The sequence below is a fragment of the Daldinia decipiens genome (assembly GCF_022478715.1).
Source record: "Daldinia decipiens strain CBS 113046 unplaced genomic scaffold F4813scaffold_23, whole genome shotgun sequence".
NCBI classification, from domain to species: domain Eukaryota; kingdom Fungi; phylum Ascomycota; class Sordariomycetes; order Xylariales; family Hypoxylaceae; genus Daldinia; species Daldinia decipiens.
In genome coordinates, this window is record NW_026054566.1 from 44965 (window position 1) to 525463 (window position 480499).

The 480499-nt window shown below is 45.9% G+C and overlaps 153 protein-coding genes and 1 non-coding gene across 154 annotated transcripts; 85 read left to right on the forward strand and 69 right to left on the reverse strand.

Annotated features, from left to right (window-relative positions):
• The first annotated feature begins 1776 nt into the window (after positions 1–1776).
• Positions 1777–8901, forward strand: F4813DRAFT_131244 (uncharacterized protein). The gene is made up of 3 exons (XM_049238721.1): positions 1777–2618; positions 2668–2755; positions 2806–8901. Exons 1-3 carry the CDS (start codon positions 2016–2018, stop codon positions 8802–8804), a joined length of 6690 nt encoding a protein of 2229 aa, XP_049098279.1. The 5' UTR covers positions 1777–2015; the 3' UTR covers positions 8805–8901.
• Positions 8902–9704: 803 nt separating this feature from the next.
• Positions 9705–12406, forward strand: F4813DRAFT_381475 (glycoside hydrolase family 3 protein; the record flags this gene model as incomplete). The annotated part of the gene is made up of 8 exons (XM_049245681.1): positions 9705–10294; positions 10350–10422; positions 10473–10694; positions 10744–10836; positions 10896–11237; positions 11297–11626; positions 11663–11926; positions 12029–12406. 8 exons carry the CDS (start codon positions 9705–9707, stop codon positions 12404–12406), a joined length of 2292 nt encoding a protein of 763 aa, XP_049098280.1.
• Positions 12407–12543: 137 nt separating this feature from the next.
• F4813DRAFT_397515 (Neutral/alkaline nonlysosomal ceramidase) lies at positions 12544–15920 on the reverse strand. Its single transcript, XM_049247948.1, has 5 exons — positions 14548–15920; positions 14467–14482; positions 14072–14417; positions 13848–14016; positions 12544–13794 (listed from the first exon to the last, which is right to left on the reverse strand). The coding sequence occupies exons 1-5, from the start codon at positions 15193–15195 to the stop codon at positions 12688–12690; spliced, it is 2286 nt and encodes a 761-aa protein (XP_049098281.1). The 5' UTR covers positions 15196–15920; the 3' UTR covers positions 12544–12687.
• A 691-nt stretch (positions 15921–16611) lies between these two features.
• F4813DRAFT_131262 (glucosamine-6-phosphate isomerase) lies at positions 16612–18286 on the reverse strand. The gene is made up of 4 exons (XM_049238722.1): positions 17930–18286; positions 17843–17875; positions 17238–17783; positions 16612–17183 (listed from the first exon to the last, which is right to left on the reverse strand). The coding sequence occupies exons 1-4, from the start codon at positions 18107–18109 to the stop codon at positions 16872–16874; spliced, it is 1071 nt and encodes a 356-aa protein (XP_049098282.1). The 5' UTR covers positions 18110–18286; the 3' UTR covers positions 16612–16871.
• A 2195-nt stretch (positions 18287–20481) lies between these two features.
• Positions 20482–22858, forward strand: F4813DRAFT_131562 (hexokinase). The gene is made up of 3 exons (XM_049238724.1): positions 20482–21292; positions 21348–21920; positions 21983–22858. Exons 1-3 carry the CDS (start codon positions 20697–20699, stop codon positions 22458–22460), a joined length of 1647 nt encoding a protein of 548 aa, XP_049098283.1. The 5' UTR covers positions 20482–20696; the 3' UTR covers positions 22461–22858.
• A 1-nt stretch (position 22859) lies between these two features.
• On the reverse strand, positions 22860–25446 carry F4813DRAFT_131520 (p53-like transcription factor). Its single transcript, XM_049238723.1, has 3 exons — positions 25010–25446; positions 23540–24874; positions 22860–23473 (listed from the first exon to the last, which is right to left on the reverse strand). The coding sequence occupies exons 1-3, from the start codon at positions 25147–25149 to the stop codon at positions 23356–23358; spliced, it is 1593 nt and encodes a 530-aa protein (XP_049098284.1). The 5' UTR covers positions 25150–25446; the 3' UTR covers positions 22860–23355.
• A 381-nt stretch (positions 25447–25827) lies between these two features.
• Positions 25828–30115, reverse strand: F4813DRAFT_363899 (glycoside hydrolase family 3 protein). Its single transcript, XM_049243760.1, has 5 exons — positions 29562–30115; positions 29349–29467; positions 28006–29271; positions 26730–27955; positions 25828–26675 (listed from the first exon to the last, which is right to left on the reverse strand). The coding sequence occupies exons 1-5, from the start codon at positions 29609–29611 to the stop codon at positions 26568–26570; spliced, it is 2769 nt and encodes a 922-aa protein (XP_049098285.1). The 5' UTR covers positions 29612–30115; the 3' UTR covers positions 25828–26567.
• Positions 30116–30346: 231 nt separating this feature from the next.
• Positions 30347–32644, forward strand: F4813DRAFT_363905 (carbohydrate esterase family 9 protein). The gene is made up of 3 exons (XM_049243761.1): positions 30347–30737; positions 30803–32116; positions 32187–32644. Exons 2-3 carry the CDS (start codon positions 31050–31052, stop codon positions 32431–32433), a joined length of 1314 nt encoding a protein of 437 aa, XP_049098286.1. The 5' UTR covers positions 30347–30737; positions 30803–31049; the 3' UTR covers positions 32434–32644.
• Positions 32148–35806, reverse strand: F4813DRAFT_397533 (P-loop containing nucleoside triphosphate hydrolase protein; the record flags this gene model as incomplete). Its single annotated transcript, XM_049247949.1, has 2 exons — positions 32148–34600; positions 34666–35806. 2 exons carry the CDS (start codon positions 35804–35806, stop codon positions 32706–32708), a joined length of 3036 nt encoding a protein of 1011 aa, XP_049098287.1. The 3' UTR covers positions 32148–32705.
• Positions 35807–36868: 1062 nt separating this feature from the next.
• F4813DRAFT_131639 (uncharacterized protein) lies at positions 36869–38962 on the forward strand. Its single transcript, XM_049238726.1, has one exon. It carries the CDS (start codon positions 37135–37137, stop codon positions 38677–38679), a length of 1545 nt encoding a protein of 514 aa, XP_049098288.1. The 5' UTR covers positions 36869–37134; the 3' UTR covers positions 38680–38962.
• Positions 38963–41052: 2090 nt separating this feature from the next.
• F4813DRAFT_381483 (uncharacterized protein) lies at positions 41053–43863 on the forward strand (the record flags this gene model as incomplete). Its single annotated transcript, XM_049245682.1, has 4 exons — positions 41053–41433; positions 41490–43194; positions 43246–43642; positions 43716–43863. 4 exons carry the CDS (start codon positions 41053–41055, stop codon positions 43861–43863), a joined length of 2631 nt encoding a protein of 876 aa, XP_049098289.1.
• A 2987-nt stretch (positions 43864–46850) lies between these two features.
• Positions 46851–48274, reverse strand: F4813DRAFT_131887 (NADH:ubiquinone oxidoreductase complex I intermediate-associated protein 30). Its single transcript, XM_049238728.1, has 3 exons — positions 47671–48274; positions 47144–47593; positions 46851–47079 (listed from the first exon to the last, which is right to left on the reverse strand). Exons 1-3 carry the CDS (start codon positions 47706–47708, stop codon positions 46992–46994), a joined length of 576 nt encoding a protein of 191 aa, XP_049098290.1. The 5' UTR covers positions 47709–48274; the 3' UTR covers positions 46851–46991.
• Positions 48275–48805: 531 nt separating this feature from the next.
• On the reverse strand, positions 48806–50393 carry F4813DRAFT_363920 (uncharacterized protein). The gene is made up of 3 exons (XM_049243762.1): positions 50039–50393; positions 49436–49977; positions 48806–49377 (listed from the first exon to the last, which is right to left on the reverse strand). Exons 1-3 carry the CDS (start codon positions 50223–50225, stop codon positions 49258–49260), a joined length of 849 nt encoding a protein of 282 aa, XP_049098291.1. The 5' UTR covers positions 50226–50393; the 3' UTR covers positions 48806–49257.
• Positions 50394–64760: 14367 nt separating this feature from the next.
• F4813DRAFT_397537 (Sodium/hydrogen exchanger family-domain-containing protein) lies at positions 64761–67960 on the reverse strand (the record flags this gene model as incomplete). Its single annotated transcript, XM_049247950.1, has 3 exons — positions 64761–66594; positions 66649–66986; positions 67048–67960. The coding sequence occupies 3 exons, from the start codon at positions 67958–67960 to the stop codon at positions 65143–65145; spliced, it is 2703 nt and encodes a 900-aa protein (XP_049098292.1). The 3' UTR covers positions 64761–65142.
• A 3357-nt stretch (positions 67961–71317) lies between these two features.
• On the forward strand, positions 71318–73143 carry F4813DRAFT_397540 (uncharacterized protein; the record flags this gene model as incomplete). The annotated part of the gene is made up of 3 exons (XM_049247951.1): positions 71318–71539; positions 71693–72619; positions 72686–73143. The coding sequence occupies 3 exons, from the start codon at positions 71318–71320 to the stop codon at positions 72869–72871; spliced, it is 1335 nt and encodes a 444-aa protein (XP_049098293.1). The 3' UTR covers positions 72872–73143.
• Positions 72723–74784, reverse strand: F4813DRAFT_363945 (aromatic compound dioxygenase). The gene is made up of 3 exons (XM_049243763.1): positions 74180–74784; positions 73676–74111; positions 72723–73616 (listed from the first exon to the last, which is right to left on the reverse strand). The coding sequence occupies exons 1-3, from the start codon at positions 74476–74478 to the stop codon at positions 73416–73418; spliced, it is 936 nt and encodes a 311-aa protein (XP_049098294.1). The 5' UTR covers positions 74479–74784; the 3' UTR covers positions 72723–73415.
• An 880-nt stretch (positions 74785–75664) lies between these two features.
• F4813DRAFT_132191 (3-carboxy-cis,cis-mucoante lactonizing enzyme) lies at positions 75665–77365 on the forward strand. Its single transcript, XM_049238729.1, has 3 exons — positions 75665–75989; positions 76109–76217; positions 76283–77365. Exons 1-3 carry the CDS (start codon positions 75843–75845, stop codon positions 77110–77112), a joined length of 1086 nt encoding a protein of 361 aa, XP_049098295.1. The 5' UTR covers positions 75665–75842; the 3' UTR covers positions 77113–77365.
• Positions 77366–77464: 99 nt separating this feature from the next.
• F4813DRAFT_363949 (DUF21-domain-containing protein) lies at positions 77465–80516 on the forward strand. The gene is made up of 3 exons (XM_049243764.1): positions 77465–78342; positions 78406–79075; positions 79133–80516. Exons 1-3 carry the CDS (start codon positions 77889–77891, stop codon positions 80106–80108), a joined length of 2100 nt encoding a protein of 699 aa, XP_049098296.1. The 5' UTR covers positions 77465–77888; the 3' UTR covers positions 80109–80516.
• Positions 80517–80670: 154 nt separating this feature from the next.
• F4813DRAFT_132247 (Clavaminate synthase-like protein) lies at positions 80671–82614 on the forward strand. Its single transcript, XM_049238730.1, has 5 exons — positions 80671–80954; positions 81111–81262; positions 81368–81403; positions 81508–81823; positions 81920–82614. Exons 1-5 carry the CDS (start codon positions 80822–80824, stop codon positions 82288–82290), a joined length of 1008 nt encoding a protein of 335 aa, XP_049098297.1. The 5' UTR covers positions 80671–80821; the 3' UTR covers positions 82291–82614.
• A 721-nt stretch (positions 82615–83335) lies between these two features.
• On the forward strand, positions 83336–85953 carry F4813DRAFT_381489 (uncharacterized protein; the record flags this gene model as incomplete). The annotated part of the gene is made up of 2 exons (XM_049245683.1): positions 83336–85208; positions 85268–85953. 2 exons carry the CDS (start codon positions 83336–83338, stop codon positions 85951–85953), a joined length of 2559 nt encoding a protein of 852 aa, XP_049098298.1.
• A 3636-nt stretch (positions 85954–89589) lies between these two features.
• Positions 89590–91347, reverse strand: F4813DRAFT_397548 (uncharacterized protein; the record flags this gene model as incomplete). Its single annotated transcript, XM_049247952.1, has 3 exons — positions 89590–90722; positions 90833–90991; positions 91272–91347. The coding sequence occupies 3 exons, from the start codon at positions 91345–91347 to the stop codon at positions 89725–89727; spliced, it is 1233 nt and encodes a 410-aa protein (XP_049098299.1). The 3' UTR covers positions 89590–89724.
• A 3013-nt stretch (positions 91348–94360) lies between these two features.
• Positions 94361–95480, forward strand: F4813DRAFT_364009 (uncharacterized protein; the record flags this gene model as incomplete). The annotated part of the gene is made up of 1 exon (XM_049243765.1): positions 94361–95480. A coding segment is annotated over exon 1 (223 nt), but the record flags the coding sequence as incomplete, so codon positions are not given.
• Positions 95481–102893: 7413 nt separating this feature from the next.
• On the forward strand, positions 102894–104554 carry F4813DRAFT_132492 (2-dehydropantoate 2-reductase). The gene is made up of 3 exons (XM_049238732.1): positions 102894–103161; positions 103230–103296; positions 103370–104554. Exons 1-3 carry the CDS (start codon positions 103136–103138, stop codon positions 104381–104383), a joined length of 1107 nt encoding a protein of 368 aa, XP_049098301.1. The 5' UTR covers positions 102894–103135; the 3' UTR covers positions 104384–104554.
• Positions 104555–105348: 794 nt separating this feature from the next.
• On the reverse strand, positions 105349–106233 carry F4813DRAFT_364019 (uncharacterized protein). Its single transcript, XM_049243766.1, has one exon. It carries the CDS (start codon positions 106171–106173, stop codon positions 105409–105411), a length of 765 nt encoding a protein of 254 aa, XP_049098302.1. The 5' UTR covers positions 106174–106233; the 3' UTR covers positions 105349–105408.
• A 1255-nt stretch (positions 106234–107488) lies between these two features.
• F4813DRAFT_364026 (putative MFS transporter) lies at positions 107489–110440 on the forward strand. Its single transcript, XM_049243767.1, has 11 exons — positions 107489–108095; positions 108164–108218; positions 108365–108401; positions 108456–108486; positions 108554–108596; positions 108650–108654; positions 108823–108850; positions 108903–109086; positions 109223–109523; positions 109634–109651; positions 109704–110440. Exons 1-11 carry the CDS (start codon positions 107918–107920, stop codon positions 110318–110320), a joined length of 1497 nt encoding a protein of 498 aa, XP_049098303.1. The 5' UTR covers positions 107489–107917; the 3' UTR covers positions 110321–110440.
• F4813DRAFT_364041 (uncharacterized protein) lies at positions 110441–111241 on the reverse strand. Its single transcript, XM_049243768.1, has one exon. The coding sequence runs from the start codon at positions 111192–111194 to the stop codon at positions 110547–110549; it is 648 nt and encodes a 215-aa protein (XP_049098304.1). The 5' UTR covers positions 111195–111241; the 3' UTR covers positions 110441–110546.
• A 311-nt stretch (positions 111242–111552) lies between these two features.
• Positions 111553–112659, reverse strand: F4813DRAFT_364043 (uncharacterized protein). The gene has a single exon (XM_049243769.1). It carries the CDS (start codon positions 112196–112198, stop codon positions 111800–111802), a length of 399 nt encoding a protein of 132 aa, XP_049098305.1. The 5' UTR covers positions 112199–112659; the 3' UTR covers positions 111553–111799.
• Positions 112660–113557: 898 nt separating this feature from the next.
• On the forward strand, positions 113558–118110 carry F4813DRAFT_390710 (hsp90-like protein; the record flags this gene model as incomplete). Its single annotated transcript, XM_049247053.1, has 3 exons — positions 113558–116054; positions 116122–117728; positions 117778–118110. 3 exons carry the CDS (start codon positions 113558–113560, stop codon positions 118108–118110), a joined length of 4437 nt encoding a protein of 1478 aa, XP_049098306.1.
• Positions 118111–118208: 98 nt separating this feature from the next.
• F4813DRAFT_390711 (uncharacterized protein) lies at positions 118209–119698 on the reverse strand (the record flags this gene model as incomplete). The annotated part of the gene is made up of 2 exons (XM_049247054.1): positions 118209–118380; positions 119544–119698. The coding sequence occupies 2 exons, from the start codon at positions 119696–119698 to the stop codon at positions 118209–118211; spliced, it is 327 nt and encodes a 108-aa protein (XP_049098307.1).
• Positions 119699–121033: 1335 nt separating this feature from the next.
• Positions 121034–122233, reverse strand: F4813DRAFT_390712 (heterochromatin protein one; the record flags this gene model as incomplete). Its single annotated transcript, XM_049247055.1, has 6 exons — positions 121034–121102; positions 121160–121511; positions 121603–121682; positions 121735–121777; positions 121857–122067; positions 122224–122233. 6 exons carry the CDS (start codon positions 122231–122233, stop codon positions 121034–121036), a joined length of 765 nt encoding a protein of 254 aa, XP_049098308.1.
• A 908-nt stretch (positions 122234–123141) lies between these two features.
• On the forward strand, positions 123142–125976 carry F4813DRAFT_364056 (uncharacterized protein). Its single transcript, XM_049243770.1, has 2 exons — positions 123142–124168; positions 124226–125976. Exons 1-2 carry the CDS (start codon positions 123546–123548, stop codon positions 125583–125585), a joined length of 1983 nt encoding a protein of 660 aa, XP_049098309.1. The 5' UTR covers positions 123142–123545; the 3' UTR covers positions 125586–125976.
• On the reverse strand, positions 125977–128849 carry F4813DRAFT_364058 (aldo/keto reductase). Its single transcript, XM_049243771.1, has 11 exons — positions 128553–128849; positions 128465–128496; positions 128163–128394; positions 128070–128112; positions 127401–127883; positions 127261–127344; positions 127026–127142; positions 126796–126972; positions 126642–126728; positions 126476–126565; positions 125977–126412 (listed from the first exon to the last, which is right to left on the reverse strand). The coding sequence occupies exons 1-11, from the start codon at positions 128564–128566 to the stop codon at positions 126053–126055; spliced, it is 1719 nt and encodes a 572-aa protein (XP_049098310.1). The 5' UTR covers positions 128567–128849; the 3' UTR covers positions 125977–126052.
• A 1142-nt stretch (positions 128850–129991) lies between these two features.
• F4813DRAFT_364062 (glycoside hydrolase family 43 protein) lies at positions 129992–131801 on the forward strand. Its single transcript, XM_049243772.1, has one exon. It carries the CDS (start codon positions 130129–130131, stop codon positions 131737–131739), a length of 1611 nt encoding a protein of 536 aa, XP_049098311.1. The 5' UTR covers positions 129992–130128; the 3' UTR covers positions 131740–131801.
• A 1081-nt stretch (positions 131802–132882) lies between these two features.
• F4813DRAFT_132999 (uncharacterized protein) lies at positions 132883–134018 on the forward strand. The gene is made up of 3 exons (XM_049238734.1): positions 132883–133131; positions 133183–133567; positions 133628–134018. The coding sequence occupies exons 1-3, from the start codon at positions 132925–132927 to the stop codon at positions 133882–133884; spliced, it is 849 nt and encodes a 282-aa protein (XP_049098312.1). The 5' UTR covers positions 132883–132924; the 3' UTR covers positions 133885–134018.
• Positions 134019–134780: 762 nt separating this feature from the next.
• F4813DRAFT_133007 (FAD/NAD(P)-binding domain-containing protein) lies at positions 134781–136846 on the reverse strand. Its single transcript, XM_049238736.1, has 2 exons — positions 135608–136846; positions 134781–135553 (listed from the first exon to the last, which is right to left on the reverse strand). Exons 1-2 carry the CDS (start codon positions 136365–136367, stop codon positions 135021–135023), a joined length of 1293 nt encoding a protein of 430 aa, XP_049098313.1. The 5' UTR covers positions 136368–136846; the 3' UTR covers positions 134781–135020.
• Position 136847: 1 nt separating this feature from the next.
• On the reverse strand, positions 136848–139465 carry F4813DRAFT_133006 (beta-lactamase/transpeptidase-like protein). Its single transcript, XM_049238735.1, has 5 exons — positions 138698–139465; positions 138512–138634; positions 138183–138444; positions 137943–138121; positions 136848–137889 (listed from the first exon to the last, which is right to left on the reverse strand). Exons 1-5 carry the CDS (start codon positions 139230–139232, stop codon positions 137231–137233), a joined length of 1758 nt encoding a protein of 585 aa, XP_049098314.1. The 5' UTR covers positions 139233–139465; the 3' UTR covers positions 136848–137230.
• Positions 139466–139980: 515 nt separating this feature from the next.
• F4813DRAFT_364070 (uncharacterized protein) lies at positions 139981–143215 on the forward strand. The gene is made up of 5 exons (XM_049243773.1): positions 139981–140283; positions 140348–141176; positions 141260–142660; positions 142739–142886; positions 142949–143215. Exons 1-3 carry the CDS (start codon positions 140072–140074, stop codon positions 142502–142504), a joined length of 2286 nt encoding a protein of 761 aa, XP_049098315.1. The 5' UTR covers positions 139981–140071; the 3' UTR covers positions 142505–142660; positions 142739–142886; positions 142949–143215.
• A 233-nt stretch (positions 143216–143448) lies between these two features.
• F4813DRAFT_364073 (MFS general substrate transporter) lies at positions 143449–145509 on the forward strand. Its single transcript, XM_049243774.1, has 2 exons — positions 143449–143914; positions 143981–145509. The coding sequence occupies exons 1-2, from the start codon at positions 143645–143647 to the stop codon at positions 145430–145432; spliced, it is 1722 nt and encodes a 573-aa protein (XP_049098316.1). The 5' UTR covers positions 143449–143644; the 3' UTR covers positions 145433–145509.
• Positions 145510–145517: 8 nt separating this feature from the next.
• On the reverse strand, positions 145518–148395 carry F4813DRAFT_364078 (S-adenosyl-L-methionine-dependent methyltransferase). Its single transcript, XM_049243775.1, has 8 exons — positions 147589–148395; positions 147413–147498; positions 147328–147350; positions 147244–147262; positions 147065–147184; positions 146700–147012; positions 146342–146644; positions 145518–146293 (listed from the first exon to the last, which is right to left on the reverse strand). The coding sequence occupies exons 1-8, from the start codon at positions 147963–147965 to the stop codon at positions 146215–146217; spliced, it is 1320 nt and encodes a 439-aa protein (XP_049098317.1). The 5' UTR covers positions 147966–148395; the 3' UTR covers positions 145518–146214.
• A 1562-nt stretch (positions 148396–149957) lies between these two features.
• F4813DRAFT_133139 (uncharacterized protein) lies at positions 149958–158641 on the forward strand. Its single transcript, XM_049238737.1, has 10 exons — positions 149958–150861; positions 150943–151363; positions 151455–151488; positions 151655–151834; positions 151895–152007; positions 152064–152499; positions 152581–153033; positions 153095–156998; positions 157091–157574; positions 157632–158641. The coding sequence occupies exons 1-10, from the start codon at positions 150272–150274 to the stop codon at positions 158547–158549; spliced, it is 7533 nt and encodes a 2510-aa protein (XP_049098318.1). The 5' UTR covers positions 149958–150271; the 3' UTR covers positions 158550–158641.
• Positions 158642–159417, reverse strand: F4813DRAFT_133180 (uncharacterized protein). The gene is made up of 2 exons (XM_049238738.1): positions 159289–159417; positions 158642–159223 (listed from the first exon to the last, which is right to left on the reverse strand). The coding sequence occupies exons 1-2, from the start codon at positions 159402–159404 to the stop codon at positions 158944–158946; spliced, it is 396 nt and encodes a 131-aa protein (XP_049098319.1). The 5' UTR covers positions 159405–159417; the 3' UTR covers positions 158642–158943.
• A 602-nt stretch (positions 159418–160019) lies between these two features.
• F4813DRAFT_133307 (RCC1/BLIP-II) lies at positions 160020–163010 on the reverse strand. The gene is made up of 2 exons (XM_049238739.1): positions 160462–163010; positions 160020–160403 (listed from the first exon to the last, which is right to left on the reverse strand). The coding sequence occupies exons 1-2, from the start codon at positions 162293–162295 to the stop codon at positions 160156–160158; spliced, it is 2082 nt and encodes a 693-aa protein (XP_049098320.1). The 5' UTR covers positions 162296–163010; the 3' UTR covers positions 160020–160155.
• A 128-nt stretch (positions 163011–163138) lies between these two features.
• On the reverse strand, positions 163139–164299 carry F4813DRAFT_364092 (uncharacterized protein). The gene is made up of 2 exons (XM_049243776.1): positions 163973–164299; positions 163139–163904 (listed from the first exon to the last, which is right to left on the reverse strand). The coding sequence occupies exons 1-2, from the start codon at positions 164040–164042 to the stop codon at positions 163636–163638; spliced, it is 339 nt and encodes a 112-aa protein (XP_049098321.1). The 5' UTR covers positions 164043–164299; the 3' UTR covers positions 163139–163635.
• A 3027-nt stretch (positions 164300–167326) lies between these two features.
• On the forward strand, positions 167327–168943 carry F4813DRAFT_133437 (uncharacterized protein). Its single transcript, XM_049238740.1, has one exon. The coding sequence runs from the start codon at positions 167541–167543 to the stop codon at positions 168645–168647; it is 1107 nt and encodes a 368-aa protein (XP_049098322.1). The 5' UTR covers positions 167327–167540; the 3' UTR covers positions 168648–168943.
• On the forward strand, positions 168815–170656 carry F4813DRAFT_133575 (zinc-finger of the MIZ type in Nse subunit-domain-containing protein). The gene is made up of 2 exons (XM_049238742.1): positions 168815–170193; positions 170264–170656. The coding sequence occupies exons 1-2, from the start codon at positions 169240–169242 to the stop codon at positions 170525–170527; spliced, it is 1218 nt and encodes a 405-aa protein (XP_049098323.1). The 5' UTR covers positions 168815–169239; the 3' UTR covers positions 170528–170656.
• Position 170657: 1 nt separating this feature from the next.
• F4813DRAFT_133753 (heme peroxidase) lies at positions 170658–172426 on the reverse strand. Its single transcript, XM_049238743.1, has one exon. The coding sequence runs from the start codon at positions 171885–171887 to the stop codon at positions 170844–170846; it is 1044 nt and encodes a 347-aa protein (XP_049098324.1). The 5' UTR covers positions 171888–172426; the 3' UTR covers positions 170658–170843.
• Positions 172427–172846: 420 nt separating this feature from the next.
• On the reverse strand, positions 172847–174795 carry F4813DRAFT_390729 (mitochondrial Rho GTPase 1; the record flags this gene model as incomplete). The annotated part of the gene is made up of 2 exons (XM_049247056.1): positions 172847–174717; positions 174786–174795. The coding sequence occupies 2 exons, from the start codon at positions 174793–174795 to the stop codon at positions 172847–172849; spliced, it is 1881 nt and encodes a 626-aa protein (XP_049098325.1).
• A 1405-nt stretch (positions 174796–176200) lies between these two features.
• F4813DRAFT_397564 (WD40 repeat-like protein) lies at positions 176201–178634 on the forward strand (the record flags this gene model as incomplete). Its single annotated transcript, XM_049247953.1, has 6 exons — positions 176201–176396; positions 176452–177179; positions 177228–177595; positions 177659–177944; positions 177997–178258; positions 178319–178634. The coding sequence occupies 6 exons, from the start codon at positions 176201–176203 to the stop codon at positions 178372–178374; spliced, it is 1896 nt and encodes a 631-aa protein (XP_049098326.1). The 3' UTR covers positions 178375–178634.
• A 4561-nt stretch (positions 178635–183195) lies between these two features.
• F4813DRAFT_390731 (uncharacterized protein) lies at positions 183196–185170 on the forward strand (the record flags this gene model as incomplete). The annotated part of the gene is made up of 3 exons (XM_049247057.1): positions 183196–183260; positions 183326–184226; positions 184286–185170. 3 exons carry the CDS (start codon positions 183196–183198, stop codon positions 185168–185170), a joined length of 1851 nt encoding a protein of 616 aa, XP_049098327.1.
• A 1053-nt stretch (positions 185171–186223) lies between these two features.
• Positions 186224–188799, forward strand: F4813DRAFT_364114 (uncharacterized protein). Its single transcript, XM_049243777.1, has 3 exons — positions 186224–186876; positions 186943–187161; positions 187216–188799. The coding sequence occupies exons 1-3, from the start codon at positions 186793–186795 to the stop codon at positions 188353–188355; spliced, it is 1443 nt and encodes a 480-aa protein (XP_049098328.1). The 5' UTR covers positions 186224–186792; the 3' UTR covers positions 188356–188799.
• A 927-nt stretch (positions 188800–189726) lies between these two features.
• Positions 189727–191537, forward strand: F4813DRAFT_364117 (uncharacterized protein). Its single transcript, XM_049243778.1, has 3 exons — positions 189727–190384; positions 190595–190894; positions 190981–191537. Exons 1-3 carry the CDS (start codon positions 190275–190277, stop codon positions 191459–191461), a joined length of 891 nt encoding a protein of 296 aa, XP_049098329.1. The 5' UTR covers positions 189727–190274; the 3' UTR covers positions 191462–191537.
• A 722-nt stretch (positions 191538–192259) lies between these two features.
• Positions 192260–194469, reverse strand: F4813DRAFT_133875 (guanine-N(7)-methyltransferase). Its single transcript, XM_049238744.1, has one exon. The coding sequence runs from the start codon at positions 194186–194188 to the stop codon at positions 192674–192676; it is 1515 nt and encodes a 504-aa protein (XP_049098330.1). The 5' UTR covers positions 194189–194469; the 3' UTR covers positions 192260–192673.
• Positions 194470–194696: 227 nt separating this feature from the next.
• On the forward strand, positions 194697–196738 carry F4813DRAFT_133903 (PCI-domain-containing protein). The gene is made up of 3 exons (XM_049238745.1): positions 194697–195384; positions 195442–196277; positions 196357–196738. Exons 1-3 carry the CDS (start codon positions 194929–194931, stop codon positions 196553–196555), a joined length of 1491 nt encoding a protein of 496 aa, XP_049098331.1. The 5' UTR covers positions 194697–194928; the 3' UTR covers positions 196556–196738.
• Positions 196739–196757: 19 nt separating this feature from the next.
• On the reverse strand, positions 196758–198630 carry F4813DRAFT_364121 (PLP-dependent transferase). The gene is made up of 2 exons (XM_049243779.1): positions 198114–198630; positions 196758–198056 (listed from the first exon to the last, which is right to left on the reverse strand). The coding sequence occupies exons 1-2, from the start codon at positions 198502–198504 to the stop codon at positions 197005–197007; spliced, it is 1443 nt and encodes a 480-aa protein (XP_049098332.1). The 5' UTR covers positions 198505–198630; the 3' UTR covers positions 196758–197004.
• Positions 198631–199940: 1310 nt separating this feature from the next.
• Positions 199941–202736, reverse strand: F4813DRAFT_133969 (HET-domain-containing protein). The gene has a single exon (XM_049238746.1). The coding sequence runs from the start codon at positions 202359–202361 to the stop codon at positions 200460–200462; it is 1902 nt and encodes a 633-aa protein (XP_049098333.1). The 5' UTR covers positions 202362–202736; the 3' UTR covers positions 199941–200459.
• Positions 202737–204216: 1480 nt separating this feature from the next.
• On the forward strand, positions 204217–205679 carry F4813DRAFT_390738 (biotin synthase; the record flags this gene model as incomplete). The annotated part of the gene is made up of 4 exons (XM_049247058.1): positions 204217–204543; positions 204638–204703; positions 204761–205352; positions 205423–205679. The coding sequence occupies 4 exons, from the start codon at positions 204217–204219 to the stop codon at positions 205677–205679; spliced, it is 1242 nt and encodes a 413-aa protein (XP_049098334.1).
• A 31-nt stretch (positions 205680–205710) lies between these two features.
• F4813DRAFT_397572 (PLP-dependent transferase) lies at positions 205711–207519 on the reverse strand (the record flags this gene model as incomplete). Its single annotated transcript, XM_049247954.1, has 2 exons — positions 206355–207519; positions 205711–206243 (listed from the first exon to the last, which is right to left on the reverse strand). Exons 1-2 carry the CDS (start codon positions 207220–207222, stop codon positions 205711–205713), a joined length of 1401 nt encoding a protein of 466 aa, XP_049098335.1. The 5' UTR covers positions 207223–207519.
• F4813DRAFT_134034 (PLP-dependent transferase) lies at positions 207367–210485 on the forward strand. The gene is made up of 4 exons (XM_049238747.1): positions 207367–207698; positions 207813–207903; positions 207964–209291; positions 209351–210485. Exons 1-4 carry the CDS (start codon positions 207511–207513, stop codon positions 210120–210122), a joined length of 2379 nt encoding a protein of 792 aa, XP_049098336.1. The 5' UTR covers positions 207367–207510; the 3' UTR covers positions 210123–210485.
• Positions 210486–210627: 142 nt separating this feature from the next.
• Positions 210628–211648, forward strand: F4813DRAFT_134098 (late endosomal/lysosomal adaptor and MAPK and MTOR activator-domain-containing protein). Its single transcript, XM_049238748.1, has 3 exons — positions 210628–210909; positions 210963–211108; positions 211165–211648. Exons 1-3 carry the CDS (start codon positions 210856–210858, stop codon positions 211445–211447), a joined length of 483 nt encoding a protein of 160 aa, XP_049098337.1. The 5' UTR covers positions 210628–210855; the 3' UTR covers positions 211448–211648.
• A 1075-nt stretch (positions 211649–212723) lies between these two features.
• Positions 212724–213056, reverse strand: F4813DRAFT_390742 (uncharacterized protein; the record flags this gene model as incomplete). Its single annotated transcript, XM_049247059.1, has 1 exon — positions 212724–213056. The coding sequence occupies one exon, from the start codon at positions 213054–213056 to the stop codon at positions 212724–212726; it is 333 nt and encodes a 110-aa protein (XP_049098338.1).
• Positions 213057–215383: 2327 nt separating this feature from the next.
• On the reverse strand, positions 215384–216961 carry F4813DRAFT_364165 (uncharacterized protein). The gene is made up of 2 exons (XM_049243780.1): positions 216762–216961; positions 215384–216710 (listed from the first exon to the last, which is right to left on the reverse strand). The coding sequence occupies exon 2, from the start codon at positions 216400–216402 to the stop codon at positions 215983–215985; it is 420 nt and encodes a 139-aa protein (XP_049098339.1). The 5' UTR covers positions 216403–216710; positions 216762–216961; the 3' UTR covers positions 215384–215982.
• Positions 216962–219879: 2918 nt separating this feature from the next.
• On the forward strand, positions 219880–221730 carry F4813DRAFT_134147 (uncharacterized protein). Its single transcript, XM_049238750.1, has 2 exons — positions 219880–220635; positions 220947–221730. Exons 1-2 carry the CDS (start codon positions 220087–220089, stop codon positions 221457–221459), a joined length of 1062 nt encoding a protein of 353 aa, XP_049098340.1. The 5' UTR covers positions 219880–220086; the 3' UTR covers positions 221460–221730.
• Positions 221624–223345, reverse strand: F4813DRAFT_134144 (uncharacterized protein). The gene has a single exon (XM_049238749.1). It carries the CDS (start codon positions 223091–223093, stop codon positions 222002–222004), a length of 1092 nt encoding a protein of 363 aa, XP_049098341.1. The 5' UTR covers positions 223094–223345; the 3' UTR covers positions 221624–222001.
• Positions 223346–223553: 208 nt separating this feature from the next.
• On the forward strand, positions 223554–225305 carry F4813DRAFT_364175 (MED7-domain-containing protein). The gene is made up of 3 exons (XM_049243781.1): positions 223554–223675; positions 223748–224188; positions 224258–225305. Exons 2-3 carry the CDS (start codon positions 223766–223768, stop codon positions 224555–224557), a joined length of 723 nt encoding a protein of 240 aa, XP_049098342.1. The 5' UTR covers positions 223554–223675; positions 223748–223765; the 3' UTR covers positions 224558–225305.
• F4813DRAFT_364176 (uncharacterized protein) lies at positions 225288–226394 on the forward strand. The gene has a single exon (XM_049243782.1). The coding sequence runs from the start codon at positions 225636–225638 to the stop codon at positions 226260–226262; it is 627 nt and encodes a 208-aa protein (XP_049098343.1). The 5' UTR covers positions 225288–225635; the 3' UTR covers positions 226263–226394.
• F4813DRAFT_134197 (glycoside hydrolase family 74 protein) lies at positions 226320–228881 on the reverse strand. Its single transcript, XM_049238751.1, has 3 exons — positions 228414–228881; positions 227570–228356; positions 226320–227513 (listed from the first exon to the last, which is right to left on the reverse strand). Exons 1-3 carry the CDS (start codon positions 228725–228727, stop codon positions 226377–226379), a joined length of 2238 nt encoding a protein of 745 aa, XP_049098344.1. The 5' UTR covers positions 228728–228881; the 3' UTR covers positions 226320–226376.
• A 3351-nt stretch (positions 228882–232232) lies between these two features.
• F4813DRAFT_134236 (uncharacterized protein) lies at positions 232233–234341 on the reverse strand. Its single transcript, XM_049238752.1, has 7 exons — positions 234249–234341; positions 233757–234189; positions 233670–233706; positions 233555–233599; positions 233399–233427; positions 232969–233336; positions 232233–232914 (listed from the first exon to the last, which is right to left on the reverse strand). Exons 2-7 carry the CDS (start codon positions 233931–233933, stop codon positions 232452–232454), a joined length of 1119 nt encoding a protein of 372 aa, XP_049098345.1. The 5' UTR covers positions 233934–234189; positions 234249–234341; the 3' UTR covers positions 232233–232451.
• A 1972-nt stretch (positions 234342–236313) lies between these two features.
• On the forward strand, positions 236314–237387 carry F4813DRAFT_381514 (NAD(P)-binding protein; the record flags this gene model as incomplete). Its single annotated transcript, XM_049245684.1, has 1 exon — positions 236314–237387. The coding sequence occupies one exon, from the start codon at positions 236314–236316 to the stop codon at positions 237385–237387; it is 1074 nt and encodes a 357-aa protein (XP_049098346.1).
• A 972-nt stretch (positions 237388–238359) lies between these two features.
• On the forward strand, positions 238360–238921 carry F4813DRAFT_390750 (uncharacterized protein; the record flags this gene model as incomplete). Its single annotated transcript, XM_049247060.1, has 3 exons — positions 238360–238375; positions 238467–238681; positions 238748–238921. The coding sequence occupies 3 exons, from the start codon at positions 238360–238362 to the stop codon at positions 238919–238921; spliced, it is 405 nt and encodes a 134-aa protein (XP_049098347.1).
• Positions 238922–239997: 1076 nt separating this feature from the next.
• Positions 239998–240763, forward strand: F4813DRAFT_381515 (putative short chain dehydrogenase/ reductase; the record flags this gene model as incomplete). Its single annotated transcript, XM_049245685.1, has 2 exons — positions 239998–240444; positions 240482–240763. The coding sequence occupies 2 exons, from the start codon at positions 239998–240000 to the stop codon at positions 240761–240763; spliced, it is 729 nt and encodes a 242-aa protein (XP_049098348.1).
• A 7679-nt stretch (positions 240764–248442) lies between these two features.
• On the reverse strand, positions 248443–251347 carry F4813DRAFT_364204 (uncharacterized protein). The gene is made up of 8 exons (XM_049243783.1): positions 251092–251347; positions 250511–251023; positions 250043–250380; positions 249971–249977; positions 249691–249913; positions 249552–249634; positions 249274–249493; positions 248443–249223 (listed from the first exon to the last, which is right to left on the reverse strand). Exons 2-8 carry the CDS (start codon positions 250613–250615, stop codon positions 248547–248549), a joined length of 1653 nt encoding a protein of 550 aa, XP_049098349.1. The 5' UTR covers positions 250616–251023; positions 251092–251347; the 3' UTR covers positions 248443–248546.
• Positions 251348–251684: 337 nt separating this feature from the next.
• F4813DRAFT_390754 (uncharacterized protein) lies at positions 251685–252473 on the forward strand (the record flags this gene model as incomplete). Its single annotated transcript, XM_049247061.1, has 2 exons — positions 251685–251988; positions 252103–252473. The coding sequence occupies 2 exons, from the start codon at positions 251685–251687 to the stop codon at positions 252471–252473; spliced, it is 675 nt and encodes a 224-aa protein (XP_049098350.1).
• An 832-nt stretch (positions 252474–253305) lies between these two features.
• Positions 253306–254112, reverse strand: F4813DRAFT_390755 (uncharacterized protein; the record flags this gene model as incomplete). Its single annotated transcript, XM_049247062.1, has 2 exons — positions 253306–253520; positions 253791–254112. The coding sequence occupies 2 exons, from the start codon at positions 254110–254112 to the stop codon at positions 253306–253308; spliced, it is 537 nt and encodes a 178-aa protein (XP_049098351.1).
• Positions 254113–255112: 1000 nt separating this feature from the next.
• Positions 255113–257137, forward strand: F4813DRAFT_134367 (amidase). The gene is made up of 4 exons (XM_049238753.1): positions 255113–255439; positions 255508–255819; positions 255904–256205; positions 256279–257137. The coding sequence occupies exons 1-4, from the start codon at positions 255174–255176 to the stop codon at positions 256908–256910; spliced, it is 1512 nt and encodes a 503-aa protein (XP_049098352.1). The 5' UTR covers positions 255113–255173; the 3' UTR covers positions 256911–257137.
• Positions 257138–257364: 227 nt separating this feature from the next.
• F4813DRAFT_390757 (uncharacterized protein) lies at positions 257365–258575 on the reverse strand (the record flags this gene model as incomplete). The annotated part of the gene is made up of 2 exons (XM_049247063.1): positions 257365–258005; positions 258188–258575. The coding sequence occupies 2 exons, from the start codon at positions 258573–258575 to the stop codon at positions 257365–257367; spliced, it is 1029 nt and encodes a 342-aa protein (XP_049098353.1).
• Positions 258576–258771: 196 nt separating this feature from the next.
• Positions 258772–261121, forward strand: F4813DRAFT_364210 (Pkinase-domain-containing protein). The gene is made up of 3 exons (XM_049243784.1): positions 258772–259395; positions 259460–260135; positions 260192–261121. The coding sequence occupies exons 1-3, from the start codon at positions 259359–259361 to the stop codon at positions 260448–260450; spliced, it is 972 nt and encodes a 323-aa protein (XP_049098354.1). The 5' UTR covers positions 258772–259358; the 3' UTR covers positions 260451–261121.
• A 187-nt stretch (positions 261122–261308) lies between these two features.
• Positions 261309–264929, forward strand: F4813DRAFT_364211 (Hira-domain-containing protein). The gene is made up of 4 exons (XM_049243785.1): positions 261309–261469; positions 261537–261611; positions 261676–264585; positions 264642–264929. The coding sequence occupies exons 1-4, from the start codon at positions 261433–261435 to the stop codon at positions 264743–264745; spliced, it is 3126 nt and encodes a 1041-aa protein (XP_049098355.1). The 5' UTR covers positions 261309–261432; the 3' UTR covers positions 264746–264929.
• A 1310-nt stretch (positions 264930–266239) lies between these two features.
• F4813DRAFT_381519 (glycosyltransferase family 15 protein) lies at positions 266240–267605 on the forward strand (the record flags this gene model as incomplete). Its single annotated transcript, XM_049245686.1, has 2 exons — positions 266240–266587; positions 266688–267605. 2 exons carry the CDS (start codon positions 266240–266242, stop codon positions 267603–267605), a joined length of 1266 nt encoding a protein of 421 aa, XP_049098356.1.
• An 872-nt stretch (positions 267606–268477) lies between these two features.
• On the reverse strand, positions 268478–268751 carry F4813DRAFT_364220 (uncharacterized protein; the record flags this gene model as incomplete). Its single annotated transcript, XM_049243786.1, has 1 exon — positions 268478–268751. One exon carries the CDS (start codon positions 268749–268751, stop codon positions 268578–268580), a length of 174 nt encoding a protein of 57 aa, XP_049098357.1. The 3' UTR covers positions 268478–268577.
• A 1119-nt stretch (positions 268752–269870) lies between these two features.
• On the forward strand, positions 269871–271210 carry F4813DRAFT_364225 (uncharacterized protein). The gene is made up of 4 exons (XM_049243787.1): positions 269871–270185; positions 270260–270793; positions 270937–270969; positions 271021–271210. Exons 1-2 carry the CDS (start codon positions 269950–269952, stop codon positions 270747–270749), a joined length of 726 nt encoding a protein of 241 aa, XP_049098358.1. The 5' UTR covers positions 269871–269949; the 3' UTR covers positions 270750–270793; positions 270937–270969; positions 271021–271210.
• Positions 271211–272352: 1142 nt separating this feature from the next.
• Positions 272353–274189, forward strand: F4813DRAFT_397582 (putative cytochrome P450; the record flags this gene model as incomplete). The annotated part of the gene is made up of 4 exons (XM_049247955.1): positions 272353–272516; positions 272572–273333; positions 273385–273845; positions 273909–274189. The coding sequence occupies 4 exons, from the start codon at positions 272353–272355 to the stop codon at positions 274127–274129; spliced, it is 1608 nt and encodes a 535-aa protein (XP_049098359.1). The 3' UTR covers positions 274130–274189.
• A 617-nt stretch (positions 274190–274806) lies between these two features.
• On the forward strand, positions 274807–275930 carry F4813DRAFT_134468 (prenyltransferase). The gene has a single exon (XM_049238754.1). The coding sequence runs from the start codon at positions 274936–274938 to the stop codon at positions 275911–275913; it is 978 nt and encodes a 325-aa protein (XP_049098360.1). The 5' UTR covers positions 274807–274935; the 3' UTR covers positions 275914–275930.
• A 372-nt stretch (positions 275931–276302) lies between these two features.
• Positions 276303–277420, forward strand: F4813DRAFT_364230 (uncharacterized protein). Its single transcript, XM_049243788.1, has 3 exons — positions 276303–276504; positions 276603–277026; positions 277089–277420. Exons 1-3 carry the CDS (start codon positions 276470–276472, stop codon positions 277308–277310), a joined length of 681 nt encoding a protein of 226 aa, XP_049098361.1. The 5' UTR covers positions 276303–276469; the 3' UTR covers positions 277311–277420.
• Positions 277421–278732: 1312 nt separating this feature from the next.
• Positions 278733–279660, forward strand: F4813DRAFT_390764 (uncharacterized protein; the record flags this gene model as incomplete). Its single annotated transcript, XM_049247064.1, has 4 exons — positions 278733–279060; positions 279117–279154; positions 279228–279318; positions 279386–279660. The coding sequence occupies 4 exons, from the start codon at positions 278733–278735 to the stop codon at positions 279658–279660; spliced, it is 732 nt and encodes a 243-aa protein (XP_049098362.1).
• A 1292-nt stretch (positions 279661–280952) lies between these two features.
• Positions 280953–283449, reverse strand: F4813DRAFT_390765 (putative OPT peptide transporter Mtd1; the record flags this gene model as incomplete). The annotated part of the gene is made up of 4 exons (XM_049247065.1): positions 280953–282883; positions 282939–283003; positions 283080–283182; positions 283236–283449. 4 exons carry the CDS (start codon positions 283447–283449, stop codon positions 280953–280955), a joined length of 2313 nt encoding a protein of 770 aa, XP_049098363.1.
• Positions 283450–285946: 2497 nt separating this feature from the next.
• On the forward strand, positions 285947–287652 carry F4813DRAFT_134506 (purine and uridine phosphorylase). The gene is made up of 2 exons (XM_049238755.1): positions 285947–286403; positions 286515–287652. The coding sequence occupies exons 1-2, from the start codon at positions 286122–286124 to the stop codon at positions 287421–287423; spliced, it is 1191 nt and encodes a 396-aa protein (XP_049098364.1). The 5' UTR covers positions 285947–286121; the 3' UTR covers positions 287424–287652.
• A 174-nt stretch (positions 287653–287826) lies between these two features.
• Positions 287827–289022, forward strand: F4813DRAFT_364252 (nmrA-like family protein). Its single transcript, XM_049243789.1, has 3 exons — positions 287827–288515; positions 288573–288735; positions 288791–289022. Exons 1-3 carry the CDS (start codon positions 287909–287911, stop codon positions 288951–288953), a joined length of 933 nt encoding a protein of 310 aa, XP_049098365.1. The 5' UTR covers positions 287827–287908; the 3' UTR covers positions 288954–289022.
• Positions 289023–289462: 440 nt separating this feature from the next.
• F4813DRAFT_364253 (nucleoside-diphosphate-sugar epimerase family protein) lies at positions 289463–290806 on the reverse strand. The gene is made up of 2 exons (XM_049243790.1): positions 290368–290806; positions 289463–290310 (listed from the first exon to the last, which is right to left on the reverse strand). The coding sequence occupies exons 1-2, from the start codon at positions 290620–290622 to the stop codon at positions 289645–289647; spliced, it is 921 nt and encodes a 306-aa protein (XP_049098366.1). The 5' UTR covers positions 290623–290806; the 3' UTR covers positions 289463–289644.
• A 194-nt stretch (positions 290807–291000) lies between these two features.
• On the reverse strand, positions 291001–293686 carry F4813DRAFT_364254 (uncharacterized protein). The gene is made up of 3 exons (XM_049243791.1): positions 292621–293686; positions 292280–292563; positions 291001–292219 (listed from the first exon to the last, which is right to left on the reverse strand). The coding sequence occupies exons 1-3, from the start codon at positions 293526–293528 to the stop codon at positions 291297–291299; spliced, it is 2115 nt and encodes a 704-aa protein (XP_049098367.1). The 5' UTR covers positions 293529–293686; the 3' UTR covers positions 291001–291296.
• Positions 293687–294092: 406 nt separating this feature from the next.
• F4813DRAFT_364256 (glycoside hydrolase family 64 protein) lies at positions 294093–295764 on the forward strand. Its single transcript, XM_049243792.1, has one exon. The coding sequence runs from the start codon at positions 294323–294325 to the stop codon at positions 295505–295507; it is 1185 nt and encodes a 394-aa protein (XP_049098368.1). The 5' UTR covers positions 294093–294322; the 3' UTR covers positions 295508–295764.
• A 343-nt stretch (positions 295765–296107) lies between these two features.
• Positions 296108–297312, reverse strand: F4813DRAFT_390771 (glycoside hydrolase family 17 protein; the record flags this gene model as incomplete). The annotated part of the gene is made up of 3 exons (XM_049247066.1): positions 296108–296212; positions 296294–297027; positions 297096–297312. The coding sequence occupies 3 exons, from the start codon at positions 297310–297312 to the stop codon at positions 296108–296110; spliced, it is 1056 nt and encodes a 351-aa protein (XP_049098369.1).
• Positions 297313–298713: 1401 nt separating this feature from the next.
• Positions 298714–300066, forward strand: F4813DRAFT_134544 (uncharacterized protein). The gene is made up of 2 exons (XM_049238756.1): positions 298714–299001; positions 299062–300066. Exon 2 carries the CDS (start codon positions 299122–299124, stop codon positions 299824–299826), a length of 705 nt encoding a protein of 234 aa, XP_049098370.1. The 5' UTR covers positions 298714–299001; positions 299062–299121; the 3' UTR covers positions 299827–300066.
• Positions 300067–303072: 3006 nt separating this feature from the next.
• Positions 303073–304391, reverse strand: F4813DRAFT_134607 (NAD(P)-binding protein). Its single transcript, XM_049238757.1, has one exon. It carries the CDS (start codon positions 304206–304208, stop codon positions 303213–303215), a length of 996 nt encoding a protein of 331 aa, XP_049098371.1. The 5' UTR covers positions 304209–304391; the 3' UTR covers positions 303073–303212.
• Positions 304392–305521: 1130 nt separating this feature from the next.
• On the reverse strand, positions 305522–307150 carry F4813DRAFT_381526 (uncharacterized protein; the record flags this gene model as incomplete). The annotated part of the gene is made up of 2 exons (XM_049245687.1): positions 305522–306726; positions 306778–307150. The coding sequence occupies 2 exons, from the start codon at positions 307148–307150 to the stop codon at positions 305522–305524; spliced, it is 1578 nt and encodes a 525-aa protein (XP_049098372.1).
• A 2574-nt stretch (positions 307151–309724) lies between these two features.
• On the reverse strand, positions 309725–310651 carry F4813DRAFT_364265 (uncharacterized protein). Its single transcript, XM_049243793.1, has 2 exons — positions 309896–310651; positions 309725–309843 (listed from the first exon to the last, which is right to left on the reverse strand). Exon 1 carries the CDS (start codon positions 310325–310327, stop codon positions 310103–310105), a length of 225 nt encoding a protein of 74 aa, XP_049098373.1. The 5' UTR covers positions 310328–310651; the 3' UTR covers positions 309725–309843; positions 309896–310102.
• Positions 310652–311858: 1207 nt separating this feature from the next.
• Positions 311859–313956, forward strand: F4813DRAFT_381527 (MFS general substrate transporter; the record flags this gene model as incomplete). The annotated part of the gene is made up of 6 exons (XM_049245688.1): positions 311859–312056; positions 312139–312236; positions 312342–312678; positions 312770–313417; positions 313483–313758; positions 313840–313956. The coding sequence occupies 6 exons, from the start codon at positions 311859–311861 to the stop codon at positions 313954–313956; spliced, it is 1674 nt and encodes a 557-aa protein (XP_049098374.1).
• Positions 313957–314438: 482 nt separating this feature from the next.
• Positions 314439–316645, reverse strand: F4813DRAFT_390776 (uncharacterized protein; the record flags this gene model as incomplete). The annotated part of the gene is made up of 3 exons (XM_049247067.1): positions 314439–314610; positions 314669–315563; positions 315625–316645. The coding sequence occupies 3 exons, from the start codon at positions 316643–316645 to the stop codon at positions 314439–314441; spliced, it is 2088 nt and encodes a 695-aa protein (XP_049098375.1).
• A 2476-nt stretch (positions 316646–319121) lies between these two features.
• Positions 319122–322319, reverse strand: F4813DRAFT_364276 (polyadenylate binding protein). Its single transcript, XM_049243794.1, has 2 exons — positions 319872–322319; positions 319122–319821 (listed from the first exon to the last, which is right to left on the reverse strand). The coding sequence occupies exons 1-2, from the start codon at positions 322073–322075 to the stop codon at positions 319689–319691; spliced, it is 2337 nt and encodes a 778-aa protein (XP_049098376.1). The 5' UTR covers positions 322076–322319; the 3' UTR covers positions 319122–319688.
• Positions 322320–324522: 2203 nt separating this feature from the next.
• Positions 324523–328469, forward strand: F4813DRAFT_134798 (uncharacterized protein). The gene is made up of 4 exons (XM_049238758.1): positions 324523–325219; positions 325276–325484; positions 325570–326041; positions 326094–328469. The coding sequence occupies exons 1-4, from the start codon at positions 324738–324740 to the stop codon at positions 328438–328440; spliced, it is 3510 nt and encodes a 1169-aa protein (XP_049098377.1). The 5' UTR covers positions 324523–324737; the 3' UTR covers positions 328441–328469.
• A 371-nt stretch (positions 328470–328840) lies between these two features.
• Positions 328841–331439, forward strand: F4813DRAFT_364285 (sarcosine oxidase). Its single transcript, XM_049243795.1, has 5 exons — positions 328841–328942; positions 329037–329899; positions 329992–330244; positions 330345–330532; positions 330662–331439. The coding sequence occupies exons 2-5, from the start codon at positions 329104–329106 to the stop codon at positions 330727–330729; spliced, it is 1305 nt and encodes a 434-aa protein (XP_049098378.1). The 5' UTR covers positions 328841–328942; positions 329037–329103; the 3' UTR covers positions 330730–331439.
• F4813DRAFT_t95 lies at positions 330966–331037 on the forward strand. Its single transcript has one exon. It is a non-coding gene; the product is annotated as a tRNA-Gln (tRNA).
• A 5-nt stretch (positions 331440–331444) lies between the features above and the next one.
• F4813DRAFT_134839 (MFS general substrate transporter) lies at positions 331445–333368 on the reverse strand. Its single transcript, XM_049238759.1, has 2 exons — positions 331773–333368; positions 331445–331723 (listed from the first exon to the last, which is right to left on the reverse strand). Exons 1-2 carry the CDS (start codon positions 333051–333053, stop codon positions 331559–331561), a joined length of 1446 nt encoding a protein of 481 aa, XP_049098379.1. The 5' UTR covers positions 333054–333368; the 3' UTR covers positions 331445–331558.
• A 1550-nt stretch (positions 333369–334918) lies between these two features.
• Positions 334919–336077, reverse strand: F4813DRAFT_364290 (NTF2-like protein). Its single transcript, XM_049243796.1, has 6 exons — positions 335864–336077; positions 335734–335751; positions 335593–335657; positions 335462–335533; positions 335304–335405; positions 334919–335245 (listed from the first exon to the last, which is right to left on the reverse strand). The coding sequence occupies exons 1-6, from the start codon at positions 335871–335873 to the stop codon at positions 335138–335140; spliced, it is 375 nt and encodes a 124-aa protein (XP_049098380.1). The 5' UTR covers positions 335874–336077; the 3' UTR covers positions 334919–335137.
• A 418-nt stretch (positions 336078–336495) lies between these two features.
• F4813DRAFT_364292 (uncharacterized protein) lies at positions 336496–340585 on the forward strand. Its single transcript, XM_049243797.1, has 8 exons — positions 336496–337736; positions 337786–338927; positions 338989–339160; positions 339214–339442; positions 339491–339612; positions 339669–339926; positions 339988–340211; positions 340305–340585. Exons 1-8 carry the CDS (start codon positions 336762–336764, stop codon positions 340345–340347), a joined length of 3165 nt encoding a protein of 1054 aa, XP_049098381.1. The 5' UTR covers positions 336496–336761; the 3' UTR covers positions 340348–340585.
• Positions 340586–341062: 477 nt separating this feature from the next.
• On the forward strand, positions 341063–342552 carry F4813DRAFT_134942 (phosphoglycerate mutase-like protein). The gene is made up of 3 exons (XM_049238760.1): positions 341063–341334; positions 341389–341607; positions 341661–342552. Exons 1-3 carry the CDS (start codon positions 341149–341151, stop codon positions 342387–342389), a joined length of 1134 nt encoding a protein of 377 aa, XP_049098382.1. The 5' UTR covers positions 341063–341148; the 3' UTR covers positions 342390–342552.
• A 791-nt stretch (positions 342553–343343) lies between these two features.
• Positions 343344–345822, forward strand: F4813DRAFT_381533 (FAD-binding domain-containing protein; the record flags this gene model as incomplete). Its single annotated transcript, XM_049245689.1, has 6 exons — positions 343344–343383; positions 343630–344122; positions 344214–344609; positions 344646–344700; positions 344809–344876; positions 345054–345822. 6 exons carry the CDS (start codon positions 343344–343346, stop codon positions 345820–345822), a joined length of 1821 nt encoding a protein of 606 aa, XP_049098383.1.
• Positions 345823–346507: 685 nt separating this feature from the next.
• F4813DRAFT_364337 (Not1-domain-containing protein) lies at positions 346508–354502 on the forward strand. Its single transcript, XM_049243798.1, has 4 exons — positions 346508–347375; positions 347500–347824; positions 347891–353811; positions 353891–354502. Exons 1-4 carry the CDS (start codon positions 347109–347111, stop codon positions 353933–353935), a joined length of 6558 nt encoding a protein of 2185 aa, XP_049098384.1. The 5' UTR covers positions 346508–347108; the 3' UTR covers positions 353936–354502.
• A 175-nt stretch (positions 354503–354677) lies between these two features.
• Positions 354678–356724, forward strand: F4813DRAFT_135036 (Sodium/hydrogen exchanger family-domain-containing protein). Its single transcript, XM_049238762.1, has one exon. It carries the CDS (start codon positions 354777–354779, stop codon positions 356580–356582), a length of 1806 nt encoding a protein of 601 aa, XP_049098385.1. The 5' UTR covers positions 354678–354776; the 3' UTR covers positions 356583–356724.
• A 1-nt stretch (position 356725) lies between these two features.
• F4813DRAFT_135035 (lytic polysaccharide monooxygenase) lies at positions 356726–358143 on the reverse strand. The gene is made up of 7 exons (XM_049238761.1): positions 357944–358143; positions 357848–357885; positions 357653–357782; positions 357314–357594; positions 357171–357251; positions 357000–357072; positions 356726–356942 (listed from the first exon to the last, which is right to left on the reverse strand). Exons 1-7 carry the CDS (start codon positions 358038–358040, stop codon positions 356920–356922), a joined length of 723 nt encoding a protein of 240 aa, XP_049098386.1. The 5' UTR covers positions 358041–358143; the 3' UTR covers positions 356726–356919.
• Positions 358144–364361: 6218 nt separating this feature from the next.
• On the forward strand, positions 364362–366063 carry F4813DRAFT_135068 (uncharacterized protein). Its single transcript, XM_049238763.1, has 2 exons — positions 364362–364999; positions 365059–366063. The coding sequence occupies exons 1-2, from the start codon at positions 364563–364565 to the stop codon at positions 365801–365803; spliced, it is 1182 nt and encodes a 393-aa protein (XP_049098387.1). The 5' UTR covers positions 364362–364562; the 3' UTR covers positions 365804–366063.
• Positions 366064–366165: 102 nt separating this feature from the next.
• F4813DRAFT_135074 (uncharacterized protein) lies at positions 366166–368303 on the reverse strand. Its single transcript, XM_049238764.1, has 2 exons — positions 366473–368303; positions 366166–366327 (listed from the first exon to the last, which is right to left on the reverse strand). Exon 1 carries the CDS (start codon positions 368168–368170, stop codon positions 366674–366676), a length of 1497 nt encoding a protein of 498 aa, XP_049098388.1. The 5' UTR covers positions 368171–368303; the 3' UTR covers positions 366166–366327; positions 366473–366673.
• A 560-nt stretch (positions 368304–368863) lies between these two features.
• F4813DRAFT_390790 (uncharacterized protein) lies at positions 368864–370661 on the forward strand (the record flags this gene model as incomplete). The annotated part of the gene is made up of 2 exons (XM_049247068.1): positions 368864–368979; positions 369050–370661. 2 exons carry the CDS (start codon positions 368864–368866, stop codon positions 370659–370661), a joined length of 1728 nt encoding a protein of 575 aa, XP_049098389.1.
• A 6645-nt stretch (positions 370662–377306) lies between these two features.
• Positions 377307–378875, forward strand: F4813DRAFT_364350 (uncharacterized protein). The gene has a single exon (XM_049243799.1). The coding sequence runs from the start codon at positions 377436–377438 to the stop codon at positions 378705–378707; it is 1272 nt and encodes a 423-aa protein (XP_049098390.1). The 5' UTR covers positions 377307–377435; the 3' UTR covers positions 378708–378875.
• Positions 378876–379251: 376 nt separating this feature from the next.
• Positions 379252–380091, forward strand: F4813DRAFT_397594 (uncharacterized protein). The gene has a single exon (XM_049247956.1). It carries the CDS (start codon positions 379469–379471, stop codon positions 380033–380035), a length of 567 nt encoding a protein of 188 aa, XP_049098391.1. The 5' UTR covers positions 379252–379468; the 3' UTR covers positions 380036–380091.
• Positions 380092–380811: 720 nt separating this feature from the next.
• F4813DRAFT_135163 (TauD-domain-containing protein) lies at positions 380812–382362 on the forward strand. Its single transcript, XM_049238767.1, has 5 exons — positions 380812–381048; positions 381102–381440; positions 381494–381865; positions 381934–382035; positions 382103–382362. Exons 1-5 carry the CDS (start codon positions 380947–380949, stop codon positions 382304–382306), a joined length of 1119 nt encoding a protein of 372 aa, XP_049098392.1. The 5' UTR covers positions 380812–380946; the 3' UTR covers positions 382307–382362.
• F4813DRAFT_364352 (uncharacterized protein) lies at positions 382315–383648 on the reverse strand (the record flags this gene model as incomplete). The annotated part of the gene is made up of 2 exons (XM_049243800.1): positions 382315–383321; positions 383395–383648. The coding sequence occupies 2 exons, from the start codon at positions 383643–383645 to the stop codon at positions 382418–382420; spliced, it is 1155 nt and encodes a 384-aa protein (XP_049098393.1). The 3' UTR covers positions 382315–382417.
• A 198-nt stretch (positions 383649–383846) lies between these two features.
• Positions 383847–387333, reverse strand: F4813DRAFT_135135 (small oligopeptide transporter). Its single transcript, XM_049238766.1, has 5 exons — positions 385641–387333; positions 384977–385562; positions 384717–384862; positions 384192–384660; positions 383847–384117 (listed from the first exon to the last, which is right to left on the reverse strand). The coding sequence occupies exons 1-5, from the start codon at positions 386795–386797 to the stop codon at positions 384049–384051; spliced, it is 2427 nt and encodes an 808-aa protein (XP_049098394.1). The 5' UTR covers positions 386798–387333; the 3' UTR covers positions 383847–384048.
• On the forward strand, positions 387334–388530 carry F4813DRAFT_135134 (uncharacterized protein). Its single transcript, XM_049238765.1, has one exon. It carries the CDS (start codon positions 387870–387872, stop codon positions 388362–388364), a length of 495 nt encoding a protein of 164 aa, XP_049098395.1. The 5' UTR covers positions 387334–387869; the 3' UTR covers positions 388365–388530.
• Positions 388531–389001: 471 nt separating this feature from the next.
• Positions 389002–390674, forward strand: F4813DRAFT_364354 (uncharacterized protein). Its single transcript, XM_049243801.1, has one exon. The coding sequence runs from the start codon at positions 389210–389212 to the stop codon at positions 390455–390457; it is 1248 nt and encodes a 415-aa protein (XP_049098396.1). The 5' UTR covers positions 389002–389209; the 3' UTR covers positions 390458–390674.
• F4813DRAFT_364355 (LUC7 protein) lies at positions 390675–391869 on the reverse strand. Its single transcript, XM_049243802.1, has 2 exons — positions 391648–391869; positions 390675–391591 (listed from the first exon to the last, which is right to left on the reverse strand). The coding sequence occupies exons 1-2, from the start codon at positions 391673–391675 to the stop codon at positions 390783–390785; spliced, it is 837 nt and encodes a 278-aa protein (XP_049098397.1). The 5' UTR covers positions 391676–391869; the 3' UTR covers positions 390675–390782.
• A 221-nt stretch (positions 391870–392090) lies between these two features.
• F4813DRAFT_364357 (Gpi16 subunit, GPI transamidase component) lies at positions 392091–394341 on the forward strand. Its single transcript, XM_049243803.1, has 3 exons — positions 392091–392572; positions 392633–393033; positions 393087–394341. Exons 1-3 carry the CDS (start codon positions 392217–392219, stop codon positions 394139–394141), a joined length of 1812 nt encoding a protein of 603 aa, XP_049098398.1. The 5' UTR covers positions 392091–392216; the 3' UTR covers positions 394142–394341.
• Positions 394326–395986, reverse strand: F4813DRAFT_364358 (uncharacterized protein). The gene is made up of 2 exons (XM_049243804.1): positions 395630–395986; positions 394326–395554 (listed from the first exon to the last, which is right to left on the reverse strand). The coding sequence occupies exons 1-2, from the start codon at positions 395766–395768 to the stop codon at positions 394545–394547; spliced, it is 1149 nt and encodes a 382-aa protein (XP_049098399.1). The 5' UTR covers positions 395769–395986; the 3' UTR covers positions 394326–394544.
• A 389-nt stretch (positions 395987–396375) lies between these two features.
• On the forward strand, positions 396376–397517 carry F4813DRAFT_390802 (uncharacterized protein; the record flags this gene model as incomplete). Its single annotated transcript, XM_049247070.1, has 2 exons — positions 396376–396573; positions 396633–397517. The coding sequence occupies 2 exons, from the start codon at positions 396376–396378 to the stop codon at positions 397515–397517; spliced, it is 1083 nt and encodes a 360-aa protein (XP_049098400.1).
• An 820-nt stretch (positions 397518–398337) lies between these two features.
• On the forward strand, positions 398338–399397 carry F4813DRAFT_364359 (uncharacterized protein). The gene is made up of 3 exons (XM_049243805.1): positions 398338–398723; positions 398791–398948; positions 399007–399397. The coding sequence occupies exons 1-3, from the start codon at positions 398707–398709 to the stop codon at positions 399144–399146; spliced, it is 315 nt and encodes a 104-aa protein (XP_049098401.1). The 5' UTR covers positions 398338–398706; the 3' UTR covers positions 399147–399397.
• Positions 399398–399814: 417 nt separating this feature from the next.
• Positions 399815–400123, reverse strand: F4813DRAFT_390804 (uncharacterized protein; the record flags this gene model as incomplete). Its single annotated transcript, XM_049247071.1, has 1 exon — positions 399815–400123. The coding sequence occupies one exon, from the start codon at positions 400121–400123 to the stop codon at positions 399815–399817; it is 309 nt and encodes a 102-aa protein (XP_049098402.1).
• A 194-nt stretch (positions 400124–400317) lies between these two features.
• F4813DRAFT_364378 (Fumarylacetoacetase) lies at positions 400318–402104 on the reverse strand. The gene is made up of 2 exons (XM_049243806.1): positions 401046–402104; positions 400318–400992 (listed from the first exon to the last, which is right to left on the reverse strand). Exons 1-2 carry the CDS (start codon positions 401998–402000, stop codon positions 400649–400651), a joined length of 1299 nt encoding a protein of 432 aa, XP_049098403.1. The 5' UTR covers positions 402001–402104; the 3' UTR covers positions 400318–400648.
• A 655-nt stretch (positions 402105–402759) lies between these two features.
• On the reverse strand, positions 402760–404533 carry F4813DRAFT_397603 (putative amidoligase enzyme-domain-containing protein; the record flags this gene model as incomplete). Its single annotated transcript, XM_049247957.1, has 1 exon — positions 402760–404533. The coding sequence occupies exon 1, from the start codon at positions 404251–404253 to the stop codon at positions 402760–402762; it is 1494 nt and encodes a 497-aa protein (XP_049098404.1). The 5' UTR covers positions 404254–404533.
• Positions 404534–405610: 1077 nt separating this feature from the next.
• Positions 405611–406780, forward strand: F4813DRAFT_397605 (putative isomerase YbhE; the record flags this gene model as incomplete). Its single annotated transcript, XM_049247958.1, has 2 exons — positions 405611–406247; positions 406287–406780. The coding sequence occupies 2 exons, from the start codon at positions 405611–405613 to the stop codon at positions 406778–406780; spliced, it is 1131 nt and encodes a 376-aa protein (XP_049098405.1).
• Positions 406781–417555: 10775 nt separating this feature from the next.
• F4813DRAFT_381544 (ribonuclease H-like protein) lies at positions 417556–418586 on the forward strand (the record flags this gene model as incomplete). Its single annotated transcript, XM_049245690.1, has 2 exons — positions 417556–417956; positions 418037–418586. The coding sequence occupies 2 exons, from the start codon at positions 417556–417558 to the stop codon at positions 418584–418586; spliced, it is 951 nt and encodes a 316-aa protein (XP_049098406.1).
• Positions 418587–418754: 168 nt separating this feature from the next.
• On the forward strand, positions 418755–421627 carry F4813DRAFT_135303 (uncharacterized protein). The gene is made up of 4 exons (XM_049238768.1): positions 418755–418774; positions 418830–418899; positions 418950–421193; positions 421544–421627. The coding sequence occupies exon 3, from the start codon at positions 418980–418982 to the stop codon at positions 421125–421127; it is 2148 nt and encodes a 715-aa protein (XP_049098407.1). The 5' UTR covers positions 418755–418774; positions 418830–418899; positions 418950–418979; the 3' UTR covers positions 421128–421193; positions 421544–421627.
• A 794-nt stretch (positions 421628–422421) lies between these two features.
• F4813DRAFT_381546 (cytochrome P450) lies at positions 422422–424181 on the reverse strand (the record flags this gene model as incomplete). Its single annotated transcript, XM_049245691.1, has 4 exons — positions 422422–422481; positions 422544–422945; positions 423013–423935; positions 424001–424181. The coding sequence occupies 4 exons, from the start codon at positions 424179–424181 to the stop codon at positions 422422–422424; spliced, it is 1566 nt and encodes a 521-aa protein (XP_049098408.1).
• An 845-nt stretch (positions 424182–425026) lies between these two features.
• Positions 425027–427089, forward strand: F4813DRAFT_135328 (N-terminal nucleophile aminohydrolase). Its single transcript, XM_049238770.1, has 2 exons — positions 425027–425286; positions 425353–427089. The coding sequence occupies exons 1-2, from the start codon at positions 425146–425148 to the stop codon at positions 426694–426696; spliced, it is 1485 nt and encodes a 494-aa protein (XP_049098409.1). The 5' UTR covers positions 425027–425145; the 3' UTR covers positions 426697–427089.
• Positions 426872–427983, reverse strand: F4813DRAFT_135316 (mitochondrial inner membrane translocase subunit). Its single transcript, XM_049238769.1, has 5 exons — positions 427690–427983; positions 427493–427613; positions 427354–427434; positions 427151–427302; positions 426872–427089 (listed from the first exon to the last, which is right to left on the reverse strand). The coding sequence occupies exons 1-5, from the start codon at positions 427756–427758 to the stop codon at positions 427048–427050; spliced, it is 465 nt and encodes a 154-aa protein (XP_049098410.1). The 5' UTR covers positions 427759–427983; the 3' UTR covers positions 426872–427047.
• A 1698-nt stretch (positions 427984–429681) lies between these two features.
• On the forward strand, positions 429682–432963 carry F4813DRAFT_135350 (glutathione degradosome). Its single transcript, XM_049238771.1, has 2 exons — positions 429682–431098; positions 431148–432963. The coding sequence occupies exons 1-2, from the start codon at positions 430097–430099 to the stop codon at positions 432795–432797; spliced, it is 2652 nt and encodes an 883-aa protein (XP_049098411.1). The 5' UTR covers positions 429682–430096; the 3' UTR covers positions 432798–432963.
• On the reverse strand, positions 432964–434228 carry F4813DRAFT_397608 (uncharacterized protein). The gene has a single exon (XM_049247959.1). The coding sequence runs from the start codon at positions 433996–433998 to the stop codon at positions 433129–433131; it is 870 nt and encodes a 289-aa protein (XP_049098412.1). The 5' UTR covers positions 433999–434228; the 3' UTR covers positions 432964–433128.
• Positions 434229–434751: 523 nt separating this feature from the next.
• F4813DRAFT_390816 (MFS general substrate transporter) lies at positions 434752–436726 on the reverse strand (the record flags this gene model as incomplete). Its single annotated transcript, XM_049247072.1, has 6 exons — positions 434752–434940; positions 435012–435154; positions 435207–435528; positions 435583–435948; positions 436001–436152; positions 436201–436726. 6 exons carry the CDS (start codon positions 436724–436726, stop codon positions 434752–434754), a joined length of 1698 nt encoding a protein of 565 aa, XP_049098413.1.
• A 568-nt stretch (positions 436727–437294) lies between these two features.
• Positions 437295–439491, forward strand: F4813DRAFT_135360 (ASST-domain-containing protein). Its single transcript, XM_049238772.1, has 3 exons — positions 437295–438055; positions 438114–438179; positions 438235–439491. The coding sequence occupies exons 1-3, from the start codon at positions 437488–437490 to the stop codon at positions 439260–439262; spliced, it is 1662 nt and encodes a 553-aa protein (XP_049098414.1). The 5' UTR covers positions 437295–437487; the 3' UTR covers positions 439263–439491.
• A 919-nt stretch (positions 439492–440410) lies between these two features.
• F4813DRAFT_364398 (small secreted protein) lies at positions 440411–441762 on the forward strand. The gene has a single exon (XM_049243807.1). The coding sequence runs from the start codon at positions 441051–441053 to the stop codon at positions 441504–441506; it is 456 nt and encodes a 151-aa protein (XP_049098415.1). The 5' UTR covers positions 440411–441050; the 3' UTR covers positions 441507–441762.
• A 113-nt stretch (positions 441763–441875) lies between these two features.
• F4813DRAFT_397610 (uncharacterized protein) lies at positions 441876–443263 on the reverse strand (the record flags this gene model as incomplete). The annotated part of the gene is made up of 1 exon (XM_049247960.1): positions 441876–443263. The coding sequence occupies exon 1, from the start codon at positions 443067–443069 to the stop codon at positions 441876–441878; it is 1194 nt and encodes a 397-aa protein (XP_049098416.1). The 5' UTR covers positions 443070–443263.
• A 1154-nt stretch (positions 443264–444417) lies between these two features.
• F4813DRAFT_135388 (PLC-like phosphodiesterase) lies at positions 444418–446907 on the forward strand. Its single transcript, XM_049238774.1, has one exon. It carries the CDS (start codon positions 444713–444715, stop codon positions 446741–446743), a length of 2031 nt encoding a protein of 676 aa, XP_049098417.1. The 5' UTR covers positions 444418–444712; the 3' UTR covers positions 446744–446907.
• Positions 446908–449481, reverse strand: F4813DRAFT_135387 (Metallo-hydrolase/oxidoreductase). Its single transcript, XM_049238773.1, has 6 exons — positions 449162–449481; positions 448872–449107; positions 448565–448823; positions 448471–448516; positions 448063–448421; positions 446908–448009 (listed from the first exon to the last, which is right to left on the reverse strand). Exons 1-6 carry the CDS (start codon positions 449308–449310, stop codon positions 447073–447075), a joined length of 1986 nt encoding a protein of 661 aa, XP_049098418.1. The 5' UTR covers positions 449311–449481; the 3' UTR covers positions 446908–447072.
• A 270-nt stretch (positions 449482–449751) lies between these two features.
• On the forward strand, positions 449752–451017 carry F4813DRAFT_135433 (putative polyketide synthase protein). Its single transcript, XM_049238777.1, has one exon. It carries the CDS (start codon positions 450057–450059, stop codon positions 450924–450926), a length of 870 nt encoding a protein of 289 aa, XP_049098419.1. The 5' UTR covers positions 449752–450056; the 3' UTR covers positions 450927–451017.
• Positions 451018–452380, reverse strand: F4813DRAFT_135393 (uncharacterized protein). The gene has a single exon (XM_049238776.1). It carries the CDS (start codon positions 451994–451996, stop codon positions 451109–451111), a length of 888 nt encoding a protein of 295 aa, XP_049098420.1. The 5' UTR covers positions 451997–452380; the 3' UTR covers positions 451018–451108.
• F4813DRAFT_135392 (uncharacterized protein) lies at positions 452379–453506 on the forward strand. Its single transcript, XM_049238775.1, has one exon. The coding sequence runs from the start codon at positions 452673–452675 to the stop codon at positions 453378–453380; it is 708 nt and encodes a 235-aa protein (XP_049098421.1). The 5' UTR covers positions 452379–452672; the 3' UTR covers positions 453381–453506.
• Positions 453507–453814: 308 nt separating this feature from the next.
• Positions 453815–456720, forward strand: F4813DRAFT_364403 (dipeptidyl peptidase IV N-terminal region-domain-containing protein). Its single transcript, XM_049243808.1, has one exon. It carries the CDS (start codon positions 454180–454182, stop codon positions 456517–456519), a length of 2340 nt encoding a protein of 779 aa, XP_049098422.1. The 5' UTR covers positions 453815–454179; the 3' UTR covers positions 456520–456720.
• Positions 456721–456885: 165 nt separating this feature from the next.
• Positions 456886–458169, reverse strand: F4813DRAFT_364404 (uncharacterized protein; the record flags this gene model as incomplete). The annotated part of the gene is made up of 1 exon (XM_049243809.1): positions 456886–458169. A coding segment is annotated over one exon (1006 nt), but the record flags the coding sequence as incomplete, so codon positions are not given.
• Positions 458170–459570: 1401 nt separating this feature from the next.
• On the forward strand, positions 459571–460821 carry F4813DRAFT_364405 (uncharacterized protein). The gene is made up of 2 exons (XM_049243810.1): positions 459571–460022; positions 460069–460821. Exons 1-2 carry the CDS (start codon positions 459954–459956, stop codon positions 460615–460617), a joined length of 618 nt encoding a protein of 205 aa, XP_049098424.1. The 5' UTR covers positions 459571–459953; the 3' UTR covers positions 460618–460821.
• A 212-nt stretch (positions 460822–461033) lies between these two features.
• F4813DRAFT_364408 (uncharacterized protein) lies at positions 461034–461928 on the forward strand. The gene is made up of 3 exons (XM_049243811.1): positions 461034–461232; positions 461291–461445; positions 461500–461928. The coding sequence occupies exons 1-2, from the start codon at positions 461068–461070 to the stop codon at positions 461351–461353; spliced, it is 228 nt and encodes a 75-aa protein (XP_049098425.1). The 5' UTR covers positions 461034–461067; the 3' UTR covers positions 461354–461445; positions 461500–461928.
• Positions 461929–462214: 286 nt separating this feature from the next.
• F4813DRAFT_364410 (putative O-methyltransferase) lies at positions 462215–464166 on the reverse strand. The gene is made up of 4 exons (XM_049243812.1): positions 463774–464166; positions 463414–463669; positions 462628–463261; positions 462215–462560 (listed from the first exon to the last, which is right to left on the reverse strand). Exons 1-4 carry the CDS (start codon positions 464020–464022, stop codon positions 462374–462376), a joined length of 1326 nt encoding a protein of 441 aa, XP_049098426.1. The 5' UTR covers positions 464023–464166; the 3' UTR covers positions 462215–462373.
• A 94-nt stretch (positions 464167–464260) lies between these two features.
• Positions 464261–465616, reverse strand: F4813DRAFT_364412 (NAD(P)-binding protein). The gene is made up of 2 exons (XM_049243813.1): positions 464770–465616; positions 464261–464714 (listed from the first exon to the last, which is right to left on the reverse strand). Exons 1-2 carry the CDS (start codon positions 465397–465399, stop codon positions 464346–464348), a joined length of 999 nt encoding a protein of 332 aa, XP_049098427.1. The 5' UTR covers positions 465400–465616; the 3' UTR covers positions 464261–464345.
• Positions 465617–466069: 453 nt separating this feature from the next.
• F4813DRAFT_381564 (cytochrome P450) lies at positions 466070–467660 on the reverse strand (the record flags this gene model as incomplete). The annotated part of the gene is made up of 2 exons (XM_049245692.1): positions 466070–467417; positions 467470–467660. The coding sequence occupies 2 exons, from the start codon at positions 467658–467660 to the stop codon at positions 466070–466072; spliced, it is 1539 nt and encodes a 512-aa protein (XP_049098428.1).
• A 967-nt stretch (positions 467661–468627) lies between these two features.
• On the forward strand, positions 468628–470907 carry F4813DRAFT_135476 (cytochrome P450 oxidoreductase). The gene is made up of 6 exons (XM_049238778.1): positions 468628–468909; positions 468979–469175; positions 469228–469596; positions 469657–469778; positions 469834–470326; positions 470390–470907. The coding sequence occupies exons 1-6, from the start codon at positions 468684–468686 to the stop codon at positions 470555–470557; spliced, it is 1575 nt and encodes a 524-aa protein (XP_049098429.1). The 5' UTR covers positions 468628–468683; the 3' UTR covers positions 470558–470907.
• Positions 470908–471437: 530 nt separating this feature from the next.
• F4813DRAFT_135484 (uncharacterized protein) lies at positions 471438–473682 on the reverse strand. The gene is made up of 7 exons (XM_049238779.1): positions 473246–473682; positions 473122–473178; positions 473031–473077; positions 472789–472976; positions 472104–472738; positions 471916–472047; positions 471438–471867 (listed from the first exon to the last, which is right to left on the reverse strand). The coding sequence occupies exons 1-7, from the start codon at positions 473348–473350 to the stop codon at positions 471673–471675; spliced, it is 1359 nt and encodes a 452-aa protein (XP_049098430.1). The 5' UTR covers positions 473351–473682; the 3' UTR covers positions 471438–471672.
• Positions 473683–473910: 228 nt separating this feature from the next.
• Positions 473911–474497, forward strand: F4813DRAFT_364419 (uncharacterized protein). The gene is made up of 4 exons (XM_049243814.1): positions 473911–474110; positions 474161–474208; positions 474269–474346; positions 474431–474497. The coding sequence occupies exons 1-3, from the start codon at positions 473970–473972 to the stop codon at positions 474317–474319; spliced, it is 240 nt and encodes a 79-aa protein (XP_049098431.1). The 5' UTR covers positions 473911–473969; the 3' UTR covers positions 474320–474346; positions 474431–474497.
• The last annotated feature ends 6002 nt before the right edge of the window (positions 474498–480499 follow it).

A 480499-nucleotide genomic window follows, 5' to 3' on the forward strand; every position in this document is an offset into this window, starting at 1 on the left:
ACCCAGTACAGGCCCTCCTCCGCGATAGCAGCTTTACGTGTAATATCCGGCACCTTACCGACGATTTTGGCGGCTCCAAGGTCTGGAATATGCAGTATGGGGTATCGCTTGGGTGGCACGGGACGGACTCTTTCCCCATCTTCAGCGCTAAGCTCGGAGGCAAAAGCTGGCTTGAGAATCTAGCGGCGTTGATGACACCGGGTATCGGATCGCTCGTTCCCGACATCAGCGTAGCGTTGCAAAGCTACCTTACGAGCTATATCCTTACTGGTGATCCTAGCCCCAATCGCAAGGTCTTCAACCTGTCGCCGACGGTACGATGGAACCATCCAAATAGTCAGGCGGAGCAGATCTCGGGCGTGGTTAGCCTCGGCGATTGGGGGTTCAGCACGGTACGAGATACTCAAGATGAGAAGACGGTGTGTGATTTCTAGGGGGATATATGTAGCCGCAGCCGTGACTAGCTTAGGGGGATATTTGCCACCTGGTGCAGTGGTACAGCAAAGTTTGGTTGATGTGAGGGATCCGAATATGAAGTATAATAGATAGTGGAAATCAATATGAATATGTAATTGAAGTTTTTGAATAAGTGAATAAGTGAAGAAGTGAAAAAGTCAACTGTTCCTTATACGTGATGGGTATATGCTGGGTAATGATTGGCTGGTGAGTATCGTGTGGTGTTTGATTTACTTGGATAAAGTACAGGCATAAATCATTGGAAATTACTTGCATAGTACCCCTACCCATCAATTACTACCTAATTATGTGCTTGTGCTATATTTGGCTGTGGGGTTATGGGGAACTTGGTTGCACAGGTACATAGGTATGTACCTGTGCACAAGTTCGTTAGGTAGGTATTAGAGTTCGCGCGGACATTTTCTCAATTGTGTGCATCTCACTGAATACAGATTTCGTCTTCTCTAATCGATGTCTATTGGGTGCAGAATAAAAAGAGCCCCGGATCGCCACATCGCGTCTCAGAATAACTAGTTCTAACAGAAACGACATTTACCTCATTTGTCACAAGTCGTTTCGGTGCCTCGCCGGGCTGCTTAGGCTTGGCTCACTTGCTTTAGGGATTAGTTGCATCACATTGCACTGCATTGCACTGCATTGCACTACATTCAATGTTCCATCGTATCCCCAGGGTTAACAGGCATCTTCTTTGGTGATGGAAGCTTCTTTATAAAAATAGGCATCTGCCGAGTGCATTGGAAAGTAGACGTGTTGTTTCCAGAAGTCCGGAAATAATCCGTTAAACTATCCACCAAACTCTGTCGACTTCATCCTTTCCTCTTTAGTTACATAGGTACCTACTCGAGAATAAATTGACATTGTACATAGTGGGCTGCTCCTGCGACCAGGTTTATCGTTAACGAGATTCCTAACTGCCTCGTTTCTTTCATCAGATGGCCCAAATGGCTCGGATTGGACTAGGTCCTGCCCTAAAATAAAAGAACCCTGGCTAATTCCTATGTTGAGTGTAACGGTTCGGGTTTCAAATCTAACAACCCTTGACAAGGGGCTGTGATCCATCGTTGTCTTGGGGCGTTCAGCCTTGCCCTTTCACCCAATTACTTGTCTTGCCTTTCGTGAACTGGTGGAACTAATCGAAGAATCTCGAACATAACCCTGCAAGGTCCATGTTTGAGGATCAGAGATACTAGTCTACTATTGCGGAAGGCCAGGATTGTAGATATTGGTGCTGAAGATTGGGTCGAGAACAACGCTCATTCACACTCGCCTACTGCCGCGTGCTAGCCACGCCCTTTACTTTCTGACTCCAGTCCTATTCACGTTCTGTTTCTTACTCTCATTTTCGTGTCTTCGCGCCGACTATCACCAGTGTTGACCCTTAGGGCGTTGTAGTATACTCGTCCGCGTCAACTATCAATGCCAATATGCATCATTCGCTTCGTGATTAATATTTTATAATATCTTTTTTTTGAAATACCCATTGAGTGGGTTATTCGTACATTCTTTTTAAGCGAATACAGCTACACGCCGCCAAAGTCATGGCGACACCAGGAACAACACAGGCCTTACTGGCCGCCTTCTTTTTCGGTATATTGTTTAACGCGGCGTCTGCGGGGTTGGTTTTGTATGCTGTAGGTCATGGTTCAGCAATCTTTCGGGACGGCCTGAGGCTGGTCCTCATACTGTTTCTGACTTCTTCTGCCGCGTGGGCTTTGGTCGAGTTTTTGGCTACCATCATCGAGCCCACTGCTGCGTCTATGTGCCAGGTCGCGGTGGTCTTCTCGTCTATTTTCGATCAGATGGCAAGGGTTTTTGTCGAACAGTACTTGGTATGGGCAGCGCGAACGGAGAAGAAATCAATACCGAATATAGTATCCCAATTTCTCATTCTTGTTCGGTTCGGCGTCGGCATGGCATTTATCGGATTAACACAGAGCGATTTCAACCCTACATGTGTGCCTATTTCCAGCGTCCCGCCTATTGCCATTACCACCATCGTATTGGATGCTATTATCCTTGCTCTCATCCCTGTTCAAGTCTTATCGAGTGCCTCGACGAGCGGTGTTTCTAGTAACAGACAGGCTCCCCTCGGGAAAAGAAGTGTTATTTTGGTCACAGTTGGGTTGGCAATATGGATAGGGGTAAGTTCTGATATATTGTTATATCTGTTCAAATACTAATTGTCTATAGACGAGCGTAGTCCTTCTCCTTGGCCAGAGGGCAACAGATTTGGTACTCAGGACGACGCTACCTGCCGTTGGCCTCGCAATTTTAGTTGGTATGTATTATAATGCATTTTTCTTTCGTCGTATCGTTAACAGTTGGAAGCATTAGTTACTGTGCTCTCAGGATCACTTGTTACGCCTCGAGGCCCACCCCTGCGACGACCAGATTCTCCAACTACTCGGGATATTGGTAGAGATAGGGATTTATCGTCTTCAGATTCCGCAGATTATCCCCCGTCCCGATATGAGGATGTCAAAGCCGCAAATGCAACAACTATAACAGCCTACGTCTCACGAAATGATGCTGTTGGAACTGGTACGTTTGGTAACGCGAAGAAAAACACTAAGGGGAAGGCATGGAATAAGACCACGGCGGGCAAACTCGTAATCTCGAAACCGGTTCTTATCTCACAGGAAGGCATGGAAAATCCTCTTGACAGAATACTAACAGTCGATCTTGCTACAGCTGCTAGAGAGGAAAAAGAGAGGCGTGTCAAGTTACTACAACGCGAGTCAACTCTCATTGCGCAGCGGCCTGCCCCTCAGCCGCCTACTGCTCCGGGACGAGATGTGTCGCTTGCTAGGGAGCTAAGTTTGAAACGTAAAGAGGTTGGGTCATCGTCTTTAGCACAGCTGGAGAGAACCATCTCGGCTAAGACTACTAAGACATCGGCAGGGCTATCTGTCGAAGCAAATGCATCTTCTACATCTTCAGAATTATCCCCTGGGACTGAACAGGTAAGGCGGAGATCCCCGAGGCATCTCCCGGCACCACCAATACCAGCAACGTTCCAACCGATTCGACCCGGTGAGCCGGTTCGTATACCCATTCCAAGACCCCGAGACCCATCGCCATCGCCAAAGGAACCAGAGCCAGTAAAGACACCGCTACAGCGACGTGCCACAACAGGACTTCCGTCGCATCCCAGGGCCCAAGCAATGAAACAAATCGCGAAGGATGCTAGAAACAGCCGGCACGAAACTGTAATGTTTATCAATAACATCGTCTATGACGATCCGAATGCCGTCAGCAATATTGTCCAGGGGGCTTCAAAAACACCAATAACTTCCTTAGACTCCGATGATTCGGTTGTCAATCGTCCGCGCCCGATTCCTAGAAAAGGAGACAACGACCGTCAAGTTTTCCCTGCCGAAGTCTCACCAGCTCAGGCCCATAAACGGTCGAAATCAAGTGGCTCAATTATCGCTAGAAGGTCTATGCTGCGGTCTGTGCCCGGCAGCCCTTCCCAGCTGCCGCCCTTACCGCCGCCGCCCAAAAGCGCCGGCAATTTATCTCACCTTCGGCCTATTCACACGAAGAGTATGTCACTCGAAGAGAAAATGGATTTGCTATATCCTACACCGCTTAGCGCTCCTTCGGCATCAACTAGAAATAAGCAGAAATCTATAGTGCCTAAGATGCCTTCTTTACCGACATACACGATAAGCATACAGCGACCCAATGTCGAGGATGTTCCCGACAGCGGAGTTCATGATCCTATGCGGCTATCCAAGGCAACTGACAGAAGTTCAACTCGAACCATTAGTATTCTCGGAATCGACGACATTCCACAGCAGGGCGTACAGAAGGCCGACAGCTCTCATAATGCAATTGAAGAGCTGGGTCAGTCCTGGCTGCCGGGAATTTCAGCCGGAAAGGAAAGGCAATCGCATCCGTCTCATGATAAGATGAATCGAAAATCGCCGCCTTCCATACCAACGGAGGTTCAATTCAACGGGTCATCCTCGAAGGATGAGAGCGAGGGGCGAGAGGGATATGCCAGTACGATTTGGGGCTCAGTACACTCTCCTGTTGCTGCTGTTAATATCCAGATATCGCGGCAAAATGCTCATTCGACGTATATTCAAAAAGATACTCACGGCTCCGGAAAACAGGAGCATGACCATCCTGCCACCGTCGTTAGTGGAGATAGGGTTAGGAACTTCGTCGAAGACAAGAAAGCTTTACCAAAGGTACCGACTATCGAAAAAGTTAATACGGGTAGTTTCCATCGTCGGGTCGGCGATGAATGCCCAGCTTTTTCTACCCGAAAGGGCAAGGGGCGTTTAAGAAAGATGCCCCCGCCAGCGCCTCTGATTCTGAACGGGAGAAGTAACAAAAGAGCAATCCTAGTCCAACCTGCGGAGCCCTCACCACTAGAGTCACCCGAAGCCGCGTATCAGATGATTCAGGCTCAACTTCAACGTTTCGAGGAACCGAACCGGGATTCTGTGGATAGTGAAGGACAACGCCTGGCATTGCTAGAGAACCTGGAGCGCGAGATGGGTCAACTTCAAAACAAATGGCAGTCTACACAGAATCTCCTTCAGCGCGATTCTATGTCGAGTATCAAGACTTCCCCGGCGAAGGATTCACGTCCTCCTTCGATTATCGGCGAACGAAGAGCATCACGAAAAACACCTATGCGAATCGGAATTGTTCGATCTAAAGACGAAAGCAGCACAGGCACACCCTCATCTCAGAGCTCCGGAACAAGTTCTGAAAACACCCGTTCTAGTCAGTGGCAAGCCCGTCTCGCCAGTGCTCAGACAGAAGAAATAGAAGGCACACCCGACTTGATTATGAAACACAACAACCTCAACTTTCTATCTGTTTCTAAGGCTGCACTAGGCAGTCCAAGCCCGCCTGATACCGAAGAATCTGAATACGAGAGTGAACTCCCCATGAGCATACAACCACTGGGCCCAAGACTATCTGCAGCAGTAGCGCAGATTCATGAACTATGGAAACCGCAGTCGCCCGCTCAGCGCCTGGTTAGCACAGGTCTCTGGGCTGGGGTGGTAAAACAGTCCCAGGCAGTCATTGGAAATCTTGAGCTTCCGAGCCAACCACTACGTTCGGTAAGCAGAAAGACCTGGGCCCCATTGGCTATAGAGAGCTCTCGACTATGGAAAAAGACCACACAGAGCAACAATACGGCAGTTTATAATGGTCTGTGGAAGAAGTATACACCGTCACAGAATCTGGAATTCAGCCGTGCTGTTACTCGTCCGGTCACTATTCGCCCGCCTCGGAGAAGCAAGCGCGTGTCTCTCCTACCTGATATTCTAGAAAACCCCGTGCCCTTACCTGACAAGCAGGGAACTTTAGGTCTCTTTCAGTTTCCTTGGGGCGAGAGGAGTGAAAGTGCCAGCATTCAACTTCCGCCACCTACCCGTATGTTCACGGCCATGCCAGGAACTATGACTACGGGGGCTCTAGTCACGAATGCTTTCTCAAACACTAGGTCAAGTCAGCCGGATGCCGAAGAATTCACAACATCCTTCTTTGACGACTATGAAGCCGAGGAAGAGGGTGATAACTTTGATAACTTCGAAGACTTCGCAGATAGCGATGGCGATGATTTCGACGAGAACACCCTGTGGGAGATTGCAAGCTTGCTTAGGACTGAGGTACCCTCGAGGGATAGTTTACTCCTTGCACAACGGGGTTCCCCATCCGTCAATTCTCCTGGATTTGACGGCGACAATATTGATACGATTATGGATGACTATAATGCCGATGGCATGGTCCTAGAGGATCCGATACCGATAGATCAATCCTATATCTCGATTCCTGACCCTACTCCTTCTCAAACCCTACTGTGGACAGCCCAACTGAAATCCTCCGAAACTCGTCATACCCTTGGTCTGCCCCAGCCAGATTCGGCAACCTGGGAGAGTTATAAAACAGAACCCAGAGGAAAGTCTAAGTCAAACCACCGTATTAAAACTATCATGTCCATTGAAAGCATCCATCTATGGAAGCCGAGGGCCGGGGGTATCGACCTCAACACTGGGCTGCTCTGGAGTGCGTGCAAACCAGCTCATATCCCTTCGCAGACAACGAAGGTGACTGAACCTACCCAGTCGGCATCACTATGGGCCCTGCCGATTGCCGTTATAGATTCAGAAGAACAAGGCCTGTTTGACGTCAGCCGCCCAAGGGAGGATTATCGAAGAACCTCAAACGAGCCTGCTGCACTTTTCATGAAAAAGAAGCCTCGCACAGTAGAAATGCCACTGGAAAAGCTGGTATCAAGAGCACTTTGGACAGCTAATGGCCACGTGGTCCAATTTCCATTACTATGGAAAACCCCAGCTGCGGTTGCCGTCTCTGAGCATGATGGTTTATTTAACGTCAGCATAGTCAGATCCGACTATCGCAGGACTGTGAAAGAGCCCGCCGCTATTTCCATGGGGAAAACGACCTCCCGCGTGCTAGGAGGGCCGTTGGCAAGTCTTCAAACGAATGATCTCTGGACTAAGGAAAGCGTCTCGCAGCCCACTCGTGGTGCTGAGCTGTTCTTATTAAAGATGTCCGCCATGAAAACTTCCCAGCCAATTGAGACTGAGGCCATGCCTAAATTTCAGACAGCGTTGTTATGGGAGAAGCCGAAGATAAGCGCAGCGCCAGAGCATGAAGGTTTATTTGATGTCAGTGCTACAAGATACGATTACCGGAGGACATCCAAAGCCCCAGCTGCGATTGCGATGCCCAAGAAATCTCGTTCGAATAAAGAGCCCTTGCCTTCAATCACGACGACTAGTCTATGGACTAGAGAGACCCCAGCCCCTATCGTTGAGTTGGCTGTACCTTCAAAGGTTTCATCGCCGAGCCGGACAAATCTATTGTGGGAACAGTTTAACTCACCGGTCCTCGTGTCAAATTACGAAGGTTTATTTGACGCGAATGTTGTCAGGATAGATTATCGCAGGACCTCCAAGCTTCCGGCCGCTATCAGCATGACTCAAAGGACTCGCAAGATGGGAGAGTCCCTTACAACTCTCACGAGCACGAGGCTCTGGGCGAAGTCGGTTAAGTCAAGTTACGCTTCTACCAAGACGATTTCTCTATGGAGTAAGCCTACCGCGCCGGTATCTTTCACATCCGGTCTGTTCCAGCTCGATCCTACTCGCAAGACCTACCGAACTACTTCCGCAGAACCTGTGGCGCTTCAGATGAGTCGAAAGCCTCGCTTCACTAGCACGCCTCTTCCGATAATTAAGTCTTCTCGTCTTTGGAGCAACAGTCAGATCACTTCGGTTGAACTGGACTGGATGATTATTTCATCTGTGCGACCCAGAAGTCCATCCGTCGCTTCTATATCCACAGTGGACTCGTTGCCCATATCCCCCGTATTAGATTCATCATCAGTTAAGACGAGTATCACAAAAGCATCATCAGCTAAAAGTACTGGCAGTATCTTGAGTGGCTGGTTTGGCAAGAAGAAGGTCTCAAAGACTCCCGAGATGCCTGAGTTACCCTACGAATTTACCGTAAAGAACTTAGATGAAATACCCCAGAAGAAGCCAACACACACCCCCCTTCGCCAATTATACCGTCCTAGCATCGCATATCGCGCGGACTGGGATAGCGCGCTACGAGAAGCTATCGTAGATAGCTACCCTGGTTCTATGGCCGCTTTGAGAGCTTCTTACCCTCAGAACTGGTATAGTGAGCTCCAAGCAGCCGTTAAGGCAAGCCACGTATCACCCAAAATTACCCGCAAAGTTGCGTCTCCTCGGGACTGGTCTAATGCGCTTCATGTCGCGATCATTTCTTCCTACCCGGAGACTAGGTTTTCACGAGGCCAGGCCTTACCGTCGCAATGGAATGCTGCACTCCAAAAAGCTATTGCTCGAAGCGGAGCAGCTCAGCCCTCTAACTTCGATGTTGCTGTTCGACATCCCGTATTCATGGGCACGATGGAAACGACAGCAGAGACGATCCACCCGGCGATCGGTCCGAAGACGTTGAAGCGGAAGGAAAGTACCAAGAAGCAGGCAAAGAGCAACATAGCTATCATGTCAACCCCTCTGCTCTGGGAGAAACCAGTTGAGGAAACGGTTCCTGTTACAAATAATTTATGGTCATCAAAGCTCATGACCAAGACAGCATCCTACTTCGAAGCCGAGCTGGACACGGTGCGTCACGATCTGCGAAAATTCAATAAGATAACTCAGAGGTCCGCGTTTGATATCGAGCCTAACTTCAGCGAGCAAGGCATGTGGAGGCGTGACAACAGTAACAACCAAGGAAGAGATTGGCTAGAGGATTCAATGAAGAAGCGTTTTAAGCGCGTCGAGCTACGGTACTAAGAGTTTCGAAAGGGTTGGTGTCAAGGAACGTTACGTAGGAACCAATATATATACCCCCCAATACTGTACAGCATCTAATAGCAGAGAGCCGCATCATATCATCATATCATATCATATCATTCTTTTATCCTCTTTTACAGTCTTTATACTGCATTTTTAGCGGTTGGGGGCATGTAATGTATCTAGCGCAGCGTCACGCTTGACGAAGCCTATATGGCAAATTCGAAAAAGTTTTTATGTTCAATAGTCTTGTGAATAGATGCCATGCTACCTCGCGTCTCCAAACTTAGTGCATTTCGATTTGAGGGTTGTATTCCTACGAGTAGGGAGGGGAGATAAATATGAACTATCGGCATTAATTGTCTACCAACGAGAAGAAATAATTATTTTACTAACTCGACGCAGCGGCTCATCGACGGGGAATAATCTGTTTACTTGGCTGATGTCGGCAACTTTCACCCACCAACAAGAAGGGGGGTTTATAACTATGTGTATTCCGTGCAGACTCCCCACTCCTATCTGTCACCAAACTTCTCTCTCAAAATATGAAAAATGGCTAAGTTCGTATATGCGAATGAAGAACTCTTCAGGAGCGCAGTGCCGTAGTGCAGTTAAGAGTACAAGAAAGCAATTATGTATTTATATGCATATGTACTTTTAAACCAACAATTACTCGAGCCGGGAAATGTGGAATTTACACTACTGCCCACTGGGATTCGGAGATTGCCCCCCCGTCAGTCAAGGAGGTCAATGAATTGACATTCAATACGACTATAGCAGCTAGGGATATGTGTATAATTAAGATATAAGCCATAATCCCATAATAAGCAATTCGTTAGTAGCTTTAAATAAACTACCTATGCGTTAGGTGTCTTGTTGAATACCAACTAACTAGCTAATATGCGGTCTGTCATCTCTCTCTGCCATGTCTCCTTGGCAGCAGTTGTGCTGGCTATCGCCAATAGTGGAAGCACGCCGCTCTATAAGGATCCATCGGCTGCAGTTGAGGATAGAGTGGCCGATTTACTGTCGCGGATGACGATTGAGGACAAGGCTGCTCAATTGGTCCAGGGAGACTTGAGGGACTGGATCAATACCGGAGATGGTAGTGTAAACCAAACCGGTCTCGAATGGAGTATGAAAGTGAGAGCCGGATCATTCTACGTTGGTATTGCCATACCATGGAAAATGCTCAGTGGTGGCATCAGGACCGGCCAGGACTATCTCGTGCAGAATACGACCCTCGGTATTCCTGCGTGGGTTCAATCCGAGGGCATTCATGGCTTCTTGATCCCAGGTGCTACTATCTTCAACTCACCTATCGCCCACGCATGTTCCTTCAACCCATCTCTAGTTGAGAAGATGGCAAGGGCTATTGCTCAAGAAGCTCGCGCCTTAGGGGTTAATCAAATCTTTGGGCCTCTCGCTGACTTAGCTCGTGAGCTACGGTTTGGCCGTGTGGAGGAGACATTCGGAGAGGATGGTTACTTGTAAGTGCGTGTATCAGTGCAGTGCCATTGGACATAATATTAAAACTTTTCTTAGAACTGGTGAACTAGCCTATGCCTACGTAAAGGGTCTCCAGTCGGGTAACGTATCAGCTATGGTTAAGCATTTTGTAAGAAGTCCTATCCTGGATTTGGGAGTAGCAAAACCTAATATAGCCAGGCGGCGTTCGCGACACCAGAGCAAGGTATTAACTGTGCTCCTGTGCATGGGGGCGAAAGAGAGTTACGCACTACATACCTTCCTCCATTCAAGCGATCGATCATAGACGCCGGTGCTTTGTCCGTCATGTCAGCTTACCACAGCTATGATGGAATTCCGGCCGTTGCCGATAGGCATACCCTTACCGATATCCTAAGGGATGAATGGGGTTACAAGTACTTCGTGAGCAACTTCTGGAGACTGCTTATGCGATACATTCTAATAAAGCTAGGTTATGAGCGATGCAGGAGCTACGGACCGCCTGTGTAAAGATTTCAAGATGTGCAAATCCGACCCAATTGATTCTGAAGCTATAGTCAACTATGTATGTTTCCCAACCACACTCTTTGACCTGACCTAGAATCCATTTTTAATATCTCCCAGGCGCTACTTGCGGGCAATGATGTTGAAATGGGCGGCGGATCCTTCAACTTCGAGAAAATCCCTGAAATGGTCAAGTCAGGAAAGCTGTCCACCGAAGTAGTAGACGAGGCCGTGTCCAGACAACTGCGCGCAAAATTCAAAGCTGGCTTATTCGAGAATCCCTTCCCCGGTGTCTCGGATGAAGATCAGTCCAAATACATCAATGCCTCTGAGGTAGTCGAGCTTGCAAGAGAGCTCGACGCTGAATCTATTGTCCTGCTGGAAAATCATGGCAACCTCCTTCCTCTCAAGAAAGATGCAAATATTGCCGTTATCGGACCGATGGCTCACGGTTTCATGAATGTTAGTGGGATAAACCCCTTAAAATCAATGACGATGCGAGTACTAACAATTATGATAAGTACAGCGACTATGTCCCCTATAAGGCCCAGTATAGAGGAGTTACACCGCTAGACGGTATAAAGGCAGCGAGTACGGGGAAAGTCACGTATGCGCAGGGTTGTGAGCGCTGGTCGAACGACCAATCTGGCTTTTCTGAAGCCGTGAACGCAGCAGAAGAGGCCGACATAGCTGTTGTGGTCGTAGGTACATGGTCGCGCGACCAGGATGAGTTTTGGGACGGACTAAACGCCACTACTGGCGAACACGTCGACGTCCATAATCTAAATCTCGTCGGTGCCATGCCACACTTAGTTAAAACCATCATTGACAGGGGGAAGCCTACTGTCGTCGTTTTCAGTTCGGGAAAACCCATCACCGAGCCTTAGATATCGGATGCAGCTTCGGCCTTGTTGCAGCAGTTCTATCCATCTAAGCAAGGAGGACACGCTTTAGCGGACGTGCTATTCGGTGACGTAAACCCGTCTGGGAAGCTGTCCGTCTCATTCCCTTATGATATCGGAACCACGCCAATCTATTATGACTATCTGAACTCTGCGCGGGCGTATCCCGATTCCGGTTCTGTCTCCGAGGACGGTTCTATGAAATTCGGCCATGACTACGTGCTTCAGAGCCCTTTACCGCTTTATGAGGTATTATTAACCCCCCGTTTCTAACTCCATTCGACGAGTGCAACTATATAGCAGTACTTTGCTCTCTGATATATATCGCTAACACAGCAAATGCGAATTTAGTTCGGCTACGGCAGGTCTTATAGTACTTTCGCATACTCGCACATGACGCTCTCACAATCTACCGTGTCCCCAACGGACACTATCACGGTATCTATCGACATTACCAACAACTCGACGCGCGACGGCGCCGAGGTAGTTCAACTATACGTTCAAGACTTAGTGGCTAGTGTTGTGGTGCCTAACAAACAGCTTCGAGGCTTCTCCAAGGTCTTCATACCGGCTGGTGCTACTGAGACGGTGAAAATTGATATTACCGTTGCTAACTTGGGGCTCTGGGATATAGGTATGAAGTACGTTGTTGAGCCCGGCGAATTTACTATTCATGCCGGTAGCTCGAGCAACAACCTCAGGACCAATGTTACCTTTACTGTTGTTTAGGTGAGTAAATAGGACGGTAGTCAACGGGACTACCAGCTTAAATTTCATCTATAAGTACACTCACTACTTCGATGAGCTACTGTTTCTTGACCATATACGAAATTGTGATCCTACGAGTAACAACTGCTTCAACCAGAACCAAAAGAGGCCAGGTTAGGTATCAGCTCGGTCATATGCTGTAGTATCAATAAGACATTTATAATTACCTTATAACTCATTATACCTACATGACCAATGATTGTAATTACATTATCAACCACCTAAACAACATCCAGTTACCCTCACGTAAGTGCAAAAGTATTGCTCGTCCCATTAAAAGCCGTGATAGCCCCACCGATCAAAGCCTTGCTATCACCGTAATACTTTATCCTATACGTCCCCGCTTCAGCATCTGGCTCCGTCTCCCAGCTGACAGTAACCTCGCTGTACCCTAGCACGGTATTGGTCCGCTTCCACGTATATACCAGAGACCAGTCCGAGTCGTCCCGAACCTGCGTCCAAGAATCTCCATCCTGCTTCTCGACAGCCGTAAACGTGCCATCGAGCCGTAAGTTATTGCGCGGGTTTGCCCCGACGAAGGTCGCGTTAACGACGGCGCCGCGCACATATTTCTCTGCGGGCTGCGAGACAATATCGCCGAAGGATTTACCCAGCGGCGCGTTGTCCTGCACGACACCCGTGATGAAGCTAAGGCTACTGTTGCGGTTATCCGGTGGCGTCGGCCCGGGGTCTGGCAAGCTCGACGAGTCAGGGGCTAGGTACTGGATATTGCTGACGGTGAGATTTATATACGCGGGAAGCTCCCACTGGCCGAAAAGCGTGCTGGCTCCCTCGTAGCGCTGGATGCCGTACTCCTCCGGTGTAGCTATGTAATGCGCATATGTGTTAGCAGGCCCGCCCAGTATAACCTTCGGCTCAGTATCTACGATGTCGGCCGCGGCAGCCTTGACAGCGGCGCGCCATCTACGCCCAGCCATGGTGGTCGCCTCACCAGGACTCACGATTATGACGAATTGACCGACTCGGAGTAGCTGGACGTCAACGATATTGGGACTCCACTGGTAAGGCTGGGACAACTCGCCTACATCGAGGAGGACAGGCTTGGGATTCTGACAAGCTTGCTGCTGAGGTGATGGAGCGCGGAGTAGGCTCTTGATCACCTCCCAAATTGGGCTGGCGCTCGGCTCACCCGAATCGTTTTGTGTAAAGTCAAAAGCGCCAGGGCCGTCTGACGTTCCGGCGGCGAAGGAGTAACCTAGCGCAGCCGGGCACGTCTGGGCTTCAGTTCCGTTCTCCAGCTGAAATTTCCAAAAGCTCATGTCGTGGTAGAAGTGGAAAGCTTTAACCGTCGATCCAACAATAGGGGTGCTGGACGAGCCAAACGAGTCCTAGCACGAGATGAGCTATGACCAGATATTGACAAGGAGAACATTTATCTTACATAGACCGACCTAGCACCATCATATTGCCGTTTCCCGATCTCGTAGCAACTCGCAATCCCGAGATCGAGCTTATCAAAGAGAGGCCCTCGGCCGTGACAGTGTTGCGATTTACCGTCTGCACAAGTACTGTTCTCTAAGCTACACTGCTGGCCCGATCCATCATCGCACCTAATACGAAAGTTATTATTTCCCGTTGCTTTGTTACAGGATAAGACAGGCTTACCATGCGCCAAGTGTGTTAGGGGTCGTGTCTCCGACATTCGCTTGAGAAAACCCAGCGACAAAACCGCTAGCTGCTGAGTCTTCGCCCTCCATAGCTTTCTCGAACATAACCTCTGCTACTCCTTTGTTATCGCCAGCCACGTGAGTGCTATTTTGGTAAATCGAGGTTCCGTGAACAGGATACCACGTCAGAATACCGATATTTTTGCCGTCAGACGCTCGCTGGAACTTAAGGACGGTCATCTCCTTATCAACATCGTCCTCATATTGAGCTCGTTCTTCGGCAGGGTTAGCCAAGTAAGCGTATAGACTCCGACTAAGGTTGCCATCCGTAATATTCACCGCGCCTATTGATATTATTAGAAGGGTCCTACGTAGTAAGTATTTTATCCATACCGAAGTCGAGATATCCCTAAGCATAAAATATTAGTAACTACTAGATTACTAGATCTTGGTCTGACTCATTTCTTTGCCTACCTCAGTCAAAGATTCGTGGGCTCTCTTGATCGACAAGACAGCGCCATCGACGATGGCTTGATAACTCTGCCTGTCGAAGCCTAAACTGGTTATCTGCGGTAGCAGATAGTTAAACCACGCACCAGGTCCGGAATGGGCGTGCGTCCCTGTCACCGCGACGTTGCCCTTCCCATACACGGCGAAGTCATCACCAAGCGCAGCGAGACCATCTAGAATACCGAAGCGCACAGCCGTATCACCAGATTGTGTGTCAAGAACCAAGTATGCGAATCGATCTTCCGGATTGTTAACATCTCCAATTATAAACGCTCGCGAATAGATACGCTGTCGGAGCCCGGTACCGGTCTGCGAGAGATCGGCGTAACCTGCGAAGTTGATTTCCACCACAGGTCCAGTTATGTCGGCTTTCCCCACTCCAATTAGATATTTGTCTCCCTTTCCGTCTGCCCTAGTCTTGGATTCCCACCGAGTGTTCGTACCGGCCGCGTGTGAGTCTGCCGTATGCCGAAATTCGAAGCTGTGCTGCGGTGGTGCAGAACCGAGCTTTGTTGCGAGGAATGTCCCCAGGATAAAAATGGAAAAAACGGAGAGGAAGACCAGTACTGGTCTTCCTGATGTTCGGCGGCTAGGGGCATACGTTGGAGCCATAGTTGCGGATTTTGGTGTTTTGCTAACCGCTCCTATTTCCGAGCAACAAAGTTCAACCTCATAGCTCTCTTCCCATCTCGCTGTTTGCCAACTTAGTTGCTTTTATTCATGGGCCAGAAAGGAAAGAGATAAGAGACAGCTTTTAGAACATGTCTAGCCTTGGTTCCTTTTCCCGTCCAGGATGCAACGTTAATAGGAGATAGCTACGTAGATATGTGTACAAACAAGAAGACAGACCTAGGAACAGACCAACCATGTTGAACAGCTTCCTAATGGAAACCTTGTAATGGGCCCTGCATCTGCATCCGGCTACCCGTAGATGCCGGGCAGGTGAGGGCCATATACCTACATACTGTACTAGTGCATGTATAACCAAGTGCGGTGTGTGACATCATGAGCTGAAATCGAGGGCAGCGGGACATATCAGGGACACACAACATCACATGCGTCCCAGGTAGTACGATTAGATCGGGGTTAATCTCAATATTAATCTCAATAGAGGTCCACAGGCCTCCTCGCCAAGCGAATATAGTCTACATGGTTGGTAGATAGGAGAATAAGGCAGGTCACTAGAGAAATGCGCGGGGTTAAACCAAGTATCAGTATAATGAGCTAGGTTATACCATGGCATTTCCAACAGGAATCTGCTAACCCAATATTATCTCGAGATTCCTCTCGTTCGTTTCCTTAGCCAATGATGATCTGATCCCGGAAGGAATCTGAAGGTAAATAAATTGTATCTGCATGTCCCTCCGCCCTGGTGACCACTTATTGGATATCCGAGCGGAGGCTATGTCAGTTCTCATTTATCCTAATGTTAGCCATGCCAGAAGTAATCCTGAATTTTCTAACAAAGCAATACAAGATCGGGCGCAACTTTATGTTCATACTGAATAGCTTACCATTGACGGTCTCGAAATAGGAAGCTCTGGAGCGGTACTTTCAATGGTTTTTTGCATAGTAGGACGTATTCCACCACACCCATGAAGAAAAGTCATGGAGAAGACATAGATAAGCTATGCGGAGATTCCAATTACCCCAACATGGACATATTCGTGGACATGTTCGTATGGCGGGGCCACGGGAGATCCACACACCCTTTTATCTGGTATGACGAGTCGCGCAACTTGTTAAATCGTCTGGTGACTCGTCCTTGATGGAATTGTGAAACATATAAATACCTGTTTATACACCACCGTCAACGGCTTCGGCTAGGCTGCCGATGTGAAGGTGTGTAAGTGTTGCGAGTAAACGACAGTAACTGACATCCTAAAAGTAGGCAATGTAAAACACCAAAAAAGACATTGATGAATGTTTTCGGAAGCCAAAACACAATAAATATATATTTATTTGGGTATCTAACGTCTATAATAACGTATTCTATATATATATATATATATACATGTCTGAGTCTTATACTGTAAACCAACTACCGTAGAGGCAAGTATAGAAGCGCCGTCTTGATAGGTAGAATCAAACTCAATCTACTTGGTCATATCTGGTAAGTGGTCTAACCTAGCCTCTTCTACATCGCATTTGTTGTTAATTCTTTAGAGTAACTCCTCGATTATCCCAGCCCAATGATCCAATTTTTGCGCGAAAAGACCATTCATTCAAGCCCAAATACTACAGTGCAATACCTTCACACGCCTACTGCTCTACTTAAAGACATGAACTTACGCCCCGACTCTAGCTACTCGTTGCTGGTGCTCGGGTTGGGGTGTTAATCTTCTCGAAATATCGGGTATTCCGACACGATCCGCCATTCGGTCCGGTACGAGATCTGGAGACACTGATCGGATAGGGTACTCGGTAGCCGGCGTTGCAAGCAGGAGACGAGAGGTCATGGGTTGAGGTGCCAGAATGGTGGGGGACTGGACCTCTTCGATCACGGTCTTGGGAACTGGTCCCGGCCCTGTTCGAATGCTCGAGGGCAGAATTTGTTCGAATCCTTGTTTTCTTGCAACTTGTTCGATACTCTTGAAATACTGCGGCGGTACTTAGCTAACTGGTTATAGATTGCGTCTCTCGGGTATGCTTACCTTAACAGTCTTAACTTGTAGTTCTAATGTGGCATCCTCATCGCAAACTATCATGGGGTGGGGATGTAACTGGAGACTCGAAAGGGTCCACATGTGGTTGACACCCTGCTCGATGCATTTTTGTAGAGCGAGAGCCTTGCGAGCGCCGAGGATAATGACGACGACCTCTCGGGCCTCGAGAACAGTCTGGACACCAACTGTTAAGGCCATCTTAGGGACCTTGGCGATGTCGTTGCTAAAGAAACGGGAATTGGCAAGAATAGTATCGTAGGCTAGTGTCTTGACACGGGTTCTCGAGGCTAAACTAGAGCCCGGTTCGTTGAAGGCAATATGTCCATCTTCCCCGATTCCGCCCAAGAATAAGTCAATGCCTCCGACACGCTTGATCTTGGCCTCATACTCAACGCATTCTGCCTCGAGATTCGGCGCGTTACCGTTGAGGATGTTGACATTATTTGGGTTCACGTTGACGTGAGAGAAGAAGTGTTTCCACATGAATGAGTGATAACTCTCTGGATGGTCTCGAGGAATACCGACGTACTCGTCCTATTTTTAGGACATTCAGCACATTAGATATTTAGAGAATAGATGAGGTTGTTTCATACCATGTTGAAGGTAACAACATTCTCGAAGGAGATCTGATACCTTCTAGTCAGCCCCCGCTTGGATATCCTAAGCTAGAGATTACCTACGTTTCCGGCCTTGTACTGCTCGACTAATATCTTGTATACACCAAGAGGACTCGAACCAGTAGGGAGGCCAAGCACGAAGGGATGTGAAGGGGTGGGATTGAAGTGTCGAATTCTGTTCATGATATAATTAGCTACATAAGAGCTAGCAGTTTCCGAGTCGTCGCGGATGATAAGCCTCATTTTGAGAGATATTACACCCGAAATATCAAGTTGTAGATGATGTGATAGCTAGTGGTAGCTAGTAAGAGCTGAGACTGGGGTGGGAAGATGTAGTTGTAGTTTTTGCAACCCTTTCTAAGAAAATAGAAAGATACGAAAGCCTTGAGCAGTACAGGTTTTACTGTCATTATGAGCAACAGTCTCATAGTGGCAATGGCCCATGATGGGAAAGGCCTCAGCGGGATAGCATCGGACTCTACGGTCGGTGATGGAACGTTGGCCCGGATTGGCCCGTTCTCCACCGTGACGATAGCGAACTTGCGCTTGTGACTAGGGAGGCTCGTTGAACGTTGTAGTAACCTGTCCATCAACTGTTTTAGGTCATGTGGTGCTCCGGACTATCTGGTTGGCTGCCCTCGGACACTGTGAGTCGCAAGTCCTGACCAACCATAACGTCAATATCTAGTTTGATAGACAAGACATTACATACTCCATCCCCGAAGATCTTGTCTTCGCATAGTGATCGCGAAGGGGGGGGAGGGTAATGTAAGAAAGCATGATAATGCTGGTAAGCCGAAAAGCTACCAAAGATGATGTCTTTCTTTCTTTTTTTTTTTTTTTTTTTTTTTTTTTTTTTTTGACGAGCCTCTGACATCTGAGCTAATGCAATTCGACATCATGTTTCCGGGTAGTGGGGGCCACAAAGCCAAGCCAGGAGGGACTGGCCTCTATTCGTTCTCCTCAGCCTTAGGTCAACGGCATCGAGCGACGAATATGTATATAAATTATTTTCTTTTAATATATATATTTTTTCATGAGAGCCGCAGAGCTGGACTAGGAAAAATCAAAATATCTAGCCTACCTAGGTACCTAGGTAGGTAGCCAAGCAGAGCACTACCGGGAACATAATTAATCTCTTCCTAGGACATTACCGGCTAAGTTTGAAAGAATTGAAAAATAACTAGATGAATCTAGAAGACGAATTTGCGTGATTCGCTCGAGCAAGATGGGAAACCTCTGCAAGGGTAGTAAGGGTAGACCATTGGACGTTTCTCTCGAAGCCACACCCGTGGGATTATACTACCCTACTATGCAATGCCTTATTCGTAGGATTCAAAAGTTTGCACACAGTAGTATAATAGGGATAGTAGGGAGAATGCTGTGTAAGTTGTTAAGGCCATCTTTGCTAAGGACGGCTCGGTATCATGCAAGCGCCATGTGGCTCGTGCATGGGAGAGCGATCCTTGCTCTTTTTAAATATGGATCATTAATTCACTAATTCACTAATTGGGAACTTGGACCTGGAAGGTAGGAAACTTCACAACAGAATTCTAGAGCCTACAACGTTACATCTAGAAACATTGACCCAGAATGGCAGATATGCACAACAACAACCACCAAGGTGAGACAATGTGTACCGTTATGGTTCCTCCTCCTCCTCTTCTTCCTGCTCTGTAATCGTCTCCTTCCTGTCCTTCCTGATTTCGCCAGCCCATTGGTTGCGCTGTTCGAGCCTAGACCCTGGTCATATTCCATTCTGCGCTGAAGCATCCTACTTACTCTCTTACTATCGTTGTTCGTTGCTACCTATCACGGAAAAACCCACACCAGCCCAGCCTAGCACCCAGCAATTCCTATCTACATAATCTATGTCCTACTTACATGTAGTACCTATGGTATGTATGTAGTATATTATGTGCGTGCGCGCTCGTTGCTTCGACTAGTATTATAGCTGCTACGTGAGTACCACCAAGCTAGGCAAGCAGAAGTAACCCTCAATATCACCAAGATCCCAAATATCACACCAGCATCTCGAAGTCACCTGCCCAGTCTAGGACACAGTGGCGCTGGATCTGCCTGCGGCCCACTTTCTTAGCATCCCGTCCCGTCCTATTCCATATCGCCGGGGCGTCTACTGCTACTATTATCGTCCTTGGTTATTGTCCATGTTTATGTGGTTGTTGTTGTTGTTGTTATTGTATCATTCTTCCCTTTCGTGTTGTGTGGTAGCAGGACCCTGGGACTTTCTTTACAAGCATACCTAGAGCTACGTTCAATCAGGGGCGTGTGTTTTAAGGTTGAGTCCCTCTCAGCTCACTTCATGTGTCTATCTCGACATACTACATACTCCCGTCTCGAGCGTAACCGTTATTTCCTCGTATCAATCTCTGTTAAAGTTTAGCTGCCATTCGCTACTATTGTACCCCTTCGTTCGTGCTGTAACCCATTGGGTCTTACCAGAACCCCCCCCCCCCGGACTCTCAAACCCGGTGTCTTGGCTCTTTATTCTTTACTTTCTCCTGGGATCGTGCATTGCTAGATCCAACCAACGGGGTCACCTCGTTAACTTCGAATTTGACCGGCAGGTTTCATTTCTGCCGCTCTAGCCTTTTCCCGCCTATACGAGCCCTGACGCGGCCCTAAGGAAACATTTCACTCTCTTGTCTCTAATTGCCTGTTTCTACTGGAACATGACGAATGCTGCTTGAAGGCGAGACCGACATCTCGTCTTTGGATATCAGCTGCCTTTTTTTCTCACCACGTCCGCCTATGTTACCTTCATGACTTATATTTATCCCCAACTAGATCCGCAAACCCGTACGTTGTCATGCAGCCACTCACTTCTGCAATGACTACGTTGAAAAAATCGCTATTAGCGGCTCTAAAGTCGTTTCTGCGCGGGAGGTCCTTCTTACAGGCCCTCCTTGCGTTTTGGGTCAGTCCAAGGGCTTTGAAGGAACACAATGTCGACGGAAAGATATACCCGTCGAGAACTCTCGAGCAATTCTTAGAGGAGGCAGAGAAGCTCTTTTTAGGTCCTATTGATGGGGACGGACTGAGCAGGTATTCGTCAAACCTCAAGCGTCAGTTTCGGGAGCGGTTGCATACCCATACGGAATGCATGCTTCCGTCGTTCAACCACCTGCTCCCGACTGGAAAAGAACGAGGCCAATATCTTGCTCTCGATGTCGGGGGTTCGACGCTGAGGGTTTCGCTGGTGGAACTAAGGGGCCGTGAAACAACTGGGAGGGAGAGTGAGATTGTTCGGATGGTTAGCTTCAAGATTACACCAGAAATTAAGAAGCTCGAGGGGATGAGTTTCTTCGACTGGATGGCAGCTCGTATCTACGAGGTCATCCAAAAAGACATCTCACATGATCAGGGCGTAATACCAATGGGCCTCGCCTGGAGTTTCCCCGTAGAGTACGTATACCTTTCTCGGTCTTGATATATACTAGTGCTAACAACTCGCTTTAAGACAAGTATCGATGGGCAGTGGCCTTCTGCTTGGCATGGGTAAAGGTTTCCTAGCTACTAATGGCCTGCTTGGCCAGGACTTAGGCGAGATCATCAAATTCGCCTGCAAGAAGCGAGGCCTTAATGTTCAACTTGAAGCAATTGTAAATGACAGCACAGCAACATTATTATCTCAGGCCTACATCAACGCCTCGACGCGGTTCGGCCTGATCCTGGGAACCGGCACTAACATCGCAGTCCACCTGCCAGTGTCGGCGTTCAGCCGGTCTAAATACGGCAAACGCCCAGACAGTTGGTTCGAGTCAGCCAGCCACGTTATCGTGAACACGGAACTAGGAATGTTCGGGAAGGATATACTGCCCTTAACACGGTGGGACAAACTCCTGAGCGCTGCCCACCCACGACCCGACTTTCAGCCACTTGAACACTTACTTAGCGGCTACTACCTTGGAGAGATCTGTCGGCTCGCTATAGTCGACGCCGTCGAGACCGTTGGACTACTAGGTGGTCAGTTACCACCATCCCTAGAGAAGCCGTACTCGCTGGACACAGAATTACTATCAAAGATCGAACAGTTAGTACCACGTGACGGACCTGGTTAATATATGTGAAGCTTGAACTAACGCATACACTTAGGGATACGTCACCTACTCTTGAAAAGGCCATATCGCAATTTACAACGCATCATCCCTCCACTACATCGCCTACCCTCTCCGACATAACCGCAATCCGTACCTTCGCAACATATATATCACGACGATCCGCCGCCCTCCTAGCTGCGTCCGTGTTCTCGCTCTGGGAGCTACGACACGAGACGGAAGCCGAACTTGCCGCGGCATCTCCTAAACCCACACCCTCGAATGATAGCGCCGTAGTCCTACCGTCGCCTTCCATCGATGAGGAGTTGAAAGAGGTCGAGGTCAGCACAAAAGTGGCATTCAACGGGTCCGTTATCGAGCACTACCCGCAGTACCGCGCCACGTGCCAACGGTACATCGACGATTTGGTCTTGCACAGCGAGCACGTCGGGTCCGTGGACCTGGTCCCGACAGTTGAGAGCTCCATCATTGGCGCCGCGGTTGCGCTCGCGTGTGCCACAGCCGCCGAGGCATAATAATTGGAAGCTTTAATGGTAATACGAAAGTCATCTATCCTGTAAATATTGCATCTTTATATTTTTATTTTCATGTGCTGTTTTCTCCGAAAACGCTTGTCGATGCATTCTACCCGGGGAAGAAACAAGAGCGGAGAGCACAGAGTGCTTGAACTGTCTAGTCATCACTGGGAAGGGTGGCATGTGGTGTTTGGGTTGGTCAAGCGAGCGATCAAGTAAACAAGCAAATGAGTTTTTGAGGCGGGTATATATACTAGAAGGCGTTTACGGCTACATAGCATAATTGAGAGATATCATGGCTCGCAAACGGATCATAACGTGTATTGGTCGGATGTGGCTAGCTACTTGAAGCGGCTAACAATTAGCAGCGCATCAAAACATTAAGTCACTATAAAATACTCAAAAATAACTAAATCCATATTCCTTTAGTATCGTCTAGACCAATTAAGTACGGCAACTAGTATCCCCTTATATTATTCCTTATATTATTATAAATCCCCACACAAGCCTACGAACGAGGTAAGCGTATGATGAGTATATCATCAAAGGGGTATATTGTTGAAGCTAATTTTGTATGCTCGGCCGGTATCCCTTAGAGAGCCAAAGAGGGCAATAAATAAAACACGATGACCCCAACAGTCCCCGCCATATACTACATACACGTATTGAAGTAAAGCATGGTATTTCGGAACGAATATACGCTCATGATACAAATAAGGTAATCCCTCAAAACAAAAAACGCCCAGATGCGTCATGCCGTAATCGTCAGAGCGCTTCGCTTGGTTACTCCGATTAGAATGCCGTTGCTCACTCCAAACTGTTGTTCGCTAAATTAATCTTCTTTTTAGTTATCCGTCTACATTCTTGCTCGAGGAGGGAGCAAATATTCTGTTGGTTATTCTGCCGAGAAATATCTCTTAGACTTATTCCTAATCTGTTGCGCCTTTATTTCTTGTGGCACTGCGATGTGGTGAACTATATGAGGCCGGTATACGGTATCCACTAGAGGTGTCCTATATATAATTATTAACGCCGTTTGTTGGTGAAAAGGGGGGAGGTGGTTGGACTGTGGTATTTACCAATCATCTACGCTTAGCGGGAAATATTCGTATAATTCCTCCTCCTCTTCTATCGGGCTACCGGCAGCGCCATGGCTTGTGGACGTCCGGTGCAGCCTCGGGCTGGTGAGCGAGTCCGAGGTAGAGCGATTATTTGGGCTTCGTTCGTCCTCGGATAGAGACAGATTGATCGGTACGGATGGTGCTGGCGGGTTGCTTTTCGTATGGCTGCCTAGCGCATGCATCTTGCCCAATTCCTTGCCCCAAGACGGAACGGGAGGCCGGTTTATGTTTGGAGAGAGTGCTATCTTCTTGGCTGGATGTGCCTGAGAATTTGTTTGCCCACCATATGCAGGCGTCGAAGGGGTTCCCCAGGAGGGCGTAGGCGTCGTATTGCCTAGAGATGACGATGAATAGTTAGGTAATCCGTGTGAGGAATCTGTCCGCTCTATCTTTAAGTTCGATGCTGTACTTGCGTCGCTATGAGTTCGGGCTCGATCCCCATTACTAGGAGCCTTTTTATCGCCGGTGAGAGGTACGTCCTTTCTGCTATCAAAATTTCGCGGGCTGCGCCCTCGCACAATGACCGGGCCGCTTTGGATTTCTGCAATTTTCATAAACTCTCCACCTGTCTTCATCTTTCCCAAGAGACTGATCTGAACCACATAATGCTGCTGTAGTCCTTTTCGTCGGCCATTGTTTGCCGTTGCGCTCTTGAATTGTAAGCGCTTCCAGGAGACCGGTATGCTGACCCGGTGACCGTCGACTTCCTGGCCGCCGGTCAGGTCGAGAGCAATTTTCGGCGGAGCGCTGGCCACTTTGGTTTCTTGCCCTTCGCCCAACGCCGGATTGCTGCTTTTCCACGGGATAGAAATAATCTCGGTGGACTTGCCCTCGATGCTCTCCTTGGCGGATATCGAAGCGAAGAATTCTATAATAGGTATAGCACGGCCTTGCTCATTTACGACCTGCGTGCAGTGGCGCGGCATGGTTATCTGTCCCGAACACTGCCATAAGTTCCGTCGGTAACACGTCAGCTCTAGAGGCCGACCGCTTGAGTCGCCGCCGAACACATCTTCGGCAACGAAGAACATGCCATATAGCTCCGCAGACATGGATACCTCGGAATATGCGCCTAACGCATCATCTAGGGGGGTAGCTTTCGCGGCCGTCGCGGAGAAGCCAAGAAGCTTGTCATCCAGCTGCTGCGGAGATGACCCTTCATCGTGGAAGTCTTCGGTATGCGGCGCGGCCTCGTATGGTTTCGAGTAGTTGAAGGGATCTTCGAACGTTGTCGAGAAGGTTTCGAAGTCGTAAGAGGGAGTAAAAGGTAAAGGAGGTAAATTGCTATTGACGCTTTCGCTACTTGGATCTTAGCATTGCTACTTACACGAGCTCACGAGCTACTTGTATCTTAACTTTACAACGGTCATCGCCCCCACGGAAATATCACGACGGCAGCGGTGAGATGGATCACCAAGTGTGACTTACAGCATTGACTCATCGAAGTTGAGATCGGGTTCGAAAGGCTCGATGCCTAGGCCGGACCCTGACATAGTATTTAATCCCATGGCGGCGTCTCCTGGACTGGCGCTTGACTGCAGCGCCGGCATGGAGTTGAAAGTTGCCATCGCATCGTAAAGGGCTAATACCCTTTGACCCTTTGCGGCCGGAGGTTGTGCTTATGCTCGTGCTTATGCTGAGGCTGACGTAGACCTGATTACCGAATAGGACGGTGTTAAAAAGTGGGAGGACACGAGGATTAGCATTCACCGTCGCCGGAGCAAGTGGAGCGGTCGCAATGTCAAAGTGTAAGGTTATCAGCGACCTGGTAGATGTTGGAGTTAGGACGTTAGAATAATGTACTTGTGATCTACGACGAAGAGAGCGCAGCGGAGGCGGAGGTGGAGGCGGAGGCGCGAAACAGTCAATTAGGTGATAGCTTTGAGCCAAGAACCAAGGGGGTGGAGGTGGCTGGTCTGTTCACGACCAGGTTCAAGTAAAAGCTATCCCGTTAGGTACAAGCACAAGCGTAAGCACGATGCTTACAGCGAGCGACTTGGTGCTTGGTGCCCAGTGCCCTTGGTGTAGTACATACTAGGCAAAGCTCTGGGGTAATAGACCGGATGATACTTAAATGGGGCTCGATAGGGGTTCTCGGGATCTCTACTACATAATGTATTGTACATAGTAGTAATGTTGGGAATAGAATAGTGCTAAACGTGCTAGACCGTTAAAGGTTCATCGGTGTCTCTCTTCAGTCTTGGAGAGTGGAGCATTACGGACATAGATTCTGCAGATATAATTTCTACCTTCTGGAACGAGTTAAATAGAATATTTGGGTGGGGTGACAGGACCGGCCCCCCTGGCTCCTGGGGAGATATACATATCATCACATTGCCGAAAGACTTTATCTACCTAATCATCAGCCTGCCTAATCATCTGTCATTAATCATTTGCCTCCAACCCAAACCCTCGGTGCTTCTTCTTGCATGTACGTCCGTTCTTACATATTAGAGCTAGGTAGATCGCGTTGTGATGCAAATAATTGTGTTATCAGCCTTGTTATCATTTCTTGTCTATTCGTCGTGAAGATCAAAGCTCAATTAGGGGGAGGGGGAATCCGGAAGGCGGTGCCTGTACATAGTTACGCCGCGATTCTATTTTTAACCAGGGACGGCCGCAACGGGGACTCAAATTCAATCGATCAAATATGTTTTAGGATTCAAAAAAGCTTCAGGAAACATTTCGTGATTGGATAAAAGGCACCCCCTAGGCCCCCAAACTCCAGCTCGCTCGCCTTGAATATAAAATCACAGGAGAGAGACATGTTTCGCAGCTCTTATTAGAACAGAGCGCATTACACACCGGATCCCCACCTACTTCTACTTCTCTAGGTGGAAAAGGGGTACCACAAATGTTGGATTCGGCGAAAGGCTATTCGTTTATTTAATCGGTAACCTCCTACACCGGTCCTGAAAGAGCATTGGTTCAACTTAAGTCAGACCACTGCATAAAACCCACCAGATTAGCAAGCGTGGTTTAAGATTCAGGCGGGATAAATACTCACGTTTTCTGGCGAATTTGTAATCTCGTCGAACGTCTGTTGGATGTCGAAGCCCATGGCCGCAAGTGGCTCGTATGCCTCGTCAAGAACCTAGACATTTTAGCTGCAATGGTCATATCTAATACAACTTCCAAGATTACTTACCCAGCTGAGGATACTCTTTGCAGACTTGTGCGCCTTATTCTGTCTTACGCCCATGAATACTAGCCCTTGCAGGATTAATCTTGACTGTGCTGTAGAAGGCACTATTGGAGCGATAATGCCACCAATATCTTCGCCGCTAGCCGAGTGAAGTGGAGGAATATATGTCGACAGGCGACTTCCTGCTGTGCAGATGATGACTGTTCCTAACAGGTTATCCATTGAATTCTTAGCTCGGACTACTCCACTTGTATTCGTTTCATGTAGTGCAAATCGATAAAGCTCCACGACCTCGGGCCCTGCGTGTGTTGCTACATGGTTTAACACCGACTCGGCGTTATCGAGTCCGTGGATTAAGTCAAAGCTAAGACTCGCCCGCTGAATACTTTGTAGAAGGCCTTCTGGTGCTGTCCAAGCTCCGAGATCTTCGATGGCCATGTTCGTCAGTCGTTTCGGGAACTGTGTATCCCAACCGACGTTGTTAAACCAGCTCTTGTTACTCCCGCTTTCATCGACAGGTACTCCTGGAAACACTCCCGGGAATGTAAGCCCAAGTTGGAGTGTCTTGATACCTGGCTTCTGAAGTAACGCTCGCAACGCACGACGGTGTAGTGACCTGCCAATCGATACATTTCGTTTCGCCGGATCGACAAAAAGAGCGCCAATGGCGCCAACCCCTTTCATGTAATACGTAGCTACGAAACCGTACAATGTTTTTGTGCTACTGTTCCGTACGACAAAGTGTGCCTCCTCAATATGCGTATTAAACAACTCAAATGAATGAGCCCCTGCCGTGAGATATGGAAGACTCGGTGTACTAGAGCGAGCTAGAGTTCTTAGCAGCTCCTCCAGGGCAGCAGCATCTCGCTCGCGGTCGTAGTTCTCAACAAGCCACTGCTGTCTTGTCTTGGAGACCTTCTTACTCTTCCTCATAGTTCCCGGCATCGACCCTTGAGGGATGATCTCTCCGTACAAGGCACGAACGAGAGAAGCCATAGCCGTTTCTGTAAAATCAAAGGTGCAGACGTACGTCCCGATGGATTTGTCCATTGCAAAATCATATGGAGAACTGACCGCAACCACTATGAGCGACTTCTTTTGGCCGGTCCCACGAAGCATGTGGCACATCATTGCTACATGCTTTGTGAATCCAGTTTGGTACATATTCCGGTTAGCATCAGCTGTAACTATAATTATCGCCGATGCTCTGTTAATCAGATTCTCGTGAACTATGGATTTATTAGCTTAGTTCTAGCGTCGAGGCAAATATTCTTCTAACCTGGTCTGAGTCCATTTGCCGTATATGATGTGTGAAGAAGTTTACCATTGCGCATACGAGCTATTGATCTACCCAACTCTCGAAAGACGCCTTCTCCACTCATGATTGCTCCACGCTCCTGGTGAATCCATTTATCGTGCAGGGAGGGGGCTTTGTTACCCTTTTCCAACATGTTTTTAGTAGCTGCCGAAGCTGGCAGGGGCTTGACCAGTGGCGTCAGTAGTAAAAGTTCTTCCTCCTGGAGTAAGCTCTGCGAAAGGGGAAGTAGATTGTCCTTGTCCCGGACGACTGCAATTGATTGATCGTACGCCTTCCGAGAGAGTGCAAGATGTGTAGGATGTATCTTGGATAGTAACGATAATCCAGGAGGATTCAGTGCCTTCTGCCAAGACGTGCATACACTCTTCATCCGCAACACTCGCTTCAGGGAAGTATAGATCCGGTCTTTCGATATAATACCGTTCTCAACGCCTAACTTTAGCCCCGAAATGGCCTCTAGTTGTACGTCGTGTGCTCTGCATAGAAGCACTAGATCATTACCTGCCTCGACAGCCATTACAGTACCCCCTTTTACTCCGTATTCTTGTATAAGCGACTGCATCTCGAGGCATTCCGAGATGGCGACGCCTTTGAATCCTAGTTCGTTTCTCAGGAGGTCGTCTACGACCTGGTCTGATAGGCAAGCATGCATGACATTCATTCCAGCACTCTGGATCCCGCACCCACCGACAAACATGGCGTCTAGACGTCCAGCACTTATGGCATTCCGAAACGGTATAAGAGCACTGAGGTTAAGTTCTTCCAGAGTTTGAGTGATGATAGGCATGTCTAAGCTAGAACCGAGAAAGTCAATATTCCCGTAGGACGGGAAATGCTTCCCGCAGGTAGCTACGCCAGCATCCTTAAACCCGTTGATGACAGCGATGCAAAACTGAGATGCCTCTTGAGGATCGTCCCCAGTAGCCCGAACGCCGAGGGGTTGGTGTCGAGCATTGGTCAAGACATCTAAAACAGGACCGAGAATAAGATTGACTCCAACGGCAGAAATTTCAGTTGCTGTAGCTCTTGCTACGCTATAGGCCAACTCTGTGCTCCCCGTAGCAGCGACGCCCATCGCGCTGGGGAACTGACAGATATAGTCTTCATCAAATAGACTATTGACACCCCCATTTTCTTGGTCAACGGCAATTAATAAAGGTTGAGGGTGTCCTGCTTGGTGTGCTATTGTCTGAAGTTCTTGGACTAGAGAAGCAGTCTGCTCAGCAGCTATGTAGTATATAAGTCAGTATCCTCTTTATATAATACTCTATAAGTATCAATGTGGCTCTTAGAGATGAAAGTACATTTGAGATTCTTAGCTGTCAATATAATTGAACCTAAATGGTGGTTCTCGATGAGATTTCTGATTTGGGGTGTTACTTCTGTGCCATCCCATCCCATAATCAACATCTGGCCAATAGCCCTATAGGAGAGAATTAGCGAAGTGTTCTGGCCATACAGCCGGACCGCCCCGGCCGAAGCTTAGCCATGAGGCTCTGGGTGAAGAGGGAGTGTACCAATCGAGATTCTGCCATAGTGGGTCGAGTTCACTTTCCGACTTAGTCATTTTGCGGTCGTATTGTTACAACTTGATGCTATACTAGTCAAAGACACCCTGAACCAAAAAGATGTAAGCACGGAAGATAAGCACGGGTTATCTCCATCCAACAACAACGACAACAACAAGGGTAACAAGGAGTGAGAAGACTAAAAGTCACCAGACGGGTTAGTGTTAAGTTGGTGAAATTGGAGTATGTAGAGCGAGTGTGTAGAGCCTCGGGCAAAACACCCGATGTGGTGCAGCTCTCCTCGCGCGGTACGGCCGGTTTGGCGAGAATGAGAAAGGGCGAGAATAGAATTGACGATGGTAGACTACAGAATTACAGACTGCCTATAGACCCATAAGATCCGCTATAATGAGAATGTGGTGTGTTACTGACAGCTTACAGAGGTGGAGGGTAGTATAGGTAGGTAGAATTGAGATACAGAATAAGGCGGTAGCATGCATAAGCCGCGGATTTAGGGGCATATTCTCGATAAAACCCCTGGAGCCGCTTGAAACAGATAAGCAGTACATGGTACCTAATTCTGGAGAGGGCCGGAACATAGGGCCATTTTTGGGGAAACAGCGCTATTCCGCTTTAATTTTAGTTGCTATGTGCGAAGTAGTGTATGTATTCTCACCTGTATGTACCTAAGATACAATAAATGCATAGGTAATCTCTTCATCCGTAACTTTGATCTTATCGGGGCTTCTCCCCTCTAGAAACCTTCCCACCACTTCGCAACGTTACCTCTTAAACTAGGCACTACTACGGGCATCCTATGTAGGAATTCCACAGGCCATTTTTTTTCTTGCCTCTTACTTTTTTACAATGGATGGTCACAGAGAAATTGATCTACTGTAACAGTTGTAAGCTCAACCAAAGGATGCCAACGATAAACGACGACCGTCCACAGATGGTAACAGTGTATCAAGCATCTCACACAAGTCTCTCGTCAACTAGATTGCCACACCCTCTTCGTAGCCAACCCCTCGGCCTAGAAACGCCTAGAGGTTGCTGACCAGTCTCTTTAGTTACATGTTCCTACCATTGGCCTGCAAATTGGCATCAGTCCATTCACAAAACTGGGTTTGACTTGTCACAATCGCAAGATTGACGTTTGACTAGCTCCACTAGTTTAGGTATTGTGTAAGTGAAAATAGGGGACCTCATTTGTCGTTGGCTTTGTTAGTGACACTGTTTTGGCCTCCCAGTTAGCATCCCACACGCCGAGTTTTCGGACCCAACATCGGCAACCCTTCGGCGTAGACGGATATACGTTGTGATATCATGAGTAAATAAATACATATGTATGAGCTATTTCCCGTCTTCTGGCTTGTTTCGTTCATGGAGACAATAATACTCGCTCGAGGGGCAATAGTCCTACTACTCGATAAGACATAACACAGAATATATCAAAGTGATATATACAATTTCTTCGCTTATCTTCCAATACTCATCATGCCTCACTCTCTACCCTCGTCGCCTAAGTCGACACCAAGGGGTGGTCGAAATGGCATCACCAAGTTCACCAATTGTCGCATATTGAAAGGCGATAAACTACTAGATGAGGACCTATGGGTTAATTCTGTCACTGGAAAAATCATCAGAAGCCAAGCTGCTTTTTACGACGATTTTATCGTCCCAGACGAGGTTATTAACCTCCGTGGTCGTATCTTATCTCCTGGTATCATCGAGTGCCAGCTCAACGGAGCCTTCGGTTTCAACTTCTCGACTCTTCTCGAACCCGCTGTATACGCCAAGAAGATCAAAGAGTTGAATAAACAGATGGTCAAAACGGGCGTCACATCATATATACCTACGATCACAAGCCAACGGAGCGAACTATACCAACGGGTCCTACCGTATCTTGGCCCATCAGGATATCGACAGATCGCAGAGGATGGAGCGGAATCTCTCGGTGCCCATTGCGAAGGCCCGTTCTTAAGTCCAACTAAGAACGGAGTCCACAATGTGGATGTAATACGAGAAGCCGGGACCTTTGCGGATCTAGAGGAATGTTATGGAGCAGAGAATCTTAACCACGAAGATGCATTCCGTCCTACGCCGATAAAGATGGTTACCGCTGCACCGGAGCGAGGACAGATGACAAAACTAATCCCTGAACTCACAAAACGGGGCATCATATACTCGATCGGACACTCAGAAGCCACATACGAACAGGCATCGGCAGCCGTTGCTGCTGGCGCGACGATGATCACACACCTTTTCAACGCCATGCGACCCCTACACCACCGAAATCCCGGCATCTTCGGCGTCCTAGGCCTGGCAGAAAGCTTACCTCGTCCCTATTTTGGCATTATCGCTGATGGGGAGCACTTACATCCCACAACAATCAAGATTGCCTTCAACGCCCATCCCGACGGGTTCATCCTCGTCACTGACTCCATGCATTTGGTCGGCCTGCCGGATGGTGCTTACCAGTGGACCAACGGCGAGAGCGCAAGCCACATCGTGAAGAAGGGCAATAAATTGATATTAGAGGGCACCGACAGAATTGCTGGAAGGTAAGGATTAACTTATATACTAACGTCTATGCTCCCCGATAAATGACGGTGCGGCTAACTAATTTACTAGTTCGATAACACTGATCGAATGTGTTTCAAACTTCCTCAGCTGGTCTGGTGCAACCATACCCCAAGCCCTAAAGGCTGTCACATCGACGCCGGCCGCTATGTTAGGCCTGCAGGGTATCAAGGGGTGTCTTGACGACGGCGCGGATGCGGACTTGGTGGTATTGTCGGAGAAGCGAACAGAGAACCGTACCGACCTCATTGTCGACGAGGTATGGAAGTTTGGCACGAAAGTGTTCAGTCGCTCATAGTTAGAATCCGGAGGAAGGATGACGGACAGGTATACTTGAAACGATGAAAATCTTGTAACCGAAGGTCACGGAGTCAGGCGATATATTTATATCGGCATAGAATATTGTTAGAACTCGGTTTACATGCTTGGTAGACAAGACTTATATTAAGATCTCCCTTGGATAAGAGCCTATCATTGCGATACCTAGTCACCTTAGTATATTGAGAAAGTTAAATATTTTTGCTAATTTGTTATGCTGATTGTTCCTCTATGTTCTAAGCATGTTTATATCTACATTACGTTAGGTCGCTTGACAGTCAACTTGAAGGGCTTCTTCAAACGATCCATGGGGGTAATGCCATTTCGTCCCAGAGGCGCTGGTTTCTGAATGCCGCCACCTCTCCAACCAACGCTCGGCCCGTAGTTCACTGTCGTAGCGTGAAAGCTCTTTGCGGGACGTGTCTGCTCCTCTGCTGGCACCTCGTTCTCCTCTTCGGCGGGTTCTGGCTCGCCTGCCGGCTGCGGTTTAGTCGGCGAGCTTGAGAAACACGTATATTGTTTTGGCTTTGGCGGTGGCTCTTCCTTTATTATTTGGCTATTTGTAAGAGGTCTACTTGATAATTTCGCGGAGCCTAACTTGTGACTTGGCGGACAAGGCTCCGTGTTGGTATTTTGTTGTATTTGATGCAATCCCACGGCTGACGAGACCACCTGGGATCCTGTGCGTTGCCCACTACCTCGGGGAAGCTGGTAAGGGCGAGGGGGGCACCTCACGTGTTGGTTTGACTTTGGGGGCACGGCCGTTACGGTATTATCGAGTTGTTTAGACTTATCATGGTTCGTCACACCGTATCCGTAACCTATTAGACTCCTTTGGGAAGGGCCTCGGTTTGTTGGGGGCCTTTTTGCTGCTGGCCCTTGAAGGGCCTTTCCAGTGATTTTAGTTGTCTCAGCTTCACCAACGCTCGCATAGTGAGCCCCAGCCGTCGTAAAACCTGGCTGCGGTGCCGCAGCTGGCACTGTAAATGAAGAAGATCTCTGCATTGTCGTCGCGTACGGAGCGGCCCAGCCATCGATTGACTCCTCGGCGATCTGAGCACTTGTGGGATTTAGTTTCTGCCGTTTACGCTGGGTGTATCCGCGCCCGTTTTCAGAGGCGTTGGAAGATTCCTGCGCCTGGCTCGGGTCGACTGGGTAGAGATTGTCTTCTATAACCGTCATCATTGGTATGCTCTTGTAGATGGCACTTTCCGAGGGTAGTTCCCTTCTTAGTATCCTGGCTATTTCCGATACAATTGGACGGTCAAGAGACGGTCCTTTCTTAAGGAAGGTCGAGGGGGGGAGATTTTCAACGAAAGGAGAGACCTGGAGGGCTTCTTTGCTTTCGCTAGAAGAATATAAAGGGCAGCTAAGATAGAGTAAAGCCTGTGCTCGGGTCATCGCTACATATAGTAGACGACGCTCCTCATTGTCGTCATCAGACCGCATATGCGGTATAGATCCCTTATAGACTGCCGGGATGAATACGACAGGCCACTCTAGGCCCTTTGCGGCATGTATTGTAGAGACTGTGACTTGAGGCTTCCCATCCTTGTCCTTATCATCAGTCTGTTTGTCGGAGGCTAGCGAAACATTCGCCAAGAATCGTGCCAATGCGTCGTCGTCTGACGCCTGCTGGGTATCTTCAAGAACTGGAAGCATTTCTTCTTCCGGCCTATCCTGATTCATGAACTCTGCAGCGAGGCTCACAAATTCTTGAACATTTGCCCATCGTAACTCATACTCGGGTCCATGCGTCTCCTCTAGGTGCTTCTCAAATTGTAGGTCTTTGAGTAACTGGTTGATAAGCTCAACTAAAGTAACGGGAGTTCCTTCGCCCGGTTTCAACTTACTTTGCAAGTTGGTGATTAATCTAATAAGGGTACCGCTGATCTTCTGCTCTGCTTGTTTTCTAATGGTCGTCTTTGCTGTTCGCTCACCTCGACAATGTTTTCGTAGTAACTCCCAGAGGCTCATAGAGTTGCGCTCAGCTTCTTCCAGAAGTGACCTAGCTGTTACATCGCCGATGCCTCGCTTTGGTATATTCATAATCCGTGCAAGAGCATCATTGTTATCAGGCTGATAGACTACCCGTAAGTAATCTAATATAGTTTTAATTTCAGCCCGCTCGTAGAACTTAAAACCGCCTAAGAACTCGACATTAGCATGAGGAATAATGTAAATAAGTACACGCGATCATAATAATACGTACCAACCATCTTGTAAGTTATACCTTCTCTACCCAGAGCAGATTCTATGCGCCTAGATAACGAGGCAGACCGGAGCAAGATCGCTATGTCATTAGAATTTATCATATTCCCAGACATTACCTTAATCCGCTTAATTTCCGAGACAATCCAATCTGCTTCTGCCGTAGAATTCTTCAGCATGCGAAGAACTGGCCGGGTACCTTTGGCATGAATTGGCAATAAGGCTTTCTTATATCTTGCTTCATCTTGCTGAATGACACTCAAGGACACGTCGAGAATGGAGCTTGATGACCTGTAATTTTCCTCGAGAGATATTTCATCAGTACCGGGAAAGTCACGAAGTAGGCGATGGAGATTTCTTATTTCTGCCGATCGCCAACCATAGATACTCTGATCCGGATCGCCAACTATTGTTATACATCGATTCTTCTGAGCGAAAAGCTTCATTAAATCATACTGCACCCCGTTCGTATCTTGATATTCGTCGATCAAGACTGTCTCGATGTTACGGACGCAATCGGGGCATTTGCGAAGGAGCTCAACACAACGGGTAAGAAGATCGTCATAATCGAGCAGATTCGACCGTTCGAGGTAGGCTTGGTATTCTTGATAACATTGCTCTAATGCCTTCGATTCTATGCCATCGCTTTTTTTGGTCTTGCCGGCCTGCTCATCGGAAACTCCTTTAGCCTTGCGCTTGCTAATCCAACCACGAGCCATAGCAGGATCGATTTGAGCATCGAGCCTCTCGCAGATACGCTTGATAATGGCCCTCGAGTCTGAGTCATCTGCAATGCCAAACTTGGGATCCAGCCCAATACGTTGGCCATATGTAGCTAGATATCTGCGAGCAATACTGTGAAAAGTGCCCAATACAATCTTCTTTTCGCGACCATTTACTAGCGCCTGGCCGATGCGCATCCTCATCTCATTTGAAGCCTTGACGGTAAAGGTTGCGACGATGATATCGCATGGTCGAATTCCGACATGGTCGATGAGCCAAACGACACGAGAGGTAAGAGTATGAGTCTTGCCGCTACCCGGACCAGCCAATATAGCGACTGTCGGTGCGCGGGAGCTAACAGCACGGGATTGTGCTTTATTCAGCGATTTGAATAAATTATTGCCTTCGGTACCCGGCATAGCTGGAGATACTCGCTCATCGGGATAATAAATTTGAAGTGCCAAACATCTGATTAGTGTATGGATTATATACTTGGACCGTAGTATTCTTAAGTCATAGGTCACATCAACGTTAAGACTGCGTCGACGTTAGACAGGTTATATTGGGTATACGAACGAACGCGTCTAAAGAGACGCAGACGCGACGGGCTGTTTTCGGTTGGGAATTGAAGCTTCGCGTTAAGGATTAACCCTATCATCCGCAGATCGCCAAGTCAGGTGATAGTATTAGCTATACTGGCCGTATTATACTTATACAATTATGTATGGGGCTTATGCTAGTATTGTACAATACATACATAATGTACTTCCATAAGATTACATAGAAGCTTAGACCCCAAATTGGCAAGTTCCCGATTCCAAGTTCCGCGCCTTGCATTGCCCTCCATCCATCAGCAATTGCATCACCAACTAGTATTAGGGGTGAGGCAATTATGTTTCTCGCTATCGGCCAATCATATCAACGATCCCAAGAAACATGTTTCGCCAAACAATTCCGCCTTGTAACCGCACATCGCTTCATTGTGATCTATGTCAGTCACTTCACGGGACTATACCAAAATCATGATAAAAAGAGGATTCCATTCAAAGACTTAATAATGTCACAGATGTGACGAGACTGAAAGGGGATAGCTCTCACCTTTTATTATCATCTTTTAAGACTAGGTTGAGGCATACGATCGCCATTTTATTCGTTCATGTCGATGTGCGTAGCATAGCCGGGGTTCAAACTTCGCAAACTTGTCGGTACGGATGAGCCTAGTCTAGCCAATCGGCGGGAACAGAGGCAGAGTGGCCTGCAGAAGCGCAAGGGGAAGGGTTGAAGGGTGGGGTTGGGTGATGTTGCTTGAATCCGCACCCAATCAGCCGTGACGCTTAACTCGTCGGCGCTTAAGTCCCCTGTCGTTACGATGTTGTCCTCCAACCAGAATTGGAAGAACGGGATTTACCACTGCCTTCTACATACAGATATGAATATGGCAATCTGTCACCCTCACTGGGCGCTTTCGCTGGGGGCTATTATGCATGGAGCCAAGTGCTTGGGGGGGGGCTGACGAGTGAGAGGCCAGTTCACATCCAAAGCGCCTATCTGCTCCTGTTAGCATGGTACATTTCGGCCCACTTCGACACACTGCCGAACATCACCAGCCGCTATATACCCATTGTCCTCCCGACTCTACATCTTACCTTGTCGGATTTCCATCAGAATGTGTTTCGATAGATCCGCCAGGAGGTTTGACTAAGGAGTCGGGATATAGTATATCTCATGAAGATCTGGGCCACACACCATGCAACTAGGGCTTTATAGCACGCCGTCCTCGCTTCGGTTTGTCTTGCTTCTTCTTTTCCCGACGTTCGCTCCTTTTTGTTCTGCCTCTGTAATACAAGACCTCCAAAGCAACTACTTTGATCCGGCTCCAACGCCCGAAGACGGCCCTTCCCTCTCGGCTGGAGCCCTTCGAGATACATCTTACCTTCCCGCGCAAATTGGTGGCATAGTCGGATCATATGCCTTTTCGCTCGTTGTAGTTGCTGTCATTATACTTCTCTTGGCAAAGAAGCGTCGTGAGCATCTTACAGCAGGAGAGGAAGACTTAGAAGGCCAGTTCCCATACCAATTCGCTTTTTTACCACCTGGGCAAGCTGGCGGCCAGCCTCAGTACGGTCTCGATCCGCCCAAATCGCCCGTCAAAAACTTTTCTTACCCAACACCACCAACACCGATAAGTGTAAGGAGCCCGACAAGCCCGACGAGCCCTTACATTGTCCCCTCACTTCATTCCACAAGTACACTTGGTGTAAATCCTTTAGTCGATCCGCGAGTCGTTGCAGCAGATCGCAAAATGGCGCAGCAGCAGCTGGAAGAAATGTACAGGCTTGTACTAGAGCAAGAGGCTGCGAAGGAAGCAGGCGTTACTTTGGACCAGCCACCGGTACCGCTCTCCCAACAGCAGACCCCGAAGCAGGGTATCTTGAAGAGAAGCAAGAATAAGCCTGCGAGCCTTGATCTTGCACAGTCTGGAGCGGAAAAGCCCCAGTCCCGAGCATCTTCTATCCTATCCGCTTTCAAATCGCCCCGAAAAAAGAATGTGAAGGGAATCAGCATCTCGTCTCCGATTATGACGCCTATGTCAGGCACCTTTCCACGCCAGGAGGAGGAGGAATTGAGAGTAATTCCTCCCCGCTACTACGCACCGGCATCTCCACCCCCAGTTCCGACAGACCAGGGCCCGTATGCACGGGCAGTCAGGCAGCACGGACCAATAGCGCCTATCACTCCACCGGATATCTCTCCGGAGAGTACACAGAGCATTGACGAACGGTTAGGTCATCTACGGAGTAACTTGCAATACACCGAGCTTGACCCGGTGTCGGCGATTTCAGAACGGTCTACGGCGCCTCTCGTTGGTTTGCCTTCATCACCGAAGCCAGGCGTTAGCCGCTTCCCATCTCTTCCAGCATCCCCGAAACCCGGGGCGACGTTCCCGACTTCGCCCGGACCGGAACAGCGATCCTTCTCGCGGCCAAATGCTCCCTCGGCCATTCGAACTGGTGGTTCTCTTCCACTACGAGCCTACGAGCCTTCTATCAGTTCGCCTTCGGCACAAACGACCAAGCAAACAACGTTCGAAAGAAGTCTCCCTCTATCGCCTTCAGGGCTTAGGACACCGTGGACCGGCGCACCAGTGCCCTACTCACCATACCAACCATTCTCACCCGTGGTTCCTATCACGCCATCATTGGTTACTAAAGCGGACCGAAAGAGGATGAAACAGCTGCAGCCTAAGACACCAACAATGGAAATGGTTAAGGCTGATGACGAAGTGTGGTAGACATGTCCTTATATGGGGGTTTAACGAAAGGTCTGGATGGGCTGATAAGGACCCGAGTCTATCGTCCTGGCGTCTTGGATGGATTCTTGCGTTTCAAAATCTAATGAATGATGTAGAGGGTCTTTACTTTCTTGTTTAAAGCAGTTGCTTATAGTTTTATATACCACTTTTTGATATCGGAGGAGTTAATTCACATTGGGGTTCCAGTTGTGCATTTCTCCTAGCCATCTGCCATATTATGAGTTATGCAACCCTGACTACCTAACGCCTCCTTTACTTTATGATGATGTATGTGCATATAAATTCGCATGAGTACAAACATTCAAACTATTTTAGGAACTTAAGAAGTTAGCATAGGGGAAGAGAAGATACATAGGCTACTCTCGCAGTGGGTCAGGTTAGGACTTAGACCATTGTGAACCGAACAGGTACTATGTTCGTACTCATTGCAGTGTTGGCTTCTGTTGTGACTGTGATTGGCTGGAACGAACCTCGGGTAGGAATCGACCTTGGCCATTGATTAACGGACCCAAGAGGTTCCTAAGCAGTTCCTAAACGGTCCGTTCTCTATGACGACTTGCCCTGTTTTGCTAAGAACCTGATTCTCAAGTTGTACCAAACACTCGGACTATTAATCAATGCAATTAATATGATATAACATCGTGAGCAGCCACCCGTTGACGACAAGGTTAGGCTATCTTCAATACAGGTACCTTACAGGCGATTAGTACATGCGGGTAGTGTAGTACAATTAGTACAATATCACAAAGGGCTGAACGGGATAAGGTAAGGAACGTAAGCCTAGGTAGGTACGGACATAATCCGTTACACAATACATATGTGTAGTGCAGGTAGCCGCTATACTTGAATAAGAGAACGAACCTAGGGAAAGTGGCTGAGCCACTACGTACTTGGAGACTTATCAGTGGCTAGTGGAACATGGCCCATAAATCCCCATAGTCCCCACCAATAGTGTGGCCTAGACGGGTAAGCCGAAGATCTTCCAAAGCAGGTTGAGCCAGGTTCAGCCAGGTTCCAGGTAGGAAGGCAAGGCTCGTTAAGAGGTCTAAGCGTGACGATTAAGCCCGATCGCTTTTACTTACATACATATGCTACATACACTCATTCCATCAATCCGCTCGTCCATCGTATGATTCTCCCAAGCCTCCATCAAGAATTCCCCCGTTTTTACATTCTCGCAATTGGGTTTTTCGCGCTTTGTCGACATTCCCGCCCTATCGGATTATAAGATCTCGGAAGAAGCAAATCTCTAATCTCTCTGTGTGCGTGCGACAGGAGTTGCCCACCAACACTCGTTCGAGTCCAAGGTAATAAGATAATTAATAACGCCTTTACATACAAGTTACGGTAGAAGGGCAACGAAGAGCGTTAGTTTAGCAAAAACCGACGTCTACCTCTAGACCTTACCAGACCTCGCGTACATACACTACCTAATAGCCTTAGGTAGATTATCCCCTCTCCGCCTTCTTAAACTGCTGTTCTTTTTTTTTAAACGGGGAGAGAGACTTGGCGTCGCAAAGCAAGCTTTTCCCGTCTTTTCCCATTCTGCATTTCCGCATTCTGTTTGTCCCATTTCAACTCCGAACAACAATCTTAGTCGAACAAATTCCCCCTGTGTCTACAACATTTTGTCGCCTTCCCCATACAGGTTTATATACCCTCAAGATCGACTGCGTGAGCCAACCAACCGATCCATTTTCATATTCATCCATCGGTGCCGTACGCGCACTATACTATTCCAGGCCGTACGATCAGGTCATCCCAACGACAATACCCCTGGTCGTTCCCGCCATATGCAAACCCCCTCCTTTCGCTTGTCTTGACCTGGACAAGAGCGGCTGAAGAACTTGCTGTGGTGCCTGCTGATGTCGAACCACACCTGCATCTCATGATCGTACCAGCACCAGTGCCACCATGACGGATCAGCAAGAGCCCTCTGACATCTTTAGTCTCGACGATCCAAACGGCCCGTATTACCAAGATGGCAATAATCCAGGTAATGGGGACGCGACGCTGACCGACTCCAACGCCAGCAACCAACAATTCTACAGTGAACCTAATTGGACATTTCAAGACACTCCTCCTTATGACACTTACGACACTAATTCATTTTACCAAGACGAATGGAATCTAGGTCAGCAGCCCGAACTGGACCATGGCCTCCCTCCGCAGCCACCGCCGCCGCAGCAGGCCGCTGCTACAGTGGCCCCGTCTTCCATGGCACCCGGTCCATCGAATCCATTGCCGACCGTAGGTCCGGTAGTGACCACTACTACACTGCAGATCCGACCGAACGGCGCGGGTCCAAGAGGCCTTACCGAAGAGCAGCGCCAAAAATTGCAGAATATCGCTATGCCAACCCAACTTCATTACCGTTCCCCTAAGAGTGAAGCGAGTCCTGATTCAGCCGGTCCGATTTATAAGTCTTCTTCCATATCGTCACCCGAGGATCAGAGTCTGTGCTCCAAGTCGAATAGTCGCAAGCGGAAGTCGTCAGTAGAACTTGACGATGATGATGATGACGATCTTGATAGCCACCAGCCAGTGAAAAAGACGGCCCACAACATGATTGAGAAGAGATATCGCACTAATCTCAATGATAAGATTGCAGCTCTGCGAGATAGTGTACCAAGTCTACGCATCATGTCGAAGAGCGCGAGGGGCGAGGACACGACCGAGGATAGAGAAGAGTTACATGGCTTAACACCTGCACACAAACTTAATAAGGCCACGGTTTGTCTATACCAATCTTTTACGCACTGGATATTGTAACTAAACTTGACGCATAGGTCCTAAGCAAAGCTACCGAGTATATTAGGCATTTGGAAAAAAGAAATCTTCGGCTCGTCGATGAGAACTCGGCCATGCAGCAACGAATAGCTGCCTTCGAGAAACTCTTCATGGCCGGTGCGATGAACGGTGCAGTCAGTCCCTTGCAGCAAGCGACACCTTCTACGCCCATACAATACTCGCAAGAGCCTAATGGCTACGGAAATTCGGCTATGGCTACACCGGGTCAAACTGACCCCCAGGGTATGATACAGGTACCTGAAGATATGAAGCGTATAATTGCCGCCCAGTTGGCGACGGGTCAGCCTTATCCAGTACCGCCAAGGCCGTTTGGCGGTAATCACAATCCCAATTTGATACGTCAACAGCAAATCCAACAGCAACAACACCATATTCAAGCAAGAGGCTGGCAGAATGCTGGTCCTTACTTTGGAAAGTTGATGGTTGGCTCCCTAGCCGGATTGATGCTTCTGGAGGCCGTTCGGGAGAACGAGCAAAACAACGAGACGCCAGAGGGCCGTGGTCTCTTCGCCGTGCCCATACACCTCCTCAGTTTACTTACATCCTCGTTGAACATTAACTTTATGGGTTATCATTTCCAAGGTGCGCAGGTATTATATTCTATCAGGGTTGCACTGCTGCTCTGTAGCATTTGGTGGGCTGTCTTTCCCTCGCTCATGGAACGTAGGCCACCAAATGTGCAGGGTTCCAAACAACAGAAACAGGCTTCCCTGAAAGCAGTACCATCTCTAGCATCTCCTATCCACGTGCGTCGTCAAGCATGGCTTACAGCTATCCAGACAGTTTGGGTCCCACGACACAATTTCTTCCTCGAGGCTGCCGCGCTTGGTCTCAAAACAATGAAGCTGAGCCTGAGGAATCTCATCGGAATCCATGGTTATCAGATGCTGACAGGTCTTACGGAGGACGAAGAGCTTGCCCGTGTCAAGGCATGGGCAATCGCCCTAGACGCTCAACTAGCCGGAGGAGATGTCGAGATCAGCAAGAGCCGACTGACTCTAACCTTACTCGCTTCGGGAACTCTCCCCACCACACCACTTCGATTGATGCTTAAGGCGCTCCATATTCGGGTTCTGTTGTGGGAGGTTGGCCTCTCCGGTATCCAGCTTGGCATATTCAACACATTTGCGTCTAAATTGGCTCGAGCAAAATGGAATGAGGCAAAACAACTACATAGACTCCTCACGCAGCTTCGCCGTGGCGGCCAGGAACAATCTGATGACGAGTTGCCTGATCACCTAGCTGCCTTGCTTGAGCAAGATTGTGATATGGTCCTGAATCCAAATATCGTTCAAAGGGCACATAATCTCGCCTGGAACCGCCCAACCGACTACAACGCCATTGGAATCGTTGATGGTATGGATACTGTAGTAGATGACTTGGCAGTCCGCTCGCCAATGGACGCTGTTGCAGCCTGGTGGTCAAACATGACGCTACAAGGTGGACTTACGAATAGTCTTCTGGCGCAAGAGGATGATGCAGATACAGTCCAACAAGTCGAGGATGATGTGTCACTGGCCATTAGAACCGCCCCGATTGGATCCATCGCCCAAAATCGTGCTTTAGTTGCACGTGCGCTACTCTTTGAGGAGAAACGAAACATCAACATTATGGCTGCATTGCAAGCTATTGGACCTGTAACCCCAGTTCTCTCATCGAACAGTCCCTTGGGCAGCCCTACCCGTACTGCGCCATCATCTCCCACCCCCATTAAGATGCTCCCGCCCTCGCTAGTCATGACCACTGAGATGCGCACTGCTCTCCTATGTGCCATGGCCATTGCCCATCTTCAAAAATTCTCCCCCCCTGAAGAGCCTGTGGATATTTATGGTGTAATCGATCAAATCCACCCCATCAGTGAAATGGGATTGCTCGGTTATACCGCTACTTTCAAATTAATGGACCGACTTGCTAACCATGAATTCGCTGCAGAGGCTTGCGCTGATACGCTAGAGCGTCTCGCGGGCACACTGCGGATATGGACCGGGAAAGACTGCGGACTCGAGCCAGAAGTTCGGCACCAGATGATTGAACGATGTTTGACCGTCACCCGTGGTGTTGTTGGAATGGGCATCGACACCGACACCGGCTATGGCAGCAGTGAGTATTTATCCCCCTTGGTTACTATTCAGTCAGTCATGGTTTGGACTACGCAAAGCGTCTCCGATCTATGCCCAGTCGGCCAGATGCTAAGCAGCGTCCAGCTTGTACGTTTACCTGGATCTAAAACAACTAACTCAGATTGCAGTGAGCGAAAGCGAGGACGACCATAACGTATCAGCCGACTTCTCAACCGACACAAATGTCGTAGCCAAGCAAAAGCCCGCTGCTATCGACTTAGGCGTTGCCTAGAGTCAACCCATTTCATTTTCTATTCTAGCGATAGTCCCGAGAAAGCTTATCCCTATGAAAGTCTATCTATCTTGGTTCGAGCAGCGGAAGTCACGCATTGATGATGTTGATGATTATTGACCAGATGTGGCCATTGTCACTTATATACTATACTAACATCACTACTTCATTATATATATCATTGGGTTGTTTTGTCATCATGTGCGGGATCGGTGCAATTCATGAGGGACACGGTTCGGCCTCAAAAGCTTAGGGGCGTTCTGGGAAAAGCGGCAATATGCTTACGGCCTTTAATGGTAGAATGGACAGACTAGGGACAAATATCGGCGCTCTTTGGAGATGGCAGTAGAGAAAGGACAGGAAGGGCTTAACAGCTTTTACTTATGCGTCTAAGACGCCTTTTGAAAGCGCAACAAATACCAAATGGTATATAATTCATGTGAGAGCTGTCAACTGTATTATGTGTGTATATTTTTGTTGCTAGCAATTCTAGTATTCTCAGGCTCCGTCTGCAGCTTAAGCTAGAATGCTTTCGATGCTCACTTAGCATATGTCAAGACAAATACTACACTATAAGAGGCCATATACCTATGTAGTTAGCTCATTACAGGGTGCTATTTCAAGTGTTGACATTCCAAACTCGGACTGAACTTGCCTACTCAGGCAGTGAGTGAGAATCTTGATTTTATTGTAGCATATCCCACGTAGATTCGACAAATCTTTCCAGAAGCATGTAAAAGCCGCCAATTCTTCTGACTATAACAGCACTATTTCAACAATCCTACCCAAACATATTCCCAGTGCTAGCTACCGATTTCTCAACAGCCTTCTAGCGATATGTTTCATCCCTTTTCGTCTCCGGACTGCGGTACATCCTGTAGGTATGCATGTACAGGGCCAAAACTATGTTGCCCTGGCCCCTAGGTAGCTATCCACATGCAGAGGCCAGGGTCCGCGGCCAAAACTGTCCGGGAAACGTTCTTAATTTATGTATATATGTATGCGTGGGGGACACGAGGTTTCCCGTGGTCTTACTCAGCACCTTCTGTATTGACATGGAACATGGATGAGGGGGTTGAATCATGGACGGGATAGGTTCGAGGAAAAAGCAGATCTATGTTATCTAATCCTGAACTTCACGCGTAAGCCGAACCCAAGGAGCTGGCCCGCCCAATTCTAAAGCTGACGAAGCCGGTTCCAGGTGAAAGTGCCGCAAGGGTTGGGTACTCACCCCCTAGTGACAGCCTCTTCTCTTTTTCCCTTTTTCCCTTTTCCTTTTTAACCCCTTTTTTCTTTTACCTAAGTGATTGTGTCAATTCTGGTTGAATAGACGCAATCTCAGTCCCAATTCTATAAATATCGACGAAGCACAGTCGTGTAAGTGAGTAGGCGGTATGTACCGTACGTACATTCTATGTGCACTCTCTACTCATAGTATGCATAACAGGAAGAAGCATGCCGAAGGTTCGAGACCTTGCATTCGCCATCTACTTACGGGAATATACGTACACATTCTCCAGCCGCGGTAGGAAACGACTGGGAGGGCTAGATGTATATGCCTCGAATAGTGCTCTATGTATTGGTGGTTTGCTCGTAGACCGACGAGCTCGTTAATGCGACTTGCTCGATCGGCTACCTCCATGTCGACAGAACCTTCTGACCCCAGCAGAACGACCCACAGCTCAGTTGTCACTTTCCATGTGAACTTAACACGGTAAGAACCTTAGCTATGTACCCTTGTTGCAGGTAGGTATGCATGTAGACGTGCATGTGTAGCAACCCGTATGAACTAGGCTTTGCTCAAAGTGAGCAAGCTTCCGTTCCTGGTCAGCCCAACAGTCTGCACCTAACGTTGGGTATCTGACAGAGACGGTGCCGCCCCAGCCAGTTGGCATGGCATTCCCACCTGGACCCGTAGACTACCTATACTAGATGTTAGTAGATGCCTAGCTGCGGCGTGATAATAAGGTAGATAGAATAGATACGGCGGGGATAGGGATAGATCAACGGAAAAGCTACCAGAGACACACTATCAGCAGGAAGTAAGAGGTTGACACGAGAATACCAACCCTCGTAAGGGTCATATGACAGTTCTCCAGACGCAACAAGAGTTCCCCAAGTCGCCGGTTCCTAACATGCCGTGTCACAGCAGCAATGCTAAAGAATTATATGTCAACGACCGGGGTGTCGAGTTTATACGGCCGTCGCCACTCCCAGCGAACCCTGCCAACGGGCGCGCACATTATCTTCATACGGACACCTGCAGGATCTAGACTGAGAAGGGCTCCCCTACCGAAAGCAATGGGGTTCAAGCGTAGGGCTCAGGTCATCCCGACTTTCTCCTGGGATCTGCGGACTATTTGGGGTCATAGAAATCGAAGGCGTCATTTTATCAATTCTGTAGCTAGCTTATGAGGCGAACACGTCAGAAACCCGACGAATCAGCGGTATCGAAAAGGTCCGCGAGACCGGCAACAAAGTATGCAAATACATCCGTAAGGCGGTAAACCCCACGCTATCTTAACTACCGAAAAGGCAGGGAGTTCCGCAGCTATAGCTATTCAAGTATATGCCGTTAATATGCGTATCCACGGGACGGAACCCGACGCCGTTCTTCCAGTGAGCGCACGATGGAGTTCGGCTTACTAGGGTTTAAAACGCACAATGAACAATAGCATAAACATCAGTTAGTCACACTCACTCGTAGTTTTAGATTGGTGGGCTTTTTTTCCCCACTGCTCATTCATGACGAAGTATGGTCTGAGGAAAGGGTCTTCTAGACTGGACAAAGATTCCAAGGCAAACGAGGATCTGACTTATTGTGCGCCTGGATCTAGCTTGGACTAACACCTTAACCATCCTATAGGACTCGAAAAAGTGATATCCACTGGGGTCCCATAGATGTACCTAACCATTAGGATTTGTTTCATATTAATAATGCTCAAGGAATAGTTCCATGCCAACACAGACCGACCCATGATAGTTCTCGGGTAGGTTAGCATGTATCGTTATTTTATCTCGAGATCTACCTAGACCTTCTGAGGTGAGCAGTACACTAAATCAGCCTCTCAGTTGGCTTCGCTCTTCGCTCTCGCAGTAATTTAAACTCTAAAGTAGAGGGTCGTGCCTCAATCCTCCTCCGGGTTTGCCTCGGCTCTAATAGTTGCGATATAGTTGAGATCAAGCCTAAAGGGACCCTCCTGTTCGCCAAAAAAGCTGCCGGAAAAAAACTTTTAGCGACGTAAGACAAGAAAAAAAAGTGTATATACACGGGACGAACCTTCGCATCATGATACTTATCCGTTTGATATGATCCAAGCGCAAAGGGGCAGCATCTGGTTTCGGCTGTCCTCGATACGTGGGCTTGAAGTCGTCCCAGGAGGCCGTCACTTCTGTCCCATCACCGGGCACGAAGTCGTACTCCCAGCTGACGGTGCTTTCCTCCCTGCCATCCTCGCGACGAGATGGGATATCGTCCTTAAGAACAAGCGTATACTTCTTCCCGTCGCTCTTGGCTACGCCGACGCTCAGCCCCTGGTAGTCGAGAAGGTCCCAAGACTGGGGGTCGACGGTCCGCTGCGAGGCAAAACCGGCGCCTCCCAGGGCGGTGATATCTAATTCCCCACTGAATGTGGCCACGGTCGAGTCAGCAGAGCATACAAAGAGGCTATGGCTCTTGCCACCGCGGACCTGGTCGTCGGATGGACACCAGGCGTGCTCGTTCCATAGCCTTTAGCGAGTGTCAGTATGATGTGAGAAGGGGTAAAGGATATACGGTATTCATAGCTTCTAAGGGCCCTAACTTACTTGTACCCTCCAAAGAGGTAAAATTTAGGTTGGCCCATAGCTACCAAACTTTTCTCTATCCTTCCCTTTTCTTGGTGTTGATATATACCGTAAGTATGGGTATATAAAGATATATATATATATACAAGCCCCGAGCGATCCTCCCTTACTTAACCCGGCGGCCAAAGATTAGTTTGCTATCAACGTTGCTAGACCGAACCCAGAGCTTTCAACGGTCAAGTCGCAACGGCAGCAGTCTTGGAATGGACACGTGAAGTCAAACGGCCATTGCACTGAGGCTCGGGAACGAGGTCAGTGCACACACATAGTCTTGAGCTTGAGGGGACTCGTCTCATAACCTAATCTGGATCTGGGTAGTGGTTATATCAATGCGGCAAGGTTGGCACTTCATGTAGCGTATACAGCGTATCTGGTATCATTTCTTTTTTTCCCTTGGTTTTCTTCGGTGGTGGAGAAGCCGTTTGCGGTGTATTTGCATGCCAAAGCTGGAATGAGTGCGGATGTGAACAAAAATATAATATAAAAAGATACTAATTCATGTAATTTAAAAGATACGTAAATAAAAACATGCTAATATAAACTCTATACAGGTAACCTAAGGAGTAACTAACCAGTACTTGATATAATGTTTGCGAATACCCACCTTATAGACTATAGTTAGAGTTAACTAATAGCGTAAGATTACATAACCATGTTAGATTAGTGTGCTGACGTTGCTTATTGCAAAAATAAACTAAAGCCCGGTAACATTGCAATATATTCAACTTGTATCAATATCAAGCTTTTCAACGAGTAGACGACAAAGGAATTAACACGTGACGGAAACCGGGCCCGAAAAAAAGAACACGGACGTAGCAATGCGCGAGAACTCGAAACTCGCGTAAAGCTTTCGGAGCTAACTCCCTGCTCGGGCCACGAACTGTACGATTACGTCGCACGACCGATGGGGAGATGGGAGATGGGGGATGGGGGATGGAGAATGGTCGTAGCCAAATAGTATGTAATTGTGCCGCGCATTGTCTGGGTGGATGCGACGTGAGAAGAAAGATCGGCCAGATTCGCCGCGTCTATTCGATAACTCGGTACCACTCCCATACCATTGTCAGTCTCATTCATTTGGTCGATTCACGAGGCTTCTTGTTTACAGTCTGTCGCAAGTAGAATTGAGTGGTAAAACTAACCTCGATTTTTGCTAGTATTCCGAGCACGAAGTCAGAAGCTTCGTTTACTAAGTAATGGAGGCATTGAAATGCCATAAGGACGATGAAATACTTGCATTCCCTACACAGTAAACTTGACATATTCGTGCCAACCCTTGTTCCATTCGCCAATATTCTCGCTTCAGCTCGGGAGAGCCCTTTGTATGTATCATCTAAGGCCATGCCAAAATCCCGTCAAATAACACCGCGCTGCACCTGGATATCCCTAAACCAACAATATGCGCCACGGAGACGAGCCCTTCGTCTTCCATGTAAGATATCTCGCCCCGCCGTGCCCGAGATAAAACGTAATCCATCCGTCCAAAATCCCTATTCTCGGCCGTGCATTCGTGTCCTATCATACCTTAACACCCTAGCTAGCTATAAGCTATGAGCGATGTTGCCCGAGGCCGGGAGACCCTGGCATTGAGAGAGGTGTTGTCGGGTAGTCATAACCGGACTCTGAACAGTTCGCCGAGTGTTCGTACGAGTGTGAAAGCGGTGGAGTCTAGCAACACCGATCAGCTACGAGGTTCTCGGCGGGAGTAAGCGCGCACAGGACTCACATGAGGGTTGGAGTGGTCGTACGAATTTTGGCCGTGGACATCCATTCCTGGTACGAAACCGTAGTTCATATACGGAGACATGGTTTCTTCTGGATATGTCGCCTCCCTCTTGATAGCATCATTGAAGTGTGTCATAGGAGGAAGTGTGCAGGGAACATTCGTAGCTATGTAGCTGGGATAGCCTTCGCCGGTTGTAATTGGGTGATGGTAAGGCTGGGCCGAGTTGTACGGGGGTAGAACCATCTCGTCGGGAGGAGGATATGCCGAGTAGGGCATAAACGGTGGCGTGTGAGACCGCTCTCGGTCGTCATACGACTGGCTAAATATTATCTCGTCGTCGTGGTTCATCGGAGGTGTAAATTGAGGCTGTACGGTCTTGTGCGGAGCTGCGGAGGATTTCTGCACCTTAGAGGAACTCGTCTTCTTGGTATTCCGTGTGCTGCCGGACTGCGACTGCTTGTCACTCCCCGTAGGAGAAGATGCATCGTCCGAGGTACCGGCGCGCCTCTCGAGGTCTTCCAGACGTCTCTTGAGCTTCTTGCCTAGAGAAACTGTTAGGTTACTCGGTTATTGGTAAAAGGAGCAAAGCTGGTCGCAACCTACGGTAGTTGCGCTGGGCAATTCGGTTCTGTATCCTCCTGCGTTCGGCAAGGTCCGATATCTTGGTCCAATCCTCATCAGGGTTGGCTGAACTGGAGAAAGCACTGCTGGTCCCGTGTGCCGAGTACTGTCTCGGCGCCGGCGCGGGTGGATATGAGTATTGATGTTGCGACATGGCGTACATTGACATTGTTGAAAGTGTATCTATCAGTGGTCAACTTAATATTGCTATGGCGATATCGAGTAAACGATAGATATATAGTGAGGTGAGTCGGTTTAACGTCGACGGTAGTTCGATGTGATTACTTCAGAACTAAGTTGCTGTCGAACCGAGATGGTGGGACATATGAACCTTCTGAAGCGGGAGGAAGGAATCAAATATATAGAAGTAGCCCTTTCAGCCATGGTCCATGGAAGCCGCCTTCGAGATGGAGGATTGCAGCCCCCCATGCTTCTATGACAAGGCCTCAGTAACCTGAGTACCTGAGAGCTCAGATACATTTACATGTGTCTGTATACGTAGATACGTAGCTACGTACTTCCCATGAGCATGGGTCCAGCTTAGACAGGCATATGATTGCGAATGCACCTGATTGTGCGTCCGCCCTTTCAATACAACCTTGCCTGGAAGTTGGGGGGGTGTTGTAGTTTGCATCTGGGGCCAGTGCGAGGAGGGCAGAGCAGCGCCTCAATCTGAGGGAAGTAGCGGGCGCGATCCACGGGCTGGAGTACGGTAAAGACTCGCACGAGTGAACAAGGGTTCAGGTAAGGGGGGAGGGGTTTGGATAGGAAAGGGCTTGGGGTATGCACCTAGGTACCTAGTTTTATGAAATACCTATACCTAGAGAAATACCTCGGTACCTATATGATTATATATATAAAATGGAAGTAGTGACCGTACCTAGTAGTTGGCAACAACCCTACCTGCATGGTCGCAGGGATTTTGCGCAGCGCTCCTGGGCGTTACGATATGCATATACGCAGTATTTCCATGTAACTAAGTAAAAAGCATGGCGGAGTTCCCTAATTTTGCCCGAATTTTGCTGCCTACCTAGGGCAGAGCGCAGAAAAGTACCTAACACAAGTATCTCGCGTCCCGCGCGCTTGAGTAAAAGCAGCGATGACTTTTAATTCTCCACACCCACCGTAGCCCGCCGACTCATAGGGCTGGCTCTTTAAGATATCGGCGCTATTAGGCTATTCGCTATATTCAGCAATTGACGATGGATCTTACGAGCTAAACTAGCTGTTGTGGAGAAGACACTCCTTAAACCCTTAAACTTTTAGGGTTGAGCTCCGAAGTAATACGGCAATACGGCGGACACGGCCACCCCTATAGATTAAATCCAATGAATTAAAAATTCCAATACAGAAAGCAGAATGAAAGGCTACTTGCAAGGCTATTTTCTCTTATCACCTCTCAACTAAAGGGAAGCGGGAAGCGGGAAGCTAGCTAGCTTTTTTGGGGTGAGCTGGGCTCAACAGGGCAGGGCAGGGCAGGGCCGGGTCCTTTTTTCTGGATCATGTCGCAGCCCAGCACGTTTCGTTGCGTACCTTGACCACTCATAGGGGAGATTTGCATGGAATAAATCCTAAACCCGCCCTGCGCTCGACAGACATTACTACTTCAAGACCTTGCTACTTCAGTATTGGAATACATATGTGTCATCTAATAGCCGCAAGTCAATAGCGCTAGGCAATAATCCAAATTTAAAAGAAGAAAAAATTTACCCGACATCTTTGATAGATATACAGCGCGCAGGATTTCCGGTCAAATAAATGATAAGCGAAGGCATTGCCAGAGCACATGACCTAGAATCCATGCATAGAGACTCTGACACCACTACCATTACCTATTACTACACAAGTACCGCCATTTTTACTAAGGAACAAACTACAAGGGACCTCTAAGGCTGGGTACTTTAGTTTAAAAGCTGAGCGTCAGGACTGCCAGGTAAGCCGGCAGAAAAGATAGGCTAAACCCCGTAGTTATTGAATCGTGCACGCGGGAAAAGAAAAGTCCTAGATAGGGATACGAAGCAGCCGTAAAATTCTCCAACCAGGGAAACGCACTAAGGATATACAATCTAATCCAATGGCTAGTGATTTCAAAAGTACCAATGACACGTACATACAACGCCCAGCCCTTCGAGTCCTTCGAGAAGGATGCATAGAAGGGGGGCTTAGACAACACGGAAGCCTCCTCAGAAAGTCTCTCGTCTCTTCGGAATGACGCCAAGCGATTAGATCTGGGAATGCCAGAAGAAACATGCGTAAGACATCTTTACGTAAAGCGGTAAAGTAATACGCGGTAAAGGGGTTGGATTGTAGTCTTCTCTCCCTGCTGTCCGACTTGTCAACATGAAAAAGGTGGACAAGAAAAAAAAAGAAAAGAAAAAGAAATACCGCCATCTAATTCGTACGTGCTTTATAAAGCTTCTATTTTTAGCCCTGGCTCATTACAAAGCCTTTTCTCAACTTTCCATTGGTTACCAATTGCCGCCTCTTAGGGCTGCTGGTCAAACTTCTCGAAATGTTCTACTAACTATGTACATTACCAGGACTATTTAAAATAATTTCGCGTGTGTCTAGTCATTATTTAAAAGCAAGCTGATAAAAAAGGTAGGCCTGATATACCGTAACTTTATAGGAAAGAAGGATTCAGCCTTGATCCAGCAGTCAATTCGCCCCCCTTAAGAAACTAGGCCCTTTTATTTATTTATTAAAAGCTTCTACCGCTGTAGGATTTTTCGGTGGGCAGATCGCGTACCCCCCCCCCCCCCCCCCCCCCCCCCCCAACAAACCTCATGTTCACAAATCATTTAATCCGTTACCTAGACAGACCCGGTAAAGAGGTGAACATTCCGAAATAAAGGAGCCATCGTTTCTGTTTTGCCACGCACGGTGCTCTCTATGTACTTACCTATAACCGGGAAGAGACCGGATAGCCCGAAAGGGTGGTGAGCAACAATATGTAATGTTCATAGACAGGAGTCTTAACAGGTTTGATGTAATACCCCAGTAGTTGCATATCTTTAGAAAATATTCGACTTTTTTCTACAGTAGATATAAGAATAAGTCCACCAATGAAAATATCTTCTTCCTTTTGCTTTCTCAGCCTCATCCACCTAGAGTCCATGGATGATGCATGCATATACCACATAGCTTAGACAACCTTCTTTTTTCCTACCGGGTTTTAAAACGTCGCTAACCCTCGAATAAACATACACGAGACTACATTATACATATCTGGTTTGTCATTTACACTTATCCCTTGTGCCCATTACATAGAATCATTTAGCATAGAATCCGGCGAAGATCAAATAGGCCCGGTGCATTTCTGTACCCAGCCACAGCGCTGGCGTCAGCCAACGCTTAGACTTTGAAAGGTAGGTAGTAAACGTTTTATTCCGCTATCATATCACCACGAGGGCGAATTAATTTTTTTCATACGTCTAAAAATACACACGTATGTTTTCAATCCATGGCCGTCGATAAAGCTAGATGTACGTGTGACCGGTCTTTAGTCACCTACTTTTTTCTATTCTGAAAAATCTTGTGTTTTTTTTCTTTCGGTTCTTATACCAACATATATTACATATATCGGATGATATTGACTCGACGATAGGTTTTCTATAGATGCTACAATTCTAATTGTACCAACGGAGTCGAATCCGCAATAGCAGGGGGTTGTATGACTCGTAACCTCCGGGAGCTTCTCACTTGCTATTTCTCTCCCTAATGATGTTGGGTGCTGACGCGAGAAGCTTGGAGTTCCATAGAGCCGGCAAATTGCGTGGGTATTGCTTATCTTAGGTAGGTACCCTTCCTACAGACAGCGGCACAACATAAGCCACCCACTATCTCGGGCTCGTCAACGTGCGAAGGTGTTTTAAGGTTCTCACTTGCCAAGAATCATTTCTCTGCGGAGGTTCTTTACAGCGGCGACACGTACATGTACAATGTGCGTCCCGCATACATGTAATAGCACATGTAATAGCAACGTTGACAGGAGGACAAATCAGGGGCCGGCCTCAGGTCACAGCCGTTACCAAGGATCTCAAAGAAGAACGCCATGTGAGATCTAATCTAGACTACTTCCACCCGTTTTGGGACAGTCGAATTCTCCCGCAGATGTCGGTTACCTACCCTAATTTAGGGGGTATGGTTACCTTGTTAAGAAATGGTAGTTAAGCTACTGGAGTTCTAGATTTCGGCCGCGAGAGATAATTCTCGTCTAGATGGCGATCCTACCAATGTAGCTGAACTCTTTATCTCAATAGCCGAACAAAAACACACCCTTTAATATTCGGGATCGTAGTTACAGGCAGAGGAGTGCTTCATGCGACTGGCTGACGATCCTGGTATATACACATGAACACCGGCTGTCGTAGGATATGTGGCTTAACCGAATAAGGAAATACGTTAGACAGCCCTATGCGTCTACCTATGTATGTAACTTCGTGCTTCGCATGTAAAGTCCTAAGGGATCGATACTGCCAACTCGCGCGAATTAGACCATCCAAGCGCCCGAAATCTCCGGGAATAAGTTCATTCCCCCGCTTTAGAACCCACATTTTAGGATCGACACCACTCGTCTCCCCCAGAGTTGAGGAGTTGTTCATCAGTAAGGTGGCGGAATGCGAAATGAGCATCCATAGCGCGATAGGGGTCGTCCACGTTGATTACTGGGAAACGCCAATTGCAGCTGGTAAGTGCATAATAACTTATAAGCCCGGCACATATGATATATTAGCAATATATTAGCACGAAGGCCGTGGTCAAGCTTCACTATCTTTAATTCCTATTTTTGGTAGTTACATGGCGCGAAGAACCTCATTGGAGCAACCCGTTAAGACGGTCGAGACGGTCGAGACTCTAGCCTACGCTATTTCGAATTCTACCGAGGCGACATACGTTAGAGGTAGTTCTTTCGCAGATTATGAACGAAGTCCCGTTTGAGATGATCCCATGGTTGGAGAGTTGATAGGATCTCAACAAAACGGCCCCCATGTTCATTCCCTCCAAGGTACGTACGTAGTATATGTGCTGATGCACGCACGTTAGTGGCTTAGAGGACAAATCCTATGTAAAGCAGGCAGCACACATGCAATCCATGTCCCGTCGCGTGGCATGAAATTCAAGTATCACAGTGAGAGAATTAAAAGGCTCAGATATGCATGAACCCCTACCATCATAAAAGAATTCACAAATTAGATGGTGTATGGGATGAATTCCAAAACACCAAAGTCCTAGGACCATTGCAGCTATTTCGTTAGTGGACCGCAATTATACGGCGATGTTGGGTAATTAGGAATACGGACAGAACCCTGATTCTCGGCAAGCTAAGCTTGCTCCTGCGCGGGAAACGTGGATGGGAAAGGTCGTTGATAGGCAGGGTCGCACTTTGGTATGTACCTACTATGGAATGCGGACTTAAAACCAAGCGAGAAGCCTTACGTCCGGCCAAGACCATCGTTTATACATAGGTATGTACGGAAGTCGCCTTCAAAAGTTCTGTCCATACAGAACGCCTGTCAGCTTTGGCCGCAGCTGTCGGGCAGCCTGTTCCACCTGGCAATCTAAAATCGTAAAGTATACTAGAATATATCCTTTATTATACATATTACCACACAATTAAAAATATTAGAAAAATAATCTTTTTAATTATTTAATAAATATAATGCCTTAATTATATTATAGTATATATTTTCATAAATTAGCTTTTATATTTGAAATGTAATGAGTAAATTAAAGTATAGCATATTTAGAGGTACATTTATTATTATGGCTGCCAGTTGCCGCCAAGCCTTGTCAAGCTGACAGGGGCTGGCCTATGGACAAAACTTTTGAAGGCGACTTCCGTATGCTGTATATGTATTTGTTAATATTTCCGCCGCATGGTTTAGAGCATTATCGCACAGTTTTATAAACAATGATACACTATGTACATTACATGGTTATATGAGGCGGCAACAAGCTGGGCTAAATACGCTGTTTTAAGCAATCCCCCCGCAAGCTGAAATAAGAGTAAAACGTCCAATCGTGCCTAATTTGGCAACTTTTACATAGCTTTTATTCCCGTTAGTTACCCCTACCCCAGTAACCCGCTATAGAGTAACCTCATCTTAATGTACTGTACTTTTTTCATCTTCTTATCTCTTATCCAACTAAACTAAACTAAAAAAAACTAAACCAAAGACATAAAGAATACGACTATGAGATCCTCTAAAGGTCTTGATGATGCTGCTATGGCGTGGTATGCCACGGGCCAGCCATGCGGTGCGTATACCTTTACCATGGTGTAATTTTTTGCGGGATACGAAGCAAGGACAAGCAGATAAGTTGACCGAAGTTAGTCACGCGGCCTACTGCATTTACCTATGTACTGCTGCGTTACTCTCGGCACCGGCCTTTAAACACCAGCGGATCGCGCGGCGTCCGTGTTAGACGAATTATTTTGTTTTATCACCCCGTCCTAACAGCCCTCCGCTTTCTTGTAAAGGCTCGCTAAATTAATATTTGCATCTAACTGCACGGAATATCTAACAGCATATGTCACCCTTCTTGCTCGGCAGTCTGGCACGAACTTGAATGGGTGCTGACTGAACCCGTGCCTATGGACTTGGGTCGCGCCAAGAACGCATCTTGCCAGAGAAACACCCTGGTTATCACACCACCAATACCAATATACGGGCTACTGGTTGCGGGCTTGGCAATAATGTAGCCAAATTTCCCACACCCCAATCCATCAACTATGTATATATGTATAATATACATACCCCCGTGTCTCTATCCAATGATACACCTACATACCTGCGTACATCATACCTCTACATAGTAGGATGTACTTACTTATGTAGGTACCTCCCATAATTAGGTACACCTGCTGTCCTGGCTTCCCAATCCCCAAGCCTCTCCAGCCAGTTCATAGGGCTGAATGACATCCGCACTTTATTGCCGTCCCCTACTGTACATATGTATGGATGTATGTATGGATGTATGTAAGTAAGCAGGTGCCAGGCACATCGCTTCTTTCATATGTAGAGCTGGCAAGTTACATTATACGCCGAGGGGTTCCAAAAGGGATATCGGCCTTAGATATTCAAACCCCGAATATAGATCTAGACAACATATGGAGAGCCGCAATCACCAACTATCAGGCAGTATTAGCATCTGTATCGCAAGAAGTTACCTACGATGGCGTCAACCCCCCGTATTTCCGTATCTTCCTTTGCTCTATCCCCCTGCAGCGGTAGTAGCACTAAACAAGCGCTAAACAGTAATGGCGGCGATAGCAGCCGAAAAGGAACAGCACTAGAACATTGTAGCGGTCTGACGATAAATTAACTGACGCACGAAATGCACGGGGCATACCCGTTGCAGTACTGTTGTGTGTATCTTTTTATTGCATTTTATTACATAGCGTCTTTAGGGACAGAAATAGTCAGATACGTTAATTCGCCATTAACCGCGCTCACACGGCATCTTTGTGGGGATCGGTGATATGTAATCACTAAGCCCATCTTCTTTGCTTAGCAGCGGGTCTCGGTGTTGCCGCTGGCTCGCATGGCTGGTGTTGTCGTAGGGCTGAAGGCTAGTCTCTGTTACGCTCCTATGAGATCGCAGCGTTTACTTCCCCTCTCTCTAGCCTGACGGCTAAGGTAATAATACCCCGAATTAATCTCTACATACTACATATTTACATTCCTCTTATAAGTAAGTCTACTCATCTCATACACTGCATACATACATATATACAATCTAGATAGGCTATGAGGCTGATGACAATACCTTAGGTACCTATGTAGTCTTTAGACCTAGTTAATTAACTAGCGTTTACATAGTAGTTTTAGGTTTACCCCTTGCTTGGTCATCTTGCTGTCGCCGTCTTCTATTTGTGGATATGCGCAACTTGAAAATATCAGCCGCAAATACATCCTCATTCTACCACTTAGATATTCTACCTAGATAGAATACAATAGGACAAACGGTGGTTTCCGGGCACTGGAGATTGCGATTATCACAATCGCATGTTTTGCATGTTTCTCCGAGCTTTGTCCAGAGCTCCAGCCATACGCATAGCAATTATCCGCGTGTTATTGCCAGTGGAGGCTCTTGAGTAGTACTGTTAATAAGCTCCCATGTGACACAAGATGCTCATGCCTTTCTGATCGGACTTGACCTATCCGCCATTCAGCTGTTAGGGTCTACCGGCAGTCCAATGAGAAATTGCCAAAGCCCTTAGGTTGCAACCGTAGGTGTTAATTCGCTTTTTGAATTCGCCCGCGTACATGACAAATCCCGAAATATTAACAAATTCAGAAGCCGTCGGCCGACATTCGTATGATTTTTTATGACTTCATAGGGTCTATTGTTTCAAATCCGTCAATCTGTTAAAAAGATTGATAAGGCCTTAAAAGCCCCTCGCAAAGTCTTGCCTTATGATCAGCCTTAGTCCCGAGAATGGTTAGTGATACACGGGTACGGGCGCGCTAAGACAACTAAAATCGATGCACCGGCGTATCACTACATTAGGTACAGGCCCATAACCTAGTAAATACTAAGGCACTTATGTACTTCCGTACATTGCGAAATCGAGTCTATGCCGGGGGCGGCAATGAGCGGGTTTTCTCACTTCCCCCGCTAAAGCCCCACTACGGCAAGCGGACTTGTACTTCAGAGCTATAGAACCTGGCTACTGCTTATGTTATATCTCCGATCTTTCGCGGAGGTATGTAGTAGGTAATATATGTCATACTTGGTGAAATAGAAGGTGCTTACGTTAGTTTTGTATAGATATCGATATAGATATGATGCTTTGAAGCTTGTAAATACTACCTATATATTAGATTAGGTACCAACCAAAAAAAAAAATAGCTATAGCTACCTATCTATTTTGCAAGCTCATCATTTTGCACGCACTTGCTAATGTAGAATAGTGTACATACATACGCGCCTAGTTAATTGATTAGTGATACTTCTGCTAGGGGCTATGAAAATACTTTCAAAACATGAGAATGAGGGTTAATTAACCCCGTAACAAGTAGGTTTCGCTCGTTACGAATGCCGCTGTAGTGTTGTACTACGAAGGGACCTTTGTAATGCAACTTCCATAGTCCATACGAAGCTACTTTGGGTGGTTTCACGAACCAGTGACGTCCAAAGTATGGATGGACATTCCAAAATGTATCATGATTGGGAAAGTGGGGTGCCTGGGGAGAGGAGGTACGTGGGTTGTTCTGGTAGTGTGGCTAGGCGGGGGTTGCTAGTGGGCGGCGAAGCACAGATTGCACTGCATGAGACCCCGAGTCCACCGCTCATTACAGGGGTGTTTCCCTCTTTCTGCGAGCGCTTGTATGGGAGACTGGCGGTCGGCCGATACAGCTCGCATGGTTGCCAGATGGTGCTTTCTAACACATAAACACCCTGCGCAGCATTCGCTGCCAAATATGCAGCCTAGAAAGGCCGTATCGAGTTTAAGTCAAATCCCGAATCTGCAAGGCAACCACGTTGTCTGATGTTCGTCTAACGCATTTCTTTCTTTTCTTCTTTCGATTAACTACCTGGCAGCCTGGTAATTGATCCTATCACAACCTTACCCATTAAATTACCTAGTTACATATAGTTATCGACCTTACATCAATACAAATCACACACAAGATCGAGACCGCATCTAAATACTGCATCCCTAATCTCCATACGTGACGCGCTTTAGCCTCAAGCGCAATGCGAGGCGCAATTTGTCACCCTATTTTATCTTTTATTATTATTATTTTTTTTTTATAACACACCCCCCTGCTTTTATTGTTTTTTAAGCCTCCTTTGGCCGACTTTGCTAACTAACTCCATCGCATCCAATCCCCTTTTACTACTTTTACTACTTTACTACTTTTACTACCTTTACTACCTTTACTACCTCCATCCTTTCGCATCACCAACCCGAGACCAGGCCAAGGCCAAGGCCCAGCACCAACGCCTAGAATTTTTTGACTTGCGTAGTTGCGCATATCACCCTACATTTACAGCTCAGCACGACACAATACTTACCGCCATCTCAGCTGTCTGGCCATCCACCATCCACTATCTGTTGTCTCTCGTGACTCTGTACTCTTGCCCCTTTCACGTTTCGACGAATACTATTCTCTTATTTTGACCGGCGGTCTTGTCCGCCGCCAGAGCTAACCCTTGTGGAGCTAGAGGCTTTTATCGCTTCCGCTCTTTCGTATCTTCATGCATCCCTCGACGTCATCGTTATGTTTCCCTTAGATGATCGTAGAACGTGGCTGGTGGACTACTTGGCTATTACGAATTTATCCTTGCTATGGTGCAGCGCTTGGCCATCCACTATCCACTATTATATTCTACGGCGTATACGATACCGCGCACCTGCACTTCATTAACTAACAGCATAGGCGTACATCGTACTCGGCCATACGACGTGAATGACTAATGAGGCCCGGATTTCGCACAAGGGTTCGCTAAGGTTTGGTAACCGGCGCATTATGTTTTATGCAAGCCTACCTAAACATCTAACATGATTGATTTGATAAAGTATACGATTATTCTCTTGTCCCGGTTCTTGTCCTGGTTTACAGTAGGGTAGCCATTGCCGGGTATCCGTTACACGAACCTATTAGTTGACAAGAAACATCTAATATATCGTCTCAATAGAGCTGAAGGGGCTTGAGTCCCTAGTCACGTAAGGCGCCTGCAAGTGAATAGATGTAGGATGTAGGCGTCAGCTGGCAATTCTACATGGTCGATCGATGGCGGGGTTCTAGACCTCTCCTTATCTACGAGAACTACGGTATCATATATATGATTTTACATCACTACAGGTATGCTTTGCCTCGGCCGTCCGAGCCTAGTAGTCCTATCTGCCTATACTAGCAATGCATACACATACATGTAGTCGGCGACTGTAGAGTGGCTATAGAGTGACTGTATAGTGACGGGTCTATCCCATCATCGGGATCTCCCATTGTCGGCGTCTTTATATTAGTACGGCGTTTGAAAGCCACATTTAAGATTGAACGTATCGGAGACGATCTCGACTCTCGATGTAAATGTATATTGCATTTAGGTAGTTTACACAACTTTCATCTGGTTGGTTCGCAGTTTACAATTGTGACGGCGGGACGGGCGCGTTATCATTCGCCTGTCAGTGTCACGATGAGCATATTGAAATGCCATTTCCCGTCAGCTCGGACCGAACAGCATATCCAGAGGCGTCGGAACTCCGCCGGGTATATAAACGGATGAAACAGCTAAACGATAGCGAGCCACATGATGTTAGAGGTGTTGGATTTAGCTATTGTATTTAACTATTGTATCTCAAAGAGGGAACGCCATCCTTGACTCTTTACGACTACGACGACCATGCCAACGCTCCAACAATGGGCTGATCGCAAAGACTAGTACCTAGGCAGCTTCGGCCTTCGTAAAAGTTACCGGAACCCTTCGGAGCTTGGGGGTTGATACTAGGAATTCGGACATCTTCTTTAATAGGATCTTCCTACTGACGATCACTATCTACAAAGCGGAACGCACGCTTCCCAGCTATCTACTAATTTGGCTATGTCGTATCTTATACCCAATAGCGGTAGAATATCCCGCGATATATTCTTCAGCTACCGATTGTGCATATTCAAAATGTCGGCTTGCATCTTCGGGACCGTTGTCAGAACTCTTTTTGTACAATAAGGCGTAACCAGGTACCTACATGTGGTATTCCATCGGCGTGGAGTCGCGGACCGTACCCCTAGTTAATCGCTAGCCCTGGCCATCGACTAGGGTAGATGCTTCATGTCGAGGATTATTGCCATGCTAGGACCGTTATCCAATCTCCAAGTCTAACCGATCAGATCAACAACGTGGCATACATAGGAGCATACGAAACTAGCCTGGGTTATCCAGGCGGTTGCCGGGATAATTTCATTCTTTGAGATGCACTACATACCTACCTTCCCCCCCCGCAAACCCTCCCTTTCCCCTGGCCATCGTGGGAGAAATCGCAAATTGCGCGTGCGGCACAGCACTGAAACCGACACCCCAAATTTAGCGCCGCGGCATCGAGTCCGTTCGAGGCCACGATCTTCGTCTCCATCTCTTCGAAGGCTGCATATTGTGTAACAAGGCCATATTTCCTAAAAGAAGAGGAGCTGAAGCCTTTTGCTGCAGCCACGGCAAACTATGGTTCCCAGTACATGTGATTCCTAGTCCAGGTTCCTAGTCCAGGTCCCTAGTCATTCCCAGTTTAGGCGAGAGAAGACGGTTCGCGACGTCACCTTACCCCGGACTTGCCCTATTGTACATACATATGGCATACGGCATGCGGCGTACGATACGCTAGGTAGAAGATTGGAACCCACGATGTGCGACGACGGAAATATTCCGTAGGATTAGTACGTACACAGAACACATGCTAATGTCTTAAACAGATATCGGTTCGACCATGTGTGCTACGCCGCGATTTTTAAAACCACGGGTCCAAAGAAGGGGTAAACGAGAACGAGCCCGATCTCTTCGTGGCTGGAACCCGAGACCTTTAGCTCCTCACGAGGACACTCGACAGAGCTCGGTGACGATTCTTGTAGAAAGGCGTCTCGGAAGGATAGCTATAGGACGCGTGCGCGCTCTCTTTCGGCACAATCACGGCGCGCCTCTTGAGGAACTTCTACGCTATGGATCTAACGCCTGGTGTATCTCGCCGGCAGGCAAAGCGAGGCTCTAGGACCTAGGTTTACCCGATAAAACCCCCACCCAGTGTAAAGAAAGGTTAGAGGTTAGAGGTTGGAGGTTGGAGGAGTCTCTTTTATTCTACATCCTACCAGACTGGGTGACCTGTCCGAGCATAGGATACGATGGATCTGAAATATGAGACAGCGAGTCTTGACTTACCTAGCCGCATTAACTCGGACAGCGCGTGGTTTTATTTACGTAGGTATAAAGGATAAGATAATGACACATGCTGCGTAACGCCACCGAAGATGTAAGGAATATTCCTCGTCTTCTTTACGGCGTGCGTACCTAATGGTATTCAACCCCAGCACGCATAGTAAGTAAGTCATTTGTAGTTTGCATAACTAACAGCGTCCTTAAAAACCCATCACACCATATAATGGCTTTAATCCTCCCGTCTTCCTCTTCCTCTTCCTCTTCCTTCTAGGTAGACAGACATACATATGTAAGTGATATGTTGCTCACGTATTTTGGGTGAATAATAGCAATGAATAATAGCAATGAATAATAGCAATGAATAACAGCAATGAATAGTATGCTATCTATTCGCTAAACGATAGGCGCATTGTTTGTTTCAGCCTTCTCTTCTACCTAGTTCCAATTCTAGAACCATCATAAGCCTTGGTGTTAGTGGCAATTTGTCCTATTCTCGGTCTATACATTGTATTAGCTTCATTAGGTATTCGTTTGCGCATTAAGCACTTAATATAGAATATATATATTTACCTAGGTAGGTTGGACAAATTGCTATGAGTAGCCACGTGCGTTTAGCGCGAGTTCTTCCCTCTTCCCCTCCCTTTCTCCCTCTCCCCTCTAACCTGTGCTGGGAACAGGTTAGTTGGGTGTTCGGATGGATTGGCAAATCACTCGTTTGTATTTGCAGACATCCTAACTTCGTTCATGCGCATGCTCACGCGCACACGCGAACGCAAGGGACAGTCTAATTCGATCCTCGGGAGGCACAAGGTCGGCGAATGGGATGGGTCGGGTTCTCGTTAGTTTAGATTTCGGACGCCCGTGCCTCTTCGTACTTCTTCGTACGGGAAAAGCTAGGGTTTTAGCTAGGTAGGTATATGTATTCAGAAGGCTTTCGGAAGGCTCGGTGCCGATGAGGCCCATCGCACAAACATGACTGGCCCGCGTTATGATATGATGTGGTCCCCTCTTCTATCACCAACTTTTTCTTTCTTTGGACCCCCGATCCAGCAGGATTCGCCCCGTCGCGCTCGCTAGGCGGTACCAACAGGAACCGCTGTTGGTGGAAGACGGCCGGGCTACCTAGTGTGATTTAACTGATCTCCACCACATGGCAGCCTGGACTCGCACTCGTACATAACAGGAACAGGAACAGGAACAGGACAGTTACCTTGGTTACTATGGATCTAACTGAACCATCATGTCATAGAAATAAGGGGTGAGGCTAGACGTACACCACAGTTTACGTACGTATGACTACCTAAGGTATGTAGATACGCCGTAGAGCAGAGGATGAAAGATGAACAGTGTCTATATGGAGTAAAAAACTAACCGAAGGGCAATGATGTCACCAATTAATTCTCGATGGGGGCTGATTCGAGCATCGCCATCGTGTCATTACTATATTTACAAAATATCCGCAGCCAGCCAGCCCAGCTTAGTGTATGTAGTCCCTAAGCGCTGCGAACGGGACCTCATGCGCACCGCACGCACATCCGCGACAAGTCTTCTTCCCTAAGCACAGACAGTCCCGCGACGATCCGACCGCTCGGTAGGTGAGCGGTAAGAAGAAGAAAAGGGGGAAAGAAGCAAGTAAACGCCACGTTTCCATGCTCTCGGGCCGGTCAGGCTCATCTATATACGTCAGCAAGAGACGTAAGAACTCTAACCCCGCTAAGGTATATGCCATCATACATGAGCGTTTTGGATCCGGTGGATGGGATAGGGCTGACGATGCTGACAATGCCGTCGATCAGTCGGGTCCCGGCTAAAGAATGTAAGACGGGATACCGCTCTTTTATAATACATTATTTCTCTCCTACTGGAGCGCTCTATTTTACGTGTGAAGTATTCACCTATTAATACGTGTTATTCATCACTAGTTATAACTTGCTATGTGAAGCAAAGATGAAGCTTGGTAAATATGCCTGGACCGGTTTAGCTGATAGTAAATAGTATATCGAGTCATTAGATACAGGCAAGATGCAGACGGTGACTCGTTGAGAGTACTCATGTGGTATAATGTAGCATATAGTATAGAAGATATCATGTCATCAACACAATCCCCCTCTCGATATGGCCAAACCATTGCATATATGAGCAATATTTCGATCACAAATCCTATTCCCGACCCAGTTTCTCCAGACGCCTATAACGACCAAATATAATCACTGCGCAAGTCCTGACCCTGCGGCTTGGATGACGAGCACGCTAGCCTTAACGTCACTCATAGCTATGGTCTGACCGAAAACACCTATCGTCTTCTGCATATCGTACTCCGTGCTGCTCTGGTCCAGTGTGCGTACAGCAGCAGGGAGCCTAGGGTGTCTCCGCCCAACGACAACGATGTCGCCGGAATTACGCGGGTTCTTTCCGACAGTTTCTTTCGCTAGTTCGGTCGCCTGTCTAACAGCCGTGCTGACGGTGACAGAGATCTCGGTAAATGTCACACGACTAGCCAATTCAGGCGAAATATTAGATTGCAATGTAGCCAACATAGAAGTGTCTTGCGCTGTTATCTCAGTGTTGATAGCATCCTTAGCTGTAGACGTCGGCGAACTAGGCTCTAGGTTTCCTTCCGAGATAGGCATAATTTCATTGTCGCCTTCAACGCAGTTTAGATGAGCGATTGTAACCGAGATGAGCGGGTTCTTAGCAAGGTGGAGGACGAAGCGTAGCGCATATCGATCGTCGACGCCCCCAAGGTAGGGGAAGAAGATGTTGAGCGATTTATCTGCGATAGGAAGAAGGGCACATTCCCTATGACTACACATCGAAATATTGCTAATAGTTCGAGGAAGAGCTGGCCTATCGACGGACGCAAACCCGCTAGCCTCCTTACTAATAAATATTCCTGTGCTACAGACAGCATTTCCTAATGCCGCTTGGACGAATTCCAAGTGGGATTTCTCAGAAAATCGGTCCTCCGAGGAAACCCTGAATGGAATCGACTGGTCTTCCTTATTACTTCCAGTTTCGCCCCAAGGAATCAGGACAAAGTCAGACTCTCGGTCCGAAGCCTGCGCAACGACTGTCTGGGCATAGGAGTCTTCGGGGGCGATAACCACGTTGCCTGATATTGCCACATCGTGAATTCGAGAGAATGTTCGGAATGCATTCACAACTGGGTCGCGTCGAGAATACTCGTCACTCTCATAAACCTTCATGACGGACGACGTACGCTCAGTAAGCTCAAGCAACCGTAGAGCGTGAACTTCGAGGGGCCGTCTCCGAATAATCGGGATCGGAGTATTAATAATATCATCGCCGGCGTCAGATTTTGGTGCTTCCTTCGGACTTGGTGTGACTTTCTCGTCGCCTAGAAGAGATATGAATGTGAAAAGACTCGGAAGACTATCCAGGCGAAGATATATCAGGAGGCGACGAACTCTAAATTCTCGTAAGTGAGAAACAGAATCAGATTGACTTGAGTTCTTGGGCTCAAGCGGGTTGCCATCCCAATCAATCTCGCCACGTTTCCACCGCTCGAGCTTCTTCTGGTACCATGGAGGATATAGCCATTTTGTAAGGGGGGTTGTAGAGACGGTAGTGACCAGAGCCATTACAACAAATATGGTGAATGTCCTCTGGGACAAGATCCTTGCCTGGAGGCCAATATTCTATGTTCCCGTCAGTATCAGCACCGGATAATTATATTGATAGACGTGGCTTACCAGCACAATAAGCTCCACCAAACCCTTGCAGCTCATCAAGACGCCTATTGAGAAACTTTCTCTCCAGACAAGCTTCATTGCCCTAGCTGCAAGTGTACCACCAATAATCTTTCCAGAGAAAGCAACTAGAATGACACCAATGACATAGCCCCAAGTTATACCGTCGTTCAAGAGGCCGAGATCCGTGCTTAGCCCAGACAAGGCAAAGTAAAGGGGTAAAAGGAGAACCGTGACCAAATCTTCAATCTTCTCGGTCACATGAATAGCGAAGCCACCATCGTGGGGGCAAATCAACCCGACCAAAAAGGCGCCAAAGATGGCATGCACACCAATGATACCTAGAAAGGTTAGAAGATTAGACGTATTACTTTAGCATTAAGGTCCGAGAAGACCACTTACTTGTGAACCATGACGATGTTAGGACCAGCAAGATGGTAACCGCGATCATGCCTTGTGTCGGTCCATTCTGTATACTACCCGTTTTTCTCAAGGCCAGGTGGAAAAGCGGCCTAACAGCAAAGACTAAGAATAGAACCCAACCAACAGCAACGAGAAGGACCCAAAGCGCGGCTATGCCGGAGCCGTTATTAACCAATGCGACACAAAGCGCAAGCAAAATCCAGCCGACAACGTCGTTACCAACACCAGCAGCAAGAACCGTGACGCCTACGGGGGTACCGAGCATGTTGAGTTCGGATAAGATGCGGCACAAAACTGGGAAAGCTGTAATAGCCAAAGCAGTACCAATGAAGAGGGCGTAAACGCCAAAGTTGATGTCTACGGTATTACCGTCATTATGAAACTGGTTGTACAAACCCCAAGCGATGGCGCAACCTAAGCCAAAGGGCAAAAGCATACCCGCCAGACCGACACTTAAAGCAACACGCCAATTAGCAGTGAACATGCGGATATCGACCTCGAGACCGATGAGGAAGAGAAACAAGATGAGACCGAGGTTAGCGGCATTGTTCAGAACTGGCATAGATTCGGTAGGGAATATAGCATTCTTGAAGCCGGGAATTCGCGCTAGAACGGAGGGACCGAGAAGGATACCACCAATAACCTCGGCGATGACGCGAGGTTGACCGAAGAAGGACAGCGGGTAATGAAGAAGACGGCATAGTATGATGATGATACCGGCCTGAATGATAAACAGCTGGATAGGATTCGAAGCGATATACGCATTCGGTAAGACGCCTTCCAAGATACCACCTTGGGGAGCAGGACCGGCCGTGGTAGTGGCGGCGTGAGCAGCAGTGGTCGTGACGGTCGACAGTAAAGTCGCCGTCACGGTCGCGGTTATAGAAGCCATGGCCCGCTCGCGATGATTGGTGACTCAGTCCACGCGCGACTGAGATGCGGAATCGGAATGGGTAAGATCAGCAAGCGGTCAGCCGCAAGCACCGCAAGCAGCGCAAGCAGCGCAAGCCAATAATTCCGGTCCTCGTAGGCGGAAGGACGCCGCAAAGAAAACACAAGATAGTTATTTACCAATGTAATATAATAAAGGAGTCGGGGATAGAATTGACTCAAAACAAAGAAGTTGGAGAAAAGAGTCGGGAGGATGATGGTTATAGATTAGGTAGGATGATATATAATGTTAGGATGAGGTGATCATCAAGGTCTTTGCCCGAGTTTACGAGGGATATTGTCTTGGGGACCTTTTTTCGAAAGAGGAAGTTCGTCCGTGCGGCGCTTTTTAAGCGTTTTAATTCGGTGCATCCCCGAAATAAATGGAACTACACACGTGCTTTTCCAGGTCCCCACTTTCATCTTTTTCTCAAAATACGTATTTTTAAGCCTAGGTTCGAATCCCACACGCTTCTCCCTTTTTCTTTTTTTTTATATATATCTTTGTAAAGGTCGGTATTCGAGGTTTCCAGGTGCCGCTGCCGAGGAATGGCGCGCTACGCGCGCCATTCCCCGTCAGCACCATATTACCTTCGAAAACTCGGGCTATTGTGGTACACCGCAGGGGTGCCCTCATGTTTTCAATCTTCTACAGGGGCTTAACAAGGGAAGGACCCTTGGCAGCGACCCTTGGCAGCATGCATTACCCAGCTCCGGTCTAGTCCCACGCAGAACGGTGTCTAGCGTGCAGATAGATGGCCCTAAGTAGCCCTATCTGTTTAGATTACAGAGCTTGTGACGAAAGAGCTCACTAGCTGCTGGCGGGGCAAGATGACGCTAGCAGCTGAAGATGCGGGGATAATAGAATCACCATCACCTTAGATACCAACTGATATGTGAACTGATAACTATGTGTAACCTGCAAAGATCATTATTTCATGATCTAACTCCGATTTCCATGATGTATACGTACGTAGAGACCTATAATCTACAATTCATGTTTATATAAAATGCATACCTCTTATATTTATATGTGTATGATTAGGTAGGTACATTATGCACCGCCTAAAGCCCACGACCAAATATCTTCACGCGGAGCGCTAATAGCCAACTAAGAGATCATAAGACAACCTGACAGCATTGCCAAGTCCCAGGTCCCATAGATACAATCAAGAACACACACGATCTGCACATCTTATTATCTTGGTATATACCTTGGCTAATACCTAACGTCAGTCAACTGAGCTCTCGCGAGGCACCATTCACATTCTTGCGTGGCCTCGGGTACTATAAGAAGTGTAATAGCGAGCGGCTAACCGCCTACATGTAATCAATATAAAGCTCCGAATCCCGGGACAGTGGTTACCCAATGGCTGATCGCGTACGGAACGGAGAATATGATAGGCCATGCGTCAAAATTCAGCCCTATAAGACCAAAGCAGATCGCCTGTAAGTGGACAAATACGTGTGTCCAATATTCTAGCCATATATACTTCTGACATATGCAAATAATTTATATTTACTACCTGCTCCGTTCTTTCCAGGCCACAATCCGGCGATGGCTTCTCCACTGTGAATAACTCTACCAGTTAGTTAACTGTAGGGAGCAGGCCCTTACAATTTTTCAAAGATTGATCCCACTATTTCGGTTGACTATGCACTACAAATTGCTGTAATTACTACATAACATATGGCATCATATGGAATTGCAGTAAAATCATCTATACAGCAGTTGGGTTAAATTCCGGATGGGTTTGTTGGTATCGATGTCAACATCATCGAGACCATGAGTACTCTTAGGCTCTTACCTACCCCCAACCCCAACCCCAACCCCAACTCAAACAATCCCATTAGAGGCCTCGTAGTTAATCTACGAAATCGATTCCCCGAGGTACAATTACTGCGCAACTGATGGGTATACGTGCGTTGTCGCATGGTTTCCGCACGCACGTATCGAGATTATATTGAAACTGAACTATCATATTTTTCTTCTCCTCGTGATGAATGACTTTAAACGGCCATGGTTTTATATCTATTAATGCCGTTACCTATTTCTCGATGTTTACACCTGCCCAAAATTAGATTAAAAGTGATAAGCGCAGTTTTCGAATAGACCCGGCTAAGGCCTACCGCAAAAGGGGCGTTAGAGAAACGTTCTCGGACCTTTTATCCCTCGATACGTTAAGAGGGTATATAAGCGTCTATAATTTTACCAATAAACTTGATCTTAGCGTAGGTATACGCCTATCAGAATATTGCATTTACATATTGCTACCTAGCCGAAAATAAGTGAGCCTGATGTGGCTGGGTTGTCCATACATGCATTAGGAAGAACATCAGCAAACTCCTTAAGATTCCCGACCTTAATATAAGATGTCTAGGCGACGGCATACGTGTATCTACCTACCTTAATGAATGTTATAAATGGGTCAATGTTAGCTATCGCTGCTACCTAGGGACCGTGGTTTATAGGCAGGCGTACATATGAAATAAGGTCTAGTAGGGGCGCCAGCATGTATCTAAACTTGCGGACGTATTGAAACCACTCCCGTTTAATAGTACGCACCGTTGGACTAACGGCTTAATTCGACTGGTGTCGGAATGAATTCATAGTTCAACATCTTAAAAGATTAGTAGGACTAGTTCTCGCTTCTATTACGAACGAAGCTTTGTGCTTTAGATATCTAGATACGAGTCAACTCATGAGTTTCAAATTCATAGTCACGTTCGATCGTCGAGCTTATATGAGACTATCTTTACCTTTATACTGTGATCCGACAATTATGATGAGAGGCAATTGGATAAAATGTCGTTTCCGATAAGTTGAGTATGTGTAGATAGGTAGGGTGGGTGTGCAGGAGGCTCGTCGTTGCTTAGACGATCTAACGGTTTCGAAGTGAAGGTTGATGCTAATATTCCCAGACCGTTCCTTACCGTTACCGCCCTAAATGACGATAGGTATCGAGCGTTGACCTCAGCACTTGCAGAAACAAGAGGGCGCTCTTGCTACGAGCTTAGCTAGAACAGACTAGGGAAGTTATATTTTGGCTTCTCTCCTTACAAAAACCTCTTCCCCCTCCTCTCAAGACAGACATAGACTCCCCAGAACATCTTCTTAATTTCCCATCTTTAATTTACAATCAAGCAACCAGGTGAAGAGATACAAGTTAGCTAAAAAGTAGCTTTGCTTCGTTCATATATCTAGGTGTGTCTGCTACTGTCGTTCTCGAATCCAATAATCGGTCTATTCCACCATAGACACTTACCCACTCAGCTACTCATTTCATTCTAATCAACAGAATACCACTTATATTCCACGATGCTCCCTATTAGTCAAGCCACGCTGGTTGGCCTGGGACTATCCGCCTCGGTGCTAGGTGCTATTCTACCCACCGTCCAAAACGATGCCAACCACTGTATGGTTGGACACACAACTTGCAATGACGACTACGTCTACCACTGCGATTCTAACAACAAATGGGTGGTCAAGGAAAAGTGTGTGCATCCGTCGTGGTGCAATGCTGAGGCTGATGGTACCGTTGTAAGTATAACTTGACTTCGTTTTCCCGTTATCTGAATCTCTCTCTGAATCAGAACTCCATTCTCAAACGGTGATGGATTAACGCATCTGAGATACCACTGGGACCTTCTCGTGTATTCTCAAAGACGCAATAACTGACTCTTGTTGTCTAAGGGATGTGTATCGGACACCGGATTGAAGCGTAACGCCCCGGTGGACTCATCTGTTCGCACTTTGACTCCCACTCCTACCAGTGGATACTCGCCCTCTCATATCAACTGTAGGGAGGCTGAATTGCGCTGTAACGGGCTCTGGGAGGAGATTTGCGACGGGTTTGGCGTGTGGCAGAGGTGGCGGAAATGCTCTGAGTGCTTCAACCAAGGTGAAGGCAAAGCCGACTGCATCCCTGAGACTACCCTTCCAACGCCTGAGCCCACGCCAACCTTTTGCAAGAAGGACCAGCTCCGATGTAATGGAAAGTGGGAGGAGATATGCGACGATGACGCCGAGTGGCACCGCTTAATGAAGTGCGAAGACTGTAGTGAAGACGAAGGCGGCGCCATAGATTGTGTGCCGTATGTGGATATGCCACCCGAGCCGACTCATCCAGCTCAATGCGTAGAAGGTACTCTGCGCTGCGAGGGTAATTGGCTTGATCTCTGCAATGCGGATCTCTCGTGGCAGCGTATACAACAGTGCCTCGAATGCGTTACTGACACTGACGGCCAGCCCTTCTGCGATAACGGGTCAGTGCCTACCAGCAGCAGCAGCAGCAGCAGCAGCAGCACCAGCGCACCTGAAACCACGCCGACAACTTCATCGACTCCGGATACGTCAGCTCCAACTACTACATCAGTTCCAACTACTACACTAGTTCCAACTACCACATCAGCTCCAGCAACACCAACTCCGGGAATTGTGCTAGGCATACCTGTCATGTCAACACCGGCTCCACATTCATCTGTTCGTATGGCTGAGGACAACCCGTGCTTCGGCGGTGAAGTGCGCTGCAACGGAGACCGTGTCGAGGCGTGCGACGCGGAGCACGTGTGGCAGGACTTTGGACCCTGCCCTAGCTGCAAGCAGCTTTACAACACCCGCGTAAAGTGCAATTATAACGAATTTGTGGTGGGTGATGACCCCATTTACCGAACTCTCTCAACTTAGGACTGCGAGCCAGGTTGGCAGCAGTGTGCCCATGGCAGCACAACCGTCGAGGCCTGCACCTATGACGGCAGATGGGCTACTGTTGAAGCATGCTCGGCGGAGGAGATGTGCCTAGGGATGTTTGAGGGGATGGCATTCTGTCTTGCGAAGGATATTGCTGAATCCGAAATGGCCAAGTATAACTAGGTCTACTCGATATTGGCTCGAATCATGAATTCGGACTGCGGATTAAGGCGGGAGGAAGTTAATGAATAATAGTTATTATTCATTTAATAGTTAGCAGTAGTAGTGGTAGTAGTAATATCGTATTATTAATGCGTATTCATACTCATTATCTCCTCATCCCCTTACGAACCAGGCTGGTATGAAAATCATCACCGTGGTGAAAGCTTCGCATTATCTTAGTGGGCTGTAGCTTGAGGACGATAGACTACCTATATATATCAGCCCAGACGCATGAATTAGTGCAGTAACACCAGAGCGTCCATGTCCTCGCTCTAAGATAACTTAAGACACAGTATGCTTCTCCTTCTCCTTCTCCTCCTTTTTCGAAGGCACTAGTGCCAGTTGAACTTCTTGGCTCCCATCTGTAAAACATCGCGCTTTACTTTAACTACATTCACATATACTAAATATCAACAAGAATTTGTGTTCCCAGTACCAAAGCTTAATAAGTTGACTTGCTTCTCAAGCTCTTGTGGGACCACATTAACTCCCAAGGAGTTTTCGTCTAAAACGGCTTGCCCTTATAATCCTTAGGGGCTAAGATGACGTTGTAGTCCAGCTCGAGTTTTGCTTTGTCGTCGCCTTCTAGGGGCTTGAAGTCGACCACTAGGTCGTCTTTCACGGCAAACACGGTGTCGGATGAGAGCCAAGGGTCGTCTTTGGGGTATAATTGGGTTGTGCAGCCCTTGTATTCGGGGTGTGTGACCTATGGGGGGTGTATGTTAGAAACGGACGACAAGGGAACACTGGCTAGAAAGAACATACCATAATGTGGATGTGTGCCGGACGCATCGGGTGACGATCCATCATCTGCAGTAGCTGGTAGGAGGGGCCGTCTGTGGGCAGCGAGTAGGCAGTCGGATAATAGCAGTAAAACCAGTACTTGCCGTTCTCGTCGGCGCGGAACTTGCCGCGCAGGTTGTTCGGCGTCTGGTTCTTGGGGTCTTGGAAGTCGTACTTGCCGTTGGACGAGGCCTGCCAGATATCGAAGACGGCGCCGGGGATGGGCTTGCCCGTGACTAGATCGCTGATGACGCCGTGCATGAGAACGACTTGGCCGTTCGGCGCCGGGTCCTGGATTATGCTTCCGCCGTTCTCGCGGAAGGGTGCGTTGGGCGACCAGAAGGGCCCGAGGATGGCTGAGGATGTCGGGTCCACGTCTGTTTCGGAGATGATCTTGTGGGCAATCTCGTCAACCAGCCTGGATAGAGCTACGTGTTAGTTTACGGCCATATATGATATGGTGCAATTCTAATTGGTAAGACATACGTTTCGAGTCCGAGAATATCGGATAACCGATGAGCCTCGTTTCTCGTCTGTCCCGACTCCGAGTAAACCCGGCCGACGGCGTTGATATAACTGACGCCCGCTAACCATTCGTCAATTGTGAGCTCTGTTTCTCGAGCAAAGTCGTGAATGTGTCGGATCAGCGCTGACAAGAGAACCCGGTTCCTCTCGGTGGTCTTAGGGCCCATAGTATCGATGACATGCTGGGTGAAGGTAGGATCGAACCGGGAAGGTTTGGGAGCTTGTGCCGCATTGGACACACCAGTAGCTTCGGGAGCCATATTGAGAGAGCTCTTTTTGATTAATGTGACTACGAAGGGATGGTAGGGTTAGCTGGCGAAGGTGGGATTTCTATCTCTAGATGAGTAGGGATGAAATTATTGGTAGAAATATATATAGAAAATAGAAAGAGAGGGAGATGATGTATTGTTTGTATACACGAAACTGAAGTCAGAGTAAGGCCTAGATATATTTTACACAAGGACACAAGACTACTATAGTATGAGACACCTAGCATCATGGGACGAAAGCCATCAGGTCGAACAGTATTTATTTAAGCTTTTGCCATTAGCTGTTCTATTGTATGAGCAATGCATTTTCCTTGATAGGTTGGTCCCTGAAGACTCGGAAACCCCGCCGTCCTTCAATAAGGGATCCTATATGTGGATCGGATTTAGTTCACGGCAGCCATATACACCTCCTTGTCCATCGGGGGATATATCACCCTTAAGAAGGCAGGCATTGAACGTGCTTCTGGGACTCCAACACCAACTCCAACCGCGTGCTTCCGGGGTTTTATGGGAATATGTAGCGGCATACATGAACGACCGCTACACGATTTAGGCATAGTAGTTCCTCAATACCCCAACTAAGGGTTGCTTTCGCCAGAGGCATCCTTGATGATGGATGATGTCACATTGCTGATGCTCGTGTCAATTAGAAGTCAAGACGTCGACGAGCTTGACTGAGCTTGACTGAGCTTTACTCTCTTTTCTCCTTTGACGGAGAACAACGCCTGTTGACTGAAGACCCGCGACCCCATTAAGATCCAAGACCCAGACGCGTAACAACATCTCGAGCTGCGACATAGCGGGGAAATCTGGCGATGAGGCGTTTATCCGGCATTGCAGCGTGGCAATTAGAGATTCAGCATGTAGCCATCCACTCGGTAGCTATCGAATTAACCCGCCTGCCGTGGCCATCTACCGCTACTAGTGCCGATTATGTGAATGAAAACGTGGTTTACTGTGTACAAGCTTATAGATTCTTCCCCACATTGAGGTATTGAGGTGCCATACTTAGGTGTGCAATGGTGGAAAATGGTGTAAGAGTTCGCATGCTTCGGATCCGTAAAGAGGGGCGATATCCATATCGCTAAGGAGATGCGGGGATATGCAACCAGAGTACTTTGACCGAGCTTGGTGGTTGGTCCCAAAGCGAGGTACCATTCATTGGAGAATATGCGGTGCAACGGCCAGCTTGGGTGCCTGTCTGTATAGTTGGGGAACGACTTGAGCTAATTGTCTATGTTGTTATCGTGATCGAGGGCTTGAAACTCAAATTCACTTCTCCGTCCGGGCAACTTGTTATGTAGGTCGCGATTATACCGTTTCTACGCTCGTCCCACGATAAGGTTGAACGAAGGATGCCGATCCATCACTTGATGATAGGAACGTGGACTCCACCCGGAGCCATATTCACTGTAGCTTTTGACGATGAGAAATTGACATTAGAGCTGGTGAAGAGAACCGAGATCCCTCATGACGAACCCATCTCTTGGATGACTTTCGATGTAAGTCAAACCCAGACGCTTTGGACCCCTTTGGACCCCGGACCTAGTCCAAGTTCAGATTCAGGTTCAGCCGAGGTTACTCAATCTCCCGAATGCTCATACCTATGTTATTGTCTTAGCATGCCAAGAAGAACATATACGGCGCGGCCATGAAGAAATGGTCCAGCTTTTCTGTCAAGAGTCCAGCCGAGATCGTCCACGAGGCCTCGCATTCAATGAACCACGACCGTAAGTTTCGCATTGGCCTGTTAGCCAACCTACCCGGTGATTGACTCGTAATCTTGGGCACGTAGCTCAAGCAAGCCTGTCCACTACCAATACTCGCGCCATCTTTCTGCTCGCCGCAAAGCAGCCCCCATACGCCGTTTACTGCAATCCATTCTATTCACATGCCGGCCATGGTTCCGTATTCTCCGTGTCGTCAAGCGGCGCTCTTGATAAGGATATACAACATTATCCATACCAACCCAATACGGGTATTCACGGTATGGTATTCGACCCAACGGAAACCTACCTGTACTCGGCCGACTTGAGAGCCAACAAGCTATGGGTACATAAGAAAGCAGCGTCGGGAGAGGTTGACCTTGTGGGAAGCGTTGATGCGCCGAATCCAAAAGACCACCCGCGGTGGGTGGCCTTGCATCCGTCGGGAAATTACCTATATGCTCTGATGGAAGCTGGAAATCGACTTTGTGAATACGTTATCGATCCGGCAACGCACATGCCCGTTTATACGCACCATTCGTATCCTTTGATCCCGCCGGGAATACCTAAACACGATACCATGTACCGCAGCGATGTTTGTGTCCTCACTAAGTCGGGCGACTATCTATTCGCGACGAGTCGAGCCAATAGTTTCGACCTACAGGGCTACATTGCGGCGTTTCGGTTGCGGGACTGCGGGTCAATCGAGAGACAGATTTGCTTAAATCCTACACCTACGAGCGGCGGCCATAGCAATGCAGTGGCACCATGCGATTGGAGCGACGAGTGGTTAGCGATTACAGACGATCAAGAGGGATGGATTGAGATCTATAGGTGGAAAGATGAATTCCTAGGCCGTGTTGCAAGATGTCGGATTCCGGAGCCAGGTTTTGGAATGAACGCCATATGGTATGACTAGGTAGATATACGCGCTTATATACCTAATGTATATATGTCATGTCAAATGCCGTATATAAGGTACGTGTGTGGTTAGTCTATATCGTTCATGATGATCAGGCGTAAAGAAGACGATGTGGTTGATTGATAACTGAGATATTTTGTACTTTTGATAGGTATTGTACCTAGGTACCTTATACCTAATTTAGGTAGGTTCAATGTTGCAGTTGAAGCAGCTACCTAAGCTAAGGTCAGTCAAGGGTAGCTGCAGCCCACCTTCTCCTTCCCGCGCCAATATGCCAATAATATGCCAATACGCGTAGTAACAATATTTGTGATCTGATGTTCTTATCCCCACATGAGCTTATCAAGTTCTCATCATCCATTGGGCTAAGCTTCGTCATCGGAGCTTAATTCTAATTTTCCATCCTTCTTCTTATTCATTTAGGTACCTACTTATTATTTTATTCACCGTTGCGAGCCCCTTGATGGATGGCATGGTCCTTTGACCATAGTCGTTAAATCTATACCCATCCATTGGCATTTCAAGCTGGGCAAATTTAATTGGTACCTAGTGCGATCCCAGTCTTGACTGCTTGGCTGAGGTGGCGCTCTAAAGGCTACCGGAACAACGGCCAACTGCCTGTCTCAAAAGGCAACCCTTCTATCCCTAACAACTTTCTCGTAGCACCTTTCCATCAATTGATAAACTGCGCTGGTCCGAGTCAAGCTCGAAGCCGTCTTAGGCAGTAGTGTACCTCAATCAATCGGCTTCACCTCGCGAGGTTAACGGCAAGCATGGGGAACGAAGGTATCCTTCGCGCCCGTACACTTGTACTTAGTCTATCCAGAGCCCTCTTCCTCTCAGTCGGCCTTACATCCGCGATTCCAACATCTTATCACGCTCTCGACAATGCTTTCGACAATGTTCCCGAAAAAGCCGAAGACGGCGCCCTCTGGGTGCTTTACGTCGCGTCCATGATCCTCGTGCTCTCAGGAGGTGCCTTTGCTGGGTTGACCATAGCACTCATGGGTCAGGATGAAATCTATCTCCAAGTAATATCTTTAGATGCTGAGGAGCCCCAACGAAAGAACGCAAAACGTGTCCACGATCTCTTAAATAAAGGCAAACATTGGGTCTTGGTGACGTTATTATTGTCCAATGTTATTGTCAATGAAACTCTTCCCGTCGTGCTAGATAGGTGCTTTGGCGGTGGCGTTGCGGCTGTTGTTGGAAGTACTATCCTGATCGGTACGGGTCCTTTAAAGTCGTCTATGTAGGCCTTATAATTTTGCTAATATTTATCCCCCGCAGTAATCTTCGGCGAGATCTTGCCACAGTCTGTTTGTGTTCGCTATGGTCTTCAGATCGGCGGATATATGTCGAAGCCCGTGCTCCTGATGATGTACTTACTCGCTCCCGTCGCATGGCCCACTGCAAAGCTCCTCGACTGGTTATTAGGTAAAGACCATGGAACTGTATACAAGAAAAGCGGGTTGAAGACGCTGGTCACGCTTCATAAATCTCTAGGCGAAGTTGACGAGCGTCTAAACCAAGACGAAGTTACCATCATCAGTGCTGTCCTAGATCTGAAACGCAAGCCTGTCGAGGAGGTTATGACACCAATGGAGGATGTCTTTACCATGTCGGAGGATACCGTGTTGGACGAAAAGACTATTGATCAAATTCTCGACGCCGGCTATTCTCGCATCCCTATCCATCAAACTGGAAACCCGACGAATTTTGTTGGCATGCTCTTGGTCAAAATCCTCATCACCTATGATCCTGAAGATGGTAAGCGAGTTAAAGACTTTGCTCTCGCTGCCCTTCCCGAGACCCGACCTGAAACTAGCTGTCTTGATATAATCAACTTTTTCCAGGAAGGAAAATCCCACATGGTACTTATCTCGGAGTCTCCTGGTGATGATCATGGTGCCCTAGGTGTCGTGACGCTAGAAGATGTGATTGAAGAACTTATCGGAGAGTAAGTAATTTCCCTATGGTTTTAATTTCTGACCTGCCACTCATAAGCCAAATTCAGGGAAATCATTGACGAGTCGGATGTATATGTCGATGTGCATAAAGCCATCCGTAGATCTCATCCCGCCCCTAAAGCTCGAGCTTTGCGGAGGGAACTTATGGCTAAGGACCTTGAGATCAGGAATAGCACGCTTATCGACATAGATGAAGATGGACAAGAGCCTCAGCCTAAACGGGGTACGTCGATTAACAGCAAGACGGACGTTTCTGCTCTCGGTTCCAGCCCGAAGATGACAACGTTGCTGATGCGAAGACGTTCGGCCGGTCAAGACGGACAATTGGTGCACACTATGGTACCAGTCAAAGCCAACTTTGAGGAAATGAGGGATCACCTGAAGCATCTTGGCCCATCAAACCCTGCATCAAACCCCAAGAACACACGAATTTCGGCAGTCAAGCTTAAACCCGGCTCAACAGCAGCTACTAGCGCCCAGCAACATTCAACTTCTATTGCGACTGACGATATCGCAGAAGATCTAGTTGCGATTGTCGATGAACGCACAAGTTTATTAGGATCTCAGATCAACGCAAAGGATGGCACACATGCCCTACAACGGAGTTACACCGAATCACCTTCTAATCCTCCACCCGAGATCGTGACCAGCCTTGAAGGCGAGGGTTCCGAGCAAGTGACTAAAAGTACACAGACTAAGCTTAGTGTCATAGCCGAAAGTGATACCTCGCCGGCACAGGAATCCACGACAGAAAGCATAGAGAGTATATGTGACGCTATCGGGAGGAGAAGAGGCAACGTGCGTAGCGGCAGCATTACCGAAAATATAATCGAATCCGGTGGTATTCGTAAAGTCATTCTCGAGGCTAACGATACATCGTCAGGCGACGAAGGGAAGAAAGCAATTATACCTGCATCGTCTGATGAAGATGGAACGTCTTCCGCCGCCACTGCCACCGTCGCTACGAAGGGCAATAAAGGGAAAAAGAAAAATCGTCGCAAGAACAGGAATGGAGGGAAGTAAAAGCATCGTGCTAGCGCGAGGGGATGCGGCCTAATATTATTTGAATATCACAGCAATTATACAAGATTGTATGATTGCATAATTGCCCAAGGTGGATTATCTATAGAGCATGTACTGGTTTGGTCTCAGGACCTCGAACGTCGGCTATCAGATCCCAATAATACCATCTATCCAGCGTAGCCCGTGTAAGATTATCTCGGGCTGTTGGTTGGTACCAAATATGTAACACTATCTATTATAATAAAATGTAATCCACGGAATCATCAGAATTCTAAAAGTTGAAGATACGCCTAACATTGCCATTGAATGAAAGTTTACAACTTCAAATAGTGAGTTTCTTACACTACCTGACCTAAACTCTACACTCTGCACTCCGTTGGATAACGAAAGGGTTAAAGCGGATAGCACATAGCATCCATCACCATCTCAATTATATATATTCGAAGGGCAATAGAGACAACCTTAGCTACCTATACCTAAGCCTCGAAACTGGGTATTCCGAAGCCGGTAGCCGGTGGCCGGCGAGCTCCGTGGAAACCCCCCGCCGATAACACTTGGGCGTAAGCAACCTCTGCTGGAGACTTTAGAGTTACATCACGGCTACGAGGTCTTCTCTGGAAAACTCTAGTTTCAACCACATATCGAACTAAAGATATTTGGTCTAAGTACCTAAGATAACTTTTATATTTTCGGTAAGGGGATATATCGCGACAATGACTAGCAATAAACCCACCGTTCGGTTTACGATTCCAACGGTCGATATATCCCCATTCCTTGAAGACCCGACTTCAGCAGATGCTGCTGAAGTCGTTGAGAATGTGCGGCAGGCCTGTGTTACAAGTGGCTGTAAGTCACCACCAGTATTCTAGAAACGACTATTTGCATCAATTTCATTTCTATCTGCATAGTATTTGATACGATTAAATACCGGGCTTATCTGTATTTAATAGACTCACGAAGCTTAAGGCTCAAGAAAACAGTTAATAATTCTGCTCGCTTTAGTCTTCCAGATCGTTAACCACGGCGTGCCTAAAGAGCTAAGAGACGCTGTCTTCAAGGCTGCAGAGACTTTTTTCGCTATTCCGCTAGAGGAGAAGAAAAAGATACGACCTCTAGTTTTAAAGAACAGGGGTTATGAGTTAATCGGCGCCCAGGTTAGTGGTCATAGTTCAAGCCTTTCCGTTTATTCTATCCCGTATCAGAGTAGTTTCCAATATAGTTATCATATAGAACTAACGTCAGACTTCGGATGGAAATAGGCATTACAAGAAGATACTCTTCCCGATATTAAAGAGGTAAGTAACTCTATGGAAGATTTACATCTATAATACCTGGTTAGCCTCTATGCCGTACTTTACTACAAGGTAGTAACTAACTATTACTACAACTCGGCGCATAGGGTTTCTCCATCGGGCAACATATTGCTAGCGATGATCCACGGGCACAAGCGCATCCATACTTGATTGGCCCGAACATATTCCCAGAAGGACTCCCCGACGAAGCGTTAAAAATCCCCACGGAAACCTACTACTCCGTCGTCTTCGAGTTGTCGTGTAAGGTTATGGAAATTCTCGCTCGGGGCCTACCCTATGGCGATGACGTTTTTGTACCGTTCATCTCGAACGATCCGGTTTGCGCCCTCCGGCTATTACACTACCCGCCGCAGAATTCAACGGATGAGCGTCAGCTCGGAGCTGGAGCGCATACGGATTTTGGCAAGTGTTCCCTAATTCATCCCCCTTTGCAAGTTTCCATATAGCTATACAGCGAATGGGACAAAAATCCTAATTTTGCTCTTCTATATCCGTTAGGCGCAATTACACTCTTGCTACAAGACGGCTCCGGTGACCTCGAGGTCCTAGACCATTCTACCAATACGTGGATTGGCGTGGACCCCAACCCGGATGCTTATGTGGTCAACATCGGCGACATGCTATCGCTATGGACTAAGAATATGTACAAGAGCACTGTGCACCGTGTTGTTAATCGTAGCGGCAAGGACCGGTATTCGGCACCGTTCTTCTTTGACGGCAATACTGATGTTGAGCTAAGCCCCTTTGATGGGAGCGAGCCTACTACTGTTGGTGCTGATGGTAAGGCCCTGACGGCTGAGGAGCATATGCTTGAAAGGTACGGGACTACGTATGGACGAGTAGCAAAGGGAGCTACGGTTGTTATTTAGGAGGGTTGCTGTGGAAGATTGTGTGCTGCCACGTAATTGAAAAGAGGTACTGGGAAGAGAGGGAGGATATTTACTTTCTTAAGCATGAATTTCAGTCTTTGTCATATTTGGTGAATGACTGTGCTTAGTAATACAGTACGCGCAGATAACTACCTAGGTAACCTTGATAGCTGAGGTAATATGACGGACCTGTGCATACTCATATTACCTACCTAAATATCATGCACAACAAATTTTAAGTTTGCTGGGGACAGGGATAAAGACGCATACACATACGCTTTAAAGCATATATACAAATTCTCGGGTTTCGTCCTTGTCGACCCTCCGCAAAATTCTTTTTCCAACTCCCTCTTCCACACCGGCACGCGCTGATTTGATCCTTTCAACTCGAAACTTTTTCCCGTCTCCGAGAATTGATTCTGAATCGCCGGCTTTCGCGCAGAGCCCTGGAGACCGAGGAACAAAAGTCTGGGTTAAAAATAAAAAAATAAAAACATACATCGGCTATTCAGGTTCTTCCTCCTCCGCTTCTGGGCAAACCCGGAATTCGTCTATCTATTTTCCATCCCCATATTATTGGAACTTGCTGCCGGTACGTCTGATCTAATTCTACATTATTTTCTTTTTTTTCGTCTGTCTGGTCGCATTTCGACATGGGAGCTTCTACACCTGCTGCGCCCGCGCCGGCGTTGCTATATATCAATGGCTTTACATAGGCTTGAACAGTCTTGGATTAGATCTAAAGACGCATTTTTCATACTCCTGTTCATCACGACTGGTGCTGTCGCCATGTAATTCTAACGTTCCTCTGTTCGCAGATAACGAAGCAATATAGACTACTACACTCCGCGACTCTGTTCTTCTACCTGTCGCAAGTGCATCGTTGCCATCTTCGGCGGGGGATAAGAAGCAACATCCTGTTTTATTGCAGTTGCGTCAATTTGCGCCTAAGTTTGTTTCTAGCGCAAGTAGTATCGCATTGTGTGAAGGATCGCGTTGTCACCCGTCCTGTAGACTCTGACGCGTCTAAAAGCGACTAGCCACGATGCCCGATATAGATCCCATGCTCGAAGACTCAAAACCCGAAATCCGGGACGAGACTGTTGACATACAACAATATCCCGTGTCCGTAACGAATGGCCAAGATAGTACGGCAGTGTATAACGACTCAAATTCGGACCATCAACAAGCACAGCCCGAAAATATCGAACCCTCCACCCCTTGTCAACAAGATGTCCGCCCGTCTATTACAAGTGCCGAAGAGCTGCAACTTGCTGCTCAGCTCAGCCAGGGTCTTAGTCAAGGCATGCCCACATTACCTCTCGATCCCAATGAAGACTCGAACCTTGAAAATGTAATAGCTCAGTCCGGTGCCCACGCACCTCACCTCCAGCAACAGGATGACCAAATGCAGCATGATCAGATACCAGAACATAACAATCATATCGAGAACCACATTCATGAGCATCACAATGATCAATTGACCCATGATGATCACCCCATGGGCACCCACGACTCTTCCATTGGCCATAATGAACAGCACATACAAGATCAACAGCCGCAACATGAATACTTACCTGAGCAGCACCCACAGGAACACCACCAGATGCATTTAGCACCGCAGCAGTCGCACCCGCATCAGCAACCCCCTCAAATACAGTCACAGAGCACAATGGAACAGTTGGCACAGCACTACGCAGCCCAAGCTTCGGCTATACCGGACGGTATCCCGCCAAGGAAGAGGTCCAAAGTATCTCGCGCTTGCGATGAGTGTCGTAGGAAAAAGGTGAAATGTGATGCCGTTTCGGAAAACGGTGAAGAACCCTGTTCCAACTGCCGTCGTTCAGCGATTCGTTGTCTTTTCAGCAGAATCCCACAGAAGCGTGGCCCAAGCAAAGGATATATCAAAGAACTGGCAGATCGAATACACCACATCGAAGGCAAATTAGCGAGCGAAGGAGGCAACGTCGATAGCCTAAGTGAGCTTTTGAATGGCGCCAGGAGAGAGTCGGCCGATATCTTTGGCACACCTGCACAGCCAGAGGAAAATAGTCGTAAAAGACCGTATTCAAACATATCCGGCGAATTTACAACAACTACGAATTCGCGCCAGGCAACATGGAGCTCGGAACCACGACCGATCCAGCCTTACCAGAACCCTTCCGGAAATTTCAGAGCACCTCCGTATTCTGCTAATGGGTTGGCGCCTCAACCTTTGTCCAAGCCCGATGCAGATACACCTCCCCGTCCAGCTGCTGTCATAGATACGACGCCGCTTGACCTCAACCATAATGGCACAACTCGTGAACTAGACGAGAGTGCTTTCAGTGGTTATCTCAATGTAGTTCATCCATGTTTTCCTCTACTCGCAGCAAGCAAAATTCGCGTTGAAAGTCAATTAGCGCAGTGCCCGCCTCTCCTTCGTGATGCGTTCGTCGAGGCGCTTTACGGTACTATGCAGTCTTTTGTTTCGATCCCTGGTTTGTATACTAATGTCGATATTGGTTCCGGTACACGGATGATAACAGAGTGGGAATCCGACCAGACTCCGCGTACATCGGTCATGAACCTTGTGCATCTTCAAACACTGATACTAACGGCTCTTGCAACTGATAATTACGGCCCGCCGTCCCTGAAGGGCGAACACGGAGGCCCGTCTAAAGCGTCAGTTCTGGGACGCGCTGTAGGTCTAGCCTATTCAATGAGGCTTCACGTTTCAGGCCTAGAGACGAGTATCGATGCTCCTCTAGAATCCGATGCAAATGAAAACATCGCAACTCGAGCTTGGTGGACATTGATTATGTTGGACCGTTGGAATGCTATTGGGACTGCAAATCCGTTGTTTATCCCGAACGACAGCGTGGTTATTCTGCCTAGCCTGCAGTCGATCCTCGGCGAAAATGTGTACCACTTAGCACGTAAGTATATCGAATACATCGAATATACCACAGTCTCAGTCTGAAGCTAACGGTGATAGGGTTGTCGAACATTCTGGGCCACTTTGCACCGGTTGCCTTAGCTCCTCCTAAGGTTCTGTCTCCCGATTCAGGCGCTGCGCCCATCTTGAGTTCTTTCTTCAACCTTTCCATAGAGCTCTTCCGAGAGATTCTTCCTCAAAGCATCACGCCAGCCTCTCATCCCGTACTACACATGGTTTACTGGCATTGTAGATTACTTGCATATCTCTTCCAGACCAACGCAAAATCATCTGACATTTTATGGCCATGCAAAGAGACAGTGGGTCTCTTACTTACCAATACACAACTCCTAACCCCATTGAATCATCATTTCTTCTGCCTTGTAGCGCTATCACTACTCGAGCTAGCCAAGGTTGAAAAAACCCGCGATGAAGCCACATTGCTATTAAGGCAGCTTCTTGACTCGAACCTTGCTCCGTCGACGTGGGATGCTGTCATAAGGGACCGTATATCAGAGCATATTCGGCCTTCCACTGCTCAGGATGCTGCAAACCAAAGCTTACAGCACCTTGCCGATTTAGCTACGGCGACAGAATCCGAAGCACCCAAACAAAAGAAGAGTTCAGATTTCGTATCGCTCAGGACAAGCGATAATTATAGTGATATTGGGTTTGATCCTCGAATATTGACCCGAGGTGGCTACTTAAATGTTCTGGCTGAAACTCACTCGTCGATGATGCGGTAGGGTAGCATCCTGTTGTATCAGTACAGAACTATGGGTAGACCAATAGAAGTGAAGTGATCCGGCTCTAGGAGATACTAGAAGGCGATCCTCTCGATATAATCTCCACTTACCGATACATTGAGTACTTTTAATCTAGGTTTCGGCGCGAGGCATAGCCAGAAAATAATTATTAATCGATAATCCTTCGTGGATATGGACGGCTTGCCAAATTGGCAATGTCTTTGGCATCTGAGGCATAGGTTGTAAGCGAGTTTTGCATTTTTTTTGTGGAAAAGATCGAACGTCGTCTTCTGCCGGACCTTGGAATAGTGCACGCCGCGACGGAACTGGGCCGTGGCCTCACCATAAGCCCAGTGGTGACTGGTGGTATCAGTCCAGGGGCAGCCTTGCTTCATCTAACCTCGTTAAAATACCAGGCGGACTACATTAGTGATTTATATTAATGATAACCCCGTTCAATAAGTTACGTTAAGTTACGTTCAGAGAGTAGTCGTGATAGAATTCTTCCAACTAACGTGCTACGCCGCTTTACTGTTTGCACGGATATTGACAAGGGTGTAAATTCAACGATGTGATTTACCAGCTTTCAGTGTATTGTATAGATTATTGAGGGGCTATTAAAAGTATCTTATAGATTCTTCAGCCTCCTTACCGTGACGAGGAATCACCTTCTCATGGTCTATTAGTAGCTAGCTACCTACCTCATAATCATGAAATCATAACCAACCCTACTTTAAGGTTAATTTGAAGCTTTTTGAGCGTTACATGCAACCAAGCGAACCTGCATATTCCACGAACCAATCAGGTTATACTTGATACCTAAAAGGGCAAGTGACCATATCTCATCTCGAATGTGAAATGTGAATATGACAAAACTTGGCTCCTCGATCCGAGATCTTACGAACTACAGTAGAGATCGATATCTATCGGTACGTTGATACTGGGGACTGATAATTAGTATACACATTGCATTCGCACTGGGTTTGTTTAACCTCCTTGCTAAATTTGACTACCTGGGTTAGGTTAGGTAGGTAGGTAGTTATTTGAATTGATTTAGATGACCTACCATAGGACATACTGTAAGTAGGATACCTAATATCAACGACTCTAGCTTCATTTTCTTATTAGCGAGCGCTATTGGCATATGCTTGACCAACGAGCACCATCTAGTTCATACTATCACATAATTAGTATTACTATTAAATGTTGTATTCGACCATACAGCGTCTGTACGTATACGTCTCTTGTAGCCTTATCGAATCAGCACACCCTCAAACTGCCGTTACCTAGCGATATTTGGAGACAAATAACAAATGTTCCGCTTAGCACTACCAGACAGAACTTGTGGGTGCCCCGGATGTCCCCAAATGGAAGCCCGTAACTATTCGATTCCATTATAGTAGCAGTGAATATGCCGGGAAGTCTTTGGCGATACCTTCAGCATAGGAGGGGTTTGTTGGAGCTATTGCTGCTGCTACCCAACATTTTCATAATCCATCGATAGACTTCTCAACTATATTAGTCAACTGAGCAACAGCCATGAGACTCTTCTGCTGTGGAACACCTGGGTCAGCCAGCATGAAGAAGTTGGGTTATTTCTGCCGAGCAGCAGCCAAGTGGAGTTTTTTCATCTTAGTCGTCCTATTGTAGCCCACCCCCTATTCCAATTGGTGTGACGATGCCGCGCGGAACTTGGAGAAAAAGAATAACCCTATATATTCCCAACTGATGGCAGCGGAGAAGGTGATATTGCCTGCCTACTACCTAATGTATGGCATAAAGCTTGAGCTCGAAATTCGAGATAAGCGAAGCAAATACGGAGCGAGGGATTCTAAGGATATGTTGGCGATCTAAGGATCATACATATATCATATATACGTTAGTTATATATATATTACCTGCATCTTCGTAGCGTTTTTGGTGGTTTAGTTAGGCAGGTAATTCCCTTCTTACTGTACTTTGATATAAACTTGGAATCGTATAGGACCAGCAGACATTTTATCCCCCATTTGCCTAAAGGTGGTTTCAGCGTCTGCCGATCTGTCTCCATCGGCAGCGAGTTTGAGAGAATAAAAGGGCGAATCAACGCCAAGTCCTCCCTCCATCATCCGACCTTCACACAAATCAGGATGGTATCATCATGTCGTCACTGGTGAGTTCTTTTCCGATCATTCTCAAATAAGAAAAGAAAAACCCCCATTTCGTTTCGTTTGGGTCTTTTTTTGAATCTTTGTGCTCCATACATAAATTTCCAGTAATCCCCCTCCTTCTCCGGCTAGGTTTTTTTTTCTTGTGCATTCTCTTGGTTCGTCTTAGAAAGCCCGTCGTGTTCCACTACGCTGTACCTAATCATAGGCCGTAGGTCTGTCTTCTCCTCACCGACTACAGGATAGAACGGCACGAGGGGGGCCTTGGAAAAGAGAAAAGAAGCCCCCCTTTCTAAACTACTATGTACGATGTACGATCTCGGCTTGCCTTTTGAAACCACCTATCGCGTGCCGAGCTCGCATCTATTTGCCATGTTCGCATCTATGCGGAAAATATTTCTCGAGGTCCCTTTTCCTGTTTAAATAAAAATTATGACCGTTAGAAACTCGGCACGACCCGTTTCGCTACATGACTTCATTCGGAGGTTCGCGACATCGGCTGCAGGAACAGAAATCTCCTAACCTACCTACATATATACATATACATAGTATAGTGGGTTACCATCTACATATATACCGCGAACCGCGCGTATGCAGCATCGACAATTTGTCATCCTAGCCCTCTTGGATTCCTTGGCTTGGAAGAGCCCAAGAAAAAACCCCCAATCTTTGCGGAGCCTCTTCGCCGCGTCTACTAGGGGAATCATGCATGACCCCCGATCAAGTCGCAAGCTGTCAGCTGATCGACGCATGGGCATGTGTTCCGCGGTGGCCAGGATGTTACAATAACAGTGTGTTATAATAGCAATAGCTATATCTGAATAATATACCCAAAGAGGCAAGTATATACCGTACCAAGGTGAAAAAGACAGCGCAAGAAGACTCGTGAGATTATCCCGCGCCGAGCAACTCCGACTTGTCTTTCCTCTTCCCCCCTTCCCCTATATGCCTATTCTAACCGATGTACCAAATATGCCCTTCTGGGCATTCTCTACTTCTAATCTATGTGCAGGAACAAGGTACCTAGATATTTTTTGTTTGAAACAGACCGCCTCTCACACACACTCTCTCTCAGCCCGTTGAGGGTCTGGGTCTAAATATTTAGGGGAAATGATAAACATATGCTGTTGGAGGTAATATGTACGACTGGAAAGAGGTTTCGTATGCGCGAGCCGCTCCCGTATGAGACAGAAACCCCCCAAAACAAAATTCAAGAACAATGTCCAAAAAACGCCTCCCGGGAATCCGATAGTGTCATAAGCTCTGCTACCCAGAGAACAGAAATGCCAAGTCTCCCCCCCCCCCCCCCTGCCGAAAAAAAAGGTTTTCGCAAATCCGCGCCTTTGTCCGTTTGATGAGAGCTATGATCAGAATAAACTGAATCGACAGCAGAAAAATAAAGAAAAAAAAATGAGAGCGCGAAACTAGACTCCCTAAGGGGTATACGATGGATGTAACAAGAGCTCAAGTTTATCATAAAGCGCGTGGTATCATGATTGAAGAAGAATGCAGCGCGAGAAATCAAAACGCTGAAGTCCCACATTGTCGGAGCCTGCCGGCATGTATATTATCACCGGGCGTATGCGCCCCGTAGTCACACACAGAGATGTGATGGCGACCTGGTCTATGCGGTATCCCACAGGCCGGATGCTACAGGATCCGGCGAGTGCGTGATGCCGTCGGTGAAATTGCTCATACCCCAGATAGAGTCGTCCTCCATGAGAGGGAAGACAGAGCTTCCCTCGTCAAACGAGGACTGGTTAGAGAGCAGCTTACTCGCGGCCGTCGTATTCTTGAACTGGTTAAAGTCGAGGTTACTCAGGTCATTATCGGTAAGTATGCTTTGTGACATGGCTAAATAGCTACTCGCGGCGCTGTTGCCGTAGCCGTCAAACTGCGGCTCGCTGAATGCGGAGGCCAAGTCTTCCGTCTCGGACACATCGCCCGAATTGGAGGTTAGAGTCGGCTCTGTAGAGCCACCGAAGTCGAGTCCCATGTACGACTGCGTCTGGTCAAAGCTCGAGGGTGTGAAGCTTTCACCCTTCAGCTCTAAGCCGTCGTATTGCGCCCAATCGACCGACGCCGCGCTAAGACCTGCGCTGAACATGGGTGGTTCGTAATCGGAGACACCCGAGAAAAGGTCGAACGAGGAGTACTCGGAGTAACGGATGTTCGAAAGGTCCAATGGCGGCAATTGGCCATTGAGATGCTGGAACGACGAGTTCCCTTCGATCGAAGGCGACGCTTGCGCAGATTTGGCCATCCGCGTTTCTCTATCAGGTGAGGAAGAGCCCGTCGTTCGGGATCGGTCGACGGATTTGGTTCCGAGGCTACTCGAGCTACCAGTCCTATGCATGGACGAGCCGCGATTTATGGTGTAGGGACCGCTCTTCTGCGAGGCCTTTGTATGCCTCTGCGGAGGTTTGTGGTGGCCATTCTCGTCAAAGCTCAAGATGGGCTCGGAATGCGCCGTATTCGTACGCCGTCGCCGGGGGGTAGCCTTGGGCTTGGCCGGTTGAGCATCTGTTTCCGCTTCGGAATCGGACTCTGGGACGGTATCGAGCGCGGGTTCTTTCTTATGCGAACATGTGCATCGTCCTCCGTGATTACAACAGCAACTGTCTAGACCGGCAAATAGACTTCAAGGTCAGACTCGTAGGTCTTTTATATATAATAGGAATATGATAGGAATAATTTTGAAGGGCGTCTTTAGATTGGGGGGGATGCCTCACCCTTGTGTCCTTCAACTGTCTGCTTCAGATGGGCGCATTTGTGCGTCTTCTCGCCGCAGTCGCATTTTACATGAGACGACCGAGATTTGCGCATCGCGCGGCAATGCTGACATTGCGACACGGGTCGACCTTTCTTGTTGATGTGCTGAAGCGGTCGATCTAGACGGATTGCGACTATGTGTAAGTGGTATATTCCCAATCACAGTAATTTAATGCACAGTCGTAAAATAAAAAGAAAGAACGAAAGAAAGAAAAAATATGTCCGAGCCTTCCCTTGCCTTGTCTCTGCTATAATTTCTGTCTTCCCTTGAGCGCCGATAATTGACTTACATGCGCTGCCCCGCGGGGGTTCTTGTAAATGGGCTTGATAAATGGAGGGGGGGGGAGGGAAATCGAAGTAATAACTAGAAATGCGGTAATGATAGCGCTCACTACTCACCTGCATGCTGGCAATTACTAACCCGGTGTCCTCTAACACAGGCTTCGCAAGCCCATTTCTCGCCGTCAATTAACATTGTGAGGTTTTAATCAAGGCTGGAACAAGTCGAGAAGGCCAGAGGGTTGCTCGGGTTTGCAAACGGATTGACACTCAAGAAACTCGAACTAAATTCGGGAGGGATCAAAGGAGCGGTGGGCGCCCTAGTGAATGAATGGATGAATGAATGAGCAAATCGAGGCTACCGCTAAGGAAATGCTGGGAAACGCCGGGAACGTGGGCGTCAAGGGGCCAACAAAGGCCCGAGAGTAGCGATTTGGTAACGGTAGCTAATAAGCTTAGTAGGTTGTGTTGCAGCGGACCGGGGCGACGCTGCGACGGGGAACTGGTAGGTAAGGTTTTTGAAGCGAATCCCTCATGCACGCATCTCCAAGGGTAGCTGTTCGTATGTAATGTAAGTAGATAGGTAGGGTAGGGGATATAAGTGTAAGACGAGTCAACAGCTCGGAAGAGTGTGTATGACTTGTATAAGTGTGTCTTGCCTGTAAGTGCGTCTGTAAGTGTGTAAGTGTGTATGTAACGGCTTAGGTGATGCGATGTCGTACGGAATAAGTGAATAAGTATGAACGTATGTATAGAAACTAATGTCTAAGACCGAGGCTGAACCGGAGCGAAAGACCGCTTTCACGATATGAAAAGAAAACAGGAAGAAAGAAGCTCCTGTCTACCTAGGGTAAGAAAGAATATGGTGGATTGAGTGGAGATTTTTCTTCGCTTGGAAAATTCTTTTTTTAGTTGAGGCGATTGCGGTTTGAGAACTCTCTTGTCTCTACCTTTTTTTTTGTATTCCCCGTCAAGGAGCCGCAAAAAAAAAAAGGTCAATTGAGTTTCAATGGATTTTTTTTAATATTTTTTTGCGCGCGGTGATCAACCGTCGGCACCAACACCAAGGGCTGGCTAGACTGCACAGTGCAGCGCGAACGTTTCTCGGCGGTGCTATGCGGCTAATAGAGTCTGACCGGGAAAAGGCCCTGCCTTGGATGGGGACTATCGGAAATGTGTTTGACTGAGGTGGGTGTAAGTCGTCTTGACAAGAAAACCTCTAGGCGCCAAGTAGTTCACCTGTTAGTTGTCGAGTTAGACTTGGACTAGTCTAAGGTCTAAGTCGAACTCGGCTTTCGAGGTGTCAAGGTTGAAGTAGATCGTATACTTTTATATTATGATATCAGATATCAGACACGGTACCGCGGCCGAATTTGGTGTGAGTGAGAGCAAGCGAGACTGACGGGAGCAGTCGGCTCGGGAAGGGGGAACGTGGGAGGTTTAAAGAAGTTGAGTCTAAGGTCCAAGGACCGGTTGGTAGGTAACGCAGGTAGGTAGGTGGGCAGGCTTATCATCTACAACCTGGTGGGATGAAGAACCGTCGAGTTCAAAGTAGAAGCCCAAAGCGAGAGAGAAAAAAAATACTTAGTCCTTCTACAGCAAACCTAGCCGGGAATATACTTGTCGATGGATGTCATCACGGGCTAATGGCGCCCCAGACATGGCTAGCAATGACGGAGCTTGTGGATTGGCTGGGGGGAAGGAAAACTACCCGCCTGATTTGGCCTGGGAACGTTTCTTAGAATCCAGATGATGAAGCACCGTAATACTCAACTAGGTAAAGGGCAAGGGAAAAAAATAATAAAGGTGGGCACGCAAACGAAGTCTTGATTACTGCGTAGCGCGAAACCGAGCCTATGTACAACATATTTGCGCTTACGGCTTGCTAGATTGTATGTAGATTGTACGTACAAATAGATAGGGCCAAGGTTTTCCACCCCCCCCCAAAACAGTACCAAGAATCTCTGGGCATTACATCGGTGTTGGGACATAGGAGCTTCCAACCCACGCCGGGCCCAGCTTAAGCCAACCAGTAGCAAGATGCGCTTCCTCAGCCTACCTTGCCTACCCCTACTTCGTTAGCTTCGATTTGGGAGGACAGCTAGGGGCTAGCAGGCTAGCAGTTGAAGCCCGCCAAGGGCGGGATCACTCACAGGACCACGACAGGGGTTCCATGCCGCGCAATGGAATAGAAAACGTTCCGTTGCAGATGCACGGAGGTGAGATGAAGCTAGTCCCCGTTATCATACATAATTGTCTTTGCTTTTACGGTCACGTATTATGCAACATTATTCATTATTTTCACAAAAAATAAGCTACATACCTATTTTAGTTCTATTCTATCTTTGTTAGCTGGATCGCCGGCTTGTCTTTCCTCATCAAGAAATAAAATAACGAGGAATACATAGCAATAGTAACTAACGACGTTACGGTTGCTAGACGGTTGGCTTATTGAGACTAAAGTACGATATCCCATACGTCGGGTTCTACTTTTCTCTCATCTCTTTTTTTCTGGACACCCTTCGAGTTATAAGCCAGTAATAATTATCTAGTTAAACGCTCTACCGAGCTCGGATTGGATTCCTGGTAGGTGTAAGAAGCTTGGAAGGGTATTCCCTACTACGCATCTTACCTATGCATATTATTTAGGATCTGATTCACAGCTGCGCATCTGTTTTCTTGGCACATGAGCCTGTGCACATGCGGGTTGAACTGTGGTGTAAGTCGGTCATTGTATTCGGGAATCGCGGGTCATTCCGAAGCCTCGTTAACTAAGTCATCCACTTTAACGTCGGATAGTACGTACAAATTGCACCTCTTCGGTGGTAAATGGGCGTTGACTTAGAGCCGTTTTTGACTACAACACCCAAAACATCCAGCACGGCCGCCGTCTTGGCCCTTGGCAAATCGTATCGAAGCGGTTTCTAATAAGTCGATCTGTCTATGTTGTATACGTACGTGTCTACGAATAAGCTTGGCGAATTGGCTATACATAGGAGATAAATATTAGCATGCTAGGAAGCGTTTGCTGAACCTGGCGATGAGACTTCAGTGAGACTTTGGCAATATCAATCGGGGTATCTATATTGACAATCCCAAGGGCATCGACAGCCTCATCTAAGCAGCCCGAATCCTCCCAAGCACTCATGTAAAGGTTCAGGGCGGGAAAAACACATATAAGATCTTGGCTGCCAAGAGTTTTGATATCAGTTAATATTACATATTTCTTGAGGACTTGCAGACCAGGAAGTATCGCGATACGACCGGTCGATTTGCTAACCAGCGCTGGTCGAAGCGCATGGTAAAATTGAAAGCCAAGCCAGGGACATATTCGAGCACTTTCAAACGGAGAATGGTAGTAAATCAGATTTGATCATTTTGGTAACTCCGGGCGCGAGAGGTGCCGATGCCGTGACTCTTGAATCCTACGTACTTGTATATCATCTCCCTCCGGCATTCGAGTGCCATGGATGGGTGATTTCTAGAAGGGCCGCCCCGTCCCTTAGCCTAGATATACTCGTATTACCTTGCTATTAATCAATGGAAACACTTCGAATGAGAGGAGCATGGCAAGTGAAACAACTTGACACGAGCGCGCCTTGAAAGTCGAGCGGGCTAGTAGCCTAGACCAGGGCCGTTTGTCACAACCGTGTCGCCGGCATCATGCTTGATGCATATGTTAGATGATGTATTCCGTAGATATTCCGAACGATCGTCGCCTATTATGATCTGTAAAGTCCGAAGGGTAATACGAACTAGCGACTCATCTGACGGTATAGCCACGATTGATTGTGAGATTACCAAGACAGTTAACTAGGTTAAATAGCTGGGTATGCAGGAACAGATGAACAAATCGGGTAGATCCAAGGCAGCTCAACTATGTACCTACGGGGAACATATCTCTCAACAATGGTCGACAATGGGCTAGATACCGTTTCGAGGGCCGGGGGGAGGATTCTATTACTGTACATAGTAGTTGCTTGTTACAGTAACATAGTAAGTAACACAGACCCTTCAATTGCTATTATTATTCTTCTCATTCTTATTATTTATTTATTCACATACATTAGTATTTACATACCGAATAAAAGCAAGCTATTAAGCGGACACCCCCGTAGTAGGCGGGCCTAAATCCTAGAGGTGCAGAATACGGAGCCTTGTCGTACACACCGTAATATTGACATCAATGAATTTCCAGCCGGCCGCTGTAGGCGCCAGTTCGAATAACGGGAGCCCCGGAAAAGTACGAAAATACATCAAATATGTCAAACACATGACCAAGTAGTTACTTGAACGCCTTATGTAGGGTCCTTGCAGGTGGGATGTGCTAGATGGACCATTGTTTTTAAACAATTCATACCTATTTCATACCTATGTACAATCCACCTGTGCCTTCATACCAACCACGCAAGTAGGTATGTATTGCTGATTCGGACTCGGGGGGCTTGCTGACCAAAATGTCGGTATGAACCAAAGATCTACGAGTAGCTTACTACATGTAAGTTACATGACTACCTCTTACATACTCGAGACACGTGAATAAATAAATACCTACCTACATAGGTATGTAACGAAGGAAAAGATGGCATTGTACGTAGGTATTTTTAATTAAATAACCTTACTACCTTGTACCTAACCCTACACCCGTACGCACATGCGCCTAGATCTAACAGTACCTACTTAATATATGCGTAAAAGTATATACTTAGGTACCTAGTTATATTCAGGCACAAACCGTTTGCCAAAAACGTACAGTATGATATCTTGATGCGTTGTACTGCCTCGTGCCCAGCCCTACTCTAATTTAAACAAATAAAAATAAAAATAAAGAATTGAATATCGAAACCGTTGGCCGGCCCGATAGATTATTTAGATGCGACTTACGAAGCACTTGCCCCGTTTAGCCCAAGTTGCCCTAGTTTCCAGCTTCCCAACTTCCCTGATTTCGCAACTCAGGCTACTTTACTATGGCAGTAGTTACCTATTACCTACCTGCCTTAGGTACCTAACCCGCCTAAGCTGCTAACCTATTTTTATTTCAATTATGATATTTATTTATTTTATTTCTTAATATTTTCCCCCCTTCTTCTTCCAGTCTCCCACATCAATTCCACCTCACTTTTTCTTTTTACTCTCTTCTGCACCGAATCCACCCCCATCCCAAGCCGGATCGCACGTCACGATGCCATGAAAATTTTCTTTTTCCCCAACCTGCCGAAGAATCTCCTACCTACGACTTTCTTTCTACCTCCCACACCCGTTCCAATTTCTATAATGCCCAATCCTATCAACCACCCTTTGTAGGTGCCTTACTGTTGTGGACATCATCATTCAACCCGACTTGCTCCGATTCTATTATTTCTTCGATTCTGCTTCCGTAGTAGAAAGCAGCTGCTGTGCTACGCTACAACTGAATACCTCATCCAGCCTGCCGGGTTTCTATTAAGTCTATGTCATTTTCGCGGCAAGCCTTCCACCCTGCAGCTATCACTCGCATAGTCTGCCGTGAGAAGATGCGACGCCGAACTCTCTATCCCGCGCGCCTCCCTGCCCTAGCAGTATAACACTACTAACACCACTATCCGCTGACCTCGTCACCCCGGCGACCATCTTTATTTACTTGGTTTCAGCCTTGTCTACCCAATACGTAGTTTACTTGTCACACTGCAGTAGTTCGTCTTCAAGCGAGATGTGCAGCGAAGTTGCTCTCCGTGGTAACTTACTCTAGCCTGTGATCGCTATAACGTGCGCCACTATAGCGACAAGCTATCATGCTGAGAATCCTCAATCTTAGGTTGGACAAGTCAAGGGCTTTTGCTGGTGGCAAATAATCTAGTGCGCTCTCAGTTTGGGCATCTCAAGCCTCCCGCTGGATTTGTCCAACCGCACCTCAACCCAACTAAGCTAGAATTCCTGTACCTATCTGATGCGGCGCGATCATCTCGCCCATCACGTTGGGTTTGTGCTTGTTTTTTTTTCTTCTTCATGCCTAGTTGGTATGCGTGACTACGAGCATATTGCCATGCCAGCATGCCATCCGGCTGTGGCCCGGCATGGCGGATGGCGGATTTCCCCAGAAACCCAACATAGTTCCTTCGGGGCTCTCCATAATCGCGGGCGTCATAAGACCGTCCTAACGGTTACTACCACACCCGGACTTGGTAGTGGGCGACGTACTGGACCCCTGGATCTGACCTGGCCTTCCACGAGTTGGCCAGCTGTCTATACTAAAACTGGTGTTACCCTCACAGTCGCAGTTCTAATGTCGAAACACCAGCAACCATTACCTGACACCACACAGGATTTTCTGGTGATGTAAGTACAAGGTCCCTTGAACGTGGGCGGAGAAAAAGAAGAGAGCATTGTCATAATGCATCGACCTGTCAGGTTACGAATGATACCATATCGCTCGCAAAAACCCATATGTGGTATATCGAGCGTTATCAGAGAGCCCTTGGACCGGAAAGCTTGATTGAGCAAGTTGAACCGTCAATGCGACAAACCTGTCCCCTACCTTTTCTGCTAAACCCCACACTCTTGTCGTTCGTCACATATTACCCTGGCCTGTTAAGGTTGGCCACACAAGTGTCTCGCGCGTCGCCAGAAATAGGAGCGAGCATATGTTTGCGGCTAAAATGACGAATGTCCGGGCTGGTTCGGAATTTCAGGACCCAATGCCACAATAGCTTGTGGCAAACTTAAGGGTCTCGAGGTGGAAACACCCGGCCCTTAGGGTTTCAAGTACACCCGTTTAATGCTTCGACAAGGCTTCGACGAGGCTTCTACAAGGCTTCTACAAGGTTTCCAGAAGCTCGCCTTGCTTAGCCCTTTTATACCGTACATGCGACTTAGGCCGAGTTACCTTTCGCACTGTACGTTGTAAAAAAGCCTCCAAGCGTTCATGCATCTCTCGCAGCAAAAGCGACAATGCCGCCGGCAAACTTGATCCTTGCTAATATCGCCCCTTACGGGTGCCCGCCGAATCTAGTCGTTGACAGGCCTTTCAGTTGGTAATATTAATCTACACATGCTTGGTTGCTATTGATATCTAGCCCGTCTCGATATTCGCTTGCACATGCCGGGAGCAGCAATTGCCTTATGCGTCTTACAGCGAATAGCAAATCTGATATATGAGAGGCGATGGAGCCTTGCATATCTACTACCAACTATGCAGATGCTTTGCAGGACAATCTACCTGGGATTGGTTGACTGACGATGATTGGAGGTATCAGCCCGCAAGTCTACGATACCTCCCACATACGAGTCCCTTGGTATCTTCTCATTGCGTGTTCGGCACTGGCTAGCCTAACCCCCCACAAACTCTACAGCCTTTCACACGCTGAAATCTCGTCAGGAATCAGGCACATCAGCCCCAGACGCATCTGTCCCAGCTAACAATTCTTTCTCGTTCCTATTGGATATGGTTAATGACCACCAATACCGATGTAACTTACACGTTACCCTTTAAGTTACACTCTAGCTTCCCCGCTTTAGATGGACCGCTTCCAAAGCTTGGTTTTGCCGATTTGAGCCATCGTTGCCCAGGAGGGCGGCCCTGAACTTTATTCGTTAAATCTTTAGTGGGAGCGCGGGATTCTACGGCTTGCATGCCTAGATGATGATGATGATGATGATGAATCTGCAACGTTCCGACACCATATTGTAACGGAGCTTCGGAGTTCGGTCAACCTCAGATGATCTATGTAGGTTTATTCATATCTTGTACTTGGCTATCTGGTTGGTGTAGGTAGTCTTGATAGTTCTCGGCTCAAGACAACCCATAGGAGTCGCACTTATCGGCGCTGGCACGTTGCTGTGCAGCCTGTAATCTGTTGGCTCGTAACAATGTCTAGAAGTCTAGCATCGAGATGGCAAGCTCTAGGGTAGCCATCGACAAAACGAAAAGAAATTAAGAACATGCCAGCCAAACGTTTCATACGTTTATCGGCATTCGCAGTCTAACTATTGACGCGAGTGTTTTCGCTCCTGGCAGAGATTAGAATACGAACCCGTTGCTGGGCGCCCGGATTGGAGAGATCGTTTTGCATCTCCTTGAGAGTCCGGGAATCAGTTGAGGTCACATAATTTTCAATACTTTCCTCCCTTTTCTCAGTATTCGTACCGTTTCTCCTTCGCTTAGCAAGATCTGGCTTAGTCGTGATCGTCAGATTGGGCTTCCACGATTATTGTCGCAGGGTATCTTATTACCACCAATCATAATGCATCCTCCCGGGCTGATATAGGGCTTATGAAAGTGTCGTTATACATCCTCAAAAAAAGCAAAGGCGGACATAGCCCTTGATGATCAGAAGGGCTAGACCATGCTGCTGATGTGGAGTGCTGCAATTTCGTTCAACTTTGAAACGAACATTGCTTTCATTATCTATTCTTCACTACATGTCGCCACAGACTGCGGACGGAAATAAACACAGGAAATTGTAAAACGGGCTCTTCCCGACGCTCCGGGGACGGTTATCATGCGATGCCGCGAATTCTCACACACCATTTTGGCATTATGACATGGATATCAGCCAGTCGTTAGCTGTTGGATCAGTTCCGCTGTAGCTGTAAAGCCTGCGTAGGGTGCCTCTGGATCCCCGGCGGAGATCTCTGCTTGGCATGAACGGAAAGTGATTTGATTTGTTATTAGTGTTCGAACCTAAAGGCTTCGCTCTTAGTAGACCCAGGTTGATAAGAAATTACATTCGCAAGTAGTAAGGACAATCACACCATACACATGATTGGGTATCAGTGAGGCTTTAGTGATGAGCAAGATTTACAGAGTTAACCCGTAGTCGAAGAGCTTGTGGTGTAGAGAACGCGCAGATAATCGGCCAACAACTTAACCTAACTACTAGGGATCCGCCTAAAGATGATGAACGATGTGAATCGCAGATTGGCGACTATCAACCAATAATATAGTTAACCCCTTTTGAAGCTAACGCTGGGCGGAATTTTCAGCAGAAGTAACTTGCGACTTCGACTTCACAGATCAGAAGCAAATAATTCGATAGAGTGTACCCCGGATTACACGACGCGGAACGAGTTAAAAATAAGCCTACAGACGCAAGCCTTAGTTCCCGTAACATTAGGCTCGTGTCAAATGACCTCATGGCGTAGTATCAGGAAGCGAGATAGACGCGCAGGTGGCAGACATTCAGGCAAGGTAGGTAGCTAAGCTTTCATTACCAAGGGATCATTTCACGGATACATTTGAATTACGTACATAGTATCTCGCGTGTAGAATTTCTCTATTTTGCCCGTGCAACTTTGATGGCTTCTGATTCCCCCCTCCCCCCCCGCGCAGCCCGCCATTAGCACCTAGTCAAAGGCTGGGGTAAGATATAAGGGACAGGATAGGCTGAGTCGTCTAGTCATTATCTGCGGGGTTGTCAAATCATGCTTGATTTTACCAAGCCGGACCACTCTTACTCTCGTGTCATTCGCCATCCCAGACGACGAAGTTTTCTGGCTAACACTGCTGGTTGCTTGTTGAAGCTTGTTGAGCCGGTTAGCTGTGGGTGACGAGTAATATCAACCTGCAGCCGTTGGCAATCCGCAATCCGAGAGAGTGGACGGCGTGCCCTTTGGTGTGGGGATTACAACGCTAAAGTTCCCAGGGTTATTTTGATCCAGGTAAGAAACTGTCACTTCTAAACTAACTAATCAAATTAGAACACCGTTAGTCTTAGGATGATTTCAGTTTCCCTATTTGAAACAAGTACAATTCTAAGTTAGTTGATGTAAATCACCCCCCCCCCTCCTTTCTTTCCTCCCAGCCTCCGTATTTGGGTGGGAGACTAATGCGGCTGTCAAAGATGTGATCTAGCCAAGAGCTGCAAGCTATATTGGCTGCCGTGCCGAAGCGTGTGTCTGCCTCCGGGGATATGCCTTACACGACGGAACCCTGTTCGGCTCTATGAAGAGACTATCATCGGAAACTCCCTTGTCACTAATAAGCTATTCTAATATGTGTACGCACCACGGAGGAGTTGAAGCAGCTAGAAAATAGCCCGAATAGGAATGAGTAACCCTTAGTTTTATTTCCCCCGGTCGCAACACGGAACGGCGCGATATCTCATCTTAGTTGTTTCCGCCTAAGACCTTTCGTTAAACACCCGCGCCGCCGGCGGAGCCCAGGCTCTTTCCTCTTTTTCCTCATGATACGAGACTTACCTTAGTGAAATGCGCTGTGTCAGGTCTGTGAGCCTGGACCGGCGTTGGGAACGCCCCTGAACGTGCTCGTAAGACCCTTGAGGAACAGTGTAACAATGATACCGGAACTGACGGACTTCCTGCAAGCCCCTCCCCTGCCACTACCTTTCTACATATCTCCTCCATCCTCGTAACCCCCATGCTGACGTGAGTTATATTAGGCCTTTTAGGGCCGAAGCATGATTGCCATCCGCACTTCCTCGCTGTCAGAGCTTACGGTATCTGTGCGCGCGTCACTATCAGATGAGTTCAGCTTTGGGGCGAAAAGGTGGACGTGGCAAACATGGCGTGGGAATCCCATTCTGCCCTTTTGTCCCATCATCCATCATCCATCATCCTCCACAGTTGACCCCACGAGTAGTTCGATTAGCGGGGGGAATATTGGTCCTTCTTTGTTGAGACGTGCCATTACATGTATGGGGCATGGCATTCGCTCTGTTCTGGTGATCACGCGTCTGACAACATTACATCCGGGTGCGCGCACGCCTCACCCTCCCCCCCTTAAAGCTCAACGGGCGTGGTCTTGGCCGCCCTACCATCTACGCCTCTTACGAAGTGATACACAAGTTACCACCTTCTTTTCCTCGAGCGTTCTCTTTTGTGTTCGAGGCTGGGCGTGGTATGTGATTATAGTTTCACGACTTTTGTCTGACAAGATTAGCGTCCGCGCACCATCTCGCAGCGTCATTGCCAAGAATACCCAGAATACCAAGAGTCTGGGCTCACGCCTCTGTAGGTAAAAGCAACGACGGGTCGGGTGAAACGGATGAGCGGGTAGCCGCCACGGTTTCGCCACGATCGGAACGGGGCCGAAAAGAAGCTGGGCCCAGACTGGTATATGTCTTGAACACGGCCGGTTGCGACGGGAACGCATACATAGGTAGGAATGTAATGTAGGTCAACGCCGCATCTACTGACCGCTTCATGTTTCTAATATAGATATTGCAGCAGTACGCATATTTCCTTCTTGGCGCATGACAGAGGCAGGATTAGGGCCTTTTGTTTAGAGTCGCTGACGTCGAACACGGACCCTTTGATTACCCGAACTGTTTAATATCGAACAAGCAACGGTGTGAGAGAGATGGTCTCACAGGAAACCTTTGAAACCGAGCCTGGACGATAGACGATACCTTTGATTTCCTGCGATAGATCGATGTCCGCCTCCCCGAATAGAATTAGTCGCCATTTCGAGAGTTGATTTGTTAGAAAAACATCAAGTATCAAGTTAAAAGACATAAACACACGATCAATAGTTACATGTAAAAGTTGAAGCTGTTTGATGTAAGTTACGACTGTTCATGTAATTACATAGTGTATAACCTTACGGTAGGTATTAGTAGCACCTGCCCTGAAGTGCCTAACCTCTGTACCTACCTAGGTACCTACGTAAGAATCTGACGTAGGTACCTAGGTACCATACAATCAATCAGTTTAATTGGTGTGCAACCTCGGTAATTTAATGAAATTCAAGCGAGATCCTCTAAGCTTCATTTAAAGTTTAGGTAAGGTGGGCTTTAAGCTTTCAGCTGTTAGCTTTTGCGCCAGTAAGAAAAACGCCCGATTTGTTCTCCGATCCGTGGCTTTTCTCCAGCTTTTACATCCGCACTATCTTACAGCATCTCCCTTTTTTTGACTAGGATTCTTCGACCAGGACAGAAACCTGGAAACCGGGCGCAACCAAGCGCATACAATTCCAACCTCCATTGCCAATTAGTCACATCATATCTTTCCAATTCCCTGTCTTTCTTTGTCCGCAAGCCACAACGGCCATGGCGAACTCAGATAGTCCAACGAAGTGCGCCACCGATGCAATTGCCCGACAGTCCACCGCCCAAAGGTACACAGCTAATATTACTCCTCTAGACCGGTCCATATCCTCTTCGTTGGCGCTGGCGCAGTAGGCTGCTTCTACGCATCCCGACTCCACTATGTAAGCATCGAAGCATCGTCGCCGGTATGCTAGACATACAACTGACGGTTGCGCCGTGAATGGCACATCGTAGCCTTCGCACAACATCCACACCTCCCTTATTGCCCGATCCAATTACTCAGCTATCGCCGCCTCTGGAGTCATCTTGGAGACTCATTCATTCGGCGATTATACTTTTTCGCCCTATGCCGTGTTTCCCTCCATTGCACACGCCGTCCCGACCTCGTCGGCTACAACCAATCTCGCACCTACACGGCAATCCCCGAGAGATGGTTGGGACTATATTATAGTGACGACCAAAGCTCTCCCCGACCGAACCGACGACGCAGCTACAGTCGCACCGCTAGTCTCCGCCAAGACTTGTATAGTGTTGATACAAAATGGCGTAGGTGTAGAGGAGCCATACCGTAAGCGCTTTCCGCAAAATCCGATAGTGAGCGCTGTTACCGTCATTAGCGCCGAGCAGATCAGGAATGGCGTCGTACGGCAGAACAGGTGGACGAGAATTAGCCTGGGACCGTACGGCAGTGGACTCGGCACACCGCCTAGCCCGAACGACGAGCCAAGCGATGTAGTGAAACAAGGACACCAACGCATGGATCAGTTAGCGCAGTGGTGGACTCGGTACGGTGGTATCCGCGACGTCGAGACACACACTGAGCTCGAACTGCAGACTATTCGATGGCACAAGCTCTGTATCAACGCCGCCTTCAACCCCACAGCCGTGCTATCCGGCGGCCGCGGTAACGCCGACCAGCTGACCGATCCTGAACTGCGCGAGCATATCCAGGGCGTCATGAGTGAGATCTGGAACGCCGCACCCAAGGTTCTGGGGAAACCCTTCCCAGATAATTTAGCCAAGCCTGAGAAGATCATCAGGAGCACTGAAAGAAACGCTGGCGCTAGGCCTAGCATGCTACTCGATTGGGAGGCTGGCCGACCTATGGAGCTTGAAGTCATACTTGGGAATCCGATTAGGATTGCCAGGAGAGCCGGCGTGGATATGCCCAAGCTACAGACGCTGTATGCGCTGCTGAGGAGCATGCAGAAGGTCCGGGAGGATCAAAAGGCCAAGGGAAAGTTATAGGGGAATTTTTACAAGGCGTAGCGTGTTTGTTTCTCAGCAGTCGTTAAGTGAAATTCAGTATCCAGAAACGTTGCTCCTATACTCCTAAGTAGTAGCATAACGTGCCTAGATGATTTTAGTATACACTACAGTCATGGTGGCAAATTATAGTAGCCTTCATAGTATCTAAAGAATCTCTCAAGTAGCTGGCAAGTTATTTTTAGGAGGAAAAGACGTAACCTAGTGGCTTATTAGTCTATTAGCTACCACGAGAGACGGTATAGTATTCTTCGTAGTTTGAGATTGGCAAGTAGAAATTAAGGTATTTCTCTTATAAAATCCTATAGTACGCAGTTAGTTACTTTATAGCACATGATGGATATAGTTAAAGTAGTATGGTCTACTATTTTGGCGGAAGTGTAGAATGCAAGACTCTACCATATGCCTAGTATGATGTTATATTAGTCAGCTATAGTTAATTCTGTCTGTTGTCTGCAATAAGAATCTCCTTTGGTACTCTTTGAACTATGTAACTATCTTATTCTTTTGACTGGCACCCCTTTTACACAGGACATAAGGCTAAATGTAGATGATCTACATGTCGTTTGACGTAAATAATATCGGGATTATCATCAACGTAGTTTATTATTAATACAACGGCTTAAGGCTTTAAGACGAGTCTCTAATATCTTGAATAGGTAGCAAATATAATCAAAGGTAGTCAAGGGGTTAATAGTAGAAAGCGACGATAAGGTCGGCATATTGGCACCGAATTATTAAAGGTTGTAGTTTACTACTAAATCACTTATTTAAGAAGAGGGTATATCAATTAAACTTGTATTATAAGCGTAATACGCTTTTTATTTTTATTTAGTGAATATTTTTCAGGGGTTGAATATAATTTGTACAACCTTGCCAGTGAGTTTTATCATACTTGTCATAAACGATCATAATAATTCTAAGTTACTACCTAGGTAGTTTGAGACTTTAGATTAGTTAAGACGCCAGCGAGGCAGCTACTCTAGTTCTATGTTTTCTAGGTAGGTTTAGATTGGAGAAAGACCTCGGACGAAATCGCGAACTTCAAGGGCGTCCTTGGTCTTCTCGTCGTGCTTTAAAGTGCTATATTTGCGGCACCAATCGGGCGTAGCGATGATATGCAGGTGAAGATGGCCTACGCTATGGTCGGGCCATAGATGAAGACCAAAGGTGAAGTCGTCGAATGTCAGGGTATGGATCCCGGCCTCGAGTTCCTTCCAGTGATTCATAGCTTCCCAAAAGTCATTGGCGGCAGCTAAGAACTCAAGCCCTCCATCCAATCTTGCAAACGGTTCTGCGGAAGTCCGGTTCGCTATAGCTAACTTCTGGTAGTCTAGGACTTTCTGGCGAAAGCCGGGAGTTTCCCACTTGTCCTTGAACAGGTCTATTGTCTCGTCGATAACGGATACAGTATCGTGGTCTAGTGATACACCGTTGAAAATATTCTTTTTGGGAATCCCCAGGATATGGATCATCGACATGCCTGCTTTTCCCGGGTCCTCTCCGTACTGGGTAACGTCAAAGGAGTTGTGGTTCCCTATTATAAGTACATTTTTACTTTCGGCAAGGAGGGCAGGGCTGTCGGCGTATCCAGTAAAAACTGTCTTCTCCTTGACCCATTTCTCGTAATTACCATACTTGTGGTCTTTAGTCTGATTTAAGTATGCCTCGGTATCTTTTAGAGCTCCTGGCTTACGCAGAAAATCCACAAATTGGTTTCCGATCTTCTCTTTCTTTCCGGAGAAGAGGCGGTTTATTACAGATTTATTCATGTTGACTTTTAGATTGGTATTTTATATAGGTGTTCTTTCCTTCTGTTTCCTGTCCTATCGTTACTTCCTCTAATACGGCCAGCCATCTTGAGTTTAACTCTATATACATAATTCCGTTCTTTCTTCCCGTATCCACGTGGGGTTCTCGGTGACTTCTCTTTGTTAATTGCGGAAAGAGACTGCTCTGCAAGGGACCAGGACAAAGACGGCCTCGTGTTGCTTGTCAGGTCTACCTAGGACCACGTTTTTTTCAGCAGGCCATGCATAGAAGACCCTTAATAATCAGTTCCCGAGATGAAAGAGGTGAATATAAAGATTGAGTCCAGGCAATCTCAGAATACCAGCATTATGAATACATATTGTTTAATTGACCACGAGCCATCAATAAGTGGATTTAGGGGACAAAGCACCCCAACCCGCGTGGCATCCACGTTTGAAGATTTTTATTGATGTTTTAGGTATGAGCTGTTTGATCTTAACCAGAAGCCTTCTTCTTTATTGCTCTTTCCTTAGAAGTGGACGGCTGAAGGAAACCATATCGTAGGTACATTCCATTCTACCTAGATACCTACTTACTTGGACAGCGGGAGGAATGACCTTAGACAATTCAATTGAAAGTGATAGGATGGAAGCTACTAACTGTAGCGTCTCTATTCGCATCTACACGGTAGGTATTTAGCTCGTTAAAGTCTATATACAGTCTGCAGAATCGAGTTTACACTTTACACTAGTTAACTATATATTCCTCGAACAATGACCAATTATAACTTATGTCAATTGTCATACTACGGTATTAACAGCGTTTTCGAGGTTCAGGTTTACTAATGATATATCACCAAGTTTGATAATTGTTATTAACTATAACTATACTTGATATGATAGTATCTACCAATTGTAACTTTTAGATATACCTACTAATTAAACAAAAGCGCATTATAACAATTACTTGGGCAATTGACATATATAGTATGCATATATCTTAAGTATCTAACCTACCTAGGGTCAAGTAGTTTCGTGTGTTTTTGTCGACGGGGTAACACAAGTAGGTTAGATTATGCATATATTAGCTAATAGTGTAACCTAACTAACTACCTAGGTTAAGGTAGGTTAGGTGTACAGGTGCTTTAGGTAGGTAACAACCCGAATATCCAAACAGATTCCTGATTTATTTAAGCTTATTGCGTTTTAGGTTAAGGCTGGCTGCGCAAGGTTGGACTATTTATTCCAAAAACCCGGCCCGTCATGTTTCTCCGCATTTTCCTAGAAGCGCATGAAAACGCTATGATATCATTTAAGAGAGGTCATTCGTACGGGGGGATTCCCGGCGACCAACACGGAACTGGGGTTCGGCACATCGGTACAGTTCAGCGAAGTAGTATCCATAGCTACTACAATATTAATCTCGTAATTCCGAGTGGCTGTCTTAGATATTTGATCCATACCTAAGCGGGGAAGCCGTAGTTATCCCCATGCAATTATTCCCGATCCTACAAAGCCAGATAATTTGAAATACGACGGATCTGAATATATAATGACACCGCTATTTTAGAAGTTTTTTATAAAGTACCGCCATCTTTTCGTACGTCGACACTGAGACTTTCCGGTCGTTAGTCCTATCCGTTACTCGCATTAGACGGCGCGCCAACACACCGTCCAACTACCGAGACCGTTTGGACATCATACCCGCTTCTCGGAATCCATTTCAATTTACTTCGTCCTGAGGCGAACTGAATTCGCTGTCAGAATGGACATATCTAAAAGCGACCAAGAGCCTACACAGGATATGCATGAAAATGCACGTGGTGACCTCGATGAGAAGTCTCTGGGACTCGAGAACAATGATTTTCATATTGATCCTGCCCTAGAGAGGCGGGTTAGGAGAAAAATTGATCGCCATTTGATTCCCTTGGTTATGGGACTCTGTTAGTGTCTTCATGCTTCATACCATATAGTACCCCGCATAGGCTCACAACTTACACTCGGTTAACAGATCTTGTCGCTTTCCTTGACCGTTCAAATATTGGAAACGCCGAGACGGCAGGCATGTACGTTTATCGTTCCTTTCTTTACTGTTGTAGTTGATAAACACCATTAATAAGCATTGGGGGATGGGGGAGGCGAGTACTAGACATCGAATGGCGCCAGAAACCCCATAGAATGCAATGTTGTTAACGGGGTTTTTCTTACGCAGGAGCAAGGACCTTGGGTTTGATGATGCCCAGTACCAGGTTTGTCTTCAATCTCTACGATAGGAGAACTATTATACTAACATGACCGTATAGTGGCTGTTGACTATTTTTTACATACCATACAGTGAGTCTCACTCTAGCGTCGGAATCATGTCTGCTCTATTATGATGACGGCTAACCCAATTCGATAGTCGTTTTCGAATGGGCTGCGTTGATGTGGAAAGCCGTGCCTCCGTAAGTTCTCCTTGGCTAATAACTATTTGGATTTCGCTAAAGACTATTGATAGTCATAGTATGTATTTGGGAAATTTATTCTATCGTCTCCTTTACTTCGTGGCTTGAAGTATGCGGCAAACCAACATTTCTCTAAGAGCTGCTATGCTCGGGGAATGAAATATTCATATGGCAACCATGCTAATAGCTCTGCTGTTATGTGCACGTAACTAATTGGCATTAATAGTTTGGGCTACCAGCTGTGTGCTGGTATGGTAAGTAGTCCCATAGAAAATGTGCGCGCATCAAACGCTTATTAGTCTGTAGGGGCATAGCGTCTTCTCTTCAGGCTACCGCGTTCAACTGGTCGGGTTTGATGGCTTGCCGATTCTTCCTCGCTATGGCTGAAGCAGGCTTTGGACCAGGAGTACCTTACCTGCTTTCTTTCTTCTATAAGAGGAACGAGCTCGGGTTTAGGTGCGGCATGTTCCTCTCAGCCGCCCCTCTTGCTGTATGTATATATTCCCTGGTTAATGACTACACCTTCAAGATTTCGTTTATCGTATAATAATGTATAACCCATATATACCCTTCCTGTTAAACTCTTCCTTTTCATAGACATGTTTAGATGATTCTAATGACACTAGACGACCTTCGCGGGCGCCCTGGCTTACGGGATAACCTCTGGCCACCCAGCTCATATAGCTAATTGGAGACTCTTGTTTATCGTGGAAGGAGTCCCTTCGGTCCTCGTCGCCTTTCTTGCTTATGCGTATATGCCTGATTCAGCCGATACAGCAAAGTTTTTAACTGAAGAGGAAAGACAAGTCGCCAAGATTAGAGCTATTCAGCAGACTGGAACCGAAGGGGTAAAACGCGTGGGACATATCAATTTCAAAGATGTTTTCATGTCGTTAAAGGATATTAAAACTTGGATCCCACCTTTAAGTAAGTACTACTGGTCTTGGGTTTTTGTTATCCGGGACCATCAATTTGATGACTGTTCCATCACCCTCTCCTTGAAAGCGGAAGCGGCTAACTTCTTTAACCCCTTATAGTGTACTTCAGTTGCAATGGTGAGCGTTACAATATTTTGACTTGCTTGTATAAACTAATCACCCGAAACAGTCTCGTTTAGCAGCCTACCCGTTTTCCTGCCCTCTATTCTCCAGAGCATGGGATTTACTGCCATCAATGCCCAGGGGCTTAGTGCTCCGCCATACTTCCTCTCGTTCCTCATCTGCATTTTGACGACCTGGATCGCAGACAAGACACATCAGCGCGGTTTCATGATCATCGGTCTCTCACTTATCGCTGGTGTGGGGTATGTCCTTCTCCTGACCTGCAAGAGCGTTGCTGTACGTTATTTTGGCGTATTCCTTGCCGCTGCTGGTGTTTCCCCAGCCATATCCAACATCCTGCCTTGGACTTTGAACAACCAAGGATCGGACTCTAAGAGAGGAGCCGGCATCGCGCTTCTTAACATCGTCGGTCAATGCGGGCCATTGCTCGGAACACGAGTATTCCCGGCCAGCGATAAGCCGTACTACATTAAGGGGATGGGTGTATGCGCGGGGTTCATGTTTTTCAACGCGTTTTTAGTCTTGGCCCTGCGTACGTACCTGAGCTGGGAAAACAAGAAATTTGAGAAGAACGACGAGGCGGCACGGCAGGCGGGAACTGATCCCAAGTCCAGCTCGATTGGTGTGGAGAACGAAGGGTACGGCTACAGGAATTTCTTGTAGAGAGATATATACCTACGAAGTTAGGGGCCGTACGGAGTAGAGATGATCTGCTCCAGCCAATTTATGCTTGGTACTATGAATATTTACGTAGATGCTAAAGGAAACCAAAATTGACACATGTTCCAATTTATTTCTTGATGTATACCTACCGGCCTCTCTGACACCGAGTCGATGGGCTCACAATGCTGAACGTTAAAATCTACCGCTGATAGTAGAGTTTCTTTAATCAGGAAGCAACCTCGTCGACTACGCCGCCGTCTTCTTCCCCAAGTTCATCTCTCCTCTTGCTCCAAAACCCCTTTCCGTAGCTAACAAGGATCTCCTCGCCCCTCGCAATACCTGCAGCAGCCTTCTTCCCCGCGTTCTTGCCGGCTGGCAGAACAAAGACAGCCATGCACTTCTCTCCTCGCCTCAGGTCCCAGCACTCCCTAAACTCGCAGTTCGGCCGCGCCGCGACCCCCCGGAAGTCGTTCACGAAGCGCGCCTCATTGCCCGCGCGCTCTGCATCAACGGCCAGTGCCCCGTCCCGGTCTAGCCACAAGTCGTAATCCGACTTCTCGTGGGCTGCGGAGTGCGGCGGCGCCGAGGAGTGCACGACCCCGTAGTACGGGAGCACGAGGGAACCGGGTGGGAGCGACCGCGCCGCAAACAGTCCCGACTGCCCGTGCGCGGGGTGCGAGGGGTCGCTGATAGGGATGATCCTCGCGAGGGCCGAGGGGCCGCGCGGAAAGTCCCGCGGGATCTCGGTTGAGATTTCCGGGTGCCGGATACGGAGGATTTGCTGCTGAGCCTTTGTTACGTGGGGCGCGTAGGAGGGTTGTTGAAGGTAGGGGAGTGATGGTGGCCAGTTCCTGGGCGCGACGTCTTTGCCCATGGCTGGTGAGATTTTTTCGTGAGGGTACCCGATACGTGGGATAATAGTATGGGTTTAATTGCTTGCAGGTAAAATGCGCTTCCAGCTAGCGGCGTGTAAATTGGGGTCGGGATGCATTTGGTGATTTGATTGATTCAATGACCCGGATTGGTGACGGCGTCAACCTTTACTGTTCTCTTGCATCCAGTCTCGTTTCATCTACATCTCGTTGCCGATACTCGACCGGATAACGTATTATTGATTTAAATTCACATCGTTAAGGCTTGCAGACATGTTATTTTAGGTAATACTTGATACAATTTCTTAGTTGACATATCCAAGAGTTTACGGTGTCACTGCAGAATTATATACACGTTCGAATATATTAAAATATTTTTGATTAAGTATGAAAATTATGAAAATTGCTATTTAGTAGAGTATGAGCTACTAAGATGTTTGGCTACGGGCTATCTAAGAGTGCAATATTCAAGAATATTGCACTCTTAAACTACCTATAGTATAATATACAGTTAAATCATTACCCGATGTCTTAACTGCCTACCTACAGGTACCTAAACTTATGGTCTCCAATACTGAAGTAACTATATATCGCTACGTGAGCCATGCTACTCGATGTTAACCTCAAGCTTGCCTTTCTCGTAAGTAACGGAGTAGATCTTTTTCTCCCTCAACAACTCAAATACTCCAACCTCGAAGCTTGAAGGAGGCTCGGTTTGAGTCTCAGCCGAGTGTAGCATAATATTAGTGTATTTCGACTTCTGTTTAGTATTGTTATCCCTTTTCAGAAACGGCTCACCCATTTCTAGCCCCTGGACCTGCTGGGGAAAGGAGTGCACATCGACCATTCTTACATCCTCCGAGTAGTTAGCCTGGTTTTCCTGGGTATAATCATAGTCGGTCATCTCGATCTCCGGACATGCTACCTGCTCACATGGCGGGAATTTGGGGGGCTCTGTAGAATTGGTGGAATTGGCCTGCGCCGTGGAATTGTAAGCTCTCTTCATACTTACGATCGGTTTTAGTGTAGAAGGATGATTTTCTTAGTTGGAAGTGCGAAAAGCTTACCCGATACACTTACCTTTTCCGGTTTCGTGGAGTGCCTACGATGTTTATTATGCCAAGTATCCTTTGGAGATGAGTGTGCTGAAGTAAATTAACAAGCGTATTCGTTCACTGAGCTGCGTACCTGATAGTCGTATTTATACTAAGGGGTGACAATGATAATATTTTGCAGACAAGATACAATGCTGCTGTTGTTGTGATGTTGCTTTCGCGATCTACCTAGATAAAGAAGTATAATTGAATTGTGTTTAGTCGAAAGATTTGCCCTTGTTCTACACTCTGATAGCATTTTATAGTTGTATGAACCTAACCTCTGATATTCGGAGTTCTAGCTGTAAGGTAGCGTACCGAAATATGGGGTACCTACCTACCTACCTAGGTAGGTAAAAGGAACAGATAGAGTTTTTGCCTTAGCCGAATGGGTTACTCAAAAATTCCAAGGCATTTTATGTACAGAGGTAGCCCTGCAAAATGATGTCAACGACATTAGGAATAAATGCTCCTTCTAACGCCACTAGCATCAAAGAGATAATAGTCAATCTTTTAGCTCACCGTACTTAATATAGCACGTACACATGTACCTAACTTAACCTAGGTACCTATCATATGCACTGCAACGCACATAGTACCTATATACCTAAGGCAGTAGATCTATCTGCAATTGATAGGTCTCATTCCACTTCCCTGGCGCCATATGCGGCCTGATGGTGCCTGGATGTACATCTGGTACGTACCTACATGTAGTAGGTGCGCCACCCTTTTTGACGTCCCTATAGCGTGCCTAATACATGGGTACCTGGGCCATGCCGGGTACGGGTTAGGAGAAGTAGAGAAGTTTACATAGTAGAGAGAAAGTGGCGACTAGCATAGGGCTCCTTCCCTCCTGTACCCAGCGCATTAACCTAATTGACCCCACTACCGATCTGCTATTGTTGCTTTCCCATGTTCTAATTTCGATTTTGGTGCTCAATTATCGATGCTCAGATTGGAAATAATCTCTATATTCTTCAATTGTTTGCTGTGGAGTTGGAACTCGTTCTCGCTACCCTTCTCGTCCTCCCATGTCCCCGGCGATCCCTAATGTGCTACACCTACCTCGCTGAAAACCTAGAACGAGATATATTATTTGCCAAAAGGGCTGGGGTATCGCTGCTATTGGGGCCATCCGGTTTGGGCCTGGTAGGAGCCACACAGGGGAAGTTAGGCGTGCTGAGTTCAAGTGGTATAACTACCTAAAGGAAATCGCAGTCGCCGTCGATTCACCTCGGCTTTCAGGTCGTAACCGTTGATTTCCCTATAGCATGGAGTCAAGTCAAGATCCGGCGATCCAAAACCGCCGCACCTCCGAGCCCAGGACGCAGAATGATGACAACACAACATCATTTTCCCAGCCATTCTGCAACGAAGATGACCATGAGGAATCGACGAATGCGCCTACATCTGTAGAAGATACCCCCGCCGTAAAACCAAAGTCGCCCCCGATCCCTGTAGAGGAAACCCCTACGGCGGTAAATGGCAACATTGCGCATAGAAGAGCCTCGAGCATTCCTTCATCTTGTAGTGCGAGTGCGGATAGTCAACATCGTCGCGTCACCAGCGCTAGCAATGCAGACCCTTCGGACAGAGTGTTCCCCATTCGCTCTGTGGTTAGTGTCGACCAGTCGCAACAGACGCCCCTAGCATTGGTAAAAAATCTGGGAGGACAAGGTCATATAGCTCGCCGAGGGTCGACTTGGGACGGCCGGCGACAACCAAGCAGTGCTCGCCTTTCGATTGACACGACTAATAGACTTCAAAGAATCGAAACCGTGTCTACTCCTGTTTCCTCGTCCCCGGGACCATCGAAGGAGAAAGATGGTATAGAAAACCCAAATAGGGAAGAAGCACGTTCTGCTAGTCCGGCCCCCAAATTGAAACGGGATGTCCCTGCCGGCCTGTTTTCTATCTACAATGATGCATCTTCGGAGGTTTCCGATAAGACGAAGAACAGTACGCCTTTGAATACTGAAGAGAGCAACCCTGATGATTCTTCCGGACGTAGATCGCCTGGAGAGTTTAATGATAAGTTAATGACAGCCCGGTTCCGTCACGTGATTACAGAGGAAGGTCATGCTGTTATTACCGGACGCGACGGTAGCCTACAGCGATGTGAAGATGAGCCGATACATACACCTGGAGCCGTCCAAGCCTTTGGTCTTCTTGTCGCTCTTAGGGATGAAAACGATGGCCGACTCACTGTTCGATGCGTTAGCGAAAACTCCAAGAAGATGATAGGGTTCTCACCACAGGAGTTGTTTCAACTTGAAAGCTTCACCGATATTCTGACTGAAGAACAGACTGATAATATTCTTGATCATATCGATTTCATCCGAGATGAAGAAGCTGATCCGGCCACTAATGGACCTGATGTGTTCAGTATATCCATACGGCCGCCTCATAAGAAGTCTATAAAGCTATGGTGTGCAATACATATCAGTGCGAGCCACCCAGAGCTGATCATCTGCGAGTTTGAGCTTGAGGATGACCAAGAGCACCCTCTCCGGCCGGCTGATGAGCCGACATCAGATGGGCCTCAGGACACACTCTGCCAAACTCCAACGATGGAGGAACTGTACGAAAGTACCGAAACTAGCAGCAGACCCTTGAGGATTCTTAGAAGCGCACGGAATAGACGTGGCGAGGCTAGTGCCATGCAGGTTTTTGATATAATGTCCCAAGTCCAAGATCAGTTGGCATCCGCGCCAAATTTGCAAATGTTCCTCAAAATATTAGTGGGAATTGTCAAGGAACTCACTGGATTTCACCGAGTCATGATCTATCAATTTGATGCGGCATTTAACGGAAAGGTTGTGACAGAATTGGTTGATCCTGTGCAGACCCGTGATCTTTACCACGGCTTACATTTCCCAGCTTCTGATATCCCGAAACAAGCGCGAGATCTATACAAGCTTAACAAAGTTCGGTTACTCTACGACCGAGACTTAGAATCTGCAAGGCTCGTTTGTCGATCTCCCGAGGACTTAGAAAGGCCGCTCGATCTCACCCATGCCTATCTTCGAGCCATGTCTCCAATCCACCTGAAATATCTTGCCAACATGGCCGTCCGGTCCTCTATGTCTATATCTATTAACGCCTTCAACGAACTATGGGGACTTATCGCATGCCATAGCTACGGTTCCACTGGAATGCGAGTTCCGTTCCCGATTCGAAAACTATGTCGGCTGGTGGGTGATACGGCATCGCGCAATATCGAGCGACTCTCGTACGCGTCACGCCTTCAGGCGAGGAAACTTATCAATACCATGCCGACTGACAAGAACCCCTCAGGGTATATTACCGCGTCATCTCATGACCTTATAACCCTGTTTGATGCAGATTTTGGTATGCTATCCATCCGGGGCGAGACAAAAATACTGGGGAAAATTGAACAGTCTCAAGAAGCCTTGGCCATGTTGGAGTATCTGCGTTTGCGAAAATTCACTTCCGTATTGACTACTCAGGATATCCGCGAGGACTTTCCAGAACTCCACTACCCTCCAGGGTTTTCAGTCATCGCCGGCCTTTTGTACGTTCCACTAAGCATGGGCGGAAACGATTTCATTGTATTCTTCCGCAGAGGCCAAGCCAGAGAAGTAAAGTGGGCAGGCAATCCGTACGAAAAATTCATTCGCCAGGGCACCTCGAGTTATTTGGAACCACGATCAAGCTTCAAGGCGTGGCGTGAGGTTGTCGTTGGCAAGTGCAGGGAGTGGTCCGAAGAGCAGGTGGAGACTGCTGCCGTCCTCTGTTTAGTATATGGTACGTATATGAACAAGCGGTCCATACCCTTTGGTTTTAAATTAAAATGATATTTACATTAACCTAGGTAAATTTATCGAGGTCTGGAGGCAGAAAGAAGCTGCGTTGCAGAACAGTCGACTTACTCGACTTCTGCTTGCAAATTCTGCCCACGAGGTTCGCACTCCACTGAATGCAATTATCAATTGTTTAGAGATTGCTATGGAGGGGCAACTCGACCAGGAGACTAGAGAAAATTTGGCAAGATCTCACTCAGCATCTAAATCGCTCATCTATGTGATCAATGACCTACTTGACCTCACCAACATGGAAGAGGGTCAAGAGTTGATCAAAGACGAAATATTGGATTTGCCAGCCTGCATTCGCGAAGCGACGGAACCATTTAAAGGAGATGCTAAGCGAAAAGCTTTGTCCTACGAACTCATCGAACACCCTGGCCTCCCCCGATATGTCCACGGCGACTATCGTCGAGTACGTCAGGTAGTGGCAAATATAACAGCAAACGCCATGCAGCATACGAGCGAAGGTTCAATAAGGGTTGAGTCATACGCCACTGAAGTTCTCGAGTCGCGCGTTAAAGTTGAAATTGTTGTTCAAGATACAGGTCGCGGTATGAGCAATGAGAAGTTGGATGATCTCTTTCGAGACCTGGAGCAAGTTAGCTTAGATGTGGATCCATACAATTCTGTTGATGACACCGATAAGCCAGGGAATGACCGCTCGCTAGGTCTAGGTCTCGCTATGGTTGCAAGGATATTGCGGAATATGAATGGCCAACTGCGACTAAAATCTGAAGAGGGGAAAGGATCAAGATTCGTCATCCAGCTTCCTTTTGAATTGCCAAGAGGTGAATCGCTGGGGAAAGCCGACGATATCGATACAGCTGATAACTCCAAAGCTATTTCGAGTACCGCTCCTATCGTCAAAGCTCTCCCCTTAGCTGATGCAAATGAAGTTATGCTCGTTGACCGAAAGAATTCCCTTCCAACCAACCTGTCGAGACGCACGAACGCTGAAAGTCTGAGCTTCGACGAGGCTAAGAGTGTCAGTAGTATAAAGAGCGGTACTAGCAACAGTGCTCATAGCAACAAGAGTGATGCGGATCGCCTAATTGACGCAATTCAGACGCCTTTATCAATAGGAACCCTCGAGGAGAGGACCGCTACCTTACAACGCTTGAATTCTAAGGAACGACAAGACAATATTTACGCCGGTGCTGTTCTTTTGTCGGGCTCGGGTGCGATTGATTCGCCAGCCATTGACGGCATTGAGCAGCCAGTTATGGGCCCGACCAAACCTCCCACGGACGCATCCTGCGGTCAGTATCATATTGCAGATACCAAGACGTCCATAAAGCCTGTAAAGGTGCCAGATGAATATTCAGATAAACTAGGAGCGTCGTTGATTGCTACTAGATCTCGAGTACTGCCCGGGACTGGTGGAAATGCTAAGGGTAACGAGGAGCAAACAGGTAAAACCAAACAGGTATCTCCTATGAACTCGGACAAACTACAAGTGCTAGTAGCTGAGGATGATCCTATCAACATGAAGATACTCCAAAGACGTCTAGAGAAATCTGGGCATGAAGTATATCATGCGGTCAACGGCGAAGATTGTGCTACTGCTTACAAAGAAAAGCCAACTGGCTTTGATGTCATTCTTATGGACATGCAAGTGAGTCGTTATGAACAAATAATACGTTAGGCACAACTAATAATTATAGATGCCTATTGTTGATGGCCTTACTAGTACTAAGATGATACGAGCATTTGAGAAGTCAGATAAGGACTCAGAGCCTTCTAATTTAGCGGCTAGCCATGAGAGAACCCCTATTTTTGCCGTGTCGGCGTCTCTAGTGGAGCGGGAGAGACCGATTTATGTTGAAGCTGGCTTTGACGGCTGGATTTTAAAGCCGATCGATTTCAAGAGGCTTAACGTCTTGCTTGACGGAATTACTAACGACAGGGTTCGCGCCGAATCTCTCTACGTACCGGGTAATTGGGAAAGAGGGGGGTGGTTCTCCTTTGAACCTGATGGCAAGACTAGTCGATCTTAGCAATATATATACGCCGGTATAGCACCTGGCGGTTACGTTAAAACTCAGCAACGACTTCAAGCCTAGCTTCGAGCTAAATATATTTCACGACTATACGTTTACATCAACTTTACGATACCATTTAGGACGGGCCTGGCTAGGAGTATATAACAGGAAACTCCAGATTTGGCATCTTTTAGTTTTATGCCATCCGCAGTATGCAGCATACGGATGATGACGTGTGCATTGGGGTTCGGTACGAAGCATGCTACTTCATACGGAACTATATGTCTAAGGGATGTGTTAGTTAGCTTGGTTGTACATCGATTTTTTGTATTAGCTTGAAAAGGATCCAAGAGCAGTTTTCCAAGATCCGTATTTGCCACCTGGTAAGAGAAGTACGTTCAAGAGGGCGGATATTCCATGAATATATACGCATTGCATGGAGTTTGGGGGCTGGATAGAAAATAGCAGGATGGAGACTAGACGGCGCTCTAATAATCAGTTGTGTTTTATCTATGGGGTATTGTTCATGACCTCTTGTTGTACCCTTTCTATCTTATATTTGGGTTTTTTCATCACGGGATAGAGGTTCGGGGTGTTGCCCTGCGTTGTAAGACGATATACGATATACGATATACTAGTCTCTTGCGAATGTAAAATAGGATATCCTCTACTACGTGCGAGGGTATACATCGGCGAAGATACTGGGAAGTGAAGGTTATTCGTGCACATAGGGCAGAGTAGGAGGCATAGCACGGTGGAGTAAGTAAGTATAGAATAAAATATTCGAGCTGACTCGAGGGTAGATTCGAAAGCCTTCCATTATCCAGGTGACTATTTCGAACTCTCCACCTCTATCTGATATACTCCATATACATATTTACATCATGTGGCTCATTGCACGCGTGTTCCTCTCCTTATATTCATGTCCTCAATCCCTCACCGCTCGTAGCCACCTAGGTCACCCGAAGAGATAACAAACAATCCACATGATATACGTCGCCCAAAATATCAAACATTCGCATCCAAGTCCCAATAATATGATGCGTACTCGCACCCGTGATCCCTGATACCCGTTTCTCCTTTTATATACATACAGATCGTAAATGCCGTAAATATATGCATGTAAGTGGGAATGTTATATTCCAGACTCAGCGGCCACGTCTATGTAGCCGCCAGCGCTTCTGCGAGTGGCTTTCGATTATAGCCGGAAAAGCCCTGGCTTTGCGACTCGGAAACCCTGCCCTTTCCGCGTAGACATACCGCGTGATAAAAGCATGCCGAACCCCCAAGGACGACATCGCCGGGTGGAGACGGCTGCCGTGAAGGGGGTTTCCGAATAAGGAAATTATGACGGCGCCGAATAAAGAATTAAGAGATAAGGCCCAGATTAAAAAGGCAAAACCTCAGCCGTAGATTATCTTTCTGTATAAGACATGTTCCAGTCTTACTCGTCGTCCGTTATACCGGATCCTGTCCCGCTCTCTTCGGAGACTGTGCCTTGTGCCCGGGCCATGTGGACTAATCTGTAGATACCGAAGGCGATGAGGGCTAGGACGATGAAGAGGAGGATAATGATGATGGCGATGACGTCGTTTTCCTTCATCCTTGCGGTTTGTTTGGAAAGAAGGAGGGTGTAAGTGGAGGGGAGTGGTTTGAGACGATGGCGACGTATTTCTTTAGCCTATGTAGTCAAATTCCAATGGGATTAAGCTGTCGGGCTAGTCAAGACGAATTAACAACTAGACACTCTTGATCTTGTCGTCGTCTAAAATAGGTAGGTACCTAAGTTATCGAATGATGCGACGCTGGGCAACGTATCGTCGACGCGATAACGATAAGCAACGATAGATATGTATGTAGATAGCGAAGTGATGGATGGGTTCCCTTCGACAGTCAGGAACGGATCTATGTAATAATAACTTCAATGCCGCTTGAATATAAAAAATTCAAAGACAGAACAGAACATAAAATTGTACTTTATTCAGATCGTAAGCAAGCGAGATACATAAAAGGTAGCAAAAAGAGAACGAAGAAAAAAAAGACATGGCGAATGGAATGGGCATCGAGGTACAAATACTGTCGGTTGCCCCGCCATTCTATTCGAGTAAATAGCGAGGCTGGGCCTAAAAATCCGCAAGGCAGGAAGGAGGTTTCTTAGCTGCTTGGAACAGCGAACAGCGAACGGCGAACAGCTGGGCGGCCGGGGGGTACCTAGACCGGTAGGGTAAGTCGGGAAGAGCAGGGGTACGTTAGCTTTCTGACCCGGTGGTTGGCAGTAGCTTGATGCAGGGGGTAGCAAGGGAGAAAACTGGCCCGAGCTTCAAAACCTAACATTAGGACCGTTTTAGCGTCTCATTCCCCAACCTCCGGATTTCGAGCTGCAGAGCTGCATCATGCCACGCCTACCTATGTCAAATGTACTTACGTGTATGTATATGTGCTATGTAGCCTTGACATGCCGTCAATTGTATACAGGGGTACAACCAGACAACCAGATGATTTCACAATTGAAAACTGTAGATATGCCTTCAATTCTAACAACGTGAGGCTGCCAAGACGGACCAGTAGCTATTACAATTAAGTAGGAAGTCATCGGAAGAAAAAGTAAAGATTAGAATTTTTCTCAACGCGTTCGCCAATTGACCAAGTCATCGTGCTCGCATCGCGTCGACACCGCGTCTTCTGCCGATAACCTAACCTATGTAGGTAGATGTGTATAGTATTGAGACCTTTCGTATCCTTGCGATTATCCACCATTCATTGTACAGACTAGAAATTCATATAAGAACCCAGTATTTGTGTTAGTGTTAGTATTGAGGCATCATCCAAGCCCTTACTCAGTGTCGCTATTTTGGCTACCTATTGAGTCCTGTTAGACTATAGTCTTCTGAATACCCCCTAACCGACGCACTCACTCGGCTCGTATCTATGATGCTCGTTATTCATCCTTGACGGCGCTATCTGATGCCATAACAATCTTGACGTGTTGTTCGTAGAATTGAAGCATCTGCAAACATCTATTAGCCAGTATGTTGAGAATAGTACATTAATATTGCCAACTTACCTTTTGCGGGCATCGTTTGTACACGACCTTGGTATCGTGCTGGGTTTTGTTTCCGTTCTTCCAGGTAAGGTATACGACCAGCTTGCCCTTGGCTTCATCATGGCAAGCATCGATAGACTCGACCTCATCTTCCCAGGAACCTACCGGAGGCTTCCAGGCTCGGTTGCTAGCTGGAGGGGTTTCTGACGCAGGATGGCTTTCGTTGCGCCGCCGCTTCGTGCCATTGGTCGGGGTTCCCGATGCAGGTCGACCGCGCTTTTTCGTCTTCAGTGCCGATTTCCCTTCATCTAGAATATTTTCTAATCCGCCGAAGCGACTAAGGTACTCCTCTACGATGTCGGAAGCGTTCTCGCTGATCGAAGACTGTTAGGCAACGCGAACTGGTACGTAGACGGGGTCGAGAACCGCCTATAGAATAGCAAATCGGAAATGATCGTACTAACCTGAGGCTCTCGTAGTTTTCCCACGTCTGATCCGATTTTTTCTCCCAACCTTCCCATTTGACCTTAAATTTTAATGCGCCCTATACAATTTGTTGGCAGGCTTTTCGACACGAGTATCCGCATGTCACTTACATCGGGTTCGACGACGTGAGCGAGAATCTTCTCGACGATATATCTAGACATCAGTTAGCAACAGCTGCTTGGCTTCTTTTTTTTTAAAAAAAAAATTTCATTTACGCGGGTGCGCTACGCACTCATCCTCGCCCAAGTCTTCGTCATCTTCTCCTTGTCCATCGTCTCCATCGTCGCCGTCGCCATTCGCGACCTCGTCTTTTACGACTTTGTTTTTCGTACCACGCATCTCGTCATTCTCATCCTCTATACTAGCCCGATTCTTCTTTCCGCGCGTCGAAAGTAGAGGAACGGTAACTTCGCCAACGTCGGAGGCTTCGTCGTCGCTAATAGCTACGAGTAAATGGTTAGCTTCAATCGATGCGAAGGATCACTCAAAATTAATCATGCTTCGAATGGGTAGGGAGGGAGAAACGGCGCCGGTGTATCGCGCTCGCGTAATTTGAAGTCAACTTTGCGACGAGGTCGTAATCGAATTGGATGACATACCAGGTGGCATTATGGCCTCGCGCGGAAGGGAACGTGTATGATGGCTAGATTGGTCCTCCGGGGGCGGATTGATCAACGGGAACAATCGATACAGAAAACAGAAGAAACGGAGCAAGTAGAAATAGCAGGGCTGCGATGAAGTTATTGCGACAAATCAAAGTAGAACTGGAGTTATGGTACTTAGGTTAACTATGGGTTTGTAAGTTTGTTGTTGCAGAGCTTGAATTGGTCCGTGCTTTATTTGGTAATATTGATATATTCCGTACTTCGTACTTCATATGTACCTAGGTATACTTCTTCTATGGTAGACGATTTTAGTATGTATCCAACGGCTGCAAGCAGCTGGCCCGTCAAGAGCCAAGAGTCTATTACTATCTTGGTTAGGCTCATCTGTGGAGTACAAATTTAGAACTCCTATTGAGCGGAATAAGATATGTACATACGCGGACCTTAGAAGCTACATTAGACCTGCTTCTAGACCCACCATTCCCGGTTCTGCCTCAGTAGCGTACCTGTTTTTGAAACAGTGCTCACATCCACGCGTACAGTGTATATAGCAATTGGGTAAAGCTTTCAATGTTCAAGGTTGTAGACTGCTACGTTCTGCAAGGTGAAAGTGACTGATGTTACTTGATAAATATATAAGGAACACGCTATATGAAACTGTATAATATACTATATCAGGTACGCAGATATATAATCTACAATAGTATATATATAGGTAGTGCTTGCTTGTCTTGTCATAGACGCGACTATTTAGAAATAGGTAGGTACCTCGGATAGAAATAATCAAGTCCACGCTAACGCTAACGTACCGCGCTGTACATACAATAAATACCTCTGTACCTCGTAAGAAAAGTACATGCGATACCTAGGTAGGTATTCTAAGCTAAGGTAGCCCCTGGCCCCCCTGAACGGAAAATCCCCCAAGAAAAAAAAAAGGGACCAAACATAACATTTCGTTCTCAAAGAAACAGGTACATTTAACTAACACTTACATATATCACTTTTCGCAAGAAACCACACCAATTCCTTCTTCTCTCGTAACAGCTCTCTGACATAAATGACCAAGACATTACAAGACTCTTTGTTGACTCCTAGGATTCCTTTCGGGAGCCTTCTTCCTGGATGAGATCCGGACGGAGGATGCTCCCTCGGGGCAGCTGTTGAAGATAATATATACCTATATTTATTTTCAGGTTTTTGCTCCTCTACGATCGCCATATTCTCGCACGCTCACGCTGTTTGTTATCCAATCTAAACTATAATAATATTGTTTATTAAACAATCTTCGTCTAAGCCCAACTCGAGCTTCCCTAGCCATGTCCGAGGGAACAATACCCGCTGCCGCCGCCGAATCTCCGGGCGGTGCCAAAGCAAGCGCGGCAAAGGATAGGAATTGCCCGTATTGTGGTCAGGCGTTCACATCTTCGTCATTGGGAAGGCATCTAGATCTGTATATCAAAGAGAAGAATCCTAAAGCCCCAGACGGCATTCACGATGTTGAAGCTATTAAGAAGATGCGAGGAAGCATCACCCGCAGACAGCCAAGGGGCTCTCTAGCGCGGCGAGATACCTCGACTCCGGGTACCCCGACAACTTCTTCGAGAAAGAGCCCCGCGCCCGACTCTATCGCAAAGCCGAATGCTATATTGAAAGATGGTCATTTTGTCGTAGATCACCAGATGCCCAGATATCCCTTTCAGCCCACCTGGGAGGCTACTGGTGTAATCAATGATATTCCGGCGAGGAGCGGGGAATTAAAGAGCAACCCAGACGATGGTAGCGGCCAGGATTCCAGGCGGCTTCCCATGCAGCGTGCACCGAGTAGAACGGTTCAGAAATCTCAGTTGGATGCAAGGCAGAAGCTTTCGGATGCTATGGACACAGCAAGGGCTGCCGAGCTGGCACTTCGAGAGCTGCTTAGTTCGTGGAGGGCTGCCAAGTAAGGATATCTTCCCAACATGTTACTACGTGATACTAACTGGTTACGTCGATTCAGGCAGCAAATAGATATGGACTCTCTTCCATTCGATTTCGACCCCCTTTCTCTTGACTTCCCCGCTCTCACTCTCCAATGTCTCCAAGCACCTCCTACGTTATTCTCTTCTACGCCGCACCCGACATCGTCTTCTTGGTCTATACAGCCCCCGGCGCAGAAGCAATTCGAAGCGCTTAAGACATACTTCAAAGAAGAATTTAGGAAATGGAAGGTAGCTTGTGCTACGGCAACTACTTCATCGCATGAGGATTTGACATACCCTCCTTCTAAAGCATCCTTTCCTCGCGATGTGCGCGAGGCTGTGAAGAAGGCGGAAGAGGCAGCGGCCACGCTCGAGGCGCAGGTCTGTGAGCATTTACAATCGACTTATCATGTTTGGGAGCAACTTTCAGTTCAAAGGAGAACGGAGCTTTGGGGCCTTGAGTTGGCGAGGAGCGTAGGGAGACGGCAGAAGGAAGTGGAGAAGTTGAAAGAGACCCATTTCTCTATGAGACAAGAGAATGCGAACCTCAAGGCTCAGATCGATCAGCTCAATCGTCTACAACAACCGAGGGAGTTCAGGATAGTTCCTCCGGCGACGATCCCTATCGAAGAATCGCTACTCTCGTATTTGTTAGATCTAGGAAGCAAAGGTTACAGGGGAATCGGTCTTGAGACTGAGGATCGCCATGTGGATCTCGACACCGTAGTTGGCCGTGCCATTGAAAGATGGAAGGCGGTCATTGTGTCGTCGCGGGGGGCTGGTATGGCTGGACAGAGAACGCTTGAGCAGACAATCACCACCCCGAATGGCACAACTTCTAATTCTGTACCTGCTCCTCAAGCCCAAATGGCAGCTCACCCTCAACAACCCCAACAGCACCAGCACCAGCACCAGCACCAGCACCAAGGGTCTATTTCTATAGCATCTAATCCGCAACTGAATGAGCCGCAATCAGCAACAACAGCAGCAGCCATACCTGCTGCTGTAATGGCTCCCGCTACTTCTGCCACACCCGGTGTTCACGACGAAAATAGTGACCAAGATGCTGATGCAGAAATGGAGGACGACGAGAATTTTGCATCGCTCACTCCTGTCATTGCAAAACAACCGGCGCAGTCTCATCAGCAGCTCGAAATATCACGGACGAGAAATCTTGACCAACGAGTTCCAGGTACTACCGAAACCCGATTTGCCGTTAACGGGACGATGCCCAATCGAGACCTCAACATACGGCAAACAATGCAAAATCTGAATGCCGGTACCTCGGTGCCGGGGCGTATGCATAGTCAACATGGACATGCGATAATGAGTAATGGCGATTATGGGTCAATTGTTCAAGGCGTTAGCGGCAGCGAACCGATGTATATGGATCAATAGAGGGTTTTCATGGCGATCTTGGCGTTCAAAATAGCAATCTAGCGATAGTCCTTTTGGGGCAAATCCCTCCGAGACAAATTTATATCTAAGCTTTTACTCTAGCCTGATGTATGGCGATAGAGAGCGGGCGTATACGATTATCTTATATTCTGCCCATTTGTGTTAATAGAGATGGGATCAAATCGTCAGCTTCGTACTACTATCTACCTACATATGTATGTAATGGTTTACTAGCAGTGCGTTATCGAAGTTGAACGTGGAATAGGAGTCATAGATTGGATTATTAAAATGTATTGAAGGGGGTTGGCATTGATATGTTTCTAGACTCGCCATTTGCTTGACTGATGAAGGGATTTCGGAATGTGCACTATATACCAGGCATACAATTTACCTTGGTTAAAACTTGGTCCTTAATCATGTTATGTACCTAGGTATTGTATAAGAAAGCCCCTGAGGTTAACTAGATACTAGATACTAGATAAATCGTTTGAATTGCAATGCATATTCCGATACTCATTGCCGCAGTCACCAAGTCTGTCGAAGAGGGCTACCATTTTCTCCCTTGACAAGCCCAACGCAATCTTGTTAATACTAGCCATGTCATCGTCATCTAGTTCAAGCTCAAATACTTTCAAGTTTTCGTCAACATGATCCGAGATACCAAGCCTAGTGCCTACAATGACAGCGCCTACTGCCGGCTGCTGCAAGATCCAGCGTGTCGCAACGTTCGTAAGGCTTGCGCCATGCTTAAAAGCTGCCTTTGAGAGACGCTCGAGTAAGGCCTGGAAGTCGCCCCATGTACCCCAGCTAAGGATCATGTCGAAGTACTATAAGACCAGTCTTTAGCTAGGTGGTGTGTAATGGTTGAGCCAATGATGGGAATTGCTCACCTTGCGCTGAGAAGGGGTTAACTTATTCGATTCTAGATACACGTCCGGGGCTGGCTGGTGAAGCCATCTTTCAGATAGGAAGCCTCCGCACTGTTGGATCATACAACATATCAATGTACTGGAATATTATATCGAAGGGGAAAAGAGGGGGTTGGGGTTTTCTTACGAATGAGCCGTATGTGAGTAATTTCAGTCCGTATTGATCACATACTTGAGTCATCCTCTGCAGCGGGCGTGCGTCCACAAGAGAAAACTAGGTAGAGACTGAGTTTAGCAAAACGGAAATGAAGGCTGGCACTATTCAAATGCGGCATGCTCACCTGCACTTGGTTTGATACGATCCCGACCGAGCCAGTCTCGGCGATGAGATGCTTGCACGACTCCTCCACATGCTCGGAGTCAAAGTTGCAGAGACCGATTGCTGATACCAATTCGGGGTGGGATTTCGTGATATAGACTAGCTCGCGTAGGATATCGAGATATGCTTCATCATCGTACTGTTTAAAATAAGAAAACAACCTCTGAGATTGGCTTGGGTAGAGGTGCGTACATCGTACCAATGGAACTGCAGTAGCTCAACCCGGCCCCCTAAACGTCGACATCGTTCACGTACGGCGTCGAGGACGAATGACGTGGCTATGGGCTTCGGAATTGGCGAAAAGATGCACTGCGCCTCTGTTGGTTAATAATGAATACCCCTAGGCCCTTGGGACCGAGTTAAGTCGGAGACTCAGTTCCCAAATTAAACGATTCAAGGGAGAAGGTAGAAAACCAGCCATAATTACCCATTTGGTTGCCGCATATACCATATCGCGCGTTCCAGGCGCGAGCTTCCCCCTGAAATCACCGTATATTAGCTCCGCATCGCCCTAGATAGCGTCTAAATCAGGAAGAGTCCATCAAGGGGGGGATCGTGATGACTCACGTAATGATCTGCCATGTCAGTAGCAGTCAAGCCACATTCAACAGCATACAAAAGCGCCGCCTCTTGGCTTTGAGCAGTTCCGGAACCCCAAGAGGGAGATGACAACTGCCACAGACCGTTGAACAGCCGAGGCATGTCGAAGGGTCCCAGTTGAAATATTTCTATCGAATGCTTCTCAGCCAACTTTTTAGATAGGGTGAGTTCTGGTTGCTTGACGGCGTCGACCGCCCGCATGTATTGGGGAAATAGAATTGCCAGGACGTCGTAGAGCTGTCGTATGGCACGTATAAATGGGAATGGCAGAGGCGGATGAAGGCCCTCGCAGTATTGCCTGCAGTTCCCTAGGCCGGCCAGCAGGCCATTGATCAGACCCAAAAGTTTAGGGGTGGGCTCCGGACATGACTCCTTGAGTGCCTGTACTGCTTGGACGACGTCCCCGTCGAACTTTGCCAGTAGCATTACGAGCTCGCCGTCTTTAGTCCACTGTATCGCACACGTGAGTCCTCATTATTATTATTATTCGCTCGGTGGTCTTGAGGGTTAATCTTAGAGATATGCTATATATGCTCACAAGTCTAAGATCCATGAAACATGTCCCCGAAGGTTTGTAGGGTGATTGCAATAGGAGTAAATGGGGTATGTGGAATATATCCATAAAATGTGACGTACTCTAACTCTTGCCCGTGGAATAGCCTCCACGAAATGCCTTAAGCTACAATTGTCAGACGTAATACTATTGTATTTCTAAAGGACAGACCTTACTAAGGGAACGACCCCTGAGGAAGCTTGCACGAGAAGATACATCTGGTTTGAGCTAGGTAGGTCAAGCAGGCCTCGGAGACAATATCATCTCCAGGAAATAGTCTTTCTGGGTCCTCAAACAGAGGTGGGTTCTCATGGAATCTTGCTCGTATGTGTTCGACGAATGGCTGCTGTGTGGTAGCGCCCTGCGAAACGAGAAGGCGGAGAGCAGATCGGAGGATAGCCGGCGGTACTAGACCCTTGGTTAGAATACGGGTACTAGTTAAATAAAATGAAACGCATGATTTTTTTTATTCACGAACAGTTCGATATTAGACAATCGTCCATCATATTTCTTAAGACATGCGTTAGGTATGATGTTTCTTATGACGGTGCCATTAAACTGCTTACACATGGCCTGCCATGACTCATAAATAGATAAATTTTCTATACTATCTCTATAGTATGAAATTGAGAGATACTAGATCAGAAATTCATAAGCGATAATTCTTAAGGGCAGTTTATTCAATCTTAGAGTCGGCGTTACGCGTGGAATACGGAGCATAAGAGAGTAAGGAGATAGGAATATTTAAATCCCTATGATAAAGTAAGCCAGCGATTCAGACTGGCACGTAACCAATGACGAAGTTTCTACGTAGGATAAGTCCCGCAGATATTCAAATTCGGGTTGTCCAAACAAGGCAGGTCATGAATTATATATACCTCGATTGTAATTACTAAGGTAAGCTGAGCTTACTTACACTTATACCACAAGCGACAATCAAGGGCGAGGTATGCGGAGATCGGGGTTTCCTACCTTCAGGTTCTATGATAAGTTTAAAGGGTAGTATTCAGATCCCCCGCTCCTATCATCAACTGCCCCTGAATTAGCCGTGAGCAAGGTTCGCTTAATATACTATCATGTGTTACATGAGCCCAGTTGTGATGCAAAGTTACACACACCTTTCTTCGAGAATTGATAGCTCGAAAGTCTGGGTTCAAGTAATTGCGGCAATGAAACTTCTATTAAAAAAAAGAAAGGCAATATATACTATAAGTTGAATATGCTATAGTATTCTGCGAACGAGTGTAATACCTCTCCTTTGTCCCCATTAAAGCTTGGCTAAGATTTCTTATGTAAACATCCTAATTCCTTTTTTTATATTACAGGTCTTGATATGTTAATAACATGCGGAAGTGGTTGTTATCTTGGTAATCGAAATGCAGAATAGAAGAATTGAAACCCCGTTAACTAATAATAGTAAGAATTCTGCTTCTCTAGACACTGGATAAGGAAACTTGGGGAAGATGAGACTGAAAGTTCCGAATACATGTTCTAGATACCTAACCTACTAAATTCCCATGCGTATTATAATGTTGAAAACGCAAGCTGTGATAGTAGCGGGCATACGCTAGGTAGTGAAGACCGAGAAGTAGATAGTTGACTAAACTTGGATGATACCATGAGAATAAATCGTATATTATTAAATGAAAGAACTAGATATATGCAGTTTTAATATTTATAGCGTCCATAGCACTACCTTAAAACTCGCTTGTGTTTTCTTAGGTAAATATGACATCAAAGGGAGGTATCTTTCCTCCTACTCGTCGCTGTCTTGTTTCATTCGTCTTGATCATGTGCCTGAAGAATAAAGTATATACTACACCTGAAGCACAACCGAATCGTATAACTTTACCGATGTCGTCAGAGGTATTTAATAGAAAACTATTGGAAGTTGGTGATTCTCCTCATCCAATATGACTAGGTAGTTAGACGGACTGCCTAAAATTGGATCGACGAAGCGCAATCGGCATTGGCCGGCTAAATTCAACTGCTCCTCGGGACATCATTATACGACCTACCGAAGACGCTCTCTAGCTTCGATGTTGAAATATATATAGCTCATGTTTAAAGGAGGGTCGTCAAGGCGTCTTTTGCTAACCTGAACTTATCTCATTCAGCTGTCTAGAAAGACTACCTCTCATTATGCCCTTAGTTCGCAATCCGATCTTGCCCGGCTTCAATGCCGACCCGTCAATACTACGGGTCGGCAGCGACTATTACATCGCTACATCTACCTTTGAATGGTACCCTGGAGTCCAGATTCACCATTCCAAAGACCTCGCAAACTGGGAGCTAGTCACGCGCCCCCTGAACCGCAAGTCTCAACTGGATATGCGTGGTGATCCTGATAGTTGCGGCGTGTGGGCGCCCTGCCTTACACACGACGGCGACAAGTTCTGGCTTGTATATACAGATGTGAAGCGCAAAGATGGTTCCTTCAAAGACACACCCAACTATATTGTCAGCGCCCCATCGATAGAGGGACCTTGGTCTGATCCCGTTTATGTCAACTCTTCTGGGTTTGACCCTTCTCTCTTTCATGATGACGATGGTAAGAAGTGGTTTATAAATATGCTACAGGACCATCGGCGCCGACCCCGGTCTTTTGCTGGGATCGTCCTGCAAGAGTTTGATCCTGCGACGGGCAAGTTAGTTGGCCCGAAGAAAAACATCTTCCGCGGAACGGAGCTAGACCTTGTCGAAGGACCACATCTCTACAAGAGGAATGGATGGTATTACCTTTTGACGGCCGAAGGTGGGACAGCATATCACCACGCATGCACGCTGGCCCGTTCCCGCGATATATGGGGTCCATACGACGTGCATCCACAGAAGCATATTCTCACCTCCAAGGATGCCCCGCTTGCCGCCCTGCAGAGAGCCGGCCACGGTGATATTGTAGATACACCCGAGGGGCGGACATATCTCGTACATTTGGCAGGTCGACCAACAACCCAGGAGCGTCGCTGTATTCTCGGTCGCGAAACTGCTATTCAAGAGGCCTTTTGGAAAGATGACTGGCTATTCGTGAAGAACGGCCCTATTCCTTCGCTCTATGTTGATGTCCCTGGAGTTCGTGACGACACCCGATACTGGGCGGAGCAAAGATATACCTTCGAGAACGGACTACACAAGGACTTTCAGTGGCTGAGGACGCCTGAAACAGACCGAATTTTTGCTACTCGGGACGGAAAGCTTGTCTTGTTCGGGCGGGAGACCATTGGATCGTGGTTCGAACAGGCATTGGTTGCGAGACGGCAGACTCACTTCTCTTATGACGCCGAAACAACAATCGATTTCTCACCAACCGACGAGAGGCAATTTGCAGGACTCACTGCATACTACTGCCGCTACAACTTCTTCTATCTTACTGTGACGGCCCATTCCGACGGCCAAAGAGAGCTACTCATCTTAACATCCGAGGGCTCTTGGCCCGACGGTAAACTCACCACACCCCTTGCAGACCCAGTGCAGATCCCTAACGAGGGAAAAGTAAGACTAGCATTAACGATTCGCGGTCGCGAGCTGCAATTCTTCTACGCGTTACACGGCGATGAGCTAAAGAAAATTGGACCGGTTTATGACGCGTCTATCCTTTCTGACGAATGTGGTGGACATCAGGCCCATGGAAGCTTCACAGGGGCGTTTGTGGGAGTGGCGTGTTCCGATGTAAACGGGACCGCGTTACCGGCTACTTTTGATAATTTTACGTATCGTCCAGTCGAATATAAGACTGATAGATATGATGTATGACAGCTTTATAATATTTTTCGTTCAAACTAAGCTTGAATATAAGAGGTATATTAGGCTTATAACAAGTAAATGTTTACATTGGTGCTTTGGTTGTCATGATTTCTCTTTAACTTAAGCACCTAAGGTACCTATCTACGGTTCAAAGTCAAGCGATTCTATGGGATCTGGTATTAATTAATTAGTCCAATCAATGATCATCTAGTATATTACGATACCAATAGAAGTAGAAGCCTTGAGTTCTAGGGGTGCAATCCATTTGATGGGGATCAAGGTACGAGGGTTTTCGCTTGAAATAACTCCCTACATATACCAAGCTATGACAATCTTACCGATCTTAGGATAGACTTTAGGCAGACAGTATCTTGTGAGCCACTCACGTCCTTATCTAACAAACCATATACTCAAGGAACTACGTAGTATTATTATCAACTTAACTATGCGATGAGTTGAGGGGCTGCTATAGACGATAAGGATCAGATGTACTCTAGGCGCAGAAAGAATATTGGCGGTGAATAGAATGGATTATAGAATTCTACATGTAAGTGGCTTGCTAGATTATGAATTGTTAGTGACTCATAGTCTTCTCCTAGGGATCTAGGTCTTGGTACCTTGTCCCATGTTACCGCCATCTTTTGTGTATGTGGGTTTAAGCCTTTGCTGCCTAGGCACACGGACTGCAATAGAAGGGTATATAGATATGTCTCATTGCAAACAACAAGCGAAATAGTTACTATTCACTTCCTACTTTACAATCTATATTATAATTACTTCACTCATACATGAGTTGCCTCTTAAGCCATGTATCTTGGAAGAGACAAGTACGGACCCCGTTGGGCGACTGGAAAATATGTTGGCACGGCAGAGACAAGAAAACTTCTGCAAGAGCTTCGTGAGTCAATGACGACGAGTCGTGAGAGTTTCGTCTTTGCCTGTGGCGGGTCCGTCCCCATTGGTTGTAAACAAGTTGATAAGCTACAACAACCCGCGGAAACGACATCTACGCAGCCCCCGACCCAAGAAGATAAAACTACTACCACGTCGAGCCTATCATTACCTCCTATTCCACCTAGTCACATGACTCTTCGATGGGATTCTCCCAACCAATCGACCCCCGGTTCGCATTGTAAGCTTGACTTTCCGACTGAACCACCTGCACCAGGAAACTTGGCTTAATTGGTAGCCGATATGAGCCCTGCTATATTTGGTCTCGGTGGGCAAGATGTCTACGATGAAAGTTATCACAAGGCTTTAAAACTTGACCCATTTCATTTCTCCTTGAATTTCTATCATGATTGTGGCATCATCGATTTAGTTGCGCAGATCTTGCTTCCAGATTGGAAAATGGACAGTAATAACCATAGAGGCGTTAGGGCTGAGCTGTATAAGCTGAACGTGAGTATTTTCAAATTAGTATCTTGCATCTATATACTAATCAAGTGATAGATTATACCGGTCCATCTGGTCACTTTCGTGCACATGTCGATACACCACGCTCCGAGTCTCAATTTGGATCACTTGTCGTTTGTCTACCGGTTGCTCATGAGGGTGGCCAACTCGAGGTCCGACACAATGGCAAGACTATATCATTTGACTGGTCACAGCTTGAAATTAATCGTCCATCTATTCAATGGGCTGCATTCTACAGTGATTGCGAACACGAAGTTTTCCAAGGTTCGATCTGGGCACCGCATTACGCTGACGTATAACCTTGATGCAACGCGTGGAAATGACCAACTAACTAGCCATCCTAGGCCTCTAGACTTGATTCAGGTGCCTCTATACAATCATATGCATGCTATCATTAGCCAAGAGATGTTCATGCCCAAAGGTAAACCCCATATTTATCATCGATTTGGACTGACAACTAAACAAAGAAATCTCAATTTAGGTGGATATCTAGGCTTCTATACAACGCATAGTTATCCTCATACTAGTTGGCACTTTTGTGAACCAGATACGCTCAAAGGTCTTGACATGGCTATATGGAAGTGCTTTCGGGCCCTTGGGTGCTCCGTGTACCTACGCCCAGTCGCTCAAGAAGATGATAATGATCGTAAAGAAGGGGGTTTTAACCAGCGGAAAGAGGTATGGGTCGGTGGATCGCTGCGTAGAGCCGAAACTGCCTTTTTTTTCCTTCTTTTTTAAACTACGACGAGATGAGAGATGAGACAGCGGTCTTATTTAAAGGGTGGTCTAGAACAGGCGACGGCCTAAGATTTCGCTATTCAGACATCTCCTGGTTGAACGACCTAGGAAAAAGGGAATTCTAGCTTGCGTACCTCGTAGTAAGTAGTAGAGCCTAAATTGTTTATACGTGATAACGATTTACTAATTGCGCGTGTTGATAGTATGGCAACAAAGCATCAGTAGACGTGCTATACTCCGTCTGTGCTATCATAGTCGAGGTGCCGCCTTATGCGCAAAGGGTTGGGGCTAAGGCTTAGATTCTTATTCTTCAACCTAGTCGTGGTTTATTCACTCCGAAGAATCAGCTACGATAGTGGCATGTTTACCAACTCTTCGGCCCGGAATTCTTAGTAGTTTAGATACCTCCTTAGAGGTAACAATATGTGCGGAATAATATTCACCTACCAAATATACAGAAATCTAGATAGAATCATTTAAAATTATTGTTACGCCGGTACTTCGCTATTGTCCATCGTATGCGTAGCTTCTAGTTTGCCAAACTTGACAGCTCTCTAACCACATAGGGGGAGGGCAAGGTTGTCTACTAGCTTATTGTAACTACCTGGCCATATACGTTTAAGAAGGAACGTGAAGCGGGAAAAATATGATTGTAGACTTACGAGAACTCATAGGAACTAAGCCGAATTATACAACCATGAGAAGCCCAATGGAGCTTGAAATACCTCTAACAGATGTCTCGAAACAACCTGTACCCTTTACTACCCATGGCCTAACAAAATGGGATGGGATTATCCCACGGGGTTTTCTTGACGGCAGTGAACCAACCAACATGTACATGACTAACCGTCTGGGGGAAATGATCATTAATCACCTAGACGGATCAAAGACCTGGACTAAATTCAGCTCGTGGTCAAGCTGTATAGCATACGCCAGTATGTGATCCATAGAACACCTAACGCAGCTCCTCTATAGACTATTATATACGCGATACAAGTTTCCCCATTAAACTATCCTTCAATTTTTGGATCTAGGCGCGTTCACTACTCTAGGATTGTACAATGCAAATTTGTAGATAATTAAAGGAGCAAGAAACCTTCTATAAACATCGCTAACATCGTACACAGAGGAGGTAGTTAGCCTTTAAGGATTGATAAGGCCTTCTCCAGGTCTTGCTTCAAATCCACATCCCAGATCCAACTCATACGCGATTTGAAGTTTCTTTCAATAGCCTCGAGATCGTCACCTTCGAGTTCGAACTCGTATAGCATGCCGGCCTCTCTGCTGGTTTCTACCAACTTGAGGGTTCTCAGCCGCCTTACCTCATCGTATACTTGGAACGCCTTGCTAAGATCTTGGGTGCTTTTTGCTGCTCCTATGAGATGGCTTAGGATATAGCAGTCTTCAATGCACATACCGGCACCTGCGCCCTGGTGAGGCGTGGTACCGTGCGCAGCATCGCCGAGGAGACATATTCGAGGGCTTAACCCGTAGTAAGTTTCTGCAGGTGGATCGTTAAAGAGAGCCCAGACGTCTCTTTTCTCCATAGAGTTGATGATGGAATTCACCGCAGGTCCCCATGTACTATAATCGGCCAGCATTTTCTCCTTTGATGCTTTCACCACCCACTGTGGATCGGTCCATGTGTCGCAAGAGCTGAAGGCCACAACTGTGATACAACAATTAGCTTAAAGCAGGGGGAATATTTTCTTAGAATGCCAACCATTCATAGTCTTACCCTTCTCGATTGGGAAGGTAAGCAGGTGACGATGATAGCCCATCCATAACTGAGGGTTTTCGGCTATTTCAGCGCCTAGTAATTCCACGGCTCGTTCCATCGGTATCAACCCCCTATATGCGTATTTTCCAGAGAATACGGCTTTCGACTGTTCGCCCAGCAGTATCTCCCTGGTCTTGGATTTTATTCCGTCACAACCTATCACAGCACTATGCTGCGCCGTAGTCCCGTCCGCGAAGTGCAAAATAGCATCCTGCGATCCGTCTGTAGCGCTGCTGATGTTAACTAACCTCTTGCCGAATCTCGACACGGAGTCCGGTATCAGCGTGAGAAGGTCATCTAGGAAATGTGCTCGATGCACACCGCCGGCAAGTCTATCGTCAGTGTATTGAATGTCGAAAATTGGGTCTCCGACTTTCAACCCCTCCTTTTCCTTCTGCTTCAGCACTCCATCTAGGCCTGCCTTTCTCTGATCGCCAACCCTAATCGTGAACCAGTTCTTTCGCTTGCTCTCCCAACCGAGAGTAACACGTCGCTCAAGCCCCTCAAACAGCTCGCGAGAAATAAGTTCAACGGCAGTTGCAGCATTTGGCCCGAACCCCAAGCCGGCGCCAATCTCGGTAAATTTCGAAGAAGATTCGTAAACTGTAAAGGGCACGTTTTGCTGCAGGAGGGCAACTGCGAGCGTCAGTCCGCTTATACCGCCCCCGACTATAGCAATATCAAACGGCTTTGCGGCAGTCATGGCGTGATGAGAATCGACGGCTAGAGATGTTGGAGTGTGTAGTTGTGTGGGGCGTTAATACGTAAAGGGACGACGCTCCGAGTAGCAGCCAGGGTTCTTATAGCACAACAAAACAGTAATATTATTGGAGAAATATTGTTACGATGCCATTAATATGTCCCCATCCACTACCGGCGATGAATGCGCAAAGGAACGTGAATTCGGCGCATCGGAGGCGCGATAGGAGTATGATGATATCTTTAGGTGAGCTTGTCGTACACCTGTGGATGCGCGACCGATTAATCCCGTGTTAGTTGCAACCCTGGTTGTCATTATCATGAAGAATAGTGTCTTCCAATGAATAGAGCATTTACAACGATAAAATGGGTAGTCTTTTGCTATTTACCCTGGAAGTTGAATATTTCCGAAGCTAGATCTTTATAAGACCTTAGTAAAATCGGGCATCGTCAGCGCTGGGGATCCCGGTTGATTATTATCGCCTAATCACCAACTAGAAGTCGTCTCTTCTCCGATTTTTGTCGGGATTCGGGTTACCCGGCCTAAACCCATCTTCCGTGTTGCTATACCTGTCTCGGCCTCGGCACAGGATCACGGCTCCGATGACTATAAACTCAGCATTATGTTATGATTATGTTATGATCATGTCAAGATATAAGAAATGCATCTAGTGGCCATTTAGGGGACGATTACTGAGCGCAAAAGTATCGAACAGTTATTTCCGTCGTTGGCGAAATTCAGGAGGCGTCACTCGTGATCTCTTAGACACGGTAAGCAGCCATCTCACTAGGTTACTAGGTTAGAAAATGTGTAGGTAACTACCTAGACTTGCGCTTATTAAGGTAACGGGGAAAGTTTTATAGACATTATTCTATCTTCTCTAGTTTATTCCTTAATGCACCATTCTCAATGCTCGTCACATTTCCAGCGGCATCGATGTTAAAGATAAACTGATCCAACGGTTTGGAGCCGTACATGATCCCCGAAACGCCGACCCAAGTCGAGCAGTCCGTCGTAAAAGGCTTCGAGGCGTTGGGTAAGCTTAGGTCCTCGAATATTGCCTTGAACGCAACTCTTTTTCCTCCGTCAGATGTCGCGTCCCACAATCCAGTTGGATAAAGACGAACACTTGGCCGGATTTGACTCCAATAATCCTTGGTCACGTTTCGGCTCATGGCTACAGAATACCATAGCAAGTTCGTTCCATTGCTGATCCATGAACTTAGACTCAGACCAGGAGTTTTACTGTCAACCACGATGCTTAAAGATGAATTCACCGCAGAATTAGGGTTCTTATATGATCCACCATAGAGCGCATCCGCCTGGATGCGTGCCGTGTTCACCATGGTTGGGAGGTAAGTATTCGACAACGTGTCTGCTATATCCATAGTTAAACTAGCGGGAGCATCGCCAGCGGTCAGGATAGAGAATCCAATATTGAAGTCTGGAATGATAGCTAGCAAGGTGCTATACCTCCCTAGACTCCCGGCTTTGTTGAATGTAGTCGCGAATTGGTAAGGCGAATCTGCGATCGTAAGGTTAATATATTAGTTAATCATTCAGAATTGATTTGCGTGCCTTTAGAAAATTGAAGCTGACGTACACCCCACGGTGCACCTACGCTAGATTTTGGATCTGAGCTGAAGCTCGTGGGCTTGAGCCATCTTCTCGTCATAGATGGTGGCAGAATAGTTGACCTTAATATGGCTCTGCCGACTCGGGATAAATCCGAGGAAGATGTATACATATTACCGGTACTTTCCATTGGTGAGTTACTTAAGAACTAGTGATAAGTAGATATTTCAGGATCGTACTTACGGCGACTCATTGCCCATGTTAAAAGCCCAACTCGTTTCGTAACGACCGCCTGGTATAATCCCGAGTGAATCTGCGGGAGTTGTATAGAAAGTACGATTCAAACCAAGGGGCTTAATAACTCTGTCTTGGACTACCCTGCCGAACGACTTTCCCGTCATCTGTTCCAAGGCGTATCCAAGGAGTGTATAACCGATGTCCGAGTATGTTGGCGTAACAAATGGCGAAAACGATGGGGGAAGTTTACTAAGACCTTCGAAGTATTCTAACAAATTGGTTAGTTCTAAATGAACTGGTGTCGGCCATATGTAAGCTGTTAGGGGCAAACATACGCGTTCTATTGCATACTGGCCTGTTGCCACAAGGAGGTATTTCTGCATCTTCTAAGACGGGGAATCCAATTGAAGCTGCCTGCGTGGTGGTTGACCCTTGTGTGAGTTCGCCCAATAAAGCGTCTAAAAGTACCAGTTGCATAAGATTGTTTTCGATCAACATTGCGAGAACGGGTAATAACTTACAGTCTCTAACAAGGCCCGACATTTGACTAGCTAATGACCCAATTGTGATAGAGTCCCAGTCTGGCTTTGAAATTGAATGAGAAGTGTCGACGTCAGTGACCATCGCCTTTATTTCCGGAATATATTTAGTAATAGGTTCATTCCACATAGTATCGCCTACTTCAGCGAGGAACGTTAATATGGTAAATATCTTTGTAACACTTCCAAGTCTGTACACGGTATTACCATCTACGTTTTTGACTCCTGTCGAGTTGAGATTTTTTAAGTTAGTTGCAGTCCAGTGATGCGACCACAACGGTTCATCTTCATCAGCGGAAAATACTTCAACTGAATAGGAGAATCGATCCGATTTAGTCTTGTTAGAATTGTCGATGTATTGTGCAAAAGCCGAGTCGAGAGAACTTGCCGCCTTCTGAATACCCGGTTGGGTAAGAAGGTCGGTAGGGTTCGGATATCCTAAGCCATACAGAGGGCAATTCTCTTTGGCATAGATACCGAGTATAGTAAATAATGCTATGACTCCAAATGATCGCATTTTCAAATATGTCTACGTTAGAGAAGTTAGTTAAGATGGGAGTCAGTATATCATATGACACAATTATATTAGGTTCGAATAGTAGAAGAATTATCATTCCTTTTACGCATACGGGAGCTACAAGCAATTGCTTCACATTAACCCCGCGTCGAATAAGGCTATCAGATGCAGACTGCAACCCGGGTAATTAACCGCCAAGCGAATGGTGGGATATTGCTGGTGTCTCATTGCGTATAGAAGCCGACATTGATAGGAACTTGATCAGGTTCCCTCCGCGGTGCTAATAGGGGTAGTTAAGTTTTGTTCATATATCCAAGACACGAATCGGAGTCCTGTCCAATTAGAGACGCCTCATATATCTCTATTCTGAAGTTTTCTTAGGTATGTAGGTATCCCGATATTGTGGTAGACCTCATGATTCTACACCGAGGACCGGGGATCGAGTTTACTTGAACATAAATTATAATTAAGTCCGCATTCCAATAGCCGCGCCCCATCGTCGATAATTGGTTATACACCTATGTAATATATCTGTTAATGGTATGGTAGACATTTGGGCCGTGTATCCATAGGGGGGAATGTATATCATTAAAGGTCTAGGTTAGGTTAGATTACCTGATTCATTACATATGTAGACCCTTGCCTTATCGGATTACGTGATAAATGGGGACGGACCGTGATCCCAGTGACGTGATATTCTAATAATTTAAGGTTCGGAAGAGATGCTGATTAATTGTAAATTGTAAATTGTAAATTGCAAACGGTAAATGCTAAACTACCTTAGATACCTAACCTACCAACTATAAATTATAAACTATGAACTGTAACTAAGGAAACTCATGGACGACGACGACAATACGAATACGGCGTCTGAAGGTCGCAAACGCCCGAGATCACGAAGCGATGACGTACCCTCCTCAGCTTGTGATCAATGTCGATATCGTAAGATCAAATGCGATAGGCTTCAACCAGAGTGTTCTAGCTGCCGTAAAACCGGCATCGCCTGTACCTCGTCTGGCACCGTTAAGCGGGTGAATCAAACCAAGCAGCTGCAAGTATTCTCGTCCTGAGCTTTACTATTTATAACAAATTAACAGAGCATCTTCTTCTTGTAGCCGAGACGATTTCACCACCGTCCTAGAACGTCTCGACGGAGTCGATCAGACTTTAAGCGCCCTCACTAAAATCACCGAACAACTCGCTGCTCGAGCATTCACTTCCAACTCGAATCCCCCTCCTCCTACTTCATCTTTACCTCAACCAACACAGACCTCGGGTAATGATGAAGGTAGTGCCATTTTACCAAGCGTCCAGAGGGATCGACCTGGACGAGTGGCCGAGGATAGATGTCGACATGAAACTATACGGTTAGGTCAAGGGGGTGAACGGACTTATAGCTATCCTGCGGCTATTCCTTTACTTGTATCATTATCCAAGCAGCTAGCCCAATTTCTCGTCGAGCGCGGGGGTCAACAAGACGGCGATGTAGACGCGATCGTTAAGGACCCAGCGTTGCGAATTGCTCTTCGACGACAGCTCCAAAACTTTCCCTTACCACAATGCCAGCAACCCGTCATAGCGAGCGACCATAAGCCTATCACAGCTCCACCGCGATTTTTACTTGACTTATTTGTTAATAACTTCTTAGGCAATATCAACATCCGCTTTCCAATATTCGAAGAGACACTGCTTTATCGTGCTATTGATACGTATTATTCGGCCGAGTCGTCGAGCGATAGTAGCGCTTGGACATCCATATTCAACAATATCGTTTTGCTTGGTCTGGGTCTCGAAGTGCAGGTAGCGGAAGCTACCCAGTCTAATACAAGGAATATGAACAATGATCTACTTCCTTCTTTCTTACAGAACTGCGACCGTGCTCTGGCTGATCTCGACCCTTTCACATGCCCCTCCATAATTAACGTTCAGGTGCTCATAATGCTGGTATGTTACAACAACTCTCCCGTATTTCTCTATTCGTACTTGAAGACGGACTTCTAACATATTTCTGCGGCACATTTATTAAGGCCCTCGTATCTAAGCAATTCTATGGTAATATAATGTTTGAACGTATGTGTCAGACGGCCTGCCAGGTCGGCCTTACTCTTGGGCTCCACCGATCCAGAACCAGTGAGGACGACGCCGGCCACAGACAAACAGAGTCGGAACGACTATTCAGAGTTCTCTATGCTCTAGACAAACAGCGTGCTTTCATGTCTGGCCAAACTTGCGATATTCATCTATTCGATTCGGACTTGACTTTAAGCTCCACCAACGATAATGAGCCGCCAAGTCGCCGACTCAACAACGGTTTCGACCATATGATGGAAATTTGGGAAGAAGTATACCTCTCCCTTTATTCTTCGAGGGCGAATACTGCCGAAGAGGTATATCGTGTTCGACAGGCGCGTCGCATGACTCAGCTTGTAGATGAATGGCACCAGCAAAACCACGAATTAATAGCTGCCACATTCCCGGGAGATACAGCAGGACTAACCAGCATACAACTTGAACTAAAGTATTGTTATCATGTAACTCAGGTTCTTTGCCTTCGTCGTGATCGCCAGGACGAGCTTGCTCAGCGGCAAATGCGCGATCATGCTCGCATCTGCCTCAGACTTGTTTCCGAGGCCGGTTCCTCGTCACCCACTACGACAAGTTTAGCTCTACTGGACCGAATGCTCGGCAACTATCCCGTAGTAGCATTCATAGAGATAGTCGCATTTTACTTCAACACCTTAGCCAAAGGTCAAGTCCCCGCACTAGAACTCGAGGCTGATTTAGAAATCCTATGGGCAGTTTGTCGGTATCTCCAGGTTTTGCACAATCCTAGTTTTCAGGCGACGTATTACCCTCGTCTACGAGACGGTTTAGCATGGGCTCTAGAAAATATCGAAATTATGAAAGCTAAGCCAGGAGGTCAATCACAGGGACCTCTAGACTATATCGATATCAGTCCCCTCGGTCTACGCTGCCCAAAGTCCTTTTTTATCCCAACCTCCACCTCAAGTCCGGGAGGAGATCCAATTTCAACTAGTTCCCCAACCAACAGAACGGGAGAGAACTTAAATACACCCCTAATGCAGCTTCCCGAAGATGGTGGGATGGTTCTGGGGGAGTCCGCAATAGATATCATAAACTTCGACTTTTGTACAACTGCACCTCCGCCAACCTTTTTAGATGGATCTGGTCTACAGTCTTATCCCACACCTAGTCACTCGGAATATAATATAACATCAGATCTATTTCAATTATTTACGACTGAAAAATGAGTTGGGAGCTCCTTTTCTACACCAGTGTTGCTTATGCATTTCGACTGGTTTGCCCGGCTCGACTGTACGTATAATGCCTATCGAATCACATACTAGGCTAATTATCTTATTTTTTATTTTTAAATTTGCATTCGCAAATGTTAAGCGAGTTGGAAGGTCAGTTGTAAACCATGACTAAATTCATCATCTGGCGCAAATTACGAGTTTAAAACTAATTTAAATATAATGGCACAGCCAGCATCCTCTTCTGGTCTACTTGACATAGTATTCAACAGCTATGAGTTATATGTGCGCTGTTAAATAATATATGTCGAATTATACACCCGAGATAGTTATTTTATTTTCGCTCCGTTGAGATCGTCCTGTGCGAATAGCCATTATTGTACGTCAATCCGAAGGAGCCAAAGATTTATTTACTCACATTAATACTAAGTCCCAAGTTAGCCCGTAGGCAAGTAGTTTATTAACATCAGACCTTACGGAGGGAGCCATGTATACCGGGTCTCTTTAATAACTGAGGCTATTTTTACAATGGAAGTAAATCATGGCATTTCCCCTTTCATTTTGGATTAAACTATCAACTGATAATACTTGATGCGATCTAAAGTTCTAACGATGAAGATATAACTGCGTGAATTTCAGCATATACCTACCTCTCCGTTAAAGTCTTATAAATACACTAAAAGTTTTATAAATACACTGAAATTCGGGTTAACAATAGCATCGACGTTTGACTTATACAGTGTTTGACCAGAGGTGACATGCTTGGCGTCCACCCTTTTCTTACTTGTATGCTCTCCACTATTTCAAGATATCCAGTCCCAAATAAAAATGGGCTGAGGCAACCCAACGTGCTGAACCAGGGTACAATTTCATACCCCTTGTCAATATGCCGATATATACATATATGCGAACCTTGTGTTGCGTGGCGAGGTCGTAGTAGAGTAAATTAAAAGACCAGCCCGTTATAAGAAGATGAGGTGCCCTTGATATTACATATAATACGAATTACCGGCCAATTGCTTGGCCTTTTAATCTCTATAACCTCCGTAATCCACAAATCAACGCTCTCTCTTGCGTGAGCATTGCTTACCTTGGTACCTATCCAATTGGTCAGAGACTCGAGCTCCTTCGCCCACAATGGGCCATCCCGAAGCCAATACCAATACCAATACCAATCCAGGGGCTGACATCTCTGCTCCCGTCATACCAATAAAACCAGACCTAGGACGAAACTCGGAGAAGGTCGAGGACGTAGAAACAGCAAGGGAGATCGGGGAGCAAAATGGAGCGGAAAATACTGAATCAACACTAAGAAAGTCGCTTTCTTTTAAACTGGCCTTCGTAGGGCTTGCGGCAATCCTTTTTGTTTTTCAGCTAGATGCGACTTGTCTAGGCATTGCCCTTCCAGTGAGCCATGACACCCCCTTCCTGGTCTGTATGCCGCTTAGGTTACATATTGATACCCATCGTTAGACTGTAGCTGGCGAGTTAAAGGGCTCGAGTTTGCAATCGTTCTGGGCGAATCTGGCATACACCCTATGCGGTCTGGTCATGCAGCCAGTTTGGGCCGGCATATCCGACGCGTTCGGTCGAAAGCCGCCTCTCTACGTGTGCATGGCATTATTCCTTACCGGTTCCGCTATTTTTGCCCTGGCGCAAAATATGAACACCGTCATTGCCGCACGGGTCCTCCAAGGCTTCGGCGGCGGGGGAATCGACGTTTTGACCCAGGTGATTCTCGCCGATATGACGACGCTGGAGGAGCGCTCGAAATATCTCGGTTTGATGGCTATTCCTTCGGCGGTTGGCAACATCATGGGACCTAGCGTTGGTGGCCTTTTTACTACGTATGCTACTTGGAGGTGGATTGGATGGATCAACCTGCCGTTCCTAGGAGTAGGGACGCCTTTGGTGGTGTTCTTCTTGAAGCTGCGGCCCGTCCCGCTCGATGCAACGCTGGCCAAGAATTTGAGGCGCATTGACTGGATTGGCATGGCACTAGTTATTATCGGAATCACGATTTTTGTTATACCAGTCAGTTGGGCGGGTTCTTTATTTCCATGGGCTTCCTGGCAGACACTCCTCCCGATGCTCTTAGGAGTCGCGGTGCTTGCCGCCTTTGCCTTCTACGAGGCGAAGCCCGCGGCACCCATTGTTCCTCATCGACTCTTCCACTCCAAGACCGGAAATATGGCGCTGCTAGGGGGCTTCATCCATGGAATGGTTCTGGTTTCTTTATTGCAGTACTTGCCCTTGCTCTACCAATCCGTGGAGCTTGAAACCGCAATCTCAGCGGCGGTCTCACTGTTGCCTACATGTATTATCAGCGTGGTGTTCGCAGCCGTCGCAATGATGATGGTCCCGTTATTCGGAGGATATGTATGGCTTCTACGACTTTCATGGGTCATCCTTACGCTAGGAACTGGCTTGCTGGCTCTCTTCGATGTTGGGACCTCATCATCCACGCGTTACGGGCTTCCTATTCTCTGGGGACAAGGCGTTGCGTTACTACGTCTCAATATTCTTCCTATGCAAGCGAGTGTGAAGAATATCGATGACACAGGCGTAGCTATTGGGTCATTTCTCTCCATTCGCATGTTTGGAGGTCTTATTGGCCTCACCATCTCCTCGACTATCTTTAGCAATGTTTTCTTGACGTTCATCTCTGACAGCGCCCTCCAGTTAACGGGAGGTTTAGCACCTCTGAAAGACGCTTCAAATGCGGTGAACTTCATTGAAAAGTTGAGATCACTAGATGTTTCTCTCACAACTCTAAGTCAGGTCTTGGGGGTCTATTTAAACTGCTTCCGGACGATATTTTATACGATGACCGGCCTGAGTGCATTGGGCTTGATAACTTCGATGTTCTTAGATGAGATAGATCTGAAAGGGCGAGATCTTGGGAACCAGCGTTTTGAGGAATAGCCAAAGACGGGGAAAGAGACTCGCCTCGTATCAGTAATATTTGATTCTAATAAAATAATAGACATATCTCAACAGCGCGTAGCTTTATGTATATTGTACCTCATTAGGTATCGTGCGTCATATCCTCGACTCCATCATCTTCGTAGATCTCCTCACCGTCAAAATTGACAATGTTAATTCATTCTTGGGTGTTCCCAGTTTTTATCATCTATGGGTTATCACAGTGATAGATCATACAGTAGCCTACAGACTGCAACCTGCAGAAACTATCACATATTCACGAGGAAGTGGATCTCATCCGCCACGAAGGATGATCTACTTAGATGATCTACTCGTCACAGAGATTCGTGCCGAGGGTAAAAGTGGGCTTGCGCGCGACACGGTTCATAGAGAGAACTCAACATATGTATTGAGGCTTCACGTCAACTTCGTAACCAGAGTACATGAACCAAATTCTACCACGGACGGGGTTTGAATCTGACGGTCCGGGAGACAAGATCCATGTATGCCGCACCAAGTAGCAAGAGTCAAGAAGCACTGATTACCTGTAGGTACCTGTTCCTACCCCTATCCCTATCCCTATCCCTATTCGTAACCTATTGCTGCCCGAGGTATTCCATCGTAAATCCCGTGTACCTAAAATATCCAATTAAGGTAATAAAACACTCCATACGCCATACACTTGAACGCTATGCTATTCCGAACTCATCCTCTAAAATTTCAGCACTATATGCATAGTATATACACCCCACTCCGGAGTTGCTTGGTGACTTATATTACCCCTAATATTTAGGTAGCGATTTTGCTGTACCGGATGATGTCGGATATGTCGATTTAGGCTTCTGACAGTAGACCGTCATCCTAATGTTCGTTAATAACTATTCACATCATCATTATAGCTCAGCTTACAGAGTAGAGAACGAGTGAATACGCGTGTTGTCAATGTCCTTCCGCGCTTCAGCTAACAGCTTGTCTACCGCGTGGTTAGACCACCCCAGCCCTTGCGTAAACACACCGCGGGAGTAGATGTCGATGACCTCCAGCGTATTAATCCTCTGCCGTGCACCGATCCTTTGATACTGCTTCCCGGGAGCCCAAGTATTAGTAGGCACAGCGTATTTCAGTTCGACGATATTTTCAAACCCCGCTTCTTTTAGCAGAGCTTTATACTCGAGGATGTAGAATAATGACCTTCCTAGCTTTTCGAGACCTATTATAGGAGTTAGTTCTGTTGTAAAGAAGGGAATGATTCTGGGGCGACCTTCCTTCAGTCAAAAACATGTTCCATTTTTGGAAAGCTGTGCCTTCAACAGATTTGTCCGAGGACTGAACATGGAGAAGCCACTCCTGAAACTCGACCCAGCCACCGGGTGCGAGATTATCGTAGATGGACTTAAACAGCCGGCGTTTGTTGGTGGGTTCCCCTAGGCTTCGCACATGAATGAGGTCAAAAGAGCCGCCAAATCTCCATTCCTCATCGGCGTCTGCTATGAGGAAATGACAATTCTGTGGAATGAAGGGCGGGTCTGGCACAGGATTCAGGTCTATTCCAAGCACGTAACAGTCGGGATTTCTCTTTGCTACACATATATTAGTATTCGTATAGAGATAGGACGGGAAGTAGGAACATGCCGAACTCTAGTGCCCATATTCCTGTACCGGTACCGACATCAAGCACTCTCCTGGGATTTGTCACCGGACAGATATGTAAGGCCCCATCGTGTACATCAACACTGATCTCATGTTGAAGGTCTGTCATTTTGGGTCATCGGTCAGTTTCATGTCAATACAATGGTAGGGTAGAGTCTTACTATTCCTCTCTTGCTCTTGCTAAATGTTTGTCCATTTTAGCACAAGATCACGGTTCAAGACGGCATGTACTTAGTCGTGCATACCTTATCATGGGGCAAGAAGTAGTCTTTACATTGGATATTAGCACTAGAGCTCACTTGAACATGGAGAATCACGGTGGAGACGTACTCCTGTTAAATGTGCGGCCAAATTTATAGACTATTGATCGGAAGAGCCTCGAAGAACTTGAACCGGTTGCTGCCCTGGCGAAACTTCTAAAAGAACAAGTAATCCTACTGTTAGTTTCATAGGTACCTAAGGTTGCAAGGATAGATATACAAAGTGAATATGATCGGATTGCCTACTTCTTAGTAGTCTGGCGGTAGTCATAGTTCTCGACAGGGTCATCTTCCCCGTCACCGCCGACGCTAGGACCAGCTCCGAAGTCGAAGTTAGATGGTACATATTGGAAAGGATCGGCAGTTTCGATTGGAAGTGACGACGACGACGACGACGAGCCATTCGTTGTCGCCGTTGACTTTAACGTAGAGGTTGAAGCCTTCGTTGATGGGCTAGTAGAAGGGTAGATAGGAGGGAGATCCCAAGAAAGAGTATTAGTGTAGTCTCGAGGGCGAGGGTCATGTGGGACGTGGGCGGTGGATGGGGGAGTTGGGGGTCTCCTAGTCAATAATCCATTTCGTCCACGGCCTTTTGGCGAATCTATAAGATCAGTAGTTTCCATTTGGACGGTTCAAGTTTTCGTTTTCGGGTCCGTGTCCGTGGTGTGTATATTTGTTAGTGAGTTGGGGGCCAAAGCACAAACGTTCGGCTTCGGGCTTCGGGCCGTTCCCGTATTTACCAGCACAAAACTCAGCTCAAGTTTTATTGGGGCTGAGAATAGCTTATGATAATTCGAATGAGGATAGGATGATGGCATACATTGACCTTATAGTATTTGCAGCGAATACTATGCTCTATTCGTAAGGAGGGAAAAGGAGACGTGATGAGAAACTTGGAATTTCATAATAATGTTTATTTATCATTGGTGTTATTCTATTTGTTTTTTTTTCTTTCTTTTCGCCCTTCCTTTTTTTCTCTCTTTCGACTGGTCTAAAATTTCCTACAGGTCAGTCCTACTTGTATTCTTTACGTTGTGGATTTAAGTGATATTTGAATGTCCCTGCTGCGTGGAAAATCAGTTGGTTGGATCAACTTGGCGACACGAACTAGTTATCCCTCGCATCCCTCGCATCCTTCGCAGCCCTCATTTATAAAATTTTAATACTCCTTACTGCTTACCAACTAACGTGCAGATCTGGTAGGACTTAGCAATGTTGTACTAAACCCAAGTACCGACAAACTGGGGAAAGGCACTTTATTATTGCTCCACCTGCTGTCATGAGAATGGTTACGTGGGGGGTAAGGTTGCATTATTGGCCAACAAAAAAGCCAGTGTTGCAGCACAACGTCACTCTGTTGTTTTATTTTGTCTTGGGTAGTTGTTATGGAGGTAGCGTTTGCTAAATTCTTACCATGAAGCTATTCTGTAAACAAGCAGGTAAATCATAAGACATTTCCTAAACGGGGCTTAGATCTATCTGAGCTGTCAGAGAAGGAAGAAGAAGAAAGGGACAATCTAGATTGCTGGCCAACTTGCTTTCAGCTCCGCAAACTCCGTAACTCTTGACAAAACCTCCGGGACAAGGATCCACACCTATCACATCGGAAGCCGACGAATCACTTTCAGTGATCTGTGTTGCCGTCTCCTTACTTTGAGACTATCTATGTGAACTGGTCTGTACATAGTCTGAACTCACGATAAATATTGCTAAGATGACTTGCGGTGAATAATAGCTTGTGATCACCACCTGAGGTAGTATTATAGGTACTACGCTATCGAACGAGGTGCGACTGAAGCATTGATTTCACTCGGGAACCTTCTGCTGCGAGTCTATGATATAATGCAATATAGCAGAGGTGTATACGCTATAAAGATAGATCTTCTTTTATTTAGTCCAATAAGACTTTCTGCAAACTTGCTGGTTTATTCTGTGCCTCCTTTTTACCTCGTCCAGCCAGATAACTCATAGTAAAACTCACCGAGATGTAAACCGCCGAGGATATTCCCATTCAGCAAGCTCGGCCTTTCGATGGTATACACACTATATCAGTCGTAAGATCTTCATCCAATGCTAACAGTTCTATAGAAATATCGAAGGAGCATGCGTGTCATTACGCACGCACGGATGCTAAGAAAGAAACTTAGCCAAATAAGGCGAAGCTATGTTAATAGTAGCCTATCAAGAAGTAGTCAGGGACGATACCATTTATATCGACAACAGTGCCTTAGGTTAGAGGCTCCGCATGTTTGCATTGATCCTCTGGGGAAACTGGAGACGAGCTGCTCTAGACTGAACTAAGGTCCCGGCGGTCCGGTACATGCGCCTCCAACTTGCGCCATGCCGCCTGTTTAGATATTGCACCAACAGCCCTTGCAGCTTAACACGATAGTGTTACCCACCGAGATAATAAACTGAATGTGTACAAAAGCAACACATCGCGAAACGATACAGTTGTGGAGTGTACTAGGTTAGGGGGCTAATCATCATCATCAGGCTACAAACTGATTATAGCACGCAACCGCATAGGCCGAGATGCTAGCGTCTTGATTTGCATTAGCAGCAGGACAACACAGCATGAACGAGGGATGGCGTCGGGATGTAACCTAGTCTAGGCTACGTAGAGACAGAAAAGAATAGCGGTTTACCAGCTCGGCGGATGGCCCAAGAGACAATTTGCCCCAGCGGTATGACCAATTTGGGCGTCTTGCACAGGTTGATAGCTATGGTGTTGGCTCACGATCACCGAGCCATGCTTTATCCAGACTGCAGTAAGAAATATCGACCGAATTGCCGCTTGTTCACTGGTAGTGTAGACTGTAATAAGAACGTCCGAGTCGCCTGTGAATTCGGTCAAGTTAGTATTGAACATTAACCACGTTGTGTCTCGCTATAATCCTCCTAATTTACTAATAGCATTCCAATCGCCATGAATCAAACTTGCGGCTTCTCTAAGTCATGCTCCTCCTCTTCCTCCTCCACCACCACCTCCAACTTTACAGAGGTCAAGGACGTAGCAACTCCGGCACCAGTTCCGATAGCTATCTGTGGGCTTGGCTTGAGGCTTTCTGGTGGCATTCGAAACGCCGATGACTTCTGGGATCTCCTTGTTAATGGCCGTGACGCGCGGACGCCTGTCCCAAGAAGCCGGTACAATGCTCGGGCGTTTGACGGCTCTCTAGGTGGTAAAGAGCGTATTGAGACCAAGTTCGGGTACTACCTAGAGGACGACTTGTCTCAGTTCGACCCTTCGCTTTTCTCCATGACCCAATTGGAGTTGGAGAGATGTGATCCTCAGCAGAGATTGCTGTTGCAGGTTGCTCGTGAGTGTCTTGAAGATGCAGGTGAGGTTAATTACCGTGGCAAGCCAATTGGCTGCTATGTAGGCACGTTCGGTGATGAATGGCTACACAAACAGAGCAAAGACAGCCAGCAGGTCGGTAACCATATTGTCACCGGGGCCGGAGACTGGATGCTTGCCAATCGGATCTCCTATGAGTATGACCTTTGCGGTCCGAGGTGAGCCATCTACATCATCACACCTAACAACCTCACAATCTTGGAAAAATCGGCTGACAGTACAAATTTGTACAACCATAGCATGGTGATTAGGACAGCATGTTCCGCGTCCCTGATAGCCTTGAATGAGGCTTGCAGGGCGGTCCAATTTGGTGATGCTTCTGCTGCCGTAGTTGCGGGATCAAATCTGATTCTCGGGCCCTCCCTCAGCATGTTTATGACCTCGGAAGGCGTCCTGTCTCCAGATGGATCATGCAAAACCTTTGATGCCGCTGCAAACGGCTACGCCCGAGCCGAGGGAGTCACCGCCATCTACGTCAAACGCCTTACGGACGCTATCCGTGACGGAAACCCCATCAGAGCAGTCATTCGAGGCACCGCAGCTAATAGCGATGGTAAAAGCCAAGGGATGCTTGTCCCGCGTGGGGAAGCCCTCGAATCGCTCATGAGAAAGGTGTATGCCGATTCGGGATTAAATCCATCTGAAACTGCCTTCGTCGAGGTACGTCCACCGTATTTTCCGGTCCTTTCCTGTCCTGTCCTTTTCTAGTCTTAGAAACCTTTTGTGAAACTAAACCGTATAATTTATTCAGTGTCATGGTACTGGAACCTCAGTCGGCGATCCAAGTATGTAACATCAAGAACCCCCTTCCCCTTTTCCCCTTTTTTCTTTCTTAAGTTGCCTTGGGGGTTGGTATTTTTCATCGAGCCAGGGTGTGATTTCTCACGAAACAAGGCCGAACCCCCCAGAGTCCTTTGTAGAAGAAACGCTTATTGACTTTTGTGGATATAGTTGAAACTTCTGCTGTTGGCGAGATTTTTGGCGACAGCGGAGTATACATCGGCTCCGTGAAGCCCAATATAGGCCATTGCGAGGGGTCCTCCGGCCTCGCAAGTTTAATCAAAGCAGTCTTAGCCTTACAGCATAAAATAATACCTCCCAATATCAAATTCAACAAACCCAATGCTAAGAGTAAGCCCTTGTTAATAGTATCTCACTGAGAATCATATAAGCTGAGCAATGAATTTGCAGTCCCATTCACAGAAAAAAGGCTTAAGGTGCCGACGGCGCCGACACCTTTCCCAGCCAATAAAGCTGAAAGGATCAGCGTGAATTCATTTGGAATTGGCGGCTCAAACGCACATGTGAACAACCTCCTCACCTTGCCCCAATTGATTACCCACTAACTAATTCATTCAAGATCATCGTTGACTCATTCCCTAATTCGGAAGAAGCAAGTCCCATAGCGAGGGCGAAGCGACCCGAGCTTCTTATAATCTCAGCTAACACCCAAAACTCACTGAAACAACAAGTAGAACAATACGGAAAGTATGTTTCTCTACGCACCTCTAATGTATACAACATAGCATATACGTTAGCCCTCCGTCGAGAAAGGTTACCGCACAGGGCCTTCATGATCAAGTCCGATGAGCAGATTGTAGATATTTCCGGATTAGCGAGGATACCTGGGAAATCATCCCGCCGCAAAGTCACGATGATTTTCACCGGGCAGGGGAGCCAATGGGCCGAGATGGGAAAGGGGTTGTTCTTGACGAATCGAGAATTTCGCGAGGACATTAATCTCATGGACGACATCTTGAGACGCGCCGTTCAGCCTCCGAATTGGACAATCGAATGTGAGTCTGATCTTCGATATTCAAGAACTATTTACTATTTTCAACACAGGTGCTAACGTGTACTCCTTTCTTACTCCACAGCTGAGATGCTCAAGCCTGGCGAGAACAGCCAGATCAACAAAGCTGAACTGTCGCAGCCTCTGTGTACAGCATTGCAAATTGCGATCTATCGCCAGTTTGAACGTTTCGGTGTTATACCTTCGGCAGTTGTAGGACATTCCAGCGGCGAGATTGCTGCGGCATACGTTGCTAGATACATACCGCTCGAGTTCGCTATCAAAGCGGCATACTACCGCGGCCTCGTCTCTTCCACAAGCACGTCTAAGAGTGGTTCAATGGCCGCCATCGGACTCGGGGCTGGGGAGCTAGCAGCTTTCTTACCGGAGGGCGTCGTGGTTGCGTGCGAGAACAGTCCCAAGAGCTCGACTATATCAGGAGATCGCGAGTTATTGGAACAAGCTGTGTCCAACATAAAAGAAGCCAGGCCAGATACTTTTACACGCCTATTAAAAGTTGATATGGCGTATCATTCGCGTGAGTACTAGCTAATCTTCCACATGCTTGTATATGTTGGCTGATGACAAGTCCCGCATAGATCACATGGATCCATTAGCAAAGCAGTATCTCCAGCTGTTACAGCATGAAGAGCCTTCAGTCGATAGCAACCAAGCGCCTCTATCCAAAATCGCATTCATGTCCAGCGTCACCACCAAGATAATAGACAAAGCGGCTGAATTGGGTCCGCGATACTGGGTTGCCAACCTCGTTTCGCCTGTGCGTTTCAACACGGCGGTGCAGAACCTCTTACAACTACGAGGTGATTCCGATATTCTATTGGAGATTGGCCCTCACGGGGCATTGGCTGGCCCCCTACGTCAAATATGCACCGAAGGTTCGTGGCAGTGTAATTATGTTGCCTCCCAAAAGCGTGGTAGCGATAGCGCAGTATCTTTGCTTTCTGCTTTGGGCAGGCTTTTCCAGGAGAACGTTAGTATCGACTTCAGCGCCCTTTTCCCGGGCGGCCGGGTCGTTCCGGGGTTGCCTTCCTACGCATGGGACCACAGCGGCCAGACATTCTGGAATGAGAGCCGACTGGCTACTGCTTGGCGACAGAGGAAGTATCCTCATCACTGTATTCTTGGTGTTAAGACGACCGAGTCTACAGATTCTGAGCCGATATGGAGAAACGTCCTCCATCTTGACGATGCGTCATGGTTAGCCGATCATAAGGTGGGACAGAACGTCGTATTTCCCTTTGCTGGGTACTCTGCTATGGCCGGTGAAGCAATCCGCCAGGTAGCCGGAGCCGATGCTGGGTCGGGCTACCACCTTCGCCACGTGGTCGCCCACACGGGTCTTGTCCTGACCGATTCGAAGCCAGTAGAGATTATTACCTCGCTACGTCGGAAGCGTCTAACCGATTCTGACGAGTCCCGGTGGTACGAATTCAACATTTCATCTTATAGCGGTTCCGCGTGGATCAAACATTCTACAGGAGAAGTCAGACACATCGAAGGGCCTAGCGAAGGGGCTTCCTGGACCCTAGAGGAGCTGCCTCGTAGATTACCGAGCTCATCATTCTACGAAGCTATGAAGCGTATCGGGATCAGCTACGGTCCTGAGTTCCAAGTCCTTGAGGATATCTCTACTTCTGCCATTGAGCATACCGCTCAGGCCAAGATAGTTGATAAGCATAACCACGTGTCCGCGCCATTCTCTCTCCATCCGGTAGTAATCGATGGGTGCTTACAATCGCTCCTGATTGCCATGAGAAAGGGACTTTGTCGCAACTTCGACGGCCTATTTGTACCTGTTTCTATCGATGAGCTTGTCGTATACCGGGGGGCATCAGAGATCCACGTCCGTGCTTGGACGGAGAAAGGAGATCTTAAGCTTGGCCAGGCCGAGTGTGTCGCAGACGGGAGGTTAGCGCTGCGGATGCGCGGTATCAAATTGGCACCTCTTGAGGATGACAACCCGGCTACTAATTCCATCGACCAACACGCCGCAGCTCGCATATACTGGCTTCCAGACTTTGACTTCGCAGATCACAAGGCATTATTCTCAGCACCCAAGTCCGACCGGGACCAGCTTGTACTACAGCAGGAGCTCTCGTTTCTTTGTATGATCCAGGAGGTAAAGACCGTGGAAGGTCTCGAGCCGTGCCAACCTCACTTCGCTAAGTTACGCGATTGGATGAAGAAAGGGATCGAAAATGCAGCCACTGGGAAGGAAGAATTTCCTCTAGTCAAGAATGCGGCATACCTATTAAAGCTAAGCCTCGAAGAGCAGCAGAATGTGATCAAATCCCACCTTAGCATCCTAGAGAAAGGGGATCACCGCGCCCTCTCACTCGGGACTAAGCGCGTATGTGACCACGCAGCGGAGATTTTTACGGGATCTCGGGAAACCCTCGACGTCCTCATAGAAGGCAACCTCCTATCTGAGATCTACAACCGTGCTAGCTTTGGATATGGTAACTTTGTGCGCCTACTTGGAAACACGCGGCCGAATTTGCGGATCCTAGAAGTCGGTGCCGGTACAGGTGGAACTACCGAACTTATCCTACGCGATCTCGTCGACGAAGGAGGGTTCCCCTCTTATTCGGTCTACACATTTACAGATGTCTCGTCTGGTTTCTTAGTGAAGGCGCGGGAACGCTTCTCGTACGCACCTAACATGGAGTATAAAGTGTTTGACATCAGCAAGTCGCCGTTCGAGCAGGGTTTCAAGGGCGGAGAAAAGGGATCATACGACTTAATCCTGGCTGCAAATGTTGTTCACGCAACTCCAGTCATTGAAGAGTCACTTAAGAATATAAAGTCGCTACTCAAACCCGACGGGATGCTAGTTCTGACAGAGCTTTTGCCCACATTGCGCACGGCAAATTACGCGTTCGGCCATTTCGCGGGCTGGTGGCTAGGCGAAACTGATGGCAGACCTACAACTCCTCTGATACCCGTTGATCGCTGGAATGACGAACTGAAGGCTGCAGGATTTACAGGCGTGGACTCGGTCGTATTCGACGATGAAGAACCCTATAGCCAAATCCTCACAATCGTATCGCGGCCACAAACTACAGGCGTTTCACCCTCTAAGAAGGTTACTCTGCTATGTGATGACGAGGAATCAGACGTAGCGCGTACTCTTAGGACACATCTAAAGAGTTTAGAATGGGAGGTCACACCGCGCCGACTGGGCTCGAAACCTCTACCAGACGAAGACATTATATCGTGTCTGAACCTTGAGAGCGACTGGTTTGTCAACCTAACCCCAGAAACGTTCGCCAAGTTCCAGGCATATGCAAAAGCTCTGGAGCACCGGAAGATCCTTTGGCTCACGCCTCCAGTCCAGATTCGATGCAAGGACCCCCGGCCGGCAACATTCCTCGGCATGGCCCGTACTCTGCGGGCTGAGCGAGTGCCAGGACTCTGTACCCTTGAGATAGAGCCTAGCGAGCCGCGCTTTGTAGACATAGTTCTAGATGTATTCGATAAGGTCCGCACACAAGAGGATGTTGGTACGCTAGGTCCCGACCGCGAATTCGTCGTCGAGAACTCCCAGATCTGCATTCCTAGATATCGACCTTTCTCCTTGATAAATAAGCTAAAAGAAAAAGAAGAGAGCCGTGGTTGTGAGGAGGGGTCGCAGGCCATACCAATAAGGACGGCTTTGGCAATCTCTAAGATAGGATCTATGGAGACACTGCACTGGATCGACGAGCCACTACCGTTGGAACTGCCAGCCGACTATGTCGAGATCGAGACGCGAGCCGTTGGTCTAAACTTCCGCGATGTTGTCCTGGCGAGAGGTATCATCGATTCCTCCACGCCAGGTCGCCTCCCGCTAGGGTACGAGTTATCAGGCATAATCAGCAAGGTAGGCTCAGCCGTTAAAGGCTTCACACCCGGAGATAGGATCATGGCCCTCTGCAACGGCTGCCTTGGTACCAGGAACGTGGCATCAGCCGACATCGTCATGAAGATACCCGACGACCTTGCTTTCGAAGACGCCGCTTCTATTCCCGTGTGCTTCGGGACAGTAATTTACAGTTTTATCGACGTTGGTCGATTAGAAAAAGGCCAAGGCGTTCTGATTCACTCGGCTTGTGGTGGTGTCGGTCTCTCGGCGATCCAAGTAGCCAAGATGCTCGGGGCTGAGATATACGCGACTGTAGGCAGCGAGAAGAAGGTCCGGTACCTCATGAATAACTTTGGTATTCCACGTTCGCATATCTTCAACTCCCGAGACGTATCGTTTGCGGAGGGTATTATGAAAGAGACAGAGGGTCGAGGCGTTGACTTAGTCCTCAACTCGCTATCGGGCGAGTTACTGCACGAGTCGTGGCGGTGTGTTGCTAAGTTTGGTGTTATGGTCGACCTTAGCTTGCGAGACTCTAAGGGGTCTGGCCGTCTGGATATGCTACCTTTTGCTGAGAACCGTTCTTACCACGGCGTGAACCTATCCGACTTTAGAGAGAAGCCTAAGTGGCTAAGGAGGTGAGTTTTCTAAAGGGGCTGATATTCCTTAATAGCTAGCCACTATGCTCACTCCCTAGATTATAACTGATAGTGTACTAACAAATCATCAGATTGTTAACCGTATTCGTCGACTTCTACAAGCAAGGCCATCTCCGTCCGGTTGATCCCGTGGTAAGCTTCGATGTGAAACAAATCGCGAGGGCATTCCGCCACCTCGAAGATGGCGATCATATAGGCAAGATCGTAGTGACCTTCCCTCCCCCTGACCTGAGTACACCAATCGAGTCACTACCTCAACGTCGTAGTATCGAATTCGATCATATTGCGACTTATCTCCTCGTAGGTGGTGTCGGTGGTCTAGGTAGATCCATCGCAATATGGATGGTAGAACGCGGCGCACGGAATCTCATGTTCCTTTCTCGCAGTGCAGGCCGGAGCGATATTAGCAAGGCTTTGTTCTACGAGATAGAATCTATGGGATGCTCGGTGACAGCAGTTGCCGGACGTGTTGATCAGATCGGCGACGTACAAGAAGCGATCCGCCAAGCAAAGACCCCTATTAAGGGTGTGATACAGTTAGCCATGGTCCTAAGGGTAAGAGTCCCTTTATAACGTCGGGCTAAACATTCGATACTAACCGAAACACACCAGGACGTCTCAGTAGTAGACATGGAATGGTCTCAATGGAAAGATGCCCTTGCACCTAAGGTCGAGGGTACCTGGAATTTGCACCGAGCACTCCAATCGACTAGCCTGGATTTCTTCTTCATGGCCAGCTCAATCATGGCCGTAGTCGACTCTCTCGGACAAGGAAACTATGCGGCAGCTAATACGTTTATGGAAGCTTTCTGTCGTTACCGTCACTCCCTAGGACTGCCAGCTTCAGTTCTTAACATCACCGCTATAGGTGATATTGGGTTCGTAGCTGAGAACTCACACGCGATGCAAAACATCAAGGCTCAAGGCATATGCCTCCTCGGCGAGCGCGAATTCTTAGACTTTCTGGAGCTTAGTCTCATGAATAATTCCCCGGCAGACCAAAAGGCCGCCGGGCCACTCGCCGTTCCACCTACACCATGGAGTAGCGAAGCTCAGATGGTGATGGGCATACGATCGGATCAGGACCTAGACGATCCGAATAACCGAACAATGTGGCGACGTGACAGGCGCATGGGAATCTACCACAATGTACATGTTGAGAACACAGCGAAGAGCACCGAGAACGATGCTCTTCAGAAATTCCTCAGGCAAGTCGCAGCTGCCGGCGTGGGAGCAAAAGCACTATTAAAAGGCAAGAGCAGTATCGAGTTCTTAGGAAATGAGATCGGCAAGAAGATCTACGATTTCCTCCTCCGGCCAGACGAGGAGGTGGACATTAATCTAACGCTGGCACAGATGGGCCTCGACTCGCTAATGGCTATTGAGCTGAGACGGTGGTTTAAGGGCGCATTCGGTCTCACGTTGGGTGTGCTGGAAATAGTCGGCAGTGGAACTCTCCATCAGCTTGCGGAACTTGTCGCGGCCAAATTGCTCGAGAGGCTCGAAAGCGAGTCCCAGAAAACAGGGTAAATATATAATCTAGCCTCTAGGTTTGTTCTTGATTTGGAACCCTCGAGGGGGGGTCGTATTACAAGACCTTGGGTATTAATGTTGGATTGGATAAAGCTTAATGAATTCAAGTATTTTATATCGTATCATCAATGCCTCCTGGGACTGGAATTTGAGTAGTAGGTGTTAGACGAAGGGTATCACAATGATAATAGATAGAGTTGAGTGTGTTTGCTTCACTTTATCAAACAGAACGGCGGGGTATAGAAATCTCCTCGTCATCTCTGTATTGTACTACATCCCACCGCCACAGCCCCTGACCTCATCCACGCCAATCTGCCCAAAGCGCCTCAGCTTCTTGACCAGACCGACCCATCCTTCTCCTTTCCCTCACCTAAAATACAGCAAACAAGTCTTAACAATACTCCATCCAAGCACCAAGCAGACCAGTAGCTATAAAGGCAACAAATACCTTGCTCTGGGGGAAACCCGGACCTCCAAACTCGGGATCAACACCCATGGTACCGGGAGGCAGGATGCTGAGAAGTCCCGCGATCCAATAGATAGACCCCGTGATGGCGCTGATGAAGACAAACTCGCGGCGCAGCTCGGGCGTCTTTGCCCGTCGCCACGTATAGTAGAGCGTCAGCCCGGACAAGATTATGGCGAGGAAGACCGTCTGAGCATTGTGGAATCTAGGTAGGTAGTTGCACAGGTTAGATAAACAACATCTTAGCTATTGTGCTTACATTAGACATACTTAGCATGCGGCCGCCACCGTGGATTAAACATGTGCGTCTCATTGAGGCAATCAGCCATGATAGTGCCAAAGCACATACCGAGAGCATCGACGGTTAGCAGCAGTCGGCCCAACATGTTGATTATTATATGTACTGCAAAGATAAAAAATAATAAGTATATCATCCAGCCCGGTAATAAGATGCAATTATTTTTGCTGATAACTTTATATCAAAAGCGACATGTCGATATGATGACTTATATACATTAGGTACATTAGGAGGTACAACATAACTGTACCTCCTATGCATAATACCTAACCTAGGTACATCACTATATCCATTCCATGCTTACATATAACGTCATTGTCTTATTTATTAATCATCAATCCGACCACCCCCGGGAAACACTATTATAGTACACTAATAGCTGCAAGTTGCACATTCCCTTCAAGATTCGAAAGCCGTCGTAATCGCGAAGTTGTGTATTATATTTGAAAGTGAAAGGGGCTTTCCTACATCCAATGCCTTAACTGAATCACAACTCAAATTCGCTATTCCGATGCACGATCGATATTGTACAAGAGTCGGAGAAACCCCGACGATGCTATTGTTCATAAGTACAAGAAATGCAACGAGCCTTTTTTCGTAGCCTGATAGTAACAGGCCTGCCTAACTGCTCATATGTCCGCTGCTATGTGCATCATCCTGATGAATCCTCATGAATTATAGCCATGCCCAGCAACCAGCCAAAACCTCAAACTAGACCTAAACGCCCTTGAGTCCAATGAGTATAAGATGCGAAGGATATATACTAATGCAGCATCTCATCCTCGTATGCCATCGCTCCTAAACACTATGCCGTGATCTGGTCTAACTTAGAATGACTCTCAATGACCGTTAGGTACATTGTTCTCAGCTTCAGCCGCGATAACCGAGTACTGACCGCCAGCACCAGCCCATACAATTCGTCTATCACGAATGGCAGTGTTGTCGATCACGGTCGGAACTTCAATGTCGTCGGTGGTTCCTTGGCCAGTTTGGTAATTCGCCGAGAAACCCCATGAGTAAACCTTGCCCGCCTCATCTAGAGTAAAGCTGGTATCTGTACCAGCAGCAACAAAGGTAGCCTTGATTCCTATAATGTTTATTAGAACACACCGACTGCTAGACATGAAATATAGGGGGAAACATACCATCAGTGGCGGTCGGCACCAAGAGAATTCGAGGTCTTTTGTTATCATCGAAAACGGTATTCTCCTCGTTGTATAGACTGGACGGCTGCCCGACTTGGTGACCATCCACACGGCCCCAGGTGAGCAGCTTTCCTTCGGTCGTACAGGCAACCGAATGGTGTTCTCCGCCCACGATCTGGCTGACCTTATGGTTCTCAAGTGATGTAACAACTTGAGGCTGGAGAACCATGGCATCGTCTTCGCCGGTATGTTCCTTAAGGCCAGTCTGTGCATAGTTGTTCAGGCCCCAGGCCCACACCTGATCGTCACTGTCGATGTAAAAACTGTGATACGAACCAGCGCCCACGTTGACGGCACGATGTTTCTTAGTAAATCTTCCACATGGCTGCGGAACAAGTCCAACACCCGGGCCTGCGAGACGAGAGATCAGTTTCCTGCCAAGCTGGAATTGGCCTCCGCTGCCCCAGGTGAACACTTTGCCGGACAAGTCCAAAGCCAAGACGTGATTCGAACCACAAGCTAGTCTAGTGATGTTCTTCAATTCAGGGACGAGCGCAGGTGTCTCCTGGATTCGCGCGTGTTCGCTGAATCCGATGATACCATCAGAACCCCTAAAAGTACCCCAGCCGTAGACCCAACCGTCGTCTGTGAGGATGAAAGAGGCAGAGTCGCTAGCCGCAACCTGGGCAATTCTGGTGCCTTCAGGTAAGATACTGAGATCAACTTTTCCAGGAGTGCTTTCTTTAGGGTTAACGCCGGTGTCATCATCATCTTCATCATCTTCATCCTCGTCGTCAACGTCGCGAGTACCGCCTTCCCAGAAAGTATCGCGACCGAGCGCTCTATCATCGTTGACACCCCATGTGAGGATAGTCTGATCATGGGTCAGGGCAATACAGTGCATACCTCCGCAAGCTATAGCGACAACGCCCTTGAGGTTGTGGTTAATTCGAGGTCGCCTTACATCGATAGGTTTTCTTCCATCATATTTCGTACTACCGAGACCAAGTTCGCCCGATGATCCTTCGCCAAAGACAAAAACATCTAACTGTTTAGTAGGCACCTCATTAAAAGGTACACCTCTTGCACCAGGCCCTCTCGTACGCGGGCGCGGTGTGACCTTCTTGGGGGCAGTCTTGGGAGCGCTTCCGGTAGTCACGCTAGTATCGCGAGATTTCGCTGATATAGGTACTGGCTTGGGTTCTTCGGCTTTGAGCTTTCTGATCTTTTTGGGCGCAGCTCGAGTACCACGAGGCTTCTTTTGCTTGGGCGCTTCCTCAGGTTCTTCGTCTTCATCTTCGTCCTCAACTTCTTCTCTCTTGCGCTTGGAAGCACGCGATCCACTCGACTCGGAGATAGATTGGTCGCGCCGACGAGTAGCCTCGCTATCAAGGTTGAGTTGCTTAAGACGAGCCTTTGCAGTCGCGCTGGTCTTTCCAGAACCACTCTGTACTTTCGAGGCAGTTCGTCTTTGAGCCAGAGCCGCAGGGGCTGCAGGGGGTTTAGCAATACGGGTGACGCGACCAGTTGCCCTCTTTGGTCCACGTCGGGTGGGTTCAGTCTGCTTCTTCGTCTTTTCCTTCTCTTCGGCATGATCATCGTCATTCTGCTCTTGTTCTTCATTCACATCCTGCTCTTTCTCCTTATCTTCACTCTGCTCTTGCTCTTGCTCTAGCTCCTCATCTTTTTCGCCATCATCGCTTTTGTTGTGGATACTTTGCTTCACTACACCGCGACCATTTTTGGCCCTAGTAGGAGCTCCCCTAGTCGCAGAAGACCTTTTGCTCAACGGTTTGGTACCGGATGGCGCCGAGGCGAGTCTTCTCGGAGGCATTGTGCGTCGCGTTTGCAAGTCGCGTAAACAGTAGTGCGGAAAATAGGGATAGTACGATAGTAGGGAGAGAATGAATGATTAGCAGTCTGTATGCGCGACTTCTGAGGACACTGTCGTCAAGAGGTGCGCGATGCTAAATAGTGCAAGGTATGATGTTAAGTGTGGATAAAGTATTGAGTAAGGGGTAGAGTGAAGTGTTGGTGAGGCGTGTGAATGGTTTGAGAGCTTGCTGATTATGGTGCGCAAGTAACGCAACTATCGCGTCTTGCTGACAAGTCAGACAAGACGTGGTCGTAGTGAAATTTTGGAAAGTCACAAAACACGAGGACCAGGGCGAGAGTGATAGTCAATGGCCGAAAAATAGGATCTCTTCTTTGTTAGATTGGAGAACAATTGGAAAAGAAGTGCTCGAGGTAAAGAAGGATGAATGCTTTCGGTGATGAATGTTGTGAGATAGAAAGAAAAACGCGCTGGTGGAAATTTTTAGGTGAAAAAGCTGTGCTCAACTGCCCAAGGCCGCATGCAGCAAACTGATGTAACTGTGTATTCACCAAAACAGTGGGAAGTCGCGCGTTGTGGACCCACAATAGCTTTTTAGCGGCTTGGAAGGTGCATACAGCTGGAAGCTCCAAACCCAATCAAATTATGGTTCAGGAAAGTACAGGCAAGTGCAAACAAGTAGCTTCCTCACCGCCCGGGCACCTAGGGTTCTGTGATCCTTGCAGTCTGAAGATTTGTCCGGCAGAAAAATAGCGATAAGGGGAAGGAAGAACAGGGAAATCGCCAATCAATTTCATCATGTACCTACGTACTTGAGAAAATAAGAAAAATAAATAAGAGAAATCAAAAAAGGAGCCAATCATTTTGATCTATGCTAAAATTAGCTAAATATATAATATATGGATATACGTATCTCTCATCCCTAATTCCAGTTCGAACCGACATACATACAAAGGCATTATGCTTCTTTCCTTACAGTTGATCACAGAAACTACGTCCAATCATAACTTCAAGCCTCCGCAACATACATGTATGTAGGTATTCTCCTATATCCACAAATCAAAGTATTTCTATCGTCGATCCCGCATCATAGAGTTGCTTGTAGAAATGGCAAGGTGGATCTCGCAAGCCTGAGATTAAATCACGAAAGATGATCAGGTATATTCCTATTAACTACCAGCGGCCTAACTCCAAAACTCCGGCGACGATATCCTATAGTTAGAATCCTATCGAAGCCATTTACATAGCAGTATATGCCGCCACAACCATTATCATTTGCAATCAGTAGCGCCGCCTTAAAACCCGACCCCCCATGGTATTTTTCAGCCTCGTATGACCAGTTATTTCTTCGTGGTAAAGTCGATTTCGTTCGGGTTTGAATCCGAAGTGGCGCGTTCGCAAGTACAGGAGCTGGCGGGGCGAGCACCACATGCGCAAGTGCTACCAGCAACGGGACCGTTCTCCTTGGACGCATTCTCGCAGGTACATTGACCGGCAGGGCGAGCTCGACACGAGCATCGGGCACCGCTTAGGATATTCTCGAGCGACGCCTTCTCGCATGTGCATGCGAGGGCGGATTTCTGACCGCAGGAACAGGTAGCCTGCTTAGCTGCGAATGAATATGTTAGTTCACTTTCTACCTCGGTTCGTACTCTATGGGGTGACTCTCGAACTTACCACAGACACACTCGCCGCCAGCGTTCTTGCCGCAGCAGGTAGGTGTTGCCTTCAAAACCTCGGTTGCCATTGTGACGGAATAGGATGTGATGTAGATGAGGTAGGTGTTAGACGTATGATTATGAGTATGAAGATGAGTATGAAGATGATTAGGTGTGACTAAGTGCTGAGGAATCTGTGTCTATTATTTGGAAACTATAGCAGATAATAGTTAGGTCTTATATACGTAGTTAGTTGATGTTACAGTATCTTTGTAGCTAAGAACTCAACAATAATTGCTATCAATATAAGACAGCCACTGACATCACTAGGCGAACTTCGTTGGAGGGATAGGTAATCATATCTACTCTGATTGGTCAACATTTCTTTGGAGTAGCATCATCGACCAATGATAGCCTTTGTGATTACTTTCGCCAGGTTCTAGTTCGCCTAGTTGCCCGTACTCAGGGAAGATCTAGACCCTAATGAGGCTGAACTTTCGAAACATCGTCAGTTAGTGATGCTTGGATGGTCTGATTCGACCTAGTCGCACTCTACATTATCAGCTCATGAATTCCACCATCTATTAATATTGGTTGCTTTTTGGGTTTGCTCTGGTTCTGTTTGCTGATGGGGTATATATCTTCCACTTTTCGTCCCGTACTTAGACTTTCACCAATGAATAAATAAAAATACATCTAGTTACGTATTAAATACCTTAGTAAGGTTTTAAATCCCAATCCCCTCATTGTCACGTTATTTTGTATTTTGAAGTGCTAAGGTTACCGTTCTTATTGAGCTCGATGGAGTACTATTCTACTCTACACGTTATAATAACGTGCTTGTGGTTTATCGTCAGGAACTCAGTAGGTAAGACATCGGGTTACATAAAACACCCTAACTTCATTGATTTGTCTTATAAAAAGAATACTTTGGTCAACCTAATCAGGTACCTTTTACTTGAAACCACTGCAAGACAAGTTCGCAGACCGTGCCACTCTCTGCTCTCAAGCCAACTCAAGCAGTAGTGATACTAGCGCGAAGTTACTTCTACATGTACTGATTCATAATATTCCATCCGTCACTTGCTTTATGATTCAATCGTTGTCATGAGGTAGCCCTGTCAAATATGGAAATAATTCGGTAACTCTAGACCCAAGTTACGGAAACCCGTAACTGCCTTGGATATACCGAAACCATCCATTATTCCAGATGTCTCATGTAGAATCCTGGTGCTAGCGGTGATATAACAAGTAATAAGAATATTGAATGTTAACTAAGAAAAAGCATCCACGTCTTAAACCTGACTCATGTAGTACGTCTCTACAGTATCAATTAAAACTAAATGTAAGTGGAAGAACAGATGGTGTAAATCCCTTGTCCACAACTGATTCCATACATTAATCTAGCGTAAGCTCGTGAGTATAATCCTCCGTACACAATAGAACCAGAAGGTTCCCTTGCTCTGGAACATCACATATTATTCATATGTTCCTTAATGTCTAGGTAGACTTGGTCACTTCAGCATAAGTAAAAGTAATAGACCAAGAATAGGTGGCAAGCCGAATAACGAGTATAACTGCTACCATATATAGCAGGTAGTACAAGCTTGTAAGTAAGCCTCGTTGGGATTTGAGTCAACCCGACTCGAAGACATGCTGCGCCTATTGTATTATGTTTCAATTATAATAACTAGGACCAAAGTATCATTAGATCCTCGTACGCGAAGGCTTATTAGGAAACCATTGATGCATATGAATATTCTAGAGACACCTTCTTTCGTGGGTTGTTTACATAGGGATCATGGGGGCGGAAGAAAGGCAGCGACTAATGCTAAGGGAACTCGAATTCCCTAAAAGGGATTCCCGGAAGGAATGGGGGTATTAGTAGGTACCTATGTGAGATTCGGTGCTCATAATCCATAGGTTGAATATATTCATGTTAAGTTACACCATGGTTCTGCTACGAGAAAGCGCTTACGCTGTGTTCGACAGGCGAGGGGTTCTTCCCCTCAAACGAGATACTTCAAGTGACTATAATAAATAATAATTGGTTATCTCGGCTTCGGTTTGCTAGATTAGCACGAGCAATGACTGGTGTTGGTGGGACTTGGGCGCTAATCTCGGATCGCCCCCGACGAATCCCACTTATTAGTAGCTCATTTTCTTCGCTATGTAAAGAGAGGATCTATGTCGTGGGATATGGCGGTTAATTATTACATGGTGGGAATCAATAGTCAAATGATTAAAACCAGAGTTAAACGCTTTGATGATAGATCTGATGATAGATCTGATGATAACTAGCTAGTAAGAGAGTACAGTAATTTGGAGTTCTGTGAGAATGTGCTACCATTACATAGCTGGATACTACAGAAAAACAAGCCAGTAATGTTCTACATATGCAGTGATTCTATAGGTGCCCGAATTTGCTAGAATGAGTCCGTGAGTTCCCCTCATTTTCCTCATGGCCTCAGGATCCGAGAATCCGATTGATGTGGTTGGGGGCTAATAAGAAGGGATTGTAGACGCCACAGGGCTGCAGATCTATCATAACGACATGAGGAAGTTCGCAGATGATCAAAGACATACATTCAGTCAATACCAAAGACATACATGCGAAGGAATGGCGGTGTCGTAGCTTTTCCATACGCCGTTTCTAATAATAAGAATATTCTTAGAATCTAATCGCGGCCATTTTCGGTAGGAGGCAGAGCAGTGCGACCCCTAAAGAAACTAATTAATATAAATGGAACTGACAAAACCATCAAGATGCAGGCTGGGGTTGTGAGCTGTGTAAAAATTCTGCCTTTTTGGCATTTCTGTGCTCACCCAACACCAGCCCAGAGATGGAAAAGAGCGAATAGTCTCGACCAACTCGTATCAGTAGTCTTACCGCATAGTAATACCTTGAATGATCCCTGCAAACCACGCCGACCACGCCGAGCTGCTGTCTAACGATTGGACCATTTGCCACACCAAGACCAAAGAGACATACCATAAGTATGTTGCACACATACGATGCGGGAGGATCATAAGGGCATATCTTTAGGCCCCCATGAAAGGTATGATTGATTAACTTGATAGCTTGATTAGCTTGGTAAACCCAGCCGACTGGTCTTAGATCAGATGTATTGACAACCAAGTGTACCTAAACGTACAGATGGCCGATCTTATCCGGCTCTGGAAACAAATATGTACATTTTGTACATTTGATAGTTCTCAAGGCTCCTCAATTCGACGGGTTGCATTTGGACAAGGCCGTCACGATTGCATATGCAGGTCAGCCAATCCGCCAATGCTACTTGGTGTCTAACCTAGGGGCTATGCAAAGCCGGTTTTCGTATTGGCCTGAACTAGAAAAGTGTGGTGGGTTTGTAGACTCTTTGACATCCCACGATACGCCAACGTCATCGCCCTAAAAAAACTCCTGCTAGGTAAATGTAACTCTAGGTAGGCAATAGAAAGTCGCTAAAAACAACACCATCTTCATCTTCGTATTTCGTATTGTCATATAGCACTGCGTTTCCCGCCGTGCCTTTCTATCCATCGAAATTCCTCTCCCGGGAATGTAATCAAATCTTCAATTCACAATGAATTGGCACAGGGGATCCACGGTGATCGTAGAGCCTACTCCCGCCAGGTCGGAAGGCCCTGGTAAGAAATTGCGGAGGAAGCTCCAGAAGATCGGCGCCCCTCAGCGTTGGTACAAGCCCAACGACCACAACAACGCCAAGAAGCCTGGTGCTATCACCAACGCAGACATCAAGGTGGTTCCAGCAACACCTAGTCGTGATGATGGTAAATGGCTCGAGCAGCTCCGTAAGAGCGGATCTCTCTGTCGTGGTCAACTACCTGTGCAGCCTATCGAGAAGTCGCTACGACACTCTATGCAAGTCATTCCCGAATTTGCACATCTCGCCATTGATGACACGAACTCGGGAAGACATCTTGATAGGAGGGCCTCATGCGCCAACCCTCCTTCAGCCTCGTCGGTAACAAGAAGATATGCGAAGACGCCCGTCCGTCACATAGGGCAATTAGAAGGCCGTTCGAGAAGAGAGCAAACGGCGACTTATAGGGTTTCGGGCGTAGAGGAGATCGCAGAATCCTATAGGGCTTTGCTGGAGTCGAGTTGCTCGATATTGAACGACACGGACCAAGTTGAACCGTTACGCCTGGGAGAGTCTTACCGTGCAAGCTTAGACAATCAAGCCGTACGAGAAGATATCACTCGGGACTTCCCCGATGCACTGCTTGTGAGGACATCTCCTCGCTCCGATGATGGGACGCTGGTGGCTTCCGAGGTGGATTCGGTCTCCTTTAAACCTTCATTTACGCCCGAGCTGCCATCGCCTCGAGAGATTCGTCAACAAGTACCAGCAATCCCGCCGCGAAGACGAGGAACACCTGGGAGCCCCAGCCTGCAGATCTGTGTTGACCTACTTGGCCAAGAGCTTTCCTCAGCTGCCAGAGGGTCGGCATTTCGACCAAATGCAGAAACCTCCTCATTGCAGGTGTGGGTCATGATAGAAGCTTACGAGAGATTACGAGATAAGATTTCGGATATGCGGCTGGACGAAGATCAGCAACGAGCGCTGAATACCATGCTTGATACATGGATCGAAGCGTTATATGCGGTCCACGGTAAGATGGCGGGGGACGACGGAAACGAAAGTGAGAGTGACTACGGCGACTAGATGGACGCCGGGCTTTATTTAAGATTTCGTCGGGGATTATTTCTATTTACATGACTTTGTAATGATGATACAGGCCTGGGTCACGGAGGTCCGAGGACAACGGGTGATGGTAAAACGGTGTATAGGAAGATCTGATTTTAACCAAACAGCGGTTTTACAGGATGGGCTGATGATTTGGTTTTAGGAAATAGGTAGGGGAAGGGGAGAGGGAGAGAATTTGATACCTCTGGGATGACAGAATGGAACGGGCGTGTACAATCATCTTCCGAATGGTTAATGGCATTTTGATTACGAAGATATGAAGATACGAAGAAGCTGAACATCTGCTCTATGGAACCTAGTGCATCTGCTGGGGGTCACTACTGCCACCACTGCCACCACTGCCACTACTTAGGCAGAGCTAGAACCCCACAGTGACGTTTTTACACTACCTTAAGCATCTTATCTTATCTAAATGCACTTTTCGGATTAGACGCGACTCGGCGCGTATATTGAAAGTTTACCGTTATATGTTAGGTGCATTTATTTGAGGTAATCACCGTACATCACTCAATTCTAATCCGTCAACCTTTCTCTGCGAAAGTACCTAGACATGCCCCTCTTATCTGGTAGCCGCCGGCTACAATCCGCCGCCGAGCATAATCGCGGCCGACCGAGCACATCATCCTCTCGTATCCAACGAGACAACGGCCCTGTCGAGCTGCCAGAATATGAACCTCTCGCATGTCCCCTCAGCGCCGAAGCTATACGCGCGTTAACCCAATTGTCGACGAGCAAGGATATGCGAAAGTACGAGGAACAATTGAACAAGAGCATAGAGCTTCTGAGCGCCAGCGTGCAAAATATCAACGACAAATATGAGGAGAGGAAAGAGAGTCTCAAGAACCTCCAGGAAAAGCGAGCCGGCCGCGATGAAAAGAACGATCGGGAGAGGGCCGAGGAGAAAGCCGTGTTGGCGCTGAAGAATGACGTACCCATGTTGACAAACGAATGCAACCTCGCCGTCCAGAGCGTTATCGACTTGAAGATAGAGCTCGAGGACAGTAACCTAGCGCTACGGGGGACGGCGCAGAAGGTTGAGGCTGAAGCTACGAATGCGGCCCGAAGACAAAGACACCAGGACGACGACGACGACGAGATGGCAGATGCTAATATCACGAGCCCGATAATGTTACTACAGCGAGCCAAGGAGAGGGCGGCCGAGGAATACGCCTCGAAGACTCCGTATGAGAGATACGGTACAAACAACGATTACGTTGGCTTCAAACGCTTCTGGCACGACGCCGTGTACGGGAGAGGCAATAAGCCGTTGCCAGATGCATCTAAATGGTTTTCGCACAACGGGGGAGAGGACGAGGCGAGTGAAGACGAGGATCTGATTGTTGCCGAGGAGCACCTTGACATCCACTGCCCCCTGTCCATGGTGGTCATGAAGGATCCGTATACGAGTATAAAGTGCAAGCACACGTTCGAGAAAGACTCGATTATCCAGTTTCTCCAAACCCAACGTGGGCGAGCACGGTGTCCACAGACAGGCTGTAATAAGGTATGTACCTACCTAACATGCTCTCGCGAATACATCCTCAACACCACGAACGGAGCTAACCTATTTATAGGAGGTGTCGGTTTCTGATTTCCATCCCGACCCGGTCATGTTGCGCAGAATCAAGCGACAACTGGCCTCGCAGCGCGCGAGTATGGCTGATGATGACGAGGACGAAGATGAGGATGGTGAGGGTGATGATGGTGAGGGTGAGAGTGAACAGGATGTCGACGTCGAGGGCGATTCGCGTATGAGTGCGACTCCTGGCCGCAACATCAAGTCAGAACGAGAGGGTAGAAGCAGAGGACAGCAATTAATCGATGACCTTATACAGTAGAGGACGAATAGGAGGCATAGGAGACATAGCTCACCTATGTATCCTCCATCTGGTGAGATAATGGAGGACTTATTAAGACGGGATCGTAGTCCTAACGTCTGAGATAGCTTAAGCCAAGACCAGAGCAAATGAAATTCTCATCAACGGTGAATTATATTATGATCTATTCTATGATCTCTTTCTAAACACATGCGACCAGTCCGTCTCTATGTAGACGCCGACTTGTGCTCTGTCTAGTTAGTCTATACATATATGCACAGCCCTGACGACACGCACCACATCTATCCAGCCTACAAAAGCCCTCCATCTCTATACTCTATAGCTTCGCGCCCTCCCTCCTCTTCCGAGCCTTCTCATTATCCTCCTTCAACGGACGCGCCTCGTGGCCAACCTGGCCCGGGCTCTGATCTCCCGGCGCCGTAGCCGCATCGCTCTTCTTCGGCGCGCTCTTGTACCCCTCCTCGGCATTCTCCTCGTTGACAACCTTGCCGTTCGCATCCCGCTCGATGCCCAGCTCGAGCAACTTGGCAAACACGGCAGAGAAGTGCTCGAAGAACAAATCCTTATCCGCCGCGTACTTCTCGACCCACGGGCGAAACGCCGGGTCCGACAACAGCGCTATATCCGTCGGCAGCATCATCAGCCCTTCCGTCTTCTCCGCCGCGCTCTCCCCCTCCCCCTCCCCCTCGTCCTCCTCCACATACACGAACTGCGTAACCCCGCTCGGCAGCGTCGTCTTCTTCCAGTCGTTCGCAAGCAGCAGCTTGTAGTACTGGTTTGAGAAGCGCGTCGGATTGTTCACCCACTTGCCCTCGAACCCCGAGCGATCTCCGTGGCACCGACCGAGGTTATGCGCGCCCGATAGGGCCACGATCTCTTGATTGCTGAAGCCCATCCGGTGGAAGATGAAGCGCAGGTGCTCGGCGCCCTGGGCGCCGTCGGGGAGCCGCCCCCGCGGGGGGATCTTGCTATCGTCGGTGAAGTCGGTGCGGCCGCCTTGCCAGGGGATTTCCGGCCCGCCCATCTCTTTGATCGCGACGATGGCGGCGAGCGTCCAGAGGTCTGCGTATGTGATCCATGGGAACTTAGCCTTCAGGGGCTCGAGGAACGCGCGTGCGTGTTGGAGGCCGGCGTTGGCTGGGTCGCCGCCTTCCTTCTCGTAGCGCATCCCGGCGCCGTTCGATCCTCCCGTGTTAGTCTTCGCGCAGTAAGTTCCTGATGCGTGCCAGGCAAGTCGTACAAGCACGGGGCCCGCGGATCCATCGTCGTAGTCAGGTTGATGCAGGAGCTGGCGCACGGCCGCTTTAACCTCGTCCAGTTGTGCCGTCGTGGGCTGCTGGTTATTGCTATCCTGCGCCATGTCGAGTTCCAGCTGATAGTCTTAAGTGTATCTCTATTATAAGGTAGATAGATATATATAAATCCCTTATGGAATAATTTGTTTTATGGTAGAGCTAGACGTTGGAACCAAGCAGCGTCGATTTGTACGTAGAACTCTTAATGAAAAAACCGGAGAAAAACTAGATGAAGCCATATCTGACTAGCATGAGCATAACAACCTCGAACTCAACAATCCGAAGCTCGGCGAATCATCCCCGAGGAGCCTCGGCAGCGCCACGGCCCCATCGCGTTAGACTTATTTAGTTAAGTGCTGGTGTTATCATTAGTGATCCACTTCTCTCCTCGTGTCATCGATATTAAAAACGTAGATATTGGTTTCTCATAAGTGGTTCCGGTTTATCTGACGCGCTGGTGTTTATTGTAGGTGGACTTTGCTTTATACCCTTGATGCCGTGCTAAGGGGTGACTTGTAGCAAAGAAGACACCAAATAAAACCAGTCAAAAACACATATATACTCCAATAAACTTCTTTGCAGTAAGTCAATTTTGTATATCCCGGGGAACTGAAATAAGTAAAAGTATTCGTATGTTCATAGGAATGCCAGAACATTAGTGTTTGTCCCCCTGTATGTACATACGTAAACGAACCCTTGGCTTCAACTCAGACCAAGGACTAATGTGTTAATGATTGATGTATGAGAACACGCATTGGCGTTCCAAAGGGATATGTCTTTGGAATTATATTCATTAGGTATATGTATTTAGTGACTGTCTTTCTAATACTAGTATGGTCAACGACAGTAGAGATGGGGGTATCACGTAGAGAAAAACTAAGAAAGTAGGGATCATGGAAACGACTAGATGCCAACTACGCATTCCACGTACTTCATATCCGACGGGTTATGCTCCTGATAAATGCCAGTTCGATAAAATTAAAAATGAATAGAAAACGGGGTTAGTCTTAGAAATGCCTAGATACTAAGCAGAGTTCGTCGATCGCCTCCAGATCATGAAGGCAGCCACAGCTGCGCAAGTTGTCGCCCCGAGAGCAAGATATAAACCTGATCGGTCGGGTGGCGGCTCTTCGCTCTTGGGGAATGCTGTGCTCGGGTTTGTGGCAGCCTCCGCCAGGGCGACGAAGAGCTCGCCAATACTATTCCACGTTACGCTCACGTGGACCGGCGTGCTCATCATCAAGTTTGACGTATACTGGTCTGGTTGCAACTCGCTTCGCTGGGTTGTCTTGTCCTTGTCCGCTTTCAAGGCCGTATAGATGGAGGGCAAATCATCGAGTTGTGGGAACCGCTTTCGAAGGTCAACTATATGTGAAAAGGAGTCTGGGTCCGACGAATCGTATGCATAGCAAATTAAGTCGCAAGAATCTAGCCTTGCCTGGTTTTCTAGTATCGCAGGTTCAAGTTCCCCGAGCTCTTCTAGAATAAGGTAGCATTGCTTGCCACCCTGAAGCTCTACACTGTTGACAGCTCTTCTAGGCTTGATGGTTGGATGGTACAAGCTATAGAATGGCCGGTTGAGAAACGCGTCTAAAAGAGACGATTTGCCAGATTTTGCCGCGCCAATGATGTAGCATAGCACGACGTTCCGCTCAACCCGGCCAGGACGTCTTCTCCTCTTACGGGGTTTCGTTACTTTCAAAGCTGACGTAAGAGATTCCCTAGTATTTTGAGGCTCGAAGCCTAGATATGCGAGATATTCTAAAGTGGTCTTAGGTTCAAGGAACGTCGTCATACTCCACTGAGCAAGCCACCCTTGCAGAGTGATATGTCCAGCTTCGTTACGGACGGTCGTAGATGGGAACGAGGATTCTACCCAGGAGTTAGGCAAGCCGGGGGTGGGAGCGAACAGAGCATCGAGTTCTTGATCGTTTAAGCCTCCATCATTGTCTTTATCGAAAAGTAAGAAGAGATCCATGAAGAAGCGATAGCCAGCAGGACTCAGCTCGGCGGAGGCGTATTCTGGGACGTCAAGCTTAGGATGAATGAAGCTATCTTCTAAGCTCAAACTGTCAGTATAATGATATTTCCGTAGAATAACCCATATGGTCTCATGTCGACCTTTCTCGGCATATATCTTGTTGAGTTGCAGGAAGCCCCGCATGTCAACCCCTTTTGAAGTATCCGACCCAGGAACAGTTTTAGCGATGGAAAGCTTGATATTATCAAGGTCTTCGTGAGACAAGGGCTTTTCAAAACATTTTCCTTGGAATTCTTGAATTTCATCATCATTCAAATAGCCGTCCTGATCCTTATCGCAGAGATAGAATATTCTCTTCAGAGCTGACATGCAAGCTGGCTTCAGATTACCCTCCTTGTAGTCGAAGAGCGGGGCGATAGGATGTGTAACGGCTTTCTGGCAGAGGAAGAAGGTTTCGTTGACATTCTGATGCTCCCTGGCGCTTGCTCGTATACAGGAATCGATTTCCCTAAACTCGTTCATGACGGGTAGCATCTCGTCTTCGATAACTTGCGGAGTGGTATTATCGGTGAGGTCGGACTTGTTGGCACATAGGACCACAGGGACGTTTACGCCGAGAGAACGAAAATAAGGCATCCAGAAGAGCGCAACCCGCTCATAGCTGTAATGGTCAGAATAGACCAGGAGAATAACGTTGGACTTTCGGATCTCCTTGCGCAGAGTAGTGCGATCTTGCGGACGCGCTGACGTATCGACGATGGTGGTAGTGACATTTTCAGGAGTACCAATACTCGGCGGGATCGTTATCTGGGGTAAAACAGGTTGTATCTTATTGCTCACGAAAACATCCTTGACAAGAGACGCAATGAGACTCGATTTGCCGGTCCCTTCATCTCCGCAGACGCAAACACGTACTATATAGAAACAATACTGTTAATCATCTACAGTCGTGACGGGTGGAATTGGGATTGGGATTACATACCTATTGCCATACTGGTCAAGATGCAAGGAATCCAGCAAAATGGAGCTCCGTCGTTACGATGCCATTCGTCACAAAGCTACCCGAAATAATCTGCAATGAGGATCTTGAAGGTGGTTTGGATACTGAAGAACGAGAACTGGAGCTTGGTAGAGAAGAGTAGAGAATATCCTAGCTTACTACGCAGCAGTCAAGAGGCGTAGTGTTGGTTTGTTCTCTGTTTCGCGAACAGGAGAGAAGATTGCTAAAGTGGATTGATCGTATTATTTGGACCCTCGAGTGGATGCGAATGCTACGTATTCTGGTTCAACTTTTTGAAATGACGATTATCCGATTGATTAGACAGGGTACGTACCTATATAAAGTTCCATATGTCCCCGTGGACCTTCCGTTGTACATATGTAGGTACATGAATGTAAATGTACAGATCCACGATGTCCATGAGGTTCTTATATGTACCTACCTAATATGTAAATTATAGCCAAGCCCAGTCGGCTCTTATTAAAGATAACCAAGTCCAAATTCATTCATTCTGCCAAAATGTAAAGACAATTTCTTAAGTTGAAAATTGATATGGCGTATCCTAGACGAACATCACCTATATAACTTCTTCTATTACAGGAGGGGATGCAGCCTCGAAAAGAGGTACATATGCCCGTGGACGTCTGCAAGTCCCTCCGCTAAGTCCCGATTCCCGACTCCCGAAGAACGGGTTAAGCATATGTGCACTTGCCATCGACAACCAATTTGAGGCTTCTATTCTGGGCACATACGTTACTTCTTTTATCTTATGTACCTAGGCAGGTACCTACCTCCTACAAAAACACGCGAGCTATGAGGTAATTAGCACCTGCTCGGGGTAGTTCAAGTATTATATACTTCCCCTCATTAAAACCAAAATCCCCCCATGATCCCGAATGCCTTAGGCTTGTTAAGTACTTGGATTACCCCACATCAACTTCCCGAACGACGCAATACCCCTGCTCAACTTGGATAACCTGACCCTGAAGCTTCCCAACATGGGAGTTGTTCCTGTCGATTCGAGAATGCGCAACTTCACATTCACATTCCCCTTCCCATACTATGATATCTCATCGCACTCTTCTCCAACTTGATTATCAGCAGTAAAATCTTGCTTCAATACATCTTCCAGTTTCACATTAGACATGCTCACATAGGCGTTATATATGATTTGGTGTAGCTTACGTCCGTCCTAAGACGACTCAACGATTACTCCAATCCTGCATCTCGCTTTTGAACAATTCAGCAACGGCCTGTCTTATTAGACATTGCAATTCAAATTATACGAAATATATAGTGCTTCAGTACTATTTTCGCGTTATCGAGTAGTCTCCCAATTGGTATTCGGCAAACCCTCATCATGTTGTAAGCCTTCCTCGTCTTGTATAGACTGCGTTATGCTCCTCCGCTACTATCGTACTCAGACAGCTAATGACTTCATATATTCTCTCGAAAATAGTGTGCTACCGCCTCCGCCTAGGTATCCTACGCAGGCAGCGTATAATGCCGCTGTTGCTGCCGGCCATGCTACGCCCATGATCGAGACGAATAACATTTTATCCAACCCCGAAGACCAATTCATAGCTGGAGAGGGTATGCTAGTTCAAGAAAGATAGTGTATGAAGCCAGCGCTGAGGCTATGATATAGGAACATACGTGCTTAAAGAAGATCTTCTCCTTGCGACACCACCACCCCATCCGTCGGAAGCCCCAGTTGTTAACCCCAACCCGTTAGCGACGACACCGCAACCAGCTACAGCTGGGACCAAGATCTCTCTCCTCAGTTTGGAATCTCGCACACCACCTCCGGCTCTATTTAAGCTAACCCCGACAACAACTACACTATCGCCGAGCATCGCCGAACACCCGAGTGAAGGACGCTATTCCAACGACGCGAAGCTGAGTAGTGATGGTGAGGGAAGGGGCACATCTGTGAGTGAGGGAGGACCATCAACATCAGCTACAGCAATTTCGGCACCAGCGTTCGGCGATGGCAATGCTCTACTCGTGCCGGAGAGGACTAAGGACCCCAATAAGCGACGCAAACCCAAGAATAACATGACTAAGAGTAATTCGTCCTTCATCTCGCGGGTCATCATTAACGAGGCTTTCTCGAAAAAGCTGGCTGACCGGCCAAGCGATGGATTGTTTGCTTTTGCCAACATCAACCGAGCTTTTCAGTGGCTCGATCTGTCGTCTCCTACGAAGGCCGATTACCTAACTAAGATCTTATTTACAAAAGCGCATTGCCTAAGTCATGATGTTAACCTGGTTACGAAGAATTCGAGCCACATTGATATCATCATGGGCTTCTCAACAGGCGAGATCATATGGTGGGAGCCTGTATCTCAGCGATATACAAGATTGAATAAGAATGTAAGAGTTTCGATCCCGTCTGCGGAGAGTTTAATTAATGAATTATAGGGTGTTATCAACAAGACACCGGTCTCTCAAATCCGTTGGATCCCCGGAGCAGAAAATTTATTTCTCGCGGCGCATATGGATGGATCCTTAGTCGTCTATGACAAAGAGAAAGAGGATGCAATTTTTAACCCTGATGAGGAGGAGACCAAGTCTAATGGGGAGATCTCGACTCTTAAAGTTGTGAATCATTACAAAGCGATCAATGTATTGAAGTCGGTGCATTCCAAGAACCAGAAGAACAACCCTGTAGCCGTTTGGAAATTGTCAAACCAGCGGATTAACGCCTTCGAATTTTCTCCCGATAACCGCCACCTCGCCGTTGTATCGGAGGATGGCACAATGCGTATCATTGATTATCTCAAGGAAGAGTGGGTGATAAGAAGATCAATCCCCCAAAATCTTGATGAAATGATTTGTTAACAACGTTGTAGGCTTCTTGGGCTATATAATTCATATTATGGCGGATTCACATGCGTATGTTGGTCGCCGGACGGAAAGTATGTCCTGACTGGAGGGCAAGACGACCTGATCTCGATCTGGTGTCCCTCGGAAACGTCACTCATAGCGCGATGTCAAGGTCATCAGTCATGGGTTACATCTGTTGCGTTTGATCCCTGGAGATGTGATGAGCGAAACTATCGCTTTGGCAGTGTTGGTGAAGACTGCCGGTTATGTCTTTGGGATTTTAATGTCGGGATGTTGCACAAACCGAAGGCGGTGCGTCTCTCACCATAGGATGTTACAAGTCAACTTGCTGACATAGTCGCAGACGGCGAGCCGGCAGCGCGGTTCTATCTCTTCTCGACTCCCCATATTGCAGCGTGCTGAGACTCAGGGCACATCGACTAGTAGGTTACGGTCAGATTCTGTTGTCTCGGGGGTGGACTCGGAGGAAAACATGATTGATCATCCCGTTGAGCCGCGATCAAGAACTGCGATACTTCCACCCGTATTGACCAAGCTAGCGGACAAGCATCCATTAAGCTGGATAGAGTTCACCGAAGAGGCTATTGTGACGAGCTGTAAGACGGGTAAGTGTAGCTACCATAGCGAAACCGATGCCAAACGCATATTGACGGAATTCGTTTTAGGTCACATCAGAACTTGGAGTCGGCCAGCGGACTCCATAGCTCAAGCAGACTTGTGATATAACAAGATAATATTACTACTGTGGCAAGCTCCACTCAAAAGCAAAACCTAGCCAATATTTGGTATCTGCATTCGTTTAATCAAACGATTGCGAGTGGCGGCTTCGAAGCGGGAACGCGCATTGCTGTTAGTCACAAACGAGCGCGATTTTGTATTATCAGAGGAGAAAAAAACTTCAGACTGCATATGGGGCGATGTTACGATAGGAGCCACCAACAAAACGTCAAAATCTGCATCCTGCCGCCTCCCGCTCGGAAGATTCGCCCGGTGGCTTTTCGGTGTAAGTGTGGAACCCCGGCAGTTCTCAAACAGTGAGTGGATAGGAGATTGAGGTAATCAGGTCAGGTTAGATCAGGTCCATTACATATGTATGATACGCACGAAATCGGCGGCGAAGGTTGATTCTTGCGAAGAGGAAGGGAAAGGAAATGAAAAAAAAAAAAAGGAGGTCTGTGTTGTGATTGCTACGGTGCAGTACGACTAGGAGTCGATACGCGAGAGATCTACAGTGTGACGGGATGACTAGATCCGGAAAGCCGCTGTGCGTGTCATCACAGATGTCAGGAATGCATTTTTATATGAGGCTCCTACACTACGCACATAAATATTATATGTCGTATGCAAGGAGCTCGCAACAGTTAAAGCATGTGAAAGGCGTTTCGCTTTATTATCAAATCCTCGTGTGTCTTCTTATCTTCGTACCTTCGTCACCAGCCAACCAGGTCAGATTCAGCCAAACTTGCTAGCATAGCATACGTAGCATGTAGTATGTAGCTCGTGCAGGGAGCGGTGGAGATGGTTGGCCAGGGCCTTTGACACGGAGCGCAAGCAGCCCGGGACCGGTACACCTCCTTTCTGCGCGGCGCCCGCGTCTAGACCGCGCCTAAAAGAGCCTCAACAAGGTTTTGCCATGATTCGGCCCTTCAGATCCCAGTTCCGGCAGACCACGAACTAGGTAATTCTTCTCTACTATGTACTGGTAGGGCTAGCAGATGAACCGGAAACACAGCGGCTGAGGTTTAGTCCTGAAAAGGGCAATCCGTCGATAACGGCGAGGAGACCATGTTGCGCACGGATAGATGGCCGTCGGTATGGACTTGTTTTAATCTTTTAAATAGTTAGTCTCCTATAACTTAACCTAGTCTCTTATATTTCAGGCACAGCACCGAGCAACACCCAAATAGGTAAATGCTATGTGCCCCCCACGTGGTATCGAAGGATGTTTGAGAATATCTAAAATCCAGCAAGATTTTAAAGTTACCCACGCAAGCAGCCGGCCACGGTAGCCTCCTGCGTTGATGAGACCGTGATCCACTTAGTCGCCATAGGGCTCAGTACTAGCTTGACCCGCCAGCCCGCCTGGGCACTTTGAAAGATTCGCGTTGGGTATTTTGTTAGTGTGATAGCTTCGTCTGTGGCTCCATTGTAATAGATCGGGAAAAACCGTGTCGAGTCTCTCTAGGAGCTACTACCGACGTAGATTAACGGAACGAGCCCCTTGCTTAAACAATGAAACCAAGGCCCAACAAAATATGATCCATGATGCTGAAAATAGCCTCCATAGTCCAGCCTCTTTATCGTCAATAATCAATGACACCTTCATCGTACGTATGAAAAATACGTATAACAGGGTTGGGCAGGGCCCCGCTTACCTTGAGCGAGATACTCTGATCAAACCTAGCGGGATATATGGAATATCCCGCGTGGTACAATACGCGTAACAACACCAGAACATAGATAAGGTTTATCCCTTGCGAAATCGAAGAACATTACCTGGTAGAGAGAGGCATTGTTGTCGTCAGCCGACATCCTCTTGATAGCCAATACTAGCTCAGTCACACACATACTATGTATATGTACCTAGCAAACTAGCTAAAGCTGAAAGAACCTGATCAAGAATAGGGATCCCTCAACACCTAGGTAGGGTTGGCAGGGTTGGCAGGGTTGGCACTATATACTTAAATGTAGATATGCCCTGTTGCTAAATACCACCGATACGCTAAGATCCTTCATGTGATAAGATCTTATTAACGCGGGTAGTAGACGAGACGTTGGAATGCAAACGAAGTAGCTAAATATCTTTCACCAGCTTGGCAAATTGGTAGGTTAGTAGACAATGCCTTTGTACATCATACCTTAGGTATGCTCAGGTATGCTCAGGTATGCTGCGATATGTTGATAGTGTATGACGTTAACAAGAGCCAAGCTTTGTCTAGTGTTAAGTTAAGTCTCGTCCTAGCTAAATTCGAGGGATTAGACCTCTAGCTCTAGATTTAGCTCTGAGATTATTAGTTTGGTAAGTATTAGTAGTCAACCGATTACGGCTCGATCCTCCGTAGTTCGCTGCATAGGCCGAATTACTGCGCGAGTCGATAGATAATAGACGACTGGTACATAAATAGGGGCTTAGGTGAGACGCGAAATATGAGTGGTAGATATTGATGCCGTTGTAGCTTATTCCGGAGATCAGTCAGAGCCGGGGCAGTGGTCAACAACCTCGGTAGCTGCTATGCTGATTGCTTCGGTTTAACGGTTGTTTGTTTGGCCGAATGCGATGTTGGTAAGACCCGGAAAAGCGTTAGGGTAATAATGAAATGTCAAAGGCAGAAAACAGCCTCCAGGAACCATGCATACAAGGTCGCATCTGCTGAGCCAATCGAGCTTGGCGCATGGATCCGCAATTATCTGATCATGTCAAGAATAAGCCACCCGCAGCCAGATATAGAACGATCTAGAGAGATCGTGATCCTCATGAGGTGGTGACTTTTATCGGTATTCACCGCCAAGCCAAACAACGGATCTAGCACTGAGATGCCGAATCGGAGTTTCCCCCCACGGAAATTCGTGGATAAGTCGGGAGACACCCCTTTTGGGATGTAAATGGAGTTTTTCCTATTTCGAAAACTTTCTTTCATTGCTGACGTTTGGTTGTGAGCGGCGACTAATATTCAATATTCATTCTGTACAATAGTTGTACAATAGTTGTACGGCAGGTCAGCTTCGCCCATGGGCGCAAGTCCAGGCTAGAGACATTGGAGGTGACCTGCATTGCATGCTGGCTGCTGGCTGCTGGCTGCTGCAATAGGAGACGCGGAGAGCCTGGAGCTGAGGTGAAAAAACATATCAAGGGGAATACATATGCGGGTGTTGCAGACGAACGAACGAACGAACGAACGAACGAACGTAACTCCGCACGGCACAACACACCATGATGTGGTCATTCCAGATGATTAAGAAGGTCTCAGTCCTTGAATAGAATACGTACACGTGGGTATTCCTGGGCTTTCTGTTATCAAGATATTTACACAGATAACCAACACGAAGGGGTCAGTCGGCCTCACAGGTAGGAGAAATAAGCCCGTCTTTCGTTAGAATTCGAATCGCAGCAGAGACAGACAATTAAATATTCGCAGGTGATGATGATATTGCAACACATTTAATATAATTGTGGCTTTGGTGACGATCAGTCCACCCTCCCTGCCTCCCCAGACATGGAATAGTGAATACATAAAGCTGAATTAGGTTCATAGTTTGAATCCATGTACGTAACTGTCCGTTGAATACATAATCCTCAAGTTTGTTCTTACCCTATTAAATCTATCAAACCTTCCACCGCGTGACTCGTACACCACGAAACGATTTTAAGTATGCACCTGCACCTACATACATGTATGTCCATACATAGGTACATGTATGTATGTATCATGTAGCAAGCGGCGTACTCCACCCTGTAGGTGCGACCGGCCGATATCAGGTTCTGAAAGCCCCACCTGACTAGGGGACTAACACACCAAAAAATCTGATGGTGGTTACCCCCTTGAACAAATCGAGACGAGAAAAATAAGGAAAAAATAGCATTAAAAAGGTGAAGGTGCTAGGAAGATGATGCACAGCCGCCGCAACGGTGGGTTCCTTCTTCGCTTCCACCATAGCGGCCCATGCTTCCATGATCCATTACACTGCATGTATCTGTGCATGTATCTACCTAGCTGGCCTACATTGAATATAGGAGGTGTTGTATGTATTCTTTTCTCTACTTCCCTTTCATGATCTACCTCAAGCGTAGATCCCGGCCGGCTATCACCGTCTCTAACCCAGCCGATCCAAGTTCCAGCCAAGTTCCATTTTTGCCCCTGGCAATCGGGCAATCGTAGGTTCAAGGTTGCTTGAGACCCTCTTGACCCTCTAACCCTTACGAAGTCTCTTGACTGGCTGGTATGTAACGCTGGGCATGAGAGAGAGGGAAAAACCTGCCCACGAGCTAGAAAAATGGGACGAGCTGCCCGACGGCGGCGGCGGAATTATCCTTATCCTCTGCCTCCTGCTAGGTTGCTGCTGTGGTTACTGCTGGATGATGGATGAGTGACTTACAATTTAGTTCCCGTCGCCAAAACCGTTGCAATTTCCAGTCCCTCCCGTCCTGTCTATTCCTATTTCATCAGACCTGACCCATCCTCAAAGAAGAAAAGAAAAAAAATAAAAAAGGCCGATATCAAGGGACTTGATATAACTAAAAGTATCAGTACCCACACGCTAGGAATCTCTCCTCGTATCTTTGTGTCATACATGTCCCTGCGAGCTGTTCCATGCTCTTTGTAACTGCTAAGGACGCTAAGATCAGCTTGTCTCTATTGTTTCGATTTATACTCCTTTAATAATCCTGTCTCTCCCACCAACATATTCTCAGGTTCTACTCATGACCAACTCTCACCACTTACCGTTCACATTTCGTGGACGAAATCCCTTGGCCACCTTTCCGCCAAGTGCAGGCGTCACTTCCAAAGCAATAATACATGCTGTCGAATCTGCCGAATTAAAAATGCCTTCTTTTAACCCTTTTACTTCGGTAGCTGGTCGGAATGTCTGTACCCTGTTTGAGATACGGTAAGCTGAGCAGTTGACACAAACCAAAGCTAACTCGACAACATCTTACTGAGAATTCGCCGCAGTCTCGAGAACGATTTCATCGTCTTTCGTGGAAACGAGCATGAGGCTTCCGGTCAGCTATTAAAGGGCGTCTTGGTCTTGTGCTTAAGAGAATCATTGAAGGTCGAAGATGTTCACTTGCGGCTTATGGGTAGCTGCCGTGTGGCTTGGGTCGACGGAAAACAGACACCATCCGGTATTCACAATCAGAAAATGGATAGGACAACTACAATTCTAAGACATACTTGGCCGCCTTTCGTGGGCGAGACGACGCATCACAACACTTTAGCCCCCGGAAATTATGAGTGGCCATTCGAGTTTCTACTACCGGGAGACACCTCCGAGAGCGTTGAGGGACTCTACCAAACTGGTATCACCTATGTCTTAAAAGCCACCATCTCGAGAGGAAAGCTGGCCAAGAATGTACATGCCTTTAAACGATTTCGAATTATTCGAACCCTGGAACCTGCCGCGCTCGAATTCAACCATGCCATGAGTGTAGAGAACATATGGCCAAACAAGATCGAGTATTCCGTGGTCGTTCCGCAAAAAGCCGTTGTCTTTGGTACCAATATCCCTCTGGAGATGCGGTTTACTCCTCTCCTGAAAGGGTTAGAAATGGGCGTCATTACGGTTAAGCTTATTGAAATCCAGGAATTTAGCGTGCAAAGCTACCAAGCTCCAACCAGATCATATAAGCACGATCGTGATGTTACCTCGTGGAATCTCGAAGTCACCCGTGATCAACATTGGCAGGACAACATCGAAGAAACTGGCCAAGAAGGGTGGGTTGTTAACAGGGAATTACCCCTACCCAAGAAGTTAAGCAAGTGCATTCAAGACTGCTCAGTTCACGGCATTAAGATTCGCCACAAGCTTAAGCTCACAGTTGCACTACAAAATCCCGATGGTCATATTTCTGAGGTATGATTTACGTCTATCTCCGATGGTCGAGAATTTAGTACTAACAATGGCGCGAATAGCTTCGGGCATCATTACCGATAACTATATTCATCTCGCCAAATATGCCTTTAGACGAAGAAGGCAATCTTGTTTCGCAGGCGCATGAAACCCCCAGCGAAGTAAATGAGAGCGACGCTTCAGTGATGGCTCCACCGGGCTACGGAATGCACGTCCTAGATCAGCTGTACGAAGACGTTGATCTGAGCGGGATCAATACACCTGGGATTCACAGCGGGCTTAACAGTCCATTCTACGCACAGTCCCGGGCAGGTTCGACAGAAAATCTAGCAGCTATGGCTCATGCTATAGCAGTTCCGCCTGCAGTTTTGTCTTCTAGGTTGCAGAACGTCTCTCTTGACGAATCTCGGAGGAACGAGTCTTTCATTTCAACCGGATCTGGGTCAGGAGCGACAACACCATTCAACCACCCACATGACAGCGAGCACACTGGGGATTTATCACAGGTACACTCAACGCAGCTGTCGCGACAGACAAGCGAGGAGGATCATCCGAATCACGCAGGGGGTCACCACACTCCGCCTGAGCATACTGAGTTTTTAGACATGGAGGAGCTAAGCAAGGTGCCAAGCTATGCAACGGCCACGAGAGCACCGCTGCCAAGGACGCAAAGCTACACGGGCTCCATCATCCTTCCGGATTATCAAACCGCAACGAGTGCGCCGGGCTCTCCAACGCGAATAGTATTGAACGACCCCATGGCAACCATTGTGGAGGGCCCACAAGTCGAAGTTACAGTATCAAGCACCCGATCGAGAAGCACATCAAGGAGTAGGCAGACCAATCGGCATTCGATAGGAGGATTCAGTTTTTTCCCCAGTCACACAGCTGTAGGCGGTACTGATGGCGAGCGACGACTACGACTCATCCAAGGCAGAAGTGGCTAGATAATTGCCACGACGGTCTTGTGCAACTGCTACTTTACCATTTGGGATTGCACCCCAATCTAAGCATTTCCATGGGCTACCAAAGCCATCTGAGCGCAATGTTTATTGGTTTCTGTCGTGGTTAGGCGTTTTAATGGCTCAGGGGATATCCACATGTACCATGGTTCGCAGGAAGGTTGGTATCATCGGGACGGGCCATACTTGCATTGAGCGGCGAAATGGCATCTGGTTGCGGACTCTGAACAAGGAATTGAATTGGCTGGTTACGTTTTTGTGGAGGCACATATCTAAGAATTGCTATATACCCATCATGTTGCTTTTGCTATTGGCATTTAGACACCAAGAGACTCGGCGTTAGGAGGCAATGTCACTCTCCAATCCCTCAGTTCGGCAAGTTTGAGACCGATACTGAATAAATAGAAGAAAAGTTTTTACATCCTCATCACGGATAATTGCGGTTGTGTGCTTGCATAATGTATGGAGCGTTGCATGTTCATGTCGTATCAAGTATAAATAAATAAAAAGCAGAAAATCTCGCTTGCTACCTATGTCCTGGGGTTATGTGGAGGATACCTCTCTGGCACTTGCAGTAAAATACGACGTTTGTCTATCCCGAACCCTCGGTCTGTCCGTAATCGGAATTATCGCACTCACGATGCTAGACTTGGCTATAAGTCCCGTTGGTGTTTGCGATCTGCGGGAATTATCTTCAGTCACGGCCGTAATCTATAGGATTTTGAAAATTCTGTCGCATTGGCAGAACTTGACTAGGTTAGCTCCTATGAGCGTTGCCCAGTTGAATGATACAAGTTGCATCATGCAACGTTTTCAATAAGTTTCGTGATATGTAGATATGTACATGTATGTAGTTAGGTACCTACTTATGTAGGTATGTCCATACATGTAGGTTAGGCACTTGGTTACACGCAGTAGGTATTATGTACAGAATTACTTGCAGACGGGGTTTATTAATTTCTTCAAAGCTTACTAACGTACCTAACATAGCACGTAGATGATGTCATTCTTCCACAGGTCCTTTCCTTATGAGAGGAAGTGTCAGTTGCGAACTTGATATTGTGTAATTATCGCACTATCTAATTGGTTTAAGCTGCTAGACTGAGACTAAGGTAACTAATGTAATACCCTTTTCTCTCAACTACTTTGGTACCTTAACCTGTTCGGGCTAGGAAAGAGGTTCTAGCTTCTTAAAGCTTGAATGGTCTGATATGTATCAATCATCGATTAGCAGCGTCATATCAGATTCGAATGTGCCCACTGCCAGGGTTCGAAGCTCATTGATCAGCGCAGGGGTCCGTTCTCCGCGAATTTCGCATCACTATTCCGACTCAACTTGTCCCCCCCAATTTGCCCAATTTACCTAATTGTGCCCTTGACATACTTGATTCAACTTGAGAATTACCAGACAAAACCAGAGTAATACTATCGCGTCGACTTGAAGCCTATAATAGCACCGCTACTCCTGTCACGAAGGAATAGCCGACAACCTTCGAATAGGTATTCGATCCAATCCAGCCCGACACACCGCAACATAACGCAGTATTATACCAAGCCAGCGAAACGTCGAAATCTAGTACATATATAATATTAAAAGTTTCTACATAATGAGCGGCGACAGTCATGCGCTTCCTATGAGGCAGGCCACTACTCTCAGCGAAGAAGCCGTATCGGGGATCGACCCTACTACGGTGAGTCGCATCCAAGATCCCCCCCTATTTCTATGCTCTTCGCTAACCCAAACATACTATCCTTAGACGGCCGGCCTACTCGCTGAAAGACTTCAGGCTTGGAAACATGCCGTAGGATATTTAGAAGAATATGTTGGAGCTGTCGAGAAAGTCCACAAAGCACACGCCAAGGAGTATGAGAAGGTTCTTAAGACGATTTCTCACCCGTTAAGAGAGGGGGCGCACTTCGACCAGGGTCTTGGCGGTGTGGCGGGGTTCTTCGAAAACATGCGAGTTAATACTCAGGTGAGATTTGGATCTTGTTCTGCCCCTATTCCAATTGGTGCCTAACGTGTAAAGGCTATGATCAATTCGAACGCGGAGACTGAGAAGACCATCAAGGGGTCTGTCCTACCAATTCTCGAGCGACTACATAAAGAGATTAAGGCAAAGCATAAGGAGGTATCTCATGGGGTTGAGAAGGCCGCAAAGGAGATCGAGAAGGCTAGGAATACCACCCAGAAGCATATCGAGCTTCTTGGTCAGCATGCCGCAGCTTTCGAGTCGGCAGGCGGTAAAATGACACCCACCGACGACCCTTACGTTATCCGGCGCGGCGTCGTTCACAGACTAAACAAGCAGGTTATCGAAGAAAATAACCACAGAAACGATCTCATCAGCATACAAGATGGTTTCAAGGCATTTGAGGCCCACGTGATACAAGTAGTCCAGCAAGCAATGGATGCTCTGAATCAAGTTGCCGGCGGGCAAGCTGAAAAGACCAGGGCGCTTTACGTTGACATGCTGGGCGCGGCGCAACAAATTCCACCCGACTTTGAGTGGAACGGTTTCAACGCTCGTGAGGGTCACCGACTGGTCGATCCAAACGACCCGCCTCGGAGCGTAGATGCGATTGTTTTCCCCAATCAGGATCACAACTCAACTAAGCCACTCATCGAGGGTAGCTTAGAGCGAAAGTCGCGGAACAAGTTGTCGTGGGGTACGCAATCGGCTTATTATGTCGTAACCCCTTCTAAGTACTTGCACGAGTTTAAAGACGATGATAACTTACGGCATGACCCGAAGCCCGAAGTCTCCATCTTCCTCCCAGACGCTGTAATTAGTGCTCCTACAGGTGAAAAATTCCTTATCAAAGGAAAGGATAAAGGTGGGAGCTTTAGCAGCAAACTCGCCGGCACATCTGAATTTCATTTCATAGCCCACTCGGCTGCCGAGGCTCAGAAATGGTTTGATGCAATCCGTACTGCGGCCGGCGCAGCAGGCGTAGCTTATGAAAGCCAAACACCATCACCGAGCGCTAGCATTCCGGGTTCTGTTAGCGAGAAATCAAAGCTCGAGAAGATTGATCCGAATGCGCATAAAGAACAGGACGCAGGTATTACAGGTGGCGAGACCGTCAGTAGCCCTACAACCATATCGCCTGCCGTCACTCGACAAAACACCATCAAGAGCGATACGGATAAGAAGGCATCTGCCTAGTGACACAGATGGCCTGTCTGTCCTTCGTGGTTGAGATGAGGGAATTATGAGCTGTATGCCAAGGGCCAAGGGAGCCTCGGCTTCGTGAAGCCTTGCTGGGGGCAACTGTGGAAGGACATTGCCCTAGGTTTTTACAGCTTTAACGGAAATTCTGAATAGCACATAGGAAAGGTCATCGTGGGGCGCGGCGATGCGGCTTAAAGTGCTAACTCGATGTAATGAAGAGCAAGGACAAATCAAGAGATACTTGGGAGACGGGGTGCCTGAAAATGTGACCGAAGCAAGTATGCGTCAGCAATCGAGACCGAAGTGGTATCGCTTGCAGGTAGAAGGATGAGGTGGTATTATATCTTCTTAACGAGGCTTTTCGATATATTACTTATGACTATCAATATTAATGAATTCGTCTTAAATCGTCTATTTTATATATGCTTAAAGCAAAGACCATTCTAGTGTGACTGTTGTCTATACATGTGTGATCAAGCTCACTGTTAAATTATAGATTACCTTCTCTCTTGTGAGATTTAGGGAGCAACTTTTATAGATTGAGGCACTTAATAACACCGATAGCTATGTAAGAAGCCACCGAGAAGCGCTATTCTCACGATCCTGGCGCGATGTAAGCGCTAACATGAGGATGAGAATTCTATGATTCTGAGAGATAATGTACACGCCTCGTTTCTAAGCGGGCTCGGGCTCAATTGTAAGATATCACATTCGTCATCGCTTAGGAGCGGAGCAGAACGCGATTTTTATATGCTATCCTAGTTAGGTAGGTAGGTAGGTAGGTACTCAACTCCTCACCTTGGAGCTGGTTTCAACAGCCGCCCGACGAGCAGGCGGCCTATTAATAGTATGGTAGATAGGTCGACTACAGACAGCCATGTAGCACACACTGCAGGCTAGCGTAACCTCAACTAGTGATTATTGTTGACGCCTTCAACCGTTTAGCGTGGGTGGGAACTTATCAACCTCAGGTGAAGAGCGCATTTACCGTAAAGGTGAATTTGGGCTGTGGTCGTGGGGGTTGACGGTATTTTGGGATGGGATGAGTTACATACCTACCTACCTACCTACCTACCTACTTACCTATCGGTACCTATGGATCGTGAAAGACATTCGACATCACGAGTATAATTTGGTATAGTTGCATTATACTCTTTATCCAAGCCCGGCTCTTTTTAAACAATCGGGATCTTACATGACTGCCTTACCATACCCACCATGCAATATCAGTATCTTCCGCCGCGACGATGGCGCTAGAGAAGCAGGCTCTGATGTGGCTGTATCCTACACAGAAGCGTGTGTGTTTTTGCTCGCTAATTCTTCCCCAGATCTGCAAGGACAAGCAGCCGAGCTTGGCGGGACGGGCTTGTTTCTCTGAGTCCTATTGCTTGTCTTTGCGGCAAGGCTTTGAGCTGGGGTGTTCTTATAATGTGGTCTAGACGTGTCATAACAACCCTCTCAACCCAGCCCGTCCAGCCTAGGACAGCGCAGAAACTCGGACTTAAAAGAAGAAGGCAATGTGGAGGAATAGACAGCCCGTAGCCTGCCTCTTCTCAGGGTGTTCTGTTCTGTGCCTAGCCCCGTAGGCAAATACACCCTTCTCCTTCTGTTTAAGCCTTCCTACCCTTCGCCAGTGACAAGCCCCCCTTTCCCAAAAGATCATCCAAGCTCCCCGCACATGCGCGAGAGGACTTGGTTCGGTGAGGCTCTGACCTTACTTACCTACTTCTCTGCTCTCGCCCGTATCCAGAGAGAGCTATGAGGATTAACTTATGCCATCCATGGGCACCCGTAATCAACCACCCGTTCCCCTTACATCTTTTGCCTCCTCCTCCTCCTCCTTAAGACTTCGCCGGAGAATAATGACTTAACTTGGTCCCTGCTATGAGACTCTTGCTACAATAATTGCGAAAATGACGAAGCCGTGGGATGTATATGAAGCTACGATTAAGGACCTCTACGCCGACAACACGCTGTCCGTTGTGCGGCAGATCATGATCGATCAATACGGGTTCAGAGCCTCGTGAGAATTGACTCCTTTTTTTTTTCTCCCTTCCCTATTTCCGCGTCCCCCCCTTTTCACTCTCCCTCGTTTCCTTTTTCTTATTTGGCATATCAATTATCTCCAGCATATCACATCACATATAGATAAATTCCCACTCGCCTTGTATTGCACAGGCCAAAGACATAGAAGCGTGCTAAGACCGAGGGGATCTTTCCCCCTTAATAATAGTGTTAGAGCGTATAGGGGCCGTCTGATCCGCTGGGGCGTCCGCAAGTACAACTGCCGGAAGCGCGCCTCGCCTAGCGCGAGCAACAGCAGCGCCGATGACGGGAGTAGTTTCACGAGTGGCTCGGACACAGCCTCTCCGATCATGGCTGCTGCTGCTGCCGCCGCCGTCGGTGATGCGAGGGCGATACTCCCTCGCGTTATGATGAAACAAGGAAATGTCGACGGCCAGCTCGCCATGCCGGTGCGGATGAACCAGCAGTACGGCCAGAGCCACCAGCACCAAGTATTTAGCACTGACAAGTAGGTCTTCCCAAGGCCCAGACGGTACCCTGCAACCCCTCTCTTCAGACCTGTACTAACCGCCCCTTTTCGCTTCCCCCCAACAGTTCCTTCGACTCTAAGCCTAGGGCCTTCCTTTCAGCTCCGCAACACAACACCAACAGCAGCAGCAGCAGCGACGGTATCCAATACGGGTGGGACACAGCCCTCCTCAAGAAGGACCCCGACGTCGCCGCCGCCGACGCCGACCTCGACGACTTCACCAGCAGCCCGCAAAGCGAGGCCCTCGCACCGCCGCCATTGTACTTCAGCACCCTTACCGCATCGATGATGCAGCCCGGAACCGGAAATAACAAACCCCCCTACGGCACCGGATACGGAGGCTCGACGCCCACCCAGCACCAACACCACCGGAATACGGGCGGCGGCGGTAGCCTGAACTACTACAACTCGTTGCCGTCGCAGCAGCAGCGGCAGCAGCAAGTTCGCAGCGGCGTTGTTGCTGTCAACCAGGTCCCGCCGGATATGTCGTTTGCAGCGCAGACGAGAGGGTACGGCCACGGCCCACGGCCCACGATAGGCGGGTAAGGGGGTAGCAAGGACACATCTGGTACCAATGTAGTACAGACGGGACGCTGTCTATCTATCTATCTATCTATCTATCTGTATACCTGGCAGACGATGGCTTTAAGGTTAAGAACCCTAACGAGCTGGTAACTGGGACCGGGACTGCGTAAATGAATATCATAGTATAGCGTTATGATGTATTTTTTTTTCTTTCTTTCCTGTTGTCGTGGGATTAGGGACACGTGGTTTGGAGGCGAGGGAGGCGCCGCACCCTACGGCGAGACCCCACGTCTCGAAGCCGGGAAAGGGGGTAGTTGTCCAGGGGGTTAGATGTACGACAACGGCGCGGTGGTGGAACATGGGAGGGAGGAGTATAGTGTTGTTCCTCCTATGGCCTGCCATGAGTATGACATGCATGTGTGCTATTGTCTGATGATTTTCCTTACGATTTACGTCGTTGTTTTCTCTTGTCTTCCTTTTTACACTGATGTTTACGATATGTACGAGTAGGGCGGAAGAGAACAAGACGTGGTCTGTATCGCTCACGACGCGACACGGCTACGGATTGAAATTAGTACAGCAGACTTGGAAAAGGGGTATATTGGTTGCGTGTAGGATGGGTGGTTATTTTAGATGGGAATATCAAAATGGGCAGGGAGATACTTTTATTTACTGTCTCGTTGGAATTTGTCTCTTTTAGATTCGTATGGGATATGCTGTCTCTTTTCTAATACCTGACGTAGCTCAAGAAGCATTTATAGCGAGTAGGTAACACGGAATAAACATATCAGCTTGGCTAATAGTTAACATGGTAGTATTTCCGGATGCAGCAAGTGGGTATATGATGATGTGAGGTGATAGCCTACTGTATTAGACGCTGGGGAAACATCTACCTAGGCAGCCTTGATGATTCCTTGAGAGATGGTTGGGTATGACAAGCGTTGGTAGATGCGTTGGTAGATATTATCAATTAGTTACTCCTTATATGAGTGAGATACACTAGTAAGAATCGCTCCAGGGAATATATAATTCGCTACGCGATATATGAGCTTCGAAGCATTTATTGCATTGCTATACTGTCGTCCTTTTATCATGGCTTTGAAATTTTTGGTTGATGCCCTCAGGTACCACCTAAACACCTTGCACGTTGCAAGAGGTTATTCCATGTCTCTGGTAGGCGTGTCATCCACGAACCGCCTAAGCTGAATCTTCTCGCCTATCGAAAGAATATACCTATACTTTATAGAAGCAGAAGGCTAGATAGAAGCTGGCAACTTCCATCTCTTCAGGCGAAACCAGAAGTGGTCCCCTCCCCCTCTCACGAACCCCCATACGTTCGCTTAGGGGACCCAGTATATGGTCATCTTTCTCGGCCTCCCAGATCTCATCAAACCTCTGATGGTACTGTAGCTCGAGGTTATAGTCCTCTGCTATAGCACGGAATGCTGGCCAAGGCACGACGTACTCCGGGACCTCCTCTACCGCTTCGTCGAGGAAGAAGCTGTACTTCCATCCGAACGGAGGCCGGAAGATACCGTCCTCGGGAGTTTTGCCGGGAAATCTGACCCGGTAGAGATCATTGCCCCACTCGGCCGTCTCCTCAACCTCGCCCTCCTCTTCCTCCTTATCCTCATTATCTTCCTTGTTTGAAGCGTCCTTATTTTCGGTCGTCTCGCCTTTCTTCTTTTTCGCGAACCACTCGTTGAACTTTACGACTCTATCGCCGATCACATCCGAGTTAGGTATACAACCTATGAAGCGCCCGCCTTTCTTCAGGGCCCCAGATACGTTCTGAAGCATCATCCGGGCCTTCTCTTCGCTCTCAAAGGCATAATGCATGCAGAACATCATACTGACTATATCAAATCCGCTCCTCCCCATGGGCGAATGGTCGAACCCAACTTGCCGAATGATGTCTATGTCACCAATAGACTCGCCATAACAGTCTTTGACGTAGAAGCGAGCTTCGAACGGCGGAGGCTGATGGCGCCCACCTCTATGGCCGCCCCTGCCACCCCGCCCGCCGCCACGATGGGTCATATTACGGTATCGTTCTTTCGCCTGATCGATGGAAACATTGGCAGGGTCTAACCCTACGTATAGCTCAACTCTCTGTGGGGCCTGCTGCCATTTACCTAGATCGCCACCTTTTCCGCATCCGATATCGAGGACAAGCAGCTCGTGATCCCTAGCGCCAGCCATATCGCGCCCTCGTTCGTGAGCGCCAGGCGTGTGGTCTTCGTCGGGAGAGAATTTTTGTATCAATGTACTCTTGACCCAATTGTTAAATGATCTAAGCCCCTTGATTCTGCTGTCCGTCTTTCTCCAGTCGCGACCCCTTTCTGGTACGGCGTTGTAATGCTGTCGGACAACGTCGTTGATGCCTCTCTGTTCTAGCACGGCCTGCGTGGCTGCGACTTCGGCGGCTTCGCGCTCGCGCTGCTCGTGGCGCTGGCGGATAGACGATGATTCTGCTTGAGAGAAGCGCGCACCGCGACCGGGACGTTTCAGCTTCCGGGGCGCATCGGATGGTGATCTAGAGCGCTGTCGTTTCTTGGCCGGTTCGAGCTTTTTGGCATCGAATGGTTGAGGTAGTTCGTCAAGGGGAGGTCCGCCTGCATCGTTTTCTCGGCGCTTGCTATTGCTACTGCTGCTGGGAGATCGTGAATGCTTGTGCCTTTTAGCGGGTTCGAGATGCTTCGCGTCAAAAGGCTGAGGCAGCTCTTCGGAAGCGTAGTCTCCTGCCATTGTGGGAGACGAGAGAATTTTTGACCTTTCTTCCCGTTCAGATATGTAATTGCGCAGGTGAAGTTGGAATAGATTCTGCTGATATAGGTTGAGAGTTCTAATTTGATTTGATTAATTTCTTAGACGGTGAAAGAAAATATTGAATAAAGGAAATAACGGGAAATGTTTTGGGAAAGAGGTACTTTTAGGACATTAGAATGTATTTAGGATCTCTAGCTCCTAGGTATAGCCAGCACAAGTACCAAGGTTAAGGTGATGCAGAAGCTGGAAAGGTATGCGAGTCTTGGCATTAAGCTAGTGAAGAAGAACCGGGGTAACCCGTAGTGGACCTTACGTTTTATGCCTAGGTACTTCGTACCCAGAACTGCTAGATACCTAGGTACCTACCTACATGTATGTAAGTACCAAGGTACAATACCTTGCGGCTCTAGAAGGCCCACAAGTGCTTAGTGATTGGTTCATGAGCAAGTTCAGTTGTGGAAGTTACGTCCGCCGATGGCCGCCTGCAGCTGCTTGCAACCGTTGGCAAAACAGCACCTGGGCAGCTCTTCTACTTCAATGTTATCAACTTTAAAACTTACCTCCTAACCTAGGTACCTACCACCTATCTTATGAGAGGCTTCATCAACTAACAACGGCGACGACATTCAATTCTTTACTGATTATACATGCTACCATAATTCTCTCCCTTCCATAACCCCCCATATTAAACTTCACCCCCATTCTTCCCCTCCTTCATCATGGGTTCCGACCCTCAATATGCGAAATGGCCTGCCCTACCTCTAGCCCAGCAAGTCTTCACCATCACGAATCCCTACGCCACTCGGCCCGCCCAACAAGCCGCACTTAAGAGCTTACAAGATGGCATCAACGAGAATAAGATGGCCCCTCTGTATAAGCACCTGGCACACCCCACGGAGGGCATCCTGAATGCTACCGGCGAGACCTCATCAGCATCAGCACCTCAGAGGCCCACCGGCCGGAAACCAAGCGCCGCGGGTATGGTCGCCAGCAAGACTGCCGGTGCGACCTTACCTTGGGATGAGGAGATATACAATAGGTTGAAGGCGGAGAATGACAAGGAGCTAGAGGAGTTCCAGAAGGAAGAGGACGAAGCTGTTGAGCAGGCTGGCGAAACGGAAATCATGGCTGCGAAGGGGAAGCGTGCCGATTTCTTCGCCAAGATTGGAGACAAGGTATTCTTATTACCTAGCTACTCTATAATCTAACTATCACTAATAATCTCGCAACAGGACAAGGCGATAGCAGCCTACGAGGATGTCTTCGAGAAGACGGGCATCCTGGGCACCAAGATCGACCTGGTATTGGCAATAATCCGTATGGGACTGTTCTACGGCGACAAGGCTCTGGTGAAGAAGCACGTTGCGCGCGCGAAGACGCTCGTCGAAAGTGGCGGCGACTGGGACCGTCGCAATCGCCTCAAGGCCTACGAAGGCCTACATCTGCTAACCGTCCGCTCCTACAACCTCGCCGCACCCCTCCTCCTCGACTCCCTATCGACATTCACCAGCTACGAATTATGTACGTACTCTAACCTCGTTGTGTACTCTGTTCTCGCCGGCTCCGTTTCCCTCAAGCGAGTCGACTTCAAGAGCAAGGTCGTCGACGCCCCCGAGATCAAGGCTATCCTGGGCGCCGACAGCGACGATAAGCTTCTCGCCCTGTCCGGCGCCATCTCCGCAGGCCCCGGCGCTAAGGACGCCGAGATACGGGATGTTGTTAAGGACACTGTCTCCCCTACGGCACCTACCAAGATCACTACAGCTGTCAACCTGACGACGCTCGGCACCGGCTCCGACCAGCCCGAGGCCGAGCTGGCTGTTGACTTCTCTCCACTCGCTCAACTTGTCAGTAGCTTATACAATGGCCACTACAAGCTATTCTTCCAGGCCCTCGCTCTCGTGGAGGAGCAGTTCCTCACCCAGGACCGCTACCTCCACGAGCACAAGGGCTGGTTCATCCGCGAGATGCGTCTTCGCGCCTACCAGCAGCTGCTCCAGAGTTACCGCGTCGTCGGACTCGAAAGCATGGCCAACGACTTCGGCATCACAGTCGACTTCCTAGACCGGTATGTTTTATTTATCTACTCAGTCTTTTCACCTCCTTTGTCTTCTCTTGAATTGTCCAGTACTAACCTATCCCCCCAGCGACCTCGCCAAATTCATCGCCGGCGGCCGCATCCCATGCACCATCGACCGTGTAACAGGCAAGGGCGTCATCGAGACAAACCGTCCGGACGACAAGAATAAGCAGTACCAGGACGTTGTCAAGCAGGGCGACCAGCTGATCACCAAGCTGCAGAAGTACGGCCAGGCCGTGCGGCTCCGCGGTAGCGAGAGGGCATAAAAGAGGTAGTAGCAGTAGTATGAAAATACTTAATAAAGACGAATAGAAGGACGTCGAAGATGGTTCAGCTGTTGCCGGTGACGAGATATGCGTACCTGTGCAATAGACAGATAATGTAACAATACGAATCAAACATAGATGGGCCGAAACCAACCTCGTTTTAAGCTCACAGTAAAGGACCTTGCGCGTTCGACATAAACTTTACGAGTTAGAGTAATTCTATAAGGTTCGTGATGCGTAGTGGAGAGCATGTAGGTATGTATCTAGGTATCAAAGTCTCAACGCCCTATCCTATTCTCCCACGGAACCATACACACATGAAGTTTCCTAAAGCAGCCGACATGACCAGTTTTGTAGATATCTAGGTTGTTTTTGTCCTTTCACGATTCCCGCTCCCCTCGATCTAACCCAACAACCCACCGTCGTTATTCATTCCCTCCTCTCGCTGTCTATCTGTACTTGTCCATGAATTCCTTGTGGAACTTCTTGATAGAGCCAACCCATTCAGAGCCAGGAGCTAGGAAGGTAGTGCGGAAATGTAGTGTGCCCTCGGCCTGGCCAAAACCGCTCCCGGGCACAACACACACGCCTGTAGACTCTAGCAGGCGCATGCAGTAGAATTCGTCGGGCGTACGACCCTCCTCCTTAGCAGCCTCGGCGGCCTTAGGGGACACGTGTATGGTAGGGAAGATGTACATACTACCTTGGGGTTCGCCACACTCGACGCCCTCCATCTCCTTGAAGGCCTCGTATAGAGTGTATGCGCGTGTCTTGAGGTTGTTAAATATGGCGTTGTATTCCTGGTCGTAGAGTTCGTACGAGGGCTCGCCAGGCTTGGGCGGGTTGACCATAAGTTCGACCAGACACTGTCCGATAACGGGGGCACATAGCGTAATAGATACGAACTTGTAGATCTGCTCCTCGACCTCAGGGTTGAAGCCAATCAGATCGAAGTAACCACCACGGTGACCACACTCGCCGACCATACCTTTGGAGATGGAGTGCAGAGATGCTAGTTCAACCTCGTCGTACTTTCCGGGGTGCTCCTTTTGTAGAGTGAGCAGGACTTGTCGGAAGCTGTGGAATTTTCCGATGAAGACATTGGTCTGGTAGACTTCGTCGGCCATTACCACGAGCTTCTCCTCGGCAGCAAACTCTAGGACGGACCGGATGTCCCCTTCAGACAGCGAAGCACCCGTCGGGTTACCCGGGTTAATGATAACAATAGCGCGGACGTCGATGCCGTCAGCCTTGGCCTTGTTGTAAGACTCCTTGATAGCCGCGAGCGACGTACCCCATTGAGCGGACTCGTCGAGGTAATAAGGGACGCATGTGGAGTTGAGAACGGAGAGCGAAGCAGTGTAGAGCGGGTACTGAGGAATAGGCACAAGAACTCCGGTGGTAGGAGCGGCACATATTGTGTGTAGGAGGGTGTTGACACCGGAAGACGCACCGGCCGAGAGATAGATATGTGCCGGGTCGGCGCGGAAGCCATCCCGTCCTAGGTTTACCGGTCAGCACGAAAATAGTATTAACTTTTGAATTAGCTTAAACTTACTTTCAAGGAATTTGGCAACGCTCTCCTTGATGGCGGGAACACCAGCACTGGCGCTGTATGCCCCAACGCTGCCGGCGTGATCTAAAAGCCATCTCGCGCGTTCCAGCACGTCTGTCTTATAACCCAGGGAGTTGATCAGAACATCCTCGTGCTCTAGCAGCTTAGGGTTCTCGAGAAGACTCAGAACCTGGCGGAAGAAGGTAATGGGTTTCTGATCGAGCTGCTGGGGGTTGCCGATGTTTGCGCTTATGACTTGGGAAAATGGTAGGCTCTTGTCCCCCTTTTTCAGTCTGGCACGGTATTCCTCTGACTTGACGGCGAGCTCGCCGCGGACGGCATATTTGGCCTCGACGATGTGCGGGTTTATATTTCCAAGGTTGAGTCTAGCCATTGGTGCTTGATGGTGAAAATGGCGTTTAGGGGAATGTAACAGTGGCTTTGGAGATGGCGGGGTAGTGACAGACCCTGAATATGACAGTAGTAGCGGGCGCGGGGTATCAGCTGCTACTGCCGCTCCTGATAAATAAAAAAAGCTTGGTTAGGTAATTACCTCAATGTAGGTAGGTAGGTATGGTATGTATGGGGGAAGGAACCCAATTATCAAAGTTTCAAGTACTATTTTTGTCTGTTTCTTTTTTTTAACTTTCGAATAGAGAGAAGGAAGTATCGGTATCGGGTAAAGAAATTGTGGTATGTTTATGGAATGATGAGGGAATTACAACCGGAACTAAATACGAATAATATTTTAATATAATAGGTAGGTAGGTAATAATAATAATAACAACAAGCCCCAGCTTGGAACTTCTTGTCAAACTTCACTGTTTCACCCACGCAATCCCAAGAAAAGACCCTGCGGACGTATAGTCCCCATATCTTTTTTTTTGCCGCCTGACTGCGTGCGTCGACGATTTGGCTTTGCCCCCCCGGCCTTAAAAGTGTGGGACTGAACCGCGATGCTAAGCTGTCGTGCAGCAAGGCACCGACGGTAATTGGGAGAAGCTGCATCCACTAGGAAGGCCGATAACCGGAATAGTTAAGGGAATGCTCAATAGTCATGGTGATATGGATGGCTTTCCAATATCCTTATTTGGACTCCAAGGAAGAATTGAAAAAAAGAAAAAGAAAAAGAAAAAGAAAAACAACTCGAAGGAATTACCGAAATGTAGGTGCTTACCAGTTGTTATATGTAAGTCATTATGCCGAAATCGAAGAGTTTGTGCTCTACGGCTGTAAGCTCTCTGGGAGATGATAGCGTCGAAATTTTTAACCCGAGCAGTACGAGACGCTCCCGACCTAACTGTTGCCATCTGATGCGAGGAAACAGTTCCGAGTCGAAAGGGGAGAAGGAAGTGGAGAGAATTGGTTAGAAAAGGAAAAAAAGTCACCCGAAATTAATATGAGAGTGTATTTTTTTCCCCTTCTCTTTCGCGATAACTGTAATCCAACCCTGACTGTCTATCATAGGCTAATCTTAGGATGAGAACGAGACCGAAATCTAAGAAAGTCCTTCACCGCTAACGGCCGATTGCGCCCCGGGATATCGGAGTTAATTTGGCGGAGATAAAGTGCAGTTTAAGGGTCCTGGGTCTCAGACAGAAATCAGTATTCTCTTCAACCTACCCAAGAGCAATATGCTAAAAGCTACCCAGCCACTCAGATGATGATGAATTCTTCACGACTCCCGGAGATAAAAGTATAACTCAGCTCCAAATTCGATAGAGACACAATCATCCTCTTTAGTACATCTACCACATCTTCTCCTCCGTGAACTTGAGACAGTGGTATCATGAAATTTCCCCAATCTCCAATTATATATTTTATAACCAACTCAAAAATGGGATCGAATGCTTCATAAGAGCCAAAGTATTCCCAGCCTCTTTCACAAAACACCGTATGGATGGAGTCAACAACCGAAAATATACTGATTTCTTTAGCACAAGGATAGTCGTCCCCGGTATACCAACACCATTCCTTCTCTCCGAATGGTATTGTATAGTCATTTCTCCGGTTCATCTCGCCTCTCAGGCACATTGATGACTCCCACCATCTCTGAATTTTCCCTCTAAGGAAGAACATTGGTATCCTCTGGCTTAGATCCCTAGAGCATTTAGTGGCGGCAGACCTGGCTACGTAAAAGTCCAGCAACCATTGATACCACCGTTTATCATAGTAGGATGGGAAAGATTCAAGAATTTCCCCTGGCCCCATAGGATTAATGCCTGGCCACATAAATTTAGTAAGGCGATTCATGAGATCTTGGCTCGACTCTGATCTAAGTGCCCAGGGAAACCAAGAGAGTGTGTTAGAGGTAATATATTTTGTTTCCTATGAACCATTAGATTAAAATTATTCCGGCCTCGAGTAAATTTTGCCTACCATAAAAAACCGTAGCCGCCGGGAACTAAGATTGGTATCCAAATGAGAGTTTTCCTTGAGGAAGTTGCGCACCGTCAGAGTTTCGGGGTCGTTAGGAATAGAGAAGTACCCAGGTTGACCCTTTTTTTTATTACTGCTGTCGGCATAATCGCAAAATAGCCCAACCTTGCATAGCCCAATGAAGGTGTAGCAATTAGTACGGTTACGAGAATCAATCTTCCGAAGATGTAGGGCGTACGGCTTAGAATACTTAATACACGGTAACATGATGATGTCCATGGCCGAGTCGAATAACCTTTGGAATTCGACCATAAGCTCGAATCTCGGATGGCGTTCGTGGATAACATCTCGTTTCGGACCTCCAATGTTAATACCTTTTAGTATTCTATGTCCATGGATAACCAGGGATCCAGTCCGACTGAGGACAACTTCGGGGATAGGTTGTGATCGTTGGTCAGGCGAATCCGGTTGAATATAGACCGGACGGAACCGGGGGCTTAAATGGATTTCATGGCTGTAGGCCGCACAACGAAAGTCGGGAACCCATGAAGGGAGATCGAGGGGTCGGTTATTATGCATCGCTTGAGATCCTCCGCTTACTCGCTCCAGAAGGTTCATTAAGTGACCTTTGGACACCAAAAAGGTGGCAATGCCGGTATAGACCTGTTCCACTGCAATATTGTAATTCGCAACCAGTCCCTTCATGCTCGCGCCATCCATCATACCAAAGAATGCGAATATCTTATCCTCCGGTCTCGAAGCCTCGCTATGTGTACCGTCGAATATCAGATTCACAATTTCTTCCCAGGAACTCAACTTCCGTCCTCCGCAGTGCTGTAGCCAACGAGGCAGAAACTTTTCAGGGTGAACTTCTTTGAACACACGCTTAATTTTATCTAGGGAATGGTAAAGCTCGAGCGATTGGGTGTCGTACCCGTGATAGAAGCTGGCATCCCTAGCCAGAGCTAATTCCTGTATAATCCAGATGCGGGAGAAATAAGGACGAGAGAATAACCATTTTATTTCGTCAAAATAATGACCGTTCTTCACATATCCTTGAGATGACTTTTTATCCGAGTTGAGAGCGAACATCGCGTCACTTGTGGACTTCGAGCCTTCTCCTAGATAGACTAGAACCTTTTGCGCCCGAGAGTATATTTCAGGCATCAGTCCGACCTGCTCGCGTCTTTCGTCGGCATCGCCTTGGTTGATACACACAGAGTCTATCCATAGATCCTTTGATTTTGTCCTATCTCGGAACCGTCGAAGCACCGCAGCGCAGTTTTCAGTAATAGGGAGTCTATACCAATTATTTTCGAGATACAGAGGTCGCCGCCTTACGCTGTCGCCGGCCTCGTTCGCCCACATATACGAAATAGCCTCATATTTCGGCGGAGTGTCGACGGATTCAATGACTAATCTTCCATGTAGCGGGTCTTCGGGCTCGCCCTTAGACAATTGAAGGATTCTAATACATAGGTTTCCTGTTGTAGGCGGCATGGCATCTAGGGACTGGTACTGATAGTACTTATATGGTACAGGGCTTGTATTTTGCATCGGGGGATGAACTGTTGAATCCCCTCTATCGTTGGGATGTGAAATGTTGATTATTTGGTCTGGGCTATATACGCTTTCCTCTAGGATACGAACGACTTCATCGGCAAGGTCGTTGTCATTATTGTATTCGACACTTCGTGGCCAAGATAAGTTCAGTGATGACCTCTTAAGCACGCAGGGTCTCACTTCCTCTCGTGTGCTAGGATCTTGAAGCTCTTCATCTTTTGGAACCTGCGTCCAGCATTGGACACAACACCATGCGACTTCTGGTACTTTCTCGAAGGCGGGGCGGTTACATGGACATAGGCTTGTCATCGTGCTAATTTTAATTGCCTATCAACGGCGGGCAAAGTGTGGTTTTAGAAATGGTTGTTGAATAGTTCGAGTACAGAAAAGTTCCGGGAAGGAGGCCAAGGCTAGATAGGTATCCAAGTACGAAAAAGACTCATGTCGAGGTGAAGTGGCTGTACAGAAATTATCTTTGCTAGTGATATGTAACGAAAGGTAGGCTACGAGTTGCGTATCCGGGATTGGTGTCCAGTCGATTCCGCCACGTAACGGCCTGTCGTTTTTCTTACATAGGTAGCCTATCAAATGAGCAAGCTATTGATTAGGTAGGCATTCTCAGTGGCGCTGCAGCCACCGATAGGCGATGAAGCTACCTGAGTATCTTAGGTAGGTACTCAGGAGATTTCGTGAACTCAGCCTCTATAGAGTACCTAACTAGGTAGGTAAACTACCTATATCTAAGAACTTGACATATAAACCCCGCTTCCCGGTATTGGTGCCTAGTATTTCACATTAACATCTCAAACTATCGAATTCCTTTTCTAGTTCTCTTTACTATAACTCCCAAATTTGCCCAACCGTGGTTAAAACCTAGCTTTAGCGCAACTAATCCAATAATGCTCACTAAAAAGTCTCATTTTGACACATTTATACTCTAGACACTACAGGCTAAAGAGAGCTAGTCATAAGAAATTTGTCATAGTGATGTAAAATATGAGAGTTTCTAATAACTCAATATATAACATGAAAGCCCTTATTATTACGCAACCACCTGTTGCTTGACATTTGTAATAAGACAATAAAATGTTGTTCTTAGGGGCCATTTCTTCAACGAATCTTAAATCAGATTAAAGTGAAGCTCGGAGACGTTGCGTTTCCTTCAGTCATCATAAACACATTACTATCACTATGAGTATCGACGTGAGTTGTATTAATGAGATCATATGCTTATTATATTAGATTGTTTTGTAAACTTATATATATCCTTAAAATACCCTCGTGGTGTTATTCAAAACTCACCTTATTAAGACTTGACAAGATAAAACCAAAATAAAACAAAACTCACTTTTCTCAGCATACTCTCATTTCAGTTATCCTCTGTGTATATTGCCAAATTTGCGTCTTGATGGAAAGTTGTTTCCACGCGCATAATAACTCATATGAATGAGACAGAATGGTCGAACAATTCATTAATGTATGATGAAAATGAAGAGAATCTTAAAGGCTCACGAAGAAGCTTACATACACTAGCTTCGTAAATTCTTATAAAATCATTCAATACAGCAAAATGATTTCAACGTTCTACTACCCAATGCATATAGCTATGCTGGTATGAGATAATTTCAGGAGTAGCATCTCGCTAGCCCATCGCGTATTACGTCGACATCCTCTCCTAGCGAGTAAGTAATATAACAAATAGCAATGGATCTACTTCAATTACGCAATACTCATAGGCAGCGAATCATATCTCGCAAATTGGAACGTGGCGATCCTCACTGGCCTCTTATGCACGCCGGCGGGGATGATGTGGATTGCCGCCAATCTCTTTAGTGCCGGTTGAATTCGAGACTTGGCTGTGTGATACGGCGTTCCGTGCCATCTCGCTACCTGCTTATTTGGTCGCTTTAGGTAGGTATATGCCGTCGACATACACAGGATACAATGGACGTAGTTCGTCGTGAGGATCCCCTTCAGTAGCCGAAACCCACCACCCCACTGGCGAAAAAGGTATTGGGGGTAGGGCTTCTGTTGAGACGTGGGGGCTTGGCTAGAGAGAGCCCGGTATGGGCTATCTGCTTGCTTGCTTCGTCACGGTGTAGCCCGTTAAACTTCAAGACTGGTTCTCTTCCGTGAGTCGACGAGATTCAATCTGTGCGTAATCATGAATCCCACGCGCCCGGTTCTTCGTCGATTTGCTCAGCCGCTGGTTCGGCCCGTTCGATGTAATAGTATCCGATCGTTCACGACGGCGTCATCTCGCTCATCTGCTGCTGCTGCTGCTGCTGCTGCCGCGGTCCAGCCGCAACACTTTGATCAGCCGCCTTTCTCTATTCCTAGTCCGGCCCATGTTAGGCAAGAAGTTCCTATTCAAAATACTAAGAACACTCTCCGTGATGCCGTCTCCGCGACTCAACCGAGGAACGACTGGACGAGGGATGAGATAGCAGTAATCTACAACCATCCATTGATGGATTTAGTTCACCAAGCGGTAAGAAAATAATGCTTTTAGCTGTCGGTTTATATGAAATCAGGTACACGATAGTTATGGAAGTGGACTTGACTGATAACACCAGCCGTAATAGAGTCTTGTCCACCGACGCTTTCACGACCCGGGCGAAGTCCAGCTCTGCACACTCATGAATATCAAGGTAAGTTAACACTAAATTAAGAAAAAAGAAAATACTCGCTAACAGACATGTATCAAGACCGGCGGATGCACAGAGGACTGCTCCTACTGCGCCCAAGCGACGCGATACCAGAAAGGCACAGGACTCCAAGCGAAGAAGATCGAGACAGTCGAGTCGGTGCTAGCAGCCGCGCAAGCAGCCAGAGCAAACGGCAGCACGCGGTTCTGCATGGGCGCCGCATGGCGGGACATGCGCGGGCGCAAGAACAGCCTGCGCAACATCGCCGAGATGATCAAGGGCGTGCGAGCCCTCGGCATGGAAGCGTGCGTCACGCTGGGCATGATCGACTCGGCGCAGGCGAAGGAGCTCAAAGACGCCGGACTGACGGCGTACAACCACAATGTCGACACGAGCCGCGAGTTCTACCCTTCTGTCATCTCGACGCGCACCTACGACGAGCGATTGCAGACTCTTAGCTACGTGCGTGACGCCGGCATCAACGTCTGCTCCGGTGGAATTCTCGGCCTTGGCGAGACGTCGACGGATCGTGTCGGCTTGCTGCATACCGTGTCGACGCTTCCCAAGCACCCGGAGAGTTTCCCGGTAAACGCTCTGGTGCCTATTAAAGGCACGCCTCTTGGAGATCGCGAGCCGATCGATTTTACAAGTAGTGAGTACACCTAGATATCATATGCTTGCAGAATCTATATTTAATCGCTTTCTAACTCTACGAACTCTAGTGCTTCGAACCATTGCTACCGCCCGCATCATCATGCCCGCCACCATCGTTCGAATAGCTGCTGGTAGGAAGACCATGTCGGAGGAGAAGCAAGCGCTATGCTTCATGGCTGGCGCAAACGCCATCTTCACTGGCGAGAAGATGCTGACAACAGAATGCAATGGCTGGGATGAGGACAAGGTTATGTTTGACCGATGGGGTTTGGAGCCGATGAAGAGCTTTGACAAGTCTCCGCCTCCCACGATTGGTGACTCATAGCATAGCTTATAACTAGTTCAAGTTATAGACATCATAATCGCGCCTTATCTCCCTTGGTGAACACGTCTGTAATTTCTGTACCCTTTTTAAGAATCTCTTCGGCCATTTGAGCTTTTACCCACAGCTCAATCACACCGCATAGTTCATCAACTTGCTCTTTTGTGTTAGAATAATGCAAGCAGACTCTTACTCGCTCGCTTCCTATGGGTACGGTTGGGCTTACGATAGGACGTACCATGAAGCCGAAGCGTTGACAATGTTTCGCGAGGCTACGAGGGGAGGCGGTTAGAATCGGGATAATGGGTGACTTCAGGGTTGTTTGCTCAACATAAAGTGTGTGTCGATTTGGATTTAAACGAGAGTAGAGAGTATGAAGTTGATGGCGCGTGTAGTAAATGAGAGTTTCCAAATGTCGTCGCAATGGTTCGGACTGTCCGCTTATGAGAAAATCGTAAACAACATCTATGCTGGCCAGTGACGTAAAGGTCATCGATGTCGTATATATAAGACTTCTGGCGTAGTTTATCAAGTAATATCGAGTAATAAGGGAGCATAAAACGACGCCTAGTGCGGGATGTGTTAATACTCATACTCCTTGTGGTGACGGTGCCTTAGCAAGCGTCAAGTTCATAAATAAAATACCGCAATATTCGCGGACGGGCATAGAATACATACCTCCGGCACACCCCAACGCTTTCCCAAAACCAAGTACCCTCGCCCATATTCGATTCTCTAAGCCGAGCTGGCATACTAGCCCACGGCCATCTTTGCCGAACACACCTACCGAGTGCGCTTCATCGACTATGATGTATCCGTTTCCAGATGGTAGGTATCGATCAACCGTCTCAACAATTTCTTTCAAGTGTATAGTATCACCGTCCATGCTGTAAAGCCCTTCTACGCAAATGAAAACGTTGGCTTGGCAGTTAGTGACACGCTTATCTTTCATTAATTCCCTCAGAACATGATCGAGCCCGTAGTTCTTACTACCACTAGCCGCACGGCTTTCCTTGGTGTCAGAAACTCGTCCCCGTTGGGCCTCTGATATGGAACTATGCGCAAATGGGATCCTTCTAGTGGCCCGGCTCATACGCATTCCGTCATGAACGCTCGCATGAATCAGCTCGTCGTAGAGAATCACATCTCCGGGCTGCGGGACAGAACCAAGCAATCCGGTGTTGGCATCATATGCGGAAGTAAATAGAAGCGCAGATTCCGCGCCATGAAAAGAGGCAATCTTGGTTTCAAGCGACTCTGCAAGGGGCGAATTGCCGTCAAGGAGACGAGAACCTCCTGAGCCGAGGAGCGACCTACGCAAATCGCGCGATCCGTTGCAATCCTCTAGAGCTGCGACTTCGGCCTGTAAGCGAGAAAGTAATGATTTCTGAATTTCCCGGTTTGTTGATAAAGACAAATAACCATTGGATGAAAAATCGATAAAGTTGGCTGGGATAATACTCAATTTTCTGAGCCTGTCGTGAGTTTTTCGACGCGCTAAGACCTCCCCGAGTGTATCATCGAGTCGCCTCCGTGTACCTGTCATTGCTGTCCTGTGACTTGAGCACACACAGGATGAGGGCTGACTATAATTATATTCATCTGTATGTAATGTTGATCATATGTCGATCAATACACTACTTATCTAGGTGTACCCTAGTACGAGATGAAAACTCCCGGACCGATGTCACGGCTGCAGGGTAGTGGGGTATATATTGTTGCTTTACCGGATTAATTGGGAATATTAATTAGCACGTAATCTTGCATCTGGATTCAGCTCCCTTCAACAACCCCAGGAACCAACTCACAATCCTACGAGGGTGGTGTAGTGTAAATGGCACCCGCCCACCCTCTGCTTTGGAGCTCTCTTCGAGTCTTTCAAGTCTATGGAGCCAACACTGATGTTGGCAAAACCATCATAGCCACGCTTCTCTGCAGGGCTGCCAATAGTATATGGAGAAAAGAGCAGACATCGTACCTTAAGCCCGTCTCAACAGGCCCGGAAGATGAAGCCGATGATCGGTGTACGTGAGCTCTTGGCTACTCCATCTTGTGAAACTGATAATACTAACCTATAGGAGTTATAGGAGAGTGAAGGTAGAAAACATTGGGTTACATGTGTTGATGTGAATATAGCCATATCGAAAGATACGCCCCTGGGGTCCTTCGCAAAACATTGCTGCAGTATGATCTGGCGATGAGCCCGCATGCTGCGGCAAAGGGCAAGGTACGAAACACTTTGTCTTTGACCTTGATAATGTTGGCGACTTAACAATTGGCTATGAAGTTAGTACCTTCGGATAAAGAGCTCCTTTCTAGGATATATCAATTCGCATCTCGGAGTGCGGCTCAACAACCCGGATGGCTCTTCATAGAAACTGCCGGCGGCGTTCACTCCCCTGGACCGACAGGCACTACGCAAGCGGACCTATATGCAGCAGTGCGATGTCCCGTCATACTTATCGCCGACTCTAAGCTTGGAGGAATCTCTTTAACCATCTCCGCTTTTGAATCCCTAAAACTACGTGGATATGATGTTGAGAGTATCCTCGTGTTCCAGGATAGCGAATATGATAATGAGAAGTATCTGAGAGACTACTTCACAGCCTCTCATGGCATACCTGTTGCATCGTTACCAAAACCCCCTCCAAGGGCGCAGGATAAAAATGCAGACGCGAAGGCGATGTTGCAGTATTACAAGGATGAAAGTCAAAGTACAGGTACTCGCTATATCCTTGAGCACCTGAATCGCAAGCACCAGGCTCGTATTGAGAGGCTCGAGTCAATGCCTGGGGATGCATATAAACGTATATGGTACCCCTTCACGCAACACACATTTCTCTCACCCGACAAGATTGTCGCTATTGATAGTGCTCGAGGGGACTTCTTCCAGACTGTGGTACCAAAGGCAGAAAGGGCAATCAATCAACATGCGCCTATTCTACAGCCTTCATTTGATGGTTCTGCGTCGTGGTGGACTCAAGGACTCGGACACGGCAATCCCTCACTCACGATGGCCGCAGCCTACGCAGCGGGTCGCTACGGCCATGTCATGTTTGCTGGGGCTATTCACGAGCCCGCTCTAGCCTTAGCAGACACCCTCTTATATGGGATGAAGAATCCTCGCCTTACTCGCGTATTTTATTCGGACAATGGCAGTACGGGTGTAGAGGTTGCGGTAAAGATGGGTCTACGAGCGGCTAGACTCCGGTACGGATGGGATGCGAGTACAGATATTGGAATCATTGGACTAAAGGGTGGGTATCACGGCGATACCATGGGTGCCATGGATTGTGCCGAGCCGAGTACGTATAACGAAAACATCGAGTGGTATAATGGAAGAGGTATCTGGTTTAACTACCCGAATGTCAAGTGTAGTCATGGCCAATGGATCGTCGAAATATCCGATGAGTTGAAAGCAGGTATCGGCAGCAACAAAACTTTCAATAGTCTATCCGATGTGTTTGATATCGACTCTCGAGAATCAAACGACGAGCAGCAGGCGTATGAGAAGTATATCGAAGGGAAACTATCGTATTACGTTAGCAAGGGCCGAAAGTTTGGTGCTTTACTTATGGAGCCGGTAGTGATCGGAGCTGGGGGTATGGAGTTGGTGTAAGTTAAAGGCGCGCAGTTGGTTCTTTTGGAAAAAGTAAAGACTAATTTGGATACAGGGACCCCCTTTTCCAGCGTGCCCTTGTCAACGTCGTCCGCCGCTCAGCGAAACTCTTTGGTTCATATCCCGAGCCGGATACTTCGGATCCTACGTCTTGGACTGGCCTTCCCGTCATATTTGATGAAGTCTTCACGGGGCTGTATCGACTCGGAAGGTTTACTGCATCGTCGTTTCTTAAAACTGAGGCTGATGTCTCTGTTCATGCTAAGCTCTTAACTGGCGGCTTGGTGCCACTCAGCACTACATTGGCGTCTGAGAGCATTTTCAAAGCCTTTGAGAGTGAGGACAAAGCTGATGCCCTGCTTCATGGACATAGTTACACAGCCCATCCTATCGGCTGCCAGGTCGCAGTAGAATCGTTGCGACAGATGCAGTCAATGGAGAAGCGAGGTGAATGGGATTGGGCGAAAGGTAGTGACTGGTCGGGGTCTTTACTTGGCCAGTCTGACGCTATGAAACCCGAGGTGTGGTCCATCTGGCCCTGGGACTTATTGAATTGGATTTCGAATCAAACAGAGCTTATAGCTGGGACTTGGGCTCTCGGTAGTGTGCTTGCTATTCACATGAATGCTTCGGATGGCCTAGGCTATAAGAGTAACGCAGCCCTAAAGCTGCAAGGTGTTTTACTAGAGGGCAACCGAGAGACGATGTGGAATATCCATAGTCGGGTTTTGGGCAATGTGTTGTACCTCATGGGAGGTCAAAAGACGAGCAAGGATGATATTACGGAGATTGCTGGCTTGGTCAGACGTGCACTGACAGCGCGTTAAGGAAGATCCAATTCTAGGATAGTTAGTGAATAAACAGACTTAAGATAATGCCTTTGAATCTGATCAAGTTAGATATCTTCATATTAAAGATCTTAATATTAAAGCTACTAATGTGAAGAGTGAGTAAATATACTTTAGGTACCTAACCTATGAAGGTGGTCTAGGTAGATCTTCTTCGTCTAGCATCTGATGTGAAGTTAAGGTAGACTAGAAAGAAAAATAAAGAAGCTGATTAAAGTCTAAAAATGAGTAGGCGTTGGTCCTACTAATAGATCTTGAATTTATCGGGGCCTTATAGTGGATTTTGTGTGTACCTTCCGTCTAGACCATCTGACCATCTAGTAACTAGGGGTTTAAATTAAGAGTATCGTCGAAGCTTAAAAGTCATAGGTAACTGATTGCTCAACTTTAGACGCTTACCTAATTGCGCACGAGCCTCTTTCCAGGTACCCAACTAAGCTAAACAAGCTAATCAGGCTAACCAAGAGATACTGCAAGTAGGTACGTAGTCCCGCGTCGCGCATGAACCGGGACGTTCCCCAAATTCTTCCAACTTCAACCTTTTGCGACAAGCACTCAAAATTCTAACTCTCGCCCGGTGCCACCAGGCAGATTATACGATCCTTATGATTCTATTCTATTAGACTTTAGCAGAGGGCATATGTCCCAGTCCACACATTTTTCTCAATTTCTCTGAATTTCCTTTTCGTATTCAATCCGCCATAATCACAAAATGGGTATTTGCGCCTCCTGCCTCGGCCACCGGCGCCGCGATTCCTACGATGAAGTATGTGCCCGGGATATTTATATTGTCTTTTAAGCATTAGCTAATTATAAAAGGATGATGTATCCCGACTACTTTTCGACGACCCGAATAATCTCCAGTATGGAAGCTTTGGCGAACATAATTTAAACGCTCAAGCTGACCCGCTTGAGTCGCAACGAGAAGTAGAAGCTCTGCAGAGGGTAGTAGCGCGGACGTCTAAGTATGCGCGTTCCTTGTTTTATATTCGCTTTTTATTCAATATACTAATGGTTTCAGCAATCTTGTCGACGTCTTTGAAATCACCTCACAGGAGTCTCAGAGGACTCAGCCTGCTTTATTCTCAGGGCAAGACGCCCGTTTAGCCCGGTACCAAAACATATTATCCAAGCTTTCGCGAGAAGGCGAAACTCCCCCCACAGACAGTGCTTTCGGCGCCATAGACTGGTTATTAGACGATGACGATACTATCGAGATACAAGTCAAACCTCCCAGTATCAAGGATGAAGTAGGGGGCTTACTTGTGGGTACCTTTGGAGATATAAATGCGACGCGGCTATAAAGAGTGCTGGTTTTGAATGGGTTAATGACGCAAGTCTACCCATACGGATGCCCATTTGACTCCGCCTATTGATAGCAGAATACGAGCCGATCAAAGACCGATTTGGTAATGGGTTTTTCTATGACCTAGCCAAGATTCGTGGGGGGTCTTATTCTAGTCCGGTCTTGGGTTATACAGCAGGGGAAAGCAAGATTCACATACTAAATTAAGTCGACGAATAAACCCTACATATGTAGTGCCAAAATAACCAATCAGGGATTGGCTTTCAGGGGGACCTAAAGAAAAGCAAGTCCATTAAGGGGTAGACACGTGCCTAGTCAATAACATTTTCTTTGCTAGCGAGTTGGTTCCTATGAGAGTCCCGCCTGTTTGGTACGCGGTTCTGTAGATATTTTTGTATTCTAATCTTGAAATGTATTCATCCGGCTTCGGTACTGAAGAGTATAAAGAATCGCGGGCCGAAGAGGCTCACGATGTTGTTTTCTAGAATTATAAACGGGAGTCTGTGCGTCAGATTCTAGCCAGTGAGCGGGGAATCCGGGAAGGGCCGCAACCACCCCCCTAAATTCCATGTGTCACCCGGTCTCCTCCACTCATTTAGGGTTAACAAGTTGATAATAATAATCCACCTACCAAAGACGATACCACAAGAATAATATATCGCCCAGGTTTTTTTTTTTTTTTTTTTTTCAACCCCCGGTTACATTCCGTTCCTACGGACGGCCTATACATATGAATAGTCTAGTGATATTTCCGTTGTGCCCATTTTCATCACTATGCCAGGGTGAACGTATCTAGCTGTGGCTCTTCTGAATGCTTTCATCAATCTATTGATGAAATTTCTTTTACCCCCTTAATTTCTTCGTAAAGTCTCCGCCAGACGGTCACCGGCTTGAACTATCCATCGTAGACACGAGTGGAGAAGAGACGACGGAGTAGAAGCCTTCAAAAGCAGTGGTATACGTATAAGATCTATTTGAGAATCCAAGATTTGATCCTGGTGGACCACTGCGGAGGTCTCTAGCTCTTTAAAAATCAGATAATCGCATCGAGTATAGCGTACAAAAGACCGGCTTTCCAACGTGTTTAAACATTCAGAGACCATAACCTTCCATGAATGCCCATTTCCAAATTTTGAGATTGACCTCTCCTACTCTTCTGAGTTCTTATATAAAGCCCCCTTCTTGAGTCTTTGATGAGTGAAACTCTACTGATATCTCGTAGTTGTGTTGACCACCCCCCCACCATCGCGTACACCGTTGACCAGACAGAGTGTCTACACCACCGAGTACTGCCTATTATGATGTTGTTGAAGCATGTTTTGGATTGCCTCGTCGACCTCTCCCATGTCCCTTTGGGCTTTCTCGATCGTTGCCGTCCGGTTTCCTTCCCTCTGCCACCGGTAGATGTCGTTTTGGAGCTTGGTGAACTTCCGTTGCTTCTTCTCGATGTCCTTGCAGAGTTTGCAGTTATCTTGCTCTTGGTTGGTACAGTATACCAACTTCAGCCCGCAGGTCTCCCCGGTTCGATACTCCTTCGTACATTGTTGACGGAAGTGGCCCCATCGCCAATACCCACACATCCAACGTGTCTGTTCGAAATAGCACATCGTTCACCGTTCGGAAGAGTTGTCGGTCTGGAATAGGGAAACCCCGGCGTGGCGGTTCGCTGATTAGCTTAGCCGATACACGTAGCTCTGTCGAAAAGGAACGTGGGTCGTCAAGCAGTTTATACTCTTATCAACCAAGATATTGTTGCTGGTGTTCACGATAGGCTGAGGCTGAGGCTGAGGCTGAGGCTGGTATTCCGTTCTTCTTCTTCTTCTTCTTCTTCTTCTTCTTTTAATTTCTTTTATATCGACTGAAGTTCTTGAAACCTTGGTTCGGGTTACTCCACCATTAGGTGCAAGTGACATCGATAAGGGGGGACAGAAATACTTATACTTGTCGCTCACGTCCTGGGTTTCCCTCTTGCCCTTCCCACCCGGTACTCGTTCTCGACCTGCGTTGGCCCTTAACCTTTCACTACATATTCGTCGACACTGTGTCCAGAGTTACTACAAACAGCCGCTGAGGATTGGCCGTTGACAACTCAGCCTGTCTGGTAATTGGGGTTGCATGTCCATTTCGCAGCCAGTCCGTCTAACATGTTTCCTAGAATGCTGGATGGATGCCACGTTGGTCTAGTGCTTCAATTTCCACCGGCTCAACTTCCCCACTCTGGATACAGCCTACGAGTACCCTGACTGATGAGTAGCTTACCAGCTACTTGATTCGAGAAAGATAGATGGTGGCCCCTCTTCCCTTTCGCTGTTCTCTATTGGGTCGATTCTAACGTCTTTGTGCGGTCCGCCCTTAACCTTGGGACGTGAGCCCATCAGCCTCGAATTTGACACCCTGTTACTACACCCCCGTTGCACGCATAGTTTGATCCTTTCCCGTCTGCAACCAGGATGTGGCCTATCCCCACTACCTGCTTATGCAAGCCATCTGGCTAGCCGCGGGTAGGTCTCCTACCCCCCCTAGGCCCTAAGCCTGTGAGGCAACTTGCCTTTTAAGACGAGCATGTACTGTCAATCACTGGAACAGGGGAGCATGTTTCGTCCCTTGCCACGTCTCGGGTGATTACCTTAAACAGATGCCCAGTCACTTGCCCTAAAACTCCGAAGACTATATCCTGCATCTATAGCAGACGAAGCTGGTGTTTTCGTTTAGGCTTAGACAGTCCCATATTGCGTGGTTTATCAAACTAGCAGACTTGATTGCTTTTGCCACACTATTTTGTTGCCGCTTCTCGCCTGATTTTGTTTGATTGGGTTTCCATTGACAATGTTTTTCGAGCTTGTCCAGCTCATCATCAAGCCACATCGGGAAAGACGATATCTTCCTGATGCACTCTGGCCAGCACTTGCAGCTAACATCCACTACTCGTAGCTTGAGATTTCTCAGCATCCGAAATACCCGTCCCAGAAGTTACGGAAATTTTCTTTTCGTCTTGTCTGAGCCTTTCCCGGAAAATGAACAACACATCGTTTATACAGGGGGGTTGGGTTACTATGACGACTTCGTCGATAGCAGTACCCCTTTGGGTCGTGGAAGTAGGCTCCCCTCTCTGCGGCCGCCTATCCAAGGCCAGATAGGTAGGCCCAGGGGAATTGTTTCCCACGATACCACAAAACCTCCCATTCACGTGAAACTACATCAAGACACATATAGAAATCTCCTATTCTGGCTTTACACGAGTCAGGTAAACTCTCAAGATCTTCAACGGGTTAGTTAGGCCCGCGACGTGGCAATGATTTTCTGGCCATGCCAGGCCCACCTGCACGATTTCGCCCCCGGCCTGTGCAAGATGCGTGCCTAGGAAGTCTGGGGATCGAAGAGGGTCCTAGTGTTTCCTAATTTATCATCGTTAAAAGACCCGCTACGATCATGGCTGTATCTAGTTCTCGGTACCTGCTCATACGACTATACCAGAAGAGTCAATGTACAAACACACTCGATGGGGTCGGTATAACCCCATACGATGTTTCGATGCTGGTGAGTGTAACATGAGTCCCTTACGATGGAAATCACAAGGGGATTTAATCTAGGCTCCTCATTAGGCTTGACGTTGTGCTAAAGGGGCCAGCACGCTGGTGAAATTTGCTGTGTTACAAATGGCAATGTCATATTTAGGTAGATATCTGGTCGAAATATTACAATACCATACATACTACAAATTAGATCTCGTTCCTGAATGGAGTTTATCTTGCTTTGTTGTGCCACGGACGATCCAATTGCTAAAATGCCTAGTGCTATGTCAAGCTTGTGACGTGATCTCATGCGTACGAGGCGTTTGCTCCATCTACATACATATGGCCATAGTTCCATTTTTAGCTCTATAATATAGAACAACACCACAGCACATTAGCTGATAATTTAGTAGCAACGTTGCGTGTTATTCTGCTAAATGGAGTTGACCCGTGTCCTAGTAAAAACGGAGGTTTCTTCCGGCGGCAAGGGATAATAATATGGAAATCCAAATCTCGGTGTAATATTAAGGTGATTCTTTTGACTATTGCCATCGTTGTTTGCATTCACTTACATGCTACGTGCAAAGCGCGAACCCTGGGTCAACAAGGCCGCCTTAGGCGGCCAAGTAGTGTTGTGAATAAATCCTTTCTCCGGGAAATTATGGGCGCCTGGTCTCGTACCCCACGGCCCGTTCCGTACATAGATTTAGACGTAATCGTTGATCTATCCGTCAGAGAACCATCGCTTCTAGCTAGACGGCCGCAGCATCAATGCATATCATCTCTTCTAATAGGGGGATATTCGACGTTGAGTTTTAATTCGAACTGACCAATCAAGACCTCTGAGACATTCGACGCCATGGAAAGTTCTACGAAGACCATGGTATTCCGGCCACACTATGTGGAAATCATGTGCAAGAAATGATATGCGCATTCCCTTAGTTCAGAGTAAGCAGAAGAGCCTACTCACACCTCTGACCCAATGATACCTCACGTCCTCGGAGACACTTTCCCACCACCGCTACCCACCTTTGTCTCTATAAAGGTGTGCCACCCCCTGGGGGGCGTGGGGAGTACAAGACTCCCCCCCCGGACGTAGTGGTATGCGTCTGAACCCACCGTCGAGAGGCTTGGGCCAGAGGGAGAGAGGATCATCCATGTGTTCCTGGCTTGTTAACAGCCTCTCGAGGCCCTGCAGTGCCAGCTCATTGGTTGGGGGCCAGAACCAGAGAAGGAAATGTTGCGGGATGTATCTCAGTTCGATCCGGAGGATGTCGATAGAATAGTTCTTGAAGGCTTTGGTATGGTCTACCGAAAGGAGAAGGGGTATGTGATACCTGGCTGAGGCTCTTACCTGATTCGCCATCCAAACTTCTCTTTGGTTATGTGGTACTACGTTTGCTCGTATATATAGGATCGCTCGGATTTGTCGAACCCTCATGCAAATGTACGTCTCTCTGCTCACCGTCTCCCAGAAGTACCAAACGAGGCTTCATCGACTCATCCTTAATGGTTGTCTAGATTTCCACACCATTCTTGGTTGGACATAATTATGAGTTGTCCTTCAATGCCATCAGTTTTCAAGGTCAGACAAGGGTAAGTGATTGGAACGGCTCCATTGCCGACTCTGCCTGGAAATGGGTTCACAGATACTCCACAGCGGATGTACTCGCATCGCATAGATATGCAGGGTGATCTAGTTTCCCATCCGTTTGCATTGCATGGTTACAACTAGTTAGTTGAGCAAGTATGTAAATAGTTAGCTAGCTCGCTATACACACGAAGATATAGGCCGACTACCTGCGTTGCTTCACCCCGAGACGAGAAGAAAGACTGGGCATGTTGGCCACGCCCTTTAGCCTGCTCTCGGAGCCCAATTGGCCGGTGGTACGAAAAGTACCAGTTCCTGCTCATTGGGCACTGATGCTAACCGAAAGAGAGAGGCCGAAGGGGGGTCGGAGGGATCGCGACCACGTTGACGGCCAGAAAAGGAGACCGCATTCGGCCCTCCAGGCCGTACCGAGCTCCACCGTTCGTCGGCGGTGCTTACAGGGAACTTGTGTCTTGGGGAGGGTAAGATCCACGTCATTTTGTGTCGAGAGGACATTCTGACTTACAGCACCACGTTCTTCATATGCCAGGTACATAATGTAACGCGTGGGCAGGTTTCCGGGAATTGTGGCAAGTAACAAGAAATATGCTAGGTTAGTTGCTAGTTGCTAGTTGCGATTTCCGGGCCGGGAGGACCTCGAATAGCCTCATCGCGATTAGGTAAGACAAGGCTTTTGTTTTTTCCGTCTAGACCTTTGAGATGGAAACAATAGGATTCCGGGGGGTCGTAGGTGGCTTGCTCCAGATGGCTACATTGGTCTATGTGCCGAGATCTTATTGGCTCGACTTACACGTGGGACTATTATATGTGTACATACCTCCCAACCCAGCATACCTTTAGTAGGTACCTAGGCCGGCTAGGTAGGTAGTCTAAAGTTATAATATGGGTGGATAGGTGATAGAAGATTTACTACCTTAGTCTAACTAACTAAGGTCATCTGTACGGGATCCCGTTATAGCACCTCTATTAAGATTCTATAGTACAACTCGGACCATGTTTTCTTACTACTCGGGTTGCCGCTACTGTGTGCAGAGGCATGGGACTAGATTGGACAACACATTAGTTGGATTACCTAGATAGGTAACCATATACATGTATAATGTATTTGTTGTAAGCAAAGGTACTAGTGTTGATGTAAGTCAAATATCATTGAATGCTATGTAGGTACATGTTAATATATAGTTTTACCCCTGTTCCTTTCCGATACTGTGTTTAAGCTAAGCGACCACGATGCAATGGAAGTGTACGTGTGGGGTACCTAGCAAAAGCCTTGTTGAGGATCAATATAAGCACGCCCTTACTATAACTACCTACATACCTACTTATACATGTACCTATCTTATATGCCTGCTTATCTTATATGCATCTACCTTCTTTACGCGTGACCCGTATATGGCATGACTTAGGTTAGTTATGTAGCTATGACATCCCACGCTTGAAAAGAGCCCTTTTTAAAATGCCATGACGAACTTGTTCCGTAGATCTCCCGTCTGCCTCGGCACGGTCCACCCCCGGAATTTAAAATATCACCTAAATATCACCTACAGGTAGATTAGGCAGGTAGGTACTTGATGGGATGAGCAGAAACATTTACTTGTATAGAGCACGCATCTGCCGTTCTGTACCTACATAAGTCACAAATCTTGGATCATCTGGTCCCGCTCTCGTGCGATATTCCGTACAGCTACGATCTTGATCTAGCATTGCAACGAGGAAATCGGAAATCGGGTGGGTAGGCTATCAAGCGTGGCCCTTTTGTCCCACTGGATATGGTGTAAGTGGTGTAAGTTATAAGCCTGCTAAGGTGGGATTATACGTATTACTATCCTCACCGGCTTTCCTTCGGGGTAATCTGTGAACGGGCACTACGTACCTGAAAATCATGGGTACCTCTCTTTTTGGCCCTTACGTGCATTCTACATTACACATTATACAGTATACATTAAGTACATGCATATAAGACTTTTAAAAGAGACAATATTGAAAAAAAAAATTAAGTGTACACTTTAGGTAGGTAGTTGTCAGGTTCTTGATGGTTGTTTTACCTAATTCATACTCGATTTCGGGTGTTTAATGACTTACATGACTTACATATTTGTACCTACTAAGATACCTAGGTATGTATGCAGGTACATATGTACTTACAAGATCAACGTAACAGCACTGTAATCAATTCCGAGATCGACATCCCGGACACTGTGACCGGGCATCTAACTAATGGTCTGTGCATTTTGCATTTTTGGCTTAGCTAAACGTGGAGATGACATGAGGTATCTCGGTACGTACTATGTATATGTGCGCATGATGTCTGGGACAGTGTTCTGTACCTGCCTTATTATCAGCATTAAAATACAGAACTAACTTAATCTAACCTTATGTACCTTGTTATGTAGGTAGGTACATATCTCACGAACGGCAAGTGCCTTGGTAGTGTATGATGTTGGTACTTTTTGGCATCTTATTAATATTCCTGACGAACTGGAAACGAATTGCGTTTCGTATCACGGGCCATCTTCAAGAACAAGAATACATCATCTGTAGCCGCTCACCAATTCACCATTTCACCATTTCACCATTTCGACTAGGATTATTACCAACGCCCTCGCGCTTCACCTAGGTATTTAACCTACCAGGTACCTACTTAGGTATTTACATATGCAAACATATGCAAACAGGGTCCCTGTTATGCTGTTCTGTCAGCCCCCTCCATCTCCATACCCCTCAACGCCCCTCAAGGCTCAGGCACATTCTTGCGGTTGCTTGCCTGCCTGCTTGCTTGCTTGCCTGAATCGCTTTAATGAATCGCCCTATGGCCCTTAAAGTGCTGCCTTGCTGTGATCTCGACCCCTAACAACAGATAGTTGACAGCTGGCTCGTGTGTTATTATCTCGTGTGTTATTATCAACTGCATCGTCTTATCAACGTCACTGCATACCTACACACCTACACACCTACACACCTCAATACATACCTCTTACGACACGTTAATCCCTCCCGCTATTCGCGCCGCTACCTTTTGCTTCCCCCTCATTAAGAACCCCGTGCCTACGTAAGTCCTACCGGCTGGGAATATCTTCCTTAGGTAGCTGTCGCTCGCCTCACTCGGTATTAACAGCTGTTGATATAGGCCCAACGGAACACGCACACACATACACACATACACCCAGTACAAAATATGCATTTTCCAATTCAGATAGCTAACCGCGCATAAGACACTCGCCTACCTTTTATCATATTGATTATTCTAGCGGTTTAGCCTCTCTGACCACTCGGGGAACTCGGATCTTATCGAACTGACATAAGATACAGCGGCTGACACTTACCATCGTGTCTTGCTGTTGTCCTGCGGCATATATTTACGCAATCTCTCACCGAGGGCTGACCTTGTACAGTATACAGTTCTCATCCTACTCTGTGCTTCGTCGGAGATACACATAGCAGAGGAGAGTTATCCCTACTGCCACTTCATCACTATTGCTACCTGGCACCTCCCATCACGGCTAGGCTGTAAACATGTCGGAACGTCCAACCCGCAGGGAAGCTGACTTGGGACAGCATCTCGTCACTAGGGCCTACGATCTGACCTTGGTCACGTCAAGTCACACCACGACGCTGGTGCCGCATGCGTCTTTACCTTTCTCGCCGCCGGCTGCCGAGAGTGGCGATACTACCTCACGGGAGCCGGCCTCTAGAACGGTCACCACTGTTGATGCCCAACCAGGCGCCTTAGTTGCGGACTCTTTGAACTCCGACCACCTGGAAACTCACTGTGGAATGCTCTATGACGGGATTCGGCCAGCCGCGGGTCAAGCTGTGCATGTTTCAAGGTTATCACCAGATACGGCGGCTTCATCGTCGAGGCCGCCTCTTTCTACGTCTAATGCGCCATCTACCTCCAGACAAGGCCCTCATAGGGAAAGATTAGTAGATGCTATGGTGACAAGAGGCTCGACTTTGTTGCGCTGGGGGTGGGACTTGCTGAGTTTGGACGGCCTGCCGAATGAGATCTTGACGCATATACTCACCTTCTTAGACGTGAGCGATCTACTAGCCATTTCAAGGGTATGTTTTTGTCCTTTGGCCTTCTACATATTCATGATGTCGATACAGTATTCGGCTTATACGCCGACGTCCTCCTGGTTAAGGCTTGATACGGGTTGGAGACCCCTAGGTTTCACTCCCGCATACAACCTAGCTATGAGCCATTATTCTCATATTCGTATTCTTCTCGCGCAAAAGCTCCGTTGAAACGTAGCCGCGCGTCGATATCGGTTCAATATGCCCTTTCTATTGGTTTTCTATCCTCCACAAATACCAGTTCCCTCAAATGATATAATGCTTCGTAGATCATACTATACTAACGGTAGAGGTAGATTAACCATCACTTTAGGACTCTGTCCTTACACCCCATCTTGCACACCCTTCGCCTCCGGCGTGCCCGCCTATCACTTCCGCCCCTTTTAACCTCGCCCTCGCGGCCTACCCTTACGGAGCTCATCTCCCGCCACATCTTCTTAACGCACACGACGCAGATCTCGCGGCGGTTAGCGCGCAGCCTCGTGTCAATCCGGCTGTCACGCAGCTTGCCGCTCCGGCCTTCCGCCGAGTCTCTGGTGCAGCGCGGCGTGCTTCCGCCAGAAGTCGTAGAGAGCAGTGTAGCCCCTGGCCTCATTGCTAAGAAGCGCGCTGTTGAGAAGGAGAAGCTCAAAGATGGCCTCCGGCGATGGGTCGGAGCTGTCTGGCGCGGCGAGGTGCGGGAAAGAAGCGAAGGGGTCAAAAAATGGGAGGAGCGTGCCGGTGTTGGGAGGGTATGGCGACTGAGGAAGTATTGGGAGCGCGTAGGAAGCGATAGTGACGACGCGCCCGGCGTGGGATGGGGCACCTGATTTACCTTTTGAAAAGCCACATTCCGTCCGACACTTATTGCTATCTGTCTCTGGTCGATAGATACCGATCTCTGCCTTTACAAATCACACCTAATTTGGATTGATGAATGCTATATGGCTAACGAAGGTAAGAGCTCATTAGTGAGAGCACTTGCATTACAGGTGAACTAGGCTCTGCTATTTCTGTAGAGGACATTACGCTTTGATGACTCCTTTTGAATGATGTAACTTAATGACCAGGCGTTCCGGGCATGTCTATTGGGTTTCAGTTTCTCTTTTGGGAGTTGCCCATCTCCCTTATCGTACAATATTGTATATACATCAATATAAGAAGCAATTATGTATGCCGAGTCCCAGATAAATGCAACTAGATGCTCTCACCTTTTTGAATTCATTTAGCCCTTATGCTCAGAATAACGCCGTCGTGGCCCTATGCAAAGTAGCACTCCTTTTTCCTATTAATCAAGCTGAAGTTGGGTCCAGTATTATTATGTCTCGTCATCATTCCTCCCTTATACAAATTCTTGATTTTCGCGCCTCTGCTACCGAAGTCGAAATGCATCCCAATCATCGTCTTCGTCATCATCTTCGTCGTCATCGTCTTCTTCGGGCATACTGGAGTCATTATTCTCCTTGCCGTCCGCCGGGCTCTTAGCCATGACTACGTCATCATCGGCGGCAGCGGCACTGCGGAGATTGGCCACGCCGCCCTTGCGCAGCTGCTCTCGGCGCTCTTTGAGGCGGCGCACGCGGCCTTCTAGCTCTTCCATTTCTTCGAATTCGGCCTCCAGCGCACGCGTGGCGTCTTCGCGCTCGTCGGCGATTTGCGCGTCTACGAAGTGCTTCTGCGACTTGGCGGCGATCTGGGCGGCGGTCATCGCTGGCGCCGAGATGGTGGCGTCGGCGGAGTAGCCTTGCGGACCAGATGTTGGCGCGGGTTCGGCGGCGAGCTCGGCTTCGAAGGCTGCCCATTCGGCCTCGTCTACGGCGCTGTTGGATGGTTGGGCTTGTGGCGGGACGGTGGCTGTGGTTGTGGAGGATGGTACGGAGAGAGATTGCGTCGAGATGGGGAGGTTCGAGGGCGTGGATGTGGCTGTAGATGTGGTCTCGGAGCCGATGAGCGGTGAGCGGCCGACGGGGGCGCCTTTGGGCGTCGAGGTTGCGGAGTTGGAACCGGCTGCTGGCGTGGCGGGTCGCGACGGTATCGCGATCTCGACTCCTTGCACGGGTGGATGTGAAGTCCGTCTCGATAGCTCTGGGGGCGACTGCCTCTTCTCACCGCCATTGCTCATGGATAAGGCCAGGTCGGGCTTGCTACGCTTCTTCCGTATTGCCTCTTCCGCGTCGTCATCTGCATCGGATATGCCTTCGTCCACGTCGTCGTGTTTCCGCTTGGCGTTACCCCCGTCGGCTGAAGATGCCGTCTGTGGTTGCTCGGGGAGGTTGCTTTGCAGTGCCTGTGCTCTTTTCCTATGGTTCGAGTTTCGGATGTGACTTTCCCATAGGGCCTCTGTCTTTACGGGCTCGTGACATAGCTTGCACAATAGTTTCCCGGCATCCGAGTATGCGGCATGAGGATGTTTGATACGGTTCTCGGCGCGGTGAGCGCGAAGCAGAGCTCGGGCGTCTGCCATTGCGGTCGTCGTTGCTACCGATATGAGTAGTAGCCTCGTAGGGAGGTAGTCAGCTGGCTGGTAAGTCTCAGACCGCTGCTTGTAAATCTGTAAAGAGCTTCGAGTATATGCTATTCGGGTTTAGAGGGCACACGTAATTTTAGGGATTGACGTGATTGACGTGATTGACGTGATGATCGTTTTGTGGCTGCTCCTTAGTGGTTTGGTCTTTAATGAAGCGGACTGACCTCAGAGATGGATGCCGGATTACCTTAGCTCTTGTACCTGTGTAAGGGTTCAGCCACAAGGCCACAAGAAAGCTTCTGAAATGCCCCGCACTTGGATGGATCCCCCCCCCAATTGAAGCTCCAATTGCGGAGTACCTATTGCCGTTGCCGTTAGCATGTGCGTAGGTACCTAAGGTACCTTACCTAGGTATTTAAAGCTACCCGGATCTACTACCGTAGCGGCGTATTTGTTACGCTACATGCATCGCTGGATATACTTAATCTAATCGATAAGACTTACCTAGCTGCCTCTCTTCAAAGCTTAGGTAGAAACAAACCTAAGAAATACAAGATCACACGCCTTCTTTTCTACCAGGTATGTACTCCAATCAACACATCCACATAGCCTCCGTTGCTTGTTTCAACCCATTAATCCGATATACTATAGTCTGCAACCGATAACAAAATGGAGGAAGAAGACCAAGTCCTGGTGTCATCCACTTGGCCGCCGCCACCTCCCTTCTGGCGCGACTTTACGCCCGAAAACCTTGCACGTATTGACGAGCTACGCAAGCAAGAAGCAGAAAATGATGGAATTGACGATGCCTCAAAAGTCCGTCTTCAGGGCTTACCTCGCGAGCTACGTAATCTCCAGCCACCACTAGAACCCACAGATGGAGTATGGAGAGTCTTTGGAGATACCTATAAATTAAAGGATGAGCTTCCGCGGCTTGAGGATACGGATGTCAAGCCGCTATTTCCGAATCCAGAAGAAAGAGATCGAGATGGCAAACACTTCGATCGTGCACTGATCCTCAAAAGATTGGCCAAGTCGTTACTATTAAACTTCCTAGAGCTTACAGGATTGCTAGCTATCAACCCTGAAGCTGTACGTCATTACATTTATAGTGGAATGATAATGATATTTACGATATTCTCTCTAACATGGATATTATAGGCTGAAGAGAAGACCCAAGACATGCGCCACCTGTTTCTCAACTTTCACCACCTTATCAACGAATACCGACCCCACCAAGCCCGCGAGTCGCTGATCTCTATGATGCAGGCGCAGTTGGACCGTACACGAGCCGAGACTAACGCGATCCGGGACGCTAAGGATAAGGCTGAACGTATCATGGAAGGCCTCGGCAGTTTGAAGATCGAATATGAACTTGTCGATAAGTTAACAACGTCTAAAAAGGCGGAATCATGGAGCTACCAGAGAGAGACGTGGACGTCGGTCACCAGAGATCTCTAGGAAGGGACGCCACATGCTGCTTCTCTGTTAAGCTGTAGTTATAAAGTGTATATAGATTATGACTTGGAGTCAAGGTTTTTATAATGGATAAGCGCGTCGGTATTGATACCCATCTCGATAGGAAGGGCGGGAATGCGCTTGAGGAAAATGCATTGATTTAATCCTATGAAGAATACTCCTAGTCCTGCATCGCCAAGTGAAATCAACCCAGTGCCTGCAAAACGCAAGTTCGTGTTTAATAACGCCTCATAAATCGTGTCTTATATGGCGTCTACTATTAAACCTCGTTTCCTCACATAACAGTGCAAGGAATCGGGATACAACAACATTCGAAATCGCCACAGTCAATGCATCTAGTCTTGTCTCCTGTGGCATCGGCGGGTTTGATGATGTTCTCAAAAGTCGATGATGCGGCGCTGCCAGGGCCGTTCCGGTTGACGAGGGAATGAGATGAGCTGCAAGCCATGGCTAATAAATTACTGAGTTATCTGTTATAAATAACTAATACTTTTTTTTAGCTCTTTTCTTAGAGATAACAGGTAATGAGTGTATCGCCTACCAGTTGATAGATTGATATGTTTTAAATTGATGTGGTCTAATACTTTCTTTCGTTATAAGTAAGACGGTGTAGGTTAGTATGTAGAATTCTAAGTTAGAAGTAGGTTTAGTTAGGCTTTAAGACTTTGTCCTAGTTCCAGTCTGCTTCTTTTCTTTCCTTTCCTTCGCCAATAATATCATGCATTTATGGCTGTGCAGTGAGTACGTACCTACCCTACAAGCATCTGATAGAAAATGTAACTGAAACAGGGAAAAACCAAGGAGGAGCTTCGTCATAAGTTATAACTGTGCTTCTGTGGCTAGCCTATCAGACGCGTCAACCGAAGCCACCTTGGAACTTAGTGGCATCCACCATCCCGTCTTATCCACTATTCTGTGTAAGAGGTATCCAGCCACCCAATTTTGTATGCAAAGGTACAAATTCTTCATATATTTCAGGAACCGCTAAGGTTACTTGACTTTTTACCACGACTCTCTGCTTTCAGTTTTGAGGCTATTCGCACCGATATTTTACAGTAAAATGGATCTACAAGAACAGGTCGCCCGGGTATGTCGTCAACGGCTAGTAGTCACGTCACCGAAGATTGAGCCTGCTGAAAGGCTCGTTGAACGGCAACAGGCCCCTTGGCCCCTCCAACCCGTACAAGCGAATCGACGTCCTCACTGGCGATATAAGAACGCCGAGAACACGAGAAAAAAGGCAAAGGAGCTTACGAGGGATCAACGGCACGAGATACAAGTTTTGAAGAAATATCACCCTGAGCTGACGTACCTGGACTTGTCAAAATGGACCGGATTTACGTATAGCCAAGTTCAAAGGGCCCTCACTGGCCCTCTATCGCCACAAAAGCGTGCCGGCCCATATAGAACAAATACATTTAGATGCTCGGATTGCCCCGAGACTTATACTATTGAATGGCTGCCTATTAGCCCTGATTTGAATCCTATTGAGAACCTATTGACCTGGGTGAGAAATTGGCTTGAATTGAATTACAGCATGAGGAATTCGGGGTCTCAGGAATTGAAAGAGGCTATTCTTAGGGCCTGGGAAGCCGTTCCTGAGGATCGATTGATGTCGCTTTCGTTGTCAATGTATAGTAGAATGGGGGATGTTCGAAATAACGGTGGTAGGGAACAAGACTATTGATCTTTGCTAAATCTATGTACTTGAGTCTTCCTAATAGACCTTGTGGCACGCGGTCAACTGTCATGAATTGGGGAAACGGAGTTGATCCTAGTTGCATTACAACAAAAAGGAAGACTACGCGTTAAACATCGTTGAACGCTTTTGAATTGTCCCGGAGGCATACAAAACTCCTCGTCCATTCGTTCCAACATAGACCTGTCCCGCCGTATTTCCACTGCCAGCAAGTTTACAGCTATCAATGGAACCAAATCCTTGACTGCCCTGAATGTCAGTCCAAGAAGCCCCATCATCTGCACTCCCATACAACTTGGCTCCGGCAGAACCTGTACCAAACGCGTATACATTCCAGGTCGTGCCTGAACCGAGCCCGAGCGCGATTTGATAAGTATTCTTAAGGTTCGTGGAGACCTGTGTAAAGGAAGAGCCATAGTTTGTCGAGTGGAAAACACCTACATCGGTTGATACCCAAACATCACCGGCTTTGGTCGGATGGGCCGCGATGTCACGGACTGCAGTGGCGCTGCCCAAAGACTCAGCTTTCGCAAACGACGTCCCGGTATCAGTGCTAACATAGAAACTGGCTGCAGAACCGCCGTAGAAAACGGCATTGTTCTGCTTGTCCGACGCGATGACGGCGCCCGAGGGGAGACTAGAGACTGCTGAAAAGGTGCCTTGATTCTGGGAACGCTGCACGCCGTTCGTCGATGTCGACCAAAGCACCGTGTCCGCCTTGGCAGAATAAGCCACTGTGCCGCCGTTCATATTATTGTCTGCGCCAGAATACACGTTCCAACTCTCTCCACCATCGCTTGATACCGCAACCTGTTGTGATCCGGCCGAGTTGCCAATACGAACGATATTCTTCACCGATGATCCGGCGTAGTCTACACTTGAAGACGTCGACCAGATGGGATTCATCCAGGGCGTCTTCGGGGAGGTCTTTAGGCTGGCTGTGTCTTTGAACGTAAACCCGCTATCATCGCCCACAGCTGCCAGTAACTCGCTTCCTCCAGGTGGCGAAGCGAGGTCCTGAACGGCGAATTCCTCTATGCCGTCGGCGAGCGACTGGATTGAGACGTTGTGGGCTGTGTCCCATTTTGTCAGATCGTGGCCGCCGAATACCGTCAACCCGGTAGAATACAGCCAGTGGTCGCTGTCGAGGGGGTTAATAACCAATGCTTCTATCATCCATCCAAGATCCTTTGTATCCGTGTCAATGAACCCCGTCTTAATCCATGGGGCTTTGGAAGTCTACAGAGGCCGGCATCAGTACATTTTCCCTTTCGGTATCTCATCGAATTACTTACTGTGAGTCCGTAGTAAAGGTTCATGTCCGGGTAGTTGGCCCAAGCCCAGATCTTAGACCAGGTGGCTCCCGAGTCGGTCGATCTAAATATCTGCGCGTCCGGGTACCACGAGTTCAAGCTCGCCACGACAATCGTTCCAGGTTTCTGCATGTCTACGCCGAGCCCGCCAAAGCCAAAATACAGATCGCCGCCAGACACCGGTGTGATGTCTTTCCACGTACCCGCAGAGATGTCGTATCGATATACCGCACCTAGGGTCCCATCATATGGGCCTGTGCCATCGCTGTATGTGAGATACAGCGCCTTCTCTTTCGGTTGAAGGACGCACTTGTGGGGGAAATAGGTGCCCGGCTGCCCCTTTACCGGGTTCCACGTGGTACCCGCATCCTCGGAGACATAGACGCTTGCGGTAGTGTTATCCGCCGTACCGACGAAGATTCTCTTAGTAGCACCGCCAGTTGTGTCGCTCGTAGAGTCAAACGTCACAAATGCTAGCCCTTGCTTGTCCCCATTGTACCCACCGACATCATTAGGGTCAGGAATAAATGTCCCTGCGGCTGTAAACGAGGACACTTTGGTAAATGTCTCACCGCCGTCTGTACTCTTCCACAACCCATTACCGCTGCGGGCTCCAAAGTACAAGATCTTGGAGTTGGCCGGGTCGACGGCAAGACGCTCGCCCATTCCCCGGCCAGGCATATTTCCACCGACCTTGAAAGAAAGGTTAGTCGCCTTCCATGTAGCCCCTTTATCGCTACTACGGATTATAGAGCCAGGTTTCGGGTCCCTAATCCGGCATTAGTAACTCCAGGGTTAACGAATAACTCCAACCGTAACGACATACCAGTCGTTTGTATACATGCCAACCGCAGCGTATACCACATTCTCGTCCTGCGGATCCAGAGCAAGCGCGTCGACGCCCCAATTATGCCAATTATCATGGTCCGTGATGCCGTCCGTAACAGCGGTCCACGAATCGTCATTATTAAGTCGATATAGACCACCGATATCCGTGCGGGCGTATGCGACGCCCTTGGCTGTCGGGTGGAAGACGATACCAGGGACGAAACCGCCGCCGCCGCCGATCTTCACATTCTGCCACGTGAATGCAGCCTCGACAACCGCTGCGAGCAGCTGTACTGCTGCGAGGAACTTCATCGCTAAAACCAGCAGTCGTCTATCCGGGCTTTGCACTTGGTACGGAGGGCAAGCGGCTCTGCGTAGCAAATTTTCTTCGTGGTACGGGTATCTGTGGGTAGGTACCTATTTATTTATCTTCATCTATACGCAATTTGTACCTACATACGCGCTGTCAGGGGGGGGGGGGGGGGGCCGATGTCACCCCACATACATAGGTACCTAAGACAATTCCGGAATGTCATGGTGCCAGGGGAAAAAAAAACACCAAATAGGCAAATTGCTTCTAGAACTCAGGCGAGTCGAGTTTATTTCTACGTGTTAGCCACGGCCCACCGCCTCGCGCTGGATGCCTCATTCGCAAGACGGCGGACGGTTGAGCTGCGACGGAGGGAAATAAGTGGGCACGCGTTATGCCCCGATCAATTATCCCGCGAATAGAATGTCTACGCTCCCGATGGTTCGTCCCGATTTGGCAGGGAGGTTTAGCTTCCGTAGCCGGGTTTGTTTCTCTACATGGTACGTTCAGGGCCCAGGCTCGATAAGCCGACTTGCTTGCTAAGACGAGTCTTATACTATTACGTCGCCTTAAGATCCTTTTTTGACTTATGGAGTTCTTTATATTTACGACTTCGTGGTAAGAGGTAACATTCACATATAACCCTTGATGTGCTACTATTAAACATCTTGGCGACAGGGAAAAGCGAGGGCTTTTTTATATTGTTCTATCATATTGATTCGATAAACCTTTCCTATCACGATGACTTCCAGATTTGAAGTTTGTTTCTTCGTTATAGTGTTTAGCTAGTTGACAGTATTTTCATTTCTAAGTTTATAACCAATCAGATTTCCAGGGTCTATCTCAGCTCTTATTTAGAGACTTGAATTGTTGTTGGAGAGAAAAGAAAAGACAGAGCTTCCATTGATTACTGAATAGATTAGGTACTTTATAGCGCACTATAAGGGTCAAGCGAGCAATCGGTTTCAAAGGTCATGGATCAAATATACTAAGCTATCAGAAACCTGCTGGCGGTGCACTTAATGATATACCCCTATGGCGCTACTTTGATTCCCGGTAGAGCTTTTAGGAGGTGCATCACAGTTATAAATTATAACTAAAATGATATAGTTGATATATTTAGTTCAATAGATATATCGTTCCTTTTGCTAATATACATCAAGATAACAATATTTAATATCTAACCCAAATTACTTTAACCGGGCATGGTCTTTGCTCGCTTGGCCGGTGTCATTTATATCCTAGTTCTTTCAAGCTCTTTAGTCGCTTTGGCTTTTATTGCCTCCAAAGAGTTCATGGCTTGTATAGCACCCATATTTTATTGGCGTGGAAGCGCGATAATAAATACAATACAAAACTCTGGAGGCCTACGGCGGCATCAGTTACATAGAAATACAAATTTTGTTATCTGACGAGCGTATCACAAAGCATTATAGATCTACTACATAATCAATGGACATCTTTAGCATCAGCAGCGTTGGTGATGATTTGCGAAATTGATTGGAAGATTATGAACCCTACACTAAGCGTTTCGCTGAGAAATCCGCCTGGTGTGGCGCAGCTTTGGCTCATCCCTTATTCAACCTTGACCAACTTAAGTGTAAAAATTTGGCCTACTGTAGATTCATTCCAGACAGCTAGGGATAGAATAGGGTAAGGCGTAATAAGGGAGAAGCGGACGGGTGGCCGACATGTAGCCGTCTCAAAACGGGCATAGTGTGGGGTGAACGGACGGAACATCCGGTGACAAACCGGAGTGCAGGTGGCGGCTAGGAGTCATATAGGCTGGAGAAGGAAAGGAGGGGTGGCAGTGATGGCTTGCTTTTCGGTTGGATGACCCGGTTCTCTGCTGCTATTGTCTATGTGATGTTTACCTCCTTTGAAAGGCCGTGGCTGTGAAGTAGAGGATGATCAACGCCAGAGAAGCTGATTTAAGGGCCTGGAAAGGGGTCCCCATACAAGAAACCCTGCACTCTGTACTCTGTTCTATCTATCGTCTAGACAAGGAGGTTCAGCAAGATAGACATTGAAATAAAATTATGTTTTACTTGCTTGAACCACTTGGTTGTTCGGAATTCGGGATTGCACAAATCGTGACTTTGCAGACAGTTCGATGCCAGACGTAGTCACTGTAGATGCACTAATTCATGATAAAAATTTATCCCGCACGTCGAGTGCACGGGTGTCCCAGAGATTCGGCCCTTGCTGCTGATTATCCTTGGCGCTGGTGGGGAAAAACCGAGTCTAGAGAAGTCTTACACCACAGTATATTCTACACTACCTAGGTAGATCTAATACTTGGTTTGGCCCTCTTAAGTGGTTGTAATCCTGAGTGTTACTTTATTATCGTCCTGCTGCGTATCATAAACTACCTAACGCAGACATTCGAATACAATATTTATTGTTAACTAATCCAATTTAAATAGGGGTAGTATATGTACATTAGGTAGGCTTTCCGCATATCACTCGCACGGTTCGCAGTGTCGCATTCGTTGTTGTCGGAGTTGACGGAGTAGCCACAATCAAACGTAACCTGTGGAACCATTGTGTGCCTGAATCGCCACTGACAGATTACCCAACGGGGCCTGTCTACATATGTATACATTAATGGTGGTTTTGGGAGTTGGTGACATAGTTCCACCTATGGGTATGGCGGGTAGGGGTCGAGCGTTGATGGGTTAAAGCTGTTCTATAAGGATTAAAGAAAGATAAAGTGAACTAGACGTCAGTCAATCAATGAGCATGACGAGGCTGGTTATTTTAGCTCATCAATAATCGCTTCCTATTCTAGTACCCAGCAGCCCGTTTTCAAATATGGGGGGAATCTGTACCGACCGCTTATAGTAGTTAATTTCTTGTTATATTAACTACCTCGGTACTTAAAGCATTTGGAACCAAGATTATAGTCACGCCATTTATTACCGTAGGAGCAGTCCCAAGGATCGGTTTGTGGGTACTAAGAACCCGGATACCAGGTTGAATTTGATCCGGTGGCGTGGGAAAACCCTTTCCCACTTACATCCAATCGTCTACATGTTCCTGGCCCGGATGATCCTATAGCCCCTGAATCTATAACCCAGTCCTCGTTTCAGTCCCTGTATCATTTTCATTTGCATACTCATTATAATATGACAGATCATGTTAGGGTCATGATAGGTCTTACCATTGTAGGATACAGGTAATTGTCATCGCTACCACGTTACTTAGGCTTTGCAAGGTTGCATCAGGATTTACTGACGTATACTCTTACCCCTAATTAATTATACCATAGGTATAACGTGTTACCCAATGGTAAGAAGAAGATGATGATGATGTGAATACAGTTTAAACGGTTAAATAATTAAGAGGTTTATATTATCGGTATAATCGGCGTCAAATAAAGAATGAACTATGGTTTTTTAGTTTCGTTATAATGCTCTTAAAGAAGCTCGCGTTCCAGTGATGGGAGCCATGGCCAGCATAGGTAGATAAATGAGCTGTCATATTCTCCGTATACAAGAGCCTCTGAAGCTCATCCAAGTTGAAAAGGTTTTGCGTAAATCGGTGCAAGTATGCCTATATTCTTGATATGGATTGCGCGGACTTGAAATTTAAAAAAAAATCGTACCGTGTATAATTGGTATGTGGCTATTGCTGAGCCTTCCCCCCCCAAACATTCGCTATGCTGTTACCTATTGAAGTTTTCATCTATGCCTAGGTATTTTTAAAGATAATCCATCCCAACTTTTAGTCCCGAGTGACAGCCCATTTCGTCTCAACAGCAATTGCGTTTTTTGCTGGTAACTGGGGAGACGTGGTTAGATTTTTCTCCGACCCAGACTCATCAGCGTACGTTTCCGCCGTAGCATCGTACTTAGTCTCCTCTGGGTTGTAATCGTCCATCTCCCAAGTTGTCATGTTCATAGTGTCCGTCAAGGTATTCGCGTTCTTGCTTCTTTGGTTGGAATGTTTCATGCCTTTAGATCCAATAGTCTGCTGATCTGAATATTCACGCAACTTGGAGGCGCCGTGTGTATTTTGTTTGTATCTGACCCAAAATGGTCGAAGCATCGGGATGCTAACGCAGAGAATAGCTAGGTTGGGCTCTAGGATGAAGAGGAAAATCGTGGTAGGCATTGTGCCTGTGATATTGGTGGTCAGATCCACCGTGGAAATGTATATCACTCGGAAGATGGCACAAATAACACAGCTTGAATTACTGTCAGCAAGGAACCTTGTGGATTAGGAGAAGGGGGAGCTTTACGCAATACCCAACGCGAAGCACGACGTAATTCCAATCTTCTCGGTAGTTCGCGTTTGTAAAGACCAAATAATTTTCATTGGGAGCGCCATGATGACAATGTCTCCGATAGCGTTTGTCACAATCAATGATTGAATCATGGGGATATATGCACCACATTGGCCAATACCAGTCCACTGTCCTGAGATGGGAGCGCAGAGGAAAATACAGGAGCCGAGGAAGGATACAAGCCAGGCCGCCACCAATCCCAAACAGATCCTGGCAGCGCGTTGCATAAAAGGGGTGGCGAAAACGCGTATGAAGAAGAACAGCATGCTCGCTTTTACTGATGCTAATAGAGTGACATATATAACTTGCATACAAAATGTCAACTGGTAGAGTGTAAGCAAAACGTCGTATGTGGAAGTCAGTTGAACATTGATAGAGCTCGTACCTGAAGGATGAATGGAATATTGACCGCAACTAATGAACGGTCCAGAAGTTAGTATTATCTCGGGTTTCGAAGGCTTCAGACATTACGGCCGATGTATCGAAAACAAAAAGAGGCTGAGAAGTTGGAGTCAACTCCGTGGTTTTACGTATGACTTACGTTCTGGATATTCAGGTAAATTGTAGCCATTTCCTACAGGAGCAACTAGGTCAAAATGTCAGTCTGCTTCCCTTTTAATATGATTAACAATTGAAGTCGAAAAGACAAAACTTACAAAGGCCTTGGCATGCCAACATGCCGACACCTAAAGGCTATAAAACGGTCAAAATATTGGCTGTGGCGCATAGGGCGAGGAACAAACCGTCGCGAAGATAACCATATAATCATCCCAACCCAGTCCCGGTCCGTTGAGTCGTCCCAAAACTCTTAACGTAACAGTTGTTAAAACTAGAAAGACCAAAACACAATTGACGGCGAGTTCAGCTTTCACGAAGCCTAGTACAGGCTTGAAAACCTGAGGGACCGCATTGACCGACATATCGATTAACGAAAACCCGAAAACGAAAAATATAGTCAACTTTTAACCTGGAGCGATGGTAAGCATTGTTCTTTATAATAGAAACAATATCCTAGAAAAGGGAGTATGCGGTATCCAGGGTTGTGGCGGCATGGCATCCGATTATCACCCTGAATGACCCATCGAAATCGAGTGTTAATAAACCTGGAGAGCCGCAGGGATACGTAGGCCTTTCTCATGTCTATTGGCGCCCCGTAATTCTCTCAAATGCCTGCTTCTTTTCCCTTGTCTTAGGTACTCAAGTCAACTGGCGGTCTTTGAATTGAAAACTCTTACGTTAATTTAACATAGTAGAATCTCTTATGAGATAGATGTCCCTGATTTTGGTTTATTGGTTTGTGGGATAGTCGCAATACTGTATACTAAACGATAGATCCGGAAGATAGACCAAGTTCCAGCCCTGATATAAGACTTAGATGAACGAATGACGGATCTGAAATGTAATAATCAGATATAGTTTGAATTTAAGATTTTGAAATAGAACCCGAGTAGAAAAGATGGAAGCATGCTACATACTCCAGTATATATGTTGATATATATTACAAATATAGGGTGTTTTAAGTAGTTATGCTAATGACTGCCGAGTGATAAAACCTAGTGTTGCTCCCGAGACTCTAGCATACCCTCGTCAATATATCCTTGCCATTAACACGCACAACAGGCACAGTAAAACAAAAAGGCGTCAGCCTTAGGTACCAAGGCGTTGGTTAGGCATTCGTTCTGGGGCGCAAGGCTGCTAGGAGCCCCTTTATATTAGGAAAATCTCCGATTAGCAAAACCAAAGAGGGGCATTCATATGTAAATGAGAAAGAGTTGTGCTAGCATCTCCACCGTTACATATGTAAAGCAGACCGCGGTCAATATGAAGCTGTGTATGTATGTATGTATGTACATATTCTCGGCGAAGCGGCCGCAACGTCTTACCCACCCGACTACATATGTACTTTACATAGGTAGTCAATCAAGAAACATTCCAAGACAAATTAGGGATTTTCGCAACATGGAGAAACCGGAGAAGGTGTTCCTTAAGATGATTTCTTTTCCGTAAGTAGCATGCGCTTGTCTGTTTGTGTATTAGCTCAAATTTCAAAAGAGGCTCTATTTTAGCTTGTTCGGGCCACGGGTAGCCCGCGGTCGATCTATCACTCACTAGACTAGACGGACTAGAATATTGCTGGCGCGGCCAAGTTGTCGTTATGTAGCGAGGCCGAAAACGAAGACGCAACTAATTAGAAGTTCTCGTTGAGACTTGGACGAAGACTTGGAGAAAAACTAGCTCGAAAACTAGCTCGAAAACTAGCTCGAAAACTAGCTTGGATAACTCAAACTAAGCGGATGCGCTACGGTGATGCGCTATATGTACTATGTACTATGTACTATGTAGAGTTAGTGAGTTAGTGAGTTAGTGAGTTATTAGTGTGACAAGTGTGGACACGCAACTTGCTGTGTTCCTTGTTACGGCATTAGAAACAGTACCTAAATCAAGTGCCCAACGTGTTTTAGCTTTACCAGAAACAACAATCCCATGATTATCAGATGTTATTTCTAATGCTTCAATAAAACATTTACTACCTTAGGTAGGTAGTTATAATACAAGCATCTTATGTTTGCATTCATCATGACTTTATAATAATAATAAGATGCTAAGGTTACCCCAAGATTCCCTACGTTATATATAGGTACATGTATCCGAGATATCTGATGCAATGGCTACGGGTAGCCAAGCAAGCTAGCTACCTGCTAATACAGCATAGCTAAATACCTACCTAGGGACAAATTAACAGCTCCTGGAGTTACACTCAAGTTCTATGGACTTGCAATCTAAAACCTCTCCAGCACATACAGGACCCCCAATCTATCACAGGTAAGAAGAACAAAGTCGAGACCGCAGTTAGGTCATTGCACCTCCTCTTGGAATGGCAGAAGCTAATATGTATGCGTACATAGTAGTATCTACATAGTAGTATCTACCACCTTCAAAAGGGGCATCTCGAAGCATGTGGATAAAGCGTCTAGCCGTTAATCGGTCATCTCCGTTCAACTTCTCCAGATTTGCTCTTGTTCCGCACCTTATCTGTTTTTTGAGCCAGTTGCGCCTTAGTAAATTGCTAGTATACCATTATCTGTCCCAACGTTTCGAAACTTGAAGACGGTGAGGTAACTAAGTCACATAGATCATGGAGATGATCGGAATGTGATACTAATTAAGGCGGTGTACATCGGAGATGCATACTAGATTCGGCGTCGATGAGGCAAACGCCAGCGGTATAAGTATCAAGGTGATGAGAGTTCAAGAAAAGAGTCAAATTCCACAACAACTAACTATCAAATATCATCAACAATGGCATCGTCGTCAACAACTCCTTACACCACGAAGCAATGGGTCCTCGCTTCGAAGCCCACGGGTGCTCCGGTGCTCTCCGGCCCTGATGCAACATTCAAATTGCAAACGACGACACTGCCGAAGCTTAAGGAAGGCCAACTCCTGTGCAAGGTGCAATACTTCTCCAATGACACCGGCCTCCGCAATTTTATCCAGAGCACCGTTGCGCCCGAGCGCTTCTACGTGCCCACGGTCCCTGTGGGGTCGCCCATGCGATCGGGCGTTCTTGCCGAGGTAATTGAATCCACGGCACCGGATTACAAAGCCGGAGATCTAGTTATGGATTATCACCTCGGCACTTGGAGCGAGTTCGTCGTGCTGGACGCCGTTACTCCGCAACGTCTAGCTCCTTTGCCCAACAACCTGCCTCTTACCCATTATCTTGGTGCATTCGGCGCATCCGGACTTGCAGCATACACGGGCTTGGCTTATGCCGGAGGTGTAAAGGCCGGAGACACGGTTGTGGTTTCGGCGGCTGCTGGTGCTACAGGATGCATGGCTGTGCAGATTGCAAAGGTGCTTCTAGGTGCGAAGCGCGTTGTTGGTATTGCTGGATCGGACGAGAAGTGCGCCTGGGTACGCGAGCAGCTCGGCGCCGACGCGTGCGTCAACTACAAGAGCCCGACTTTTGTAGAGGAACTAAAGGCGGCGACACCAGATGAGGTTGACGTATATTTGGACAATGTGGGGAGCCACGTGTTGGATGCCATGTTGACGCGCATGAAGAAGAACGGCAACATTGCCGTCTGCGGCGCAGTCAGTGGGTACAACTCGGATGAGCCTATGGAGCTGAAGAACTGGTTCGAGGTCGTCTCCATGAGACTCAACATGCGCGGGTTTATCATGTTGGACTACCTAGACAAGGTTCCTGCTATCCTTAAGGATATCATTGGCGCTGTGGTGGACGGCAGAATCAAGGTACAGAGTAGCGAGACTATAGTAGAGGCTAAGATCGAGGAGCAGCCCGAGATATGGATGAGGCTATTCACAGGAGGAAACCAAGGCAAGCTGCTCACCAAACTTATTATTTAGAATTAGAGGCTACTAGCTTAATTACCTACCTCCTACGACAACATGAAACGTATTCTTAACACAGTTCTGTCTGGTTCAACTGATCGTCGTCTGTGCACATCTCAATGTGCGTACCTCATTTCTTGGCTAGCCTCGACATCTCCACACCCTTTCGTCCGGCCGAACTTCAGTAGTTCGCGGATCCGTTCCTCTATGTAAGCCCGATATATACATATCAGGCATGAATACAAATCCATGTGCTAGGACGCGACGCGTGTTTGGATCTACTTCTCGGGCCTTAAGCTCACTTATAATCTCGAATTGCCTCCTTGGTGTCCGCCGGCCAAGACAGTAGCTACGAATCCTGTATACAGATTAGTACTAGCTCATCAGCAATTTTCACATGGTAACATACTCTTAGAAAACTTGCTCCAGCTTCACACTGGCATGATGATCCCGGTCCATAACTATCCAAGCGAAGAAGGTATCCTGAAGACCTTTTTGACATACTGATATCGATGACCTCTTAACGTACTCTCGAATCTCAAATTTATAATAGTACCTCCGACTGGACATAAGGTCTTACTCGTTTATGTGCTGGGCAGAGCAGCGTCGAGATAAATTTAATAAGATTTAATCATCGAATCAATCTTATACATACAAAGCCGTCCCGCCACGTTTTCGTGTTTAAGCAGCTAGATCAAGGTATACCTAAGGTATAAGTCAAATTGGCCATTGTGGTTCTTAATAAATGACATAAGACTAAATGACATAAGACTAAATGATACAAGACTACTGGAGTTTAAGTTTCGCGGGATATGAATGCTAATATTGGTGGAAGGTGCAATGCTCAGTTAAACGCATATATAAGATTTCTACCAATTGAAAGTGGAGTATTGGAATCTTTTCTAATACAACATCTTTTCACCTAGGTAGTTACAACATCCAATAACTACAGTATCTAGTCTTGCATAGCTGGTTACGGTCTTGGAAATGGGATATAATCAAGGTATGTAGCAGGGGAGAAAAGTGACAGAACGTACATTCTCACTCGGCCGAATCACCGCCGCCAGCCCTGATCCCTTCTGCGCCTTGAAGAGTGGGCGGCGGCCTTGATGCTCCCGAAGAAGAGACCCCTAGTAGGTCAACAACTGTTGGGGATGTCCTCAAGAAGTCTGGGTTTCTTCTCAAGTTCGATCTACAGTATAGTTACCGGGCAACATCGGCAACACCAAGCCAACTCTCTGCCATTTTTGACAAAATCAAGACCGAAACCAAGATTACTACCGTGTCTGAAATCCCCCTGTCTGGTCAGGTACCGTTGGGAATATTTACAATTGGAGAGTTATTGAGGTAAGAAGATGCTCACCTATACTTAAAGCCTGCCTTTTTTCAATATTCATTCATCTTATATTCACACGCCGACGTGCAGAGATCTATGCCGCGCACCATAGGCGATGTGCTCCGCGAGATGCCTGGATATGAAGCTATTGCTGAGTATCTCGGTACGACTAAGAACGGTAAAGTCGATGATGGCGGGTTCGATGACGACTAGATATTGTTGATGCGTCTGGTGGATTGTCAGTGTGTGAGTAGGTAGGTGCTTAGGTGCTTCAAGTACTCTATAGATAGGATAACACGAATCTGCCGTCATACTATCTTAGACTATGGTTGAACGTAAGGCCATGGATATTGGTGAAGGTGTCGTTACAAAAACTTCAAGCTTGATCAACAACCAACAAAAGCCAAGCAAGACATAATACACATAACCACTCCTCATCATAGGGATATCTATGAACAATGTACATATCAGCTGATACCCGTCAGCTGCTACCCATCAGGATCTTTAAGACGATATCTTTGTGCAACACTCGTCAAGCGATAAAGCCACGAGCTCTTCGGCGATAGGAATGTAGCGGGGTATCAGCACTGCGTTGGCAGCAGAACCCGACGTTGCAGGATATGCAGAACTACAAGCAATTCAACAATTCAACTGATGAACTGGAGAAAAGGGACATCTCTAGGCATTCCTTCGTTGCCAAATATCCCCTTAAATGGTACCTACCCCTATATCCTCGGCTTGCTTTAACTCCTATTTTTGTTAACTCCGAAGATCCATCCTAACTCCGCCATCCCTACATACGACCAACCGTTTCGGAGCCGGGAAAGGGCGAATGAATTTCCAAGTAATGCGATAGCCAATATGTCAGATGGGCAGATCGCTCTATCTCAGAGACAGCTTGTTGCCAGCCCTGAGAGGATTCAACTCCGGACCGAAGAAAGCCCTTTGAGGAGGTAAAATGTTAAACGCGTAGGTTAGTTACTTACACCTCGGAGGATTACCTACCTATCTACCTATGCATTCTCTAACTAACGACGAGCTATTGCTTACACGGAGATAATTAGAGATGATTAGATCCTCCTTTCCTATATAATTCCTCCCCTCCCTCACCGTCTATCATGGCCTTTTATATGATCATACTGAATAGAACAATTAAGTCATGGTTTGATGAATAGCGCCGTCTAGCAACAAGCGTGCGTAGAGTAGAGCTCCCCCTTACTTCAGTTTCAGCCTTTCCTTCAACTCCATCTCCATCTTCACCTCCACCCACCAGCCTCCCCCCCTCCGCCATGCCTCCGATAGCAGGCCATAGCCTCCTGGTCATCGGCGGGACATCCGGGATCGGCGCCGCGGTAGCCAAGCTCGCCGCCGCCTCGGGCCTCGACGTGTCCGTCGCATCGTCGAACCCGAGCCGGGTCAAAAGCGCCGTCAAGGCGATCCAGGACGCCGTGCCCGCCGCCCGCATCAGCGGCTACGTGTGCGACGTGAACCACGACGACGCCGAGTCCAGCCTCGAGCAGCTGCTCTCCGACGTCACCAACGCCAACGGGCGTCCTCTCGACCACATCGTGTACACGGCCGTCGTGCTGGACGTGCGCCCCGTCACCCACGTCAACATGAAGTACCTCCGCGACAGCATGCAGTTCGGCTACGTCGTGCCGCTGCTGATCGCGAAGCTCGCGCCGCGCTACGTCAGCCAGAGCTGCAGGTCGTCGCTGACGTTTACGAGCGGCCGCGTTGCTGAGCGGCCGCGTTGCTGAGCGGCCGGTTAAGGGTATGGCGGTCGTCTCGGGCTGGGGTGCGTCGCTCTTCGGCACCACGCGCGGTCTCGCCCTGGACCTCGCGCCCGTGCGTGTTAACCTCGTGAGTCCCGGCGCTACTGACACCAAGAGCGGCGAGGAATGGACTCGGTGGGTGGAGATGATGGCCAAGACTTCCCTGCTCGGGAAAATCGGGACTCCCGAGGAGGTCGCAGAGGCGTACATTTATCTGATGAAGGATACTAACAGCACGGGAAGCTGTGTAAGTACGAACGGGGGTATCTTAGTCCAGTAGAACAAGAATTGGCATCGAATGCCTGAAAGGCCAGAGTAGTGTCTGATATATGCTCTGAGATATACCAATTAGAAATGAGAATTATAAGTAGGTCGAAGTGGCGGTAATGGAGTTTGATGTTGCGAGCGCAAGTATTGTTATGCTATTGGCACTTTTTATTACCAAGTCTTATTATCCCCCTTTATTTGGGGGTTGAATGGAGGAATTAACTTAGACAGTCACATCTTACTACTGTTATTTAGCAGTGACGTTGAAAAAACACAAGATATTTGCACAAAAGAGATGATGCGTACCATTCATACGTACGTCTAATCACTAAAGCTACAACAATGCTAACGCCCTCATTTCCCGGCCCCGATCTGGCTGACCCCTTTTCAAGTTACAGTTATGAGATACACATCAGGAAATCATCCATGAGTTGTTCAATCCACAACAGAGCAATATTTGATCCAGTAGAAGACATTTTGCCGACTGTGTACCAGTATGAGCGCAGCGCATATTAAAACTTCGGGCGGCGACTGCGTACTACCGGTACGATCTGCGTCTCTATTGCTGACCGCCACCCCCCCGCGGCCTCTTTGCACCATTGCCGATTTCCGAGTCGCCGCGAGGACGTTTGTTCCCGGGTTGGAAATTATCGACCGAGGGATTCAGGCTAGGCCGACCCTGTCCACGCCCCCCACGGTTCCCTGCTCCACCACGGCCACCACCTCGCGCCTGGTTAGGTCCGCTCGGCTTGCGGGTGCCCGCTGTTGGCATTGGAAGACCGGTGGCTTTTGTCGGAATTTGCGATATTGCTGAAGGTTGAGCAGGTGGTTGTGAAGTTACCGATCCTGGTTGGGATGCAGGGTTCTGTGACGTTTGAGCAAAAGGGGTTTGAGGCCTGGAAGCCGACTGGGAGAAGGCATTATTGGCCGCGGGAACGTTTGGAACCGCGCCCGGCTTAGGAATACCGCTAGTCGGGCCCGATTTTGTTTCTTGAGGGTTTGCTACTGTGTTTGTAGGTTGGGTACCAGGAACTAGGGAATTGTTAGTAAATGAACTGACTCCTCGGACAACTGGGGTAGTAAAACATACTCGTTGCGGCGGTCGCCGTTGCCGGAACGGCTTGCGAATCCGTAGTAGTTGGCTGCTTAGGTGCCGGTGGAGGAGGCTTTGCGTCTTTTGCAATTTCCCAAACTTCACCAACAGGTCGCTGTGGTGTATCCTTTGCAGCTGTTTCCACTACAACTAACTTAGCGGCAGCAGCCTGAGCCCTCTTCTCAGTCATATTGAGTTTTAGGTTGCTCTTCGATGTAGCTAAGGCAGTAGCTTGCTCTCGTGCTTGAGCAACCTTTTGTTCCCACTCTGTTTTCAACATCTCTTGCTCCTCGCGCACCTTCTTGGTTTCGATCGCGAGTTTATTTTTAATATTATTCTGAATAATACTCTTGATCGTCGCATTAGTGGATACGAGATCCCGGATCTCCTTGTCATTTAGCGTACTCAAGTTCGTTACCGAAGTTGCAGGCGTCCCTGCAGGAGTAGTAGAAAAGTTTTGTCGAGCCGGGGTGGCGGGCGGTTTCGTGTCGCTAGGCGCGTTGCCGTGTTCTGCTTCCCAGATCTTCCGCTCTTGTTCCATACGAAGCCTGAAGTCTGCCTCTAGTTTTTCAATGTCCTGCTTCATCTGGTCTCTTTCCTCTTCCATCTGTGCCTTATAATCTGACAGGCGTTTGTTTAGAGCCTCTTTCATCTTATCGCTTCTCGTCTTGACTATCTGTTCATGCTTTTCGTCTAATTCCTTGAATTTGGCTTCCCATTCAGCAGCCCTAGCTGCAGCCTCGGAAATCCTCTCTTCGAGAGCTTTGCGCTCGTCGTCGGATAGCGGTGTTGCTGATGGCATTTCCTCCGAAACGGCCGTCCCGTTTTCCATCGTTGTGTCACCGTTGGTCGCTTGAGCCTGGGAATTGGCAATAGCCTGATCCCGTTCCGCGATTGCCGAGCTTAGTTGCTTGCGAGCGTTTTGTAATTCTTCCTCGATAGCAGATTTTTGTGATGAGACGTTGTCTAACTCTGCGCGTACTTCTGCTAATTGACTCTGTAAGGTAGACAACACCTCAGTATCAGACGAATCTGCAGGGGTAGGGGCGGTATAATTCTTTCGTGCCTCATCTTGAAGGGTCTCAACTTGTCGTTTGAAATTATTGATCTGCTCCTCTAAGCCAAGTCTCGCCTTCTTGGATTGTTCCAATTCCCCTTGGGTTGTCGAAAGTTGACCAGAGACTTCGCTTAGCCTTGTCTGAAGCCTGTCCCTTTCAGAGACAACTTCATTCTTGGCGTTGGTAAGGGTTCTAGATCGCTCCTTAGCAGAGTTGATTAGTTTTTCTCGTGTTACGGACCAGTAAGCTTCTTTTTCTTCAATGGTCTTTTCTAACTCCTGTATTCTCTCTTTCAAAGGTGCCTCAGCTTCCTGCAGAGCGTTTCTCTCTGACTCAAGCTTGGTAACCATTTGCTTGAGTTCCTCGACTTCCGCTGGGTCCGTCCTACCATGTTTCGAGAGAATATCCTCTGTTCGCTTTTGCCAGCGATCTCGGTCTTCGTGGAGCTGTTTCATTTCAGCTTCTCTAAAGGCCTGCTGACTCTGAAGTTCCTCAATCTGTGCCTCGAGGGGCTGAATAGTAGATTCCAATTCTGAGATCCTGGCAGTCTTCTCGGCTAACTGGGCCTGCGCTTGACGTGCTTCCGTCCGCAAAGCGGCGCTACTTTCTCGGAATAGGTTGAGCTCTTCTAGCTTGCTCATAAGATCTTTATGGGCTATAGAGCTTCGATCGCTGTCACCCTGTGAACGGCGTTCCTGCTCAAGCTTCAGCCTAGCATCGTCGAGCTGCGATTGCATATATTCGAGTTGTTGTTGCAGTCTCTTGGCCTCTTGCACTTTAAGATCATACTGTACTTCTAGGATGTCTTTCTCGCGACGAAGATAATTGCTCAGTTCTCGGAATTTATCAGCATCGGAACTGCTAGGTTGCGCGGCAATGGCTTCGAGTGACTCATCGGTAGAAGTCCGACTTTGCTGTAGGGCTGAGACCTGTTTTATTACGTCCTCCAGTTGCTGATGAAGTAGCTTATTTTGTGCACTGGCATCATCTCTACGAGCACGAAGTTCAGCGATTTCTCGTTCGAATCGTTGTCGTCGTTCATCCCAAGAACTTTGGCTCTGTATCAGAGTGGTTTTCGCCGATTCGGCTTCTGCTCTCCAGGTTGCCGAAGAAGTCTTCAGTTGGTTGTATTCGCCACGAAGATTGGATAGCGATTTCGCAGTTTCTCCATGTTTCATAACCTCACTTTCGTACGCTTGCTGAGCGTGGGCTGCGATCTCGGCCTGTGCACGAAGGTCTTGCTGATGGAATTGCGAAGATGCTGTGTATCTTTCCTCCTCATCCTTCAGGCGCTTAATTTCTTCATCAAGAATAGCTTTCTCATCCTCGAACCGTTTAGCGATCTCGGCCTGAGAATCACGCAGACTCGACAATTCGCTATTAGATCTTGTCAATTCTGCCGATAAGTCCTCCACTCGCTGCTCGAGTTCCTTGATCGTGGCATCTTTAGCTGAAATTGCCGCATCCATCTCTTGCTGATACTGCTCCTGTGTAGAGTTGATCCTCTCAAGCTCCTCTTCCGACGCTTGGCTCAATTCTTTGTACCTTTCAACCTGCACTTGGGCGTTCTCCAGATGTGACTTCGTCATCTCTAGGTCGCGTCTGAGATCTGTTACCTCATGAATCAGATCTTGTATGCGCTCATCGGAATCAGCTTGTGCGATGCCTTGTTCAGATACAGGGACGATGGATCCCGGCCTTGGAGTAGGTCTTGGCTGGAGTCTTTCCGCGCGCTCCTCTGCACTTCGTAATTGGATGGTTAGCTCGTCAACTCTGCTCTGGAGATGATCTCGACTGGTCTTAGTAGCCACAAGTTCTTCGCGGATCTGGCTTAGGTTTGTAGTGAGCTCGTCAATCCGTTTCTGGAACTGTTGAGCATCGTATTCCTTGCGAAGTTGTGCCTTCTTTCCCTCCTCAACTTCGTCAGTTAACTTTCGTCTAGTGGCATTAAGATCGGCTTCTAAAGAATCAATTTGGGATTGGAGACGTCGTTTCATTTCGGATTCGCTCAGCTCGCGTTCGTTCTGGAGAGTCTGCTGCGTAGCGACTAAGCCATTTAGACGCGACTTCTCCTGCATCAGACTCTCGTTGTCTTGGCTTAGTCTATCGTGGATATCTTTCAACAATTTCTTCTCTGCTTTGAGGTTTGCATTTTCACTACGCATACTTTCAAGTAATCCTCGGGCCTCGACCAAATCCTCAGCCACTTGCTGCGTGCGTATGTCTTGCTTCGCGGCGGACTCGGACATTGTTTGATTTCTCTTCTGGAGCTCCTGGTTCTCGCTTTGCAGGGCGGCAAAGTTCGACTGTAGAATTTCATGCCGCTCTGATGCAAGAGAGAGTTGGCTTTGTAACTTGGAAACCTCGGCTTGGAGTGAATTTCTCATTGCAGATAGCTTCTCTAGTTGCTCTTTCATGGTTTTGCGGTCAACCGTTTGCTCAGTCCGGTAGAGATCGAAATTTTGCTGTAGATCCCGGAGTAGAGTGGTGTAATCAGAACCATCGTCGTTTGCGGTAGAATTTTGCTCGATGCTAGCAAGAACCCCGTCCTGTGTAGAGCGGCCTAAGGCCGAAGCCATTTCATCGGCAGATGCTCTCGACTCCACTATGCGACGGAACATGTCTCTCTCCTTTGTGATGCTCTCAGTCTTCACCTGGAAACCTCTTAGTGTGTCCTTAAAGATTTCTAGCTCTTGCTCAAGTCGAACACGTTCCTTATGGTCCTCCATTGCCTGGCTCTTAGCGGCAATGGCTTCCTCATTCTCCATTCTCTCCGCAAGCTCATGGGTGACCTGGAGCAGCTGTTCGTTACGTTCTTGAAGCTCTTTAATATTCTTAAAGACGACTAAACGTTCGAGGATCGAAGTATGAGCATTCAACTCCTCGTCTCCTATCTGTTCATGTAGCTGACCTCTCTCCAGCCTCTGGAGTATCAGCCTCTCGTCCGAAGTGAGCTGGTCCAGGCCCTTCTCGAGGCAGTGCACGTTGAAAGTCAACATTTGGATCTGGGCGCTGAGGCTCTTCACTTCGTATTGTAAGAGTGTATTCCGCTTCTCAGCATCGGCTGCGGCCGCCTCGGCCTTGCGTGCAGCCTTCTTGGCGAAGTCTCGCTCCCTGAAGCTTTCATCAGAAAGTTGGGACATTGTCTTCATTTCTTGCTGAAGACGTTCATTATCAGCCTGAAGCTCCTCCAGCTCCGGTCGCTTAGCTTCGAGCTGGTCAATAACATCGTCCAACTCCTTTGCCAAATTGCTGCTGCGAAGCTTTTCGGCGTTCAGCTGTCCTTTGACTTTGTAGAAATCTTCCATTAGTTGTGTCGCCGAGAATGATTTTCGCGTTGAACCCGGTGTCGCAAACGGTGAGCCGGAACGGAACAGTGACCCGTTCAACGGTCGTGGAGTCTGTGGTGCGGAACCAAGTTGTGCAGGGCTACCTGCCGCGACCATGGCCTCCAAGCGACCAACTTCTTCTCGGAGGGATTCGATCGCCTGGGAAAGCTCATCCTTATCTGAATTGGCCCTAGCAAGTTCTTCGCTGACTCGGCGGATCTTATCTTCACATTCACGTTTCACCTGCTCTTCCCTCGCTTCGACCTCCTGGACCCGTTTCTTGTGCGTTAATGTCTGTTGCTCCTTCAAGTCGACCAATCGTCGTAGGCTATCACATTCCTGTCGAAAATCTTCTTCTCTGCGACCCGCAGCTTCCTGTAATTGCTGAATTCTGGTAAGAGCATCATCAGCCTTCTTCTGTGATTCGTCAAGACGCTGGCGGAGCTGCTGCTCAGTACGCTTGAGAGACTCCACGTTGGAAACTGCATCGTCATTTAGGCGTTGCAATTCGGCAATACGAGCTCCCTTCTCTTTCCGATACTTGAGCGCTTCAGCAGATTTATTTTTTAACTCTTTCTCGAAGAAGTCACTGCTATTCTGAGCCATCTGTAGCTGTTGCTGTAACGACTGCTCCCGGATCTTGGAGCTGCTCGCCGCGTTATTCGCATTCTGTACCGACTGCTGCAACGTTGTAATTTCTTGATTTAATTTCAGATTCTTCTGGTGTTGAGCCTGTAGTTCTTGTGAGAGCGTTTCGTTTGCGGAGTTCTTAGTGTCGATTATTGCAAGCGACTCTCGGTTCGAAGTCTCGAGCGAAGTAATGCGCGCACGGAGTTTATCGATTTCGGATTGGGAAGTCGAACTAGATGACTTAATGGACTGTAGCTCGTTCTCCAACGCCTGACGGGCAGTTTCTGTTTGCTAACATGAATATTTGTGATCTCGGAATAGAAGTAGAGCGGGGTTTACGAACCTTCATTCTTGAGTTTTTGGCGAAGCTCCTCCACATCCTTGAGTGCCTTTTTGGCAGTCTCATTGCTTGCATCGCGTTGGGCTTCTGCGCTACGTACGGAGGTCTCGAGCTCAACTTCTAGCTGAAGCTTCTGAGTAAATAACGCGTCAAAATCATGGCCTTTAGCTGCGACAGCAGATAATACGGCCCTGACAAGGTCGGCGGTAGGATCTGTAACGACGGTCGTGAGGTTTCCCTCGGGCATACCCAGGTGGGAAGCCAGGTAGCTGAGGTCTACCACCGCAGCTGCCATTTTGTCAAGTGCGCTTTTGGGATATGGCCATCAGGAGATGATATAGTTGTTCGGTGAGTTGGTTTCTCCGCTGGTATGCTTGATAAAATCTTCTCAACGTTGTGGGTAGACAGACAGGAGAGATCGTAAGTAGTGTCGACGATACAGACAGTAAGAGAAAAATTAAATGCGACGATACGGATTAAATAAAAGAGAAATTTGGTCAAGGAATGAAATCAGGGCAGAATAGACTGAGAAAAAGACCATCAATCCATCAATTCATCAATCAGTCAAGTCATCCAACACTGTAGGGGTGAAGAAGTGTTGACTGTGATGAAAGAGGCAAAGTGTGAAAATGCGAAAAGTAGAAAGTTCTGCTTTTCTTTTTACAAAGAAACGAGAAACGACACACACGTCTGCACTAATCAAGAACAAGCTGCTTTCGGTGGTAGGCGCGACGAGGCTGCCGCTCATTGTTGCTTCGGGTGCATACCCACGCTATGCCTAAGCTAAATATGGCAAGCTTAAAGAGCTTTGACCATTATGTAGGTAGGTACCTACCTTAGGTCAGGTAGTGTAGGTACATCTGAAGCTAACTAACCCATGTATTTGGGCAGCCCCCATATTAAAATGTTACTTATCACTTATACTTATCACTTATCAGTGCTCATAACCCATTCAAATCATCCTCGATCTAAATTCACAAGTCAACAGTCGTTTTCACCAGTACCTACATTAGGTGCCCATGTATAATCCGACAGCTACTAATTCACTCTTTCTGGTTTTCTCTACGAGATAGTATCAAGCCGGTTGATAGTAGCTCATTCCTAATACTTCGTCATCTTGGCATAAAAAGCAATAAGGAATGCCTCCCTTAGGCAGCATATCTTCTCTCGTATCACCAACATAATATTTACCTAGTTCCATTTATCATATTAACTCCTACCAAATTTTGGTTTCTTAAAGGGCATAGATAGCTCCATTTTATTATGTATGTCCAATTATTAAATATAATATGTATTATATTCCCTTCATTACTTACACTTCCACAGCAGTCTCCAGGTGCCATCAACTATTGTCCTTTATAGCCCCCGTCCACCTCGTGAAGCCCAGTCACAGGTCCGGATTGCCACCCCATACCCTCGAGTTCTGACCTGGGTTGGCCATGCGCTTCGTACACTCGAGGTTCGGTTTGAGCTGGAGCTTCGTGTACTGGTTGACCATGTGCCTCTTGCGGAGTATATGGGGAGATGGGACTTGGCATTTGTGACGCATGATTCTGACCACGTAGCTCGGGTATCTGTGGAATAGGCGGTTGAGGATAACCGCCATGGCCCTGGAGCTCTGACGTATTGGGTGAGCTATATGCGGACACTGGCGAAACGTTGTCTACCCGGGTAACTTCTTGGGTTTTCAGCACATCTGGATTTTGGCTACCATCAAGCTCAGGTTTCCCGCTGTATTCCGAGTCAACAGGCTGTGACATCGTCTGACTACCGTTTTGGCTATGCCTCCGTTGTCGCCAGAAGAAAAATATCGCGAGTCCTATAAGCGCAAGAGCGGCCAAGACCCCAACCACAACTCCAACAATTGTACCCGTATTAGATTTATTAGCAGAATCGCTACTCGACACTCCGGACTCTAAAGGCCTTCCACCACCTTCGGAACTTAAACTTCCAGATCCCCCTGAAATCCCGGTCTCTTTCGGTCCAGAAGTCCCGGTGTTCGAAGTAGCCATTGTTTGCTCCACTATTGCGGTTATTATTTATATGAAATGAAGAACCACGCATTGGGCTTACAAGATTCGGTAACTCCAGCTGGAGTTGTTAGCCCCTTGGCAGCACTGCAATATAGGTCAAACACCAGTAATGCTGAACTGACATCTTCGGTCGCTGTCGAATCACATGAGTATTTCACGTCGGATGTGATGACATTACGCATAGAGCCAGACATGCTACTTTTCAGACAAGCGCATGATGCGAGGGCCTTTGGACCATCGGGACAGAGATCATAGGTTTGCTTCGGAGATAAATGTCAGACTTCAAATGGCAATTATATGCAGGATTTATGATCTTACACTTAATACTCCATACGACACTGCAGATTGTGCGCAAGGGGCCAGCGAGCTATATTCAGGTAGCGCGGTAATATAATATGTCACTACCCTATGCATCAATAAATATTCAAATAAGACGAGAAGATGGTCTGTGACTTACTGTCGCCGGGGGGGTCCGAAGTCGTTGGGAATGACGAGGTTCCTTTGATCAGCCCGCAGTAGCCTGAGAAAACGGCTTGTGCCGAGTCTATATCCTCAACATGGGACGAGCATGAGGATTTCACGGACTTGTTGATACCCTGACTAGCGAGCAAAGAATTCTGGTTCTTATTGCACACACATGTTGCAAGAAGGCTCGGCTCTGCAGGGCATAGATCATAAGTCTGCCCCCCAATATTAGATGGCATAATGATTATATCAAATATCTAGGTGAAACTCACCATACTCCTATATTACGGTTAGGGGAAAAGTCTTCAACAAATACAAAGTTTAAGCAAACTACTAAAACTCACTGGACAACGTAAGATAAACCACTCGCGGCGCAAGGCGCAAGATCCTGCCACGCCGCAAAGTCGGTAATATATTGTGTGACCGGATTAGAGGGAGTTGGGAAGGGTGTAATTGACGCCTGGTTACAGTATGCGTTAAACACGCTCGCCGCACTCGCTTGGTCTTCAGACGCAGTCGAACCACAACTACGGCTAACCGAACTCGAAATTCCTGTCGATATCGAGGCGAAGTTGTTGTTCTTGGTGCAAACGCATGATTGAAGATCCGTTACTGCTTCGGGGCAGTTTTGGTATGTTTGCGCCTGGACATTCTCAGATACTGCGGCCGCTGCACATGGGGCCTAGGTACAATTAGCATCATCTTCAAATAATCGGCTGCCGGTCGAATCCGGATCTCTGAGCTTATTATATATTCTGGCTCATGAGGTCTCTCTAACAAGATAACACTATTAGTGAATAAACCAAACTTACCAATACGGTGAAAATAGAAAGATCAGTAACATAAACAACCTCCTGCGCTCTCGCAAATGATGCACCTAAGCAAGCCCAAACGAGCGATGACCGTAGATGAGGCATTATTCCCGCTTTTTCATAACCAGGCTCGAGAATAGAAAACCTTAAGAATGCCTCCTAAGGTAACTAGGTGAATATAGCACCTAAGATATACAAAGGTAGACAATACAGGTTAAAAGCAAGAAAGGATTGATGCAATACACCAAGAACCTGGCGCCGCAACCCTCACAGGCAGTCAAACGTCGACTTTTCTATCGGTTTCTCGAGGGACCACTCCCTATCTATGCCACACCGCGTGCCCTTGTTCACGAAGCGCCATACCCCTGACAGCTGAAGACTGGCGACGTCCGCCAAGTAGCCACGAGAGCGCCATTTTGCCCGGCTCGGGAAAAGCTGAAAGCTAGGGAAGATTGATGGAGCCACTAGCTGCAGATGAAATATTAGCGGCGGTTTTGAGATAAATGAGTTGCCCTTCAGTATCCGCTAGGTTAGTACTAACTTCGTGACAGAAATGCTAAGACTTGATCCACTTAACCTACACGTCTCCTATTTCTTTACTGTAGCTGTAAAGCTGTCAAAAATATGAATAGGTAGTTTGAGAAAATGAACCAATTAGCAACTGATGGCGGGTTAAGCCCATCGGATTCTTCTCAGGCCATTTAGGACCCTTAATATATTAATAAAAAGTTGTATAATATCAAACTCCGATCCCTTAAGATTTATTGGGATAAAATACGACGTGTTTGGTTATATAATCGTAATAAGCCCCCCACGGACTTTGTAAACTACGGCGTGAAATATGATAGTTAACTTCAACGACTCTTTCACATTTCCTACCATATATATTAGGCTAGGAGGTACTTAAGTCTGTGGTTAATCAAACCCTCGTTTTGAATGCGTGAGAAACCCGTCGTGTATGATCAGGTAGGTACCTATGAATATAACATTACCTCATAGTTCCCGTCACAACAGCACACTACGAAGTGCTAATGGCTGTTGGACTTGCCGGCTGCGGCGCAATAAATGTGATGAAACCCGTCCTGCATGTGACGTGTGCGCTGCACTCCACATCACCTGTCACTACGATCAGGATAAGCCAGAATGGATGGATGGCGGCGCAAGACAGGAAGAGATGGCTGAGCGTCTCAAGCGCGAAGTTAAAGAAAATGCCCATCTCCGCCGCGAGGTCCGCGCGATCCACGCCCCGGGCGAGTTTCTCAGGGCAACGACACCGGAAAGTCTCAACAGTGAAAAAGAACCACGCCCCGAGGTATCCGCCATCCGTCTTCAACGTGGGGCTGACTGTAAAATTGTCAGGAAAGACATTAACGACAATGTATCCTTTGGTCGATCTTGTACTGTTCTTATCACGTTCTACCTCGAAAACTTACTTCTATTCTTATTCCCCTTCTACTGCCCTTCTCCCCTCGAAGGCGGTCGGTTCTAGATCTTAGAGCTGATGTTAAGCAGTCCAGTAGTACGAAAGGCCACTTTATATCAATCTTCATACTTCTTCTCCCTCGCCCAGGGAACAGCTAATCACGATGCAGTCTGGGAGACGGTGCTCTCGCAGACTAGAGATGCATTTGGGGTGCTGAGACAGTCACTGCAGGTTATCGACGGCTCAGGCATCACCGAGCACATACACGGCGCTGTGAGGATTATGGCAAGCATCATGCAAATGCAGCGTTTCGAAATCACTATATTATGCTTCGATAACTGTCAAGCGCATCTAAACACCGGCTTGGCTCTGTTCAAACAACTTCTCGAGAGCCCTGGCTCAGTCGAATCAACAGGGCTTAGCTCAAACTTCAACGCTGTCGTAGATCGTCTAGGGCCGCCAACAGGGATTTCACCCGCCCAGGATGTGAAGGTTCAAAGTGCCGAGCAGGCCGCTTTCGTTTCTCCTCTGCCCTTTTGATCTTTGATGGCATCGTTGCTAGCATAATTCTTCAGGAGCAGCCTAGACTTTACGAGTATCAACGCTGCCTCCTGAGCGATGCCAATGGCACCGATCCCCTGGTCAATCTTGAGGCAGTTGTGGGATGTCAAAATTGGGTGTTGTTAAAGATTAGTGAAATCTCCGCGCTCGATGCATGGAAGAAGCAGTGCAAGAGAACATGAAATCTCGATGTCACAGACCTGGTCCGTCGTGCCACAGCTATAAAGGACTTTCTAGAAACTCATCTTGTTCGGCTTGAAGCCGAGTCGTCCGCCATTGCACAAAGTAGTAGTAGCCTATTAGATGCCTTCAACGTGCCTTATTACCAGCAATCAAAGACGTCTATTTGCCAGAGTCGTTTGACTACACAGGTCTAGGCTCATGCGGCCTTACTTTATATCATCATTGTTATTTCCGGATGGCAGCCCGCCAGCGTCGAAGTGCGTTACCATGTTTGTCGAGTCATCGACATTTTAGCACACGCAACATCGCCAAAATCGTTGCTACGTACGATGGTATGGCCATTGTGCGTAGCAGGCTACCTCGCAGAGCCAGCACAGGAAGCTGATTTGTGCAAAATAGTGGTCGCGTTGCAACCGCCAAGCGTCTTCGGTACGGTACGCAAAGCGCTTGAGATTATGGAGAATGTATGGCGCAACAGAGACACAAGTGATTCTGCAAGCCGCGACCTTTCTACGTGCTTTAGAAGTCAAGGTGAACTAGTATCACTTGTTTGAAGACAGTTGGGGAAAATGTAAGTGTGAAAACCTCTTTAGGGCACAGAGTTTGGCCATTTACATCGACGTAGACTTTAACTTCTAACTATGAAGATTCCCCAAGTTTTCATTCCGGCACGATCTTGTTGCTTAAACTGGACATAGCCCTTGTCCTTCACAAACGTGGCATGCCACGGCACATTTCCCTCATGATTCGCCAACTGCGCAAAGAATTCGCCATGCGCAGCACCATCGAGTGCAAGCCCCTTACTCTTACCATCTCCTTGGCGCTCATAAGCATGGAAGTAATCTAACGGGCATATAATGTTAGAAATACTCTGGACAGAACCTTTTATTTTTCTTGGGGGACTTACTAGAACCCCCGAGAAGAATATACCGTGTCCGCAACACCGACCCAAAATGCCGACGCCGACTTGCCCATGCCTAGATCTAATATAAGGGGCATCGAAACGACAGAGACGTTCAGGATATTACTAGTGTATATAAATGTCTTTTCAGCCTCCTTGGGTAACGTTGCCCACCCAATGACAGCCTATTGGGCTGCGACGTAGGGACTAACAGTGTTGACATTGAGATACGACACTGCCCGATGGGATCGAAAAAATGGAGTCCTTGTCAGGAGGGTTCGTGAGTGCTGCTGCGTTGTAGACAAAAACACTGGGAGCTTTCTTAAACTCGTTCTTCACTGCATCGAACAGCGCCGGAACCGAGTCGGGCTTGGTGAAGTCTGCTCTGAGTGAGAGAAACCCTTCAGTAGTTTTAGAGCCAGTGCCGCTCCTGGAAGCGATAGCAACTTTATAGCCGTTGCTAGAGAATTTCTGAGCGACAGAGGCGCCGACTCTAGGCCCAGCTCCGAGGACAAGTGCAACGTTTCCCGACATTGTGCTTTGATAGTTAGTGATAAAGATGAATCTTAAGGCTCTAAGTTTATAGAAAAGCTAAGATATGAAATGGAAGATGGACTTATCTCGAAGTTGATATGCCCCCTATTTATATCTACTGGAGTCTACGTTCAATCACGATATATCCGAACACTCCGCCATCTTTTATAAATTACGGATTTATAATCCTACTATTCCGAAGTGCGAGGTCAAAGGTCGAATAGGGCGAATTCCATCATATTAGTCCATCAAAGCCATCATGTAAAATATAACCCATTCGTAATCCAAAAGAGCTGTGATTGGATGCAATAGACATTGCCTGTTAATTAACACCCATGAGCTGAGGAAGAGGGCTAGGAAGCTAAACTTCGTCGCGCGGGGGAGTGTTTACTCTACAGGATGTTGAACTTCCAACATGCATGACCGGCCCTTCACATCGTATACCATCTTAGTAGTTTTCCAAACTTCTATGCTCTGTATATCTAAACAATTTATTTGTCAGCTCGCGGTCCGAGTGATTCGAATATGCTACATCTGGCTGCTTCTGTTTATAAGACCTATGAAGGTCAAGGAAAGATTAGGCTAGACATCGCCCGTCATGTCCTTGGCGTTGCCATCCTATAATTCTATTGTTCGATCAAGGTACATATATTTTGCAATTCTTCTTGTAAGTTTGTCCATACCGCTTGTCTGCCGCATCTGCCAGTCGTACACGAGTACTATTATAGGATATCCATAGGTAGTTGAGCCTCTCCACATTCTCGCATCCACAATTTCCTAAAATCCCATTCAAGTACACTAGGTTAGGTTAGTAACGGGCACGAAGTTGGAGAGTGTCTCCATTTCTTATTATTGTTATTATATAACCAAAAATAAAAAGAGAAGTATGAGGGAACTAAGAAGTATCATGCCAATCCTATAGGCTGTATCCATTGTTGGCACGTGACTAAATAAGTATTGCCGACTTCGCTCCAAGAGGTATTAGTTATCTTATTACCATGATAAATTCAATCCACTACATCGCGTATTTCATTATTTCAAACTAGATTTCATCTCCATAGATGATTCATGTCTCCGTCATGGCTTGTGTAATACGCAATTTATTGGCTATGCGTTGCCGCATAAGCCGTCTTACACCTACTACCCAAGTCCAATTTCATATGGGTGGACGGTTATCTTCATCGCCGTCTAGAACGCCGCAATATTTTAGCACTCAAGCTACCGACCAACAGGATGACCGACTTACGACCCTAAAAGTGCAGAAGAGCAGACTAATGGATGCATTGCATCATACGTGCTCTTTCGGGACAGGCAAGCGATGGGGAAGGCAAGTCAATTTCTAAAATCGATATTCTTACATGACAACATACTAATGTTGTATGCCACCAATTACAGCGCGTCAACCGAGACAGGTATGTCACGGCTTGCATTGAGTGACTCGGATAAACAGGCTCGGGATTGGTTCGTCAAGACAACCAAAGCTTTGGGATGCAACGTCACTGTTGATACTATGGGTAACATATTCGCTATCCGACCTGGTCGACGTGAAGGACCGGCGACTTTTGTTGGATCTCATCTAGATACACAGCCGAGCGGTGGCCGTTATGATGGGATCCTGGGGGTTTTAGCTGGTATCGAGATGCTCAATGTACTACAGGAACACAAGGTGGAGACCGAGTTCCCAGTTGGCGTTGTAAACTGGACTAAGTATGTCTGGCCCTATCTCGGGGGCTTTGTTACCTCAAATTGGGCTATATCTTGAAGGGGAATCGAACTAATAGGTTACAACAGCGAAGAAGGCGCTCGATTTCCCATCAGCATGCTGTCTTCAGGGGTATGGGCTGAAGAGATCGCCCTCGACCGCGCTCATAATACTCAGGAGGTAGGCGGGGGTACTGCGACGGTAAAGTCTGAATTAGAACGAATTGGATATCTCGGTTCAACACCGGCGAGCTACCAGAGCATTCCCATGGCCGCTCATTTCGAACTTCATATTGAGCAAGGCCCGATCTTAGAAACGGAAAACCAAAAGGTCGGAGTCGTAAAAGGGGTTCAAGCTTATAAGTGGTTCACTGTCGACATTCATGGACGAGGTACTCAATCCGTGCCTATTTCTAGGAAATTAAAAAACCGAGTGATTGTGAGCTGACTGTATGGGACTACTAGATGCACACACAGGTACTACGCCTCTAAAAAGCCGTGCTGATGCGATGCTGCTTGCAGCACGCTTGATCACCCATTCGCATCGCCTAGCAACTGCGCATTCCGCAGTTGCTTCGACAGGTATCCTCACACTGAGCCCCGGCAGCACAAACACGATCCCTGGACACGTGAGCTTCACGCTTGATGTTCGTGCGCCTACTGATGCTACCGTCGATGCCATGGAGGCTGATCTAAAGAGGGACTCCGCAGCGCTGGCTGCGGGCAACGATATTGGGGGACTTCTCGCCAACTCGACGCCAGGGAAGCCGCTAAGTGTCGAATGGAGAACGGACTTCGTCTCTCCCGCTACGATATTTCACCCAGACTGTATTGCCGTTGTAAGAGCTTCCGCCGAGGCGGTCACCGGCAACAGTAGTTTAGTGCGGGATATGACTAGCGGAGCTGGACACGACAGCGTATATGCTAGTCGGCAATGTCCGACGAGTATGATCTTCGTTCCGTCGAAGAACGGCGTTAGCCATAACCCCGAGGAGTACACTAGTCCCGAAGACTGCACAATAGGTGCAGATGTTCTTTTGCAGAGTGTACTTAGATATGACCGTATAAGGGCCGACGGTAAGGGACAAGTTGTCTAGGTCTCTCCATGGGAGAATGCAGATATCAAAGCTGACACGACGAACGTTTCCGTGTATTGGTATGGAAATCACCGTAAGTACTATTAATATAGTATATAATAGTCGGTAATAATTGACTTTATGACCCGACGACTGGATTTCCTAAATGTTATTTTGGGCTGTTTCTGCTCTTAGAGGGCTTGATGTTTGAAATATTCATAATAGGAGCTACACCGACTCAATCGAGGGGGATGCCCTTGGCATATTGTAATTCCGATGATGTTGTCATGGGGTCATGTCTTGTATGCTAGGTCTGGACAATCCAAAGACATTATCTACGACATGGCTGCAGATTCCTGATTATGACTGCAACGAGTTGTTTAAGCTTCAGCTTGAGGGGGGCGAGCCGAGCAAAACTTTATATACCGTGGCAGGGATGTTGTAGTTTCTTCAAACATTAAGATGTATATGAAATTCAGTCTTTCATCTGTCTGACGTTCAAGTTAATGCGCTTATTCCGCATCCATCCTTTCCATTCCTGAAACTTGTCGCCTTCGGCCGGCCAATCGGCTAGGAAATCTGGACAGGTGCCTTTAAGAACCTTTGGTACGCCATGCCAAGCATATCGGGATTCTTGGGTCATGTAAATGGCATCTCCGGATCGTAGTCGCAGAAGAAGGTATGGCTTCTCGGAAGCTTCTTTACCGGCCGATATGTGTTTATAGCCATTTGGCGCGACCATAAATAATGCATCACAACCTATGCTGAGACTTACAAGACCCTTGTCTGATTCCTCACTAACATCTCGATGCATCATCATCGTGTCCCCTGGGCTATAAAAGTTGACAATAGCGGCCTGAGCAGCAGTATCCGGGAAGAGGGTCTGAAGGAAGTTGGCAATATCATGAGGAAAATCAGGAGGAGCTTGATTAGGATATTCTCGATTGGACCAATCGTATTGCCCCCCGAGAGTGACCCAAGATAACCGCCGTTCAAGGACTTGCTTGATAGACAGCGACTTGTGAACGGTCGGGTCTTTGGGCAGAAACTTCGCAGATGCTTCTGGAGAGTAAGAGAAGAAAGACCGGGAATCAACATCCGCCTTATCTTGTTCTTCTAAGTAGGGAAGATCATAGTGTAAGTGTAAGTTAGTCTGGTGGGTAGGATTGCTTAGATCCCTATGAACCATGCGGTATAACAATGCTTTTTGCGTTCTTGGGGGTATTAGAGAGGGAAATATAAGCAAGCCTGTAATCTGGTATGAGAATAATCGCCGTAATAGTAACGAGTAGGCTTACCTGGGAGTAAAGGATGAAAATAGAAAGGAGCATCTTCAACGCTTTGGCTTCCATCCCAGTCACTACCTTCGAGTTGCTTAAAAGAAGCCGTGAGATTTTCACTTGGGATATGCCCTGCTAGCTTGAATGCGCCCACAGTGTTCGGGGGGTCTAGCTCATCTATGTCCGGATGACTCGTGAATTCCTCATGGTCAGTCCTCGAATATCTTTTCCACGTAGCCTTGAGCTCTCCATCTGGTTGCTCATGGGCGTCTAGGGTAGTGAGGTCAAGGGTCATAGTGGGCGAAGACGTAGGAATAGGTATTTGTGTAGATAGATTAGATAAGATACCAGCAGCACCCTTTTCCTTGTTTGTAGAGTTAGGGAGTTCGATCATGACATTTTTCATGCTCGGATGTCCCTGTCACTTCAATTGTATGCATGTGAAATGGAATGTATGCATTATGTAGAAATTACATTGTAGTGATAAGATACGGAAGAGTATTATGTACCGCATGCAGGTTTAAAGCCGAAAAGATACATGTAGGTACCTAACCTAATATAAGGTACACACTTGCATAGGTACATACTAGATTAGACGTGTATGTACATGATGTATCATAGCTGCTTATATAAACGTGCATTAGCGGCCTGAATCCCGAGCCACAAACGCGATTTGGCCTTGTTAGCCACAAAGTCGGCGCGTGTCAAAAGTTAGGTATGAATCCACTGTTTACCTGTATTATTGGAAAAACATCCACACTCATGAGCTATAAAATCCCAATTTCAGCCCACATACCGCCAACAACCCTTCCACCGATCCTCGCAGCAAACTGAACTTCGTGCAGTACTTAACATATCCCCGGTACCAATGGAGTTTTAACAGACTGCAAGATCGTACAGGATTAACTCTGTCCGCTCCTTTTGATACACTCAGGCAACGTTTGTTCTGGTTATCCTCGTCGAGATTCTCTCCCACTATTGCCCCTCGTTTTCTGTCGTTACCCCCCAACCCACACCACTATTTAAACGCTCGAGTAAATAGCAACCGAGTCCAACTTCTTTGGTGCAGGTTACCCCCCAGTATTCGAGATTCCCATAATCATCTAACGCCCCTCCTCCAATCCAAATTTTGTTTCTTACATTCCTTCGATCCAATTCAATTCTAGTGCAGTAGTAGCCATTCTTGAAAATGGATAACTACCAGAAACTTGAGAAGATTGGCGAAGGTAAGGCGAACTTTTGCATCTCAATCTTCAAACTCGCTATTTGCTAAATGAAATCTACTTCTAGGCACTTATGGTGTCGTCTATAAAGCCCGAGACTTGGCCCATGGCGGTCGTATCGTCGCATTGAAGAAGATTCGTCTCGAATCTGAGGATGAGGGTGTTCCTAGTACCGCCATCCGAGAGATCTCTCTGCTCAAGGAGATGCGTGATCCCAACATCGTCAGACTGTTTAACATCGTCCATGCCGAGGGCCACAAGCTCTACTTAGTCTTCGAGTTTCTCGACCTCGATCTGAAGAAGTACATGGAGGCGCTTCCCGTCAGCGATGGTGGTCGCGGTAAAGCTCTACCTGAAGGGTCGGGGCCCGAACTGGGACGTCTTGGGCTGGGTAGTAACATGGTTCGCCGATTTATGACCCAGCTTTGCGAAGGAATACGATACTGTCATAGCCACCGAATCCTGCACCGAGATCTCAAGCCGCAGAACTTGCTGATTAACCGCGATGGAAACCTGAAGCTTGCCGATTTTGGTTTGGCGCGTGCTTTTGGAGTGCCCCTTAGAACATACACCCACGAGGTCGTTACGCTCTGGTACCGAGCTCCGGAGATTCTGCTTGGTGGTCGACAGTACTCCACAGGTGTTGACATGTGGTCCGTAGGCTGTATCTTTGCAGAGATGTGCACCAGGAAACCGTTGTTCCCCGGAGACTCGGAGATCGACCAGATTTTCAAGACCTTCCGGTAAGTGTATCTTCTCGATGCTGTCTGTGATTACACATTGCTCATTGCATTTTTAGCTTACTGGGTACTCCTACTGAGGAGGTATGGCCTGGAGTTACTTCTTACCCTGACTTCAAAGCTTCGTTCCCTAAATGGATACGCGACCATTCGACGGTCTTGTGCTCGAACCTCGATGACAACGGTCTCGATCTTCTAGAAGCTCTGCTCGTATACGATCCCGCCGGTCGAATTTCTGCCAAGCAAGCCTGTCACCACCCCTACTTCTCTGATGTACCTCGCCAATCGACCCGGTATGGAAGTAATGGACACGCTTAAGTTATATTTCGTCTTGTTGAATGAACTAGGCATCTTACGACTCGTCCAAAGCAAAGTATGCTTACTTATACGGAGCATTAGTATTGCCTTTCAGGATACGGCGACTCGGGCATTAAACAACGTCGACAATACTATGTAACACTATCATCAGATTGTTCTTTATCAGGAATACTCTGTGTCTCCTACGCCTTGAGCGGATTTGTGGAGGAAGTATCCTCTTCCTGGGTTTTCCCATGCTTTCGCAACCTATGCAGTCCATGGACGATGACTTTACATGGCGTTAGGAGGAGGGACTCGGCATTCGAGAGGAGTCAGGAAGGAAAGGGAACTATGCATAAAGAATGGTTTCTTTTTCCCCTTGGGGGTTATGGATACGGCGGCATGATGATCATAGGTCTTCGGATCTTCTCGCCGGACCGGAAATGCCCCCTTTTTCGTTTTCTTTTGTCTGAACTCTGATCTAGTTGCTCGGCTTCAGAGATGCTGTATTTACCATTGCATGCCTAGGTAGGATGAAGCAATTAAGATTTGTTACATTCTCCGCTTGATGAGCTTGACGATTCCGTTCTTATGCATATCTTATAAGGGTTTACCCATAATATGTAGAAATGTCCTGTAGGCACATATTCCTTATACATGCATCAGCTGGCTTAGGCGCACATATATGTGGGGTTGCTAATTCCATACCGACTGCCGGATACTTGAGTCCGGGCTAGGCACACTGTGAGGTGACGTGAAGCTAAAGGTTAGGTACATGTAGGCAAGTATTCCAAGATGTATCGCCTAGCTGAAAAGAGAGATTACGTAAACTTTTAAATTGATCGAAACTCGGGCCGCGTCGCGCGCCACGGATTCTTCGTCAACCAACATTGTATTGAAACTTCTGAGCCACGCGCATTTATTTCTGATCGTTCCCATCTTAGTTTAATTGACGTCAACTCTATGCCGACATGCGAATTACAATCCCAATTATCGAATCACCATGCGCATCATTAAGCCATCATGGCTGAGCCATAGAGGTATGAGGCCTGTATTTGTTGATGAGCTTTCTGAAGATAGAGAAAACAAGGCTGATTATTTCTGAAGGCGAACAGAAAGACTTCGAAGTCTACAGCTGCCACATATCGCCTGATGGAAAGCGACTTGCAACAGCTGGTGGAGGTGCGTTTTTAGCAATGTTTGATCACTACCAGCTTTATTTGCGTTGATATCTTACTTGCTTTAGATGGTCATGTTCGAGTTTGGTCGACCGAATCTATCTATAATGCCGACGATCCTTCCTACACGAAGCCGAGGCAGCTCTGCCATATGAGCCATCATCTCGGCACCATTCATTCCGTGCGCTTCTCGCCCAATGGCCGCTACCTCGCATCAGGGGCAGATGACAAGATCATATGTATATACCAGCTTGAGAGTGGCCCGCCTACTATCGCGCCTTTCGGAACGAACGAGCCACCACCTGTCGAGAATTGGAAGACTTCAAGGCGACTGATAGGGCACGACAATGATGTCCAAGATCTTGCGTGGTCTTACGATGGCTCGATTCTTGTCTCTGTGGGTCTTGATTCCAAGGTCGTCATCTGGTCGGGTCACACTTTCGAGAAGCTCAAGGTGCTTGGAAATCACCAGAGCCATGTGAAGGGTATTACTTTCGACCCTGCCAATAAATTCTTTGCTACTGCTAGCGACGACCGATCTATCAAGATTTTTCGGTTTACTCCTCCTGCCCCTAATGCGACTCAACATGATATGGTTAACAACTTTCAACTCGAGACCACTATTAGCGCCCCCTTCAAATCATCACCACTAACTACATATTTCAGAAGGTGCTCATGGTCACCTGATGGTAATCATATTGCTGCAGCTAATGCGGTCAACGGCCCCGTAAGTTCGGTCGCTATAATTGAGCGAACTAGATGGGACAGTGAAATCAATCTGATCGGTCACGAAGGTCCTACAGAAGTGTGCATGTTCTCTCCTAGGTTGTTTCATACGAAAAAGCCTGTGGAGAATGGAGCAACTAATGGTCATTCTGGGGGGACTTTGGTGACGGTGATAGCATCGGCCGGCCAAGACAAGACATTGAGCGTCTGGAACACGAATACGTCAAGACCTGTGGTGATTTTGCAAGACATGGCATCAAAGTCAATATCGGACCTTGCCTGGACCCCTGATGGTCAAATTCTATTTGCGTCGAGTCTGGATGGCGGTATTGTTGCAGTTAAGTTTGACACCGGAGAATTGGGCTGGGTGGCCAACCTGGAAGAGACGGACAAGGCCTTATCCAAATATGGTGCCTCTCGAAAAGCTATGGGAATAGCGGAAGATGTCGATGGGCTTCAGCTTGAGAACCACAGCAAGGAAGGGGAGAGAAAAGGTGCCGAATCGCGAATGGGAGCGCTAATGGGCGACTTTCATCCGCTTCCTAAAGACGCTCCACCTACGACGAATGGAGTTAAGAGTAGCGCTGCAACACCGAATTTGCCGGCGACAAATGGACAGACAGATGTCCAGCCAGAGAAAGAAAAGGCCCCCGTCGTAGAGGAGTCGGCCGATAAAGCGGCCGAGCGGGTGAATGAACTGAAATCCCGTGTAACTATAACTAAGGACGGGAAGAAGAGAGTTGCACCTATGCTCATCTCATCATCTGGAACCGGTCAGTCATCACTTCCCCAGAGCCAGCTGGTGGGATCTAGCTCCTCCAAAGCTGCGCAAAACGATGCGCCACAAACGATACTAGATCTTTCGAAGCCATACGATGGACTGCCAGAGGGCGGTCTAGCAGTTATGCTTCTTGGGAATAAAAGGAAAGCGATTGCGTCGGAGGGCGAAGATGACGATGATCCCCCAAACAAGCGATCAGCTTCTGGACCAAGAACTATAGTGAGAAATGGAGTAGAAGGTCTTGAACCCGCGATTCTCGAACCCCCCAAACATGGTCTTATACCAACCCCTGAATATCTCCGACCAGCCATCCTGAATCCCTCTATCGCAGTTTCTCAAGTCCGTCTAGCAGTACCTAAAGTTAGGTCACATATTATCCGTCCATTAGAACGGGGCGTTTTGCAGGATGAAAGTAGCGTAGAGGAGGCATCGAAAGTGCCCGAAAACGTCATCTTAGAAGCAAAGAATCCGGTATCGATTCGAGACCCTTCGCATATCACGGCCACGAAACGTGGTAGTCTACTGTGGCAAGACTATCTTCCACGGGCCATTATCCTTGTAACTGGTAGCAAGAGATTCTGGGCCGCGGCATGTGAAGATGGCAGCTTGTATACTTGGACTCCCGCAGGCCGTCGATTGGTAAATGCGATGGTGTTGGAATCCCAGCCGGTGATTCTGGAGTGTCGCGATTGGTGGCTGCTTTGCATTACAGCGGTTGGTATATGTCATGTTTGGAATATTAACACACTATCCTCACCCCATCCGCCGGTATCGCTTGCGCCTGTATTGGAGATTGCCATCAGCTCGCTCCAGACGCATAGTGCCATGCCGGGTCCTGGTGTTACATCTGCACATTTAAACTCTAGCGGTCATATTGTAGTCACCCTTACAAATGGTGATGGATATTACTATTCCCCAACAATGTACTCCTGGCAACGACTTTCGGAATCGTGGTGGGCTGTGGGTAGCCAGTACTGGAACAGTAATGACTCTTCAGTTGGGACTTTGCAGTCTACTGCAGTTGGCTCTACATCTTCCAAAGACGGGCAGAGTGATGGAGCGACTGTTTCAGCTGGCATCATTCCCTACTTGGAACGACACACAACGAACGAGTTCCTGCTGAAGGGGAGAGCATATACCTTACAACGCTTAATCAAGACTTTACTGTCGAGGGATGGTTTCGAGACCTTCGAGTCTAGTGTTAGTATTGCTCATTTAGAAAACCGAATTGCTGGTGCCTTACAGTTGGGTTCGAAGGACGAGTTCCGACTATATCTGTTCATGTACGCGAAACGGATCGGAGCAGAAGGGCACCGAGGGAAAGTAGAAGAGCTTCTCAACAGCTTAGTGGGAGGTGTGCTGCAAGATAAAAAGGGGGGTAATACAGGAGGCAAGGGGTGGTATAGTCAAGATGATGATATTTGCGGGTGGGATCGTAAGGACCTACTGAAAGGCGTTGTGATGATTCTAGGTAAGTTGTGTCATGGTCGAACTCGGTCTTTTGGCTCAATACTAACTGCCACCCAGGAAAATTCAGGGAACTCCAACGCATTACTGTACAATATGCACGAATCCTCGAGCTAACTCATGAGGATGACATAACTGGCGACGCTATGATAGTTGAAACGTGATGCAGCGTTTCTAGTAAGGGGGGGGAGTTGGGGGAGTTAGGCAGAAAATAAGGGGTGTTCATTATTGGCTTCCAAGGCCTAGGTACCAACCCTCATTGTCCTTAACTAATCCGATATCACTTTGTATTATAACCTCAATCCATAACCCAATAAGACTTCAGAGTACAGTCTAGATGATCATTTACCTTCTGCAGTGCCTACTTTGATAGCGTTTACTTGGGCGATATGCGTGACCTACAATCGGATAAGGGACAGGTGACTGGTTCAGTGAATCGACCCCTGACCGGCATCTGACCGGTATCTGACCGGTGGACTAGATTCGTCCCTGTGGTTCCCGTGGTTCCCGTGAACTGTGCTGAGGAAGTTACGTCCCATGTCGAATGGCGGTGTTTCCCTGACATCCTATGACAGGTACAACTGGTTCTAAGGTTGTTTGTTCCCGGCCAACCAGCAATCAACCATATCCAATCTTAAAATGAAGTAGAGGCGCTATATTTTTTCTAAAACAACACTAACCGCCATCACGTCGTCAAAAGCCTTTTGTCAATTGTCAAGTACAAACATCTGCCGTTATTTTCCTTCACCTTTCACCGGTTTGCACTTTGCCCTACTAACTCTCCTTGAACAATTGTCTTCTAGGACAATTGACTACCACCTACCACCTACCAAAGCATCTTTGCCTTGATTTCAATCACGTCTTCTTTTTGAGCGCCCCCTTATTCTCACTGCCGTCACTGCCGATTAACCTGTGTCGCGTCGAGGTTAGTCTATTCCTTTTCTGTGAAGGACACCCTGCCGATTCTTTAATACCCGGTACTTGTGTTAACTATTACGGACTTGTCCAAGACAGATGGAGTTCCATACTCCCAAGGCATACTCTCGACATGCGGGCGGGGGAGGTGCTCATGTGTCCCGATCATCCAGGAGCAGAGGCCATGTAGCGTCCTTGTCGTGTTCTTCGATTGACGACCTTGTTGCTCCTCTGCCCCTGAGTCTCACTCCTCAAGAAAATGAAACAGGTGATGATACTCTGGCTATCGCTCCTGAGAATGCAGTTGAACCAACCCATAGCAAGATCCAAGGGTTCTCCAATTGGAAATTTCTTCCTCGCCGGGTCAGGTACGTTCCCAGTTATACCAACCGATATGACCAATCAATTAATACTACTGTATTTTCTGAAGGCCCTTCTCCTTTCGTAAGATTGTCATCTTCTGCCTAGCATCTGCCCTCGTAGGCAGTGCTTGGTTGTCTGCCTGGGAGCCGGAGAAGACAATCCATCTAGAAACTCCAGTCATTGACGCTTACGTACCCCCTATGCCGCATCCACCTGCTGGATATACTATTCAAGCAGATACTAGCCATCCAATCCAATGGCTCCGCAAGAATACCATCCTAGATCTACGAGATCTACCGACCCAACAGGTACAGGCATTAATCGAGACACGTCCAAAGGCTGCGTTTATCTCTCTTGTGAGAAACGAGGAGGTCGAAGAAATGGTCACCAGCATCCTCCAGGTGGAAGCTCGATTCAACAAGCGGGAAACCCATAGATACGATTGGGTCTTCTTTAATAATGAGGAGTTCACTGAAGAGTTTAAGACAGCCGTGTCTGAGGCTACCAATTCCCAATGCTACTTCGAACGCATCCCTCAAGAACACTGGGGAATTCCGTCTTGGATCGATATCGACCGGTTTGATATTGGTCGTCAATTCATGGGTGGTATTGGTGTTGGCAAGGCGTGGTTGCAAAGTTACCATCATATGTGTCGTTGGAACGCTGGTATATTCGCCTCGGAAAAGCGTCTTGCCAATTATGACTGGTTCTGGCGAGTTGAGCCCGCTGTAAGTTAGCTTTCTTTCTAATTTGTTTATGAAAGTCACTATATTTCGTCCCTGTCGGAGATGCCCCTTTCGATACCCACGGCTGACGAAGGCACTGCAGGTACAGTTCTTCTGTGATATCAATTACGACGTGTTCCGATTCATGCAAGACAACAATATGGCGTATGGATTTAATATGGCCATTCTCGACGATGCTCGATCTTTCCCTTCGCTATGGGAGCGAACCAAAGAATTCATCGACCGTAATGAGGAGTTGATAGATGACGATGCAGATTTCGACTGGTTACTGTACACGGCTGAAGATCATGATGATGTGATTCGTCCACACACAGGTGCCAAGGAGGGCCTGGGTGATGGGGAGTACAATAATTGCCAATTCTACTCCAATTTCGAGATTGGTTCTCTGAAATTCTTTCGCAGCAAAGAGCATAAGGCGTATTTTGAACACCTGGACAAAGCTGGTGGGTTTTATTATGAACGATTTGGGGATGCTCCTGTTCATACGCTCAGCGTTAGCATGTTCTTGCCTAAGAGTCGAATCTGGTACTTTCGTGATATCGGCTATGCGCATGGTCTCTGTGAGCAATGCCCTCCCCATGAACACCAGTTAGCGCCTATATTGCAACAAAAGACGCTGCCGCCACGAGAGGTAGAACAAGAAGTACCGGAACCAACCAAATATGATACACGAACAATGATGGAGGGTCCATTCGAAAGCTTCGGCAGCAAGCATCAGCGATGGACTACAATGGCACAAGATGTCGAACGTCAAAATGGAATCCCTAGCCTCGCATGCGGCTGCACCGTGAATGCTATCGACAGCAACAATGCAAAACTCGTGCCCTATGAGTCGAAGCAGCGAAAGCCTTCGGACCCATGCATTCGTAAGTTTCTAGGGGGTAAATGGCTCGTCAAGAAGGACAAGGTATCTGATTTCAATAGTGACACAGGAATTATTGGGAGCAGTGATAGTGTTGAGTACGTTCTGGATGGTCGAGATGGTAACCCCTTTCAGTAGAGGCACGTTTCGCAGAGCTGTACTCAACACGTTCATTATCCTAGGTCCGTTTTGGGCGACTCTTTGGGTGGATAGTAAACTTAGGGTTTCGTTTGATATGGGTAACCCTCATGAATTGGACCTTGTCGCTCCGCTCAGCTTGGAGTAGGCCGAAAGGCGAAGTGAATCCCCAGGACATGGGGCTATAGAGTGACCCCTATTTGCATGAAGCCGATCGATACACGAACGCCAACTTACTGCCATATTATTACCCCCGCAGCTCACATTTAAGTGTTAAGATCTGAAGAAGCTCCGGAGCTATTTCTTCGCCCTAGCCAAGCCACCGTTATATTTGCGTTGCATTGCGTTGCGTTATGATCTCATTGGTCGTATCGAAGTCATTCTTGCACTGCTGAGAATATTATTCGATTCACAGGAGGGCTTACACATTACTGATTTTCCTACAGCATTCCCTTCTTTGTACTAGCAAGGTTCACCAAGGAATACCCAGTCCTCATTTGGTTTTACAATGAGCTGCTTTTTATCGCACCATTCTGACGCAGGGACAAGGGCCTCGAGCTTTCAAAGCTAATTAGCCTGATTTCTGGTGCCATGTCGACGTTAACTAGCCTTTCTTGCAGAAAGTTTGCCCTAACGTCAGAGTCACACATCCATCCAGTCCATTGCGTTGTGTTGTTGAAACTTGCTTAATATGGCAGGTCAGATACCTAGATAGTTAGGTAACAAATGACTCTTAAATCAGACCACGGCTTTGAGTTATGATTCGATATTGAAACTACCGCGGCTGTGAAACGTTAGTGATGTAGTTGGCAATGGCAGTAGCAAGTTATATCAGCCTGTTTCGTTTTGAGAAATACCTATAGCAGAATGAAGCTGTACATCTTGAAGTTTTCTAATTTTCTAAATAATTATTATTTATAATAACTATAAATTAGTAAGTAAAGGACTCCGCCACTAGTTTAATTCTTCTTCTTAAAGCAAGCTTGCTAACAATTTCACGACTTTTTCACGAGTTTCATCCATCATGCTTGGAGGACCAGACACCACAACTGCGAAGTCTCCATGCTGGCTCTCTAGAATAGATCGGAGATTTAAACGATGACCCACTAAAATCTTTGTATTGAAGTTTTGTATCAAAGGCTTCATCGAGTCGACAAGTGCTTGGGTGAGGGAGCCCCAGTACACCCCAGTACAGATATATGTTGCCGAGGTATGCACGCATGTAAGGGAGAATAGACGCGGCGGCAACACCACCTGCTATGCACACTAGGGTTGGATATCTGAGAGGTCCTCCTGAGTGTTGTATTAGAATGCGGATAGAAACATGTTAAGAAGGATCAGATACCCTATGAAAAGTGCCTGGCCTTGTGTTGGCGGGTCACCAATAACACCGGCAACAGGTGAGTCACGCCAAGGTCGAAGAAGCGGAGGATAGATGAAATAACCGTTGAGTGCACTCGCCCATCGTTTCGAAAAGGGAAGAAGCGCAATAACGAGAAACCGATGGGGATGACGATACCAGATCAGAGGATCACCAGACCAAAGCGTTCATGTTGGGTCTCTATGTTTTGATTAACATGGCTGTGATGGGATTAACGCGAGCGCCGCGTCGTACGAGAGGGATGGCGGTGGATCTGATTATAAGTTCCCAACCATGTATGACTGCCACAATTTCTCGATTTTTCAGGCAAGCTTGCCGTTGCACTTTTGATGGATACTAGCGGATCGGACCCAAAGGAATACTGACAGGTGTATGCGCAGACAGGGATATACATCTGAATATTTGAAACCATATAATGTTATTGAAAATAAAATAAGTCCATTTAATGAAAGGCAGGTTGATGTTTTGGAAGTTTGAGCCGTCGCAATGGAAACCCAGACTCTATTCGGTACGAACCTCATCTAACACTCCAGCCAAAAGCCTCGCTGTGAGGATTCTGCTATAACATATGGCATAGCCCCATGTGATTCTAAGTCTGGGCTATGTAGTAAATAACATGTGATATATGATTTTATATAGAACAAGTCCTAGGTATCAAGTAAGCCCTCAGTACATACAGACAGGCAACTATCAAGTAGTGACAGGTTAGAAGTCATTTTATTAAGATTACGTCGATGGATTATCTTTTCCCGCTTTTAGATTCTCGCATAATATTATATGTGTCTTGTTTAACTGGTAGTTATCTCATATTTCGAGGTGATACAAGGTGGGTGCGGCTGACAGCCAAGACTGGTGAGATTTAATAACAGTATGTATTGGATTTGATTTTCTCCTCGACGTAATGTTTTTTAAATTTGCTTCTATGGACAGAATTTCATAAGTACCTAGAAGGTAACTTCCGCTATGTTGACAACCTTAGCTCTCGAGCCATCGTGCTTAACCCAGCTCTGGGTGTCTTCAAACGGGGGGACCGACTCGGCTCTCGTCCTCGGCAACCCGCACGATACGGGCTGCTGGCCTGCTGGCAGAGACCTGGCCACCACTATCTCGCCTGCAATATGCCCGTCGGGATATGTGAGTGCATGCGATATTACGTCGAGCCATAGTACCGATGAGACTGTGTGGGCGTGCTGTCCAACGTGAGTTAATTTCGTTCGTGACGTACTAATGCCAGCTTTGCTGGTTAAGAGGTAATTGGCTAATTATACCCAAGCCAGTTTAGTTGTGATGGCGGTTACTACTCTTGCGTTTCGGGTTTGAAGCCCGGGGACACAAGGGTATACACCGTGACCGACACTGATCGCCTCGGAAATACTTTCACAACGACGTTGTCAGGGGACGGAGGTGTAAATGCGCACTCGATCAAAGTCGCATTTCATTCATCTGATATTATCGCGACTTCCACGTCGACGCCCGGAGATTCCGCGAATTTGTCGACAGGCGCTGCTGGTGGAGTAGGGGTCGGGGTCGGCATTGGCGTATTCCTCCTGTGCTCCGGCGTTTCATGGCTTGTGCTGAGACGGTATAGACGCAAACGACTCTCCACGGCTCGTAAGCAGGATGCTCCTCAGCAACTCCTAGGATTAGACTCCCGTGGCTATCGTATGGACCCGTTGTCGATGGGCATAACCGAATTGGATGGCGCTCCGCGTTTACAAGAGTTGGGGACGAAGAGAAAAACGGGTGAACTTCCAGCTAGTTGACTAATTGGCAATATAAAAGATATGGAGAACCTCCTGAATAAATGCTGCGAAAGCTTAATGTGATTAGTATATTCGTCTTGTCTACCTAATTACTTTAGTTTTCTCCGCATCTCGAAGTATTACCTAGCTCAGATCTTCTGATCTCGCCGCTACGCATTCTTAATTCCGCCACTGACGTCCGACATACCGTGTTTAGACTCTCGCATTTCCTACTGTGAAACTAGGCAAAAAGTGAGTTTTTTGGGTTAATAGTAAGATGCCACATTCTTACCGCCCTTCGCTACCTACTTTACGAATCAGGGCGTATTCTTCAAGCCCTGAAAAACGCCTTGTTGTCCACCTGACCTTGCAACATCTTCGCTTATAAGATTGGGTAGGTTAGGTAGTTCAGCGATGAAACTTTTAATATGAATAATGAAAAAATGATACAATGTATACACCTCTTAGACGGAATACTTGATTTCTTATATTAAAAAGTCTAGCGCTAAAATCAAACTTGAACACGCGACACATACGGACTTGCCAATCGGCGTGCGGGCCCACATAACCGTACTGGGTTTCCCGCACCGGTCGACCCACACTGTAATCTTCCGTCCTCCGGTATATGGTGGGGCCGAACATACATTTTCTTTAATGCGAAGCTGCTGAGCACGATCACGCGAAGGCAGTCTTTGATACGCAATTATATTTAAAATATTTAATCCACTCTGCAGTCTTTGCTCATATATTTTGCAGTGTCTGTCATGACTCACAGAATGAGAAGATAGAACAGTAGGCGGCAGTACGCTTTGGGGGTCGTCTGGTAACCTCCTATCTTGCTTAGAAAATAAATAGGTGCCTAGGTACCTACCTACCTATTCGGCGGGGATAATTAGCTTAGTCCCATGTAACAGTCAACTGATTGAAGAGAAGAATGCATTAGGTACCTAGGTAGTATACATACCTATCCAGTACAATACATTATTTTAGTGCTACTTTAGTAAAGAAACATCTAAAAAGGAGAGCTATATCTTAAGAGGTACCTGAGGTAATTTGTATCTTGCTAATAGGATTGTTACATCGTGACTAATGAGAACTACGTAAATAAAATAGAATAGCGTATCTTCACTCTATCCTTAATATCTTCTTCCGGATTATGTCTTGTGGACACATAATGGATGCAACCTTAATACCTTCGTCTCGACAGTGTGCAGTCGCGTAAGGCACTTACGGGTAGTAGTTAAGTACCTAATCTACGGTATATAGGAGAGTAATAGGGAATATAATATTTGTAGCTAGGCTCTCTTTGGTAGCGAGATAGGTGACAGGGACTCGCATATGTATTCACCCCTGTCCTTATATGCATCTTAATACATCTTACATTAGTATCCTGAATTTGGTTAGAATAATTCCTTTCAAATTTCTCCATACTTGGCAATCTATCGACTTACTCTATACTTTTCCTTATTAATAAGGGACGTTCTCATTCTGTTAGGGATAGAAGATGTCACCGACACCAATAAACACCTGGTTCATCACTGCGTAGTATATACTGCATGCTAAATTGTTTTCAATTGGCAAAATGGAGTCTCTGTCTGGTATTGGATTGAATCATATAGCCGTCATGGCAGTCACTATTCTTCTCATTTTCCCGTTGACGGCTATCTTCGCCTTCATGAGACGAACAGGGCCTCGTCGAGAACCACCTTATCTCAAGGAAACTCTTCCCTTGGTCTCGAACACATACGAGTACTTGACTGATTTGAGTAGATTTATGGATAGAGCTACGTAAAGTCCCCCAACCCTGCTGGAGTTATCTATTTCTCACACGAAAGAATCTCAGACAAGCTTTATGCGAAAGTAGTATAATCAGGTTTACGTTGGGGACGTATAATGTATACTGGGTGGCTGGTGCAAAAAACACGCAAGTGTTATTTGGCCCACCTCATATTGTTGACCCAGATATGTTCCAGCTGCGTCTTATGGATTCCCATTGGGGTATGCCGATTAAAGAAATCAAGATGTTTGCAGACGACAAGTCTGGAAGGAAGAAAGTCCCTTTGCCAGGTACAGAGAGGATTCCCCTAGGACGTCGCCATTGGTATAATCACCATACCTTATATGCCCAGTATCTTAGCAGTCCAAAGTACACAGAGGCTATAGCCAATACATTTTGCCACGCATTTCTTCGACATCTTGACAATCAGCCCGATGAGAAGTGGACATCTGTACGGCTTTTTCAATTTCTTAAAAATGACATGGCCGAGAGCGCCATCGAATCCTTGTTCGGCTCTCAAATTCTTCATCTCAATCCCGACCTTATCAAATGCTATTGGGAATTCGATGAAGTCGCGGGCGAACTTGTATGGGGTCTACCAAAGTTTATCAGACGTAAACCTTGGAAGATTCGGGAACAGTTACATCATATGGCCTTAAGGCACATCGAGTCTGCTTGGAACAACTTCAACTGGAACGGTCCAGAATGTGAATCTGATTGGGAACCCCATTTTGGTTCACGTTTCTCTCGTGAAACTGCCAAATGGTTCAGAGAGGCAGGTTTCTCCGACCGAACAGCAAGCGGGCACACTACGGCCATAATGTTTGGGTAAGTTGAACGTTCATCGTCGAAATTATAACCATACTAAGACGCGACCAGACTTAATGGAAATACATTACCTATAGTGGCATGGGCATTGATGGAAATAATCCAAGATCGGCCCCTGCTACAAGCTGTAAGAGAAGATGTATTACGATCGTTTGTCAGGGACCAGGGAACCGGCCAACGCCGCATCGACACAGAGAAATTGTTATCATTGCCTCTGCTCTCATCTATATACACCGAGGTCCTGCGGATGCATATATCATTCAACGTCACACGCATGGTTCGGCAAGATCTTCTTGTAGATGGATACCACGTTAATAAAGGGTCTATTTTACAAGCACCAAGTCAGATTGCTCACTACGATGAAGACGTTTGGGCCGTGGATGGGCATCCTGCGTCCCAATTTTGGGCATCACGACACGTGAAACATGTCGAGAAAGCAGACGAAACAGGATGTATCACCGAAGAGACTCACTTTTCGATGAAGGCTCGGCCGACTTCCTTCTTCCCCTATGGTAAGTGGTGGGCAAACATATGATCGTTTCCGTCATGGGAGCTGAAAGCTAACTGAGGAATAGGGGGAGGTCACGCAATGTGTCCAGGGCGGCACTTCGCAAAGCGGGAGATTATGATGACGATAGCCATGATCCTTGCCAAATTTGACTTGGAGTTTGTTGAATGGACTCAGCTAGATGGATCGCTATCAGATAGGCCAGCTCGAAATGACAAGAGGTATGCGGGAGCGGCGGCTATGCCACCTGACCGGGATATGAGAATCCGCTGGAAACGGCTTTGGTAAATTGCCTCGTACTATATTCTGCGATGTGTACATAGCTACCTGATAGCAGCTCGAGTGGAGAACCAAAGACAGGATTCTGAATAAAAGATAGATGCACATCGCACAGAGTTACCGTATATGGAAACTGGTAGGGTTGCAGTAGAGTTCTTCGTAGAGGTAAGCATATTAATTAACTAGTTAGAGGTCACTCTTCGGGTAACACAAATGCCTCTACAAACCTGTCTCTTTTTCTTTTGGTACAAAGAGTATACTGTTTGAGCGTTCTAATTCACAGCGCTTGTGTATAGAGATATGGTAATGTTACCTTATTATGCGATAGCATCATTATTCAGTACTACCTTAACTAGGACTCTTCTAGAGATGCATTAACTATGGGCACCTTAAGTACCCAAGATTGATAGGATAGTCTCGCCATGATCCATACGTGTGTTCTTGCATGAAGATATACATGAATTCATGCCTACTTATAATTACAAAAAGATTGAGCCATGCCGGTATATTCTTGTAAATATGGTCAGAGTTCCTCGTCGATGGTGTAGGATAGGTAACTGCAGATAACTAGTCTAACCGTATCTAGGCATATTTTAGAAGAAGTGATACCTTGGGTACCTATATATCATGATAAAGGATGGCCCTCGTTCACGGGGCTTTATTCTATATAGATTTCTGCAATCTGGGAACAATACAAGCTCTACAAGACACACGAGATCTATTTTCCTTTATATACAAGTATCATATTCAGATATCCCATGCGTATCTTAATATTACTCCATCCTGTCACCCCTTGAACTTGTTTTCTTTGCAAAATGGACAAGAAAATGGAAAACAGATGCAGCATGAATGACAACAAAAACGAATCTCTGTCCCAGCAATACGGAGGAGTTCACTCTAGCGGATGGGTTGATCTTCTTCCCAGCTCATGGGTGCCCTACGTACAGCTTGCCCGTCTTAGCCCGCCAGCTGCGCTCTTCTTGATTTACCTTCCTCACTTCTTCGGTATCATACACGCAGCAAGGATGGAGAGGCATGATCTGTCTGATGTCCTGCGATCATGTATCTTGCTGCTGGGAGGAAGCCTTTTTTACTCGAATGCTGCACACGCTTGGAACGACCTTATCGACGCGCCGATCGATAAACGCGTAGCTCGAACTAAAAACCGACCCATAGTACGAGGAGACATAACTATGACGGCAGCGTTCGTGTTCGCCTTGTCGCAAGCGCTCTGCGCTGCTTGCTTCTTATCTTTCCTCCCTCGATGCACGGCGATATCAACAATACCGAGTATTATAGGGGCAACGTATTACCCGTGGGCGAAGCTACATACACACTTTCCCCAACTGATCTTGGGATTTTGCTTATCTTGGGGTGCTGTGGTAGGAGCCTCAACTTTAGGTATAGAGAAACCGTGGACTGAGACGCCTGTTATATGTTTGATCGCCGCTTTGATTCTCTGGATAACTATCTACGATACTATTTACGCATATCAAGATATCACCGATGATGAAAAGGTAGGAGTAAAAAGCACAGCCGTTCTATTCAAAGAGAGCACGAAGAGTATGCTATGGTTTCTTCTCATTCTAAAAGGGGGGTTCTTGGTTGGATATGGGGGTTTGACTGAAGCAGGAGTTGGGTATTATGTTATCGCCTTTGGGGGATCCGTGCTATCATTAGGGGCTATGATCGCGAGTGTCGACCTTAAAGATCAGGCCAGTTGCTGGTGGTGGTTTTCAGTTGGCTTTTGGTTTACCGGAGGGTCACTTGCATTCGGTCTAATATTCGGGTGAGTATACGTCAAATTCCTCATCAATATATAATTATGGCCAATAGAAGCTTGGGGTATCCAGGTTAGGTGCCCATTTTATGCAACCTGCTCTATCCCCTGCACTAAGATTACTATTCATGACCCAAATGAAGCAATTTAATGCGACGAGTCGTTCTAGAAACGATGCTACATCACTAAAGATTGCTAATTATATTGCTAAGTCGTTGAGAAGTCTCTATTGAAGCTCTAAGTGGATATGTTAGTCAATAACAGCCCGTATATACTTAACCAATTGCCACGGGCGATCTCTGATCCTTCGTAAAATGTGTAGAGTACAATAATGCTTGCATTTATCCTTGATCATCTGTAATATTGTAATATGAGAGGGGTTCTATACACCCTCTCTAGAATATTATATACCACGGTGATTGTTACATCTCACACATACGCTTTCCCAATAGCAATCCCTGACCTTAGTGTAATATTGTGGTCGAGAGGGAAAAGAACTTCATCGCATCAAACGCAATTGGATCTGTCTTCTTAGGAGATGAAAACTTAGAAAGGCTTGTCTAGGGATTATGGAGTATGCCGACTCAGACCAAGTGATCGAAGTGTAAGAGCCCCCTATTTTCTACCCCTTTTCATATTTCTCGAAGGATGATCGGCTTCCGTATTCTCTAGTAGTCTAATGAAATTTTCTTGCACCCATAGGCTTGACGGTGCTGTTAGCACACGAGTTATCCGCCACCCTGACAGATCATTCGCTTTTGAAGTGACCCTTGACCTAGAAAAAGGCTCGAAACACTTTTCGCGCAAGCCGCCAATTCACTTTCACGCAAATCAAGATGAATTCATACAAGCAACCGAGGGCAAGGTAGGACTCGAAGTCGACGGGATGGAGCACGTTCTTCTACCCGGAGAAGATGAATACCGCATTGAGGCGTGGGAAAACCATCGCTCATATCCAATTGAACAAGAGAGACAAGAGGGGAAAACCATCGTCAAGTTTCTGCTATCGGGTGCGAAAAGCTCTGAAGTTTACGAGCTTAACACATTGTTCTTCGAGAACTGGTACAAGTACCAAGAGCATGTGGCCAAAAACGGAGGAAAGATCAACATCATCCAGGTCTTAAGTGTAAGTTATTTCTCCCTTATCATTGGCATTCATTGATCTGTGGGAGCTCACAAACAAGGTAGACATTCGATGCCGGTGGGACATATATTGCGTTTCCGCGCTGGGTACCATTTGGAAGACGAGTATCGCAAGTTATGGGCATCGTCATCGGTAGATGGCTAGGGGGTTTACTTGGGTATCAACCTTTCTATCGGGAGTGGTCTACTGACTGGCAATTGGCCTGCGACAAGATGGAGTCGTCGATTTTCCAAAGGCGTTGGGCAGACCGTTCGAAGGTGGACTAACTAGGCTTGTCTAACTATGAGAAATTCAGCATTAAGAGACTTATCTTGATGATACCGAACTGGATAGCTAGAGGCTAATTTACTGTCGTGGTTACGGGCTGGCATTAAAGGGCTACGTGTAGAATCGCCGGTCCTATTTGCCACTCGTTCGGCATTCTATTAAATTAAGAAATGTATTAAACAAGGCAATTAAGCAAGTAGCAATTCCTCGCAGAATGATTCCATTTTAAGAAATATCCGAACTACTCCCCGGAGTCTAAAGGTAATTCGAAGTTTACCTTAGCATATTGTGCCAAGTTAAGAGAAATATTCCTTAAATCGGTAGGTGGTATGTGTTTTATTTGATTCCCGAGTTATACCATAGGTTTTAATGTCGACTATAGGGTGCTGTCATGTTCCTCGCATTATTATTCCGTTTTTCGTTACTCATGAGCGCCTTGCAAGGGGCCGGGGACTGAGGAGGCGGGGCGGATCGGAAGATCAGCATAGATGCGGACCAGACCGGGAGTGCCAAGTAGTGGGGGTGAAGATGACAAGGGTCATCAGCTAGGCTGCTAGGGCTGATGCAACATTCGTTACATGCTTCTGGGGTGTTAGAGGTGTTCCTACTATTATGTACCTGATAGGTAGGTAGTCAGTCCAAGTATCAAATAGGCCGCAAACCCCGACTGTTACGCTACGTTACTTGGTTTTCCATACATATCGCTTTAGTTTGTGGTTACATGGCATTATCGTTAGGATCCTACGAATAACATGGGCTTCGTCTTCTACATATTGTAGGGTCATAGGTGATAACTCTAATAGATATTGTAGTCACTTAAAAAGGACGGTATCACTATAGTTGGTTGAATTATATCAGTATATTCTAATATGCCTTTACCCCCTATTCTCGTCTTTTTCTCATTAGGAGGATTTATTCTTGGCCATGCCTTGATACTCGTTTTAAAGCTCTAGGAAAAATACAACAGCATGTAAATCGAAGCAGGGCATCTTATTGGTGATGAGAATAAAAACCCCATAGGTTCTGAGCGATTAAAGTGTTGCTGTTGCGAAGGGTTCTCAAGTACGATTACTTGTCAAGTTACAATTCGACTTGGTTCTAAGCCCCATGCCTATGGTCGTGGAGTTCATCATTTGTACATGTACAGGGTAGATATATGAGCTAAAATGAATTGGCTAATTACTACTCGTCTATATGGTTTTATTACTTGCATCTTTCTTTGCTTGTTAATTGCTGTCTCTGGTGCTGCTACTCTCTCGACTGCTAGCTAAGAGTTATGTCGGCAACTAGAAACTCTTTGTAATTATACCACCGAACTAAACAAATTAAGCTATGAGGTTCTCAGAACAAGGAACTGGTAAGAAAATTTCCTGTGCCGAAGTTCTGTCGGTAATATTCTGTTTAATTCTGATAGGGTCGAAATGGCATGGAGAGAATCTACGTGCATCTTTCAGCCGCGGCACGTGAGCGAGTTGCGAAAAGCGATACCTTTGATCCTCGATGCAAATGTGAGCTTTGCTGTTCGTTCCGGTGGCCACTGCCCGCATCATAGTTGCGCCAACTCAGATGGTGGGGTCCTAATCGACATGGCCAACTTTGATCAGCTAGACTTTAAACAAGAGGGCCAAGTTGCTACCGTGGGACTAGGCCTTACTTGGGGCGAGATTTACACTTATCTTGAATCATATCAACATGTAGTGGTAGGAGGACGAATACTAGATGTTGGCGTGGGTGGTTCCACATTTGGAAGTAAGCTCGTTATTGTATCTTCTAGTACTCTAGTAGTAACCACTGACATGTCTAAGGTGGTCTTTCTTGGCTCCGGATCTTTATGGCCTGGCTTGTGATAATGTTGTCGATTACGAGGTATGGGTATTACATATAAATTTTTTATAATTTGACCTAACGATGTCTAGGTCGTCCTCACCAATGGCTCACTGGCCCATGCCAGCGCCGAAGAAAATGTAGATTTGTTCTGGGCTTTAAAAGGGGGAGGAAATAACTTTGGTATGTGTTAATTTCGGTAGAATACGCCCCCTCATACATGTTAAGAAGGCTGATCGATAATAAAAAGGCGTGGTTGCGGCATTATCACTCACAGCATATCCCCTAGGCCAAGTCTGGAGAGGAATAAATAAGTATAATATTGAGGATCTCCCGGCCCTTATGAACGCCTACAACGAATATCAGAGCGTTATTAACAAGGATCCCTATGCTAACTTGATTATGTTGGCTTCTGCAACGAATGCGAGTTTGGGAGTTTGGGTCTCAATGATATATCTGAAGCCCCAGGAAAACCATACTGCATTTTCGGCCTTCTACGGCATCAACACGCGACAAGGTTTATAAGGTCACAATCGCTATATGATGAGGTAGTTGATATTATTATAAACTCCTCAGCTGTAGACATCATTAGATCCGTGGCTGGGGGGCTTATGACAGCTACTATACAGCCTATATCTCTGCGTGCAGCCCAAGCTGAAAAAGTTAGAGGTGAAAATGCTTTGGGCTTAGAAGCGGTCGATCAGACTTGGCTTGCATTTACTACTTCATGGCTATCGCCAGACGATGATCAAAAGGTACATGTATAGCTTCATATTCGTTTTCAATAATACACGATTTGTATAAGATATACAATACGCACAACCTCAACAGAGTCCTATTTTACGGGAACAGAAATAGGAGTTTCTTAAGCACTGAGCCCTTAGATAGATTGGAAAAGCACCTTCCAATGATAATACATTTAAATCAAACAGTGCACTGGTTACGCTATTTGTAACAAATAAGCAGCTTCCCAGTTCTTGTATATCTAGCCCTAAATCTATTTGGAACCTTTACTATCGTATTGTTAGGGTATAAATGGGCTAGGGGTATATTCAGTGGTATAGCTACTAGGATTGGGTATATGAGAGACGCACGGCGCCCTCGTAATATGGTAGAAGGCCTGCGTTAATACTTCAATTATATTCATCCTGAAATCAACTCTATGTACGTTGTTCATCATTAAGTGAATCCTTTTTCGATCCGACAGCTCTTGGAAAAGGCGCCTGTGTCGGCATTTCAATCGCCACGGAGGTCTGTTTGTTGGATAGTTCTTATTCACAGAAATCCCAAATCGTGTATCTTGGGCAGGGAAGTTGTGACACGGAGCGAGAACAAGAGCGCAACTGATGGGGAAGACGGAATGTAGGTAGTAGGGTAAGAATGCATGGTAGATGATAGACAATAAACTAGCAATAAGACTTGGCTCCTCCAAGCTTTATAATTTGACATTTGGTTTGTGTCAGTGCATGCCCTCCAACATATTGCCAACATTCTCATCGAAGATGGGGGCTGCGAAAGCAACGGCGATGCTTTGGCCCGAGAGGCCAACACATCGCTACTGGCGTGCTTTAAAGGCCAAACCATTTCCAATACCCACATTAAGAACCACATCTTATAGGATGCCGCCTAGACAAGCCATTGATTTTTATTTAGGAGTGAGGGTGAACTATAAATTTATTGGTGGAAGGCGGAAAGCTGTCGCGGGTCGCAGTTCGGCCGCAGACTTCAGACCAGTGTCTTGATCAAAGGCTACAGGAGCGGCATACACGCTTCATGCAACATCGATGATCTCCAAAATTGAAGATTCTTTAAGGAGCTTATAGACAGTGATCGGGGTTACCAGATGGGTTTCCCCACCATGTTGGGAATGGGTAAGCCGTTCCACTGGCACCGAAGACTGCGAAAGACAGGATAAAAATCACCAGCTGGGATCCTCCATCCAATGCCGCCCCGATAAGGTAGTTATACTTGTTGTAGATCCCCGGTAGTCGACGTCGTAGCCAGAGTTGCGAGAAGACCCCAACCGCTATGGAAGACCAAATCCACGACGTATTTCCGTAGTAGTTAACACCACTATAGGCCACAATTAAGGCCGTGTTAATAGGCCATTCCTTTAAACGAGGGATCACTTTAATCAAGCCCCAGTGGAAGACTGGTATGACGAGGCCAATAACGATGCCAAGGGGAACAATTAGATAACGCCCTGCCACTCCGTATATCTGTTTCGCCAGCGCCCACGTTACTGCTTGTGAGTTGAGACTTTGTACAATCGATCCGCTCCAGATGTTGTTACCTTGAGGATCAAGAAGGATTTCCCGTTGACTATTAACGATGATAGTCATGACGGCGTAGTTCAATCCCGCCCCAAGGAGAGTGCCGTAGATCTGGGTAGTGAACATGACACGATGAGGCACTTTCGTGTATTGTCCAACCTTGAGCCAGTTTGCCAGGTTTACGGCGAGGAGAATGACTTGATGCGACCACGATGCGAAAAATAGGTTGGCTAATGGCAGGTTCGGGTGCACAGCGCCGGCGACCATCTTAGAGATTTGGTTGGTTGCCACTCCACTTCCGTATAGGCCATAGAGGATACAGGAGAAGGGCGCAATGAAGGATCCTAGAAGAAGAGATATGATGTATCCCCAAACAGGAAGTGTGGTCTCGCCTATGATATTCACAGCTAATCCGGCGAAAAAGCAGAGAGCGAAAAGCACTAGGTACCACCATTGCGGCACTTCCTTGTATCTCAGCATCGCTTGGTAATGCGGATCGGGTTGAGTTCTGCTACGTGCCTGTTTCCATGCGAGAACCATGTCTTTACCAAAGAATATAATGACATGGGTTATCAATGCGCCTATTGCGACATTTTGTGTAAAATACCCCCAAACGGTGCTTGATGTCAGGTATGGTAGACCGACTTCGTTTAATTTGGTTTCGTCAATGACACCTCGCTCGTTCAAAATTGAGGTTGGATGAAATACAGTACCGTTTCCGTGAAAGAGAGCTGTCGACATAAAAGGGAAACTCTTGGCGTTCCAGGTATTGCTGTAGTATAACCCTGGCAGGGCGCAATATAAAATGACATAGCCGATCCAAGAATTCAGCTGCTGTTTGATCGGTAGTGACAGGTATTGACTTTGAATGTACTGCCAGTCCAGGGAGAAATTTAGAAGCCCAAGCCCCTCGTTGGAAGAGGCCCCTCCAAAGATGGTAGAAAATATGGTACGGGTTCTTGCTGGAGCGCCCAGTGATGCTAGGCAGAAGATAGAGATGCCACTAAACCATGGTATGATATACGCCGGAAATATTTCCCAGACGGCGGCGAATGCAAGTGCCCAGCCGAATTTGATAAGACGACCCCTGTTAGCCACCCGATCGAAATGAAGATTCTGGAAGAGAACTACCTGTGGCAGCGTCAACCAGTATACCATCTCTGCGGGGTAAACGATGAGTGGTCGTAAAAGACCAGCTACTACGAATCCACAAAGTGAGATGGAGAAGGTAGCGAGGACTGCGGTGGAAGCAGAGACGGATCGATCATAGAATAATCGTTCTATGGCGTAAACCTCCACGCCAGACAATCCATTGTTACCAGAAGATGCGATGAGCGATGCTACCACGTGCTCTTTGATCCCAAATGGTTGCCCAAAGTTGATGAATCTGAGTGTTTTCTGCACCCACTTTGCCTTGAACCGTTCTGGTCGCGGAGTGGAGAGGGCCCATGCTTCCCCGAAAATAAATACCAACACTATCGAGTATGAACGCGAAGAAGCTAGGAGGGAATACTAATAGAGGGCACGTACGCTGTATGAATACGGCTGAAACCTGTACTTGAAACGGCTTGAATATATAAAGCATAGTAATAACACTGTTTTTTTTATTAGTTTATCTTACATAGCAGCGTTATTTAGCCCCATTGATAGAATGGAAAATCGATTATTTACCTTGAAAGGGCCGTGAATACGGATCCCAAGATTATGGAGCGGAATGTCAACGCAGGGTCGCCATCATCGCGAACTGATATTAGGAATTTCGATACATCGAACCCTGATCAAGTATGTTAACCACAAGAACCAGAAAAGGTGACTCTATTGCATTACCATTTCGAATAACAGGATGCCCCTTTACATATTCGGCATCATTATCATGATGAGAGTCTTCGGTGTTGTCTTTACTTGCTTCATCCTGCAAGGTTACGGTTGATTTGTTGCCACTGGGTGCGACGAGTGCTTCCGTCACCGTCGCTTTCTTGTGTACTTTAGCCGTGCTAGGGATATCTTCCAGGACCGAGGTTGTTTCGACGGGGCCCGACATTGTCCAGAGAGCTTAGGTCAAATTAAATGGCCAGCTGAAAAGCTTCACCTAATGCCACCTCGATGCATGCGCGTTAAGATAGAGCATAGTATAATAGAGGAAGAAGACGAAAAGCTTGATCAGTTATATCTTAACATTCTTTGTCTCGCGTAAGTTTAACGGCGGCAAATGACATTTGCTTGATGGTGTGATGCTGAATCGGAATGGCGCCCAATAGCATCCCTACTTGGTACTGGGGTTAATACATCACCTGCCTGTTGGGGAAAATTCCTCAGATAGGAGGTTTTGCAAGTGGACCAGAAACACACGGACGGGCTGGGGCGGTTTTGACATTCATACTTTGGCTAATAGTTTGGCTAAGATGGCATCAATATCCCGAGTGATGTCGTGACCGAATTTTATGTTCTAGATAAAGCTGTATATCATGGGTCCCTTAACCCGATTGTTTGTCAGGACTACAATGTAGGTATTTTCCATGAAAGATAAGACAACACCGATTGATTCGTTGGTCCGTAACTTTATGGAATAGCGTCGCTCAGGGAAGAAAAAGAATAACCCCCAACCCTCCCCCCCGCATTCCGGGCTGTAAACGGCGTGGTTTTCCCCGGCCGCTCGTTCCGTAGCTTATTGCCAAGACGGATAATCCGAAAGTACGCGAGGAAAGCGGACCGGTAGCGCTATCTTGGAGAACATCTTTCACAATACACCATATTCGGCACCCAATAGTCCCAAGTAAGGGGTTCAAGTGCCTGAGCAATGATGGGGATAATGAGGATGCCGGGCGCGTGTGAATCAAAGTCCAACATTAAGGCGGTGCACTGACGCATCATACTTTGCGCGGAGGCTTGCTCGGCCATACTACCGTTCGTATAACGCCTCAATAATTACGCCAGACGGATGAGGGGGCGAATAGTGCGTGGTAAGCCAACGCAGGTATCTTCAGTGGGCCCGACTGGTGGTAAGAATGTGAGACTATGACGAGCAGTAGGAATATAAGCGCGACAGGTTATAATTCGGTACTGCGGTTTGATATACATATATACCTTTTATCTAGGTCTTCTTGATAATCCTGTGTTGGGAACTCAACGTGGAATATGACTTCCCACCTATCCAGCAAATATACTATCATCGCATACAAGCGCTAACAGGATACCGTTTCACAGCCTCATCAGAGCCCATCTAGCGTTCCTTATAATCTCATCTGCTAAGCGCGCAGAATCAACGACAGCTCAAGGTGCTACAATTGTTACGTGTGTGGTACCTTGGTTAGTAGTTGTAGAAAATGCACGACAGCTACAACAATAACTTCCAACATTGACATTAAGCAAAGCTCTTCACTCTGCAATATATAGGTATCCATTGAGGGCTGTTCCGCTTATATCCCACCTCATAGTCAATCAATAACCGGATAATAGCTCGGTCCTGTTCGTTCTCCCACAAAAGCGCCAATCTTCGGAAGCGTACATCATGACCACCAATACCAACACCCGAAGCTAGCAACGCGCCAGCTACGCGTACTTGCCGCTTTCTTGCTGCCTTTATCAACACCCTGCTACCAACGAAAGCCCAAGGCCCATCTCTGAGACCACGGCTTAAAAGTAGCTGAGTGATGGTCTCTATTCCCCTTTTATTGCTAAAGCCAACGGACTATTGGGGTACCCTTGAATATTGATATTGGCTCCCTTATGTAGCAGTAGCCGTACAATATCTGAAGGATTTACGACCTTCAACATAAGCTCCTTTTTCAAGTAACATTCTCACGAGTCTCATATTTCCCCTGATAACTGCGTCTTGCAGTAGGCTCCGGTAGTCTCATATCTTCTAACGCGACGACTTCTTGTAGTAGGCTTCTATCTCAGTTAGTACCTTCAACTTTAAGTCCCCCTCAGAGTAATTATTGAATGAAATACTTGTAGCCCAGGCCGCGGGTATATATTTAATTTTACAAGCGCTATATCTTCGACCGAACCAACATTTTACAAGTGAAACATAGGTAGCCACGTCCTCGGGTTCAATCCCCGACATGATGGCAAAATATAGCTCCTCGAGTCGTAGTGGACGTGCTGCAAAAAATATCCATTGGATACAGACACGAAGCCCATCCCGCCTGACGGCGTACCGCGCGGTAAGTAAAAGCGTCCCGAAATCATGCCCAACAGCCAAACCGCAATGGGAGAGTATTTTCGACTAGGACAGGCCTCATACCCACAAAAGTGTGATAGAATAGTTCAGAGGGGACCAACAGCGCTGGCCTTGGCAGAACCGAGGCCGTGCTACTTACGCCAATCGTATTTCCAGCCTGACTAGACAGCAACTTCGCCCCAGCAGGCTGTACGGTATTTTGTGATCGAAATTGCGGGGAATAGGGAATTATACCGCTGAACTGCGCTTAAGCGCCGCGTGCTGATGCATGTACGGTTGCATTGCAGGGGATGAAGTTACGAATGAGGAAATTCTCTCTGTCAGCTTTCTCATTTTGTAGTTTCACCCCAGCCAACGTGCAGCGAGAATAAGGCAGGCTGGCAACAACCGACAGAGCCTCGTAGACTTGATGAATTATATAAGAAAATCAAACCACTCTAATAACGACATACTATTTACTCGCCAGGATATTCACTCTTCACTAAGTTTTTTAACCGTTTAGACCTTTCACTGCATTGACACCCGATCTAATGGATTACTTACAACCTGAAGAGTATGATATCATATGGATTGCACCATTGGAAATCGAGGCGCAAGCCGCTTTGAATATGCTAGATCATCGGCATGGCGGTAAATTTCCAATGGCCCGGGGCGATGATTACATATTCCAAGCTGGCGATATATGCGGACATAATGTTGCAATTGCAACTCTTCCGGTTGGTCAGGAGTATGGGGAGGGTTCAGCCGCTGCCCTTGCCAGTCAGGCAAAGAAGTTTTTTCCTAACTTCTGGTTTGGGCTGCTAGTAGGCGTGGTAAGTAAAAATTATTTGAAAAGTCAACTCCTGTTATTCTCCGGCTTGGAGTTTGCTATGCCTGTATTTCTTTAGCTTCTAAAGCGAATTTACTAACCTGGTCGTCGGTAGGCCGCTGGTATTCCTGATCTTGAAAAAGATCCTCGACAAGACATTAGATTAGGTGATGTTCTTGTCAGCATCCCAGACATGTACCGCCCAGGAATTCTTGCATACGACTTGGGTAAAGATAAGGGGGGTGATACACTTGAGCTTCTTCGTGATGGCTATATCCTTGCTCAGACTGCGCAAATCGTGAGGGCAGCTATTGGCAGCATCAAACTTGGATCACCGAATGAGGCCGAGATATTTCGTCCGTTTTACGAAAATATGAAGAACAAGGAGAGGTTTATTGATCCTGGACAAGATCAGGACGATTTCTATCAAGTAGGAGCCGATGGTATCGAGCATATAGTAGAAAGACCAAAACGACCTGCTTCAGAGCGCACTAGAGTGTGGTATGGCCCAATAGGGTCAGGCGACAAACTCATGAGGAGTGCTTCGAAGCGCGATATGCTGAGAGATAAATATGGAATTATTGGCCTAGAGATGGAAGCAGCAGGTGTTATGAATCGAATTGATGTCGGCGTCATCAGGGGCACATACAACTACGCAGATGAACACAAGAACAAGAACTGGAAACCATATGCTGCGGCTATGGCGGCGGCATATGCCAAAGCACTCCTGTATCAAGTTCCACCAGTACATAGTGAGTATCAGCAACACCATTGCAATCACCCAATTGCTTCGTTACTAACCCCAATAGATCGATATGATACCCATGCGAATAATAAGCGAGACGAAGATTATACGGCCGAGTCACCAGCATTTAGTAGTAATGAAGTCGAGGAAGAACACAACAACCCTTTTAATCTAATCGAAGACGTACCTGAGAGGAAAGCAATTACCTTTGGGGATCAGGGCAACCACAATATAGACTCTGGAAGCATTCCAATTGGTGAAGGGCAGTACGTTTCTTGATTTTTTACGATAGGGGATTGTATTTTCCCTGGTCTGCAGGCTGAAGATGTTTCCTTAACTGTGTAAAAGTAAGAGCTCAGAGGAAGAATAACAATAAACGATACAGTGACACCTACCTCTTGATAGCGAATGTGATATTTATAGCTTCTCCCCAGTCCACTATATATAATAGATGAGCTGCTGTTTCTAGACCTTCAAAGAATATTAGTAGGGGTAGTAGCTAAGGCACAATTGTAGTATTATATTATCGATTATTGTTGGCACCTACATGTAGGGCAGAAACAAGAGATGTTAACATATCTCCTAAACCATCAATATCTTAACGTCCGGAGTGAATACGCCCCGGTCACTATATCTCGGCGTCACGGAGCTCCGATCACATCACACTCTATCAACAGCCTATAAAATACATAAACCTACACTCTACTCGAAACCACGAAATTTTAATAACTTAAATTTCATCAAGTATTAGCAATATTCTCAATATGTCTATCACTGTCGGAATCGCTGGCATAACCGGCAAATTCGCCCGCGAACTCACGTCAGCACTTCTCAAATACCCCGATATTACGATTAAGGGGTACTGTCGTGACCCATCCAAAGTTCCGGAGTCGTTATCTTCCAAGGTCTCGCTTTCGAAGGGAGACGCCTTCGACACATCCGCCATCCGTTCCTTTGTCGCCGGGTGCGATGTGGTTGTGTGCTGCTATCTCGGCGACGGCAAGTTGATGGTGGACGGGCAGAAAGCGCTCATCGACGCCTGCGCTGCCGAGGGCACCCCCCGCTACGTAGCTTCGGATTGGTCGTTGGATTATACTAAGCTTAAGCTGGGAGAACTCTTCCCCAAGGATCCGATGATCCATGTTAAGGCGTATCTAGATGCGCATGACAAGGTCAAGGGCGTACACATCTTGGTCGGAATGTTCATGGAGGTCTTCTTTAACCCAGTATTCGGTACCTTCGATGCTGCTTCTGCAACTTTCAAGTATTGGGGCACCGGTAACGAGATATGGGAAGCTACTACGTACCGGAATGCGGCTGAGTATACCGCAGCGGTTTGCGCAGATAAGGATGCCGTCGGTGTTAAAAAATGTAAGTCACCAGCGAATAGACCCTTTTGAATAACAGCCAACAGGTTTCCTCTCATAGTTGTCGGCGGACGGGCAACAGTCTGCGAGATCGCCGAATCGTTCGAGAAAGCCTATGGGGTAAAGCCTAAGCTCGAGAGCCACGGTTCAGTGGACGACCTGTTCAAGCATATGCATGGCCTACGAGAGAAAACCCCTCAAAATATCTACTCGTATATGTTTTTGTGAGTATTCGAAACTTCTCTGCACGTTCTTGAGGTTAAAGCTGATGCAATATAGATTCTTCCAGTACTATGCGATTAACGGACAGACGCTCCTGGGTCCCGAGTACGATAACAGTCAATATCCCCAAGTCAAGCCTGTAAATTGGGAGGATTATCTCAGATCGGTTCCGAAGGACCAATTGTTGAGTGCTCACTCAAATGTCGGAAACACCATGTAAGGAAAGGATGAGACGAGTTCGTAATTAACTAGGACACGTATCCACCCCTTTATATATGCTGAAAGCAATGACCGCTTTCGTATATTTCGTGATATTTTGATGTTCGTTTCGCACATAAATGAATACTTCAGGTACGCAGGTAAGTAATCGTTCTCATTAAGGGGTTTGGGTAGGAGGTAAGTAGTAATTATACCGGTCGTAACTCTTCGAGTATAACGAGGTAGTTATTTTCCTATGAGGTAGTCGTATCATAAGGACCATATTTCTTCTTTAATTATGACCGCTGATATTTGGTACATCTTCTACGCTAAGGGAAAAGGGGAGGGGGTGGGGGGGGATTTCTTTTTCAGGTATCTCCTTTGACTACTAGGACTCTATCGCCTAGGAATGAGACCTACGAAATTTACATTATAGAGACTATAACTAATAGTAGCGATTAGTTATCTAAGGAATTCAAGATTGGGCATAAAAGAGCTAGGCAAAAGACAGAACACTAGGTTCATAAAATATAAAGTATAAAGGCTTCATATATAACCTGATTGACAGACCGCCAGTCTCCAAATATGAGAAGCCTGGCTTGCATACAAAACATTATTGATATTAGCAACAGTCTCAACCATTTCTTCTAACAAACAGAAACTAACTAGCTATTACAAACCCACACTTCTATATTATATGGAAAAATCCCTGCCTATGGGAGAGTTTTGAACTGACTTTCCGTCTCCAGCCACGCCCCAAAGTCCTTAAGACCAGGGTTCATTTTCCTCAGCGACGCAATATCAGCTCCATAGCCAACATTGCGGAACCATTTAAACATAGACCCAAATTCCTTCGACATCCAGTTGATGAAGGCGGCGATAAAATGATATGTGGTAGGCATATCATCACCCGTCTTCTGCTTGAAAACCGTGGTGAACTGATCATACGTCAGCTCGTCCCCGGCCAGACTCAGTTTCTTGCCCTTCCACTGCTCCGGATTCCTAAACGCTTCGGCGGCGAAGAAGCCGATGTCGCTTGTCGCGACCAACTGAAGCTTCTGATCCTTCTCGAGTGTAATCTTCCAGCTCGTGGAGAAGACCTTACCGAGGAAGCCTGGGACCAGATTTTCGAAGAAGGCTACGGGTCGGAGGATTGTCCAATCCATCTCGCCGCCCTTAGTCTTCTCCAAAAGATGTTTCTCGATGTTGTATTTGCTGCTGAAGTGCGGAACGTCGGTAGGATCATTATCTGACTTGGCGCCACCACGGTCAACTGACGAGTACACCATATGCTTAACACCGTTCTTGAGCGAGGCATCGATTAAGGCCTTGCCTTGAGCTTCTTCCCTTCGAACATTTGCACCGCCGCCTATAGCTACCTATAGAAGTATTAGTATATTAACACATTTCCAGTTTGCAACTTCTCAACAACTTACCTGTACACTAAAGACCCCCCATATCGGTGTTTTGGCTATCTCCCTAGCATTTCTGAAGATGTTTTCGGGTGTGTCCATATCACCTGTCACTAGTTTGATCTTGGGGGACTTCTGTGCTAGCCGTTGAGCAGAGGCTGATTGAGCATCTCGAGTAAGGGCGAGGATCTCAAAGTCGGTATTGGCTTTTAGTAACGCGCTCACAACAGCGCCGCCTTGCTTGCCTGTGGCTCCAGTGATGAGAACTGCTCGCGACATGATGGTTGAGTAATGTTGGGTAAAAGTACCTAAACTATATAGATTAAAGAGGTATTGTAGAATACGGATGATGAAGAGTTAGAATATGGTATCTAAAAATCATCGTGGGCGGTCTTTTATCTTGAAACAATAGCGACCTAAATTCGACGTCAATATAATATTAAGCCTGAGTAATTCATGGAAGAATGAAGCAATGATTGTTGATCTCGGAGTTCTACGGCACCGGCCGAGACCCCACAACCGGAGCCCACAGCGACCGATTAAAGACACGCCCGGGTGTTCCGAGCTAGCCCGACTTTAGCGTCCCGCGCTCCACCAATCCCCTAGGTTAAGTTGAACACATAGACTATCAATATCTCGGGGTTGGCTGGGGCCGATTATCTTCTGTCATCATTTCCAATTACCCCTGTCGACAAGTTTTGTAAATATTTATAATCTAAGCGCTGACAAAAGGCGTCCAAGTTTTTGTATAACAGGTAGGTAACTTGGTAATCCTATAGTTCCACTCATTTCTAGAGGCATATCTATCAGGAATCGCATTGCTGCCGAGTTCTCGCCAGCCTAAGAATTATAGCACAGCGAGATCGCCACTTAGTCTACCTAGTACTATTTGAAGATTGCCATTTGTCCCCACTAAACTGCCAAGCTGTCCTTTCAGAACTAATATCAGGTTTCTACAGTATGGACCATAATCCTCCGTCAATGCCCTGCATCATAAAGTCATCAATGTCTTTCATATCACTAAGGCCGAACCCAGTGTCATGCATGTCGGTACTAAAGTACCCAGGGTCATAAGTCATATCGGAATTGCCATTTGAAACACCAGCGTTATAGGTTGATGCTTTAACATGGTCGAAAGCATAAGAACCTAGGTTCCAGTTGATATCTGGTTGTTCCGCAGGCTGGATTTCAGCTATCAAAGCCGAGTTGTTTGATTCTGCTTGTATCTCGAAAGTGGTTCGCAAGTGGCCTTGATAACCTGGCTGCTGTCGGCCAGACGTATGAATATGTGACTGCGGAAGTGACGGGGAGGCCGGTGGGGTTTGGGTTCCAAGCACATCGTGGACGATTTCGGTACTTGCTTCATCACAGCTACCATTGTTGTTGATGCAGACCGTTTTCTTTTGTTGAGACCATCTCTTGAGCTTCTTAAATGCGTCTAAAAATGGTCGCGACTGAGGGAAATACCCGTGCAGGGTTAAGGTAGTGAGCCTTTGGATCATCGCATCAAGAAGATCTAAAGGAGATGGCGGATTATAATTGTCAGGGCCTCTTGTTTGGGAACGTGACAACTCTTCAGCAAAATGTCCCAGCTTCAATAAACCAACTACCACGCACAGATTCCATACAAGAAATACGTTCGGAAGAGAACGTGTAAGGTCATCATGCAATGATAGATAAATATTCAGGGCATTAGCACCTACTATTAGGCTATGGCAGAGTGCGTCGGTATGTGTTGCGGTGAATGTTGGTGGCGGCCCGTTTGGATCTTCACTGTCCTTGATCTTAAGCCAAGTACGCATCCGATAGCTATAATCTCTAACCGCAACTTGGTGAATGTAGAAATCAGCAACTGAACCTGCGTGGTTTTTAAGACCTTTGAAATGCCAAAACATTAGTAAATTCTAAGAAACAGTGCTGATGAAGTCACACTTACGAGGATCTAGGTCTCCCGAGGATGATAGTTTCCAGTCAGCTAATCTCTGTCTGAAAATGCCTAGTAAATGCTGCGTTCTGAAGTTATCGAAGGATTCGTCCGCGCATGAATACGACGCATTTAACGTCTTTGAGGCATCATCGAAAATCTCTTGGAGAGCTACGAGGCTGCATAACCATTGATCGTCACTCCGCGTACCATTCCCTTGTGTCAGAGCTTCTATGCAAGCTTGGTGCGAGGTCGAAAGTATAAGGGGCTGATGCCGACGTAGAAGCGTTGCCGAACTATGAAAAAGCGGTATTAGTTAACTTCTGGGCAATGGATGCAAGATAAGTACCGACCATGATGCACCAAAATACACGGTTAGCAAAGTTCTATATGTATCTCTTTCTTGGTCACTGGTTCTATTATTATCTAGCTTAAGTGCGCCGCCTAAGTTAAGATCGTGAGACATGACCACAGCGCTGTATACATGCTGAGGGAGTGCGAATGCCTTAATGTGCGGGGGCTGTATGTAGTACTGTGAGAAGAGGACTAAAGACTGTAATAAGTCAAGAGATTTTGCGCCTTGGATAAAGACATCCTGAGCTAGGATGCTGTTGAGTTGTCCTAGAAGAGGATTCACGAGAGACGGCCTGAGCGATGTGCTAGCTATCGTTATGATAGTTAGGAATAATGTAGGCTTCGTCGCTCGGATAGCGTCTACATTTTCCTCAGCCGGGAAGCAGATCAAAGGCATCAGTGGCCGCATATGAAGATTCCAGTGATCAAACAACGTAGAGGCAGTTCGGATATCTACCAAGCCCTGACTGACAACATCACGGCTGACAATGAGTTCCGCATGGCGATCTTGTCGTTCGCTGAATGGTGGGGCATCGTCATCCCTAGAGCTCGAGTCGGGAGTTCTAGACCACCCCGCGTCTTCTCTCACTTCTTTGAGGGACTTCTGGTTTCGCCTTCGTTCAGCTTCCAGCGCGCTAGTTAAAGCGTCGATCTTCCTTTCGAGTTCAGTGAACTTCTGGGAAGTTTTCACTCGCGCTTTTGGCGGCCCCGGGTCTTGACAAGGACGAGAAAATCTTATGCAGGTCTCGCAATCTTTAGAACCGGGAACCGAAACGCATTTTATCTTCATGTTACGACATGCAATGCAGGCCCTGATTTTCTTGTGGCTCTGTTCATATTCATTTATGAGAATCCTGTCTTCGGACGAGGCGGGAGGTGCATCGATTGTTGCACTGGAGCCAGCCATGGCCTATGGTCCCTTTGAGAAGAATCCTACTTGGCGACCTGATGCAATCCTTGTGCGTATAATTAAGTGCGAGATCCAGAAAAGAATATGGAATTTGGAGGTTACTGCAATTCGATGTTTGATCGAAGAAGGGTTCATATGATGTAAGCTCCCCCATAAATGATAACGTCGCACTGGGGTCTTAATAGCGAGGAAGCAAATCCGATAGGCTTCTTGATTTTCAGGGATTTTAGTTCTATACTTTCTCCAAGATGGAACCTGTAGCATCAACCTAAATAGTTGTCATATTACAGGTTTGCGTTGTGAAAGTTACAAAGTACTATAAAACATCTCATTGATCATAATAGCAACGGGAATAAAATAATTACTTAAGAGGGTAGAATTGGTATAAGTTTAGAAGTAGCTCCTAAAATTATAAAGGCTACTGGTCTCATGTCGTATTCAAAATTTGTTGATTATCACCTGGTATGGCATGTTTACACCGAGCTACTAATACATTATACTAGTCAACGTTCATGATGTCGAAAGTTGCCCAGTTTAAGTCTCGTTGTAAGACACGTTTTTGGCGAAGTTTGCCAAGTGCTGCTTTAAAACCACATAAGGCCTACGTCATCGACAGACTGTCCAGGGTATATTTCCAACTTAAGTACTGCTTGTAGAAGCTAAAAACTGAAAACTATTATCTAACATACATTAGTTAATTTTTCTATTCAACATTTGACTTTGCTGATAGAGATTCCTCTCTAGACGGATTAACTCAGAATCAATCGATACGTGGTCTTCTTCACACTTACATGAAAACAACAGTCTACAACAAATCTATAATTCAAACCAAACACGCAACCATGCCTAGAGCGTTAAAAGTTGCTCTGAAGAATAATAGCAATTCAGATCAAGTCTATGCGTACATCACCGGTATAGCCCTTCAACACAGAGGGCAACGTTGCTTTCTCAAAGCCGACGGAGAGGGTCTTTACTTTCCGCAAAATCCACCCCGCATTGGTTCACCGCTGACCGAAGACTGCGCCATTCCCCTCGGAACGCCGGGGAACACGGTTACCGTCACGATCCCACAAATGGCCGGCGGTAGGATCTGGTTTTCTCGCGACGCAAAGCTTACCTTCTTGCTTAACCCCGGCCCTGGTTTAGTCGAGCCCAGCGTCTTAAATCCGACCGATCCCAATGCGGATGTTGATTTTGGCTTTTGCGAATTTACGCTCAACGATGCGCAGCTTTACGCAAATATTAGCTATGTAGACTTTGTCTCGCGTCTGCCGATAGGCATCTCACTGGAGCAGGCAAATGGCTCGGTCCAAAGTGTTACCGGCATGGCTCCTGACGGCGTAGATCGCGTCGCTGAGGGGCTGCGCCAGCAAGCGCAAAAGGATGGCCGGCCTTGGGACAAGCTTGTAGTCAACCGTAAAGGTAAGATTCTCCGGGTACTGAGTGCGACGCACGGGAATGCCGTGCGTGCGAACTTCTGTGGTTACTACGAACCGTATGTGAATGAGGTGTGGGAACATTTCCTCGCAAAGCAGAAAGAAGGCCAGGTCCTGAAAATCAACACGCAAGCCGCACCAGGCATTTTAAGTGCCCAGTTCATGAGTAATGGCGAGGTACAGATCGGTAATGAGAAGTTTGGTAAGCCAAATACGGCGGACATCTTTGGTTGCAACAGCGGTCCGTTCACAACAGGACCGTCCCCTACGCGTAACGCCATCATACCGCGCCTAGCTGCTGCATTTGTGCGCACTGCGCTGCTAGAGGCGTACGAACATCCTTCGCAACCGCACACATTCTACCAGAGAGACCCGACAAATCATTATGCTCGCATTGTACACGAGCACAATGTTGATGGAAAAGGCTATGCCTTTCCTTACGACGACGTGCAGCCAGATGGCGGTGATGATCAGTCAGGGAAGGTCAATGCTGGCGATCCAGTAATATTCACGGTTACCGTTGGTGGCGTTCAAACCTAATACATGCAATTCGCTACCCCTAGGTTCGGAAGTTTTCATAATATCTTTTTTCTTTAGGCGTGTACCTGGTCAGGTACCTACCTATCATGGTATCAAGGAAGATTTCTAGTTAGAAAGCCTCATGGTCAGGGGATCACGGTTGAATAACAAGGTACTTGAAAAAGGGAACAAAATTGGTAACAAACTTAATAAAGCAATATCGAAATAAGTATACCTCATTTACCATCTACGATTAATATAAAAGCAATCAAGTCTAAGTCCAATCTCATGCTCATTTACTCCGACTATGACTCCAAACTGTTCTTGCTAGGATCTTAGGGCTTGTAAACACTGTGAAAGTCACCTAGAATCGAGGTTGTATTAATCCTCTACTAGTTGAATTTTAGAAATTACGAAACTGCAAAGCTTGAAGTGTGCAACGACTAACAATTAGATACAGATTTACAAAATATTTCACATCCTAGAAGTTCAAAGCACGAAGGATTACAGAGTTGAGCTAACTAGCCCATATGATATATTTATGCGTAGTGCAATAAGTTAACTGTATTTATATCCAAGCGCGTTCCCATCACCGTGCCGGCAACGGAACTAGTCTAACCTCTATACCCAGACGACTGAATAACAATGGGTATTAACGCCATAACGCGCTAGGAAGACCATGATGATTACAATATCTATGCGAAGGAAGTCTATATGATTGTATCTCTATTTTCATAATACTGGCGTTTACTATGGAACCGTTAGTCATTATAACAAATAAGTGCATCAGCAAAGGATTAAACTTACGCAAGAGAGGTCGTAGCTCGCCTGGACCGTGTTAAGGTCACCCGCCGGGAAGATGCCGAAATCTGGCGAGGCTTGTCCCCATTGGGATTCCTGAAGGTCGTACCACCACAGGTTAACACCGCGCGCGATCAGGCTGCAGGCAATGTCTTGCCAGTAGATGCGGGCGTTTTCGGGACTGGCTACGGCTTGGCCAACAGTCTTTCCAGATACGGGCCACCCGGTCTCAGTAACGTAGACAGGCTTGTTTCCAGCTAGAGCAATAGTCTTGTTGAGTCCGCTATAGAATCGTTCGTGCGCGTCGCCGATGCTGTTAGGCAGGGCCTGCTCCCAGTACGGGTAGCCGTCGAAGCCAAGCCAGTCGATGTTATCGATGACGGCTCGGTTGGTACCGTTCAGGAAGGAGTCGTAGGTATCAACGTGGCCGATGGGCACGCCGGCAAGAGGAGTACCGGCAATGGCGCTTCGGACCTTGCTGATGCAGTCGATGAGCTTCTGGGGGCCAATGCCAACTTCGCCATTGGCGTCACGGTAGAGATCCTCGCTACCAACTGAGATACCAACAACTAAGTCGGTGAATGCGGATCCGTATTGGCTGATCGCAGCCTTAAGAGCAGCGATCTCGTTTGTGATGGCTTGGTCACTACCCGAAACCCAGAGACCCAAGAGTAAGGTCGTCTTTGTGTTGATGGCCGCCGGGATTGCGCTGATGACGGTGTTTGCGGTTTGCCATTGGACTGTTAAAAAGGAGTAAGTATAAAACAAATATTTCTACGGATTAGTTCGAATATGAAATCTCACTTACTCATAGAGTAGAGACGGGCACTCGTCCATCCACTTGTGCCTTGGAGGTCCTTGGCGCGGTTGAACTCATACTCGAAGTCGGCTTGCTGCTTAGCGGCCTGGTTAAGGAAGAAAGCTCCGTAGTTGAAGCCCCTGATACCAGTGTTGGCAGCAGTAGCAGCAGCGGCGGCGGTGCTAGCGGTGGCAGCGAGGCCGAGGACGGATGAAGCGAAGCGCATCTTGTATGTATATAATTACTGTATTAACAAGTACCCAAGACCAAAAATTAAGTAGCAAAGCGAATGACAGCTACGATATTGCAGCGATGAGGCGTAAGAGTAACGAGTGAAATGAGTATTAAAGAAACTCTATTAAGTCTACTCTACTGACTGGAACTCAAGAAGTAAAGAAAGAAAAAAATCAAGAGGAAGGAGATAATATATAAAGGGATCAGCAGGTTCTAGAAGCTGCAAAGCAACTTATTCGGATAAGGGATCGAAAATCGGATCGCATCAACCATCCCTTGCACCGACCCCCTGTACCTACATCTTCATTCGTCCCGGAATTTCAAGAAGCTCCACAGACGGTGGAGGACCAGTCTGTCTGCCCAGTCTGCCCAGTCTGCCCAGTGAGAGAGATCAGTGGAAGGCCAGTGGATCTGCCGGCGCCATAACGGCTAACCCCCTGAACTCGTATTATCGACCCACATGCCGCTCAGCCTCAAAATCTCAACCAAGACCGACAAATGGCAACGCATACTGTACGAAGCTAGGGTCGGATCGCTTGCGCGGACGCGTAGTGCATTTGGGTCGGCCGTGAGAAAACCTGGCAGCCCTAGTTTTCGTAGTAGCGGTTGAACCAGTTGTTAATGTACATTTATTGATTCCAATTACATACATTTATTTTTGTCCACTAAGCTCCGACTTGGCACCTAGGTTAGGTATGTACCTAATGTATGTGAAGAATCTCAGTTCTGATTGGATCTGTGAACGAGTCAAGATTACATGTATGTATTTATTGCATATGCCAATACGTACGTATGTACCTCATACATAGAGCATTACATATGTACTTAGTAGACTGATAGATCGTTTTTATGCAGATCAGACCCGTCCGCCTTAAAATATCTCAGGAGTCAAAAGTGGACCTTTGCAATTCTGAAAACAAGGAATTGATATATCGCCAAGTTGCAAACTTGCAAAAAGTGTATCAACGAATGCGCAAGCCCTAGAAAAAGAGTGGTTCTTCAACGAGATTTCTAATAGTAAGTTGCTTCTTCTTTTTTTTTTTTTTGTAGGCAGGTATATAGATAAATGTATTCAATCCGAAAGCCGATTGCCCGTATTCTTCCAAAGAACAAAATACTTCACAATTCCTTAACCATCAGCAAATACATAACAAGCCCCTAAAAAAGACGCTAAATGCAACATTGAAGTTAACTTAAGGCTTGCCACAATCTACCAATGCTAGCTATTTACATCTCGCTCACATCCCCTTAACGTATTGTACAATTATACTCCTATTTTTAGTATCAATATATAGGGGTTGGCCAGAAAAGAATAGCCTACAGTACTAAATCGACTGGTTGTATTTACTATTCATAATTTCAGAAACTAATTTCACAACTCTCCATCATTTCGATCATTTAAAAGTATTCCTTAGCTTTGCTCATTTCTTTTATGCTTTTTGCCCTATGGGAGCTTAGTATCTTCAAGATGGGAGGAACTGAGCATGTGGTACAAGTTACCTACAAACTAGAGGTCATTCGCACTGATCTATTAAGTGTTATTAGTCAACTTCTAGGTTTAAGTATCTTAAAACGCAGAATACCAATAACTTCAACGCTGATCACCTTCAACCGCGGGCGATTAAAGTTCAATACTCAATGTCAAGTTATATTACGAGAATATCATCAATAGGGATAATATGTACATGTTATAGCACACCGAAACTAATAATCTAGCCCTTACTAACCATCTTGCTATAAGGAATGCTATTTGCAAATTACTCCGAGACGTCGCCCACATCACTAACCTTTTTTTGTCCATATGGTTGGTACACAGCACGAGAAGTTTTTAGCAACTTCAACACGGAGAATTGATTATCATCCGGTCTTAAGCCTACCTAGGTATGTATTCTCGGAATACTATGTATGGCTATTTTCGCCTCTTGGTGGACAAGCCACTTTGAGAATCATAGAATACAAGGACATCTCGATTGTGCTTCAACAAGAGATAGGTTACTTGGGCCTGTCCAAAGCATCATTCTCTCTTGGAATGAAGATGAGTGATAATGGGGAAGTGTTTGACAATATCAACACAGCTTTTCTGGCTTCTCTTGCGTCGCCTCGGGCAATTAAAGACGGCCAACAAGATACTTGGGCTAACATCAAAGTACCGATGATCGAGGGTATACTAAGATATATTTCGTCTAGAGATAATTCAAGTGACTGGATAACTCTCCCCGACCATCTTCCCAACACACGATATTCTTTACTTATTGGAATTCCTACAGCAAACATCCCCGATACTGGCACCACTTCATTCACAATGGAAACATCCTATCGGACTATACAGTGTCCGGAATTGATATACCCAAAGGATTATGATGATGCATATTGGGTCCATAACACACTTCCGACCTTCAATGGAATTTTTCCAATCGCTGGTCTCAAGTTTGACCATGAACGATGGTTCATCCGCACAAAGTGTACGAAGTGCGTGGGGCTGGATCCTTTCAGTTACGAACAGTGATAATCTGAAAAAGCGCCGTGAGTCGAAGCCTAGTGAGAATGCCCCTCTACGAGAAGTCTTTTCCCGCAGCGAAAACGTGGGCAGTGACTCCCACCTGAACCCTACCGCAGTTAATTGCAGCCTAGCAACGATCTACGTTGAGGTGTCTATTCAATGTACAGGGTAGGAATGCAAACTTGATCGGATGTGGAAATCACAAAATAGTGTGAACGGTCGGTCGAGCTAATGCATGGACTACACTCGACCTATGCCCTGGAGATGATTTTCAATAGATGTCTGCCCGGTTTCTATCACATTTCGTGGAGGCAGCTGATTACTAACGGAATAGGGGTGCTACACTTGGAGTGCTACAGAATTACATACAGTCTCCCGCCGCCTCTTTCACTACAGACAACTATGTTACAGACCTCACAAATGTTGGGAATACTACGCCTTCTCTACAGCTCGCTCAACTGCTGAACACTTACTAGTCGGCAGTTTATGGTCATAGCATCACATTCGAAGGTCATCCTCAGAAATTCCTTAACATTACAAACTATTATTTTTACGCGCACAGCCCATTTACCTATGTGGACGGTGAGTACACACGACCTGATACCCGTTTTGTTCATAATCGAGGCTGGATGGCAATACTGATCATTTCTACAAGTGCCATGTTCGCAGCTGGTATTGCAAAACTAGTACTAGACTTGAACATCTGGATACCTGGTCTTCTCATGAACGTATTAACACACGAGGAAATGGATATAACTGTCCCAGCCTTCCATATGGAGGATCTACCTTGGAAGATAGTAGGAGGTTGAGATACTTACGTGACCGGATGGTCAGGTTTGGAAATATCTTGACAGGGGATGGTCATGCGGGTGAGCTCGGCATAGGAGAGTCCATAGAAGCCGAAGGCATGGTTACGAAAATTAGGGGCGACATGAAGTACTGGTAAGAAACTATCACCTTATAACGATCTATAACCTCTAGGTTAGACTTCTTGTTCTTATTATGAACTCCTAACTTATGACCTCGCAAGATCGTTAAGACCACATAATTACTAGTTGGGGTTGTCCTTCCCTTGACTACGCGTAAGTAGTACTACGAGATTCACTAATAACGATCTCATGTAGGTAGCTAAGATGGCTACTTGTATTATGGGTAGTTAGGGTTGTGCTATGTGTACGCAGTAGTCATTCTATTCCTCCTTACTCCTTGAAAATAAAACTACCTGCTGAGAGCTTGTGTTATGAAGAATGATACCTGTACATACCCAATCGGCTTCACCATGACAGATTATGGTTACTTCATAATGTGAACAACACCCATCCATCTGATCTAAGCCAGGTACCTAATTTAGTACACCTTTTAAAGTGATTCTTAGAATTAACACATTTATATCAACTTGTCTAAGTCAGGTAGATACGCTGTTTCCACGTATATACTTGCGGTGTAATAAAGCATCAGTCACAATTTCATCACACATTTCTTCGATTCCCGTACTACGTACCGATGTACCTACTAATATATATATATATAACCTCTCCCCAGCAGCAAAATGGCCTTGGATCTGGTTATGTATGCTACATCCACCTTCACCAGCACTCTATCATCTCATCAAAGAAGCCAACCGATCCACAGTTAACTTCGACCGTTTCGCCGTCATCGCAAAGCTAACCATCGTCTATCCCTACTACACACATTTCGAATTACCCTTTCTCAGCAAAGACTTCATGTGTTCCTACATCGCTACCTCTTGGTTTTGCATCGTTTGCAATAAGGTTACCTGCATCGTCAAAACTGATCGGCACTCATGCGGACACGAAGGCACTTCTCGCTGCGTATACACTGAGAGAATCAGGAACACGATTCGTATTCGTTGCGTCGACTGTCAGAAAAAGGAGGAGGAAAGGAACTCCGGGAGACGTTAATATAGGATCTCTTTTTCGTATTCGACCGTTTCGCCGCCATCGCAAAGCTAACCATCGTCTATCCCCACCACGCACATTCCGAACTACCCCTTCTCAACACATACACCATGTGTTCCTACATCGCTACCGCTCATTTTTGCGTACTCTGCAGTAAGACAATTCGCACCGACAAAGCTGATCGGCGCTCATGCGGGCACGAAGGCACTTCTCGCTGCGTATATACTGAGAGAGTTCGGAACATACAGTATGTTCGTTGCGCAGACTGTGTGAAAAAGGAGGAAGAAAGGAACTCCGGGGGACGTTAAGATGGGATCTCTCTTTCATATTCGTGGTTTAGTATGATGGGTTTCCATCCTAACCATGGCAAACATACGGGACTTGCGGGATTCGATATCCCTGTGCGAAGAATTATTTTATGTAGCATGACTAGGTAGCCATACAGGTTAGCTTCTTGCTATATACATGCATTTATATATCTTATAACTAATGATTTGTGTCTTACTCGTGTGCGTCCGTTGTGCTATTAATCACGATTAGCTTAGTGTAGTTGTGCGAATCACAGATGATGATATTTTAATTGTATTACCTTCTTCCTCTTCTACGAATATATAAACCAGCCTCCCCAGATCTCAGAATGGTTCTCTACCCAGACAAACCAACTACATCTACCTATCCACCAACAACTTCCATCACAGACAGCAACCCAATCCACGGCAACTATCAAGTTACCCACCACATTATTATCAAGAGCCTCTTGACCACGAAACCCATACGTACCTACCTAGACAACTTTTTGCTAGTACAGCTAACATGTGTACCTACACTACTAAGGTATATAGGTGCAAAAAGAATAGCTGCGGAGCTACTCTCTTCTCCGAGATGATCACAAAACGGCGGTGCGCCGACTACGGTACTCCACAGTGCAGACTAACGGAGACTGGTCGTGTGTACGACGACTCAAAGGTGTGTGCGGTGTGCGAGGAGGAAGCGGCTGAAAAGTCGAAGTGATGTTCCCGACCTAACGGCATGCGTTGTCTCATTTGATTCCTTGAATGAGCGCAGTCGTTTGACTTCAGGAGATAGCAAGGAGAGACTTAGGAGATATATCTAGTGTTCATGCCTTGCCCAGAATAATTATAAGAGACCTTAGATATCCTAAGGCTCTTACCGGGCTAGATCAATATATTTAGTTGACCCCTATTATTGACCCCTATTATTGACCCCTATTTTTCTTGATTTGACGTAGAGAGTGACATGCAAACAGACGAATGAGATGTCCAAAACAGTGTTCATATACTGTTGCCCTAAGATACCCACCAGTTAAATGTATTCCATACTTCACATCAGGATAATCGACGGCCTTACCCTCCAACACGACCGCCGTATATATATGTACTCGCTTCACCCTACTATGTAGATTTCAACATACAACCCCTCTCCTGCCCTATCTACCAACCACCCCCCAATCCACTACGCCTTAGCCTCCAACGCCCTGGCCCTAAACAACTCCTTATAAGTCTCAACAGCCGTATCCTTCAAAGTCCCATACTTCAGCCCCAACACCCTAGTCGCCTTAGACCCATCGATACGGTACGCGTCCACCGGCGACCAATCCCCCACCTTGCCCACAGGCAGGCGTTCCCGCGCCTCCGGCAGCGCCTCCCGCGCCGCGTCGACCGCCGCCTCGGGGACCTCCAGGGCCCGGATGTGCGCGGCCGCCACCTCGCGGGAGTCGGCGTAGCCGCCGAAGTCGAACGGCGGGACGGACGGGCTGTCGATGATGTTGTTGAGCAGCGCTACCGACTCGCTTATCGCCGCCGTGCTCGACAGCTCGTGCGCGTATGGCCCGAATACCCACGGCGGGCAGATCGTCGCCAGCGCGAACCCGGCGTCCGGGTGGCCGTCCATCCACGCCCACATGGCGCGCTCCGCGAGCGCCTTGCTGGACACGTACGCGATGACCGCCTGGGCCTTGACCGCCGAGTCCCACGTCACGGGGTTCCAGTCCTTCTCGTCGTAAGAGTGGCCCGGACGCGTGCCTTTCTCCGGGTCTACGACGGCGGCGAGCGAGCTGGTCGCCACTACGCGCCGGACTTTACTGCCGCCGTACTTCAGCGCGGCCTCGAGGATTGTCGTCGCGCCCTTGGTCGCCGGGTCGAGAAGGTCGCGAACATTGTCCTGGGGATTAAAGTTCAGGGGCGACGCCGAGTGGACGATGCCCTCAATAGACCCGTCTGCGAAAGCCGCGGCGTAGGACTCAAGGACCGTCATGTCTGGGACGATGGTAGAAGAAAGAGAGGAGGCATAGGAGGGGTAGTGCGAGATAGTACGGGCTGCGGAAGATTCTGTGCGTGCCGTAATACGTACGTTATACCCGGACTCTAAGGCCTCCCTGACGATCTGACCACCGACGTAGCCACCAGCGCCGGTGATGAGAATAGTGCCTTTGGTCTGAGTAGCAGCCATGTTAAAGTTAATAAAGAGGTATTTGTAAGGTTCGGTAAATAGTTAAAGAGGTGTGTGAGAGCAAAGTAGTTTTAATGAACGTAGTCGACATGAGTAGAGGCGAGCAACGGGGTTTTTATCGAAGGGTTCTACAGACAACAGCCGACTGACAAGCATAAATACATCATCGGTATGGCTACTAGTGTGCCAATGGTGGTGGCTGCATACCCGGGCTTAAGGTGCGCTCTGCATGTAGCTCAAGTGTGTGTGTGTGGTTGTTTCTGCAGACTAATATACCGATATATATAGGTAAGTGATTACTCATGTATAAATCTAACTCACGCGAAGATAGGGGTGTGGCATCTCTACGGATCAAGTCAGTAATTACTTACCTAGGTAGGTAGTTTACTGATAGACTTCCATCCAACATGCAATCTCAACAACAAGTTAGTAAGCGGCTTAAGATATACTACTGACTGTACCGGCCGCATAATGGCGTGCCCGTCACCAGTTGATTCCGTGATTCCCCGTCCCCGGTTTTTGGTGTTTTAGAGGTACTTAATCGGTCCTCCGAAATAAAAGCACTGGTTCCGGGGTTTGTTTTACCTACCTAGATACCTACCCAGACCTAAGAGAATCCCAATAGGGGAACACACCGGCCGGGGTTTAGCACATCGTACAGATGACCTAACTATTTCGCTGCACACTACTTGGACTATTTTTATTGAAATATGGGAATAATTTACGACATGTTTATATAGAGCAATAGCGTATTGGTGCAGTGTCGGGCTAAAATATGACCGCATATGTAATGGAGGCTTAATGGTAAGATAGGTGGTAGATATATGGCAGCTTCTATTGGTTTTATAGCCGTCGGATCAGAACGGAGAATTGAGACATGGTTTTTCGGCGATTCGGCGATTCGGCCGTATACACCGAACGGTCCCTTTTAGGGAGTTATTTTATCGGCGATGACCATTTTTGAGCTTCACAAAAACTATGCTTTGTGATATCTATTATATTCCGCTTCCATTGTGCCGAACGAGGGAAGAAAAACAAAAGCCTCCCAGTCAATGTTTAACCAAGGTAGTAAATATGCTATACCGTACACCCTATACTGTACACCTGTACACACCATACTAGAATTTCCAGGTCCATTCTATGTACGTATCCTGCGTGCTAAAGTCAACAAAGGTGGCTCCTTGGCAGATAGTGGGTATATATGAATGAAATGGAACTTACCCGCACGACCTGTACGAACAACCTTAACTCCGGAGCTTCAATAAGCAACAGGACTACCCAAAATCCTTATTTATATTCCCGCTTTAACTCCATCAGGCCCAACTTCCTTGGTTATCGATTAACCTCGCGCTTCCCGAGATACTAGCCCTGGCATTGGCACTGCCATGTACCATCTCTATTAGCTTGCCCCTTTGCCGTGCGCGTAAGTTTTCGAGGTATACGCCCACGTCCTCGAGGCTTTTTATCTGCTCCTCGAGAGAGAGGGTACTGCTGTTTACGCTTCGTACTAGCGGCGAAACCAGCTTCCGTCTCAAAGTCTCAAGGTTGGCTTTTAAGGTAAGGAGTTTGCCATTATGCTCTACCAGTATGCCTTTGTTGCGCACTGTCTTCTCGCGCACGTTCTGAAGTAGTTCGCGGTTACGCTCATACTTCTTCACCTCGCTTACTTTAGGCCCTAAAATACGTGTCCACAACGAAGAGAGGAAGTCGGCGTGCTGTTCATCTTGTTGCGATGACTCTCGCACGACGACACGCGCCAAGTTTAGGAACTGACGGTCGATAGCTTCGAAAAGGGCGAACAGTGATAGCGAATGGTGTAGTTCGTTCTCGATAGCTTCTTCCAGGACCGATAGGAATTCCGTAAATGTCCGTTGAAGCGCGTAACGAGTTCGCTGCGGATGCGACATACCAAACATGGTTGTCGCTATATCGCCCAATCGCGTCGGCATACCTGTGTTGGGATTCTCGAAAACGCCAGCCACGGAGAGCAGGGTGTGAATGTTGGCAAATGCTGTGGAGAGAGGTTGGCTTGGGACGGCTTGCACTTGCGATAGCTCTCGCCGCGCCCAGTCCATCACAATTAATATACTGTCAATGTCGCCGTCAACATTGGAGAAAAATTTTGTGAGCTCAATAGCCAGAGTCTTCAAGCTTTCTGAGAGTTCATCAAGTGACTTTACAATAATAGGCGCCGATGTCATATTACTTGACCGAACACTCTCGCCAAGATCCCACACAGCAACACCGGTTGCTTGGAGGTCGCCAACCTGAGAGACGCCATTTTCTGAGTAATAGATCAATGGTTCGAAGGAGCGCGCAATACCTGCTACCTTGACCAGATCAGGCGACGGTCGCGGCGGTGCGGGCTGGAAAAGTGTTCGGATAGCAGTCATTGATAAGAATGCGACGAGGGTTGCGACGATGATATTTCCCCATGATTTTGATCTTAGGAAATTGACAGCAGCCTCAATGGGCTCTGTTCGCTGTTGGATATCAGCACGTAGCGCTAATCGGATATCTAAGTTGAAGTTAGAATGGCTGTCCGGATGTATTAATTTGCTAAACTTACAATTATCCCTAGAAGCACCAGGCGACATGGACGCTATTATACCGTTTTGTGTCGTCCCTCCATTTAAATGGCCATTAGCTGGCGACTCGCTCTTCAACTTGACCAGGGTATCATCCTCAGTTGGGCTCTCTGGTTCTGGTGTAACCCCCTTTTCGGGACTTAAACTTCCTGTTGGCAGGCGCGTCCTACGAGCCGCCTCGAAGATATCGTTCTGGAAGATGCTGTTATTGGTATGATTTATGCGCCTCGGCTGGTCGAAACCTCCCAAGATGTCCCTACTCTCGCGCCAATTTCCGTACCACCGATCTCCATTCTCAAGCCTTTTCCATGCCGGTGGACTGTAATTACGATCTGACAGAGACATGTCGTCCATGTCGCTCTCTTCTTGCAGATCGAGGTCCTCGTCCGAGAAGCCAAAGCCTAAGTGGGTTGGCGGAAACCCGAACAGTTTCTGTCGCGACGGTGACATCGGAGTCGCGAAGCTTGTGTCGTCTCGACTGTTCTCTGAGTACATAGACGTCATGATCATTGAGGGCGCCTTGGCTGGTTGGCTTTGAAATACTATTTATACTTATAGTTGAGCTCGGTGTCGGGCTTGGAAGCGCTAGTTTGGTACGTGAGGAAAAGAACGAGCGCAAACTTTGAGTTGAATTCTGCGCCCGGTTGGTGGTTAGGTGGATAAGAGACTTTTCTGAGTTTGTCACTGATCCGGGCGCAGGCAATGCTGGCAGAGCCTTTTGTCGATGCGATCTTTGAGTGGGTGGTAGCGCCTTTCGTCGTGGTAGTGTCTCAATTTGCGATCCCGGTCGCGGTATAATAGATGACGGCACCCTAAAGGAAAACCGAGGAAAGTGGGTAGGTAAGATGTTCCGTAGCGGTATATGGCCGATTGAGATAAGGTAAATGAAGAAAAAGGCGAAAGTGAAGGCTAGTGCGACGAGGAATGTGCTGGGCGCAATGGTGATGCTGAAAAGTGATACGTGATTATGAGTCTCGATAGATACCAAGGGGCGCATTGAGATCGGAAGCGACCGGCCAGGTAAGCTCTGGGGTCGTCTAGAGTATTCAATCTAGTCGTCCGGAATGCTATCGTCGGCGATACTAACCAAAACGACTAAAAGTATAGAGGTAGGTATGCTGTGTTGGTATATCGGTATGTCGGGTATGTCGGTATGTAAGTTGGGTCGGCAACTTGGTTGAACGCTGGGATTAATCACGATAACAGTGTGGTTTCGCAAGTAGTCAAGGTTGGTTGGGCTATAAAGCTCCGCGCTTATAATCTTGGCTTGATTCTTTACTTGATTGAGCGTATTTGAGTATGTTGAGTGCAGTAACAAGGCTGTATACTCAACTACCAGTAGTTGGGATCCTATCGAACGATGTCGTCGCGGAAGATGAACTTCCAAAGATTGCGCAAGAGAGTAGCTAGACTCTTACGAACCGAAGAGGAGCGGATTCGTTTGCGCCGGTAAGTTCCAAAGCGCAGTAAGGTGGGTAAGGAAAATGGACGAATGAACGACAACTTTGGCCGGTGGTAAGACGGGAAGTAGAGAAAGTAGAGAAACAGCTGTGCGAAATTAAGAGGCTGGGAAACTCTGGGAAGCTCTGCACCGTCTCAACCTTCTCTGGTTACTCCTTCCACTTAGCCACTTAGATCTCACTTTTGAGACCCCCCACCTTCGGGATGTCGCAGGAGAGGTCCTATAAGCCAATAGATCTGCTTCGTTTTTGGTCTCTGTACGACAGACCAAATGCAAGGGTCAATTAGGTACCTTTAAACTCTATAATAGCCTGTTTTAGGAATGCACTTGGACGAGAAAGTACGACAGAATGATAATATGTTGATTAGATATACCTAGGTAGGTACTAGGAAGGGGGATTCTTGCCCCCTAGATACCAACTTAAAAGTCTGTGACTTGGACAGCCAAAGAGTAAGTGAGTCAGTAACATATCCTGTACCTAAGTACTACATATGGTAACTTCCTCTGTTACTTTGTACCCCCTCTCCCCCTTGTCATGGTAGCGTCGGAAGGAATGCGATCATAAGTTCTTGACCAATCATAATAAGATATTTAACCTATGAGTTGTCGTTGAGTTAAGTGCTTGCATGAACGAATCATCTCTCACGGTTTCCACTTAGCCAGTCATATCTTAGCGTGATTACAGCTGCAAGCACTTTGACGCGTTCCAAACAACCCAGACAACAAACCACAAGTAAGTCTGATATAGTTCAATCAATAAACATTAGGTAAATATGGCATTATGATTGGACAAATAGCAAACTTGGATCTGGTGACCTATTGTAAGTTGCCTGTTTAAGTTGTTTACATACTGTACATACTACATACTGGCATTTGGTTATCCTACCTACATGCTAACCTAGGTAGGTATTTAGGTATTATACAGGTAGGTACTTATTATACTCTTTTACCCCGCACGTCATGCTGCTATAACGTCGAATCTTATCGCACTATCGCGCCATCGAATCACTTATCACCCCGCAGTTGACCAGTTGCCGGTTGACCCCGGCCATTTCCTACGACCGAGACCCGCTGTAAGGTACCTACCTAGGTACCTACGTATCCAAGTACCTACATGTATGTCTTCCTTCTCTTGCCCTTCCCCCTCCCCCTCCTTCTCCCCCCTCCACTCGATTTATGCGGCGATGTTTCAACCATCCTCCCGCTACCGATGGAACAATGCATTGTTACCTACCTGAGAGCCTGCAAAAGATATGTATTATGTATGCTATCGATTAAAAACGCATGACTTTTATGACTTCGATGTCTCTTTTGTTAATGAATCCTTAACTTATCCTACTTTCATATCTTACATCCACAACACAACACAACACAACACAAAAGATTTATCCCGACTTGGGATATATTTGTTTGTATTATCAGGTACCTAGACCTTATCAAATGGCGATATGTCTATTCCTTACCTAGGTAGCTCCTACGGCTATTATAGGTATAGTTGCTACTCTTAATATCAGCTGGACACAGTGGTATCCTAACTCTTATCGTCGAGTATTATGTTTCATTTCACACCGTAATACCAGATAGGGTAAGTGGGCCAGAGACGATAGAGCTAGATTCGCGTAACGATGTCACCACAGATGTTGTCCCACATTCCAACAAACTCGTTCGAAGAGACACCATTAGAACCTCCTCTTCAACCCCGGAAGTGAGCTCGAAGGGTTTCTGGACGGGTCCTTATTTTGATAAAGAAGGCAAAAAGCTTAGACCGAATATTAGCTAGTTATCCCCTAACACAACTCCTTAGGATCTCATACAATCCCCTACCATCTCATTTACATTCCTCGCTAATTCTGCTTTTTAGAATTTGTGTTAACTACCTGAAACATGCATCTCGTTAGATAGAACCCTCTAACATACACATATACATATACACAGTGTATAGCTGCCAACTTATGTAACATAAAAGCCAGATGAGGTGGCGGATCCACAGCGTCTTCCTCTATATCAACAAACCCACAGGCTGCGAAAATATGCGGTAATTCCGCGGCCCATGTTGGCCGGACCGACATCAAACTCCACAATTCTTTCAGTTTGTCTATTCCGTTCTCTGGTTTCGTGGTCTCAAATCGTAAATCTGCCGTCTCTAGTTCTCCCCACTGTATGCATCCACTAGGTTCTACTATTGTAAGACGTCTGCTGTTAGCAGTAGAAGGCCAACATCTAGGAGCATGCGGAGTATACGGAGGATTGGTTCACGAGGAATTTCTTTAGTCAAAAAAAACGAAAGCAAAGAAATTGATGTAAACCATGTTTAAAACACCGATGAGGTCTTCTGGGACGTCGGAAAAGACACCACAGTGCTGAAAAGGTCCAAAGGGGTGCCAACATCGGCCACTCGTAAATTAGTAGTCTATGTAGGGATATTTGGTTTTACAAATATATCCGAGTGTTTTGGTCCAAAGGATATTCATCAAATTGATAATACAATCACAACAGGACTTGTTAGCTACCTAGTTAACCATACAAACCCCAATGATTGATCAAGACATTTAGCATGATTTTTAGGTATATACTGATTGTTGTTGTTGGTATAATCCGAGTAAAAACATAATGTGTTTTTGAAGCCATCTATAAATCTAGGGGAAAATAGGTGTCTAGACCTAAGATTCCGTATAGAAAAGAGCAGTGATATCCCTTTATAGCAGCCGCAATTTATGGTACATGTTTGTAAAGTCGTGCAAAACACTAACAACAAAGAAAAACGACGGATATCTCGATTGCTTGGGAATATTTAACAATATTCAACTTAAATACCTATATTATTAATGCGACTTTACAATGGTGCCCCTAACCCCTGGTAATAAGCGAGTAGTATCACATCAAACATGACCTCTAAACCCAGTTTTCCTCACGATGCCTCTTAGATAATGCAAACAACGAGGCAGCCAAGAAGTGGTCTATCGAACTGATCTCAAATTAAATTACAACACTGGCCAGGAAAGGGCTGACAAGCCGTTCGATGCGTAGGAAATTAACAGTTAGCTACAACACAGCCACGGTTGCTTACTTTGCTCTTCCATGTGCACGGGCTAGGTCTTAATTAAGCCTTTATATCCCGATCTACTAATTTCGCTAGGCAGAGCTATACACAACAGCCAATGGGGAGTTGAGTACACACCCCCTTACTTCCCGTGGGGGCGGAGAATTGGGAATACCCTCGTAAGGACAAGCAAGGAGATACGAAACGGTAGATTTAAACTACCAACGGAAACACCTACTGAATAAGATTGGCTCAAGACGGATAGCATAGAATCGCAGAACTCTAAAATTAGATAAAATGAGTAGTAGATGGGCCAGCCATGAATTCATTGCCGTTTACTTGAGACGTAACTAACCCTCGTATAAACAGGACAAAGACACGCTTAATGTAAATGCCTGCATTTTTATGTTTATTTCCAACCAACAAGAATTGTAAAAATGAATTCTATAAATCTTGCCTTTACCTATTAATCTTTTCTTTCTACATTCATTACCATGTCAGGCACTTGATCTACCAACTCATATTCCAAGGTAAACCCGACAAGCCAGGTCACCACCAATATGAGCGACAGCAGTGCCGTTGGCACGTCCGCGGACGACGCCAGCCACGACAAGAAAGAAGAAATCCTAGTGGCCCAAGACGACGCAAGCAACGGCAACGACGTCAGCCAGGACATCGACCCTAAGAACGAAGTTACCGGCGTCAAGCTCCTACTAATCCACATTTCTCTTTGCCTGTGCACTTTCCTAGTCGGCCTGGTAAGCATGCTGTATGATTCCCGAGCTACCATCTTCCCATACCTACCAGCAAAGCAGCAATTCTGACAAAACCCAAACGTAGGACTTCAACCTAATCGCCACGGCGGTCCCGGTAATCACAGCCCAGTTCGACTCGATCCGCGATGTAGGATGGTACGGCGCGTCCTTTATGGTAGCACTGTGAGTTCCCCCTTTATACCTAGGTAGCTACCTATCTACCTACCTATCCCTAGATATATCTATATCTTCCACGAAACGCTAACACCACATCTTCCACGCACCCAGGTGCGCGAGCCAGCCGCTCGCCGGCAAGACATATACCCTCTTCTCGAAGAAACACACGTTTCTTCTGTACCTATTCGTGTTTGAGCTCGGCAGCCTCGTATGCGCGCTAGCGCCTACCTCGAACTCTCTGATCGTAGGACGTGCCGTCGCCGGGCTGGGCGCGTCGGGGATATTCGCGGGCGGCTTGACGATCCTCACCACGATAGTACCGCTGCGCAAGCGGCCGATTTGGACGGGGACTTGGAGCTCGGTCTTTGCTATCGCGAGTATCGTGGGCCCGGTTATTGGCGGTGCTTTGACGCAGCATGTCACTTGGCGGTGGTGCTTTTATATCAACGTATGTGTTTGTTTTATATGTCCCATACCCACCAACTCTCTATATTGCATACCTACCTAGGTTAGGTACTTTAATAAAATGGCATGTGCAGTTACCTATAGGTGGCGCCGGCGCCGTGATATTCTTTTTCCTAGTCCATCTCGAGCCTGCTCCGACGGAAAATACTCCGCTTCGCAATAAATTAGCAGGGCTTGATCTGGCCGGTTTCGTACTACTCGGAGGCGCAATCGTGATGCTTCTGCTTGCGCTTCAATGGGGCGGAGTCACATACGCTTGGTCTTCGTCTATCGTTATTGGGCTGTTCGTCGGTGCTGGTGTGGTCTTGATGCTCTTCATCCGTTGGCAGATCTACCAGAAGGACAAGGCCTTGATACCGCCGAGATTATTCTCCATTAACCGGAACCCCGGACTCATATGTGCAGCATCGTTCTTCATCAATGGGCCCTTCCAGCTCATCATTTATTGGTTACCTATTTGGTTCCAGGCCGTACTAGGAACATCGCCAACACAGAGTGGTGTTAATTATTTCCCTACGGTTATCGCCGACGTCCTCGCCGCATTCATTGGTTCGGGCATCGTCATGCAGTTGGGATTGTGGAACCCCTTTCTCTTGTTTGGAGAAGCTATGGTATGTCTCGGCGGCGGCTTGCTTAGCACACTATACCCTGAGATCTCGAGCGGGCACTGGATCGGGTATCAAATCTTCGGCGGCATTGGTTACTCTCTCGCATCTAGTATTGTAAGTCATACCAGAAAGATACGAGTGAAGTTGGATCTTTGCTGACTCGAAATGCTCTTGTCTAGTCTCATCTTGGAATGCAAGCCTCGCTTCCACAAGACCTCGTGCCCGTCGGAGCGTCTACTCTATTGTCAATTATTTCAACCAGCTGCGCTATATTTAACGCAGTTGGTGAAACTGTGTTTCAACAACGGCTAGAGATAAATCTTCGTTGTGTCGTGCCGTCAGATGTTATTAAAAGGATTATATCTGTTGGTGCAACTGATATCGCTTCAGTCGTGAATCCGGACCAGTTACAGCCTGTAGTTCGTCAATACAGCAAGTCAATTACTCAGATATTCGTAAGTTTTCTAGGTTAGGTGTTTAAACTACAGTCAATATTCTTAAAATGATACCCGGCTGACAATTGGGACCACGAACAGTACATTCCGGCCGGCGCGCCTGTCATATCCTTCATTTTAGTTGCAGGGTGTAAGTGGATCTCGACAAAGAATAAACAAAGTCCGGCTCAAGTCACCGAAAGGAAGGACGCAGTTTAGTTAGCACATTCTCTTCTATTTTATAACTTACTTACCTTAGGTGCTTTCTATGCTATTCGTATAACTTCACACAGCTAGAAGCTAGAAGCTTGAAGACAAAGTTCGTGCCTGTAGTAATACCACGTTCACGATTGGAGCTACTTAGAAGCGAGGGGAAATGAACGTAATTGATTTTCTCTTAGCACTGCCTATCCGATAAAACTCGACCTGATAAAAGCACACGCTCATAGCTTCATAACCCTGAATAAACATCTCGACGGACTAGTTATAGGTAGGAACAGACTCGATTTGTATGATGCAGATATATCGAGTAGAGGATTGTTTGCACCTTGCGTCCTGCTTAGTATCTATCCTTCAGATAGTTGCCGCGGATCTAGAGGTACACTCTAGCATTAGCATTACCCGCCCTCCTAAGTGGCAGGGGGTCTGTTCTTGGTTCTTTGTAAGAGTTGTGTCTAGCTGATGGTTCGTTGTTAAAACGATTAATCAACTCTTGCCGTCTCGAGACTTCTTGCCGATGGATTAGATAAGTTATTTACTTGCTTCACCGGCGGTGGTTGATATTTGCTCTTCTTACGTAGTCGCTTACGCGCAACCATGACCGGGACTGAGCTCTTGGTTACTAGGTAATTTGAGAAAGACCCAAGGAGCGTCCTAAGATACCACATTAGTCCTTATCTATATATTTGTAGACGCGCATGTTTGAACTTACCCTTTCAAAGCACTCCTGCCGCGGCTTCCCAGAATTACCAACGTCGGATTCAAAATATCGATCACCTCTGTGATCAGGTGCTTGGGATTCTTGCAATGAATCACTTCTACGATCACCCGTACCTGTAGCTGCGTCTTTCGGAGCAGTTTTGAGACCCGCTCGGTAATGTCATGAACGGCTCGGTCCCTCTCTTCTTGTAATCTGCTTTTCCCGCGAGAACTAGGCGCCGGGGAGGGGTTATTGCTACCATTGCCGTCGATAGCTCGGACACGCGGTGACATCGAAGATCCTTGTATCTTAAACGGGCCAGGACTAGAGGTACGGTACGAGGGTCTGGACATGCCCTTGGAAATTGCGCTAATGGCCATCGCTTGCTCCTTCATCGCCTTGGGCTCATCTGCTACCATGTTGCTAGCATCAACCGATCCGCTGGTCTCCTCATCCATGCAATACATAGCTATTAGTGTATCACCATCGCGAAGCACGGTTCCAACGGCCCATTCTAACGCGTGGGTAGACTCATCACTAAGATCTGTCGCCACTAGGTATTTACGCAAACGCCGGTGGTCATCCTCTGCCTCTCGCTGTATTCTGGTAAATTCGCCACGGTAGAGAATTCGGATGGAGCGGTGAACTTCAGGGGTTGAGAGAATCGGGGTAGAGGATAGTTGTAGCCCCTGTGCAGCTTTGATAGCATCGACGTCGGCATCTAGATCTGGATCGTAGGGTGTTTGGGTGCCAGACAGAGGTTCCTGATCAAAACTAGTGGACGGTTGAACCACTGGCTTTCCACCCTTACCCAGCCTCCCCTTTTCTCCTCCGGGACTTGTAATCGTAATTTCGGGCTCATCGAAGAGTGATCTGTATTGAGGCTGAGTAGCATTGACATGTTTTCCTAATGATGCTGTTAGCCATTTTGAAGCCTCCGGCAACATATCGTTGGTTCATGGACTCACGCTCATCTTCAATAGCAGCGAGTAGACTCTTAGCTGTGTTCCCATCTTCAGAGTCATGCGACTCGGCGCGCGGAGTGAGTTTTCTACCCCTTTGCATCTCTTCGTCGGACGAGTTCCCAACGTCGTCATCACTTTCATCTGGGAGCAGTTCTCCGTAAGGACTCAGATTATCCTTTTCTAGCCGACCGTGCCCTTCGCTTTCTTGCCTCTTACGTGCTAAGGATGCTAAATTAGAGCCACCATAGAGTAAGTTGGCATCCGACAATTTCCTATAAGCATTATTCATATCCAATACCTGACCATTTGTCATCATAATGTCTTGTGTCTGATTACGCCCAGAAGGGTTCCCAAATGGTGAATTTGAGCGCAGATTAAACCGGTTGTTAGGTGACTTCGACTTGTCGGTTTTCCTTGAAAAGCGCCCGTGTTCCCCAGGAAGCACTAGGTTGGATAAGTCAGGTCCGCGAAGCGCTTCACCTATGGAGCTTGACCGCATGGCATTTTGACCACGTCTGATCGGCATAGCTTGCCCAACATTGGTTGGCAATATATCATGAAACTTATATGCAGATGTTGGGTCATAGTTCCTTGGACTCGGTAGAGGTGGCGATCGTGGCCCAAGGTCTACAACGGGGGTTGAGGCCGCATCCGACATACTTCTACCACGAATCGAATTATCCGAAGCCGGGGCCTTGTAAGAGAGAGTCGGTGACACAGGCGTGCTTGCCGGGACATGAGAAGACGGTCTGCCAACATCTAGCATGCTTCTCGTCTGGATTGGAGGACCGTCGACGTCTAGCATGCTACGAATTGGAGGGCTACGAGTTGCATTTCTAGACACTTCGCCAATGTCTAACATGCTTCGAACAGGCGATCGAGGACTCGTAAATGGTGAAGGAGATCGGTGGCCAACCGACGGAGCTCTTCTAGGTTGTTGCCACGACGACATTAGACTCTCAACCTCCTTCCGTTCCTCCTCGAGCGCTGCCTCGAGGGACATCAACTTCCTATTGTTTGCCATTGTAATATATGTTTGACGTAGTGGCGCTGGTGGCAATGCGAGGAGGTTAGTCCTTGTTTACAAAATACAGATATCGAATCGAGGCGTGTTTAATCGAAGACGTCTGTTAGAAGTGGGTTGCTCGAGAAACGAGCTTTGAGTCACGTCAATAAGCCCAAGCGCGTAATACGACGAATTCTTAGGCTAGTAAAGAGTATAAAAGGTAGTAATCGAGAAACGCCGAATTGATGCTATCGTGGGATAATAAATGGGCGTCTTCGATGGAGACGGAGGAAGATCATTGTGCGCTGAAGATCTTTCTCGTTGTTGCGTTTTTTGACTCGACCTAGACCCGAGCCTTCACCCTCTACGCATGGCTACTAGCCAAAAAGAAGAAGAAATCGGGTTACTAGGTTCAGACAGGAAGCTGGAACTGGGGGATTGGAACCAACTTTGTGAGTGGTGAGTGGTGGTTGGTTGTAAGTGGGTTGACGGAAAGGAACGATGGAGCAAGAAAAAAAAGTTCAAGCTCAAGTTCAGATGATGTGGGGTCTTCTTAGCTAGCTGTATTTATAAAGGTGGTTAGCTGTGGCCTGTGTAGGATATTTGTGGGATGTTCCAACGCAGATACAGCACAGTAGCAGCTCGAACGAAGAAATCAGAACTTGGAACTTGGGACTCGGAACTCGGAACAGAAAGAATAGAAAGGAGGCCTCACTGCCTTGCTTGCCAAGATCTTTAGGGTGAAATATTGATGTGAAAAAGGGAGATATGATGAACCGTGACGAGAGGAGAAGAGGGGTGTTTATGAGGATTTTGGGGGAAAGACCTATCCTGCTTATGTATGTAAGGTAGGTACCTAAAGGATAGGTACATACCACCTAGGGGTTAAGCTTGCCTTGTCGTGCCCAGTCTTCAGGTGGAACCCGGACTAGGTATTTTTTCCTTGGGCTACTTCCCTTTGTTACTTCAATTAGGTAATAATTCAACCTCTATACGTAATAATAGTAATACATACATACATGTAGGTAACCTAACGAATACATAAACGTCCACGCGTATTAGATACGATAAAGTAGACAGCACACGCAAATAAGTAAGATGTAGCACATGCGAAAATGAAAAAAATCGATACTATTACAGTAAACTTTAGGTGCTTTTTAAGTAGGTACTTGATGCATTAAGATGTACCTAATTCGGGTGGTTTAGGGAATTTACAGCTTATCCGGTACAAGTACGCGGGTGCGTTTGTTCGCAAGTGGCTAAATCACTATAGGATATACTTAACCGAGGTACCAGATACTTTATAATTCATGTGGCATTAGATCTTAGTACGTAGATCATCCTATCAGACCACTTCTAGTATCCACTCTGTTGAACCCTGTTGAACCCTAGTCCTGACTTCCTCTCTGCGCGTCAGAGGCTTCCTTAACAGCGGCCAGTACTAATCTTGAATTCCATTGGCTCGTCTCTCTGTGTCGTCCTACATCCGTATAAGCGATATACTATAATGATACACGTATACGCGTATATTAACTTTATAGAAATACCATAAATATTGTTTACAGGCTACATACATCCTTAACTTACCGGACTTTAATATATATGTAGTCGAGCGGAAAGGGGAAATCGGTATACTTCTTCTCTTTGCTTCTTTACCCTTCATAACTCTGACATCTTCCCTCTCACGTCGGACATTTCCGGCTGATCGCCTTAATATGCACCCGCGTAGCCGTAGAGGATTCGGTTGGTAAGTGATTCGTAATTACGTGGTGCATATTGTGCAGCCGGGATTGACTTGACTTGAAGATTATTTGGTGAGTTCCCTGAATGGGTTTAAGGATTGAGAATAAGTAGTTGGGTTAGATTGTAACTTGGATGAAATAAGAAATAACTACCTAAGAAATACGTAAGACGTAAGACTTCGGTATTTCCTTATCCATACGCAAAGAATACTAGAGTGCCATAAATAATAGGAAAAGGGGAAAGAAAGAAATAATTCTCAATTTTCAAAATGATAGATGGCTCAACACCTTCTATAGATGAATAGTCCTGACTTATACGGAATAGAATAACTAATAGCAGCTAGGTTAGGGACTTTTTACCTCAGGTAGTAGTATAACAAGTACTTGCTCGTTCTCTTCCTCTTTCTCTTATTCTCTCTCTCCGTGGCGTGTTACGAACGGTTGGACAAGCAGCGTTGCAGAACACATACGACATACGATAACAATATGTAGCAACGTCTTTAATACCATGTGGCCCTCTACTACCTACTGTTGCATAGCTCATTTCCAGCTTCCGCATCCGCTTGCGGCGCGTGTTCCGGCATCAAAATTTCGTGCAGCATAGCTACGGTTCGTTGGATAACCCCAACTGCATATGTGGTGTGATTAATACATACCTCCTCACACGGCTGTTTGCACAAGTCTGCGGCGTGGCGGCGAAATTCATAAAATTACGTATCGTTAGGCAAGTCAAAAAAAAAAAAAAACTACCGTGCAAGAAATCATTTTTGTTCATTACCAGAAGTTCCTATTTAGAATAACCTCTGCTTCATTCTGAGATGTCCCTTTCGGCAACCTTAGGGGAGGGGGTATTGTATCAGAATCATTGGTGCCGCCTGATTTCCGTTCGGTGCCAGGTCATCAATTACCATGAAGCTGACCGACTGTGACCACAAACGCCTGATGACCGAAACCCTAGCTTCCGGCCAGTGCTCTAAGCGAGGAGCAAATAGTCTATCAATACATGCAAATAGTACCAGAAGAATATCTCTCGAGTCGGACACTAGATGCAGCGGCACCTAGAGGGAGAGGAGATCCGTTCCGACGTAAAAAGACATGATGGTCGTAGAGGGCATGAAGGATGAGATGCGAAAAAGAATGAAGAAAATCAATACCGTGTCGTCCGCGCCAGGACGCTAAACCATCAAAATCATAACTTTTCCGAATCCCGTCGTGAAAAAAGAATCGACGCTCTAAATCATCCGGATATTACGAGGAATCCATACCGGTGGAATAGTACGTCGAAGAAACCTTCGGGGTGTGGACATCTGCATATTTGCTTATGCTTTTTCCTCGGCCTTCTCCTCGTTCTTTCCAGCCTCGCCATCGGTAGAGCTTTGAGCCTTGACATATTCGTCGTAAACAGCCATGGCTTCCTCTACTTTGGCTCGGAGAGCGCCGTCGTCCTCGATCCTGAAAGGTGTTAGAAACGTTGTATACCAAAGGGGGTGGGGTTAACTTACAGATTAACGAGCTCAGCGTTGTCCATCTCCAAAAGCATACCGGTGATTTTGCCTGCTAGATCGGGTTGGATAGCCTGGATCTTAGGGAAAATGAGTTCACCTAGCATCTGCTTCTGCTGTTGGGGGTTGTTAGACTGAGCCTGCAGCTGCGAATGAAGAAGCGAGGTCGGGGTTAAATCCTGCTGCTGCTGTTGCTGCTGCACGTTCGGAGCACCGCCAACTTGTTGGTTAGGAGCACCACGTCCGCCCTGAGGAGGGAACTGGCCGCCCTGACCATTCCGCTGGTTTTGTCCACCACGACCAGCGGGGCCACCCTGTCGAGCGTTCGGGGGGTAGCCAGGAATACCACCTGGTCCGCCCGGAATTCCCATGTTGCCCGGCATGCCTTGCATCGGTCCACGACCGGTCGGTACGCCTCGACCACCTCCAATTGTGGCCTGCTGGACTTGTGCCATTGCGGCTATGAATTGAGGAGTGCCAGGTTGGGCGTACGGAGCGCCAGGCGGGAATTGGCCGGGAATGTACATGTTTGGAGGCAGTTGTGGGATGGGTCCGCCACGTCCACCTTGGGGACCTCCATAGGCATTAGGATTGAACTGGCCGGGACGGCCTCCTTGAGCGCCGGGCATACCCATCCCGGGGAAAGGCAGGCCACGACCGCCCTGGGGAGGGAAACCTGGTTGCTGACCTGGGGGGTAGTAGACGGGGGGTTGCATGTACTGTTGGGGCATGCCAGCCGCCGCCGCAGCCTGCTGCATCCGGAGCTGGTTGCGAGCTTGGATACTAGCCTCAAGCTGGCTCTTCCGAACGTCCTTTCGCTGAGCTAGTGCTACGTATAGAGGCTTGTTGTTGATCATGCGCTGGTTCATATCACCCACGGCCTTCGTGGCGTCGTCAGGGTTAGCAAAGCACACAAATCCAAAACCCTTGCTCTTGCCAAGTCTCCTGTCCGACTTCTTCTCTTTCTTTTCACCTTCCTCCTTGGCCTCATCGACTTCCTCCTTTTGGTTCTCCTTATCCTTGCCTTCCTTGTCGTCATCAGAGTCGGTGGCGGTGTCACGCATGACCTTTGCGGAGGTAATGGGGCCGAACTCCGAGAACATCTGGCGCAACTTGTCGTCGTCGATATCATCATCAAGATTCTTGATGTAAAGGTTCACGCCTTGGTACTTGCTGGCCTTCTCCTGACGAGCAGCCTCGTAGGATTTGCGTAGCTCCTCCTCGCGCTCGTGCTTCTTCTGAGCACGGCCGACATACAAATCCTGACCGTGGAAATCGTTGCCGTTCAGGTCATCGACTGCCTTGGCTGCGCTTTCGTGAGTAGTGAAATTAACGAAGCCAAAGCCGCGAGACTTTCCTTCATTGTCACGGGCCAACGAGGACGAAGTGACGTCCCCGAACCTCTCAAAGAGCTCTCGAAATTCATCATCGGTAACGTCAGTTTGAATGTTCTTGACGTAAACATTAGTGAAGTTCGCCTTCATCTCCTCGAACTTGCTCTGACGATCCTTCTTGGGGATGTGATGGCCGACGTAAACCTTCTTCTCGTTAAGCAGCATTCCATTAACGTGCTTGATAGCTTGAGCTGCAGCCTCGTCTGTCTCGTAATGGACAAATCCGTATCCCTTCGAGTTGCCATTCTCGTCCTGGGCAACTTTGCAGCTTAGAATGTTACCAAAAGCAGCAAAGGTGTCGTGAAGGGCCTTGTTGTCGATAGCAGCGTCGAGGTTCTTGATAAAGATGTTACCCTGTCCACTCTTGCGCAAGTTGGGGTCACGTTGAGACCACATAATGCGGCACGGGCGGCCCTTGATCTGGGTGTAGTTAAGCTCTTCAAGAGCTCGTTCGCCATCGGCAGTCGTGTTGTAGTTGACGTAGGCATATCCGAGGGAACGACGAGTGACAGCGTCACGGCAAACGCGAATGGAGGCAACAGAACCTATCTGAGAGAAGAGCTCGAAAAGCATTGCTTCAGTGACCGAAGGGTCAAGCTCGCCAACGTAGAGGGAGGCAGATGCGGCGGGGTGAGGAGTCTGAGCGGAGCTGGGGGTAGCAGCAGCGGCATCACCCTCGTCACCGTGAGCGTCGGAAGCAACATTAGTGTTGATAGAGGTAGGCTTAGCATCACCGCCGTTGAGAGAGGTGTTACCAAGGTCGGCGGCAAGCTGGTCAACAGCGCCGGAGGTAGGAGCAGCAGCAGACATCGTGACAAAAATTAATTGACTACAAAGTCGCACAAGGAATATTAGCGTAGTAATGATAAAATCAATAGAAATGTAGAAGTGTAGAAGTGTAGAAGTGTAGAAATGTAGAAATGTAGTGCGAATACTTCTGTAAAGCGCGGACAAGAGTCGCGTCAAAAGTCGAGTTTGATTATGATGATGTGTTTGAGTGAATACGAGGGGAGAGGGGAGGAAAGGCGTACCAAGCAATTAAAGAGAGCTGCAATAATATTATGTTCTCGTAATCAAGGAATAATGATTGCGAGAGAATGAAGACCAAGTCGAACAAAGGTTGTCGTCAAGACTTCAAAGGAAAGTGATGATAATCTAAAAGCCTAAACGTACTCGAGCCTCTAGTAGTCACTGACTTTTACCCTATGGTGGGGAATGAACGAATAGGTCGTGAGGATTGACAATGGTGCCTATTCGAAGGGAGGACAAATGCGCGTCGATGGATGGGATCGAGTGTGATTTGGGGTGCTTTAGCAGATGGTGGATTTTCTAGTTTTCCGAATTTTTTTGGTGTTTTTGATCTGAATGAATTTGGCGAGAACAGAAACGAAGTACGAACTAGGAAGCACGTACTTTATAACTGAATCTCTTTTTTAATTTTTTCAAAGTTCGGGGTGACGAGCTGGCGATAAAGTTGTCAAGTCGTTGGGGAAAAAAAGAAGAAAGAAAGAAGGGGAGGGTCCGTTCGTCTTTTGAGATCTTGAAGATTTTTTGTGCCTCTCTGGTTGCGATCAACCACACAAAAAATTTCGACGATAAATAGTGGGTCTTCCACCAAGCTATTTTCAGCACTTAAGGTTCAATATCGCACCTACCAGCTGTATCTTTTCAACCGTACCTTCCTAGGCGTAGTACATGTTTAGCCCCTCGGCAAATTTTGACTTTATGACAATGTAGCTTAGATAGGTACTTACTTAAAGTACAGATGAAATGTGTTAAGCCAATCAGATTTAAACAACAGTTGGTGGGTTATCTGCCTTATGTAACTACCTGACGTAGTTAAACAACTTCATGGTATGAAGTATATTCAACCTCTTTATAGTAAGCTCTTCTGTGGTAGGTAATTATTGGCGTTTTGTTAATATTATAAGAACAGTTAACCCGTAAACTTGTAGTCTTAATTATTCTGAGAACTATAACATACAGGCACGTGGGTAGTTAACTTTGGTGATTCCATAGTCTTAGCTTGACCTTATACTGGGGTTGCAAACCACTGGCTGCAATAATTCTCGAAAGGGTATAGGTAATCTCTTAGTGTCACAATATCTCTGGGAGGAGAAATTGATGTTGTGGAACTGCAGATAGACTGAGCCCAAGACTATAAAAATCACGAATACATTAGGTACCTATACATGTACTGCCTCAACATTACATATTTATGACTGCATCCATTATCAAGGCGTTATGCCGTAGCTGAATCTCTTGCTATTTAAAAGCAGGTGCCTATCTATATGTAATATTAAATTGATGGCAACAAGCCAGTAGGTTTCTTCTTATATGCATGTAGGCTCAGTGTGTTGGACTTGTATGTGCTAAGTATTAGTATAATATCCTCTTAAGATAGGTAATATACTCACTGTCACCTGCTTTCATCATAACATAGGGTGGGTACCTAATAGTTATACCCTTTAATATACTCCTGAGTTTAGAGTCAGTAAAAGCCATGTTAGGTGTTGAACATCAAATATTAGTATATTTCAATGTTTACAAACTCCAGGTTGTAATAGGTTAGGTTAGGTATCTATAGAAGTCAGTGCTGACAGAAGTTCATGAAACAAAAGAATAGAAGGTTATAGGTTACCCCCACATGTAGGTGGATACCTACCTACCTATGTACCTATGTATGTTACCCAGCCTACCTACATTAGTATCTTACATATCAGTTTGTGGAGTGATACCGACTTAGGTACCTAAGTCCCTTACCAGGGACCACCCCGCCTGCTTAAATCGACCCATACATAGGTCGACGTAAATGTACTAAAAGTGGGTGCTGCCCGGCAAGGGTAACAATAGGTACCGGCCTGTGACGTGCGTTGCTGGCGCTGGAAAGCACCTAACCTAAAGCTCATCAGCGTTTGGAAGACAACAGAACGGAAACTCAATTCTATGCATCACCAAACGGCTGACCGATCAACATCCGGCACAACATACCGGTTCGGCATACCGATACCTACATCCTACCTAACCTCATATGTACCTTAGAGGTAGGTACCTTACCTTACTCAGCTGTTGAAGTGCATATCCATCTTGCATCTCTTGCATCTTTTTAATCCCACGATCTGATCTACGCAAATGCGCGTACTGATTTTGCGCATATTCAGACGCCGGCACAACTTACTCGGGCCATCTCGCTTACATTACTTCCGTTAAATTTTCCCTCATGCTACCTAGGACTCTGAGCAGTTAACTACAGTTGTCCTAATTTTAGGTATTACGTCAAATACGACAAATCAACCCCTAAACTCCCAAGATAGCCACCATAGTCACGATAGCCAAGCCATGTCGATTCACGCAACTTGGTAGATAGAACAACATCTACTATATTTTTCTATATTTCTCCTGACCTGCTTTGCGAAGAAGAGACGAAGACCGAGCTCCACTTAGACGTCTAGGCAGCTCCTGCGCATTCATCATGTTCCCAACCTTTACCGGCACTTCTAGGCGACCGCGAAACGTCAACTTGAGCGGTCAGCGGAATACAAACCCTTGGGCTGCACCTAGCTGGTCGCCTTCTGGCTCTGGCGCCTCCAAAACAGTAGCACAAGCACAGGCCGAACGTGAAAGGAGACAGAGAGATCGTGACGAGTTGAATGCTGCTAAGAGACTGCAAAGGGTATGGAGAGGCTATAAAGACCGACAAAGCTTTAAACAAACATGTCGAGAAGAGTTTGATGCTCTATACAACCAACCTCTGAATCATGCCATTCCAGCCAGAGTGATCAGTGCCTTGCCCCTTATCCATATCCTATTCGATCCAGTGCGAGCAGACGATCAGAAACGTTTAGATCTACTAGTTCAGGATTTGACTGACCTAAACTCTGCTTCAAATTTGGATCTCTTCAGTCCTAATTCTTGGGATAGATTAGCAGTTCTCGTCGTAAGAGCTCTAGAAGGGTATGTGCGTGCTCAAATCATGGCTATATACTGCTCGCTTACACTTCGCGATATAGCCGACCAGCTAGTTCATCGTTAGATCTTCTCCACATTCTGGTTCTTATTGTCAGAAAAAGACCACATTCTATTACTCCCATCCTACACCGATATTATAAACTCATATCTGCGTATTCTCAGCGTAACGGTCAGGAGGGTCCCAACTCGACAGTAGAACTGGATATCGTTGCTAAAGCAGTTACGGCCCCTCTTACACCATCTACACAAGGTACGCAGGGAGACAGTCCAGCAAAGCTATATCTTGTTAATTGTTTCGGTATATTCTATTCGTGGCGTAATCTGACTGCTATTAGGAGTATCCGCATTACCAGCCTACCAGGCATTCGCGTTCGCCTTCCTCACTTCATCAAATCTTGTATCTTTTCAACGGGACCCTACGCGGATAGCAAGCTATGTAGATTTTCAACTTTTATCACAGAGTATCATAGACACTATCTCGGGGCATGAGCATGTTGGTACCCTGTCGAAGAATGGCGCTCTCTGTCTCTTAGCCCACTTCATCGCTTTAAACAGGGCAGCGTCCTCCTCCTATGTGGTCAACTACCTTGAGGCGCTCTATCTCCAGCTATCCATCCTTGTTGATGATATTCGGATACGATATGATCGGCACGACACCCGCAATGAAGCCGAGGGCGGCAATGGCGATACCTCCGAACATGACGATGATACCGAAGACTCTGCTCCATTATCTACTTGGGTGTTAAGTCAACTAGACTTCCTCGTAGATGAAGACGGTATCTCAGATCTGCTGAGTAGATTTACTTCGTTTGTGGCCAAGATTTGAAGTATGCGTGAATCATATGCTAACAAAACTTAGGACCGCAGTATCTCCTGACCGTCTTTCCGAAGATGCGAGTCTTCTTGCTGGCTATACATTGGTCTTGCTTAGATGTTTTCCGAGCCATAGTGATGACATCAAAATGCGACTCTTCCAGGGCGATATCTCTACAGTCAGCTCAGCTACTACCATATCAACGCCTTCGGTCAAGTATTTTTGGCAAGCAGCCTCGAATACAAGCATATTTAAGATTATTACGCAGCCTAGGACTCAGCAGCAGTCTGCAGCTATCGTCACACTTCTCCAGGCAGACCATGTGCGTGACAGAGAATGGAGGACCATATTGCTATTTTTAGAATTATATAACTTCCTTCTCCGGGTCACCGATGACGAAGACTTTCTACCCCCAGAAAATCAGATATTATCGCACCAGAGTCCTGCAACGTCGAGAATACGTTCAAGCGGCCTCAGTCTGGATGAGCTAAAGCAACTTATCAATTTCCTCAAGAGCCTTTCCTTTCCACTTTATTATAATCTAGCAGACATTATGCCGTCTGCCTCGAGGCCAACTCGACTGAATAGTCTCATGGGTATCAGTTCTGGCAAACCCACCACGCAAGAGGAAGAGCCCAAGGATACTCAATCCTCATTTGCTGGTATTATTGGGATGGACGTTTTGAGTCTGAGGGCTACATCTACGACGACCATGCGTTCATTATACGAAAGAGATTCTCGCCGGCATTTTCTTCTTTCAGACTTCTGGTTGATGACCTCAAAATTCGACATGGACGGGTTTATATCGGCTGTCGTTTTAGAAGAACAGCAAAAAGAACAGATGGCTGAAGATGAAGATGACTCGGACGACTCTGACGAAGATGCCCTTGATACCTTTCATACTTATACAGGACAGCGCCTTTCGCGAGCAGCACAGCTTGAGAGGCGTCGTCGATTACGAAGGGTCCAACGAGAGCAACTTCTGGCCCAGGTTGGACCCAAACTCGAAATTCTTCGCAACATGCCATTCGTTATCCCGTTTGAAGTTAGGGTTCAAATATTTCGCCAATTCGTATATCTTGATAAGTCGAAGCGCAGGGGTGGTCATGTTGACCCCGATCGGTGGCGTTTGTCAGTAATCTCAGGAGAAGGCGGGTTCAATGGTCCTTCTGCTAGAGGCAGGGACATTCTTGGCCGCCACTCGGCTAGGGTCAAGCGTGGGCAGGTGTTTGATGACGCATACGAGCAATTCTACGCTCTCGGTGATGGATTAAAGGAACCTATCCAAATAACATTTGTTGACCAGTTTGATCAGGCCGAAGCTGGTATTGACGGCGGCGGCGTTACAAAGGAGTTCTTGATTAGCATCACCGACGAGGCCTTCAACCCCAGTTCTGGTCGTGGCCTCTTCGTTACTAACAGTCAAAATCTGTTGTACCCGAATCCGAGCACATTTGACAACCATGCGCAGCTCCTTCGTAGTCATAGGTATACAGAAAGTGATATAGAGTGGAAGGAGGCCATGATCAATCTCGCTAGACGTTACGAATTCCTCGGTCGGGTTGTTGGAAAATGCATGTACGAAGGCATCCTTATCGACAAAGCTTTTGCTGGCTTCTTTCTTCTTAAGTGGTCAGCATCAGGGCAGGGTTCACTCAATGATTACCGTGCCAACCTAAACGACCTACGAGATCTGGATCCAGAGCTATACCAAGGGCTTATCAGCCTCAAGAACTTTTCCGGCCAGGTGGTCGACCTTGCACTAGACTTTACCATTACGGATCAAGTCACGACAATCGATGGCAACACACTCACCATTACACGTCCGCTCTGCAAAAATGGCGAGAATATTCCTGTCACAAACACAAACCGCCCTCTCTACATATCTTACGTTGTAAACCACCGGCTCGTAGCGCAACCCTATCGACAAACTAGAGCTTTCCTTAAGGGCCTGGGATCTATCATCAACCCCTCGTGGCTATCCATGTTCAATCAATCGGAACTTCAGCGACTTGTTGGCGGAGACAGCTCAGAGATTGACGTCGAAGATCTTCGACGTAATACTCAGTACTCTGGTCTCTACGCAGTAGGTGACGATGGGATGGAGCACCCAACCGTACAGATGTTCTGGCAGGTAATGCGCGAGTTTCAGGATTCCCAGCGACGCGAGGTGCTCAAGTACGTCACATCGACGCCAAGAGCACCATTACTAGGCTTCGCTCAACTAAGCCCCCATTTTAGCATAAGAGATGGCGGTACTGATGAGGAGAGATTACCGAGTACGAGTACCTGCGTGAATCTCCTAAAGTTACCGCGGTATAGCTCGAAGGAGATTCTCAGAAGAAAACTGCTCTACGCTATCCAGTCTGGAGCTGGTTTTGATTTGAGCTAATCAAGTATTAGGACTGTTGAAGTCAACAGCCTCGCGGCGCTTGAGGAAGATGGAGTGTTTAGCATCGTACTCTTTGCAGAAATGTTAGCTCGATGAACGGAATAGCTAGATACAAAATAAATAAAAACCAAAATATACATGTCCAAGCTGGCTTTCGAGCAATAATGCATCTTTAGGGATATTAAATCAGTTTTTATCATGTAAAACTTCCCAGGGGATGTTATCTAGTTCTTTCCATATAAACCCATCAAATTCGAGTCTCCATAATGCTAGTATAATAAGTCTACAGCCCTATACTACGTGGCGAATAAGAGTTATCTCCAAATGCACGCAAATAGAGGAGCATTGAACATGGTGTAGACCCCGCTTCTCGATACCCCCTTTAGTTGGCACGGGGGAAGCTTGTCTCTACCTAGGGTTAGTAACTTCTTATCCTTTCAAGTTCGACTACAGATATAATTTAGAAAACACATATTCGGCCTCATGGTTTTATTAAATTCACGTAGGACTCCAATCTAGCCCTAGTCTTACCAAAATTTACCTCCTTATTCTTAAGCCTCGCTAATCTCGTTTTCTTTGTAATTTATGCTTCATAGTGATACTGAGTAGAACAAGTACACCTTCTTTTCAAATCAGACCAACTAAGGTTAGTCGCGATTTATTATGGCAACCCTAATAGTCGGCGCTGGATGTTTCGGGGCATCGACGGCAAAATTCCTAAAAGAGGCGGACCCTGGCACCGACGTGATCTTACTCGACCAAGCGCCGTTCCCGGACCCGGCTGCGGCTGCACACGATCTAAACAAGATCATAAGGGCCGAGTATGATGACCCGATGTACATGAAGCTGGCACTCGAGGCCAAGGAGGCGTGGTCCCAGGCAGATCCCATCGTCACACCCTTCTTCCATCAGACAGGAGCACTCTGGTCTATTACGGCTGCTAGGACACAGACGCTCGTGGATAACTACGAGACTATACTAGGTCCCGGAAAGTCACCGCTTGAAATCCTTAGCTTGGATGAGACGCGTACCCGCTTCCCGCTCCTCGGGAGCTGCCGCTTCGAGGGCGGGGCCGAGCAGTGCATACTAAGTCCGGAAGCCGGGTGGGCCGACGCGGCTGGGGCATTACAAGCCGTTATTGAAGCCGCTGTTAATGGTGGTGTCCGGTACGAAGTCGGCACGGCAGCGAAGCTAGAATTCGATCCGGATGGCATGTGTACTGGTGTCTCGACGACAGATGGCAGGACGTTTCCCGCCCGACGTATCGTCTTGTCCTCGGGTGCTTACACGCCATGGCTCCTCGCAGAGAGTGCCCCGGAAACCCCAGACTTCCACGCTGGAAACCGGATGAAAGCAGCAGCCGTATTGATGTGCTTGTTCAAGGTTCCGCGCGGCAGCACCGGACTGGACATGTTTAAAGACGCACCAGTTATCGTTCATCCCTACGGAGACTTTCCCGGTGTGTCGCTCTCAATAACAAGGACCCTGAAGCGTTAAAATCTAAATCTATAATACTATATGTTATTATGCTAACCATAGTGAGTTGCCTAGCCGAGTGTATACCACCTGGAAATCTCGGTGGCCCTGATTTGGCGAAGTGTACCCATGAATTCCCGTACACTCGCAATGCATACAACGAGCCGTCAAAGCAGGAGATCTCAGTTCCGCCGCTCCCAAAAAGCGACCGCATGACGTGGACACGAGACCTCCCAGACGCACTGAAGGCGAATTCGGCAAATGTCCGAAATATGTTCTTCGGGAACTCGGTGCAGGGCATGACTCCTGAGTCGTATCGACTTTGCTGGTAGGCTTTAGCTTTCTTCTTAATAATCCTCATCCCCAACGCTTCTCAGGAGTTTAGGGGGGAAAGATCTAGTTGGACTAATATTTACATGTCGATATAGGGACATCGCTACGCCAGACGAAGATTGGATCATCTCACCACATCCGGCGTCGAAGAACTTGTATATCGCAGCCGGTGGTTCTTTTCATGGCTACAAATTCCTACCTATAATTGGAAAGTACGTAGTTCAAATGCTTCATGGAGAGCTGTCTGAGGAGCATGCTCGACGGTGGGCCTGGGATCGAGATTGTGAGTATGGTTTTTTTTATATTAGCCCCTGTTTCCTACCTTTTTAAGACTTGGATCGATGAAAAGACACTGTCTGTTTTATTTTCTTGGGTAACCAAATACATAATTTACTAACTCTATATCTCCCAGCCATTCCAATCGTAACCCCATATACCCCCCGTGGTGATTTACGAGATGTACCTGGTTACTACGAGTAACGCTACCAAGCATATGTGAGAACATGGTAATATAACTGGCCCCGAGACGAGGCCGACGGGGATGTTCGAATACACACGAAAAACAATTAAAATTTCAACATGCCTAGCTACAGATTCCAGCAACAATAAGGATATGCTAGGCGTCTTTCCAGGTTCAAAGCTTTAGTAGCAGTGACTATGCTTTTGGCTGAAACAATAAAGGGAATAATACGATCCGTCATCCATCAAGTAAAGCAGCTCCTATAGTCTAGTGGTTAGGACGTCGGATTCTGATTCCGAAAACATTGGTTCAATTCCAGTTAGGAGCTTGAAAATGACTTAATATCATTTTTTCTCCTTGGTCCCACTTGGTTGAAAACTTTTTGTGTCCCATCTCATATTGAGGGCATCGTGATCTGAGTGGAGTTGACTTTTGCTAGCTTCGGATTACCCGACTGCGATGGCCCACCAGAATAAAATAGACAGACTATACCGAAGCAAAGTGGATATCGTATTAATAATTGGTTCATTTCTATGACTTCTAGTCGGAGCTAGTTTTTCTATTTATGATAGGTCGGAGTTGGATTTCCTGGACAATATTACTGTGGTGTTCTTATAAATTATTCACCCCTTTTCTCAGGACCCATCATGTTATATATATAATACAGGATACGACAATGAATACCCTATTATAGCTCTAAATTAATAGGAAATTTCAGTGGTATAAAATATCTACGAGCTTGTTATCACAACATATATAAACGTTAGGAACGCTACGCAGGCCGTAGTAATCTGATGAATTGGATTTGCTCTCGTACACCATTGAAGGCCAAATTTCTTATTATAACCTTTAAATGGTATATCGGAAATCAGTATGACCATCTATAATCTTTTTACCTTCATCTACACGCTTATTTTCCCATTTCAAAAGAACTATGGAGATACAGGCGGCAACAACAGCAGCGACGCAAATTGCCATCACGGCTATTATACCAGGTATATAATCAGGAGCATCCTGTCTTCAGGTCAGCATATGCCTATAAATTTAGGGGGTTTCCACGAACCTGTTGGCGAAAAACTAGGGAAGAATATATACCACCAAGACCACTGAGAGTGATCAAGACAGCCGTGGCACAGGCGCGTTTAGCATCACCACGCAGATTATTTGCCTGCCAGGCGAGGGTAGTGACCACGAGCCCATTTACTCCGGCTTCGCCTAGGAAAGTCCCGATATACCTTGGGACGGGCTGTTTGAGGAAACCCGTCATGCACAAGCCGACGATTGCGACGAGGCCCTGGGCGACAACAAATGGTCCTCGTAGACGCATCTTATCAGCAAGCCATGATACAAACATGCCTTCCACGACAGAAAATAGAGCTGGCGGGGCTGACAAGATGAACGCGAGCTCTTGGGAGTATCCCATCCCATTGCGTAGGATGAGAGGTAGGAAAAACAGGAAGGCATAGACGCCCACGGCACCGGCCGAGTACATCAACGAGAACGACCAGACTTTCCAATCGGTTATCGTCTCAACGAAAATAGCCCAGGTGACCTTCTGGCGCTCCTCAGACCCGCGATCTTCCGCAAGACGGGCCTTTACGAAAGCGGCCTCTTCTACGGTGAGAAACTTGTTGCGGTGCGAGTCCGGGAAATCGACGATGATGAACCAAGCAATGACAGCTGCGACACAAGTAATGACACCCTCAATAATGTAGATCCACCTCCAGCCCTCATAAGTGGTATTCGTTTTCGAGATCTGAATGAGGCCGAGGGCGAAGATATTCGCAAACGCAGACAGTGCGGACCCCGTCATGAAAAACGTCGCGAGCCGCTTCTGGACCTCGTATCGCCTGTACCAGGAGGAAATCAGGTAGACGCATCCGGGATAGAAGCCCGCTTCGAATACGCCGAGGAAGGATCTCAGCACGGCCAATGCGACCCAGTTGTCGAGGAACCCGATGCCCATCGACACCAGGCCCCAGGCGAAGACGATCGACGAAAGCCAGTTGGCGGCGCCCACGCGGTGGATGATCATGTTGCTCGGCAGCTCGAAGATCATGTAGCCGACGAAGAAGACGAGGAGCGCGACGGAGGCGCGGTCCCCGACGTTAAGACCGACGTCTTCGTCGAGGCCCGAGATGCGCGCCACGGAGATGTTGCTCCTGTCTACCATGGCGATGGTGTACAGCGCGCCGAGGATAGGCAACAGCCGGATGTCGATCTTGCGGAGGACCCTCTTCTCGAATTTCGAGTCGTGGGCAGCCCCGTCCGGGGACGACGGCGAGATGGAGTGCTCGTTGTCGCACTTCTCGTGCAGCGAGACGGAAGCTTCCTTTTCTTCCATTATGGAAGAATTATAATGGCAACGGTCGCCAAGAAGGAAGTCTCCAAAAAAAGAGTGTCCTGGCTATGCCCTGTCTTTTGCTGTTGCTCCTCGGGTTCGTGTTAGCCGGGAACTGGGAGGAATGTGGAGGGACTGTGGGGTAAAAGCTGGGGTAAGGGGGTGCTGGTCAATGCCTTGGTCACGATCTTCCGGCGAGTGTCTGTTCTGGGTACACCGCTAGCGAGCTAGTATTCCACGATGCCCAAATAAGCTGCAATTCCACGGCTAGGGAGGACGGTAACGCGTGTGGCCAGATGCTAACAGTTGCGGTACTGAGGAGGATAGTTTGGCCTTTACAGCCGGGGTTATCGTATGTTCGTAAGTCTTTTATATTAGTTATATTAATATTATAAGCCACCGACGAAATAGGATATAATCGTGTCTGAGAAAAAGAACCGATTGAGCTGAGCGAACTATGTATCTGTCGTTTCTTCACCTCTGTTAACTCGTGCGATCGTACGGTTATCCGGGTGCCGTCGGATCTCAAAGCTCGGTGGCTCTCCTAGAGTTATCGTCATGAAAGACACACCGCTTGATGACTACATAACTATCGCCAAAAGGCTATCGGGTCTGGACTGTGGTTTTTGCTGGGCTAAAGCACTCGATTCCGTTGTCCAAAAAGTAAGTAGTACTTTAATGTATGTCTATATATCTTAGGTATTGGTAAGTCTAGCGGAGTCAACTCTTGGACGTTTGGTAAAGTCTTCAAAACAATAATGATACGGGTTGAATGAGCGTGGAGCTGGTATGTGATCATATTGTTATAAATGGCATAGGTATCTGTCACTGCGTCTTCGATAGCTGAACCCCTATTGGTTAATTACTAGGTGTGAGTGGCTCTAAATGGCTCGTGCTATCTTGAAGCTAACTTCAATCTCTCCGTGAATACTAGTATAATAACGACTTGTACTAGGATCTCCAGCTTGACCATATAAATATAGTTCCATGAATTCTACTTGACCTTTGGGACCATGGAATCAAAATGAGGCGCCATACACCCATCATATTCGGCCTCATCATCTTTCAATATTAAGACAACCTATTTGCGTCTTTAAACGGTCACGTTCAACAATTAGAATATCGATTTTTAAAGATCCAGTGTCAATGTAGACATCCGGCAACTAAACGGCGCCGTTAAGGTCTCTTCCAGGGCCAAAGCAAGTAAGGCTTTGCAGATGCTTGCCTTTTCGAAAATTTCGGATTTAATACATACCTAGGTAGGTAAGTTAGCAAATGATCCAGCCACCTGGATGTCCACAGTGACGATGGTATACCGTCTGTTGATAATTCAACGTGCCAACATCATCTTTGTCCTATAGAACGGTAGAATTATTTAAAGGGGTACTCATGAGGAATTGCAAGGTTTGAAAGGCTTGTACTATGAGTTATGCCTGGCACAGCAGTTTAATACTTGTGTACTGTACGCAAGTATCCCCTAACCCTGGGCTGGCAATATCTCAGTATCGCTAACCGTTTTCTTCTCTCTCGTTTTCTTCATTCTATTATAAAAGGTTAACGGTGTGGGTCACTATTCCAGATATATGTGGATTCAGGACAAGGCATACTACGAAGAGAGGATGGCGCAGGCTGTTCAAACTGTACGTGAATACTTGCTGTTGCTCTAGGCAGCCGCAAAACATGATATTGCTAAGTCTGAGCCGTATATGCCCTCGGGAATATCATTGTACTAAATCAACTGTAGCACACTAACGCCTGAAGACATAGAAAGGTAGGTTAGGTAGGTAGTCAGGCTCAAAAGTGGAAGATCATAGCCGACAATAAATACGGCTTGGTGGTGTCACAGGTAATAACTGGATCTGAATGGATGTGAAGTCATCGTGAAATAAATTAACCTCTGTATGGCCTATCTGAAGATGAACGAGTCACGGTTGATAGGAAATAACCCCCCCTAATGCAACTCTGCAAGTAGATAGGTAGTCTATGACAAACAACTGTCCCCCACGAATGTGTGCAATTTGTTAATCACACATCCAGCATATCCCGGCCCCAGAAGCCCGTGGGGCCTGCACAGTTCTATTCTATGTCTAACCGTAGACGAGCTTGAAGATGTCGTTGTGGACGTAGTACTGAGCGTTGTCGGGGACTAGGTAGAAAGACTGGGTGTAGCTCATGGGTCGTTGTTCCTCGTCCACCTAAGGATACAGGTTAGGTTTTGGGCAAAACGTTAGACATAATTGTATATAGACGAACCAGAAGCTGACCGGTCACGAGGACCAGGATGTGGCCGGGAGCGACACCAGGCTGGAGGTCGATGGTGGAAACCTGGTGCTTGATCTGCTGGAACGGTAGACCCTATGATATTATGGTAAGCTTTCTTCTTGGGAATATCATACTTCTGATTGAGTTACCTGTAGCTTCTCGATGATAGAGGGAGTGCCCTTGAAGGAGGCGGACTCGAAAGTCAGCATGGAAGCGTCACGCTGTAGAATTGTTAGATTGCGTCTTATTGATACGGGGAGATACTCGACGATGCGCATACGTAGAGGCTTACTAAACCGGCTCGGTTTTGGTCGAACTGGTTGTAGTAGTACTGGACGAACATAGCTAAAGAGAAAGCAAGTATTAGTTTAGCTGGCGGAAATGCTTGCGTGTCGCAAGAGGCGTTCGACAAGGCACATACTCGCAACTTCTTCCGGATCTACTCAACATGTTAGTGAATTAACTTAGAAGGTCTCATGTTCGACCAGATAGGCTGGGCTTGTTGCTTGTTGGGCAGTAACATGAGGCGTTTCACAACGGGTGTCACTTACTTTGGGCCATCTTGGAAGGGATAATAGCTGGTTGACCTAGTAAAAAAGGGACGAGAGGTCTATCGAGTATTCTTTACGAAATATGACGATTAGCGTGGGAATATTTCGGAACAGGATGATGATGTTCTTGGGGAAAAGGGAAAGAAATTTATTGTTGTTGTCAAGACGATGGTTACGAGATAGAGAAAAGAAGTGAGGCCATTCAGGTCTGGAGGGGCATTTTTAGAAGACGTCTCCACTTACTTTATGCGAGCTAAAGTTGTTTGGACATTCGCGGTGGCTTACGCTGGCTTACACGCTGGCTCGCTGGCGGGGTAAATTTTATTATTTATTTTTTTAGGTACCCAAGTATGTAGGTACATACGATCTGTTCCGTGAAGCGTTAGGCATCTGCAATTATCGTTATCGTTATCGTTATCGGTTGATTACCTAATGTTACCTAATGTAACATATCAAATTTTCTCAATTGGCTTGTACCGAATCAATTAGGTACTGTGCAACAACCTAATGTACATACAGGTGCAAGTGTGTGTGTATGTGGGTCTCTTCCCACTGTGACGTCGAAATGCTACCTTGTTGCCCCCAAATTGGAAGTACCTAACAACAGGGTAGAATTGAATGGACTTGGGTTTGTTTCCTGAATTACGAATGAGTATATTCCGTAATTTGAACTTTTTCAAGTCACGGTATCCTTAGACTCGCACTTGTAAAATAGCACATCAACTACTCATCTGCTCATCTGCTCATCTGTACATATTGCACCACGCCGGCCACCTTTATGGTTACCTCTGTGGAAGCATGGATTCTAATAGTAATATATTTATTATATAGCACAATACCTTTGTTCCAGCAATCCCTCGCCGCCTATGATAATCTCTAACATATCATATATAAATTAATGATGGCGTCGGACAATTCGTCCAAGAATCCACATACTGACGGTGGTTTCTCTCGTCGTCTTTTGCATCGTCATAGCCCTACCACAGGGCGCCATGTCCGCGACTCTTCGACAAATTCTCTAGATAGGATATTTGACACTGGTACCGAAACTCCTCAGGTCCCTCACCATTCAGCCCTCCAGAGGTCTATGACCTTGGAGGATAAACATTATGCGAATAATTCTTACGGAGTCACTGAACTGCGTGATGGTTTCTTCGATGCCATCTTCCTCCCCCCTGAAGAAATTGACCCTCAAGGCCTCATAAAGCAGGCTGAGCTGACCCTCCCGTACGCCTTGCGGAAAAGGGACCCCCTATCTGTGCGCAATTTTCTGCCCAAGCAATGGCACGAAGTAAAGGGGGTCATTCGTCGTGTCACTACCACGAGGGCTGGTATTAGACTACTCAAGTCATTTCTTGCTTTCTTCATTGCATATATATTATGCCTCATCCCTCATGTTCAAGCTAGATTAGGCCGTTACAGTTATGTCATAGTCATATCGACCATACTCAACCATCCCGGAAGGACCTTAGGGGCTCAGGTCGACGGAACTATTCTAACAATAATAGGTACGGCGACTGGATTAGGATGGGGGGCGTTTGGGTTATGGGTGTCTACCGCCACAGCAACAGCACGTGTTGGATATGGCGGCGTACTTGCTGTCTTCCTTTTTATATACATCTTTGCCATCGCTTGTCTTCGTTCATACTATATTCGCACATATCAAGCCATCATATGTGCTGGGATATCGATTTGTTACACGTGTCTAGCAGAGGTATCCGGCAGCGAGGTCTCCTGGTCTAAGCTTCTCGCTTACGGCATTCCTTGGGTTCTAGGACAGGCTATCTCTCTCGTTATATGCTGTCTGGTGGTCCCGGATGCTGGTGCCCGTCCGTTAGCCGTAGCTCTTCATCAAGCGTTTGCTGTCATGCTAGTAATTCTTCCCACCCTATCCAAAGTTTCTATTGCTAATTATTTTGAAGGATGGTCTTGGGTTAACCCGGCTAGAAAGCATTAGGACGCGGCGAAGATTAACACAAACATTTGTAAGTATTTCACAAGCGTATAGGGATCTCGTGATCGACTTTTCCATCACACTTTTTGATCCAAAGGACGTGTTGGCGCTTCGTAATCTCATCCAAGGCGTTATTCGTGCGCTACTTAGCTTGAATGGCGAAACAAGAATTCTTGACAAGTTGGATGACTCCTCTTCCGATAGGTTAAGTCGGGAACGGCCCATACTAGATGAATTCGTCTTAAACATGGGAGAAAAATGCCACGACCCGGAAAGCGAGGAGCAAAATAGGCTCGCTAAATTTGTTGCTAGCAACTTAGCTGAGCCGACAGAAAGACTCCTTTTGTCTATGGAGACCGCTTTGCAAAGCTGCGATGCTGTTTTGATGGAGATGTGCGGTCATCGACAATACCTCGGCCCTCCGAAGACCGTGTCGAACGATGTTCCGGGCTCCCTGGTAAAGCTGCGGAGGCGTATCATAGCTTTCAGCGAATGTCAGGACAGTGTATTGGCCAGCGGTAGGCTGCCCCCTACATATGCGAAGTCTCCAGAGGTCGTTAGACTCTTCACATACTGTCGGCCTGTTCACCAAGCGGCAACGGCAATTGAGGCGTTGCTAGTAAAAGTCAACGAGATGCAGCAGAGGAGATCGAAATACCCAAAGTTTCATGGCCCGTCTTATCCTTTCTGGAAGGCGATGCACCGCACAAATGCCCAAGTTCGACATGATCGAGGTGGCCTAACAGCAGGCTCGTACTTTAAAAGCTTCAGCGACATAGCAGCCATCATCCAAAAGATTAAATCCAGAGACTTTCAGCCTCTACCAAGAGAGGACGATGATGACGCCAGTAAAGACCACGATACGTTGTATGCTACAATGACAGCCAGTGAGCCCGAGGACGAATGGAATCCGAAAAGAAACCGTATGCGACAGCAAATCTGGAGGGTTCTTCATCGGCTACAGGGATTTGAGACGCGTTTTGGGCTCAAAACTGCTGCGATAACTTCGTTACTGTCCATACCTGCTTGGATCTCTCAGGCCCATGGGTGGTGGGATGGGTCTGAAGTCTGGTGGGGAGTTGTAATGGCTTGGCTTATTATGGGACCTCGGTGAGTGACGATACCTCTCTTCATCAACTTTAAGCCTGGAACCAAATTCTAACTCCTACAGTACTGGCGGTAACATCCAGGACTTGATAACTCGAGTGTTCTGTGCTGTTCTTGGTTCTCTTTGGGCGGGCTTATCGTACGCGGCTGGCGATGGTAATCCGTACGTTATGGCAGTGTTTGCTGTTATCTTCATGCTTCCCATGATTTATAGATATACACTGAGCACGCATCCGGTAAGTTCTATTACGAGCTTCGTGAAATTTGAGACTTGCCTAATACGCTGTAGAGATCCGGACTCGTAGGATGCATATCGTTTACGGTCATATCTCTAGCAGAAGTCGCCGCCCAAGGCAAACCTTCTCCAGCTACAGTTGCTGCAACACACGGAGTCACTATGATGGTTGGTGTCGTAGCCTCCATTATTGTTAATTGGGTTCTATGGCCGTTTGTTGCTCGTCACGATCTTCGAAAGGCCACAGCTGCTATGATGTTCTATTGTAGCATCGTGTATAGGAGTAAGTCATATACATGCTAAAGATCCAACTTGGCTAATAAATTTATAGGTATCGTATCGAGATATGTGTATTATGAAGAGGGGAATGAACCTACCAAAGAAGACATACGAACTTCTGAGATACTCGAGGGGCGCTTACGTGAAGGGTTTGTGAGATTAAGGCAACTACTAGTAAGCTCATCATATTTCATATAGTCTTGTAAATCCAACTAATTCATGGTAACTAGGTCCTCACGCGTCATGAGATACGCCTACGAGCTCCTTTCGATCCATTGCCATACTCTGCGCTCATTGATGCCTGTGAGCACTTTTTTGAGTATATAGTCACGGCCCGTCAGGCATCCTTATTTTACCACCCACATTTTATCAGAGATAATACCGAGTTCGCTGCAGACTTGCTGGGTCATAGGAGAGACGCAATCGCAACCATTTTGACCAATCTTTATGTTCTTTCAGGTGCCCTTCGGGCAGACAGAAAAGTACCCGTAAGTCCAAAGAAAAGCACGACAGATCAGTTTAGCGAATCTTATAGACTGATCGTGATAGAAATACCTGCCGAGCGCTGCAGCCACACGGAAGCAGCTGTTAGACCAAATGGGAGTTTTAGAGGCCGAGCTTGCAGCAAGCGGGAGACTTAGCGCCGATGAAAAATTAGAAGGGAGAAAATGGGCTCAGATATACAGCTATTCGTATAATGAGAGCTTGACGGGCTGCGTTGAGCAGCTGGAGGAACTTGAGAAGTATACTAAGGCCATTGTTGGTGAACAGGGGTGAGTTCCAGGTTCTGTTTTCTTTGGCTGCTAACTACATACCCCGCAAGTATATCACCGTCTTTAATGTGGTGGCTAATAGAAGTGCTTTAGGTTCGATTGCCCATATATGGATGAAGATGGGCTGATGAAGTAGATATCCTCTCTTGTATGAGATATGATGCTATGATGGGTGATAAGATGGTGAGATCTAGGCGATATGGTAATGAAGCTACCACTGTTATGCAATCCCAGATGATAGATATCCATATTCTCAACTTGAATGATAGCTTGCCAGTTATTTCAGATTGAAGAACCTGTACCTCCACTGCGGTTTAGGTAAGTTTTCTTCTGTATAATATTAGGTACATATACAATTCTTACTCTCCTCGAAACGCCTCCATGCGTAGTCAGACCTAAAAAAGATCGATTGCGCATCTATTCTTTACTAAGTGTTAATAGGGTAGAAATGGCATACAGATAATTGAAGTAAGTGTAAGTAGAGAGGAGGGACGGCGATGTATATGTGGTGGTATTCAGACTATATTGAAGACTAAGTAGGGGGGTATTGTATGAGGTAAATAACACCACTAATGTTAACATCACCAAATGCCAAACTTGCCTTCCCATGCCCTTCTTTACGCTACACGCCTATTATCAATGAAGCCTGTGAGGATATAAAATAGCCTTACGTTCGACGTCTCAATTTTGAAGTTGAAAAGTTATCTCATTCGATCCTTACACCAGGAACTAATTATCACCCCTGCCGGGTTCATCAGAACTTGGCGCCCAGGCTCTTAAAGGCATCCCGGCGTACCTCTAGCCCAGACCCGTATCGTCAGTGTCTAACCTAACCTAGTGGCATCTCAGCACCTTATTCCCTTTTTCAACCCTCTTTCCCTTAACCGATCAGCCGCAAAAATACAAAACATCTCTTCTTTGACATTGATGCTTCAAAATGTTGGATGCTGCCTTTTTCACTCTTCTTTCTCTAAGCTCAACTTGTCTCGGTTGGGAATGGGAGAGCAGCGGAAAATTGGATCAAAACACTTGTCGCAGTGCAGACTCGGCTATCAAATACACGACGATTTCTGGCTTCTTTCAACAAGATGACCCAACTACTGACTCAGAGAGTTTCGACTATGTATAATTTAGCTGGATTAAGTTATAAACAATGGTCACCACTGACAATAAGTAGGCTGAGACTAATTATGGCCTTATCAACCGGTCGTATTTGACTGACCATGTATTCGACCCTAAAGGAATGAAAACGCAGTGGGAAAGGTTTGCTTATTATGTCGATGCATTGAATCGGGACTGTGATGGAAACACGCAATATAAAGTCTTGTTTATGGCTCGCCATGGTGAAGGCTATCACAACGCCGCAGAGAGCTATTATGGCACACCGGCCTGGAACGTAAGTAGACTATAAAATGTTTATCATATACAACTACTCTAATAGTGAAATAGTGCTATTGGGGTCCACTTGAAGGGAATGGAACTACCATATGGAGGGATGCTCAGTTGACTGAGGCGGGTATAGCTCAATGTACCAAGGCGAATAACTTCTGGAAACGCGCGTTGGCTGTTGAGAAGATTCCAGCGCCTCAGTCCTACTACAGCAGCCCCCTAATTCGTTCAGCAACTACAGCAAATCTTACCTTTAATGGACTGGAAGTTCCAGTAGATAGACCATTCGCGCCCACGGTTAAAGAGTTTCTTCGCGAGGGCATATCCATGCGCACCTGCGATGAAAGGTCGAACAAAACATACATCAAAGCTCACCTTCCAGTATTCAGTTTCGAGGATGGGTTTGCCGAGGACGACGAGCTATGGAAGGGTTATGAAGGGGAAACTTCCGAGGCGCAGCTAAAGAGGACGAAGATCGTCTTGGATGATATCTTTAGCAATGACGATAGCACCTGGATCAGTGTCACAAGCCACTCCGGCCAGATCCGTGAAAATCTTCAAGTATTGGGCCACATCGAATTCAGCTTGTCCACCGGCCAAGCAATTCCGGCGCTCGTCAAGGCTGTTACTCTCCGTGAGATCGAGCCCAGTACTACTACCATCAAGTCATGGATAGCCGAAGCTACGTGTAGCTCACCTCCGGTTACTAGCATCTCAGGCCAAGGCTGCGTCTGCTCCAGCACCTCCGCTTCATCAGCCGCGTCTACGGCCACAGCTGCCCTAACGTAAGGATATAAGTGTAGGGAATCATGCAGTCGAACCAGGAACAAGAACTGGATAATTAGTATAATATTAGCAAGACAAGCGCTAGCATTTCGTCTATATCCTAACGCGATAGGCATGTAACAGTCGTACCTATACCACGACCATTTTATCCGGATGCGACCCTCGGCCGCACGGAAACCTTCAGCCCAATAATCTACCTGGATACAGGCCCCCCCACGAGGTCTATTGGAGCTCCTGAAATTCCTGGGACGAGGCTCGCATGCGTTATTAGCCAAGACGTATTGCTGCATATAGGACGCATCCGGTGCCAGGTTTTGTAAGCCCAGCCCTAGCTATCAGTTATTGGGAGCTTGGGCGCATCTTCACACCGCGTCATCACGAAGTCCGAAAGTGACCCTAGGGATGACCAACGCTTATATATATATAGAAGATGTGAAGAATCCGTGATGTCGATTGCTTCGTATTGGTTGGAGTCGAGGCAGCCTTGCCTTACGACCTGCCGTCTTCGACAAATCACTACCATCTTCAGCACTCGCACTAAGAAAATTACCAGGTAACTGCATGCATACAAACACACCACAACTGTTTGTGATATCGGCCCTGATAGAGGGTCTCAAGCGAGCCACTCTAAATTACGCTACGGACATACGATAGCCCGGGTCCTACCTTGATAATCATGAAAGCCTTTCTTGTAGCCATTGGTATTTGCGGTTTGCGTCTAACGGCAGACGTAACTCGTCAGCTTGTTGATATCGTAGGATGCATATCTAGACACAGGTTAGGTCATCTAGAACGGCCCCTTTCAATTATCGGATCTATAGGCTGAAATGTTGCACGCCATAATGGGGTGCTCTCGTACTTGCCGAGTCGTCTCACGAACTCCACGGGCACCTCGGTCCATTGTTGGCTGTTGAGGACGTTTTTCACACACCTTCACCAGCATGCAGTATAGCGGGAATGTCCCACTTCTCCAGGAACAAGCACGATATTCTGATGAGTAAGTATTAGCAACGATTTCGGGTAAGAAAACCTGTTACTAAGCTCCTCTACAAGGTGATAATGGGATGAAGGGTTGCTCCAACTGGCCATGAATCTTGGTTCATAAATACGTGGGGCGATCATGCCCCCCCTCTTCGATACCTCCTAAGTAGGTAGATCACTCTAGGGACATATTACTGCCGCCCACTGGCAAAGATGCGGATCCTAGTTGTCCAAACGCTCTTCGCGTTCTTCACAAGCCTAGCCTATGCCAACTTTGCCTTCGAGGCTGAACAGCTTACGGAGGATGATATTGGTGATTTCTCGGCCATAGCTTTTGGCAATGTATCTGCTGCGGCATCTCCGAACGATGACAGGCCGGACTGTAGAGAATACCCGGGAACACCTAACTGGCCTCTCGATGAAGAATGGTCACGGCTGAACCGCTCCCTAGGAGGGGCCTTGATCAAGGGGATCCCGCCCGCGGCGGTATGTTATGACGGGCCTTACAAGGACGAAGCTGCGTGTGCTTGGCTCACGTGGAACGTAACCTTTACTCGCTTTTACATGAACGATCCGGTCACAGTATTTTCGGAATGGCCCGAGGGAGATACCTGCCACACAACCTTTGGGCAACAAACTGGCGAGAATTGTACCCAAGGTGCTTTCCCTGTCTATGTCGTCAACGCCACGACGGTGAGGCAGATCCAGATAGCTGTTAATTTTGCTAGAAACAGGAACCTCCGACTCGTCATCAAGTGAGTGCCCCCTGAAGCCAACATGCCAGTGAAGGTATTGCTGTAATATGAGAGAGTACAGCTGGGCTAACATCATGGCTTTCTTTGATAGGAACACTGGGCACGATTTTGTAGGCCGATCGTCCGGCTTCGGAAGTCTCAGTATCTGGACACACTGGCTGAAAGACTTCGAATTCCTGCCCCGTTATCGAATTGGGGCGTACAATGGCAGGGCAGCTAGAGTCGGTGTCGGTATTGAGAGCTGGGAGATGTTCGCATACATGAGCCGCTATAATATGACGGCACTGGTTGCGGGAGGCTATACCGTTGGAGCATATGGGGGTTGGATTGCAGGTGGCGGACATTCTGCCTTAGCTTCCAAGTACGGCCTTGGTGCTGATCAGGCTCTGTCCATCCAAGTCGTGACGGCCGACGGCAGATTCGTCACTGCCGATCCTCATCAGAATACAGACTTGTTCTATGCGCTTCGAGGTGGTGGAGGGAGTAAGTAATCCCTATACCTTTCTTCGCTTTTGTATTGTAGTCTGAGTCGAGGTATGCTGCTTGCTAACCAAAGATGTATAGGCACTTATGGCGTCGTAACGTCAATCATAATCAAGGTTCACCCACCGACAAAGGTCCTAACATCTTCGATAGCCTTCTTTGCAGGCGGCTTTAATATCTCTGGACCGATTGATACTAAAAAGTTTTGGAAGGGTTTCGATCTATACCACGAATTTGGTAAGAAGATAGTCGACAATGGCGGTACAGCATGGTACGTATGAGGACTGTCGTTTGACAAGCCTGTATTTATGGATTGATACTAACGAGTTCATAGTATGTCACGGTATCTTTCTCTTATAGTTTCCGCGTATCTAAGGTTGGGAAATATACTGGACGAAGCAAAGGTTTATGCTTTTCTTCAGGATGCTAACACGTAAGGATTAGACAGTTATGTGTCTCGCCTTTTCGGTAACAGCAGCTTCAGCTTCACAGCAGACATCGAACTCCCCAACGTGTCGGAAGAATACCTATTCGGATTTGTGCAGCCACTGGTGAACGACTTAAATGCGATTGGACTAAACGTAACTAACCAGAAGCCGCATCCAGCTACAAACTGGGCGTCTCTCACAGAGGGCATAGGCGATATCCCAGGTAGTTCGCGCTTCGGCAGCCGTCTGTGGCCGCGCGCCAACTTCGAGGACCCGGACTTGTTTAAGGCGACACAGCTCGCGATCCGGGAGTCGATCGAAGCGGGCTACACGTTCCACGGGATCCACATGAAGCCGACCGAAGAGGTGGCAGGATACCCAGGCAACAACGCAGTCAACCCGGCGTTCCGCAAGGCCATCATGCACGCCGACTTGTACGACTACTCGATGCTACGGGGCTTGTCGCCAGCCGCTTTCAAGGCGACGCACGCGCAGCTGGCCAGCGCCATGGATAAGTGGCGGGCAGTATCGCCGGGAGCGGGCGCATATTTCAACGAGTGCGACGTCCAGGAGCCAAACTGGCAACAGGCCTTCTTCGGAAGCAATTACGGGAGACTGCTGCGGATCAAGCGTCGACATGACCCCTGGGGAGTGTTCTACGCCCCGACGACGGTGGGTAGTGAGGATTGGGTGGTGCTTACGGAGGATGATATGCCTACGCAGAATGGGCCGTTGTGTAGAGCGGATTCGGTGGAGGCAAGGAGGGGGGGGGTTAGGAAGGTGAAGTAGATGAAGGGAGTCTTGGGGGTGACTCAGGAGAGGATGATTATGTTGGACTATATGAGATAGATATAGATGAGTGGTGATAATGAGACAAACCTGCAAATATTAACTGACGCTTTGTTATTTGGGATGAGCTCGTGCCTGCTAAGCCTATATTATATTTATCATCCCTTTCTTTGTATTTAGTTAGATGTTACCTTGGAGCATTCTAGACTTTGAATGTTTTTGCAAAGTGCCTAGTTAAAGGTACTTATGATGGTCTGGTTTTTTTTTAGACGGAAGGCAATAATTGATAGGCCACTATACGCGGGAAGATGCTTATACATAAGAGTGAATTTAAAAATTTTAAGTGGCACATGGCGTTGAATCTTATAGATCTAAAATTCAAACATGGCTATCCGATTTTCTTATGCACGTGCCCGCGTACTATTACATAGTCTATATTACCGCTTAACCTAATAGACACTGTATACTGTGGCTCGGGTGGCTTCCCGCAAAATTACAGGTAAGGTTCTTTAGCTCTTGCCAGCTTGCAAGGCTCTAACGGTGTCCCGCTTTCCATTGATTGGCCATAAAAGAAATATAATGGGTCATGCAAGCCCCACTAGGTACGAAATAGAAGGTACAATTGTAGCCCCATGAAGGGAAAGACCAGAGGAGGGCCCAAGCTGGTGGTTGCGCCAGAGGGAGGGCTGAACCGCTGAATCGCTGAATCGTTGCTTTTACAAACTTTAGTGATTCTTACCATTTCAATCGTCTATCCACCCAAAAACCAACAACCATACACTTTGCCCGCAACGATACGTACCTTTACCACTCTTAAAATTTATTCGGAGCGCGTCAAGGTGGTTTTTTTTTTTTCTATTCCCCCAGACAAAGATTTATGATACCTTGCTATACATCATCTTACTTATTTGACAAGCTAATAATCAAGTTACTGGAGCTTCCAGCCTTTTCGCCCAAGTTTGTTAACTAAATCTGTTAACCTCGTCATCTCAGCCCACCCCAAACCAATCGACAACAGCCCCGGTCTGCCTGGCACAGTCCAACCCCGTCCGTCCTAAGCTCATGACATCCATGCCCCGAGCATCGGTAAACTTACGCTTACCCTCGTCCGCCGGATACTATCCGCGAAGACCACATCTGTCGCTCTCGACGGACGCCATTGCGTGATTCCTGATTCGTGAATTTTCGTTGTTCTGTGTGGTTCTGTGAGGGGCTCTAGGGGAATCGCATATCACCTTTCTCTTCTTCCCTCTTTCTCCCCTTCCCACCGCGAGACCACCACCCTCATGGTCCCCCCACCGCCGTCTCACTCTCGATCCGGAACTTTCTCACCTGCTCCTGCTCAGAACTTGCAGACAGGACTTTCACACTCTCCCCATCCGTCACAAGCCGGTCCTCTGAGTGCTGGCGCGAGTCCCAGTACCAGCAGCCCGACCGCGGGGACCAGCTCTCTCACCAAAATTGTCGTTGCCCAGGTCTACCTTCTTCTTAGTACTATCAAGGAGGACAAGGACCGCGCCAGGTGGGAGTTACAAGTGGATCAACTGAAAAAGGTAGGTCGCTGTTATTTTCCCTATTAGTCTCTCTATATATAGGTACCTATATATATCTACCTCTACCTAGCTACCAACCCAACCTCGTCAGGACTTATGCTGATGACAGCTCGCCTTTTTCTAGCTCCTCGATGATCACGGTATGGAGGTTTTTTCTAAGTACTTTACCCGGCTAGTAGCCGGCAACGCCCCCCAGATCTTTCCTGGTATCAACCGGCCCGTTGCAAATCCTGGCAACTACTCGCTCCTAGTAAACGAGATGTCCAAGATATCGCACGACCTCGACCAAGCCTCTAGAATAGCTGAATCGATCGAATCAGCTAACGAGGATATCTTCCGCGATTTCGATCTGTCTACATTCATGGAGCACTTCAAGCTCGATGCCTTAGAGAAGACTATACTTGCTTTAGCGTTCAAGTTCGGCGCCCGGCAGGATTTGAAGACTAAGGGTATGTCATTACCGGCGCACTCGCCAGAGACTAGTGCCAGTAAGCTAACCGTGTTCAATGCTAAAGCCGATGCGATCCTCTCCACAAATTTCCCTACGTTTGTCAACATAATCTCCAGAACAGATTACGGCGATCACTCCGACCTAACTCCTTCCTTCATTGCTACTATCGTCGACCGATATATCCAAGGCCATCCACCCAACTTCAACTCAGCTGCTAAACACGAGCTAAGTGCCAAGGTTCAGGCTCGTTGGTTACAGCAGCAGCAGGACCAAGCACCTCCCATGGAGGTCTTGGCCGCTTTGGATCTCACTAGAGTGCTAGGTGATAAACCTCCTAATGCGCTCGCCATTTATATTCAGAGGACCGGCACCGACTTCACTCGCGACGAGGAAACCTGTTTATCTTACCTCCAAAATCGACCGAATAATATACAACTAAGCGAAGAGCAGGTTTCGACGGCATTAACGTACACGACCGTCAGCCTTACCTATCGTCATAACCCTTCTGTGCTTGTCGCTGCCCTTCGTCGTATACTCCCGCAAACTTTTCGTTGGCACGACGTGGTTGCATACTTCGATCAGCGAGACGTGCGCGTATCGTCAGCACAGTTCTTACGGTTATACGAGGCCCTTTTACTCGTCGCGCAATCTCAGGATGACCAATCTCCGCCGTTCAGTATTCAGAGCTTATGGGGAGGGTCTCACTGGGAAAATCCAGAAACTCAGCTATCCTTCATATGTGCATTTGCATCCTTGAGCCCGAATGAGCTTGATGCGAGTACTATTCCTGGCCTCCAGCCAACGTTTACGCTTGACGAGTACGCACAATCTCCCCCCGAAGTCCGCGAGCGAGCCGCAGTTGCTGTGAAGCATCCTCTAGTCTCAGCTTTGGCCCTGTCTGCAATCTTCCAGGTGGCACTTCACTCTCTACACGCGTCACAGAGCACGGAAGCAAAACGGTTGTTCCAAGAGGTAGTTGTTCCGAACCTTGATATTTTCATAGTTTCTGCTTTCGGCGTTCCGAAACCGTGGCCACCGATGGCAGTAGAAACTTTAGCCTCTTTGTTTGATAACTTCCTGCATCGAAGGTCCGAGTATCATGACTTCGTCTTAGACAGCCTCTGGAGGAAAGACAGGGATTGGGTCACGCAAAGACTTGTTGATGCGCACGCCATGAAGCCATTAGATCTGACGCTCATATTTGAGCATGTCATCAAGCATAAATGGCTAGACGAGCTCGTCTACTTACCCAATGTATTCGGTTACGATCTTGCCGCCCTTGCGCATGCCGAAGGTCACCTCGATCTTGCTCAGTGGGCCCACAACAATGCTGAGCGAAGTCCCGCCATCTCCCAATCTCTACTACAATTTCTAATGATCAAGGCAGAGCTCGAATTGCAGTCGCAGAGGGGTGAAGATGGACAGCCGGTGGCAAAGACAAGTACACCTCTTCACGTCAAAACCGTACTCGCCATGCTCCAAATTCTTGAAGACTTTTTACCTCGGAACCCTTTGCCAGAGTTGATTATTGTTCAGCGCGCATGCATTACTTCCTATCCCAGGCTCATCAACTACGGTGAAGGCTACGATGATATTATTGATGCCAATGGGAAGGACGGCAACGGGCTCCCAGCAGCCGCAGTGGTCAAGATGGAAGAGCATTACAAGAAAATGTACGGGGAGGAATCGGAGGTCAAGTATGTCGTCCAAAAGCTTGAGGAGTACAAGCACTCGCAGTTTCCGTTAGATCAGGATATCTTCGCGTGCATGATCCACGGCCTTTTCGACGAATACTCCCACTTCATAGATTACCCTCTTGAAGCACTAGCTACCACTGCAGTTCTCTTTGGCGGTATAATATCCCACAAGTTAATCTCCGAGTTGCCGCTGAAGATTGGATTGGGTATGATTCTCGAGGCCGTTAGAGATCACGGAATCGATAGTTCAATGTACAAATTCGGCCTTCAAGCTCTCATACAGATTTTTCCTCGTTTCAGGGAGTGGCCAGGACTCTGTAAGCAACTGCTGCAGATTTCTGGCTTACGTGGCACTGAAGCTTATCGGAAGGCTGAAGAAGTCGTGTTGGAAGATGAAGAGGACCGGGGGCGTGCTCAAAACGGCACGACTACTCCCAGTCACATAGGGAATGAACCTTTGATGACTAACGGTACTACTGACGGCCCAGAGCCCCATGCAGCTCCCTTCGCAGCGATCAACGTCGACCCGCCTCCTCAAGGGACTACCTTTGAAGAACCTGTTGTCGATGTACAAGACAGGATTCAATTTGGACTCAATAACTTAACTACTTCCTCGCTCCAAACGACTTTCAGGGAAATCCATGAGGTTTTGGAAGATCAGCACCAGCAATGGTTTGCCAGCCATCTTGTCGAAGAGCGGGCAAAAATGCAGCCAAATTACCACCAGGTATACCTTGACTTAGTGAAGCTCTTCCAGGATTCGGGTCTGTGGTCTGAAGTCTTGAGGCAAACCTATATCAGCGTTGCTCGCATGCTGAACTCGGAGAGCACGATGCAGAACTCAACTGATCGAACCCACCTGAAGTATTTGGGGGCTTGGTTGGGACTCCTAACTATAGCAAGAGATCAACCGATTAAACATAGGAATATTGCATTTAAGCAGCTCCTCATTGAGGCGCACGACACCAAGAGACTAGTTGTCGTGGTACCATTTGTGTGCAAGGTCCTAATTCAGGCTGCGAAGTCATCCATCTTCCGTCCGCCAAATCCGTGGTTGATGGACATTATTCACCTCCTTATCGAACTCTACCACCACGCCGAACTAAAGTTAAACCAAAAGTTCGAGATTGAGGTGCTCTGTAAAGATCTAAACCTGGATCATAAGAGCATTGAACCATCTACCGAGCTTCAAGACCGTGTACCCGTCGAAGAAGTTACTGATATTGGTGCGCAAGACCCGCTGGAACACTTTGAGAATATGTCTTTGAACGGTATGGCCAGCTCTGTCCCAACCGGCCTTACGCCGCACCCCATCCCGGTCACCATCCCAGATATCAGCAGCCTCTTATCAATTCCACCGACAAACGAGATGGTTATTAACAGCGTCCGTCTTCACGAAATTGTTCGCAATGCAGTAACGAAAGCGCTGCAAGATATAATTCAACCTGTTGTCGATCGATCTGTTACTATCGCCGCGATTAGTACACAGCAAATGATTCATAAAGACTTCGCAACCGAGCCTGATGAGAACAAGCTCCGAACCTCTGCTATCAATATGGTCAAGGCCACTGCCGGAAGTCTTGCCCAGGTTACGTCAAAAGAGCCTCTCAGAGCCAATATCACTAATTATATGAGAAACGCCGCAGGCGAATTGCCCCACTCGCTTCCCGAGGGTACCATTATCATGTGCGTTAACTCTAACCTCGAGCTTGCGTGCAGCGTAATCGAAAAGCAAGCCGAGGAGCGAGCGGTTCCAGAAATCGAAGAGATGATAGAGGGCGAGATAGACGCAAGGCGTCGACACCGCTTACAACGACCCAGTGAGCCATATGTCGATCCTGGTCTTAGCAGATGGGCGATGACTATTCCTCATCCCTACAAGCTCTCTCCCAATATGGCTGGTTTGAACGCGGAACAAATGGCCATATACGAGGATTTTGCCAGGCAGCCACGAGGTGCCACCACCCAAGCTGGACCAACTCACGGCGCGTCGGCGTCGGATGCAACCAGGAATATTGCAAACGAGGTCCTCCAAGATCAGTATAGCTCTGTACCCAACCTTGCTACCCCGGCTGAGACACCTTCTCTCCCTCATCTAAATACGCAACTACCCTATTCCCACGTACATGGTGGAATGACTAATGGTCGCCCTTCGGCCCATCCTTTGGATGGGAGAGGATTAATGGAAAAGGTAGAGAGGCTCTTATCTGAACTCAAACGTACTACAACCTCGACAGACGAAGAGCACTTCAGCGACCTCCCTAGGTCCCATCCAGTCTTGGAGGTCGTTGATGTCTTCACTCAGCTCATTATCAACACGTCCCAAAACTCGGACGAGTTTGCATTCTACGCTGCCGAAAAGATTTGTCAACTGCTCTTCAGCGGAGTGGAAAACACTCTCTTCTTAGAAAGCCTTGTCCACATCCTCGAGCAGTTGTTGAAGATCGCTGCAAGCTCAGGTACCGCGCTACATGACCGGGTACAGATCAGTTTCTACCAGCAGTCGCCTCAGAATATTCTTAATATTTCATTGATCACGGCACTACTCCCGACGGACTTTCTGGACCTACACAGCATTGACAACATGTTGTCCAAGATGCTAGTACAAAGGGAGGAAGGCTACCTGGAGTTCTTCGATAAACTCCTAGATCTGACTCTATTCAATGAACGGCCCATGGCACTCTTCGCAGACTTTGTACGCAGTTTGGAAGTCGCATGGGAATGGATCAGCGCCAGTCCTGACCTTGAAATTAGTCAGCGGCTAAAGTCGAAGTTCCTTAATTCTGGCCTTATCAAACCGCAAAGTCGAAACGACGCGGAGCAACTGGAACAGTTCGAGTATATCTTCGACGAATGGGTCCGTCTCCATAACAACCATAACGCACCAGACAAGGCGCGAGTAGCCTTCGTGAGGCAGATTCGTAGCCAGAGCATCATCACCAACAAGGACGATTTCATAATCTTCGCGCGAAGGGCTACTGATATGACGGTTAATTACTATGAGCAGGTGTTGCACGCGGGAGGAAGCCCTGCCGAAGCCTTCGCGGCTGTGGATGCTCTCGTAAAGATGGTCGCAGTCTTTGCTAGGGAGAGCGATACCGATCAAGAGGATCCTAAAACTGGGATTGTTCCTGTCCTAGAGGCTGTTACGTCTCTCTTCGCAGTCGTTCTGAATCACCACCACGTTACGAGAGGCGAACATTTCAATCAGAGAGTCTTCCTCCGCCTGTTCTCTATGCTCCTGCATAGCGCCGATTCAATTTTTGCGGAAACTTCGAGTCCCGAGTCTTGCCGACAAGAGTTCCTAGTGCGACTGTCTTGGACGTTATTACAGCTCAATCCCGAACGTTTCCCCGGGTTTGCCTTCGCATGGCTCAGCCTCATAGGACATCGGCGCTTCATGCCTGATATCCTTCTGCTCGAATCTAAGTGCGGTTGGGCTCCTTACACCAAACTCCTAAAATGTCTTCTGAGACACGTCTCGGCTCATATGAAAGCCATCGATGTAACAGATGTCGTTAAGGAATATTACCGCGCAGTTGTCAAACTACTAGTGATATTGGCTCATGACTTCACAGACTACATATCGGCCAATGTCACCCAGCTGTGCACAAGCATCTCTCCTCATTGCACCCAATTGAGAAACATCGTGCTCAACTGTAGCCCACGATCCGAAGCCGGAGAGCTAGTTTCCCAGGACTCTCAGGCAGATGCTTCTCCTAGTCTATCGTACTTGAGAGATGTTGGCATGTTGGAAATCCTAGAGCAACTTGTCCAGGCCCCACCTTCTGAGGATGCAATTGCCCACCTTACGCATGCCATTAACAAGAGCAATGCGAGCGATACAACGTACGGCAATGTCCTTCTCGGTGTTAATTGCAGAGTCATTGATGCTATTGTGAATTTCTTCGGCCACCACGCCACTATGTCGGCCCGTCAAGAGAGACCGGTCTATACTCCCAGCGCTCCGGATGCCGCGACGCTTTCATTGTTGATGCACGAGCTGCAGCCCCAGGCTCGGTATTTCCTCATTAGCAGCATGGTCGATCGTCTGCGCCATTACAGTCCCGTCACCGAGTTCTTCAGCTATGTCATCTTTGACATTTTCGGCCAAGATCTCAATGACCCTGAGGAGGCTGATATCCGCCAGCAGATAGTTCGCGTGTTACTAGAAAGAATTGCCAGTTTCTGGCCCCAGCCATTCGGTCTCACGATGGTGATTATGGAGCTGGTAACGAAGGAAAAGTATCATTTCTTCGACCAGCCTTTTATCAAGGCAGATCGCGATGTGAGTATTCCGTCTTCCCTCTTCGGTTCCCTCTGTCATGTTAGGCTTGAAGCTAATTGTATTGAAAAAAAAAAAACAGATTGCGGACCAGTTTATGGCGTTTGCGAGACAGCACAATCAGTAAATATTAAACTAGCCACTCATTACAAAGAGTAAAAGGCGTCAATCGGCGGTTTATCTCCCGATATGATACTAAATAGATGATAATTAATCACGACGGCTCTTGAGCAACCAAGGCCTCACATACAAGGACAGCATGAACCTCTGAGAGGCACATGAGGGTGGAAGGTGATTCTTGAGAAAGCGATACCATAGTGGCGCAAAACAAAAACGCGGTAGAGATGGATGTTTGATGAGTGGCATTTCATGGCGTCTGCGGTGAATTAACGAAACTTTGTATGATTCAGAACTAAGATCGAGGAGGCACACATTACGGACCACAGCGTAATGGATCTGTTTTCTTGGTGCGTGCCGGTCCGGGACGTGTATTAATATATAGAGGTAGGCACGGCAAATACGGGTCTATCCTAATGTGACGCTGTGCTATTACGATTTGCTTCATGATGAGTTGCAATTGTATTCGTATTTTGCTTATGAAAATGGAAATGACGATTACCTATTTATTTAGTAAATATGAGCAAAAAGCAGCTTGTGTTTGATATGTATAGTATAATATCTACTTCTCTCCTTTTCCCGTATAAGTTCGGCAATCCGTCCTTCTCGTTACTTTCTTTGTTATTATCGTATCTTGGCGGTTAGGCATGGATGGCGTCGGTATTATTTTAATCTGTTATCATTTCCACTTCTTTCAAATCTCTAACCTAGGTACATAAGGGTATCAGGCATTATTATATTAAGCATTCCATAGTAGGTACATAAATATATTCCACCCAACTTATTATCATTAGCAAAACTTTTATAGACATATCTTCCCTTCCCTCCCCCCTCCCCCCTCCCCCAGCAATATGCCCTCCCTACCGTACCACGAACCTTCCATCATCCAACTGCTCACCCTGTCCTCTTTCCTCCTCGCGCTCAACGCCATCAACGCCGTGCTCGACCGCGCGCTGTACTGCGGGCTCGTGGGCCAGGTGCTGGTCGGCGTGGCGTGGGGCGCGCCGGGCGGCAACTGGCTGGCGTCCGAGCTGCAGGTTGCCGTGGCGCAGCTCGGGTATCTGGGCCTGGTGCTGCTGGTGTTCGAGGGCGGGGCGGCGACACGCGCGGACGCGGTGCGCAGGAACTTGGGGCTCAGCGCGGGAGTGGCGGCGACGGGGGTGGCGGCGCCGATGGCGCTGGGGTTCGCGGTGCTGGGGCCGCTGGCGAAGGCGGGCGCGGGTGTGGATGGGAAGATGGGGTTTGCGGCCGGGGCGGCGCTGTGCTCGACTAGTCTTGGGACGACGTTTGCGGTGCTAGAGGCGAGCGGGCTGGCGGATACGAGGCTGGGTGCGGTGTTGGGGACTGCGGCGATGATGGATGATGTGCTGGGGTTGGTTATGGTGCAGATTGTGTCGAGTTTGGGCGGGGAGGGGAGGTTTGACGTTGGGAATGCGGTGCTGAGGCCGGTGTTGGTCTCGCTTGCGTTTGCGGCGGCGGTCCCGGTTGCTTGTCGGTTTGTGCTGAGGCCTTTTGTTGTTCCGGTGGTGAGGAGGGCTAGAATTAGGGGTGAGGATGGGGATGGGGAGATGGATAGGACGGGGTGGTGTCGATGGAGTTTCTTGGATTCGAAGCAGACTGCTTTTGTGGCACAGACGGCTCTCCTGGTTGTCCTTGTCGTGGGCGCTAGTTTTGCGGGCGCGTCTGTTCTTCTCGCTGCGTATCTTGCTGGTATCGTGGTTAGTTGGTGGGGAGATACTCTGGGCAGTGATGAGGGCTTGGCCAACGAGCAAGATCCAAGAAGTCATCGTGCTGTATCTTCTCGAGAGCAGCAAAGAGTCGGATCTGAGGGAAAGGGAGAGGGGACGTCAGAGCAGCAAAAGCCAGGGCACATTACTCTTGGTGTCTACGAAACTTACTATTCGCAAGCAGTCACTCGAATCCTAAAGCCGTTCTTCTTCGCCTCTATCGGCTTTTCTATCCCTGTCTCTGACATGTTCTCAGGAGAGGTGGTATGGCGCGGAGTTATCTACGGCATACTCATGGCAATTGGGAAGATAATATGCGGCTTATGGCTGGTGCGATTTCCCCTCTCCGCCAGCGGACTCGTAAGAGCCTTCGCCTCATTCGCCTCGTCCCGATATCGAGCCCTTTTCTCGAGGTTTCGCCGGCCGCAAAAGGCGAATAGCTCTCCTCAAGCAAAAAATACAGTGTCTACGGAAGGAGTCCATCTTGAGCCAGTTGCTGTTATTACTCCCCAACCTGTCGAGAATGAATTATCAGAAGGTATCGTGGATTCATCAGGAGAAATGCCACGGCAGCAAGCACCCCCATCCAGAAGAGATGACAGCTTACAAGGAACTACCACGCCAGCAAAGCCACTCTCGCTCTATCCAGCTGCTATAGTATCAAGTGCGATGGTAGCTAGGGGTGAGATCGGATTCCTAATATCAGCCGTAGCGGAGAGTAAGGGTGTTTTCCGGCAACCTTCGGAGAGCGCCAACGAAGGCGCTTCAGAGCTCTTTCTCATTGTAACGTGGGCTATCGTCCTGTGCACTATTATTGGGCCGATATGTGTCGGGATGCTCGTCAGGAGAGTAAAGAGGCTTGAGGCGCGGGCTGCGACAGCTGGAGAGAGGGGAACGAAGAATGTCCTTGGTGTTTGGGGCGTTCAGTAGAGGTGTTGGTATTGGTTACCTTAGTTGAAAGGAAAATAGATCGAGAGGGATTTTATCCCTACAAGTAAAAGAATACCTAACTTCTTGAGTGTGCCACATTATATAAGATTCAGCCCGACAGTCTGATGGAACCCGGAAGCATACAATAGTAGCCTATAGCATCCTCGAGCCCATCTATCATCACGTAAAGCCTCATTGCTATTATTCTCTGGGGTTATTGTAGATATTTCAACTATATACTGGTAGCTCAGGGCTAGCATATAAAGAGACAACTACACAAATATACCCCCTCCTAACAGGCATAGCATCAACCCCCCTATAGTCTATAGATAACCACTTAGCAAGTAAAAACAGAGGGTCCTGTACAAGCAAATTAGCTCCCTGTATATTGTCCCATAAACACCTGGCATTACTTACCAGGGATCTTGTAAGGGCTGCTGGCTCCCGGGGGTTTGCTGTAGATGTCGATAAGTAGGCCGGGGTCATTAGACTATAGACATATGTTAGTCGATTTAATGATATAAAAGAAAGTCAAAGTCGCTTCGCTCTAGAAAACTAAACTTGACAAGTAACCTAGCTTATACATACCTTGTAGATACCCGGGATGCTCGCCGTTGCTGGCTTCTTAGTTGCCTTGCCGCCGGTTACATTAATCTGAGCGCATTCCATCTGCAACTCTTGTGTTAGCACGATCTGAATATCGCATAGGTTTTATCTCGTCGGGAACCGACATATAGCTGTGCGCCATTTTGGGACCTGGCGCCGTGGAGAGCTATCATCTCAGCACGAAGAAGGTATTGTCCATTCTCTATGCACTCGGGGATCTTAATTTGCTGGTTACCGCCGTTGTTAATGACAGTGTCAGTGCCCCATTTGCCATTGCTGTAACCCTCCTCCTGGATCTTGAACCAGCCACCGCCGACACCGCTGTCCTTAGTCGCGTCCGAGACTTTCTTGAGGTATGCCATGACAGGGCCTTTGTGGCCTGGGTCCATGACATCGTTGGCTCCAGCTGTTTTGCCGGTTAGCGAGATCGCATCTGAGTACCTAAGGTATACTGGATTTCTCACATTGTAGGGTGTGGCGCCAGATAGCGCCCACGGTGTCGCCGGCCTTTACATCAATGATCTTGTCCGAAGGGGTAGTCGGATTGGGAGGGCCGTTGCAGGCCAAGTTGTTGTTATTCACATCCGTTTGCGGCTGATATACACTTAGGGTTAGCTATCCTTGAATGTATCATATTACAATAATGGGAGTATACATACGCCATCGTACGTGGGCGTTCGGATGGCATGTGACACGGCTATAAGGCGTTAGAATGTTCTTCAAAGATTAACCATTATTAAAAAAGAAGAATTCACGATATGCTTTTTCGTTAGTCTTGAGCTGACAGAAAATAGTATGACCCGATGCCACTGATACCAAAACGGTGGCGGCTCCAAAACTTGAAAGCTTCATGATGGGTTAAAAATACGGCCAGGTAACTATTGGTAGTCTCAAATCCGAGTTATAGCTACGATTCTACAGAAACCTTGAGGGAGACGGGCTATTTTGTATCTCTAGAGATGTTATATATCATATATATCATTACAGTTGTTCTAGAGCCTCCTTTTCTCCAATATTATCCCTGTTCCATTATATGTATACTCTATATAGTATCTATAGATGGTTTGCACCATTCACAGCACTGAGCAAGAGCAGGCTAGAAGCATAAGGCCAGATTCTACTAGCTGCGAGCACGGGTGCTGGCGAATGAGGCATCGGAGAAGGAACAGCGAACGCGGCGCGAAGGTCTCCGTGGTAAATTCGGCAACTCGTACATGGTTTAACCGCTTGCTATTAATATATATTTCCTACATCATTAACCAAACCTGTCCCGTCCCCCGGGTTTGTATATCTTCGGTTCAGGGTGAGAAGCACTTCGCTATCTCCCGTTCCCCGCGTTAAACGCACCCCAGATGCCAAGATTTGCTCGTCTAGGGATTTGTTGCGTGCGAAGCTGAATATGAATCTTCACAAATACACGCGTAGGGAAGACCATGACGATAGATAATCTGAATTGCTTCTAAAATTTTTGAAATTTTAAAGGAAAAAAAAACATACCCTGTTGTGTCTAATTATATGACCCTCATAAGCCGAATGATTTCAAAGGACACTGGCCCTGTTACGGAACTAAGCAAGTGCTTTAACTTGCCATTACTATAGATCTCATAATTTATTTCATATGTATAGCAAGTACCTACAAAATAAAATAAAATAAAACCCCTCCAAACAAGACTTCGCGATGCCTAAGGTATCTAAGGTTACAAGTTACAGAACAGCTTTGAATGGCTTATGATAAGGTAGTACAATTTATACCACCGAATCATGTATTAAAATATCCAAATTTTAAAATGTCTTAGAATGATACTTCTTAGCTCATTTCCTACAGTTCTTTAACCTAGAAAATTCGCTCTTCCTACTAGACATTATTTAAGTTAAGATTCTAGAAAACACTACCGCTAACTCTTATATTTTTTGTTTCATGTTACTCATGGCTTAATGATTTTCAAATAAGAATACAACTATCGGTTACCTCTTAATGCGTACTGCTTTGGAATTTAGCGGGTTGAGACTGGATGCCTATAGGTAGGTAGGTACTGAGTTCCGCTACCGTCACCAGTGAGAATGTAGGTTAGTTTACTTCTTAGTAGCAATTGAGCTAAGGCCCATATCACCAACTGCGAACTGCGTTTCTCATATAGACTTGGTTGGCTTAGTGATTTGCACCAGTCTTGGAACAGTATGTTTTGAGGCCTTTTGAGGCCTTGGTTTGCTGATATAAGTGGGAATATAATCGAGTCTATGTTCTTTCTTTACAGTAACAATTAGTTATAATTTCTCCATTCGAAATAAGTTAATGATATTCCCAGCAAGAGGTTTAATGCTACGTTTCCAATGGCATATGAGTTTTCTCTTAGTAATTTGAAGAGATACCCATGGTATAAAAGCTGAGGCGCGTGTTTACCATCTAAGAAAGTATTTCGATAGTTAAAGCATGTGCTGTTTATGAGAACTAAAAAGTTATAACCGTATGTTGATAGTATAATTTGAACGATTCCTGATGATAGATATGGCTTGTCACTCCGCTAACACTTTAGATGACGATGATATTGCATAGTCTCAACATGGCATAGACATAAGACAAATCTTTAAACGGGATGATTTTGTTATACACATACATAATCCTATCAAGATTAAATCTAGTTCAACTAAATAACCCAAATGTATAACTACCTCTTTAACTTATGAGATCCTCCACAAACACGGGTCTCCTCTCCGTAAGCGCGGTCCGGCCCGTAAGAGTGTCAGACGGGTGAGACGCGTTGTTAATAAGAGCCGTGACCCAGGGGAGTATTAGTCTTCAACGAAAACATGAAGATTTTAAACATGCCTTTAAATTTCATAAGCACCAAGCTCATATTACCCAACTCGTGAGAGGACAGGGGGAACCTTTGCATGGACTTCTAGTCTCTAGTTCTAGATTTTATGTACGATGGACGTTGGTAGAGGAAAGCGAATCGTCTATGGCTCCCAGAACAGGATCTGACCTGTTGTCTGATTTGAATGGCATAACAGAATCATATCTCGGCCTTTCTCCTTGAGCAGATTTTCCGCTCCAGTAAAGATGTCAGCCCCCATTAATGAAATTGTCTTTGATTTAAGCCCGGAATAGTCCCTTTCGTCAACTCCATAACCATGTGGATCTGGCCCTCATTCATTTCTCGTTAGAGTTTATGGGAGCCATATATCCGGCAGATCAAGTATTGGGTAACAATAGCTAGGTAACAAAGAGGTCCCTCCTCAACGATTCTCTATGTATACGGCGTGGATAGGCTCACTAGCGCCTGTTAATTTTAAGATGGTGGACCATGTGTGGTGCCATAACTTGCCTATGCGGAATAGAGTAAGCGGGTAACGCATTCGAAATTACCGCGTTCTCAACTACGTAACAACAGTACTAGGTTAGACGAGTAGTGGGCTGGTCACGAGAAAAGAGTGAAAAAAAAAAAAAAAAAAAAAAAAAAGATAACTCAGAGAGTGTCCGTGATGAAGTAGAGAAACCGGCCCCGTCTTAACATACCATGCAATGTAATAACATTTGGAGAATCGGTCGCCACTCGGACATGAAGGATTTTCCGTCTTATGAGAGAATTTTCCATTTCAACATTGCCTCTGAAATACTTAAACTGGGTCGAGTTCAGCAGACCACCGACTGTAGTACTACGCCCGTGATTTCTGGTAACATTACATTCAGCGTCCTGATGTGACAAGCTGTCGCACTCATAGTTAAGTTTTCGGCTGCCGGCAGATCAGCAAACCATGGGCTATCCTGGACTGGACGAGTATGAGGAGATCTAAATTATATTCTTATGTATTATTATATCCTTATGTATGACTTTTGAGCCTTGGAGGAATAAAACAGGCTGTAGATGTAAAGACTTTGCGGACAAGACTCCGAAAGTTCGAGTGGTGAATATGAAAAAAATACCTCTACTGTCCTGTCTAGGTCGGATTGTAGTAAGGCGCGTATTATGTGATTAACGTACCGAGATATTCTCCGGACCGGACCGGATGGTCATTTCGGCATGGACCAAAGAGCTGAATCTTGAGACTTCTCTGACTTGATCGCAAGGCTTGAGCTGATAGGCTTGTTTGCATATCGCCTCCCTTCTGGATTTCTACGATATACACATAACTACCTAGGTACGGAATATGTACGTAGATAAAATCCGAAGCTGCATCGAGTACGAGGTCTATTAGTGTTAAGTAGTTCTGGTAGTTAAGCTAGTACCTCCTGGGCCTGCGCCCTAGCAGACCGGCAGTCCCGGGTGAGTGGTTCGGTACTGTGCGATATTGCGCGGTGATCGGCACGTGGAATTGATCGTTTTGATCGTATCGAGGTACGTGCCTGATGAGGTATGTATGTCGTAAGCAGATTGGCAGATACAGTCTACCTGGATACTGTCCGAGCACTGTGATGGCCGATGGATTCAGTGGAGCTAATGATCTAGGACAGTTATTGTAAGGGTCCATCGCACGGTCTGGCCCACTATGTACTAAAGTACATTCTGGCCTTACTATGTACTAAAGTACACATCTCAGCTCAATCGCCCCGCATCCTAAAACAGCGTTACAGGCATGAGATCCCGCTCGCTTGCAGCGGATTTCCGAATGAGGTAGGCCAGCCTTTTTTTAGTTGGCTCATTGGTTGGCTGGTTGGCTGGCCGACTGTGGAATACTCGACGACGTGCATCAAATAAAAATCATAGAAATTGGGGTGGTCAGATATAGGAGGTAAGTGTTGGCATTACATATTATTGTGAGATGTATTAGGTATTATTATTATCGCTTAATGACGAGTTACGTTGACGGGTTACTTTGAGGGTTGAGGGGTTGGTTAGGTACCTAAGCCTAGGCAGGGTGCGAGTCAGGCTCTCGATAAACCTGAAGTAGGCAACGAGGGGGAGGGGCATTGATGATATGATTCGACATGCGACCAAATCGAAAGTTATCTTATCAGATTTATAAGGAAAAGACGAGGCTTTTAAGATGGAAATAATAATTACGAATTTATGAAACGAGGAAAGCGATAATCATGACTCTCTGGTGAGCAGAGGATTGACAAGCGATGTGCAGGTTATGACCCAATAAGATGATGCGTATTTGAGAAGTTTCTCGCGTGCGTAGCGGAAACGTACGACTTGGGACTCAAACTTTTTTTTTATTACATAACGTCATGCAACTCCGCAAGTTTCAGATTGGTCCAGTCTTGTTTATAGAAGAGGTTAGGCGCGGTACTTTTACGGTATCTAGGTACATAGGTACATACATATTTCTATGTACATATACCGGGTGCTAGGACCACGTTGGTGCGGTTTACGGGAATCTTCCGGCCATCAACCAATTCAGGAAGCTAGAGTGTACGTGATTGGTACGGCGTTAATATAGGCAGCGTCAACCTGACTTAATTGGATAGCTGGCTAACTTGGCTTACCTCGATACCTAAACAAGCCAATGCAAGTCAGCCAACCCGTTTTCTAGTTCCTACATAATATTGAAATTGAACGTGTAATTCCCGGCATTTGGATTTGTCTTTTTTAGGGGGAAGTAAGATTTCCGTCACACATAAGTGAGAATCATAATTCCCCTTCGCAAATTAAAATAACGCGGAGGATCGATACACGGAATCTGGCATAGGCATGTGTCTGTTGTTGAACACTGCTAACAATGGAATATCGGGTATCGATGAGGTATCAGTCAAGCTCAAAGTCATGTATATCCACAGTGTGCATGTACATACCCTTGCTAGACCGGGTTTTCGCCCGCTTTGCTCCGCGCGTACCAGCCCAGACCTAGATTTCTTGCTCTTTTTTTTTTCTTGAATATTTTTTTCCCGTTAGGCTTGTATGACAGTATATTCCCCCCCACTACCTAGGTCTAGGTACTTATATTCAAATATTCAAATATTCAAATATCCAAATATCCAAATATCCAAACATCCAAAGTGGACCTTACGTTCGTGAGAAGCAGGATATTGGGAAGGAGAACTATGTATTGTTAAGTTATTATTACCTACCTACCTAACCTAGGTACTGAGTGGTGAATGGAAGTAGGTTACCTGTAAGTTACATAGAAGGCAACGGCTGTTTGACGAGTCCACCACCCTCTTAGCTGTTTAATGTACACTACCTAGGTAATCTACCTAATTTTGGTGCTTTGGGGTCGTCAATCTGCACAATGCATTGCCTGCATGTCTACAAGTCTACGTACATGCTATGCTTGCTTACCGCTTCTTTTTTCCTGGGTTAAACACCCCATGCTGCGATCTTGAAAGTAAACAGATCATGCAAATCTGACACCGACTACTCTGCAAACTAAAGTCGTCACAATTGCAACCTTGTAATATACATACATATATATGTACAATAACTGAAGATGTAGATCAATATGTATAACTACATGTATATCTTACTTTATGTGCAATAGGTCCTTTGCGTAATATGATGGATATCGAATCGAGGGAGCTCGGAAGCACGGACAATGGACCCCTAAAATTGAAGAGGTAAAAAAAAAAGTTTCTGGTTGGTTTCTCTTAATGGTAACGGCCAGACAAATTTTGAACCAGCCGTTGGAGCTAAGCTTGAAGCTGATTGGTTAAGCATCTCTAAATGGGGCAATTGATGTACAAGGGATTATCCTTGAATACAACGCTAGGGCCAAGAGGTACATAATATATTTCTGCAGTGACAACCAGTCCCTCTCAATTCTTGTATGGGATTCGTAGTGGAATTCGAGTTCATCGTGCTAGTTCAAGCATGTCACGACCAAGTTCACTCCATATTTTTTTCCTCCTCGTCCACTGCCTTGCTTAAAGTGGGTACCAAGATGCTTGTTCAGTACTGTAGTACCGTTTGTACCTCTCTTTACCCCTGCACACAACCCCCCAGTGCCCGCCGTCCCATCAACCCCCCCCGAGTGAGGAACATTTCTCAAGGTTTTTTTTTTTTTTTTTTTCTTCGTCACGCACACGCCCATTCCCACTCAAAATATACAGTAGGAACCTCTCTAAAGCCACCTCGCCGCCTTCCCTCCCCAGTCCAACGGAAGCCACTTCTTTGCTTCTCCCTGTCTTGTATTCGTCAGTTTAACATCGCCGTCGCGATATCGTCGTTGTTTCTCCCACCGCCTTTCCTCGTCCCCCCCCCCCTCGCCTACCTGGTACTCGCATTCCTTGACCCCTACTACGATATCTTTATCTTCCTTAATTTTCCCCAATCCTACACTCGGTAGTCCCCTGCTTTACTTACCTCTTACCTCTTATCGTTGAGGTACCGTCTGCGAGTTAGCTACAAACACTACGTTCTCTCCATGCAGCAGCAATCGATATAGAAATTCATAATATCTGCGCCGTTCTTGATCCTATCTTGTCTGCCCACCATGCCGTACAATACCCGTCGCAAATCGCTATCGCTGCCGTCTCTCGGAATTCACATCCCAGTAAATCGATCATCGCCTAATAACCACAGCATGGCATCCTCTAGATCATCTTCTGAGAGCTCATCGCATCCGAATAAGAAGTTAAAAAGGTCTTACAACGATTCTACACCCTCTTCAGCTGCACCCAGTTCAAAGCGGATTGCCAGCCCTATCAAGTATGACCGTACCCCGCCACCCTCGCCTGGTCTTCAAGTCTCCATTGAGATGGACGAGTCTGAGCTATCTGAATCACTGGAGATTAAGAAGGTTGATCTAGAGGGCATAAACGATGAGATTGTTGAAGCTGTTATCGTACGATTAGAGGAGACTCACAATCGGCCTCACTTGGTCAAGGAGTTAGCTACCGCCCTCATGGATCAGGTCAAAATTGTTCAGCAGTAAGTTGAATCTACCTATACCTATTGAACCTGATGTTTCATAGCTAACTTGCTTTTAGATCTGCGAACCCTTGCGCTATCATTTCTTCTCGACTGTCCACATATTTAAAGCGATCATGTTGGTCTGCTGTAGCTCCCTGTCCTTTAGCTAAGGAGCTTGAGACCGTCCACCCAAGGCGCACGTACTTTTATCTGACCACATGTCCCCATTTACCTCTTCCAGACCCCACAGCCCAACGTGCTATTATTACACCATCGCTATCAAGCTCGGCTTCCACATCCGAAGATGCAGATTGCGACCGAAGAAGAGAACTTAGCCTCTCACCTGAAGTTGATCTTTCGTCGCCTGAGTTGGATGATATGGATGAGGATATTCCCATGCCAGGTACCCCAATGGGTTCAGTGTCCGGGTGCCATCGGCCGCTCAATGTGCCGCGCAACCCAAGAGGGGATGAGCCGCCCTTAGAAAAAGATGAAAAGGAATTCACACAGACAGCAGATGGGTTACAAAAACGAAAAGCTAGTGGTCATTTACTTCGGGTTGACCCCGTTGACCAAGCGCCGATAGATGATGGCATGCAAAACGAACAGCTCTTTGGTGAACCACCCAGGACTCTCGCGCCGAGTCTGTTACCGCACATGGTTTTCATGACCAGCCCTGCAATGCGACCCAGTATGATGCTACCTGTGAAGAAAGATACAGAGGCAGAAAACTGGACTAAACTAGACTCCATTCTTGACTGGGATAGAAGTCCCGAGACAGTCGAGCTGGATGAGCTAGATGGTTTACTTGACGACTACTGAATATCCTCAATTGGCCAAGTCTTGATTTTAATTCTTGCTTCTATTACTCTATTACTATTTAACGACAAGCTATCCGTGCAGTTGGCACGTACTTAGCTATGTATGATGAGATGGGAGACGGCCGCGCAAATGTTTCAAAAAGGAGTTCGGCTGGGATGACGTTGGCGCAGCTGGGTTTCTCGCATTCTGCATTTATTCCTCTCAGTTCATTTCGCCATTTATTCCCCTGTTAAATGGTTCAGCTTCTACTGCTCACATACTACTTGGTTGGTTATTGGCTGGAGGGCAATGTACGAATATTATTTGAGGGGAGCGCGCTTAGACGGCCGCTGGGTCGCATGATAGCGACCTAGGGTATCCAGCGGACTGAAACGGTTGTCGGCGGTTAACAAAAATACATGCAGGGGAAGGGTAACATAGCGATGTCCTTTGCCACTCGATTTCCTGAAAAGGGGTATCGATATGTACAATTAGAAGACCGGGAAAAGAGCCGCGAGAATTAAAAGGCTGGCTGGTTAGATGCGCTTAGAAATCCCAGTTAGACGGATTAAAGTCAGGGCGTATTGGAACAAAAGGAAAAAGGCGCCCAAAAATGAAATAAAATCCCCGTTCAAAAGTTTACTTTTATCATATTTTGATGCAATAATTGTGAAATTCGATGATATTTACCTATTTACCTAAGTGCGGGATTTTCAAGCTGCGGTTTGTTGGAGGGGTATATCGCTTGCAGGTATCGTACCAATAATAGCAAGGCGATGGCTCGATTGAATAAGTTATACAACGTTTATACACATGAACACTTGTAATGTTCCGTTATAGTATCCAAAGAGTTTTACGCAGTAGAAGTCTCTTGCTCTAGGATGGATGACTCTAATCGTCCTTCTTAGGCTTGCCACTGACAGATAGTAGCGACGACCACCAACTCGTGCCCGTCGTCGTCGAGTCCTGCTCCGCCTCATTGCTGCTAAGGGCAGCAGCAGCAGGGGGAGCCGTTGCAGGGGTCGCGCGCACGCGCATCTCGACGAGGACGTGGGTGCCAAGTGTGGCCCAGCCGGGACGCTCGAGACGCACGACCTCGAGGCCCGGGACGGCGCGCTCGGCGGCACGCACGACGAGCTCCACGTCTCGGTTCCACCAGCACCCGAAGCGCTCGAAATGCTTGCGCGCGCTGCGGTCCAGAAGCCCGTTCACGAGCTCGTACCAGCTCCGTCCGTGCTCTAGGAGGATGATACGTCCGGTCTCGGGCTTGACGGCGGCGGCCATGTTGGAGAGGAGGAGCACGGGGTCTCGCACGCTGCAGAGGCCGAAGGTCTGGATTACGGTGTCGTATTTTTTGGGAGGGGAGGAGGAAGAAGAAGAAGATGGTGATGATGATGGGGGAGGCGGGAGGGATGTCTGCGCGTCAGCTTTGAGGAGCCGGAGATGGTTGTTGGCTAGCGAGATGCCTTCTTCGCTATTATCTGCCGTCTTGGAGGCGAGCTTGGAGAATACTGGTTTCTTGGGGATTTGGTCCGCCATGAACGGTACGACTTGCCGGATCCGCGTCAGTGCGAGGTCTAGCATGGGCGGAGAGATATCTAGGCCGGTAAAGCTGAGTAGGGCATTTGCATTTTGGGGTTGGACCCCTTTCTGCTTTATATTATTTGGTTTCTCCTTCCCTTCCCCTTTTACGGACCAGCCGAACCAGCTTGAATCTTCCTTCTCCTCGGCGGGTTCCAGACCGGCGGTCACTACGCTCCAATCATAGTAGTCGAAGTTGCGACCGGCGCCAACGGCGACCTCGAGCACGTGTCCGTGGGCTAACTCGGAGCCGATCTGCCGCCGCAGCTTAGTGATACCGAAGCGCCACTCGGACTTGTCGAGATGCTGGTCGAACTCCCGGGGCGACTGGATCGTCGGAAGGCCTGTAGGCGTCTCGGGCTCTTGCCCGGGCGTCCAATGCTCGGGCGGCTGCGTCCTCCAGTAGTACACTAGCGACGACGCGAAGAAACTCACGCACACCACGCCGGCGCCGGCACCGAAGAGAGGGAACCAGTAGTCGCGCAGTAGCTCTGAGACTGGCCTCCTCTTGTCTTGAGACCCCTTAGAGGACGAAGATGATGAAGAGGGAAAAGGCGTAGGTTTAGGTTTAGGTGTGGATTCTGGCGCCGAGTTTGGCCTTGATATGACGGGTTGAAAGGGGAACGGCTTTGGAGCTGCTCGTTGCTGCTTTGGCGGCGGCGGCGGTGGAGGTGATGACGACGGCCGCTTAGATGTAGCATATCGTCTACAGCCGCTATCAACCGATTTGAGGCTATTCCCCCTTATTCTACAGTTACGCATTAGACTCCTCGTAGCGAGGTTATGCGGGTATATAGGCCGCATCATAATCTGCTTAACTACCCTTGCCGTTGGACGTATCTCAGTCCCGTTCCCGGCTTGGGGTATTGCCTTAACGAGGTATATTAAGAAGAGGGAACTGAAGCGGCAGACACGCGATAGGCTACCGATCCATCTTACGAGAGGCCGATGCCAATATTCCCGAATTCGGGAACAGGACGGTTGTGATGTCAATTGTAATGATATTCGAGCGATATGGAGCCGGTGACGCCAGTATCAATGTAGATCTGGTGAAGAGGAATTTTTTGTGGTTTGATGATCCGATATTTTGGGGAAATAGATTTGGTACTTAGATGCATGTACATATTTCGGCTTGTTCCTTTTTATACACTGTGCTGGTTAGGTCACTTTTCACTTCTTGCTACTGCAGGGTTTTTCCATCTAATGGAATTGCGGGGGGGGGGGAGGGGGGATGAGATACATGTAAGTTGTACATACACTATGTACATCCCTTACATTAGGTACATCCCTTGGAAGGCATGCTGACGCAATGCAGCTACGATCAGAGATTAGCGATAGATAATCAGAGTTTGACGCGCTTTCTTTCAATCTTCGACGCGTTCATCTAAATTAAGTTGTTATCCATTAACTTCACAAACTCGATACTCACATCAATTCCTAATTTCTAATCATACAATCATACATGTAGCACAGCACGTCAACTCAAATTTGATCGCGAGTATGGCGTCGCAACAAGACCTTCAGGAGCTCATTCGGCTTATGACTATCGGCATGAGAGTTCCCATGAAAGACGCTCTAGGTCGAATCAAAGAACTCCAAGCTAAAAACCTCCGTAGGTATGTACTAAGTGAATATGGAGGTTGGGAATATAACATTCGTTAGATAATATGTAAATAACTAGTGCAGTATTCAACAGATAGCCGAGTGTCCCCTTTCGGATGTCACCGCCGCTATAAAAGACACCAAAGCTGCTCGATCCCTCCATAGTGCTTGCAAAGCCCGACTGAAGAATCCGACCGCACCATCGACGACCAAGCGGGCTGGGTCTACCCTTGGAAATGCATCCAAACGTGCCAGGCAGTCGAGTGAAATAGGTTACGTTGATGGACCGGAGCCTGTTGCGCTGCACGAGCTCGAAGCATCATTTACATTGCCTATAGAGACAGACGAGAAGATAATTGCCGATACCGTACTCTTGACGAACCGAGCCCCGCTTGTCCTTGCTTTTGCCGTAGAACTATTGCGATACACGATGCCGGAGCAGCCCCCTTCGAGTCGATTAAGCTTAGCTCAAGCGGTCGTGAGCGCTAACTCGAGGAGCAAAGCAGTCTCGATCGGCATAGAAAAGGGACCCAGCGCCGATGATCAAGGTTGGGGACATGGTCAGCCCAGGGTGAAGGTAATGGGCCGTGAAGTCGCAGTATTAAAAAGAGGAGGTTATGAGTGGAAAGGGGACGAAAAAATAGAAGACCACCCTAAGTCTGGAGATCCTATGGCTGGCAATGCGGACGCTCAACCGAGGGCTACGGAAACTGGTGTTAACCAAAATGCATCATCAGAATCACCCGTTGGTCCTGTACTGAATACTTGGTCGGCTAGTCAACCTATCACTTTGAAAGAATCAACTTTCATAGTTCGCGCCACGCAGATTACGGCGCCATCCCAGCGTCAGTCGAGTATACAATCGCTATTTACGGCGATACCATCTTTGCAGAATGCGACGCACAATGCCTGGGCGTATCGTGTTCAAGTACCGACGAATTTATTCGGAGCAACTACAATTAGGGAAGATTCGTTCGATGACGGTGAAAGCGGATGCGGCGACTTCTTGCTAAAGAACTTACGAGAATCAAACGCTATTAATACTCTTGTGGTAATGACTCGTTGGTATGGGGGCATCATGCTAGGACCTGATCGGTGGAGGATAATACGAAATTGCCTCAAGGACGCACTGGCAGAACGACTCCGGGTTACGGGAGAGCAAGCTGCATTGGGCGGTGAGGCTGTGTGGGGGTTGGACCTCGAGGCCGCGAAAAATAAATCTGAAGCTGCTGGCTCGGCATCCAGTCGGTCTTATGAGGCGGGCGTAGTGGGAATGCCCATTCATAGACCAGAAGCCGCCAGGGCATATCTTTTCAAGAGCTTTGCCGCCAGAGTTGACAACCTTGACGATGGTGGCGAAGGTGCTGATCCAAATGCTTCTGCAGATCACGAAGCAGAGTTGTCCACTTCTCGAACGTCTACTCGGACGGGCCAAACGGGAAAAAATACGTCGAAGAGGAAGACAGCTAGAGCGTTAGAGCAAGAGAAAGAAGAGAACGTCGCGAGGCTACTTGGCGCCTTAAGACTTCTATTTGACAGCTGGGCAGAGCACCTCGGCACCAGCGAGCTTGACAGACGCGCATGGGGTTGGTATACAGCGGTACGACCCGACGTTGAAAGTGGCCCTTCCGGCTGGGGGGCAAAGGGGCATTTGAAGCTTGCCGATATTTTGGCTTTGCGGCGAAAGAAGGTATAAAAATAAGGATACCCAATAAATGGATATGATGGGTACCTTAGGTACTCAGCAGTGAGCGAAATCCTACGATTCTCGACCACGACGCATCATCCAGTCAAACCCGGAGGCTAGCCAAAATTTCGATTCCATTTTTATTAACTAATCAGAATAAAACGGTAGGTAAGTAATATCTGTCGAGGAGAACAGTTCGTATACATTCAGGTAAGGGTATCAAGTGACATTGTCGGAAACAATGTATCTGCGGTCGATGAGATCATTTGCAATTATGATCAACCTCCTTTTCGCCGGACTTATCCAGATGTTCTTCCCAAGGTGTGTTTCATTCAAGTTTATATATAATTATTTAAAGACCACGCAGCTAGTAATTTCGCTCATGCATAAAGATAGCATTTACGCCAGTTTCCACGATGGCGGCTCGCTCGCCCTTTTCGCGGGATATTGATAGGGTAATTATTTTGAGGGTGCTTTAGCATTGGAATCTAACGAAATTTATGAAATAAAAACGACAATAGTTCCGCCTCGTTTCGGATATCGCGTAGATGTTCACCTCTACTTTCTCTATACGCTCGCTCGAATGATGGAGTAAATTAAGCACCGAAAATAACGACTATATTTCATGTTAAACGTGCAATAAGTGATACGATATCGTCTTATACTTCATCATCCCGACGTAATCCTACTGCTGACTACCTAACCTAGGTATCTTACTATACCAACTAAAATACTCATAAAATCTTGTCTGCTCGTCCAAACGCCCACCCCATCCCAATTCCCATAACCCAAACGTCCTAACGCTTCAAGCACGATATTTGTTACAGATACTCCTAATGCGCGATATGCGAAATCCTGTATATGCATCCAAGTAACATGCTTGCTCGGCCTCTTCCCAGGAAAAAGTAACGGCAGTGACAAAAGAACATCAAAACCGGCCGTCTGTAATGTCGTTGAAAATATCCCTCGTGATAAGGTTTCCTCGCAGGAGCGCCCTCTCCGTGATCCTGCCTCTCTTGGCTCCGGTCTCTGGGTGCTGAAATTGGTTTTCTTTTTCGTCGGGAGCATGAGAGGCGCGAACCCCCACGAAGCCCTTCTTCGGTACTTTCTTTGCCGGGGAAGACCGTTGTTTCTGCGGACTCGTAAGATCTACGATACAACCTCCAGTCGCTGTAATCTGTGTACCTGTGCCCGACTCGTCGAAGAAATGGCTCTCGAGCGCGTCGGCAGGCAAGTCATAGACCCAGTCGCGACTCTCCATAAGCCTAATAAAACGGCTCAACATCTCTTGGTCCCCTGCGCCCTTTAACGTGCCACGACTGCCTACAACGAGTAATTTAGTCTTTGCGCGCGTGAATGCGACGTTGATGCGCCGCCAATCTTTCAGTAGATCGCCGATGTTGGAGCTCTCGTTGCTGCGCACTAGGCTTAAAACCACCACCTCTTTGTCACGCCCTTGAAAACGGTCTGCTGTGTGTAATTCGATGCTGCTACCGTGCGCCCGTAGCCCGTGCTTCAGTAACGAGAGCTGCGACCGGTAGTGCGTCATGACACCAATCTCGGCTGCCGGGACGCCGGTTGCTAGTAGGGCGTCGACTAGCTGAACCACAACGTGCGCTTCTGTGGGATTGACGATACGATTTCCTTTCGCCTCCTCGCGCGATGAGGGTAGGGAGTCTGTGTTGATGAAGCGGACCCTGGCCTCAGGATCTATAAGGTTGCGCAGCCAGCAACTGTCATTAGTCCATGCGGTACAAAATGATCGCGGTGTACCGGGACGCATTATGGTATCTGTATTATGGTGTTTCTGCCGTAAGTTCTCTATGTGAGGTATGTCGAGTTTCTGATGGCGGAGATCTTCCGTGCCACACTTGAGCCGACCTTCGTAGATGAGGGTGTTGCTGAGTGTCATGATATCTTCACACATGCGATACTGGTGTTCGAGATTCACCACCGAGTCTGGATGTGTGTCCGAAAGCAGTTTAAACAGACTGACATCCAAGCCGCCGACACGAGCCTCCTCATTCTGTACTAGAGGGGGTAACTGATTATGGTCTCCAACCAGAACGAATGTACGTGCCATGCGGATTGGTCCCAGGCATATAGGTAATGTAATCTGGGATGCTTCGTCGACAATACAGTAGTCGAATGTTCGCTCATTGAATACCGGGTGATTGACTCCTAAACAAGTTGTCGCTACGATTGGTGTTTCGTGCCAAGCGCTTCGGATCTCCTCGAAGCTAGTCATTGGCTGTCCGGCAAGGATGGCGAAGTCCTGCACATCAGGATGGACTTTAGCTGGTGCGCCGAGTCGTAGAACAGGCATCTTGTCGTCCTTTAACTTGAGTAAGATATTGTCTACGGCGGAGTGCGTATACGAGGTTAGGAGAACACTTTTCCCTTGGCCAACTAACGCGCGAATGATATGAGCAATGGTAGTAGTCTTGCCGGTGCCGGGCATCCCCAAGACGAGTGCGTAGTCATTGGCGCCCATAACCTTCTCAATAGCCTTCTTTTGGTCAATATTCAAGCTCCCTTGGTCAGCGACTGTGTATTGTGTTGTTGATGCCTTGAACGTCGGTGGGGCGAGGTCAACTACGAGACGTCGAATTTCTCTTGATCCAAATACCCCATCCGCCATTATTTGAACCAGGTTGTTCCGGACGGTCGCCATGCCGCTGCTGAACTCATCCTTATCAAGCCGGTATTTAAGAGGTGCTTCTTTCAGCTTACCCTGGGACTGAGCAGGAGTTGCTCCTTCAGGTGCTACCTCCATAATACTGGCGAAAACTTGGTTATTTGATTCATCGAACCCTGGCCGACGTACACGAGCATTATGAAGTCGACGGTCCACTGCGACACATATATTTTGCTTCCGCACCGATGTGACGTATCCAATTGCCAAAGCAAAGTGGCCCTGCTCGTCAGACACGACGATCGGTTCTCCTACCGCGAGCTGAGAGTCCATAAAAGAGAACCCGGACGTGGGACTCTCCTTGATAAACGTATACCGGAATCGGTTGATTCTTGGGTTGTTGGCATCCTCAAGAGCAGAACCCTCCTCGATGATAACGTTGGCAAAGCACCGTCCGAGCTTCTCTCTCTCCGTGCTTACCATGGTCCATAGCTCCCGGCGCAATTTCTGGCTCTCCTTTTCTTCTTTTGTTAATAAATCTTCCCATTTTAAGAAGAATTCTTGGTGGGTCGGAGTTAGGTGCCGAACGACTTCATCAAACTTAGACTTCATCCCGCTCGTCTCGTGATCGCCATCGTCTGCAAGTTTGTGGTATATAAAACAAGAGACCTTTGCGTAGCATTTGTCGCACGTGTTAGTGCTTCGTTTCATGGGTGGAAGCTGGACGCTACGCTCTCGAATATAGCACGCGAGCTGATTTCGTTGCATAATCATATGGCGAAGTTCGTTACGGATTGTCGGGATTCGAATCGTCTGAGATGTTTCCATATAGTACAGAATACCATAAGCAATCTCAACATCGTAGCGATCTGACAACAGAAGATTGTACAGAGATGTTTGCGCTTGGTGGTTACTTGTAGCATTGTGGCCCGTCTTCACTTCGAAAGGCACTGTTAAGGTACGCCGTTGAGCGCCATCTTTCATAGTTATCTGGACCGTGGCATCAATGTTGCCCTTCAGCCCGTACATTGGAGACCAAACGTGCTCTTCAACGTCGAGGAGCTTCGTAACACACATGTTTGCCTTCTCGCCGTTTCGACCTTGCACAACAGCATCGGGCTAGTAGATCAGCAAAAATTGCCCTTAACACTGGATAATTAGAAAGCATACCTTTGGAAAACGAGTTACAAACGCCGATGCCCAACTCCGCAACTCCGGCATTTTTGACCTAAGATGTTCGCGGGCATCGCTAATAGAAACCTTAATCATATATAAGTCTTCCACGTGCTTTTCTGTAATATCACAAATCACACCATCCAGGAATTGCGGGGTCCATTTGTTCGACATGAGTGCTTCCTGGAAGATCTCATGTAGTAAAGTTCCGTATACTAGAGGCGGAGTCTTGTCACTGGAGGCCTTGACACGATCCTGGAGGACAGCTCGGCGCATGCAGGTAAAGCTGTCTGCTACAACCGTGGCTGATATTAGTTGATCTGGGTGGAGAATAAGGATGTTTTGGGAGTTATCTATGATGCATTGCCCAGTAGGTTCAAACTGGCCGATTATATGGACGTAGGACTTCGGGCTTGCAGAAGTATCTACCCAATCACCTCGAAGATGAACAGTTTTCATGATATTACTTCGGTCAACTTGGACAAATAGAATCTGAAAGTGTTAGTTATATTACTAGAGGGTCGCTTGCATGGATACTTACCTTTTCTATTGACTCACGTCCATAGTCATCGACATATTGGCTTTCAAGAACCTTTGTTACTAGGTATCTCTGAATTGTCTTGGGCTTATTGGCTACCTACAGATATTCTTAGCAACCAAATTCAATTCACCCCTATTATCGCCCACGTACAGGTAACGATCCATCCATCTGCTTAGAGGAGGCGGATTGCGTAGCAGCCATTTCAGCAGCGTCGAAATCAAAATCGCCCCCAAAATCATCGCCGTAAATGTCCTCAGCAAGGTCATCAGATCTAGGGGTTGGGTTTTCCTGCGCAGCAATACCAGGCTGGAGTAGCGTGTGAGTCTCGTCTATTTGTGTTATCAAGTCTTCAGCGGCAGCAATTATGTCGTCGTCCATATCATTAAACTCATCGTCGAATGACTCAGACTCTCGGCTGGGCTGCTGATCCCGAGCTTGTCCGGTATCTGTTAGTAGTACCGTTGGTTCTTTTACGGGCTCCTCGCACGACTGTCCTATACTGGCACCGAGTTCCATAAGTGTATCATCATCAAAATCGTCGTCCCCGTAGTCCGATGAATTGCCTACCAACGTTTCTTCTGGCTCCAACTTTTCGATTGTTGGTGTACTTTTTGCGGCAAATATTGGGGGAGAAGGCCTTGAAGAAGTCTTTCGTCTGGTAGGCGAACTGGGAATCTGTGCTACCGGCTGAGAAGACCTTTTTTTGCGCGAGGGGGACTCTAGCGCGTCTTGACGAGCCTGAATCGCTTTTGATCTGTTAAGTTCCCCCGTCACACTTTGCAGCAAGGCGTTAACCATGGATGACTTTGAGCTACGACTCGGACTCTCTTCAACATTGATTTCCACTGGCTTTGCAGCTTCTGTCCGTTCAACCCTTCGACGTTTGGGCCAATTCTCCCCACAGCTGATAGCTCTTCGTAATCCACTCTCGCCTGCTGTCCTCGATGGTCGAGGTGACGATGAGACCATAATTTGGGCCAATGTGGAATTCATGGCTCCAAGCGGTGCAACAGTCGTGGATCCATTGAAAGAAAACCGATCCCATAATTCCAGTGCAGGGTCGGCGTGAGGGGACTTAAGCGCTCGCGACAACTTTTCGACGTTTACAGCTGGGATACGAGGTTTTGAGTGGGATGCGGGTGACGATACGGGCGACGAACTCCGTGCTCGCTTCTTTCCTCTCTTGCCTGGCATTACTGGGGACAACTTCAGCCGGTGCTGTATATCTTCTTTTGTATCCCAGCCAATCTTCTCATTAGGGGAACCCTCCTCTTCCTCTTCGGCTTCGACCGTTCCAACAAGATCCTGCCATACTAGCCGATTCACGGGTGTAGTCGCGCTTTTTTTAGGTGCGGGAAGGCTGGCCGTCTCCCCGACTTGAATTCCCGAGTCAGTGCCAGCGTTCGGGGCTGTTTCAACGCAGACAGTAGATACTTCGGCCTCCTGGTCATGGGGTTTAGTAAGATCTGAACGCTTGAAGGCATTGAGCTTATTCTTGGTGACTTCGGAGATGGGCTGAAGTGGCTTAGAGACTGGATTTCGCGTGGTTCGAGTAGCAGTTGAATGGCTTACGGTTGAATGGCTTCTGGTTTTGCTCCATTGCTGGCGGGTCTATAAAATCCAGTCAGGCTTTTATGAAATGAATTGTATTGAAAATTCAATGTTATAGCTATTATGAAAATGTCGACTTACTTTGGAAGAGCCATTCTGTTCCGAGAAGGATTTCTGGAGGGGCATGGTGGTAATATTTTGGTGGATTTTATTTGATCATAATTCGTCTTTAACAGATCTTGATCCGATTCCGATGGTCAATGGCAATAAATAGGGAGGGAGTGGGTGAATGACAAAAAATTGGATGTTGGCAGTAGAGAATAAGGTCCTAGCTTTGAGGGTTACAGTCCTTTGTATAGCGAGTTGGAGGGGTGCGAGAAGTTGAATAGCAAAGCAATGAATTGAATTGAATTGGATGGATAAGACGCGTCGCCAAAGCGCGTCGCGATAGAAAATGGAATTGGAATTGGAACTTTCAATGGAACCTTACCCTGTACATAATAATGGAACAGCCACGGACCTTACTGCCCCACCTACCCACTACCTAGGTCCACTACCTTAATATTTGTGGCTAAGGTACATACACAGGTATACATACTAACAGGTGGGCCAATGACGTTGATTTCATAGTACAAGGTACGTAGTACGGAATACATAGGTACCTACATACAAGGTACCTAGATGCAAGTAATATGTGGCCCAAGCTCCTAAGCTACATTTCCCCACCAAATACAGTTTGCCTTTACTTTCTTTACTTTCAGTCTCACGATTCTCAATTTCGATCAATAGGTACATAACTCAAGACACTGAGGTCAGATGACAGACTCACTCGGGTAGGCCGACAACGAACAAATAGTCTGGAAGACTTAAACACGACGGCAGAATGTCGTCTGATGATGGAATTGACCATCCTTTCGATGATAGCTCACTGTCGGACCTCACTACCAACCCTCCTTGGCCACTCCTAAGTCGGGTTCAACAGACACAAATAGAAAGGAGGTACTTTGAGGATGGCGCAACTATACATTTCGAAAGATTACCCAGCTTTCAGTTTTGGGCGCCCCTTGTATTCATGAGGGAATCCTTTCGTGTCGTCTACGTTACCAACAAGACTATTCAAGCGTCTAAGCTTTCCCAGCGCCGCTTGACTGCTGGTGAAGTTGACGCTACCAGTGAGGCTGCCGCCAATTCAGCCCGATTCCTTCCTTGGATTCACCCTGTTTCCTTGATAATTGCTTCTTCTATATGTTGGAGGACTAGACAATCCTTCAGGTTTCCACTCTACCAGCCAAAGAAAGGGAAATTTAATCCTCGCATCTTTCCCACTAAACGTCTTCCCATTTTTACGGGCGTTAAGGCCGTCTTCGCCTGGCATGTGTCTCGGTTCTTTTGCTATTTCCCTTTTAACCTAATCGGATCCCTTGTTTTCTTTACCTCTGTAGCAGAAACATCATATGACGCGCGCTTATCCAGAGACCCGCGCCTAAAGGACTGGCTCGCAGATGTTAGAAGAAATAAACTTAACAGGCTTTCTCATATGCAGCGCGAGAATCAGGGGGCACAACGAAGCTTTCCAGTATTTCCGGGTCCCGATCCTCAGTCTTCCCAGAGGATTCCCGCTCCCCAATATCCACGTGATAAATATTCTTCAGGGTCGGGAGATGAAGTGCCCCGAGAATATGGAAATGATACCTTTACTGGTCAGTCAGAAAGCAGCCCCGACGGATTAGCCTCGGAAGTCAGCAGGAGTCCATCAACGTCCTCCTCGGGTTCCGGTTCGCGGCATACAGAAGATGACTCGGATCTGTTCGATGACGACGATGCTTCGCCAGTCCCAGCCGCGTTAAGGAAAGCAGAGGCGCAACAAACTCGTGACTACCAGGGTGGCTCCTCTTGGGATCGGGTTAGACAACAGTCACAATCCGAAAGTGCTCAATGGACTCGGGGAGATTCGTCCGGCCAGGAAAGAGGTTGGGGCCGACTGCGGCAGGATAAGACGCAAAATCCCCGGGATAGTCAGCCAAAGACGGAGGGCTTCGCATACACAGAGCAAGATGAGGACAAAGAAAACAAGACCTATGAAAAAGAACAGGCTCAGAAAGAATTCGATGCGTTACTAGAAGCCGAGAGACGTGGCGGATCGAACAGAGGGTAGGGCTAGGACGGGGAACATCGGTCAATGGCAGAAACGAAAGGCCTATGCAATACTAGCACACAGGTATGTCAGAAAAGAAGTGAGCAATTACGTTATGGATATCATGGTCTTTGACGATACACGCCTACATAAGTTCATAGTTATATGCTAAATTGCATTGTTTTCCTATTGTTAGGCCATCTCATCAGCTCCTTGTTGTTGAATAGGTAAGTACCTACCTACGTTACACTTTTGTAATTCTCACACCTACTCCTATTGTCCTCAAATGAATTCTTCCGGCTGTCTTTTACCTAGTCAAAGAAATGACTATGCCATTGAATTAAAGCCACGGCACCATTTCTTTGCACTCCTCATATAGGAACAATTCCAATATCACTAGTATGAACTTCTATAAGTAACTAATCCTATCCCCTAAACAATTTATGTTTAGAGAACATCCAACAGTAACAGCGAAATAAGCAAACTGACTGCAAATCGCCTGTTGATTCGGGTGAATTCCTTAAGTAATCCTCAGATTAATTCTGCACGTTAACTCAAATATTTAGGTACACACCGAAGCATCTTTGTATTCAAGCTTGATTCGCGAACTCTCTACGTCAATATCTTTGCGACACCAGGTAATATTAAGTCGATCAGAATCGCCAGCACCTCCCCAATTCTTCATAGAATCCGATCAACGGTAAAAGCTATTTTTTAAACACCAGTTAAGCTTCTTATTGGTCCTACTATATCGCTGTTAATAACATTCAACCACGTTTAAGATGTGTCAACAGTGGCTACTGAAGTACAAGGTTTGTGGACATTTCGATAGAGACGAAGAACTCGTCTATTGCGAAAAATTCAACTCTTCCTTTCCCGAGCGCTGTCTACGGAGTTTCGGGTCCGATATCATCCGACCATATACCCCTGGAGATGGTGAGTGTTATAGGTGCACCGGGCGTAAATTCTTAGATGCTCAATGGGATCGAACCATAAGCACAGATATGGACGACACACGATTGGCCTTCAGTCTTGCGAGAGAACGTCTTTTCTCGTTCAACTTCGTCACGGTGATGGATCTACAAAAAGCACAGGACCTGTTAACTTATACATACCTATCCCAGGGTGTCGTAATGAATGTACGAAATATGCTGAAGATATTTGGCTACGAGCATCCAAGGCTTGAGACCGAGGTTGATATGGATAACCAAAATAGTTGGAGAGGAGAAACTCCGTTTACTCCAGCAAGCGAATATATGTTCCAATATGCACCTCCTCCAACACCGAATAGTGCGGTCCTATTTGGAACGGTCGTATCTACACCCGCCGAGGACCCGGGGGCAAATTAGGATAGTTATGACGCGCCTCTGAGTTACATGCCAACTCCTTGGTCTATAAGAATGCCCGGAAATGTGACCAAATAGGTGGGATCGGATTACCTGAATAAGTATACGGGTAAAGAGGCATACCTGAGAATAATGGATGTGCATTTATGCTCATGACATGTACTCTTATATATTATGCATGGTTCCCTGTTCAGTATTATTGAAATTTGTTTACAACGATGACAACGGTAGCAGGCTACCGCTATACATCAGGGTTAGCAGGGCTATGAAAAAGGGGACAACGATAAATAGCAATTAAATAGAAGTCTATTCAAATAGAAGTCCATTACAAAATATGTATCTTTAATTATCAGATTTCTTATATTCTCTGTAATAATCATTGGTAAATCGGAGAAAATTGTAAGAGTTTTGTCGTAACGGATTGAAAAAGACGGTATAGAACAATTAACATCCCTCAAGTTTACACATTCCATCAACTATTATCAGTTTCTACGTCTAAGAGATATACTTTTAAAGAAGGGTCAAAAAGATGCTGATTGCCTAACCTAGTAGACTTGTAAGGTATTATATACCGGGATTCTAAGGTAGCTATAGATGGCAACATCCCTATGGTACGTGACTAAATAAAATAATATTAGACGGTCAACAGAGTAACCGCGATCGAAGTATTTCAAAGTAGCTAAATGTAGGGTAGTAGATTTGTCTTGGCCACCTCTCTTTGACGTGCTCACTTAGTTGGAGAGGCATCCATCTTTGGAATCGCATCATATGGGGAATATATGAGGAATATGCGGGGGTCAGCCATAGTATCAGATAACGCGGTCGAGGCCAATGCCAAAGCAATATATATAGTCGACGCGTTAACCTTCTGATGAGATGATTGTGTAAATAAATTGTATTCAACCGTATTCATAATGGCGCCCTCGGTCGCAGACGTATTACCTAGCGCATCTGAGCTGAAGGCGAAGGCAGAGCAGAAGCTCAGCAAGGCTTATGACGCAGCGCAACACGCCTCAGTAAGGGAATCTATTGAAATACAACTATACATATAAGCTAAATTGTTGAAAAGTACAAGTACGCTAGCTACTTGCCTGTGTACGATGAATCAACGACATTCCCGCCAACGGAGCCCTTCGAGTTCGTCGACCGGGGTCTCCTAGCGGACAAAGCCAAGCCTCATCTACTCGGGCTCGACGACCCAAGTGTTGTCGTTACCAAGCTTACCCCTCGTGTCGGCACAGAGATCACTGGCCTGCAGCTATCCGAGTTGACGGATGAGCAGAAGAACGAACTGGCTTTGCTAATTGCCGAAAGGGGCGTCGTAGTGTTCCGCGGCCAGAACTTCAAGGATATTGGCGTCCAGAAACAGAAGGAGTTCGGCCAATACTTTGGCCGTCTACATGTTCACGTAAGTAATGCGTACTTGCGCACTCCCAAGTGCTAGTCCTTAACGTCGTATAGCCCGTCGGAGCTCACGTCGACGGGGCCATCGAGTTTCATAATATCTATCTTGGACCAGACAACCTGTACAGAGCCCAACGACGCTTGGAGCGCTTGACTACCACCGGGTACCACTCGGACGTCTCATATGAACACCAACCTCCTGGAATAACGCTTCTTACACTGCTGGCGGTGCCCTCTACGGGGGGTGATACTGCATGGACGTCTCAGGTCGTAGCGTACGAGAGACTTTCGGAGCCGATCAAGGCATTGCTGGAGGGCCTACGGGCCGAACACAGCGGATTTCCACAAGCCGAGGGTGCCCGTCGCGACGGCAAATTCGTCCGTCGCGAACCTGTTAAGTCGGACCACCCGATTGTAAGGGTACACCCGGTAAGTATAAACAAAACTTATATCCTTACTTTGTAGATAGATGTATTAACATTTCTTTCCTAACCTAGGTCACTGGACAGAAAGCACTCTTTATAAACCCGGGGTTTACGAAGAAGATCATAGGGTTGAAAACCGAGGAGTCCGACGCGATTCTCCAGTTCCTCTTCAAGGTTCGTTCCTCCCAATATACGTTTACTTCGTATAGGGCAGTCTCTAATAATGTAATTAATTTCATAGCATATCTCCCAGAGTGCAGATATCCAAGTCCGCGTGAAGTGGGACGACCAGACTGTGTCGCTCTGGGACAATAGAGTCACAGCTCACACTGCTATCTCTGACTACGATGTATATAACGAGGAAGAAGGCTTGCGTCATGGATTCCGCATCACTACCCTTGCTGAGCGTCCGGTAGGAGTCAACGGGTTAGAGACAGTTTGGTAGGACTGGTGCTATAGCATAGGATATTCTTTAGGTACCTAACTAGGTAGTTCTACAAGTTACTAGGCTGGCTAACATAATTTGAAATTAAACATGTGGACTCTCAATATGTATTCAATTCTTCCCCTTTCCTTCGCTTTTACATGCTCCCCCTGTTATATCGTTTCGAATATATATCTTCAACGACTCTAGGCCTGCCAATGTAAGTCTATCAGGGTCCATGATTTTGAAGTCGTGCTCCGTGTATTCTTTCCACATTTCTCTGGCCCGCGGGGTCTCTGCGTTAGCAGGATATGGTTGCCTACGTTGGAAGACTTCGAAAGCAGCCGTGTCGGCATCTGTTCGTGAACCGTAAGTGGTGTTGTTTAGGACGTGAATGCGGCCATTCCCGATGATCATAGCCGGTCTCGCAATGTCGGCAATGATTTCGCTCATGGGGAAGGTCGGGTAGCAGAAGAACACGACTGAATCGTCAACAATCTCGCTGAAGCCTCCGGCACCGTGTTCACCGACGACAGATATCCCTAAGTTTTTCAATAGAGCCCTACTCATTGGGCTATAATCCGGATCCTGGGCAAAAATCTCTACATCAGCGGCTGTTGTAGAACGAAATGCGGCCCCTATTGTCAAAGCAACCGCATGCTGGTTCATGCTGAATTTCTTATTAGCCATTTCGGAACCATGAGCTGTATAACGGCTGTCATAGTGGGACATAGGAGTCATATCCCCCAAGGCAAAGCACACGACTCTATTGATCTTCCTAAAGCCTTTTTGGAAAGCAAGCTCGTGTTTAAGCCAGGTGCACGTCGAAGACCGTTCCCACACCTGCTGTATCTCTTTAAACCGAGCATCTAAAGGGGGTTGTTCGCTGGCAGTGAAGTTGTTGAATGACTGGTTCTTCCATGCAATCATATACGAATAATAAGGAAAGGAGTATGGAAGAATCCGTCGGAAGAAGACGTCTGAGGACTGCATTGTGACCATGTACCAGTAATTCTGGAATTCGACAAACGGTTTCCTAATTCACCAAGAGTATATTTTTGTTAGCCTGACGGAACTCGCATATATATATAGATGGCACTAGGAACTACCATATAGGATCCGACACCCCAAGCATCGGATTTCTAATAGAAACCACCGAGCCGTCAATACAACGAATATTAAACGATGGCTGAGTTCGCCAGTGCATAAGCTCGTGTTCAATCCGTTCAAAGTCACTCCTTATCCAGATTTTCTCGCCAGAATGATACAAATCTGCTATCTTCTGCGTGTTCTCGATGACTTGAATAGGGGGAGACTGTGGCAGCTCCGGGATATCTCCTGACTGATTTGTAGGATCCATTTCGGGTGTAAAGAACAATTGGTCTCTCTTATTGCTTTGAGCCTTCAGTAGTGTTCTACAACTGACTTCGGTCCTGTGTAAGATGTATCCAATAGGCCTTTCCCACCGATTACAATATTGATATTTATAGCCGGATTGAAGTGACTCACAGTCTCGATGAATTTGATGCTAAGGAGATGTACAGGCAAATTTCACTGAAGATGCAGCTTGCTAACTTTTCATCTTCTATGCAGTTTCTTCGGTCTATTTGAAATCATAGTAGTAATTATAAAGGCTGCGTTTGTGTATATGTATCCACTGCTTGTGATATAGCTGTCGTAGTAGCTGAAAATCTAGCTTGAGCACTATACTCTTGTCCATAAGCCTCTCTCAGAAGACACATGCAGCTTGCTGTAATCTGACTCTACCATGTCGCCGGTCCGAATTTCTCGCCTTTTGGCACTGTCTTAAGCCACCCCACGTATGATGCATCCTATTTGTCATGGTCAGCAACTATATGAACCAAACCTAACATTGCACAATCATGTTAGGCCAGAAAAGACTTACAAGAGTATTGAATACATCCACGTTACCCCACCACTGAGGAATAGTAACTCCAGGAAGAGTTATTGCGAAAAAGATGACGATAGTCGACAAGATAAGCCCCGCGTCGAGAGCAGCAGCTGTGACATAGTTGTACGTTCTCCACCAGCCGCCAAATCTCTTCCTTATGGCATAGTTAAAGATCAAGCCGAAGATTGCCCACGATGAAAAGCTGATCGGAGTGGCTGGCGGCAACCATGACATAGCTCCAAACATGATCGGTGCGTTGAGGTGGCGGGCGAAGCCAATCTTCAACTTACGGCTCAGAAACCACAGCACAACCGGGAATCCAGCCCCGATAAGCCAGAACCAGTTGAAGTTCACGTACATAGATCCAGGGCCAAACATGCGTTCCGGCCCCAGAACTCCCCACACAATGGATGATGAGAAGAAGGCTCGCCCATTAGGACAGCTGAAATGACTGGGTTGAGTACTGCGAAAAATGCATTAGCCTGTTAGACATACGTGTATATATGTGGTATAACTCACACAGCGCAAACATCAGGAAGAGCTCCTAACGTCCAATTCATCACCGCGATCTGGACGAACACGGCCCATATGCTCGCTACGACCTGGCACCAAAAGGTGACCTTAGGCGGAATCTTCATGTAATGAGCCAGCTTTAGGTCGGCGCTCTGATTTGTGTTAGTCATTTCTCTTAATCCAAACTCACGTAGACTGTCATGTATCTAAAGGCCAATGACCCTCGCGAGTGAAAGAAGTGTGAGTGAGGAAATCCGTTTACATACATATGTCTGAGCCTGCCCTAACGTGATTGTACTGAAGACCTTGAAGATCATCACTGCAATGGGACGACCTGGGAACATGAAGCCAGCTATAAATGGCGAAATTACGTTTAGAGCCAACGGGATAGTTGAAACGGCCAATATCATGCATGTAGGGATCACGAACATAAGTGCTAGGAGGACGGAAACGAAGAACCCCCACCATGGGAGTTGAGAATCGTACGCCAGCACGGTTGCGAGTCCAAATGCAATGGAGACTAACAGAAGTCCATAATACCACCATTCAGGGGCTTCGGTGTATTTTTTCATCAGTTTGAGATGAATGTCGGGTTCTTGATTGCGCGCAGTCTTGAAACGATACCAGATCTCCTTTCCGTTGAAGAGTGCAGTGTGTACAAGCGCCGCCGTCAATGCGGCATAGGAAAGCCCATAGTTTAAAGCCAATGATGCGGATAGGAATAGCGGCGAATAATCGCGGTATTTCTCCAAGTCGAGAGTAAAACTATCTCCAAGAATCTTCGAGACGTTGTATGCCTTCTGCGTGTTGTCGTAAGTCTGCGATGTCACGAGAGGAAGATAATCAGAGTAACTACAAGCCCATTAGAAATAGTCTTTGCTCGCGAATCCTCTAATCCATGCTGAAAAATCGAAGGTAACGTAAACTTACAGGGAACCAGTATATGCCATCCCAATACACGGAATGAGGACGAAACAGACAAGACCAAGTAGAGTATTAACATGAACATATGTCGGAGCTAGCAACGGATCTAGCAAGTAGGCAGAGACGTAGGTCCAGTCAAAGGTCAATGGGATAAGACTGAGACCCGTGAACCCGCCAAAAAGCTGGTTGAGAACAGGGCTCTCTGGCTTAATCCAGGTCACGAAAGCGAATATGGAGAGACCTTGCCAGAGTACACCGGGTATCCAGTAGTAGAAGAACATACCACCCATCACGATGAAGAAGTAGCGATAGCGACTTATCACCCATCCGTCGGATTTGCTACCATCACTCTTACTTTTGTCGTGGAGGGCGTAGAAAAGAGAGGTATAACTGAACTGGGAAGGCCACATCATTGCGGCAGGATATATCAGGAACCGTCTGAACATCCCGGACAGTGATATTCCTATGAGTTGCGAGCTCAGCGTAAACATTAAAGAAAAGCCCCAGCCTAGATTGAGGTTGTAGAAAGGCTTTCCTTGAAGCGCAAGCAACGCATCAGTGGAATATGCATATGCGATGCTGACATTCGACATAATAGTGACAACCACATGCTCTTTGATGGTAAAGGGGCCGGTATTCAACGTCCACTCCTGGCCGAAGGTTTTGAATACTCTTGTTGGCATGATCTTTGCCCACAGAGACCCGATAGGATAGACTAGCAGCACGACCACTATGGCCGGGAAGTTAACCATTGGACTCCGCATGCTCAACAGCATGTTCAAACCACTGCCAAGGGTGACAAAGATCATCCCCAGTATCCAGGCTCTCACGGTACACGCGACTTCTCCGCCATCGGTATTGCGCACGGCGGCACGCACCTCCTCGTAGGGTGAATTTTCGCTAAACAGCGAGTCGGCTTCGATAATCTCTTTAACATCTCCATGCTTAAGTGCCGAATTGACGGCATCGAGCTTCTCTTGGGGAAGGTTGGGGTCCCATTGGTGGGCGTGCTGAATTTGGTGAAGGTCTTTGATAGCAGTGGCCACATCTATATCACGAAGCTTCTCGTTAGAGGAATTAGGTGTCGCGCTCTCAGCTGGGTCTGGACTGATCTCGGATGTGGCTTTATCGGAAGTATCTGCTTTCCCGAAGGGAAACCCCATGATGGCTAGTAAGCGATCCTTAAGTGCTATAGAGCGAATTCATAACGGCTAGTAATAGGAATTTCGATTTAGCCACGGGTGTAGACAAGTTTTATCTCTTCTATCCTCAACGGGTCGAGATATCTTCCAGTCGCCTCACCTCCGAGATTCACCTATCAAAATAGGGTCCAACGGATGCATTAGAGATTGCCAGCCAGCCGGTATATCACACCCCTGGCGCTCCCCGCATGGGTTGGTAACACTTACTCCCTTTCTTTGTTTTTCGACCTTCCCAAAGCAATCAGCTTAGACGAAGTGTGACCAAAACCGGGAAGCATTGTGCCGCCGGGTGTGGGTTTGGTGTATATACTAGACCAGGTCGGCTCATTAAATTGAGTGGCTACTCCTATACATTCGGTAATCTTGAACCGACATCCGCCAACAAGAGGGATATGTGAGCCAGGGGGACAATGGGGGGAATCTGGCTTATCATATCCACTTCAGATGGCGGGGATCTTGTTTGTTGCCACTGTAGATAGCAGATAACATATCAAATATTGGGTTGTGTAAACGAGCGAGCTTATCATTTATGTCCGTAATGTCTCAGGTAGTCGTAAAGTTATATACGCCAATCAAGTGGGATTCCTTTATTCTTCGTGCGATGCATAATTCGGTATAAACGAAAGACCATTTGGAGCTCGGGTTCGTTGAGAGCATCTTGAGAACCATAATTATATATACTTAGGTAGGTAGTTACCATGTTAGATACTAGTACTCGATGCTCCCGAAGAGAGATGCTAGTAGGTACTTAAATTCGACTGCTACTTCGTAGTGAGTTTGAAGTGTTAGATACATCTTCATATGCAAAGTACCATAGGCGGATGTCGTCAAGTGTATAGAAGCATGCAAATGTCGCTTAGCTGAGCTGATGCTGTGAGGCTGAGACAGCTGTTATTAAACTGGGCTATGGCTAGCTGGCTAGCTGGATGTATGGCTGTGCCAACCGTACCTATGCAACATTCGACCTGTCGACCCAGAGCCTTTTCTGATCATCAATTCATCTTGACCAGCCTAACACGTAAAAATCAGCAAGATGCCGCAAACTCACCCCCGAAACCAAATCATACTTGCGCCGTCAAGGGTAGACCATAACGGCATCATGTCTATCTTTCTGGCCGGTACCACTACTAAGACAGACGATACCCGGGACTGGCGCGAGGTGCTAACCGAATCGCTCGCGGATCTGCCCCTCACCATCATCAACCCGTATCGATTGGATTGGGACTCAAGCTGGCGAGAGGATATTACATGTGAACCTTTTCGAGAACAGGTGGAATGGGAACTCGACATGCAGGAAAAGGCTCATATAGTCGTCATATTCTTCCACCCGGTAACTGAAGCGCCCATAAGCCTGCTTGAGCTTGGACTTTGCGCGAGAGCTAAGAAAGCCATCGTTGTTTGTCCTGAGGGGTATAAGAAGAGAGGAAACGTCCAGATTATATGTCAAAGATATGGACTTGAAATCGCAGAAAACTTTGATACATTAAAAGAAGCCATCTTGAAGAGATTGCCAACAGGTTCTCTATGAGCTTGGAGGATATCATGGGGGTTTGCCCGAGGGCCTGAGTTTATGGGGGAATGTCCGAGTTTACAACAATAATGAATAACATTTGCTTCAAAAGAAAGACATCATTATACATTATACATGATCTTCCATACCCACAACAGGGCTAAACCCCCCTCTTGCCAGCATTCACTTACATGTCTTTCAACCTTGCTTTCCATTAGGTATTTGATTATAACAAACGGCCATCTAAGCCGTGCCTTAGTAGTGAAGAATCAATCTTTTATTAGTGGCCGCATAGCTTTAGATATGTCTTGGTCGATATTTAGAAATCGAGATATTTATGTTATATTATGTTATGTTATGTTATGGTAGGTAGAGAAAGGGAATAGAGAGCGAGTGCTTGTATTCCCGACCAATTGGACGCGGTCGCACATGATAATTTTGAAATTTCGACAATGTAATTGAAAATATCTTTTCGGGGATATCCTTTATCCTTTCTATGTAAAGTATATTCCAGGCCCACTTATTCCGGTCCGCTATCTGGGGAAGCGGGCCGGGACTTTCTCCGCTTAATTCTTCTGGGCAGCTGGACTTGGGGGAAGGTGGGATTTGTGTGCCCGCCCGTTCTCAAAAAAAGTACCTAACATCAGGTGGCGGGGCTTGACTTTTTATCCTTCATTCTGTCATTATCCCAATATCCCAATATCCCAACGTGTCGTTAAGACTATTAAACATTACTACAATAGTTTACCATAAACCAATTGCTTTGTTTTATTCTCCGTTGGCTGCATTTCATTTCATTGCCTTACTTTGCTCTCCTCTCACTTATAAATTTATTATCCAACAGCTAGCTCTAACCTACTACCATGGACGACCAATTCAACGGACGCACAGATGACGACCTGTTTGCAGACGAGTTCGAACCTGTGGACACCCGAGAAGAGCCAGAGACGAAAAATGAACCAAGCGCTCCCCCGGTAGTCGATAATCAATTACCGCCTACGAATTCTGAGCAGCCTACCACGGTGGCAATTCAACCTACTCGAACCCCTCATACACCTCGATCTCTTAATCAATCGCGACATGCGAAGCAGCCCCCGTCGTCTTCACATCACCAATCGCGACCGCGCAAGCACTCACCGAAACCTGCAGCGGTAGATTCGCAGCAGCAGCAACAGCAGCAGCAACAGGAACAACAACCGCAGCAACAGGATTCTCCAGCTAAAAGTACCAGTAGTGGCGGAGGCGGGGGTAGCGACAAGAAAGCGCAAGCGGCTACTGTGAAACTCGGGCAGAATACGGCGCTCGCAGACCGGCTGGCGTCTGGCGCAAATCCTCGTCAGAAGCTGACTGAATCCGAGCTTGCGAGTAAGATGGAACAGATGCGAATCCTAAATGCAGAGAAGACGCGCCGATTCGAGCAAGTTGAGCGCGATAGTCGCTCACACGCTATTGCTTATGAGAAAGGCATGGAAGAGGCGCGGCGGCGTCGGGCTGAGGAAGCAGAGCGGCGCCGCAGAGGTGAGGAGGAGAGGCGCCGTATGGATGACGAGCGCGCCGCAAATCGCGAGCGGAAACTCAAGGCTATGGGCGCTAAGGAGGGTGGCAGCTGGGACGAGGGCAAAAACCTTAAAGAAGAGAGAGATAGAAGGGCTGGCTTCCGGAGCGCAAACGGTGGTATTCGTGGCGCGCGTAACAATGGCGGTATAGCTGGGAGTAGGTTTGCGGAGAGGGATAATGACGCAATCCCTAGGGAGTTTGGCCCCGATGATTTTAGAGGAAGAGGGCGTGGCGGACGCGGCAGAGGAGGTCCAAACAGAGGTGGTGGTAGAGGAGGTAGAGGAGGCTTTAACCATGACGGCGAAAGGGGCGGCGCTTATAAGACGTCAGGGACAACGACGACACAAAACGGCAACAAACCCCAATCGCAAAAAGCAGCACAAGCTCCTCCCACCGCAGAAGACTTTCCGGCCTTGCCAGCAGCCAATAAGCTAGATACGACGACCAATGCGATAGCTGCGACGAATTCTTCTGTCCCATTACCTGAGCTTAATTCGCCGGTTGGAAAATGGGATGATGAGATGGCCGCTCTGGACGCTAAGCCTGGATCTTAAAGTGTTCCTTTCTCAGAGAGTGAGGTCTAAAGAAGAAGAAAAAAGGAAAAAGAAAAAAAAGAAACAGAAACAGAATGCCCAATAGAGTGTACGCTAAGGATAATCTGCAGAGATGGGAAGTTTGGATTACAGACTCGCGCAACACCGCCCAGGCATATGAGAATTAGAGATACCAGAAAGACTAAATAAAAGCAAAAGGCTTCTATTATCAAGAACCAATCGAAGTATTTTATGTGCGCCTGTCCATAGTGATATCATGTCTAAATCTGACCACTGAAGCCTGTACGCCAATAACTCCTTCCCATGCTTTGATGTCGCCGTCGCGTTACCATCCGCTTCGGAAACCACGGCCACTCCTACCTCCATATCCGCCACGTCTAGGCCCTCTAGGCCCTCCTTTCCACCCACCATCACCGTAGCCCTCGTCCCGCATGGGACCGTCGTCTTGGAGCGAAGGACGCGGACGTCCCCTGATATCTTTAGGCAGGGAGTCGTACGTCTTCCGCATCTGCGCATAACCCAGATGCATCTTGCCGTAGAAATGGTCTGCCAACCGACGATCGTTATCTAATCTCGAGAGGTACGCGCCGCACACGTCACAGACCTGGAGTTTCTGGTGACCTGACGGACCGCTAGTATCGGCCAGTGTCTTGAGCTCGCGCTCGCGCTCCATCTTGGCTTGCGCCGCCTGGCGCACTTTGAAGAACTCCTCGTACGCGCGGCTGACCTCGCCTAGATCGCCGAGGATCTGCACCTCCTGCAGGCCGCAGTTGATGGTGGAGCTCAGGTCTGAGATGGATTTGAGCAGGACGTTGGTCTGGCGGATCTCGTCGGGGGTCTTCTCGAGGCGGCGCTGGGCGGCATCGATACGGCGGTTGCACTCTTCGATGTACTTCTGCAGGTCGCGAGCGTAATCGATCTCAAAGCCGTACTTCTGGCGCGCGGGCTCGGGCAGGCCTTCGTACTCGGTCTTCAGCGACTCGGCGTGGATCTTGGGACACGGGCCGAGATCTTGTTTCGTGTTGGTGAATAGGTCGTGCGGACAGGTGCCGACGATGTAGGACCGGCAGACTTTGGGGTCGGTGAGGGAGACTTGGGATGAGCGCGACGTTTGTGGCCCGCCCATGAGCTGCTCTGGACGAGAGTTAGCCAGACGGTTCTGAAATAGGAGAGGTTGGATTTGGTATTACCAAGCAGCTTTCTTTGCTCGGCCGCCATTTGCGATGTTCAAATTGGAAAGTGTTAAATTAATTATATTAGAGCGGGTTTACTCGTTGTTTGGGGTGAGTTATCGTGGAAAGGGCTGGTGATAGTTGGTAGGTATTGGCGTGACTGTGAAAAAAGTCTACAGGTATTATGTAGGTATGTAGATGTATGGATGATGGCAACAGGGCTGAATTAATTGGCATTGGAGAAAATTGGCATTGGAGAAAAGTAGCTTCCAAAGATTGATATTTGCGGGGACCAATTAGGTCATTCTTAAGCACCTTTAGTGGGTTCGATTTGCATTGCTTGGTGGGCTCGGCAGGGGCACAGGTGCCAGGCAAGCAGCCAGGGGGGTCCCTTATCTGACTAACAGTCTGACAGTTAGGTACCTCGTTGTACAATACCTGTAGCCTCACTGCAATTATTCCACGTTGCTGGATCTCGTCGGTAATCTTGTATCCAATAATCGACGTATCACCTGCAAAAGCTACCATCTACAACCACCAACCATAAAAAGAAAATCGGTCGTCCTCATGGACTATCGACGGCCACGATGCGTCATTTCTTTTCTTACTTGATACCCTTTTCGATTCTGTTTTGGACTGTTGCTCTTGCTTCCGATTATTACGAACAGTTAATTCTTAAACCGCTGCCTCAATCCACCGTTCTCGCCAGTTTCAACTTCAGATCCAACACCACTTTGTCGCAATTCGAAGCGCGCAATTTTCAGTACTTTCCTCGATCGCTAGGTCAAATATTACAACATGTTGGAACAAGAGAGCTGCATCTGAGGTTTAGCTTAGGAAGATGGGATGCCGAGAGCTGGGGAGCGAGGCCGTGGGAGGGCACTAAAGAGGGTGGAACAGGCGTCGAGCTGTGGGCCTGGCTTGAAGCGGACACTGATGAAGAGTATGCTATAAAGAACAGATCTAGCTATTGATTTTATATGCTGACTCTACTTACTGACAGGGCCAGTCACAAGTGGTTGAGTCTAACAAACGCACTATCCGGCCTCTTCTGCGCTTCGCTGAACTTCATCGATGAGACTAGAACGACTCGCCCAGTCATGTCCTTCCAACCCGAAGGAGACCACTCAAACACCACCCTGGCTAACATGCAATTGCTACATGGTGTGCTGCCGAGGGAAGTGGTTTGTACGGAGAACTTAACGCCGTTTTTGAAGCTGCTGCCATGTAAGGGAAAAGCCGGAATATCGAGTCTACTCGATGGGCACAAACTCTTTGACGCATCCTGGCAGAGCATGGCGATCGATATTCGACCTCTGTGTCCAGACGGTCAAGAATGTGTGCTGCAGATTGAGCAAACAATCGATATGGTCTTGGATATCGAAAGGTCTAAACGACCTAGGGGTAAGGATACGACCTTCTGTCCCATTTACCACCTTAGCTCTAACACGACGCAGATAACCCTATACCGCGACCCCTGCCAGGCCATGAGCTGAAATGTAACTCGTCAAAACCGTATAATTCTGGAGATACATGTTTCCCTACCGACTATGCAGAGGGCCAAGAATGGGCGCTCGACCAAATCTTTGGCAAGACAATTAAGGGGGCTTGCCCATTGACTGACCCAGAGGTTCCTCCTGTCTGCATCCAAGTTCCTCATAGTAGGGATATCTACACAACTGCTGGCGCGAGCGAGATCAAAAATCCAAACCGGCTTTCACGATGCTACCAAGTTCCACTGGAATCTGACTTCTCGATGATCCTCCCCCATATGTCACGAGAAGGCGATCATCCCAAAACGGACGCCGACGAGATTGTCGAGCCCGAAACTCCGCTTCTATATGCGGAGCGTAGCTTTACAGGCCACGGATACGAGCGCGGCGGAGTAAGGACCATCCTCACCAATCCAAGCCCGGATACAGAGGTTGAATTCTTTTATATGGAAAGTTTACCTTGGTTTATGAAAATCTACCTTCATACACTTGCAACTCATATTAATGGAGTACCGGGGTCCAAGAGTGACATCATTGAGGAGATTTATTACCGGCCGGCTCTGGACCGTGTCCGAGGAACGCAGCTCGAACTTCGGATGCGCATTCCACCTGCTAGCACAGTTTTTCTTACGTACGATTTTGAAAAATCCATCTTACGGTACACGGAATATCCACCAGACGCCAACCGCGGCTTCGATGTTGCGGCGGCTATCATAACCATTTTGCCTTCTACATCCCCAGACGCCCCATTGGCGCGACAGAAGACATCAAACCTGCGGACTACGTCCCTTCTCCTCAGCTTGCCAACGCCAGACTTCAGTATGCCGTATAATGTCATCATATTTACAAGCACGGTTATCGCCCTTGCGTTCGGTGGTTTATACAATATATTAATTCGACGATTTGTTGGAGCTGATGAGGGCGCTGAGGCCAATGCCGGCGGTTTAAAGAACAAGATTATCGCAGCTGTTGCGAAACTAGCAGGGCAATTAAAAGGAGCGAAAGGAAAAGTAGACTAATATTAGTTATAGTCCCGTGTAGGCACTGAAATACACATAGAAAATTACCCCTGTTGACGGTATGATTTTTTATTGCTTACCACTTCATAGCTCTCCAATGCAAAACGGTAAGCTGAAGCCAAGTATAATCGACACCTATAAACTTCAAGAGCGAAAAGATTCAACGAATAAAATGTAATTCATAGCTAGGTAGTTGCCAGATTTTTTATCTATCTTTGTACATATGAATAGGCCCAAAACAGCCAACAATTAAAGATATACAGTAATAAAAGAAGCGCCCGCTTCCGTAGGTGATATTTTATATATACAATTTCCACTCTATCGTAGCCATTGTGTTTTTGTAGAACTGTTTCTCCATGTTCTAGGTTGAATAATGCGTTGCAAGTACGAAGTCAAATATACCCTATGCCAACCCCTGAGGCTGAAGAGCAGCCCCGAGTATGTATGTTGAGGAGCGGAAATAAGCCTGCATCCGACCCATTGCCACGGGATTCGACAGCTGCTCCCAGTGCTGTTGGGGCTGTTGCCATTCTCTTCCGTTATATTTTCCTCTGGAATCTAGATGGTAGTCTCCGAGGTCGGGTTGTGTCGTAACGGTTTCGATGCTCGAACGCTTGCTGCTAGGATACGACGAGTTAAACGAGTCGGTTGTGCTTGCGTCAGAGTAGGATGATTCTCGTCGACGGTGATGGTTGGAATTTCTTCGCCGATTTGTCCTGAATTCGTCTACTTCGGGGTCGGGTATAGGATCTGTCTGGACGCTGGCATCCGCATAGCTCGTCTTGGGTTTGACGTCCGTGGTTGATACACTCGCAGTGCCTCTATAATGATAACCGCAGGTGCAATGGCTACCCGGAGCCTTGGTGTCTGTCGAAGCTGCAGGTTTCACTGGCGTCGGCGGGGCATTAGCGCCTTGCGGACTCGGCTGCTCTTTGAGCACACCTAAATCTTCACCGCCGTATACTAAACTGCGTGGGCGCGTAACCCATGACCGTTCCCGTCGATGGACAGCAAGTGGCACGAGGGATACCCGGCGTAGCTTGTCCGCAGACGATGACCGGCTATGGGCTGCTGGCTCTGGTTTTAGGTGAGGCCCGGGTAGATGATCGACTGTCAGTGACATAGACGGTAACGTGCTCGATCGTGGCCGTTCCGTATCATTTCCTAATAGTTCTCTGGCTCTGCTCATCCGCCTCTTGGTCCCCGAAGTAGGGCTTCCGCCATTGAACGTCAGAGCTCGTCGGAGCTTCTGTTGCTGGGGACCCGCAGGTTCGCTCCGAACTTCGCCATCCCTATCTGACGCCCAGAACGTGTCCTCCCCTGAGAGTATCACTTGTAAAGTCTCAAAGTCTCGCGTGCTACCATCGACTGGGAACAACCAATCCTCTAAGCGCCTTGGGAGGCCATGAGATCCTATATTGCAAGGAAAGTGAGAAAATGGATAACACTAGGTTAGGTGATTAACGTTTAGGAAGTTTAGGAACGTACGCTGCCTGTATTCACCCGAATGAGTCTTCCAGCAGATGTAGTGCTGTCCACCGGATCCAAGTGCCGTCACGACGAGCTGGGCTACGCCCTCCGAGTCGTCGGTATTGGTGGCTAGGGATTGCAGAAGATCCGCGATCATTATGATTTCTTCGACAGCGTTGAATGCTATTACATGACATCCCAATCACACCTATTCAAATCGTGCCAGCCGTATTTAGAAGTTAGTATACTGAAGCACGAAGATCACAGCACAGTATACATTAGTTATTACAATTTCAGATCTTGGAACTCACGGCGAGCTGCCAGCAGCTAATTCATGATCAACACAACAATTGTTGAAGGTGAGGCTAGGGAAAAAGTAAACGCATGATTTTAGATACGCGGGCAAGGGCTGAGACACCATGGTCCTGGAAAACATATGATATGGGCCCAGTCTGCAGACAGAGTCGCATCTGAAACAACGACAGGGGATCCATGAACATGCCCCATCTCGATTCTAGGGCCTTTATCGTATTTGACAAGAAATTGCTGAATATTGTAAGAAACAACCCTTTTTTGCTTACCTTGAGCCTGTTGTTGTGAGCTTCACCAGTCATAACTTTTGCCCATTCTTGGTTCCTACATCCCTCTATACAGCAGTAGAACCTCTTACTTGAATACGAAAACTGATGTCGTCAAATATTCATACCTCACAGACTTTTACATTTCAAGGGAAGACCCTTCAAGAAGCTCTCGAAGAACTCGCCATGGCTATACCTATGATACTGGCGCTCACAATTGCCCCTGCTCTGCTAGGAACACAAGAGGCAATCCGACAAAGTCAGTCCAAGAATAAACGCGAAGAGCACAGAGCCCGTCGCTGCAATCTTGTCGTTTCTTGCGTGAAGCAGTCGATCCGCAGTCGAGATATAAATGGCAAGCTAGTCGTTCTAAAGGATAACAAGGTAAAGCATCCCATGATAATGTAAACACCGCGAAGTATTACTAACGCAGAATACCATAGCTCTATATCACCACTGGGGACCTATCTGCGGAAGATAATGCGGTGAATACCACAAGTCACGGACATCCATTTGCAGGATATTATTTACCATACCCTGACAAAACATACGAGGGTATTGTTAGCACTATAAGCGATGACCCACCGATGCTGAACTGGATATATGTCGACAAGAACACATACGAAGTGAAGTATGGTGTCCGCGCCGATGCGCAAGACCATATAACAGGTCCGTTCGATTGTACCCGGCAGGACCGGCGCATGACTCTAGAAGGCTGGGAAGGTTTTGCTGCAGTTGAGGAGTTCCCGGGAGTGTGGGCTCTATATTTCGACCGTGACGACGACGGCTTGACTACTAAGGTCCCAATGGGAACCAGAGTGCTCGAAGTAGAACTGACCCGGCGAGAGAAGAAAGAGCGCAAGCCTGAGCCAGACCCGAACCAGGCGCAGACTCTAGATGAGAAGATGAAACAACATAAGGAGCAAACACAAAGAGAGGAAGAGGAGAAGCAAGAAATGCTTCGTACACAGCAACAAACTGATGCGAATGAGCAAAGAGATGAAGGGCCGTCGCAACAGGACAGAGGCACTACAGGCGGTGCACAGCTTAATCTAGGCAATCTGCACCTTGACCCTGGTTCCCACACCGAACATCTACCTGGTACTGCCCCTCACTCGCCCAGTGTAGCAACCGACAACGTCTCGTTCTGGTCCGCGCCGAGGAAAGCTGATGACCTTAGCGACACCGCGTCCGTCACAGTAGCTAGCTCTATCGCTGACAGACTAGATACTCTCGAAGAGCAAGCAAATGAGTCAAGGGAACATGGATATAAAAAGCCTTATGTTGAAGACGAAGCTGTCTGGGAAGAACATGTCAACGGTGCATAGAGTATATAGAGTCGCCATATAATTCGCGGGCGAATCATTAAAGATACCCCTATTCAGAAATAATTAGACGTTCACAACCCATTCCGCTTTTTTATTTCTTTATTTTTTTATTTTTAGGGCGAGCCTCCACCTAATCGCGAAGTAAATAGCCAAGCAGATAGATTCAAGAGTCAAAGCTTGACAGCTGTGGAGATAAATTGAAGCATAAGATGTGTCCACGTCGTTGGCTACGGTGGAGTTGACGTTCAGGGGTATTCGACAGGGTTTATTAACCTCAGCCCACAACGGCCTTGTATACTAATAGTGGCTATCCTGAAATGAGGAATACACGTAATTTGATACCAGAAGCCTTTCAACCATGGATATGTCCGACTTCTCATAATATAGGTATGTTGTCCTTAAGTATACCATTATCGTACAATCCATAAGGGAATGTTCAATAATGGCATTTGACGCATTGAAGCTCAGTCTGTATGCTACATGTCTGAAAGAAGTACGAGCTTGTCATGTCTCAAAAAAGAGTAAGAGATCTACCGTGCTGCAGTAAGGCGGCAAGCCATATGCCATGCACCATAGGGATAAAAATCCAGAACTTCATCGATTTCAGTGTCCTAGTAAGAGAGAAATCCCATTCCATTTACTAGCCTCTATTCTCTAACTTGTCATGCCATTCTCAGATCAGATCTGAACGTTGTTATGCGAGACAGGGGTAAAGCGAGACCCTTGATGTCTGAGGCTCAACGCTTTGATCTGGGTCCACCACATCCCCGGCGCTAAGGAAGCAATGAGAAGCGCAACCAAGTCTGCGCTGTAACTCTGTCAAGGGACAATTGGACGACTTCCATCGTACCATATCGGACGAGTGCGTTACATCCTCGTGATTACCAATGGGATCTGCGTCGCGGCCAGCCCAACACTAATTTGTGTTTCGACCGCTCCGAGGCACAAGAGAATCTGGAGAAACGAGGTGCCTATGTCGAGGTTTGAATATATAAGAACACTTAGTGCTCAGCTCGACAGTGAAGAATTAGTCCTCATCATCCAGCATCAACATCATCATTATCATCATCAGCTTCCTTCTTCAATTCTTCAGCAGGTCTGACCTAGCAACGTGATTAACACCTCGCCGCTAATTCAACATTCATATTTTTTGAGATCTCCCTTGATCAATCCTATCAACTAATTCAAAATGGCCACTACTAGCACGTAAGTATCCCCATAGCTACCTACCTATTCTTAGAATAGTGTACCAGGTCTAACATGTGTTTCCCAGTACCTCCGCTATCCCCATGAAGAACAACGTTGCTTACAACAGCGACTCGGAATCAGACGGCCAGGCTCGTGGCGGTCGTCGTCCCCAGAACCAGCTTGCCCAAGCTGCCCAAGGTCTACCTAAGCTACCCACCTCGGCGGGATTAGCCCAGCCAGCAGGTAAGATTAAGCCTGTATTGTACAAAGGCAACGAACGTCACTAACCCATGCCCACCAGGCCAACTTCTAAGGGGTGCGACCGACGAGCACGGCAACCAGAAGTCCGCTGCTCTCCTAGTCGGTATCAAGCTCGACCTGGAAGCGGAAGTCCACCTGACAGCCCGAGTCCGCGGTGACATCTGCGTCGGTCTTTACTAAGAGTGATGCATACGTGTAATAACAAGAGCGCGGATTATTGTTCTGGTTACGGAGGGGAAGCATAGCGGTGAGACAGTATTGTGGGAAGCGAAGCTGAAGCTGGAGCACACAAGATACCCCATTTTGCACGGATTGCGCAAGGCATGCCGAATCAAGTCGTCCTAACACTGATGCCTTTTACACGAGGCTGTGCGGGCTGGCTGGCCGCCGCATGGCGAAGTTGATAATAATATCACGACTTGGAAATCTCATGGCTTCTCGCTGCTCTTATTAGTTATGTGAATGCATTGTAGTGACTGCAGACATAATATGTGCTATGCAATAGGCCTATTGGCTACGGGACAGATTGTTAGACCATTGTGAGCGCCTATGTTGTGATAGGTTAACTCAGGGTTAACAATACAGCGCTTTTTTAAACCCAATATTTTAGGGGAATCGAAATAAGAAATCTATTTATTAAAATTATCCGTTAAGATAACTCAGGGTTACATTGAAATTTAAATCTAGCAATGCCCCCTTTTTGGGAGGTTTACCTTTTTTATTATTTATTTTTCTACTTTTTACCTTTTTTTTTTTTGTTGTTTTCTGCAAATAACAGAGACTAAGCTAACTGCTTCATCTTCTGCCGTAACAAATCTCATTCGTCTAGCCTCACATCAGTAGACTACTTAATCTTCGGGAATAATCTCAAAACGGCTAGATATCTCACCACGAACAATTAGCTCTTCGATCTCGCGTTCCTCGTAGACTTTGATGATCTCAGCATCCTCCGACGTAGATTCATCTAGAGACAAAAGCACAATGTCGCCTGCCGCTACGGAAACATGTTTTCTAACCACTGCGGTAATGATGCACGGACTACTATCGTCCTCTGCGCCCAGAACCTGGACATTGAAGCTGCCGTGCCCTATATAACTGCGGACCAGACCATACTCTTGGCCTGCTTCTCTGAATAGAAGATATTGGCTGCTAACCATTGTAGTGATATTTCAAGGACGTTGCGTAACAGATGAAGATAATTCAGTATTGGTTTGTTATTGCCTGCACTTTGAGAGAGTAAAGTGATGCTATGAGAAAAACAGATATGTGAAAAACATTTAAGATATGTAGGTAAGCATATTTATATACCTACCTATGGAAGGGCCATTTGAGGCCTTGTTTATTAACAATAGTACTACTTAATAAGTTCAATGGGCATTGCTGAACTAAAGAGGGCAAGTCCTAAACACATGTGAGTTTACAAGTGAAAACAACGTTCTTGTTTACATCATTGGGTATGTGCTCGATTCAAAATCGTACGGTGACACAATTTAGGGGGCTCAGAGCAGCTTATGCTACACTAAAGCCGGTATACGATACTGCCGTGAGGCATACCTTTTGGCGCAATATTTTTGATCTATTTTCCAATCCCAAGTACTCTGTGGATGAGAATTAGAGTTCTAGTCAGCTGCAAAGATAGGCTGTCTAGTTCCTTGGTAAACCCTCATCCCAGATATCAGGGACTATAATTGTGGTGTCGCTCCTATTATTTGACCGGTACACTCACCAAAGCCGACTTTTCGGCCTTGCTCTCCACAGACTCCCTGAATTGTAATTATGTCACCATCCTTCAAGAATCGACGGACATCCATCCCCTGAAGCATGATATCTTTCCTTCCTCCCTCGCTTAGCTCTAAAAAGCTTCCCCTTTCGCCTAGCGAAGGCCCGCTTATCGTCCCAGAACCGAGAAGATCTCCCGTTCTTAGCGGGCAGCCACCTAGAGTGTGATGCGCGATCATCTGCGGAAACGACCACATGAGGTATTTCGAGCTTGTTGTGCATATCCTCGTCGAGTCGCCCTGTGGTGCTGCGCTGTGTTAGATTCAATTCTCGGGCATCACTCTGGTAAAGAATACATACTCTCTAAATCAACTTGTAGCTCGATTCCAAAGATATTCTTCTCTTTGCCTTCGTTCAAGTACCCCTGCAACGGTGTCCAGTTGTCAATCGGATTGGTTCGGAATGGCTCAAGAGCATCTGCAAGGACAACCCAAGGGCTGATAGTTGTGGCGAAATTCTTCCCGTTAAAGGGCCCTAACGGAACATATTCCCACGTCTGGATGTCGCGCGCGCTCCAGTCATTTAACAATACGTATCCGAAAATGTGATCTTCAGCGTTGGTGACTTTGATCGGAGAGCCCATCTCATTCGGAATTGATATAAAACATCCTAGTTCCAACTCAATATCCAGACGCCGTGAGGGAGCCGTGGTAGGATGCTTTGGTTCTGCCGTTGGATCAGTAATAATCTGGCCGAAGGGTCGCTTAATCGGCGTGCCTGAAACGACAATGCTGGAAGCTCGCCCGTGGTAGCCGACGGGGAGGTGGGTGTAATTCGGCTGTAGAGCAGCCTGAGGCCCTCGGAACAGGGCACCGACATAATATGCGTGGTGGAATCCGGCATAGAAATCTGTGTAATCGCCAATGCTCATAGGCAGATGCATCTTGACTTTATGCTGAGGAAGTACCGCATCTTGTCGAAGTCCCAAGTTATCTTTTAAGATTTCCGGCCTTGATGTCTCAGCTGATAAGAGGTCCTGAATAGTTCTGCGGACATCTCGATGGACCGGTCGGCCCAGTGCTGCGAACTCATTTAGCGTGGAGTTCGAGAAGATGCCGGGGTAATTCTTCAATGTAGGGAAGAGATCGTCAAAATCCGGGTACGAAGATAAGACCTTTAGATCAAGTACATGAGATCCGATGGCGATAGCGACATGCGGCGCGGGGTTAGCCGGCGAGCTGATGATGCCGAAGGGGATATTAGCTAGCGAGAATGGACTGTCGGGAGATACGCCCGGAACCCATGTTGATGCCATGATGTGTTTCTGATCTCCTAGCCTTACACTTCAAATGGTAGTAAAAAAAGTAATTAGTATATGAATTGTATCAAAGATGGAAAGTCGTGTGCATTAACTTGTTATTGTTAGCATTACGATGCTTCTTCGGAGTCGTTTACACGCATACTTGAGTGGGTATCACAATACCGAAAATCCCGATAGAAGCCGGCGGATAGAGATAGTCGGCATATTGAATAGAAAGACATACCTCCGGCCGCACATGCGACTAATAAGAAACTAGCAAGGCTATTAGGGCTGGATGTTTAAATAAAACATGGGTCGCCAATGCAACATAGACATGAGATACGCGTAATTGTTACTACCTAAGCTTTGATGCGTTTATGTTCGCCGGCTTTACCCGCTTATTCGCATGGCCGGCGTAAATAAGTTACAATGAAAAGGGGTATATCTGGATTTGAATTGCCTTTCAAGAATGACAGGTACCCAAGGTACATAGACATCCAAGCAACAATATAATTCAGAATAGCAATCGACTAAACTAATCGTCTTTGACTATACTATAACTTATAAGCTAATAACTAGAGGTACCGTAAGATAATAGTTAACGCTTTACTATGTACCTAACTAAGGATATTTTGAAAGACTCATCTCATTGCTTTAAACTTAACGTTGATATTTAAAAAAGCATAGCTAAACAGTTATATACTAGGTAACTAAAAATCAAAACTTGCCGGTGATATGTACAATCCAGTGCTTGTTTAAAAGCCTTAAGATGGCCTATTTCCCCCAATCAGGAGCGTATTGTAAATCCCATTCATCCTTGTATTTCATTAACCTCTTCTCCGCAAATACAGCTTCTGCAAACAATCCAACTTCGTTCAATAGGTCGATCACGTCATACGGAGCTTCACCAGACGCGGCGCGTTCTAGGTTAGTGAGCACGGAAATGTAATCCTCTACCGGTGCGTGAATGGCAAAGTTCGTGAGACCTACGCAGATTCTAGCCCATATTTCCGCCCATTCACCGGACATAGTACCCGTAGCTTCTCGAAACTCGATCGTTGGCGCGGTCTTTTTAGGACCTATGAGGTTGTAGCATTTATACCTGAAAAGGTTATAATTGGATCTTTCCTCAGTTTCCAGCAGCAACAATATTACGCATGAGCTGTTGCAGGCAAATATTTCATTGACACCAGCAAAGACGCCAATATCAGTTTTAGCCTTTTCATCGAGATCTATGAGCTTGTGTTTAACATCAGGTAGGGGTTTACCGCTTAAAAATCGCGGAGTGACACGCTTGTGTATTGGCGAATACGGGATATTGAGGTGTTTAACTTTGGGATCATCGGTTGTTTTAATTACCTTCTCAATACGAGTCTGAGTTTCTGATCTGCGAAGTCTTGGGGCTGGCTCCGTCTCGATAGATGTTAGTATACCTACCGGGAGGCCCCTAGTATCCTTACAGAAAAATGGCTGGAAGCAATCCGGCTTCCGAGTTTCTTCAAAGGCCTCCACGTGGTCCTTAAGCTGATATTTTATTCTCCAGGATATAGGGTGCTCCCCGTGCCTCATACCGCGTCCGATATATAGCTCACAATTATTTTCTTCCTGGTGGACAAACTCGTCCAGTACGTCCGCTATCTTCTTTCCACGAGCAAGAGGACTTCGATCGCGAATGCTTTGTGAGTAGAAGTTTACCCTCCTTTGCGGTGGATGCAGCAGAGCAATAATGGGGTCAGCAGCCCAGAATAGCGAAGCAACTCGCTTTACGTGCTCTAAAGGCATATGTTCCTTCCCATCACCGACGTGGACATGAAACCCGCAGGTACGATTAACAATTGTTCGATACGTGGACCTAATTAGATCTACGGCATACCGGATTGCACTGAATGCCACAGGTAAAGCAGCCTCTGCGGGAGATGTCATTTCGATACCAGTCCATTTAATATACCCCTCAAGATGAATGCTTGTATCTAGCTTAACCCTCCAACCGCGAAATGCGTGTTCGGAATTGTAGGTTGGTGATCGCTGAACCGGTAGGCCATGATCAATTAGAACATCGTAAATCCGACCATAAACCGCGTTATCTATTGATAATTTAGAAACACCAGACTCACGAAGATGTTTTGGGAGCTTGAGAATAGGAGGCAAATCGCTTGCTATGTCTTGATGAGGGTCCGGCTCATCGTCCCATATCCATACAATTATAAACTCCAACTCGACACCGAAAGTGCGAGCTCGGGCACCAGGCCACTCCCTGCTTGCCGACATGGCGATTGTCTTTTTTCTTTTGTCCTTGGAATTGCCGAATTTGAGTTATGGAAGGTTACCTTATATTTAAAACCAATTGGTAGGCTCTTAGTTCAATTATATTTCTTTCGAGCTGACGACAGTGTTATTGTATGCTTGCAGCGGCGGCTCAATGACAATGTGTATTGTTTAAAGAGTCAACTAGGAATAGAATTGAACGACATGAATAAGCAACACTAGGCGCATGTCATCCTCTCAGGTGCATATTATGCACTTTAGGCTTTTGCTTATAAGATACCTAGTCAACCGGGTTTACCTATAAGCCATTCTAGCATAGAGAAAGTTGGGTATCCTCAATATAAACCCATATAATCCTTTGTGTTCATCTGCCAACATACGCTTTATACCTAATGAAAGTTACAAACTCTCCTTTTACTCCTTTGTCTATAGACTATGGAGTGGTGACATTTCGGCAATGACAAGTTCATAGTTTCGTACTCAGGGCGTCTAAGAATAATTTTAGGGTCCTGTTTCATGTTATTTATAATGCCTAAGCTATATACCCGGGCATGTAATTATTACCTTCCTATACATTTTTCGTATTTACTGTTGTATTGGAAACCGTTCTTCTGAGATGAGGAAGAATGAAAATGTCTTTTTTTGATCATGTAGAGCCAAAGCTATAGATTCACCTAGTATACTATAACGTAGAAAGGGTAATATTATATCTTAAGTCCAAACCCCTTTATCTATTCTTAGACTTGTTTTCTAGTTACTCGATACCTGCTAAGCAATTCTCCATAGCCATCTCCATGAAACTCTAATCTTTGTTTCCAGACAGAATATAAGGGGCATAGTTCAAGCATCCTCGAGCTACCATAATCTGACGCCTAACATTGTTAAGCAAAGATGAATTGATAACCAGATACCTACTGGGAGAAGTTGGGGCCTAACTTCTCCTAGTAGGTATAAGAGAGCTGATGTATAATAAGAACTCTAGATAAACAAAGTGCCAAAATTTTCATACATGGCTAAAGACCTACCCAGTGTGGAAATACTGTTTACGAACAAACTATATTGTTGAGGAACAATCAACTACTTTTCGAACATTGCATATCGTGTGATATCATGGATTTATTGATAAATTGGCTTGATTCCAAGTAATATTGTTTCATAACAACAATTATCCACCTGCTGTTAATTAACAGTTCGGCTGTATCTATTTGAGTTGGACGCCTATATATTCACCTCCATCACCAATCTTCTCATCGATTAGTAGACATCAAATAACCATATACCTATTACCTATCCTGATTTTTATTTTTGCAATATCTACCTGTTTATTTGTAAAACAGACACAAATTCCAAACCGAGCATCATGGCTGACCAAGGTTCTTTGGTCCCCCCGTTGGGAAAGCTAGTTGTTGGCAATCAAAACCAGATTATACTTGTTAATTTTGACGGCGCCGAGCTTTCTATAGCTTCCAGATTTACAATCCCGAAATGGTTGCCCAGCTCAATATTATTCAAAGAGCCTAACTTGCTTTACGCTGTAAACGAGATAGGCACGGAAACTAACATGTTAAGGATGGTACCTGACGCTCCGGCCAACGGTCCTCCGGTTGCACCTGACGCTATAGGCTTCGACAAATTTTCGTTCGTCAACAATGCCCAGGGATCATATGGGGGCAACCACCTCGCGTTCAACGCCGACAAGACTCGCATTGTCGAGACTTGCTACATAAGAGGCAGAATCGATGTCTGGGACATCTCAGGGAATGGAAACCTCCCTGTTTTAAAAAAGAGTATCCGGACTAGAACTGAAAATGGGCACCAGTGGCCGCATCAGCGTGAACCAGGGCCACGTCAAGCCATCCTCGATCCGACTGGACGCTTTTTTATTATACCAAATCCAGGTACTGATTCGTTACACGTCATGGACACCCTGGATGACAGGTACGAGATCACGGGCATTACCGCTGTGCCCAACACAATCTCGCCGGAGAGCATCGCTTGTATAACACATCAAGGAACGCACTACTTGGTGGTGGTAGGGGGCCTCTCTACTGCAATCGCCTTAATGCGAATGGACTACACCGATGCGATAATCCGGTTCACCACGGTCCACTGGGGACACGCCGGTAGGAGATGGGACCCAGGCGAGTTAATCATGTCGGCGTTCACAGGACTCGAAGTCGCCAGAAACCAGCGTGATGTTTACCTTTGGAATCGATTCCCAGGCGAGACCTCAGGCCACATCGCACATTTTAGACTCACCGACGAGGGAGGCGTAGGACTTATTTATGTCCACAGCATGCCAACCCGCAACATACAGCCGCGCATGGCCAGTCTAAGCGGAGATGACAGCCAGGAGTTTGTATTCGTGGCTAACGAGGCTGGCGAATCGGGTCTTGTCGCATTTAGGAGAGACCCGGCGACAGGTAGGTTGGATCCGAACCCGGTCGCAACGTTTCCAAATGAGCTTCTTGTTCCCTACGGAGCTTCACCGCATATACTAAGAGGCGTTCAGTTCGTTCGCGAGCTTTAGTTTAAATACTAGTAGTTTTGCAAGATAGACCAATTAAGGGGGAAGAATGCTAGGTTAGATAGTCACCTAATTTAATCCCTGAGTAAAGTACCTGTTTCTGAGGTTGTGTTATTTATGGTAAAAGGGAATTGTCCTTTAGTCCTAAAAATACTACTCTTTTGTTGCGTAATATGAAGTAATTGTTTCATTAATTAAGTGCTTAAGCAATAGTTTAACAACATGGGCTTCACTAATTCTTATCGTTTTATTAACCGATCGACGGGTATGCAGCTAAGAAGTAGATACATAGGTACCATAGCAGGGCTCTATGGGTTCGTAAAATGATTTCAACCTACTTATAATTATACCATATATAATAATCATTAGAATCAAACCTAATCATTTAATATGTGGAATGATTCTAAATTATAAAATAGTCTTAAAAATTGGAACGATTGGGAAGATTCACGTGACTTTCACGTGAAAAATAGGACCAAAAATTAAAAAATTAAAAAAACTTAAAAAGACTAGTCCTTAAACCTAAAGCTCCCGCATAAACCCCACAGTAGGGTTTAAAGTTTTAACGGTTAAGCTAATGGGACAAGGTGGTTAATCTCATCAAATTATTTCGAAAATTAAATTGTTTTTAAACCTTATAACCTTTACTTTAAAATATCAGTAACGTTAAAAAGCCAGGTAAATTTTAATAAAAGGCCAACCCATTCATTTTTCACGTGAGATAAGAGTTAAAACCTATAACCCATTTAATTTGTATTAAAATTAGTTTAAATCTTTAATAATTTTAAAATATATACCGGTTGTATATATTATAACATAATAATTAATTAAATAAAAATAATATTAAAATTATTTTTATTATTAAATTTATTAATAAATAATTTAATATAATGTTATTTATTAAATTTAAGCTTATAATTTTTTTAAGGTTTAATATAATTACTTTATTATTTTAAATTCCATTTTAACGTATATAATTTATTATTAATTTTAACGATATTATTTCTTTAACTTTAAATCGTATAAATTCCTTAATTAAATCTTTAATAAATAATTAAAAAGTTATTCGGGTTATTTATAAAAAGTTTTTATTACGTTAATATAATTTAAAAAGGTGTTTTAATTTTTATAATTAAATTAAAAAGGTTTATTGTTAATTTATTTAAGATTAAGGTTTTAACGTATATATTAAGAAAAGTGTATAGGTTAAAGGTTTTAATGGTATATTTAATCGAAATAATAAATTTATTTATTATTAATTTATATATAATCGTGGAAAAAGGTATATTACATAAAAAGGTGGTAAAAAGCAACGAAGTTTCCAAAAGTGTAAATGTAAGTATAAAGTTATAATATTTTATTTAAAGAAGTAAAATACGTGGTTTATTAATATATAAAAAGTTTTTTATAATTACGAAATAAGTTTTAACGTAATTAACGTTAAATATTAATAATTTTAATAAAATAACTATAATTTTAAAATAATTATATTATAATTATTAAAAACTAAATTATTAATTAATTATTAAATTATATATTATTTATCGGGAAATAACCTTAAATTTAATAATTTAAAATCTTATATAAGATTTAAGTTTAAAATTAACTTTAATAATTTTTTTAATTTAAATTAAAATAGTAACAAATTATATATAAGGATTTATAAAAAGAATATTATAATTATAACATAAGATATTTTAAATATTAAATAAAGGTTTTATAATTAAATATAAAAAAAAATTATAAATACTTAATTATTAATAAAAAAATTATAACGATATAAAAAGGTTTATAATATTAATTACGAAATTAATAAAAACTTAATTATTAATAAAGTAATTTAATTATTTTAAATATTTAAATAATATATTTATATATGATAATATAACTTTAAAATTTTATTATTTAATAATATGTATAAAATAACGTTAATAGCTTTATTTTAATAATTTTGTTTTACATTTTATACTAATTTATATATAATAATACAGGTTAATTAATTTAATATGCCATTATTAAATATTACGGGTATCATGTTATTGCATACGAATTTTCATGTGGCTTTTAATTTTACTTTTAAAGAGGTTAAGGTTGATTTTACGTGGTAGTTAAGGTACTTAAATAGGCTTTGGATATGATACGAGATTCAAAAGCTTACTATGATATTAAATAATTTTTTAAAGGTATTTAAAAAGGTTGTAAGCTTAACTTTTACATTGTTAACATAGCAATTGTGTGTATAATATATTATGAAAAACATTGCTTATTATATCATTAAAAAATGGATTTAGTTAATAGTAATAGCAAGTAATTTATTAATTAAAGTTAATAAAAAATAGGTTATTGATAATAAAACTGTTATAAGCGATAATTAACCCGGCTTAAACCCTTTTTTATATAAAAGACTTATTAACGATAAAATTAATGAAGTTGATGAGGTTAACGAGGATCTTAAAGAGGTTAAAAATAATCTTAAAGCCGACGAAAATATTATGGATATTAAGGTTAAAACCTTCTTTTTATAGTTTTTAAAATTAACTTTTAATATTAAAGATTAACTTAATAATTAAAAAGGTTTTATAAAAGTTTAAAAAGTTATTGTTTACGTAGATATAAAAGAGATATTTTAAGTTACGTGAATTTTATTAAAAAAACAATATTAACGTTAAATATGTAAGTAATATTTCTTTTTTTTAAAGTAAATTAAGTTAATAAAAAGCTTAAATTTAATTAAAAACAATTTTTTAATATTTATTTTTATTATCGTAATTGTATTTTAAGGTTAAATATAGTAAAATATTATAATATAGTTATTTTAAGTAAAGGTATATATAATTATAACATTTTTAACTTTTAACATTAAAAAATATTACAATTTTTTAAATGGGGCTAATTAATTATAAGGTTTATAAATTAAAATAAAATTTTTTACCGACTTATTATTTTTTTTATTAAAAAGGCAGTAAAGCGTATAAATATTTATTTTTAATATTTTTTATAATTTTATATTTTTTTCTTTAAAATAATTATAATTTTTAAGTTTTATTTATTAATTAATTTTTTATATAACATTTATTAATTATTTAATTTAATATTACTTCTTTTAACATAATTAATATTATTAATTTATTATATTTCAAATATGTAATTACGGTATAATTGTTATTAATTAACTTAAAGTAATATATAAATATTTAAAATGTTATATTAAATATTATTATTATAACTTTAATATATTATATATTTTAATATATAATGCTTATATAAATTATAAAATTGTATATAAATTAAGGTTTTAAATAGTTAAATTTTAAAGTTTTTTTAAATATTATTAAATAAAGATATTTTATAACATATTATATCGTATATTATTTAAAATTTTTAAAAAAATGTAAAGGTAATATAGGTTAACGTATTAAGATTATTTAACTTAACATAATAATAATATTTTATAATTATTTTATAAGGATTTATTTATAAAATAATAAGATTTATCTTATAAATACGTTTTTTTTTATTTGTTACGTGTTAAAAGAAATCGGTTAAATTCGGTTAAACTTTAAACCTTTAAAATGATTAATATTAAAAGACATTAATGGTTTTATATTGATAGCGTTTTAAATTTAAACAATAATAAGGTAAAGGATTTAAAAATTTAAAATTTTAAGCCTTTTTAAAACTGTAAACGTTAAAAGGTTTATTTCGAGGGCTTATCTTTTAAAGCGTTGTAATATAATTTAAATAAAATTACTTTTATTAATCTTAAAAGATACGAATTTAATATAGCCTTAAGGCTTTATAATCAATTTTTAAGGTAAATTAATTATAATAACCGTTGAATATCTTTATACGATAAGGCTTTAACCTCGAGTGTAAGGCTTACCTAACACCGATAAAGGCGTAAAATAAAAATAAACCAATAAAAGACTATTATCATTAACTTAACCACGTTGATTTAAAATTAACAAAATCAATTAAATATAATAAGTTAGTAAATATTAACCTTTATAACAGCTTTAATATAGCCGTTTTAACAATAATATATATAATAATATACGATCTTTTCATCCTTAACGCTAGCGTTAATAAGGCCGGGTATAATATTTAACTTTTACAAGTTACAAGGCTATTAACAATGGTTTTTAAAGCCTTCCCAACAGCTTTAACAACTTATAATTTAACGATAATAAACACTTATTATGCCATCTTAACGACTTATAAAGCAGTTAAATTAATAGTTAAATTAATATAACCAATTAAATTAATAGCTTTAATCACCGTATTACTACCTTAATTAATTATACAAGGCTTGTTAAAACTAAGTAAGTTAAGTAAGTTAAATAGGTTAAATAAGCCAAGTATTACAAATAATTAATCATATAAATATATTAATTTAAAAGCTTATAAATACGTATTTAATTCAATTATAAATAAGCTAATAATTAATAATGGAAATAACTTCAATATTATTTTTATTTAATTAATTATTATGTTGTAATGTATGTAACCGGTATATATTTTAAAATTATTAAGGGTTTAAGTTAATCTTAATATAAATTAGGTAGGTGTTATATAACTAATACGTATTAAATAAGCGTTATATAAGGTTTAATTTATCATATTTTTAATAATTTAATTGATTGAGGTAAAATTATGAAAACGTATATTATACCGCTATTTTATATAAGATTAAATATTTTTAAGTTATTTAATATAGTTAATTAATTTAATATACCCCTTTAAATACAATTAATAAGTTAATTTAATCTAAAATATTTTAATATTCCTTTATTATTTAAATTATTAATAATTTAATTTTAACCTGGAAAAAACCTTTAATTATTTTTAATTATTATTAATATATATTTTTTATTTTATAATTATTTTACTATTTAATTTTTGTAGCTGCCTTATTTATAAAAAGTTCTTAATATTTATTAAGGCTAATTAAGTTTTAAATTATTTATATAAATTTTTCGTAAGGGTTTTAATAAACTTATTTGTAATTATATTCCTTAAAATAATATAATCCACTTTAATATAATTTTGTTAAACTTTTTAATATAGTTAATAATTATATATATTTATATACTTTAATTTAATTTTTAGTTTTTTAATATCCTTATTAATTAATTTAATTATTTATTTATTATTATAATTAATTTTAATAATAAATTAATTTAAATTAATCTTAAAAACACAAATTAATTTTATAATAAATATAACCTCTTTTATTGCTTATAATAAAATTAATAATTTAATCTTTATAATAAATATAATTATTATATTTTACTTATTAACCTTTTAATTTATTATACCCCCAAATAACTTTATTATATATACCTAAAAGTTCTTTTAATTGTAAATATTATTAATAAATGAAGTATTACTTATAATTTTAAAGGTATTACCCCCTTTTAACTACAATATATATCTTTATATGTATTTAAAGTATAAAATTATTTAATTTAATGTATTATAATATTTCGAACCAAGATTATAATTAAATCGTAAAAGTTATAAAATTATAAAAATTATATTTAAATATATAATTATTATAGTATATAAAATAGATTTTATACATTATTAGTAATAATAAGTATTTTTAAATAAAATTATTTTTTTGTAAAGAAATAATTTTTTTTAATTATTAAAATATTTAAAACTTAATTTAAAAGTTTTATAAAGTTAATTATTTTATTAATATATACGGATTAATTTAATTAAATAAATTATTTTTCTTAATTCTTTATTATTTTAATATTCAAAAATTACTGTAAATTGTTACTTTTAATAAATTAATAATGTTATTTAAAGCCTTTAATAAAGTATATTATTTCTTTTTTTTTAATTTTAAGATATATTATAATAATATTATTAACGTAAATAAATAATAATATTATTAACGTAAATAAATAATAATATTATTAACGTAAATAAATAATAAAATCCTTTTTTTAGTAAATATATAAAATTTTTTAAAAATAGGTTTAAAGCCTAAGGTTTTTAAAATCTTAATTAATTTTTTTTATTATAATAAAAAAGATTTTTATAATTTATATAACGTTTTAAATAATTTGAAGATATTACTTTTTTTTTAATAACTTAATAATATTCTTATAAACATATTTCTTTTAAATTTTATATTTATAAATATGTTTATAACGTTATATTAAATTAATTTAAAGTTAAATTTTACAATTATTACCATTAAAATCTTAAAAAACCTTTTAATTAATATTAAGGTATATATCTCTTCAATTTTTAAAGCTTATTAATCCTTTTAAATTATTAATTTTACCTTAACCTTTTATAAATAGTTATATTTATTAATCTTATATATATATACTTATATATAATTAAGAATTTATTTTTTAAAGTATTTGAAATTAAATTGTAAAATCTTTTTTTAAATTTTTATTTAACCATAACTTTTTAAATATATCTTTTTAATCTCTTCAAATAACGCCTTATAAAAGTGATTCTTAATATTACCGTACCTTTTAAAAAATTTCGAAAAGTTTTTCTAATATATCTTTTTAAATTTATTTACCTATTAAAAATTAATTTTAATGTATATTATTAAAGTAACCAAATTATATTAAAAAAATTTATAAAAAAATTTTATTTTTTCTATTTTATTAATTACTTATCTTTAATAAATCCTTATTTAACTTTTTAATTTATTTATATTAAATATAATTTACTAGGTTTTAATTTATAAATATTTTTTATTAAATAAAATATTAAAATAGTTTAACGTTTTAAAATATATTATAATTATAAACAAAATTATTAACGGTAATGGATTTAAAATTGGTATAAAAACAAACTTAATACTTATATAAAGATAATTAGTTTTTATTGTAGTATTTATTACTTTAAATTTACCTAATATATTATTTATTAATAATATTAAATTTAATTTTAATACATCCACATTTTTAATATACCCAAATTTATTATTTACTATATTATTGTTAATAATTTAAGTAATAATCAATTAAGAATTTTAAATAAATTAAAATATATAATTATATTTCTTAATATTTATATAAAATAAATTATTATATAATTTTTTTTTAATTTTATAAAATTTCTATTAAATAACTTATTTTTATTAAAAATTATATTATAAATTTTTATTACTTTATTTATATAAAGATTTTAAATTTTATATATATTAATTAATATATAATTTATTAAAAAACTTATTTAAATTTTTAAATCTAATTAATATTTCTTATTAATTTTTTTAAGGCGTTTATTATTAATATATAAGTTTTACAATTATATATTCGCAAATAAGCCTATTAAAACTTCTTTTTCCAAATTATAATATCATTATTTACTATTATAAATATATAAAAATAATTATATAAAAATTATTAATTATATTTATATTATAATATATAATTATATAAATATATTATAACTTTATATATCTTTAATTATAATAAATATAATAATTTTATATTTACTTTTATAATTTTATTTTTATTTTTAATTATACTTTTTAAACGTTTAATAATATTGTTTTATATTTATATATAATTAATTAAAGGTTTTAATCTTATATGAAGGTTTTTAAAATAGTTTTTTATTATTAATTTTATTTAAGTAATCTTATAATTTAATTTTTAAATTTATGGGGTGATATTATATTAGTATTTTAATAGTTTAATAAAATCTTTTAAAATTATAATTATTATTTTTAATTTTTAATTATATAAATAATAATTAAAAATTATATTAATTTATTTATTAATAATTAATATAAGGTTTATAATTTTATAATTATTTATTTTTATTAAATAAAAATTAAGGGTTAATTTTATATTAAGAAATTTATTAATATAATATAACATACACCTTACTTAACATTTTATTTTAAATATATTATATATTTTATATTTAATTATTATAAATCTTTTAATTCTTACCCTTTTATTAATATTAATTAAATATTTTAAAACTTAAAACTTTAAATATCTTAATTTTAAATATTAACAAAAAATAATTATAATATTTGAAATTTTTATAAATCTTAAATTTAAAGCGTTATAATAAATATAAAAGATAATTTTTAAAACCTTATAAAAAATATCTTTAAATATAAATTAATTACAATAATTAATAAATTTAGTTATAATAATATTATTTAATTATTTTAAATAAATAAAATTATTATATATATTTCATTAATAACTTTACTTTTATAACTGCTTTAAAAATATAAGATTATAAATAAAACTTTTATAATAAACTACATTTACTAACCTTATCCTAATAAATCCTTTTAAATATTAAATATAAATATTTATTTCTTTATAACCTATAACTTTAATTTTATTATTATCTATTATAATATAATTATTTAATAATATTATTTTATAATTAATAAATTAAAATATTTTATTAAATATATAAATAATAATCCTTAAATTTAATATTGTTAAATTTTTTAATAAATATTAAATAATATTAAAAATAGTAATATAGGTTAATACCACAAAAACTGCACCTTTTTTTATAATAATTATACACTTATTTAATTAATTATTTTTATTTTTTACCCCTTAAACCTTTACCTCCTTTTTTAAAATTTCTATCTTAACTACTAAATTAAAATTAATTTTTAAAATTAACTTTACTAAAATAATATTTACTTTTTTAAATTTAAAATATTTAAATCTTTTATCCTTAAATATATAAAAATAATTTTCAACGTTATAAAAATCTTAACAAACCTTACATTCAACATTACAACTATAATTTTAATATTTATAAAATTAATTTAAATTAATATTAACCTTTTTACGCTTATTAAAATTATTTTATTACTTTTTAAAAATTCTTATAAATTATAATAATTTTCTTTAACAATTAAATTTACCTTTTTAATTAATATTTTCACTTTTATCAATACTATAAATTAACCCAAAAATACCTTTAATTATTTTTCTTTTTCTTTTAACACTTTTAAAAACTTATATATACCTCCATAACGCCATAATCACCTCTTAAGATATTAAGGTTCCATTATATATCTTTTTATAAAAAATAATATTTTAAATAATTACTTAATCCGTTAATACAAATTTTAAAACTAACGCCAATACATAAAACCACTCTTAAAAATTTTTAATAGTAATTAATTTTAAATATTTAATTTTAATAAAAATAATAAATTAATTAATTATTTAAATTTTTTAATTTTTAAATATTTTTATAAATAATACTATAACCTTTACATAATTATTTTACATTTTATACTTTAACACATATATACCTAAATAATTTTTTAAGATATTATACATATCCCAAATTATATATTTAAATTATTATATAATTTTAAAATAAAATTTTAATATAATTTAAATAATTAATTATTTTAATTTAATAATTTTTTTTTATTAATTATATTTATTTTTAATATATATATATACGTTTAATTTTTTTAAATAAAGTTTTTATAAAGTTTTAATCATCTTTTACATTATTTAAAAAAGAAAAAATTAATTATTTAAGATTAATATTATTAATAATTAATCTTTTAATAAAATTCTTATTTTTATTATTATTCTTAAATGGAATTTAAATAAATTAAATAATTTTTTATAATTTTAAATTTAAAATATTTAAAAAAAAGGTTTAATTTAAATTTTAAATTCCTTGTATATATTAATATTATTAAGATTTATTTACTCCTAAAATTAATAGTTTTAAACAAATAATATAAACGTTTTATTTTATATATTTTAATCGTTAAAATACTTAAATTTAAAACTTAATAATAATATAATAAAATTTATAATAAAATAAATAAATAAATAATAATTTATTTAAAATTTATTTTAACGTATACATATTATATTATATAATACCGGTTAAGATTTTATCTTTAAAATTTATACAATTTAAATATATAAAATTTTTAATTATTATATAATTAATACATATTAAATAAACGTTATATAAAATTTAATTTATTATATTCTTAATAATTTAATTAATTAAGGTAAAATTATAAAAACGTATATTATACCGCTATTTTATATAAAACTAGGGATTTTCAGGTTATCTGATATGGCTGACTAATTTGACAGTAGGTTATAGGTTCTGGCTCTTATCTCACGTGGAAAGTGGATGGGTTGGCCTTTTATTAAAATTTACCTGGCCTTTTAACATTACTATTAAAATATTATGTAAAATAATTACAAAACATGGAACAGTACCTATACTTGTAGAACAATTCCACATAAAATTTTAAAAATAATCCACTTATATAATATCAGCCCCATTATTCTCATATTTCAGCCAATCAGAAGCCTAAAATAGATAGAACGTTCCACCTCCACCAACCGCTCCCATTATGTAAACCATTCCACAAACCTATATTTTCCCGCTATGGTACCTATATTATTAGGTGTCTGTTATATGTACATTAGGTACATATATGCCATACGTACCTACATGTAGGTAGGTAGCTTATGTATTGTACCTAGGTAGTTACCTGACATCATGTAAGTTACCTACCTACCTACCTAAAGGAAGCGCAATCCAAGCTCTTTCAATGATAGCCTGAGCGACGAGTATTACTAGCGTTTGACGTTAAAGCTAAGTTGCTAGCTGGCGGCCTGTGCATGACTACTGGCGTTTGCACCTTCCATCTCCTGCATCAATGTGAATTTATTCTTTTACTAGAAAAGTTGGAGCTTATTTTTATTTTTGCTCTCTTTTTGGCTCTTTCTGTCCACCATTTGGAACTTGCAAAAATGCCTCTCGGGTGGTATCTCGCTCAGGGTTTGTGCCCACTTGGTCCATCTAGTAGCGATGATGAGGAGGGCCCCTGCGAGTTGCCTAATGGCCGAATCGTTTGCGGTCCACATGGCCTTGTCGTTTGTGGAAAATGCTGTACAGATTACAGCTTCATAGGCAGTTCTTCGGATGGAGATGAAGATTACGACGATGACGATGACAACGAGGATGATGATGATAGCCCTATGATTGATCCCCCGATTAACGAGGACGGCGATCTTGATCCACCACGTCTCTTTGGAACGGAAATGAGAAGAGGTACTGGCCAGGTCGTCCCTGAGAGGTTCACTCCACCGACGACTACAATTATGCCAACGGAGCTGTTTCGCGTCCAGAAGACTTATTCTCGATTGACCAGGTAAGAGCAACGTACGGAAAAATATATCCGCCTCAGAATGAACCATCTCTAAGGACAGGCTCGCTGATATGCATTGTTAGATACATCCACCGCGATGACCCCCAGACGGTTCTCATCTTCACTGACGGCGCTTGCTTGAATAATGGCCAGCCAGACCCCAAAGCCGGCTGGGCGATCGTCTATGGACTTGGACCCACGGGCGAGCCGTTAATCGCATATGGCAGGTTAGAGCGCAAGGGACCTTTTGGTGACGAGAGCATTCAGAGCAGCAACAGGGCCGAGCTTCGTGCTGTTATTGCAGCTTTGCGCCTCCGATACTGGCCTGGGGAAGGCTTTACTACTATGGTCATCGCTACCGACTCGGAGTATGTAGTTGAGGGATCTACAAAATGGGCCAGAGCATGGTCCAGAAATGATTGGAAGACAGATACAGGCGCGGACGTCAAGAACAAAGACATGTGGGAAATGCTCCTGGGCGAATTTGAGAGATGGGAGGAGGAAGGTCTCTCTATCAAATTTTGGAGAATCCCAAGAGACTGGAACAAGACCGCGGATGCGGCTGCGAAGAAGGGTGCTTCAGAGAATGAGGTGCCTAACCAGTGGGTGGAGATGCATGGTGTTCTTTTTTAAGTAGGACACTTTCGTTCTTAGAGAACCCGTGGATCTTACTATGGCATATGATCTACGTGCAATGGACATCAATACTAAAAATAGATGCAAAGGATTGACTTACACGAGTAGCGCTTTATTGGGAGGAGGTGTCCGAGGTTTTATCGGTTATCAGCCTAGAGGTTACATCCGACCCCGCCGAAGCTCAAGTATAGAGTTAATCTACATGAGATAGTGACACCAATGGGCTAACCTAATCCAAAGGCTAATCATAAGATAACAACAACATTGAGGTCATCTAACAACTAACATTAGGTAGTAAAATGATGGAATGGTATTAAACATAAGAAATCCAATAACATTGAGAGTCTAACAGTCTAACAGTCTAACAGTCTAGCAGCCTAACAGTCTAACATGGCTTCACTCAATTACGGGACAACGGCACCGCCTCAACAAAGACATAAACTCTCCGAATTAGAAGACTACCCACGATGGAATGCCGAATTAATCGAGGCCTTACGCGCGAGAGATTTACTTCCCTTCGTCACCGCGAGTATTTTAGCACCCGCCGGCGATAATGATTCCCCAGATTATCTGCGATGGCGGAAGAACCGCCTCACTGTCTTGCTTATGATGAAGCGTTCGCTATCGGCAGATATGAAATGCAGACTTTCCAATGCCGGGTGGGATTTCGGACGTAGCAGAGACCCTAAGAAGATGTATGATTTAATTCGTAAGGTTGCTCAAAACGGACAAGACGACGAGAGCGACACGGCTTCCAAGCCCCCGTCGCCACTGGAGTCAAATGCTATGGTAGACGATCTTACCAAAGAAATCGAGTTAATAGAACAGGAAGATGGCGAGGAGGACTGGACTGCCGTCGAAGTACCGTCTAAAGAGCCACCTCCCGAGTCAATTCAGGATCGCGTCGTACGTGTATGGAACGACCTCCGTGACTTGACGGCTTATTATGATATCGATGGCTCCGCATCGCGGAATGCGAGGTTAGAGGTATTCTACCAAGATGAACTCGCAGACCTCGAGAGACAGCCTTTCGACTCCTACTCTTCACAGGATGATAAGGTTGACCATCTGCTGCTTCGGAACTACATACGGCGCGCACAACGCACACTTGAGCTCGACAAGGCTCGAGATGCCAAGTTTACAGCCTTCATTGAACCGTTTGCTGCGCCTATTACGACGTGGTGCGAACAACGCCGACGCGTCGAGCCAATTGATCCCAAGGCTCTTGCTGATAGCCTTACTGCGACGGAGAAGCTTGTCTTCGAGGCTCGAGATCACGTTAATCACAATGCCAGCAAGTACTCAAAGGCTACTGGGCATCGTGCCGTCCGTAGGGTCGCAGCTCTGCGAAAAAAGCTCGCGAAGATGTACTCTTTCTATAAGGATTACGATCCCCTATTCGACTGGTGGGTCACAGAGCCTTATAAACGCCTCGATGTAGCTCTTGGTGATATTGTAGCTCTCTTACGCGAGGTTCTGGTAGGCGTAAAGCCCGGCGATGAAGAGACTATCGTTGGAGAGCCCATTGGACGCGACGGCCTTCTGAGTGACCTCGAAGCTGAGATGATCCCATATACACCCGAAGAACTTTTACGTATCGCAGAGAAGGAATATGCATGGTGCGAAGCAGAGATGATCAAGGCATCGCAGCAACTCAACTTTGGAACGCACTGGCGCAGCGCTCTCGAGCATGTCAAGAATCTGTACGAACCACCGGGGGCATACCCAGCTTTCATCCGGTCGCTCATCGACGAGGGTGCCGCGTACGTCAAAAAGCACGATCTTGTAACAGTACCACGCATCGCCGAGGAGGCTATTCGCATGACTATGATCGAGGCAGAGCGACAGAAGGTGTCGCCGTTTTTCCTCGGTGGTCCAACTATGCAAATGTCTTATCCGACGCGGGATATGGCACACGAGGCCAAGCTCATGTCGCTGCGCGGTAATAACCGGCACTTTGGGCGAGCGACAGCCTTTCACGAGATGATTCCAGGTCATCACTTGCAGATGTTCATGGGAGAGCGGCACCATCACTATCGTCGCGCGCTTTTCGACACCCCCTTTTTCGTGGAGGGATGGGCGCTTTATTGGGAGATGGTACTCTGGGAGCGAGGCGACTTCTTCGTGAGCGCTGAGGATAAGATTGGCTCGCTGTTCTGGCGTATGCACCGGTGCGCGCGCATCTTGTTTTCTGTGCGTTTCCACCTAGGCCAATTAGACGCACGGCAGTGTGTTGATCTCCTCGTCAACAAGGTGGGCCACGAGCGCGCAACAGCTGAAGGCGAGGTCCGGCGTAGTCTTGGCGGCGAATATTCGCCTCTATACCAGGCCGGCTATATGCTTGGAGCTCTGCAGCTGATGCGTCTGCGAAAGGAGGCCTTGGGAGATGGACACGGGAAGATGCGCGAGAAGGAATTCCACGACCGGGTCCTACGCGCCAACGTCATGCCCATTGAGATGCTGAGAGCGTTGGTTCTAGACAAGGAGCTCAAGAAAGACTTCAAGTCTGAGTGGAGGTTCTATGAAGATAAGCTATAGCGGGATAGCGGGAAGCTTCTTCAACTGAGGTGCACGCTGGCGTGTTTGCTATGTCTATCGCTCACGGTATGGCGTTCTGATTATGGATTATGACTTTATGTGTATGCAATATCGATGCCGTTCACATTACTGGCTCCTTTCTTGGACTCTATGTCCCACCTCCAAGTATCAAGCTTGTTCGGAATTCCTACTCTATACGAACTATGGAACTGTAGATTTGGTCCTTCCTTAGCCATAACGATGTGAAGGCCTGCGCTGATGCGTTGTTGGTCTGCAGTCTTAACGCAGCTGTATACTATTCTCTTGAGGACATCACATTTACAACTTTAGAATACATTCAGAGCAGTCCGGCCTTCCTAGTTCCAATATGATACCATTATTCCCGAGCTAATTTATTTTCGTGGAATTAACCATAGCCTAGCCCGTACCATGAGTATAGCGGCTCCAATCGTGTCTTATCCTGATCGAAATGATCAAAGATATCCCCATCTCGTTCGGCCCACATCCGCCGCATAGCCTTCCATGTAAACTTGTTCTCGTCGACACCGACTTCCCCGAGAGAGGCACGTTGCAGCACGCTTTATACCCAAGCATGGCAAGCTCTCTCGCGCTCCTCCGTAAGCATAGTTGATGCCTGTCGCAGGCTCGGAATGGCTGCCTCCTCTTCGGCCTGCAGGTCCAACAGGAAGCGCACCGCCACGCCAATCTTTACCCGCACAACGCCGAGCTCTTTGACCAGCTTCCTCTCTTCCAAACCCAGCGGAATTGTCTTCTATTCCCTAATCAGCCTCTCGAGCGAAACGGGCCGGCTAACTGCGCTGTGTAGACGCGATGCGATACGTGGTAGGTGATAACATTGAAAATCCCGAGTTCACGAGGGATGAGGGATATTGTGCTTCCTAGATTTTCTCCCACGGGGGTTTTAATCTTATATTGCTGATTTTTCAAGCAGCTCTGAGCGATTCTGGGCGGTTTTAAGCTCGGATTTGCCTTGAGGTTTATTTGGGGGGTTTTTTGTTGCTTTTTTCTTCGTCTAGGAAAAGAGGTAGTCTTATCAATTTACCTTGCCCAAGTTCACGAGGGATATTATGCCGCTTAGATTCTCACAAGAGTTCAATCTTGTCATCAAAGTTTAAGCAGTTTTAAGGTTTTCTAAATTTGGACTTGCTAAAATAATGAATTTTTATTTGTTGGGTGTAATTTGAACGGTAGGGAATAACTGTGTTATCGACATATAGGGGATGGGCTTGGAGTGGGTTTAGTACTTCCTTCGTACACGAACACTTTGCTTTTGTTATGCTATTTTCACTTTCATTCTCATCCCGTCCACTGGTTTAGAAGTGACTTGTCGTGTCTGTAGCGTCTATATCAATACATGGCTTAAGGGGAGAACAAAATCATGGTGAATTTGCTTACGTTGTAGAGTTCTGACTTGACCTTAAACCGCCCTCCGTTAGCTCTAACTGGTAGATTCATTTCGTCCATCTCAATCTCGCCAAGACCAACCTTCACGAAGTTATATCGACGGGCTACAACAGCAATGATGACACGCAATTCGATGTTGGCAAACTCTTGTCCGATGCAGCTGCGAGGTCCACGCTCGAAGGGCCTCCAAGCACTATGAGGGACTTGGTTGGGAGGTAAGTCGGTCGAATGCTTCTTAGATAATTCATCGTCTTCCCCGATCCATCGCTCTGGTACGAAGGTATTGGCCGAATCACCGTAAACATCAGGGTCCCGGTGTATGAGACTTTCACAGTTATATATTATCATTCCATCAAGACAATGGTCCTGGCCGTCGGGTGTCCGTACAGTGCCCTGTGCCGGGTGCAGATGTTCGCGCCGTGGCAGCGGGCGGGTGCAGACGCAGCGTCTCTTTAATAACAGCTGCAATATATTTCATGCGGCGCAATGAATCTGGGCCATCATGGGAAAGAAGCTTTGCCCGTATTTCGGCCACGCCGGTCTCCGGACCAAGAATATCGTCGAGTTCGGTACGAACGGCTTTCAAAGCGTGCGGTGTCAGTGATAGTTCGTACAATATCCATGCGATGGCTGTGCTAGTAGTATCGTGGCCAGCAAATGGGAACGTTTTAATTTGATCGCAGGCTTCATTTATAAGCTGGGGTGTAAGAACTTCGGTATCCTGTAAAGCGAGTGAGAGGATGCTGCGGGCGTTATCTCTTTTGACGGTATGGTTTCGCTGGATTATAGCTTTCACGATCGTATCAATACGTTTTCCAAGACGACGACGTTTCAATATCGTCCGAGGAATCAGCCACCAAGGTAGGTCTGCCTTGTCATCTGCATAGGCACTGAGTAGCTCCCTGTAAGTTCGTATAAGCTCGCTCTGGCTATCGGGATTGGTATGTTGGGCGTGAAGATCCTCGCCCATAACAACCGCGCCAATTATATCGAACGTTAGATTAACCCCAAAAGGAACAAGCGAAAAGTCATCGCCTGTTCTCACGAATGAGTCTAGATGCTCGACAAAGCTAATAGTCTTATCCAGAATGCAAGGCAACATAGTTATAAGATGCCGGGGTGCGAACCCTGGGCTAAATCTTTTCCGGAGTGCTTTCCACTCTTCACCATGTGAAGCAAGTATGGATGTTGGACCAATGACAGGTTCCAAATATCTTGGATTGGCTTTGGGAGTACTGGTTGGAAAGATTTTAGAGGCCCTTGATACTTGCTCGGCGATTTCATGGCTACGAACAAGAACCATCGGACGATTGACAGGGCGCAGATCCACAAGCATCAGCGGTGGTCTGCCTAGATCTTCGTTCATTTGTATGAAAACGCTATCTATACTACATATTAGAAAACCAAGAATATCTGGAGCACTTGGAGCTAATAGGCCTTATGCTCACCCGGATGACGGTCTGCAGGGCCACGTGCAAGGTATTCACCCATCAGCTTGAGATGACCAAGCAGTAGTGAAGGGGGCAACTGAGGAATACCAGCATGCTGTTGGAAACGCTTGTATCGTAGCTTATTGTAGAGATATGCCACGAGTAGCGACAAGCCCGCGAGTATTAGTGGTTTCAACATGCTGGTCGTCAAATGATGTTAGACAATGACGTGTAGGTAAGTAGGTAACAATCAAGAAATAAAGAGTTGGGAAATACTGAGGGTCAGGCAGTTTTTGTTAGAAAAGGGAGCAAACGGTCATGTTGGAGCATGCAGTTAGAAGCGTGCGTTACACGAATAAAATGGTAGAGTTGGAATACAATTACAACAATCAATATCAGCGTAGTTATCTAAATGTTGCTAATAGGTATATACATGTATGTTAAAGCTAGAGCTCGATATAGACAGGCATTACATTATGAAAAAGAAAAAAGAAAAGAAAACCCGAGGGCGTTTGTGCATCTTTGAGGCTTTTACACACTTATTTATAGCTTGTACTTGGAAACTGGTGATCCTGACCGCCGTGTAACAATGACTTTGTATTAAATTAGGTACATTTATAATGGCCCATGAAATAAGACTCTTAGAAAATTTTAAGAGTTAAATACTAAAGTGGTATAAGTCAACGCTCGCTTAATTCCGATGAAGATTTAAAGTAATATTGATATAATCATTTCTACTCTTTTGAATTACACAAACTAAATAAGTACAAATAACACCCAAGTTATTTTACTAGCGTTTAAAGGTTAATCTTGTTATGCAACCCATCGTTAGGAATATGTCCTCATTGGACTCCTTAACCTATCGACCGATTGACGTCGATTTTAACAGTTTGGTAAGAAGTCTAAGATATAATATGACCTACCTTTTCAATGAGTGGTCCGCTTATGCGGGGAGCAACCGTGGGTTTAAATGCCAATGAAAGGCACCTGCTTCTAGCGGTTAGATAACGACTCCTATACCGGTGAGATATCTTACAAATATTAGCCTTTATCGCATTATATCCCGAGTTTCGGCCTCCTTAATTCTTTTTAGAAAGAATAGCCATATTTAATTAACATTTATGCTAGATGAGCTGTAGAAAGAATAGTAAACATAAATAAAAATGGAATATAAACGCCAACCCGAACGAAACGCGACACAGGTCAAGCCACGTCTAATTATTCACGGCGGCGCTGGCAATATTACACCCGAGAATTTAGGCCCGGGGAAATATAAACAATATAGACAGGCGCTTCTCACCATCGTATGCACTTATCTAACTACCTATTCATTCATCGAGGAGAAATAAAAGCTAAGCCGTATATAATAGGTGTCCAAGGCGGATGCTTATATACGCACTCCCGTGCCGTCGAGCGGAAATAACTCTTCTGAACTTGAATTTCCTTCCGCTCTCGATATCGTCGCATACGCCGTGACGCTCCTGGAGAATAATCCGCTATTCAACTCAGGCCACGGCGCCGTATTCACGCGCGATGGCATCAACGAATTGGAAGCCTCCGTCATGGTATCACGGGGTCATGCCAAACGTGGCGTCGGGGTGACCGGCCTGCGTAGGGTGAAGAACCCGATATTGCTAGCGAAGGCAATGCTGGAGCACGGAGACAAAGACCTGAGTAGAAAGAACCAGTCGGGATTGGCCCAACCGGACCTATTAACAGAATCCGGTGGTCTAGAGACGGCTGATCTTGATGTGCCGTCGGCGCAAGCCCACACGCTTATCCACGGGGAGACGGCCGAAACATTGGCCAAGATGTACGGGCTTGAACTAGTCGACCCCAAATACTTCTTCACCCAGCACCGCTGGGATGAGCACGTACGAGCGCTGGAAAAGGAAAAAGCGGGAAAGGGCCTGGCGACTTGGAGCGCTGAGGAATATCTACCCCAAGGCACGTGCGGCGCGGTCGCTTTAGATACGAATGGAGTCTTATGTGTGGCTACTAGTACGGGAGGTTTGACGAACAAACTTACTGGGCGCATCGGTGATACACCTGTCGTCGGCGCTGGCTTCTGGGCGGAAGAATGGGTCGAGACGGGCGAACCAGGTGCGGCGAACGCTTCGAGAAGTATTAAAAGATATTTGCCTGGCTTGCCAGGTCCAGTTGTAGATCTGTCGGCGAACCTACGAAACCTAGTCGCCGACTGTCTACCAACTCCCTTCGTATATTCTCCCGTTGCCCAAATGACTCCCAGTGGCGGTGACGATCACTTACAAACGACACGCTCCATCGCTTTATCGGGTACTGGAAATGGCGACTCCTTTCTACGAGTAGCCGCTGCCAGAACGGTCGGCTCAATCGCGCGATGGGCGAAGGTACCAGCAACTAATGCTGTGTATCGCGTTGCTGGAACAGGTGGGGAGCTACAGAAGAGCGCTGGTGACCGTTGGGGCCAAACAGGAGAAGGAGAGGGTGGTATGATCGGTATAGAGAGCATAGTGTCGCGCGATGAATCGGGTCGTGTGGTTAGTACCTCTGCCAATATACTGCAGGATCATAATTGCGGAGGGATGTTTCGAGCGTGGATTGACGATGACGGGAAAGCGGCAATGAGGATTTTTCACCCCGACAGAGCAGACGAGCTCCCAAACTCAATGGCTATGATCGGGGAGGGCGAAACCGAGGACGTTTGGCGCTGGACTGTTGATAAAGCATAGGGTATAGAATCACTAGACTAAACTAGACTGATTAGCTATAGATCCCAAGGCGAGACTTCGACACAGATAATCTAAAAGTAACTGTGTTCGTTAATATTAGGTAGTGTATTTGGATGTGGGTGTCCGCTGAGCAGGGACACGGCTTATGGAGGACTATCGACAGCCAATCCTGCCTCAACACAGCGGCAATATCCTCTTATTTTACATGTCATTCATCGCCCGACCATCCGTGTTGGTTATGCAAAGACCGCCTAGACCTGAGATATAAATACACGAAACCGATTCGATAATAGATCGGAAAGGAGCAGAGTGGGAATATTTTTTTTTTCGTCGCATTCGTTTTCAAGGATTCTATGCGAAAGCCTTCTCCGCGTCGGGCGGTGGCGGAGGCGCCTGGACGAGTATTAGTTTTCTACTTTTCGAGAGTGATGGATTAGGCGATCATGAAACTTACCTCTAATTTCGTTGAGCCCGCAAGCATTCTTTGGAACCCTATACCAACACCTTCGATGACGGCAAGGAGAACGGCGCAACCGATAGCACCGTTTCGCGCCGCCTTATATCCTCCTCGGACAGCTAGAGCACCACCGGTGAAGAAGCCCGCAACTAACAATGTTGTCAGTATATAGTTTCCAGGAAGGTACACAGACAACCTACTGATTGCATTGTAAGGATCTTCCTTTTTCCGTATTCCCTTAACCGCGCAGTCGAACGTCGAGAATAAACCACCCCATACACCTATTCTGTAGGTAAGCTTCGTAGAGATTGCGAATGACTTCTAGTGTCTAGTGCCTACCGAAGTTGCCACCTAGTACCGGTGCTCTCGCCTTAATAGCTGTGATTGCACCTATTCTCCTCTCGCCCATCGGACTGTTCCGAAAACCCTTGATACCGTGCCATATAGTTCCGCCGATTGCCTAATAGAAGACAAGCATTAGCTCACGTCTTCGAGTTTAACTGGGAGACAGCAGCAAATTAGAACAGGTAACATACACCCATAGCAAATGCACCTCCAAAATCGTTCAGAATGACCCATGGGCAAGGGTCTCTTGTGTGATCCATCTTAAGTGTCTGGTATAGTGGCGGGAAATTCTAGAATTTCGAGGTGGGATGACTAGAATTCTACTGATTGTGGTCGCAAACAGTATCTCAAACGACTATTGGCAAGTCTTACTCGTATGGGACGAAGGGGTATTGCGACGACGTTCGTTTTTGTCAGGGCGGGCAGGTTTTTGCGTGGAGTGTATTGTAAACTTGAAAATAAATCTTGGATCTTGTACATGAAGAATGACCTCGATACAGAAAATTGTTAATTCACTTTGGCGCACAGACCATATCGGATGCTGTGATAAGTCTTCTCCCGATAAGCGATAAACGATAAGTAACAAGCTACCCTGCCGCCCAGCCGCCTTACCGCCATCGTGGCTCGGCCCCTCATCCTTGTAAGTCTCAATTACTTCAGTTCTTAGCGCAGGCTTGCAATGGCTTCAGCTCTTGTTTAGTCTGGTATTATATAACACCCTAACCTAGTACGCAGATAAAAAGGAGAAGTTTGTCAATAGCTAGTTACCTAACTAAACTTATTACCTTAGTATATAACCCTCATGCTCTTTTCGATTATCCATACTTTCTACTCATATAATATGTCTTTCTGCTAACGAGGTAAACAAGATCGACGTTGAGGATTAAAGCCTATTATGCTTGTGCCGGTATCGGAAGCGGACATCACATCCAAATTCATACGATTACAAAAATAGAGCACATAAATAGGGTTACCTAATGTAGAGTTTATTCAGCCGTACATGTATGTAGTAAGAAAATTGTGCCATACCTACAAGATGACTCGAGTTACCTACTTTCCACCGGTATTCGCTTAAATTTATTTTCTTATCTGCCTAACAGCTACATAGTACCTACCTAGGTAACAGATAAAATACCTAAGGTAGGTATTTACTACCTAGTTAGGGAGTTTGTCGCAAATTAGAATACATATAACGTGTGAACCACGCTAAAATTCATCATTCTTCTTATACACCAATTTAAGAGCTCCCTTGCAACCTACGGTCTAGGTAGCACACATCAAACATATTGCATGGCTTCCATCTTTGTACGAGTATATACCTAGTGTGTGTATACCAAGGCTGTGTGCTACGTTTCGTCTTGATAGTCTTTATACATATGCCCAGACCTCTTATCTACCATAGGTACCTATTTAATACAACATTCAGCATTTAAGACAGTTGTTTCAGCTACGCTTATGGGATAACGAAACACGAAATGAAGTCCACTTTATCATATCTCACGTATTGACGGCTAGATATCGCGTCATAGGCGCCAAAGCCGGGCAATCATGTCTGACCGATATGCCTCTCCCCTTATTGTTAGCCACCAGCCTTTTTATGCAAACTGGCCAATCGATCTTCCGAAAGTCCATATGAAGAAAATTCCGCACACCGTAACTCGGGAGTTGGGAACATGTCACTTACTTAAAAGCCTCAGGCCCGCTCTCCCTGTTTGCTTCGAACGTGTTCTCTTATGCATCCCTTGGTCTTATAAGCCAACACAGTGAACACAGTGAACACAGCCAACACCATACTTGCAGACAACAAACAAAGACTTGTAAGCAAGCCATGGCTGTAGGGCTTAGCGAGATGGCTAGCGAGATGGCTGGCGCGTGTCAACGCTGTCAAGCGATCGAGGACGAAGAGACGGAAAAGAAAGACACCAACGAAGCTCTCAAGAAGCTTTATGCCAACAGCGTTAAGACTGCGGCCTGTAAGTTTGACCGAGTTCGTCACGATCTTATATGGAATTAGTTTTCCGTGAAACAGCACAGCGCCCTACCAGCCTACATCCCACAACATCTCCAACTTTCCAATCTGGGGAGACATTGAAGGAGATTGACCAATGGCACTAGCTTTGGGCAGAAACACGTTACATATCGGGCAAGCTGCCGGGGTCCCAAAAGCTGCTTAAAGTTTTACTAAAGAAACCCCAGAGCTAGGTACCTAGGTACCTACCTAACCTAACCTAACCTAAGGTACTAGTGTAGCCCCACCATAGTATGCTAGATACCTCCAGCTAGGTATGCTGGAATCTGGGGCAGATGTACCTGAAATTGCTGGAATCCCCTGAATCGCGTCACTGCAGACGCTAACGTCTAACCTACATAGAAGCTCTCCACATTCAATTATCTTCCTGTCAGTCATCACGCCACACGTCATTTTCAATTCTTTTCAATTTCATTACTGAATCCCATGACCAATTTTAGCTGTCCTTAATTCAAACATATACTCAAATCTCTCTTCTGAGAAGGGTCAATTATATAAACCTCTATTTTTTTTATCTCTTCCTTTAGATACATGTTTTTAGAGCGGTAGTTAATCCGGAAATAGCAGCCATGCCATCTACAACCACGACTTCGGCCCCATCTCCAATTCTCGAAATTCCTCCTCATACGACACCCCAACTACACCATAATCTTAAGCACGACAGTTCCGTTCTTGCGCTTGCCGTTGGTAATGACAGTATTTATGCCGGAACGCAAAATGGAGAAATCGTCGTATGGCTTCTGGGCACATTCCAGAAGACACATCACGTACAAGCCCATAAGCGTAGCGTTATGTGTCTCTTCCTCTCCGATGATGGCTCCCTCCTTTTTTCCAGTGCTAGCGATCCAATCGTAAACGTCTGGTGCCCCCGAACTATGACCCGTCTTTATGAGATATATAGCACCAACGATTCCTTTGGCGACATCTTTTCCGTCTCCTACTCCTCCCAACTTGAAACCGTCTACTATGGCGCTCAAAATACTTCCATCCAATGGGTTAGTCTCAAGGATCCTGATAGACGTGTCCCCCACGATTCTCCGAATCATCCCGATCGACGGAACCACCGATTCTTCGATTCTCGAGCTGTTGGTGGAACGAGCACACCCCGACCTACAGACGAACGGTACGACTTGATGCCCCGGTCTCAAACCGTACTGGAGACGGATAAGCGAGCGAACAAGATGTTCGCGCATTATGGTTACATTTATTGTATGCTCATGACAAAGGGTACAACCACTTACACGGAACCGGATGAGGATGTTTTAATATCGGGCGGTGGAGATGGGACGGTAAAGGTCTGGAAGCTTGGTAGCCACGAAATTGGTCCGGACGGGTATGAGAACGGTATCGAGGAGATCATGGTATTAGGGGAGCAAGATGCCATGTCCGTCATGTCCCTTGCTGTTGATGGCTCATTCCTATATAGCGGGAAGCTAGACGGCATCATCGAGCTATGGGACCTTGATACGAAGCAGAAACTAAGAGTCATCAAAGCCCATAAGGGTGATGTCATGGCTATTAAGATGGGATGGGGTTACTTATGGAGCGCAAGTCGTGCTGGGACAGCATGCGTAAGTGAATCGGTCCAGCTAACTAAGATAACCTCTAACAGCCGAGCAGAAACATAACACTGTCCACTATGGAGAGTATCAGCGCGATTCCTCGCAAAATGTCAACCAGAAGTATCAATGCCTGACTCAATGGAAGGCCCACAATGGCAAAGTGTTATCCTCTGCTATTACAACCTATGATGGGAAACACATCTACATCACGGGGGCCAACGATAATAACGTCGCCATCTGGGTGCTTAAGAACGAAGCGGCAACTGAACAGCCATCGCCTGAAGAGCACGAAGATATGATGATTACTTCCCTACGAGAGTTTGTATCATTCAAGACGGTCTCTTCCAGACCTGAGTATGCGGAAGATTGTCGTCGAGGTGCCAGCTTCCTCCGCACATTGTTCAAGAAACTTGGCGGCGACGTTGACATGTTGAGTGATGAAGACACATTTCACCATCCCGTGGTGCTTGCCAAATTTAGTGGGAAACTTGAACCGGCTGAAAAGCGAAAGAAGATCCTGTTCTATGGTCACTACGATGTTGTGGCAGCGGAGACTAAAAACGGAAAATGGAACAACGACCCTTTCCAACTTACTGGAACTAATGGGTACCTATATGGTCGTGGAGTCAGCGATAATAAAGGCCCCATCATGGCTGCTCTCTATGCCGTGACCGACCTCATACAAGCGAAATCGCTAGATTCCGACGTTGTTTTTCTAATTGAAGGACAGGAAGAATCTGGGTCCCGAGGTTTCAAAGAAACCGTGCGCAAGTATAAGGATCGCATCGGCAATATCGATTACATCCTTCTAGCTAACAGCTATTGGCTCAACGACGATACCCCATGCCTTACCTACGGCCTGAGGGGCGTTATGCACGCGACTGTGTGTGTTGAATCGAGAAATCCCGACCTGCACTCTGGTGTTGACGGTTCATACATGGTTAATGAGCCATTGTCCGATCTCATGTTGTTACTCTCGAAGCTCAAGGGCCCGCGAAACCATATTATGCTACCTGGGTTCTACGACGGCATCCTCCCCCTGACGGCCGATGAAGAAGCTCGGTATGATGACATTTTATCAGTTCTGATGGAGCAAGGCCAAAAGGGCGTTTCAGCGGAGGTACTCAAGGCCAATCTTATGGCACGGTGGCGTGAGCCAAATCTTACACACCACAAAGTTAAAGTGTCAGGTCCTGATGGCAGCCTGATAAGCAGTCATGCAAACGCTAAGATTAGCGTTCGGCTCGTCCCTGGGCAGGAGGTCGAAGAAGTTACTAACTCTTTAACCTCCTTCTTGGAGGAAGAATTCAGCAACCTGGGGTCGGATAATAAGCTGAGTATTCAGATCGACAACCAAGCTGAGCCTTGGCTTGGTGATCCCAATAATTACATCTTCCAAACCCTTGAGGAAGCTCTTATGCAAGCTTGGGCCCCCTTGTTCGACAAGGGTAGCAATGGTATCGGCAATGGAGACGGTGTGAATGGAAATAGCACCAACGGCAAACCCAAGCTCCGCAAACCCCTCTATATCAGAGAAGGCGGCTCGATTCCAGCTATAAGGTTTCTAGAGAAAGAGTTCAATGCCCCGGCTGCTCATTTACCATGCGGGCAATCTTCCGATTCGGCCCATCTGGATAACGAGAGACTACGAGTGATGAACCTGCTGAAGAGTCGCGAGATTTTTGCCTACGTATTTAAAAAGTTGTAGAGCAGGGGTGTATTTTGGAATGATTCATGGTGCTGCGGTGTTAAAGGAAAATATACCTATATCAGTTCACTGGTAGCGATGTTAATGGTACATATTAGAAAGTGGGACGACAGCGCGGCGTTTGCGGTACCCTATAGATTATAGAAATACAGATACCCCCGGTGTCAATTCCTTTCAGATTTCTGGAAGCACAAGTTTGTGCCCCCTCTAACCCCTATCTTCTCTTCTAATTATAGCTAAATATTTCCTTCAAAAATATGCGCCAAGTTCTGTGCCGATATCGTGTTAATGACACCTAACTAATTCAATACCTTCATTATCTAATCTTCATTCAACGGCGGCGTCGTTGGTTTTGGCTACTACTGCTCGATACTACTGACTCGGTTGGAGCCCACATATTCAAAAACTGCCACGGAGGAAATAGACATCGCCACCCACGCTGTTGTTGCTGTTCGGGGTGCTCACGCGGTCGCCGGTTGGCATCAGGCTGGTTACGGTCATGGTTACGGGTTGAAGACACCGAGATGGGTCGTGGAGGGGTGCCACGATAAGTGTTAGGGTCCCGTAGATTCGCTAAATGCTGGCCAAGATGGAATCCATCTCGGTAGGCGATCTCCATGACATCGAGATCCCCTTGATTGGGATGAGGAGGTCGGTATAGGTTATGCGGAGATGTAAAGGCGCTGCGTGGCCCGTATCCCCCAATGCTCGTCTGGGTGCCGCTGTGAATAGATCTTCTCCGTCTCTGGTGGTGAGAGCTAGGAGGTGGTTCGGTGTCCTCTTGCATTTGCTGCCCTGGTGATGAAGGAGGGTTGCCTTCGGGGGCGGTGTCGTACACCTCGTCATTGGGCTCGCTGACGCGGCTCGTACGTGATCTAGTACCCAAATGCCGTGATCGTTCTGATGGGCGATCATGATGGTCCCTAGTCCCGACTCCTCCTACGTTTGAGGGGACCGACACTCGCCGAGATTGCCTATTAGTGTCTGAATAATGCTCGGAGCCTCCGTTAGGTCGACGTCGAGTAGTAGAGGTACCTCGACTCGATCTCCGCGGCCGGTCTACGTCGCGATTTCGCTCGAACACCGCAAAGCCATCGTCGTCAAGGATCTCAACTAAAAGGGAATATCTCTTCCGACGAGGTTCCTCTTCGGCAGGTCTAGGGGAGCGAGAGCTCGATTCTCGGAGAGACGAAGATGGCATCTCTTGTCCCGATTCTATTTCGACTCCGTGGATGCTATTGTACTAGCTTGCGTTCGAGGTTTAATCTAGGTACCATACACGGTAGATCATGCGAATCACGAAGCATTATATACAGCATGGTAATACCGGCTTTGCTGAGAACGTTCTCGATTGCCTAGGTAGTCTCTCAAAGACTATATTTCGAATGCGTTGATCTATCCAGGACCAAAGATCTGCCGTGAATAAAGTCGATCTTTCTTCTCTATAAGACACGTTATTGAAGATCGGGCAATTCTTTATGCATCTTACCATACTACGTGATCCATTCCACTGTGCAATGTCTCTCGGGCAAACCCCGCGAGACCCTCATTTTGTATAAAGACCAACTGTTACTAATAAAATATGTAAAATAAGACTCAGCTTTAGATAGGGAAATGTATATGTCGGGTAATACTCAAAACAATGTCCTAAATTGTGGCATTCTACACCGACATCCACCTACGAAGGTTCGTTTAAATGTGCACTAGGCTTTGCACCCGATATTTTACTATGGCTTTTTATTCTTTCATGTGCCTATGTGTAGAGGAGTGCATGAATATGGATTTATATATATAAGAGCTGATATATGTTAAACGGCTCTAATAGCGAATGGAGGACTCAGAACTAATCTTACCATTTATTATGTTATTGCTTTATCATCCAGCTCATATTAATTTCATGCTATTGCAACATATATAACCCACCTGTTATATGAAATTAGCCTCGCTGCGCTTCCTAGCCGCTTGTTTTGCGCAGTCCTCTTCCATTCGCACACATTGCTGCGCAGAATGCAATAATTGCAAAGACGGTTGACGCGGTAAAGGAATATCTCAATCCATCGTAGTAAACCATTCGTGCTTTGAGCTGGATATCTGGAGGCAGCTCACGTAGTGTTTCGGCGGAGTGACGAATTGCGTCGATTACCTATTATTGCTCATTAGTATACAACTAAGGCTTTGAAGAGTTGAAAATCCTGTAACTAAGAAGGGTCGTACTCTCCATTTATCTGGTACATCGTTCAATACTGCCGGGAGTCGAATACTGAGCGTTGTTTGTACGATTGCGGAAGTGATTGATACGCCCCAAACCGTACCAAGTGATCGAATGAGGTAAACAGTAGACGCGGATACAGCATGATCTAGGAGGAGTTAAGTATACAATCACAGAAGCCTTGCCTCAAAGAAACTCACCTGCATGCTCGAATGTAGCTAGTGACGTGAAGAGAATACCCGGATATATAATACCCTGACCTAGATTTGCAGGAAAAATATAAATGTAGTACTTCCAATTGGAATCTACGAAGCTCAATGAGGTTACCAAACCGTTCCCAATAGCCATCAATATCGCACCAATGCGGATGAGGGTGATTAGCTTTCCCCATCGAGACATGACAATGCCTGCGATGAGACCCCCTATAGGAGTTGCCAACGATGGGATAGCAAGTCTAGCCCCTGCAGTCGTAGCCGAATCGAGAAGTATGATCTGGAAGAATAAGGGGAGTAGGAAGAGATACTACAGGAAAATGTTAATTCCAAAGACATGTAAGCATTGGTTAAGACAACCTACGGCATAAGCGGAGAGCCCAGCGCAGACATTGGACAGTTGTATGAAGATAGGTAAACGGCCCCTCAACATGCGTAGGGGTATGACCGGAATCGCCGTGGTCTTACCCTCGACCCAGAAGAAAATGCCGAAGAGTACGACGCTTCCGATCAAGGATATTATTACCCACGGGCTACTCCATGGCAACTCGTTTCCACCTAAGCTCAGCCCAACAAGCTGAACGGAGATTGCTAAAACTAGAAGAAAAGATCCAAGGAAGTCGACTCTATGCCAGGTTTCCTTCAGGCTTGAACCGCCACTGAAGCTGATCTGCTGGTTCTTAATGACCACGTAACCAAGAATAAGTGCTACGACAGATATCGGGACTTGCTACATACCTACTATTAGTTGAGTGACTTTAGATCCAAACAGGTATACTCACTAGTATAAAGCACCAGCGCCATCCGATAGTGTCAGCTATCGAGCCGCCGAAAGACGCACCGCATATCGCGCCGAAGCCAAATATGCCGTTTTGCATTGCTTGGTACATTCCACGTCGACGGAAAGGAATCATATCGGAATTTACGATGGTAGCTGTTATTAATTAGAATAATCACCGGCGAAGTTATATGAACGACCTACCCATAGTCATGAGGCCCCCGCCACCGAAGCCTGCTAGGGCTCTCATACAGTCGAGCAAGGCGATGCCATTTGCAAGACCACATCCTAGGCAGCCAACAGCAAATGTAATGGTAGAAATGAAAAAGCAAATGCGGCGACCGAAAATATCGGATACACGACCATACAGGGGCTGGAAGGCCGTGCTGGTAATGAGATACGACGTAGTGAGCCAAGATGCGGTGTTGGTGGCATCGAACTCGGAGCTGATCACGGCGTATGTAGCCGCTGTGATAGTGCCATCAAACCCGTAAAGGAAGACATTGGACATGATCGCCATCTCAATCCAGACGAAATAAGGAGGTGCCTTCCAACCATCTTCGCTTGGTGGGACCGAGCCGATCAGGGGTTGGCGTTCTCCGAACTCTGGGTCATGGGAGGCGGCATTAGGTGGTTCAGTGGCATCTTGTTCACTCAGGTTCCCCTGTATGCTACCGCACCTCTCAACTGCGCTATCTAGTATCGCGGATGGTTCATGAGAAGTAGCCATGCTAGTATGATTCAATAAGAGGAACCACTACAAGCTGCGAAGACTCAATTAAAGGGGTGCGAAGGACTACCGCATACGATTTTGCGATGTACCCTACAATTGGCATATCCTGATATTATATGAGCCGAATGTAGTACTGATATAACAGAAGTAACCGGTGTTTAAGATACCGGATGGGCAAGAAACCGTCGAGGGGAAAGGTAGAAAATGCTCCCCGAACTCGGGGTTGCTCTCCGAAGAATGGACCTATGACATATAGACACGGTTCCTTGCATATATACTACTACCTACTTGTTAATGATATGTAGGCTAAAATGATGCCATTGTGGATTCTTCTATCGTTATTCGACTTGGATCTATACCATCTCTTTAGGTCCTCGGCTGATTTAGCTATGGTGAGTCATAATTGTAGAGGGCAATATTTTCCTCCTTAACGGTTCGTTGATTTCACTACACCTAATGAGTCACACCGGTACTTAGTAGAGGTATTATAGTCCGGCAGTGCGTGATATAAGTTGGAGGCTCATATGTGAATATAGATGGTGTAGTCTCCCCGAACTCCTGCCCTCGACCTACAACCTTTTAACATTTTACTACTATAAATAATAAAAAATTGAGGATTCTCACCAATTCTCACACAATTATTGGGAGTGGCTATCTAGGGATATTGTATTAAACCAAGGTTAATGTACCCTCCTTTAATATAACGCAATGGAGTCGTTTTCTGACATAGGTAGTACTTACCCCTTTTGCATACCGCCATGAAGCCTACTCTCCTGCTAGAAACGGTACTAGTTTTATCGATCCCAGCTTTGGCGGATTGGCAATTCAAGTCTCGCTCAGACCTAGCTCCCCCAAGACTGAATATTACAATACCAGCAACCGAAGATGTTGAAAAGGGGTACTTGTTCGTCGCCCCTTTTGCTGGCTTTCCGGATACGCCTACGGAGCAGCACGGCCCTAGGCAAGCTGGCCCGTATATTTTCCGCGACAATGGAGATCTAGTGTGGTCTGGATACGGGATCTACAGTATCTGGTCAACCAATTTTCAGGCGGGCCGCTGGAGAGGTAAAGATATTCTGTTCAGCTTCGAAGGCGATCATAATCCGGGATATGGTCACGGCCACGGCCATATTACCATCATGGATAATCACTACGAGACAATCCGAGAGCTTCGAGCTGGTAACCACAAGCTTGTGGATAAGCACGAGTTTCATATTGTCAACGAGGAAACAGGGCTCATCCAAATATATCAGCCTGTTGCCCGCGATCTGACAGCCTGGGGTGGGAGCGCTGAGCAACAATGGATTGTCAATTCTATCATCCAAGGTAGGTGATTTTTAATTTTATTGGAGGGCTGATGGATGAGTATTAATAAAGCTGGTAGAACTCGATATAGCAACTGGTAAATTATTGTTTGAATGGTCGAGTCTGGACTACGTTTCGCCTGATGGTGCGTCTAACTATACCATGAATGACTACGCTCGAGAGTTTCTAATCAATTACAGAAGCAATTCTGCCAATCAACCCAGGCCAAGCCGGTTCTGGCTTCAACAGCTCTGATGCCTGGGATTACTTTCACATAAACAGTGTTGACAAAGACTCAGAGGGCAACTATCTTATATCCGCACGCGATGCATGCAGCATCCACAAGATCAACGGCACCGATGGAAGCATCATCTGGAAATTGAATGGTAAAGACAGCTCTTTCAATGTTCCAAAAGATGTCGAGTTTTGCTTTCAACATCATGCCCGATTTATAAGTCAATATGATGATGTTGAAATCATTAGCCTCTATGACAACAGCGCACATGGGATCGAACACAGTGGAGGATCTGAAGTTCACACGGCTCCAACAAGCAGCGGGAAGATTGTTAAAGTGAACACTACATCATGGGAGGCTGATTTAGTGCAAGCTTTCTTCCCACCTGACGGCCTATTATCCAAGTCTCAGGGCTCTACTCAGACGCTTCCAAACAGAAATGTCCTGGTAAACTGGGGATCTTCGGGAGCTGTGACTGAGTACCTTCCTAATGGTACAGCCATCTTCCATTCTTACATGGACTCTGGTTACCTTGGCCTTGGTGTTGAGAACTACCGTTCTTTTCGGTACAACTGGACTGGCCTGCCCAATGAGGAGCCTGCTATTGTGGCCCTGAGAGGTGAAGAATGCGTGACCGCCTACGTGAGTTGGAATGGCGACACCGAGACTAGAACGTGGAGATTCTACGCTGTTCTTGACGAGTTTGGTTCTAAAGAGTTCATTGGCGAGGTCGAGAGAACGAGCTTTGAGACTTCGCTTCGAATCCATTATGAAAATGTCACTGCAATCTCTGCTGAGGCTGTTGATGCTAGCGGCAAATCACTTCGACACACCGGGATAGCTCTTGTGGAACAAGAGGTCAAGCCATTGGGAAAGGTACCTCAACTTCCTATTGCTGAAACGAAGGCTCAGAAACCAGTTTCGAGTGAGAATAGTCGTTGGAAAGAATACGGCATTTTGAAGTACATTCGGCTTCGAATCAATAAGCTCTAAGCTCAACTACATGGGGTGTCGCTACTATCGGACAAGATGTAACCTAGATAGATCTCTCAGCCTTCCGGATGCAAGTCAAAGAAGTATATTCGGACAGCCTTGTCTTAATCTACTAGAGAGATGAGGACTTCGTATTTTCAGGAGGATTCACGCTCATTTGAGGATTGGTCACATCCAGTTAATACACACTCGTTTCGTTGACTGCGTTATCCGCGCTTTTGAATGATACTTACGCCTCCACGAAAATGGGCAATTCTTCTTCAATTATTAGTTATCTCAGGTTATTTCTCTCTTTAACTAGTTGAATTGAAGCCGAATGGATATTGGCGTGTTGACTATCAAAGGGGCTAACCCTTACGCGGAAATTGCTAATTATGCTACTCAACAGGCGGTGGCATCTAAAGGAATTCCCTCGTAAAAAGATACCTCTAAATTCGAAGCGAGGCGAGCCCAATACATACTTGATTCAGGTAGAAATTGCTGGGGTTGAATAAAGATAGGGCATCGTGGTTGTCGTAGAACTTTACCCCGGTGTTGTAGGAGCGTAAAAGAAGGAGGATTTTGTGCTAATACGAGATGGCTATCGAAATTGATTGAGTGTTTTCCAAAGACTCGCGAGCCGGTGTGCATTGTTGACAATCATACCCTCTGCCAAGAGACACACCGATAAATAGCAAATGCATTATCCTTGGGCCAATTATTTTAGAATGATGATCAGCTGTAAAATAAGTCTACCCAATGTGGCTGCACTTGTGGCCTCATTGTCAGCTTGGGGATACACGGTCGTATCATCATCCAATACGGCGTAGCAGTATAGCTTGGTCCCTGTAATATACACAGATACTTACATAGATACTCTTGAAAAACTCGTATGAACCAAATTTTCTTCAAAAATGAGCTTAGCTTATAATTATGCAAAAACTAATTATCCAGTAAAGACCGTAGATGATCAGATTCATAGACGAAGAACGGGCGAAAGACGAAATTCGGCATATCATTTCGCAGGACATAGTCTTTTCTAGAATGCTTCCAGAATCTAAGCCTCTCTGCGGAAACGCCAAAAATAGATTTGAACGTTAAGGTTAAATGGGCTTGCTACTACGTTGCAACAGCTGTCCAACCAATCTGCAGCTTATTCGCTAAGACGGGCCACGCTGGCTAGTCTCTGGTATATGTATGTACCTATGCCGAGACCATAGCTCAACAGCTTATAGGGCTGCGGCCGACGATCATTGCCGTGCGGGGAGGAGCTGTAAACGGATGGGGCTACATTCCAAGTTCCAAGATCACCATACGATGTCCCGACAGTCCCGTGCCACCCGCACAAAGAAAGTCCGGGGTTGCTGAATACGAACATGAGCCGCACACTTGCCGTTACATTCACTAGCTATGTATTCAGGAAATCAAGATTCAAAGTCTCTTGATAGATCTCGCGCTGTCCCCGTCATGTGACTATGGAAAGACGAACGAAAGACCCGCTACGTCAATACGAGCTTCAACCAGAGGATCTCTTTGATGGCTGAGTCGAATAGGGGATGGCGAAACTCGCCCGTCCCGCTGATAGGTCGACAATACGGAATAACTAGATATGATGATGATGGTTCTTGGACAATTCTGTATATAAAGCTTGCGAACCTCCTGCCAATATGCTTCTATCTCATCACTATCACCATCACCATCACCATCAACATCATCATCACAACTACAAAACACTTTACTCACTCAACCAATCACTACGACTTTTAGTCTTAATACCTAAATCTTAAAAACAACATCTCAACCGCCACCATGAAGTTCACCAGCACCGCCGTCGCCGCCATCTTCGCCGCCACCGCCATGGCAGCTCCCACCCCCTCTCCTGAGGCCAAATCCGCAGTGGCCGACGTCCCCGAGTGGACGATCGAGAGCCTGAAGCGCGGCTGCAACGCCGCCAACACGCAGTGCATCTGGACCTTCAGCATCAACACACACCTAGCCGACCCGACTCCCTGCGAGTTCACCGTCAAGGGCGTCAACAACGTCCCCGCCAGCGAGACCGACAGCAGCGGCAACATCTGCGGCCCCTTCACCGTCGGTTCCGGCTGGAGCGGCCAATTCGGCCCCGGCAACGGCTTCACCGTCTTGAGCGTCGTCGACGAGGCCAACAAGCTGATCGCCTGGCCCTCGTACACCGACAAGGCGCTCGAGGGCAATGTTGTTGTGTCCCCTGACCTGAGCTGGCCTGTTACTTCTCTCCAGTTCTAAGCTGTTGCGGACAGTAGGCAGGAGAGCGTTGGAGATGAAGGTGGAGGTGGAGAAGAGGAAGAAAAGTGTCATGTTCACGCGGAAATATAAATATAATTGTTCAATGTTAATAGCATAGCGTCACCGGGTTTGCATATGGGTACATCATAATACATAGCGTCACTCCTTATTCATCTTAAGCCTCGAGCCTAACTACTTGTGAATGATTCATTTTTCCTTGTTTTCGTTTAAGCTAATTTCCCCTTGCTCTCTTTAAGCATCGTAGTATCCGCAAGCCAACGGCAGCCAGCCAACAACATATATAGGATATAGGTGGGATAAGCTATATTAATTAAAGTCACGCTGCTAAATACAAAGTGCTGACCCTCCTTAGTCCCAATCGGCAAAGGGGTCAGCCTTGTAGGCGTTCCTCGCAGACTGGAATCTCTCCTTGAATCTGAACGAGGTCAATATTGCGGCGAAGATGATCTCGTACTGCCAGTAGAACATCTCGTGGGATCGTAGCCAGGTATCCAGTATATCATCGCTACCGCTAATGCCGTCTTTTTGCTCGTCGGAGTCGCATTCCGCATGTGCCCTCGTCTTGGGAATCGCAGGGAGGAAAGGTTGCGGGAGGTCTTGAGCTTCGTCGGATTCGGATTCCTCCGCTTGTGTGTGCTCTTCGTCGTCCACAAGATAATTCACTAATGAGCTTACGTCCGAGTCATCGGAACTGGAGGTTTCTGTGTCCGACAAGCTCGCTTCTTGGTCGTCCACGGGACAGTCAACTGAAAAGCTTCCGTCTGCTGTATCGGGATCGTCGCTTTCTGTTTCTGGGGAGGCCTTTTCTTCCTTTGATACTGTATGTAGCGCGGATGTTTCTAGTTTCGATACCTCGGAAGATGACTGTTTCTCTATCTCGCTTTCTATATCTTCTGATGGCTTTTCCGGTGCTTCTAGCTTAACCGGAGGTACTATGTCGCCTGAACTTAGCACCGACGTCCCTGGTTCATCTGTAGGTGCTTTTTTCTGAGGGTCGGTGTTATCGTCTTGAGAATCCCCTTGTTCATCATTCTGATTGGCATCATCTGTGAGTGTTAGGAATCCATCCTCGTCGTATATTTCGATATTGGATGTTGATTGCCTACTCTCTGAAGAACTAGCATCATTTTTAGTGCCGAATGATTCAACGTTGTTGTATACGTCTTCGAAGAACGCCTCAACGCTGGTGTATTCTCCTTGGATTATGCACTCCATGTCGCATTTGGTGATCCTTCCGGTCTGGACGAGCCGCTCTAGATACCGCCTCGTAATCGGCCTAACCCTCTTCATTATCCTCTCGACGAAGATCTCATCAGGTGGGAGCTCGATCTCAGACGTGTTCATTGCCTCACGCAGCTGTTCGATTGTGATACCCAAGTGATCGAGGTAGTATCTGCGCGTTTCCTCGAAAATATCCCTGAGCTTCGGGTCGCCATCTTTGAACATGTTTACATCATCTTGGATACGATCTTGAATCAAGGCCAGCCCTCTGATCCGTTTGCGAAGTTGAATAATTAATAGGTGAACTCGATTAACATCCATGTTGGGAGATGCTTTTTTCCACGGTGGTTTAGTTTGTTTGTACTTTTTTTTGGAAGCCTAGAATACAGGTGGCAGGTTGCGGTTAGAATTGAAAGTTCACTTTAAAAATAAAAACAGGGTAAGAAGATGAACCTTTTTGCTTGTAGAAAATGATTTACTCGAATGGTGTTTTGATTGCATGCGCTTATGAATACAATTGGACATTGCTTCTTGGAATATTTATTGAAATATTTATTACTACTCAACGATAAGATCGACATTGTTTGTGAGGACTATGGGACAATAGCTTTGTTTATTTATATCTGAATAAAGTAATTTCAACTCAAAGACCAAGCGGACGATTCGTATTCCAGACAAGTCTTTATGTTCTGGGTTTTGATTATAGAGACCTTTTTCTTTCTCCCACCGCCTAGTATCTTCATTACCTTAACATGATAGACTCTGCCAGATTATTGTTGCAGTATTGTCCTAGACAAAATTATCTATCCGATCCGGAGAACTGAACAGTAAGGATTTGACGCTATTACGCTAACGTTGATCTTGGTTTTCATTTGACTCCTAGACAAAGGTCAAAGTATAATGCTCCGGCTGTGAGGCCGAGGTGTTCCTGCAATATTCTTGTTCGGATAGTGAAAGAGCAAAGGATATCATAATAAATACACTTTACGAAGTAGCAGAAAGTTCTCGTGATATATGTAAGCTTCGGGGATGGTGAAGGGTAGCTTCTTTATTAAGGAGGCAATGTATAAAAAATGGACAAAGCTTTGTGCGTTGAAGCTTTGCGAAGGGCCAAAAGGAAAACAAACACACAATTAATCAACATGTTTTCCACGATATCTGTAACATGATGTTTTATCAATGATATTTGTTTGCTGTTATATTTTGCATTTTCGAATTTTGCATTTTCGAATTTTGCATTTTCGAATTTTGCATTTCTGGTTGGCTTAGATATTGAAATAGGGGGAACCAAGTCAGGGGTTACTTCATGCGTGAATCATTTTTGTTGACCCACTTAATGTCTCCTCGGTACGGAATAGAACTCCGTTTAGTATGATATTAGTTTATCGGGTTTGGTGAGTTATGCATTATCGTACAGTCACAATCATTTCTGAAGTGTCAACCATATCAACCCCATATCAACCTATCAACTTCATAAACAAGAATCACTGACGCAATACCTCAAACTGTGTGCAAGATATATGACGATATTTATTCACTTAATATCTACCAATGCGTTTCTTAATGTATCTCATATAAGGAAAACCTGCTGCGAGTGACGTTTCATGTCCCTCTACTCCTAGCAGTCTGGATCCAGGCCAAGCCATTTGATATAATCCAAAGAATTGGTGGGGCTTTTACAGCGCGTTTAACTCGCTAAAGTCTTGGGCTGAATCAGGTTCGCTGGGTCACTATGAGACGTCACAGATGCTAACACCACGCGATTCACTAGTAGTACTTCTGCCGGTTTATGTGTTGTTTGCTGACTTCTCTCCCCTTTTCCGGGTTTCTACCTACACATTGCTGCAATATTGGGATTACTAACATCCTTCTTGCTTTGATCTTCAACTAAACCTACCATAAATATCATTCATAGGACGTGAGCGTGTTTTTGCTTGTGTGGTTTTGTCGTGAATAACATCGTCATGGCAGAGACAGTACCCCTCCCTCCGAGCGAATCGCTCCACCAAGCTGGAGGCGGTGCCGAAGATATTACTATCAAAGAGATAAGGACATCTATATTGCAATACCTGGACCAGATTTACGCTACATATGCTTCTCCTGCCGACAAGCACTGGAATAGGGACTCTATCGTCGAATTCTTACATCATGTCCAAGCCGATAAAGTGACAAACCCCTCAGGCGATGTCGCGGCCCGGGACTCCCTCGACTTTGCTGGTTTCTTACAATATATGACATCGTCCGCAGCCAACGCGCTGGCGCCGGCAGACTTAGACCCCCAGCATCTGTCGTGGCCCTTGGCTAGCTATTATATCAGCTCCAGCCATAACACCTACCTGACTGGAAATCAGCTGAACAGTGATTCCGACGTGGATGCATACCGGAACGTCTTGCTGCGCGGCTGCCGCTGTGTCGAGATTGACGTCTGGGATGGTGATGAGTCCGATGTCGACACATCAGGTAGTTCAGACAGCTCCGAGGATGATGAAGCTCGGGAACTTAAGGCCAAGAGAAAGATGAGCCGCAGCGAGAAGCTCGCCTCAAAATTACCCGGGTCGCTGGCTAACCGGCTCGAGAAGACATCAATAGGAAAGCGTATCACCGGGAAGAACTCAGCAGACCAAGAGTCTACGGCGGAGAAGAAGGAAGGGAATCCCTCCATCGGAGCCCCGCTAGAGAAAACGCTGAGTCCGCCAGCAATCGCCGTCGAACCCCGGGTTCTGCACGGCTATACACTTACTAAAGAAGTCTCATTTCGCGAAGTCTGCATGGCTATCAGAGAAAGCGCTTTCGTTGTCACTGACCTGCCGCTGATCGTCAGCCTCGAAGTTCATTGCAGCCAGGAGCAGCAGGAGGCTATGGTGCGTATTATCAACGAGGTCTGGGCCGGCTTTTTATTGCCCCAACTCGAAGACGACGCGAAGTTTCTCCCCGCGCCCGGTGATCTGCACCAAAAGATCCTCGTTAAGGTCAAGTACGCGCCGCCTAACGCTCTCGCATCGGCAGCCGATGTGGAATCTGCAGATCAGCTTCCGCCCGGCGCCGCATCGGACCCCAAATCGAAAACTACTGCACAGCAAAAGGTCAAGAAGGCGTCTAAGATTATCCAGGCATTATCGGTACTGGGCGTGTATACGCGAGGCGTATCATTCAAATCCTTGTCCCAGCCAGAGGCTTCCATGCCGACACACATATTCTCGCTATCAGAAAGCGGCGTAGCCGATGTCCACCAGAACGAAGCGGCAAGGCTTTTCGAACATAACCGCGAGTACCTGATGAGGACATATCCGTCCGGCATGCGTATCGGGTCTTCAAACCTAGACCCCCTTGCTTTCTGGAGGAAGGGCATCCAGATCGTGGCGCTCAACTGGCAGAAGTGGGATGAGGGAATGATGTTAAACGAGGGGATGTTCGCCGGCACCGGTGGATACGTATTAAAGCCCGAAGGATACCGCGGTCGGAAACCCGTAGTTATCGACGGCGAAGAGAACATGGCGGCACCCGTCCCCGCGTCGGGGACAATCCTGCACCAGACACTTACCCTCACCATCACCGTGCTCGCAGCGCAGAACTTACCGATGCCTGAAAAGGACGATAAGGAGAGCGGATTTAAACCATACGTCAAGATCGAGCTGCACACAGAGCCGCCGCACGACGAACACCTCTCCCTAACTGGCACCGCCGCAGGCTCTTCGTCAACGAGGGCCAAAGAGGGCGAGTACAAGGCGCGCACAAAGACGCAGCGCGGCATCCACCCGGACTTCAAGTCCGAGAAGCTCGCCGTAGCCAAAGGTATCCCTAGCGTCGTATCTGAGTTAGCTTTCGTACGGTTCCTAGTCAAGGACGACGAGATCGGCCGCGATGACTTGGCTGCTTGGGCTTGCATTCGGCTGGACCGGCTACGCAGCGGATACCGATTCGTGCACCTCTACGATAACCATGGACGAGAAAGCGAGGGTGTGCTACTCGTCAAGATAGAAAAGAAACTGGCTTAGGCGGCGAGTTCCAAGTCTCGAGGAGGCGAAACGGGGGAGGTGAAAGGACGTCGCTTTGGACAATGCCAAATAATGTAGGAACGATATGAATGGGACCATATGTGTATAGGACGACCTGGCATGATAGCATTGGCGAGAGAACATATTTATCAAGCGAGAGCATAGTTGGCTGTAGATTGAAAAGGAATTTGAATGTATTTGCGACCTCTATAAAGCAAATGGTATCTCCTAAGATAAACACATGCGTCTTGCTAATTACCATTACCCCCAAACGCCGATCTCATACCAGTTGTTCACCATATACTTATGTATTTAGGTAGTCATATATCTCATAGCTCCGGCTCAACCATGCTGTGGTTATCCGTAGTAGAGATGAGATTTATAGTTCTCCAAGCGCCGTCATCCTTCATGTTAGCCCGAGCTGCTCGAAAGGCGCGCAACCTAGTCTCGTATGCGTAGTCGGATATCTCTGGATCCTGAGAGTCCTGGAGGTTTAATTTGCTTTCTTCCTCGTCGTCTTCGAGCTGTGTATCTCGGCCGTCTTGGAAGAAATTATAGTTGCGTTTGTTTTTGTACGAATAAAAGGAGGCCTGTACCATCTGCGCCTGGGGAGTCTGCGAATAGCGGTGTGGTGACGATATGTTAGGACTCTGATTTCGTAATTGGCCTCTCGTGGGTGAAAATCCTACGGATATATGGTCTATACCAGTGGACGTATGGTACTGAAGGGCATCAGGTGATGAGATTGTTGGGCTAGTGAGATTTCTTGTCCGAGAAGCAGCCGTTGACTGAGTCTCAGGTGCATTTCCCCCGTCTTCGCGCAACTTTGGTCGCAGCTCCGATACTTCGCCCATCAGCAAGTCATGTTGGAATACATCACCAGTGCAGATATCTCCGAAAAGAATTTTTATGGAAATACCCTCTTCTGCCCAAGATTTCGGATCTACCGTGCATGGCCAAATATCGGCAGGCTTGAAAGTCTCAATAAGATGTCGAAGTTCGGGCAAAGAAGAATGCCTAGCGTATGGGAATGCGATTTGGTTCGTAAGGACGTCAGGATGGTCTTCTACGATCTTGCTTACCGGATTTCGGATTTCTTCAACTCTCCTAGTAAGTGAGTTAACTATTTCTGCGAAGGAATACTCTTCCTTGAAGCTAAATCTCCCAATATCGAGATCGACGTCTCTAGAAACATCTAGTGCTTTCTGAAGGAATTGCGTAATCGTAGGCTCTAAATCACCTAGTACCTCTCCTTTGTATTTGACCCTGCTTGATTGTCAATTCATAAAGAATAGAAGGGCAGTTTGGGAAACCCTTACAATTGTAACAAAGCTCGAATGCCCTCCCTTTCAAGGGTTGGTTTCTGTGCCAGGTCGTCCCCGCCTCCACCAATACCCACTTCAACCATGTCTTGCTCATTCTTAAGATGCGCGACAATTGGCTGGATCCACATGATCGGTTTGGTCTCCAGAACTTTACAGCCCATACCTTTCTCACAGCTATGAATTCGCACATTTTCGTCTAGCGTCAGACACCCCTCCCGTTGGGTATTACCGCAGGTGAAGCCTACAAGATATGGAGCTTCCTTAGTCAAGTGAGTTTGATCAGCGTAGCGATTGTCTGATGATTTGATGGCAAGGGATTTATAAACGCCCATCTTGTACTTATCGACATGAATCTTGAAGCGTGGTTAGCAATGTCACTAGTCACAAGAGAGAGGATTGTACCTTAGAGTCTAGAGCTTTCGATAAGGCAATCCAGACCTCTTCGTATCTGCGAAAGATATTAGATTATATAAGACTAATAAAATCCACAACCTACCCGTAAGTCCATGCTTGCATGTGGAATATAGTATCCTTTGGATAGCGTGCAACCTTCTCCAGAAGTTCGCGGAGCCCATCCGCCTTAGTCTGTAGAGGGAAATTGCTCAATATCGAAGTATCGAGATATATACGGTCAAGCGTTTTCAGTCCCGTAGAGTACTCTACCATACTAGGGTTTCTAGCAATAGAATTTACCCACCAAGGCTCGCTCCTAATGTCTCCTGTGTATAAGACAGCGTTGCCATTGCCTTCAAACACTGTCCACCGAGTTAGTAATAGGTCTAATATAGCAATAGCTGACATACGGAACATAACTGCACCAGCACAGTGGTTTGCATCTAGAAGTGTAACTTGTATGGTCTGGGTAGGATCTAACTCGATCTTGGTGGGGGTATCCAGAGGAATGGGCTTTAGTATTTTGGCTAAATGCTTATATGTTTGCATTCGTGGATCCTCGAGTATTCCTTTAAAAAAGCTCAGTCGACAAGGATACTTTTCAAGTCGGAGCAAGATTTCCCTTGTGGCAGCCGAACAGTAAACACTAGATTATACCCAGTGAGCTAACTGATAGGTGAGTGACATGTATGATTCATACAAAGGACTTCTAAGCGTATCGAGTCCGGCGAGATGATCGCTATGAACATGGCTTAAGAAACAAGCCAGCGGAGGCCGGAGGTTGAATTTACGGAAGAAGTCAACTCTAATATTAGGGAATTCGTGAATGATGCCATCGAAAGTTGACATTGTAGCTGACAGGGGGTAGACCGAAATACTATGAAGCAGTGCCCGCTCGAGAATTTATAAGTTGCTTGATTAAACATGACAACTTTCGAAATGGGTACTTAAGATTTAAAAAGTCAGGTTCAAGTTTTACTAGCAAAGACGCTTAATATTGAAGAGACGTGGTTTATGAAGGTAACTACCTGGAAGGTACCTACCTACGTTGGAACCTTCAGGTAAGGAGGTAGGTACCCGTAGCCTTAGGCCAGGTGGCTGACACCTGCCGAATTCCAGGTAGATTTTAAAAGCAGATTAGGTACCTAGGTACCTAACTTCAGGGCTAGAACTCCGATTCTAGCGAGCATTTTAGAACAATACACTCTCCTAATATCATCAACAATACCATAAAACATCTTTCAACGTACATCAGGTATTCGAAAGACTCATTTGACAACATTATACAACTCTTTCAACATAATTATCTCACCAATTGGATATTGGATGCTAAATTGTTAAGGTCATCAGGAAGCGTTCCTCTACGGATCAGGATGTTCGTGAGGCGGAGTCGACGCGAAAAATGTAATACGGCTCCAAAAGTGCAGATACGGCGTATTCATACCCGTCGCATTGCAGATTATGTCGGCCGTAGAACCTTTAGTATAAAAATCGGCTGCTGAAATCATATTGCTCTTGTATCTTTCAAATATTCTCCCGACCAAGAATAACCTAACTTTCGAAATAACGACTCGCCGCGTTGCGGGAAAATCAGCATGGCAGAATCCATTGTCATATCTTCCCCGCCTAGCGAAAATCAGACCGGGAATAAACTGAAAATTACTTTTACAGGACCGCAAGAAACGCTGATAGGGCCGCTAGTAGCGAGAGCCACGGACGCAAGATCTGATAATCCTATCCTTAACGATGTGGACTCCATTCGGGTTATAGATCAGATTGACCATGACTTCGACAAATTCGGCGTGAATGAAACACATGCTATTATGTATGCTCTTCGAGCCCTGCGTTTAGATGGTTGGACTACCGAGTTCCTCTCAAACAACCCGCAAGCGACGGTCGTTCACTTGGCCTGTGGGTTAGACGATCGTTTACGTCGCGTCCAAGCAGACTTAACCAAGGTCCGTTGGATAGATCTCGACCTACCCGATGTCGTTGAACTGCGCAACAAGCTCATTCCCCATCCGGAGGGCGACTACCGGCTGATCGCCGCAGACGCGACTGAAAAAACGTGGCTCGAGCAGATCCCTGTTGACCGTTCCACCGTCATCATCTGCCAGGGGTTAACTATGTTTCTGGAAGAAGAGTCTGGTAAACGCATGATTCGGCAAATTATTGACCACTTCAAATCGGGCCAGTTTATCATCGATCATATCGGTACCGTATTGCTCTCTTTGCAACACCAAGTCGATACCCTGGTAGCTACAGGGTCAAGTTTCAAGTGGGCCATTGACGAGCCGAAGAGCCTGGAGGCTCTTCATCCGCAGTTGAAGATGGTGGACTGTTTAGGACCAACCGAACTTGGTGATCACGTATTCTTGCCGCTTGGGACTCGTCTAATGCTGTCAACTTATTTAGATTTACCTTGGCTAAAGTACATCTCTTCCTACATGCGGCTCAATTTCTAGAGGTAGCGATGCATAGCCTGCTGTTTTGAAACCTTTGATCATATATTTTTAGACTCGTTCTAAAGCAGAAGATTTCTGATGGAAGAATTATACATCTCGTACTCTTTCCCAGCGAAAGAGAGCTTACGAAACTATGTTAGATACCCTAGATTTTAGGATACGTAGCTTGGACATATTAGACGCTACTCATTCTGTTTGTCAATAGACCTCTCCACAGCTCCCAGTACGACTTTTAACAGGGCATCGGGTGATAAAGCACCTATCTTTCCACCCCATGTCGTTGTATCAACGATGTCTCTGATATCAAATGCGTCACTCAATCCGTCGTCTGCGAAGTCCAATGCTTGGCGTGCACCTTCATCGTCGCCTACGCGAAAGAACTGCACACCGACCTGATACGGTGGCGCGCCTAATACATCCAGCTTCCGTGCCGTTCGAATCAGCGTGCCGTACGGATTATCATCCGTCACGCCGGCGGTGATCACAATAAGATTGAGCGGCCTAACGGTATTGCCCGACCCGGTACCCCTGCCTCGGCGGCTTCGTTCATATTCATGTACATATTGGTCAAGTATATAGCTAAGCCGATGATCGAGGCGGCAGTGGCTTCCAAATTTCTTAATGCTGCCGAAAATTCCCGCCACGTTGTCACGCATCTGTGGCACTCCGACTGACTGCCCAATGTGTAGGTACCCGGAGCGGTCTGCATCGAATCCGAGAGCTGCATACATGAGGTAACCGCGCGGGCGGTGGTTCACAAAGTAGATATCTACGCCGTTTGGATCGCGCTCTGTGCATATCGGCGCAATCTTCTCAAGCAGCATGCCGACTTCGCCCCAGTGCTTTTCCATCGACTTGGAGTCGTCGATAAGGAAGATGGTGTCGAAATGCTTTAGGAATGCGTAAGGGTCATCGGGTGTGCTGATATGCTTGCGTGTCAGTTTCGCAGGGTATTTCTTATGCTCGACTGGTTTTGCTGATCCTTTTGGCTTCAGATCGGGGCTTGCTGGGATTGTCGATTCTAAGGGGTATGGAAGGGATGATTCAAGACGCTTGTCTACGTGGTCCATGATGATAGATGCGACTCGCTCTTGGTTATAGTAGGTAAATCAGAGAAGATAATGATTTACGTGCCCAAGTACACATTAATCAGCGTATCTGCTTTAGGTTGTAGGTATATTGAGGAAATAGTTTGATCTTGGGGTTTATTAAGGGAAACTTTGAACTACCTAACGAAAGGAAACACCTTCTAGCAGTTGGGATCGCAGTGGCTTGCTTTAAATACGTTAGGTACGTTAGGTACCTAGGGTAACTACTTCATATCCTAATGACCTTTCAAACAAAAGATAAATGTTTACAATTACTGACTCATATAGCGTTGAGCTGATTTGCTTTCGTGTAAATGAACACAATTGATATATTCAATCACCCCCTCTGGACTACTCATTAAGTAAACCTACTTGTAATCATTTTCCACTCTATATTTTGAGTCTTTATTACATATATTGGTCTTTGTTCACTTCAATTCATCAATGACAATTTTAGAACTGACTTATGATTAGTGATAAAGGGAGTTCTGTAAAGGGGGAAAAGTGGGAAAGAAAAGGGGAAAAGGAAACTTTCGTATATACCGTGATGCTTCTGTAACCTTGTGGCATTCTAGAGCTATATTCATCATTTTCACATTCATTACTAAACCTTCCAGACTGGGTACCCAAAGTGGTGAAGTTTCCTTACCCTTACGAGATGTCATTTCTATCTGTCAAAAATGCTTTCAGATCTCAAACCATGACCAAGGATAAGCTGTTAAAGAGCGCCCATGGGCTGGATGTGGCATTGGACTGTGTCACCCACTTCGAATCTCTTCAGGACAGAGGAGGGTACGACTGCCGCAAGCAGTTCCCATACGAGTTGTATAAAAAAGGGGTTCAGAAGAAGCTCATAGACATATGGATGGCAGATGCACCTAGTGTTCGTGTACTCGACGGCGTGGGTTACAACTACTCGGCGAGTTATGCTGGAAGCGAGTTCGCCAAGTCCCTCCGCGTGCGTAACCGCGAGAGTGCCATCGTTCTCCGGGTGCACGTAAAGAATCCAAGCGAAACCCCGAAGATAGTGTTACTTCAGATCCTTGGCTCGCTGATCTGGAGCTTGATTACTCTCGTGCCCGATGAATTTAGCACCTCGGAAGGCCTGCATAAAAGGAAATTTGAGACGTTTGTAGGTCGCGGACCTGGCAGCTTGGATGCTGGCTTGGGAATACTTCAATCATTGCCAATCCTGCAACTTGACGGCAAGACAATGCTTTGCGTCGTTGATGGTTTGGATCTTGCCGAGGACGAGAGTACCTTGAGCGAATTGAAACAATTAGTTACTATTCTTCGCGACGTCATGGCAAAGAATCGCGCTCATTTACTTTATACGCTTAGTAAGGGGAGCGAAGTAATTCGGTAGCTATAATTGTTAGGTAGATATCCAGTTAGCATTGAAGCTCTTAATTGGTGAGAATTGTTTTGGTGATATGGAACTCAGATGCATGGTGGTTTATAGCAAGGGTCAATCCATACAGCGGATAGATACATAACTTGACATACCTTATTTGACTTGGGTTATTTGATTTAGACTTGTATCCATGGAGCTGTGTCTCTCTTTTCCGTGCTCTCTCTTTTTCATAAACTGGGTAATCTTAACGGTAATTCATCTGTTTGCTTCGAATACCCACATTCTCGTATTACTCGAGTCGGGATGAGATAATTGCGGTTGAGAAGGTCGAATACTTTGATCCGGCAGTTCGGATCTAGATCCTAACGATGCGTATCGCTGCGTTGTTGTTGGCCAGCATTTATTGCCAAGCTGGGAGAACATCCAAATATGAACTGTTCCTGGCTGCCAAGGTAACAAGGGGGCAAGCCGCAAGCCTCGTGAGCTTTCTACATTCCTAAGGAGGAAAGGCGACAAAGATAGCCAAGAAGCTTTGGCGAAATTCTGGGTTGGCAATCCCTTTCCCCGCGGTAGCATCATGCTATGGCGGTCGGCAACAATTTGCAATTCGCAATTTATGTACGCGTCAATCGCGAGCGAGCTATACCCATTGATAAACAATAGTATAAAAGGGTAGTGGTGCCCTCCTATTCATATACCGCCATGATCTCAACCGCTTTTCTTTCCTCCTTTATACGGGCCTAGAACTTGGTTTCCATCCTCTAAGCCGTTGGTGTCAATAGTTGGAACATTCCGCCCCAATTAGCCAACAATGGAGCTCACTGCTTGGCTTATCGTGGGGGCGACGTTGGTGCACTCCGTGCTCGCCATTGAGCCGGCGCGCCAACCGCATCAGCCAACTGGAAATGGCGACAAAATCCTGACATGGAATGAAACGATGGTGAATAACCAATTCGGTGCCAGGTCTACATCTGTCAGTTGGTTATCTGGCGGCGAGGATGGGCAGTACATCTATGCTGGCGATGGCGGGGCGCTGATCCTTGAGAATTTTGTCACCGGCGAGAGCTCGACCTTCGTTGCTGCCGACCTGATCCCAGACGGCGTAGCTGAGTATTGGATCCGTCCAGACCTCGCCAAGGTCCTTTTCGCAACTAACTATACGAAACAATATCGCCATTCATATTTCGCGGACTATTCAGTTCTCGATGTAGCTTCGGGCGAGCTAACACCCTTGGTTGAGGACCAGGTCGGCGATATTCAGTATGCCGAGTTTGCTCCAGCAGGAGATGCGATTGCCTTTGTTCGTGGAAATAACCTGTTCCTGAATAAGAATGGAACTATTTCTCAGATTACAAGCGACGGTTCTCCAGATCTATTCAATGGAGTGCCAGACTGGGTATACGAGGAAGAAATATTTGGCGATCGCTCCGCAATCTGGTTCTCTCCGGACGGCGAGCTTCTCGCGTACCTCAGCTTCAACGAAACTGGAGTCGAAACTTTTACCGTGCAGTACTTTATGGATAACCAAGAGATCGCTCCCGTGTATCCTCGACTTCTGGACTTGAGATATCCCAAAGTAGGCACGACTAACCCAACAGTGTCCTTGACGCTTCTCAATGTCGATAGTGAGGAGAAATCGGCCGTTCCAATCGATGCATTCCCTGCGGATGATCTAGTAATCGGTGAAATCGCTTGGGTTACATCTGAGCATAGTAGCGTTATATACCGTGCTTTCAATCGTGTTCAGGACACCTCTAAACACGTCCGAGTCGACGTAGGCGATGCTATCACTACTAAAGTCGTCCGCGAACGAGACGGCACAGACGGTTGGCTGGATAATGACATAGGCATCAAATTCGTCGGGCCAATCAATGGTTCTACAGAAGAATATTATATTGATGTTTCGGATGAGTCCGGCTGGCAACATATTTACCTCTACGAGGTTGATGGCTCAAGCGCTACTCCGCTCACCCAGGGCGAGTGGGAGGTAACAGCCGTTCTGAAAGTCGATAACAAGCGCGAATTAGTTTACTATACATCTACCCAAGCCGACAGTACTGAGAGGCACGTGTACTCGGTTTCATACTCTACTTTGAAGTCGGAATCGCTTGTCGATGATACGATCCCGGCGGTCTGGAGCGCCTCATTCTCATCTGGTGGTGGATATTATATCCTTAGCTATTCAGGGCCCGATGTACCTTACCAGGAGTTGTACGCCATTAACGACACCCTGACACCCCTTCGCACTATCACCTCGAACGACGCTCTCTGGAATAAAATCCAAGGATATAACTTACCAAACATTACATATTTCACTTTGGATCACCCTGACGGATACAGTTTGAACGTCTTGCAACGACTTCCCCCCAACTTTGACCCCGCGAAAAAATACCCAGTTCTCTTCACGCCCTATGGGGGACCGGGGTCGCAGGAGGTATCGAAGTCTTTCGAGTCGGTTGGATGGAACGCGTACATCTCGTCGGACCCAGAGCTTGAGTTTATTCAATATACAATTGATAACCGTGGAACAGGCTATAAGGGCCGGAAATTTCGTGCGCTCGTCGCGTCCCACTTGGGCGAGTTCGAGGCGGCAGACCAGATATGGGCAGCGCAGGAACTAACTTCTCGAAATTCTTTCATTGATGCGGAGAAGGTTGGAATTTTCGGATGGTCGTTTGGCGGATATCTATCTGCAAAAGTAGTGGAAGCGGACTCGGGCGTTTTTACCCTGGGCCTGATAGTCGCACCAGTCACTGACTGGCGATTCTACGACAGCATGTACACGGAGCGCTATATGAAGACATCGCAACTAAATCCGGACGGATATAACAAGACAGCGATACGTAAGCCAGACGGGTTTAAAAATATCGCCGGCGGGTTCTCTATCCTGCATGGCCTCGGAGACGACAATGTGCATTACCAGAACACGGCAGCTCTTCTTGACCTTCTTGTTGGGGCCGGCGTGTCGCCTGCCAAGATGCAATGGCGAGTTTTCACGGACAGCGACCACGGTATTTCGTATCACGGTGCATCGACATATTTGTACAAATTCTTGACCGAATTGTTGTTTCGGGAGAAGACACGAACGAGTCAGACCCTGGCACACCAATGGGCAAGGAGGTCGGGGTCGCAGGTTTTAGATGAGCGATGAATGCTCAGTTATAACGCCAGACTCTAACCTTGGCCTCTATTAAGAGGAATTAGGTAGTTAATAATTATAATAAGCAAATGCTATATTCATTGAAATGTGTTTCTGGATGTTGGATTACAACCAAACTTCTTGACCGCAAGCCCCTTTTTTACCATTTACAAATTTGCAACTCAAATATTTTTCTCCATACCCTTTCTAAGTCTATAATTTCTGTCGTAACTATAGTATAGAAAAGCCATTGAATATATTCTACTTGTTTTAAGCTTTTATATAATACCTGTGTAGATACATACCTCTTTTCTACCCCTAAAAGGTAACATGTACACGAGCCGAAACTTAGGTGATCTTAGGTAAATTGGGGTAAATGTGCAACCAAATTCTATGTTAAGCTTTTAATTCTATAATTCGATAGTATACATGAATATAAATAAGAAAAAGATGGAATGAAAATTCGCGAAAAGTAAAGAAAGAAAGAAAGAAAGAAGAAATATATACAAGAAATATTTTGTACAATGAGCCTTGTGATCTGACAGGTAGGTCTTTACGCACACCCAAGAGCCCAGCTCCTCTCCGGTGCATATAATTACCTCGCTCGATGGCACCTATCCAAAACGAGGAATCATGATAGAAGATCTGGAATACCCTCACCTTCCGTTGGCGTGTTCGTAGCAGGGAAAGTAACATTCGATCTCCTCTAGCTTTTCCTCGTTGTCACCATTATTACCACCTCCACTGGCACCTCCTCCAGTATGGCCTCCAGAACTTCCTCCGGAATGACCCCCTGAACCCTTTTGGCTTCCACTACCTTTCTGGCTTCCGGTACCCGTCTGACCTCCGGCGTGAGTTCCGCTATTTTGGCCTGACGAGCCCCCGGGAGCAGGTCTGATGGGAAGTGAACCATGGCTTGAGGTGCCCTTTTCCTTTCCCTTTCCCTTTCCCTTTCTGCCGGTTCTCTTGGTCTTTTTCTTTCCATCTTTCTTGCCGTCCTTCTTGTTATCCTTCTTGCTATCCTTTTTACCACCGTTACTACCATCGCTACTACCATCGCTGTCGTCATCTTTCTTGTCATCCTTCTTCACAGTCTTTTTAACAACAGCACAATAAGCCCTGGAGCTGCCTGTTTTTGATTGCGTGGATGAGCCGGTAGCGGGCCCTTTACCCGTTCCTGTAGACTCGGTGTCCCATTCGAACCAATTTGGATTCTGCTTTTCACTAGGAGCATACTCGAACCCAATCTTCGAACCGATAGTGCCGGTAATCTTGAGTTCCAGGTCCTTCGGTAATCCCTTAAGTTTGTGAGATTTATTTGGCTTTGTGATCTTGAAATCCCCTACTTTGTGGTCGGAGTTCTTCCAATTTGTAAGTGTGATATGTTTAAATTCGTCGTCGCCATGTCGTGTGAACTTGACAGAGCATTGGTATAAATCACCATGGCCTCCTCCTAGAAGCGCATAGTGGTTATCAGTCTCTGTAGGTTCGATTGGAGCCGAGATTCGACCTCCGGATAGGGGTTTCTTGGTTAATCCGAATTGATATCCATCGTTATCACAGTTGACAGAACCCCTCGAGTTATCGCAGTACTTGACTGTACTCTTATCGGATACCTTCGAAATATCGAATTCTACACGAAAATGGTCACCTGGGTTCATTTTACCAGTTCCAGTTCGTCTAGCCCACTTGCCAACACCTCGGTAAAACGCACTCAGGATACCTCCAAGGCTTCCATTTTCTTTGCCAGGCATACAGCGAAGACTGTTGGCGATCCGGCCTTGAGAACCAAAGGGATCTTGTCTGGATGATGCCGGGGGCCATTCGTCACATCGCCACATTTCCGCTTCCGATTGCTTATTGGATGGTATGAATTTTTGGCTGTATGGAAACGACTGACAGACGCTGGCTACCGAGCCGCTTTTGCCTTGTGGAATCCTGGCTCGGCATCCTGATTCTATACGATTCTTTTCTTGGTTCTCTGGGTCTTCATAGACAATCCTGTCGGCATTTAGAATCCCGTTTGTGTGCGCGTGACAGTTGATATAATAACAAGCATTGTTACAAGCAGCTGCTCCCTTTTCACAATTGATATCAGCTATACCGAAGTCCGTCTGGGCTATAGTGGCGGTAGCAAATAGTGAAAGTATGAACAACTTCAACATCCTGACATATGAAGGAAAATGGATTTAAGTTAGAGAATATGATATCAAAATATATCTTTAAGATGACAATATGAGGGATATTAATAAAACCAATATTCGGACAGGACGTTCTAGATTATTTATACATATGTGGGAGCTCATCTTCACTATTGTAGCCCTTCACCCAATGTTCACAACCCTCCAACAAGGCTATAAATGTAACTTCTAATTCCAAAGCGGAAGCTGCAACTTCAATGATGAAGTTGATATCCATCAGTTTCAAGTCTTGGACCCAGTCGTTTAAACGGAGCCGACAACCTACCTTTTTGGAATGTTTGGCGTCGTTTGATATGAAGTGGCGCATGGCAGTATCTAAGTCTAGAGCAACAAGAAATAATAATAAAGTTGAATCATCACGAAGAGTTAAGTGGTTGGTGTTGTTTAATGACCCCTTAATGGGGCGTTTTTAAAATCCCATTTAACTATGGCACTTTGCGGACAACTAACGACCTAATAATAGAACTAGACATTTTCGGCTCAATAGACGAAGGATGATATATAATACATAGAATGATGACCATTGCTAGATAATGTGGCTAACCAGTGGCACTTGGATTACGAATATCATTAGCAAGTCCGAGTAGCCCATGTGTTTTGTGCTATCCTAGCCTTCCTGCTAGGGAGTAGGTAAATAAGACCATAGATACCTCATAAAAAAATCGCAAAACATTATGAATTGCTTCAGTTACCGTATTTTCGAATCAACAGCAGTACGTTTATGAGATTGCCCGTGGAATAGAGTGTCTAGAGGTAGGTTAGGTAGGTTACCCAAGGTAAGAATCTGCATCAACACTTTACACCAACACTTTACTCCATCTCTTTACTCCACATCTTTGCTTATTTCTTTGTTCTTTGGTAGGTCCGGTGGATTACACAAGCACTAACTACACTGAATATATGATACCTAGGTAGGTACATACCTAGGTACCTAAGCAACCAACATTAGGTACAGATACACAACCAACATACACATTGGGCACCTCTTAGCTGCCTTCTGTGGCAACTTTCTCCGAAGTTGCACCGTTTCACCTTCTTTTGGCCGCCCCACAAAACTCTCGAAGACATTTTAGTTTTAATATTTACTTCAATCGAAACCTAGCCCTCAATATATCTAATACGTAACTAACTAAGAAGATACGAATGTGTTGACCCCGATCAAGAATTATCTATCTAAATATCTTAAAGCATTTTCTCATCAGTTTCATTAGCAACTGGCTGGCTACCTTATACTCCCGCTTCAACATGGAGAAGAAATGCGGAAATTATGTTCCATTTGCGCTCTTCATTCTCTCAGAGAAAATCTCAGTTGAAGTAAGTGTCTTCACTCCAAGCACTTTCACAATTAACGCGACGCAAGTATCTCAACACGCTACTCGAACGCGCTTTAGATACGTCAGAATCCAGTGCCGGCTGGTACATCTTAACAGTTGTCCATATCACGGACCCCTCCGATCCGTATGGTTGTGCGCCTGATGAAGTGATAGTAAGAGATGGGGATCGTGTATATAGGATGCCTCAAAAGGGGACTCGTCCTCCCTTGGATGATTCATTCGTATCGCCTTTCCTTGGCAAGACTGTAGAAGACTGTGCACGCTATCTACGTGGGACACCGGATAAAAAAGATTGGAACAGAGAGCACTTCTGCGTATTATGTGACGATGACTTGCTTGAGGATACAGTTACACTAGTGCGTGGGTTTGAACATGGTGCTGTGCATTCTTTCCCATGCCCTGTGGATGAGATTTGGGGGAAGATGATGACTATGTGGAATGGAAGGTCTTTCGAAGAGCAACTACAGACGTACCAGTATATTGTAGAGGAACACCCCGACAAGGATCGAAGTGTTGGCGAGGCTTATGAGCTTTTAGAATATGAAGAGGATGGCTACATTATTTTTATTTATTGAACGCATGAGAGATAGGATTCGAGTATTGAAAAGAAATTCAAGTTTCAATCTTTAGTTGCATAAACATGCTCTAAGAGGCTTATGAGAATTGCATACTCTCCATGAAGCAAAAAAGTTTCACATTGGACATAACTGTCGAGAAATCTAACTCACCAAATCAAGATACAAGAATAAACATGTAGGATAGCGATGGTATAATTATGCGTAAAATATCTTTGGTTTCTTTCTAGTAGAATACGGTTGCTAAGAGACATTGTAAAATATGCACTAAGAGGATTTAATGGTTACCTAGTTTCCTACCAGATTGGCCCCGTGGAATTTAGGTACTAATGTCTAGGCGAGAGCGATGTATAAATAAGGCGATGGGGCGTTCAATTTGGATCTCACTGTTGGAGATTTTTACCTTTTTCATTACCATTTGAAACATATCATTCACAATAGATTCTCACAATGGATTTCACACAAATACCTTTGCTTATAACCCAGCTAAATAGTATTAGCCCGAAGATCTCTAATGATGACAACATTTCGAGGAAAGAAGCATTGAAAATAAGCAAGAATCTCATACAAGTCCTCGAGAAACCTGAAAAATTGGCCCATGAAGTGGCTTTTTCGGTACTTCAAAATACTTATGTATTTGTTTACATATATTGCGGTCTAACTTCTACGATAGCCTTTAATCACGGTTTCTTCTATTATTGCCATCGATCTTGATCTTTTCAGGCTGATTGTATAGCACGGCACTGTCAACTCCAAGGAGTTAGAGTCACTCTCAGGCGGAGAAGGGCTACTAGTTGGTACAGTTGTTTAAATACAGCATCGAACGCTGTGAGTGTTATTACGAATACTTACGTCTTAGCTAGTGCTGAAGAAATCAACTAGTAAATTAATAGCCGGGGGTGCTGCATACAAAGGCCTAGATTATTTTCGAGAGGTTGGCTACCGTTGCCCTACCGACCCTCGTGATGGCTTGGTAAAGTATACATGCCAGACAAAGCTGAGCTTGTTTCAGTATTTAGCAGCAATTCCCAGCGTGTCGAATGACTTCAACCTGTTTATAGGAAGTACAATGGGGACTTGGGGTTATTGGGTTGACTGGTATTCAGTTGAGGAACGTCTGCTAAAAGGGGCGTTTCAAGATACAGCCCTTCTTGTGGACGTAGGAGCTGGTGAGGGCCACGACACACTCATTCCATACAAGATATCCAAATCAAGGATGCCTAGTCCTCCAAGACATGGTACCTCTATTTGATAACATATAGGCTGTGATGGGACCATTGAGTGTATGACCTACAACTTCTTTAATGTACAGCCAGTAACAGGGAAGATATCTTCATAATATGATAGCATTTGCTTATATTCAATGGGAGCACTACGTACTTCTACCATCATGTCCTGCACGGTTGGTCTGACAATATGTGTTTAGAAACAGTAAAGTAGAGTTCTACCCGTATACCACTCCTTTATGGGGCCAATTAGAACTAAATCTGTTAGTTTAACAATCATTACTATCTCAACTGTAATTGTTATCACCTAATCTGGTAGCGGTAGTCATACTACCTACTCTAATGGATTATAGTTATCTTCTGAAGAAGTGGTATAGCTGTGTGTATCTTGTAGGTCTAGCTGATAGCACTGCCAATTATCTGCAATATATGGTAAAGTGTCACGTAGAAATTCATCAAATCACATCTACTAAGCTAATTAAAAATCATAATTCACTTTACGCCTCACCAAAATGGGCGAGGCCTTGACCTTATTTGTCCACAAACTTCGTGGAAGGCTCCTCCCATACTGCTTCAATAATGCATAGTACACTTCCTTCAATCTTCCGGGTGCCTTTGAATCGAAGCCGAGAGTCCACAGCTTCAATGATCTCTTTCCACTTGGCCTCCGTTCGTTCCTTGGCATTCCATACAGCAAGCATTAGGAGGTCCAAGTTCCTAACAAAGAAGCATAATATTAGTATGAGGGCTATGACATAAAATCAAGGGATTGGGTGGGACTAACCGATGATGTTTTCTGGTGAACCTGGTTTCTGGACCACCTTTGAGGACATACTCGTTAATTATCACTCTTGTTCCGTGCTTCATCCCCGGTACCAGTGCCTTCAAAATTCGCAGTGCATTCTTGTCACTCCAATTATGTAAAATCCAGCGAAGATAGAAAGCATCTACATCCCGGCGAGGCTGGGGCTCGAAAAAGTCGTGCGCCTCGAAAACAACACGAGACGCAAGTGTAGGTAGCAACGTCTGAGCACCCTTAGTCGTCGGTCCAGGAAGGTCTTGGACAACCACTTGAAGATGATGGGTACCGGCGGCGAGGACACGCGCGGGACCACCTGTTCCTCCGCCGATATCTACCAGTATAGCCCCTTGTCTATCAAGAATATTCCACGGGTAGCCAGCTAACAGGAGTTTAACGTCCTCCTCTGTGCCCTCGGCGAAATATTGCATCCCCCCCGCGAAACGTGCCGCACGCGCTTCGTCCTTTTTTAGCAACCCGAAATATGTTTGTCCGGGGCCATGCAGTAGTGCCGTGGCGGCCTGTGTTGGTTCATCGCGCTCGCTAGCTGGCAGGTCGCGCCAGTGGATAATAGCTTCGTTCACGTGGACAGAAATAGGCGCGAAGTCCTTTACTAGCACTGAGAGAGAGTGTTTTGTTAGTTGAGATAGTCCGTGCACCGCCGGGAGGTTAAGGGGGCATGCGTGATGAATAAGAAATATCTAAAACAGTCGTGTAGAAGCTTGGACGAGGGCGAGGGAGACTAATTACAGGTTTATGAAAAATACTTACTACCGACTGCAGCTAGAGCATCTGGGTTTGTTGCCAATAGACGGGAAGCTGCAGTATGTACGACACGTCCTGAGGGCTCACCAGGTGCTTCGCTGAATATATGATTGGTCATTGCATGTCGTAAGATACGTTCTACTATAGGTGAGTCTAGTTCGCTTGCTTGCGCTATCTCTTCAAATGTTGCTGGCTCATTAAGGGGTACATGCTGAGCAAGACGGAAATCGTAGATAGCGCGCAGGGTCATCTCATCGGTGAACTAGCAGTGCGGGAGTAAGCCGATATTAGCTACCTCCTAGGTTGGGTAGGTATTCGTGGCGACTCGTTAATCGAAGTTGAAAGTTGAATAAATCTATACTATACCTGGAATACTAATTCTCGAAGAATGCCACCCGCGCCTAGAGCAAGCCGCTTTGCGGTCTGCGTTTTGTTGATGAACTCCTCCCTCGTAGCATTAATTTCCACAGGAAGACCCCGGAGAGTATCAAACTCAAAGGTAGTCTGTTTTCGACCCTGAGATGCAAGTTGGCTATCTAACTTCAAAGCAAGATCTAAGATTTCTAATGCGAGCTCTGTAAATGATCCCTTCGATGCTGTTTGTTTGGCTTCCATTTTATTGTGCTTGTTGATATAGTTAGAAAGGAAGTTTGAGGATTAAAGAATGTCGTATTGTTGTAAGTTTCTAAGGTAATGAGGCACTGGTACCCCAAGTTCGAAATACACCGAGTTGCGCCTTTTTATGCAGTGGCTTGCGTCCAGTTGTTGGCCGCGTAAGCTGGTTATGCTCCGAGAGAGAATTATTCCCTATAATCAACTTTGAGTTCCGCACAGGAACACTAATAAGAAATATGGGAAATTAAAATTGCATAAATAACATTGCATCTCTCGGAGTGCAAAGTAATATATTGTAGGTATTCTAGGACTGCAACAAATGGCTACTTGAAGTCTGCTCGAAGGGCTGTATTCTCTTTGGTTATATTTGCCCACTCGGCGCTTTTGACCCATAATCTCTCCTGTTTAACTTCATCTCGACTTTCTGGAGAGCTTTCGTCCTTCTGTAATAATTCAAAATAGCCCCTTTCACCCGGATATATGTGATCAAGTGCAAGCTCAATAGCATCTACGGCAGATTCAGCTCCCAGGCGCATTTGTGGGTTTGCATACCGCATTAATGGTAGTAACGGCTGTATGATATATCGCATTAGGAGACTTAGCGTTAGAGACGTGTTCTTGTCGAATATACGTGAATCTACAAGACCACCCGGGTTATAGGCCACAGCTGTAATGTTCTGAAGACCGGGATCCTATAAGGCTCGTTAAACATGCTGAATTTACTCCAAATACATATTGAGCTCTCACCTTTTCCAGGTATCTATTAAATGCGTGCGTCCAGGATGTGATGACAAGCTTGGAATTCCCATATCTATGGAACCCACCTGCGGCCTTGTCGGCATATACAGCTGGCTTGATGAGTAAATCGATGTCATCAGGGATTGCAGGTGGTATCTTTTCTAATATAGCTCTACCAGGACTGTGAGCTTCGCTGGAGAACAACACGATGCGGCCACCATCGGATGCAAATCTGTCGAGAAGTTTAAGCACTAGAGCCACGTGTGATATGTGGTTTATCTGGAATGTCTTGTCGTATCCATCCTCCGTAAGCTCAGAATCAGCGACAAGGTCCCAGTAGCATGCATTGCATAAGATACTCTTTAAAGGCGGAATTTGGTTAGTCTGTATATATTTCGAAAGCGTGTTCGCGAATTGATGGGTGTCAGAAAGACTCGTCAGGTCGAGTTGATAAGTGAATGCCCTTGCTCCTGGATATCGCGATATTACTTCTCGTAACTTGTTCGTATTGGGGTCGGCATCCGAAAGATCCCGGACTGTTAAGAGTGCCGTATGGTCTGGGTAATTCTTAAGCAGGTATTCTACAGCTGGAATGGCGAGGGTACCATTGGCTCCAGTGATTAAAATACTGCCTGCCATATGTATTGAGCGACTAACCCACCGCAGCAGATATAAACTCTGTACTTATCGATGGTATATAAGGGGTATTTAACAGAATATTATCTAATAAATGTGAATTTAATATTCACGAAGATTAGCGGTGTGCTCCTGCGAGACTTTCCACCGATATCAGATATCGCAAAGTAGTTTGGAGGTGGGTTAGCTCAGTCTTAAATAGCTTTAGGAATAGTAATTTGGACAAATTGGGAACGTTACCCTATACTAATCAAGATCACTATCATACTATATTCTGCCGTAATATTTTACGAGAAACAGGGGCTGTAGAATCGTGCTGACGTGTAAGATAGAACCAGCCCCTGTATGTAGGATCCACATGATCCATCACTACATCAGAAACCCCTATTTTCCGTGCTCAAGGTCTCATTCTCACGATACGGGTCTAATTACTTCGAATTATAGTTAGTGGCAGATACAGGCTTGTTTTGCTGGAAGAAACGGTATATGAGCTGTGCTTGTATATTGACTTAGTCTATCAACTGTATGAGTAAAAAGGGAGGTCCTTCTTATATATACATTCTATGCCAAGATACTATGCACTGTACCTGAAAGTAGTTCCTTGACTACATGTACCCATTTCAACATTTTCTATCTCGACTTTATGCTCTGTTATTATAGCAAAACTCTTCTTCTATTTATCAAGTACCATAGCCCATTTAACATCCTCGAAACCTTGTCTCGTTCTAATTTCTACTTGAATATCCTCATCTGGCCCCATTATTCCGGCAGCAACGTTTGTATTCGCTGTAGTGGGAAGTTTCCAGTCACCTTCTATAGGTTTCATGTCCAACCTCACAATGAAAGCAGCAACGAATGTAAGAATCTCATTCGTTGCAAAGTGACGACCGGGACAGAGGGTCTTGCCACCGCCGAATGCACGGAAGCAGACATCGCGCGGACGATTATGCTTCTCTTCGGGGAGAAATCTGCGTGGATTGAATTCCATGACGTCGGAGCCCCAAAGATTAGCATCCTGATGAATGACGATGCTTGGTATCTGCAACATTGCACCTTTCTTTAGCAGCCATTGATCGAGGTAGGTATCTTCCATCACTTCACGTATGGATATTCCCATGGAACGATAGCGAAGGACTTCCTGGTAAGAGGATAATAGCAGAGGACAACTTTCCCTTAACGTAGTTATGTTAAGAGTTTTGACAATAGAACCATTCTCTATAGTTGTCTCGGTGCATGCGTCAATCTCGCTCCGAATCTCCTCTAGGAGCCCTGGGTGGGAGTGAAGTAGAATAAGACACCAAAATGCTGCAGGTATCGTATTTACTAAGACAGCAATCGTGCCCCCAACTTCCAAACGCGCGATATCTTCCAAGGGGAGATTGTTGTTTATCCCCGCTTGGTACCGATTTTGAGCAAAAGCCGATGCTTTCTTCACCCCACCGGCTTTATAATATGCTTCAAAGGCCTTGGCAACATTATTTCGAGCCTTAATCGGTTTCTGAGCAGTGATTGAGGGAAGGAACCCGAGAAGAATCGGCAGGAGACCACACTCGAACTCCCAGAAAGAATCGGCAATAGATTTATCCTCATACGGGCTCATCGGACCATACACAGACCTAGTAGTAGCAGTCATGATAGTGTCTCTTAGCCAAGTATATATCCCACTTTTTCGAGACTCCCCTTTCCTGGCTTGTAACTGATTGAGGGAGTTTGCAATATCTTGTATCATGATACGGTTCATGTCGTCGAGGTCTGATCCTGGCTTGAGCCTAGTTCTCATCCCGGCATGAGTCTCTACTGTCAACCCGAAATCACCTTCGTCGCCATTTATATTTATACCCAAGATCTCTCGAGCTGCAGGGCTTGCTCCAAAGGCCGTGGATGCGAACCTAATCTCAATTGGTGGAAATGCAAAGGTCTTATGTTGCTTTTGCACTGCCTGGATGAGTTCCGGGTTTGTTATCACATACATCTTCTGACCCGGGAGAGCCATGGTGAAGATGGCGGAATCCGTTTGCTGACTATGGCATCGTTAAATGCGCCTTATCATAAGGGGAGCGAGTCTAATAATACCTGAGGTTGACATAGTAGTTGAACTTGCTCCGTGACAGTCCAAGCATATGCCCGATAATAGGAATTGACTGGGGAGCCAGCGGAGGCTCGCGGGGATCATGGCCAAACTTCCTCTGAGTAGTGAAGTAGGTCAAAGTGATAATAGCAATGGAAATCCAGAGGATACTAGAGACGCTGGTAAAAGATGACATGATGAAAGCTGAAGAAAAAAGGATAAGGAGTATCGAATGGAGAGGTAGTTAATAGTTCAAAAGATAGGTAGGTAGTACCTCAGCTTGCATCATCATCATAGTGTCTATCCGCTATCCTTGGAATATGTAGATATAGTACAATGCTGTTCCACCACCAAGAGCGATATTCTCCATCAGGAGACGTAAAAGATACGGGTCATTAGTAGAACCGTTATCTTAGTACCTAATATAGAAAGACATAATCGTATGATAATCTATTGATGAAGACTTTGATAAGTCCGAACTAGGTATAACCCGTATGCTGGAGAATCGCCGAGTAAAGGGCTAGGTTTATGACAGAACTAACAGTATCTCACCTCTAAGAACAACTCTGTGGCCATGACAAACATTTGAGATAAATCCAATCGGACAAAACATTAGTATCAGTCTCATGCATACGCCTGCGGTAGTATGCACTTGGTGGGTCACTGAATCTATATCTCCGAAATTGAGCGTCATCTGTGGTGATGAGTTCCGGAGATGGCCGGAGCGGAAAGTCCATATTATAGGATGGCAATATCTCCGAAGTTATCCAGATCACCATTCTAAGGATTTTAGAACGTCGGGTATGCACCTACAGTTGCAGATACTAGATATGCTACCCGCCGTTCTGATATTCATGCATCAATTAGCATACGCCACCACGCAAGTAAGCACCGAGATCTACACCATACCGTTTAGAAACTCTTCTACCTACCTAGATACCTTAAGCCTCATATACCTTAGGTACTTAATAGCATAATCAGTAGCAATATCATGTCATAATTGACCTATGAAGGCTCCACCCGTTAAGTATTGCCAGCCGCGTCACTTAGCCCAAGTAAGACATATACCATGATGCTGCAGAAAACGAACTATGTACTAGACATGCCGTATGTTTCTTCTCGCCCTACGAACTTAAAAGCCATCGCCGAGGAAGCAATTTGATGAACGATGACATAGCAATTGTATGCCTTCGAATCTTACCATTAACTAATATCCAAAATGACTCTCTCTAACTTCTTCGCACATATCGCCATCTCATACTGCCTCTTTGTTTTATGCGTCGTCGTTAAGATCGAATTTTTGATCCGGGTTATACGGAAGCAGAAGCCAAGTATATCTCAAGTACCAGGACCACGATTTGCACGATGGTCACGATTGTGGATTGCAAAAGCGCTCTCGTCTGGAAGATCTCATGAAATATGGTCCGAAGTAAATGCGAAATTTGGTTAGTAGCTTGATTCACATTAGATTCACATTGCAAGCCAGATAGTATCTAACAGTTACTACCATTAAGGGCCCATTGCCCGAATTGGTCCTAATCATGTCGTCACTGACGACCCTGAAATAACCCGCCGCATCCTCGCGGCCAGATCGGGATACGTGCGTGGGCCTTGGTTTGATTCCTTCCGTACCGATCCCCAAGTTCCAAACATCGTCTCCGAGCGCGATGTCAAGAAACACGGCCAGATACGTGCTAAATTGGCACCTAGCGTAAGGCCGTATGGATATCACGAAACTCTTACACTGCTAACACGCCATATAGTTCACCAATACATCTGTTGCGGCAATGGAGCCCCTTGTAGACCAGTTGGTGCTTGGCTGGATAAACTCGCTACGTAAGCGCTATACTGTACCGGATCAAGTGCCGTGCGATATTGGCGAAAAGATTCAATTTCTAACCGTCGACGTAATCACCAAAATCTGTCTAGGAGATGAGATTGGGTGCGTTAAGAATGACCGTGATATGCATCAACTCCTCGAGATAGTGGAAACTGGTAACTGGTTTTGCCAGTATTTTTCGGTCTTTCTAGAGTTAAATACACTCTTTTTCCAGTTAACTAGGATTCCTTTTCTGAGGAAATTTCTTTTTCCTACGCCTTGCGATCGCACCGGCATCGGCCGTCTTATGGGGGTGAGGTTTACCTCATATATACTCAACATGATATGGGCATAACTAACCTGGCATTCATAGATAATTCATGAAGTCGTGGACAATCGCGTCAAAGAAGGACATAAGACAAGTGATGTCGTCAGTTCACTACTGACGCGGGGAATGCCAAAAGATCAGATAGATTCTGAGCTCACCGTTGCACTGTAAGTTTATGTTGACATCTCTCCCATATAAAATTCTATTAACAATGGATTTTAGCGTGGCTGGCTCTGATACCACATCTACCTCAGTACAGAGTATTCTCTTAAGTATTATAGCTAGCCCCCAGGTTTACAAGACTCTATGCGCTGAGATCCGTGGGGCTGTAGCAGGAGGACAAGTTTCTAACCCCATCCAAGATTCTGAAGCTAAACAGCTTGTGTACCTGCAAGCTTGCGTCTTAGAAGGGCTACGAAAATTTCCTCCTCTAAGCCAATTACGCGAGCGTGTCGTTCCGCCTGGGGGAGATATGCTTGGCTGTTTCCACCTCCCTGAGGGCACATTTGTCGGTTTGAATATGTGGGGTGTGCAGCTTAACAAAGCTGTCTATGGAGATAACGCTGAGCTCTATTATCCGGAGCGTTGGCTGATAGATGATGTTGACAAGCTTCACGCCATGCACCAGACTCACTCACTGGTATTTGGACATGGCTCAACCAAATGCTTAGGCATGCCCGTAGCCATGATGGAAATCACAAAAGTCATATTCGAAGTAAGTTACAATCTATACAGTCGGCATAAAAGACCGGGATTATACTAACTTCGATCCCCTAAGCTCCTCAGGAATTTCGATATCACTATTGCCAATCCTCATAAACCATGGTCCAGTATATGTTACGGAATCTTCTTCCAGAAAAACTTCCACGTCTGCCTTAGTCCAATCAACTATACCAGCCCCCCAACCTATGAGCATGCTATGAAATCCGAAGTATCTCTTCCCTGAATATCAGCTTACCGCCATCTCCTTCAATTCACGTTTTATGATGGTTTGATTCAAAGGATTAGCTTGGAATTAGATTACCATAACACTATTTTACCCATCAAGTTCTCGTTGTTTTATTTCCATTACTTCACACTGGTTAGATAGACGATGTGGTTGCTACTGTACTACAATAACAAATCATTCGTCTCTTTGGAATATTGTGCTATTTACCAGATGCTATGTTTTATTTTTACAGCGATGTATATTTTCACCTTTCAGTCACTAGAAGTACAAAGATGCGCGGTGAATAGGATACCTACTCTCCGAAATATTACCTAGTGGCCTAGATTGCATGTTGATCAAGATTTCGTTCCGTAAATTAAGCAGCCATCTGTCATACATGTCATACGCAGAATAATATAGTAAGGTGCATCAGTCTAATGTCTCGCGTTATATCCGTCGCGATATTTTAGGTATTATCCTATAAGATGGGTAGTTAACCGGACTTCGGAAATTCTAATTATGTTTGCACGGACTTACGTAGGAGAGGTTGGTGGCTATGGCTTATGTTGTAAATAATTCTTATCTTAAGATATCAAAAGTAACGGAATAAAATGTCCCAATAAGCTCAAGGTCAGCATGGTCAAAAGCCCCGGTGTGGCTGCCGAAAGCTGCAGCAAAATAAGTAACAACAATAAGGAGGCTTATAGAAACATTATCTAGGTACTTACGGAAACTTGCAGATTAATCTACGTATTGCGTATCTCTTATATGGAACCCTTGCTATAGTGTTCGATGACCATCATCGGGACCGTAGTGCCAAGGTCTACGATCAAGTTTACCTCGCCCGATGTTATCGCTTGGTATGACACATTTTCAAGGCTTCAAGTGAGAGAGTCGATTTACGATGCGCACGGGCCACTTTGAATTGGATTAAACGGATTATTATCGTACATACATAGGAGGTAGATACTCGTGCCACGCACGGTTTAACGTAGAATGGATCCAAGCCCCGCCCCCTTTTCAAGCCTACGATCCTTAGTACTGGATTTCAATAGGGGTTACCCAATGTTAGACTGCCTAGGTCAAGGAGACATGATCTGAACGACATCCTTCACAACTTAAATAAGGCATGTTCAAGCTATTTTCGCCACCTCGGTTGCTTCACGATGTTCCTTCGTATGTGAACCACCCCGAGTTCGCCCCCACCATAGCCCAAGAGTTAGGATAGTAAGGCCACCTCCAATAGCTATGTATACCCAGAAGTAAAACGTCAGCACGGATTGTCCCTCGGTAGCCTCCCAGTTGAAGACGCCCATTGAGAAAATAGACTTAAGATATTAGCCCCTTGCCATGTTTGTATTGAAGATTACACTCACAGCAACCGACGTCAATGGGAGATATATCATAGTCATTAGAGCAATTGAACGCATCTGTGCGTTATCTCGCTTTGTTTCGATAGATATGCGCGTGTTAGTAAAGGTTTGATGTCTTGCGACATGACCCGATGCCTATTCATTAGTCGCAGTTAGCTTCATGGCCGTCAATGGGGCACGGATCACCTTACCATCTGCGTCGTAAAGTTCAACCCATTGAGAACCATCTGACATTCGTCAAGCTTCTCATCATACTCAGACTTGATCTCCGATAAGCGCTCGCGAACCCGGGTCTCAATGTTTGAAGACATCGAAGATGCATCATATTGGACTCTGTCTTTATTTCCAGGGCCTGATTTTCTACGGGATTTCCACTTTCTTCTTGGAGTCACAAATATGGCCTCAAGTTCATGAGTGTGCTTGCACATGTCTGAGATCTGCCGTTTTACCTTTCGAATCCCCTTTGCCAATTCGCTAGTGTTTGTGTATAGATTTAATAGCTCATCCGTGTTTTCCCCGTCTCTGTTTAAGATACTTTCAAGGTCCCTAGATGTACAGCAGAGTGCTTCTGTGCTCAATACGAACGGATCCAGAACTGACTCCACTTCTTCTACAAGACGTTTACGGTCGAGTTCGATCAGTATACCAGGAGTCAGCATTGGATGGTATACGGCGTCTCCAGCCTCTGCCAGACGTCTCTCAATGTTAGACGATTGCTTATCATTACATCCGTAGAAGACTGATAAGCTAAGTTTCCTGTGACTCAAGTATGTCGAAGATAGGGCAATATCATCTGGCCATGCTGAACTCGTTCTCGCAGTATATACTTCAGGAATCAGAATTCTGTTTTTCAATAATGAAGGATAAAGATAATACCGATGCTGTTACTTCCAGGTATCCCTTTACGAATATATAAACGGGAAAAGTACGTAATTTCCCGACGGATAGTTCGAACTATTGAACGGTGTATTCGGAATATCTCGATGAGCTGGCTGAATCCATGCTTAGAAACCGGAAGATATGATGGAGACGAATAGTCTAAACTGCTGCTCCGATTGAAGATGCTGTTTATGTTAGTTCTGTCCGAGCTACATTTCTCGCCTATGAGATAGACATACATGGCAAATATTCCATGCTCGCAAACACGATCAATCAAGAACTGATTCTATATAATGTAAGCTTGGCAATGCATCAAGTTGGTTTCCAAACCTTCTCGATCCATTCCCTCAGGTCCTCAGCGGATTGAATATCCCAGCATATCAGTTCCTAGTGATAGGTTAATTATCGTTAGCAAACATGCTAAACTTATGAATTCATTTTAAGGTATATGCACCTTATCGGATTGAAGTTTCCTGATGATCTTGAACCGGCTTTGGTTGTACTTGAAATTTCCAAAATCATTATCATCAAAACATTCTTCGACATTGGGCCAGTCCATATTTCTTCATGTAAGGTTACGTCTTTCAAGGCATTGATATTTTAGTATTGAACTTGAAAGTCTAGTATTAGATCACTTGGGTATTAGGTGCAATTCGGAAACAGAGAAGCGTATATTGGGGTAGGACGGTTCCTAGCTCCCCAATATTTGAGACGGGGTCACTTTTTCTTAGTACGACCGACCCAACGTAGAAGAGCCTCATGGAAATTACTTTCAATTTAATCGGCAATTCTATAATTGGTCAGATCATGACGTGCTGATATCATCAAGCAACAACCCGTATTTGTAAGTTAGTTGGTTGGTTGATGGTGTCGCATAATGCTTCCTTACTGTCGTGGAGTAGTGAATGCCCAATGAATTCCAGCTATCAACATACTTAAATCAAGCCACAAAGGCAACCCCTCACCAGAATGATGCCCAAGGAGATAAAGGTGCATCACGAGTTAGGGTAGTATCGAAGTACTAGCACACACCCTAAGGTTAACTAGACGATTAGAGCCTCAGTAAGATAAATACAAAAGGGCTATTAACCAGATGGAAAGGCTAATATAATACTAAAGGGCAAAGTTAAAATTATCAACGCTTTTTGACTCGTATTTTTATAGCTAAAACTCGCACAATGCCTTCTGAAGTTCGTACGAACAAATCCAGGTACCCACCAGGATGGGTCCAATCAGTTCTGAGATGTACGTACAATGATGGTGGAGAAATTAGAAAAGGTCTAGACGAGCTCCTCGGGGAGAAGGGCTATATCCTCAAAGTACGTATTGTATAAGGCTATAGTAGAATACTATAACTGACCCTCGAAAGCACCGCACAGGAAGATGGGTGATCTGGGCGCCTAGGAAGTTGACTACTGTACCTAACCTATCGCAAGTTATATCTGTAAACGAGGAAGATTCTAATTATTAATTCAAGGTTGATGAAACCGAACTCGAAAAATCCGCACACGTACATTATCAGAATTAATGTTGTTCAAACGGGCCAAGTCCTCCTGTTAGTATTGACCGTAGCATTCATGAGAGGGATTTAGTGGGTCAATACATTACTTTAAATGCAGGTAACTAACTACCTACCTAGGTAGGTGGTAGTTAATTAACTAGACAAGAAGCTGGATCAATAACAGGATTAACTTGAAATATGTCAGATTAATCAGCCATATCAGGTGACTTGAAAATCCCTAGTCTCATGTAAAATAACGGTGTAATATGCGTTCCTACGATTTTATTTTAATTAATTAAATTATTAAAATATAATAAATTAAACCTTATATAATACCTATTTAATATATATTAATTATGTAATAATTAAGAGTTTTATATGTTTAAATTATATAAGCTTTAAGGATAAAATTTTAATCGGTGTTATATAATACAATATATATACGTTAAAATAAATTTTAAATAAATTATTATTTATTTATTATTTTATTATAGATTTTATTATATTATTATTAAGTTTTAAATTTAAATATTTTAATAATTAAAACGTATAAAATAAAATGTTTATATTATTTATTTAAAATTATTAGTTTTAAAAATAAATAAATCTTAATAACGTTAATATATATGGAGAATTTAAGGTTTAATTTAAACCTTTTCTTTAAATGTTTTAAATTTAAAATTATAAAAAATTATTTAATTTATTTAAATTTTAATTAAGAGTAATAATAAAGGTAGGAATTTTATTAAAAGGTTAATTGTTAATAATATTAATTTTAAATAATTAACTTTTTTTTTTAAATAATATAAAAGATGATTAAGGTTTTATAAAAGTTTTATTTAAAGAAATTAAATACGTATATATATATTAAAAATAAATATAATTAATAAAAAAAATTATTAAATTAAAATAATTAATTATTTAAATTATATTAAAATTTTATTTTAAAATTATATAATAATTTAAATATATGATTTAAAATATATATAATATTTTAAAAAGTTACTTAAGTATATATATATTAAAATATAAGATTTAAGATAATTATATAAAGGTTATAATATTATTTATAAAAGTATTTAAAAGTTAAGAAATTTAAATAATTAATTAATTTATTATTTTTATTAAAATTAAATATTTAAAGTTAATTGTTATTAAAAATCTTTAAAAATGATTTTATATATTAACATTAATTTTAAAACCTATATTAATAAATTAAGTAATTATTTAAAATATTATTTTTTATGAAAAAATATATAATAGAATTTTAATATTTTAAAAGGTGGTTATGGCGTTACAAAAGTATATATAAATTTTTAAAAATATTAAAAAAAAAAAGAAAAATAGTTAAAGGTATTTTCGGGTTAATTTATGGTATTAATAAAGGTAAAAATATTAATTAAAAAAATAAATTTAATTATTAAAAGATATTATTATAATTTATAAAGATTTTTAAAAGGTAATAAGGTAATTTTAATAAGTAAAAAAAGGTTAATATTAACTTAAATTAATTTTATAAATATTAAAGTTATAATTGTAATATTAAATATAAGACTTATTAAGGTTTTTATAACGTTAAAAATTATTTTTATATATTTAAAAATAAAAAATCTAAATATTTTAAGTTTAAAAAGATAAATATTATTTTAATAAAATTAATTTTAAAGATTAATCCCGATTTAATAATTAAAATAAAAACTTTAAAAAAAAAAGTAAAGGCTTAAAGGGTAGAAAATAAGAATAGTTAATTAAATAAATATATAATTATTATAAAAAAAGGTATAATTTTTATGATATTAATTTATACTATTATTTTTAACGTTATTTAATATTTATTAAAAAATTTGGTAATATTAAATTTAAGGATTATTATTTATATATTTAATAAAATATTATAATAAGTAATAATAAAATTAAAATTATAAATTATAATAACGTAAATATTTATATTTAATATTTAAAAATATTTATTAAGATAAAATTAATAAATATAATTTATTATAAAAATTTTATTTATAATTTTATATCTTTAAAGCGATTATAAAGATAAAGCTATTAATGGAATATATATAATAATCCTACTTATTTAAAATAATTAAATAATATTATTATAATTAAATTTATTAATTATTATAATTAGTTTATATTTGAAAATATCTTTTATAAGATTTTAAAAATTGTTTTTTATACCTATTATAACGTTTTAAATTTAAGGTTTATAAAAATTTTAAATATTATAATTATTTTTTATTAATATTTAAGATTAAAATATTTAAAATCCTAGGTTTTAAAATATTTAATTAATATTAATAAAAGGGTAAGAATTAAAGGATTTATAACGGTTAAATATAAAATATATAATATATTTAAAATAAAACATTAAGTAAAGCATATGCTATATTATATTAATAAATTTCTTAATATAAAATTAACCTTTAATTTTTATTTAATAAAGGTAAATAACTATAAGATTATAAATCTTATATTAATTAATAATAAATAAATTGGTATAATTTTTAATTATTATTTATATAATTAAAAATTAAAAACGATAATTATGGTTTTAAAAAATCTTATTAAATTATTAAAATATTAATATAATATTATCTTACAAATTTAAGAACTAAATTATAAAATTATTTAAATAAAATTAATAATAAAAGATTATTTTAAAAGCCTTTATATAAGGTTAAAACTTTTAATTAATTATATATAAATATAAAATGATATTATTGTTAAAAAACTATTAATATTATTTAAACATATATAATAACTTAAATATTATTAAAAAGTTTATCTTTTTTTAATATAAGATGTAAAAAACATATTTTTTTTATAATTAATATTTATATAATAAAAGTAGCTAATATTTTAGCTATTTATAACCGGTGTGGCGGTTACGCCATACTTATAGCTATAAAGCTTATATATTATACAATATATCTTTTAAATAAAGATTATATTTTATATTTCCGTATTTACCTTTTATAAAATAATTTATACATTAATATTATAATATTAAACAAGACTTAAACGTCTTGGCCTTAAATCAAGCCTTATTAAACCTAATATTAAGGACTTTTAAATGATGAAACTGATGAATGAAAGGAATGACTTGTATTAAAAGTAAATGATATTATGTAAAATAGGTGTATACAATTATAAATGGTATTTATACTAAGAATATAATTATATGATTAAGGTTAAGGTTACTTGATACATTAGCATTAGTTTATAACCTCCTTTCGAATTTTATCGAGGCTACGAGATTAAATTCGACCTACGAAACAAGGGCTAAGACCTGAAAAAAAAGAAGAAATAAAACAATACGAGTGGGGATCGAATCTTAGGCCTTGAAAAAAAAAATTTCGTATTGCTTAAGCTATTAAAGCTATTAAGGTTTTTGATTATTAGCCTTATGGTATAGCTTTATGGTATAACCTTCTTAATATTCTAAGTATTATTAAGTTTTAAATCGTATTTTAAATAAATTTATATGTTGTATAATTTAATTAATTTAATTAAAATCGATTAAGTATTCGATATTATTAAATTATGTTTTTTAGTTATATAAAATCGTATAATAACAGATTTAATTATGATGTTTACTATCGAATTAAATATATATAAGGATTATGGTATAAAGATTGTGGTATAAGGATTATATAAAGGATTATTATATGGTTTTACCTTTTTTACAATAGATTTAATTGATCTTATTTTCTTTCTTATTCCGGTATTGTATAACTTTTGTAAATAACCTTCGTAATTAAGTTATTTACTTTCTTTAATATTTTAATACTGATTTAAATAAGCTTCGATATTAATTAGGTTTTTACTTCCTTTGTAATAAATCTAATAACTTATCGATTAATTAACTGGTTTACCTTTTTTATTATTAATTTCTTATAATTAATTGTTTTGTATATTAGGTATAATATAACCTAAAAAGTATTATATATTGTTTTTAAATAATTTGAAATATAATTTTAAACGTGGTAATTACTAGTATTTTCGCCGATTTTATTTTTATATCTTTTACGTATTTAATAAGGCTATTTTTTATTTCTTAATATTTAATTAGTTGAGATGTATTATGGTCCTTACATATTTTAAAATTGATTTATAATTGAATCTTAATATAATAATACTTCTTAAATCGTATTATATCTTATATATTTTAATTTAAAGTATAAAAATATTAATATTAAAGATTATATTAATTTAATTAATAAGTAACGTAATTATTAAGGTTATTAATGAGGTTATATTATATATATTAATAAATATATTAAAATATAATTAAATTAACTAATAAGCAAATATTTTTAAATAAATTAATATAATTAATATAAGGTTTAAATTATTTGATTAAGTTATTTAGCTTATATTTAAGCTATTGGCTAAAGGTATTAATAAAGTTATTGTAAAATTAGTTGTTGATTGATATATTATAAGCCTTGTGGATTATAAGATTATAAACCTTATTAACTGTGGGAGGTTACTTGATTAAGCTACGATGAGGCATTTTCGATAATAACGGTTTTTTTAAAATTAAAGTTACGGGTTTAAGTTGTTAAGGGTTGCTATTAAATAAAACTTAAACGTTTTAACTTTAAATTAAATCCTATTAAACTTAATATTAAAGACTTTTAAATGATGAAACTAATGAATGAAAGGAATGACTTATATTAAAAAATAAATAATATTATGTAAAATAAGTGTGTACAATTATAAATGGTATTTATACTAAGAATATAATCACATGATCAAAGTCAAGGTCACTTGATACATTAGCACCAGTTTAATATTATTACGTTATAAAAATATTTATATTTATAACTTACAAGTTTGTATATTTCAAAATGTAAATTTATATTTATATTAAATATAAGGTTATATTTTCCAATTTATATAAAAATTATACATATATAAAAAAAGTAGATCCGTTCGTATTTTCGGGGCTTATTCACGCCAATACCTTGGTAATATATTAAATTTCCCAATTTATTATAAATAATATTTATATTACTATAAAAATAATTTTATTATTACTTAACTTAAATATTTATATAAATATAAAATTTTTCCCTAAAATTTTTCCCTTAACTTTTTTCTTATAACCTTTTCTTATATTTAATTTTATATTTAACCTTACTTTTTTATTTTAACTATCCCTTTTATATTTTAACTATCTTTTTTATAATATTTTATTATAATAAGATTTTATAATTTTAACTTTTAAATATTACTAACACATACCGTATTTGCCTTAAATTACGCCGTTTTATAACCGCGCCTTTATTTTCAAATCTTATAATAAATCCTGATAATAATATTAAATAATTAATTTATTAATTTACAAAATTAAAAATTTAAATTTTAATATATCGTTAATTATTAAATCTTCTTTTCGAGATTTAAAATATTACATTAATAATAAACTTTATAAAATTTAAGTTAATAAATACCATACTACGTTATTATTAATATCGACTACTTTTATTACCTTAATTAATTTATTAAATAAATTTCTACCATATTTATGATTATAATTACCTTTATTAACTACCTCCTTAAAATAAAATATTTTTTTAATTAATAACTTAATTAATTTTATAAAAATTATTCTACATTATTATATTAAATTTTAACGCATTATTTTTAAAAATAAAATATACTTTTACTATTTCTAAAATTAATTTTTTAACCGTTAAAAAAATCTTAATTATAATAATTATAATAAAAATTTATTTAAATATTATATTTATATATTTAATAATTATAAATATAAATCTTTATAAATATTTATATCTTTCTTTATCTATTATATTAACTAACCTTTTTTAACCTATATATAATTAAAAAATAATATACCTAATTTATAACTACTTATAAAATTAATTTTATTTAAATATAATTTTTTTATACCTTAAATAAAAGTAAATTAACGTTATAAATAAGAATAAATTAAAGTTTTTAAGCGTAAAATTTAAGATTTTTTAAAAATTTCTTAATACTTTTTTAAAATAAAAAAAACTATAAAAGATTTAATATTAACTAACGCCATTTATTTAAAACTTAACTCTTTTATAAAAAAGATTATTTTAAATATTTAAAACGTTAATAAAAAAAAAATTAAAAAAAAATTAAAAAAGAAATTAAAATTTTTTTTTAAAAATATTAACCGTATTAATAATAATAAAA

Bases quoted from the DNA above. Each gene is read 5' to 3' on its own strand.
- F4813DRAFT_131244 (XM_049238721.1), top strand. From the start codon at position 2,016: ATGGCGACACCAGGAACAACACAGGCCTTACTGGCCGCCTTCTTTTTC. The intron at 2,619-2,667 runs GTAAGTTCTGAT...AATTGTCTATAG, and splicing joins GGTTGGCAATATGGATAGGG to ACGAGCGTAGTCCTTCTCCT. The intron at 2,756-2,805 runs GTATGTATTATA...AACAGTTGGAAG, and splicing joins TGGCCTCGCAATTTTAGTTG to CATTAGTTACTGTGCTCTCA.
- F4813DRAFT_397515 (XM_049247948.1), bottom strand. From the start codon at position 15,195: ATGGCTCCAACGTATGCCCCTAGCCGCCGAACATCAGGAAGACCAGTA. The intron at 14,017-14,071 runs GTAAGCCTGTCT...CTTTCGTATTAG, and splicing joins CCTAACACACTTGGCGCATG to GTGCGATGATGGATCGGGCC. The intron at 13,795-13,847 runs GTAAGATAAATG...ATCTCGTGCTAG, and splicing joins ATGGTGCTAGGTCGGTCTAT to GACTCGTTTGGCTCGTCCAG.
- F4813DRAFT_131262 (XM_049238722.1), bottom strand. From the start codon at position 18,109: ATGAGGCTTATCATCCGCGACGACTCGGAAACTGCTAGCTCTTATGTA. The intron at 17,876-17,929 runs GTAGGTAATCTC...AGAAGGTATCAG, and splicing joins AGCAGTACAAGGCCGGAAAC to ATCTCCTTCGAGAATGTTGT. The intron at 17,184-17,237 runs GTAAGCATACCC...GTACCGCCGCAG, and splicing joins TACAAGTTAAGACTGTTAAG to TATTTCAAGAGTATCGAACA.
- F4813DRAFT_131562 (XM_049238724.1), top strand. From the start codon at position 20,697: ATGCAGCCACTCACTTCTGCAATGACTACGTTGAAAAAATCGCTATTA. The intron at 21,293-21,347 runs GTACGTATACCT...ACTCGCTTTAAG, and splicing joins GCCTGGAGTTTCCCCGTAGA to ACAAGTATCGATGGGCAGTG. The intron at 21,921-21,982 runs GTTAGTACCACG...GCATACACTTAG, and splicing joins TTACTATCAAAGATCGAACA to GGATACGTCACCTACTCTTG.
- F4813DRAFT_131520 (XM_049238723.1), bottom strand. From the start codon at position 25,149: ATGGCAACTTTCAACTCCATGCCGGCGCTGCAGTCAAGCGCCAGTCCA. The intron at 24,875-25,009 runs GTAAGTCACACT...AAGTAGCGAAAG, and splicing joins AACTTCGATGAGTCAATGCT to CGTCAATAGCAATTTACCTC. The intron at 23,474-23,539 runs GTAAATACCACA...AATTATATATAG, and splicing joins CCGCTAAGCGTAGATGATTG to GACACCTCTAGTGGATACCG.
- F4813DRAFT_363899 (XM_049243760.1), bottom strand. From the start codon at position 29,611: ATGACTAAGTCGGAAAGTGAACTCGACCCACTATGGCAGAATCTCGAT. The intron at 29,468-29,561 runs GTACACTCCCTC...TCTCTCCTATAG, and splicing joins CTATGGCAGAATCTCGATTG to GGCTATTGGCCAGATGTTGA. The intron at 27,956-28,005 runs GTTAGAAGAATA...ATAAATCCATAG, and splicing joins GGCAAATGGACTCAGACCAG to TTCACGAGAATCTGATTAAC.
- F4813DRAFT_363905 (XM_049243761.1), top strand. From the start codon at position 31,050: ATGCCTCACTCTCTACCCTCGTCGCCTAAGTCGACACCAAGGGGTGGT. The intron at 32,117-32,186 runs GTAAGGATTAAC...CTAATTTACTAG, and splicing joins ACCGACAGAATTGCTGGAAG to TTCGATAACACTGATCGAAT.
- F4813DRAFT_131639 (XM_049238726.1), top strand. From the start codon at position 37,135: ATGCAACTAGGGCTTTATAGCACGCCGTCCTCGCTTCGGTTTGTCTTG.
- F4813DRAFT_131887 (XM_049238728.1), bottom strand. From the start codon at position 47,708: ATGGGCCAACCTAAATTTTACCTCTTTGGAGGGTACAA. The intron at 47,594-47,670 runs GTAAGTTAGGGC...CACTCGCTAAAG, and splicing joins TACCTCTTTGGAGGGTACAA to GCTATGGAACGAGCACGCCT. The intron at 47,080-47,143 runs GTTCGTCCCGTG...TTTTTCCGGCAG, and splicing joins ATAAGTATCATGATGCGAAG to CTTTTTTGGCGAACAGGAGG.
- F4813DRAFT_363920 (XM_049243762.1), bottom strand. From the start codon at position 50,225: ATGTCAATGTACGCCATGTCGCAACATCAATACTCATATCCACCCGCG. The intron at 49,978-50,038 runs GTAGGTTGCGAC...CAGTTTCTCTAG, and splicing joins AATTGCCCAGCGCAACTACC to GCAAGAAGCTCAAGAGACGT. The intron at 49,378-49,435 runs GTGAGTCCTGTG...CGGTGTTGCTAG, and splicing joins ACGACCACTCCAACCCTCAT to ACTCCACCGCTTTCACACTC.
- F4813DRAFT_363945 (XM_049243763.1), bottom strand. From the start codon at position 74,478: ATGGCTCCCGAAGCTACTGGTGTGTCCAATGCGGCACAAGCTCCCAAA. The intron at 74,112-74,179 runs GTATGTCTTACC...AGCTCTATCCAG, and splicing joins GATATTCTCGGACTCGAAAC to GCTGGTTGACGAGATTGCCC. The intron at 73,617-73,675 runs GTATGTTCTTTC...CACCCCCCATAG, and splicing joins CGGCACACATCCACATTATG to GTCACACACCCCGAATACAA.
- F4813DRAFT_132191 (XM_049238729.1), top strand. From the start codon at position 75,843: ATGCCGATCCATCACTTGATGATAGGAACGTGGACTCCACCCGGAGCC. The intron at 75,990-76,108 runs GTAAGTCAAACC...TTATTGTCTTAG, and splicing joins TCTCTTGGATGACTTTCGAT to CATGCCAAGAAGAACATATA. The intron at 76,218-76,282 runs GTAAGTTTCGCA...TTGGGCACGTAG, and splicing joins GCATTCAATGAACCACGACC to CTCAAGCAAGCCTGTCCACT.
- F4813DRAFT_363949 (XM_049243764.1), top strand. From the start codon at position 77,889: ATGGGGAACGAAGGTATCCTTCGCGCCCGTACACTTGTACTTAGTCTA. The intron at 78,343-78,405 runs GTACGGGTCCTT...TATCCCCCGCAG, and splicing joins TGGAAGTACTATCCTGATCG to TAATCTTCGGCGAGATCTTG. The intron at 79,076-79,132 runs GTAAGTAATTTC...AGCCAAATTCAG, and splicing joins ATTGAAGAACTTATCGGAGA to GGAAATCATTGACGAGTCGG.
- F4813DRAFT_132247 (XM_049238730.1), top strand. From the start codon at position 80,822: ATGACTAGCAATAAACCCACCGTTCGGTTTACGATTCCAACGGTCGAT. The intron at 81,263-81,367 runs GTTAGTGGTCAT...GGATGGAAATAG, and splicing joins ATGAGTTAATCGGCGCCCAG to GCATTACAAGAAGATACTCT. The intron at 81,404-81,507 runs GTAAGTAACTCT...CTCGGCGCATAG, and splicing joins CTCTTCCCGATATTAAAGAG to GGTTTCTCCATCGGGCAACA.
- F4813DRAFT_132492 (XM_049238732.1), top strand. From the start codon at position 103,136: ATGGCGAACTCAGATAGTCCAACGAA. The intron at 103,162-103,229 runs GTGCGCCACCGA...TTACTCCTCTAG, and splicing joins AACTCAGATAGTCCAACGAA to ACCGGTCCATATCCTCTTCG. The intron at 103,297-103,369 runs GTAAGCATCGAA...GGCACATCGTAG, and splicing joins ACGCATCCCGACTCCACTAT to CCTTCGCACAACATCCACAC.
- F4813DRAFT_364019 (XM_049243766.1), bottom strand. From the start codon at position 106,173: ATGAATAAATCTGTAATAAACCGCCTCTTCTCCGGAAAGAAAGAGAAG.
- F4813DRAFT_364026 (XM_049243767.1), top strand. From the start codon at position 107,918: ATGGACATATCTAAAAGCGACCAAGAGCCTACACAGGATATGCATGAA. The intron at 108,219-108,364 runs GTACGTTTATCG...TTTCTTACGCAG, and splicing joins AACGCCGAGACGGCAGGCAT to GAGCAAGGACCTTGGGTTTG. The intron at 108,402-108,455 runs GTTTGTCTTCAA...ATGACCGTATAG, and splicing joins TTGATGATGCCCAGTACCAG to TGGCTGTTGACTATTTTTTA.
- F4813DRAFT_364041 (XM_049243768.1), bottom strand. From the start codon at position 111,194: ATGGGCAAAGACGTCGCGCCCAGGAACTGGCCACCATCACTCCCCTAC.
- F4813DRAFT_364043 (XM_049243769.1), bottom strand. From the start codon at position 112,198: ATGAAGAGAGCTTACAATTCCACGGCGCAGGCCAATTCCACCAATTCT.
- F4813DRAFT_364056 (XM_049243770.1), top strand. From the start codon at position 123,546: ATGTCCGAGGGAACAATACCCGCTGCCGCCGCCGAATCTCCGGGCGGT. The intron at 124,169-124,225 runs GTAAGGATATCT...ACGTCGATTCAG, and splicing joins AGTTCGTGGAGGGCTGCCAA to GCAGCAAATAGATATGGACT.
- F4813DRAFT_364058 (XM_049243771.1), bottom strand. The intron at 128,395-128,464 runs GTTCGTGAATAA...CCAAGGGTCTAG, and splicing joins CGATTGTCTAATATCGAACT to TACCGCCGGCTATCCTCCGA. The intron at 127,345-127,400 runs GTGAGTCATCAC...GACGCTATCTAG, and splicing joins CTGACATGGCAGATCATTAC to GGCGATGCGGAGCTAATATA.
- F4813DRAFT_364062 (XM_049243772.1), top strand. From the start codon at position 130,129: ATGCCCTTAGTTCGCAATCCGATCTTGCCCGGCTTCAATGCCGACCCG.
- F4813DRAFT_132999 (XM_049238734.1), top strand. From the start codon at position 132,925: ATGAGCCCTGCTATATTTGGTCTCGGTGGGCAAGATGTCTACGATGAA. The intron at 133,132-133,182 runs GTGAGTATTTTC...ATCAAGTGATAG, and splicing joins CTGAGCTGTATAAGCTGAAC to ATTATACCGGTCCATCTGGT. The intron at 133,568-133,627 runs GTAAACCCCATA...ATCTCAATTTAG, and splicing joins AGAGATGTTCATGCCCAAAG to GTGGATATCTAGGCTTCTAT.
- F4813DRAFT_133007 (XM_049238736.1), bottom strand. From the start codon at position 136,367: ATGACTGCCGCAAAGCCGTTTGATATTGCTATAGTCGGGGGCGGTATA. The intron at 135,554-135,607 runs GTTGGCATTCTA...GTTGTATCACAG, and splicing joins GAAGGGTAAGACTATGAATG to TTGTGGCCTTCAGCTCTTGC.
- F4813DRAFT_133006 (XM_049238735.1), bottom strand. From the start codon at position 139,232: ATGCGATCATTTGGAGTCATAGCATTATTTACTATACTCGGTATCTAT. The intron at 138,635-138,697 runs GTAAGTTATTAC...TGGTACTTTTAG, and splicing joins GTCGGGCCTTGTTAGAGACT to ACGCTTTATTGGGCGAACTC. The intron at 138,122-138,182 runs GTAAGTACGATC...ACCAATGGAAAG, and splicing joins AACATGGGCAATGAGTCGCC to TACCGGTAATATGTATACAT.
- F4813DRAFT_364070 (XM_049243773.1), top strand. From the start codon at position 140,072: ATGGACGACGACGACAATACGAATACGGCGTCTGAAGGTCGCAAACGC. The intron at 140,284-140,347 runs GCAAGTATTCTC...TTCTTCTTGTAG, and splicing joins GTGAATCAAACCAAGCAGCT to CCGAGACGATTTCACCACCG. The intron at 141,177-141,259 runs GTATGTTACAAC...ACATTTATTAAG, and splicing joins TTCAGGTGCTCATAATGCTG to GCCCTCGTATCTAAGCAATT.
- F4813DRAFT_364073 (XM_049243774.1), top strand. From the start codon at position 143,645: ATGGGCCATCCCGAAGCCAATACCAATACCAATACCAATCCAGGGGCT. The intron at 143,915-143,980 runs GTGAGCCATGAC...ACCCATCGTTAG, and splicing joins GTCTAGGCATTGCCCTTCCA to ACTGTAGCTGGCGAGTTAAA.
- F4813DRAFT_364078 (XM_049243775.1), bottom strand. From the start codon at position 147,965: ATGGAAACTACTGATCTTATAGATTCGCCAAAAGGCCGTGGACGAAAT. The intron at 147,499-147,588 runs GTAGGCAATCCG...TTGTTCTTTTAG, and splicing joins TACCGCCAGACTACTAAGAA to AAGTTTCGCCAGGGCAGCAA. The intron at 147,351-147,412 runs GTACGTCTCCAC...TCCAATGTAAAG, and splicing joins TGGCCGCACATTTAACAGGA to ACTACTTCTTGCCCCATGAT.
- F4813DRAFT_133139 (XM_049238737.1), top strand. From the start codon at position 150,272: ATGAATCAAACTTGCGGCTTCTCTAAGTCATGCTCCTCCTCTTCCTCC. The intron at 150,862-150,942 runs GTGAGCCATCTA...GTACAACCATAG, and splicing joins TATGACCTTTGCGGTCCGAG to CATGGTGATTAGGACAGCAT. The intron at 152,008-152,063 runs GTGAACAACCTC...AATTCATTCAAG, and splicing joins TTGGCGGCTCAAACGCACAT to ATCATCGTTGACTCATTCCC.
- F4813DRAFT_133180 (XM_049238738.1), bottom strand. From the start codon at position 159,404: ATGTTGGGCCGACTGCTGCTAACCGTCGATGCTCTCGGTATGTGCTTT. The intron at 159,224-159,288 runs GTATGTCTAATG...CTACCTACCTAG, and splicing joins CGGTGGCGGCCGCATGCTAA to ATTCCACAATGCTCAGACGG.
- F4813DRAFT_133307 (XM_049238739.1), bottom strand. From the start codon at position 162,295: ATGCCTCCGAGAAGACTCGCCTCGGCGCCATCCGGTACCAAACCGTTG. The intron at 160,404-160,461 runs GTATGTTTCCCC...TAAACATTATAG, and splicing joins GGTGCCGACCGCCACTGATG to GAATCAAGGCTACCTTTGTT.
- F4813DRAFT_364092 (XM_049243776.1), bottom strand. From the start codon at position 164,042: ATGGCAACCGAGGTTTTGAAGGCAACACCTACCTGCTGCGGCAAGAAC. The intron at 163,905-163,972 runs GTAAGTTCGAGA...ATTCATTCGCAG, and splicing joins TGGCGGCGAGTGTGTCTGTG to CTAAGCAGGCTACCTGTTCC.
- F4813DRAFT_133437 (XM_049238740.1), top strand. From the start codon at position 167,541: ATGAATTGGCACAGGGGATCCACGGTGATCGTAGAGCCTACTCCCGCC.
- F4813DRAFT_133575 (XM_049238742.1), top strand. From the start codon at position 169,240: ATGCCCCTCTTATCTGGTAGCCGCCGGCTACAATCCGCCGCCGAGCAT. The intron at 170,194-170,263 runs GTATGTACCTAC...ACCTATTTATAG, and splicing joins CACAGACAGGCTGTAATAAG to GAGGTGTCGGTTTCTGATTT.
- F4813DRAFT_133753 (XM_049238743.1), bottom strand. From the start codon at position 171,887: ATGGCGCAGGATAGCAATAACCAGCAGCCCACGACGGCACAACTGGAC.
- F4813DRAFT_364114 (XM_049243777.1), top strand. From the start codon at position 186,793: ATGAGCGGCGACAGTCATGCGCTTCCTATGAGGCAGGCCACTACTCTC. The intron at 186,877-186,942 runs GTGAGTCGCATC...TACTATCCTTAG, and splicing joins CGGGGATCGACCCTACTACG to ACGGCCGGCCTACTCGCTGA. The intron at 187,162-187,215 runs GTGAGATTTGGA...TAACGTGTAAAG, and splicing joins ACATGCGAGTTAATACTCAG to GCTATGATCAATTCGAACGC.
- F4813DRAFT_364117 (XM_049243778.1), top strand. From the start codon at position 190,275: ATGACGAAGCCGTGGGATGTATATGAAGCTACGATTAAGGACCTCTAC. The intron at 190,385-190,594 runs GTGAGAATTGAC...CCTTAATAATAG, and splicing joins CAATACGGGTTCAGAGCCTC to TGTTAGAGCGTATAGGGGCC. The intron at 190,895-190,980 runs GTAGGTCTTCCC...TCCCCCCAACAG, and splicing joins CAAGTATTTAGCACTGACAA to TTCCTTCGACTCTAAGCCTA.
- F4813DRAFT_133875 (XM_049238744.1), bottom strand. From the start codon at position 194,188: ATGGCAGGAGACTACGCTTCCGAAGAGCTGCCTCAGCCTTTTGACGCG.
- F4813DRAFT_133903 (XM_049238745.1), top strand. From the start codon at position 194,929: ATGGGTTCCGACCCTCAATATGCGAAATGGCCTGCCCTACCTCTAGCC. The intron at 195,385-195,441 runs GTATTCTTATTA...ATCTCGCAACAG, and splicing joins TCGCCAAGATTGGAGACAAG to GACAAGGCGATAGCAGCCTA. The intron at 196,278-196,356 runs GTATGTTTTATT...CTATCCCCCCAG, and splicing joins ACAGTCGACTTCCTAGACCG to CGACCTCGCCAAATTCATCG.
- F4813DRAFT_364121 (XM_049243779.1), bottom strand. From the start codon at position 198,504: ATGGCTAGACTCAACCTTGGAAATATAAACCCGCACATCGTCGAGGCC. The intron at 198,057-198,113 runs GTAAGTTTAAGC...CGGTAAACCTAG, and splicing joins CGTTGCCAAATTCCTTGAAA to GACGGGATGGCTTCCGCGCC.
- F4813DRAFT_133969 (XM_049238746.1), bottom strand. From the start codon at position 202,361: ATGACAAGCCTATGTCCATGTAACCGCCCCGCCTTCGAGAAAGTACCA.
- F4813DRAFT_134034 (XM_049238747.1), top strand. From the start codon at position 207,511: ATGGCACCCGCCCACCCTCTGCTTTGGAGCTCTCTTCGAGTCTTTCAA. The intron at 207,699-207,812 runs GTGTACGTGAGC...ATGTGAATATAG, and splicing joins GAAGATGAAGCCGATGATCG to CCATATCGAAAGATACGCCC. The intron at 207,904-207,963 runs GTACGAAACACT...TTGGCTATGAAG, and splicing joins ATGCTGCGGCAAAGGGCAAG to TTAGTACCTTCGGATAAAGA.
- F4813DRAFT_134098 (XM_049238748.1), top strand. From the start codon at position 210,856: ATGGGTATTTGCGCCTCCTGCCTCGGCCACCGGCGCCGCGATTCCTAC. The intron at 210,910-210,962 runs GTATGTGCCCGG...TAATTATAAAAG, and splicing joins GCCGCGATTCCTACGATGAA to GATGATGTATCCCGACTACT. The intron at 211,109-211,164 runs GTATGCGCGTTC...TAATGGTTTCAG, and splicing joins GTAGTAGCGCGGACGTCTAA to CAATCTTGTCGACGTCTTTG.
- F4813DRAFT_364165 (XM_049243780.1), bottom strand. From the start codon at position 216,402: ATGAGGGTTCGACAAATCCGAGCGATCCTATATATACGAGCAAACGTA.
- F4813DRAFT_134147 (XM_049238750.1), top strand. From the start codon at position 220,087: ATGTCGGAACGTCCAACCCGCAGGGAAGCTGACTTGGGACAGCATCTC. The intron at 220,636-220,946 runs GTATGTTTTTGT...CGGTAGAGGTAG, and splicing joins ATCTACTAGCCATTTCAAGG to ATTAACCATCACTTTAGGAC.
- F4813DRAFT_134144 (XM_049238749.1), bottom strand. From the start codon at position 223,093: ATGGCAGACGCCCGAGCTCTGCTTCGCGCTCACCGCGCCGAGAACCGT.
- F4813DRAFT_364175 (XM_049243781.1), top strand. From the start codon at position 223,766: ATGGAGGAAGAAGACCAAGTCCTGGTGTCATCCACTTGGCCGCCGCCA. The intron at 224,189-224,257 runs GTACGTCATTAC...TGGATATTATAG, and splicing joins TAGCTATCAACCCTGAAGCT to GCTGAAGAGAAGACCCAAGA.
- F4813DRAFT_364176 (XM_049243782.1), top strand. From the start codon at position 225,636: ATGGATCTACAAGAACAGGTCGCCCGGGTATGTCGTCAACGGCTAGTA.
- F4813DRAFT_134197 (XM_049238751.1), bottom strand. From the start codon at position 228,727: ATGAAGTTCCTCGCAGCAGTACAGCTGCTCGCAGCGGTTGTCGAGGCT. The intron at 228,357-228,413 runs GTATGTCGTTAC...ATGCCGGATTAG, and splicing joins GGCATGTATACAAACGACTG to GGACCCGAAACCTGGCTCTA. The intron at 227,514-227,569 runs GTAAGTAATTCG...CGGCCTCTGTAG, and splicing joins ACCTTTACTACGGACTCACA to ACTTCCAAAGCCCCATGGAT.
- F4813DRAFT_134236 (XM_049238752.1), bottom strand. From the start codon at position 233,933: ATGTCGGTCAATGCGGTCCCTCAGGTTTTCAAGCCTGTACTAGGCTTC. The intron at 233,428-233,554 runs GTAAGTCATACG...ACCGTTCATTAG, and splicing joins TTTACCTGAATATCCAGAAC to TTGCGGTCAATATTCCATTC. The intron at 232,915-232,968 runs GTAAAGCTCCCC...CAGTAATTCAAG, and splicing joins TGCTTCGCGTTGGGTATTGC to CTGTGTTATTTGTGCCATCT.
- F4813DRAFT_364204 (XM_049243783.1), bottom strand. From the start codon at position 250,615: ATGCCTCATCTACGGTCATCGCTCGTTTGGGCTTGCTTAGGTGCATCA. The intron at 249,635-249,690 runs GTAAGTCACAGA...TGCATAGGGTAG, and splicing joins TTCGGACCCCCCCGGCGACA to TGACATATTATATTACCGCG. The intron at 249,224-249,273 runs GTAAGCCCAATG...TAACCGCAATAG, and splicing joins AGCTGGAGTTACCGAATCTT to TGGAGCAAACAATGGCTACT.
- F4813DRAFT_134367 (XM_049238753.1), top strand. From the start codon at position 255,174: ATGATTCATGTCTCCGTCATGGCTTGTGTAATACGCAATTTATTGGCT. The intron at 255,820-255,903 runs GTATGTCTGGCC...AGGTTACAACAG, and splicing joins GGCGTTGTAAACTGGACTAA to CGAAGAAGGCGCTCGATTTC. The intron at 256,206-256,278 runs GTACTCAATCCG...TGGGACTACTAG, and splicing joins TGTCGACATTCATGGACGAG to ATGCACACACAGGTACTACG.
- F4813DRAFT_364210 (XM_049243784.1), top strand. From the start codon at position 259,359: ATGGATAACTACCAGAAACTTGAGAAGATTGGCGAAG. The intron at 259,396-259,459 runs GTAAGGCGAACT...ATCTACTTCTAG, and splicing joins ACTTGAGAAGATTGGCGAAG to GCACTTATGGTGTCGTCTAT. The intron at 260,136-260,191 runs GTAAGTGTATCT...TTGCATTTTTAG, and splicing joins CAGATTTTCAAGACCTTCCG to CTTACTGGGTACTCCTACTG.
- F4813DRAFT_364211 (XM_049243785.1), top strand. From the start codon at position 261,433: ATGCGCATCATTAAGCCATCATGGCTGAGCCATAGAG. The intron at 261,470-261,536 runs GTATGAGGCCTG...TTATTTCTGAAG, and splicing joins ATCATGGCTGAGCCATAGAG to GCGAACAGAAAGACTTCGAA. The intron at 264,586-264,641 runs GTAAGTTGTGTC...ACTGCCACCCAG, and splicing joins AGGCGTTGTGATGATTCTAG to GAAAATTCAGGGAACTCCAA.
- F4813DRAFT_364225 (XM_049243787.1), top strand. From the start codon at position 269,950: ATGTTGACAACCTTAGCTCTCGAGCCATCGTGCTTAACCCAGCTCTGG. The intron at 270,186-270,259 runs GTGAGTTAATTT...ATTATACCCAAG, and splicing joins GTGTGGGCGTGCTGTCCAAC to CCAGTTTAGTTGTGATGGCG.
- F4813DRAFT_134468 (XM_049238754.1), top strand. From the start codon at position 274,936: ATGGACAAGAAAATGGAAAACAGATGCAGCATGAATGACAACAAAAAC.
- F4813DRAFT_364230 (XM_049243788.1), top strand. From the start codon at position 276,470: ATGGAGTATGCCGACTCAGACCAAGTGATCGAAGT. The intron at 276,505-276,602 runs GTAAGAGCCCCC...TTGCACCCATAG, and splicing joins TCAGACCAAGTGATCGAAGT to GCTTGACGGTGCTGTTAGCA. The intron at 277,027-277,088 runs GTAAGTTATTTC...CAAACAAGGTAG, and splicing joins ACATCATCCAGGTCTTAAGT to ACATTCGATGCCGGTGGGAC.
- F4813DRAFT_134506 (XM_049238755.1), top strand. From the start codon at position 286,122: ATGGATTACTTACAACCTGAAGAGTATGATATCATATGGATTGCACCA. The intron at 286,404-286,514 runs GTAAGTAAAAAT...GGTCGTCGGTAG, and splicing joins TTGGGCTGCTAGTAGGCGTG to GCCGCTGGTATTCCTGATCT.
- F4813DRAFT_364252 (XM_049243789.1), top strand. From the start codon at position 287,909: ATGTCTATCACTGTCGGAATCGCTGGCATAACCGGCAAATTCGCCCGC. The intron at 288,516-288,572 runs GTAAGTCACCAG...TTCCTCTCATAG, and splicing joins TGCCGTCGGTGTTAAAAAAT to TTGTCGGCGGACGGGCAACA. The intron at 288,736-288,790 runs GTGAGTATTCGA...GATGCAATATAG, and splicing joins ATCTACTCGTATATGTTTTT to ATTCTTCCAGTACTATGCGA.
- F4813DRAFT_364253 (XM_049243790.1), bottom strand. From the start codon at position 290,622: ATGTCGCGAGCAGTTCTCATCACTGGAGCCACAGGCAAGCAAGGCGGC. The intron at 290,311-290,367 runs GTAAGTTGTTGA...ATACTTCTATAG, and splicing joins GGGGGGTCTTTAGTGTACAG to GTAGCTATAGGCGGCGGTGC.
- F4813DRAFT_364254 (XM_049243791.1), bottom strand. From the start codon at position 293,528: ATGGCTGGCTCCAGTGCAACAATCGATGCACCTCCCGCCTCGTCCGAA. The intron at 292,564-292,620 runs GTCGGTACTTAT...GCTTTTTCATAG, and splicing joins GTGTATTTTGGTGCATCATG to TTCGGCAACGCTTCTACGTC. The intron at 292,220-292,279 runs GTAAGTGTGACT...GGCATTTCAAAG, and splicing joins CTCGGGAGACCTAGATCCTC to GTCTTAAAAACCACGCAGGT.
- F4813DRAFT_364256 (XM_049243792.1), top strand. From the start codon at position 294,323: ATGAAAACAACAGTCTACAACAAATCTATAATTCAAACCAAACACGCA.
- F4813DRAFT_134544 (XM_049238756.1), top strand. From the start codon at position 299,122: ATGGTTGGTACACAGCACGAGAAGTTTTTAGCAACTTCAACACGGAGA.
- F4813DRAFT_134607 (XM_049238757.1), bottom strand. From the start codon at position 304,208: ATGGCTGCTACTCAGACCAAAGGCACTATTCTCATCACCGGCGCTGGT.
- F4813DRAFT_364265 (XM_049243793.1), bottom strand. From the start codon at position 310,327: ATGTCGGTCCGGCCAACATGGGCCGCGGAATTACCGCATATTTTCGCA.
- F4813DRAFT_364276 (XM_049243794.1), bottom strand. From the start codon at position 322,075: ATGTCTGCTGCTGCTCCTACCTCCGGCGCTGTTGACCAGCTTGCCGCC. The intron at 319,822-319,871 runs GTAAGTTAACCC...AACACCTTTCAG, and splicing joins AACGCTGAGCTCGTTAATCT to GATCGAGGACGACGGCGCTC.
- F4813DRAFT_134798 (XM_049238758.1), top strand. From the start codon at position 324,738: ATGTTCCCAACCTTTACCGGCACTTCTAGGCGACCGCGAAACGTCAAC. The intron at 325,485-325,569 runs GTACGCAGGGAG...GACTGCTATTAG, and splicing joins TCTTACACCATCTACACAAG to GAGTATCCGCATTACCAGCC. The intron at 326,042-326,093 runs GTTTGTGGCCAA...AACAAAACTTAG, and splicing joins CTGCTGAGTAGATTTACTTC to GACCGCAGTATCTCCTGACC.
- F4813DRAFT_364285 (XM_049243795.1), top strand. From the start codon at position 329,104: ATGGCAACCCTAATAGTCGGCGCTGGATGTTTCGGGGCATCGACGGCA. The intron at 330,245-330,344 runs GTAGGCTTTAGC...ATGTCGATATAG, and splicing joins GAGTCGTATCGACTTTGCTG to GGACATCGCTACGCCAGACG. The intron at 330,533-330,661 runs GTGAGTATGGTT...TATATCTCCCAG, and splicing joins GTGGGCCTGGGATCGAGATT to CCATTCCAATCGTAACCCCA.
- F4813DRAFT_134839 (XM_049238759.1), bottom strand. From the start codon at position 333,053: ATGGAAGAAAAGGAAGCTTCCGTCTCGCTGCACGAGAAGTGCGACAAC. The intron at 331,724-331,772 runs GTTCGTGGAAAC...ACCTGAAGACAG, and splicing joins CCCTAGTTTTTCGCCAACAG to GATGCTCCTGATTATATACC.
- F4813DRAFT_364290 (XM_049243796.1), bottom strand. The intron at 335,534-335,592 runs GTATGCGCATCG...ACAATTCTACAG, and splicing joins CCGGTTTAGTAAGCCTCTAC to CGTGACGCTTCCATGCTGAC. The intron at 335,406-335,461 runs GTAACTCAATCA...ATAATATCATAG, and splicing joins CTATCATCGAGAAGCTACAG to GGTCTACCGTTCCAGCAGAT.
- F4813DRAFT_364292 (XM_049243797.1), top strand. From the start codon at position 336,762: ATGATGGCGTCGGACAATTCGTCCAAGAATCCACATACTGACGGTGGT. The intron at 339,443-339,490 runs GTAAGTCATATA...ATAAATTTATAG, and splicing joins TTGTAGCATCGTGTATAGGA to GTATCGTATCGAGATATGTG. The intron at 340,212-340,304 runs GTGAGTTCCAGG...GAAGTGCTTTAG, and splicing joins GCCATTGTTGGTGAACAGGG to GTTCGATTGCCCATATATGG.
- F4813DRAFT_134942 (XM_049238760.1), top strand. From the start codon at position 341,149: ATGTTGGATGCTGCCTTTTTCACTCTTCTTTCTCTAAGCTCAACTTGT. The intron at 341,335-341,388 runs GTATAATTTAGC...GACAATAAGTAG, and splicing joins ACTCAGAGAGTTTCGACTAT to GCTGAGACTAATTATGGCCT. The intron at 341,608-341,660 runs GTAAGTAGACTA...ATAGTGAAATAG, and splicing joins ATGGCACACCGGCCTGGAAC to TGCTATTGGGGTCCACTTGA.
- F4813DRAFT_364337 (XM_049243798.1), top strand. From the start codon at position 347,109: ATGGTCCCCCCACCGCCGTCTCACTCTCGATCCGGAACTTTCTCACCT. The intron at 347,376-347,499 runs GTAGGTCGCTGT...GCCTTTTTCTAG, and splicing joins AAGTGGATCAACTGAAAAAG to CTCCTCGATGATCACGGTAT. The intron at 347,825-347,890 runs GTATGTCATTAC...TCAATGCTAAAG, and splicing joins GCAGGATTTGAAGACTAAGG to CCGATGCGATCCTCTCCACA.
- F4813DRAFT_135036 (XM_049238762.1), top strand. From the start codon at position 354,777: ATGCCCTCCCTACCGTACCACGAACCTTCCATCATCCAACTGCTCACC.
- F4813DRAFT_135035 (XM_049238761.1), bottom strand. From the start codon at position 358,040: ATGAAGCTTTCAAGTTTTGGAGCCGCCACCGTTTTGGTATCAGTGGCA. The intron at 357,073-357,170 runs GTATGTATAAGC...ATATGTCTATAG, and splicing joins GCATCCCGGGTATCTACAAG to TCTAATGACCCCGGCCTACT. The intron at 356,943-356,999 runs GTAAGTAATGCC...TTGCTTGTACAG, and splicing joins CAGCCCTTACAAGATCCCTG to GACCCTCTGTTTTTACTTGC.
- F4813DRAFT_135068 (XM_049238763.1), top strand. From the start codon at position 364,563: ATGCCGTACAATACCCGTCGCAAATCGCTATCGCTGCCGTCTCTCGGA. The intron at 365,000-365,058 runs GTAAGTTGAATC...ACTTGCTTTTAG, and splicing joins CAGGTCAAAATTGTTCAGCA to ATCTGCGAACCCTTGCGCTA.
- F4813DRAFT_135074 (XM_049238764.1), bottom strand. From the start codon at position 368,170: ATGATGCGGCCTATATACCCGCATAACCTCGCTACGAGGAGTCTAATG.
- F4813DRAFT_364350 (XM_049243799.1), top strand. From the start codon at position 377,436: ATGTCGTCTGATGATGGAATTGACCATCCTTTCGATGATAGCTCACTG.
- F4813DRAFT_397594 (XM_049247956.1), top strand. From the start codon at position 379,469: ATGTGTCAACAGTGGCTACTGAAGTACAAGGTTTGTGGACATTTCGAT.
- F4813DRAFT_135163 (XM_049238767.1), top strand. From the start codon at position 380,947: ATGGCGCCCTCGGTCGCAGACGTATTACCTAGCGCATCTGAGCTGAAG. The intron at 381,049-381,101 runs GTAAGGGAATCT...ATTGTTGAAAAG, and splicing joins ACGCAGCGCAACACGCCTCA to TACAAGTACGCTAGCTACTT. The intron at 382,036-382,102 runs GTTCGTTCCTCC...TTAATTTCATAG, and splicing joins TTCTCCAGTTCCTCTTCAAG to CATATCTCCCAGAGTGCAGA.
- F4813DRAFT_135135 (XM_049238766.1), bottom strand. From the start codon at position 386,797: ATGGGGTTTCCCTTCGGGAAAGCAGATACTTCCGATAAAGCCACATCC. The intron at 384,863-384,976 runs GTATGTAAACGG...AACACAAATCAG, and splicing joins TAGGGCAGGCTCAGACATAT to AGCGCCGACCTAAAGCTGGC. The intron at 384,661-384,716 runs GTGAGTTATACC...CATTTTTCGCAG, and splicing joins CTTCCTGATGTTTGCGCTGT to TACTCAACCCAGTCATTTCA.
- F4813DRAFT_135134 (XM_049238765.1), top strand. From the start codon at position 387,870: ATGCCGCAAACTCACCCCCGAAACCAAATCATACTTGCGCCGTCAAGG.
- F4813DRAFT_364354 (XM_049243801.1), top strand. From the start codon at position 389,210: ATGGACGACCAATTCAACGGACGCACAGATGACGACCTGTTTGCAGAC.
- F4813DRAFT_364355 (XM_049243802.1), bottom strand. From the start codon at position 391,675: ATGGCGGCCGAGCAAAGAAAGCTGCTTG. The intron at 391,592-391,647 runs GTAATACCAAAT...ACTCTCGTCCAG, and splicing joins CGAGCAAAGAAAGCTGCTTG to AGCAGCTCATGGGCGGGCCA.
- F4813DRAFT_364357 (XM_049243803.1), top strand. From the start codon at position 392,217: ATGCGTCATTTCTTTTCTTACTTGATACCCTTTTCGATTCTGTTTTGG. The intron at 392,573-392,632 runs GTATGCTATAAA...ACTTACTGACAG, and splicing joins GAAGCGGACACTGATGAAGA to GGCCAGTCACAAGTGGTTGA. The intron at 393,034-393,086 runs GTAAGGATACGA...AACACGACGCAG, and splicing joins AAGGTCTAAACGACCTAGGG to ATAACCCTATACCGCGACCC.
- F4813DRAFT_364358 (XM_049243804.1), bottom strand. From the start codon at position 395,768: ATGATCGCGGATCTTCTGCAATCCCTAGCCACCAATACCGACGACTCG. The intron at 395,555-395,629 runs GTACGTTCCTAA...CTTGCAATATAG, and splicing joins TTCGGGTGAATACAGGCAGC to GATCTCATGGCCTCCCAAGG.
- F4813DRAFT_364359 (XM_049243805.1), top strand. The intron at 398,949-399,006 runs GTAAGATTAAGC...CATGCCCACCAG, and splicing joins GGGATTAGCCCAGCCAGCAG to GCCAACTTCTAAGGGGTGCG.
- F4813DRAFT_364378 (XM_049243806.1), bottom strand. From the start codon at position 402,000: ATGGCATCAACATGGGTTCCGGGCGTATCTCCCGACAGTCCATTCTCG. The intron at 400,993-401,045 runs GTATGTATTCTT...AACACAGCGCAG, and splicing joins GCTACAAGTTGATTTAGAGA to CACCACAGGGCGACTCGACG.
- F4813DRAFT_135303 (XM_049238768.1), top strand. From the start codon at position 418,980: ATGGCTTCACTCAATTACGGGACAACGGCACCGCCTCAACAAAGACAT.
- F4813DRAFT_135328 (XM_049238770.1), top strand. From the start codon at position 425,146: ATGGAATATAAACGCCAACCCGAACGAAACGCGACACAGGTCAAGCCA. The intron at 425,287-425,352 runs GTATGCACTTAT...CGTATATAATAG, and splicing joins GACAGGCGCTTCTCACCATC to GTGTCCAAGGCGGATGCTTA.
- F4813DRAFT_135316 (XM_049238769.1), bottom strand. From the start codon at position 427,758: ATGGATCACACAAGAGACCCTTGCCCATGGGTCATTCTGAACGATTTT. The intron at 427,435-427,492 runs GTAGGCACTAGA...CCTACAGAATAG, and splicing joins GGTACTAGGTGGCAACTTCG to GTGTATGGGGTGGTTTATTC. The intron at 427,090-427,150 runs GTAAGTTTCATG...ATACTCGTCCAG, and splicing joins CGGGCTCAACGAAATTAGAG to GCGCCTCCGCCACCGCCCGA.
- F4813DRAFT_135350 (XM_049238771.1), top strand. From the start codon at position 430,097: ATGCCATCTACAACCACGACTTCGGCCCCATCTCCAATTCTCGAAATT. The intron at 431,099-431,147 runs GTAAGTGAATCG...ACAGCCGAGCAG, and splicing joins GTCGTGCTGGGACAGCATGC to AAACATAACACTGTCCACTA.
- F4813DRAFT_397608 (XM_049247959.1), bottom strand. From the start codon at position 433,998: ATGCCATCTTCGTCTCTCCGAGAATCGAGCTCTCGCTCCCCTAGACCT.
- F4813DRAFT_135360 (XM_049238772.1), top strand. From the start codon at position 437,488: ATGAAGCCTACTCTCCTGCTAGAAACGGTACTAGTTTTATCGATCCCA. The intron at 438,056-438,113 runs GTAGGTGATTTT...TAAAGCTGGTAG, and splicing joins TGTCAATTCTATCATCCAAG to AACTCGATATAGCAACTGGT. The intron at 438,180-438,234 runs GTGCGTCTAACT...AATCAATTACAG, and splicing joins GGACTACGTTTCGCCTGATG to AAGCAATTCTGCCAATCAAC.
- F4813DRAFT_364398 (XM_049243807.1), top strand. From the start codon at position 441,051: ATGAAGTTCACCAGCACCGCCGTCGCCGCCATCTTCGCCGCCACCGCC.
- F4813DRAFT_135388 (XM_049238774.1), top strand. From the start codon at position 444,713: ATGGCAGAGACAGTACCCCTCCCTCCGAGCGAATCGCTCCACCAAGCT.
- F4813DRAFT_135387 (XM_049238773.1), bottom strand. From the start codon at position 449,310: ATGTCAACTTTCGATGGCATCATTCACGAATTCCCTAATATTAGAGTT. The intron at 449,108-449,161 runs GTATGAATCATA...GGTATAATCTAG, and splicing joins GATACGCTTAGAAGTCCTTT to TGTTTACTGTTCGGCTGCCA. The intron at 448,824-448,871 runs GTATGTCAGCTA...CTCGGTGGACAG, and splicing joins TGCTGGTGCAGTTATGTTCC to TGTTTGAAGGCAATGGCAAC.
- F4813DRAFT_135433 (XM_049238777.1), top strand. From the start codon at position 450,057: ATGGCAGAATCCATTGTCATATCTTCCCCGCCTAGCGAAAATCAGACC.
- F4813DRAFT_135393 (XM_049238776.1), bottom strand. From the start codon at position 451,996: ATGGACCACGTAGACAAGCGTCTTGAATCATCCCTTCCATACCCCTTA.
- F4813DRAFT_135392 (XM_049238775.1), top strand. From the start codon at position 452,673: ATGTCATTTCTATCTGTCAAAAATGCTTTCAGATCTCAAACCATGACC.
- F4813DRAFT_364403 (XM_049243808.1), top strand. From the start codon at position 454,180: ATGGAGCTCACTGCTTGGCTTATCGTGGGGGCGACGTTGGTGCACTCC.
- F4813DRAFT_364405 (XM_049243810.1), top strand. From the start codon at position 459,954: ATGGAGAAGAAATGCGGAAATTATGTTCCATTTGCGCTCTTCATTCTC. The intron at 460,023-460,068 runs GTAAGTGTCTTC...ACGCGACGCAAG, and splicing joins CAGAGAAAATCTCAGTTGAA to TATCTCAACACGCTACTCGA.
- F4813DRAFT_364408 (XM_049243811.1), top strand. From the start codon at position 461,068: ATGGATTTCACACAAATACCTTTGCTTATAACCCAGCTAAATAGTATT. The intron at 461,233-461,290 runs GTACTTCAAAAT...CTTCTACGATAG, and splicing joins CCCATGAAGTGGCTTTTTCG to CCTTTAATCACGGTTTCTTC.
- F4813DRAFT_364410 (XM_049243812.1), bottom strand. From the start codon at position 464,022: ATGGAAGCCAAACAAACAGCATCGAAGGGATCATTTACAGAGCTCGCA. The intron at 463,670-463,773 runs GTATAGTATAGA...CCGCACTGCTAG, and splicing joins TTCGAGAATTAGTATTCCAG to TTCACCGATGAGATGACCCT. The intron at 463,262-463,413 runs GTAAGTATTTTT...ACTCTCTCTCAG, and splicing joins TGCTCTAGCTGCAGTCGGTA to TGCTAGTAAAGGACTTCGCG.
- F4813DRAFT_364412 (XM_049243813.1), bottom strand. From the start codon at position 465,399: ATGGCAGGCAGTATTTTAATCACTGGAGCCAATGGTACCCTCGCCATT. The intron at 464,715-464,769 runs GTGAGAGCTCAA...CGAGCCTTATAG, and splicing joins TTAATAGATACCTGGAAAAG to GATCCCGGTCTTCAGAACAT.
- F4813DRAFT_135476 (XM_049238778.1), top strand. From the start codon at position 468,684: ATGACTCTCTCTAACTTCTTCGCACATATCGCCATCTCATACTGCCTC. The intron at 468,910-468,978 runs GTTAGTAGCTTG...ACTACCATTAAG, and splicing joins CGAAGTAAATGCGAAATTTG to GGCCCATTGCCCGAATTGGT. The intron at 470,327-470,389 runs GTAAGTTACAAT...CGATCCCCTAAG, and splicing joins TCACAAAAGTCATATTCGAA to CTCCTCAGGAATTTCGATAT.
- F4813DRAFT_135484 (XM_049238779.1), bottom strand. From the start codon at position 473,350: ATGGACTGGCCCAATGTCGAAGAATGTTTTGATGATAATGATTTTGGA. The intron at 472,048-472,103 runs GTAAGGTGATCC...ACTAATGAATAG, and splicing joins TGAACTTTACGACGCAGATG to GCATCGGGTCATGTCGCAAG. The intron at 471,868-471,915 runs GTGAGTGTAATC...TAATATCTTAAG, and splicing joins TCCCATTGACGTCGGTTGCT to TCTATTTTCTCAATGGGCGT.
- F4813DRAFT_364419 (XM_049243814.1), top strand. From the start codon at position 473,970: ATGCCTTCTGAAGTTCGTACGAACAAATCCAGGTACCCACCAGGATGG. The intron at 474,111-474,160 runs GTACGTATTGTA...GACCCTCGAAAG, and splicing joins AGAAGGGCTATATCCTCAAA to CACCGCACAGGAAGATGGGT. The intron at 474,209-474,268 runs GTACCTAACCTA...TATTAATTCAAG, and splicing joins CGCCTAGGAAGTTGACTACT to GTTGATGAAACCGAACTCGA.